This window comes from Bufo bufo, chromosome 5 (genome assembly GCF_905171765.1).
Source record: "Bufo bufo chromosome 5, aBufBuf1.1, whole genome shotgun sequence".
Classification (NCBI taxonomy): domain Eukaryota; kingdom Metazoa; phylum Chordata; class Amphibia; order Anura; family Bufonidae; genus Bufo; species Bufo bufo.
Window position 1 is genome coordinate 35,789,847 of NC_053393.1, and position 441,385 is coordinate 36,231,231.

The window sequence follows — 441,385 nt, forward strand, 5'->3', positions numbered from 1 at the left end:
GTCGATGTCCTCCCCATGAGGAGCACAGAGCTCATCCCACCCAGTGCAGCTGAAACAGTCCCTCAGAGCGTCTTCAGTCTCCTCAGACCATCCTCTCACTGTGCCCCTCACAGCTGGTTCTCTGAATGCAAGGGGTCTGTACCCAGGCTGAGAATGAACCAGATTGTGGTTTGAGCCCCCCAGGGGAGGGCACGGTGAGGAGCTGTAGGCTTGTTTAGTATTAGCATACAGTAGGTACAGCGTTGTATTGTCTCTGGTGTGGCGGTTAACATACTAGGTGAAGGTGGGAAAAGTGGAAGACAGGGACACGTAATTAAAGTCTCCAGAGATCAAAAAGAGAACCTGGGGTGTTTTGTCTGAAGTCTGCTGGTCACAGTGTGAATAATGTCACAGGCAGCTGAAGCATTGGCAGAGGGGGGCACGTAGACTGCTAACACAATAACCTGTGTAAACTCACGTGGTAGATAGTGAGGTCTCATGCTATCAGCTAGCAGCTCAATGTCTTCACAGCAAAGCGTCTCTTTGATAGTTAGATGCCCAGAGTTACACCATCTATCGTTCACAAACACAGCCGGACCTCCCCCTCTCTTCAGCCCGGAGCAGATGAAACCCTTCCATGTATACATGCATGTCCGGCGTTAATCCTGTCAGCCATGTCTCAGTCAGAATGAGTAACCAACTCTCTCTATAGACGCGCTGATGCTTCGTTAGCGCCGCAAGGTTATCCGCTTTGTTTTGGAGCGATCTCACATTTCCCATGATGATGGAAGGAATGGCGGGTCTGTTCCTTTTGCTCTGGTCCCAACGTCCTCTTCCAGCCCGGGTCCCGCGTCTCTTTCTCCTTAACTCGCTGGTCTGGGTCTGCCCGAAGGAGGGTAGCCAGTGGTTCCATGCACAATACAAATATCAACGGGGAAAGAGGGCAGCCTTGGCAAGTGCCATTGGTAATATTAAAACTGTCCGATAGAGTTCCGTTTGTCAACACCCTGGCTGAAGGAGCCTTTATGGCCTGTAATATCCCGAACTGTTCGTTATGACATTTTCAGAGCACAGTGAACACCATGATGTTAAAACCCCAAAATCTTTGGCGGAATTGTAATTTTTTAATTTTTTTTATTTAACCCCACAAAGAACTATGGCTATATGAATGGAAGATTCAAAAAGTTATGGCTACTGAAACTTTAGGAGGAAAAAAGGAAAATGCTAAACCAAGTTTGGGCCCCGTACTAAATGCTCTGAAAACAATCCAAACAATGAAGAACTTTCTAAAACGGACTGAGAATAAATATAAAAATGTACATATTAAAATTGTAATTGGCTCTGTTCTGTCAAATGGAAAACTACTAAAAGAACAGAAATAGTTTTTTAACACTGTAGACATGAATCCCTTTAAAAAATAAGTTCCATATTTCAAGTGTAAAATCTAAAACAATACAAATATATACTATGAACGGAATGGTATTTCACTTTAAACATGTATTACAGTTAATACCAGATGGAAAGAACATGGTGGATAGATCAAACATGGCCGCAGGATTATTGCCATAAGGAACTAGTAGCTGCCATATAATAAGGTGGCCAAACAGGCGCTGTTGCTGGTAAGGGGCTTGGCTGGTTAAGTGCGTGGCACAATATTCCAATTATTGCTGTTGTGGCATGCAATCTCCTGAAAATGCCCCTTTTGTATGAAAATTACATAAAGGGGCCACATGGGGCCCATAGTTGACCACGTACCTTTAACCCTTGCGACCTGAAACTACATATGAAAAGGACCTCGTGGCGCAGCAGGTGACTGGCAGTTGGATCCAACGAACTGATAAAAGAGGAGAGAAAAATGGTCATGGGGCATTCCCGGAGTGACACAAGAAGAAAGCCCCCCCCCCACCCCGCCCCGCCACCTAGTTGCGAACCCACTTCTCCAGCCCCAACTGCTATCCTGCCCTACAGGTCGAAGAACCCTTCTTCTGCCATCTGCTTTTCCACTTTTTTCCAAATCAGCTAATACCGATAATACAGTTAGCTCCATATATATTTGGACAGATAAAACATTTTTCTAATCTTTGTTCTGTACATTACCACAATGGATTTTGAACAGAGCACTTCAGATGCAGTTGAAGTTCAGACTTTCATCTTTAATTCAGTGGGTGAACAAAATTATTTCATAAAAATTAGAGGAACTAAAGCATATTTCAAACTCAATCCCTTCATTTTAGGGGCTCAAATGTAATTGGACAAATTAAATAATTGTAAATAAAATGTTAATTTCTAATACTTGGTTGAAAACCCTTCGTTGGCAATGACTGCCTGAAGTCTTGAGCTCATGGACGTCACCAGACGCTGTGTCTCCTCCTCTTTAATGCTCGGCCTTTACTGCCGCGGTTTTCAGTTGCTGTTTGATTGTGGCCTTTCTGTCTGAAGTTTAGTTTTTAACAAGTGAAATGCTCTATTGGGTTCAGATCCGGTGACTGACTCGGCCATTCAAGAATATTCCACTTCTTTGCTTTAATAAACTCCTGGGTTGCTTTGGCTTTATGTTTTGGGTCATTGTCCATCTATATTATGAAACACCGACCAGTTTGGCTGGATCTGAGCGCAGTATTTCTCTGAAAACCCCAGAATTCATCCGGCTGCTTCTGTCCTGTGTCACATCATCAATAAACACTAGGGCCCCGGGGCCACAGGCAGCCATGCAGGCCCGAGCCATCACACTGCCTCCGCCGTGTTCTACAGATGATGTGGTATGCTTTGGATCATGAGCTGTACCGAGCCTTCGCCATACTTTTTTCTTTCCATCATTCTGGTAGAGGTTGATCTTGGTTTCATCTGTCCAAAGAATGTTCTTCCAGAAGTGAGCTGGTTTTTAAGATGTTTTTTACCAAAGTCCAATCCATCCTTCTTATTCTTGAGGCTGATGAGTGGCTGCCCCGTGCAGTGAACCCTCTGTAGTTACTTCCATGCCGTCTTCTCTTTATGGTAGATTTGGATATTGATACGCCTACATCCTGGAGAGTGTTGGTCACTTGGTCGGCTGTTGTGAAGGGGCTTCTCTTCACCATGGTAATTATTCTGTGATCATCCACCACTGTTGTCTTCTGTGGGCGTCCAGGTCTTTTTGCGTTGTTGTGGTCTCCAGTGCTTTCTTTCTTTCTCAGGATGTTCCAAACTGTAGATTCTGCCGCTCCTAATAGTGTAGCAATTTCTTGGATAGGTTTTATCTGTTTTCGCAGATGAAGGATGGCTTGTTTCACCGGCATGGAGAGCTCCCTTGACCGCATGTTTACTTCTCAGCAAAATCTTCAAAATGCAAGCACCGCACCTCAAATCAACTCCAGGCCTTTTATGTGCTTAATTGAGAATAAAATAATGAAGGAATTGGCCACACCTGCCCTTGAAACAGCCTTTGAGTCAATTGTCCAATTACTTTTGGTCCCCTTAAAAACAGGATGCCCCATGTAAAGGAGCTAAAACTGCTTAACCCTTCATCCAATTTTAATGTGGATACCCTCAAATGAAAGCTAAAAGTCTGGACTTTATGTCCATGTCCATTATATAACTATAACTTGAATATGTTTTAGTAAACAGGTAATAAAAACACAATTTGTGTCAGTGTCCAAATATATATGGACCTAACTGTATGTCATCAGGAACACCCAGCTTCCTCTCTCTCTGCATTTTGCTGACTTTTCTCGGACATGGAGATCACAAAGGGTGAATTGGAAGAAATAAAGCCAGCAAAAGATGAGGATGGGCATCACTGAGACCTGGCCCCCCTAAGGGGGTGCATAAAAAAAAGAGTGATTTCCATATTCTACTACATACAACTTCCATAGTCAACCACATGGAAAGGGAGGGACTGTAGTACCAGCATCTTGGCCAGGACCACATTCAGCTTCTGCGCCGTTGGATGAGTGCACGCGTACTGTTGTCTATTTGCAATCACCTTGGTGATCGATTGCTGACGAAACAAGTGACGAGGAGGAGCATCAGGAGCAATAGACGACATTGAAGTCCATGGGAAGGAACGACAGCTTCCTTCTGCTGACGGTGATCAGCCCTGACTGCTGGAGAGGGAGTGCAGGCCGGTGGGAGATTCAGCGGGTCATTTGGAGGACCATGGCAACTGTCTGTTGGTCATAGTGTACAGTAACTGTAGTAGTAATGTAACGGACTAACTATGAATGTCACAACAAGATGCACGTGGCGATATATTAGACCGCCCTTTAATACGGCAGCACAGTAATTCTATTTATAACAGAATAACGGGGATTGTAGCAGCAGGTGAACAAGATGGACAGGGCGATTACACTCAGCCTGCACTGTCCCTGCATTCTCCCTATCCAATTAAAAGGTCTCTGCAACACTGTCCCTTGCACTTGTCGGCTGTCACGTCTCTCCCTATGCTCAGCTAACACTGAAATGGCGGCGACGGCGCGGGCTGAGGCTTTTTATAGGGCTGTGACATCACAGGGGATGGCTATCTGCTGATTGGCTAGTGTTCCCAGGCTTCTTACTTTTTCTTTGTAACATGTGCAGCCACCATTTAAAGAAAAAAATCGGATTCATTACCGCGAAGAGCGAGGAAATTCGGCTTTGCAGCGAATCCAGTTTTTTCTAAACTTTGCATCAAATTCTGCTTCAGATGCTTCAATTCGCTTAACACTAATATGGACATGAATGAACGGATCCATCCCACCACATTACAGGGTAGATCTAGAACAGAGTCCTGCTATGAGAAAATGTCTAACGTGTCGGAGCCCGTGGCTCCTGAGAGCAGACTGACGGGAGGGTATATCAGTCGTCCGCTGTAGTCATGGCTCCTGTGTGTATAAAACCAAACAGCGCTTCTCCTCCTGTGATGAGATAATCCAAGAAAATACATGACATCACAGAAGAAGAATTGTTTGCTGAAAGTCAGGACCTAGACCAGCAGCTCATCCCCCCTCCATCCCCTCCCTAGGGGGACTTCACCCAAAATGCATGGGGACTGGGTATTCATGGTTTCACGTGGCCCCAATATGACTGCATTTTAGGGTCCAGATATTGGCAAGACTTCAAAGCTATCCCCAGTGAGAGGGACACGGGTTCATACAGTATCTGTCCCAGAGATCTTGGGGATGATCCCTTCTCTGGACCTACCTATAAAGTAAAGGGAAGGGAAAGGTGGCCGCACATTTCCTACATCAGCCATGCAACTACTATAGTCAAGACTCTCATAGAAGTGAATGGAGAGAGCTGTCCATCTCTACATTGCATTCACAGAGTCAGAATGAGGAGTCGGGGAACCTCCTGTAAGGCTGGGTTCACACGGACATTGCGGGTGACGTGCGGGAAAAGATGCGGGTGCGTTACGGGAAAATGCGCGATTTTTCCCCGCGAGTGCAAAGCGTTTTAATGCGTTTTGCACGCGCGTGAGAAAAATCGGCCTGTTTGGTACCTAGACCCGAACCCAGACCTCTTCACAGAAGTTCGGGTTTGGGTAAGGTGTTGTGTAGATTTTATTAGTTTCCCTTATAACATGGTGATGGATCATGTGACGGACCATGTGATGAGCGCAGTGACGTCACCAGAAGGTCCTTTTCCTCATAGGTCATCTAAGAAGAAGACAGAAGAGAAGCCGGGCAGCGCGAACAAGTGGATGAGGTAAGTTTAATTATTTTTTTAAAAAAATTTAACCCCTCCATCCATATTTTACTAAGCATTCTGTATTAAGAATGATATTATTTTCCCTTGCAAAATAATAATGATCGTCTCCTAGGAACCATGCGTGAAAATCGCACCGCATCTGCACTTGCTTGCGGATGCTTGTGATTTTCACGCAGCCCCATCCACTACGCACAATATACAGGGAGTGCAGAATTATTAGGCAAGTTGTATTTTTGAGGATTAATTTTATTATTGAACAACAACCATGTTCTCAATGAACCCAAAAAACTCATTAATATCAAAGCTGAATATTTTTGGAAGTAGTTTTTAGTTTTAGCTATTTTAGGGGGATATCTGTGTGTGCAGGTGACTATTGCTGTGCATAATTATTAGGCAACTTAACAAAAAACAAATATATACCCATTTCAATTCTTTATTTTTACCAGTGAAACCAATATAACATCTCAACATTCACAAATATACATTTCTGACATTCAAAAACAAAACAAAAACAAATCAGTGACCAATATAGCCACCTTTCTTTGCAAGGACACTCAAAAGCCTGCCATCCATGGATTCTGTCAGTGTTTTGATCTGTTGACCATCAACATTGCGTGCAGCAGCAACCACAGCCTCCCAGACACTGTTCAGAGAGGTGTACTGTTTTCCCCACATTTGATGATGGACCACAGGTTCTCAATGGGGTTCAGATCAGGTGAACAAGGAGGCCATGTCATTAGATTTTCTTCTTTTATACCCTTTCTTGCCAGCCACGCTGTGGAGTACTTGGACGCATGTGATGGAGCATTGTCCTGCATGAAAATCATGTTTTTCTTGAAGGATGCAGACTTCTTCCTGTACCACTGCTTGAAGAAGGTGTCTTCCAGAAACTGGCAGTAGGACTGGGAGTTGAGCTTGACTCCATCCTCAACCCGAAAAGGCCCCACAAGCTCATCTTTGATGATACCAGCCCAAACCAGTACTCCACCTCCACCTTGCTGGCGTCTGAGTCGGACTGGAGCTCTCTGCCCTTTACCAATCCAGCCACGGGCCCATCCATCTGGCCCATCAAGACTCACTCTCATTTCATCAGTCCATAAAACCTTAGAAAAATCAGTCTTGAGATATTTCTTGGCCCAGTCTTGACGTTTCAGCTTGTGTGTCTTGTTCAGTGGTGGTCGTCTTTCAGCCTTTCTTACCTTGGCTATGTCTCTGAGTATTGCACACCTTGTGCTTTTGGGCACTCCAGTGATGTTGCAGCTCTGAAATATGGCCAAACTGGTGGCAAGTGGCATCTTGGCAGCTGCACGCTTGACTTTTCTCAGTTCATGGGCAGTTATTTTGCGCCTTGGTTTTTCCACACGCTTCTTGCGACCCTGTTGACTATTTTGAATGAAACGCTTGATTGTTCGATGATCACGCTTCAGAAGCTTTGCAATTTTAAGAGTGCTGCATCCCTCTGCAAGATATCTCACTATTTTTGACTTTTCTGAGCCTGTCAAGTCCTTCTTTTGACCCATTTTGCCAAAGGAAAGGAAGTTGCCTAATAATTATGCACACCTGATATAGGGTGTTGATGTCATTAGACCACACCCCTTCTTATTACAGAGATGCACATCACCTAATATGCTTAATTGGTAGTAGGCTTTCGAGCCTATACAGCTTGGAGTAAGACAACATGCATAAAGAGGATGATGTGGTCAAAATACTCATTTGCCTAATAATTCTGCACGCAGTGTAGAGCATGCTGCGATTTTCATGCGTGAAAATCACCGCTCATGTGCACAGCCCCATAGAAATGAATGGGTCCGGATTCAGTGCGGGTGCAATGCGTTCACCTCACCCATTGCACCCGTGCGGAAAACTCGCCCGTGTGAAAGGGGCCTAATGGAGAGTTGCAGGTAGATATGCCATAAATGTCCGTGAGGAGAGTACCACTTTAACTAACGGGGATGGGGTGGGGGGGCTAAATATGATGGAAAGCTGTGGCACTGCAGCAGTGGCCAGGATGAGAGAGAACACTGATCCCAGCCATCTAAGGTAGTAATGTATTTGAATCCATAGAAATGACAATACCTTACTATAAAAAAATAAAATGTAGGGAACAAAATCATTCATGAATTAATTTAACCCTTTCTACCCTGGGCCATTTTTCAATTTTCTGCCCAGGCCATTTTTAGCAAATTTGACATGTGTCACTTTATGTGGTAATAACTTTAAAACGCTTTGACTTATCCAGGCCGTTCTGAGATTGTTTTCTCGTCACATATTGTACTTCATGACACTGGTAAAAAGGAGTCAAAATATTTAATTTTTATTTATAAAAAAAAAACAAACTAAATTTACCCAAAAAATTTAAAAATTAGCAAATTTCCAAATTTCTATTTCTCTACTTTTATAATAGATAGTAATAAGTCCAAAAATAGTTATTACTTTACATTCCCCATATGGCTACTTTATGTTTGGATCATTTTGTGAATGCCATTTTATTTTTTGGGGACGTTAGAAGGCTTTGGAAGTTTAGAAGCAAATCTTGAAATTTTTCTGAAAAATTTCCAAAACACACTTTTTAAAGGACCATTTCTGGTCTGAAGTCACTTTGTGAGGCTTACATAATAGAAACCACCCAGAAATGACCCCATTTTAGAAACTACACCCCTCAAGGTATTCAAAACTGATTTTACAAACTTTGTTAACCCTTTAGGTGTCCCACAAGAATTAATGGAATATGGAGATGAAATTTCAGAATTTCACTTTTTTGGCAGATTTTCAATTTTAATAAAATAAATTGCAAGGGTTAACAGCCAAACAAAACTCATTATTTATGGCCCTGATTCTGTAGTTTACAGAAACACCCCATATGTGCTCGTAAACTGCTGTACGGGCACACGGCAGGGCGCAGAAGGAAAGGAACGCCATATGGTTTTTGGAAGGCAGATTTTGCTGGACTGCTTTTTTTGACACCATGTCCCATTTGAAGCCCCCCTGATGCAACCCTAGAGTAGAAACTCCAAAAAAGTGACCCCATTTTGGAAACTACAGGATAAGGTGGCAGTTTTGTTGGTACTATTGATTTATATAGACTAGGGTACATATGATTTTTGGTTGCTCTATATTACACTTTTTGTGATGCAAGGTAACAAGAAATAGCTGTCTTGGCACCGTTTTTATTTTTTGCTATTTACAACATTCATCTGACAGGTTAGATCATGTGATATTTTTATAGACCAGGTTGTCATGGATGCGACAATACCAAATATGACTATGACTTGTTTGGTTCAGTTCTACATAATAAAGCATTTTTGAAAAAAAAAATTTTTTAGTGTCTCCATATTCTGAAAACTATATATTTTTTTTATTTTTTGGGCGACTGTCTTGTGTAGGGGCTCATTTTTCTCGGGATGAGATGATGGTTTGATTGGTACTATTTTAGGGTGTATATGACTTTTGATCGCTTGCTATTACACTTTGTGATGTAAGGTGACAAAAAAAATATTTTTTTTTACACCGTTTTTATTTTATCTTTTTTATGGTGTTCACCTGAGGGGTTAGGTCATGTGATATTTTTATAGAGCAGATTCTTACGGACGCGGCGATAACCAGTCTTTTTTTCCCTATTTTTACAATTTTTTTTACTTTATTTTGCTGTATTTTATTTTTTTTACTCTAAACTTAATTCTTTTGTAAAACTTTTATTTTTTTTACTTTTTTCTTTTCACTTTTTTGTCCCACTCTGGGACTTCAACTTTTGGGGGTCTGACCCCCTTTACTTCTGTATTGTGATGCATTGGCTGTAAGTGTATTACACAGTGTAATACAGGGGGCTGGATCTCACAGGCTGTCACAGAAGGCAGCCACAATACCTAAGGAAGGCATCAGGCTGCCTTCCCTGCCATCGGGTCCCCGTCACAGCAGCGCGAGGACCCGATGGCTGCTTCCTCCCTGCACGGACATTGCACCGCGGCTGTGCAGGGGTTAATGCGCCGGCATCGGTGATTTCACCGATGCTGGCGCATACAGCAGGGGTCCGGCTATCAGTGACTGCCGGACCCCTGCTGCTGGTCGGGCGGGCGCAGCTCCTGCAACCGCCCGATCAGCACGCAGTACATGTATGGCGCTGGGTGTGAAGGGGTTAACATTACTATTTAATAAGATAATTGGTAGAAGCTGGATTTTCTTTTAGATTTAGATTTCCGTGCACTTGTAACACGCTTTTTAAAATATTTTTTGGGAAAATAATGACATTGCTACAATTTGCTGCTATATTTTTTTAAAGGGGTTGTAACACAAAAAAATATTTTAAACCAGCACCTGGATCTGAATACTTAGTAATTGCATGTAATTAAAAATTTTGTATAGACATTAAGGTATTCACCGAAATCTATCTGTATAGCGCCACCTGCTGTTTGTGCTTTTTCTTATTTCTTTGTCCTGCTCAGGGAGATGGCCGCACATGCTCAGTTTCACCCTTCAACTGCCTCCTGAGCTGTGATAGGGTGAGAGGCAGCAGAATGGACACACCCCCTTAGATGCAGCAGTAGAGACACTCCCCCTGAGCTGTGATAGGGAGATCATAGACACGCCCCCCCCCCCCCCCCCTGAGCAGCAGCAGAAAGGACACACACCCTGAGTTGTGATAGGGAGATCATGGACACACACACCCTGAGCTGCAGCAGAAAGGACACGCCCCTTGAGCTGCCAGGTTGATATAAATCTAGCAGAGCGATGAATCTGGAGATCTCTGGATCCATGTGAGGTACAGGGCTGGTTCCAGCTTTGTTAGAGGTCATGTACCAGATTATGTGCGATTTTCACTTTTTACATTAGTTATGGGAGAACCCCTTTAAAATGCTGTGGACACAAAAAATGCACTGCAATTGAAAAAAAAAAACACCACTGTAAAAAAAAATACATGTGTGCGTGCATTTCAAAAATCCCACAGACTTTGCGCTAACATCTGGAGTTGCGTTCTTTGCCGAAACAAGAGCCGCCAATAAATGCAGGTGCAAACAAACCGGAACAGGAGTTTTCCAGATCTCTCTAACTACAGCTTAGCAGCTTTATAAATAAATCTACGACTTCCTAATAGACTTTATCCCAGATTTACTAATCCCGTAGACGGCGTGAGCTTAGACCGCGCGTCTAGACATCGCCAGGGGCTCAGCCTGGATGATACGTGACGGGATAGACACATCTCTCCGACTGTTTGCCAACTATTGCTTGGCTTAAACTCGGAGACGGATTTTTACACCAGAATTGTGGTGCAAATTGGCGCATCTTGGGCCCCGCCCCTTTCCAACAAGCCCCACCCTTTACGAGCATGTTGCAAAACAAGTGTAGATGCCCCAGATGCGCCCAATTGTGCAAAATATCGCGAATTTGAATATTGCCTATGCCGCTCATTACTATAGTGACTACACAAATCTCTCTGCTAGTTTGCTACAATGTATCAGTCTGTTTCCGCCCACAGAGCTCTGTGCAGATTGGATACATTGTATCCACTCCTCAGCTGAGAGAAGGACCAGCTACACCAGATTGTTCTCATTCACTGACAGCAAACTTTTATATCTTCTTAATAACAGCCAAGAACTGCGAGTGTTATACACATAACAACAAGACTATCCTTGTCCTATCAGGAGCAGTCGTGCCAAGTGACCCACTCAGCTCTGCTGCACCGTCTACCCCTGTGAAAGCCTCTGAGCTGCAGCTCCACAGGAAATGTGACCTCATTCAGGGGCTGACGACTGCGTTTGAAAAGAAACAAGACAGTTGAGAAGTGATCTGGAAGAGACTGCCCAGCACCCAGACATCACAGAGCGGGGCGCCCAGGCTGTGGGGTGCTGCTGGGTGTAGCAGGTGGCACTGGGTGACTTTCCGGTTTGCCCTGTATCCCCAGCAGTAACCTTAGGATCCCTCAAGACGTTGACAGATCTGATCAGACTGGTGAGTAATGGCTTCTGCCTTCCGCATCTTCTGAGGCACATCAGTCCAGTTTGCAGAATTTTGGACAATTGCTCAAACAGCAATTCCCCAGAAAAGGTAAGGAAGCCACAGGAGATTCTTGATCCCACCCTACGTCAGTCACATGCCCCCCGCAGCGGAAAATAGAGCAATTCTAATAACCTCCTCAATGTTGTGTAATTGCCACTCAAGTAATTCCCTTATAAACTATTGCTTAGAAGCGATTGGCAAATAATGTCATTTCTCCGCTGCCGACTTGATTTCCAAGAGCGTTCCTCTATAGTTTCAGGTCTTTGTGTGTTCAGGTGTCTTTATGTAGGGCATGGATTTGTTGTGCGCTGGAAATACAGATGTAGCTGAGCTGAGTTTGTCATCTGCTAGCGTGTGTTGTCATGAGGAACCAAGCCAGTTATCTAAGCTCAATGGGGGCTCATTTACTAACACTGGCGTTTTACATCGGTCTTTGATTCCCCCGTGCACATCATTTAGAACCAGTCACATGCCTCATCCTAAATTTGGCGCATCTACATTAGTCCGTGTGCCTGGAGTGATTTTCAAAATCTTTTAAGCCTAAGGGGTCATGCCCACAAATGTATTTTCTTTCCGTGTCCGTTCCGTTTTTTTTTTTGGTGGACCGTATGCGGAACCATTCATTTCAACGGGTCAGCCAAAAATGTGTGCTGTCCGCATCAGTTTGTCCGTTCCGTAGCCCCGCAAAAAAAATATAACATGTCCTATTCTTGTCCATTTTAGGCATTGTTACAATGGATCCGCAAAAAAAAAAACGGATGGCATCCGTTTTTTTTTGTGGATCCGCAATTTGCGGACCGCAAAACACATACGGTCGTGTGCATGTAGCCTAAAGGGGAGACGTGAATTACACAGCATGAAAGATGTATGAACTGAATACGTTCTATATTAGAGGAGGTGATGAGACACATTGGGGGTCATTTATTGAGGGCCGGTTTCACGCCATGTTCGGCGGGTGGATGGGGACATGCGGGGGCTGTGCCAGGGCCAGGAGTTCAGACCTGGAAGCGGCATGCCTCCTCATCAATTAAATGAATCTTAGGGCACCGCAAGCGGGAAACTAAGACCGGCATAAAAAGCCGGTATTGTAAATGTGCCTCATTGATCCTCTTCTCTTAAAGGGGTAGTCCCAGAATTAGCACTCATCAGGATAATGAGAGTGACGGGGATAGACGAGTACAGCGCTGGCTTCTCTTTGTCGGTTCCGCAAAGCAGCGCACGTGCATGACCACCGCTCCATTCAATTGAAAGGCACGGGACCCCTGTTCTTGGAATAGGTGGGGGTCCCATCGGTCACACACATCACTAATCTTGGTCTAGGTGATAAGTGTTGATTTTCGGACAACCCCTTTAAGCGGGCGTGTGACTCATAGAAGCCAATCAGCAGGTTGGAACATAAAGCAGTGATCTGATTGGTTACAATGTTGCGATGCGACTGATTATAGGACGTGTTGTGATATTTTAAATCCAAAGAATGTTCTATGATTGGCGCATCTCCAATGGAGGCAGATCGCTCGGATGCCGGGGGGCCCGTGGGTTATGGGGTGCAGTGCGGAGAACGCGGCTGCACTTTCTCACTACATCTGCAGCCAGGGGCTTGTAAATGAGCAAAACGTATGCCCCCCAAAAATGTATGTAAGTAAAGCGTAAAGAGGAGCGGCCACCGTCCCTGACATGTCTGCTGCATTCTACAAGTAATAATTCTGGAGCATCTAGTTTTATGACTCTTAGGCCTCCTGCACACGAACGTGTGCCCCCCGTGGCCGTGCTGCGGGCCGCAATGCACGAACACCGACCGTGGGGCAGCCCCAGCGGATCGTGGAGCCATTCACTTTAATGGGTCCGCGATCCACCCATTCTGCAAAAAGATAGAACATGTCCTATCTTTTTGCGGAACGGAAGTACGGGACGAAACGCCAGGGAAGCACTCCGTGTTGGTTCCGTTCCGTGCTTCCGTTCCGCACCATTCCGCATCTCCGGATTTGCGGACCCATTGAAGTGAATGGGTCCGCATCCGTGATGTGGAATGCCCACAGAATGGCGCCCGTGTATCGCAATATGGCAGCGGGCAGCACACACGTTTGTGTGCAGGAGGCCTTATGTTGTGTTATTCCTCTCTTATTCCTACTATAAGTTTATGAACGAATTGCCAGCAATTTGCAATGAAGGTTGGGGGTGTCCCTGCCACTGGCAGCACCGGTTGGATAGTGTCACACTGTGCGAGGACACACTCCCAACCGGTAGCAACCAGCTGGACTTTTATTGCAGACTGCTTGCAATTCATTCATAAATTTCTAGTAGGAATAACAGAGGAATGGCCGTACGAATAGATGTTCCAGAATGGCTATTACATGAGGAATGCAGCAGACATGTCAGGAGAGGCGACGACTCTACTTTAAAGTGAATGTCCGCCCATGAACATTATTTTTTGTCTAAATAGATGCAACATTATGCAAACACCGCTATAGAAGTCGGGGTTCTGCTTTTTATTTTTATTTTTTTCATACAGACCTCCAAATCCCCTTCTCAGTCATAGAGTAAAATGATAAAATCCTGTCTGCCTGCAGCCACCACTAGGGGGAGCTCTGGAGCTTGCTGTAGACTGTGTATGCACTGAGGCAGCAGTCTGTATAATAATTATTAGTTCACTACATTACACATTATATATCGCACCCGTGATTTATAGGAGGATACAAGGACGCCGCATATCAAGCAAATGTCTTCTCGCCTGGATGTGTCTTCTGTAATCTACAGCAGCTCCTATTAACCATTTCATGACTGAAGGCTTATCCCCACACAAACCAGAACACAAGCAGCACCAGCAGATTTTGTGCAGTTCTCTTCATCTGAGTGGGATTGTTTCTGCGACCAAAAATCGTCTCCATTCATCTGAACGATTTTTGGTCGCAGAAATTTCTTTTACGCTTTTATGGCGTTTTTTCAGTGGTGCAGAAGTCCACCCTCCAGGAGAGTTCTGGGAATGAAATACTGATGACCTGTCCTCAAGTTCTATTTTTTTTGCCGCAGAGAAGAGTGCAAAAAAATAAAAAATAAAATAAAAAATCTGCCATTTCTGACACAGAGCTCCAAATCCTCTGCACACATGTAAACGTAAAGAAGCCCTGTCGCCTCTACCCTTAGGACTCTATGTTGTGCCATTTCCTTCTAAGGGCTCATGCACACGACCGTTGTAGTTTTGCGGTCCACTTTTCACGGATCCGATGTTTTCCGTATCTGAGAAGGTTTTTTTTTTTTTCTGTTTTGTGTCCGCATCCGTTCTGTTATGCCACAATATCCTTATGGTTTCCGTATGAGATCCGTTTTTTGCGGATCGCAAACGGAAACAGGAACTTTGTTATCATTACTGTAATGTACAGTAATGTTTGTATACAGTAAACACATGGGCAAAGTGGGCATGGATCCGCAAGATACGGATGTGTTCCGTATGCATCGCGTATTTTTTGCGGACCCATTGACTTGAATGGAGCCACGGACCGTGATTTGTGGACAATATTAGGACACGCACTACTTTTATGCAGAATGGCCAAGCGGACATATGGAAACGGAATGCAAACAGACCCATCGCAGTGAATGGTTCCGTATACGGTCCAAAAAAAAAAAGGAATATACTCCGTATGCATTACGTTTTCATATTTCCGTTCCATTCAAAGTGTCTGCATAATGGACAAGGATAGTACTGTTCTATTAGGGTCCATTCACATTGCTGATCCGCAATACACCCGCCCGGCACCCCCATAGAACTGCCTATTCTTGTCCGCAATTGCAGACCAGAATAGGACATGTTCTATTTTTTTTCGGAGCTGCGGACCGGAAGATCGGAGATCGGGGCCGAGCTCCGGAAATGCAGATGCGGACAGCACAGCAGCACACTGTGTGCTGTCCGCATCTATTCCTGCCCCATAGAGAATGAATGGGTCCGCATCTGCAAAAAACGGAATGCACACGGATGTCACCCGTATTTTTTGCGGATCCGTTTTTTTGCGGACCGCAAAATACTGAAAAAGCCATACAGTCGCGTGCAATAGGCCTTACTAGAAGTTATGAATGTATTGCTAGTGCTGGTACTACCAGCACTGATTGGATACTATCAGACTGTGCAGGGACACCCCCCCAACTGGTAACACCCAGCTGGACCGTTAGTGCAAACTGCTGGCAATTCATACACAACTTCAAGTAGGAATAATAAAGGAATCTCAAGACAGAGTAATAAGAATAGATGTAGAAATGAGCAAAGCTATCAAAAATTAAATTTGGCTGCTTCGCCGAATTTCACAAAGAAATTTGATTTGTCACAAATTGAATTCCATTGTATGTACGTCGCTGGCGCAATGATGGGGAAACGGCGATTGCGCCACCCCCCCATCATTAAACCCCTCAGATGCCATGTTCAACGCTGATCACGGCATCTAACAGCAAGGGCTCATGAACACAAACGTATTTTCTTTCCGCTTCCGTTCCATTTTTTTTTTGCGGACCGTATGCGGAACCATTCACTTCAATGGGGCTGTAGAAAATACAGAAGTTACTCCGTGTGCATTCAGTTTCCGTTTGTCCGCATGGCCGTTCCGCAAAAAAGTCGCGCATGTCCTATTATTGTCCGCAAATCCCGGTCCGAGGCCCTATTCAAGTCAATGGGTCCGCAGAAAATACGGAACGCACAAGGAACACATCCGTATGTCATCCGTATTTCGCGGATCCATACTGTAGAAATGCTATGCCCAGCCCATATTGCTCATGTGTTTTGGTGATTAAAAAGTTACTCTTTCCGTTTCCAATCCGCAAAAGAAACGGATCAAATACGGAAACCATACGGATATGTTTTGTGCAATAACGGAACAGAAGAAGACTTTAATCAGAGAGAAAAAAAAAAAAAAACTCAGATACGGAACGACGGATTTGTGAAAAACGGACTGGAAAACAACAACGGTAACATTGAGGCTTTTCCGAGGTTAATCAGGGGTAGAAAAAACTAAACAAAAAAGCAAACACCAAACTCACCTCATCCATTTCTTCGCGGAGAGGCCGTCACGGCCATCTTGATTGAAGAAACTGCACGAAATCTTAAGTGTGCTGACGTAATGACGTCCGTGATGAAATCCGTCCTGAAAGTCAGTTTCCGCATCACATAGATGATGTTTGTTAAAATCTCACACTTTCTGTGCGCAAATCTGCACGAAATATCTGTGTGCATTTACCCTCACCGAAATTCTCCATATCTGCATCTCTATTACGCACACGTGTAAGCTCCTGTCATGTGACATCAGGTGACCAATGGGTGAGATTTCTTACTTATTTCCAGACTTTGCAGCAGCGGTTTATCTCTATGGCCTCTTCAGTTGTTATTCTTAAAGGGGCAGTGCACATTGCTGGAATTCCATGCTGAGGGTCTGGTGTCAGAGGCGTCTGGGACTGTTCTGCAGACAATGTCCTAGTGCACAGACCGCAGACTGGGAGGATTGATGTGGATGACATTGGATGAGAGATTTCTGTAGATGGGAGCATCAGTGAGATGATCGACTCTTCTATAGGGCTCATGCACACGACCATATGCGTTTTGCGGTCTGCAAATTGTGGATCCGCAAAACACGGATCCCGGCCATGTGTATGTATTTTCAAACTGATGTAGAAATGTCCTATCCTTGTCTATAAGACATGTACTATCTTTTTTGATGATGCTGATACACCATGTTCTGTCCGCATCTTTTGCAGCCCAATTGAAATTAACGGGTTAATTTCCGATCCGCAAAAATGTGGATTGAAGGCAGACCAAACATACGGTTGTTTGCATGAGGCCATACTCTGCACGGTTCTGGTGCACAAGTTGCTTCTTGTCGCCAGCCACAGATGCCTCCATTACAGCCTGCTCCAGCCACAGATGCCCCATTACAGCCTGCTCCAGCCACAGATGCCCCATTACAACCTGCTCCAGCCACAGATGCCCCATTACAGCCTGCTCCAGCCACAGATGCCCCATTACAGCCTGCTCCAGCCACAGATGCCCCATTACAGCCTGCTCCAGCCATAGATGCCACATTACAGCCTGCTCCAGCCACAGATGCCCCATTACAGCCTGCTCCAGCCACAGATGCCCCATTACAGCCTGCTCCAGCCACAGATGCCCCATTACAGCCTGCTCCAGCCATAGATGCCCCATTACAGCCTGCTCCAGCCCTAGATGCCACATAACAGCCTGCTCCAGCCACAGATGTCACATTACAGCCTGCTCCAGCCACAGATGCCTCCATTACAGCCTGCTCCAGCCACAGATGCCCCATTACAGCCTGCTCCAGCCACAGATGCCCCATTACAGCCTGCTCCAGCCATAGATGCCTCCATTACAGCCTGCTCCAGCCATAGATGCCCCCATTACAGCCTGCTCCAGCCATAGATGCCCCATTACAGCCTGCTCCAGCCACAGATGCCCCATTACAGCCTGCTCCAGCCATAGATGCCTCCATTACAGCCTGCTCCAGCCATAGATGCCCCATTACATCCTGCTCCAGCCATAGATGCCCCATTACAGCCTGCACCAGCCACAGATGCCTCCATTACAGCCTGCTCCAGCCACAGATGCCCCCATTACAGCCTGCTCCAGCCATAGATGCCCCATTACAGCCTGCTCCAGTCACAGATGCCCCGTTACAGCCTGCTCCAGCCATAGATGGCCCATTACAGCCTGCTCCAGCCATAGATGCCCCATTACAGCCTGCTCCAGCCATAGATGCCCCATTACAGCCTGCTCCAGTCACAGATGCCCCGTTACAGCCTGCTACAGCCACAGATGCCCCGTTACAGCCTGCTCCAGCCACAGACGCCCCGTTACAGCCTGCTCCAGGCACAGATGCCACATTACACCCTGCTCCAGCCACAGATGCCCCATTACAGCCTGCTCCAGCCACAGATGCCACATTACAGCCTGCTCCAGCCATAGATGCCCCCATTACAGCCTGCTCCAGCCATAGATGCCCCCATTACAGCCTGCTCCAGCCACAGATGCCACATTACAGCCTGCTCCAGCCATAGATGCCACATTACAGCCTGCTCCAGCCACAGATGCCCCATTACAGCCTGCTCTAGCCACAGATGCCACATTACACCCTGCTCCAGCCACAGATGCCCCATTACACCTGCTCCAGCCACAGATGCCCCATTACAGCCTGCTCCAGCCACAGATGCCACATTACATCCTGCTCCAGCCACAGATGCCCCATTACAGCCTGCTCCAGCCACAGATGCCCCATTACAGCCTGCTCCAGCCACAGATGCCCCCATTACAGCCTGCTCCAGCCACAGATGCCCCATTACAGCCTGCTCCAGCCACAGATGCCCCCATTACAGCCTGCTCCATCCATAGATTCCCCATTACAGCCTGCTCCAGCCAAAGATTCCCCATTACAGTCTGCACCAGCCACAGATGCCCCATTACACCCTGCTCCAGGCACAGATGCCCCCATTACAACCTGCACCAGCGATAAATGCCCCATTACAGCCTGCTTTAGCCGCAGATGCCCCCATTACAGCTGCCTCAGCCAAAAATGCCCCATTACAGCCTGCTCCAGCCGCAGATGCCCCTATTACAGCCTGCACCAGCCACAGATGCCCCCTTACAGCCTGCTCCAGCCAGAGATACCGCCCTTAAGGATGGAAGTCATAAATTTCATTGGTACCAAAAATCTCCAGCTCAGCCTCCATGGGGTCTGATCACCCCAATTTCACAGTCTGCCTCGGTCCATCCTCAGATTTGCCCCCTTCACCCCCACTGGATCTTCTGATCCTGAATTACCCTTTTTATTATTAATGACAATGAAAATGTGAAAAGAGGAAGGAGCTGCACTTCCCCCTCTACACACCCATCCCAAATTCTGCTCATATCACACCCACTGGTCACCGCGGCTCCACCGTCACTGAGACCAGCACATGGAAAGCCCATGAGATAGGACAGGAATGTTGTCTCAAGTGGTTCTAGCCGCTGATACAGAACAGAAGACGAGGAGAGTTGTGACCTTCAGACTTGAGGACAGGTAGAAGCCAACAATAGGGGCTAAAACTTTTTACAAAAGGACTATAGCCCCAACCAATTTCTTCAGGAATAAGTATATGTAAGACCGTGAACTGGGGAGGGACCACCAGGATTCAGCGAAGTCACAGACGAGGAAAGCGACAACACACAGCTTTGTGCAAAACAGAAACTTTACTAAAGCAGTGATATAGACATAACAATGTAAAGGTGCACTAAAGATCTTATACCCCGGGCCCACAGTCACTGTCCCTGTCTGGTCGGACAGACCTATCATGATGGCGTTCGCAGCAGAGCCTGCAAGTCGATGTTGTGCCGCAAAAGAGAACAAACCTAGCTGATGGCGCACACAGCAGAGCCTGCAATTCAATACCATGCCGCAGAACAATTCTGTAAAGCCTTCCAAGAATGCAAGTCCTTACTAACTATTTGCAGGCCTAAACTTAGTCTCTGATGCTTCAGGCGCCACTAATATGCGATGAATAAACAGATTTACTTACCTGCGTCAGAGGATGTCTTTTAACCGAGATGATCACCAGGCCCCCAGTCCTCATGCGGCCTTGCTTGGTAATTAAACTTATGTTCAAACGCTGTAAACAATCCTCCTGGAACAATCCCTCTTCCAAAAAGCAGGATCTAGGTGAGGGACAATGACCAGTCCCCCTCCACTGCGTCCCCGAACATTTCAGGACACTGACACCAGGATGGAACCGGATTCTATCTCACACATCCAGTGCTTTCCCCATCTCAGCTCTCACTTCCTGGTTCTTCTTTCAGCAAACAGCAGCATGAGTTATCCTCTACTTTGCATATTCAAATCCAGCAGTAACTTAGCTGTAACAGAGAACCAGCGGCCTCCTGTGGCCGAAATGCAAAATGACAATCCTAAAGTTCAATTATACATAGCATTATACAGGAAGAGCTGTTCCACAATCTCACATGCCACCCCACTAGAGGTTGTCATCCTCGGCAACCACCCCCATAAAAACTCCCCCTGTGCATAGCGCTGTGCATTGCGCCTCGCTGACCGTCTCAGAGGGAGGGGCTCAGAAGTACTGGGGAAATCAGGCAAACCTGCCACAGCTGGGGCTTCTGCGGGTACCTGGGCAGGGACAACCCACCATTCCTCCTCCTCAACCTCTGAGGGTTTTTCCTCTGTACTCTGAGCGTGAGGAGGCATCTCCTCCATGCACACTGGTTCGTCAAAATTACAACGTCTTAACATATTACGGTGCAAGTTTCGTGAGGTTCCCCCAGTCCCTACTGGCTCTACCTCATAGACTGGAATGGCAGGGTCTAGCCTTCTTTTCACTGTGTATGGGACCGCCTCCCACCGCCCATCCAACTTCCCAGACGGCCGTTTGGATTTGACCATAACCCGGGGCATACCCATCTTTCTGCACTGGTCTTGGGTTAGGGTGTACCACCTGTCCAAGGCACTCCCCCACAACCTTGTGGACCGCTCTCAGCCGGCGGCGGTGCTCTTGTACCCATGCGGTGGTACTTCTCGGCGGTGGCTCCATCGGATTGGGCATGTGGAGATATTCAATCTCCCGTCCGTCTCTTCCAAACATGAGCATATGTGGAGGGTATCCGGTGGTTGTACCCTGTTATAGGCCCACATTAGTTCAGGTAGGTATTCGGGCCACCGAGCCTTTTGGCTATCCTCCAGAGTCCGCAGCATCTGGAGCAAGGTGCGGTTAAAGTGTTCACATGCTCCGTTTCCTTGGGGGTGATACAGGGTGGTGCGGGAGTGTTCGATCCCATACAGCTGGTACAGTTCGTTCATTAGAGTACCCTGGAAACACGCTCCCTGGTCCGAATGTATTCTCTGTGGACAACCAAACACCTGAATAAAGTGTTTGCAGACTGCTTCAGCGGCCGACTCTGCTGTCTGGTCTCTGGTGGGTACTGCTACTGCATACTTGGTGGAGTGATCTGTCATGACTAGAGAGTCCCGAGGTAGAGTATCCAATCTGCACATAATCATTCATCAGAAGCTCCAGGGGCGCTGAGGTCCGGATGGTATGGACAGGAGCCCGCTGTTCAGTACTCTTACTCAACCCGCCAGGGTCCACACTTAAGACATGCCGCGGCCACCATGTCGGCCAGATCTGGACAGAATATTTATCCATAGAAACACAATATAACAAAACATGTGTGGGATCATATCAGAAAACCTAAAAGTAATCAAAACCACACATAGATAAATATAAAAATAATATCTTTATTAGTCAATACAACAATGAGTAAAAAATGCAGGGAGTGTTGTATAGTAGAGAAAACAGGCAAACCACAAAGCAGAAGTAATATGTGGTAATAAATATTTCATAGGTATATAACCATAACTTGAGACATATTGTATCACCAGTTAATCCAACACAGAAAGTACTGATCAGTGAGATAAAATACAGTAACAGTAGTGTGGGGATACCAGGTATTGATAGTGGGGTGACAATAAACATAAATCATCTACTACATAAATGGATCATCCCTTATCCCAGGAAAAATTTCCCTTTGCAACTCAATGTGAACAGCAAAATTCACTGTGTGAAAAACTGGGTATAGCAGGGTATATGTGGTGGCACAGGCGACAACCAACCACACCCTGAGCATAAATACAAGAGGCAAAATACCTGTAATAATGAGTACCAACCAGTTTGGGGAGAGCTGAAAGCCCGACGTACGTTTTGCAAGGTGCGCTTCTTCCAGGGGGCATGTCTTGCCATGTCGTAAACCTACCTATATATACCGCACTCAATCAATCCACACCCAACAGATATCCAATGGGCTTATCCCACCTCCTCACGCGGAGCCCAGCTGGATATTGGTTTTGGGGAAGTAACCCAAACCCCGCCCCGTGAAAATCACATGATCGCTCACATGATCACCAAGGTGCTAGAGAAAACAAAATACGAGCCAGAAGTCACATGGAGATGTCACATGACTAAGCATGTGACCCCATTCGACCAGCCCACCAGCTCCATCACATGGATTTGTATAAAAAACTGCACATAAAGTACTACGCATAAAAACAATATGCTATGTAGCCACTCTAAAATATGTGAAAAAATGTGGACATCCGCAGACTGCACATTCGTGAACTCTATTACCGACCATTGTCCATGATAGCAGTCAATTGACCTTAAATACATATCACTTGCCCACAGTGAGATTTAAATAAAAAACATATGTACACACAAATACAATAATTCATGATTAATAATAATACTATGAAGGTTGCACGTATCATCATGCAACAACATTAAAAGTGCTAAGTACATACATGATGAAAAAATGGGGGGAGGGGATTGTTAAAAATTAATACAGTGAAGTCAAAACAAAGTGATAGGTGCCATACAAAAACAAGACACACACAAAAAGTGAAAGTAACAAGTGCCAATGTGATACATATAAAAAATAATCAAATTCTCTTTATGAGATAAAATCACAAACATATGCTTATATACACATATCACAGAATGGTAAATATATTCATAGATGGAGTGGTGGTGGATAATGATCCTATATATATAAGGTCATCCTCTGCTCGGATTTGTACAGAAGGTGAGTTAGCCGTCCAGGAACTGTGGGATTCAAGATAGAATATATATCACTGAAAATATATATAGAAAAAATATGAGTGAGAATATATATAAAAATAAATAAAAAATACAAAGTTATAAAATTGTTATTAAATGCAATCGAACAATAAACAAGACACCAAGACCACAAAAAACATTTAAAATAGTGAAAACATAATTAAATAAATCACAGTTAAAATAGGACTCATACCTAGTGGTCTGATGATCCAGTAAACAGGGACTGGCAGGTCGCTCAATGGAACGGGACACAGCTGTTACCATCATTTAAGCCCAGTGTTGTAATGGTATTTCTTCCAATTACCCCCTCTCAATGGTCAATTCCCCTAAAACAGAGCTGAGAACTGTTGCAATCATGCATTTCCTTGAAATGTTTCGGTATAGTTGTCAGGCTATCAATATCGCCAATTTCCTTGGCCCCTTCAATGCCCAATACATGTTCACGGATGCGTCAGTTCAATTGGCTGACGTCATCCCCACATAGATTTTATTGCACCGACACTTGGCCCAATATATAACACCAATGGTGGTACATGTAATGGGGTAAGCGATCTTATATTGTTTATGTTGTCCAGAGTCCCAAAATATGTCAGTCCTATCCATATTGGTGCACGCAACGCATCTTTCTTTGTTGCCCCAAATTGAGCCCCTACTACCAAACAGTCTTGGTTGTTTAGTCATATAGTGGCTATGGACCAAATGATCTCTTAGGTTCTTTGCTCTTCTATATGTCACCTGTGGGTGAGTAGGAATAGAAGTACTTAATTGGGGATCAATTTTCAATATTTCCCAGTATTTTTCCAACACTATGCAAACTTCCCTTCATTTGGTATTATATGTAGTGATGAAGCGCAACTCACCGGTATCCTTTTGCTTCGTTTTTTTTTTTGTAGAGTAGGTCGGAGCAATTAGACAACCAAGCTCTCCGATAACCCCCCTCTATGGAGCACCTGGAATAGCCTCTCTCCTCAAATCTCCAGCGTAGATCTTCAGCCTGTCGCTCAAATGCCTGTTCAGTCGAGCATATCCTTCTTGCTCTCAAAAATTGTTCAATCGGTATGCTGCTTTTTAGTTTACTGGGATGTGCGGATTTAGCCAACAACAAGGAGTTCACCAACGTCTCTTTCCTATACAGGTCTGTGGTAATTCGACCACCGTCAGCCACACATAGCTGGATATCCAAAAAATCCACCCGTGACCGACTCGTTTTTTAGGTAAGCTTGATGTTCTTATTGTTTGTGTTGAGTAGTGCAACAAACATCCCAAATTCTTCTTCTGAACCCTGCCAAATAATTGGAAGATCGTCAATATAACATCCCCAATATTGCACTTGATTAGCCATCGGCAGGGGGTCCGATTGTAGAACTTCCCTCTCCCACAGCCCCAGGAACAGATTAGCATATGAGGGCGCACAAGACGCCCCCATTGCGGTACCCTGGAGCTTCAGGAAGATGGAACCCCCAAAGAAGAAGAAATTATGGGTAAGCACATATTCTAACAATATCAGAATAAACTTACATTTATTGCGATCCATGTCAGTATGTAAATAGAAACTAGCTGCTTCTAAGCCATCCTGATGCCTTATTGATGTATACAGAGATTCAACATCACATGTTGCAATAATCATATCTGAATCCAGATGTAGATCTTCCAACTTTTTCAAAACATCCGTGGTATCTTTAAGATATGACGGTAGATTTTCCACTAGTGGGTGTAGGAAATATTCCACATATTTGCAGATGCGTTTAGGCTGTTGACACCAGAAACAATGGGTCTCCCCGGGGGTTGTTTCGTATTCTTATGAACCTTCGGGAGAAAATATAGAGTAGGAGTTATTGGATGTTCCGATAATAGATACGTACTTTGCTGTGTTGTAATTATTCCATCATTGACTCCCTGGTTCAAAATAATGGCCGATTCCCTAGTAAAGGCTATTGTGGGAATGTGGGAATTATAGGTTAATTTTCTGTAGCAATTGGAGTCATTAAACTGCCTCCATGCTTCCGTCTCATACATAGCCCTAGGTCATATAACAATGTTACCCCCCTTATCTGCCGCTTTTATGATTACATCCTTTGATTTCCTTCAGTGTATACAGTATACCAGCAGTTGGAGCCACTTGAACGTTTTGTCGCTCCCGAAATGGGCTCCCCTTTCATGGGCTTGCCTGGCGGCTTCCGGTCCCAATGAAGTGGGGATGACAATCTGGTGTTGGTACTGCAGCTCCGACTGTAAGAATATCTTCCGGCACAGGAGACCCTGGGTAATGGTCAACTTATCCCACTGCCTCAACAACTTTTGGCCCTCTGCGGTCAGTCGGGCTCGCTCTTCTGGTCGTGGCCAGATCTTAGCCCGAACCCATTCCTTCACTTTCCACAAGTCCGGGCAGCCATTCTGGATTCTCTCCCAATCGGCCAATGTCTTTCCCAGCACCAGGGACATCCCAGACGCCACCCCACTTAAATGTGCCACGTTCTGGAACACGGGTAATCGATTAAGGTCAGGTGTTTCAGTGTCCTCCAGCTCCTCGTCGGTACTCTGAGCCGACAACTCTACAGGGACTCGGGAGAGTGCATCGGCGTTGCTGTTTTCCCTACCTGACCGAAACTTGATGCGGTATTGGTACTTAGAAAGGCAAGCCAACCACCTCTGTTCAAGCACACCAAGTTTGGCATTCTTCAGATGTGCTAACGGGTTGTTGTCCGTCATCACGGTCACCTCTGCCCCTGTCAGGTACTCCGCAAACCTTTCGGTCATGGCCCACACCAGCGCCAGTAGTTCCAATTTAAAGGAGCTATAGTTGTCAGGGTTGCGTTCTGATTCCCTCAGAGACCGGCTGCCATAGGCAATGACTCTCTCGCATCCATCCTGGACTTGGGATAACACGGCCCCCAGACCATGTAGACTTCCATTAGTGTACAACAGGAATGGGGTGTCAAACCGTGCATAAGCTAGAATCGGGGCACTGATCAGTGCCTCCTTCACTGCTAAAAAGGCCTCTTGTCTGGATCCCCACTCGATGGGGCGATTATTTGGGCCCCCCGCAGTGCCTCTTAATAATTTGTTTAACAGGCCCACCAAATGAGCAAATTTGGGTATGAACCTCCGGTAGTAGCCGGCCAGTCCCACGAATGCCCGCACCTCTCTCAGTGTAGGTGGTTGGGGCCACTTCTGGATGGCCTCCACCTTGCTGGGGGCTGGCTTTACCCCCTCCTGGGTGACCACATGTCCCAAATACTCGATCTGTTGCCGAAACAATTGGCACTTCTTGGGCTTGATCTTGAGCCCATGGTCTCTTAGCCGTCCTAGGACCTGTCGCAGCTTCTGGAGGTGATCTTCAAAGGAGGCCCCAAACACTACTATGTCGTCCAGGTATATCAATACTGACTCGAAGTTGAAATCCCCCAGGCAGTGTTCCATCAGCCGCTGGAATGTTCCCGGGGCCTTGGACAGGTCAAGAGTCGAGAAGAACTTTGCGTGGCTCAGGGCTGACAAGGACTCCTCAATCCGCGGAAGTGGGTAAGCATCCTGGATGGTCTGAGCATTCAGCTTCCGATAATCCAAGCAGAACCGGAGACTCCCATCTTTCTTCTGCAACAAGACTACTGGAGCAGCCCAAGGACTGACTCTCTTGGATCACCCGGTTTTCCATGCTGCCCACCATATCCTTCACCTCCTGGTACATTTTAGGTGGGATTTGCCGGTAACGTTCCCTGATTGGTGCCGCATCGCTGGTAGGGATTTCATGTTCAATGGCGGAAGCACACCTGAAGTCCTTATCATGTCGTGAGAATGCCTCTTGAAATTCCCAGAGGGTGTCTTCCAGCATCTTCTGTTGTCCGGGAGTCAGAGTCACTCTGACCCTGTATTAATTAGGCAGCGTACCTTCTGGCCTTCCAACTCGGCTCCCATAACGGGGCTGCTGGCATACAGGTTATGTTTCTCAAGCATAGGGCCTAGTTTCTGGTGTGCTGCCGCAGTACGCCCAGCTACTGCGGCGGTCGGAAGTTTAACGTCGGCTCGGACATCATCTGTTCCGGGCACTCTCTGGCTATATGGCCATACTGTCGACAAGCTCAACAAAGGGGTCCTCTTTTGACATGCCCCTGCACCTGAGTTATCCTGGGTGGAGTGGCGTGGGGCGCTGGGGTCATTTCCAGAGGATGGGCTGATCCTGCCTTCAACTGGGACACTTCCAGACGGAGTTCTTTCAATTCTGTCCACAGGGCCCGGACCACATGCTTTAAGGAATCGGAGTCTTCAGATGCAGACTGATGTCCCGTAGCATGGGTTCTACTCACTACTCTCGCTGTCACAGGCATGTGCTCTTCCTCTCTCTCCACGGCGGCTAGGTAAACGCTGTAGAATGTCATGTCTGTCGCTGTCCGGGTCATCTCTTGCAGCTTGTCCGGTAAGAACTTGTTGGAGAGCCCCACTATGAACTGATCTCTTAGTAGCCGGTCCACCTCCCAGAAGGCTCCCATGGCCTCTGGGTCCCGCCGCTGTATTTCATTGAGCGTCTCCTGTAGGGAATTGGAGTACTGCTTCAGGGTCTCACCCTCTCGCTGTGGTCGGTTGAAGAAGTGGCACCGCAGCTGCACTACTTTAGCACGCCCCCCCAGTGCTCCCTCCAGCAGGGAGAATATTTTCTCTAGAGTGTCCCTCTCATATTCGGGCCTTACCATCACTGTCCGTCTAACGTCACCCTCTAGAGCTCCCAAAGCAACCTCTGCCTGCAGCTCGGGGGTCAGGTTACACATTCTAACTACACTCTGCACCCTTTCAGTCCAGTCCTGCAACATCATGTTTCGGCCGTCATACTTTGGCAGATGATGCAGCAGCGCCCCTACGGGGATGTATCCTACTGGGGTGGGCATGGCATTGGGGGCAAGCTGGCCTTGCGCTGGTACACCCTGAGCTGTGTTCTGATCCGGCACCACTGCCGCCGGGGGAAGGTCTCCCGCCACATTCCTGTCCATAACGGTTGCTGTATCCTGCCAACTACGCCAAGTTGTAAGAACATGAACCGGGTAGGAACCCCATGATACAGCAAAGTCACAGACGAGGAAAGCGACAACACACAGCGTTGTGCAAAACAGAAACTTTACTAAAACTGTAATATAGAAATAACAATGTGAAGGTGCACCAAAGATCTTATACCCCGGGCCCACAGTCACTGTCCCTGTCCGGTTGGACAGACCTATCACGATGGCATGCACAGCAGAGCCTGCAAGTCGATGCTGTGCCGCAAAAGAGAACAAACCTAGCTGATGGCGCACACAGCAGAGCCTGCAACTCAATACTGTGCCGCAGAACAATTCTGTGAAGCCTGCCAAGAATGCAAGTCCTTACTAACTATTTGCAGGCCTAAACTTAGTCTCGGATGCTTCAGGCGCCACTAGTATAAGGTGATGAGTAAACGGATTTACTGACCTGCGTCTGTTCTGTGTCCCAGTCATCATGTGGCCTTGCTTGGTAATTAAACTTCTGTTCAAACAATCCTTCTGGAACAATCCCTCTTCCAAAAAGCAGGATCTAGGTGAGGGACAATGACCAGTCCTCCTCCACTGCTTCCTCGAACATTCCAGGACACTCTGACACCAGGGTGGTACCGGATTCTATCTCACACACATCCATTGCTTTCACCATCTCAGCTCTCACTTCCTGGTTCTTCTTTCAGCAAACAGCAGCATGAGTCATCCTCTACTTTGCATATTCAAATCCAGCAATAACTTAGCTGTAACAGAGAACCAGCGGCCTCCTGTGGCCGAAATGCAAAATGACAATCCTAAAGTTCAATTATGCATAGCATTATACAGGAAGAGCTGTTCCACAATCTCACATATAGATAAAAGACTGCATGCCTGATGGGTATTTGTCATGCCCGATCCCATTCTAAAGGAGATAATGATGGATACAGTGTAAGCCCAATAGTAACAGTAACCTTCTTTCTTACAGAGTATGAACTCAGACATCTTCAAGATGGCAGCTCAACCTCCCATGATGTCGACACCAATAAAGGGAAAATGTACGTGTCCTGGTAATTAAAAACAATGACATACTCTGAAAAGTATTTACATTTCCAGGTGGAATAACAGGGGACAGCACAAGGCAGCGTTCTAAGAATAGATGCTCCAGAATTGTTATTACAGGAGGAATACAAGTAGTTACTAAAACAGAAAAGTGAGGAGAGGAGACAGGTTCTCTTTAAACAGTATGAACTCCAGGCTGATACATTGTATCATACTATCAGGACAGTACATGGATACAATGTATCATTGTGCTTAATTATTATATAACCTGCCAACTGATGCCTGTGTAGGGATCGGGAGATAACATAAGTGGGGGAGGTCGCACATTGGATCTTGTGAGATAATATGTGTCATTTAGATACAGTAACAGCCATAGTCTGCTACAATATAGAAGCCATACTGGAACAGGCTATACTAATACAGGTCTTTTCTTCCCATAATAATACAATTACAATTCAACAAACCCCACCCGAAAAGGAAGAGGAAAGAGAAAAAAGGAAGTGTCAGAAAAAGAAGGTTCCCTATAACTTAAAATATTTCTTCCTCGGCCCTATTATCGAGGCATTAGTCATACTCTCGTATTTATAGATCTGCTTAGATAACTCAAGCCGTTGATAAGATGGCCTTGTCAATAACATTCGTGTCCTAGCAATTAATAATCTCAGATTTAAAAACTGAAAACCTATTAGTGTTGAGCGCAAATTTTAATCGCGAATATCGCCACTTCGAGAATTCGCGAATATTTAGAATATAGTGCTATATATTTGTATTCGCGAATAGTATTGAATATTCTAGTTGCAAATTTATCGCAAATTTATTGCGAATATATTACATTGCCGATTTTCGCAATCAAGTAAACAATGACTGGAGATCACAAATTCTCGAATTTGCGAATTTAAATTCGCAAAATATCGCAAATTTGAATATTGCCTATGCCACTCATCACTAAAACCTATTACACCGACCATCGCAGATTTAGCGGGGAATCTAGAGTGGACACTAAATAAGCAACAGAAGGCATCTACTTCCAATTCAAGTTCCTTCCCTCGTCCTGAATTTTCTCCCAAAATCAGATTTTAACAAACCAAAATTTATTGTGGTTCATTTTGGAAAATCAAAGAGAGAAAGAGGCCCACACATGATACTTCTCTGAGTGAAGTGTGCAAGCCAGTTCTCCTTCCAAAACAGTAAGGCCTCTTTCACATGAGCGTGTCTGGATAAGGTCCGGATGCGTTGCAGCAAACCCGCGCGAGTAGGTACCCAATTGCAGTTTTTATCGGGCGGGTGCAATGTGTTTTGCACGCGCGTGATAAAAAACTGACTGTGGTACCCAGACCCGAACTTCTCCACAGAAGTTCAGGTTTGGGTTCAAGGTTGTGTAGATTGTATTATTTTCCCTTATAACATGGTTATAATAGCATTCTGAATACAGAATGCTAAGTAAAATAGGGCTGGGGGGGTTAAAAAATAAATAAATAATAATTTAACTCACCTTAATCCACTTGTTCGCGCAGCCGGCATCTCTTCTGTCTTCTTCTTTGAGGAATAGGACCTTTGATGATGTCACTGCGTTCATCACATGGTCTATCACATGGTGATGGATCATGTGACGGATCATGTGATGAGCGCAGTGACGTCATCAAAGGTCCTTTTCCTCACAGATGAAGACAGAAGAGATGCCGGCTACGCGAACAAGTGATTAAGATGAGTTAAATTATTATAATTTTTTTTTAATCCCTCCAGCCCTATTGTACTATGCATTCTGTATTCAGAATGCTATTATTTTCCCTTATAACCATGTTATAAGGAAAAATAATAATGATCGGGTCCCCATCCTGATCGTCTCCTAGCAACCGTGCGTGAAAATCGCACCGCATCTGCACTTGATTGCGGGTGCTTGCGATTTTCACGCAACCCCATTCACTTCTATGGGGCCTGCGTTGCTTGAAAAACACACAATATAGAGCTTGCTGCGATTTTCACGCAACGCACAAGTGATGCGTGAAAATCACCGCTCATGTGCACAGCCCCATAGAAATGAATGGGTCCGGATTCAGTGCGGGTGCAATGCGTTCAGCTCACGCATTGCACCCGCACGGAAAACTCGCCCGTGTGAAAAGGGCCTAAGGCCTCTTTCAGACGGGCGTTGCGGGAAAATGTGTGAGTGTATTACGGGAACACCCGCGATTTTTCCGCGCGAGTGCAAAACATTGTAATGCGTTTTGCACTCGCGTGAGAAAAATCACGCATGTTTGGTACCCAAACCTGAACTTCTTCACAGAAGTTCGGGCTTGGGATCGGTGTTCTGTAGATTGTATTATTTTCCCTTATAACATGTATTCAGAATGCTATTATTTTCCCTTATAACCATGTTATAAGGGAAAATAATAATGATCGGGTCTCCATCCCGATCGTCTCCTAGCAACCGTGCATGAAAATCGCACCGCATCCGCACTTGCTTGCGGATGCTTGCGATTTTCACGCAGCCCCATTGTCACGGATGGTGTACAGGAAACAAGACAATACCATATAAACAATGTCTCTCTGGATCCACAACTAAGGGACAAAGGGAGACCCCTGCAATAGACCTGCCGCTCTCCCTCACTGCTCAGCCTATGCGAACACCCCAAAGGTGGATGGCCGCATATCCACGTTCCTCGGCTATCTATTACCTGAAGACCCTACAATAGTGAAGGGACACGACCACCGGCTCCCTACACTGACACGGAGGGAGTCAGGGTCAACCTGGATCCAGAAAAGACAAAATCATAAATACATAAACAGCACTTATCTTGCAGACGACATACGACTGAGGACTGAGGACTGGGAACTGGGAACTGGGAACAGCATGCACACACACTCCAGGAAGTTGTATCAGCCGCACACTACTGCATTATGGGGAACACCAATCCTCCTGATTCTCCGCCACAAAACAGCGCAGATATGTCTCCAGATTCTGATTGACGCGCTCTGTCTGGCCATTCGACTGCGGATGGAAAGCAGAAGAGAATGACAACCGAACCCCCAAGCGAGAACAGAAAGCCTTCCAGAATCTGGAAACAAACTGCGTGCCCCTATCAGAGACTATGTCTGAAGGAATACCATGCAATTTGACAATGTGGTCAATAAATGCCTGCGCCAGCGTCTTAGCATTGGGCAAACCAGGAAAAGGGATAAAATGCACCATTTTGCTAAAACGGTCCACCACCAGAATCACAGACTTCCCCGAGGAACGAGGCAAGTCCGTTATGAAGTCCATGGACAGATGTGTCCAAGGACGGGAAGGAATGGGCAAAAGAAGGAGAGGACCTGATGGCCGTGAATGAGGGACCTTGGCACGAGCGCAAGTCTCGCAAGCTGCCACAAAACCCTCAACCGACTTACGAAGCGCAGGCCACCAGAATCTCCGAGCGATGAGATCCAGTGTGGCTCTTGCCCCCGGGTGCCCAGCAAGGACCGTGTCGTGGTGTTCTTTAAAAATCTTGTGTCTCAAAGCGAGAGGCACAAACAACCTCCCAGGAGGACAAAGATCAGGAGCTTCTGACTGGGCTGCCTGCACCTCTGCCTCCAATTCAGGAAAAAGAGCAGAGACCACCACACCTTCGGCCAAAATGGGACCCGGGTCTTCAAAATTCCCACCTCCCGGAAAACAACGTGACAGGGCATCTGCCTTCACATTCTTAACCCCAGGGCGGAACGTAACAACAAAATTAAACCTTGAAAAGAACAAAGACCATCTGGCCTGTCTCAGGTTCAGACGCTTGGCTGACTCCAAGTAGGCCAGATTTTTATGGTCAGTAAACACGGTAATAGGGTGTCTGGCTCCCTCTAGCCAGTGGCGCCATTCCTCAAAAGCCAACTTGATGGCCAACAATTCCCTATCTCCCACATCATAATTTCTCTCTGCGGAGGAGAGTTTCTTTGAGAAAAAGGCACACGGTTGCCATTTGGCAGGAGAGGAACCCTGAGACAAGACCGCACCCACCCCTACCTCAGAAGCATCAACCTCAACTATGAAGGGTAACGAAATACCAGGATGGGAGCGGAAGCAAAACTCTCCTTGATATTAGAAAAGGCCTTACGCGCCTCTACCGACCAGGAAGAAAAATCTACCCCCTTTCTGGTCATATCAGTGAGTGGTTTAACAACAGAGGAATAATTCAAAATAAATTTCCTGTAATAATTGGCAAAGCCCAAAAAACACATCAGCGCCTTCTGATTCTCAGGAAGCTCCCACTCAAGCACAGCGCGGACCTTCTCGGGGTCCATGCGAAAACCAGAAGCGGAGACAAGAAACCCTAGAAATTGGATTTCTGGAACCGCAAACACACATTTTTCCAGTTTCGCGTATAATTTATTCTCCCGCAGGATGGGCAAGACCTGACGTAAGTGTTCCTTATGAGTCTTGAAATCAGGAGAAAAAATCTAAATGTCATCCAAATACACTAATACAAATTTTCCCATTAAATGAAAAAAAATGCTGTTGACGAAATGCTGAAAAACGGCTGGGGCATTCATCAAACCAAAAGGCATAACCAAATTCTCAAAATGGCCCTCAGGGGTATTGAAAGCCGTCTTCCATTCGTCTCCTTCTCTGACCCTGACCAGGTTGTATGCCCCTCTTAGGTCTAATTTGGAAAAGACTTTAGCCCCAACAACCTGGTTAAACAGGTCCGGGATCAGAGGAAGCGGATAAGGATCATGAATAGTGATACTGTTCAGCTCCCTGAAATCCAGACAAGGGCCCAGATTCAGGTAGATTTGCCCATTACTTACACCTGAGCCGCTCAGCTGAATTTCTCTGCGCTGGAGCAATTTTGCCAAATTGCCACCTGATTCAGGAATCGTTTGTTCATTTAATTTGCTCCTGTTTAAGGCAAAGCTGAGGGCGCAAGGCCGTGCAAGTCAAAGTGGGTGTGCCCCTATGTAAATGAGGAATTTTCGGCTCAGCAGAGGTTTGCTAGCATAATTTCAGGGCAAATCCTGCTCAGCTGCTTGCACTGAGCAAATAAATAGGAGCAGACTTGCGCAGGTTCTTTGCTGAATTTCATCCTGCTTTTTCCTACCCCCCCTGAGCAAGGAAATTCAGCCCTTTTGCAAGACATGGCACCTCCCAAAGGGACCAAAATATTTTATATTACTGTATAAGGAATTTAAATTATAAAAGAACAGAAATAAACATACATAGCCTTTATTTTATTGGTGCAGCTGTTTTAGTGTAGTACTTGAATGAGATAAGTAAATTCTAGAAACATCTGAAAATGTCATTTTTCATTTGAAGAGCACAAGGAACACTTGTTTTTGTGTTTTATTCTCATAGGATAAAAAGGTAAAAGAACAAACTGCCATCTAGAATAACTATTTAGATGTTCTTTAGATGTATTTCAAATCTGCTTGTTCAGATCGTCTGTCTAGGTGCTGCTGAAGTTGCGCGCTCCTTCAGATGACATTTGGCCATCTTTTGCTAACTTGCCCCTGCTTTTAACAGGAGCAAGTTTGCCCAGGGAAAAAAGCTTGCACGCTTCCAGCGCAAGATGCGCATCACACGCGCATGTTTCTGAATCATCGGCAGTACCTAATTTGCATATTCGCTGAGGGAATTCCATGAAGGCGCAACTTACACCCCGCGCAAAATTGCACGCAAATTGCGCAGGAACAGCTAGGCTGCGTGCGCGGGAAAATGGCAGCATTTCAGGCTTAACTGGTTTACAGAATCAGCCGCAAATTTGCATAGGAGCAAATCAGTACTTGCGCGGCGCAAATCACACTTGTTCCCGCGCAAGTGCTTCTTGAATCTGGGCCAAGGTCTTAAAGAACCATCTTTTTTCTTAACAAAGAAAAAACCAGCGGCAACAGGTGACTTCGAGGGTCGTATGTGTCCTTTTCTCAGACTCTCAGAGATATAAGCCCGCATAGCGACCCTCTCAGGTTGGGAGAGATTGTATAAACGAGATTTAGGCAGCTTGGCGCCTGGGGTGAGATTAATAGGGCAATCGTACTTCCTGTGAGGGGGCAATTCCTGAACACCACTCTCAGAGAAGACATCCAAAAATTCAGAGAGGAAAGGTGGTACAGTCTTAGTAGAAACCTCAGAAACAGATGTTATGAGGCAATTCTCTCTGCAAAAGTCACTCCAACCATTTATTTGCCTCGCTTGCCAATCAATGGTGGGGTTATGTTTAGAGAGCCAGGGTAGCCCCAACACTAGAGGAGTAGGCAAACCGCTAAGGACGAAACATGACACATCCTCAACATGAGCATCATTCACAATTAAACGGATATTGTGAACTATGCCCTTTAATGATTTCTGAGAAAGTGGAGCTGAATCAATAGCAAAAACAGGAATATCCTTTCCCAAAGTGCATACCTGGAAACCATGAGTTATTGCAAATTGATTATCAATGAGGTTGACAGCTGCTCCACTATCCACAAAAATCTCACAAAAAATGCTCTTGCTCTCTAGCGCCACCCTAGCAGGCAGGACAAAACGGGAACTACAAGCAAACGGAAAACCTTTAATTTCCGCCTCAACCCTGCCAATAGTAACAGACGGAACATTTTTAAAAGATTTTTTCCTTTTTGTCTCTTTATTACTCCCAGAAAACTGTCTGAATCTCCTAGAGGGACAAACATTTGCCAGATGATTTATACCTCCACAACAAAAACAAACCCTCCCCTGCGGGCTGAATCTTCTATTGTCAGAGGCAATCAACCCCAGCTGCATGGACTCCTGCTCAGAAGGGGCTGACAGCGACTGAGACCCCTGCGCACAGAATGAGACCGCTGCACTGTCCCGGGACTGAGTATGACAGGAAGGAGAGATCTCTCCTCTCTCTCTAAGACGCCTGTCAATACGAACAGCCTGAGACATAGCAGAATCCAAGGAGGTAGGTCTTTCATGAAAGGCAAATGCATCTTTCAATTCCTCTGAAAGACCATAGCAAAATTGACTTCGGAGTGCAGCATCATTCCAACCCGTATCTGCTGCCCATCTCCGAAATTCTGAGCAGTATATCTCTGCGGATTGTTTACCCTGGCATAACAGACGTAGTCTAGACTCAGCCAGAGCAATACGATCCGGATCATCATATATCTGACCCAGGGCTAAAAAGAATTCATCCACTGAACGGAGGGGCCGTGCCCCCTCCGGCAGCGAAAAGGCCCAGGACTGAGCGTTACCCCTGAGGAGCGATATAATGATCCCCACCCTCCGTTCTTCATCACTAGAAGAATGGGGAAGAAGGCGAAAATGGAGTTTGCAAGCCTCTCTAAAACGCACAAAATTCTCACTACCCCCGGAGAACGTATCCGGGAGCGAGATCTTAGGCTCAGCACAAACTCCATGAACGCAAGCTGAACCGGTCACTTGAAACTGAGAAAAAGTCTTACGGAGATCAGCTACCTCCAATGAAAGACCATGGAAGCGTTCAGCCAAAAGTGAAACCGGATCCATGCTTGAGATGGTTTTGGCGGCTGATAATGTCACGGATGGTGTACAGGAAACAAGACAATACCATATAAACAATGTCTCTCTGGATCCACAACTAAGGAACAAAGGGAGACCCCTGCAATAGACCTGCCGCTCTCCCTCACTGCTCAGCCTATGCGAACACCCCAAAGGTGGATGGCCGCATATCCACGTTCCTCGGCTATCTATTACCTGAAGACCCTACAATAGTGAAGGGACACGACCACCGGCTCCCTACACTGACACGGAGGGAGTCAGGGTCACCTGGATACAGAAAAGACAAAATCATAAATACATAAACAGCACTTATCTTGCAGACGACATACGACTGAGGACTGGGAACTGGGAACAGCATGCACACACACTCCAGGAAGTTGTATCAGCCGCACACTACTGCATTATGGGGAGGAACTTAAAGGGTAGCAATCAGTCCAACTGCATGACAGCTGAGATAGACTAACGAGATGAGAAACTAAACCAAAACAAAGAAATTCAAGGAGGAGGATCTGAGAAGCTCCTGTGAGCGCTTCTCAGCTGTCTGGCTGTGACACCCATTTACTTCTATGGGGCCTGCGTTGCGTGAAAAACACATAATATAGAACATGCTGCGATTTTAACGCAATGCACAAGTGATGCGTGAAAATCACCGCTCATGTGAACAGCCCCATAGAAATGAATGGGTCGGTATTCAGTGCGGGTGCAATGCGTTCAACTCACACATCGCATCCGCGCGGAATACTCGCCCGTGTGAAAGGGGCCTAAGAGTATTGAGTGTCTCAAGAGAAAACTGCTCTGGTTAGCTGAGTAGCCTTGAGGGTGATCAATCTCATTAGGGTGACCACCTAGTATGCATGAGGAGCCAACACTCATTAGATAGGCTTTGCGTTATTTTCTTTTTGGAAGGAATGCTGATTTGAATATCTTTCACAGATACCCAAATGTATTATGCAAATTAACATTCCTTCCAAAAAGGAAAGAACGATAAGCCTATCTGATTCCAGCAGATGTAAGATATGCTACTTTGCATACATGTCTCTAAGAAGTGCAGTGCAACATTGGCTGTAATATAATACTCCTCATGCACACTAGATGGTCTCTCTAATGAGAGAGATAATCCCTAAGAGTACCCCCAAGGCCACTCAGCTAACCAGGGCAATTTTCTCCTGAAACACTCAGTACTCAAGAGAAACTGGCTTGCACACCTCTCTCAGAGAAGTATAATGCGTGGGTCTCTCTCTTGTCTTCAAAATTCAGTTTTTTGCACACAATAAAATCTGACTACTAGGAGGCCTTGCCAATTTTGAGAGTAATTGGAGCATATTTGATTCAGGTACAATTGATTTGGACCTAAATCAAATATTTGGAAAAATTTCAATCAGAAACGGAATGAATTCCAAGAGATTTGCTCATCTCTACTCCAAACCCATCAGCTTTAGGACACCTAGAGGAATGCCTACAACTGAAGGAACATGAGTCCAGAGGAGAATAATAAAGCCTATGTAAAATCATATATTGTGTCATTTTATGGTTAAAGTTCTATAAAGTGGAATATACCGACTTTAGCATCATCTCCCATCTCCCTTCTGAAACAGACCAGAGATTTCTTCCCAAATTTTTCCTAGAGACACTGTAATCAGTCACATACTTCTATAGAGAATGACCCCCGCTTTACGTGCTTTACTAGACACCAAATAATCCATAATAGATGGTTTGCAAATAGTAAAATCTATAGGATAAAGAAGAGATCTGTAAATGTCTAAAAAAATCTTTTTCAGTAAAAAAAAAAAAAGAACAACTAGTGTTTTTGAACTTAAAATTGTTCCCTCGATAAATGAAGTCTCACGCACACGACCATATCCATTATGTGGTCCGCGAACCACGGATCGGCAAAACATGGATACCGGCCGTGTGCACCCCGCACGTTCCCGCTCTACATGTCCGACACCACTGTAGAAAGGCCTATTGTCCGCAAAATGGACAATAGGACACGTTCTTCCTTTTTGGCAAAGCTGTGGAATGGACACGTAGATGCGGACAGCACGCAGTGTGCTGTCTGCATCTTTTGCAGCCCCATAGAAATTAATGGGTCCGCATCCGAAAAATGCAGATCGGATGCCGACAAAAAATACGGCCGCGTGCATGGAGCCTTATGGTGACACCAAAGATCTCCAGAATTCAGGAAGAGATTTACCCCCCTACTGAGGAATATACAGATCGTTCCATATGGATTTGGTTACATGGCGATCTTTAGTCGCACAGCAGATCACAGTGTAGCGGTGCCAGCACAGAAATGAATGGGGTCATAGAACGACTTGCACGTACGCTGCAACCCCAGAAATGTTGGATTTTTTTGTAATTTTGGGGTTGCTGTACATGTGCGAGTCATTCTGCAACCCCCACACTGCAATCCCACTGCGATCCTTGGGTACGGTCAAGATCACCGTGTGTTTGAACCCTAAGGCCTCTTTCACACGAACGATATGGATTGTGTCAGGATCTGTTTCGGAAAAAACGGATGGTTTTGCGAGCAAGTTCAGTCAGTTTTGTCTGCGTACTTTGTGTTCAGTGTTTCAGTTTTTTCCACGCGCGTGCAATCACTTTTGGATGCGTTTTTCACACGTGTGAAAAAAAAAATGAAGGATAACAATCTACATCTCCTAGCAACCGTCAGTGAAAAACGCGTTGCATCTGGATGTCTTCCGTTTTTCACACAAGCCCCATTCACGTCTATGGAACCAGAATATAGAACATGCTGAACGCAGAAACGATGCGTGAAAAATGTGCACAGACCCATTAAAAAAAAATGGGTCAGGATTCAGTCCGGATGCTATGCGTTTGCTTCATGCATCGCACCCGGACGGAAAAATCACTCGTGTGAAAGAGGCCTAAGAGGCAAACTGAGAGAAAACATTTTTTTTTTGTTTTCTGCCCCACTTTGATAATGGATTTTCCTATACTCTCCTCATCCTAATTGACCCGATTGTAAAACCTGCCCGCCACATCACGGAAAAAAAAAAAAAAAACATAGTCCATGAAATGCTGGGGCGGGAAAGCCAAAAAGTCCAGCAGGTATACTATTCTACAAATGAAATTCCATCATTGACCGTTTCCCTTTAAAAACCATTTGCTACATCTGTGATGTCATAGCACTCTGCTATGACATCAGCACAACTGCAGCACAAGGCCTGCGGAACGGAGAGCCTCCTCACCATCTAGCAGCAGGCAGTTAGCGATCAATATGACTGTTGAGGTGTTCCAGTAAGTGCAAAGCCAATGTCGTGATTATATGTATTGGATGTCAGTGAATAGAACCAGCTTTGTTTACACAAAACGTGTCCTACCCTACTACCTTCTCACAGCTGCAGCTAGTTACAATGTATCAGTGTAAGCCAGAGCTATCAGCCTGCAGTCCAGGACAGTACAGACATTTGGACTCTTGCTGTGTTTAGCTCACAGAGGATTACCTGAGCTGATACACTGTAACAGACTCTCAGCTGTGTGAGCCGAACTCAAACAGCTGATCGGCGGGGGGTGCTGGGTGTCGGACCCCCACCGATCAGATACTGATGACCTGTCCTGAGGTTAGTCATCAGTTATAAAACCTTGGAAAACCCTTTTAAACCAAAACTCCAGATATTGTCCTCTTATTTCAAGTTATACATTTTTATTTATCCATTTCTTGGTCACCATAAGGGTACAGCCACATGTGGTGGATCTGCTGTGTGATCTGGCCAAGAACCACTGCCACAAAGCCACCCAAAATGGCCTGGTTGCTGGGGGCAGAAGTGCTGCTGCTGGGATTGCTGTGGGTCCACTGGGTCCACTGGTTTCATCTTTGTGCATTTCATTGAGTCTCCTGATGCCAAACTTTACCAGATACAGAGATACATTGCTGGCTACTATGTGGATGCATAACAAGGCAGACATGTCACTGAGGACCCCGGGGCAGTTCCTGTGTGGCCCCATGTAAGCTGCAGCGATCTGCCATGTCATTTGCTAATTATCATGTTCTTCTTGCAGATTCATCCCTCTTCCAAGACATTGCACTTCTGCCTTATAGACTCTTTGGACATTGTTCACGGTAAATATGTGAATTGTGAATGAGCTCCTGGTCTTAGGATACGGCTTAGTCTTAGATCCAGTCTTCTGATACGGCTTAGTCTTAGATCCAGTCTTCTGATATGGCTTAGTCTTAGATCCAGTCTTAGGATATGGCTTAGTCTTGGCATTCAGTCTTAGGATACGGCTTAGTCTTAGCTCCAGTCTTAGGATACGGCTTAGTCTTAGATCCAGTCTTCTGATACGGCTTAGTCTTAGATCCAGTCTTCTGATATGGCTTAGTCTTAGATCCAGTCTTAGGATATGGCTTAGTCTTGGCATTCAGTCTTAGGATACGGCTTAGTCTTAGATCCAGTCTTAGGATATGGCTTAGTCTTAGATCCAGTCTTAGGATATGGCTTAGTCTTGGCATCCAGTCTTAGGATACGGCTTAGTCTTAGATCCAGTCTTAGGATATGGCTTAGTCTTAGATCCAGTCTTAGGATATGATTTAGTCTAAGATCCAGGCTTCGAATATGGCTTAGTCTTAGCATTGAGTCTTAGAATATGGCTTTGGCTTAGTCCTATTATCCAGTCTCAGGATACTGCAAAATACTACATTCAAACAACATACATATGAGTATACGTGTCCTGTGTGTATGTAATATAATAAGTATTGTTTGTATATACTATATGTATGTACTGAGTGTGTACTGGGTGTATGTATGTCTATGTACTCTATGTATGTACTGTGTCTATACTATATGTATGTTCTCTATGTATGCATGGGCGTAGCTATAGGGGGTGCAGAAGTAGCAGTCGCTACCGGGCCCAGGAGCCTGAGGGGGCCCAAAGACCCTTGTGCCACATAAGAAGACACACAACGCACTGAGGAAAGGGGGGCCCAAGCTGAACTCTTGCACCAGGGCCCATGAGCCGTTAGCTACGCCCCTGACTATATGTATGTACTGTATGTACTATATGTATGTACTGTATGTACTATATGTATGTATGTACTATATGTATGTATGTACTATATGTATGTACTGTATGTACTATATGTATGTACTGTATGTACTATATGTACTATATGTATGTATGTACTATATGTATGTATGTACTATATTATGTACTGTATGTACTATATGTATGTACTGTATGTACTATATGTATGTATGTACTGTATGTACTATATGTATGTATGTATGTACTATATGTATGTATGTACTGTATGTACTATATGTATGTACTGTATGTACTATATGTATGTATGTACTATATGTATGTATGTACTATATGTATGTACTGTATGTACTATATGTATGTATGTATGTATGTACTATATGTATGTATGTACTGTATGTACTGTATGTATGTATGTACTATATGTATGTACTGTATGTACTATATGTATGTATGTATGTATGTACTATATGTATGTACTATATGTATGTACTGTATGTACTATATGTATGTATGTACTGTATGTACTATATGTATGTATGTATGTATGTATGTACTATATGTATGTATGTACTGTATGTATGTACTGTATGTACTATATGTATGTACTGTATGTACTATATGTATGTACTGTATGTATGTACTGTATGTACTGTATGTATGTATGTATGTATGTACTATATGTATGTACTGTATGTATGTATGTACTATATGTATGTACTGTATGTACTATATGTATGTATGTACTATATGTATGTATGTATGTACTATATGTATGTATGTACTATATGTATGTATGTACTATATGTATGTACTGTATGTACTATATGTATGTACTGTATGTACTATATGTATGTATGTACTGTATGTACTATATGTATGTATGTACTGTATGTACTGTATGTATGTATGTACTATATATATGTACTGTATGTACTATATGTATGTATGTACTGTATGTACTATATGTATGTATGTATGTATGTACTATATGTATGTATGTACTATATGTATGTACTGTATGTACTATATGTATGTATGTACTGTATGTATGTACTGTATGTACTATATGTATGTACTGTATGTACTATATGTATGTACTGTATGTATGTACTGTATGTACTGTATGTATGTATGTATGTACTATATGTATGTACTGTATGTATGTACTGTATGTATGTATGTACTGTATGTACTATATGTATGTACTGTATGTACTATATGTATGTATGTACTATATGTATGTATGTACTGTATGTATGTACTGTATGTACTGTATGTATGTACTGTATGTACTGTATGTATGTATGTACTATATGTATGTACTGTATGTATGTACTGTATGTATGTATGTACTGTATGTACTATATGTATGTACTGTATGTATGTACTGTATGTATGTACTGTATGTACTGTATGTATGTACTGTATGTACTGTATGTATGTATGTACTATATGTATGTACTGTATGTATGTACTGTATGTATGTATGTACTGTATGTACTATATGTATGTACTGTATGTACTATATGTATGTATGTACTGTATGTATGTATGTACTATATGTATGTACTGTATGTATGTACTGTATGTATGTACTGTATGTACTGTATGTATGTACTGTATGTACTGTATGTATGTATGTACTGTATGTACTATATGTATGTATGTACTATATGTATGTATGTACTATATGTATGTACTGTATGTATGTATGTACTGTATGTACTATATGTATGTACTGTATGTACTATATGTATGTATGTACTGTATGTATGTATGTACTATATGTATGTACTGTATGTATGTACTGTATGTATGTACTGTATGTACTGTATGTATGTACTGTATGTATGTACTATATGTATGTACTGTATGTATGTACTGTATGTATGTATGTACTGTATGTACTGTATGTATGTACTGTATGTACTGTATGTATGTATGTACTATATGTATGTACTGTATGTATGTACTGTATGTATGTACTGTATGTACTATATGTATGTATGTACTATATGTATGTATGTACTGTATGTACTATATGTATGTACTGTATGTACTATATGTATGTATGTACTATATGTATGTATGTACTGTATGTATGTATGTACTGTATGTATGTACTATATATATGTATGTACTGTATGTACATAGTAGTAGCCAACTTTATTTTGACGAGGATGTAAAATGAGGATAATGCTGGAGTTTTTCAGTCTATAGCAGTGATGGTCGAGCTGACATATTGTAGGGGCCACAAATGTGTCTATTTACTACATCAAAGGGCCGCATGTCACATTCAGCCAGGGTTGGGTCAAGAGCTAAGAACACACATAAGACATAGATGATAGCTATACCATGTGAACTTACCTGCCCCTAAGGGCCACCAGCAGGGGCATTACTGGTCCACATGGTTGTGCTGTTCTATAGTCCATACTGGACGGCGAGAATGCAATTAACCATTCGCTGACACTGACCTTCTTTCTCATAGAGAAAACTCTGATGCAGTGAATATGAGCCCCCCAAATCAATCCGATGTTAATATGAGCCCCTGCCGGCACAGCCTGCGCCTGCTGTCCAATGGCTACTACGTGTGTGATGAAGACAGCTTCTGCTGGGATGACCTGGGCAACATATCCTTCAGCCCTTCCCAATGTACGGTGTCCTACAAAGAGAACATGGTGAGGTAAGTGCCCAGCCTGCCACAGGTGTATGCGAGCCCTTGGGCAGCAAGGTCCTGGTGGGCCCTGGGGTTATTACACCCTTGGGCAGTGCTTACTCATCAAAATAACACACAGATGTAGCAGGGCTGGGTTTGTCATTAAGCTCTTTGATAGTGGATTGTTGGGTAAAGAAGCTCTCCGACTTAATATGGAGATCCAGGATGCTGTAGTAAAACACTATGGGGCAGATATACAGTCAGGTCCATAAATATTGGGACATGGACACAATTCTAACATTTTTGGCTCTATACACCACCACAATGGATGTAAATTGAAACGAGCAAGATGTGCTTTACCTGCAGACTGTCAGCTTTAATTTGAGGGTATTTACATCCAAATCAGGTGAACGGTGCAGGAATTACAACAGTTTACATATGTGCCTCCCACTTGTTAAGGGACCAAAAGTAATGGGACAGAATAATAATCATAAATCAAACTTTCGCTTTTTAATACTTGGTTGCAAATCCTTTGCAGTCAATTACAGCCTGAAGTCTGGAACGCATAGACATCACCAGACGCTGGGTTTCCTCCCTGGTGATGCTCTGCCAGGCCTCTACTGCAACTGTCTTCAGTTCCTGCTTGTTCTTGGGGCATTTTCCCTTCAGTTTTGTCTTGAGGAAGTGAAATGCATGCTCAATCGGATTCAGGTCCGGTGATTGACTCGGCCATTGCATAACATTTCACTTCTTTCCCTTAAAAAACTCTTTAGTTGCTTTTGCAGTATGCTTTGGGTCATTGTCCATCTGCACTGTGAAGCGCCGTCCAATGAGTTCTGAAGCATTTGGCTGAATATGAGCAGATAATATTGCCCGAAACACTTCAGAATTCATCCTGCTGCTTTTGTCAGCAGTCACATCATCAATAAATACAAGAGAACCAGTTCCATTGGCAGCCATACATGCCCACACCATGACACTACCACCACCATGCTTCACTGATGAGGTGGTATGCTTAGGATCATGAGCAGTTCCTTTCCTTCTCCATACTCTTCTCTTCCCATCACTCTGGTACAAGTTGATCTTAGTCTCATCTGTCCATAGGATGTTGTTCCAGAACTGTGAAGGCTTTTTTAGATGTCGTTTGGAAAACTCTAATCTGGCCTTCCTGTTTTTGAGGCTCGCTAATGGTTTACATCTTGTGGTGAACCCTCTGTATTCACTCTGGTGAAGTCTTCTCTTGATTGTTGACTTTGACACACATACACCTACCTCCTGGAGAGTGTTCTTGATCTGGACAACTGTTGTGAAGGGTGTTTTCTTCACCAGGGGAAGAATTCTTCGGTCATCCACCACAGTTGTTTTCCGTGGTCTTCCGTGTCTTTTGGTGTTGCTGAGCTCACCGGTGCGTTCCTTCTTTTTAAGAATGTTCCAAACAGTTGTTTTGGCCGCGCCTAATGTTTTTGCTCTCTCTCTGATGGGTTTGTTGTGTTTTTTCAGCCTAATGATGGCTTGCTTCACTGATAGTGACAGCTCTTTGGATCTCATCTTGAGAGTTGACAGCAACAGATTCCAAATGCAAATAGCAGACTGGAAATGAACTCTGGACCTTTTATCTGCTCATTGTAATTGGGATAATGAGGGAATAACACACACCTGGCCATGGAACAGCTGAGAAGCCAATTGTCCCATTACTTTTGGTCCCTTTACAAGTGGGAGGCACATATGCAAACTGTTGTAATTCCTGCACCGTTCACCTGATTTGGGTGTAAATACCCTCAAATTAAAGCTGACAGTCTGCAGTTAAAGCACATCTTGTTTGTTTCATTTGAAATTCATTGTGGTGGTGTATAAAAATATTCCATACTGCAGAATAAAAATAAAAAAAAAGAAAGAAAAAGAATTGCACCTAATTTATTAAGAGGCGCACATTTGTTAATAAATTCTAAACTGTCTTACAGTCAGAAAATTACATCTATGGAGGCAATTTATTATGCCATTTGCACCAGTTTCTGACATAAAAAAAAGTCGCAAATTTTGGTGCACGTCACTTTTGTACAAAAGTTTGTTCCTTTTTCAGTTTTAAGATGCTCTTGACATTTTTGCCAAAAAATGCTTAAAGGTTTGGCTCTTACTCCAGCGCACTTCTTTCAGAATGACATTAAACAGACCTCTCACCGCTCCTGACACGTCCGATTTACTAACTACTTGCATTCCCAATGTAATGACAATTCTGGAGCATCTATTCTTAGGACTATATGAAGTGCTATTCCTCTGTTATTCCTGCTATAAGTAATGAATGCCATCAGTTTTCAATAAAAATCCAGCTGGGTGGTGGTGTATCCTTGAACAGTTTTACACTGGCAGCACTGATTGGATAGTGTCACACTGTGCAAGGACACCCGCAAAACTGGTAACACCCAGCTGGAACTTTATTGCAGACTGCTGGTAATTCATTTATAAACTTTTAGTAGGAATAACAGAGGAACAGAACTGTTATTACATGGGGAATGAAAATCGTTGCTAATCAGTGATGGCCAGTTCGCCGCGTTCGCCAGCGAACACATGCGAGCTGCCATCTTGACTCACAAGTCCGGCGATGCACAGGTAAGCCCAGTGCTTGAAGTGGGCCGGAACGCGGCGGTACTCAGTACCGCCACTTCCAAAAATTGCCCTGGAGAGTACCAGCACCTCTCCGTGCGCCCAGTACGTGGGTTTCCGGTACCGGAGCGCAGCGGAGAGCTGGCAGTATCTCCTCCCTAATGTCGTTGGCTGGGCAGCTAGTGGAGGGGGGCGGGTCGTTGCAGAGTACGGCTCAGGCTGGCGCAGGCAGGGAGTTGACCTCACGTTAGGTGACGTCAACTCCTTCCCGCGCGCCTGTGTGGAGCGATCAGTGCGGCGACCAGTGACTGGTCCTCCTTGGAGTCAGGAGTCGGACGGTGCAGCAAAGAACATCGACTTTGCTTTGGAATCCAACTTCTGAAGAGTACTGGTGAGTGACAGGCACCCCCCCTCCCCCCACACACATTAGTTCCTCTCTGTACCAGTACACCCCCCCCCCCCCTGGCAGGGGGGTACTGGTACAGAGAGGAATTAATGTGTGTGATGAGGGGGGGGGGGGGGTCTGATGTGCAGGGGGGTACTGGTACAGAGAGGAACGAATGTGCGGTGGTGGGGGGGGGGGGGTACTGGTACATAGAGGAACTAATATATATGTGTCTGATGGGTGGGTCTGATGTGTAGGGGGCCCCTGCACATCAGACCCCCCCATCACACACATATATATTAGTTCCTCTATGTACCAGGCCCCCCCCCCCCCCACCGCACATTCGTTCCTCTCTGTACCAGTACCCCCCTGCACATCAGACCCCCCCCCCCCCTCATCACACACATTAGTTCCTCTCTTTACCAGTACCCCCCCCCCCCCACCACCACCACACATTAGTGCCTCTCTGTACCAGTACCCCTCTGGCAGGGGGGCACTGGTACAGAGAGGAATTAATGTGTGTGTGTGTGATGAGTGGGGGGGGGGGTCTGATGTGCAGGGGGGTACTGGTACAGAGAGGAACGAATGTGCGGTGGTGGGGGGGGGTACTGTACTGGTACATAGAGGAACTAATATATATGTGTGTGATGGGGGGGTCTGATGTGCAGGGGGGGGGGGGAGCACCGGCGCCTAATAGAGTACCGGAACCTCTTTTGGCCCACTTAAAGCACTGGGTAAGCCCTTACCTGTGCCTGAAACAAATGCGGTCACCGGGAGCAGGCAGTTCTGAGAACAGCCTGATGAAGGCCCCCGGGGGCTGTTCTCGGAACTGCCTGCTCCCGGTGACCGCATTTGATTTCAGACCGGCTCCCGGTCGCCGGACTTGTGAGTCAAGACGGCAGCTCGCATGTGTAAGCTGGTGGATTTACATCAAAATTTTGTTGCAGTTTCTGACTTTTTAAAAGTTTTAGCCCAAATCACTTCCAGCAGAAATTAAGTAGGTCATCAATATCTAATTTCTCCCAGCGCCTCCACTGATGGAAGGTGCCAGTGATGTCACTTTCATCAGTCACACGGCCTAGGTGCAGCTCAGTCCTATTCAAGTCAATGGGCCTGGACTGCAATACCAAGCACGGCCACTATACAATGTACGGCGCTGTGCTTGGAGTGCTGTGAGGAGAGGCCCCTTTCAAACAGGTAATTAGTGGGGATGCCAGTAGTTGGACCCCTGCCAATCTGATATTGATGACCGATCCTGAGGATCGTACTGCCAGTAAACCCCTTTTATGATCTTAACTTTTGTTGTCCATTTAGAATTTTTAGGAAGAGACGTAAAGCCCTGGGACAAAGACGTCTTGATCTTACAAATCATGGACACCTTGAGGACAGGCAACCTCCCAATTATGAAGACCTAAATGACATTGAACCGTTTGTGGACGAGCAAATCTACTACTCCGGCTCTGGTATTATCCTTGTCTGTTTGACTTGTTTTGAGTATTTTTTCTTTTTCACTTTTATTGCACCTAAAGAGCTATTCTGATTACAGCACTTGGCTATCTCCGGCCGTCTCGGCAGTGCACGTGCTCGATCACTGCACTATTCATACAGAAAGACTCAGGACCAGCGAACACATGCGGGCTGCCATCTTGACTCACCCGTCCGGCGATGCACAGGTAAGCCCATACCTGTGCCTGTGCCAGGAGCCGGTCTGAAATCAAATGCAGTCACCGGGAGCAGGCAGTTCCGATAACAGCCCGATGAAGGCCCCCGGCGGCTGTTCTCGGAACTGCCTGCTCCCGGTGACCGCATTTGATTTCAGACCGGCTCCCGGCACAGGTAAGGGCTTACCTGTGCATCGCCGGACGGGTGAGTCAAGATGGCAGCCCACATGCGTTCGCTGGCGAACACTGCAAAATGACCATCACTGCTCAGGACCCCTTTTCTTGTGATCGGTGGGAGTCCCAGTGGTTGGACACCTACCAATCTAAGGCTGGGATCACACGAGCGTTTGCGGGTGACGTGCGGGAAAGGATGCGGGTGCGTTGCAGGAAAATGCGCAATTTTTCCCCGCGAGTGCAAAGCGTTTTAATGCATTTTGCACACGCGTGAGAAAAATCGGCATGTTTGGTACCCAGACCCGAACCCGGACTTCTTCACAGAAGTTCGGGCTTGGGATCAGTGTTCTGTAGATTTTATTATTTTCCCTTATAACATGGTTATAAAGGAAAATAATAGCATTCTGAATACAGAATGCATAGTAAAATGTCCATTGAGGGGTTAAAAATAATAAACAAATTTAACTCACCTCGCGTAGCGGATCTCCTCTTTCTTTCTTCAGGACCTGGCAAAAGGACCTTTGATGACGTCACTGCGCTCATCACATGATCCATCACATGGACCATGTGATGGATCATGTGATGAGCGCAGTGACGTCACCAAAGGTCCTTTTCCTCCCAGGTCTTTAAAGAAGAAAGAAGAGAAGCCGGGCTGCACGAACAAGCGGATGAGGTGAGTTAAAGTTTTTTTTGTTAGTTTTTTTTAACCCGTCCATCCCTATTTTACTAAGCATTCTGTATTAAGAATGCTATTATTTTCCCTTATATCGGGTCCCCATCCCAATCATCACCTAGCAACCATGCATGAAAATCGCACCGCATCTGCACTTGCTTGCGGATACTTGCGATTTTCACGCTGCCCCATTCACTTCTATGGGGCCTGCGTTGCGTGAAAAACGCACAATATAGAGCATGCTGCGACTTTCACAAGTGATGCGTGAAAATCACTGCTCATGTGAACAGCCCCATAGAAATGAATGGGTCCGGATTCAGTGCGGGTGCAATGCGTTCACCTCACACATTGCACCCGCACGGAAAACTCGCCCGTGTGAAAGGGGCCTAACAGTTATCCTCTATCTAATGGATAGGGGATAAGGTGTTAAAACAGAATCGCCCCTTTTTATTTTTTTTCCTTTGTTTTAGAGAAACAAATTTTATCATTGCTTTTTATTGTTTGTATTTATTAAAGTCGTTAAAATAATTGGATTGTTTGGAGTGTAACAGATGTGATGATATCAAATATGTGTAGTCATCAGAGTGACCTTCTGGTAAAGGAGTCTTCCAGGAAACAACAACTAAAATATTTTTTGAAAAAATACTATTCTTGTATCTCCGAACTAGTCACTTGACTCCAGTTTTTGGCATTCCTATTGTTCTCCCTTCTTGCTCTTCTCTTCCGTTCTGGGCAATATACGGGTGACGTCATGTACATTGCTGGACGGAAGCGCCATTGAAGAAGATTGCTCCCCTGGCGCATGCGCAGCAACCGCTATGTTCTGCGCTCAAGGATTGGTTGGCCTGCAGCCGGCACAAAACCTTGTGGGCCTGGTGGGAAACAAGCGCCAGGCTGTAAACACTGTGGTGACATTGCAATAAAGGAGCGAGGACCGTGAATTTGGAATAAAAAACAAAAAAAAACAAAATAGGTATTTGGTGCTGATCAGAATTGGATTAGGAGTACAGGGCGATTTTCAAAAATTAGATTAGGGTAGAGGAAAACCCCTTTTAGTGCATAGCAGGAACAGGGTTAAAGGAATTGTTCATTCTGGTCAACCACGTATTATATGGAGTAGTGTCCAAAGCAGAGGTCACGTAACAAAAATAAAAAAATTTATGTTTCTATTGTTGCTTTTTTTTATCTTATAGTTTTTACGGAAGAAAATCCAAATAGTTGTGACTCCACCACCAACCTATATGCTCCAGCCCTTCATGAGATAGTGGAGTCAGATGCTGACCACATCACATCTGGATATTACCAGCACATGACGAACGGTAGGTGACTGGAAAAAAATTTTTATTACGTTTTGCATAGGCATCGAGCAGTGTTATGATGTGTTTCTCCTGGATCTGGTATCCCTCAGTCTTAAAATCCACACAAAAAATTTCTGTGGTTTTTTAAAGGTTGAGGACAACCCCTCTCCATATGACCTATGAGGGTATATGAACATCATGGAGTCCTGTGTTCCGCGCTAGGATGGAGATCCACTCTGCATGAGCAGTTACCTCTCTGGCAGACTTAAAGGCTATGTACATCTTTGGGGGCAATTTTTTTTATTATTGCATTGTACTCGTTTTGAGCTAAAAATCATTTATTTTCAATTGATCTTTATTAAAAATATTGAACCCCTTTCTCTGTGCAGCCTTGAGATTCTTTAGTAGCAGGATCAGAATTTTCACTTTGTTCCATCAGGCAGCTCAGCTGACGGCTCTGTTTCTGACCTCTGACCTTATAAACACTCAATTTAGTTTAATTCTTGTATTACGAATGATACGAATGCGGCTTAAATAAGTGTTTATAACTTTTTAGTAATCTAGACATAAGTATTATTAGATGACCGGCACAAAGTGAAAGTGAAAGTATCATTTACATTTTAATTTAAAAAAAATGGAAAACAAATGATTTTTAGCCTAAAATGAGTAAAATGCGATCATAATTTTTTTTTTACACCAAAGGTTTACATAGCGTTTAAGCCAGACTGGCCAGACACGGTTTATGGTTGTATGCTGGGGTGCTGGGGTCAGAGCCATGGGGTTTAGATGATCCCCACAGTGCCTACGTTCTGAAGGGAGTTGTTTCATCAAATGCCAATGTCAGGTGTGAAGATATAATGGGTAAAAAAGTAACAGTCCCTCCTGGGACCTGGAGGGGACACAAAGGCCTGTCTGCCACATAAGACGACCCCAGTACAAATGGCACACGGTAGGATGGGTCCTGTACAGTACACATTTTGCATTGGAGCCTAGTTGCTTGATGTTTTTCCTCTGGCCAAAGTCTACATGACAGATGAATTAATCATGGGTGGAAATGTTTGTGCGTCGGTAAAAAATTTATTTGTAAAAAAGTATATAAAGCTTTTTGGAGTTTTGAACTTTTGGACTGGACTAGGGGAGAAGAATGAGAATAGAACAGTTTGGCAATAGTGTTGAGAGCGAATATTCTAATTGCAAATTTTTATCACAAATATCAGCACTTTGAGGATTCGCAAAATTCTAGAATATAGTGCTATATCTTCGTAATTGCAAATATTCTAGATTTTTTATCACTAAATAAAACTATAATTTTTTTTTAGTTATTGTATATATTATTGTATATAGCTTTTTTTATCCTTATGATATGCTATCATCCATACCTTTTTTTTAAAGTTATTATTTAACCTATTAATAAACTTTTATTATTAATATTTTCCTATTTATCATTAATAATTTCTTTTTATAGATGCTATATTATTTTATTTGTAAAATAAACCATTACCTATAACATACATTAGACAACATATAACAATCACACAAAGGCTATATGCCAAAAGCTGGGTATGTGCAAGCCAACAATCTATCAATGAGACAGGTAGTCAGTATAGCATACCATACCATACCATACCATTGGCAGCCTTGTGTGCAATGAGATGTTCCAAACCAGCTCTCATCTGACAGAGAGCCAGTAAGTCTCAAAGTTGCTTGATTTAAGTTTGATGGCTTGGGGGGACCTGCACACCTAGATCATTATCATTAGGGTGACAAAAACTGTAAATTAGTTTTTGGATGCCAGCTAACTCTTCTCTCACTGCTTAGGAGGGCTACATAAAAATTTTCAGTTTTCTAATTGTCCTAACGTTTATATTCAACAACCTTTCTATACTGTTTTGTCATGTAAACCGATTTGCATAAACAAGGCAGATTCTGCTAATTTGCATGTCTTTCCAATATGCCCATGTTTATGCAAATGAGTTTACATGACAAAACAGTATAGAAATAGTTATTGAATATAAACGTTAGGAGAATTAGAAAACTGAAAATTTTTATGAAGCCCCCCTAAGCAGTGAGAGAAGAGTTAGCTGGCATCCAAATTTTTTTTTTACATTTTTGTCACCCTAGTGATAATGATCTAGGTGCGCAGGTCCCCCAAGCCATCGAACACAAATCAAGCAACTTTGAGACTTACTGGCACTCAGTCAGATGAGAGATGGTTTGGAATGCCTCAGATGGGATGGAACATTTAGGAGTTATAGAACTTGATAAGAAAGTATGCAATAAAGTCCGATGATGGAACGATCGAAAATATTGCTATCTGAGAAAAAAAAAAAATCTGGTTTTAAATGTCCCATTGCACACAAGTCTGCCATTGTAAGGTATGCTTACTACCTGTCTCATGGATAGACTGTTGGCTTGCACATACCCGGCTTTTGGCATATAGCCTTTGTGTGATAGTTTGTTATAGGTAATGAAATTGTGCTAGATTATTGATTTTTGCAATGGCAAATTTTCGGTGAATAAAAATTTGCGAAATATCGTGAATTTGAATATTGCCTATGCCGCTCATCACTAGTTGGCAATGTAATATGAAGATGGAGGGAATAGAGGTGGGACGAGAAGAGCTGATCAGATGATAAAGAAGGATTGATATGGTTTGTAATTCTGTAACGTAAGCAGGGGCGGGGCAAGGACAACCTATCAGTTATTTTTATGAAGTAGAAATCAACTCACAAATTATTTTAATAAGATAAGTGCTCTGTCAGATATATGAACCTGTGATGAATTAGTTTTCTTTACATCAGGTGGATCCTATAAAAGTGAGAACCAGTATTAGTATGGTGGGTCCTGGTCCCGCCCCCGCAGTACTGAATGAGATCAGGAAGCACTAATATGTCTATGGAATGTGAAATGGAAGCTCTGTACTTTTGGTATATGACAGGAGACCTTCGATCCAGACATCTCAGACTTTTAGATGCATGGATTTTGGGCATAATTTTTAACCCCTTTTCATGCTTTTTTAGAAAATGCTACACAATGTCTTCCAACCATTTTGCACCACACTGGCATTTCTACCAAGATACTACACCCGAAGGACACTCATAAAAAGACGGCTAATCCTGTGCTTCCTGGGACCCCCCAATATGTGAATAACGGTAAGAGCCTGCATTGTATGATTCTGATAGATTGATGGAATCATTGCTGTATGCATTGTGCCCATATTAGTGGCTTTCAGGGGCTTAGCTATATGAGATACAGGTTTAGCAGTCACACTAGGATCTTGTTGCCCCGCTCCTCATGGGCTTAGCTCTAGATGGTGCAAAGAAATCACGCCCAGACCTACCTGACTGAGGGGCCTAATGCTTCTCTGCCACATAACAATACACCAGTGTTATACAGTAAATGGTGGGGGCCAAAGTTACCGATTTTGCATTGAAACCCAGGAGTTTACAAGTTAGTCCTGTATGGCATTTGTTCAGTGGCACCATATAGAGGTGTAGATATAACTTTTAAAAAAAAAAATTTAAGGGAGTTGAAAAGTTTTTTTTTTTTACATGATTCACTGCACAATAAAAATAACACATAAACTTTATTCCTTGGGTGGTGACATGTTTTATTATTTTTATTCTATAAAAGCAATGTTCATGAAAAATTGTTTTTGTTTTCTTTTGTGATTTTTTTTTCAAAACTTTATTTCACCTTTTTTTAGTTCTAGGGGACTTCAAAGAGGACCTTTCACCTCTCCTGATGTGCCTGTTTTATTAGCTACAGTGCTGCCCATAATTATCCATACCCCTGGCAAATTTTGACTTAAGGTTACTTTTATTCAACCAGCAAGTAATTTTTTGACGGGAAATGACATAGGTGTCTCCCAAAAGATAATAAGACGATGTACAAGAGGCATTATTGTGGGAAAAAAACATTTCTCAGCTTTTATTTACATTTGAGCAAAAAGTGTCCAGTTGGCGTAAAAAAGGAGAAGCCTTCAACCCAAAGAACACCATCCCCACTGTCAAACATGGTGGTGGGAACCTAATGCTTTGGGGGTGTTTTTCAGCCAATGGACCAGGGAACCTAATCACAGTAAACGCCACCATGAAAAAAGAGCAATACATGAGGATTCTCAACGACAGCATCAGGCGTCTGCAGAGAAACGTGGCCTTGGGCTCCAGTGGACATTTCAGCATGACAATGACCCAAAACACACAGCAAAAGTGGTGAAGAAATGGTTAGCAGACAACAACACTAACGTTTTGGAGTGGCCCAGCCAGAGTCCAGACTTGAATCCAATTGAGAATCTGTGGAGGGAGGTAAAGATCAGGGTGATGACAAGAAGACCCTCCGACCTGACAGATGTGGGGCTCATTGCTAAAGATGAATGGGCAAAAATACCTGTGGAGACCTGCAAAAAGCTGGTCTGCAATTATAGGAAGCGTTTGATTGCTGTAATAGCCAATAAAGGCTTTTCTATTGATTATTGAGAAGGGTATGAAAATTTTTGGACTGGACACTTTTTGCTCAAATGTAAATAAAAGCTGAGAAATGTTTTTTCCCCACAATAATGCCTCTTGTACATCGTTTTATTATCTTTTGGGAGACACCTATGTCATTTCCCGTCAAAAAATGTGTTGCTGATTGAATAAAAGTAACTTTAAGTCAAAATTTGCCAGGGGTATGAATAATTATGGGCAGCACTGTACAAGCATTCCCCATGTAATAACAATTCTGGAGCATCTATTCTTATGGCTCTATGTTGTGCCGTTCCTTTGTTATTTCATCTAGAAGTTATGAAGGAATTACTAGCAGTCTGCAGTAAGGGTACAGAGGGGAGGTAACCAGTTGGGGGTGTGTACCTGCCCAGTCTGAAAATGGCAGCACTGATTGGATAGAGTGAGTCTGTGCAGGGACACACCCCCAACTGGTTACCACCCCTCTGTACCCTTACTGCAGGCTGCTAGTAATTCCTTCATAACTTCTAGTAGACATAATACAGGAATGGCACAACATAGAGCCATAAGAATAGAGGCCCCAGAATCGTTATTACATGGGGAATGCATGAAGCTATTAACATGGGCATGTCAGGAGCGGTGAAGGGTCCTCTTTAACTGATGATTTATTTTTACAGGTACTTATAGGGGTATTTAATAGGGTTTTCTGAGATTTTACTACTGATGACCTAGGAGCTTTAAGTACTAAAGCGCCTAGATCATCAGTAGTAAAATCTCAGAAAACCCCTTTAAATAAATGAGCTGTTCATGAATTGCTCAGTCCTGCCAGGTCATACAGAGCAAGAGATGCTCTTTGTAGCCAATGACTATCTACCTAGTATTTGGAGGTCCTGTAAGGGACTGAACGCAGCACCATGGATTCATAGAATGCACTACACTACAAGTCCCAGCAGTTTATTGCACCATCCATGGATGGTAAAGAGTGCCTCATACCCAAAAGACTTCGCCTATTCTGAAAAATGCAGATATGATTTACCCCTGCCCCTGTGTTCTGTGCCTGATCTCTGTGAAGTGAGAATTAGTAGGGATCATTGATCCTTATGGAGAGCAGAGCAAGGATACCGCGATATGATTTATTTATTTTGCTGTAAAATTCTCAATTCTCTCCAAAAGCTCACAGTAAATCATTATTTGAACGATACAATTACAGAATATGAGCAGACGTAGCAGAGCTGGATTTGTCATCCATGTGTTGTGTGAAATGAAACCTCAACAGCATTGTTCAGCAGGATCAATCCTATTACAACAAGCATAATGCATGGTAAGGGTTGATCCTGCTGAATAATTAGATCACGCTATCAGCGCAGACCTGCCTCGACTTCCCCAGCATCACAGATGACTACAGCACATGTGCCAATGATGTAATCCCCACACCTGATTGATCCAGGTGGAGGATGATGTCATCAGCGCATGCACAGTAGTCATATGCAATGCTGGAAAGGTAAAAGCAGATCTACTGCTCATGCACCAATCGAGGTGCCGGGCCCTGTCAATCAAGGAAAGGGGCAGAGGATGGGAGCTGGGATGACCTCAGTTGCATATTAATAAAAAAGTGAAATTACTCAGCTCTGCTACATCTGTGTATAAGCTTTACTGCTGGAACTGGTATTCACTGTCTTCATGAAGCTTATTTATTACAACTTTTTTATTTTACAGATGTGGAAACATGTCGGTTTACATATGATATTAGCAGCCGGGAACCAGTAGAGAGGCGGACGGCGAGAGATTCCACAGCTACGACTCTAACACCATCTATAGAAAGTGTCTCCATGGGTGTGGGTAAGTGGCCGCCTGCTTCTTACAGTGCTGCCCCCTACCAGGGGCAATTTGTCATAGCATATCCCTAGTATAGGCTATCACTTTGTGATGGGTGGGGGGGTCCTGGAATGGAAGGGGGCTGCAGTGTATAGCGACACTCCTGGTTACCCAGGGAACTGCAGCTGACCCCACTGAATGTGGGGCACCAGGGCAAACCAGTGAAGAGACGACAGAACTACACCAGCGCCACAGCCCCTTCATCATTCTCGAGATTGGTGGGTGTCCCTGAACTCAGACCCCTGTTACAATAATCTGTTACTGTACATAGACTGTTACACTGTAACATACCCTCAGCTATGAACTAGATTTGCTCAGGATGGGTCTCAATCTCCATTAATGTCCATGTTTCCATCCACTAACCGCAATCAGAGATCTTGAAAAGAGCAAGAACTTGAAACAGAATATGTTGAGATTTATTTAAAAGTGTATTCCGGTTGTTTGAAGTTATTTCCTATCTATTAGATCGGTGGGGGTCCTAACTGATGGGACCCCCCCCCCCCCCACTGATCATGAGAACGGGGGCCCCGTACCCCCTCTAAAGTGACCAGAGCAGCCGGTTGCACATGCACATTACTGCTCCATTCATTTCTATGGGAGTTCCGGAGATAACCGAGTACAGCGCTCACCTATCTCCGGCATTCCCATAGAAGTGACCGGATCGGCTGCACGCGTGCCCGACCTGCGGCTCCGTTCAGTTCCCTTTATATGCGGATTTACAGAATCTTCCACTTTGTCTTCATATGCTATGTATGTTGTCTGACAGGTGACACCAAGCAGAGGAGGATCATGGACCTCACCTTCATCGTCATTCTTCTTTTGTTACTCTGCCTGATCGTTTGGTGGGTCAGGTAAGTCAATGCTTGGTTGACCTCTATATAAAGCCTCCTGCACACAACCGTTTTTTTTTCCCCGTTTACTGGCCGTTTTTTGCGTTCCGTATACGGAACCATTCATTTCAATGGTTCCGCAAAAAAAAGGGAATGTACTCCGAATGGATTCCGTTTCTGTATTTCCGTTCCGTTTAAAGATAGAACATGTTCTATTATTGCCCGCAAATCACGTTCCGTGGCTCCATTCAAGTCAATGGGTCCGCAAAAAAACGGAACACATACGGAAATGCATCCTTTCCGTTCTGTTTTTTGCGGAACCATCTATTGAAAATGTTATGCCCAGCCCAATTTTATCTATGTAATTACTGTATACTGTATATGCCATACGGAAAAACGGAACAGAAACACAACGGAAACAAAAAACGGAACAACGGATCCGTGAAAAACAGACCGCAAAACACTGAAAAAGCCATACGGTCGTGTGCAGGAGGCCTAAGACGTATATACATCAGCATGCGCCTATCACTAATATAGAGAGATCTTGACGGTGCTGCTTTTCCTTGTGGAGATCCAGCTGCTTAGGGATTCTTACAGGCAATGCACCCTGGGAGGAAGCATGAGCTCTCCTCCAGACAGAAGAAAACTGTCTCTAGTGCCACCTGTAGGTGACAGGAACCATAGCCATTAGCCGATCACTAACCGGGCAGGAATATTCTTTTATAGTAGCCTTCCAGGGTCATGGGGTGCCAGCACCCCTTTTATTCGGAGCAGTGGTGGACATTCAGCTTATTGAGTGGGAAGGAGTTAATCCTATAGAGATCTCCTGGAAGAGCAGGCCAATCCCTCAGGTGCCACGTCTTCTTTAAAATATACTCACTTCTCCCTGTTCCTGGAGTTGTCTTCTCTCCCGGGTGCCACCACAGGTTGTTGATCGTAGTAGATGGCACTTATTGCCCCACCACCCCCTTCCCACTCTTGGTTGGAGACTCTATCACTGTCCTCCTTATCCTCACCAGTTATGATGCTATGGAAAGGGAGTAGGGTAATTCTGACATGGGCTCTCTCATCCCGAGGGCCCCCATGGCGGCTTCTCCCTGTTCTTGGAGTCATCTTCACTCCAGGGTGGCACCGCACTTTGTGGATTGTATAAGATGGCACTTATTGCCCCACCACCCCCTTCCCCACCCTTGGTTATGATGCTATGGAAGGGGGATAGGGTCATTCAGACCCGGGCCCCCTCATCCCATGGCGGCTGTATGGGCTGCCCCTATTAGATACAGACCCTTGGTTTCTAACTTTCCCTTTTCCCTTTTTCTTTAGGTTCCCCGACCACAGCGGCATCCGGACCCGAATAAAAAACTGAACTGCTTATCCAGGCCGCTTTAGTATTCAGTTATTACAATGTTGCTTTTGATTATATGCTGCTCCTGTATGTATCGGACAGCTGTGATATTGTATATATATATAATAGGCTATGTGTGAAGAGATCTACTGTAGGTACTTAAAGGGGAACTCTGCTCTGGATAATCCCTACTTAAAGGGAACCTGTCACCGGGATTTTGTGTATAGAGCTGAGGACATGGGTTGCTAGATCGCCGCTAGCACATCCGCAATACCCAGTCCCCATAGCTCTGTGTGCTTTTATTGTGTCAAAAAAAACGATTTGATACAAATGCAAATTAACCTGAGATGAGTCCTGTCCCTGAGATAAAAGCACACAGAGCTATGGGGACTGGGTATTGCGGATGTGCTAGCGGCCATGTCCTCAGCTCTATACACAAAATCCCGGTGACAGGTTCCCTTTAATGGAAAGTGTCCTCCTGCTGGAACCCCCAGCGATCAGCTTCCATCTGTGGAGAAACCTGGCAGTAGGTGTTTGGTTTCCCTGCAGCGCCACCACAGGGGGAAATGAAGCATTACACAGTGTCCATTCACATCAGTGGGGCAGGACAGGTCCTCCAGAGCCAGAGACACTCTTAGTATTTTCTCTCGACTCTGGCCAAGAGGTGAGAATCTGGAAAAGAATTTCCTATTAGGGAAGGTAAAAATTGACTTTCTAAACTGGACAACCCCTTTAAGCAGCAGCAATGCACGGACAATCCCTCGGGTGCATATATATATATATTAGTTGTAATTTTTACAATGTTAGATACTAAACTGTGTATATAAGGGCATCAGTAGCCAATGGATTACGGCCCGGACCACCCTCTATGGTCTACAGCTGGACATGGCTTCTGGCTTGGTGGTGGACTCACTGAAATGCAGAGCCCTTCGATGACTTCTCTCGTTAATTTTATTTTTTTTCTGCAAGAAAAAGCAAACAAACAATCTCTGGTCCTACAGCCGGACCCCCGCACTCAGCTGGTCTGAGGGGGTCCGCTCATCTGAAAAGGTGGACAAGCCCTTTAATAATAGACTTTCTAAGCACTATATATACCACACTCATATCTATAACCAATCAGATGACTGAAGTGATAGTAGCAGCACAGAGTATTTCAGGGGCTGATGTCACTTCTATAGATAGTTTGTAGTCAGTGATGTAATAAGTGATTTTTACTACCCTGCCCCCCAGCCTGGTGTGGGGTCTACAGCTTCGTGGCTGAGGTGTTACTAACGCTGGCTAACCTCCGGCGCTCCAGCTGTGGTAAAACTACAACTCCCAGCATGCTCCATTCATTTCTATGGAGTTCTGAGAACGGCCAAGCAAGTGTACATTTTGGGAGTCGTAGTTTTACCACAGCTGGAGCGCCGGAGGTTAGCCATGGCAGGCCTAGACCCTCTACTTCTCAATAATAGGGGGTCTGAGACCGGGCGCCCCCCACCCATCAGCTGCTGGAAGGGGCTGTGGCCCCTGTGGTCTGTTCATAGTGGCCGTCCAATCCCATTCATGTGAATAGGACTGAGCTGCTCCTAGTCGGCAGCATTCACCCGGGCGCTGCGGCCCCTTCCAGCGGCTGATTTTCAGGGGTGCTGGGAGTCAGACTCCTACCAATCAGATATGGGTGATATCCTGAGGATGGGTCATCAGTATCCTACTCCTGGAGAACCCCTTTAAGACTAGGCTTGTATGGACTGTATTCAGCCACTGAATGTAAACCAGAATGTTCCCATTCACTGACAGCAAGTAGAGAACTTGTAACAATTATTGTGCTGTCTGTCCACAGCCAGATTATGTTAATCTACATTGCTGAATTCTGCTTCCCCTAGTGGACACCTTTAAGACTGCTTTGTTCTTTTCTGTTCTGTCCTGAGGTCATGTGACACTGCAGGAAGTAGACTCTCTGTGATCAGGAAGCAGGTTGTTCTTTATTCCAGCAGCCATATTTCCTAGATTCACACTGTACTGTTGCATCCACATGCATCTATCCTTCATCCACGCCATCCAAGCATCGTTGGTATGTCAAACCTTATCATTTACTTATATCTGCAGTGTAGGATGCATATTTTGTTGTATACATGCATTATGTTAGAGCTTTATAGTTAGGTATTAGCTAATCTATGTTAGTAGATTCCTGTCACATGCTCCTAGATCTGTGTAGTTGCCATGATGCTATAGTTCTCTCATCTGCAGACGCATTTTATGTCAGATGCTCCATAGTGTATTCTTATGCATCACTGTTCTTTGATGTATGCGTTATTGTATTAATCCACACTCCTGCATTGCATGTATGGTCTGATACTATGCTTTGTCTGTATTCACAGTTTTACCTTCTTTTGATCATACACATTAAACAAGTTACCGGAACTTTAACAGTGTGGTGATTGAAGGGCGAGTAAACTACCTGTCGAATTATTCTTCACAATAAGGGGAACAGGACAGTAAAACAACGGCTTTAACGGAGACGGCCCTTGAATGCGATAGAGCAATGCAAGCATGATCAGCGCTTAATCTGTGTACAGCAGCACTACACAGCATCGCAGTGCAGCCACAGCTTCTACTTCAGAGGGACTGAAGTTACTGTCTCACACAGACCCACACCTAGCAACACAAAGATGTCTGAAGTTTCACAGAAGACCAGATCCAGAGTGTCACGCTCATCCAGACTCTCACATCGATCTCGTGCTTCTGAAGCAGCAGCGCTAGCCAGAGCCGAAGCAGAGGCCATGAAAGCACAAATAGTATTTGCAGAAGAAGAAGCAAAGATAAAGCAAGAAAAGGCACGTATAGAAGCTTCACTAGAAGTACTCAGTTTGAAAAAGTCAGCAGCTGCAGCAACTGCAAAAGCACAAGTATTAGAGGCTGCATTAGAAACGGATGATGACATAAGCGACAAACAAGACATCCAGCTTGACTTAAAGCAAGAAACTGCTATACAGCGTACTGAAGAATATGTGAGAGAACATTCACAGATACTCCATCAACCTGATCCAATCTCAGAAGATGGAAACAAGTACCCACACAGCAGCACACGCTTTCCACTTCAGACAAGTTCACAGCAGCAGAACGCCTCTTGTCAAGACCCTCCCTTCACTGCAGACCTATCATTTTATGCCCCTCCAATGAGAAACTCCAGCGGTCAGATCTTCAGGGAAGACCCTGCGATGGACAGCAAGCGACTTGACACTCCACACCACTGCATAGATCCACCTGACTGCTACAGCTATCCTATGCCTCCAGTGGAAAAAGGAACTTATACTTGCTCATCAGATGCAAGAATGATACCACCAGTTAATCGCTACCCAGACTCTCCAGCTCACAACCAAGTCACGTCGGATCTGGTAAGATATATGGCAAGACGAGAAATTATTTCAAAGGGACTTGTGCAGTTTGATGATCTGCCAGAAAACTATAGGGCTTGGCGGGCTTCATTCAGAAATGCTATAACAGATCTTAATCTCTCTTACAAAGAAGAAATAGATCTTCTGGTGAGATGGTTAGGCATTGAGTCATGCAAGCAAGTGAAACGCATACAAGCTGTACATGTGAATGACTCCAGAAAGGGTTTGCAGATGGCATGGCAGAGACTTGATGAGTGCTATGGGGCTCCTGAGATTATAGAGGACTGCCTGTGGAATAGAGTAGACAGCTTTGGGAAAATCTCCAGCAAAGACCATCCCAGGCTTAGAGAGTTAGGAGACCTGTTAATGGAACTGCAAGCTGCAAAGGAAGAAGGTGACTTTCCAGGTCTAGCCATTCTTGATACAGCTAGGGGTATAAGCAACATTGTTCAAAAATTGCCAATTTCCCTACAAGAGAGGTGGATGACTCAGGGCTCCAGATATAAAGAACTGCACCGGGTGTCTTTCCCACCATTCTCTTTCTTTGTGAGTTTTGTCACACAACAAGCAAAGATGCGTAATGATCCAGGGTTCATCCTGTCCCCTCAAAGCTCTGATGGTTGGAGACTAGAGAAACACCATCACAAGAATACTACTCATAGAACCTCTGTCTCAGTGCACAAGACTGAGACTTCTACAGGTACACCATCACAGAAAGAGCCTGCCCGTCCCAAGACTGCGGATCTTACCCAAGGTTGCCCCATTCATCGCAAGCCTCATCCTTTGTATGAATGTCGTAGCTTCAGGGTAAAACCTTTAACTGAAAGAAAGGCCTTCCTGAAGCAAAATAATGTTTGTTATCATTGTTGTGCATCTACTTCACATCTTGCAAAGGACTGTGATAAGACTATCTGTTGTACAGAATGCAATAGCAATAAGCATGTGTCCGCTATGCATCCTGGTCCCGCACCATGGACTGTGAAAGCTGAAACAGGGGTAGAGCATGGCGGGGAGGGACAGGAAAGTAGCTTATCAGCAGATGTGTCAGCTATGTGTACTGAAGTTTGTAGAGAAAATCTTCAGGGCAGGTCATGTTCAAAAATCTGCTTGGTCAATGTGTACCCTACAGGGCATAGGGAAAGAGCTACCAAAGTTTATGCAATCTTAGATGACCAGAGCAATAGATCTTTGGCAAGACCAGAGTTGTTTGAGCTTTTTGGGTCAAAAGGTCACCAATTGCCCTATTCTCTCAAGACATGTGCGGGAGTGATCAACACTACTGGGAGAATGGTACATGGCTTCCAGTTGGAATCCCTTGACAGACAAGTGTCCGTTCCACTACCCACGCTGATAGAATGTGATGAAATCCCAAATGTTCGATCAGAGATCCCTACCCCAGAGGTTGCACTTCATCATACACATCTGAGGCAAATAGCCACTCAGATACCTGAGCTTGATCCTAATGCCTCCATTCTCCTGTTGCTAGGCAGAGATATTATTAGGATCCACAAGGTCAGGGACCAGATTAATGGGCCAAACGACTCTCCTTACGCCCAAAGATTAGACCTAGGGTGGGTAATAGTGGGCAATGTATGTCTAGGTGGTGTCCACAGACCAGACACCGTGCATAGCCTCTATACCAACATCTTAGATAATAGCCGGGGATCGCTGTTCACACCTTGCCCAAACTTCTTTGCTGTGAAGGAAAGCTTCAATACCGGCATTCCCTTGACCCTGCAGGCCTCATCCATCTCGAATTCCTCTTGTATGGAAAACTGTCTTGGCCACAAAGCCTTTGAAATTACCAAAGAAGATGATAAAATGGCTCCTTCTCGCAGTGAGCTTGCTTTCCTGGAGATAATGAAGAGAGGCTTCTACAGGGACGAAGACAACAGCTGGGTTGCTCCGCTACCTTTTAAAACACACAGACAACGCCTTCCAAATAACAAGACACAGGTTTTGCACCGATTCAGGTCTCTTCAAAAATCCTTTAAACAGAAGCCCGACATGAAAAGACATTTCTTTGCTTTCATGGAGAAAGTGATACAGAATGGCCATTGTGAAGTAGCGCCACCCCTTGACATAAAAGAAGAATGCTGGTATCTACCTCTGTTCGGGGTGTATCACCCGAAGAAACCCTTGCAAATCAGAGTAGTCTTTGATTCAAGTGCCCAGTGTGGTGGGATATCCCTGAACGACATCCTTTTGAAGGGTCCAGACCTCAACAACAATCTCTTAGGAGTATTACTTCGCTTTCGAAAGGATGCTATTGCCTTTGTGGCCGACATTGGCCAAATGTTTCATTGTTTCCTGGTTAGACCTGAAGATAGGAACTTTTTAAGATTCTTCTGGCATAAGGATAATAACCCAGCAGAAGACATCATCGAATGGCGGATGAAAGTGCATATTTTTGGCAACAGCCCCTCACCAGCAGTAGCCATTTTTGGCCTAAAACTCGCAGCATACGAAAGAGAAAGACAGTTTGGTGCAGATGCAAGGGAATTTGTAGAAAGAGACTTTTATGTTGATGACGGACTAAAATCTGTGCCAACTGCAACACAAGCCATCAACCTATTGAAGAGAACAAGAGAGATGCTGGCATGTTCCAACCTTCACCTACATAAGCTAGCATCAAACAGCAGAGAAGTCATGATGGCCTTCCCTTCAGAAGATCGGGCAAGTGACTTAAGGGATCTTGATTTTAGTGCTGATGCATTACCCATTCAGAGAAGCCTTGGCATTAGCTGGGACCTCAAAAAAGATGTTTTGACATTCCAAGTATCACAAGAGAAAAGACCTTTCACTCGTCGGGGAGTCCTCTCTACCGTGAACAGTGTATATGATCCTCTAGGTATAGCTTCACCAGTCACCATTAGAGGAAAAGGTCTTCTTCGTAATCTCACTGCAGATGGTCAAGATTGGGATGCACCCCTACCTGAAGAGAAGAAACAGCAGTGGGAAGATTGGAGAGAATCCCTACAGAAGTTGAGACACGTTGAGGTATCCAGACCTTATGTATCAATTTCCTGCTCTAATGCTCAGTATAAAGAGCTCTGTGTATTCTCAGATGCCTCTGTCCAGGCAATAGCAGCAGTAGCCTACTTAAAGGTTGTTGATGCTCAAGGAGGAGCTCACATTGGGTTCGTCTTAGGAAAGGCAAAACTAACTCCACGGCCAGAACTCACGATCCCACGGCTGGAGCTTAGCGCAGCGGTCCTTGCTGTGGACATTGCGGAATTCATTACCACAGAAATTGACTTGAACATTGACACTGTTAGCTATTTCACTGATAGTAAAATCGTTCTGGGCTACATTTACAACGAGGAAAGAAGATTTTATGTGTTCGTCAGTAATCGTGTTCAGAGGATAAGAAGATGTTCAATCCCAAAGCAATGGCATTACGTGCCGACAAAGGATAACCCAGCAGATCTCGCCACCAGATCAGTATCAACAGCACATCTACAAGACTCAATGTGGCTTACAGGGCCAACATTCCTACTTCATTCAAATTCGCCAGCCGAAAAGACTGAGACTGAGGCCTTTGACCTCGTTGATCCAACGACTGATACAGACATCCGTCCTGAGGTGACAACATTAAGCACTGTATACAGAGAGAAGAGACTTGGATCTGAACGTTTTTGCAGATTCTCTACCTGGAATACTTTGACACGAGCTGTCGCACGTCTCATCCACATTACACAACTTTACAAGGTAAAGGCAGAAAAACATCCTGAAAACTGTAATGGTTGGCATCTCTGTACAGGACCGCATCTTATTGAGTTCCTCAAGAAAGCCAGAATAATCGTCCTCCAAAATGTGCAAGGAGAAACATTTCCTAGAGAGATCCTCTGTATTCAAGAGAAAAAGAGTATCCCCAATGACAGTTCGCTTAGAGCTTTAGATCCCTTCATAGATGTAGATGGGCTACTAAGAGTAGGTGGACGTCTACGCAATGTAGATCTTGGGCACGATGAGAAAAGCCCAGTCATTATCCCAGGTCGACACCACATTGCCACCCTCATAACACGTCACTACCATATCCAGTCACAGCACCAAGGACGACACATTACAGAAGGAGCTATTCGTACAGCGGGGTATTGGATTTTGGGAGCTAAGCGGAACGTTTCCAGTCTTATCTTCAAATGTGTTATTTGCCGGAAGCTCAGAAGGACCTGTGAAACACAGAAAATGGCAGACTTACCACCTGACAGACTTAGCACAGATCCTCCATTCACTCACATCGGCCTGGATGTATTTGGTCCTTGGTCGGTTTGCTCCAGACGTACCCGTGGAGGTAAAGCCAACAGCAAGAGGTGGGCAGTTCTTTTCACCTGTCTCAGCATCCGTGCCATCCACATAGAGATTGTAGAATCCATGGATGCCTCAAGTTTCATAAATGCCTTGAGAAGGTTCTTTGCTATTCGTGGCCCAGTCAAAACAATCAGATCAGACAGAGGAACGAACTTCGTAGGTGCTTGCCATGAACTCAAAATCTCCTCTAACCTCAATGATGAAAAGGTAGAGAGTTTTCTTTCAAGGCAAGAAGTATCTTGGATTTTTAACCCCCCTTTTGCTTCCCACATGGGAGGAGTGTGGGAAAGGATGATTGGAATCACCAAGAGGATACTAGACTCCATGTTTTTGCAACAACCTTCAAGGCTTACTCATGAGGTGCTAGTTACTTTGATGGCAGAAGTGACTGCTATTGTAAACTCAAGACCGTTGATACCAGTCTCAACAGATCCTGAAGATCCACAAATCCTTACTCCAGCAACCTTAATAACTCAAAAGATTGCACCTTATCCAGTGTTGTCCGAAACATTTGATAGTAAAGACCTCTACAAACGACAGTGGAGACAGGTCCAGAGCCTGGCTAAAGACTTTTGGCACAAATGGTACAAACAGTATTTGGCTACTCTTCAGGAACGAAAGAAGTGGCAGGCAGACAGGCCTAATGTTCAGCAGGGTGACATCGTGCTTCTGAAAAACCACCAAACCAAGCAGATTAAGTGGCCTATGGGTCGAGTGACAAAGACCTTCCCTCACGATGATGGTAGGGTCCGTAAGGTAGAGGTGAGAGTAAACACAGAAGGAAGTTCAGCTTTGTTCATTAGACCAGTAACAGAACTTGTCTTGCTCTTATCTCCTTCAGAGTAACTTTCGGTGGTCTGGTAAATTGTGGTATCTCTAACAGATACCAGGCGGGGAGTGTGCTGTCTGTCCACAGCCAGATTATGTTAATCTACATTGCTGAATTCTGCTTCCCCTAGTGGACACCTTTAAGACTGCTTTGTTCTTTTCTGTTCTGTCCTGAGGTCATGTGACACTGCAGGAAGTAGACTCTCTGTGATCAGGAAGCAGGTTGTTCTTTATTCCAGCAGCCATATTTCCTAGATTCACACTGTACTGTTGCATCCACATGCATCTATCCTTCATCCACGCCATCCAAGCATCGTTGGTATGTCAAACCTTATCATTTACTTATATCTGCAGTGTAGGATGCATATTTTGTTGTATACATGCATTATGTTAGAGCTTTATAGTTAGGTATTAGCTAATCTATGTTAGTAGATTCCTGTCACATGCTCCTAGATCTGTGTAGTTGCCATGATGCTATAGTTCTCTCATCTGCAGACGCATTTTATGTCAGATGCTCCATAGTGTATTCTTATGCATCACTGTTCTTTGATGTATGCGTTATTGTATTAATCCACACTCCTGCATTGCATGTATGGTCTGATACTATGCTTTGTCTGTATTCACAGTTTTACCTTCTTTTGATCATACACATTAAACAAGTTACCGGAACTTTAACAGTGTGGTGATTGAAGGGCGAGTAAACTACCTGTCGAATTATTCTTCACAATAAGGGGAACAGGACAATTATAGTGTCAAAGAATTATATAGAGATTATATATAGAAAATGGTTTACTGTAGCGTTTGATAATCCAGCGTCAGTTTCCATCACAGATCTACAATGTACTGAGGAGAGGGAACCGACTGGAGGACGATGATACTCCGCGTCAGTGATGGTCAGTTCGCCGTGTTCGGCAGCGAACACATGCGGGCTGCCATCTTTAGTAAGGTAGACTCACCCGTCCGGCGATGCACAGGTGAGCTCTTACCTGTGCCTGTGTCGGGAGAAAGTCTGAAATCAAATGCAGTCAGCGGGAGCAGGCAGTTCCGAGAACAGCCGCCGGGGGCCTTTATCGGGCTGTTCTCGGAATTGCCTGCTCCCGCTGACTGCATTTGATTTCAGACCGGCTCCCGGCACAGGTAAGGGCTTACCTGTGCATCGCCGGACGGGTGAGTCTACCTTACTAAAGATGGCAGCCCGCATGTGTTCGCTGGCGATCACGGCGAACTAACCATCACTGCTCAGCGTATCTATAAATGCTAATCAAGGATATCTGATAATCCGGCATCTACAGAGTTGTAGCTTGTGTTTCTCTTACTTGGGGAAAAGGTTCATTCGGCTGCCCCTGTCCTGTATCTAAATACAGTGGCTTGTAGGCCCCCCTATGGCCCAGCCCCCCCCCCCATCTATAATCTCTGGTTGAAGCCGGATTAAAAGACTTTCAATGTGCAATGATTTCAGCTGTTAATATATTTGATGAGATTCATCAGATCCCGCACAGAATGCGATTATTTATTTTGTACTTGTGATCACTTTATTAAAGAGAATTATTTCTATAATCAGAAAAAAAGAAATAAGAATATATAGTGGCTCATCCGTCTTGATTTCCGGTTACAGGCCTACCCCACAGCCTTTGGCATTGAATAGATACAGGTCGAAAAATGTGAATATTGTGCAAAGTTCATTTATTTCAGTAATGCAACTTAAAAGGTGAAACTAACATATGAGACTCATTACATGCAGAGCGAGAGATTTCAAGCCTTTATTTGTTATAATTTGGATGATTGTGGCTTACGGCTTATGAAACCCCAAAGTCACAATCTCCGGTCCCCTTTGCTCAGGGGGTATGGATTAATTATCTGACTAGAGTGCGACACTTTGAGCCTAGAATATTGAACCTTTTCACAAGATTCTAATTTTAAGTTGCATTACTGAAATAAATGGACTTTTGCACGATATTCTAATTTTTCGAGTTTCACCTGTATGTTAAAAATACTAACAGGCACTCAATCACCTGGAACTGCGTTAAGAACTCGCACTCTAAGGCTGGGTTCACACGGGCATTGCGGGAAAAGATGCGGGTGCGTTGCGGGAACATGCGCGATTTTTCTGCGCGAGTGCAAAACATTGTAATGCGTTTTGCACGCGCGTGAGAAAAATCGGTATGTTTGGTACCCAAACCCGAACTTCTTCACAGAAGTTCGGGTTTGGGTTCGGTGGTGTGTAGATTGTATTATTTCCCCTTATAACATGGTTATAAGGGAAAATAATAGCATTCTGAATAGAATGCTATAGTACAATAGCGCTGGAGGGGTTAAAAAAAATAATAAAAAATAATTTAACTCACCTTAATCCACTTGTTCGCGCAGCCCGGCTTCTCTTCTGCCTTCATCTGTGAGGAAAAAGACCTGTGGTGACGTCACTGCGCGCATCACATGGTCCATCACATGATCCAGCACCATGGTGATGGATCATGTGATGGACCATGTGATGAGTGCAATGACATCATCAAAAAGGTCCTATTCCTACTGCACAGCAAAGAAGAAGACAGAAGAGAAACCGGGCTGCGCGAACAAGTGGATTAAGGTGAGTTTATATTTTTTTTTAACCCCTCCAGCGCTATTGTACTATGCATTCTGTATTAAGAATGCTATTATTTTCCCTTATAACCATGTTATAAGGGAAAATAATAATGATCGGGTCCCCATCCCGATCGTCTCCTAGCAACCGTGCGTGAAAATCGCACCGCATCCGCACTTGCTTACGGATGCTTGCGATTTTCACGCAGCCCCATTCATTTCTTTGGGGCCTGCGTTGCGTGAAAAACGCACAAAATAGAGCTTGCTGCGATTTTCACGCAACGCACAAGTGATGCGTGAAAATCACCGCTCATGTGCACAGCCCCATAGAAATGAATGTTTCCGGATTCAGTGCGGGTGCAATGCGTTCACCTCCCGCATCGCACCCGCGCGGAATACTCGCCCGTGTGAAAGGGGCCTAAGGGCTCTTTCACACGAGCGGATGCCGTGCATGTAATCCGCTGCGTGAAAGAGAGCCAAGCCCCGCTCCAGACAGCAGAGACACGGAGCAGTAACATGATTGGTAATGCTCCGTGCCTCTCTGTGATCTTTTTACTACAAAATCACATTTTTATAACACCGTGATTTTGTAGTAAAAATATCACAGAGAGGCACGGAGCATTACCAATCATGTTACTGCTCCGTGTCTCTGCTGTCCGGAACGGCGCTTGGCTCTGTTTTACACAGAGGATTACACGCACGGGATACGCTCGTGTGAAAGAGCCCTAATGCACCAATATAATCAAACAATTAGCTAAAACAATAGAATATTTGAATTTAAAAAAAAAAATATAAAAATATAGAAAATATATATAAAAACACAATATAAACCATAATCGTAGCAAAAGTACAGTACATAAGGTTACTTATTCAGCTACCAACTATATATATATATACACTGTAGGCAGACAGCAGGAATTGTATTGGAGGGAGTGTATATCTCGCCTGGAAAGTTAAGCTGGGCGAGATATTAAAAGCCGGATAATGATGTTTTGTTCAGGAGCCTGGTTGCTGAACTGTTGGTAAATGGTAAAATCAGGGCCGGCATGGTCGGAGTGGCGAATAGGTGGTGGGGGGATTCACCACTCCATTACAGAGAGTGGGGGGACTCAGCCCGTTCAGCTGAGGAAAGAGTCCCTCATTACAGGTGCATAAAAGTCTGAGGGAACCAGCAGTGTCTCTGCAAACAACCCAGAGCCGAGGGTTACCATCCCCCGGGAGTCCTTATACCGGCCCAGACAGGCGAATGCCTTCTGGTTTTATTTCTGTTGTCTTGCTGAATCCCTGTGGAGCTGAAATAAATCTCTACGTTACTGCATTGGGACTGTTGCGTCTGTGTCACCACCACGCTGCCCTACCACGCTTCAGAACATTACAATATACACTATATATATATATACATACAAATTTAAATAGTCCCTAATCAAGCAGGTGTAAACACGATTCCTATTTAGTGTGTAGTAAAAAAAATAAATAAAAGGCCTATCCAAAATAAATCTGTGATATTGTATAGTCCAGATATTAGATGAATAATAGCATTAAAATGATTGATCCTGTTAGTTGATAAATTCTTATTCATAATTCATCCATTAATCAGTGTTAGGGATTGAAATCATAGTAAATGGTTAATGATGTTGCTTGATCCAGATTATTTCTTTCAGGAATCAATGTTCATGATTATAATTCCCCTATGAGAGTATATACACTGCTCAAAAAAATAAAGGGAACACAAAAATAACACATCCTAGATCTGAGTTAATTAAATATTCTTCTGAAATACTTTGTTCTTTACATAGTTGAATGTGCTGACAACAAAATCACACAAAAATAAAAAAATGGAAATCAAATTTTTCAACCCATGGAGGTCTGGATTTGGAGTCACACTCAAAATTAAAGTGGAAAAACACACTACAGGCTGATCCAACTTTGATGTAATGTCCTTAAAACAAGTCAAAATGAGGCTCAGTAGTGTGTGTGGCCTCCACGTGCCTGTATGACCTCCCTACAACGCCTGTGCATGCTCCTGATGAGGTGGCGGACGGTCTCCTGAGGGATCTCCTCCCAGACCTGGACTAAAGCATCTGCCAACTCCTGGACAGTCTGTGGTGCAACGTGACGTTGGTGGATAGAGCGAGACATGATGTCCCAGATGTGCTCAATTGGATTCAGGTCTGGGGAACGGGCGGGCCAGTCCATAGCATCAATGCCTTCGTCTTGCAGGAACTGCTGACACACTCCAGCCACATGAGGTCTAGCATTGTCTTGCATTAGGAGGAACCCAGGGCCAACCGCACCAGCATATGGTCTCACAAGGGGTCTGAGGATCTAATTTCGGTACCTAATGGCAGTCAGGCTACCTCTGGCGAGCACATGGAGGGCTGTGCGGCCCTCCAAAGAAATGCCCCCCCACACCATTACTGACCCAATGCCAAACCGGTCATGCTGGAGGATGTTGCAGGCAGCAGAACGTTCTCCACGGCGTCTCCAGACTCTGTCACGTCTGTCACACGTGCTCAGTGTGAATCTGCTTTCATCTGTGAAGAGCACAGGGCGCAGGTGGCGAATTTGCCAATCTTGGTGTTCTCTGGCAAATGGCAAACGTCCTGCACGGTGTTGGGCTGTAAGCACAACCCCCACCTGTGGACGTCGGGCCCTCATATCACCCTCATGGAGTCTGTTTCTGACCGTTTGAGCAGACACATGCACATTTGTGGCCTGCTGGAGGTCATTTTGCAGGGCTCCGGCAGTGCTCCTCCTGTTCCTCCTTGCACAAAGGCGGAGGTAGCGGTCCTGCTGCTGGGTTGTTGCCCTCCTACGGCCTCCTCCACGTCTCCTGATGTACTGGCCTGTCTCCTGGTATGCTCTGGACACTACGCTGACAGACACAGCAAACCTTCTTGCCACAGCTCGCATTGATGTGCCATCCTGGATAAGCTGCACTACCTGAGCCACTTGTGTGGGTTGTAGACTCCGTCTCATGCTACCACTAGAGTGAAAGCACCGCCAGCATTCAAAAGTGACCAAAACATCAGCCAGGAAGCATAGGAACTGAGAAGTGGTCTGTGATCACCACCTGCAGAACCACTCCGTTATTGGGGGTGTCTTGCTAATTGCCTATAATTTCCACCTGTTGTCTATCCCATTTGCACAACAGCATGTGAAATTGATTGTCACTCAGTGTTGCTCCCTAAGTGGACAGTTTGATTTCACAGAAGTGTGATTGACTTGGAGTTACATTGTGTTGTTTAAGTGTTCCCTTTATTTTTTTGAGCAGTGTATATAAATATAATCTCGTCTGTTCAAATTGTTCATATAACGTTATGGACAATGATCCCTTCAGGGTGAGGATTATCAATTTGATGTAAATGCGTATATATATATATAGTGTATGATTATCACTTTACCCCATCGACATCTTGCCGGGACCGGCCGGCCGCCTGTACGAGCGATGTCTCCTGTTTTATCTGATTGTTTGATATATTGGTACATTACACTGCTAAGCCCCACCCCATTACACTGCTAAGCTCCACCCATTACACTGCTAAGCTCCACCCCATTACACTGCTAAGCCCCACCCCATTACACTGCTAAGCTCCACCCATTACACTGCTAAGCTCCACCCCATTACACTGCTAAACCCCACCCCATTACACTGCTAAGCCCCACTTCCAGCTTAGCAGTGCAGCCTTGACACTTCTGCTTCTGTTCTACAGCTGGGAAGGGCCTTTAAAGGGTTTGTCTAATCTCTGGGGTCTGTTCATACTGGTAGTCAGTCAGGGCTTTGGTTAGGGTTTCACTAGGAGGTGTCCATCTTCCTTCCCTAGTTTTCAGGCCTTATTTCCTTTCCCTTCTATGTTCGGTGTGGTGTTTCCCTCCCACACTAGAGCGTGACATCAACCAGCAAAGTGACAGAGGGTGCACCGCGCAAGCGCAGCCGTCCTCTATTCATTTTTATGGGAGTGCCATAAAAAGCTGAGCCATGCGCTTGGCCATTTTCAGTAGTCCCATAGAATTGAACGGGAAGCATACTGCGCAAGCGTGGCCACCGCCTTATTCACTTCTATGGGGCTTACGGAATTAGACGAGCCAGTGCTCGGCTATTTTCGGTGCTCCCATAGGAATGAATGTAGGCCGGCCACTCATGTGCGGTGTGCCCCCTGTCACTTTGAGGACCCACAACTGTCAGACATTAGGGGCATATTCTAGCGATATTCCCCCAATGTCTAAGATAAGACAACCTCTTTAAGGGCTCATGCACACGAAAGCTGCGACAGCCGAAAAGAATCCAACACTGTTGTGGTCGTATGTCGCGCACAACTTTCCCGTCGTAGACCACTATGCAGGTTGGCCACGTCCCCTCTTTGTGAAGTTGGTGAAGGTGGCAGAGAAATGCCTCTTGCGCAAATTGTTTTGCACAATCACAGCGAGAAGCAGATCTTCACCACGGTGCCGGAGAGACGCTGGTCTCCAGGACCACCTGAACCCCCTGTATGCTCCATGACAACAAGAGCTGGTGGAAGCGCACGGAAATTGGCTGTCAGGAACCAGAACTCTTTCAGTATCCCAGCCTGGGCCTAGAAGAACCAACACGAGGCCCAAGGACTGAACAGACGCTTCCAACCTCACAGCCACTGCTCTACATGAAGAACTGGAAGAACAGGTGTGATCCCAGCCCCCCAAATAGTAGACACGATGTCATCTCCTCCTGTGCCCACCACCATCTGCTCCTCAGCTTCTTCTAGGACATGGACATCACTGCAGAGAGGTTGTTATAAGATCCTCCCAGATGTCACTGGTGACATATGAACTACACTTCCCTGAATTCGTCTCCATCAGTGCATTCTGGGACCTGTAGTGCGCTTAATGGTCTGAGAACAGTAGGTGCAGAGAGCAAACTCACCGGACCCCAGGGGCCGACCCTGAAATCTTTGCTAAATGTGCTCTGGGATTTGCTCCAGAGATTTCTCTAATAAAGTGATTTTTACCATCACAATAAGGGCTCATGCACACGACCGTGCCGTTTTTTGCGGTCCGCAAAAAATAGATGGCGCCCTTGTGCCTTCCGCAATTTGCGGAACGGAACAGGAGGCCCATTATAGAAATGCCTATTCTTGTCCGCAAAACCGACAAGAATACGACATAATTTCTGAGGGGCCACGGAACGGAGCAACGGATGCGGACAGCACACAGAGTGCTGTCCACATGTTTTGGGGACCCATTGAAATGAATGGTTTTGTATACGGAACGCAAAAAACGTTCGTGTGAACGAGCCCTAAGTGTTGTGTATTTGTCAGAGGGTCCTTTTTTTTTTGTGTGTGGCCCTTGACCCTGATATGGGAGCTCACTCGAAGATGGTGCTGCAACTGAAACAGACAGGGCAGAGTTCAAAGAAACTTTATTATAACATACAGGTGTAATGTGTACATACAGAGCTTGGCAGCTACAACTATAGGCACCAAAATTGGTGGTTACAGGCACACAGCTTGGCCGTTAGTTTTTGATGGGCACACAGCTCTGTAATTATAGTTTTTGAAAAGCACTCAGCTTGGTGGTTACAGTCTTTACTTCACACACAACGTGTGGGTTACGGTCTTTAATGGACACACAGCTTGGTGGTTATAGACTAGTCTCTAATGGGTATAGAGCTTGGTGGAGCAGGTGTAACGTGTACATACAGAGCTTGGCAGTCACAACTATAGGCACGAAACTTGGTGGTTAAGTCTTAAATGGGCACACAGCTTGGTGGTAACAGTTTTTGATGGGACACAACTTGGTGGTTACAGTTTTTGATGGGACACAACTTGGTGGTTACAGTTTTTGATGGGCACATATCTGGGGGTTAAAATGCAATTCCTCCACTGTTTTACGTTTTTTTTCCCCCACGGCGTTCAGCAAATCCTGCACTTGTGGCCCGTTGCTAATGGCAATCCCCAGCAAAATGCATACGGTGAAGGATGCCCGCGGCGAACCACAAGTACCACAATAGACATCCTACACAAGGTAACAAGTGCGGATGTGATAATTAATATAACAAAATAACAAATACAGGTGCACTCTGCAGTCTCACTAAACCCTCAAACTGATTTTAAAATTGAGAGATTAGTCAACATGTCCTACGGTGTAGAACATGTCTAAGCCCGGACACCACGCCAAGGTTTCTCAAGTAGCCCGGGACCTAACACTCTCCTACCTGAGCCGTATGGGCGATACCGGTGCCTGGGCTTAGACATGTTCTACACCGTAGGACATGTTGACTAATCTCTCAATTTTAAAATCAGTTTGAGGGTTTAGTGAGACTGCAGAGTGCACCTGTCTTTGTTATTTTTTGTTATATTGTGATACCCCATATGTATAGTTTTTTTTAGTGTAAAAATAAATGTAAAATTTGAAAGAAAAAAGAAAATTTTCACATCACCATACTCTGACCCCCATAACTTTTTTATACGTAGTTACATCTACTGAGCTGTGTGGGGGCTCGTTTTTTGTGGAACAATCTGTAGATTTTATTGATACCATTTGGGAGTGTGCATGACTTTTTGATCACATTTTATTTGATTTTTTGCGGTAAGAAACAATGAAAAAAATCGCAAATTTACGATTTTGACCCTTTTTTCCATTTGCCGCCAATAGTACGGGCATCTTTGGTCACGGTGATACCCATGATGTTTATATTTTTTGTTATTTACCCATTTATTTTTTTATTATACGAAAGGGGGTGTGATTTAAACTTTTATATTTTTAAAAAAAATGTAATACTGTATATTTTTAAAAAAAAAAACTTTTTTATAATAATTTTAAAGCTCGTATTTGAGCGTATAAAATCCATTTCTTAATTTTTAATTTTGAACAATCGTGGATTTTTAAAATGCATTTATTATAGACTATTGTTCATTTCCTATGTCGGCCAAAATAAGAATTGCAGCATGAACGCTGCTCCTAGAGGCGTTGCTCCTGCTCCTAGAGGCGTTGCTCCTGCTCCTAGAGGCGTTGCTCCTGCTCCTAGAGGCGTTGCTCCTGCTTCTAGAGGCGTTGCTCCTGCTCCTAGAGGCGTTGCTCCTGCTTCTAGAGGCGTTGCTCCTGCTTCTAGAGGCGTTGCTCCTGCTCCTGGAGGCGTTGCTCCTGCTCCTGGAGGCGTTGCTCCTGCTCCTAGAGGCGTTGCTCCTGCTCCTAGAGGCGTTGCTCCTGCTTCTAGAGGCGTTGCTCCTGCTTCTAGAGGCGTTGCTCCTGCTCCTAGAGGCGTTGCTCCTGCTCCTAGAGGCGTTGCTCCTGCTTCTAGAGGCGTTGCTCCTGCTCCTGGAGGCGTTGCTCCTGCTCCTGGAGGCGTTGCTCCTGCTCCTAGAGGCGTTGCTCCTGCTCCTAGAGGCGTTGCTCCTGCTCCTAGAGGCGTTGCTCCTGCTCCTAGAGGCTCCGTTCTCCCACCCCATATCCCCCCCTGCCATCCTTGATTGACAGGGCCAGGCAGCGTTCAGATTTTACGGTGGATTTCATTTCACGATGGGAGACAAGAACTGCGCTGTGGACGCAGAATCGCAGAAAAAGTGGAAAATCCGCAACAAACCCACGAGGGACAATAACATGCTGTGGACTCAAAAGTTGCAGCCTATCCGCTAGGGCTACACGGCGACATGCGGCGCACATTTATTGTAATGATAGTCAATGGTGCCGCGACTTGGATGGATTTTTCCGCATGTCACAGTGCGACAACACTGTCTATTGTTATAAGAATTGTTGCACGACTTTTCTGCGACAAGAAGTCTTGTCGATGTGTAGCCGTAGCCTAAGGCTGGGTTCACACCTTAGCGTTCCTACGCGCTGTAAAACGCTCAACAGGCAAAAACCAATGTTTCCCTATGGGCATGCTGTAAAACGCCCTGCGCCCCAAGAAGTACAGGAGCTTCTTTGGGGCGTATTGTCGCGTGTTCTCACCCAGAGACTTCAGCGGGAACGCGCCTAAATGGGCGTTTGCTTGTTTCTGCCCATTAAAAACGCCCGATACAAACGCCTGTAAAAAGCGCATATCGAATACGCTCAGGTCTGAACCCACGACACGTCGCAATGTAGTTGTGCCCATTTGTCGCCTCACATGTGGACGTGCTGTATCTTAGGACTTCGTGCACACACGTCAGAGCTGTAAAGCACACCTCTCTGTGGCCACAGACTCTGGGGAAGGGACCTGGGATGGTCAACACTTCGTCCCCATCTAATAAGGCGCTCTCTATTTGCCGCTCATGTAATGTCGCAGTCAGACGCACACTACTATATCATCCTGCACGGTTGTTACACGCGCATCCAGCGCCCTCTGCCGGACCTCTACAGTATAACCACGGCTGACGTCCGCAGCTCACACTCTTTTGGCCCGTCTCAGCCGACGTACTCCGCTCGTTGCCGTGGTGACAGAGCCGCTTCTTCCAGTTGTCGCTGGTCGTACACACAGGAGTGGAAGCGTTTTCCTCCGCAGCCATGGTGCTCAGTGAGTATCTGCCGCCTCTGTATAGTCCTCCATGTCCTGACCCTCCACGAGCTGCAGCAGTACAAGTCCCAGCAAGTGTTGTAAGACTCTTATGTCGCGGGGTATGCTGGGACTTGTAGTCCCCCGGTGGTTTCCTTCCTGTGGCTGTATTCTCGGTGCACACTGGGAGTTGTAGTTCCACACCTCCTGGTGCTTACTGTTTGGAGACCGCTCAGTTGTCTGATGTAGGAAGGTTATTTACCTCTCACAGGATGGGGGGTACGCGTCTGATTAGTGGGGGCCCGTGCTCCATTCACCTCTATGGGGCATGAGCAAGAGAAGGGCAGAGCTGCAGTGTAAAGCATGAGAGAGAGAAGGACAGAGCTGCAGTGTAAAGCATGAGACAGAAGGACCGAGCAAGCAGAGCTGCAGTGTAAAGCATGAGGGAGAGAAGGACAGAGCTGCAGTGTAAAGCATGAGACAGAGAAGGACCGAGCAAGCAGAGCTGCAGTGTAAAGCATGAGAGAGAGAGAGAGAAGGACAGAGCTGCAGTGTAAAGCATGAGAGAGAGAGAGAGAGAGAGAGAGAAGGACAGAGCAAGTAGAGCTGCAGTGTAAAGCATGGGAAAGAGAAGGACAGAGCAATCGGAGCTGCAGTGTAAAGCATGAGAGAGAAGGACAGAGCAAGTAGAGCTGCAGTGTAAAGCATGATATAGAGAGATCAGAACAAGCATGCTGTTTTGTTACCTTACCTCCTAAAAAAATGGTATAAAAAGTGATGAAGATGTAGAAGTACCCAAAATAGTACCAAAAAAAGCTGCAGCCCATCCCACAGAACACAAGCCCTCACACTGCCGCCTTGAAAATAATAATAATAATAAAAAAGTTCTGAGCATTAGAAAAATGATTTTAATGAAAAAAAAAGTTCTTTTATGATACAAATGTAGTAAAAAATGAAGTAAACCCATATAAATGTGGTATCTTCATGTCCATATGGATCCGCAGAATACAATGATCACACCCTGTATACCGCACGGTGACCCGATAGTATTACAATGTACCGTACCCCGAATCCCGAAGGGTTCTCCGGCTCCTGATATTGATGAGCGGCGCTGGTACGAGCGCGGCCTTCTCTTCACGGTCTATCTGCTCCACATTGCAGCGGTGAGCAGCGTGATGACAAGAGCCGCGTACAAGTGCGCACTACAGAGCCGTTTACAAGTGCGCACTGCAGAGCCGTTTACAAGTGCGCACTGCAGAGCCGTATACAAGTGCGCACTGCAGAGCCGTTTACAAGTGCGCACTACAGAGCCGTTTACAAGTGCGCACTGCAGAGCCGTTTACAAGTGCGCACTGCAGAGCCGTATACAAGTGCGCACTGCAGAGCCGCGTACAAGTGCGCACTGCAGAGCCGCGTACAAGTGCGCACTTCAGAGCCGCGTACAAGTGCGCACTACAGAGCCGCGTACAAGTGAGCACTACAGAGCCGCGTACAAGTGCGCACTACAGAGCCGCGTACAAGTGCGCACTGCAGAGCCGCGTACAAGTGAGCACTGCAGAGCCGCGTACAAGTGCGCACTACAGAGCCGCGTACAAGTGAGCACTGCAGAGCCGCGTACAAGTGAGCACTGCAGAGCCGCGTACAAGTGCGCACTGCAGAGCCGCGTACAAGTGCGCACTACAGAGCCGCGTACAAGTGCGCACTACAGAGCCGTGAGCACTGCAGAGCCGTGTACAAGTGCGCACTGCAGAGCCGTTTACAAGTGCGCACTACAGAGCCGTGTACAAGTGCGCACTGCAGAGCGGTATACAAGTGCGCACTGCAGAGCCGCGTACAAGTGCGCACTTCAGAGCCGCGTACAAGTGCGCACTACAGAGCCGCGTACAAGTGCGCACTGCAGAGCCGCGTACAAGTGCGCACTGCAGAGCCGCGTACAAGTGCGCACTGCAGAGCCGCGTACAAGTGCGCACTACAGAGCCGCGTACAAGTGAGCACTGCAGAGCCGCGTACAAGTGAGCACTGCAGAGCCGCGTACAAGTGAGCACTACAGAGCCGCGTACAAGTGAGCACTGCAGAGCCGCGTACAAGTGCGCACTACAGAGCCGCGTACAAGTGAGCACTGCAGAGCCGCGTACAAGTGAGCACTGCAGAGCCGCGTACAAGTGAGCACTGCAGAGCCGCGTACAAGTGCGCACTGCAGAGCCGCGTACAAGTGCGCACTACAGAGCCGCGTACAAGTGCGCACTACAGAGCCGTGAGCACTGCAGAGCCGCGTACAAGTGCGCACTACAGAGCCGTGTACAAGTGCGCACTGCAGAGCCGTTTACAAGTGCGCACTGCAGAGCCGTGTACAAGTGCGCACTGCAGAGCTGTATACAAGTGCGCACTACAGAGCCGCGTACAAGTGCGCACTGCAGAGCCGCGTACAAGTGCGCACTGCAGAGCCGCGTACAAGTGCGCACTGCAGAGCCGCGTACAAGTGAGCACTGCAGAGCCGCGTACAAGTGCGCACTACAGAGCCGCGTACAAGTGAGCACTGCAGAGCCGCGTACAAGTGAGCACTGCAGAGCCGCGTACAAGTGAGCACTGCAGAGCCGCGTACAAGTGAGCACTACAGAGCCGCGTACAAGTGAGCACTACAGAGCCGCGTACAAGTGCGCACTACAGAGCCGCGTACAAGTGCGCACTACAGAGCCGTGAGCACTGCAGAGCCGCGTACAAGTGCGCACTACAGAGCCGCGTACAAGTGCGCACTACAGAGCCGCGTACAAGTGCGCACTACAGAGCCGCGTACAAGTGCGCACTACAGAGCCGCGTACAAGTGCGCACTACAGAGCAGCGTACAAGTGCGCACTACAGAGCCGCGTACAAGTGCGCACTGCAGAGCCGTTTACAAGTGAGCACTGCAGAGCCGCGTACAAGTGAGCACTGCAGAGCCGCGTACAAGTGAGCACTGCAGAGCCGCGTACAAGTGCGCACTGCAGAGCCGCGTACAAGTGCGCACTGCAGAGCCGCGTACAAGTGCGCACTGCAGAGCCGCGTACAAGTGCGCACTGCAGAGCCGCGTACAAGTGCGCACTGCAGAGCCGCCCATAGAATTACCTGATCATTGCTGCCATGTCGACGGCGGGCAGGTAAACCATGAAGAGACGCCGCCGATCTGATATTGATGACCGATCCTAGATGATCAATATTAAAAAAGCGGACAACAAAAATGTATTATAATTGGGACATGAGAACAAAACATGTTCACAGTAATATGTAGTTTTAGCTAAAGAGTTGGGGCTCACACACACGGCTGTGCCCGTACTGCGGCCCACAAACGGCGGGTCCACAGTATGCATCACATATGTGGACCCATTCACTGGTATGGGTGCACCATCCGGAAGGCGCCTCCCTGGGGTTTCTCCGCATGCACTACTGTTTTGCGGTGCGGACGGATCACGGACCCATTCAAGTTGAATGGACCTGGATCCATCTGCTGAATCCGCACGGATGTTGCCCGTGCATTGGGGACCGCAATTTTCTGATTTCAGTGGGCTCTCACTTCTACCTTTTGTGGTATTAACAAGTTGAACTTCGCAGTGCTGGCGTGCGCTGCAGGGGGGGTGAGTCCGACGAGACCCGTGGCCGCACTCTCCCCCACCTCCTGCCCATGACTGGCAGCTTTCTTTCATGTTACACATCAGAAAAAAAAAACGGAGGGCGAGGCCACCAGTCTCATTGGACTCATCTCTGTCTCGCAGCCCTGGTGCGTGCTGCGCTGCTCACCGTGAGAGTACTGCAGAAGCACTGAAGGCTAGCCCAGAAGTGACAGCCTGCGAAATCAGCGTGTCTGTCACTATGTTACGGTGCAGCCTAGTAGAGGTGACAGGTTCCCTTTAAATACCCGGATAACCCCTTTAAACACCTCTGGGGTGTTGTATTTTGAAGCTTTTCCACTGTAACTGGGGCGTCCAAAGGACCCCCAGCTGCAAGGGAAAACTGCCCTGTGTGGGGGGCATTGTACACAGGCAATGCTGATCAGGGTCTGCCAAGACCCAGCAGCTCTGATCTGCCTGAAACACCCAGTGATCATGTGATCGACGCGTCCAATAGAGGAAGGGGCTCATCGAGCAAAGGAATAGACAGTAGTGGTAATGAACCTCTCCTGTCACCCGACTGTATATATGACTTTTTTGGGGTAGCGACGCAAATCTTAGTCCCACTGACTAAAAGATGCGACCAGTTTATTGCATCGTCTGCGGCTCTTTAGCTGTCGGCATATATACTGTATATACCAGATAGAATGACCCCCGGTTATTACGTCTACTCCACAGTCACTGAAGACTTGATCCGAAGACGCGCCGAACACAACAACTGCGAGATCTTCTCCTTGGAAGAAATCTCCCTTCACCAGCAAGACGTGGAGAGGATCGAGCACCTGGACAAATGGTGCAGAGAGCTGAAAATCCTCTACCTCCAGAACAACCTCATCCCCAAAATAGGTAGGTGCATTGCACAAGGGGTCGCTGCGCTGCAGGACTACAAATCCCAGCCTGTCTGCTGCTTTCTTAAATAAAGCTGATCTGCCGCATTGAATACGATGTCACGTCCCTGCTGTCCATGGGCAGGGGGCGGTTCCTCTAAGTGATTGACAGCCTTCCCTGCTTATGATGGGGTCTGACCACTGGGGCCCCATCTATCCTAAGGCCTCATACACACACGACCGTATGTATTTTGCGGTCCACAAAAAAAACCTCATGTAAAATAAAAGTTGCTCCTGTCTGAGGATTTGCTTTTTGTTCTGCAGAAAATGTCGGCCGACTGAAGAAACTGGAGTATCTGAATTTAGCCCTGAACAACATTGAGAAGATTGAAAATCTAGAAGGTATGTGCATCTCTACTGCAGCCACCACGGGGTTAAAAGGGATGTATCTCCTGTACTACTCCAGCCAACATAGGGTTAAAGGGTATGCATCTCCTGTACTATTTCAGCCACCATTGGGTTAAGGGGGTGTATCTCCTGTACTACTGCAGCCACCACGGGGTTAAAGGGGATATTTCTCCTATACTATTTCAGCCACCATAGGGTTAAAGGGGATACATCGCCTATACTACTGCAGCCACCACAGGGTTAAAGGGGATGCATCTCCTATACTACTGCAGCCACCACGGGGTTAAAGGGGATATTTTTCCTATACTATTTCAGCCACCATAGGGTTAAAGGGGATACATCTCCTGTACTACTGCAGCCACCACGGGGTTAAAGGGGATGTATCTCCTATACTACTACAGCCACCATGGGGTTAAAGGGGATGCATCTCCTATACTACTGCAGCCACCACGGGGTTAAAGGGGATGCATCTCCTATACTACTGCAGCCACCACGGGGTTAAAGGGGATGCATCTCCTATACTACTGCAGCCACCACGGGGTTAAAGGAGATGCATCTCCTATACTACTGCAGCCACCACGGGGTTAAAGGGGATGCATCTCCTATACTACTGCAGCCACCACGGGGTTAAAGGGGATGCATCTCCTATACTACTGCAGCCACCACGGGGTTAAAGGGGATGTATCTCCTATACTGTATTTTATTATCTGTTTCGAACCAAACAGTGACCACATCCTTTTGTATCTCTTTTTATTTTATGATGATAGATTTTTTTTATTCCATTTTCCGTTTTTTCCATTTTCTTGTAAGGGCGGCCATCTTGTCTGAGCAGCTTAGCAGTTCAGATATTTGCTTTACAGCAGCCACTTGGACCATAGGAGACTGTTGTCTGGAGATGACTCGGTGATTTGTGGGCATGCTCTGAGACCTCTGCAGAGGTCATTGTGCAGGGAGGGGGAGGAGGTGAGCTGTGGCAGCACCTCCTGTGTGACCTCTACAGGACAGGCAGTGCCCCTCTATCACAATCCCTCAGCATGGCCACTGATGGAGGGGCACGAGACTGGACCAGTCCATCCACAGCCTTGCTGAGTCCCTGAGTAAGCTATACTAAACAAGGGGGCGCCGCTTATCATCGGTGAACTTTGGGGCTCCTCATGTGCAGATATCATGATATGAGTAAGTGGCCTCTCACACTTTTGAAAAGAATGAGAAAAGGGGCCATAGAATTAAAGGGGCAGGCGGTCTTCACGGAGGGAGTCCTGTCCCTATTACCCACAGTGGAGACCTGCTGCACGGTCAGACTAGTATCACACATTCACCATGAGTGAGAAGTATGACTGGGTGCCCCACAGTACTTACCTCTGAAGGGTGACCCTACTATGTGTAACCTCTGTGTTTCCGTCCATCAGGCTGTGAATCTCTACAGAAGCTCGACTTGACAGTGAACTTTGTGGGGGAGGTGTCCACTGTCCAGAGCCTTAAACACAACCTGCACCTGCGAGAACTCTACCTGGTCGGGAACCCCTGTGCACAGTATGAAGGCTACAGGAAATACGTGGTGGCTACACTCCCCCAGCTGAAGGTACTGCACTGTAAAGTGTTACGGCAGTTATATCCTTCTGTATAGAGGCAGTATTATAGTAGTTATATTCTTGTACATAGGAGGCAGTATTATAGTAGTTATATTCTTGTACATAGGAGCAGTATTATAGTAGTTATATTCTTGTACATAGGAGGCAGTATTATAGTAGTTATATTCTTGTACATAGGAGCAGTATTATAGTAGTTATATTCTTGTACATAGGAGGCAGTATTATAGTAGTTATATTCTTGTACATAGGAGGCAGTATTATAGTAGTTATGTTCTTGTACATAGGAGCAGTATTATAGTAGTTATATTCTTGTACATAGGAGCAGTATTATAGTAGTTATATTCTTGTACATAGGAGGCAGTATTATAGTAGTTATATTCTTGTACATAGGAGCAGTATTATAGTAGTTATATTCTTGTACATAGGAGCAGTATTATAGCAGTTATATTCTTGTACATAGGAGCAGTATTATAGTAGTTATATTCTTGTACATAGGAGGCAGTATTATAGTAGTTATATTCTTGTACATAGGAGGCAGTATTATAGTAGTTATGTTCTTGTACATAGGAGCAGTATTATAGTAGTTATATTCTTGTACATAGGAGCAGTATTATAGTAGTTATATTCTTGTACATAGGAGCAGTATTATAGTAGTTATATTCTTGTACATAGGAGCAGTATTATAGTAGTTATATTCTTGTACATAGGAGCAGTATTATAGTAGTTATATTCTTGTACATAGGAGCAGTATTATAGTAGTTATGTTCTTGTACATAGGAGGCAGTATTATAGTAATTATATTCTTGTACATAGGAGGCAGTATTATAGTAGTTATATTCTTGTACATAGGAGCAGTATTATAGTAGTTATATTCTTGTACATAGGAGCAGTATTATAGTAGTTATATTCTTGTACATAGGAGCAGTATTATAGTAGTTATATTCTTGTACACAGGAGCAGTATTATAGTAGTTATGTTCTTGTACATAGGAGGCAGTATTATAGTAATTATATTCTTGTACATAGGAGGCAGTATTATAGTAGTTATATTCTTGTACATAGGAGCAGTATTATAGTAGTTATATTCATGTACATAGGAGGCAGTATTATAGTAGTTATATTCTTGTACATAGGAGGCAGTATTATAGTAATTATATTCTTGTACATAGGAGGCAGTATTATAGTAGTTATATTCTTGTACATAGGAGCAGTATTATAGTAGTTATATTCTTGTACACAGGAGCAGTATTATAGTAGTTATATTCTTGTACACAGGAGCAGTATTATAGTAGTTATATTCTTGTACATCGGAGCAGTATTATAGTAATTATATTCTTGTACATAGGAGCAGTATTATAGTAGTTATATTCTTGTACATAGGAGCAGTATTATAGTAGTTATATTCTTGTACATAGGAGACAGTATTATAGTAGTTATATTCTTGTACATAGGAGCAGTATTATAGCAGTTATATTCTTGTACATAGGAGCAGTATTATAGTAGTTATATTCTTGTACATAGGAGCAGTATTATAGTAGTTATATTCTTGTACATAGGAGACAGTATTATAGTAGTTATATTCTTGTACATAGGAGCAGTATTATAGCAGTTATATTCTTGTACATAGGAGCAGTATTATAGTAGTTATATTCTTGTACATAGGAGCAGTATTATAGTAGTTATATTCTTGTACATAGGAGCAGTATTATAGTAGTTATGTTCTTGTACATAGGAGGCAGTATTATAGTAATTATATTCTTGTACATAGGAGGCAGTATTATAGTAGTTATATTCTTGTACATAGGAGCAGTATTATAGTAGTTATATTCTTGTACATAGGAGCAGTATTATAGTAGTTATATTCTTGTACACAGGAGCAGTATTATAGTAGTTATGTTCTTGTACATAGGAGGCAGTATTATAGTAATTATGTTCTTGTACATAGGAGCAGTATTATAGTAGTTATATTCATGTACATAGGAGGCAGTATTATAGTAGTTATATTCTTGTACATAGGAGGCAGTATTATAGTAATTATATTCTTGTACATAGGAGGCAGTATTATAGTAGTTATATTCTTGTACATAGGAGCAGTATTATAGTAGTTATATTCTTGTACACAGGAGCAGTATTATAGTAGTTATATTCTTGTACACAGGAGCAGTATTATAGTAGTTATATTCTTGTACATCGGAGCAGTATTATAGTAGTTATATTCTTGTACATATGAGCAGTATTATAGTAGTTATATTCTTGTACATAGGAGGCAGTATTATAGTAGTTATATTCTTGTACATAGGAGCAGTATTATAGTAGTTATATTCTTGTACATAGGAGCAGTATTATAGTAGTTATATTCCTGTACATAGGAGGCAGTATTATAGTAGTTATATTCTTGTACATAGGAGCAGTATTATAGTAGTTATATTCTTGTACATAGGAGGCAGTATTATAGTAGTTATATTCTTGTATATAGGAGGCAGTATTATAGTAGTTATATTCTTGTACATAGGAGCAGTATTATAGTAGTTATATTCTTGTACATAGGAGGCAGTATTATAGTAGTTATATTCTTATACATAGGAGCAGTATTATAGTAGTTATATTCCTGTACATAGGAGCACTATTATAGTAGTTATATTCTTGTACATAGGAGCAGTATTATAGTAGTTATATTCTTGTACATAGGAGGCAGTATTATAGTAATTATATTCTTGTACATAGGAGGCAGTATTATAGTAGTTATATTCTTGTACACAGGAGCAGTATTATAGTAGTTATATTCTTGTACACAGGAGCAGTATTATAGTAGTTATATTCTTGTACACAGGAGCAGTATTATAGTAGTTATATTCTTGTACATCGGAGCAGTATTATAGTAGTTATATTCTTGTACATATGAGCAGTATTATAGTAGTTATATTCTTGTACATTGGAGGCAGTATTATAGTAGTTATATTCTTGTACATAGGAGCAGTATTATAGTAGTTATATTCTTGTACATATGAGCAGTATTATAGTAGTTATATTCTTGTACATAGGAGGCAGTATTATAGTAGTTATATTCTTGTACATAGGAGCAGTATTATAGTAGTTATATTCTTGTACATAGGAGGCAGTATTATAGTAGTTATATTCTTGTACACAGGAGCAGTATTATAGTAGTTATATTCTTGTACACAGGAGCAGTATTATAGTAGTTATATTCTTGTACATCGGAGCAGTATTATAGTAATTATATTCTTGTACATAGGAGCAGTATTATAGTAGTTATATTCTTGTATATAGGAGGCAGTATTATAGTAGTTATATTCTTGTACATAGGAGCAGTATTATAGTAGTTATATTCTTGTACATAGGAGGCAGTATTATAGTAGTTATATTCTTATACATAGGAGCAGTATTATAGTAGTTATATTCTTGTACATAGGAGCACTATTATAGTAGTTATATTCATGTACATAGGAGCAGTATTATAGTAGTTATATTCTTGTACATAGGAGGCAGTATTATAGTAGTTATATTCATGTACATAGGAGGCAGTATTATAGTAGTTATATTCTTATACATAGGAGCAGTATTATAATAGTTATATTCTTGTACATAGGAGCAGTATTATAGCAGTTATATTCTTGTACATAGGAGCAGTATTATAGCAGTTATATTCTTATACATAGGAGCAGTATTATAGCAGTTATATTCTTGTACATAGGAGCAGTATTATAGTAGTTATATTCTTATACATAGGAGCAGTATTATAGTAGTTATATTCTTGTACATAGGAGCACTATTATAGTAGTTATATTCATGTACATAGGAGCAGTATTATAGCAGTTATATTCTTGTACATAGGAGCAGTATTATAGTAGTTATATTCTTGTACATAGGAGCAGTATTATAGTAGTTATATACTTGTACATAGGAGCAGTATTATAGTAGTTATATTCTTGTACATAGAAGCAGTATTATAGTAGTTATATTCTTGTACATAGGAGCAGTATTATAGTAGTTATATACTTGTACATAGGAGCAGTATTATAGTAGTTATATTCTTGTACATAGAAGCAGTATTATAGTAGTTATATTCTTGTACATAGGAGCAGTATTATAGTAGTTATATTCTTGTACATAGGAGCAGTATTATAGTAGTTATATTCTTGTACATAGGAGCAGTATTATAGTAGTTATATTCATGTACATAGGAGGCAGTATTATAGTAGTTATATTCTTGTCCATAGGAGCAGTATTATAGTAGCTATATTCTTGTACATAGGAGTAGTATTATAGTAGTTATATTCTTGTACATAGAAGCAGTATTATAGTAGTTATATTCTTGTACATAGGAGCAGTATTATAGTAGTTATATTCCTGTACATAGGAGCAGTATTATAGTAGTTATATTCATGTACATAGGAGGCAGTATTATAGTAGTTATATTCTTGTACATAGGAGCAGTATTATAGTAGTTATATTCTTGTACATAGGAGTAGTATTATAGTAGTTATATTCTTGTACATAGGAGCAGTATTATAGTAGTTATATTCTTGTACATAGGAGGCAGTATTATAGTAGTTATATTCTTGTACATAGGAGCAGTATTATAGTAGTTATATTCTTGTACATAGGAGCAGTATTATAGTAGTTATATTCTTGTACATAGGAGCAGTGTTATAGTAGTTATATTCTTGTACATAGGAGCAGTATTATAGTAGTTATATTCTTGTACATAGGAGCAGTATTATAGTAGTTATATTCTTGTACATAGGAGACAGTATTATAATAGTTATATTCTTGTACATAGGAGCAGTATTATAGTAGTTATATTCTTGTACATAGGAGCAGTATTATAGTAGTTATATTCTTGTACATAGGAGCAGTATTATAGTAGTTATATTCTTGTACATAGGAGCAGTATTATAGTAGTTATATTCTTGTATATAGAAGCAGTATTATAGTAGTTATATTCTTGTACACAGGAGCAGTATAATAGTAGTTATATTCTTGTACATAGGGGCAGTATTATAGTAGTTATATTCTTGTACATTGAACTTTGCAATCTAGCAAGAAGAAGTTGGGTCCCTGTGGAAAAGGTATAATTGTTTTGTTGTGGCTTCTGTCATCTCTGCCTATTATTATTATTTATTATTAAAGCACCGTTCATTTCATGGCGCTGTACGTATGATAAGCGGTGCACATACATAATGAGAAACAGGACCCTTCCTGAAAACTTGCACACTACAAGATGACTAATGATATTCCTAATTCAGATTACACTGGAAGACTGTAAGAAATGACACAATTTGATGTCCCTTATGGAGGAGGGACATATTATAGATCATAAATACATACAAACCTAAGTAAACAATAAAGTACAAATAAAGAACAAAAAAAACACGCTAATTCAGTCTGTCGCCTAAACGCCCTGCGTTCACCCCACCTAGACTGTACATGTTATGTATCAAAAACAGAATAAGGAACCCATTTTGATACATTTTTAGGGGGTCAATTATTATTAGATATACTCCAATTTTTGGCGTATATCTGTCCCAGATTCGGTCGCAAAGTAGACTTGTTGTCCGAATCCAAAACTTTTCCCGCTTACACCAGGTCTAAAAAAAAGGGGCGTGGCAAGGAAAGGGGCGGGCCAGCCGGCCCATCTCACTTACCATTTTCTGTGCTTTTTTTTTTTTTTTAGGCATAGAAAATAATCTAAATCTCTGTCAGCAGGGGAAGTAGTGTAGATTTAGGCCGGTGGTGGATGCGCCAAAGCAATGCCCCTACATAACTTGCATCATGCGCCACGTCTACTACGCCGGTCTTAATAAATGACCCCTTTTAGTGTCTATTTGTAAATTAAAGAAAAAAAAAAAAGTTTGTGTGTAGAGTTTCTTCCTAATAAAGAACACATATGCAAAGAAAAGATATTTTAACAGCCCGGCATATCATCAAATACCGCGTAAACGTGTCCAGCCGTTCAGGACTGAAAGGGGTTAATGCTAGAGTGTAGATTAGATTTCTGCTGTGATTTTGTGGCAGCCAAGACTGTGACATTGTTTTGTCTTGAAGTGGCTGGACGGGAAGGAGATAGAGCGCTCGGAGCGGATCCAGGCCCTGCAGGATTACCCTCAAGTGCAGCAGCAAATTAAAGAAGAAGAGGAGGCTTATCTGCTGAGGAGGGCCCGGGAGAGGCGCGAGGCGCAGAACAAATCCTGCACACAGCAGAGCACCGGCAGAAATCCTGGCTTCGATGGTCGCTGGTACACTGACATCAATAACACCTTGTACGTGCAACAGGTTCTGTCCTATCAGCCTATGGGGGAAGGGGGATTCTTACCATATTGTTGCTACTGCAGAAAGTGAAATGTAAATGGAGATTACGAGGTAAGGATTTTTGTATTGAGCACAGCATGATATAACAAGATCTTCCAGTGCTACAGTCACACCTATTACACCAGCCCTGGTCCATGCTGATACTAGGCATAGCGCCAGCACCACGAGAGGATACCCAACATCACATAGCTGGTACGTTATTACATGCAAAGTGCGCCTTCCCTATTAGAAAGGTTTATATAGCCATAGAACGGTTTTGGGTTCCCCGCCTTAAAGGAGCACTCCCCGCAGAAGGGATCCAGTATGCTATGGAGGCAAGGTATGACAAAGAAATTCAGCTTAAAAAGACCTTTGTCGGAGTGTTCCTTTAATTTAGGTTTAGAAAAATCGGATCAGTACCATTGTAGGCTGTGCTGAGAACCTAGATGGCATAGGGCTGCCAGGTGCTGTTTTCCTTCTCTTCTGTCAGCATAGTGCCAGTCTGGTACCAAGTCACGTCTGCCAGTCTACACTGCCTAACAACATTGGGCTTGTCAGACACAGTGTCCCTAGCAACCAGTCTGTCTGAGAGAACTCAAAAACATATCCAGTGAATAGAAGATGTATATGAAGATTGAGATCCCTCAGTGGTTGATACTAGGGCTGCAGTAAACGATTATTTCAGTAATCGAGTATTCTATCGATTATTGTTTACGATTAATCGAGTAATCTAATAATAAGAAAAAATTTATTAATAGACTGTTTTACTTTATAAAAACTCATCAGTCCCCAACACCCTTCGTTCCCCCCCTGTGCGATCATCAGTTCCCACAGTGCCATCAGCTTCCCTCCCCACCCCAGTGCTATCAGCTCCGTTCCCCCAGTGCCTTAGCCCCTCCATGCCATCCATTGCCATGTCCCCCACTCCCCCAGTGCCATCAGATCAGCCCTTCCATGTCCCCCAGTGCCATCAGATCAGCCCCTCCATGTCCCCCAGTGCCATCAGATCAGCCCCTCCATGTCCCCCAGTGCCATCGGATCAGCCCCTCCATGTCCCCCAGTGCCATCAGATCAGCCCCTCCATGTCCCCCAGTGCCATCAGATCAGCCCCTCCATGTCCCCCAGTGCCATCGGATCAGCCCCTCCATGTCCCCCAGTGCCATCAGATCAGCCCCTCCATGTCCCCCAGTGCCATCAGATCAGCCCTTCCATGTCCCCCAGTGCCATCAGATCAGCCCTTCCATGTCCCCCAGTGCCATCAGATCAGCCCTTCCATGTCCCCCAGTGCCATCAGATCAGCCCCTCCATGTCCCCCAGTGCCATCAGATCAGCCCCTCCATGTCCCCCAGTGCCATCAGATCAGCCCCTCCATGTCCCCCAGTGCCATCAGATCAGCCCTTCCATGTCCCCCAGTGCCATCAGATCAGCCCCTCCATGTCCCCCAGTGCCATCAGATCAGCCCCTCCATGTCCCCCAGTGCCATCAGATCAGCCCTTCCATGTCCCCCAGTGCCATCAGATCAGCCCCTCCATGTCCCCCAGTGCCATCAGATCAGCCCCTCCATGTCCCCCAGTTCCTTCAGATCAGCCCTTCCATGTCCCCCAGTGCCATCAGATCAGCCCCTCCATGTCCCCCAGTGCCATCAGATCAGCCCTTCCATGTCCCCCAGTGCCATCAGATCAGCCCTTCCATGTCCCCCAGTGCCGTCGGATCAGCCCCTCCATGTCCCCCAGTGCCGTCGGATCAGCCCCTCCATGTCCCCCAGTGCTGTCGGATCAGCCCCTCCATGTCCCCCAGTGCCGTCGGATCAGCCCCTCCATGTCCCCCACTGCCGGCTGTCCCCCTTCAGTGCCATGTCCCCAGCTCCAGTGAAATAAAATACTTACCTTTCCTGTAGGGGCGCCGCTCCACAGCTCCTTCCTCTTCTCCTCGCGCTGATCCTGACGTCACACAGCGTCGGGTCATAGTGCGCGCTTAAGTGCACTATGACTTGACGGTGTGTCAGGATCCAGTGCAGCGCGGTACGGGCCGGTGGGTGACCACGGAGCGGTAAGTAATAGCAAGAGCTTCACTCCCGCTCCGTGGTCACATGACACAAACAAATCCTCGAAGCCAAAAATTGGCATCGAGGATTTTTTGGTGTCGAATTACTCGATTCAATCGAGTAATGGTTTTAGCCCTAGTTGATACGCCCGAGGAATAGGCCCAAGTAGCCCCGGAAGCTTGCAATTGTGTCATCTTTTCAGGTATCAACCCCTGAGCTATGTCCGACTTAGCAACCATACTGTTTATTGCTCCATTGCATCTAAAATTACAATGAAACACCTTTTGCAGATTGTCTTCCACCATTTTGTGTATATAGACCCTATGCGTTGCCATGGTAACAGACCGCCCGCCATATCGCGGATGGCTGCCGCCACTTGCGGGTTGCATCGTCCCCACATTAACTACCTCTTGAGATCCTATGTCGCGTGACCACAAGTCGCTGTGTAGCCCGAGCCTAAATCAATGCAAAAGTGTACTGCGCTGTGCAGACCGAGACGTCCCAAATCTCTGCCGCATTTCAGATCTCCCAAGAACCCATCGGCTTTTACAGCAAATTGCTTCTTCGCACAGGGGAACACTTGCTTGGCAGCTTTGTCAGCTCTTAAGAGATTCCCCAGAGAGGACAGAAGTTTTATCACAGAAACTGATCGGCAATCTCTCCAGTTACACTCATTTGTCTTCTTAGAGACGGCCTTTTTGGCAAGTTTTTGTTTCCCTGCAGGAAGGAGAAGAATTACATGACGACCAGGTCGGTGGACAGGGTCTCCGGGGCGAGACCCTCTGCCTGCAGCGCTCTGGATAGTACAACCAGCTCTCTGTATACCCCAGATGTCTCCTGTCCTTAGGACATAGCCTGCCTCACCGGGGGCCTAAGGTTTCATCTCCAGATCCAAGATTGTTTGTCCCCAAATCCTGGTTGTTGCTGATGTTTGAGGTTCTTACAACCATTGTTCACATTGTGCACGTTTTCCTGCTGCTGCACATGTTGCACAGGGAAAGAAAAAACATGGCTGCCTTTTTGCAAAAACAGTGCCACGTCTGTGCACATGAATAGAGCAAGTAGCTGGCACTAATGGGGATACTGTGAGAGGCACTGACATGGAAGAACAGAGAGATGGAACTATTTTAGTGGAGCAGACTGGCACCGACATGAGGTCTCTGTGGGACTGGCACCGACATGAGGTCTCTGTGGGACTGGCACCGACATGAGGTCTCTGTGGGACTGGCACCGACATGAGGTCTCTGTGGGACTGGAATTGATATGAAGGCTTTTAGCAGCAGACACTTTTATGTGGGTTCTATGGCACTGGCACTTTTTGGGCCCTGCATGCTGGTACCACTACAGAGATTCTGTAGGGCTAATGCTGTTGTGGGGCCCTTGAGAGTCTGGCACTGTTATGGGAGGTGTCTTGTTCTGGCAATGTTATGTTGGTCTACTGGCTTCAACTGTTATTGTGTTACTGGCACTGTTATAGGAGCCATGTGTGGCAGGCACTGTTATGGGGGCCATGTGTGGCAGGCACTGTTATGGGGGCCATGTGTGGCAGGCACTGTTATGGGGCCATGTGTGGCAGGCACTGTTATGGGGGCCATGTGTGGCAGGCACTGTTATGGGGGCCATGTGTGGCAGGCACTGTTATGGGGGCCATGTGTGGCAGGCACTGTTATGGGGCCATGTGTGGCAGGCACTGTTATGGGGGCCATGTGTGGCAGGCACTGTTATGGGGGCCATGTGTGGCAGGCACTGTTATGGGGGCCATGTGTGGCAGGCACTGTTATGGGGGCCATGTGTGGCAGGCACTGTTATGGGGGCCATGTGTGGCAGGCACTGTTATGGGGGCCATGTGTGGCAGGCACTGTTATGGGGCCATGTGTGGCAGGCACTGTTATGGGGGCCATGTGTGGCAGGCACTGTTATGGGGGCCATGTGTGGCAGGCACTGTTATGGGGGCCATGTGTGGCAGGCACTGTTATGGGGGCCATGTGTGGCAGGCACTGTTATGGGGGCCATGTGTGGCAGGCACTGTTATGGGGGCCATGTGTGGCAGGCACTGTTATGGGGGCCATGTGTGGCAGGCACTGTTATGGGGGCCATGTGTGGCAGGCACTGTTATGGGGCCATGTGTGGCAGGCACTGTTATGGGGCCATGTGTGGCAGGCACTGTTATGGGGGCCATGTGATACTCACTTTTCTATTGATAAGCTATACTTATCGACCAATATTTTTCAGACCTGAATCTACAGAAAACAAAGAAAACTGTGCTGACGTGAACCCAGGGGACGAAGATGAAGACCAAGAGGACAAAGCGTTTTGGCAGCAGCCATCACAGTACACCCCAGAAAGTAGACTAGAAGCTCACAGATACATGGAGGAAAAGCGTAAATCTAAAGAGAGCAAGAGGTAAAGGAGGACACGTCAGGTGGATATGTTATCCTTCTCTTTGTATCATGGCGGTAGTATTCTCAGCGCTGGGCACAAATGACAGTGTAGACGGTCCACGGCCAAAACATCTCCAAAGAGGGAGACACAGGGCGAGTCACTGAGCCGTCGTGTTTCATGTACGCCCTGAGTATGAAGCACACAGGTCTCTGGTCCGACATCAAAATGGCCTAAATTGGCCAGTACTATGCAACATCTAGCTGAGCATGAGACCAGGGGCGTAAGAGGGGCCCTGTAATAAGAAGGACCCATACCTTTATAATAAAGTTAATAGCTCTGATCAGCTTTGGGGGCAATTTATTTCTTTGATTGCATTTTACTCATTTTGGGCTAAGAATCGTTTTTTTAAAATGATCTTTATTAAAGATTTGCTGCAGTTTTTGTTCTACAGGGTTAGGTTTTTATTCTACCTGCACAGTATCTTGCTTTCAGTTTTGCACGGAACTGTCAGGTTGCTGCTCTGATGGCTAGATGTATGGTCCTTATCTCTGAATTCCTGACAACTCATAAATACTCATTGAAGCCATATCTGTATCAGTTTGATAACAATTTTGCTTTAATGGCTGTTTATGAGCTGTCAGGAATTCAGAAATAAGGGCAGTACAACCAGTCATCAGAGCAGCAACCTGACAGTTCAGTGTGAAACTAAAAGCAAGATACTGTGCAGATAGACTGAATGTTTTCTGTTTTGCAGTTAGTTCAGCATCAATTGATAGGAAACAACCTTTTTTTTTTTTTATCTGCAATGCCCCGTTTTCCTGAATTCCATAGCGGTCACATGACATTTTCCGCTGTGTTAGTTCCCTATCCCGATGACATCACGTCTATATCTGAGGTGTGGCAAGGCTTGTAAGGCTCTGCCCTGTAGACACAACATCATCAATGACCTTGCCTCTGAGGGGGGTGTTCTCCTCATTCTCCTGGACCCTGCCCTGTGGACGTGATGTCAGTAATGATGCCATGTCTTAGGGCGGAGTTTTTCCAGCAGGACTTCAAGCAGGCTTGGATCTGGGATATTCGAGCTGGAAGAGGAAGGAGGGCAGAGACCTAAGTCTTGCACCAGGATGCAAACACTCGGTGCGGGTCGCAAATCATCATGTCATCATCTGACTTATATAATGCAGTAAGGTTGACTGCTGCGGGGATTTATATATTTATTTTTTGTGTGTAATCGGAAAACCCCCTTAACCCCATAGAACAAAAAGCTAAAAATGTTTAATAAAAACCAATTGAAAAAACTTATTTTTTATCCCAAAATGAGTAAAATGCACTCATAAAAAATTTACCCCGAAGGTGTCCATAGCCTAGGGCATCTGTCAGCAGTTTTGTCCCTATGACACTGGCTGACCTGTTACATGTGCACTTGGCAGCTGAAGACATCTTTGTTGGTCCCATGTTCATGTGCCCGCATTGCTGAGAAAGATGAAGTTTTATTATATGCAAATGAGCCTCTAGGAGCAACGGGGGCGTTACCATTACACCTAGAGGCTCTGCTCTCGCTTCTCTGCACTTTATTGACAGGGCCCGGCAGTGAGAATGTCATCATACCTGGTTCTGTCAATCAAAGTGCAGATGGCGCGGCAGTTGCAGAGAGAGCAGAGCCTCTAGGTGTAACGACAACGCCCTCGTCCTAGACCTGGTGTCCCTTGGGTTACTCGCCCTAGGGGCCGTACACTTGATGGTTCTGATTCTCTCTGATCATAGAGCACAGGGAGGGGATAGTGAGGATGGAGCTGCGGTAACTGTACAGCTACACAGTTCTGTCTATGATTGGGCAGAGCGATTCATAAGTGCTCTGCCCATGTTGTAATGCTGGAGCTGAGGGAATCTGCACGGGGGGCACTTTCCCTGAGAGGGAGAGTCCTTAAGTCGTGTTTTATCCTGGCTCTTTTCTCTGGTTCTTTCAGATACATGCCCTTTAACAATAAAAGCCCTGCAATAACCTAGGCTTGTACTGCCTTCAGTTGTCACTGTAAATGTCTTTGTCTTGTGTCCCCAGAAAGCCGCCTTCTCTTTGGTAATAGCCGGCGGCAGAGCAGCGCACGCTGTGATGTCTGTCGCCGCAGTGATCGGGCTCCGTCTTACATTGCCAGCCTTTGAATTTTTTTCATATAGTGTCAGCTTTTTATCTGTTTTATGCTTACGGTGATTTTCACACAAAGCTATAAATGAATTCTTTTCCATTTCCATTTTCTTTACAAATAACCTAACAGCTAAAATGTAAAGGAGGGGGAGCAATAAAAGAATGCTTTCTAGCGTAAACTACCAACCAGTATAGGTCACATCAAGACATAACTAAACGATCTCTGAAAGTGCCCTTCAAGGGGGTGGGGAAAGTCAGGCTCCTCCCCACTTTGAGTCTTCTTTCGACAACTCATCATAGACAAGAAGGTCACCTGGCAAGAATCCCAAAAGGATAATAATAATAGTACTTGCTTCTTCAGTCCCGCACCGATCCAGCGCAGACACTTCGGCAGTCCGTCTGGTCTTTGTTTAAAAGTGGTTGGAAAGTGACTGCTGTAGCCAACTGGTGCCCTCAGCTGCCAAATGCTGTACTGCTGGCATCATCACTCAATGATAGGAGCCATGATGCCAGAGGATTGGGCATGCTGAAAATCCAAGTTGTGCTGCCCCCATGTGCTGTAGGCTTGATGCTGCTTTTACATTAGATGGGCCAACAGTGTCTAACTGGTGGGATCTACCAGCTGACTTCTCCATGGCCCCTTTATCCTCGGCATCGGTGGGCCTCCCAGCTGTTGTCCCCCACCCATTAGACATTTCTTATGGACAGGCCATCAAGATGTATGGAGGGCAAATCCCTTCAAGGATCCAGAGCCCCATCCACCGATTTGTAGTGTAATTTATTGCAGAATCGGGTGCAGAAACCGCACCACAAATCCACAGACCACATAGGAGGCTTGTCCGATCCACCGGATCACTGTCTGTGGTCATCATCATTATATAATACCACGTAATACACAGTCCAGTCCCATTATTCAGACCTATTTTTTATGTCGGCAGCGTGTAGCTCATGAACAAAGTTCTGTGTGCTGAGCAGGCTCGGTGGGTATATAAGGTGTGGTGAGCTGGCTCAGTGGGTATATAAGGTGTGCTGAGCTGGGACGGTAGGTATATAAGGTGTGCTGAGCTGTCTCGGGGGGTATATAAGGTGTGCTGAGCTGTCTCGGGGGGTATATAAGGTGTGCTGAGCTGGCTCGGTGAGTATATAAGGTGTGCTGAGCTGGGACGGTAGGTATATAAGGTGTGCTGAGCTGGGTCGGTGGGTATATAAGGTGTGCTGAGCTGTCTCGGGGGGTATATAAGGTGTGCTGAGTTGGCTTGGTGGGTATACAAGGTGTGCTAAGCTAGGTCGGTGGGTATATAAGCTGAGCTGGCTCGGTGGGTATACAATGTGTGCTGAGCTGAGTCGTTGGGTATATAAGGTGTGCTGAGCTGGATCAGTGGGTATATAAGGTGTGCTGAGCTGGGACGGTAGGTATATAAGGTGTGCTGAGCTGTCTCGGGGGGTATATAAGGTGTGCTGAGCTGGGTTGGTGGGTATATAAGGTGTGCTGAGCTGGTTCGGTGGGTATATAAGGTGTGCTGAGCTGGCTCGGGGGTATATAAGGTGTGCTGAGCTGGCTCGGGGGGTATATAAGGTGAGCTGAGCTGGTTCGGTGGGTATATAAGGTGTGCTGAGCTGGTTCGGTGGGTATATAAGGTGTGTGATAGTCATAGACATATCCCTCGCTGCTGTGATGGGTAAAAGGGGAGATTTATCCGAGTTCCAAAAGGGGATGATTATTGGCTTTCAGGCCGTGAGTGGCGGTATTTCTGACACTGCGCAGTGTGAACTGTTCGTGTGCTGATGTGGTAACAGTTTTCAGTGGACAAATGACACCGTTGTGAATAAGTGACGTGGAAACTGAGGAGCATCACAAACCATTGATGTGAGAGGTGAATGTCGGCTGCGGAGGAGCCGCTCACCACCAAAACGAACCAGGGGGCACCAGACATGTGTCTAACACAACCGTTCAGCAAACCCCACTGCGTATGGAGCAGTGGAACAAACACCCTGCAGCCATTGCTGGAAGAACACAAGCTGGTGGAGGCAGCGTTATGGTCTGCGGAGGGTTCTCCTGGCATTCTCTGGCCCACTCATCCATGTGGAAGGCACTCTCAACTGATTTGGGTATGAATCCATGCCTGCCGATCATGTACACCCATCCATGCTGATTGTCTCCCCAGGGGTGGATGGGATCTTCTAGGAAGGACAATGCGACGTGTCACACAGCTAGAAGTGTCTGACATTGGGTGGAAGAGCAAAGACTTCCAGGTACTACCCTGGGCTGCTAATTCCCCAGACTTGAAACCACTTGAGCATCTGTGGGACCACCTCGATCGTCATGTTTGCTCTATGGACCCTCCCCCGCGCCCCCTCCAGCATGGCTTCAGATACCTGTGACAACCTACCAGGACCTTATGGAGTCACTCCGGGCCCCTCTAGCTGCTGTCCAAGCTGCAGACAGGAGTTATTCTAGATATTATCTGGTTGTGAGAATAATGTGACTCCACTGTGTATAATGTATATAAACATCACATTGTGAGGTCACAGCCTGACCATTACACAGTAACCGGTGGCTCCACGTAGAAGGCACTTATCTCTTCCTACAGACCCATGCAGCTGAATGGAGGAGCGGACACGTGTGTCTGCCGCTCCATTCAAATGGAGTAAGACCCCCGTTCTTGACTCCAGCTGATCCCCTATGATAGGGGATGAGTCATTGTAATGGGACAACCCTGCCTAATGTGTTTCCAAAAAAATTACATGGATGAGATCTCTGAAAACTCTGGGGCCCACAGACACTAGCGAAGCATAAGGTTATGTTCACACACAGCTGACTTGTGGCTGGACATCCATCCCATTCATTTGCCTACAGAAGGTGCATGCGATGGGAGGGGCACAGAGATTTCCAAAAAACTAATTTGCCCTGTGTCCATACGCTCTTAGGGTTCATGCACACGACCGTTGTGTGGGTCAGATGCGAACCCATTCACTTCAATGGGGCCGCAAAAGATGCGGACAGCACTCCATGGGCTGTCCGCATCTGTGGTTCCGTTACGTGGCCCCGCAAAATAAAAAATAGAACATGTCCTGTTCTTGTCCAAGAATAGGCATTCCTATCATGGGCCGCCCGTTCTGTTCCGCAAATTGCGGAACGCAAACGGCCGGAATTCACGTTTTGCAGGACTGCACAACACGGCGCGGTCGTGTGCATGAGCCCTTAGGGTGCAGCCACCATAGGGCGAGACTTTAAATCCTTGATGAACCGGTGTTCTGTGCAGACTTCACCCCGTACAAAGGATGCAGGCCGTTTCACGAGATGTGACGGGGACGTATCTGTCCCATAATCTCAGAATAGTTTTTTCTTTCTGCCTCAATGTTTTTTTTTTTTCGCTTCAGTGAAGACGGAAAGAAAGTGAAACCTCCGAGGACGATGATCACACAGGACGGACGCGCTCTGAACGTTAACGAACCCAAGTAAGCAACTGACCGAACGAGAGACTGAATGAAGTTTGTGTGGAGCTGTTAATAACCGCCTGTTGTGCTCGGAGCCAGTGCCGCAATCTTCCATAACAAAAACACATCTGACAGATCTGTAAAGCTGCGCGGCGCCTCGCGTCCCGCTGAGTTTCCCCGTTAATTATAGCCGCGTCCTGGAACCAGGCAACCGGGGAATTATCATTCATTGTAAACACTGATGTGAGAAATGAGAGGCTCTGCCGCTTCCTGTCAACTTAGATTTCCATGCAAACACAGAAGAACATTTGGCAGATTCATATGCTGCAGTTCACCGCGGATGCCGTACGTAGTGCGCTAATTAATAGACTTATTTATAGCACTGCGAATCCCAGTATCATCCAGTCCCCAAATACCATGATAATTGTCCATTTAGTTCCTAGTTGTCACCCAGAGTGAAAGGGTAATATTAAACAACAGTTTATGTATATCGTGTCAGTAGGGGGGCAGTATTATAGTAGTTATATTCTTGTACATAGGGGCAGTATTATAGTAGTTATATTCATGTACATAGGAAGCAGTATTATAGTAGTTATATTTTTGTATATAGGAGCAGTATTATAGTAGTTATATTCTTGTACATAGAGGGCAGTATTATAGTAGTTATATTTCTGTACATAGGAGCAGTATTATAGTAGTTATATTCTTGTACATAGGAGCAGTATTATAGTAGTTATATTCTTGTACATAGGAGTCAGTATTATAGTAGTTATATTCTTGTACATAGGGGCAGTATTATAAGAGTTATATTCTTGTACATAGGAGGCAGTATTATAGTAGTTATATTCTTATACATAGGAGCAGTATTATAGTAGTTATATTCTTGTACATAGGAGGAAGAATTATAGTAGTTATATTCTTGAACATAGGGGCAGTATTATAGTAGTTATATTCTTGTACATAGGAGCAGTATTATAGTAGTTATATTCTTATACATAGGAGCAGTATTATAGTAGTTATATTCTTGTACATAGGGGCAGTATTATAGTAGTTATATTCTTGTACATAGGAGTCAGTATTATAGTAGTTATATTCTTATACATAGGAGGCAGTATTATAGTAGTTATATTCTTGTACATAGGAGTCAGTATTATAGTAGTTATATTCTTGTACATAGGAGCAGTATTATAGTAGTTATATTCTTGAACATAGGGGCAGTATTATAGTAGTTATATTCTTGTACATAGGAGCAGTATTATAGTAGTTATATTCTTATACATAGGAGCAGTATTATAGTAGTTATATTCTTGTACATAGGGGCAGTATTATAGTAGTTATATTCTTGTCCATAGGAGCAATATTATAGTAGTTATATTCTTGTACATAGGAGCAGTATTATAGTAGGTATATTCTTGTACATAGAAGGCAGTATTATAGTAGTTATATTCTTGTACATAGGAGCAGTATTATAGTAGTTATATTCTTGTACATAGGACGCAGTATTATAGTAGTTATATTCTTGTACATAGGAGGCAGTATTATAGTAGTTATATTCTTGTACATAGGAGGCAGTATTATAGTAGTTATATTCTTGTACATAGGAGTCAGTATTATAGTAGTTATATTCTTGTACATAGGAGGCAGTATTATAATAGTTATATTCTTGTACATAGGAGCAGTATTATAGTAGTTATATTCTTGTACATAGGAGCAGTATTATAGTAGTTATATTCTTGTACATAGGAGACAGTATTAAAGTAGTTATATTCATGTACATAGGAGCAGTATTATAGTAGTTATATTCTTGTACATAGGAGCAGTATTATAGTAGTTATATTCTTGTACATAGGAGCAGTATTATAGTAGTTATATTCTTGTACATAGGAGCAGTATTATAGTAGTTATATTCTTGTACATAGGAGCAGTATTATAGTAGTTATATTCTTGTATATAGGAGGCAGTATCATAGTAGTTATATTCTTGTATATAGGAGGCAGTATCATAGTAGTTATATTTTTGTACATAGGAGGCAGTATTATAGTAGTTATATTCTTGTACATAGGGGCAGTATTATAGTAGTTATATTCTTGTATATAGGAAGCAGTATTATAGTAGTTATATTCTTGTATATAGGAAGCAGTATTATAGTAGTTATATTCGTATACATAGGAGCAGTATTATAGTATATTCTTGTACATAGGAGCAGTATTATAGTATATTCTTGTACATAGGAGCAGTATTATAGTAGATATATTCTTGTACATAGGAGCTAGTATTATAGTAGTTATATTCTTGTACATAGGAGCAGTATTATAGTAGTTATATTCTTGTACATAGGAGCAGTATTATAGTATATTCTTGTACATAGGAGCAGTATTATAGTATATTCTTGTACATAGGAGCAGTATTATAGTATATTCTTGTACATAGGAGCAGTATTATAGTATATTCTTGTACATAGGAGCAGTATTATAGTAGATATATTCTTGTACATAGGAGCAGTATTATAGTAGTTATATTCTTGTACATAGGAGGCAGTATTATAGTAGTTATATTCTTGTACATAGGAGCAGTATTATAGTAGTTATATTCTTGTACATAGGAGGCAGTATTATAGTAGTTATATTCTTGTATATAGGAGGCAGTGTTATGGTAGTTATATTCTTGTACATAGGTTGCATTATTACGGTATTTATATTATTGTATATAGGAGCAGTAATTCTACACGGGTGTCATTAGTGATAAGATGATTTCTCTTTACTGACACTCTTATGTACAGATTGGATTTCTCTTTGGTTGATGATGACGAGAACAATCAGTTCATCTTGGACCTCGGGATCTACCGGTATGTTTTTGGTGTGTACACTGTTCTTATATTTCAATGGATAATATTATAGCTCATAAACATTTCATTATTACTAATGTAGCTTTTTTGGTATTTGGAAAAAAATTGCAGAAAATAATGCACTAACACAATAGATGCAAACATTATATATGGACTAAGCCGTCATTCTGATATCATAAAATCTGGACTCTCAGCCAATATATTTTGATCAAAACACATCTGTGCCAGCCTACCAGTGCCAAGTCTCAGTCAGGCAGGTCCTACTCTAAACTTACCTATGCCATTGGGCATCTACATTTAGGAGGGTAGACCCTGTACATATAGTGTGCTGCTCCTTGTTACCTCTGTGTGCACCAAGCAACCAATGAGAGGAGGAACACGCACAGCTATATGTACCACCTAGTCAAGGTCTCCTGTGGAATTGGCGGGGCAAAAAGTGCACAAGAATGCTGCTCCCCTGATAACAGGAACACATTCACACTTGAAGATGCACCTTGGTACATATAGCTGTGTGTGCTCCTCTTATCGGTTGCTTGGTGCACATAGAGATAAATAGGAGCAGCACACTATATGTACAGGGTCTGCTCTCCTAAATATAGATGCCCAATGGCATAGGTAGGTTTAGAGTAGGACCTTCCTGACTGAGATCACCTTGGCGCGGGTAGGCGGGCACAGATGTGTTTTTTAACAAAATATATTGGCCGAGAGTCTCCGATTTTATCAGACTGAGGGTTTAGTCCATATATAATGCTTGCATCTATTGTGTTATTGTGCATTATTTTCCATGATTTTTTCCTTATAAATGTAGCCACGTACATCCGAATATTTAGTTCTCATATCGTGCAGGATGTTTTGTATCTCTGTCTTTTTTGGTGTTCCCCATATTCAGCAAAATGTATTTTTTCTTAAACATATAGCATATTTTTGTTGGATTTTTGGGTGCAAATTCAGTATTCATGTTCTGCATTAAAGATATATCACCAAAGTGCAGCGCTTTTGAATGAAGTTTAACCCCTCAGTGACCAGCGATATGCCTTTTATGGCGGTCATTAAGGGGTCTTAGGTTGGGGGCCGCCGCCTTTTTACGGTGGTCCAATCTTAGTGCTGCACAGGCCTCCCACGCAGCAGAGAGCGGGGGCAAGGCTGTAAAATAACAGCCACGCTCCTGCTTTAACGGCCCGCATTGGCAGGAATGTCGATCAGGGCTGTTTAACCCCTTACATGCCGCAGGCAATAGTGACCGCCCCTGTCTCCCATCGGCACCCTGCAAATGCAATCACTGTGTGCAGATGTCAGTGCTGGCAGGACAGGGCCTAGTGAAGGCCCCAGGCCTACGTGTATCGTGTTCCAGCAGGTTGTGCCTCTCTGGCACAGTCTGCTGGTGAATGTCAGTATAGCACTAACAGTAAAATACATTGCGCTTCAGGAATAATTAAATCTATTTTAGAAGCGTTCAAAAGATCCCCTGTTATAGTCTCCTTGTGGGACTAGTAAATGGTTAAAAAAAAGTTTAAAAAAATATATTAAACAAAAATAATGCTTTTCAATGGAAAAAATAGCAAACATTTCCTCCACATGTTTGGTATTAGCGCATCTGTATCAACCTGCATTATGCAATTATCAAGTAATTTTTCCCCTATGGCGAACACCATTAAAAAAAAATAAGACAGAATTGCTGCTTTTTGCTTATTCACCACGAAAACCCCCCAATGAAAAGCGATCAAAAAATGTTATGTACCCCAATATGATGCCAACAACGACAAGTTGTCTTCCAGAAACCAAGCCCTCACACAGCTCCATAGAAAGAACAATTATGGTTCTTGGGAGGCGGAGATGCAAAAACATTTTCTTCTTAAAAAAAAAAAAGAGTTTTTATTGTGCAAAAGTAGTAAAACGTAAAAGAGAACTGGCTTAGTTGCCCATAGCAACCAATCAGATTCCACCTTTCATTTTTGACAGCTTCTTTGGAAAATGAAAGGTGGAATCCGATTGGCAACTAAGCCAGTTCTACTTTACACCAGTTTGATAAAAGACCCCATATACCTACTTGGTATCGCTGTAATCGTACTGACCCAGAGGAATAAAGTTATCATGTTATTTATGCCAAAAAATGAACACAAAAAAAAAGTTCAACTTAAAAACTCAGTGGCAGTATTGCAATAGATCGGATGTTCTTTGACGTAATAAGTTTAGGTACCAGAGGCGATGAGAGCTTTTGGATCTCTTCTGTGGTTGTACTTATTTATGACAGTTCTCTGCTTCCTTACAGACACCTGGACACTTCTCTTGTTGATGTCGATGTTCAACCAAACTATGTCAGGATTCTGGTCAAAAGCAAGGTAACCGAAAACCACAATAAATAGTAAAAAATGAGTCAAGGAAAAGCTTGTATAGTTATGTTTAAAAATCAACTGTCCAATGTAACAGGTTTTTACTAATGGCACATAGGAGGCAGTATTATAGTAGTTATATTCTTGTACATAGGAGCAGTATTATAGTAGTTATATTCTTGTACATAGGAGCAGTATTATAGTAGTTATATTATTGTACATAGGAGCAGTATTATAGTAGTTATATTCTTGTACATAGGAGCAGTATTATAGTAGTTATATTCTTGTACATAGGAGGCAGTATTATAGTAGTTATATTCTTGTACATAGGAGGCAGTATTATAGTAGTTATATTCTTGTACATAGGAGGCAGTATTATAGTAGTTATATTCTTGTACATAAGAGGCAGTATTATAGTAGTTATATTCCTGTACATAGGAGTAATATTATAGTAGTTATATTCTTGTACATAGGAGCAGTATTATAGTAGTTATATACTTGTACATAGGAGCAGTATTATAGTAGTTATATTCTTGTACTTAGGAGCAGTATTATAGTAGTTATATTCTTGTATATAGGAGGCAGTATTATAGTAGTTATATTCTTGTACATAGGAGGCAGTATTATAGTAGTTATATTCTTGTACATGGGAGCAGTATTATAGTAGTTATATTCTTGTACATAGGAGCAGTATTATAGTAGTTATATTCTTGTACATAGGAGCAGTATTATAGTAGTCATATTCTTGTACATAGGAGGCAGTATTATAGTAGTTATATTCTTGTACATAGGAGCAGTATTATAGTAGTTATATTCTTGTACATAGGAGCAGTATTATAGTAGTTATATTCTTGTACATAGGAGGCAGTATTATAGTAGTTATATTCTTGTACATAGGAGGCAGTATTATAGTAGTTATATTCTTGTACATAAGAGGCAGTATTATAGTAGTTATATTCCTGTACATAGGAGTAATATTATAGTAGTTATATTCTTGTACATAGGAGCAGTATTATAGTAGTTATATACTTGTACATAGGAGCAGTATTATAGTAGTTATATTCTTGTACTTAGGAGCAGTATTATAGTAGTTATATTCTTGTATATAGGAGGCAGTATTATAGTAGTTATATTCTTGTACATAGGAGGCAGTATTATAGTAGTTATATTCTTGTACATGGGAGCAGTATTATAGTAGTTATATTCTTGTACATAGGAGCAGTATTATAGTAGTTATATTCTTGTACATAGGAGCAGTATTATAGTAGTTATATTCTTGTATATAGGAGGCAGTATTATAGTAGTTATATTCTTGTACATAGGAGCAGTATTATAGTAGTTATATTCTTGTACATAGGAGGCAGTATTATAGTAGTTATATTCTTGTACATAGGAGGCAGTATTATAGTAGTTATATTCTTGTACATAGGAGGCAGTATTATAGTAGTTATATTCTTGTACATAGGAGAAGTATTATAGTAGTTCTATTCTTGTACATAGGAGGCAGTATTATAGTAGTTATATTCTTGTACATAGGAGGCAGTATTATAGTAGTTATATTCTTGTACATAGGAGGCAGTATTATAGTAGTTATATTCTTGTACATAGGAGCAATATTATAGTAGTTATATTCTTGTACATAGGAGGCAGTATTATAGTAGTTATATTCTTGTACATAGGAGCAGTATTATAGTAGTTATATTCTTGTACATAGGAGCAGTATTATAGTAGTTATATTCTTGTACATAGGAGCAGTATTATAGTAGTTATATTCTTGTACATAGGAGGCAGTATTATAGTAGTTATATTCTTGTACATAGGAGCAGTATTATAGTAGTTATATTCTTGTATATAGGAGGCAGTATTATAGTAGTTATATTCTTGTACATAGGAGAAGTATTATAGTAGTTATATTCTTGTACATAGGAGCATTATTATAGTAGTTCTATTCTTGTATATAGGAGGCAGTATTATAGTAGTTATATTCTTGTACATAGGAGCAGTATTATAGTAGTTATATTCTTGTACATAGGAGGCAGTATTATAGTAGTTATATTCTTGTACATAGGAGCAGTATTATAGTAGTTATATTCTTGTACTTAGGAGGCAGTATTATAGTAGTTATATTCTTGTACATAAGAGCAGTATTATAGTAGTTATATTCTTGTATATAGGAGCAGCATTATAGTAGTTATATTCTTGTACATAGGAGAAGTATTATAGTAGTTATATTCTTGTACATAGGAGCAGTATTATAGTAGTTATATAATTGTACATAGGAGCAGTATTATAGTAGATATATTCTTGTACATAGGAGCAGTATTATAGTAGTTATATTCTTGTACATAGGAGCAGTATTATAGTAGATATATTCTTGTACATAGGAGCAGTATTATAGTAGTTATATTCTTGTACATAGGAGCAGTATTATAGTAATTATATTCTTGTACATAGGAGCAGTATTATAGTAGTTATATTCTTGTACATAGGAGGCAGTATTATAGTAGTTATATTCTTGTACATAGGAGGCAGTATTATAGTAGTTATATAATTGTACCTAGGAGCAGTATTATAGTAGATATATTCTTGTACATAGGAGCAGTATTATAGTAGATATATTCTTGTACATAGGAGCAGTATTATAGTAGTTATATTCTTGTACATAGGAGGCAGTATTATAGTAGTTATATTCTTGTACATAGGAGCAGTATTATAGTAGTCATATTCTTGTACATAGGAGCAGTAATATAGTAGTTATATTCTTGTACATAGGAGCAGTATTATAGTAGTTATATTCTTGTACATAGGAGGCAGTATTATAGTAGTTATAGTCTTGTACATAGGGAGCAGTATTATAGTAGTTATATTCTTGTACATAGGAGCAGTATTATAGTAGTTATAGTCTTGTACATAGGGAGCAGTATTATAGTAGTTATAGTCTTGTACATAGGGAGCAGTATTATAGTAGTTATAGTCTTGTACATAGGAGGCAGTATTATAGTAGTTATATTCTTGTACATAGGAGCAGTATTATAGTAGTTATATTCTTGTACATAGGAGGCAGTATTATAGTAGTTATATTCTTGTACATAGGAGCAGTATTATAGTAGTTATATTCTTGTACACAGGAGGCAGTATTATAGTAGTTATATTCTTGTACATAGGAGCAGTATTATAGTAGTTATATTCTTGTACATAGGAGCAGTATTATAGTAGTTATATTCTTGTACATAGGAGCAGTATTATAGTAGTTATATTCTTGTACATAGGAGGCAGTATTATAGTAGTTATATTCTTGTACATAGGAGGCAGTATTATAGTAGTTATATTATTGTACATAGGAGCAGTATTATAGTAGTTATATTCTTGTACATAAGAGCAGTATTATAGTAGTAATATTCTTGTACATAGGAGCAGTATTATAGTAGTTATATTCTTGTACATAGGAGGCAGTATTATAGTAGTTATATTCTTGTACATAGGAGCAGTATTATAGTAGTTATATTCTTGTACATAGGAGCAGTATTATAGTAATTATATTCTTGCACATAGGAGGCAGTATTATAGTAGTTATATTCTTGTACATAGGAGGCAGTATTATAGTAGTTATATTCTTGTACATAGGAGCAGTATTATAGTAGTAATATTCTTGTACATAGGAGCAGTATTATAGTAGTTATATTCTTGTACATAGGAGCAGTATTATAGTAGTAATATTCTTGTACATAGGAGCAGTATTATAGTAGTTATATTCTTGTACATAGGAGGCAGTATTATAGTAGTTATATTCTTGCACATAGGAGCAGTATTGTAGTAGTTATATTCTTGTACATAGGAGCAGTATTATAGTAGTTATATTCTTGTACATAGGAGCAGTATTATAGTAGTTATATTCTTGTACATAGGAGCAGTAATATAGTAGTTATATTCTTGTACATAGGAGCAGTATTATAGTAGTTATATTCTTGTACATAGGAGCAGTATTATAGTAGTTATAGTCTTGTACATAGGGAGCAGTATTATAGTAGTTATAGTCTTGTACATAGGGAGCAGTATTATAGTAGTTATATTCTTGTACATAGGAGGCAGTATTATAGTAGTTATATTCTTGTACATAGGAGCAGTATTATAGTAGTTATATTCTTGTACATAGGAGGCAGTATTATAGTAGTTATATTCTTGTACATAGGAGCAGTATTATAGTAGTTATATTCTTGTACACAGGAGGCAGTATTATAGTAGTTATATTCTTGTACATAGGAGCAGTATTATAGTAGTTATATTCTTGTACATAGGAGCAGTATTATAGTAGTTATATTCTTGTACATAGGAGCAGTATTATAGTAGTTATATTCTTGTACATAGGAGGCAGTATTATAGTAGTTATATTCTTGTACATAGGAGGCAGTATTATAGTAGTTATATTATTGTACATAGGAGCAGTATTATAGTAGTTATATTCTTGTACATAAGAGCAGTATTATAGTAGTAATATTCTTGTACATAGGAGCAGTATTATAGTAGTTATATTCTTGTACATAGGAGGCAGTATTATAGTAGTTATATTCTTGTACATAGGAGCAGTATTATAGTAGTTATATTCTTGTACATAGGAGCAGTATTATAGTAATTATATTCTTGCACATAGGAGGCAGTATTATAGTAGTTATATTCTTGTACATAGGAGGCAGTATTATAGTAGTTATATTCTTGTACATAGGAGCAGTATTATAGTAGTAATATTCTTGTACATAGGAGCAGTATTATAGTAGTAATATTCTTGTACATAGGAGCAGTATTATAGTAGTTATATTCTTGTACATAGGAGCAGTATTATAGTAGTAATATTCTTGTACATAGGAGCAGTATTATAGTAGTTATATTCTTGTACATAGGAGGCAGTATTATAGTAGTTATATTCTTGCACATAGGAGCAGTATTGTAGTAGTTATATTCTTGTACATAGGAGCAGTATTATAGTAGTTATATTCTTGTACATAGGAGCAGTATTATAGTAGTTATATTCTTGTACATAGGAGCAGTAATATAGTAGTTATATTCTTGTACATAGGAGCAGTATTATAGTAGTTATATTCTTGTACATAGGAGGCAGTATTATATTAGTTATATTCTTGTACATAGGAGCAGTATTATAGTAGTTATATTCTTGTACATAGGAGCAGTATTATAGTAGTTATATTCTTGTACATAGGAGGCAGTATTATAGTAGTTATATTCTTGTACATAAGAGCAGTATTATAGTAGTAATATTCTTGTACATAGGAGCAGTATTATAGTAGTTATATTCTTGTACATAGGAGGCAGTATTATAGTAGTTATATTCTTGTACATAGGAGCAGTATTATAGTAGTTATATTCTTGTACATAGGAGACAGTATTATAGTAGTTATATTCTTGTACATAGGAGGCAGTATTATAGTAGTCATATTCTTGCACATAGGAGCAGTATTATAGTAGTTATATTCTTGTACATAGGAGCAGTATTATAGTAGTTATATTCTTGTACATAGGAGGCAGTATTATAGTAGTTATATTCTTGTACATAGGAGCAGTATTATAGTAGTTATATTCTTGTACATAGGAGGCAGTATTATAGTAGTTATATTCTTGCACATAGGAGCAGTATTATAGTAGTTATATTCTTGTACATAGGAGCAGTATTATAGTAGTTATATTCTTGTACATAGGAGGCAGTATTATAGTAGCTATTTTTTGTACATAGGAGGCCTATAAAATTGAGTGTGTGTGTGTGTGTATATATATATATATATATATATATATATATATACAGTACAGACCAAAAGTTTGGACACACCTTCTCATTCAAAGAGTTTTCTTTATTTTCATGACTATGAAGGCATCAAAACTATGAATTAACACATGTGGAATTATATACATAACAAACAAGTGTGAAACAACTGAAAATATGTCATATTCTAGGTTCTTCAAAGTAGCCACCTTTTGCTTTGATTACTGCTTTGCACACTCTTGGCATTCTCTTGAGGAGCTTCAAGAGGTAGTCCCCTGAAATGGTCTTCCAACAGTCTTGAAGGAGTTCCCAGAGATGCTTAGCACTTGTTGGCCCTTTTGCCTTCACTCTGCGGTCCAGCTCACTCCAAACCATCTCGATTGGGTTCAGGTCCGGTGACTGTGGAGGCCAGGTCATCTGGCGCAGCACCCCATCACTCCGCCTTCATGGTCAAATAGCCCTTACTTTCAAAGAGTTTGCCAATTTTTCGGCTGACTGACTGACCTTCATTTCTTAAAGTAATGATGGCCACTCGTTTTTCTTTACGTAACTTCTTTTTTCTTGCCATAATACAAATTCTAACAGTCTATTCAGTAGGACTATCAGCTGTGTATCCACCTGACTTCTCCTCAACGCAACTGATGGTCCCAACCCCATTTATAAGGCAAGAAATCCCACTTATTAAACCTGACAGGGCACACCTGTGAAGTGAAAACCATTTCAGGGGACTACCTCTTGAAGCTCATCAAGAGAAAGCCAAGAGTGTGCAAAGCAGTAATCAAAGCAAAAGGTGGCTACTTTGAAGAACCTAGAATATGACATATTTTCAGTTGTTTCACACTTGTTTGTTATGTATATAATTCCACATGTGTTAATTCATAGTTTTGATGCCTTCATAGTCATGAAAATAAAGAAAACTCTTTGAATGAGAAGGTCTGTACTGTACATATATTATATTGTACACTTTATTATATTTGGTTTAGTTTTTTGATAAAAGCTGCAGTGCTATAGATTCATGTCTTCAAGTGAATAATATTTGGGTCTTGCAGTACTGACAGCACCTGGGCAGGTATTCTGATTATTACATCAGAGCAGTTTAGTGTCCGGTACTTATCAGTCCATGTTGTATAGTTGAAATAAAGTGGCCTAAATGGGAGGAAATGCTCAAAAACCGCAAACACCGGAGCGTGTTTATAACCGGGGGAGCAATTCCTCCGCATTTGATCCGTTGCTAGCGGCAATCCCCAGCAAAAATGCATACAATGGAGGATGCCGGCAGCAGATCACATGCACCACAATGGCATCCTACACAAGATGGGATAATGTGTGGATGCAAATATAAAAATACGTAAATCACTGCAGTTGCCTATCATTGTGGTGCGCCTTTCGCAGTGATTCATGTTGTATAGTTACCCAGCGTCCCGGCAGATGCTCGTGTACAGAGTCTGGCGTTTAGACGGATTTCATCTGGGATTTTCTTTATAATCACAGATAAAAGTAAATCTCTTTGCTCGGAGAGTTGTGATAAATCTCACGTCTCTGCTCCTGACATCCACTTGGGAGTTGAGTTCCAGAATGATATCTTATCCGTCATTGCCGCTGCTCGTTTCATCAATCACCCTCTGCAGATGTGCGAATATCTCCTCCTTCCCCATCAGATGAGTGACCAAAAATCTAAAGTCAAACATTTCTCAAAATTATGCTGTAATCTAAAAGGCTAGATAACTTCACTGCCTTTTACAAGATGGACACACTTATCTCCTGAAATACTCTGTGCCACTGGGGACCTTGCTCCTGTGATCAGGAGCAGTCACACAATCACCTTGCCCCAGTCACATCTAATCAGATAAGTGAACGGTGACTGCCTCCTACAAGGGCAGCGCTCTCCTTTCCTGAAACACTCTGTGCTGCTGATGACCTGGCTCCTTTCATTTTGTAAGGCATCATTCACACGGCCGTGACAAGATGATCATTAGTTCATCCGCGAAGAATCCGTGTTTGGCCCGTGTGTCTGTTTTTAGCTGTCCGTGTGCCATCTGCGTTCTTCATGAAAACCACAGACCAAACACGGATGGCGCCCGTGTCGTGTTCCTAGTTTTCGCAGATCCATAGACTATAATGTGCATGAACCATAATCGTGGAGAAACATAGGCATGGTGTCAGTTTGTTGGGTTTTGTCTTCATGACGTCCACCGCGTGGGTCAGTATAATTGTGTTAAAGGGGTTTTCCTGGACTCAGAGAGTGGTCGACCCTCGGCCGTGTCTGCAGCCCCGCAATGCTGTGGCATCAGCATCCTGTGGCATCGGCATCCTGTTGATGGGCCAGTGATTGGCTGCAGCGGCGACCTGTCACTCATTTGGCTCGTGGCCCAGTGACGTCCCGCATTGGTGGAAGGTGACTGTTGTGCTGCAGCGGTCTACGTGGCTCCCATCACTTTTTATGTTTTCTTTAAGGAGGTAGAATGAACAAAAACAGCAATTTTAGCATTTTATTTTTATTTATTGTTTGCAGTGTTCATCATATTGGACAAGTGATGCACGGGGTCATTACAGTATTTTGATAAAAAAGAAAGTACTTTAATTTTTTTTTCACTTTTTTTTCTTCTTATTTTTCACTTTTTGGTTTCTAGTTCTTCTGTCCCCGCACTTGTGATTCTCTTATTCCCTGTATAATACACTGTAATATTTCTGTATGGCAGTGTATTATATCAGCTAGGCCTGATATAATACACGCAAAACACGGATGGCGTCCGTGTGCGTTCTGCTTTTTGTGGAACGGCACGGACAGCCATTAATATAACTGCCTATTCTTGTCCAGAATAGGACAGGTTATATTTTTTTAGCGGACCACGGAACGGAGCAACGGATGCGGACAGCACACAGAGTGCTGTCCGCATCTATTGCGGCCCCATTGAAGGGAATGGGTCTGCATCCGAGCCGCCAAAACTGCGGCTTGGATGAGGACCAAAACAACGGCCGTGTGCGTGAGGCCTATTAGGCCCTAATAGACATCGCACACGGCAGATTTGGAGGCCATTAGACACGTTAGGCCCCAGGCTACCATAACACCCCTTGGCACCCCGCGGTGGCATCAATGGGGGAATGGTAACGAGGTAAGAAAGAGGGCCGCCTCACTGTCTCCAACAACTTAGATGCTGCGGTCTGCGTTGGAATTTCATCTGGATTTTGGCCCGTTTGCCATGTTGAAATCCACCCGCATTGATTTTCCGTGATATTTGCACACAGCATCTCGCACAGCCGCAGATTTTCCCCTCTGTGGAAATGAAATTGGCATCATGGTAATAAAAGAAGTGCAGTAAGCGTGGGGACCGTGGCCGGTATTGGTTAACTGAATTTAATGGCTCTAATAGATGGCATAACGTATGTAGCAAATTATTAAAGTTACGTTTTTTGTGGCTTTTTGTTGCCGTTTTATTTTTTTATTTTTCAAAAAGCAGCATGCATATATGTAGTCTGGAATTTTGTGCCATAGGCTTGAAAAATTCCACAAAACAGCATATGGCCTCCTGCACACGAACGAGTGCGTTCCGTGGCTGTATTGCGGACCGCATTTTGCAGATCTGCAATACACGGGTGCCGTTCCGTGGGCATTCTGCATCACGGATGCGGACCCATTCACTTCAATGGGTCCGCAAATCCGGAGATGCGGACGGAAGCACTACAGAGTGCTTCCGTGGGGTTTCGTCCCGTACTTCCGTTCCGCAGAAAGATAGAGCATGTCCTATCTTTTTGCGGAACAGGCGGATCGCGGACCCATTAAAGTGAGTGGGTCCGCGATCCGCTGCAGCTGCCCCGCGGTCGGTGGTCGTGTATTGCAGCCCGGCCACGGGGCGCACACGTTCTTCTGCAGGAGGCCTATTACAGAGGTTACAAGATAAAAAAACACTGAAACTGTGGAGGGGCTTTGCTGCAGTGCAACATACCCCTTTGGTTTAACAGATCTGCTTAGGCTTTATTCACACGGTCATTGGGGGCCATTTACAAGGACCAGCTTTACGACAGGCGTAAATGTTAGTAAATTTGTCAGGGGCCGAAGTCGCAGCCTGTGGCACAATCCTGACACCTGCTCGACACTCCTATGTGTCGATCGCGCTGCAAACGCCCATGTAAAAAACTATTGTTGCACAGGGGTTAAAAAAATTGAAAAAAGGGGGTCATATGCCATTTTTACACCATAAACCGGCGGAAAATGTTCGTAAATGACCTCCATTGTTTTGGGCGGTGATTTCCATCAGTGATGGTGAGCCGAAACCAGGAGCGGAGCCTGCACTGAGATAATGTATATTGGAACATTTGCACCGGGTTTTGGCTCAAAGTCACTGATGAAAATCAGGCACCAAACACTGACTGTGTGAACAAGGCCTTACGGTGGAGTTATGCGGGTAAGCCTTGTGTTCAGATAAGATGCGGCTCCTTCTTCCTGGTGATGGCGGTTTCCTTGCTCCAGGACCCTCACCAATGCTCTGTTTTGACCTTCATGTTGGTTTATTTTCTCTTCCAGCCCTTTCAGCTCGTCCTTCCTGAAGAAGTGAAGCCCGACAGCAGCAGTGCCAAGAGGTCGCAAACCACGGGCCATTTAGTGGTCACTATGCCGAAGGTACCTGCAGCGATGTATACTGATATCACTACCTATAGGTGGCACCAGAGAGGCCGTTTTCTTCCTTCTGAGAGCTGAGACCTTTGCATACTTTTTCCCAGGGAGCGTCGTACACAAGGAGAACCATAGAACCCCTCAGAACTTCTAATATCATAACCATACACAAGTAAGGCTATGATCCTAGAAGCCTCGGTTCCAGGAGTCATTGGGTCAGTATTCCAGGACCTCCAGTTGTTAGTGGTGGTAGTTTTAGGTTGGAGCAAGTGGTAGTAAGATACATCTCTCTAAGGCCTCTTTCACACAAACGAACGTGTGCGCTCCGCGGATCCGCAATATACGGGCGCCGTTCCGTGGGCATCGGATGCGGACCCATTCACTTGAATGGGTCCGCAAATCTGGATATGCGGAACGGAAGCACGGAACGGAACCTTACGGAGGCCCTACGGAGTGCTTCCGTGGGGTTTCGTCCCGTACTTCCGTTCCGCAAAAAGATAGAACATGTCCTATCTTTTTGCGGAACGGGCGGATCGCAGACCCTTTAAAGTGAATGGGTCCACGATCCGCTGCGGCTGCCCCGCGGTTGGTGTTCGTGCATTACGGCCCGCAATTTGCGTGCCACGGGGCGCACACGTTCATGTGAAAGAGGCCTTAGACACAGGAGGCTTCTGTTCCCTATGCTGCCTATTCCTTGCATCTACTGTCCAGCCCCGATCACATTGGAGGACCCTCAGTGGAGCAGTAGTAAAGTGCTCCCTGGACGTCCCCCGGTCTCTGGTTCTTGTGCACTTTCTCTCCTGAACATCTGGGACGTGCTTCTTAGACCGGAGCATGTATTAGAAATTGTCATCCCATCTAGATCATTGCTTATGGGTCTCCAATTCAAAATGCAAAAAACTCCTTAAAAAAAATTTAAACTGAATTGAACAACTTAACTCCTTAATGATGGATACATACGTGTGCGAGTTATACATGTAGCTGAACCTGCTCCATACATGGCAGGTGCTGGCTGTGTAATACAGCTGACAATAGAAATTGGGGCATCTGAAAGGTTAGAGGGAGGGGTCTTCCTCTGTCCTCCTATCAGAACCCCCTGCGATGAAATCACTACATCCTATGTCATATTAAATTGGGCCATTAGAAAATAAAACCTGTCTAAAAAAAAAAAAAAAAGCCCTCATACGGCTATATGGACAGAAAAACAAAAAAGTTATGGCTCCGGGAAGGCTGGGAGTGAAAAATGAAAACTCAAAAATGGAAAATTACAGGGTCCTGAAGGAATTAATTTATATACACAAGGTGTATGAAGATGGGTGTTCTGAATTAGACTAGCCCTTTAATAAGGCGGCATGAGAGGGGCCCTGACCCTTCAGCTCCACAATATTCTGAGTGATATATTTGGTCGCTTTGTAATCTCCCCCGCTCTCCGATTGCCGTCCTGGAAAGTAATAACTGTATGCGCTGCGTCCCCAGAGGCTGCCGTGTTTGTATTGATTGCGGTGTTACCTGTGCGCTTCAGGGGCAGGGTTTTCCAATGTATTATGTAACGGCCGTGGACAGGAGTATTAAATCTCCAACTTGTCATCCATGCTAAGCAGCCGCCGATTCATCAGAGTCCTGCTGCACTTAAGAAGCCATAAAACATCAGCTCCTTTCCTGCCTCACACTGGCGCTGAGTCCTCACCCCTCCCCCCCTCCCCCCCAGGTCATTAGCAGGGGTCGGCCATCCTGACATGGGATCAGATGATGATATTTGCACCCAATGGGCTGTACAGCTGCGGCGGAAGTGCAATGGATGTAATAATACGGATAGACAGACAGTAAAGCCTCTTTAATCTAGCATCCATAGGATCTGAGGGGCATCAGATCATCAGATATTCTGGACTATTGGACGAACAATATAAACAATACAAACTGAACGTCAAATGGTGTCATTGTGTCTGATGTGAAATCAAAGGCTGTTATGCAGTTTTGTTATGCGGCAGAGGAGGTGCACGGTCAGGTCTGCAGACTTGGGGCTGATCTTAAAGGGGTTGTAAGAGATTTAAAAATAAATTAGCAATCGGCAGGAATCTGTTTAAAATAAAGAAAAAAACACAACTGGCTCTTTAAATGTCTCTCTGCTCCAGCTCCGCCGCTCTGGTCCCAGCTGGTACTGTGTTCTCGTGAGCGCTGCGATCGCGTACTGTCCATGTAACCACTGAGGCCTGTGATTGGCTGCAGTAGTGGCGCTGGAGCAGCAGGGCATTTAAAGAGTCATATGTTTTTCTTTATGTTTCCTGTTTACAGTTTCCTGCTCCTTTTCTTTTTCCTACATCTGGTTTCTTTTTTGTTATCCCTTTTTGAGGCCTTTCATAATAATTTTTACCCTCTTGACAATTCCTTTAAAGGGGTTGTCTCACTTACCTGGCTCCCCGCTCCGCCGCTGCTGCACGGATAAAAACATCCAGTGTCGAGGGGGGAGCAGCCAATGGCAGACGGTGATGGGGACGAGCCTCCCTACCATCGGGGGTGACACTAGGGAGGCTTGTCTCCGTCACCGCCTGCCATCGGCTGCTCCCCCCCACGAAACCGGATGTTTTAATCTGCGCATGGGGAGAAGCAGTAGCGGGGGTGCGGGGACTAGGAGCGGTGTAAGGAGCCAGGTAAGTAGATTCAGTGTGAGGGGTTCGAGCATATGGGGGACATGTTTTAGCCTTGGATAACCCCTTTTAATACAAGCAACTTACTAATGTATTGTGATTCTCCATATTGCCTCCTTTGCTGGTTTGATTCATTTTTCCATCACATTACACACAGCTCGTGTCCAGGGGTTACCGCCACCGCTGCAGCACACATCCGGGGTGGCTGGGATGGGGGCTGCTGCGCATGCGTGCCTATGTGCCTTCCCACGGTCCTGACCGCTGGAGAGGCTGGCGCTTTTTCCTATAGAAAGCAAGCATGTCCGCCGCTGCTGGATTGCAGGGTGGTCGTAATTCCTGGAAACGAGCGTAATGTGATGGAAAAATGAATCCAGCCAACAAAGGAGACAATATGGAGAATCCCAATACATTAGTAAGTGCCTTGTATTAACGTTCTCTACATGATAAATGCCATTTGCGGACGTGAGAGGACCCCTTTAAGCCAGACCCTTGGCAAGCAGCGTTCCACTTTCCTGCTTCCCTTGTCGAATACGGTAGAAAAAGATGTTTCGGTGTTTTTACCTTACTTTGAGTTTTTTGTGGCTTTTTTTTTTTTTTTTATATGGCCAGATGTTACTTTTCAGCTTCAGATCTGCCGATTCCTTGGCTCCACTTCTGTCATCCAAGATGGCCGCACCGCTTCTCAGACTGCCTGGTGCATTTCGTAGTCCAAGACACTTCTTTCTGCCCTTGGATTGGCCGGCACGGCTCCTGTGAGAAGTGCTGTCCAGTCCAAGAGCAGGGCTGGACGAGCAGGAAGCGTCTTGGACGACCCAATGCACAGTATGAACCGGCCAGCCTGAGAAGTGGCGCGGCCGTCTTGGATGGAGGAAGTGGAGGCCAGAGATCAGTGGATCTGCAGCTGAAAAGTAACCTGTCTAGCGCTGAACACGTTGGAACAGCGTCGTATGGCGTTTTTTATACCACTGAAGGAAAACACAAAACTATTGATTAGTAAACTTGCCCCATTATTTGGATAGAAATGGCGCATGTAGGTGTGAATAGACCCGTAGACATAAATTGGTATCTCTTATTAGTCAGTAATGGCTGAATTCTCTGTCTCTCGTGGCGGTGAACATCTGATCCAAGCCCTGAGAACTGGGCGCCATCCATAATTCATCAGGAGCCATTATCCTGGAGTCAGAGAAGCACAGACGTGTTCCTCATCATCAGCACTCCTAATCCCCACGCACACTAGCCTGTAAACCGCACGCAACGCAGCACTTCACTTTATTAGCCGCAAATAAAAAAATTGAAAAAACGGAAAAGTAACGACAAGAGTGCAAATGGAGAACGAGACGGGCTGTTTAAAGTCAGTTACCCTTTGAATACGTTTCCTTCAAATATCCAAACATCCAAGATGATGCATTATGAGACTAAGGGGGTCATTTATTAAGACCGGCGTTTTAGACGCCGATCTTAATAAGGCGGTGGATCCGCCAAAGTTATGTTGAGGTGCCGGCCTCTACATAACTTGGGCGCATCCCACCGCCACTTCTAAATCTACGCCAGCTCCCTTGCTCGCTTAGATTTAGACCATTTTCTGCGCCTAAAACAGTCGTAGAAAATGATGAATGAGACGGGCCCCTTTCCCTGCTCACTTTTGTAGACCTGTTGTGAGTAAGGGAAAAGTTGCAGATTGCGGCGCAAAGAACATTTACGCCCCACAATCTGCGCCAGAAATGCACCTAATATAGACGTATTTCTGTTAATAAATAACCCCCTAACTCCTCTGCACACTGAAACGTTCCCCCAGCATGCTGAGCCGCCATGGTGCAGAGATAGCAGTCGCGTCCGTGCCTACAGGGGCACACGGACTCTGTGGCAAGTTAGAAGATAACAGCATCATACCTCCCAACATTTGCCTCCGCCACAGTTCACAAGAAATTTTTAAGCTCAGCCCAGGAGCTTTTAATGCAAATTTGCATACGCCCCGCCCATGTGGCAACCCGTTTCAATCCAGCGCAAAACGGGACGGTTGGAAGGTGTGCAGTATTATAAGTGGCACTAGCAGTAATTCCTTCATAACTTTTAGTAGAAATAATACAGGAATGGCACAACATAGAGCCATAAGAATAGATGCTCCAGAATCGTTATTACATGGGGAATGCATGAAGCTATTAAAACAGACCTGTCAGGAGAGGTGACATGTCCTCTTTAAGACCGGCATCTAAAATGCAAATAAATGTGCCCCTATATGTATATTCACCTACACCGCCAGGAACGCTCCTGACATACATGGTTAGTGTCTCCATATCTTTCTATCAACATATGGAGGCCAAAAGAATTAGCTTTTGGCCTCCATCTGGTCATTATACGTCAGTATAGCTCTACAAAAGGTATGGAGTAATATAGTATGCTATGCTATTCCAGATGCTGTAATAGCCTGTGGGTGATCAATGTCATTCTGTGGCCACCATCACAGGACTCTGTTAAGGGTGTGATTTGGGATGCTCCACTGTCTAACTATGAATAGTTATCATGGAGGTTACCTGCAAGACCCTGCAGCCGCCAGACCTTGGTGACTGCAGCAGGCGCTGGAGCTACTCTGGGGACCAGGCGTTTAGCAGAGTCCACCCTCCAAAACAACACTACTTGGTACTTGGCTTAGGGAAGAGCGTTGACAGACCTAGTATGCTTGGCCTGGCCGTCAGGGCTGGACGGAACGTGGCTGACTAGCAAATGTCTGGAATGTAGAAAGACTGCACACGGTTAATGCTCAGAAGTAGTCAGGAGCACAGTCAAAAGGAGGTTTCTTCTTTGGTTGGAGGTATCCTTTAAATAATACAATGTATTATGTTTTCCAGGCCTCTGAGCTCATTCAGAAACAGAGGAAGATCCCATGTGCACTGAAAAGCCAAAACTCCGCTAAGGTGCAGAACAGGTAATGTGGGACTGAATATTTCATTGAAATAACATACCTTTACGCCATCACATTAAATGATAACATTTTAGCTGTTTGCTGTAACCATTAGGGGGAGCTCAGGAGCTTACTGCATACAGATTTATCATTAAAGGGCATCAGCAGATTTGTACCCATGACACCGGCTGACCGGTTCCATGTGCACTTGGCAGCTGAAGGCATCTGTGTCGGTCCCATGTCCCTACGTGTCCGCATTGCTGAGAAAAATGAGGTTGTAATATATGCAAATGAGTCTCTAGGAGCAACGGGGGCGTTACCATTACACCTAGAGGCTCTGCTCTCTCTGCAACTGCTGGGCCTTCTCCACTTTGACAGGACCTGGCAGTGTAAACGTCATCACACCTGCCCCTGTCAATCAAAGTGCAGAGGGCGCAGCAGATGTAGAGAGAGCAGAGCCTCTAGGTGTAATGGTAACGCCCCCGTTGCTCCTAGAGGCTCATTTGCATCTATTAAAACGTAATTTTTCTCAGCACTGCGGGCACATAGGAACATGGGACCAACACAGATGTCTTCAGCTGCCAAGCGCACATGGAACAGGTCAGCCAGTGTCATAGGGACAAAACTGCTGACAGATGCCCTATTAAGTCCAGGGACATATATATTGATGACCTCTCCTTAGGACAGGTCATAGATATCTGGTCGGTGAGGGGTCCAACTGCAGGTACCTTTGTTGATCAGCTGTTGTAAGGGACTTGAGCACATGCTGCGGCCTCTTCCTCGGCCTGCGATGTCTTGTACATCAGTCACATTGCTTTCCTGTAGCTCAGTCCTATTCAAGTAAATGGGAATGAGCTGCAAAACCAAACACAGCTTTATGGCGCTTTACTTGGTTTACTGTGAAGAAGCTGCAGCAATTGTCCAATTGCCGCAGCCCCTTTAAACAACAGTGAGGGTGCCGAGAGTCGGACTCCCACCAATCTGATATTGGTGGCCTATCCTGAGCAGAGGTCATTAGTATTTAATTACCAGATAACCCCTTAAACAGTATGAAGTAAGCTCCCCCTAGTGGTGGCTGCAGGTATTCAGAATTATAGCTGTTTCTCTGTCATGAAGGCGGCTTGGATTTCTCTATCAGCAAAACCAAACTTCATTCACTACAAGGATGTTTTCAGAAATTAATCTCGACAGAATTTTGTACCTTAAAGGAACGTTCCTATCTTGGACTTCTGACATATCCACAGGACAGCGCTCAGCTGCTCTCCGAACTCCCACTGAAGTGAATGGAGAGAGCTACACGTGCACCGCCACCTCTCCATACACTGCAGTGGGCGAATGGGGCCCCATTCTTGAGACAGATGTGGGTCTCGCATATATCTGAGTTTTATGGTATATTCTCTGAACATGATGTTTAAAGGGGTATTCTCATCTCAGACACTGGCACATTGCAAGGATATGCCATGAGTGTCAGGTGCGGGTCTCTAGACCGCACAAGCGTTGCCACCCTCCATTCACCACTTTGGCAGTGCAGTCCCATAGATATGAATGGAGGGTGGCCGAGCATGTGCAGTGCGCTCTCACTTTCAGGGCCCTTTTTCTGGAGATAGCAGCTTTGGAACCCACATCCTAGCTATATGCCATCAAAGTCTGAGATGGGCCAACCCCTTTAAGGGTAGAGATGACCTTTAAGGTCAAGGTTGTTTGCATTTATAAGGGGTTAATAGAGTAACGGCTTTCCTCTACACACCATTTTCACCCATATAATCGTTATATATGGATGCAATTATCATCCATATAGAGACGGAGCATTAGAAGCGATCTGCAGTATCCCTGCCTTCAGACTTTCGGTGAAACCCGGAATTACCATTAAGTACCTCAGGGAAGTGGACGTCTTAGCCAGCAAAAGTGGAGCTTTGATTGAATAGACTTTGCAGAAAACACTTTATTTGGTATCTGCTCTGCACATAAAGCAGATCCGAGGATGGGCAGTCTATCTTTCCATTAATCACTTCCATCCACATTAGAAGCTTTTCCATATAGACAGGTCTGTGAGTAATGGGCTAAAAACTCATGCCGAGCCACAGTCAGCTTTACTGTACAACTCATATTGAGCTAGTGTCATTACATCCTGTATTATACTCCAGAGCTGCACTCACTATTCTGCTGGTGCAGTCACTGTGTACATACATTACATTACTTATCCTGTACTGATCCTGAGTTACATCCTGTATTATACTCCAGAGCTGTACTCACTATTCTGCTGGTGCAGTCTCTGTGTACATACATTACATTACTGATCCTGAGTTACATCCTGTATTATACTCCAGAGCTGCACTCACTATTCTGCTGGTGCAGTCTCTGTGTACATACATTACATTACTGATCCTGAGTTACATCCTGTATTATACTCCAGAGCTGTACTCACTATTCTGCTGGTGGAGTCACTGTGTACATACATTACATTACTTATACTGTACTGATCCTGAGTTACATCCTGTATTATACTCCAGAGCTGTACTCACTATTCTGCTGGTGCAGTCTCTGTGTACATACATTACATTACTGATCCTGAGTTACATCCTGTATTATACTCCAGAGCTGCACTCACTATTCTGCTGGTGCAGTCTCTGTGTACATACATTACATTACTGATCCTGAGTTACATCCTGTATTATACTCCAGAGCTGTACTCACTATTCTGCTGGTGGAGTCACTGTGTACATACATTACATTACTTATACTGTACTGATCCTGAGTTACATCCTGTATTATACTCCAGAGCTGTACTCACTATTCTGCTGGTGCAGTCTCTGTGTACATACATTACATTACTGATCCTGAGTTACATCCTGTATTATACTCCAGAGCTGCACTCACTATTCTGCTGGTGCAGTCACTGTGTACATACATTACATTACTTATCCTGTACTGATCCTGAGTTACATCCTGTATTATACTCCAGAGCTGCACTCACTATTCTGCTGGTGCAGTCACTATGTACATACATTACTTATCCTGTACTGATCCTGAGTTACATCCTGTATTATACTCCAGAGCTGCACTCACTATTCTGCTGGTGCAGTCACTGTGTACATACATTACATTACTTATCCTGTACTGATCCTGAGTTACATCCTGTATTATACTCCAGAGCTGCACTCACTATTCTGCTGGTGCAGTCACTATGTACATACATTACTTATCCTGTACTGATCCTGAGTTACATCCTGTATCATACTCCAGAGCTGCACTCACTATTCTGCTGGTGCAGTCACTATGTACATACATTACTTATCCTGTACTGATCCTGAGTTACATCCTGTATTATACTCCAGAGCTGCACTCACTATTCTGCTTTTCTGCAGTATAGGAAAACTAATGCTCTGTATTTATTATATTTCTGCATAAAATGAACATTTTGCTTTGCTTATCAGGTACTGATGTTAAAGGGTGTTTAAGAAATGGGGTAGAAGAGGGCAAACATAACTAACCAGGAGGTCTCACCTTATCAATCCTTCTGTCCCCGCTCCTCTCCACTTCCTCTTCTCTCGCTCGGTTTGGCCTGCCGGATCAGCTCATCGCTGGCTGAGGCGGGTCACTGCTGCAGCCACTGATTATCTTATATTCACAGTCCAAGCCATTTCCAGGGTGCCCAGCCTGAGAAGAGGAAGTGGAGGGGAGCAGGGAATGGAATCAGTAAGGTGAATGAATTCTCACTGTTTGCTGTTTTTATCCTCTCCGAACCCATTTTTAGTTAAAATTATCGCTTTGGAAAACCCCTTTAAGTTTTTATTTATTAATTTTTTTCCATTGACATCCAAAGCTTCTATGAAAATAAAAGATGTTTTAGGTATTCTATCCTTATGATAGGCCATGAAGGTCCGACGCTGAGCTGCAGTAACCCTGCGCGGCCACTACACAGAGGATGGAGCTGTGCTCCCGGCTCTGTTCTGATCGGTGCGGGTGCCTTGATGACCTATCCTAAGGATTTGGATTGGCAAAGTTAATCAATATTATTTAGATCTAGACTTCAACGTAGTGTTCAAATAGCTGGAAGCTGTCAGGGCACGATGGGAGTTGTAGTTGTGCTACGGTTGGAGAACTATAGGGTAGAGAGCGCTGCTCCAAACTTTGAAAAAGCCAAGCTTACTATTAACCCCATAGGGATGGAGCAGTCCCGAGATATCCAAGCGTTCCCCCGCCGTCACTTCCATAATAAACCTTACAATGCGTCTCCCCACTAATTACCGCCCGGATTCCTCCTCCAGCTGTTCGGCTCCGATCTTAAGGCATCCAAACAAATTTGCAATTAAGAAGAATTAAGCAGCTGCTAAATGATGTATGAGGAATCCCAGGAATATCGAGCAGGCTTGCTCTTCGCTCTGGAGCGCACGTGATCGCATCCTTCTGACGGGTTGCCTTTTTCACTACTCCAACAAGCGCTCTCCAGGAGATTACAAGTATTCTATTTAAAGGAGTTCTCCGCTCTGTAATGTCCCTTTTTCTGTCTGCAGGGCCCCATTGATCATACGCTGATCACAGGATGTCCTGTAAGTGGGATCCCCGGGGATCAGCTGTAATCTGGGGAAAAACTGGGCAGAAAGCCTTTAGTTTCCTGGCAGCGTCACCACAGGGGTATTCTGGTTATATAACGAAATCCCCTATCCACAGGATCAGATTGGTGGGGATCCTACCACTGGTCACAAAGACCGGGATTCTGTACCCTGTGGACCGCCCCGAAATAAGTGGAGCGGGCAGCCGCTCCATTATTTCCTATGGGAGTTCTGAAGATAGCCACAGGCTGTACTCGGCCATCTCCAGAACGCCCATAGAGATTAATAGAGCAGCTGCTCCATGGGATATGGAGTCTCTGCTGTAAGACTCCCACCAATCTTATAACTATTCCCTATCCTCTAGGAGCAACGGGGGCGTTGCCATTACACCTAGAGGCTCTGCTCTCTCTGCAACTGCCGCCCCCTCTCCACTTTGATTAACAGGACCAGGTGCGATCACGTTTACGTCAAAATGGGGAGGGCATGTCAGTTGCAGAGAGAGCAGAGCCTCTAGGTGTAATGGTAACGCCCCCGTTGCTCCTAGAGGCTCATTTGCATATATTACAACCTTCATTTTTCTCAGCAATTCGGGCACATACGAACATGGGACCGACACAGATGTCTTCAGCTGCCGAGCTTCATTGGTAGAAATCTGCTGACGGATGCCCTTTAAGAGCCAGTAGGAAAATGCACTCATTTTGCCCCATTTCGCTCCGCTGTTGATATCAGTTGATTGCTGGGGTAGCTTTCTTTTTTTTTAGAAGTTGCCTGGTTGGTGCGGCCCCTTTAATTATAGCATTAAGGGGAAAAATCTGAGCCATGATGCAGCACCCTGTGAACACCCCCTGGATGGAATTTCCGCCAGTGACATAATGTGTTATAAGCCCCCCTCTGGCCAGCTGAGGAACTGCAGTGTGCATGACATTTGCAGCCCGATCCGACCCCATAGACCCATGTACCTTTATGTAAAGCCTGCGCTGCCTTATTCTGCCTCCGTACAAAACACGGCTAATCAGACATAAATATGTGTTATTCATACCCTATTTTTCCAGCATTAGATCCTGTATGAATAGGAACTTTTCACCATTGCTGCAGGCGCTCCTGGGGCTCATTCTGAAACCTGACTCCTTTTGTTACTAATAATGCCGTGGTAATTATCCCATTGGGACCGAGGCATACACAACATCTCAGATGTATTTGCATGACTGCCGCTGCTCGCCGGGATCATGACTCTGCATAATCACCTTCTTACTATATTCATTTCACAAGGAAATGACTAACCCTGACTCCGCAGCCGCACCGCAAGGAGATCCGGAGATATTGGCGGAAGCTCAAGACCAGCTTTTCTGTGAGTGGATATAGAAATGATGATCAATTGATAGGAAGCGGCTGGGCGCTATTGATCTGACGGCCGCCTGCACCCTGCAAGTGCCAGGAAGTTTCTTTTAAAGGTGGTGTCCAAAATTGTGAGGGGCTCCATCATGATGACCAGTTTGGCAGGATGGGAGGGCTTGGTATTGATTTCCTCCTCTACTCGCTTTCCTTTGGAGAGGGGAGTCTCACCAGCAGATACTAACAGGGATCAGGCAATCAGGGCTGACCCCCCTCCTCTATCGGAGCAGCTGCATACCTTGCCCCTATGGCAGACGTTGCACTTTATTTTCTCTGGAAAGGAGTAAAATACAACTTTCAGCATTTTTGAGGAGTATTTTCAGCCAAGGAGGAGTATGAAATACTGGCTATAACTTTTTTATTTTTCTGACAATGTTCTCGTTGTTTGTAAGGCATATTATATTTGTTTAGTGACACAATTTTGGGGTACATATAACTTATTAACTTTTATTTCCTTCTTTGGGTGATAATGGGGAAAAAATAAAAGTTCCGTCATTGCTTTTTGCGCTTGACAATCACCGTGCGGCATAACTAGCGTGTTACTATTATTTTATGGGTAAGTGGGATTATGTGGATACCAAACATGCGTCGTTTTTAATGTGTTTTTTACTACTTTTTCTCCTTTAATAGCACGCCTCGTTATGTCGCCACATTCCAAGAGCCAGAAGGCGTTAATTTTACCGCTTTTGTAGACGTAGGAGGGCTTGTTTGTTGCTATGTAGTTTTCATTGGTACCATTTTTGGGGGGTACATGGGAAGTATTAGCATTTATTTTTTGGGCTGCTTTTTGCGGGGCCACTTTTACTAAATAAACTACTTTTTATGGGGGAAAAAATGGTTTTTAATAAAAATGAGTTGGATGCCCCAATTGTTAAACTTTCTCCATAACTCCCCAATCTGGACCCAATGGGGTTCTTTATTAAAGTCAGAAAAACTATTCTGTGAGTTCATCTGGAAGCGAGGCTTCCCCATTGTCCCCATTGACTTGCATTGTGTGTCATGACGGATCCGTCTTGCTCTGCATCCCAGGACGGAAAGAAAACCGCAGCATGCTGCTTTCCGGTATGAGAACAGAACGGAATGCATTTTGGCAACTGCTGCTGACACATAATAACCGGCTCTTACTCCACCGAGGCCAGGAACCTCGGTGACACGTACCTATCATCCACGATGATTCCTTGTATCTTCTTACATACCTCCCCCCTTTGTTCAACCCTAAGGGGGTGAACACATGCCAGACAGTATACCCGGGACAGTGCATCCGCGTTTCTCTGCAACCGGCCTGCCCTGTGTTCTACGGAGAACTTAAAGTTTTGTAAGGACAGGAACCATCTGGTGACTCGGGCATTTCTCTTTTCCTGGCTCATCCACTTGATAGGAAAGTGGTCGGTCACCAGGCGGAATGTTCTCCCCAACAAATAGTAGCGAAGAGACTCGAGTGCCCACTTGAGAGCCAGGCACTCTCTCTCCACTATACTGTACCGGGTCGCGGCTGGGGTAAGCTTGTGGCTTAGGAAGACAACGGGATGCTCCTCCCCGTTGACTTCCTGAGACAGTACAGCATCGAGGCCTACTTCGGAGGCGTCTGTCTGCACTATGAATTCCCGCTTGAAGTCGGGGACCAAAACCGGGGACCCACACAGGGCCGTCTTCAAAGCGGAGAAAGCCTCTTCCGCCCGATCATTCCAGCGAACCATCACTGACTTGCGTCCCTTCAATAACCCTGTCAATGGCGCAGCTACAGTAGCAAAGTGGGGAATGAATCTCATGTAGTAGCCTATCATACGTAGGAATTACTTTACTTGTTTAGTGGTGACAGGTCGGGGCCAATTTCTTATTGCCTCTATTTTGTTTACTTGGGGTATGATCATTCCGCGCCCAATGACATACCCCAGGTATTTTGTCTCCTCTAACTCTATCGCGCATTTTTTTGGGTTAGCGGTTAGTCCCGCCTTCCGAAGGGAGACCACTACAGCCTGCACTTTGGGCAGGTGACTTTCCCAGTCGGTACTGTGGATGACAATATCGTCCAGGTGCGCTGAAGCGTACCGACGATGTGGTCGCAGCATAATGTCCATTTGCCTTTGGAAAGTGGCGGGGGCGCCATGCAGTCCAAAGGGTAACACCTTATACTGGTATAGCCCCTCCGGTGTAATGAAGGCTGTTTTCTCTTTGGCAGCCTCCGTTAAGGGTACCTGCCAGTACCCTTTGGTAAGGTCCAAAACAGAAAAATACCGGGCTTTGTCCTAACCTCTCAATCAGCTCGTCTACCCGGAGCATGGGATACGCATCGAACTTGGAGATTTTGTTTAGTTTCCGGAAATCGATACAGAACCGTAACATCCCGTCCGGCTTTGGTATTAAGACTATCGGACTGGCCCACTCACTTTTGGACTCCTCAATGACGTCTAGTTGCAGCATTAGCTGCACTTCCTACGAGATGGCTTGTCGCCAAGCCTCGGGTAACCGGTATGGTTTTAACCAGATTTTGGCCTGAGGCTCAGTGACAATGTCATGCTGGATTATGTAAGTGCGTCCAGGGAGGTCTGAGAACACGTTTCTGCTGACGAACTCCCTGTCCTCCTGAGTCTGTTTAGAGGAGAGGCTGTCAGCAATCTTCACTGTGGCAATCGCTTCCCTTACATCAGACTGGGGGGCCGGAACTTCTCCTCCTAGAAAACTCAGCCGCGGGTTATCGTCAGTACTGGTCTCCCTATCTTTCCAAGGTTTGAGCAAATTCACATGGTACACCTGCTCCGGCTTCCGCCGCCCTGGCTGGTGTACCTTGTAGTTTACTTCTCCAACCTTTTCGAGTACCTCGTAGGGCCCCTGCCACCTAGCCAGTAACCTACTGTCCACTGTCGGTACCAGAACCAAAACCCGATCTCCCGGGTTGAAGATCCAGACCCGAGCCTGCCGATTATACACCTTCTTTGAGCTCGCTGAGCTGCCTCCATATGTTCCTTTACCAGCGGCAACACGGTTTCCATACATTCCTGCATCTGGGTAACATATTCAATAACGCTTTTATATGGTGTGGGTTGTTGATCCCACATCTCTTTGGCTATGTCAGACCACGTGGATGTCTGCCATATAGAAGTTCGAAGGGCGTGAACCCAGTAGAAGCCTGGGGCACTTCTCGCACTGCAAACATAAGATAGGGCAGAAGAAGGTCCCAGTCCTTCCCATCCTTAGACACCACTCTTTTTAACATAATCGGGAGAGGCACTAAGGGACTGTGGAACAGGTGCTGGGGGCTAGTTGTTTGGCAGGTCGGGCAAGACTTGCAAAACTCATCCACCTCTCTAAACACACTGGGCCAGTAAAACCGTTGTAGTATCCGGTCCAGTGTCTTCTGCATTCCCAGATGACCCCCGAGAACATGTTGGTGGGCTAACTCTAACACGAGTTTTCGATAAGCCTGGGGCACCACCAACTGTTCAATGGGTTCATCCCGCATCTGGTTTACCCGATATAGCATATTCTGGTTGACCACAAAATGGGGAAACATCGACTATTACCACATTCTCCCAGACTCGGGATAGGGTTGGGTCTCGGCTTTGGGCTGTACCGAAATTCTCTCCGGAGACATTGAGGTCTGGCAACTCAGGTCCCGGTGGCAATTCCCCCATGTCTCCCACCATTACCCTACGCAGGGTTGTCTCCCCCTCTTCCACCGAGGTGGCGGTCACCCCTACTGCTGGCTCTTCAGCCTCAGGTTCCCAGGGTTCTTGCCGTGCTCCTGAACAAGGCCAATCTCCTGGGCTCACCCCTGACTCAGGGGTACCAGTCACTCTCACAACCGACCATATGGCCGGGAAACCCGGAAAGTCTCTCCCTATTAGGCCTCATGCACACGACCGTTGTGTGCATCCGTGGCCGTGGTGCCGTTCTCCGTTTTTTTTCGCGGACCCATTGACTTTCAATGGGTCAGTGGAAAAATCGGAAAATGCACCGTTTTGCAGCCGCATCCATGATCCGTGTTTCCTGTCCGTCAAAAAAATATGACCTGTAATATGAAAATAATACAATAGAGGGAGGGGGGGGGGGGGGGGGGGGGGGGCCGCACTGGCCACCAATGAAATTAAAACTGGGGAGGGAGGGGGGTCTGCCCCCTGCTGCCTGGCAGCACCCGATCTCTTACAGGGGGCTGTGATCCGCACAATTAACCCCTTAGGTGCTGCACCTGAGGGGTTAATTGTGCATATCATAGCCCCCTATAAGAGATCAGGGGCTGCCAGGCAGCAGGGGGCAGACCCCCCTCCCTCCCCAGTTTTAATTTCATTGGTGGCCAGTGCGGCCACCTCCCCCCCCCCCCCCCCCTCTATTGTATTATTTTCATTGGTGGCCCAGTGTGCCGCCCCCCCTCCCTCCCTCTATTGTATTATTTTCATTGGTGGCACAGTGTGCGGCCCTCCGGCCCCCCCTCCCTCCATTGTATTATTTTCATTGGTGGGACAGTGTGCGGCCACCCCTCCCTCCCTCTATTGTATTAATTTCATTGGTGGCCAGTGTGCGGCCTCCCCTTACTTAGCAATATTAGAAGCATCATACTTACCTGCTGCGCTGTCTGTGACCGGCCGGGAGCTCCTCCTACTGGTAAGTGACAGATCATTAAGCAATGTGCCGCACAGACCTGTCACTTACCAGTAGGAGGAGCTCCCGGCCGGTCACAGACAGCGCAGCAGGTAAGTATGATGCTTCTAATATTGCTAAGTAACCATGGCAACCAGGACTGCAGTAGCGTCCTGGTTGCCATGGTTACCGATCGGAGCCCCAGCGATTAAACTGGGACTTCGATCGGAACTCTCCGCTGCCACCAATGATCGGGGGGGGGGGGGGGGGGGGAGAGGGGAGGCCGCACACTGGCCTTGGATCCTCCAAAAATCAAGGAAGACCCACGGACGAAAAAACAGTCACGGATCACGGACCTACGGACCCTGTTTTTGCGGACCTTAAAAAAAAAACAGTCGTGTGCATGAGGCCTTATGAGTTCGTAGTGCAAGTTTGCGACAACTGCCACTTCGTGGGTCCACCTGCCGGCTACCGTGGTTAGAGTCACCAGCGCTGCTGCTGACACATAAAATCCGGATCTTACTCCACCGAGGCCGGGAACCTATCATCCACGATGATTCCTTGTATCTTCTTACACCGGCCACCGCTCCCATTTATTTCTATGGGCCCGACGGAAATAGCCGAGCCAGCGCTCAGCTATTTTCTGCGGACCAATAGAAAGTGCGCAGTGCACCCTCCTCTACTTTTGGGGCTCTGTTCTCGATATAGTTGCGGGTCCCAAGAGGTCGGGTGCTCAATTAGCAACGAGGCCTCTTCTTAGGCCATGTGACATCACCATACATCACTCAGTCACATGGCCTAGTTGCAGCTCAGCCCCATTGAAGTGAATAGACGTGAGCTGTGATACCAAGCACAGCCGCTATACAATGTACAGCGCTGTGCTTGGAAAGCTGTCGGGGAGGGGGAGGGGGGTGTGGCTGCGCACTGCAGAGCTCCGGTAAGCACAGCGGCTCCCCGTGATAGCTGATCGGGGGTGTCTGGATCCTGGGGATAGGGGTTCATTATCATTTGTTAGATTACCCTTTTAAAGGCTGGGGTAGTAGATGCTGTACCGATGGTGGATTTTGTATTCTTTTCATGCCATAGGAGACCTTGGGACTTGGCACTGGAGACACACGCCTTTCGTGTCAACTCTCGAACTCTGCCGTATATTGTTTCTCATGGATAAAGTGTGGTAGAAAAAGCATTTTCTTCAGGAAATTTCGGGATGTGCAGTTTACACCTCCGTGGCTACACAAACTCTTGGGTTTCTCAGCTTTGAAGGAAGCGGTTGTGAAGACACTGCAGCATAGCTTTTCTACTTAGGGATTTAAATCCTTCTCCCAGATTCAACAAGAGTTCACTTCCCCAAATACTCGTATTTATCAGAATTTACAATTACAACACGTGGTGGAAACAAAAGCCGATAGACTCAGCCCCTAAGCCGAATACCGCAGTTTCTATGATTGTGTTTGTGACGTCCACGGCGGGGCTTATTTCGATGCTATGTACTAGCGTATCACTGCTATAATAGTTTTTGTTTTTTTAACACCAAAGTATTTAATACCCCATTATCTTAACGCATTCCCAATAATGATCAAAGCTAAGATTTGGTGTCCATTACTGATACAGATTGGGCAGAGATTCTCCGTCATATACCACTGCTGCACACAGACTCTCTCGTATATACCTTGTCTATAAGACGCCACTCTTCTTGTATAATGCCGGCCTTCAGGCGGACTCTCACGTAGTCATTAGTCTCAATCGGACACGGTTCACATGCTGTGGAGCTGTCCTAATTTGCAGAAATATTGGCAGGAGGTTCTTGCTTTGATTAACTCAGTCTATCGACTTTTCTTGCTGTTAGATCCCATTTTATGTGTTTTAGAATCCTTCTCCAAACTATCTCTTGCATAATGCATTATAGCTTCACTCTACCAGTGATGACAGTCTATTAGACCGTGTCTGTGACAGCCTAATAGACATGCAGCAATATTAGGCCTCGAGGCCTTTGTTAAGCCCTGGCTGCCATAGCACCACATCGGCACCCTATGATTATGTTCGCTGGGAGCCGATGGTGACAGATGCTGCGGTCACTATTTGCTGCGGCATCTAGGGAATTAAGCAGCAGGCATCGTAGCTATGTCCACTGCCAGGAATTACAGCGGGACCCCGGCTTCAGTCAGTTTCGGGCTCCTGCAATGATTCGGAACTTTCGCGACCATGGTCATGGTCGTGACTCCTGGACCCGCATGCAGTTGCCTGCGGTTTTGGTTTTCTTGTCAACCACATGGTAAGGGCTGCTAGTAACTTGCCTCACGTGTGGTTGCCGCGGCCAACATGATTTTATTCCCAGCATAGCAGCCTGAGCTGTTGCTAGGCAGCTTGCTGTGAAGTGCATGCGGTTGCTCCTGGCAACCTGTCTTTGTAGGTGTGCCTTTTGTCTGTGTGGTTTATGGGTGTTTTTCCCTTTAAGTGCTTTCTGTTCCTTGCCTGGTGTAGGAAGGGTTAACTCCCTTCTTAGTGAGTGAACACTGGGTGTGTCTGTGTCTGGGCGTGGCCACTTGGGGCTATTTAGCTCCTGCTGGATGCCAGTAGCTGAGGGGTACTCCAGCCATGGTGTTTGCTGGAGTCATCCTCCTGGTATTATTCCACCTGTCCAGTGAGGGCCACCCTTGTGGTCATAAGTAATGTCTAGGCATAGATGTTCTGATGTTAACTATGTCTTTATGTTTATTGCAGCTTATGGTCCTGTGTTCCTGTGTGATGTGTGGTGTGTCTGTGTCCGTTTATGTTGTTGAGGACTGCAGCATGGGTTCCAGGCTGTGTTTCTGTGGCAGGTACGTGTGGTACTAGTTTGACTACCTGCCATTGCCATATGCTGTTTGTTTCCCCTTTCCTGTGCAGCTTGGCCAGTGAGACTCCTGTTCGTCCGTGCCTAGGAGGAACAGGTCGTCTTACCCTGCTCCTAGCACAGGGCTATCCTGAGGGCTAGTAGGGACCCTAGGTTCCGGAGTATGAGCCCTCCTACCATCAGGGTCGGCTCATACAGTTAGGAGTTAGGGTCAGAATTAGGGATGCGTTAGGAGGTGACCTGCTCCCTGATCCTGTCGTCCTAGCCTAGCAGCTACCCTTATCTTTGATACCGCACGGCTGAGGGTTTCCCCCACCCTCAGTCGTGACAGGAACACTGCGTGAGCGCACCCTCTGAGGCCTGTTCAGTGCCTGTCGCCTGCGCAGGGATTAATGGTGCGGACGGCAGGGACCGAAAAGGCCTTGCAGGCTACACTCATACAGCGCGTTGCAGAATGGAAGTCTCATGCAAACAAATGCAGGATCATTTTTTCAGAGAGTAAAATTGCTTGGACAGGTGTAATTGTGACCACTGAACTATGGTGTGTGTATATATATATATATATATATATATATATGATGCCGTCCGATAAGTTCTGAGTTCATGACCCATAAACTACAGGTTCTGATGTCATTACCCATAAGCTGCAGGTTCTGATGTCATTATCCTTAAACCTCAGGTTCTGATGTCATTACCCATAAGCTGCAGGTTCTGATGTCATTATCCTTAAACCTCAGGTTCTGATGTCATTATCCATAAGCCGCAGGTTCTGATGTCATTACCCATAAGCTTCAGGTTTTGATGTCATTACCCATAAGCTTCAGGTTTTGATGTCATTACCAATAAGCTGCAGGTTCTGATGTCATTACCCATAAGCTGCAGGTTCTGATGTCATTACCCATAAGCTGCAGGTTCTGATGTCATTACCCATAAAATACAGGTTCTGATGTCATTGTCCATAAGCTGCAGGTTCTGATGTCATTACCCATAAGCTGCAGGTTCTGATGTCATTACCCATAAGCCGCAGGTACTGATGTCATTACCCATAAGCTGCAGGTTCTGATGTCATTACCCATAAGCCGCAGGTACTGATGTCATTACCCATAAAATACATTTTCTGATGTCATCATATCCCAGTGACCTCATCATTTATGGTATGAGATCCCTGTTCCCATAAATGAGGGTGGTTGTAGTCATCCTCCTGTCTCATTTTTGGGAGGTCTCTGCCACCTCCGTATCTCTCTGTGTTCCTCACTCCTTCTAGTACCGGGCACAGCTCTCACTGATTTCATCCTCTGTTATATTTTTCAGCAGTTCAAAGAGAATCGAGAAACTTGAAGTGGATCCAAAGGCGCATTCATTTCCCGACGTGGCGAATATCGTCCAGGAGAAGAGAGACAGAGCCCTGGGACCACTAGTACTGAGCGACTGCAGACCCCAGGATGTCAGCGAGGACGGGGGGGAGGAGTGCACAGAACATTCTGAGGTCCCTCCTCTTATATAAGGAGTATAACTTTGTAACTGCCCTTTCTGTATTGTATATTGTACCTCCCATACATGCATTGTTCCACCAGTCATTCATACTTCTTCTCCCACTGTCTCCTGCAATATGTCTCATGACAAACTGTGACAACTGAAATGGAATGGACGTTTGATCTCTACCAAAGAACCAGTGTTGGACTACATTTCCCAGCATCCTCTGTCAGGCCTTTCCATCCTTCTTTCATTACATCTTGCAACGCTGTCAATGTAACCATAAAACGAGACCCGTACTGAAAGTATTATACATTAATTACCTGTAATGTGTTTACACAACACCTGTATAATTACCAGCATGTGAGCTGCGTACTCGTTCTGTGCATCCAACGCTGGTATAATTCTAATTTTAACTATTAAAATTATCAAGCTTGGAGATAACAGCCGGGTCTCCTTTGCTATAGGGAGTACAGAGCTAGCTGTCACTTACTCAGGCCTTGGTGCATGAGGGGGCCCAGACCCTGGTATAAGGGTCCATTCACACGAAAACTGACCGCAAACCACGGCTACCGGCCGTGTGCACCCCGCCTCATGTAGACCCCTTGACTCAAAATGTGGCCAAAGGTAGGACATGTCCTATATTTTGTGGTGCGGCCACATGGCCCTGGAAGCACACGGGAGCATCTTGCGGATCACGGACCCATTGACATCAAAGGGTCCGCACCGTGATGCAGGGTGCACATGGCTGGTGTCTGTGTTTTGCAGATCTGTGGTTTGCGGTCCGATAACAGACGTGGTCTTGTAAATTGACCCTTAGGTTGGGCCTAGACTATCATCTTGACCGCAACACCCATCACACGACCAAAGATCGCCGTGTAGCAGTGCAGCCATTGAAATGAATGGGGTTGCGGCAGGACCGGCAAGTTACTGCAACTCCAGAATCACTGCTGGATTTTTTGTGGTTCTGGGGTCACAGGCACCTTAAGAGTTGCTGCAACCCCATTCAGTTCACTGGCTGCACTACTACACAGAAATCTTTGGTCGTGTGATGGGTGTCGTGGCCAAGGTCGACATGTGGCCCCAGCCTCATAGATGGCAGGAGGTAGGTCAGGGCCCATCACAGATTTTGCATCTCACACTAACACATCACACTTTACATCGTGTCCTACATGTATAAATGATTGTACAGTGAATAATTACATAATAAGACTAGTAATAACTACAGAACTATTTACAAAGCGAAGCTCTTGCATTCTGCCCTAAATTCCTGAAAAAAGTAAGAAACACCTAAAAGGACGTACAGGTGAAACTCGAAAAAGAATTATATCGTGCAAAGTTCATTTATTTCAGTAATGCAACTTAAAAGGTGAAACTAACATATGAGACTCATTACAGGCAAAGCGAGAGATTTCAAGCCTTTATTTGTTATAATTTGGATGATTGTGGCTTACAGCTTATGAAGACCCCAAAATCACAATCTCAGGTCCCCTTTGCTCAGGGGGTATGGATTAATTATCTGACTAGAGTCTGACACTTTGACCCTAGAATATTGAACCTTTTCACAATATTCTAATTTTAATTTGCATTACTGAAATAAATGGACTTTTGCACGATATTCAAATTTTTCGAGTTTCATCTGTGCTGCAATTTGGGCCTAGAACACAAATTTGACAACATTGTCACATTCTTTGCACCTAAATGTCTCTTAGGCTACTTTCATACTTACGTCTGAATTTTCCGGTATTGAGAGCCGTCATAGGATCTCAATACCGGAGAAAAACGCTTCAGTTTTGTCCCCATTCATTCTCAATGGAGACAAAACTGAACAGAGCGGAATGTACTAGAATGCATTCCTTTCCGTTTGGTTGCGTTCCCATACCTGAGCAAACTGCGGTTTTCTTTCCGTCATGGGATTTGAAGCAAAATGGCATGACCCACAATGCAAATCAATGGGGACGGATCCGTTTTCTCAGACACAATGTTCACGATAATACAAACTGGATCCGTTCGTAACGCATGCAGACAGTTGTATTATCAGAAACTGAAGTGTGAAAAAAGCCCTACAGGTGGAGTGTAACAACCAAAAACACGCCAAACCTAAAAGGACAAAGTACGCCACGTATTGCTCACATATCTACATGTCTCAGTCTGCAGAACTAGAGCTTTAGGACATGACAAAAATGGTAACCATGAAGCTGAAGATGAATTTTCCTAAGACCAGATTTATCAGAACAAAACTATTAAAAATCCAACACCATCTGTGGATATTCTGAAATTAGACACCGTACTATATTCAAGCCTTGATTTTAAGGGAGCTGTCCAACCCCAAAAAGTAATTTTTTATGGCCCTGAAAGTGTTTAGCAAAAAGAAAAAAGTCACATAAACAAATTATTTCAGAAAACCCAAAACTTCCTCAGGTAGTGAGGATATCGAAGAAGACCAGGCAGCTATAGATTTCTCATACCATCCTTTTTACATACATAAACATCTTGTTCTTACCAAAATCATATTATGTAACATATTTTGCCAAACCACAACTGAGGGAATACTAGTAGGCATCCACAGCTTAAGAATCTTTTTTTTTTTTTTGTGAATATTTTGAAAAATGTTTTAGTTTTCCCAAGGTACATTAATATGCAAGCATCTGATCGCTTCTCCCATAGACTGCAATGAATTACTATTGCAGTGCAGGAGGTTTCATTATGTTCCTATGGAGCCCTGCTGCGAGTCCTTCAAAGGGCATGAGGCTGCCAGAGCAACCGGACAGATCCCTCCCTTGGTGTAGGGGAGCCGTTCGGGCTCCCAGGGTTTCAATACTCGGATGCCGAGGTCATAATCTTCCTTGGAATCTGAGGGGTTAAAGTCGTAACACGAATCATAGCGGAAACCCGATGGCTATGGAGACCACTCAAGTCCCGGATTTAAAGGGGTCGTCCGGGTTCAGAGCTGAACCCGGACATACCCGCAATTTCACCCAGGCAGCCACCTGATATGAGCATCGGAGGAATTCATGGCGATCCGGTGACCAGGCTCTCCATAGGGTAAGCTAGGTGGAGGCTTCCGCCTAGCAGTGAGTCGGGTGACGTCACCGGCTCTGATGGGCGGGCTTTAGCGCTGCCTGAGCCTGTAAGACGCCTCTGATCAGAAGTGTGTTATAAACAAACATAAAAATACCCTGCGCGAAGGAAGGGAGAGCATCGGAGCATTTCATGCTTCGATGCTGATATCACAGGGCCTGCCTGGGTGACATTCTGGGTATGTCCGGGTTCAGCTCTGAACTCAGACAACCCCTTAAAAGCAATTGTGGCAAAAGAGGGAGAGGCGCTCATAGGGTAATATGTATTTAAAATATATATTTTTTTTAAATAGAATGCGCCAATGGTTATGCTCACCTTTTGCTGTTGTGCATACGCAGGCGCAACACTCATGAAAGCGGGTGGTTGGTGCTGCCGGTTTCTCTCAGGCCTCATTGATGGAGTGTCCAGTTCTCCAGGGGAGTGATATAGTAGACAATGGGGGGGGGGGGGGGGGGGTGCACTATAATAGTACACAGGGTACGAACCTCTTGGCGCAAAGACACGACCTCAGTGGATAGATGATCAGTCTTTTTTTTATTGAAACACAAGTGACAACGCGTTTTGGAGCTGATACACTCCTTTCTCAAGTCTAAAACACAATCGTCAGAATTCACAAAATAAATAAAAATGCAAGAGAAGATATATAAAAAGAAAAAAATATATATAAGAAGATTATATAAAAATGAGAGCGTGTGTGTGTGTGTGTGTGTGTGTGTGTATATATATATATATAAATGGTATAAATAAAGATAAAAAGCTGAGGTAATGAGGAGAGTCCTATAATTCATAGTACATATTTCAATGTAAAATAAAAATTTTAATAAAATTAAAATTGAAAGTACATATCATTTATATTATCTTATCTTCTTGTCTCCGTTCAGTTCATAATATATAATATGTAATAATCACGATAGTATGTTACATTATATAAGAAATGGAGCAGATGGGCCGAGTGTGGGGAACAAAACGGCGTTATGAGCTGTTGGAAGTATGATGACAGTTATTTTTTGGGGTAAAAAGGAATAACCAGAGTTTAAGCCATAAAAGAATATAATATGATGGAATGTTATTAACCCTGGAATTGTGGGAAACTGGGATATAGACATAGGGGATTCTCAGCATTCAATTCACCCTCCACTCTCCATCCCCTATGTCTATATCCCAATTTCCCACATTTCCACTTTTCAAAGAAAAGACAGATACAGAGCAGATAGATGTAGGAGAGGATAAGATTAGACTCATCCTCCCCTTTAACTCCCAATATAGGGGAGTTCCTGACATAGGAAGTTCCTTATATACCTCGATTAGACATAATCAGGGTCTAGAGGCAACACATACAATGTTGAAAAGAGAAAGCCATTTAAAGGAAGAACAAATTATGTTTACAGTGAAGGGGATTGAACATATTTTGTCACATAATTACTTCTGGTACTCTTTTGAATTTTATCTCCAGACTAGGGGTACCGCCATGGGGACCAGGTTCGCCCCCAGCTACGCCAATCTTTTTATGGCCAAATGGGAACATGAGGTGATTGAGCCGCGGCTGGTGGCCGGCCTAGCCTTATGGCGGAGATATATTGATGATATCCTTTTTATCTGGAGTGGGGGAGAAAATGAATTAACAGAATTTATATCAGAACTCAATCGAAACGATAAAAATCTGACTTTTACAGCTACTGTTAGTAAAAAACTGATTGAATTTCTCGACCTATGTATTTCAGTAAGGGAATCACACTTGATTTGTAATACATATTGCAAACCTGTAACACGAAACAGTTATATTTTATATACGAGTTGTCACCTCCCAAGATGGTTAGCTAATGTACCAGTCAGCCAATTTAGACGTCTCAAACGCAATTGTACACTGGAAAGACACTTTGAAGAGGAGGCTGAACAAATGAGGAAGAACTTTGATGCCAAACAATATCCACCGCTTTTACTACAAAATGCTTTGAATAAAGTAAAGGCGATGGATAGAGCCTCCTTTTTCAAAGAAAAGACAGATACAGAGCAGATAGAAGTAGGAGAGGATAAGATTAGACTTATCCTCCCCTTTAACTATCAATATAAGAAGATCGAGAAACTGATTAATACGCATTGGCATTTTTTACGTGAAGATAAATCAATTGGCCCTCTCTTACCCATATACCCTGAGATTACTTACACCAAAGTCCCGTCCTTAGCGCTTAAAATAGCGCCAACTATTAAATATAAAAAGAACACTAATTCAGGAACCATGGCCAAATGGGCGGGTTTGCAAGGTTTCTTCAGATATGGAAGTTGCTCTAATTGCAAAATTACAAACAATCATAGAAAAATAGATCAGATTATATCTACGAGTAACAACTTTAAATGGGAAATCAAGGATTTTCTCACATGTAACACCACTGATGTGATTTATTTACTACAGTGTACATGTGATAAACAATATATAGTGAGGACGAAAAGAACACTGAAGAAAAGAATTTCTGAACACATCGCTAATATACGGAAGGGCTATGAGAAACACACTGTATCGAGGCATTTTAAGACACATCATGGTCAAGACCCCAGTACACTACGGTATATAGCTCTAGAAAAAGTACAACCAAATTGGAGAGGAGGAAACCATATTATGCGTATGTCTCGTATTGAATCGAGAAGGATTTTTGAATTTGGTACATTAGCTCCAAGGGGCCTTAACGCAGATCTGGAGGTATTTGGTTTTCTTTAATTGGTAGCCTAGGACCGATGGGACATCGGAGTCCGGCTGTTTCATTTCCAGCACTCTGATCTCCCCTTGCTCCCAGGCACCAATAATTCCATCTACCCCACGGCCATATCAAAATTCTATCAAAATTCCATCCACCTCACCGTTATTAGAAATAAGAAAAAGGAACAAATACAATATATTAGAAGATAACGTAGAGAAAACGCAATAAAACCGCAATAGGCTGGGAATGATGGATATACAGTACAGACCAAAAGTTTGGACACACCTTCTCATTCAAAGAGTTTTCTTTATTTTCATGACTATGAAGGCATCAAAACTATGAATTAACACATATGGAATTATATACATAACAAACAAGTGTGAAACAACTGAAAATATGTCATATTCTAGGTTCTTCAAAGTAGCCACCTTTTGCTTTGATTACTGCTTTGCACACTCTTGGCATTCTCTTGATGAGCTTCAAGAGGTAGTCCCCTGAAATGGTCTTCCAACAGTCTTGAAGGAGTTCCCAGAGATGCTTAGCACTTGTTGGCCCTTTTGCCTTCACTCTGCGGTCCAGCTCACCCCAAACCATCTCGATTGGGTTCAGGTCTGGTGACTGTGGAGGCCAGGTCATCTGGCCCAGCACCCCATCACTCTCCTTCATGGTCAAATAGCCCTTACTTTCAAAGTTTTTCCAATTTTTCGGCTGACTGACTGACCTTCATTTCTTAAAGTAATGATGGCCACTCGTTTTTCTTTACTTAGCTGCTTTTTTCTTGCCATAATACAAATTCTAACAGTCTATTCAGTAGGACTATCAGCTGTGTATCCACCTGACTTCTCCTCAACGCCACTGATGGTCCCAACCCCATTTATAAGGCAAGAAATCCCACTTATTAAACCTGACAGGGCACACCTGTGAAGTGAAAACCATTTCAGGTGACTACCTCTTGAAGCTCATCAAGAGAATGCCAAGAGTGTGCAAAGCAGTAATCAAAGCAAAAGGTGGCTACTTTGAAGAACCTAGAATATGACATATTTTCAGTTGTTTCACACTTGTTTGTTATGTAAATAATTCCACATGTGTTAATTCAATATCACTATCTACACATATTGGGCCATCCACCAGATTTCTGATGAGAATCGCTGTACTATAACCCTATACATCTAAGAGTGGGACTTCCTACAATTTATCTAAGGAGATCGTCCATTTATCCCCCTCCCCCTTTTTTGGATATTATCCATATCTATATGGATTGAGGTATACTGGACATATTTGCTGCTAATTTTTTACTGTGTATGGTTTGCTGCCATCATCCTTGCTGCTATTATCCTGGCTGCTATATCACTGTTGCCACCTCACACTGACGTTTTTGCTGTGTATATTGCGGTGTTTATTATGGATATGGGATTTTAAGATTTTTGTATCTATTTTATCATTGATTTTATTATTGAATTAAACTGTTGGTTTACACTCCAGAAGGTGGTTGTGCCTGTTCATTTCCTTTTTCTTTATTACTCACTCACTGGGTAGGTGACCCAGTGAACAATGCACCCACCGCTATCTACCCGTCTAGGTGTTGAGCCTCCCATTTTTTTTCCTTTTGAGTATATATTTCCAATTCTTCTCTCAGAAACTTGCTTACTGATGCTGAAACTACAGCTGCTGTCAGTTCAAGTGTTAGTATTGTCTGAATACTGCTAGATGCAACTCTGGCCTTCCCCATATCCAGGGCACAGTGTATCTTTTCTTCTCCTATTACTCTGATGTAGGAGCACTGACCATAACCATAACTACTGGCATCTGAAAAGTGATGAAGTTCTATTTTGTTGTACTTTACAAAACATCTGGGTATTCGAACTTCTCTCAAGTTTTGCAAGTCTCTTATCCAACTCTCCCACCTTGGCCTCAAATTTTCAGTTATGGGCTCATCCCATCCCAACTTCTGTCTGCATAATTCTTGCAGTATTTCTTTTGCTCTGAGGATTACTGGGGCCAAGAATCCCAGTGGATCAAATATAGAAGCCACTGCAGAAAGAATGGTTCGTCTGGTTGCAACTTTCTCCTCAATAGATACCTCAAAGAATAACTGGTCGTTCTCTACATTCCATCCCAATCCAAGTACGTTCTGAACTGGGAGATGATCATAATTGAGATCTACATTCTTCATTGTTGCTGCACGTTCAGAGTCACTGATGAATTCCAGTACCTCTCTGTTGTTTGAGATGAATTTGTGAAGGCGCAGGTTTCCTCCTGCACATAACTCTTGGTTTTCTTTCACTAGTTCGATTGCAGATTCTGTGGACTCTAGACTTATGAGACCATCATCTACATAAAAGTTTTTGTTCAGAAAATCTGCTGCTGATGGGCAATCCTTTTCATTCTGATTAGCCAGGTACTTCATACCATAAGTGGAGCAACCTGGAGACAGTGTACTTTCATTCTGTATTTTGCTGGCTCTGAATTTGTATTCCCATCCTCCCATCATAGAAACCTCAGGAAGTCTCTATCTTCATTTTTCACATGAAACTGGTGGAACATCTTTTCAACGTCACACATGACCGCTACGGGATACTTTCTGAATCTACAGAGTACTCCAGGCAGAGCGTTTGTAAGATCTGGTCCTTTTAGTAGATGATCATTCAATGCAACACCATTGTACTTTGCTGAGCAATCAAATACTACTCTAATCTTATCTGGTTTCTTTGAGTGGTAAACACCTTGATGTGGGATGTACCACACTTCTCCTTCTTTAGGTTTGTTATTAACTTTCTCTGCATGTCCTTCTTCGAGGATGCCTTCCATGAATTTCAAATAATCCTGCTTGAATTTGGGATCTCTTCCCATCTTTTTCTTCAAACATTTCAATCTTGCTAGGGCAAGATTTCTGTTATTTGGCAGACGAAGTCGTTCTCTAAAAGGTAAGGGCATTTCAAGATGACCTTGTTGATTCTGCTGAATTCTTTCTTCTAGACTGTGTACGAACTTTGTCTTCTTGAGATACACTCTTTTCTTTAGAACTTATGCTTGCAAAGTCGGATTCAAGGATTTTGATTACTTTTGCTGGACTTACAGTTGGTAACTCTTGGACAGATATTTAATGACACAATCCTGTCACCTGTCTTGAGTTCGCAATCTGCTGTTTTCCTCCAACAACACCCCATCCTAGATCAGTTTGAACAGCGTAGGGTTCACCATTTCCTCCTGTGATTACCTTTCGTGGTACCAAGGCTTCGGGAAAACCGTAGCCTATCAACAGTCCAACACCAAACTCTTTCAGTGGGGACATTTCTTGAGACATGACAGATAGGTGCTCCCATTCATTGGCTGTTTCACGGGTAGGTATGCAATCTCGATCTAGAGGTATATCGTCTTTTGTATAAGCTGGAGGTAGATCTAATGTGCAGCTTAAATTAAGTCCTCTAACTCTCAGTCCTTTTGACCCTTTGACTGTTCACTAATGTGTCTAGACCTATAGCTGCTGTGTTGGTTGCAAAGCTAGTTGCTCTTGCACGTCTTTTCTCTCTTGCAGGCCTTTATTCTAAGGATTGATGTTACTGGATTCAGAGAACTCTTTAAAACTTGGGAAGTTCTTGCCTAGATCTAACTGTTCAGTCACATAGCGATTCCATCTAGAAGCCACTTCTTCAGGTCGCTTAGTTAGCATCCTGTGGTTTTCTAGATAGTCGTTCAATACTTCTAGTCCTCGTACATGTGTGATGGCACTGCTGCATGCATGCAGGAAGTCACCATACTTTTGGAGTTTGAAGTGTTCTTTAGGACCTATTTCAGGCCAGTTATTCAGTTTCTCTCTAAAGGCTCTTTGTACTAAGAAAGGATGACCATATCTTGCATTTAATTTTTCGCAAGCTTGTTTGTAGACTTCTTCGTCTTTTCTATAGAAGTTACCTTCAAGAACTTTCTTTGCTTCCCCACCAGAATATCTCTGAAGGTAGAATAACTTGTCGATTGGACTGAAGCAGTGATGCTCAATGATCATTTCAAAACTTGCCTTCCACTCTATGAACTTCAGTACGTCTCCCAAAAATACAGTAGGTTCTGGCACGGGAAGTCTAGCGAGGACTGTTCTCTGTTGTCCTATTGGGACAATAGTTGTAACACTCTCCTGAGCATTGCTATGACATCTAGGAATAGAATCACCCGGTTCTATTTTCTCACTTACTTCTGAATTAGGTGAGTCATTTTCTTCATCTTTTCTGGTAGAGATAGAGGGTAAATTCACACACCTTTTTCCTAACACTGGACTAGGCCTCTCTTTGTCTTTCTGAGCAGGGATGGAAGGATAATAACTTATTCTCTCACTAAATGCTGGAGATTCCCTTCCATTCTCATGGGCGTAAGTAGGAAAGTAGGAGTCTGCTTCTTCACTTAGAACAGATTTGAACCCATGACTACTTTGATTCATATCCTCTTTGTGTACTCTAAGTCTGGCTTCTATGATCTTAACTTCTTTTTGCCTTTCCAGACTTTTCATCTGATGGCGTTGTGCATCCTTTTCAGCCATCAGTTGGCGCTGCGCCTCGATGGCAGCTTCCATTTCAATTTCTGCTCTCTTGACAGCAAGTTGTTCAGCTAATTCCTTTCTTTTGGCTGAATTGAAGTATTTGAGGACTCTGATATGTGGGTGGCACTTCTGCTAGCGAAGGAAGTCACACTTGAGATTGTGGTTCCCCCTAAGGACCTAGCATAGTCTCTCATAAAAAGTGTGTTCATTCTTCTTCTTGCTTTAACTTCATCATAGTTTTCTGCAGATGATAGTTCTCTCATGAGCTTTACTAAATCTTTAGTGACCGCAGTACGTGTCCATGTTCCTTACAATGTCCTGGGAAGGTGTCGTAAGCAACCGCACGTTGACATATGCTGCCATAAGCTCTAATTCAGATTCTTCTACCGTCTCTACCATATCACTCAAGTTCCCTTTTATACTTTTTTGTTTTAACTTTCCAGGAATGCCTTTAATGTACTGTATAATTTCCACTACTCATACATTCTGGTGAACTTATTGCTGCTTCTTGCTCCAAATTTTCGGTTTCCTGGCACGTGATGAACATTTTAGTTCATCTGTTTTGGCTATATTTGTTTGAGGCATGACTAATGCAGCATCAGACTCCTCTACCTCAGATAGGTTCCCTTGCTCTTCCCCCTCTACTCTATCTTTCTTTGTATCCTCTAACAGGGGTATGGTAATACTAAGCTCAGACATTTTACTTTAAATGCTAACAATCAATACAAATATTAAGAGTCCTTTCACTTTAAATGCAATATTGACAAATGCAGAAATAAATGACTTTCACTTTAAATGTAACAGCGATAAATGCAGGCAATAAATGCAATAGAGTCCGTGTAATACAAACTGTCCTTTGTTTTACTTTAAAGTCTTTATCTGAACACAAAAATGTCTCTTTATGCCAAAGCCTATATGCAATGATAAGTAATAAAAGGAAAGCTCTGACCTTATTCTGAAGAGCAGGATACTGTGATCTGAAGGCTGCTGGAACAAATGTCTGTCTTAAAGGAGACTTGTCTTTTCTTGATTTGATGCTCTGCTCTGCGCTGACTTGCAATGCTCTGTGCAGACTTGCGATGCTCTGTGCTGAGTTGCAATGCGCTGGCTTGAATACGCTGCTGAAGGCTTTGGGCCTAGTGGCGGGAAACTAGCTGGCTGCAGTACGTGGTCTCTCCGTGGATAGCAGTGCAGGCGCTCTGGACTTTGGCCTCCCACCACGCGTCTCTTTCTCTCTCTAGGGATTGCAGGAGGGTTGGCGCTCTTTCTCTGACTATCTTGCCTTTGCTGTTCTGCCACTTTAAGAGTCGGCTGCGGTTTGAATAATGCGCACGTTCTATGGCCTTTATGGTAGCTCCGCTGAGATGTCTTTGCTTGCTCACTCAGGGAACAGTTGCTGAGCGGCGGTATATGCTGGTGCTCCACTGCTCTAATGCGCTCTTTACTGTGCAAGTTGAGGAGCGCTATCACTTCGTCCTCTGAAAGTAAGGCCTCTTTCACACTTGCGTTGTTGGGATCCGGCATGCACTTCCGTTGCCGGAGGTGCCCGCCGGATCCGGAAAAACGCAAGTGTACTGAAAGCATTTGAAGACGGAACCGTCTTCCAAATGCTTTCAGTGTTACTATGGCACCCAGGACGCTATTAAAGTCCTGGCTGCCATAGTAGGAGCGGGGGAGCGGTATACTTACCGTCTGTGCGGCTCCCGGGGTGCTCCAGAATGACGTCAGAGCGCCCCATGCGCATGGATGACGTGATCCATGCGATCACGTGATCCATGCGCTTGGGGCGCCCTGACGTCACTCTAAAGCGCCCCGGGAGCCGCACAGACGGTAAGTATGCTGCTCCCCCGCTCCCCGCTACACTTTACCATGGCTGCCAGGACTTTAGCGTCCTGGGAGCCATGGTAACCATTCAGAAAAAGCTGAATGTCGGCTCCGGCAATGCGCCGAAACTACGTTTAGCTTAAGGCCGGATCCGGATCAATGCCTTCCAATGGGCATTAATTCCGGATCCGGCCTTGCGGCAAGTGTTCCGGATTTTTGGCCGGAGCAAAAAGCGCAGCATGCTGCGGTATTTTCTCCGGTCAAAAAACGTTCCGTTCCGGAACTGAAGACATCCTGATGCATCCTGAACGGATTTCTCTCCATTCAGAATTCATGGGGATAATCCTGATCAGGATTCTTCCGGCATAGAGCCCCGACGACGGAACTCTATGCCGGAAGACAAGAACGCAGGTGTGAAAGAGCCCTAATAGATCCACTGTGGCAGGCGCAGCACTATGAAGTGCATTTTGTGCTGTGGCATTAGAAGAATTCTGATATCTCTGACTTTTTGTCTTTAACACACAAACACAGGAACTGTATTAAGGCTATTAGCAGGTTTAGCTGTATACACATATATGCTATACTAGCAACCTAGGACAGGTCTTAGCGTAGAGCTTCTGTGTCAGATCTAGCACACGCAGTGTAACAGCACATCCGAGAACTCCCCTGCAACCGGCCGCTCTCCTCGCAAACGGCGAGGAATCGCGACATTTGCATGAGGAGGCACGGACCCCACAGGTATCACCACCGTCATTTCTTTTGCTTTGTCACTATGGATTCTTTTCATCAGTATAATATTACACTATAGGCAGTTCCAGTTCCACTGCCTTCCTCCCATATACCCCTTATACATACTTTTCCTCCACTTAATCTACTGTTCTCTGTCTTTCACTTTCCCAATTTTTTGCAATTGAGCACTTAAGTGCACTGAGGGCGGGCCTAAACCACTCTTTGCACCCTTGCTCCTCCTGCTTTCTCTGCCAGCCCCTCCCTCCCCTTGATTGACAGGGCCTGGTTTCTTCTGTCAGTCAAGAAGGATTGGGAGGAGCTGGCAGAGGAAGCAGGAGAACAAGGGTGCACAGAGCAGCTTGTTCCCGCCCTGGGTGCACTTAACTTCTCATTTGCATATAGATTATAAGTATTTTTCTCCAGAATGAAGCAACAGATCGCTAAGTGAGAGGTATCATTACATGTAGCTGAGCTAGCCCTACAAGACATTGTGCCTAGTTTATCAGTGAATTTCCTGGTGAGAAGCTCCCTTTAAGGTCAGCCGGGTGACAACCCATGTGGGTATTTTTCAATAGCAGCAGTATTGATAGTCACTCATCTTTTCCAGTATCATATATATAATTAAAGGGGTTTTCTGGGACCTAGATATTGATGACTCATCCCCAGAATAGGGTAGAAATATCAGATTGGTGGTGTCCGACACCCTGCACCCCAACAGATCAGCTGTTTCGGTCAGCCGCCGGTGCTGGAAACTAAACTGTGGACTTGAATGGAGGCTGAGGTGCAGAACCATGGAACGGCCGCGGCACAGTGGGGTGCGGAGTGTGGGACCCCCACTGATCTGAGAATAGGACATCAATATCGAAGTCCTGGAAAACCGATTTAAAGGGGTCCTCTCACTTCAGTAAGTGGCATTTATCATGTAGAGAAAGTTAATACAAGGCACTTACTAATGTATTGTGATTCTCCATATTGCCTCCTTTGCTGGCTTGATTTATTTTTCCATCACATTATACACTGTTAGTTTCCATGGTTACGACCACCCTGCAATCCGGCAGCGTTGGCCGTGCTTGCACACTATAGGAAAAAGTGCACGCCTCTCTGGTGGCCAGGACTGTGGGAAGGCACATACGCTAGTGCTTTTTCCTATAGCGTGCAAGCACGACCACAGCTGCTGGATTGCAGGGTGGTCGTAACCATGGAAACTAACAGTGTATAATGTGATGGAAAAATAAATCAAGCCAGCAAAGGAAGCAATATGGAGAATCACAATACATTAGTAAGTGCCTTGTATTAACTTCCTATACATAATAAATGCTATTTACTAAAGTGAGACAACCCCTTTAGGGAATTGACAGAAATCTTAAGAAAAGGATTTTTAGTTCTTCAGGATTTTTTATTAGGTATATTATAACACAGGCTGCACGTGGATTATACATGAAGTTCCCCGGAGACATCTTGCAGATTGTGTCACCTCTTACTAGGTTGCTGCACCTCCCCCCTCCCCCCCCCCCCCCCCTCCGTCTCTACAGTATGGAATAGCTGTAATTCACAGAGGAGTACAGCCTTATGTGTTCTACTTGCTAATTAGAGCTGAGAAGAAACGTGCGTTTCGTGTGACGCCTCGGCACCTGCTGCAGCATAACACCGTGACACACAGGTTTCACATCGATGCGTAAGGGGTCATTTCTTGGTTGGATATAACATGTGACTGTATTCATGATTAGAACATATTCTGTCTCTGCACGCCTCACTACGTCAGTGCTAGAATATGCCGGGGACAGAGGAGACCCCTTGGATACTGCTGGGACTGCGTTACGGTTTATGAATTTTGTATTATATTGTTCCTTGTGTGAATTGCGCAAAGGACCAGTTACTGCTGCTACTAGAGCAAGTCTTGCCCTGTGCCTTTTAAAGGGATTTTTTTTAAATGTCCCCCCCTCCATCGAACCCATGGAGCCATACTTGCCTGCTTCCCACCCGCTTCATTTGGGCTCTGTGGATCCTGGCTGTCTTCACCGAAATTTCGACCCCCACATGTAAACTTCCTGCCTGGATGGGGTCAGGTGCACTGCTGCATTCAATGACTGCCCTCAGTGATGACATGTCCCTAAGTGACACGTGTCCTAATAGTGACATTCCACTTGGGGACACAACATGGCTGAGGCTCGTCATTGGCTCACGCTGTAGTGGCGCACGCCAACTCTTCCATGGAGAAAGTGCACGTGCGGGGACCAGAAGTCTGGTGAAGACAACCCGGAAGCTGCTGAACCCAAATGAAGTGTTGGGGAGCAGGTAAGTATAGTGCTCTTCTCAGGTCCAATGGAGGGGGTGGATGTAAAAAAAAAAATCCTGGACAACCCCTTTAAATCCTTCCCACACCATGACATAACTACGTCGAGATGAGAGCTAGCTTTCCGCACCTTGATGTAAAGTTATCTGGCAGGTTGGCGCACGATGTACAGTCCGTTTCCAGTTTAGGGAGCAGCCATGTTTGGTAATTAAAGGGATATTCCAATCTCTAAGACTCATCTTTCTTGAAACAGTGTCCCGGTTTCCTGTTACAGTGTATGGAAAGGTAGCCTTGCAACCACTCTCCATTCACTTCTATGGGAGTTCAATGCAGTTAAACAGAGTAACAGAGGGGTCTGCCTGTCACGGCTGTGTTTCAGTCTTGTTGTTGTGCACCGTGACACGTTAGCAAGCATGCTGGTTGTGTAACAGTCCTACAGGCTCACCTGAGTCAGAGGACCGCTGGCTGGAGGTAGGAGTGGAGCCCAGTGGCAAGGACCGCAGGCAGGTAGTAGGTGCAGAAAGTCTGGCAGAGGCGTAGTCGGTAGGCAGGCGGTGGGTCAGGGCAGGCGGCAGTAAGCGTGGTCAGACAATCTGGATGGCAACGGTGGTAGCAGTTCAGTAGGTAGGGACAAGCAGAAGAGTAGTCGGTAGGCAATTCCTGGTCAGCAGTGGACTTTCAGTAGTAGCAAGAGCAGCAGATGAGGAGAAGCTTGATCAAGGCTCAGGAGCTCAATAATCAGCAAGCTAGAGTGCAAGGGGCTGGACTTATATAGGGAAGTACCAGGTGTGGGGAATCAAGGGTGATGAGCAAGGCTTGGCAAGACTGAGGTTACATAATAGGTTTCAGGGAGGAATGTCCGGAGAGGACGGTAGCCTAGTAAGCAGGGCTACTGCCTGGGATGTGGCTGGTCACGGGTTCGAATCCCGACAGTACTCCCCCCCCCCTTCCAAGGTGACCTCCGGGGGGGGAGTACTTACCGGGGTGCCGTTGGTGGAACTCTTTTACCAGTCTGGGGGCGTGGACATTTTCTTCTGGCTCCCAGGAGTTTTCCTCGGGAGGGTAACCCTCCCACCCAATTAGGTATTGTAGTCTTCCCCGGTGGATCCTGGAGTCGAGGATCTTTGCGACAACGTATTCTTCTTCACCCTGTACCCTCACGGGTGGTGGAGGGGGCGAGTGGCGGCCTGTGAAGGTTTTCTCCACGTATGGCTTGAGGAGTGAGCAATGGAAGACAGGGTGCACCCTAATGGAGTCCGGAAGGTTGAGCCGGAACGTGACCTCGTTGATTTGTGCGGTGATCCGAAACGGACCCATGTATCTTTGGGCCAACTTTTTGGAGGGGACCTTCAATCTGAGGTTCCTGGTGGACAGCCACACCTTGTCTCCCACATGGAAGCCGGGGGTGGGTTTGCGACGTCTGTCTGCTCCCTGTTTAAAACGCCTCTGGGCGAGCTGGAGGTTGTCTATAATGTTCTTTTGTGCCTCCTGTAGGGTTGTTAGGCGTTCGGCCACTGCTGGGAGGGTGAAGGCGACGGGCAGGTGGGGAATGAACACCGGGTGCGAGCCTGTGTTAGCAAAGAAGGGGCTGTGCTTGGTTGAGCTATGCTCAGCATTGTTGTAGGCGAACTCGGCCGTGGGGAGATGGTCAAGCCAGTCATCCTGCAGGTGGGAGCTGAAACAGCGTAGGTACTGCTCTAGGGTCTGATTAATTCTCTCAGTCTGCCCGTTTGACTGAGGGTGGAAAGCGGAGGATAGGTTCACTTTAACCCCGAGCGCCAGGCAGAAGTTCTTCCAGAACTTTGAGGCAAATTGTACGCCTCGGTCGGAGACCACGTCGTCCGGGATCCCATGCAGCCTGAAGACCTCTCTGAGAATTAGATCGGCCGTCTGTTTGGAGGTGGGTATGCCTTTGTAGGGGATGAAATGGGCCATCTTGGTGAGACGGTCGACCACGACCAGGATAGTGTTCATCCCTTTTGAAGGAGGAAGGTCTACCACAAAGTCCATGGAGATCGAGCCCCAGGGGCGGGAGGGAATAGGGAGGGGTTGTAACAGACCCACGGCGGAGGAACGAGGAGTCTTATTGCGGGCACAGACCGCGCACGAGGAGATGTACCTCTTGATGTCCTCCTTGTATGTTGGCCACCAGAAGGAGCGGGAGAGAAGCTCCTGGGTCTTTCTTGTGCCAAAATGGCCGGCCAGCTTGGAGTCATGGTTGAGTTTGAGCACTTCGAGCCGTGCGATTTCTGGTACATATAGTTGTAGGTCCTGATGGAACCAATGACCGTTCTTAAACGTGAGGCTGATATTTCCTGTGGGGTGGGCGAGGAAGGGGTCATTTTCGTATCCTTCTTTGATTGTGCCCAGGAGTTCTTTAGAGTAGGTGGCCCCTACGACCCTTCTCTCGGGTAAGATGTTATTTTGGCCCTTGTTACTCTGTGAGGGCTCGGAAAACATTCTGGAGAGGGCGTCAGCCTTGCCGTTTTTTGATCCAGGGCGATAGGTGATGAGATAGTTGAAGCGGGAAAAGAATAGGCTCCATCTGGCCTGTCTGGCTGAGAGTCTCTTAGCGCTGCAGATGAACTCGAGGTTCTTGTGGTCAGTTAGTACGATTATGGGGTTGGTGGCTCCCTCCAGCAGGTGTCTCCACTCGGAGAAGGCATCCTTGATCGCCAGTAGTTCTTTGTTCCCGATGTCATAGTTCTTCTCGGAGGGGGACATCTGGCGGGAGAAATATGCGCACGGGTGTAATAGCATCCTCTCCCCTGTCCGTTGTGACAAAACTGCCCCCACTGCAGAGTCTGATGCATCCACTTCGACTGTAAATGGGAGCTCGGGGTTCGGGTGGATTAGGATTGGGGCAGAAGTGAAGAGGAGTTTCAACTTGGTGAAGGCCTCCTGGGCCTCGGGTGTTCAGGAGAAGGGGACTGCCTTCTTGGTGAGTTGGGTGATTGGTGCTATGACCTTGGAGAAGTTCCGGATAAACTTCCGATAGAAGTTGGCGAAGCCAATGAATCTTTGTATCTCCTTCTCGTTTTTCGGAACGGGCCAGTTCATCACAGCTTGGACCTTCCCCGGGTCCATACTTAGGCCCTCTGGGGAGATGATGTATCCGAGGAACTGAGTGGTGGTTCGCTCAAACTCGCATTTCTCTAGCTTGATATAGAGAGAGTTCTGTCTAAGTCTCTGCAGTACCCTGCGGACGTGTTCGCGGTGCTGCTCGAGGTCTTCAGAGAAGATCAAGATGTCGTCCAGGTAAACGACTACAAACAGATCCAGCATGTCCCTGAGGACGTCGTTAATGAAGTGCTGGAAGGTGGCGGGAGCATTGCAGAGTCCGAAAGGCATGACCAGGTACTCGAAATGACCATAACGTGTCCGGAAGCGGTCTTCCATTCGTCCCCAGGGCGGATTCGGACGAGGTTGTAGGCCCCTCGAAGGTCGAGTTTGGTGAAGATCTTCGCTTCCCGGAGTCTCTCAAGGAGTTCGGAAATCAGTGGGAGCGGGTACCGGTTTTTTACGGTTATGTCATTAAGCTTCCTGTAGTCTATGCAGGGACGCAGGGAGGAGTCTTTTTTCTCTACGAAGAAAAAGGGGGCTCCCGCGGGGGAGGTGGAGGGCCGGATGAACCCCTTCCTCAGGTCCTCGTCCAGGTACTCTTTCAGAGCCTTGAGTTCAGGCTCTGAGAGGGAGTAGATACTGCCAAAGGGTATTTCGGCCCCGGGCAACAGTTCTATAGGGCAGTCGTAGGGTCGGTGTGGTGGCAGCTTGTCTGCGTTTTTCTTGTCGCAGAGATCCTGGAACTCGCGGTATTGAGGGGGTAGCAGATCCTTGACGGATAGTTTTGAGATGGTGGTGTCTTCGGGTGGAAGGACGAGTTTGTGGGAGCAATTTAGCATGCAGAACTCGGATGGGAATCATATGCAGCGGGTTTCCCAGTCCACCGAGGGGTTGTGGGTGGCCAACCATGGGATGCCCAAGATCACTGGGAACTTCGGGGAGGCGATCAGAGAGAAGTGGATCTTTTCACGGTGATCTGGTTCTATGAGGAGTTGTAGTTCGGTGGTCTCGTGAGTGCCCGGCCCCGAGGAGAGTGGGGATCCGTCGACGGTTTCCAGGTCTTGATTGTCAGTGGAATGTTCTTTTCGCGGGCGAAGGTTAGGTCCATGAAGTTGCCTCCCGCCCCGGAGTCTAACATCGCTGAACAGGGGAGTTGTCGCCCCTCAATGTCGATGAGGATGGGGACGATGAAGTGGGATCCATGAGCCGCCGTGTTGTTATTTTCAGGGGCTGCTGGCGGGGTTGGAGTCTGTGGTTGCTCCTTTAGCTCCGTGACGGCAATAGTCTTTCGGATCTTATGAGGACATTTGATGGCAAAATGACCCGGCTCCCCACAGTAGAGGCAGAGGTTTTCGGCCAGCCTTCTCTCCTTCTCAGCTGTGGATAGAGACCTACGTAGAGCGTCGACCTGCATAGGTTCAGTTACTGACTGGGGGTTGCGCTGGGCGGTGGAAAAGAAGGAGTAAGTGGGTCTGTGGTCCGAGGACCAGAGTCTTTCTTTCTTCCTCTCGGAGAGTCTTTGATCTATCCGGATGCATAACTGAATGAAGTCATCCAGATTGTCCGGGGCCTCAACTCTGGCGAGTTCGTCCTTTATTAATTCGGACAGGCCTCGCCGGAATTGGCTTCTCTGTGCCGCTGGGTTCCAGGTGGTGTCCGTGACCCAACGGCAAAACTCGGCGGTGTATTCGGCGACGGATCGTCTCCCTTGCCGCAGACCATGTAGTCGCGCCTCGGCTGTCGCACAGCGGTTGGGGTCATCGAAGACTTGGCTCATGGCGGTGATGAAGTTGTTTAGGTTGTCCAGGAGCTGACTGTTAGTCTCCACGTATGGTGATGCCCATGCTAATGCTTTACCCGTCAGGAGATTGACCACAAATAGCACCTTCTTTTTCTCGGTGGTGAAGGGGGCCGGGTACATCTGAAAATAGATGCGGCATTGGTTTAGAAACCCCCGATACTGGCGTCTGTCGCCGCTAAATCTTGATGGGAGTGGCATGCGGGTGTCTGCGGGCGCGCCGCGGACGTCCAGGAGTTGCCTCTGTAGTTCAATAATCTCCCTCTGTTGGCTTTGGACTACGCCTTGGAGCTGGGCAAATTTCTCCTGATATGTAGTACCAAATTCTTGAAGTTCGGAGACCTGCTTACGCAGAGTGGCCATTGCGGACTCCATAGTGTGGCTGATTATTCTGTAACAGTCCTACAGGCTCACCTGAGTCAGAGGACCGCTGGCTGGAGGTAGGAGTGGAGCCCAGTGGCAAGGACCGCAGGCAGGTAGTAGGTGCAGAAAGTCTGGCAGAGGCGTAGTCGGTAGGCAGGCGGTGGGTCAGGGCAGGCGGCAGTAAGCGTGGTCAGACAATCTGGATGGCAACGGTGGTAGCAGTTCAGTAGGTAGGGACAAGCAGAAGAGTAGTCGGTAGGCAATTCCTGGTCAGCAGTGGACTTTCAGTAGTAGCAAGAGCAGCAGATGAGGAGAAGCTTGATCAAGGCTCAGGAGCTCAATAATCAGCAAGCTAGAGTGCAAGGGGCTGGACTTATATAGGGAAGTACCAGGTGTGGGGAATCAAGGGTGATGAGCAAGGCTTGGCAAGATTGAGGTTAAATAATAGGTTTCAGGGAGGAATGTCCAGAGAGGACAGTAGCCTAGTAAGCAGGGCTACCGCCTGGGATGTGGCTGGTCACGGGTTCGAATCCCGACAGGTTGCCAGGGGCAACGTGTTGTTGTTGCAGCATGTTTGTACTTTCCTCCTTTCTCCTGGTTCTTTCCCTGTCTGGTGCTGGAGGGGTTTACTTCCTGGCTGGGTGTGGCCTCTAGGATTTTTTATTGCCTGTGGCTTGCAGGATGGAGTCAGTTGTCCTCCAGCCTTTGTTGGTGTTGGAGCTATGCTCCTGTCCTGGGTGTTCCTTCTGCCCAGTCCTTGAGGGCCACCTAGTGGGACATCAATGTAATCTCGATGTCATCTTCCCTATTCTATGTGTGGTATAGGTTATGTTATGGGTTGGTGTTATGTTTAATTTGGTGTTCCATGTCTGGTCTGTGTTTGGTGTTTGTTCTCCAGCATGGTTGCTAGACATTCCCCTGTCTGTCTGTGCCTTCGGTGAGAGGGCCCCAGGGTTCCCCAGAGGGGGAACTACAAGTCTGTGTCCAGCTCTGCCTGTCCGCATGGGGTCAGGCAGTAACTGGTGTGCTGAATACCTGTGTGTGTTGTTGGTACTGTGTCCTGTATGTTTATGGGCTCCAGTACATATGCATGGGTTCCAGACGTTGTGGCTGCGGCAGGTAAGTTTGTTTCTGTGTTCTTATCTACCGATCCAGTAGCTGTTCACAGTCTTTTCCTTTCTTGCATCTAGGCCGTCTTGGAAGAACAGGTCGTCTCAGCCCTGTTTCTATCCCAGATGGTAGGAGGGCTCATACACAGGAACCTCGGGCCCTACTAACTCTGGGATAGAAGCGGGGCTGAGACGACCTGTTCTTCCAAGACATGATGACATCGATGTCCCACTAGCTGGCCCTCAAGGACTGTGCAGAAGGAACACCCAGGACAGGAGCATAGCTCCAGCACCAACAAAGGCTGGAGGACAACTGACTCCATCCTGCAAGCCACAGGCAATAAAAACCCCTAGTGGCCACACCCAGCCAGAAAGTAAACTCCTACAGCACCAGACAGGGAAAGAACCAGGAGAAAGGAGGAAAGTACAAACATGCTGCGACAACCACACATTGCCCCTGGCAACCAACATGCACGGCTAACGTGTCACGGTGCACAACAACAAGACCGAAACACAGCTGTGACACCGCCTCCCCATGATGCGCTTATGGAGTGCCAATGGGTGTTATGGCAGCTGGAGGCCTAACAATGGCCTCCAGTTCTGCAAAGTACAGAAGCCTTCTAGAGTCTGCAGTAGGCTACCTGTCAGTAGAATGCTGACAAGCAAACATAATACACTGCACTACATAAGCTGTGCAGTGTATTATCTAAAAGATTAATGGATCACCTGTTTAGGTCATATGTGGGACTAATAAATATTGTAGAAAAAAAACATTTAAATGTTTTTAAGTGTATAAAATAGTGTTAAAACCCCAAATCACATTTTTATGAATAAAAGAGTATTACAGGAAAAGCAACAACCAAAACCTGTAAAAATTTTGTATCCGGAACAATTTGTCCTGTAAAGTTATCATGTTATTTAACCTACATGGTGAATGCCCAAAAAAATCTGTGACAACATTGCTGTTCTCTCTCATTCCACCTCCACAAAAATGGAATGAAATGTGATCAAAAAGATGTATGTACCAATGAAAACTATGCGTTGTTCTAGCACTACACTCCATCTGCTTAAAAAACTATATAGATTTGGTTCTTTGTCTCCAAATCGAACCACAGAATATACGTAACATACATAAACTTGTCAATTATACCATACAGTGACCACCAATAAAAATAAAAAATAAACACAAGAATTGCTGCTTTTTGTTCATCCCTCCACCCAAAAAATAAACAGAATAAAAAGGGATCAAAAAGTCATATTTACCCCATAATGGTACCAATGAAAGCTGTTCCACCTGAAACAAGTCCACATACAAATTACTTGAGGTAAAAATAAGGTTATTGCTCAGAATATTAATCAGAATTTGGCGATGCATATTTTTTTATTACAAAAGAGGTAAAAAAATAAGTTGAAATTTGGTATCACCGTTATCGTATCGACCTTCGAAATACATTAAATCAGTCAATTATACTCCACTGTGAAAAAATACAACTCCAGAATTGCTGTTTTTGTGTTTCATCTGCCGTCTACAAAAATAAGGTGTAATAAAAAGTTCCTAAAAAGTCTTATTTGCCCCCAAAATGCTGCGTCTTATTTTGCAAAAAACAAAACAAAAAACAAGCCCGCACACAACTCCATCGACAGAAAAATGAAAAAGTTATGACTCTCAGAATATGGCGAAACCAATAAAAAATGTATTGTGCAAAATTAGTAATACATATAAAACTTCATAAGATATGGCCCCAAACATCATGCTTGATGGGGACTTACAAGCAGTGGCCCTCTGCCCTGCAGCGGGAGAGCACATCGTAGGGATGCTGGCTGAATTACAAAAGTGGTTGGGGGTCGTTGTTTGACATGTGTCCATGTCATATGACATTTGGGTTGTGGTGGAGGCCCACCAGAGAGTTCTAGCAGGTTTTGCTATGGGCGCTCGATCTGTTTGGCTGGATTCCACAGCAGTCTTCCAGGCAGCGACTGAAGCAGTAGATAGAGATAGCAGTGTTATCCTGGACTATTAGGGAGACTTTGCACAATATAGTAACGCACGTAGGAGGGGAAAAATAGCCCTGCCCATCTTACAAAAATATAAATAAAACGTCTCCCTTGCTGAGTTATGTTGCTATGAGTTACCATTGATCCCGTTGCTGTATTTATTTTATGGTCTGTCACTCATTATTATAATTTTTTTTTATTTACACTATACTTACAATTGTGAGGGTCGCAGTGATGTATCGTTCAAGCATGTGACCGCCAAGGTCTGTGATTGGCTGCATCGGTCACAGGAGCAAGCTGCTTCATGATCCTGTGGGGACCGGAAGTGGCCAGGAACAAGGCAGCGGCTCGGACATGTTGGGGGTGTGGACAGTTTTTTTGGGGTTTCTTAGTGGAGCAAATATTAGAAGTATTGGGGTTGTGTGACATTTTGCACCTAAATTTTGCCAAAATTTTGTGGCAAAGTAAGCCAAGCAATAGTTGGTATAGATTTTAGACAATGTGTCTATCCCTGCACCGTATTTATCATTCAGCCTAAGCTCTGTGATAAATCTGGTGAATATCTAGACAGCCGGTCTAAGCTTACATCATTAATAGATTAGTGAATCTGCCCAACTGGGCGCTGTATAAGAGGGGATAGAGAAGACAAGTCGTGAAAACTGCTTCTGTTTCTCTCTGTAGTCCCCAACAGTCTTTGAGAGTGGAGGACCTGACTTTCGGGTGCCTGACCATAAATAAAGTATGGCTTGGGCTTTAGAGATCTTGACAGCCTGCTGTGAATATATTGTGGGAAGTCCGTAACAAGTTAAGCCAAGATGAGAGGCCAGCAAGGTAATATGCATCAATGTGTGTGATACACCCTGTATGTCTTGGTGCATGGCAGAAGATGTATTGGTGACACTGTGGGGGTCATATTCCTTGGGCAGGATGTTGATGGACATTTCAACTGAAAAACACAGTTTTAAAGTGTAAGCTAGCCTGTCCCTGGAATGAATAAACAGAAGGGCAGGCAAACTTTGTGATTAGAGATGCAGGAGAGTGAGCTGGGAGGAGCTACAGATTCCTGTGTGTAGCTAGCTAGAAGTAGAGGTGAGTGGCACTAGTCATAATAGGGGTAGTCTGAAGTCACCTAGCCCCTGCATCCTGATGGCAGCTGGTACTTGTAGAGCAAACAGGCCTCGGATGACATCAAACAGCCTGTTGCATGTGAACAATACTGTGAGAGACATTGTGCTATACAGAAGACATGGTGCTGCATTGTGCTTACTATGAGGAACCACACCACGTGGAGAAAGTGCTAAGGTCTAGCAAAGATGTCTACATGTTTATTGATACCAATGAGATAAGGCTCATGCCGAGTATTGATGGCCTTAGGAGTTGGGTGTAGTACAGCCTAGGGATGTTGACTTTAAAAGAGACTATGTATATTTGCCTGTTGCCCGTTAAGAGCAAGAGTTCTTTCTGCCATCTTTGAGTGGGGAGCCATCTGTACCTCTCTCTGGCCAAAAACATCCTGGGTAAGGTTTGACACCCTTTACATACAATCCGGTTTTAGGGAGACTCTGCATGATACAACCACCATATAGCCACCTGTATAAGGAAACAATTGCAAGAATCTGCACAACATGGGAATCAACACTGCTAATGTAATACCTGTAGGTTAAGGACAGTGAGTCCTAACTAGAACTCAGCCCTCTTTCCCTACCTACTTGCAGTATAAGCCCTAAATGGCAGAACCGCAACTGGATGACAGTCCCTATTTTAATTCAAGTGCAAAGAAGGACAAACATAAACAAACAAACAAACACAATAGAAGCGTCATAAGAAAATGGGTCAGAACCAGAGGACAACAAGGTACCAAAAGTGAGAGACAAAGGATGGTGAAGAGGCAAGCCAAGGTCAGAAGCATTAGTTATCAAACAGCAATTAGGAACAGGAACCAAGACCAGAGCTAGTGAGCCCAAAGACTATCACTGGCAATGGTTCAATTACAATAGGGGATATAAATAGAGAGCCAGGTTCCTGGTCCAGAACCTGATTGGTCCGGTGACCGGACTCTCCATAGGTCAAGCAATAGGCAATCACAAGGCAATAGGACAGATGGGCTGTCATTCAGCCCACTGCCTATCTCCCCCATCGCACATGTGCTGCAGGAAAAAGCAGAGCATTGCACTCTGTAATTGAGGACGAAGCCGCATTACTGGTGGGGCGTGGCTCAGCAGCGCGTCTCACCTGGCATTCAAAAACTGTGCCTTCCCCGTAAAACACATTTTTTCGTCACTACAAGTGACCTTCTTTGTTTAGGCTCTTTGTTGACCTTCTGTTCTACAGTAAAGTTAACTATTGCAGCCACGCCTACTGTCTCTGCACCAATTACAATTCGATGGCAACCACACTGCCCAGGGACATCACCGGTCTTTAAACATAAACTAGTGTCCCTAGGACTGATTTACACCTGTTAATCCTGCACCTACCTCTATTCCTAAAACTTAACCTTTATTGTTATACTATTTAGAATGCTAATTTCTAGCCACACATTTAAAATTCCAGTACATCCCAGCCATTCGTATATGTCTGCTTCCTATTAGGGATCTCCTAACTAAATATACTGGTCCAGGACAGATCGCACTGGTGCCTTTCTGGCTGCGCGCTGCCAGTAGTAATCTAGGCACTGTGTTACTTCCTGTTATACTGGCTGCATCGATGTGCTGTATTAAAACTAAAGCTCCTCACTGCCCCCCGACATGTTTCGCCGATGGCCGGCGTCTTCAGGGGTTAGGGCAGAGTGCCCACACTCTGCCCTAACCCCTGAAGACGCCGGCCATCGGCGAAACATGTCGGGGGGCAGTGAGGAGCTTTAGTTTTAATACAGCACATCGATGCAGCCAGTATAACAGGAAGTAACACAGTGCCTAGATTACTACTGGCAGCGCGCAGCCAGAAAGGCACCAGTGCGATCTGTCCTGGACCAGTATATTTAGTTAGGAGATCCCTAATAGGAAGCAGACATATACGAATGGCTGGGATGTACTGGAATTTTAAATGTGTGGCTAGAAATTAGCATTCTAAATAGTATAACAATAAAGGTTAAGTTTTAGGAATAGAGGTAGGTGCAGGATTAACAGGTGTAAATCAGTCCTAGGGACACTAGTTTATGTTTATTGTTAAAACACCGCATCCTGACACTTAAAGGGAAAGTCCAGTATTTTGAATATCACCGGTCTTTCACACAGCTGGCCTTTACAACAGCGAGCCTGGTGTTTTACAAGTCTATAGTGTAATGTAGACCGTGTCCAATCTGTATCCTCCCCATATACAAGTGCCACGTGGCAAACCAGGTACAGTATAAAGTACAAACATTCCTCGTAATATGGAAATTATTAATCTCCCCAACTGTAAAGCAAATTGATTCTACACAAATTAGGTTCTCAGTGAAGACAGTCAATATTCTTCTACATAGAAAGCAGTGTTATATTAGTTATATGTTTGTATATATTAGCAATATCATAGTAGTTATATTCTTGTACATAGGAGCAGTATTATAGTAATTTTATTCTTGTACATAGGGGGCAGTATTATAGTAGTTATATTCTTATACATAGGAGCAATATTATAGTAGTTATATTCTTGTACATAGGAGCAGTATTATAGTAGATATATTCTTGTACATAGGAGCAGAATTATAGTAGTTATATTCTTGTACATAGGAGCAGTATTATAGTAGTTATATTATTGTACATAGGAGCAGTATTATAGTAGATATATTCTTGTACATAGGAGGCAGTATTATAGTAGTTATATTCTTGTACATAGGAGCAGTATTATAGTAGTTATATTCTTGTACATAGGAGCAGTATTATAGTAGTTATATTCTTGTACGTAGGAGCAGTATTATAGTAGTTATATTCTTGTATATAGGAGACAGTATTATGGTAGTTATATTCTTGTACATAGGAGCAGTATTATAGTAGTTATATTCTTGTACATACGAGCAGTATTATAGTAGTTATATTCTTGTATGTAATTCATTAAAGATCTATTTGTGGTCAGAGCTGTGGACTGTACTATTGTTTGCCATTGCTCATTTATTATCTTTACATGCTCACTGTTTGGTGGCTTTGAGATTTCCTATATAAATTAGTAAGGGTCTGAGATAACGTCCTTTTCAAAAGGGCTCGAAGCATAGAAGTCTGTCTTATGTCAATTTTCCAAACAGACCAGTTTGATGTATTGTTCTCTGTCATTAGTCATATCAGGCTGGCGATCAGCTGACTTTTGTATTTTTTACTGGGATGATTTACTTAAAGGCCAGAAAGATCCCAGCCCCCATGAGCAGTGCTTGCTGTCACTGATGTGACTGATATCAGCATTATTCCAAAAGATGGTCATTTGTATGCAGCTAATATCACATCGATATAGAAATATACAATATGAACTGTTGGTCCAGATTTTACTAACATCCCATCTGAATTTCAATCTCATTTTACAATCATTTTGGTGCAAATCAATTTCGACAATTTTTTATTGATTTGCGCCAAAATGAACAGCTACTGACGTCTTACTATATACTTTTTATAAGTGTCAAGTAAAATGCGCCAGAATGATTGCTAGCGTACACCAGTGTTTACCGCAAAATGGTCTGAAATCTACAACCCAAGAGGTGGTATAAAGAAGGCAAGAGTCGAAGATGCACCAAAGGTGCACCCAATTTTCCTCTTCATGTAACTGCGGAACAGATAAGAATAGGGCGTGTTCTATATTTTTTTGGTGCCGCAGAACAGACATATGGATGCACACATTGTGCTGTCTGTATTTTTTTTGCGGATTCAATTAAATGAATTGGTCGGCATCTCGCAGGGTCGTGTGCATGAGGCCTAATATGGGTGCATTTTTGGACCTGTAGTATGGCCGCAAGTCCTGGAGTTATTGAGGGTCTAATGATGCAAACCAACACCATGTGATCCCAGCAAGAGGGCGGTTGATATATACCAAAATGGCACCCAGTCCCTCATGGCCCCATCCACGGTCATAGGATATATAACCGTGTGTGAATAAACACATTAAAATCAATGGATCCGTGTGCCGCCTGTGGAGAACTCGAACAGTACACGTCCATGAGTCACTGACGTGTGAATAAGGCCTCATGCACACGAACGTATATTCTTTATGTGTCCGTTTTTTTTTGTTTTTTTTTTGTGGATAGGATGCGGACCCATTCATTTCAATGAGTTTGCAAAAAATGCGGACAGCACACCATGTGCTGTCCACATCAGTATGTCTGTTCCGTAGCCCCGCAAAAAAGATAGAACATGTCCTATTCTTGTCCGTTTTGCGGAACATTTATGAAGCCCTTCACACCAGAAAACTGCCATCAGAAAGCCACAAAGCTTGGTGCACGTCATGCTTGTGCAAAATTTTGCAATGTTGAGGGGATTTAGATCCCCACTTCCCACTTTTCCAAAAATCAGGGCATTGCAGGGGTAACTATAGCCAGCAGGGTAGATTTATTGTTATCTATGCCAGGAAATTTACACCAGCTCCCTGGCTAGCATAGATTTCCGTTCTGTCGCACGACCCACAGAGACACACCACAATGGTGCACCTCTCACTAATTGTGGAGGATCTGAGAGATTACACGTCGGTCCTAATGAATGGCCAACTGAGAGTCTGTGGTGGGAATTCTGTCTGCGCCGGGTCACATGAGGGTATCATTGTGCGCCTCATTCTCTGACGGTGTGAAAAAAAATTCAAATTCCATCAATTACTGAAGGCGTCTTTCGTTTAACTATTGCTTTTCTGGATCCTGCAGATGACAGAGGCCACCAGTTAGGACTCCCTGGATGTACGTCCATGTCTTCTCCATCCCCAGGCGCACTTGTGTCAGTAGAGGCAGCTCAGTGTTATTATGTGTTTCACCCTGAGCCCCTCCTATACCCCCCTCCTCCCATCTCTCCGAGTCTTTCCCTATCAGACTGAGCTCAGCAAGCAGCAGCAGAAGAGGAGGAAGGTCCTCTGCAATTCATCAATGAATGAGTGACAGCCAGAGCAGGATGCATGATCTCCTCAGCTGGTCCTTGTCTTTCATGCATTGCCTGTAGGGAAGCCATCGCTTCTCCTTATTCTGCAAGGAAAATCAGGATTCGAGCCCTTGGATCACCAGGAACCGAGCAGCAGTAGGAGGCATCTAGCTTGCAAGGCAGCAGACATGAGATGGAGCTGCACGATTATCATGCACAGCAGGGTCTGACCATCTGACTGCCAGCTCTGGTTAGACCCAAACCTCAAGGCACATATCATGTGAGCAAATACAACAATGTGCCAACAATTCGGTGTCTGGGAAGTGATTTTTGAGGCTGCTGGAAACGTACAATGGGCCACTCCCTGACTTGAGATTGGGGACCTGTCTGAAGATAGCAGAGCAGTAGGCTGGTCAGTGCTGGCATGAAGATGGTCTGCTGGTTCTGGAACTAGATGACATAGTGGTGGCCACATTTTGTATGTGAGTGGACGTACGGTGATGGTGATACCCATCTGTGATCTCATTCAGGTCGACCTGCTGGAGATGTAACCCTTGCTTCTCATCAGATCATGGCATTGGGTCTCCCTGGCCTCCCCTCCAGCAGCTCACCCTACAGGACCAGTAGGATCAGTCAAGATGGGGCTGAAGAGCAAACACTCAGAGGGTCCACCTAGAGATGACAAGGGTGAGAAGAAAGGGGATCTGGAACCCAGCTGTCTAGGGACCGGACTGGATAAAGATGGGACCTTGCTGCTGGTGGGAGCAGGGAAGGAGGACGTGAAGCGTAACCCACAGGGAATTGGGCTTTTGGTTAAAACACCTCTGAACTGTACCCGACCGGTCAAGAGGAACAACGCTAAGTACAGGAGGGTGCAAACTTTAATTTATGATGCTCTGGAGAGACCAAGAGGGTGGGCTCTGCTCTATCATGCCTTTGTGTAAGTATCCTGCACCTGACAAACATACATACATGTCTAAATATAATGTGCGGGGGGAATATGACGCAGTATATGTCTGATATCCTGTATATTATATCTGATGGAATAGTGGCAATTGGTTGTCACGTCTCCGAGGCTACGGCTACACCATGGCAATGGGACAACCCCTGTCATAAGAGACACATAGAGCCATTGTGTTCACAGACGCATCCAATGGCTTTTCTAAGGGGTCTCTATTAAGTTCTATGGGTTGTGGTGTCAGAATACAGTAAGAGTAGTTGCTATCTGGCAGCAGAGTGGATATGTTGTCGTTCACACTGGACCTGCTCTCGCTCATGTGTGAGCGGGCCTGCTGTTATGGGCAGGATGGCTGTGAGCGTCTTCTAGCTGTGCCCTGCGTTTCTGTGTCTGATAGGACGCTGATTGAGGCGGTGTATGGCCGTGCGCTGGATAGGGGGACGTGATGGAGGAGACGCCGCCGTGTGTCTGGGATGACATATGTGTTCTGCATTGTTTCTATTACAAAATATCAAAATGAGTTCATCCTCTCAGGGAGTCTGAGGAAGAGATGACCCAATGGTGTTCTCCACCGCCTCCTGCTCAGCTGTGTGTCTACAGTGTACATGCAGCATTCCATGTTACCATGGCAACCGGCAAAGGTGTTGTGCTGAGATTCTAATTAGAATGGAAATGTTATGTTTTATCTATTATCATCTATATCCATCCATATATCTATCTATCTCATATCTATCTATCTATCTCATATCTATCTATCTATCTATCTATCTATCTATCTATCTATCTATCTCATATCTATCTATCTATCTATCTATCTATCTATCTATCTATCTATCTATCTATCTATCTATTATCTATCTCTCATTTCTCACTATTTCATATCTATCTGATAATTGTCTTATATCTATATATCTATGTGTTCATGTATCTCATATCTATCTATCTCATATCTATCTATCTCATATCTATCTATCTATCTATCTCATATCTATCTATCTATCTATCTATCTATCTATCTATCTATCTATCTATCTATCTATCTATTATCTATCTCTCATTTCTCACTATTTCATATCTATCTGATAATTGTCTTATATCTATATATCTATGTGTTCATGTATCTCATATCTATCTATCTATCTATCTATCTATCTATCTTATATCTGTGTATATATCTATCTATTTATCTACCAACCAACTTGTTTAACTTGGGGTTAGCCCCGAGGGCATTATTCTGGCCATCCACTGGTATTCATCCTTTAACCTCTATACAGCAATATGGCCATTGCAGTAGGGCAGCTACCAAGCCGCTAGCTCTTGCAATAGTCCCAATGTGGTTGGCTGTTGACCCATAGGGTCAGACACCACTGCAAAGCACTGAGGAATCAGAGAATACTCATTGTCAGGAAACAGGCAGAGTACGTGCAAATCCACAGTCCAGAAGTCAGGACAGGCAGCACAGGGTCTGACAGACATGGGTCAGGTCAAGCGGCAGAAAGTCAGAATCTAGGAATCAGGCAGAAGTCAGCACACAGGCAGGCAAATGGATTATAACTATTTTGCAGGGCCTATCAAGCTAGCGAGACCTAAGAGATTGCTGCCCCAGAGTGGAACAAACAGCCCAGCATATATAGGAAAACCTATTAGCTCACTAGACAAGCAGCTGCACGCAGAGCAAAAGGGGAATTAACCCTTGCAGTACTGAAGGGTGAGGTTTAGTGACTAGACCCTAATACACACACAGGAAGAGACCTAGCAGCCAAACTGCTGTCTGCGGTGAGGAACACAGGAGTCTGACGGCCAGCCCCGGGCAGAAGCTAGGTAAATGATACAGCTCCCATACCCGTTCCATATCGCGGCATGGTGGCAGGCAGAGAGCGTCTCCATGACATTCCTTCCCCATACACACTCTCTCGTCTTAGAAGAAAATTTTACTTGCAGCAGAGTCAACTGCTGGTACTTCAGAAGAGAAAGATACAGGAAGAGGAACTTTATTCTGGGTGCTTAACCCAACCGGATTCATTGGCACAATATTGGTAGGATTGAAGATGTGTTGAGGCATCACCTCCTGATCAGCTGGATTGACGGACTTTTGGAAAAAACGTCTCTCTCAAAGTTTTCTCGAACATGCTCTAACAGCTTGGGACCTAGGCCCAGATAGAGGGGGTAAACCGGACCATGGGGTCTAGATCAGTAGAACAATCCTAGGGATGATGTGGAGGCAGGAAGCGTGTCTTGCACATGTTGGGGTCCAAGTGGATTTTGGAGAGGCTACACAGTAGTCAGGCATCAGGAGTGACAGGCAGAACTCCAACAAAGAATCTATCAGAGTTCCAGTCTAGAAGTAGACTGTGTAGACAGAACCAAGGCAGTCCCAGCAGAAGTGGACAGGTAGACAGGCAGAACATACAGGGAAATTTTATCCAAATGGAGAGCGCCCACTTGAAGCTCCAAGGGCTCAGTGACTTACCGGATGGTCTCAGAGAGAGACTTTCCATTAATGGAGGTCACCACCAAGGCCCAATGCAGGAATCTTCCTGCCAAGCCAGAGTATAAAGGCGGGTTTACACGTACCAATAATCAGCTAGGTTAGGGCTCATTCACACGTCCGCAAGTGTTGTCCGCACCAGTTCCTCAATTGTGCGGAACAGGTGCGGACCCATTCATTCTCTATGGGGCCGGAAGAGATGCGGAGAGCACACTATGCATCCGCATTTCCAAAGCGCGCCCCCAATCTTTCGGTCCGCAGCTCCGCAAGAAAATAGAGCATGTCCTATTCTTGTCCGCAATTGCGGACAAGAATAGGCATTTCTATGGGGGTGCCGGCCGGGTGTATTGCGGATCTCTGGAAAAAGGCAGCAACTAAATAAGTCTTCTCTCATTGTCTACTTCCTTGGCACGTTCCTGGAACCAGAGATCAATATGGGAAGCAAGAGAGTTTAAACCCTCCAGAGTAGCAAGGACTGAGGCAACAGTCAAGGCGTTCAGGCAGGTGGATTAACGTGCATAAAATCCAGCAGATGCTCATGGGGACAGGATGTTGAGCCAGCTCCTGGCATACCTCAGGTAAAGTCATCAGAATGGACCAACTGTAGGAACCAACTGGTCTGACTTTGGGTTAGTCTTGAGGGCATTATCCTCTTGGTCCCCTGGTTTTCTCTTTTTAACCCCTATACAGAGATCTGGTGTTAACTGCAGGGGAGCCACCAGGCCGCTAGCTCTTGAAATAGTCCCAACATGGTTAGCTGCTGACCCACAGGGTCAGAGACACCGCTGCAAAGTACAAAGGGATCAGGTATTACATGTAGTCAGGAAACAGGCAGAGGTCAGGGCAGGCAGCATAGGGTCTGAATAGAGAATAGGCATGGGTCAGGTCAAGTGGCCAAAAGTCAGAATCCAGGAATCAGGTAGAAGTTAGTACACAGGCAGACAAATAGATTATAGCTCTTTTGCTGGCCCCAGCAAGCTAGTGAGACCTAAGAAAGTGCTCAGCCCATTGCTGACACAAACAGCCGATCATATACACTGCGTGCAGAATTATTAGGCAAATGAGTATTTTGACCACATCATCCTCTTTATGCATGTTGTCTTACTCCAAGCTGTATAGGCTCGAAAGCCTACTACCAATTAAGCATATTAGGTGATGTGCATCTCTGTAATGAGAAGGGGTGTGGTCTAATGACATCAACACCCTATATTAGGTGTGCATAATTATTAGGCAACTTCCTTTCCTTTGGCAAAATGGGTCAAAAGAAGGACTTGACAGGCTCAGAAAAGTCAAAAATAGTGAGATATCTTGCAGAGGGATGCAGCACTCTTAAAATTGCAAAGCTTCTGAAGCGTGATCATCGAACAATCAAGCGTTTCATTCAAAATAGTCAACAGGGTCGCAAGAAGCGTGTGGAAAAACCAAGGCGCAAAATAACTGCCCATGAACTGAGAAAAGTCAAGCGTGCAGCTGCCAAGATGCCACTTGCCACCAGTTTGGCCATATTTCAGAGCTGCAACATCACTGGAGTGCCCAAAAGCACAAGGTGTGCAATACTCAGAGACATGGCCAAGGTAAGAAAGGCTGAAAGACGACCACCACTGAACAAGACACACAAGCTGAAACGTCAAGACTGGGCCAAGAAATATCTCAAGACTGATTTTTCTAAGGTTTTATGGACTGATGAAATGAGAGTGAGTCTTGATGGGCCAGATGGATGGGCCCGTGGCTGGATTGGTAAAGGGCAGAGAGCTCCAGTCCGACTCAGACGCCAGCAAGGTGGAGGTGGAGTACTGGTTTGGGCTGGTATCATCAAAGATGAGCTTGTGGGGCCTTTTCGGGTTGAGGATGGAGTCAAGCTCAACTCCCAGTCCTACTGCCAGTTTCTGGAAGACACCTTCTTCAAGCAGTGGTACGGGAAGAAGTCTGCATCCTTCAAGAAAAACATGATTTTCATGCAGGACAATGCTCCATCACACGCGTCCAAGTACTCCACAGCGTGGCTGGCAGGAAAGGGTATAAAAGAAGAAAATCTAATGACATGGCCTCCTTGTTCACCTGATCTGAACCCCATTGAGAACCTGTGGTCCATCATCAAATGTGAGATTTACAAGGAGGGAAAACAGTACACCTCTCTGAACAGTGTCTGGGAGGCTGTGGTTGCTGCTGCACGCAATGTTGATGGTGAACAGATCAAAACACTGACAGAATCCATGGATGGCAGGCTTTTGAGTGTCCTTGCAAAGAAAGGTGGCTATATTGGTCACTGATTTGTTTTTGTTTTGTTTTTGAATGTCAGAAATGTATATTTGTGAATGTTGAGATGTTATATTGGTTTCACTGGTAAAAAGAAATAATTGAAATGGGTATATATTTGTTTTTTGTTAAGTTGCCTAATAATTATGCACAGTAATAGTCACCTGCACACACAGATATCCCCCTAAAATAGCTAAAACTAAAAACAAACTAAAAACTACTTCCAAAAATATTCAGCTTTGATATTAATGAGTTTTTTGGGTTCATTGAGAACATGGTTGTTGTTCAATAATAAAATTAATCCTCAAAAATACAACTTGCCTAATAATTCTGCACTCCCTGTACATTGGGGAAAATAAGTATTTGATACACTGGCGATTTTGCAAGTTTTCCTACAAAGCATGGAGAGGTCTGTAAATTTTATCGTAGGTACACTTCAATTGTTAGACAGAATCAAAAAAAATCCAGAAAATCACATTGTATGATTTGTAAATAATTAATTAAAAAGCATTTTATTACATGAAATACCGAATTTTTCACTTTATAAGACGCACTTTCCCCTCCCCCAAAAGTGTGTGGGGGGGAAATGGCAGTGCGTCTTATAAAGCGAATGCTGCCATTTTTCTTCTGGTGACGCTGATACATCACCGGCCGATATGCTGCACAGCGCGGCCTGCAATGTATCAGCGGGGAGGGAGGAGCGGCTGGAGGCCGCTAACTGGTGTTGGAATCGCGGCGGGGCCCGATGCAGTCACTGTACTCTATTACATCGTCTTTATATGTAAAGTGTAATAATGGGAGCTTTGTTAAAGTATCGCAATCCTCTGCAGTAGCGCAATCTTCTGTACTACTCACTATCACTATAGCCAGCAGCGTAACGTCACTCACTCCATCACGCGCCTGCTCCTCCCACTTTATTAATGAAGCAGGCGGAGCAGGCGCGTGACGGAGTGAGTGACAGTAGTTTGATAGTGAGTACTACAGAGGATTGCGCTACTGCAGAGGATTGCGATACTTTAAAAAAGCTCCCATGACTACACTTTACATATAAAGACTGCTGTGAGCGGGGCCCGGTGTAATAGAGTACAGTGACTCCACCGGGCCTAATTCGATTCCAACACCAGTTGCTGGCCTCCACCCCATATATTGGGGGTCACTATTTACACAGGGACACTGTTATGGGGGGGATCTGTGGATGACACATATATAGCATAAGATGCTATATATGTGTCATCCACAGATCCCCCCATAACAGTGTCATCCACAGATCCCCCCCCATAACAGTGTCATCCACAGATATCCCCATAACAGTGCGTCATCCACAGATGCCCCCATAACAGTGCGTCATCCACAGATGCCCCCATAACAGTGAGTCATCCGCAGATGCCCTCATAACAGTGAGTCATCCACAGATCCCCTCCATAACAGTGTCATCCACAGATCCCCCATGATAGTGTCATCCACAGACCACCATTAGTTCAAAACCCACCAAAAGCACACCTTTTGGTTCAAAATAAAAACATTTTCTTATTTTTCTCCTCAAAAACCTAGGTGCGTCCTATAAAGCGAAAAATACGGTAAGTATTTGATACAACAGAAAAACAGAACTTAATATTTGGTACAGAAACATTTGTTCGCAATTACAGACATCAGACGTTTTCTGTAGTTCTTGACCAAGTTTGCACACACTGCAGCAGGGGTTTTGGCCCACTCCTTCATACATATTGTGAGGAATATGGATTATTGTTCAATGTCAGCCATGTTCCCACACCAGTCAGATAGCAGAGGTAGTGAACTCCATAGGGGGGCCCTGCTTCAAAGCCCAGCCATATGGAAGAGAACCTCTAGCAGGCCACCGTTTACAATTTCTCACCTCCATTCAGCTAGCCAGGAACCCAGCTAATGGAACAGGAAAAACCTATCTGCAGGGGGTCTAGGCCTTTCCCCAGTTCAATTAACATTATCAGACATCATGGAACCTGCGATTCATAAGGAATTATGAATCGCCCGTCCATCACATAGTTTGGTGGTGGGATGCCAGAGAGGAGAGATATACATATCTCCCCACAGAAACCAAATAACGGTACCATGCTTGGACTCTACTGGTAGCTGGAACCCAGGCGGATCCATTGGTCCCAGAACCACCTCCCTGCGACATTCTGGTCTGGAGCCAGGTGCCCTAATTGGTTTTGTGGCTCATCTGCTTCCAGCCCAGCAGAGGGGCAGTGGACCCCTCCCAGAGGCCGGGAGGGGAGGGGCCCGCTACAGGTTAAAAGGCTTGTGCCAGCAAGCGAGCGGGTCTTTTCTCTGAAAGGGGGTCACATCGTGCCATGTGTTTAGAGGGACCTGCAACTTGCTGACATCACTGCCCCCCACGTGACTCCAGCTAAGAACGCATCACAACCCACAGGACTCCTATAACTGGAAAACTGACTTATTGTTCTGCTTAACCGTGTTGTACCCTATCAATTGTATTTGTAACCTCAGACCACTGTATATATTTTCTGTGTGTATAGTGTTATTTCTAGTGAGCCCTTAAGGCGATTAAATATATAATTTAATCTTGTGCTGTCTTGTATCTCGATCACGAATCCCCACGTCTGTGTTTCGGCCTAGTTATACGCTACTGCTGGTTGGTTTCTTACCCTATATAATCCCGTTAGCGTACCGGGCTTATATCAAACTAGAAGCTGGTGGCAGATACCCAGGCTGAGACAGCGCTGTTTTACTAGGGCAGTGAAAAGGCTCTCTCAGCTTGTTGCCTCTCTGTGCCCACGTGGACAGGAGGTGTCTGTGTAAACGGTATCAAGCTGACCTTACCTGCTCCTCCAGGAGGGCGTAACGTCACGCCTTGGTAACCAGTGACCATACCGTATCTCGCTGTCTCTTCGTATTTGACGTCCGACGTCAGTCGGAGTATGGTATTCGTCACACATATCTTCTCCAGATCTTTCAGGTTTCGGGTCTGTTGCTGGGCTACATGGAGTTTCAGCTCCCTCCAAAGATTTTCGATTGGGTTCAGGTCTGGAGACTGGCTAGGCCACTCCAGGACCTTGAAATGCTTCTTATGGAGCCTCTCCTTAGTTCCCCTGGTTGTGTGTTTCGGGTCATTGTCATGCTGGAAGACCCAGTCACGACCCATCTTCAATGCTCTTACTAAGGGAAGCGGGTTGTTGGCCAAAATCTCACAATACATGGCCCCATCCATCCTTCCTTCAATACAGTCCAGTTGTCCTGTCCCCTTTGCAAAAAAGCACCCTCAAAGTATGATGTTTCCACCCCCATGCTTCACGGTTGGGATGGTGTTCTTGGGGTTGTACTCATCGTTCCTACTCAAAACACGTTGAATGGAGTTGATACCATAAAGTTCTATTTTGGTCTCATCTGTCCACATGACCTTCTCCCATGCCTCCTGGATCATCCAGATGGTCATTGGTGAACTTCTAACGGGCCTGACATGTGCTGGCGTGAGCAGGGGACCTTGCGTGCCCTGCAGGAATTTAATCCATAACGGGGCAGTGTGTTACTAATTGTAATCTTTGAGACTGTGGCCCCAGCTCTCTTCAGGTCATTGACCAGGTCCTCCCGTGTAGTTCTGGGCTGATTCCTGACGTTTCTCAGAATCATCCTTACCCCCACGAGGCGAGATCTTGCATGGAGTCCCAGACTGAGGAAGATTGACAGTCATCTTGTGTTTCTTCCATTTTCTAATAATTGCACCAACAGTTGCCTTCTCACCAAGCTGGTTGCCTACTGTCCTGTAGCCCATCCCAGCCTTGTGCAGGTCTGCAATTTTGTCCCTGGTGTCCTTAGACAGCTCTTAGGTCTTGGCCATGGTGGAGAGGTTGGTGTGTGATTGAGTGTGTGGTGTCTTTTATATTGGTAACGAGTTCAAACAGGTGCAATTAATACAGGTAAAGAGTGCAGAGTAGGAGGGCTTTTTAAAGAAAAACTATTAGGTCTGTGAGAGACAGAATTCTTCCTGGTTGGTAGGTGATCAAATACTTATTTCATGCAATAAAATGTAAATTAATTATTAAAAAATTATACAGTGTGATTTTCTGGATTTTTTTATTGAGATAACTAAACTGATTGGTGAGAGTCTGACGGATGGGACCCCCACTGATTCTGAGAACGGGGGCCTGGCAGTCCTATAAAGAATGAATGGTGTGCCATGGCGCATGCTCGACCTGACACTCAATTAGGACAGAGGGATGGTTGGACCCTCACTGATCAGTTAGTTCTCTCCTATCTTGTATAATGTTATTACTTGGCACAAAATCTTGTATCATCTATAGTGAGAATCTTCTCATATTTGGCAAAGGGGCCACATGGGCTTGCTCAAGCTTGAAGACCTGCAACCAGTCAAGATGTCCCCATAAGAACCCAGACTGCACTTACCTCTTGTGCTGGTCTGTGCTTTATTCTGCATACGATGGCCCCTGGTCAACTCATGTGCAGAAACCATCTACATATCTATAATTGAGTATGAAATGTATGGGTGTAGGCCTATGACCATTGCATGGAACCTCCCTCAAAGCATATATACTGAAAATTAGAGATAGACCCTGCAAATTAGGGACTGTTGGTAACTATTTCAAGGTTGGTGCAGTGACTTAAACAGACTTGGCAGAGTTTACTCATATTGAGGCAATGACAGTGTCTCACAGAAGGCCAAAACTTAGTGGTTACACAGTTAAATATTGAGCACAGAGCTTCGTGGTTACACACACAGATGTGAGGCACAGAGCTTGGTGGATACACAATCAAATGAGGCACAGACCTTTGTGGCTACATACACAAACATAGGACACAGAGCTTGGTGGTTGCACACACATACATGGGGCACAGAGCTTGGTGGTTGCACACACATACATGGGGCACAGAGCTTGGTTGTTGCACACACATACATGGGGCACAGAGCTTGGTGGTTGCACACACATACATGGGGCACAGAATTTGGTGGTTACATACACAAACATGGGGCACAGAGCTTGGTGGTTGCACACACAAACATGGGGCACAGAGCTTGGTGGTTGCACACACAAACATGGGACACAGAGCTTGGTGGTTGCACACAGATACATGGGGCACAGAGCTTGGTGGTTGCACACACAAACATGGGACACAGAGCTTGGCGGTAAACACACAGACGTGAAGCACAGAGTTTAGTGGTTATCAAAAGCCACAAAAAGCCTCTGTATACAGTTAGCAATGTAACTCCACAGACGGTTGCCAATAGTAACAGGAGTGTGTCTGTCTCCGCTACACAATCTATCTATCTGTCTAGCTCATATCAAATTCATATCTATCTATATATATCTATTTATCTATATCATATCTCTCTATCTATTTCATATTTATCTAATATTTGTCTCAGTCATATCTATTTATCTGTGTTTATCTATCTATCTCCTATCTATCTATCTATCTATCTATCTATCTATCTATCTATCTATCTCATATCTATCTATCTATCTCATATCTATCTATCTATCTCATATCTATCTCATATCTATTATCTATCTATCTATCTATCTATCTATCTATCTATCTATCTATCTATCTATCTATCTCATATCTATCTATCTATCTCATATCTATCTATCTATCTATCTCATATCTATCTATCTATCTATCTATCTATCTATCTATCTATCTATCTCATATCTATCTATCTATCTCATATCTATCTATCTATCTATCTATCTATCTATCTCATATCTATCTATCTATCTATCTATCTATCTATCTATCTATCTCATATCTATCTCATATCTATCTATCTATCTATCTATCTATCTATCTATCTATCTATCTCATATCTATCTATCTATCTATCTATCTATCTATCTATCTATCTATCTATCTATCTATCTCATATCTATCTCCTATCTATCTATCTATCTATCTATCTATCTATCTATCTATCTATCTATCTATCTATCTATCTATCTCATATCTATCTCCTATCTATCTATCTATCTATCTATCTATCTATCTATCTATCTCATATCTATCTCCTATCTATCTATCTATCTATCTATCTATCTATCTATCTATATCTATCTATCTCTATCTATTATCTATCTATCATCTATCTATCTATCTATCTATCTATCTATCTATCTATCTATCTATCTATCTATCTATCTATCTATCTATCTATCTGCAACAAGCAGGGTACTGGGGGCTGCTATGCAGTGTGTCAGATTTAGGTGTAACTAAGTTTGTGATGCCAGTTGCAGCTTGCGCAGGTACTGTGAAAGGGCCCTTTAAGATGGTATGAGCACACGTACTAGGTTAGGAATGCCAGAGGGGAATATTGTCTCTGTATTGTGTCAACGGTGTCTCCTACCTGTAGTACGGCTGGACTCCTGTATCCCGGCTCACATGCAACAAATTTGAGTGCTGTAAATAGGAGTAATGGAGGAATGATGGAATTCCACACAGAAAAGAGGGTCCAACTTGTCTTTACTTGATGTTATAAGTGGCAGCTTTAGATCCATACAATCATACAGCAATAGTCTTGGGGTCCCAGCAGGTGTTGGCAATATGTGGCAGGAATAATATATATCTATTCTGCATCTGAACATACGCCTATAGATCTGGCAGGTATCTGTCTTCTGCTCTGTCTTGGGTTCTGCTTTGGTTTGGGCCTGACTAGCTATTGAGGTACTTATCTTCTCCTTGTATTTGGAATCTGTTACTTACAGGACTGCTCGCAGGGAATGGTGGTTTTGTCCTGGAGATCTAGAAGTTCTGCAGTTGCTGCTTTCTTTTGTCATCCAGCTGAGGTAAGGAACTCAGGCTGGGAAGGTTTCTTTAGGCCTCAGGTTAGGCCTGAATCCTTTGTTGGGATCCCTGTTTCTGGGAGCTCCTATTCACGCAGCCTTCCCCAACTGGGGGGGGGGGGGGGGGGGCTGGTACACTGCCTAGAACCTTCTGTCCTCCCTCTGAAGTAAGAGTGGGCAAGTTCCACTCCTCCTCAGATGGGGGAAGCTAGCCTGGAATGGTATATTCCAGTCTAGGTATACTAACTTTCCTACAGACTATCTGCTACATACTGCTGCCACCTGCTGGTGTACATGGAAATTACAGCAAATATATAAAATACAGATAAATACATGGGAATGCACAGTGAGATTACATCAGATATTAACACATTCACATCTTAACATAATGAAGCTGGGTGACAGAGTTTCGTGACATACTCTGGGATGTTACATATCTATCTCATATCTATCTCATATCTATCTATCTATCTATCTCATATCTATCTATCTCATATCTATCTATCTATCTATCTATCTATCTATCTATCTCATATCTATCTATCTATCTCATATCTATCTATCTCATATCTATCTCATATCTATCTATCTATCTATCTATCTATTTCAAATTGTATCTTGGGTTTCTTTTCAAATTATAATCCAGATCCCAACACTCTGTGTACATTTATTATTTATTGCAGTGAAAAGCAGATATTGATTTTTGATGGAACGTTGGATTCTGCTGTGACATCAACTGATGTCTGATTTACTACAATGTAAATACGCACAGTCTCTCATGACTCCGCAATTATAAGGCTTATTGCTCAATATTCTTTAGGTCTGTGAGGTCAGGGGTCAGTAACTTGACAATATGGGCTCTACAACCTACGTGTCCCCTGCCTCACGTATATAGGGGATACACTGGTTGTTGGTGAATGCCATGATAAGAGGCAGGTCAGATAATGAACTGATCATGTGACCGCTGTAAAATTACCAATTTATAGAGAGCCATCAAAGGGGTTGTCAAAGTCATTTTTAAAAGAAATATGAAGAAGTTTTTGGTATAATAAAAAAAAAAATGTATTCACCTACTCGAATCCCCTCCATTCCAGCACCATCCCTCCGTTCTCCATGCTGCTGCAGCCATGACGTCATGCTCTTGAATGCAGTGATGATGTACCCATATTCTGCATGTGACTGCTGCAGCCAATCAATGACCTCTGAGGCCAGTGATTGGTTGCAGTGGTCATACGGTAAACAAGAACATCATCACTGCAGTCAGACATTTTTGCGGGTTTGTAAAAATGAGTATTATTTTTATTTTTTTTACTTCTATTCATTTCTCTGTGTATTAAAAGGTAAAAAATAAAGCAGACAACCCGCATGATGGTACGCCTGGAAATTGTCTGTCTAGAATGTACCCCCTCCTCCACTAAAGATTGCTATATAGTAATATGGGCCATTCCAGTATAACCTAGGTACCTTCTGTATATAATTATACACACTACTCACAAAAAGTTAGGAATATTTGACTTGCAGGTGAAATTTATGAAAAACATAAAAAGTTCACACTACAGTGATATTATAACATGAAAGTCGGACATTAAGTCGAAGCATACAATGGTGATTTCCTCGTCTCAAACAATTTATTGAAACAAAAGCCGACACCAGTGCTGGGTATACGGCCACAAAAATGTAAACGTCTCAGTAACTTGTCCTGTGGCCTTGAGCATAAATTACAGCTTGAATGCGACTTCTCCTGCTGTTCACAAGTCGACTTATTGTCTGCTGAGACATGGCATCCCACTCTTCTTAAAGGGCAGCCCTCAGGTCATTGAGGTTCTGGGGTACAGAGTTACGAGCCTCTACACGGCGACTCAGCTGATCCCATAGGGTTTTCAATGGGATTCAGGTCTGGAGAAGGTGAAGGCCACTCCATTTGAGGCCCCCCAGTCTCCAGCAGCCGTTCCGTAATGATACGACCTCGATGAGCTGGCGCATTGTCCTCCATGAAGATGAAATTAGGCCTGTGTGGTTCATGCAGCGGCACAATGACTGGATTAATGATGTTCTTCAGGTAGTATGGGCTTGTCACTGGACCATTCACAAAGTGTAGGGCAGTTCTGTACTGACTAGACATACCTGCCCACCCTGTAACACCACCACCACCAAAGGCTCATCTGGTGACGACAGTGGCAGATACATAGCGCTCTCCTTGACGTCTCCAACATCGTTGGTGGCCATCATTTCTGCTCAGCGTGAATCGACTTTAATCAGTGAACAGCACTGAGGCCCACTGGTCCCCCATCCAACGTAGATGCTCTCTGACCCATGCAAGATGAGGACATCTGTGTCTGGTGGTGTGCTCAGGTACTCTTGCAGGCCATCTAGCATGCATACCATGCTGATGTAAATGGTTTCTAATGGTCTGATGTGACACTTCGGTGCCTCTCACTTCCCTTAAATGTGCCTGGAGTTGTGTGTTATTCATCATCCGATTCCACAGGGCATCGTTCACAATGAAGCGGCCATCAGTGTGGCCTAAAGGACGTCCACTTCTATGTCTTTCTGTGACTCTTCCAGTCTCTCTGTATCTCTGATACAACCTGCTGATGACACTCTAAGCTCAGTGGCCACTTCCATCTGAGAACATCCTGCTTGAAACCTTGCAAATGTGAGGTACTGTTGATCAATTGTTAGGTGTCGTCTTGGTCTCATGATATCAAAATGTGAAGAGCATGATGAGGAGGACTGTTTACATACCAATTCTATTTGAACCAGGAAATTTATTGGGTGATTCATGGATCAAACACCTGTTGTGAATTTTGCCGTTGAACTCCTTGTTAGAGAACAGAAAGTTGTGCAAAAAGTACTAGAACAATGAACAGTTGGACATGTGCATTCAAAAGTTTAGAGAAGATCACATTAAGTTCATAGTAAAATTCCATCTCACATATAGTAGATTTCATCAACCCCTGGTGCACGGAACAGGTAAGTAAGTCCTTTGGTAGCAAAACAATGATAAATGAAGTTCCAGCACTGCAAAACAATTGTTGTGTCGCTTGTCTCTTCATTCGTGGTAGCAAAATTACAGCATGTGGATCAAACCTCACACTCCAACACCAGTTTACGCGTTTCAGACACTTAGTCCTTAGTCATAACTGTGTCTGAAACGCGTAAACTGGTGTTGGAGTGTGAGGTTTGATCCACATGCTGTAATTTTGCTACCACAAATGAAGAGACAAGCGACACAACAATTATTTTGCAGTGCTGGAACTTCATTTATCATTTGTTCATTTGTTACAGTGTATTTTAGGTTCATCCTGAGATTTCACCCACAAGCCAAATATCCCTAAGTTTTTGTGAGTAGTGTATGTACAGCTGGTATAAGTTATACATCTTCTTGTATATAGTGATATGGACCATGCTGGTATAACCTGGGCATCTCCTGTAGATAATTATATATGTACAGCTGGTATAAGTTATACATCTTCTTGTATATAGTGATATGCAGCATGCTGGTATAACCTGGGTATCTCCTGTATATAAATATATATATATATATATATATATATATGTACATCTGGCATTAGTTATACATCTTCTTGTATATAGTGATATGGACCATGCTGGTATAACCTGGGTATCTCCTGTATATAATTATATATGTACAGCTGGTATATACATCTTCTTGTATATAGTGATATGCAGCATGCTGGTATAACCTGGGTATCTCCTGTATATAAATATATATATATGTACATCTGGCATTAGTTATACATCTTCTTGTATATAGTGATATGGAACATGCTGGTATAACCTGGGCATCTCCTGTATATAATTATATATGTACAGCTGGTATAAGTTATACATCTTCTTGTATACAGTGATATGGACCATGCTGGTATAACCTAGGTATCTCCTGTATATAATTATATATGTACAGCTGGTATTAGTTATACATCTTCTTGTATATAGTGATATGGACCATGCTGGTATAACCTAGGTATCTCCTGTATATAATTATATATGTACAGCTGGTATAAGTTTTACATCTTCCTGTATATAGTAATATGGAGCATGCTGGTATAACCTGGGCATCTCCTGTATATAATTATATATGTACAGCCGGTATAAGTTATACATCTTCCTGTATATAGTGATATGGAACATGCTGGTATAACCTGGGCATCTCCTGTATATAATTATATATGTACAGCTGGTATAAGTTATACATCTTCTTGTATACAGTGATATGGACCATGCTGGTATAACCTAGGTATCTCCTGTATATAATTATATATGTACAGCTGGTATTAGTTATACATCTTCTTGTATATAGTGATATGGACCATGCTGGTATAACCTAGGTATCTCCTGTATATAATTATATATGTACAGCTGGTATAAGTTTTACATCTTCCTGTATATAGTAATATGGAGCATGCTGGTATAACCTGGGCATCTCCTGTATATAATTATATATGTACAGCCGGTATAAGTTATACATCTTCCTGTATATAGTGATATGGAACATGCTGGTATAACCTGGGCATCTCCTGTATATAATTATATATGTACAGCTGGTATAAGTTATACATCTTCTTGTATACAGTGATATGGACCATGCTGGTATAACCTAGGTATCTCCTGTATATAATTATATATGTACAGCTGGTATTAGTTATACATCTTCTTGTATATAGTGATATGGACCATGCTGGTATAACCTAGGTATCTCCTGTATATAATTATATATGTACAGATGGTATAAGTTATACATCTTCTTGTATATAGTGATATGGAGCATGCTGGTATAACCTGGGTGTCTCCTGTATATAATTATATATGTACAGCTGGTATAAGTTTTACATCTTCCTGTATATAGTAATATGGAGCATGCTGGTATAACCTGGGTGTCTCCTGTATATAAATATATATGTACAGCTGGTATAAGTTATACATCTTCTGTATATAGTGATATGGAGCATGCTGGTATAACCTGGGTGTCTCCTGTATATAAATATATATGTACAGCTGGTATAAGTTATACATCTTCTTGTATATAGTGATATGGAGCATGCTGGTATAACCTGGGTATCTCCTGTATATAATTATATATGTACAGCTGGTATAAGTTATACATCTTCTTGTATATAGTGATATGGACCATGCTGGTATAACCTGGGCATCTCCTGTATATAATTATATATGTACAGCTGGTATACGTTATACATCTTCCTGTATATAGTGATATGGAGCATGCTGGTATAACCTGGGCATCTCCTGTATATAATTATATATGTACAGCTGGTATAAGTTATACATCTTCTTGTATATAGTGATATGGAGCATGCTGGTATAACCTGGGCATCTCCTGTATATAATTATATATGTACAGCTGGTATAAGTTATACATCTTCTTGTATATAGTGATATGGAGCATGCTGGTATAACCTGGGTATCTCCTGTATATAATTATATATGTACAGCTGGTATAACCTGGGCATCTCCTGTATATAATTATATATGTACAGCTGGTATAAGTTATACACCTTCTTGTATATAGTGATATGGACCATGCTGGTATAACCTGGGCATCTCCTGTATATAATTAATTTATGTACAGCTGGTATAACCTGGGTATCTCCTGTATATAATTATATATGTACAGCTGGTATAAGTTATACATCTTCTTGTATATAGTGATATGGACCATGCTGGTATAACCTGGGTATCTCCTGTATATAATTATATATGTACAGCCAGTATAAGTTATACATCTTCTTGTATCTAGTGATATGGAGCATGCTGCTATAACCTAGGCATCTCCTGTATATAATTATATATGTACAGCTGGTATACGTTATACATCTTCTTGTATACAGTGATATGGAGCATGCTGGTATAACTTGGGTATCTCCTGTAAATAGTTATATATGTACAGCTGGTATAAGTTATACATCTTCTGTATATAGTGATATGGACCATGCTGGTATAACCTGGGTATCTCCTGTATATAATTATATATGTACAGCTGGTATAACCTGGGCATCTCCTGTATATAATTATATATGTACAGCTGGTATAAGTTATACATCTTCTGTATATAGTGATATGGACCATGCTGGTATAACCTGGGTATCTCCTGTATATAATTATATATGTACAGCTGGTATAAGTTATACATCTTCTTGTATACAGTGATATGGACCATGCTGGTATAACCTGGGCATCTCCTGTATATAATTATATATGTACAGCTGGTATAACCTGGGCATCTCCTGTATATAATTATATATGTACAGCTGGTATAAGTTATACATCTTCTTGTATATAGTGATATGGACCATGCTGGTATAACCCAGGCATTTTTTGAGTTAATATAAAATAGTAAATTCCTGTTTATCCCCAAGTGGCTTTTAACAGCCAATATGAAGTCCATGCATTGACGTCTTGAGGCCTCCTCTATACAGTTAAATATTCTGCACCCGTGAGCAGAATTTGAACACAGATGACCTCATAAGACCCTCCTCCAGCACTTTGTAACTTTGATTTTTTTTTTCGTTTTGACAATTCCATTATGGAGTGTTTAGAAGAACTGGACCTTGAGCGTACAGAAACCATTAAACCTGCATGGTGGATGCTTTTCAGTTTTATTGGACTTTAATATTTAATCATACTGTAGCTGTTGTCTGTTCCAGGCAAGAATTTTTTATTTTTTTCCAAAAATGTACGGTAATTTCATCACGGTGCCTGGGTTCTAAGCTTTTCTCACATTCCAGAGAGGTATACGGAAATGTGATAAATGTCTTTGATCAAAGCTGAGGGTCTTCTGTGTAGATACTTCTTGCCTGCTTTGTATACATTGCACAGTCTTCATTCACTTACTCCTGTGACTTGTCATCTTCTCATTCTTTTATCTTGCGTTTACATCTATGTATTCACTACGATATATTTAAGAGTGGCAACCTTGATCCTTCCTTAATCTCTGCAGATCTATTCTTCTCTTCCCTCATCCTTGTGATGCTTACTGGATTGTTCTGACTCCAATTGAACTTGTCTTGAAGGGGTGACTTGGTGACTCGTTGACTCATGTGTGAGCACGAAGAGGGTCCCAAGAGATGTGATGAAGGGGAGCTCAGCTCAGGGGCCAATTAGAGTAACAGACAGTATATCAGATGTGACTATAACCCATGTCAGAATGCAGCCATGTACTGCACTGTTTTTGGTTAAAGGGGACGAATTGATCGAGTGCTGGAATATGAGGTTTGCAAGCGGCGAGGACCATTTGTTTACATTCACTTCTTGCATATTGAATAACGTTTGGTTCTTATGGTTGAGTTCACACTTGACGGTTTTCCAGTTAAACCCTTAATGCATAGTCCCATACATGTACATCATATGCATTAAGGGAATATATTGAGCTCACACAATTGCTGAACTCGCTCTACACATGGCATGTGTTGCTTGTATAATACAGCAGACACCCGCCTCTAGTGCCCAGGATCGGCGATGGTCCCATTCATTTAATCCCTCAGATGCCATTGTCGATACCTTCTGCAGCATCTGTGGGGTTAGGCAGAGGGCTAGGCACCCACTTTTACTTAAAGGGAGTGCAGCTTAGCGGGATGGGCTACGGCCCCATGCAGCTCTAAATTGTAAAAAAAACAATGGGGGGGGGGGGAAGAATGGGACTGTATTACTAGGGCAGCATGAACTCTAAATACGGTTCTGGCAAGAGGTCTTTTACCTGAGCCAGTGCCACCAGAATGACCCATAGTATTAGCCACAGTGCAACTATTCTCAACTACAGGGCACTTAAAAATAGCCACAGTATGCCAGGGTCAGCGAGAGGGTCCTCCAATACGAGCCAACGTGCTCTACTGTAAATAGTACCGATGTCTGTAGGAGGGGAGAGGAACATAAGGACTGTAGCTATTACATTGGTAAAGTAGTCCACAGCAAGCCCTTGCTGCCTGAAAACCTCTGTGATCCACAGCAAGCCCTTGCTGCCTGAAAACATCTGTGATCCACAGCAAGCCCTTGCTGCCTGAAAACATCTGTGATGCACAGAAATTTTAAATGTTATGAAAATGAAAAAAAACCGACTTCTCATGATCATTGTATGTATTTTCGATGGTATTATAATAATATTTTGTTTTTATTTATTTAAATAATATCAAAATGAAGAAAACTTCTTTATCATTGTGTTTGCAGGCTGGATTCTCTACCCTTACAAGTGCGTTTTATATATTTTACTAAGATGCCTGTTAATCCAGAATATGTGAAAATCTGCACCTCACAGACCTACAGTATTTTTACTGCAGGTCCATAGCTCTCTATGGATGTATATTATGTGTCATATTCATTTAGCAGCCTACATGGATGTATATGTCAGGAACGGTTTGAGAGGGTGATAATCTAGGAAATTACATAATTCTCCTATGTACCTAGGGTTCTAGTGGCTGAAAACAGCATTCTAAAAAAAAACTCAGTTTGGTGTTATTTGGGGATTGACCCCCTATCACCCCTATTAAACCAAGCACATAGCCTGGTAGGGGTGATCCTGCAGTTTAAAATGATGCCTTCCTCACTCTCGGGGCCATGGTTGTTGATAAAATCATACTTTTATTCCTTTGCTGGCAGGCAATTTTGAGCACCAGGAGGCGGGACACTGCTATGCGACGCCTACCGATGTCTAAACACTCCCCTCCCGTTGATTGACAGCGCTAGAGTACAACTTCGACTTGGTCTAGCGCTGTCAATCAAGGGGACTGGGGTGTGTTTAGACGTCGGTAGGCGTCGCATAGCGGTGCAAGTACTGAAAACGCCCGCCTCCTGGTGCTCGAAATTGCTTGCCAGCAAAGGAATAAAAATATGATTTTATCAACAACCATGGTGCCGACAGTGAGGAGGAAGGCATCATTTTAAACAGCAGGATCAGCCCCACCAGGCTGGTTTAATAGGGGTGATCTGGTGACAGGGTCGCTTTAAGGGAGTATTATTTGCATAATGCATATTCAGTGACATTGTAGTATGATGGTATTATGCAGGCTATTGTGTATATGGCAGCATAGTGTTTAAAGTATGTGGTGGTATTATGTAGACTGAAAATATGAAAATAACTGTCTAAAAATGGAAGGCAAATGAGCTACAACAAGAGAAAGCATCAGCATAGTGAATTTGAAAGATGAGTACTGTATATTACATTTTTTGGGTGGAGGGTGGTCAGAAAAACCCTTAAATACAGAAGGTCAATGTAAAACAGGCATCTGATGTGGTAGATGCAGGACTTCATAAAGCATCCCCATAGATATGCATTCAGTTCATTTATTTCTGCAGCCACTGCACTTCAGCCATATTTCCACTTCAGGAATGGAAAAATCCTGCCATGTTGTGTATAGAAAGCTGTACATTATAATATCCATCATTCCCTGGATTTGACAAGATTCCTTTTCTTTTCGTTTGTGTTAAATTCTTTACATTGTGACATTTACAGTTATTCATAAATTTTATTCTAAATTTAAATGTGACATTTCTGTGGATGTAGGAAAATCTAGAGACATGAGGTAGTATTACTAATATTTATCTTCATATGTATGAAACGTTACATTTATAGAAATATTTCACTGCTAATTATTATTACACTTTTTGTGAATAGTTCTTATATCACAGATACAAAGCAGTTCCATATTTTGCACTGATTTTGTGATCCTTGGGATCCTTCTGTGTTCCCTGACACAAGAATATGGATACTATAATACTGCCTCCTATGTACAAGAATATAACTACTATAATACTGCCCCTATGTACAAGAATATAACTACTATAATACTGCCTCCTATGTACAAGAATATAACTACTATAATACTGCCTCCTATGTACAAGAATATAACTACTATAATACTGCTCCTATGTACAAGAATATAACTACTATAATACTGCTCCTATGTACAAGAATATAACTACTATAATACTGCTCCTATGTACAAGAATATAACTACTATAATACTGCACCTATGTACAAGAATATAACTACTATAATACTGCTCCTATGTACAAGAATATAACTACTATAATACTGCTCCTATATACAAGAATATAACTACTATAATACTGCTCCTATGTACAAGAATATAACTACTATAATACTGCCTCCTATGTACAAGAATATAACTACTATAATACTGCCTCTTATGTACAAGAATATAACTACTATAATACTGCTGCAATGTACAGGAATATAACTACTATAATACTGCCTCCTATGTACAAGAATATAACTACTATAACACTGCTCCTATGTACAAGAATATAACTACTATAACACTGCTCCTATGTACAAGAATATAACTACTATAATACTGCTCCTATATACAAGAATATAACTACTATAATACTGCTCCTATGTACAAGAATATAACTACTATAATACTGCCTCCTATGTACAAGAATATAACTACTATAATACTGCCCCTATGTACAAGAATATAACTACTATAATACTGCCTCCTATGTACAAGAATATAACTACTATAATACTGCCTCTTATGTACAAGAATATAACTACTATAATACTGCTCTTATGTACAAGAATATAACTACTATAATACTGCCTCCTATGTACAAGAATATAACTACTATAACACTGCTCCTATGTACAAGAATATAACTACTATAATACTGCTCCTATGTACAAGAATATAACTACTATAATACTGCTCCTATGTACAAGAATATAACTACTATAATACTGCTCCTATATACAAGAATATAACTACTATAATACTGCTCCTATGTACAAGAATATAACTACTATAATACTGCCTCCTATGTACAAGAATATAACTACTATAATACTGCCCCTATGTACAAGAATATAACTACTATAATACTGCCTCCTATGTACAAGAATATAACTACTATAATACTGCCTCTTATGTACAAGAATATAACTACTATAATACTGCTTCTATGTACAAGAATATAACTACCATAATACTGCTCCTATGTACAAGTATATAACTACTATAATACTGCTTCTATGTACAAGAATATAACTACTATAATACTGCCCTTATGTACACGAATATAAGTACTATAATACTGCTCCTATGTATAAGAATATAACTACTATAATACTGCTCCTATGTACAAGAATATAACTACTATAATACTGCTCCTATGTACAGGAATATAACTACTATAATACTGCTCCTATGTACAAGAATATAACTACTATAATACTGTTCCTATATACAAGAATATAACTACTATAATACTGCTCTATGTACAAGAATATAACTACTATAATACTCCTCTTATGCACAAGAATATAACTACTATAATACTGCCTCCTATGTACAAGAATATATCTGCTATAATACTGCCTCCTATGTACAAGAATATAACTACTATAATACTGCCTCCTATGTACAAGAATATATCTGCTATAATACTGCCTCCTATGTACAAGAATATAACTACTATAATACTGCCTCTTATGTACAAAAATATATCTACTATAATACTGCTCCTATGTACAAGAATATAACTACTATAATACTGCCTCCTATGTACAAGAATATATCTACTATAATACTGCCTCCTATGTACAAGAATATATCTACTATAATACTGCCTCCTATGTACAAGAATATATCTACTATAATACTGCCTCCTATGTACAAGAATATAACTACTATAATACTGCCTCCTAGCTGAGAGGACGTGTGTAGGTGGTCCTCCTCATGTCAGGAGCTAGCCCAGGGAGGGGTCACCCTGGGCGGGGATACTCCCCAGGCAAGGCCCCTGCTCCAAGGCCTACTCTGGGAAACAATTCCCAGACATCTCAACCTGTGGATGAAAATCCCAAAGTTCTTGTGAAGAAAATGAATGTCAGCGGTAATGTCGTCAGCGGTCCAAGTCAAGGTGTCAGCAGTCTTTATGGAGGAAGAAGCCAAGAAGTAAAGAAAGTAACAGCAGAAAAGAAAGCAGCCGCAGTAAGTAAGAGTGTGATGAAGCCATCGACCAGTGTGAATGTGCAGCCTCCAGAATACCCTGAGGGAAGAGGCCAGCAGATTGTGCAGGAGGTGAAGACTCCATTGCGGCCGGAAGGTGTGCAGCCCTCACCCTCCCCATGCAGACAGAGAAGAACTTCTCTGGAGAGACAGACCATACAGCAAAATCTGCAGCAAAATGTCCTGATAACTTCTGACCGTACGAGATCTGGGAGCAGCAGCAAGAAAGATGCAAAAAGTGTGGATGAAACCAAAGAAGGTAAAGCAGGAAGGTTACCAGGTGCAGCCACTGGAGAAAACCTGGGAGCCGGTCTCCAACCTGGGGATTGTGCCCCCACCGCAGTGACCGCAACAAGTCCAAAGCCACAAGTGTCTTCACCAGCAGTGCAGAGACCTGGGCTGGACACAAGCGGGGCCACTACACCTGTGAGTCCACAGCCTGCAATACCCAGCAATGGACAGTCTGCTGGAGGGGGAGAGCGCGCACCTGAGCTGAGCCTCGCTGACAAAATCCCAGCACTGGTGCAGAGAATGGAGACTCTGAGAAGAGAGAAACTGCAGCTTCAGAAGCAGATAGACTGCATGTACAAGCTGAAGGCAGCAAACCCTGACCACCAGGAGCTGCACGACCGCAAGCTGAGCTCCCTGGCCATACAGCTCGCTGACACCGTAAGGGAGATGGACTCTGTCCTGGAACAACTAGGACCAGTTGGAGAGACTTATAAGAACCAGCAGCGCTTTGTATCAGATTTTTTCCAAGATGGCGCCCGGCAGTCCCATGGAAAACCCTTACTGCAGCCAGCAAGTTTTTCCTTTAAAGAAGGAAGTCTGTACAAAGGGGAAGCAAGCGTCCAGCAGCAGCAAGCACCTGAAGCAGTTCCTAGCATGGCACTAGAAGTCCCAGCATCCACTACTCTGCAGGAGGAATGTGGCCTGTTACCTGAAGGTAACCCTGTAGTAGCAGTACAGTCACCACAAGAGTCTGGGGGCAGCACTGAGCACATGGACTGTGGACTCCTAACAGAAGGTAACAGTGCAGCAGCACATGAAACTGCTATTACTGAGCCAGGTCCTCAGGACTGTGCTGTGCAGGGCGGTACTGCTGAGGACATCCATGTACAGGACAGTACTGCTGAGCATATTCATGTGTCTGAGGATACTGCTAAGAACATTCAAGTGTCTGATGATGTTGATGATACTGTGTGTGATAATACGCTATGTGATACTGCTCTGTCAGGGGAGGGTGCACCACAGTCTGTTTGGGATCTGGGATCCTCTGGGGAATCAGGCCAGTCTGTGGATCCCTCTGTTAATGTTGGTGACACTGATGGTGTGGAGGGGTCAGTACAATCTAATGTACAGGAGTTTCCCCCGTTAGTTACACAGACAGCACCAGAACCCCCTAGTACAGGAGGCCAGCAGCCTACACAAGGCTCACAAGGACAGCAAAATAGTGGACCTGGTCACACCTCCTCTGGGAATGCCTGGAGCCGTGGCTCACCATCATTTAGGTCAAACACCAGTTATACCGGCCAGGCTTTTAAGAGGAGGAACGTGGTCAGGTTCAAGCATAGAGGTACCAAGGAAGAGCTGCCCGATAGGAGGTATGTCATCAGAGAGCTGCTATGTAAGCAAATGGGCTTCCAGCCATCCAACATCCTGGCTGTCATAAACCTCCCGGACAGGCAGGGTTTTGACATCAGCTTTAAGCTTATGTCTGATCTCGATCTCTTCTGGGCTAGCTTCACCAGGTTCAGGGAAGAAGAAGGCTGGAATAAGTTCAGTTTTATCCCCATCTCTAAGCCAGATACTGTTAACGTCACCATCATCTTCTGGAATGAGTCGGTTCCCCACCAGGACATTGTAGTTTGGCTGAGGAGACATTGTGACCTTATGTCCGAACTCACTAAAACCAGAGATGAAGACGGTATCTGGACTGGGGGGTGGAAGGTCTTGGTGAAGCTCCATCAGCACCACAATATAACCCAACATCTGCCCAATTCTTTCTTCATTGGCAGGGAGAAGGGTGTGTGCTTCTACGCGGGTCAGCCTAGAAAGTGCTTTAAGTGTGGGAAGACCGGTCACTTAGCGAGTGCGTGCACCATGGTGAAGTGCAACCTGTGCGGTGAGATTGGTCATGTCAGTGCCAACTGCCAGGTCATTAGGTGTAATTTGTGTGGTACGATTGGTCATTCCCACAGGGACTGTCCCATCGCCTGGCACAACATAAGCAAGGACTTTCCTGATGATGACTTACCGGAAGGGATAGATGACCTAGAGGAGGACACGTTGTTATCGGGGTCAGTACCAACAGGGCCAGAGCCTCAACAGGACTTACCAGACAGTGATCCAGTACAAACCCAACCCCAGTCGGATATCTTTGAGGGGAACATGGAGGTGGTCACACAGGCTGTAGACACAGAGGCTGTCTCTTCTTCTGCTCCAGTGTTCACCACTGGGGAGAATAAGCAGCCTAAAAGAAAGAAAAAAGATAAGTCCAGCCGTAAGCCTGAGGGTGAGTGGACCACTGTCCGAAAGCCAAGTAAGGTGAAAGTGGACAGTAGACCAGATGGGACAGTGACCGCCAATAGATTCAGTGTCTTGTCGGAGTCAGACGCAGAGGCAGAAATGGAAAGTGAGTTAAAACGTATGATGGCCGAGTATGATGAGGACCCAAGTGATGATCCTCCTTCTAAAAAGAGACCTTTTCAAGTTGAGGAACAGTATGATTCAGACATGGAAACTGGTGGGGGTCAGCGGGAGTGCTCAGACTCTGATATATGATGATGGGGTCCATCTCTCTGTTTCTTCCACTTTGTTTCATTTTAATGGCTGATTTTTATATTAAAGTCATTTCCAGCAACGTAAATAGCATGAAAGTGAGGAGAACAAGGCATGCTGTGTATGAACATCTGAAGTATCTGGATGCCGATGTCTTCTTCTTGCAGGAGTCCCATCTAAATACTTTGGGTCTAGTACGAGAGGCAGAGAGAGAATGGCAGTCTGGTCCTTCCTTCTGGTCGCTGGCTGTGGAACCATATGCTGGGGTCTCCATACTGTTTAACACCAGGGATGTGACCATACATAGATTAACGGAGGTTTCCATGGGAAGGTGTCTGGTCCTGGAGGTCACAATCCGAGGTAGAAGGCTCCGATTCATCAATATCTATGGTCCACAGACAGTGACTGAGAGGACTGACCTTTTTAATGAGGTAAAGCCATACCTGTTCACATCTTTTCCTGTGGTCATGGCGGGGGACTTTAATGCTGTTATGATGCCCAGTGACAGACCTACTGACAGGCCGCTTACTAGAGATTCTAAGGTCCTGAACAGGATGATTCTTCAGGCTGGTCTGTCCGATGTGTTTGCATGTGGTGGTAGAAAGCCAAAGTTCACTTATTCTTGTGCTGGCAGAAGTAGTCGGATAGACTTAGCTCTGGTGAGTCCTTCTGAAAACATCAGTGAGAGGAGAGAGAAAGTTGTCCCTTATTCTGACCACCTAGCTTTGTACTTCTGTTTGGGAGCCACCAAGCGCCCTGATCTCGGGAGAGGGTCATGGAAACTCAACTCCAGCCTCTTGGATGATCCTTACATCCAGAGTTGCATCCACTCCCTTCTTGAAGATCAGCTAGAGAGAATGGATTTTTACGAAAACGTGGCTGACTGGTGGGAGGACGTCAAGGATGAGATCAGATCCCTCTTAAAGAGACTGTCTTTAAAAAAAGGGAAGAGTAAATATAGCCAGTATCTCAAGCTGCGGAAAGAATTGGAGTCACTGTATTCGGCAGATGGGGGGGACCAACGAAGGATAAACCGACTGAAATCTGAGATGAGGCAGTATCAGTACAACAGGTACACCTCCCTGGTTCTTGAACGGGATTATGGGACCTTAGGGTCTCCTGATCCCTTTGAGAACTGCCGGGAGCGTGTGGCTAATAAATCTGTTGCAGGTCTCACTGATTCCCAGGGTGTTTTGCAGGAATCTCGGGAGGGTATCCTGGGGGTGGTGAGATCCTACTATGCTGACTTATTTCAGAAGAAGGTTTTGGATAAAGAAAAGATGGCTCAATTCTTGGAGGCAACTCCAGGCCCTGATACTAAAAATTTGGACTTTTCTCCTTTAACAGCAGAATTAACGGTGGAGGAGGTTAAAGAGGCCATTGATCAGTTACATCTGAAGAAGGCACCAGGTCCAGATGGTATTACCGCAGAATTTTATAAGAAGTTCAGAGACCACTTAGCTCCAATCCTCGTGGACGTGTTCAAAAATTGTCTAGAAAGTCACCTGATGCCTCCGTCCATGAGGGTGTCCTCCTTAATTCTGCTGTCTAAAGGGAAAGAGCCTAGTGATATCAAGAACTGGAGGCCGATTGCCCTCTTGAATGTCGACAGGAAGATTCTGGCGAAAATTTTGTTCTCTAGGTTAGTTTGTTTGTCCCAGGCACTGTTGTCAGGCTGTCAGTTCGGCACAGTAAAAGGGCGGAACATCTCTGGAGCAGTCATCTCGATAAGGGAGATGTTTGAGAGATGTAAAGCCCTGAGGTGTGGGAGATATGTTGTAGGTCTGGACCAGGCTAAAGCTTTTGACAGAGTAGACCATGAGTATCTATGGGCCACTTTGTCAAAGTACGGTATTCCGGGACAATTTATCGAAGACTTTGTACAGAGAGGCAGAGAGCTTTCCTCTGATCAATGGTTGGCAGGGGGGCACGTTCAGGGTTGAGGCAGGGGTGAGACAGGGTTGCACGCTGAGTCCACTGCTGTATGTGTTTGCCTTAGACCCGTTCCTGAGGTCACTGCAGGAGTGTGATTTTCAGGGGGTGCCGGTCCCCCACTGCCTGCCCCTGAGTGTTGTCGCCTACGCGGATGATGTTACTGTGGTGATATCTGAGCCTCATGAGGTGAAGATGTTGTCTGCAGCCATCAGAAGCTACTCGGAGGCCTCAGGGTCTCTGGTCAACCTTGAGAAGAGTCAAGCTTTCTGGACACTAAGTTCTGATCCAGACTTTGATCTGCCACAATTTACGAAAGCCTCCATCTATATTAAGATCTTAGGGGTTAAATTTGGGAGGGACGATAATGCCAGGATAAACTGGGAAGATAAATTGGAAGCTGGAAATGCAAAGGTTCAGCGATGGAAGAACTGGAGGCTGACCTATAGAGAAAGGGTCAAAATGTTAAAGACTTATCTGGTCCCTGTCTTCTTATATATATCTATCATTTTTCCTTTGCCAGAATCTTTCTCGGCTAGGCTCTTTAGCCTGTTCTTCCAGCTTCTTTGGGGGAACAGGTTGAACCTAATAAAGAGGGGTATAACATACCTGCAGAGGAGAGAGGGTGGGCTGGATATGATAAATCCAAGGGTGTTCTTTGACTCCATGTTTCTAAAAGTCAATTTTGGTGGCCTGGACTCGGAGAACAGCTCCCTGTGGGTGAATAGTGTCAGGGATTGGATATTGCCTTTTGCAGAATCTTGGGTGCGAGGCGACAGTCTCAAGAGGAGGAGAAGGACGAGTGACTACCTCCCCCAGTACCTGGACTATGCCCTGAAGTGTGTCAGGAAGTGGAGGCTAGAGAAGTCTTTCATCATGAGTAAGACCAGGAAAGAACTATACAATAAGATATGTAGGGACTTCTTTTGTTCTCCCCTTGCTCTGAGGGATTGTCCGACCACCACACTGCAGGAAAGTCTGAGGTTCCTCAATGGGAAGAGACTTCCTGCTAAACTGTATGACATTGCCTGGTTGTCACTACACGGGAGGCTCTTTGTCAGAGGTAATTTGAAGTACCTATCTCAGTCAGATAGGAAGTGTCCTCTGGGATGTCCACAAGAAGAGACCATGGAACATTTCATAATGGAGTGCTCGGGAGGAAGGAAAATATGGTCAGAAGTCTCTGGCAATTTAAGAATCCCAAGGTTGCAGTCCCTAAAGTATCCTGAGATTATCTATGGTATTCCATCTACTAATGGTAACATCGACAAGGGTACGCTATATATAATAATATCCACCATTAGGTATTACCACTGGCATGCAAGAACTCGAGTGTCCCTACACAGTGAGGCCTTCCAACACACAACAACAGTCAGCCAAATACTGTCTGAACTCAGGTGGATCAGGTCATTGGAGATAAGTAAGAACCAGAACAACAAAATATTGTGGAGAAATGTACATCTGGATTAGAAATGGTTCTCTTATTGTTCGGTTGTACTATAGGATTTTTTTTAAGTTAAAAATGTTTTTGTGTTTTCTATAGTGGAGTAATCATTTACGAACACTGAATGTAATTTATGTTTTTGAACTGAAGTGAAACTTTGTTCATGTAACTGTATTTGTCTTGTTTTTTACAATAAAAATTGCCTCCCATGTACAACAATATAAATACTATAATACTGCCTCCTATGTACAAGAATATAACTACTATAATACTGCTCCTATGTACAAGAATATAACTACTATAATACTGCCTCCTATGTACAAGAATATAACTACTATAATACTGCTCCTATGTACAAGAATATAACTACTATAATACTGCTCCTATGTACAAGAATATAACCACTATAATACTGCCTCCTATATACAAGAATATAACTACTATAATACTGCCTCCTATATACAAGAATATAACTACTATAATACTGCTCCTATGTACAAGAATATAACTACTATAATACTGCCTCCTATGTACAAGAATATAACTACTATAATACTGCTCCTATGTACAAGAATATAACTACTATAATACTGCTCCTATGTACAATAATATAACTACTATAATACTGCTCCTATGTACAAGAATATAACTACTATAATACTGCTCCTATGTACAAGTATATAACTACTATAATACTGCTTCTATGTACAAGAATATAACTACTATAATACTGCCTCCTATGTACAAGAATATAACTACTATAATACTGCCCCTATGTACAAGAATATAACTACTATAATACTACCTCCTATGTACAAGAATATAACTACTATAATACTGCTCCTATGTACAAGAATATAACTACTATAATACTGCCTCTTATGTACAAGAATATAACTACTATAATACTAAGGAAAAAAATAGAGACCCCCCTGCGCTCCTATTGAACAGATATGTGTGAGTCTACCTGTATGGGGAGATCCTGCTGCTTAATGTCTTTGAGGAGCTATTGTTCTCCCTAGTGAAGTGTATATGGAATAGGTATATCACCCGTAGGGGATATAAGACATAAGCGCTGGTACACAATCAAATTCAGCTAGTCCTAGGAAGTTGGCACTATGCTTGGTGCCAATCTGAATGACCAGGTGATTTTGCTGCACAAGTAGGTCGTTTCAAAGTGTGGATAACTGTCGTAGTAGATCGGGATGTGTAATCAATGGCTTAGAGTGAGCGGACAGTGTATAATATAAAGGTATTAACACTGGGAATAAAGCGGTGAGTGAGAAGTGAATACTGTTATAATCACTATCCTGGGTACCTTGTTTGTTCTTTCTCCAAGAAGTTACTTATGTCGGTGTTCTTACTGTGTTGTTCCTTCTGGGTTCTTCTTGTTGTTTCTGTGGGGATGTTGATATCCTTTCAAGTCGTGGCGTTCTTCTTGCTCTCCTGTCAGCAGCAGCGCGGCCCCAGCCGGAAGCACGCGCGTCGCGAGGGAGCTTGGTCCGTTACCCGGGAAACCGCTAGCGGTGACGTCACCTGATACGAGTATGGTGGCCTCCGTGGGGCAAAAGACTGTAACCTACGCGTTTCGGAGCCAAAACGGGCTCCTTCGTCAGGGTTAGTCTGCTTGTTGTGCGTTGGAGGGTTAAATAGCTTGTCTGGTTTTCCATGGCAACGGATAAACACTGTTCTTGGAGTGAAAGAGGTGCCGGTTTATCAATCTGTAATGGATATGCTAGGTGCGATTGGTTTCCTCATGGATTATGTTAGTAGTCTATTGTACGTTTGTTTATATGATTATTAGTGCAATATTCGTTACTAAATAGTAATAAAAAGCAACGGCTGCAGTTTCTTTTAGTTTTTATGCAAAACTGTAGAGCACCAACAATATGTTATTTATATGTTTGTTGATGGTTATTTTTTAATGAAAAGCAAACAGTTCTATTTCCTGGTTTAGTCCATTAGGGGCTAGACTGTTGCATCTAAAGATCCATTTGCTCTCGGTCCTGGACATAATTTTAATGTAATCGCCTCCCCTCCGGTCTTGCTTCACTCTTTCTATACCCCCAAAGCAAGATCCTAAAAATTTCCCCTGGTGAAATTCTGTGTAGTGACGTGATAGTGGGTGATTCTCTGATTTCTTGTTGATGTTATTGACGTGTTCTCTTATTCTAACTCTTAGTTCTCTTTTGGTTCGCCCCACATACATTTTACCACATGGGCACTTGATGAAATAGATGACTCCCTTAGTGTGGCAGGTAATGTAATCCTTTATTGTATATTTTTCTTGTGGGGTGTATATTTGGAATATTGGTTTCACCTGGTGCCTCAGGATTTTGCAATTAATACACAATCTGCAGGGGTAAAAACCCTTCTTGGCACATGTTTTCGGATTTACTGTGTCATTCTTGATGGAGGGGGCCACCAAATTGGCCAAATTTGGAGCTTTTTTGAAGATAAAGGTGGGGTTATTGGGGATCTTATTGCCAATAATTTTATCATATTTTAAAATATCCCAGTATTTATATATGATTCTTTTGAAGTTTTTGACCCCTACACTGTATGTTGTGATGATGGGGATTTTGATATCATCGTGATTCTCAGGGTCGTTTTTTTCTTTTTCTTTTACCCTAGATTTTTTGTCTTCTAATAGGGTGCGACGGTCCAGGTCTTCTACAGTTTTGATGATAGGGATTAATTTTTCTAGTTTGTAACCTTTTTCTGTGAATTTAGTGTTTAGCATGTTCGCCTCTTCTTGGTAATTGGTATTAGTGGTGCAATTTCTACGTGCTCGTATGTATTGGCTATAGGGAATGTTGTTGAGCCATATGGGTAAGTGACAGCTGTCCAGGGGAATGAATCCATTAGTGTCTGTCGGTTTATGGTATGTTTTCGTGTGTAATTTGCCATTTTCGACAAATATATTCAGATCAAGAAAGTTTATCTGTACTTTGTCGTAAGATGAGGTGAATTGTAAATAAAAATCATTTTTATTTAAATTAGTTAAAAAGCTGTCAAGGGATATGGTGTCCCCTTGCCAGATAAAAACAATGTCGTCGATGAATCGCTTCCAGAGGACCAGACCCGCACAGAGCTCGCCATGGGGAAAGATGGTAAGCTCCTCCCATCTACCCATGTAGAGGTTTGCGAAACTCGGTGCGAATCTGGTCCCCATCGCGGTCCCCCACGTCTGGAGGTAAAAGTCAGGTCCATATTTAAAATAGTTGTGGTCTAAAATGAACGTGATGCAGTCGCCTATAAAATTTATTTGGTCACCTGACATGGTACTGTCTTTGTTTAAAAAATATTCCACGGCTTCGCGGCCCTTTGTTTTTTCAATAACTGTATATAGGGCGGTGACATCAAGAGTACCTAAAATGAAATCTGCCTGCCACTGGATACCCTCTAATATTTGTAGGATATGTTTGGTGTCTTTCAAGTAAGCAGGTAATTTGACTACTTTGTCCTGCAGCATAACATCGACATATTTTGATAGATTGGAGGTGAGGCCTTCTATACCAGAGATTATGGGTCTGCCAGGGGGATTAGTTTTATTTTTGTGAATCTTGGGTAGGTAATAGAATATGGGTATTCTAGGGGTTTGGTTATTGGTGAAAATGGTCTCGTCTTTGGAGAGTGCGCCCAAGTTTTTACCTTTTAGAGTTAGTTGATTCAGTTTGGAAGTATATTGGTTTGTGGGGTTGCCTGGTAATTTTTTGTATGCTTTTGTATCTGAGAGAATTCTTAGGGATTCTTTGTGATAATCATCTATATCTAGTATTACTAGTCCTCCTTTGTCTGAATATTCGGACTCACTGATAACTTTCCAATCATTGGTTACTAGAGACCTCCTCCATATGAATCAAAAAAGGAAAAAAGGACCCCAGAACCTTACTAAGGGTGAGACCAGAGCCATTAGATCCCTACAAACCAATAACCAGATCATTATCAGGCCAGCCGACAAAGGAGGAGGACTAGTAATACAATACAAATTTTTATTTACAATTCACCTCATCTTACGACAAAGTACAGATAAACTTTCTTGATCTGAATATATTTGTCGAAAATGGCAAATTACACACGAAAACATACCATAAACCGACAGACACTAATAGATTCATTCCCCTGGACAGCTGTCACTTACCCATATGGCTCAACAACATTCCCTATAGCCAATACATACGAGCACGTAGAAATTGCACCACTAATACCAATTACCAAGAAGAGGCGAACATGCTAAACACTAAATTCACAGAAAAAGGTTACAAACTAGAAAAATTAATCCCTATCATCAAAACTGTAGAAGACCTGGACCGTCGCACCCTATTAGAAGACAAAAAATCTAGGGTAAAAGAAAAAGAAAAAAACGACCCTGAGAACCATGATGATATCAAAATCCCCATCATCACAACATACAGCGTAGGGGTCAAAAACTTCAAAAGAATCATATATAAATACTGGGATATTTTAAAATATGATAAAATTATTGGCAATAAGATCCCCAATAACCCCACCTTTAACTTCAAAAAAACTCCAAATTTGGCCAATTTGGTGGCCCCCTCCATCAAGAATGACACAGTAAATCCGAAAATATGTGCCAAGAAGGGTTTTTACCCCTGCAGATTGTGTATTAATTGCAAAATCCTGAGGCACCAGGTGAAACCAATATTCCAAATAGACACCCCACAAGAAAAATATACAATAAAGGATTACATTACCTGCCACACTAAGGGAGTCATCTATTATATCAAGTGCCCATGTGGTAAAATGTATGTGGGGCGAACCAAAAGAGAACTAAGAGTTAGAATAAGAGAACACGTCAATAACATCAACAAGAAATCAGAGAATCACCCACTATCACGTCACTACACAGAATTTCACCAGGGGAAATTTTTAGGATCTTGCTTTGGGGGTATAGAAAGAGTGAAGCAAGATAGGAGGGGAGGCGACTACATTAAAATTATGTCCAGGACCGAGAGCAAATGGATCTTTAGATGCAACAGTCTAGCCCCTAATGGACTAAACCAGGAAATAGAACTGTTTGCTTTTCATTAATGAATAACCATCAACAAACATATAAATAACATATTGTTGGTGCTCTACAGTTTTGCATAAAAACTAAAAGAAACTGCAGCCGTTGCTTTTTATTACTATTTAGTAACGAATATTGCACTAATAATCATATAAACAAACGTACAATAGACTACTAACATAATCCATGAGGAAACCAATCGCACCTAGCATATCCATTACAGATTGATAAACCGGCACCTCTTTCACTCCAAGAACAGTGTTTATCCGTTGCCATGGAAAACCAGACGAGCTATTTAACCCTCCAACGCACAACAAGCAGACTAAACCTGACGAAGGAGTCCGTTTTGGCTCCGAAACGCGTAGGTTACAGTCTTTTGCCCCACGGAGGCCACCATACTCGTATCAGGTGACGTCACCGCTAGCGGTTTCCCGGGTAACGGACCAAGCTCCCTCGCGACGCGCGTGCCTCCGGCTGGGGCCGCGCTGCTGCTGACAGGAGAGCAAGAAGAACGCCGCGACTTGAAAGGATATCAACATCCCCACAGAAACAACAAGAAGAACCCAGAAGGAACAACACAGTAAGAACACCGACATAAGGAACTTCTTGGAAAAAGAACAAACAAGGTACCCAGGATAGTGGTTATACCAGTATTCACCTGTCACTTACCGCTTTATTCCCAGTGTTAATACCTTTATATTATACACTGTCCGCTCACTCTAAGCCATTGATTACACATCCCGATCTACTACGACAGTTATCCACACTTTGAAACGACCTACTTGTGCAGCAAAATCACCTGGTCATTCAGATTGGCACCAAGCATAGTGCCAACTTCCTAGGACTAGCTGAATTTGATTGTGTACCAGCGCTTATGTCTTATATCCCCTACGGGTGATATACCTATTCCAACTACTATAATACTGCCTCCTATATACAAGAATATAACTACTATAATACTGCCTCCTATATACAAGAATATAACTACTATAATACTGCTCCTATGTACAAGAATATAACTACTATAATACTGCTTCCTATGTACAAGAATATAACTACTATAATACTGCCTCCTATGTACAAGAATATAACTACTATAATACTGCTCCTATGTACAGGAATATAACTACTATAATACTGCTTCTATGTACAAGAATATAACTACTATAATACTGCCCCCTATGTACAAGAATATAACTACTATAATACTGCTCCTATGTACAAGAATATAACTACTATAATACTGCTCCTATGTACAAGAATATAACTACTATAATACTGCTCCTATGTACAGGAATATAACTACTATAATACTGCCTCCTATGTACAAGAATATAACTACTATAATACTGCCCCCTATGTACAAGAATATAACTACCATAATACTGCTGATATGTACAAGAATATAACTACTATAATACTGCTCCTATGTACAAGAATATAACTACTATAATACTGCTCCTATGTACAAGAATATAACTACTATAATACTGCTCCTATGTACAAGAATATAACTACTATAATACTGCTCCTATGTACAAGAATATAACTACTATAATACTGCCTCCTATGTACAAGAATATAACTACTATAATACTGCTCCTATGTACAAGAATATAACTACTATAATACTGCCTCCTATGTACAAGAATATAACTACTATAATACTGCCTCCTATGTACAAGAATATAACTACTATAATACTGCCTCCTATGTACAAGAATATAACTACTATAATACTGCTCCTATGTACAAGAATATAACTACTATAATACTGCCTCCTATGTACAAGAATATAACTACTATAATACTGCCTCCTATGTACAAGAATATAACTACTATAATACTGCTCCTATGTACAAGACTATAACTACTATAATACTGCTCTTATGTACAAGAATATAACTACTATAATACTGCTCCTATGTACAGGAATATAACTACTATAATACTGCTCTTATGTACAAGAATATAACTTCTATAATACTGCTCCTATGTACAAGAATATAACTACTATAATACTGCTCCTATGTACAAGAATATAACTACTATAATACTGCCTCCTGTGTACAAGAATATAACTACTATAATACTGCTCCTATGTACAAGAATATAACTACTATAATACTGCTCCTATGTACAAGAATATAACTACTATAATACTGCTCCTATGTACAAGAATATAACTACTATAATACTGCTCCTATGTACAAGAATATAACTACTATAATACTGCTCCTATGTACAAGAATATAACTACTATAATACTGCTCCTATGTACAAGAATATAACTACTATAATACTGCTCCTATGTACAAGAATATAACTATTATTATACTGCTCCTATGTACAAGAATATAACTACTATTATACTGCTCCTATGTACAAGAATATAACTACTATAATATTGCTCCTATGTACAAGAATATAACTACTATAATACTGCTCCTATGTACAAGAATATAACTACTATAATACTGCTCCTATGTACAAGAATATAACTACTATAATACTGCTCCTATGTACAAGAATATAACTACTATAATACTGCTCCTATGTACAAGAATATAACTATTATTATACTGCTCCTATGTACAAGAATATAACTACTATTATACTGCTCCTATGTACAAGAATATAACTACTATAATATTGCTCCTATGTACAAGAATATAACTACTATAATACTGCTCCTATGTACAAGAATATAACTACTATAATACTGCTCCTATGTACAAGAATATAACTACTATAATACTGCTCCTATGTACAAGAATATAACTACTATAATACTGCTCCTATGTACAAGAATATAACTACTATAATATTGCTCCTATGTACAAGAATATAACTACTATAATACTGCTCCTATGTACAAGAATATAACTACTATAATACTGCTCCTATGTACAAGAATATAACTACTATTTGCTTTCATATAGGGACAAGTTAGTTCTATGGGGCGTGCGCAAATGTACTGCTAATAATAAATTTACCTCGCCCTTATGGAAGGGTCTGTTACTGGAATGGACCAAATTATATGGGTCCTCGACCCTTGGGTTCCCAAGCTTGAGTCTCCCCTTAGATCTGCTGCAGGCACATGTTCACCCTACCACCTCTGATGCAACAGGAATTTGGGCTTTACTATCTAACTTTAAACTGAAAGACATCATAACTGTATCAGGTGCCTTAAATTGGAGTAAAATATATGAAATCCCTAGGGTTCAGGAAGCCTCTTTCCTAGCGCTTATGGCTTTGAAGAAAGATCTGGCGCTTTTGGAATCTTTTCCCAGGCCTACGGGAGATCCCTCTTGGTTGGAGGGGAAAATCTCTAACGCCCTTCGCCCCAAGAAACCTCTCTCCACATTCTACAGGGAGCTACTCTCCTCCGCACCTCCAGATCTGTGGTTCCTTGCAGCCTGGGAGAAGGAGCTGTCCCTGTCCCTGTCAGAACCTGAAAAAGCGTTCATCCTCACACACTCACATGGTTTCAACCGTTGTATTAGAATACAGGCAAACTCTTATAAATTACTTACAAGATGGTATAAGACACCGGAGTTCCTTCACAAGCTCAATCCCGCTATCCCAAACGGTTGCTGGAGGTGTGGAGGAGATATTGGTTCTTTATCTCATATTTGGTGGAGCTGCGAGAAAATAAAACCGTTTTGGGTTGAAGTACAAACAACTATCAACAAGATATGTAATAGCCAGATTACCTTAGACGCAAAACTCCTGCTGCTCTGGTGTCCAAATGGCACGCTAACCCCCTCAAAGTACAATCTACAAACCATGCTTATTACAGCAGCTAGACTGCTGGTCCCTCTATTGTGGAAAAATGAATCAGCTCCCTCGTTCTTGATGTGGACGGAAAAAATTGACCAACTATATCGGTTTGAAGAATTAGCCCACTGGGAAAGTCACTCTAGAGCAGTTTTTGTAAAACTATGGTCTCCTTGGAAGCTATATCGCAAATTCTAGGCTTAGATATGTCTTGATTTAAGATTGTGATTGACATCCAACTCTCCCCCTCCCCTATCCCACCTTCCTTTGTCTTGTCATAGCCCCCCCTCGTTAGATATTTGTTTACATTTGTCACTTTATTATTTGAAGTCGTGTATGCAACTATCTTGAATATATTGTGTTGGCTATCTATGCACTTGTCCAGCTGCGTCTGGACACAAAATGTATGACTCTCTACATGACTGTATATTTTTCTCAAATAAAAAGAAATTTGATAAAGAATATAACTACTATAATACTGCTCCTATGTACAAGAATATAACTACTATAATACTGCTCCTATGTACAAGAATATAACTACTATAATACTGCCTCCTATGTAGAAGAATATAACTACTATAATACTGCCTCCTATGTACAAGAATATAACTACTATAATACTGCCTCCTATGTACAAGAATATAACTACTATAATACTGCTCCTATGTACAAGAATATAACTACTATAATACTGCTCCTATGTACAGGAATATAACTACTATAATACTGCTCCTATGTACAAGAATATAACTACAGGTAACCCACATGGATACTTGCCATATTTATAAAACTGCAACTTCAATCTTAAAACAAAACAAATTTGCCCCTAAGTGTTCACCACCAGTTCCTCTGCAGTGGATTATTTTGGAGCTTGGTGTTGAGTGGAAAAGTTTTTTTTTCTCCATTCCGATGCGTCCACCTCCATTATAAGTCCCTCTTCGAGAGTCTGTTCCACTTTAGTACTTCTCACTTCACTACGGGCGTGCAACTCGTGTCTTTTAAATCTTTTTTTGATACAATAAATATTCTTTGTGGTCGTGGCAACCAAGAACGTACCGAGTCCTACCTGAGATATCCTACTCTTAAGCGGTTAGAGTTGTGCCGCAACCACGTCGTGGAGGGATGCCTGAAAGAGGGCATCCCCTTTGAGAGTAACAGGTGAAAGGGGTGGGCGGGAGGGGGAAACTCTGCATCTCGTACGATTTGTGGGAGGGTGCCGGCCGTTGAAGTAGGCAGCCATGCCCCTCCCACAAATACAGGCCAATGAATCGGCCTTACACTTGTGGTCGTGGCAACCAAGAACGTACCGAGTTCTACCTGAGATATCCTACTCTTAAGCGGTTAGAGTTGTGCCGCAACCGCGTCGTGGAGGGACGCCTGAAAGAGGGCAAAAAGGCATACCGATTGGCAGGAGTAATTTATTACAACGTAATTACAGAACCAGACTCTGGAAAGCCATTGACATTTCAGTTTCGGGGTGAGGTATGTAGAGGTTAAAACACGTGGAGCGCCAACGTCCTAATTTCTGAATGATATGCGCTGGCACCTGGTTCTTGGAGGCCGCGGATGCTGCCCCTATGCGGAATGAATGTCCCGAGGTCGAGGTGGGGTCGCCACCCAAGTTGGCCACTAGGGAGCGTACGTGGGACACGAACTGATGGGTAGTGAGTGGTGCCACCCCGAAGGGCAACAGTGGACTGCTTGGGCCGGACCCCGGCAAGGCTGATAGTAGCTGACGGAGAACTGTGACGGGCACCATTGATGAGACGTAGGGAAATAGGACACCGGGACTGGGGGGCCCACCTGTGAGGTTTTAGACGTCCTCAGCAGCAGCACGTAACCTTCGGCGTTTTGGACCAGCTGGCCGACTGTGAGAAACCTGCTGCCGCTGGGAGAACAAGTGAACTCCCCAGGCCTCAAGAAACCATAGAAAGCTAGATAGATGGCGGATTTGAGCACCAGGCTGGGTAGAACCCCAAAAGGATTCCTATCCAGGACATCAGACAGTCTACGGAAAAGAAGCCCGGTGACAGCCTGCCTGCGCACTTGGCCTTGGGGCCCGCATTTGCTCAAACCCTTAAGTGCGGCTTTGACGATATGCATGGAGAACACCGACGCCCGTTCGGGATGACTGATGGAGAGGAAACGTTGCACTCCTGACAAGTATGACCTCACCGTATTGTGGGAGAGCTTGAGTTCTGAGTGGCAGTAGCCAATGAAAGCCAGGATGTAATCTACAAAACTGGATCCCCCCTGAGGACATTCCCTCTGAAACTTGCAAAACGCCTTCCACCCGGTGTTATATGCCCTGGTGGTGTTAGGGGAAAGGGACTTGGATATTAAGGCGTGGGCCGTCTCTAGGTGATTGGTCACGCTAGGATTAAGGATTCGTGAGGAGGGATGGTAGCGCCTGCTACATCTGCCTCTGGCATGACCTGCAAGAAGAGGGAGAAATTAGCCCTCGATAAGGCATCAGCAGCCACGTTTTTTTGTGAACCTGGCACATGCGCACTATGGACATGAAAATGGTAATGTAGGGAGAGTTGCACTAGTCGTCTTAAGAGACACATGACATGGGACGATTTAGACGACCCACTGTTTACAATGTCTACCACTGCTGTATTGTCAGACACGAACAAAACAGACCGATTTACCCAATGATTGCCCCATATGTGGGCAGCTACCACAATGGGGTACAGTTCGAACAGTGCCGAGGTGTGGAGGAAACCTGGGATCTGTCCCACCTCGGCAGACCATTCGCCTGCGACCCAGTGGGTGCCAAAAATAGCGGCAAAACCTGAGCTCGCAGCCGCCTCTGAGAAGACTACAGGAGATTGACACGATAACTCAGGAATGAACAAGGACACCCCATTCCATTGACAAAGAAATTGGTCCCACATGTGGGGATCAGCTAAGGCCCGACTATCCAGACACACTGGGCTGTCCTGCTCCGGGGCCGTGGCCAGGAGCGCCAACAGGCGGGATATGAACGATCTGCCCTGCGGAATGATGCGCATGGCGAAATTTAACATGCCCAGTAGTGACTGCAAATCGGCCTCAGTGACCATGGTCGTGACTGCAAATCTATGGATGACTTCTCTGATTCTCACCAATTTGTCCGAAGGTAATCTGGCTAACCTGTCCTGTGAGTCTAGTTCAATGCCCAGACCGATCAGGAAACCTTGTCCAATTCGGACTCTATCAGTGTGTCTACAGAATTGGGATTCCTCTGGGCAGACTGAAGGTTCTTGCACTCATACGTGAATTCTGGAGTCGTGACTAACCCTGCGGAAGCCCTCGAGAAACCCTGATACCAGGAACTGCACGAACCCTGGATTGTGGTGACCTCGCAAGAATTCCTGTAAGCAGCTGGTATTGACCGCACTCATGTAATTTTTACCGATTTTGATGAGCACGCGACTCTGGGAAGGGCCCTAAAACAGTTGGTGCAGATGTGCAGTGTACTCAAGTTGTGCGTAGTAGGTGTTTCTGGGTGTAGTAGTGCAATATACACTAACCTGGTACAGCTGACTCTCTGCAAGGGCAGGTATAGAATTAGAAATAGTTCGTGACGCCAGTGCCAAGTAAACGGTGGCACGCCGTTTGCGGAAAGCAGAAATAATTTGAGGAAACGTGGTGTTAAAACAGAACTTCAACTTTAGTAGTTTGCAGGCAGAGACAATATTGGAAACGCAGTTCCTCAGCATACAGTCGATTTTGCAATTCGGTCGATGCAGGCAATTCAGTACAGCAGGGTAATTACAGAGTGTTGAACACAGGATTCGCAGCACAGGAGCTAGCACTCTAATTCTGTCTGATCCTGGAATATAGCAATTCTTCACCAAGGCCCATTAACCTAAGTCTGGCTTTATATCCTTGATTATGGCTTTCATAAGTACCTCCTCTGTTTCCTCAATACCTCTGGCTCCTCTGATATTTGCCTCAGTCTCTCCTAGCTTCTGAATGGTTCCTCAGGCTAAGGTATTCCTGCTTCTGCATGTAGGGATTCAGGAGGGAATCTTCTCCTGAACAGCAGGCTTCAGGCCTGGACTGGTCTCAGACATTATCTAATCTCCATCTGTAGATTACAGACACTAGACTCCGTCTCCCCTGCACTTCCTGGTCTAGCCTTATATAAACTAGGGCTCCCTAGCTCCCTCTATGGACTAGAAGTAGGAATGACACCCCTAGCAGGCCTGTAAGTGCAAGTTTCAGTGACAGGAAAATACACACATTACATTACATTTTATAAAACTGACATAAAGCAACTTCCCCATAATTAGGAGGGACGACGGCACACCAAGTGACACTTTGGTAGTGACGGGTATTACAACTCCCGTACACTACATACCCCACTGCTTTAAGCTGAGTACGACCTCGTACTCCATCATGGGTCGCCCAACTGGAATCTCTACCTGAAATAGAAAATAGAGACATGCAGGCATACATACATGTAATTCATCTGCATTTACATTTACATCAGGTCCAATTGGCAAAGGTGAAGGGTAGTGACAAGGGGCGTCGTTCTCTTCTCTCAGGATAGTGAATGGAACGGGGGCGCTGACCTGGCACAGCGTAACATTATAACCAGGATAGTCCATGACAATGAATAAGTCCATGATAAAACAGTAGAAAACGGTATAAAAGTTCTTGGAGGCTCAAATAACAAACATGAGTCCGTACCCAGGTTATTTCTCATTAAATCACAGAGGCTCTCATGCGGTGGAGTCCATCCCTGGGCACAATACTTTTAAAAGAGTAAGAATCTCAGAGGCTCAGGTACTTTTGAGTCTGTCTCCGGGCACGGTTCCTTGGTAACTGGTTGCACAATAAAATGGACAGCAAGGACAAGTGCTGTAACACCCCTGATCAACCTGAAAAGGGGGTGAAGGGTAAAAGGTGCAACAAAGGAACAGGCACAACTTGGCGTGGGTAACAAAAGCAGGCAGGAGGTCCTGGAAACAAACGTGGCCTTGCTGACTTTGTGATTTCAGTGGTCAACACCTACCACTGAGCCGTGGACAAACTGGCAGCTGCAACAAAGGACCAGCAACATAGGACTCCTGTCCTGGAAGGGTTAACATCACCTTCTGAAGAAATAAATCACAGGCCTAGCAGGCTGATCACAGTGGCATATTGTAGCTACTTGGCTCTGCTGGGAGGTATCTTCTGTAGTATTCCTCTACAGGAGGATGGGCCCACATGACTGTATCAGGGGGCAGCTGCAGGGTAAAGGGGCCCCTAATAGGTATTGGCCCCATAGGCCTAGGGGTGAACCCTCTGGTGGGCCGTGCCGGCCCTGGCATAATCACTGCAGGGTGTGACATACTTGGTACCGCCGCAGCAAGCGGTCCGGTGCTCTGGGTGCAGCAATTCACAGCAATCGCGGGTCCGGTCTGGGGCACTGACGGAGCGGTGGCAACAGAAGGCGGTCGGCGGGTGGTGACAGGCACCCTTACCTCATCCTTCCTCGGCGGCGTCTGGATCCTGGCGGTGTAGGTCTTACGCAACTCCCGCAACTTCTCCTCCAGCCGGACGATCTGCTCACCGATACTCTCGGTGTCGGAGTCGCTGTTCTCTGCTGGCTCCGCCGGCGCAGGTACAGTCACCGCTGATGCAGACTCGGCCTCTTCAGGTTCTGGACTTGCCTCTGGTCTCCGTCCCATCCGGATGTTCTGGAAGGTAGCACTCAATCCTCTTTGCTGCTCCAGCTCAGATAGTGTCTTCTCCCGACGTGGCAGCTCGGGGGAAGGGTAAGGGCTCACCCATTTTTCCAACACGGTTGGCTGCCAGAAGACGTTCGGCCCAATGAAGGAGCTCCGCTCCTGAAAGGCGTGATGGGCCGGCTCTGGAGAGCGTTCCGGTTCTCGCTCGCAGCCAGAGTAGTCTTCTCCTTCTTCTGCCTCCCAATCCTCAGGTCCTCGCTTCGGACGGGTCACAGCAGTCGCATAGGGGCCGCGCAGGCTTAACGTTGACCATTAGTTTCCCAGGCAACAGCCAAAAAGTATTTTGTTATGTTGGTCGTAGACTGATCATCAGTGGGATCCAGGAGCTGGTACCAGCACTGTACCCAAAAATATAATGGGTTTACATCACTCTCCACAGAAATTCCTAGGATGTTGGGGCCCCCGATAGTCAGACTTCCATTAATCAGTGTATTAGGTCACATCACTAAAGAGCCCCTAATGACTCGTCAGATGCACCCGGTGGAACTGCAGTGTACTATGGGGAAAGAAGGATATTATAGTAATTCAGTGACTACTGCATACTCAAGACTTCTAAAATGAAGGGGTTGTCAGCAGGTCCGAGCTCAGAACAGTGTTTGAATTTTCTTTGAGGGAACTTGGACTACATGTAGTGTACGTTTCCTTTAAGGAAAATTCAAACACTGTTCTGTGCTCAGACCTGATGACAACCCCTTTATTAGTAATTTAGTGTATGTTCCTTCAAGTGAAATTTGAACACTGTTCTGAGCTCGGACCTGATGACAACCCCTTTATTTTAGGAGTAATGTAGTGCATGCTCCCTCGAGGAAAATTCAAACACTGTTCTGAGCTCAGACCTGCTGACAACCCCTTTATTTTAGGAGTAATGTAGTACAAGGTCCCCTTAAGAAAACTTCAAACACTGTTCTGAGCTCGGACATGCTGACAACCCCTTTATTAGTAATGTAGTGTATGTTCCTTCAACCAAATTCGAACACTGTTCTGAGCTCGGACATGCTGACAACCCCCCCCCCTCCCCCCCCTTTTTTTCTAGGAGTAATGTAATGCATGTTCTCTCAAGGAAGATTCAAACACTGTTCTGTGCTCGGACTTTCTGACAACCCTTTTATTTTAAGAGTAATGTAGTGCAAAGTCCCTTTAAGGAAAATTCAAACACTCTTCTGAGCTCGGACCTGCTGACAACCCCTTTTATTTTAGGAGTCATTGGTATGCAGTAGTCAATCCTTCTTTATCCATAGTACAATGAGTTTTCCTACAACAGTGTTCGATGAGGTGGTAGGCCTACAGTGATCGTGGCCAGAGGTCCATCTTCTGGGACTATCAGTGATCCCACGTGTATAAGAACAAGAGGGATCAAATCAATATCCGAACCCTTCACATCTTCAGGGAATTATCAGGTAATTGGCTTTTATGTAGGCAAGATTGGATCAGAAATGACCTTCATTGTTTCCTCTTGTTCTCTAAAGTTGGTGTTAGACTTATCAGCGAGAACAGGTCAATGATGACTTCACCCCAAAGACAAAGGAGCCGAGTGATGGATGAGACCGGCATCTGCTGTCTACCTACCTGGCCCATACAACGGGGCTTTAGAGCGGGATATATTGGACGATACGTCCTGATTTACACAAATGTTTGGCCAGGATGTTGGTCAGGAAGAGAGAGCGATAGCGAGAGATTATAATTCACAATCCTCTGGGTAATCTGTAGTAAAGGATATGTCTTCTGGTATTAACCCCTTAGTGACCAGCCTGTTTTGGGCCAATTAATTTTTTTCATTTTTGGCGCGTTCCAAGAGCTATCGTTTACATTTTTTTCCGTAGATGTAGCCATAGGAGGGCTCGTTTTTTTGCGGGACAAGGTGTCGATTATAATGGCGCCATTTTGGTGTACACATAATTTACTGATTAACTTTTATTAACTCTTTATGGTTGGCTACAAGCCTATCTACTACACTTATCTTCCCAGAGGAGCAAAGTGTTGCAGTGTTGAAATCCAGGATATCTGAGTGATCTTGTCAGGGTGTCTCCATACACATGATATTTTCAGCAATTAATCTGTACTCCCTTATTATATACCAATGGGATGTTTTTTTTCCCGATACAAAGCTCCAGATCCTCTGCATAGGATAAAGACCAGCAATTCATACACCGATCCACCGATCTTAATCTGAAGTGCTCTGGCGTAAAATGCACCAAATTAAGAACTGTACACATCTTCATAAATTTTCAGCGTAATTGGTGGTCCATGCGCCACAAAATAAAAAATCTACTCCAACGATGAGCTATAGATTTCTGCTGCAATTAAACCCAATTTCTGGCATGAATTATAGTAAATCCGTCCCCTGCCCACTTTTCTTACCACTTTTATAGAGCGGCAAGGGAAGTGTACAAGGGCAAAAATTAGCAATTTTTTGCACAAAACAGTTTGTGCCAAAAATTTGTGACTTTTTTAGCGTAAGAAAAAAGTTTACAACATTCTAATTTCTACCACTAGAGGGAGCCGAAGAGCTTAAAATCTACAGTAAAGCAGTATATAAAGAGCTCCCCCTAGTGGTGGCGCAGGCTGTCAGGATTTTATCACATTGCTGTGTCTGTGCTGAAGATTTGGAGCTCTGTGTTTCTTAAACACAACAACCGGGCGCTATAAGGATACAGTATGTGAAGATAAAAAATTGTGAACATAACAATGTCATGATGCTATAAGGTGGAGACACAGTGTGTGGACGTCTAGATCTATGGACATAGCGCTAAGAACTTCAGTCGTGGCTTCTTTTTCCTGTTGTCTTGCTAGTAGAAGCAAAGGCTGACAACAAGAAGAGATAGCAGGTGAATATTTTATGAGATGGCGGGGGGTTACTTCACAGGAAGGACTAATAAGAAGAGGTGGCTTTCATGTCAGCTTCAGATATAACTAATATTTATCCCACTAGAATATACTTTATTACTCTGTACTGTAGGTCGTATGATGTCATATATCTCGGAAACTGGCTGCTGGAGGCCCCCGTGATGTCACCCAGTTCCTCTCTAGATATCCGCTTGGTGCATAGACTTGATAATACAGGGTGGGCCATGTAAATCAGAACCCAGGGGATAAGGGTGATCGGGCCTCCTTCATCAAAACTGTCCTTGTGCCCATAGCAACCCATTGGAGCTCAGCTTTCGTATAGCAGCCCATTGGAGCTCAGGTTTCATATGGCAACCAATCGGAGCTCAGCTTTCATAGAGCAACCAATCGGAGCTCAGCTTTCATATAGTAACCAATTGCAGCTCAACTTTTATAGAGCAACCAAAGGGAGGTCAGCTTTCATATAGCAACCAATCGGAGCACAGCTCTCATAGAGCTACCAATCAGAGGCCAGCTTTCATATAGCAACCAATCGAAGCTCAGCTTTCATATAGCAACTAATCGGAGCTCAGCTTTCATGTAGCAACCAATCGTAGCTCAGCTTTCATACTGTATAGCAACCAATCAGAGCACAGCTTTCATATAGCAACCAAACGAAGCTCAGCTTTCACTTTACCTCAGCATTTAAAAAATGGCTGTCATCTTCTTCCCTGCCAGTCGAGTGGCCCTCTTTATGGAGGGCAGTTGTATCCGATTCAACAAAGAATAGAGATAGTGGAGGACGATGTCCGCACAGGGTCATACACAGAGACACAGAACTGTTCTGCTGGAAAAAATCTGGACCTTCCATTCCAGCACAAGTTGTAGACAAAGGTACGACTACAGCACTCATCCAGAAGGCTTACGCGGTTGCACGTCCCAGGATGATTTCTTCTACCCTAGAAATCTATATAAGTCCTCAATATTCAGTTTTCAATATCAGTGGTACATGTTATAGCAATGTTTCGGGCCCAAATTTGGTGCCCTTCATCAAGCTATAAAAAAAAATAAGGATACACAATGAAAATGCAATCTCCTTAGGAATAATATTCAGAAATTATACATAATCGTCAAACTGGAAAGGGGAGGGGAAGGTTTGGGAAAGAAAATACGAGCAGATCACATATCTTCTAGTATCAGCAACTAAATCGAAATAGGTAAATGTTGTGCCATCATAGTACTGAGCTTTGAATATGGACAGTAATGAATAGTCTATATAATGCGTCTTAAATGATCCATGCAAAACAACCTGTATATGCATGTGATCCTCATAGCAAATAGCATAATGAATGAATATAAAGAAAATTGCAGAGATCATGATAATGCAGGGATATAATCAAAAGACTCATGATTGAATAGCAAAAAATGGGAAATATGATTATGTTAACAAAATATACATCAAGTCTTCTTAAAGAGGACCTTTCATCTGGCAAAACATTGTGAACTAAGTGTCATGATCTGTACAGCGGCGCCCAAGGATCTCACTGCACTTACTATTATCCCTGGGCACCGCTCCGTTCTCCCGCTATGCCCTGCGGTATGTTCGGTCACTTGGTTATAGTAGGCGGAGACTGCCCTTGTTCTTTTGGGCGTCTTCTTCTCCCACGCTGTGAGCTCTGTGCTGCGATTGGCCAGCGCTACAGCCTGGGAGAAGAAGACGCCCAGGAGAACAAGGGCAGTCTCCGCCTACTATAACCAAGTGACCGAACATACCGGAGGGCATAGCAGGAGAACGGAGCGGTGCCCAGGGATAATAGTAAGTGCCACGAGATCCTTGGGCGCCGCTGTACAGATCATGACACTTAGTTCACAATGTTTTGCCAGATGAAAGGTCCTCTTTAAGAAGACTTGATGTATATTTTGTTAACATAATCATGCTTCCCATTTTTTGCTATTTAATCATGAGTCTTTTGATTATATCCCTGCATTATCATGATCTCTGCAATTTTCTTTATATTCATTCATTATGCTATTTGCTATGAGGATCACATGCATATACAGGTTGTTTTGCATGGATCATTTAAGACGCATTATATAGACTATTCATTACTGTCCATATTCAAAGCTCAGTACTATGATGGCACAACATTTACCTATTTCGATTTAGTTGCTGATACTAGCCACCCACAATTTTTAAATCTCTAATCATGTTAAGAATATTGCAGAAGATATGTGATCTGCTCGTATTTTCTTTCCCAAACCTTCCCCTCCCCGATTATGTATAATTTCTGAATATGATTCCTAAGGAGATTGCATTTTCATTGTGTATCCTTATTTATTTTATAGCTTGATGAAGGGCACCAAATTTGGGCCCGAAACATTGCTATAACATGTACCACTAATGTTGAAAAATCTATAAAAATACCAATCTTTTGAAGACCATTTGGTGTGCTGTCTCAAAACTGAATATTGAGGACCCATTCCAGCACAAAGCAGTATACATGGTCTGGTGAGGAAGTGCATAGTTGTCAACAGTCCCTAATTTTCAGGCAGCCCTAGCAAATTTGGGCTGGGCTCATGTAAGCCATATACATATGTGAGCATTCACAGGTGGGTTTGTGTGTTCCCAGTGTTGGCGCTTACATGACTCGAATCTACTAACTACCGGGTTGATAAGTATGGTAGTGGTGCAACGCAGGATCTGTGGCCGACAGGGGCGGACTAGGAACTTAGTCATAGTTGCTGACTGTCCCAGATTTTCATAGACAGTTCTGGCAAATTCAGGCTGTCCCTAGCTGAAAACGGGTGGGCTAATCATAACCCCGCCCATAAGTGGGTATTTTGAGGCGTTCCCAGGGGCGGGGTATTGGATGTCCCCATTTTTTTAACCTAAACATTGATAAGTATATAAAGTGACCCTGTAAACAAAAAACAAAAAGTGGCCCCATGTCCTAGGCGTGCCAAAATTGACAGAAGACGGGACAACAGAAGTCGGCAGGGAAAACAGAAGTAGCAGGGTCAGCAGTACCATAAAGCAAAATACCATATTGGCTGAACTATATATGACAGAGCAGCACAATAAACTGCATGTAAAGCTGTCCCTCTGTGGTGGCCTCAATAGATGCCATTTTCTGTCTTCCTCCTCCAGTTTTCTCTGATTAAGATATGGAGCAGGGGCAGTTGAATTCAGAGGGCATGTGCGGTGACTGGTCCGGTACATGTACAGCGACCGGGCTGCAGGGGCATGTGAGTGCGGTTGCCTGATGGGTGTAGTAGTTGGTACTCACGTTTCTGCAGCTCCCTGGGCTGGCGTGCAGTGACGAGAAGGAAGTCACCGGATTCCTTCGGGGCACACTCTGGTGTTGAGTGATCTCCTGCCTGATGTTGGTTGAGGTGTCCTTGATGGTATAGGGTTTGAGGTGCAGGGAAGGCAGGGTCCCTGAAGTTCATGATGCCAGCAACCTTGGGTGCAAATGAGGTGGTAAAATAAAGAGGAATCTGTTTGACTAAATACCTGGAACATTTACTGAGAATCACTTACCTTGAGGTAGATGTACAGATTATTGCAATACGAAGCTGTAGTAATTTATACAAAGCACATCACAAGTTAGCTATGGCTGTAATCCTGATAACAGGCTCTTGGTGAGGTATAGACTCTGGTCACACTCAGGCTGTTGTCACTTCTGGCTGACTGTCTTGTCTTCCTGGCTGACTCACAATTTCAGTTAATATGTCCACACTGTCCATGGAGGAATGCTGCTCCAAATACAGCTTGTACTTCACTATAGAGTGTGAACAGTCACCGTAAACTAACTCCTTCTCACATTGGGTGCTAATGGAGTCCATAGGCTGAGGTAACACTCCACTAGTCTCTCCTTATACTCTCTCAACACACTTGGATTATGTTGTTCCTTTCTTGAGGCCAACCCTTGGTAGGGGTAGCTATTTGTCAGCTTACTTGTCGTCTGGGTTCAGCAGGTCCAGTCCTAGCTTTGGTTGGCAGGCTCTTTATGTCTGTCTCTGCGGTCTGGCTGAGGCGTCTGAAATTTGTATCTGACTCTGGAGTTAGCTTTCCTTGGCTTAGACCAGGCATGCTCAACCTGTGGCTCTCCAGCATTTTCAAAACTACAACTCCCATCATTCCTGGAGAGCCTACAGCTATCAGCATACAGAAGGGCATGGTGGGAGTTGTAGTTTTACAACAGCTGGAGGGCTGAAGGTTGAGCATGTGCTGACCTGACTGCACTGATCTCAACTGCTGCACTCCATAACTTCCTCTGCCTTTCCTGCCTCACCCTTTCTAAATCCTGCTCTACATATATCTTTAGCCCCAGCACCACCTAGTGGTGACTTATGTGAAGTGGTGGTTTACCAGCCTGTTATAGGAATTACAGCAATTGTACATACATATCATGAAATGACATACTGCAAATACCTATATGTATAAAGGGCCCCCCTACTATTACGGAATGGGACACTGCACATGATTACTTGATTCTCACAGCATTAATTACCACTGAGAGCTCATTATTTACCCGGCCAGCAACAGAGAGGAGGGTTTGGCGGCCCCATGGGCATCGGCCATCCCTGAATTCCGTGGAAGGTCTATGGCCAATCCGTCCCTGCTGCCCAAAACCATAAAAAACAGATCGGGCACCTGTCATTGTTGCAGATATCCAGGAGAGGCTTATGAGAAGCAGAGAAAGTCAGAGGGAGAATTCGTTTTCGACAAGAACTGAAGTCACATGTCGACAAGAACTGAAGTCACTTCAGCCACACTGAGTGGTCGGCTCTGCCGGAGTTAAAGGAGAAGGATTAAGAGAAGCGAGCCGCGTATTGTAATCGGCTACTGGATCTGACGCACATTTGGACTTCTAATAATGCGTCATGTCCAATAAAGCACCGTTCACTATATCCAGGTGTCACGAACCAGTGGGTGTTAACCCACTGTGCCACGTATCCTACCTCATCTAAGAGCGTTGTCTAAGTGAACCCCTCATTCTTCACAGTACCCCTGATGGTGGGGATAGGCTTTCCCTAGGGGAACACCAGGTCGCTACCTCTTGAGGAGGATTGGCACATAAGGCAGCTGGTCCAGGCGGAGCAGGAGGTACCTGAGCAAGGGACCAGAGGTACAGGTGTTGTCAGCATGCTGAGTCATAACCAGGAGCAACAGTGCAGGACCGAAGGATGACGCGAAGTCAAACAAGCAATAGGTCAGGGCAGGTGGCACAGGTACAAACAGGTAGCAGAGTCCAGAAACACAAGCAGAGATAACAGCAACCTAGAAGGACACAAGGACCTGACGTTGAGGCATCTGGAAAGGGGACTGAGCCACGTATATATGTGCAGGAGGGCTAGGATTGGTCAGTAAGGTCACATGATCTAACCCATAATGCACAGGACGTGACGCGCCGGCCCTTAAAGAGGACCTTCCATGCGATTTAATTAAGGGAGATATATAACTGTACTTGCGGGGTACCCCCCGCTGATGCTGCCACCCTGCTTGATTTTTTAAAATATGCCTCCTATGCCCCGCTGTGCTCCGCCGGATTTCTCCCGCTCAGTATGCTAATACTGAGCATCGGAGCAAAGAGGAGGAGACTGAGTCTTTCTCCGTGGGCGTCTCCTTCTCCCCTGGCGCTGTCCCATCGCAGCGCAGAGCATTACAGCCAGGGAGAAAATTCCCACGAGCCGTGCCAATAGACAGTTCGTGAGCCAAAAATCAGCATTCAGTGTGCGGCTATGGGTACACAGATTGCGGGGCCAATATTCTTTGATGAAAATGTGAACACAACCGTGTCCACGGACGTCTTCCAGCAATTCTGTGCAAAGTTATGTAGAAGATTGTTCCATTATCCTGTAGAAGCCACAGAAACAAGGCTCTGTTTTGGTGTACCACCCAGTACTTCAATGTTCCATTGAATGGAGGGTGTATGTACCATGTAGATGCCATGAGGCCTCTAGATAGAGGGGCCCATCCAACATTAACTGTATCATTCTGCAAAGGTCCTAGGTAAAGGGGTATATGGAAGGGGTTGGCCATCTGATACATTGGGGGCATATTGCCAGGATCTGGGACCCGCACCTATATCTAAAATGGAGACCGCAAAGTGAAGGAGAGCGAACCTCGCGTGTGCGGCTGCTCTCCATTCATCTGTAAGGGACTGCCAAAAATAGTGTTGGTCAGTTCCATCAGCCCCATATAACTGCCTGGACCCCCATGCGGACAGGGTGCATGGCGGCCCCCAGCAGAAACATGCTGACACCCTCTTCCGAAGGCACAGACAGACAGGGGTATGTTGAGCATCCATGCAGGACCGTACACACCAAAGACAGACCAGACATGGAACTACAAACTAGACATAACAACACCAACCCAGAACATAACCCACACCACACATAGAATAGGGAAGGTAGGGTAAAAGACAAAGAGGAGACATGGGGAAGACATCGATGTCCCACTAGGTGGCCCTCAAGGACTGGGCAGATGGAACACCCAGGACAGAAGCAAAGCTCCAGCACCTACAGAGGCTGGAGCACAACTGACTTCAGCCTGCAAGCCGCAGGCAATATAAGCACCTAGTGATCACACCCAGCCAGGTAGTTAACCCCACACGCACCAGACAGAGAAGGAACCAGGAAAGCACATACATGCTGCAAAACAACACGTTGCCCCTGGCAACCAGTATGCACGGCAAACGTGTCACGGCACACAACAACAAGACCGTGACACAGCCGTGACACTCTTCCCCCTCAAAGCCCTCCTAAATTGAAAAGGGCAAACTAGGTGGAACTCCCAAAACAACGGGAGGGGGGGGGGGAGTACAAGATCAGCGCAGGCAAGTCACCCAAAACTGCTGCCAGCACGGCCGAACCACCGACTAGGAAACAGGCAGCCAGCCAACAAACAGCCAGGAGTGACCGCACTGAACACTGTGTCCAACTCAAGCCCAGTTCACACCAGGTCGCTGCCAGCAAGCATCCCCAACCAGCAAACACCAAAGCCAGTACAACAAGGAATTGTCACGGTCTTTGTTGTGCGCCGTGACACATTAGCCGTACATGCTGGTTGCCAGGGGCAACGAGTTGTTGTCACAGCATGTATGGGCTTTGCTCCAATTCTCCTGGTTCCTCCCCTGTCTGGTGCTGGAGGGGTTAACTTCCTGGCTGGGTGTGGCCACTAGGGTTTCATCACCTGTGGTTTCCAGGCTGGAGTCAGTTGTACTCCAGCCTTTGTTGGTGCTGGAGCTTTACTCCTGTCCTGGGTGTTTTATCTGCCCAGTCCTTGAGGGCCTCCTAGTGGGACATCGATGTCTCTCCGATGTCATCTATGTTATCCCGTTGTCTACCTTCCCTTTACTACCCTTGCATTACTAACGACATGGTCAGAATACCGCCTACACCCATTCACTCCGTCCTTCTGGTCACAACCTCAGTGGTAAACGTTGGTTACGGTTACTTTTCTTTTAATGTGCCAGCTAATTAAAGTAATCATATCAAAACACGAGCGGCTCCTGGAGCTGTCCTCTGTGCTGCCCAGATAATGGGGAAGGAGCAGAAATCAATTTAAAGGGTGAAGACTGATGGCGCTATGATGTGTGTCTGTCTTATTCATGAGCGCGATTACACTTCTCTAAGAAGTCAGGAATCTTCTAGATAAAGAGTCATTAACTGTGAAGGCAATAAGAGAATCTAAGAATGCAAAATCATTGTATGTAGTACTGTGAGTGACCGACAGCATCCATGCATGAAATACAAAGTACCATAAAATAAACCGTCAAATAGTAATAATAATAATAATAATAATAATAATAATAATAATAATAATATTAAGAAACCAGACATCAGCAGTGATGTCATAATAAAAACCACATTTATTAAAGCGCATTTAAACCATTTAAATATTCTTGTACCAATGAGCAGTATTATAGTAGTTATATTCTTGTACATAGGAGCAGTATTATAGTAGTTATATTCTTGTACATAGGAGCAGTATTGTAGTAGTTATATTCTTGTACATAGGAGCAGTATTGTAGTAGTTATATTCTTGTACATAGGAGTAGCATTATAGTAGTTATATTCTTGTACATAGGAGGCAGTATTATAGTAGTTATATTCTTGTACATAGGAGGCAGTATTATAGTAGTTATATTCTTGTACATAGGAGGCAGTATTATAGTAGTTATATTCTTGTACATAGGAGGCAGTATTATAGCAGTTATATTCTTATATATATAAGGCAGTATTATAGTAGTTATATTCTTGTACCAATGAGCAGTATTATAGTAGTTATATTCTTGTACATAGGAGCAGTATTATAGTAGTTATATTCTTGAATATAGGAGCAGTATTATAGTAGTTATATTCTTGTACCAATGAGCAGTATTATAGTAGTTATATTCTTGTACATAGGAGCAGTATTGTAGTAGTTATATTCTTGTACATAGGAGTAGCATTATAGTAGTTATATTCTTGTACATAGGAGGCAGTATTATAGTAGTTATATTCTTGTACATAGGAGGCAGTATTATAGTAGTTATATTCTTGTACATAGGAGGCAATTTTTATTAGTATAAACAAGCAAAAATACAATAATACATTTCAAAATAAGAATGAACAAACAATTATTAAACTGAAATCATACATATCATCAAAATAATAAATTTATAATAACTTTAACTTAAGAGTCCATTGCAAATAAATGGGAGAAAAGATGAATAAATAAACATAATTTCAGGACACATGAACCAAAAATTACTCCAAATATACATTCCTCCATAATTTTTCATTCTCGCCCTTTCTCCTAATTTCTATAGATCTGATCCACCTTAGCTCCGACAGGATGAGGTTTACGGCTTTCTCATGATTGAAGGGCTCACTGTGGATGGACACTCTTGTTCTTGTATGCCAGTGATAGTATTTAACGATGGTAATAATCAGATGCATGGTCCCCCGGTCAATGTCAGCTACCTGTGATGTCACACCATATACAATGTCTGGGTAGGTCAGAGACTGCAGTCTTGGGATTTTTAGCTTGCTGGTTATCTCCTGCCATATCTGTCGCCCTCCCCAGCACTCGGTTATAAAATGTTCCATAGTCTCCTCCTGCTGACAGCCCAAGGGACACATGCGATCTAGAACACTCAGGAACTTTAAATTGCCTCTGACAAAAAGCTTCCCATGGAATGACAGCCAGGCAATGTCAAACAACTTTGCAGGAAGCCTTGGTCCGTTGAGGAACCTAAGACTTTTCTGCAAGGTGGCTGTTGTGCAGTCTCTCAGTGCTGGCTGCAAGTTATAGAAGGCCCTACAGATCCTTATATAGAGATCCTTCCTGGTCTTAGTCTCCAGATACACCTTGTCTATTCCCCATTTCTTCACACACTTTAGACCATATTCCAGGTACTGGGGGAGGAAGCCACGAGTAAACCGACCCCTCTTGAGACTGCCGCCTCGCACCCAAGACTCTGCAAAAGGCAATATCCAGTCCCTGACACTGTTCACCCACAGGGAGCTGCTGTTTGAGTCCAGGCAACCAAAATTAACTTTCAGAAACATGGAGTCAAAGAACACCCTTGGATTTAACATATCCAGCCCACCCTCTCTCCTCTGTAGGTAGGTGATCCCTCTTTTTATTGGGTTCAACCTGTTCCCCCACAAAAGTTGGAAGAACAGGCTAAAGAGCCTAGCCGAGAAAGGTTCTGGCAAAGGAAAGACAACAGAGACGTACAAGAAGACGGGGACCAGGTAAGTCTTCAACATAGTAACCCTTTCTCTATAGGTCAGCCTCCAGTTCTTCCATCGCTGAACCTTTGCATTTCCGGAATCCAACTTTTCTTCCCAATTTAGTTTGGCATTATCTTCCCTCCCAAATTTGACCCCAAGGATTTTAATATAGGTGGAGGCCTTTGCAAATTGTGGCAGATCAAAGTCTGGATCAGTACTTAAAGTCCAGAGAGCTTGACTCTTCTCAAGGTTGACTAGAGACCCTGAGGCCTCCGAGTAGCTTCTGATGGCTGCAGACAACATCTCCACCTCTCGAGGCTCAGATATCACCACAGTCACATCATCCGCATAGGCAACTACTTTTAAAGGCAAGCAGTGGGGGACCAGCACCCCCTGAAAATCACACTCCTGTAGTGACCTCAGGAACGGGTCCAAGGCAAACACATACAGCAGTGGACTCAAAGGGCAACCCTGTCTCACCCCTGCCTCTACTTCAAAAGTGTCCCCTTGCCAACCATTGATTAGAGGAAAGCTCTTCGCCTCACAATATAAAGTTTTCAGCCAATCTACAAATTGTCCTGGAATACCGTACTTTGACAAAGTGGCCCATAGATACTCGTGATCCACTCTGTCAAAGGCTTTAGCCTGGTCCAGACCAACAACATATCTCCCACACCTCAGAGCTTTACATCTCTCAAACATCTCCCTTATCGAGATGACTGCTCCAGAGATGTTCCGCCCTTTTACTGTGCCAAACTGACAGCCTGCCAACAGTGCCCGGGACAAACAGACTAACCTAGAGAACAGGATTTTTGCCAGAATCTTCCTGTCGACATTCAAGAGGGCAATCGGCCTCCAGTTCTTGATGTCACTAGGCTCCTTACCTTTAGACAGCAGAATTAGCGAGGACACCCTCATGGACGGAGGCATCAGGTGATTTTCTAGACAATTTTTGTACACGTCCACGAGGATTAGGGCTAAGTGGTCTCTGAACTTCTTATAGAATTCTGCTGTTATACCATCTGGACCTGGTGCCTTCTTCAGATGTAACTGATCAATGGCCACTTTAACTTCCTCCACCGTTAATTCTGCTGTCAAAGGAGAAAAGTCCACATCATTAGTATCAGGGCCTGGAGTTGCCTCCAAGAATTGCGTCATCTTCTCTTTATCCAAAACCTTCTTCTGAAATAAGTCAGCATAGTAAGATCTCACCACCCCCAGGATACCCTCCCGAGATTCCTGCAAAACACCCTGGGAGTCAGTGAGACCTGCCACCGATTTATTAGCCACACGTTCCCTGCAATTCTCAAAGGGATCAGGAGCCCCTAAGGTCCCATAATCCCGTTCCAGAACCAGGGAGGTGTACCTGCTGTACTGATACTGCCTTATCTCAGATTTCAGTCGGTCGATCTTTTGTTTTTCATCCCCACCCGCCGAATACAGTGACTCCAATTCTTTCCGCAGCCTGAGATACTGGCTATACTTACTCTTCCCTCTTTTAACTGACAGTCTCTGTAAGAGGGATCTGATCTCCACCTTGACATCCTCCCACCAGTCGGCCACGTTGTTATAAAAGTCCACTCTCTGTAGCTGAACCTGGAAAAGAGAGTGGACACAATCCTGGACATAGACATCATCCAGGAGGCTGGAATTAAGCCTCCATAGCCCTCTACCAATATCAGAGCGTCTAGTGGCTCCCAAGCAAAAAAACAAAGCCAGGTGGTCAGAGTAGGGGACGACCTTCTCACTTATCCCGCTAACAGTCTCTGTGGGGTTCACAAACGCCATGTCGATTCTACTGCTTCTGTCAGCACAAGAATATGTGAAGTTTGGCTTTCTGCCACCCCATGTGAAGACATCACTTAGGCCAGCCTGCGATATTATGTTACTTAAGACTCTGGAGTCTCTGACCACCGCTCTGCCCGAGGACCGGTCACCTGATGACAAAGTGACATTAAAGTCCCCCGCCATTACCACAGGTATAGAGGTAAAAAGATACTGCTTCACATCATTAAACAGCTGGATTCTCTCAGCCACTGTCTGTGGGCCGTAGATGTTAATAAAGCGGAGCCGTCTACCATGGATGGTCACTTCCAGCACCAGGCACCTTCCCATAGCTACCTCCGTTAACCTGTGCACAGTCACGTCATTGGTGTTAAACAATATGGCCACCCCGGCATAAGGCTCCACAGCCAGCGACCAGTAAGAAGGACCGGACCGCCATTCACTCTCAGCCTCACGTAGATGCCCCAAGGTGTTCAAACGTGTCTCCTGCAGAAAGATGACATCTGCATCCAGGTATCTGAGGTGATCGTATACCACGTGTCTGGTCCTTCTTACTTTGATGCTGTTCACATTGCTCGAAGCAACTTTTAGAAAAAACCCAGCCATCACAAGACAACAGAGAAAGAGCAGATAAGTGACTCCCATCATCATAGGTCAGGATCAGAGGCTTCCTGCCTACCACCGGTCTCCATATCTGACTCTACAGGGGCTTCTACAGGAGGGGGCTTCTTCTTTGTTGGGGGGTCCCCTGTGTCTGCCTCACACTCATTATCTATTCTCTGTTGCTCTTCCTCATAATCCCCATCAGACTCTGATAACGCCTCATATCTGTTTGATAGGACCATGACGCCTGCACCGGTACTGACTTTTTTCCTGGTGTTTTGGCCCAGGTTATGTTCCTCCTCAGACTTACGGGAAGACTTATCTTTTTTCCTCCTTTTGTTCCTCTTGGCCTCTTCATATACAGAAGGTGATACAGAGGCGGCTGCCTGAGACTGGTCCTGAGTGACCACCTCCATGGTGCCCTGTGTGTTCTCTGAAGGCCGAGGTTCGGGTGTTGTCTCACCTGACCCCTGTTGTACCTCGTGCCTCGCCAGTATGGTCCCTGACATCAAAGCCTCCTCCTCTATAGCGTCTGCGACCTCCACTAACTCCTCATCTGGAAGCTCCCTGCATACGTTATGCCAGGCATCTGGGCAATCCTTATGTGAGTGGCCTATCTGTCCGCAGAGATTGCATCTAACGTTCTTACACGTGGCACTCAGATGGCCGAGCTCACCGCACAGGTTGCACTTGACCACTGTGCACACATTTGCCACATGACCGACCTTGCCACACTTGAAGCACTTTCTAGGTTGCCCAGGATAGAAACAGATGCCCTTCTCTCTACCGATAAAGAAGGAGTTAGGGAGATGTAAGGAGATGTTATTGTGCTGGCGCAGCTTCACCAGCACCTTCCACCCTCCAGTCCAGACACCATCATCGTCCCTGTTCTTAGTGAGGTCGGACACGAGGTCACAGTGCCTCCGGAGCCACACCACAATGTCCTGGGGAGGAACAGATTCATTCCAGAAAATAATATTCACAATAACAGTGTCTGGCTTGGAAATGGGAATGAAAATGAACTTATTCCAGCCCTCGGTGTCTCTAACCCTGGCAAAGTTTGCCCAGAACCTATCCAGACTAGACATAAGCTTAAAGCTGACATCATAGCCCTGCCTGTCTGGTAGATTTATCACCGCCAGGATGTCCTCTGGAGCAAACCCCATCTGGTGGCACAGGAGTTCCCTCACCACAAACCTCCTATCGGGGAGGTCTTCTTTGGTGCCTCGGTGTTTAAACCTCACCACGTTCCTCCTTTTAAACGCCTGGCCTGTATAGCCTGCACCAGGGCCGGTACAAGGCAGGGGCCGAAGGAGCGGGTGCCCTGGGCGCTACAGGAGGGGGGCGCAGCAGGGCCGGCAAGCCTGAGTGCCGCAAGGCCGCGGCCCTGGTGACAAGTGGGGGCGGCCGCGGCCGGCGGCAGGGCAGAGCAGGAGATGAGCGCTTCCATTGCGGAAGCGCTCATCTCCATAGTCATCTGTATTGCCGTCCTCAGGACGGCAATACAGATGCCTGCGCTGCGGCAGAGGAGGGAGAGGTGTGTCCCCTCCTGTTCCTCTGATAGGCTGCCGGCCTAGTGCTGGCAGCCTATCAGAGGCCGGTGCAGGCGGCGCGATGACGTCATCGCGTCGCCTGACTGCCGTATAGCGAGGGACACAGACGGAAGAGGCGGCCTGCATCGCATCACATTGCTGGAGGTAAGTATAAGTTTTTTTTATTATTTTTTTTATTTATATAGGTACAATACTGGGCTGGGCTGGCACATAAGGGGGGACTACTGGGCTGGCACATGATAAGGGGGGACTACTGGGCTGGGCTGGCACATGATAAGGGGGGCTACTGGGCTGGCACATGATAAGGGGGGACTACTGGGCTGGGCTGGCACATAAGGGGGGCTACTGGGCTGGCACATGATAAGGGGGGACTACTGGGCTGGGCTGGTACATAAGGGGGGCTACTGGGCTGGCACATGATAAGGGGGGACTACTGGGCTGGCACATGATAAGGGGGGACTACTGGGCTGGGCTGGCACATGATAAGGGGGGCTACTGGGCTGGCACATGATAAGGGGGGACTACTGGGCTGGGCTGGCACATAAGGGGGGCTACTGGGCTGGCACATGATAAGGGGGGACTACTGGGCTGGGCTGGTACATAAGGGGGGCTACTGGGCTGGCACATGATAAGGGGGGACTACTGGGCTGGCACATGATAAGGGGGGACTACTGGGCTGGCACATGATAAGGGGGGCTACTGGCACATGATAAGGGGGGCTACTGGCACATGATAAGGGGGGCTACTGGCCCATAAGGGGGCTACTGGCACATAAGGGGGGCTATTGGCACATAAGGGGGGCTACTGGCCCATAAGGGGGCTATTGGCAATAAGGGGGGCTACTGGCACATGATATGGGGGGCTACTGGCACATGATATGGGGGCACTCTGGCTACTGGCACATGATATGGGGGCACTCTGGCTACTGGCACATGATATGGGGGGGGGGGCTCTGGCTACTGGCACATGATATGGGGGCACTCTGGCTACTGGCACATGATATGGGGGCACTCTGGCTACTGGCACATGATATGGGGGCACTCTGGCTACTGGCACATGATATGGGGGGGGGCTCTGGCTACTGGCACATGATATGGGGGCATCTATGGGGGCACATCTTACTGCAGATTATTTAGGGGCATCTACTGAGGCTAAAAAGAAGATATTTTATATGGGGGGCTCTGTATAGGGGCATTTTATACTGGGACACATTATGGTGGGTACTATGGGGAAGGGGGGAGCACTATGGGGGTCATCTACGGGGGCACTGAGAAGGGGTATTTTATGTTGGCACATTATGGGAACATTAGTTCAACTGGGGGCATTACAAAGGGGTATGTTTTGCATATTATAAGGAGAATTATTACTACTGTGGGGGGGCCATTATGGTGGGCTTATTACTCCCCCATGGTATGACCCCCTAGTAGCAGCACCAGCCTCTCCCTGCTCTGCTATCCCTCTGCCCCTTCTCCAAATCCTTATTATGAAATCTTTCTCATTAGGATAAAGCACAACATCAGCTCCGCCGAGCCCCCGGCCAAAGTGTGGAAGTGGCGTCCGAGATCCCCAAGGGCCAAGTCAAGTAACTGTAAGTTTTTATGGGGGTTCTACAAAAGAGCTATCGTGGGGCAAAGTTCATATTCGTGTTTACACACGTGTTTTAAAATGAATGCTTTCTCCTATTCTAAACAAGTAAATAATGACGCAATGCTGTGGGGCTGGTGTGCAACTTTTTCCAGGGCTGGTTTTTATCCCCAGTCCGGCCCTGGGGCGCAGGTGAAGTGCCAGCAGTGTACAGCTTCACTGTACCACATTAGCCAAGCGCCACTTGCTGTGCTTGCTGTGCTGAGTGCGCTCCTGCACCCGCCTACACCGTCCACACCAGCCATGTCAGCGCTGCTCCTTCTCTCCCCCTATGAATTTTGTGCCGACTGCGCTCCTGGCTCGGGCTCCCTTTCCTCCTCTGCGTTTCCTCGCCCCCCCCCCCATGGAGGATTCATTTGGTTGATACCACCGGCGTGCGCCGTGTGACGTCACGCGGCTCACGCCGGAGGCGAGGTGTGAGGTGAGAGAGGGAGGACTCGCGCAGCCTACAGGGAACAAGCCACGAGGAGCCTGCCTTCACTAGCTGCTACTCACACACAGACTGTAAAAAGTAAGAAAATAATGTAATACAAATAACAAACTAATTTTTTTATTAAAAAAATTATGGTCATCTCAGTCCAATCCCCCCCCCCCCGGGGGGGGGGGGGGGATTGGACTGAGATGATCATAATTTTTTTAATAAAAAAAAGCAGTTTAAAGAAATGATTTTGTGTTATTTTAAGCTTGCCTTTTCTGTAAAAAAAAAAAAAACATTAATTGCAGCTTCACTGTGCCATCACATGCAGCCACTCTGTGCAGTTCTAATGTGTTTTTCACTGTTTTCACTGCCATCTCCTTCCCTCTAATTAGAACTTTCAAACAATATATATATTTTTTATTCTAACACCCCAGAGAATAAAATGGCGGTCGTTGCAATACTTTCTGTCACACCGTATTTGCGCAGCGGTCTTAAAAGTGCACTTTTTTTATTAAAAAATAAGACAACAGTAAAGTTAGCCCAATTTTTGTTTATATTGTGAAAGATAATGTCACGCCAAGTAAATTGATACCCAACATGTCACGCTTCAAAATTGCGTTAGCTCGTGGAATGGCGACAAAATTTTACCCTTTAAAATCTCCATAGGCGACGTTTAAAAAAATTCTACAAGTTTGTAGCATGTTTTGAGTTACAGAGGAGGTCTAGGGCTAGAATTATTGCTCTCGCTCTACCAATCGCGGCGATACCTCACATGTGTGGTTTGAATACCGTTTACATATGCGGGAGCTACTCACGTATGCGTTTGCTTCTGCGCGCGAGCTTGGCGGGACGGGGAGCGTTTTTTGGTTCCTAACTTTTTTAGCTGGCTCCTAGATTCCAAGCAAATTTGTCAAACCCTGTATTTAGATATTTTAGCCTGCATTTTTTGATTTATCGTTGCTGTATGAACATGCAGTTTTGAGCGGAGTTTGCTTGGTATTTTTGTTCTCTAAAGAATGTCGAAAAAACCATCTGGGGCAGAATTCCGAAAACGAAGGAAATTGGCACAAGAGGAAGCCACAAAGTTATCGCAACAGTGGCAGAAATGGTTGAAACAAAGCACAAGCAACGTTTCTCTGAATACCACCACCACACCAGAAGAAGTTGCCAGCACAAGTTCTGCAACTGACAATACTTCAGCCACCCTAGATGAAGAGATGATTGCTGTCAGTGAGGCTGATAAAAGTTTGGAGAACACGCTCTGTACAGAAGAGAGTAACAGCGAGCCATTTGTTTCTGAAGCCCAAGCAGCAGAAAAGCAAACAACACCAAGTGAGCCCTCTTTAGAGGATACTTCGCCTGAAGCTTATATTCCGATTAACCCAAATGATCCTCCCTCATGGCCAACTTTAACAGACAAGATTAGGTGTTATTTGGTTGAAAAGGGCCCAGATCAAGGAAAAGATGGTGACTTTGGAAAATGTAAACCACAAGAAGGACGCACTTTCAATGCCACTTGGTTTACTAAAAATGTGCGTAGTGGTAAATATATTGATCGTGCATGGTTAATTTATTCAAAAATCTCACATTGTCTATTTTGCTTTCCATGCATTTTGTTTGGTAAGCACAACTATGCCTTAACCGACCCAAAAAAGGGATTCTGTGCATGGAAACACCTGAATCCTCGTATACCTACACATGAAAATTCACCAGAACATCGGGAATGCTATTCAAAGTGGAAAATGATGGAAAAAAGTTTGAAAGATGGGAAAGTAATTGGAAGTGAACTGGAGAAAGTAATAAATACTGAAAAAGAGAAGTGGCGAAACGTCTTAAAATGTATTTTGGATTGCATATTGTTTTGTGCCAAAAACAATCTGGCACTTAGAGGTTCCGAAGATGTCATTGGTAGGCCACATTCTGGTATATTTCTTGACATTTTGGAAGTAATAAGCCATCACAACATGTTTTTGAAAGAAAAAATAGAAACACATCGGAGGCATACCGTCAGTTACTTCTCCAATAAAATTCAAAATGAATTTATCAGTTTATTGGCCAACACTGTTCGCTCTACCATTTTATTAAGAATAAAGGAGGCAAAGTTTTTTTCATTGCTTTTTGATTGTACTCCAGACATCTCCCATCATGAGCAAATGAGTGAAGTTCTACGCTATGTCACTGTTGTTAAAGGGAAGGTGACAATAGAAGAGAGCTTTATAGATTTTATTTATACAAAAGAGAAAACTGGAAGTGGTCTAGCCTCAGAAATTATCAACAAGTTAAAAACCGATGGAATTAACCTTAAGGATGCAAGGGGTCAAGGCTATGATAATGCAGCTAACATGGCTGGCAAATACAATGGTGTGCAGGCAAGAATTCTGCAAGAAAATAAACATGCAAGATATGTTCCATGTGCAGCCCATAGCCTAAACCTGGCAGGGGTACATGCAGCTTCCGTGAGTCCAGAAGTTAAAACCTTTTTCGGAACTGTTCAAAGAATGTTTACATTTTTCTCCAGTTCCACATCCCGCTGGGAAACCTTAACAAAACTTGTAAAGACAACTCTAAAGGGCCATACAGATACTCGATGGTCTTCAAGAGCAAATGCAATAAAAGCTTTATTTACACAGATCACCGATGTATGTGAAGCTCTTTCGGACATTATAGAAAACTCGTCAAACCCCGAATCTGTATCAACATCTGAAAGTCTTCTGCTGCAGGTTAATTATCGTTTTTTGTGTACGTTGTTTGTGTGGAACAGAATCTTGAATCAGGTCGATCGAGTAAACCAAGCTATCCAGGCCAAAGGGATTTCCATACTACAGGCATCTCATATGATTGATGGCTTAAGACGCACTTTTCAAGAAATGCGTAATATGGATGTCCAGGAAATATTTCATTATGCTGCAGAAGTATGTGAAAAACTTCAGATTCCTGCAACATTTCCACCAAAGAGGCAAAGAAAACCTAAAACCATAGCCTTATACGAGTCCCAAGATGCTCAGGTCAAGCTGAGTGAAGAAGACCGTTTTAGAATTGACTTTAACCAGGTTTTTGATGTTCTCATCACTGACATGACATGGAAGTCACAAACATTAAAGGAAACATCCCAGGACTTTGAGTTCCTCTCTGGCCCTGCTCTTGTAACAATGACTGTGACAGAATTACAAAAATCTGCATTTAACTTGGCTTCCAAGTATAATGAAGATCTTGATGGCTTGGAAATCTCTGCCGAGATTGAAAGCTTTAAATTTTTCATTGAGTCTATACCGTCAAATGTAAAATCTGCAACACCCCTTGATCTGTGTCAGATAATACACGACTATTCTCTTACTGCTTGTTATCCGAATATTGAAACAGCATTAAATATTTTTTTGACTCTTCCTGTTACTGTTGCATCTTGTGAAAGGAGCTTTAGCAAGCTGAAACTCATTAAAAATTATTTACGGTCAACTATAGGTCAAGACAGGCTTTCAAACCTCAGTATTCTTTCTATTGAGTATGCAATTGCAAAAGAGATAAATTTTGATAGTGTCATAGATGATTTTGCTTCTATGAAAGCAAGAAAGGTGTCTTTGTGATTGTGTCATAATACTAACTTTTCCATAGGAGTATACTTGACATTTTTGCAACTGTTTTCAGCAAGTTTACAGTGTCATTGCAGTTATATATGTTTTGTTGTACAGTTTTTGTTTGCTTTGTTGTTTATATGTATACCACTATGGATGGTGTATGTTTGTTAATATTTGTAGGCTAGCTTTTGTCACTTGACATTTTCTATGTAATAAATTATTGCTTCTTTACACATCACAGTGTCTGTGACTTTCAAAGTCCCACAGTCCTTTGTTCTATTGCTTTAAGTATATTCTTGTTTTGAAACAACATTGATTCTTTCTTAAAAACGGGGGGGGGGGCGCAGTTTGCCATCTTCGCCCTGGGCACCAAATGGCCTTGTCCCAGCCCTGGCCTGCACTGGAGGTGAAGGATGGAGCGCCGCGGCTCCAGGCATTTCTGGGAGGATCCTGACGGGGCTCACTACCCTGAGTATTGGGGCGAGTGTCTCCACTAGAGGGGCTTGACGGGGGGGCACTACCCTGAGTATTGGGGTGCGCGTCTGCACTAGAGGGGACAGTCTCATCCGATGTGGGTTGTGTTAAGGGGGGGAAATTACAGACATCATTCTGTACACCTTCCTGACCGCCATCCACCTCTATATCCCACACAGACTGTACAGTATCCCCAGCCCCCGACCCCTCAGGTACAATATCAATGTCCCCGGTCTGTGCCCCAGTAACAGAGCTCTCCTGCGTCTCCGCATCACCCTGACCCATGGATACATGTCCACTGTCCTGCCGTTGGGCTGGCTCTGCTGGGACTTGTGGTGCCACATATCCAGGATGTTGCTCAGGGACAGCTGAAGGTTCTTGCGGCTGCACTTGCCCACCTCCCTTCTGGAAAGAGAAACTTGCAGGCTTCAGTATTAGTTGTGTCACTCGCCGGGGCTCATCTGTGGACACGGACCCTGATTGTGCTCTAGAGGAGCGGGATCCAGAGTCACTGTTCTGTCTCTGCTGTGAGAAGCGTTCCTGGTTCCCGTAGGACTCGGCCAGGGGCCCCATCCTCTCCAGGACACAGTCCATCTCCTTCACCACCTGTGCCAGCTCTATGCTCAGTGAGTGCAGCTTGGTATCATACAATGTGTTACTATCGGGGTGCGCAGTTTTCAGGTTATATACACAGTCTATCTGCATCTGCAGCAGTTGTTTGTGGTGCTTTAACTCCCCCATTCTCCTTACCAGAGCCGGGATCTCCTCCGCCATCTGCAGCTCAGGTGCTCGCGTGGTCTCCTTCACCTGCTGTCCTGGTCGGGGCAGGGGTCCAGGCTGTTTGGATTCACCGGTCTCCTGCAGCTTTGCCTTTCCAGCTTTACTGCTAGTACTTGCAGTTGCATCTGCTGAGGCCTGTTCACACTTTGCAGTGTTTGTAGACATGGCATTCCTGGTTACCTGTAGAGGCATTGCTGCAGATCTGGTGCGGCCTTGGCAGGCCATGCTGGAAGCCACAACTTGCTGTTTCAGGTTTTCTTGCAATGTTTGTTTCTCCAGTGACGTCCGTCTCTGTCTGTGTGCAGGAGAGGGGAGCTGCTCACCTGCTGCACGACCTGTGCTCATCACCTCTGCACCTTGCTGGCTGGACTTGGGATCCGCTTGCATCTTCACTGCACTCACTTTCTTCTCTTCTTCTTTCTTCAGAACAACAATATTTCCTTCATTTTGCTGCTGACTGGAAACTTTGGGATTAGTATCCACTTTAGAAATGGCTTGGGAGTTTCCTCCCAGTGTAGGCCTGGAAGCCTGGGCCTTGCTGAGGGAAGTTCCCCGCCCGGGCTGGCCACACCCTGGGCTCTGGACAGACATCCACAGGCTCAGGAGAGCTACTCACACACGTCCTCACAGCTAGGAGGCAGTATTATAGTAGTTATGTTCTTGTACATAGGAGGCAGTATTATAGTAGTTATATTATTGTACATAGGAGGCAGTATTATAGTAGTTATATTCTTGTACATAGGAGCAGTATTACAGTAGTTATATTCTTGTACATAGGAGGCAGTATTATAGCAGTTATATTCTTATATATATAAGGCAGTATTATAGTAGTTATATTCTTGTACCAATGAGCAGTATTATAGTAGTTATATTCTTGTACATAGGAGCAGTATTATAGTAGTTATATTCTTGAATATAGGAGCAGTATTATAGTAGTTATATTCTTGTACCAATGAGCAGTATTATAGTAGTTATATTCTTGTACATAGGAGCAGTATTGTAGTAGTTATATTCTTGTACATAGGAGTAGCATTATAGTAGTTATATTCTTGTACATAGGAGGCAGTATTATAGTAGTTATATTCTTGTACATAGGAGGCAGTATTATAGTAGTTATATTCTTGTACATAGGAGGCAGTATTATAGCAGTTATATTCTTATATATATAAGGCAGTATTATAGTAGTTATATTCTTGTACCAATGAGCAGTATTATAGTAGTTATATTCTTGTACATAGGAGCAGTATTATAGTAGTTATATTCTTGAATATAGGAGCAGTATTATAGTAGTTATATTCTTGTACCAATGAGCAGTATTATAGTAGTTATATTCTTGTACATAGGAGCAGTATTGTAGTAGTTATATTCTTGTACATAGGAGTAGCATTATAGTAGTTATATTCTTGTACATAGGAGGCAGTATTATAGTAGTTATATTCTTGTACATAGGAGGCAGTATTATAGTAGTTATATTCTTGTACATAGGAGGCAGTATTATAGTAGTTATATTCTTGTACATAGGAGGCAGTATTATAGCAGTTATATTCTTATATATATAAGGCAGTATTATAGTAGTTATATTCTTGTACATAGGTGCAGCATTATAGTAGTTATATTCTTGTACATAGGAGCAGTATTATAGTAGTTATATTCCTGTACATAGGAGGCAGTATTATAGTAGTTATATTCTTGTACATAGGAGCAATATTATAGTAGTTATATTCTTGTACATAGGAGCAGTATTATAGTAGTTATATTCTTGTACATAGGAGCAGTATTGTAGTAGTTATATTCTTGTACATAGGAGCAGTATTATAGTAGTTATATTCTTGTACATAGGAGAGCAGTATTATAGTAGTTATATTCTTGTACATAGGAGGCAGTATTATAGTAGTTATATTCTTGTACATAGGAATAGCATTATAGTAGTTATATTCTTGTACATAGGAGGCAGTATTATAGTAGTTATATTCTTGTACATAGGAGGCAGTATTATAGTAGTTATATTCTTGTACATAGGAGGCAGTATTATAGTAGTTATATTCTTGTACATAGGAGGCAGTATTATAGCAGTTATATTCTTATATATATAAGGCAGTATTATAGTAGTTATATTCTTGTACCAATGAGCAGTATTATAGTAGTTATATTCCTGTACATAGGAGCAGTATTATAGTAGTTATATTCTTGTACATAGGAGGCAGTATTATAGTAGTTATATTCTTGTACATAGGAGGCAGTATTATAGTAGTTATATTCTTGTGCATAGGAGGCAGTATTATAGTAGTTATATTCTTGTACATAGGAGGCAGTATTATAGTAGTTATATTCTTGTATATATGAGGCAGTATTATAGTAGTTATATTCTTGTACATAGGTGCAGCATCATAGTAGTTATATTCTTGTACATAGGAGGCAGTATTATAGTAGTTATATTCCTGTACATAGGAGCAGTATTATAGTAGTTATATTCTTGTACATAGGAGGCAGTATTATAGTAGTTATATTCTTGTACATAGGAGGCAGTATTATAGCAGTTATATTCTTATATATATAAGGCAGTATTATAGTAGTTATATTCTTGTACCAATGAGCAGTATTATAGTAGTTATATTCTTGTACATAGGAGCAGTATTATAGTAGTTATATTCTTGAATATAGGAGCAGTATTATAGTAGTTATATTCTTGTACCAATGAGCAGTATTATAGTAGTTATATTCTTGTACATAGGAGCAGTATTGTAGTAGTTATATTCTTGTACATAGGAGTAGCATTATAGTAGTTATATTCTTGTACATAGGAGGCAGTATTATAGTAGTTATATTCTTGTACATAGGAGGCAGTATTATAGTAGTTATATTCTTGTACATAGGAGGCAGTATTATAGTAGTTATATTCTTGTACATAGGAGGCAGTATTATAGCAGTTATATTCTTGTATATAGAGGCAGTATTATAGTAGTTATATTCTTGTACATAGGTGCAGCATTATAGTAGTTATATTCTTGTACATAGGAGCAGTATTATAGTAGTTATATTCTGTACATAGGAGGCAGTATTATAGTAGTTATATTCTTGTACATAGGAGCAGTATAATAGTAGTTATATTCTTGTACATAGGAGCAGTATTATAGTAGTTATATTCTTGTACATAGGAGCAGTATTATAGTAGTTATATTCTTGTACATAGGAGCAGTATTATAGTAGTTATATTCTTGTACATAGGAGAGCAGTATTATAGTAGTTATATTCTTGTACATAGGAGGCAGTATTATAGTAGTTATATTCTTGTACATAGGAGGCAGTATTATAGTAGTTATATTCTTGTACATAGGAGCAGTATTATAGTAGTTATATTCTTGTACATAGGAGGCAGTATTATAGTAGTTATATTCTTGTACATAGGTGCAGTATTATAGTAGTTATATTCTTGTACATAGGAGGCAGTATTATAGAAGTTATATTCTTGTACATAGGAGCAGTATTATAGTAGTTATATTCTTGTACATAGGAGGCTGTATTATAGTAGTTATATTCTTGTACATAGGAGCAGTATTATAGTAGTTATATTCTTGTACATAGGAGCAGTATTATAGTAGTTATATTCTTGTACATAGGAGCAGTATTATAGTAGTTGTATTCTTGTAAATAGTAGCAGTATTATAGTAGTTATATACTTGCACACAGAAGCAGTATTATAGTAGATATATTCTTGTACATAGGATAAGTATTATAGTAGTTATATTCCTGTACATAGGAGGCAGTATTATAGTAGTTATATTCTTGTACAAAGGAGCAGTATTATAGTAGTTATATTATTGTACATAGGAGCAGTATTATAGTAGTTATATTCTTGTACATAGGGGGCAGTATTATCTAGTTTTATTCTTGTACATAGGGGGCAGTATTATAGTATTTATATTCTTGTACATAGGGGGCAGTATTATAGAAGATATATTCTTGTACATAGGAGCAGTATTATAGTAGTTATATTCTTGTACATAGGGGGCAGTATTATAGTAGTTATATTCTTGTACATAGGGGGCAGTATTATAGTATTTATATTCTTGTACATAGGGGGCAGTATTATAGTAATTTTTATTCTTGTACATAGGGGGGCAGTATTATAGTAGTTGTATTCTTGTAAATAGTAGCAGTATTATACAGGGAGTGCAGAATTATTAGGCAAGTTGTATTTTTGAGGATTAATTTTATTATTGAACAACAACCATGCTCTCAATGAACCCAAAAAACTCATTAATATCAAAGCTGAATATTTTTGGAAGTAGTTTTTAGTTTGTTTTTAGTTTTAGCTATTTTAGGGGGATATCTGTGTTTGCAGGTGACTATTACTGTGCATAATTATTAGGCAACTTAACAAAAAACAAATATATACCCATTTCAATTATTTATTTTTACCAGTGAAACCAATATAACATCTCAACATTCACAAATATACATTTGCGTGCAGCAGCAACCACAGCCTCCCAGACACTGTTCAGAGAGGTGTACTGTTTTCCCTCCTTGTAAATCTCACATTTGATGATGGACCACAGGTTCTCAATGGGGTTCAGATCAGGTGAACAAGGAGGCCATGTCATTAGATTTTCTTCTTTTATACCCTTTCTTGCCAGCCACGCTGTGGAGTACTTGGACGCGTGTGATGGAGCATTGTCCTGCATGAAAATCATGTTTTTCTTGAAGGATGCAGACTTCTTCCTGTACCACTGCTTGAAGAAGGTGTCTTCCAGAAACTGGCAGTAGGACTGGGAGTTGAGCTTGACTCCATCCTCAACCAGAAAAGGCCCCACAAGCTCATCTTTGATGATACCAGCCCAAACCAGTACTCCACCTCCACCTTGCTGGCGTCTGAGTCGGACTGGAGCTCTCTGCCCTTTACCAATCCAGCCGCGGGCCCATCCATCTGGCCCATCAAGACTCACTCTCATTTCATCAGTCCATAAAACCTTAGAAAAATCAGTCTTGAGATATTTCTTGGCCCAGTCTTGACGTTTCAGCTTGTGTGTCTTGTTCAGTGGTGGTCGTCTTTCAGCCTTTCTTACCTTGGCCATGTCTCTGAGTATTGCACACCTTGTGCTTTTGGGCACTCCAGTGATGTTGCAGCTCTGAAATATGGCCAAACTGGTGGCAAGTGGCATCTTGGCAGCTGCACGCTTGACTTTTCTCAGTTCATGGGCAGTTATTTTGCGCCTTGGGTTTTCCACACGCTTCTTGCGACCCTGTTGACTATTTTGAATGAAACGCTTGATTGTTCGATGATCACGCTTCAGAAGCTTTGCAATTTTAAGAGTGCTGCATCCCTCTGCAAGATATCTCATTATTTTTGACTTTTCTGAGCCTGTCAAGTCCTTCTTTTGACCCATTTTGCCAAAGGAAAGGAAGTTGCCTAATAATTATGCACACCTAATATAGGGTGTTGATGTCATTAGACCACACCCCTTCTCATTACAAAGATGCACATCACCTAATATGCTTAATTGGTAGTAGGCTTTCGAGCCTATACAGCTTGGAGTAAGACAACATGCATAAAGAGGATGATGTGGTCAAAATACTCATTTGCCTAATAATTCTGCACGCAGTGTAGTAGTTATATACTTGCACACAGAAGCAGTATTATAGTAGATATATTCTTGTACATAGGATCAGTATTATAGTAGTTATATTCCTGTACATAGGAGGCAGTATTATAGTAGTTATATTCTTGTACAAAGGAGCAGTATTATAGTAGTTATATTATTGTACATAGGAGCAGTATTATAGTAGTTATATTCTTGTACATAGGCGGCAGTATTATAGTAGTTGTATTCTTGTACATAGGGGGCAGTATTATAGAAGATATATTCTTGTACATAGGAGCAGTATTATAGTAGTTATATTCTTGTACATAGGAGGCTGTATTATAGTAGTTATATTCTTGTACATAGGAGCAGTATTATAGTAGTTATATTCTTGTACATAGGAGCAGTATTATAGTAGTTATATTCTTGTACATAGGAGCAGTATTATAGTAGTTATATTCTTGTACATAGGAGCAGTATTATAGTAGTTATATTCCTGTACATAGGAGGCAGTATTATAGTAGTTATATTCTTGTACAAAGGAGCAGTATTATAGTATTTATATTATTGTACATAGGAGCAGTATTATAGTAGTTATATTCTTGTACAAAGGAGCAGTATTATAGTAGTTATATTCTTGTACATAGGAGGCAGTATTATAGTATTTATATTCTTGTACATAGGGGGCAGTATTATAGAAGATATATTCTTGTACATAGGAGCAGTATTATAGTAGTTATATTCTTGTACATAGGAGCAGAATTATAGTAGTTATATTCTTGTACATAGGAGCAGTATTATAGTAGTTATATTCCTGTACATGGGAGCAGTATTATAGAAGATATATTCTTGTACATAGGAGGCTGTATTATAGTAGTTATATTCTTGTACACAGGAGACAGTATTATTGCAGTTATATTCTTGTACATAGGATCAGTATTATAGTAGTTATATTCTTATACATAGGAGCAGTAATATAGCAGTTATATTCTTGTACATAGGAGGCAGTATTATAGTATTATATTCTTGTACATAGGAGCAGTATTATAGTAGTTATTATCCTGTACATAGGAGGCAGTATTATTGTAGTTATATTCTTGTACATAGGAGGCAATATTATAGTAGTTATATTCCTGTACATAGGAGCAGTATTATAGTAATTATATTCCTGTACATAGAAGCAGTATTATAGTAGTTATATTCTTGTATATAGGAGGCAGTATTATTGCAGTTATTTTCTTGTACATAGGATCAGTATTATAGTAGTTATATTATTGTACATAGAAAGCAATATTATAGTATTTATATTTTTGTCCATAGGAGGCAGTATTATAGCAGTTATATTCTTGTACATAGGAGCAATATTATAGTAGTTATATTCCTGTACATAGGAGCAGTATTATAGTAATTATATTCCTGTACATAGAAGCAGTATTATAGTAGTTATATTCTTGTATATAGGAGGCAGTATTATTGCAGTTATTTTCTTGTACATAGGATCAGTATTATAGTAGTTATATTATTGTACATAGAAAGCAATATTATAGTATTTATATTTTTGTCCATAGGAGGCAGTATTATAGCAGTTATATTCTTGAACATAGGAGCAATATTATAGTAGTTATATTTTTGTACTTAGGAGCAGTATTATATTAGTTATTTTCCTTGTCCATTGGAGCAGTATTATAGTATTTATATTCCTGTATATAGAAGCAGTATTATAGTAGTTATATTCTTGTACATAGGGGCAGTATTATAGTAGTTATATTCTTGTACATAGGAGCAGTATTATAGCAGTTATATTCTTGTACATATGAGCAGTATTATAGTAGTTATATTCTTGTACATAGGAGCAGTATTATAGTAGTTATATTCTTGTACATAGGAGGCAGTATTATAGTAGTTATATTCTTGTACATAGGAGCAGTATTATAGTAGTTATATTCTTGTACATAGGAGCAGTATTATAGTAGTTATATTCTTGTACATAGGAGCAGTATTATAGTAGTTATATTCTTGTACATTGGAGGCAGTATTATAGTAGTTATATTCTTGTACATAGGAGCAGTATTATAGTAGTTATATTCTTGTACATAGAAGCAGTATTATAGTAGTTATATTCTTGTACATAGGAGCAGTATTATAGTAGTTATATTCTTGTACATAGATGGCAGTATTACAGTTGTTATTTTTTGTACATAGGGAGTATTTTTGTCACGATACATATGTCCATAGGGATAAGTATGAGAGAGCTGAGTTTTCTACCCTTACATTGCACACAATAATATATATGTATTTTATAATCAAGTGTCAGGAGAGCTTGTATAATGTGGTTATTACTTTCTTTCTGACAAGTAAACAGGCAATAATGCTCTCGGTCATGGCAGGTAATGATTAATGCTGAGCTTAGTCACAGAAGCAATTTGTGGATTTTAATAACATCTAATCAAAACCATTGACAAGAGAAAGAGTCTGTTTTCTGGGAAATTCTGAACCTCTCTATTCTGCTGTTTGCTCCAGAACATCAAGTGTCAAGTGAGACAATATCCCTGAGCTGATGTGTGTCACGCCTGGTGTTGTACAGTCCTCACAAGCCTGATTCTCTGACTCAGCCACTTATAATATCCAGAAGAAAGGAGTAATCACTAAGGAATATGTTTTTCTTTCTTCATATACTTATTGCTGACTCTCATCATCTCCATGGATGTCACACTGAGGATGTACAGGTCCGGGGCTACTTCTATTGACTGTAGCAGGCATGGACGGACTGGCCATAGACCCTACAGGGAAAATTCCTGGTGGGCTGATGTCCAGAGGGCTGCCCAACCCCTCCTTTCAGTGGCTACAGAGATACATAAATATCTGATGCTAGCATTAATTCATGCAGGCAGTATTTTGTGTTGCACTGTGTTGTTTGGTTCTGCTGGGGCGGTCTTTTGCCCTGTTGTCCCTCCTTCTGTCAGTTTGGACCCGCCTATAACATGGGAACTCTTTGAGGTTTCTTTCCAGGGCTATCTTCCCAGTCCGCCCCTGGACAGGCTTCCCTGATCACCTCTGCATGTTTGGAAATGAATTGAACCTTCTAGCATTTTATCATGTTGATCCCCTGAGCTCCATTATTTCCCTATGGTATCTTTGGTTTATGTGGTTGGGACTTAAATGGGTTTTCTAAAAATTTTTTTAACTGATGACCTATCCTCCAGATAGGTCATCAGTATCTGATCAGTGAGGGTCCGATACCTGGGCATTGTCGGATCCAGGGGGGAGGGAACGGGGTAATTGCCCCCCCCCTTCCCCCCGAGAATATAGTGAGAGCCAGGGGCGGACTGACCATTCCGGGCCCGGCGGCAGTGGCAGCGGCAGGGAGAGATGAGCGCTTCCATTGTGGAAGCGCTCATCTCCATATTCAGCTGTATCGCCGTCCTCAGGACAGCGATACAGATGAATGGTGTGGAGGAGCAGGGGAGAGGCGTCCTTCCTGCAGCCTATCAGAAGCCGGCGCAGGCGGCGTGATGACGTCATCGTGCCGCCTGAACCGTACAGAGTGGGACACAGGCCGGAAGAGGCCTGCATCACATCGCAGTGTCGTTGAGATAAGTATAAGTGTTTATTGTTTTAATTATTTTTAGTACAGTATGGCAAGAAGGTTGATGGGGGCCCCATATACTGGCACATTATGGGGGGGAGCACTATGGAGAATGGGGGAAGGAGCACTATGGGGGCATCTAATGGGGGCCCTATATACTGGCACATTATAGGGGGCTCTATGGAGAAGGGGGGAAAAAGATCACTATGAGGGCATTATATAGGGGCATTTAGTACTGGCACTCATTTTGGTGCCACTATGGGGAAGGGGGGAGAGGAGCATTATGGGGGCATCTATGTGGAGCAGTCTATAGGGGATTTTTATACTGCCACATTATGAAGGGCACTATGGGGACATCTTCTGGTGGCACTATATAGGAGTATTTTATACTGGCACATATTATAGGGGCACTATGGTCACCTTAGCTCAACTCGGGGCACTGGATCACATGAGGGCACTCTGGGGTCATTGACACTACTGGGGGCACTAAGAGGAGGTTTTTTTTTTTTACTGCTACACAACGGAGCATTTTTTTTGTACTGGCGCACATTATAAGGGGGCTTTATTACAACTGGGGGACTATGGGAGCATTATTACCTCTGGGACACAATTACTGTTGGGGGCACTGTAGGAGCACTATTACTACTAAGTGCACTCTGGCACAGAATTATTACTATTGTTGGGATTTTGGGGAGCACTCTTACTGTCCGGGCGCCCTGGCACAGTATCAGCTTAGCACAGATATTTTTGGGGACATTATGGTTACACTATTAGTGTCAGGGGCACTCTTTGCTGGGTGCATTAATTTTTTAGGGCATTGTGTTCCAATTATTATTGAAGGGGGCGCTATCTGTGTGTAACTAGTATTTTCAGGGGGTTTATCTGTTTCTACAGTATAGTTTTGGGGGCACAGCGTCTCAGTATTTGGGGTGCATGATGGGATGTTGAGAAGGTGGGAGGAAAAGCAGGAAACTAAGATGTCTGTCAAACTCCGCAGAGATGAGAGATGGCTGAAATAAATCATCATGGTGGTCTGGTCTGAATGGAGAAGATGAAGAAAGAGAACATCTACATCAAAGGAGACGTCACTGGATGTAAGAGGTATGGGCGTGATATATGGGTGGGGCTGTGTGTGGGTGTGGCTTGAGGGTGGGCAAGGACACAGGGGCCCCATAATCTCCTATTGCCCGGGAAAGTGCCCCTCATTAGACCAGGCTCTGGATCTGCCACTGTAGCTGGGACTCTCACCGATCATCTGTTTGAGAAGGCATCGGCGCTTCTGTGAGCGCAGCGGCCTTCTCTCAATTCACCAAGCACTGCGCTGTACATTGTATAGTGGTTGTGCTTGGTATTGCAGCTCAGCTCCATTCACTTCAATGAGGCTGAGCTGCGTCTAGGCCACGTGACCTCAGCAAAGCTGCGAGAAGACCACAGCGTTACTGCAAGCACCAGTGCCTTCTCAAACAGCTAATCCACGGGGGTCCCAGGTGACAGACTCCCACCGATCAGATAATAATGACCTATCCAGGCGTTAGGTCATTAGTTAAAAAATCTTTGAAAACCCCTTTCAAACAAGTCTGTGTCTCCTAGGGAGGCAGTTTCCTGCACTGCAGTTTAGTTTTTTTTTAACCTTCTTTAGCTTCATGTATCATGTGGTAGTCACCCAGACAGGAAGTCAAGCAGTTGCTAGGCAATATGTAGTAACAAAACACATATTTTGCACCCAATGGCATATTTTTTGGGGGAAAAAAGGATTGTGTTGGCTAGCAAGTCTTTCTCCCTATTCTGTTTGGGTTCAGGGGTGTACCATGAAGACTGACCCTCCAGGTTCTAAATGACCCTTAGGGAGAGGAGACCCACGCTGTGTTGGCCCCTGCCCTTTTGAAACTGTGTAAGAAAACCTGTGCAGGACTCCCTTCTCCAGCGGAAACTGTCCCAAAGGTCATGTCTGCAGCCAGAGGCGTAGATAAATGCTCATGGGCCCTGGTGCAAGAGTTCAGCTTGGGCCCCCTTCCCTCAGTGCTTTGTGGTCAGGAGCAGGGAAGCACATAGCCCTCATGCTGCCTGAGACAAACATTGAAACAGCACCCCTTCCCCCATGCCAAATTTTTTACCTAACCCCTTCCCTCCAGCAAGAGGTGTATCTTGACCAGCATGCATAGTAACATAGTAACATAGTATACAAGGCCGAAAAAAGACATCTGTCCATCCAGTTCGGTCTGCTATCCTGAAACACTTTCAGGATACACTTTCTATAATACCGGTGTCTTCTTATGCAGCACATATGGGCCCCCCCAGGCTGCTGGGCCCGGTAGCGACTGCTACCTCTGCACCCCTATAGCTTCTCCCCTGTCCGCAGCCATAGTGATGTAGGATTGTCTCCACTCACCTTGTTGCTGCTTATCCTCTTCTCACAACCATAGTTGTCTTTCCCGATGACTCTGGTCTTATGGATTGCTTGTTGACACCTGGAGATATTAGACCAGCACCAACCAGGTCATAGCACCAAGAACACCGAGTCCTGCTCCCATTAATAGGATGAATGGAGGGGGGGGGGGGGATCTTCTCAACAGGATGGTATGTCATGTATATGTCTACCACCCAGCTTTCTGAAAACGTGTACAGTGAGTGTCATGTGCCACCATTCAGGTCACCAGGAAAGCTGAATGACAACCTGTGATCAGCAATGAAACAGTCCCCAGGCTCATAAAATGTAAATGAATGGCCAGTATCGAAGTCCCCCTGGAATGGATGCTGGGAGTGTTTTCAGCCACCACCGTGGAAATATTCCCATCACTTCCTTTGTCTTTCAGATGAGGTTTTTTTTTTTTAAAATCATTTGAAGAAATCAATAAGGAAATTGTGTTTCTTAAAGGCCGTGACATGTACCGCGGGTCATGGTATGGAGTTCCATATGTCTCTATCTAATACGTATCAGCACTTAGTGGCCGTGCGCTCAGCGGACTGGGTCAGCCCTCATAATGCACTGGGGGGGGGGGGGGGGATGTATTTCAGGTAGTTGCTGGACACCACACCTTGTGTTGCTGGCGTTCCCCTTCAAGGCACAAGACACAATGTAATGAGAAGTGGTTACTCTGGATTTTGTGCATTCACAAGTAAATCCAGGCCCTTGATTTGTCTCTTTCTATTAGTTATACAGTCCTGATCAAAAGTTTAAGACCACTTGAAAAATGGCAAAAAATCATATTTTACATTGTTGGATCTTAACAAGGTTCCAAGTAGAGCTTCAACATGCAACAAGAAGAAATGAGAGTGAGACAAAACATTTTTTGAGCATTCAATTTAATGAAAACAACGAATAAACTGAAACAGGCTGTTTTTCAGCTGATCAAAATTTTAGGACCACATGCCTTTAAAAGGTCAAATTCTGTCAGGTAGTCACACGTTGTGATGGCAAAGGCAAAAAAACTCTCCCCTTTTGAACGTGGTCGGGTTGTTGAACTGCATAAGCAGGGTCTCTCACAGCGCGCCATCGCTGCTGAGGTGGGACGCAGTAAGACAGTCATTTGGAATTTCTTAAATGATCCTGAGGGTTATGGAACAAAAAAGTCAAGTGGAAGACCAAAAAAATTTCACCAGCACTGAACGCCACAGAACTGCTCGTTTGGACTTTGCAAGAGAGCACCAAACATGGGACATTCAACGGTGGAAGAAAGTTTTATTCTCTGATGAGAAAAAATATAACCTTGATGGTCCTGATGGTTTCCAACGTTACTGACATGACAAGCAGATCCCACCTGAGATGTTTTCTACGCACCACAGTGGAGGGGGCGCCATAATGGTCTGGGATGCTTTTTTCTTCAGTGGAACAATGGAGCTTCAGGAAGTGCAGGGGCGTCAAACGGCCGCTGGCTATGTCCAGATGTTGCAGAGAGCATTCCTCATGACTGAGGGCCCTCGTCTGTGTGGTAACGACTGGGTTTTTCAACAGGACAACGCTACAGTACACAATGCCCGCTGACAGGAGAATAACATCACTCTTTTGGCCCATCCTGCGTGTTCCCCTGATCTAAATCCAATTGAGAATCTTTGGGGATGGATGGCAAGGTAAGTTTACAAAAATAGACAACAGTTCCAGACAGTAGATGGCCTTCGTGCAGCCGTCTTCACCACTTGGAGAAATGTTCCCACTCACCTCATGGAAACGCTTGCATCAAGCATGCCGAAACGAATTTTGGAAGCGATAAAAAATAACGGCGGAGCTACTCATTACTGAGTTCATGTTTGGAAGTTGGATTTCTGTTTTGAGGGGGTTTAGGGTTTTATGGAGGTGTGGTCCTAAACTTTTGATCAGCTGTAAAACAGCCAGTTTCAGTTTATTCGCTGTTTTCATTAAATTGAAAGCTCAAAAAATGTTTTGTCTCACTCCCATTTCTTCTTGTTGCATGTTGAAGCTCTACTTGGAACCTTGTTAAGATCCAGCCATGCTAAATAGGATTTTTTGCCATTTTTCAAGTGGTCTTAAACTTTTGATCAGGACTGTATCTTATATTTATTACTTATATCTATTAGTTATAAGATATAAGCTCCATTAAGGTTTCCACAGGGATTGTCGCCTCAACGGGGGTCACTGCAGCTGACTGTCATGAGGGCATTGAGGCTGACTCTGTAATGGGGGTACTGAGGCGGGCACCCTAATGGGGGCACTGCAGCTGACTCTGTAATGAGGGCATTGAAGCTGACTTTGTAAATGAGGGCATTGAGCCTGACTCTGTAATTGGGGCACTGCAGCTGCCTCTGTGATGAAGGCACTGTGGATGTTTCTGTAATGGAGTACTGAGCCTGACTCTGTCATGGGGACACTGCAGCAGGCCCTGTGATGAAGGGACTGCAGCTACTACTGTAATGAGGGCATTGAGACTGACTGTGTAATGGGGGCACTCTAGCTGACACTGTAGTGGAGACATTGCAGTGGGCGATGTAACAGGACCACTACACTTGCCTCTGCAGCTATCTCTGTAATGGGGGCACTGTAATTAGCTGTGACAGCAACAAAGTGGATGACTCTATAATGGGGTCACTGTGGTACTGGAAAACATTTCCAAGGACTCAATCACTGCTGCAGACTGGTTCCTTCTTGAAGCATCTGTGTCCTGTGTAAGAACACTGCTTCTGTTATGGGGGCACTACAGCTCTGTGAGGGAGTGACTCTCATTGACTCTGCTCTGGGGACAAGGTAGAGAACCTGAAGAATTTTTCAGAGTCTGCACAACTTCCCCACGTCCAATAAACAGAGCATTATTTAGGACACCATAAGAAGGCCTCCGTGCCCCTCCAATAACATCCATGGATACCTCCCCGCCGCCCTCCATTTTCTAATTATCATTAGGACATTTTAATTGCTCTATTCATCTCCGATGGGAAATCTAAGTGCACCGTACCTCTAATGAAGATGAATCGCCGGCTTTATACCTAGGATTTTTCATTATGGGAATAGGGAAAGATATCAATAATATTGACCCATAACACGAGAGTCGCGTTTCAGCGTATTCCCTAAACAGGACAGCGATAGCGGGTCAAACACATCACTCCGGGGCGGGATTAAACCGCAGGTGGAGCCGTCCCTGAATATAAACAAGTCGTTTATCCAAAGGACTGACACGATGAACACAGACTGAGCTCCCATCAAGTCCTATACATCAGTATATATCATGTATCAGTAGTATCATATACAGCCAGGTCCATAAATATTGGGACATAGACACAATTCTAACATTTTCTGCTCTATACACCACCACAATGGATTTGAAATGAAACGAACAAGATGTGCTTTACCTGCAGACTGTCAGCTGTAATTTGAGGGTATTTACATCCAAATCAGGTGAACGGTGCAGGAATTACAACAGTTTGCATATGTGCCTCCTACTTGTTAAGGGACCACTTTTCATTTTAAAATAAAATCTGACCCTAGTGGATTCTGGGGAACTGAGCGTCTATACGGAAACTCTCCAAGCATCTTGAGTGCCTGGGATGAGAAAAGATAATTAGAAAAAATAAATCACAGTCATTTACAATGAAAGACGTATTGCCATTTTCCCCGCCGTCAGTGTAAGAATCCTGCCCATGGATTTTCCAGATAGAGAGCAAAAATCTAAGATCCAAGAAGACAATTATTGGTTTTCCCATAAGAGATACAGTGAATGCAAAATTTTGTTAACAATTTTGGAGAATTTTTTTAATTCTCCCTTTATTGGGTATTTTGTATGGTGCATTGAGGGTAATTTTGTGACAACTTTGTGACCAGAGACTGAGCAGATTGTCCCAGTGATATAAGGGAGGGCTGAGGAATATTGATTTATGGCTTTAACTGATTGCCATAAAACAGCGTTTACAGGATGCTGACAGCAGCTTCATCGGGTGCCCTGGGACTTACCGCCTGCAGGATTTGTCCTTAAGTTACTCCTCCAGGGAGCCCACTTTACTGAAGTGATGCTTAGAAGAAATCTATTACTTTTTTTCAACTAAAACATAGAGATGATCGAATTTATTACCAATTAAAAAAAAAACGTATTTTCTTAGAATTTCTTAAAATTCTGTTTTGTTCTGATTCAGCCGAATTGGCCATCTAATTCTATTCAGGTCCGAATTCAAATAAAAAGAGCTCTGGTTTTTCACGCTTTTATAATCGATTCGCTCATTTACATGTTTCCACAAAAAATGCATAAATATCTAAGTAATTTAAAAAATGCTGCCTTTTTTCAGACTTTTTTTTTTTTTTTTTACTCCAAAAATGCCAAGCCAAATTTATGTATGAAGGAGGTCTACTCCTTCATACATAAATTTGGCTTGGCATTTTTGGAGTAAATTTTTTTTTAAAAAGTCTGAAAAAAGGCAGCATTTTTTAAATTACTTAGATATTTATGCATTTTTTGTGGCGTTCAATATAAGATTGGTTTCATATGTTTTTTTATTCCAAAAAATGCCCAAATTTTGCAAAAAAAACTAAAAAACTACTGCAGTGGCATTTTAATATTGTTTTTTCCTTTTTTTTTTTTCAAAACACTTATTTATTTCAGGCATTTTTCCATAGATTTTTCTAGAGAAAAAAAATAGTATGATAAAATGTAAAACAATGCCACCCCCCAAAAAACACTTCTAAATACATAATTTTGATGGTGTTTTTTTTACAAGCCAAAACGTAGTGTGGCAGCAACCTTAAAATGGCTTAAACACAACATGCATTGACATATGAATTTTTTTCAAGCAAGTGCAAGAAACCAATGGAGATTGAAATGAATGGGTCCGCACCCGTTCCGCAAAAATTGTGGAACGGATGCAGACCCATTCATACGGCCATGTGAATGAGCCCTAAAAGATACAACTAAACAAGAAAAACCTTGCTGTAAAAAAGTACAAAAAACACAAAAGACATACATTCAACAATCTACCGTATGTGCCCAAATTGGTTTTCTAATTGAGTGTAAGACGTCATGGACATAACTGTACTGCGCATGTGCACCAGTGGTGTGCAGCACTGGTTCATAATAAGGTGATAATATCCTATGTGTGCTGTGGGGCCCTTGGAGACAAGGGGCCCATCCTTTGCTGTTCTCCCCTCCTTCGCTCATGTGTTGGGGGATGCTGCACTCCGCTCTCCATAGCTCATCCAGTAGATGCTCTAATTTCCCCTTGGAAACTGAAAAATCAAGATATTCCTGAAAAAAAAAATAGCATTGTATGGAACAAATATGGCGCCTTTACTAGACCCCTGAAAGTATGCAGAAAACGATGCAGCGCCATGCAGAACATCACCATGCAGAACGCTGAGCTTTGTGCGTCTACGCAGTGTTGTGTGCTACGGTATTATTTATAGTCGTGTGCATGATGGTGATAAACTTTAATAGGGATAGACCGATACGCACAAACGCCTTCTCCACAATGCACCACAGTCGGTGCTGGGTAAATAGTGGACAGGTTTTCCGGACCTACCAAACATATTGATTCAAGTGAACAGGACTGAACTGCCAAAAGTGTGGCGCTATGCCTGGTAAACAATCAAGAGCCCTTCTTCAGGGAATCTTTGGGAGTCGGGGGTTGAACCCTCACTGATATGATATTGAATGACCTATCCTAAGGATAGGCTATCACTATTGTAGTTCCAGGGTACTCCTTTAATGATGGCTAATTAGTACAGTGCTAATGTCTGTCTGTAGTGATGCTGATCCCTTGTTGATTCTTAAAGTTGTCCCCTGACTTGTTTATTTTGGTAAACACTTGTATTTTATATGAAACAGCAGTTTCTGAATATCTTTTGCTGCACTGTTCTTCTATTATACCTCCTGGAACTGCCTAGGGACAAGTGGCAAGTGTTAACACCCAGTTAGTAATCTATGTACAAATATTCAGGAGTAGTGTTGATGGAGCACTGTAGTGCTCGGGTGCTCGGGCCAAACACATTGTGATATTCGGATGCTCGACCGAGCACCCAAGTATAATGGAAGTCAATGGGAGAACCTGAGCATTAAACCAGTCACCACCTGCTCTGAAGAGGGGAGGGCGTCTGGTTCATAAGAAAATGTTGGTAACACCACCAAAATGGTTCTGTAACAGCATGGGGAGGATGTCTGGATGCATCTTGGACTCGCTGGTTGCTGCTTGGGAACGATGTTCTCCGAATAGTACGCCACTTTTACAGACTGACAATAATACGCACAAAACCAAGGGGGAAAAAAATCTATTTTAGAAGAAAAATTGATAGAAAAAATTCATTCCTGAATATTTACTTGTATATAAAGTGCAAGTGCTGCCAAAAATTACAAGGAAGAGGCACTCCAATACAACCTGTATATCACATAAAGGAGGACCTCATACACACCCTTTAAAAATTATGATTGATGGCCTGCTGGTGACCCTCAAAAACATTAGGAGCAAGGGCCTGCTGATCTGACCATCTAAAACATTATGGGCGGTGGCCTGCTGCCGCTTTGGTGACTCTAGTTAACCTGGGGCCGATGGCACGTCCCCCTGACGGCGACGATCCATTCGGCCTATCAACTTTCGATGTAATTGTCAGCTCAAAACCATTGTAAACTACGGGTAACGGGGAATCAGTGTTTGATTCCGGAGAGAGAGCCTGAGAAACAGCTACCACATCCAAGGAAGGCAAGCGGGCGGCGCGCAAATCACACACTCCCGACTCGTGGAGGTAGTGACGATAAATAACAATACAGGACTCTTAAGATGCCGTTATTGGAATGAGTAATAAAAAATTACAGGGAATGTCACTGGGGTATTTTGGATGAGGAAAGGTTAGACAGGAGAGGCCCTGCTGCCGCTTTGTTGACTCTAGATAACTTCTGCCTGATCGCACGTCCCCGTGATGTCCACGATCCATTTGGATATCTTCCCAATCAACTTTCGATGTAACAGTCATAACTATGGGGAATCAGTGCTTGATTCCGGAGAGGAAGCCTGAGAATCGGCTACGGCTACCACATCCAGCAAGGCAGCATGCGCGCAAATTACCTATTAGGTACAATTAGCTGAGGTCCTGCAGGTGAGTTGACTCTTCAAAAGATTTGAGTTGCGGGCCTGCTGGTGAGCTGATTGCAGACAAGAATAGGACATGTTCTATATTTTTCGGGAAAGGAATTGCGTACCCGGAAGTGCGGAAACGCAATTTTGGATCCGGGCATCACATCGTGCGGCCCCATAGAAATGAATGGGTCCACAATTCCATTCCAAACAGAATTGCGGACGTGTGAATGGAGCCTTAATCTGCAGGTGACCGTCACACAGCTCCACAGATTTGTTTCCATCTGCATCTTTCTAAACAATCTGTAGCCTCAGTCTTTTAACCAGACTCAGTCATTGTGCCACTATGTGGCCTCCTCATGCTGCCATCTCCCCACCATGTCACCTTGCCACTTATTTTTATCACCATGCTGCTGCTGATGCTGCTTAAAAGGCCTTAAACTGATCACCAGGCCCACAATCTAATTAAGGATTTATGCACAAAACCAAAGTAAAATATCGATTTTATAGGAAAAATTGATTGAAAACATTCTTTCCTGTATATTAACTTGTATATAAAGTGCAAGTGCTGCCAAAAATTACAAGGAAGAGGCACTCCGATTCAAACTGTATATCACATAAAGGAGGGCCTCATTCACATTAAGTTGCGGGCCTGCAGGTGAGCTGACCCTGTAAAAAATTTTAGGTTTGGGGCTGCAGGTGAGCTGACCCTGTAAAAAATTTAAGTTGCGGGCCTGCAGGTGAGCGGACCCTCTAAAAAATTATATGTGAGGGCATGCTGGTGAGTGGACCCTCTAAAAATTTAATGTGAGGGCCTGCTAGTTAGCGGATCCTGTAAAAAATTAGATGTGAGGGCCTGCTGGTGAGCGGACCCTCTAAAAAATTATATTCAAAGGCCATATATGCGAGGGCATTATATGTGACGAATAAGCAATGCATGTTGATATGACGGAAGAGGAGGAGGAGGATGAGAAATGGAAGATTCAACCATATAACCTTGTTTGTGGTGGAAGGGGTGCATGGGAATACAGTGTATTAACTACATTAAAAACAACACATGTAAAGTGCCTTTATGTTCATAAGCTTTCCTCTGGTGGAGTTGAGAAGCCATGGTCAATCCAGGCCTTGATCATTTTTATATGAGTCAACCGGTCAGCATTTTCAATTGACAGGCGGATATGCTTATCTGTTATAATGCCCCCAGCAGCACTAAATACACGCTCAGACAAAACGCTGGCGGCAGGGCAAAGCGTAAAGCGCCAGTTCGTGCCACATGTCCAGCTTGGACACCCAGTAGTTGTAAGGCACTGAGGGATCATTGAGGACGCTGACACGGTCTGCTATGTACTCCTTCACCATCTTCCAAAATTTGTCTCTCCTTGTGACACTAGGCCGCACATCAGGGTGAGGGTGCTGGCGCGGTCTCATGAAACTGTACCAGGCTTTGGAGAGTGTTGCCTTGCCTCTGTTGGAACTGCTGTGTGTTCCCCTCGTCTCCCCTCCTTGGTTGGACAAGGAACTACGGACTCTGCCACCAGCGTTGTCAGATGGAAAATTTTGGAGCAATTTTTCAACAAGGATCTTCTGGTATTGCACTATTTTACTCGTCCTCTCCACCACAGAAATGAGAGATGAAACGTTCTCTTTGTAGCGGGGGTCGAGAAGGGTGAACAACCAGTAATCCGTGTTGTTTAAAATGCGTATAACGTGCGGGTCGCGGGAAAGGCAGCCTAACATGAAGTCAGCCATGTGTGCCAGAGTACCAACAGGCGAGACTTCGCTGTCATCAGGAGAATCACTCACAATCTCCTTATCCTCTTCCTCCTCTTCTGCCCACCCACGCAGAACAGATGGAATTAAACTTCCATGGGTTATACCCTCTGTAGCTGAGGCAACCGTCTCCTGCTCCTCCTCTTCAGCCTCCAATTCGCGCTGAGAAGACGAACTGAGGGTGGTCTGGCTATCATCAACCTGTGTAATGTCCTCCTCCATTTCCAACTCTTCCACATGCAAAGCGTTGTCCTTAATTGTGAGCAGTGAGTGTTTGAGTAGACACAGAAGTGGAATGGTTACACTGATAATAGCGACATCGCCGCTCACCATCTGTGTTGATTCCTCAAAGTTGTGTAAAACCTCACAGAGGTCAGACATCCATGCCCACTCCTCGCTTGTGAATAGCGGAAGCTGACTGGAAAGGCGACGACCATGTTGCAGCTGGTATTCCACTACTGCACTCTGCTGCTCACAAAGCCTGGCCAACATGTGGAACGTGGAGTTCCAGCGCGTGCTCACGTCGCACAACAGTCGGTGAGCTGGCAATTTCAAGCGCTGCTGCAGCGTTGACAGACCGGCTGAAGCTGTTGGTGACTTGCGGAAATGTGCACACACGCGGGGCACCTTCACCAGTAGCTCAGGCATATTGGGGTAGGTTTTTAGAAACCGCTGAACCACAAGGTTGAATATGTGGGCAAGGCATGGGATGTGTCTAAAGTTGCCCAGCTCCAAAGCCGCCACCAAGTTACGGCCATTATCAGACACAACCATGTCTGGTTCTAGGTTGAGTGGTGAGAGCCACAGCTCAGTCTGGTCTCTTATCCCCTGCCACAGCTCTGCGGCGGTGTGCTGTTTGTCCCCTAAGCATATCAGCTTCAGCACGGCCTGTTGTCGCTTCCCCACTGCAGTGCTACACTGCTTCCAGCTACCGACTGATGACTGACTGGTGCTGCACGCGGATAATTCGGAGGTGGAAGTGGAGGCGGAGGAGAAGTGGGGGATGGAGCCACTAACGTAGGTGGTGGCGGAAACCCTGATTGCATTGGGGCCCGTAATCCGTGGCGTCGGTAGCACCTCTGCCATCCCAGGGTACGAGTCGCTCCCGTCCTCCACAACATTCACACACTCACAGATCAGGCTGCACCTTTTCCTCAGAAATCCTGTGCACTATTCCTCAGAACTCCTGTCTGTTTTGATCCCAAGGCCCGTATGCCCTATTGGTGGCTTTATCCTTGGTAAAGAAACTTCCTCAGGTATATATCTCCTTGCATTAAATAGACTCCTCTGCCCTTCAGCTCTCTTGTCCGGCTGGAAACACTTCTGCTCTGCTCTGTACTGTACTTTTGTAGGAACTGCAGGTTTCTCAGGAGATAACTCTTCCCCTGGTAACAACTAGAAGCCTGTGCTGTCTAGCTGCATGTCAGAAGCTCACTTCAGCTGCTGCCTAGCTAAAGTCCACACTCTCTTCTGACTCTACACTACTTTCCCTGAACAGGACCTGACTATATATATTAGGGGTTCCCTAGCTCCCTCTACTGTCTTGGAGGTGGAACTACACCCTAACAGGCCTGATACACAGATAAACAGGGAATACACATTAAAATGTGATGTAAAATACAATGCCACTGTTCCACAGGAGGTGGAGAACAACGTGGCCCAATTGACCCTTGTGTAGTGCCCACATTTACCTAGTGGGACACTACACCACCTTCCCAGGTTGGGTCAGTGACCTTGTCGTCCAGCACCTCCTCTTCCACTTCCTCACTCTGATCATCCTCCTGATTTGTTGACCTAACCACAACCTCAGTGATTGACAACTGTGTGTCTTCCTCTTCCTCAACCTCATTAAACACTAATTGCCGTTCCCCAGCGTCATGTTCTTGTGACTCTGGATGCTCAAGAGGTTGGGTATCGGGACACAAGATCTCATGTCCCTCTTCAAGCGTGCTTGGCGAGAGGGCCAAATCAATTAATGGCAATGAAAAGAGGTCCTTGGAATATCCAAGTGTGGGATCACTTGTTTGGCCAGACTGTACATGGTGGGAGGAAGGAGGATCAGGGTGAGGATTGTGTGGACCAGACTCCTGGCTACTGAGACTGGACTTGGTGGAAGACAGGGTGGTGCTTAACTGACTGGAAGCATTATCTGCTGCAATCCAACCGACCACCTGGTCGCACTGGTCTTACTTCAAGAGTGGTGTCCCGCGCCGCCCTGCAAACTGGGACATGAAGCTAGGTATCTTGGATGATTGTTTTTCTTGTGCTCTGGCAGCAGGCACAGTTTCACCGCGCATTCTCTGTGTAATAACTGTTCTTGTCCCATTCCTCCTCTGGTGGCTCCTCTGCCAGTTCTCTGAGGCCAAAACTGCTTTCCCTCACTTCACACACACACTTGCTATATCCAGCAGCTTCCTGCCAGCCAATCAGATTGGATTTTTGAGAGACACGCCTCCTCACACTGAAGCCTAATGCAGGCATGCAATGCCCCTCTGTCTTCTGTTTCTACTAAAGGGAAGACAGTACAGCTGTCTTGGCTATGGCTAGTTTCACACTAGCGGCAGGGGAGTCCGGCAGGCTGTTCCGGCGGGTGAACAGCCTGCCGGATCCGTCCTGCCGCTAGTTCACATGTGCCCACGGACTGCCGCTCCTTCCCCATTGACTATAATGGGGCGGGGGTGGAGTTCCGGCGGAAGCATGGCAGTGCACGGTGAGAGGCAGCCGGACTAAAAGTACTGCATGTCGTACTTTTTGTCCGGCTGCCTCTCGCCGTGTGCTGCCGTGCTGCCGCTGGAACTCCGCCCCTGCCCCCATTATAGTCAATGGGGACGGAGCGGCAGTCCGTGGGCACACGTGAACTAGCCGGAACAGCATGCTGGACTCCCCTGCCGCTAATGTGAAAGTACCCTATGTTAAAGATAATACAACCGGATCAGTTCATAACGGATGCAGACGGCTGTATTATCAGTAACAGAAGCGTTTTTGCTGAACCCTGCCGGATCCAGCAAAAATGCTAGTGTGAAAGTAGTCTAATTGAGGTATACATGCCTTGCCTCTAATAAACTAGCAAATAAAAAAATATGACAGTTACACTTTAAAAAGACGACTGAGGGGAGATCTAATTACTATGTATAAATACGGTTGTGTTCAAAATAATAGCAGTCAGACATCACTAACCTGATCAATCACTGTTATGGGTAGAAATGATATTTCTACATGGCAAATAATTTACTAGCAGGTGTAGTAGAGTAATAGAAATCCAACAGACCCAACAGTCATGACATGCATGCTGCTGATTCTCTGTAATTGAATCACTAATTGAAAGGGGCATGTTCAAAATAATAGCAGTATGATGTTCAATGAGTGATGTCATTCATTCTTTAAAAAACAGGTGGCAATTATTGCCCTTATTTAAGGAAGGAAGGCAGCAAATGTTGTACATGCTGGTTACAGTGCATTTCTCTCTGAAATACTGAGGAAAATGGGTTGTTCCAGACATTGTTCAGAAGAACAGCGTACCTTGATCAAAAAGTTGATTGGAGAGGGGAAAACATATAAAGAAGTGCAGAAAATGATAGGCTGCTCAGCTAAAATGATCGCAAATGCTTTAAAATGGCAACCAAAACCTGAAAGACGTGGAAGAAAGCGAAAAACTACCATTCGAATGGTTAGAAGAATAGCCAAAATGGCAAGGACTCAGCCAACAATCAGCTCCAGGAAGATCAAAGAAGGTGTAAAGTTCCCTGTGAAGGACTGTTACAATGAGAAGACGCCTATGTGAAGCCGAGCTATCTGCAAGAAGCCCCCGCAAAGTCCAACTGTTAAAAAAAAGACATGTGCTGAAGAGGTTACAATTTGCCAAAGAGCACATTGACGGCCTAAAGAGACATTTTGTGGACTGATGAAAGTAAGATTGTTCATTTTGGGTCTAGTGGCCGGAGACAGTTTGTCAGACGACCCCCAAACACTGAATTGAAGCCACAGTACACTGTGAAGACAGTGAAGCATGGTGGACAAGCATCATGATATGAGGATGCTTCTCATACTACGGTGTTGGGCCTATTTATCACAGACCAGGGATCATGGATCAGTTTGCATACATCAGAATACTTGAAGAGGTCATGCTGCCTTATGCTGAAGAGGAAATGCCCTTGAAATGGGTGTTCCAACAAGACAACAACCCCAAACACACCAGTAAACGGGCAACATCTTGGTTCCAGACCAACAAGATTGACGTTATGGAGCGGCCAGCCCAATCCAAGGATCTTAATCCAATAGAAAACTTGTGGGTGACATCAAAAATGCAGCTTCTGAGGCAAAACCAAGAAAGAGAGAAGAACTGTGGGATGTAGTCCAATCATCCTGGGCTGGAATACCTGTTCACGGGGGCCAGAAGGTGGTGACTCCGAGCAACACAGATGTCCAGCAGTTCTCAGAAACAGCGGTTATACAACTAGATATTAGTGAAGGGATTCAAAGGAAAGCAAAATCTTCAAACATTTTTCCGTTTATATAGTGAATGTTTGAGTTTGTAAAGAAGAATACAAACGCTGCTATTTTTTTTGAACAGTCTAATATTCACTTTTCTTAAAAAAATTTTGAGGAACAACACAAATTTGATAAATTATTCTTCATGTTTTGATTTGGAATAGAATGTGTAGTGTTTCCCAATGCATTTGTGTGTATGGAAATAAAAGCCATTAGAAAGATTTTGAGCTTTATTCACTTTTTAAACACACTGCTATTATTTTGAACACAACTGTATATCAGGGGTCAGTACAGAGATCTCTCCCATCATCTATTTGTCCCCAGGACTGTGACTGTGACGAGGGGACATCCTCTGCGTCTGGAGGAAAGAAGGTTTGTACACAAACATAGAAGAGGATTCTTTACGGTAAGAGCAGTGAGACTATGGAGCTCTCTGCCTGAGGAGGTGGTGATGGTGAGGACAATAAAGGAATTCAAGAGGGGCCTGGATGTATTTCTGGAGTGTAATATTATTACAGGCTATAGCTACTAGAGAGGGGTCGTTGATCCAGGGAGTTATTCTGATGCCTGATTGGAGTCGAGAAGGAATTTTTTTTCCGTATTAGAAGGTTAAACCTGAAACAGGAAGTTTGGTGTAATATGTAATAAATCCTATCAGGATGTATAGAAACTGACACTAATCCACTATTAGTATTCTCTCACACATAACATACAGTAGGACAACCAGTGCCACCAGAAGCCCAAATCCAAGTAACAGGGACCCTCACCACCATTTATTATAATAGTGTCCTCCTTTTTGTGGCATTGAGGCCATGGTGCAGCAGCACCCCTATAGCTAGACCCATGTGCGCCACCGCCATAGACCTGGGATGTAACAGTAGGCTGACCCCTTCAAGCACAGGTTCTGGAGTCATCGACTCTGTGGAACACTGTATAATGCTTCTGCAGTAATGTTGTGTTAAGGACAAAATATTTCTAGTGGTGGAGGAGACCTGATGCCAAAATTTCAGATCTGAAAGTGGCACTTGGGCTAGGATATTTCAGAGCAGTGGTTCCTCATGGGCGGGAGCCTGGTGCTGGAAGGCACCTCCCACAGGGGGAGATTCTGCTCTTTTAAATGCTGCTCTGTATAACTAGAAGTTTACCATTCATATAAAGTGGGTATCCTAATTCTTGTGGTCAGACTAGGCCAGCACAGTCTACTCTGGAGGACCCAGTCTCCAAAAGTCCTGTAGAAGACAACCCTATTTGGAGATAAATAAATTAGTTATAATAAGTTAGATCCTCAGAGTCATCCTCTGTGGTGGATCCGAGGAACTAGGTAAATAACGCATCCAGCTCTGCTACATCTGTACATACATTCCCATGCGGACTGCTGGTGAATGCTCTCCCGTAGCAATATCTTACATGTTTTCCATCTCTGATACAAGAGCCGGTCCTCTCTCAGCATTACTCAGAGGCGTAATTACTTGTTTTAATTATTAATCCCGTCGTACGAGGCGTCGCCACATTAAGTGCTTTGCTTTGAGCTGAATTTTTTTTTCATTTTGAAGCATTAATATTTTATTCTGCCGAAATAATGAAATGTTATTGCCGTTAATTTCTCCCTTTTTATAGTACAATGTCTGTAATTAAATACCAGCAAATGAGTAAAATATCCCACATAGATTATTGAATAATAGCTTTGTGTTATGAATGTGTTACAGTGGCGGTAATCAAGAGACGCCTCGCGCAGACGATTCAGATCGTGTGGGTGGGGACCAGATGCTGGATATTTTTAGCAGTATGGTTCCTTCAACTTTTTCATTTTTTTTTTGTTTTGCGTTACTTTGGTGATTAAAAAAGTTAGGAGGTGTTCCCACAGCGGATTTTTCACACTAATTTTGGAGGGTTTTTTATACACAACTTTTTTTCTGCACGTGAATCGGTAATGTTCATCCTTGGTGTGGATTCAGTTTAGAAATTTCTATTGAAATAGAGGGAAGGCCTGAAAACCACAAAGCAGAAAACGCAAAAATGTCTACGTGGGAACTAATTTGAGGTGGCAAAACCCATGGCAGATTTCACGGCAAAATCTGCCTGTCAGTTCATTTTTATTGCATCTTATGGAGATTACGAGATTTTTTTAAATGTTGCTTCTATAAAGCACCCAGAGGTGCACCTAGCCTTTCTGCTGCCTGAGGCGAAAAATGAAACGGCGCCCCCCCCCATTCAAATTTCTTAACCTAACCCCTTTGCCACAATGAAAGCGCTCATTGCCCATGGCCCTTCTGCCCATGGCCCTTCTGCTGGCGTACCCTTAAAGATGGTTGTCCACCATTTTTCAGACTGCGGTGGTGATGATAATTACAGTACCTGGTCCCCGTCGCTGGGTTCTGGCTCCGTTGCTTCATCTGCAGCTCCAGGTTGTCTGAAAATCCTGTTTGACAATCGTCACCTGACCGCTGCAGCCAGACATCTTAGCTTCCTCACTTTTCTATTATCATCCCCCAACCTGGAGTCCCCACAGTGTTATCCTGCTGCTCGCTGTGCTCCCCAATACCCCCAAATACTATCCTGAAGAAATATCAGTGCCCCCATAGTAAGAGTGCTCCTCATAGTCCCACCAATAGTAATTCCCTTCTAGAATGCCCCCATTAGCAATAATACCCTCACAGAGCCCCTAGTAGAAATAAGGCCCCCCTATTGTTCCCCCAGTGGTAATAAAGCTCTCTACAGACCCCTCAGTAGTAATAAGGCCCCCATAGTGCTCTTAGTAGAAATAAGGCGGATCTGTAAGTCCCTCCTATAGAGCCCCCTGTAGTAATAAGAATGCCTATAATGTCCCCTGGATTTATAATACCCCTATAGTGCCCCCAGTATTTATACTCCCCTTTACTGTTATAATGCTCACCCTGAAGTGCCCCCAGTATTTATAATGCCCCCTGCAGTGCCCCCTGTAGTTATATTCCTCCCTTCACCATACAGTCCCATGTAAATAACACCACACCATCTCTCCAGCCTACTCCAATATATAGTCCCATGTAAAATAACATCCCTATCTAAAGCCCCCTCCAAAATACAGTCCCATGTAAATAACATTACTCCCTCCCACAGCTGCCTCCAACATACAGTCCCATGTAAATAACATCATGCCCTCTCACAGCCACTATGAACATACAGTCCCATGTAAACAACATCACCCTGCCCCACCACACTCTGACATACAGTCCCATGTAAATAACATCACTCCCTCCCACAGCCGCCATCAACATACAGTCCCATGTAAATAACATCACTCTCTCCACTAGCCCCCTCCAACACACAGTTCCATGTAAATAACATCCCTCCCTTCAGCCCCAACATACAGTCCCAGTTAAATAACTACAACTCCCAGCATTCCTCTGCCTCTCCCTTCACTTACCTCTCCTCATGTACAGACATCACCACAGCTTTTTCCCCAGGACTCCTCTTCACTTCTGTCCTCTCCTGCACTGGTCACATGATGGTGACATCATGGCAGGTCCTTCTCAACCACTGCTTGTTTTACTGGTCACATGACCTGTGATGTCATCACAGGTCCTTCCGCTCTTCCAGTGCATTAGATTCAATTGTATTGCCGTCCTGAGGACAGCAGTACAGTTGTATCTAGGTGGCAGGCAGGACATTCGGGGCCTGGGACAAAACATCAGAGGCCCAGACCCTGAATGTTTTAACCTAGCAACGCCCCTGGCTGAAACCTCACCTAACAGACTTCCTGCTCCTCCCACCCCTTGTCCGGATCTACACAATTCTGGTAATACACAGCGCTGTTGGTTCCATATTTAGCCGCTTCCTCATTCATTTGGACTAGAAAGGATAAAAATTACTATTATTGTTGAAAAGTAAGAGAATTTTGTGTATTTGACATTCATTTAAAGGGGTTTCCCAGGACTTCATTATTGAGGACTTCTGCTTAGGAGAGGTCATCAATATCATCTCATGGAGGATCTGACTCCAGGCACCACCACTGATCAGCTGCTAACTGGGGCCGTGGCCAACTCCACTAAAACAATGTGAAGAACCGGAAGCAGACAACTCACTGTGTAGTGGCTGTGCCGGTTACTGCAGCTCTGTCCCCTATTTTAGTGTGTACGGAGCTGTCTCTGTACATTGTTAGTTCTGCTGGCTTTAGATTTTGCTAGCAGCAGAGCCAAATGCCCCAGTAGCACAAAATAACTCCTCAAAAACTGCTCCGGTGTGGTGGCCAGAGCCACCTGTCACGTTCTGTCCTCCTACTCCAGTTGTCTTAGGATGGCAATACAGTTAAATTCAGGAGTCAGGAGGGGAGGGTCAAATCATTCTTCACCATGGCTGGCGGTCATGAGGAAGACTCAGGCTACCCCCTGGGTATCGGCCCACCAGGAAGTTTCCCTTTAGGTTTTCTGGGCAGGCCTCCTCTACTGGTGGTACCTGTTTTTCGACCCCCAAGGAGATCTGATATTAATGACCTATACAAAGTAGAGGCCTTCAGCATGGAAGGAATATCCCTTTAATTTGATCAGTGCAAGTGATACATCGTTGCGCCTGTTTGGTATCAGTATAAGTAAGGGAACTTTGTCTTTAACCCTTTAAAAACCTAACTTTTTTGTTTCCATAAGAGCTATGACTTTATTTTTCTGTCTAGAGCGAAATTTTTATTAAATTCGATTCAGCAACTTCGCTGAAGTTCACCAAGAAATTTGATTAGTTACGAATTAATTTGGCACAAATTGCTATAAATCAGATATACCCAGGCCACTCTGCCCTATGGTACGGCCACACGGAGCGGCCATGCTGTGGAAGGGGTTGCAGCCATACTGCGGAGAAGAACTGCAGCTGCCTTTTATTATGGAGACTTTGGAGGATGGTATGGAAGTAAAGCTAGCAAAAGATAAGGATGGCCATCATTAAGACCTGGGCCCCCTAAGGGGTGCTGACTGGATGGTATTGGTTGGCACCGCAATAATTAAGGCTTCCATCTTATTGGTATTGAATTATATTTACGGCTGATGTAGGAATAAATAAGTAAAACTTATGAAGCATAAGTCTCCCTAAGATCTCCCTGCACTCTCCCTACGATCTCCCTGCACTCTCTGTACGATATCTCTGCACTCTACCTACGATCTCCCTGCACTCTCTGTACGAAATCTCTGCACTCTCCCTACGATCTCCCTGCACTCTCTGTACGATATCTCTGCACTCTACCTACGATCTCCCTGCACTCTCTGTACGATATCTCTGCACTCTACCTACGATCTCCCTGCACTCTCACTACGATCTCCCTGCACTCTCCGTACGATATCTCTGCACTCTCCCTACGATCTCCCTGCACTCTCCGTATAATATCTCTGCACTCTCCCTACAATCTCCCTGCACTCTCCCTACGATATCCCTGCACTCTCCCTACGATATCCCTGCACTCTCCCTACGATCTCCCTGCACTCTCCCTACGATCTCCCTGCACTCTCCCTACGATCTCCCTGTACTCTCCCTACGATCTCCCTGCACTCTCCCTACGATCTCCCTGCACTCTCCCTACGATCTCCCTGCACTCTGCCTACGATCTCCCTGCACTCTCGCTGCAGTCTACGTCTCCATTATTCTTCTATTAATCGTTTTCAGCAACACTGTCCCTATCACATGTGCGCTTGCTACGTCTCTCCCTGTGCTCAGCTCACAGGACAATGGCGGAGATTGCCCGGGATGAGGCTTTTATATGGCTTTGATATCATAGGTGATGGGTACCTGCGGAATTGGCTGGCTGCACAGCATTATGGATGATCTTGAGTTCCTGGGCTTCTTACTTTCACTTTGTATCACGTGCAGCTGCAATTTTAGGAAAAACAGATTTGTTACCACGAAGCACAAGGAAAATTGTATTCATTGCAAACCAAAGTTTTCCTAAGGCCCCTTTCACACGAGCGAGTTTTCCGCGTGGGTGCAATGCGTGATGTGAACGCATAGCACCCGCACTGAATCCTGACCCGTAAATTTCAATGTGTCTGCGTACATTGCAGCCAAAAATAGTCATTTCTGGTAATGGGAGTGAGAAAAATGTAAATTGGACATAGAAGGTGTCTGTATTTTCCGGATCTGTGGTTTGCGGCCCACAATACGGACTCGGTCGTGTGCATGCAAGCAAGTGCGGATGCGGTGCGATTTTCACGCACGGTTGCTAGGAGACGATCGGGATGGAGACCCGATCATTATTATTTACCCTTATAACATGGTTATAAGGGAAAATAATAGCATTCTGAATACAGAATGCATAGTACAATAGTGCTGGAGGGGTTAGAAAAATTAAAAATAAAAATTTAACTCACCTTAATCCACTTGATCGCGCAGCCCGGCATCTCCTTCTGTCTCCTTCTTTGCTGTGTGCAGGAACAGGACCTGTGGTGACGTCACTCCGGTCATCACATGATCTTTTACCATGGTGATGGATCATGTGATGGACCATGTGATGACAGAAGTGACATCATCAAAGGTTCTGTTCCTACAATCAGCAAAGAAGGAGACAGAAGAGAAGCCGGGCTGCGCGAGCAAGTGGATTAAGGTGAGTTAAATAATTTTTAACTTTTTTTTAACCCCTCCTGCGCTATTGTACTATGCATTCTGTATTCAGAATGTATTATTTTCCCTTATAACCATGTTATAAGGGAAAATAATACAATCTACAGAACACCGATCCCAAGCCCGAACTTCTGTGAAGAAGTTCGGGTTTGGGTACCAAACATGCGCGATTTTTCTCACGCGAGTGCAAAACGCATTACAATGTTTTGCACTCGCGTGGAAAAATCGTGCATGTTCCCGCAACACACCCGCAACGCCCGTGTGAAAGGGGCCTAAGAGCGACGCCTGTCACCTGCATGTCATACTCACTCACAGTATTATTTCACTCCCACAGCAGACTCCCTATGCGTGTTACTACAAGGCACAGTGTTCTACACCACTATACAGGCTCTCTGCAGCCAGGAAATAGCTGATTTTAACGCGATTGGTCACGAATAAATTCGGATCGAATGAAATATTTTTGGGAAGTTCGGCGAACAGACCGAATAGAATTTTTGAGAAATTCGCTCATCTCTACTGATAAGCAGTCTATTAGTCCATGTTCACACCCTGCTCTGCTAGCAGCCTTCATCACAGATTTTGGTAACAATATTGGTGATCATAGCTCAGCATGCTGCACTATTTCCTCTGGTAAAATGCTGGCCCCCCTGACGGGCACCCAATGGACCCTATTATAGTTAAAGGGGTTTGTCGGGGGCCGATTGTTTACGTCAGAAACTGCAGTTCCATTATTTTCGCTGTTCTGCTCCTATAATGCAGCGGAAAAAATGGAAACGAGAACTCGAATGATGTGAACCCAGCCTATGTAGACTGGTTTATTTAAAGGCGTTATCCAAAACAAAAATATTGGCCCAGATCTGCCCGACCCATGGTGGTGGTGATGCTCTCCTGATCCCCGCCGCTGTATCCAGTCTCTTGGGCTCCCGGGCAGACAGTTTCGCTCCTACGTGTGCCGAGGATAACATCCGTCAATGAGGGCACATGTGCAGCCAATTACAGCCCGCAACGGTGACCTGCTCCCCTTGCATCTCGCGTGACGTAACATGTGACGCCGGGGGAGCAGGTCACCGTTGCGACCTGTGATTGGCTGCAGCGGTCACATGTGCCCCTGTTAATGGATGTTGTTCTTGGCACACATTAGAGGGGAACTGTCTGAACGGGAGTCAAAGAGACCGGATCCAGCAGCGGGGATCAGGCAAACATCACTTGGGCAGATCTGGGCCACTCTTTTAGCATTGGATAACCCCTTTAAGTGCATTTATATATTTCAGCATGTACTGTACCATAGATATGATATGTAAAAAAAAACTGCAGTACATATTTCTACCTCTAGGTGGTGCTTTAGACTATTCCAATACATGTGTCTAAATGACATAACAGCACTCCATGAGGTTAGGAGTGGTATTGCAAATAAAAGTAATCATTGCTTTTTATGCTATATACACCCTGTACAGAATTATTAGGCAAATGAGTATTTTGACCACATCATCCTCTTTATGCATGTTGTCTTACTCCAAGCTGTATAGGCTCGAAAGCCTACTACCAATTAAGCATATTAGGTGATGTGCATCTCTGTAATGAGAAGGGGTGTGGTCTAATGACATCAACACCCTATATCAGGTGTGCATAATTATTAGGCAACTTCCTTTCCTTTGGAGAAAATGGGTCAAAAGAAGGACTTGACAGGCTCAGAAAAGTCAAAAATAGTGAGATATCTTGCAGAGGGATGCAGCACTCTTAAAATTGCAAAGCTTCTGAAGCGTGATCATCGAACAATCAAGCGTTTCATTCAAAATAGTCAACAGGGTCGCAAGAAGCGTGTGGAAAAACCAAGGCGCAAAATAACTGCCCATGAACTGAGAAAAGTCAAGCGTGCAGCTGCCAAGATGCCACTTGCCACCAGTTTGGCCATATTTCAGAGCTGCAACATCACTGGAGTGCCCAAAAGCACAAGGTGTGCAATACTCAGAGACATGGCCAAGGTAAGAAAGGCTGAAAGACGACCACCACTGAACAAGACACACAAGCTGAAACGTCAAGACTGGGCCAAGAAATATCTCAAGACTGATTTTTCTAAGGTTTTATGGACTGATGAAATGAGAGTGAGTCTTGATGGGCCAGATGGATGGGCCCGTGGCTGGATTGGTAAAGGGCAGAGAGCTCCAGTCCGACTCAGACGCCAGCAAGGTGGAGGTGGAGTACTGGTTTGGGCTGGTATCATCAAAGATGAGCTTGTGGGGCCTTTTCGGGTTGAGGATGGAGTCAAGCTCAACTCCCAGTCCTACTGCCAGTTTCTGGAAGACACCTTCTTCAAGCAGTGGTACAGGAAGAAGTCTGCATCCTTCAAGAAAAACATGATTTTCATGCAGGACAATGCTCCATCACACGCGTCCAAGTACTCCACAGCGTGGCTGGCAAGAAAGGGTATAAAAGAAGAAAATCTAATGACATGGCCTCCTTGTTCACCTGATCTGAACCCCATTGAGAACCTGTGGTCCATCATCAAATGTGAGATTTACAAGGAGGGAAAACAGTACACCTCTCTGAACAGTGTCTGGGAGGCTGTGGTTGCTGCTGCACGCAATGTTGATGGTGAACAGATCAAAACACTGACAGAATCCATGGATGGCAGGCTTTTGAGTGTCCTTGCAAAGAAAGGTGGCTATATTGGTCACTGATTTGTTTTTGTTTTGTTTTTGAATGTCAGAAATGTATATTTGTGAATGTTGAGATGTTATATTGGTTTCACTGGTAAAAATAAATAATTGAAATGGGTATATATTAGTTTTTTGTTAAGTTGCCTAATAATTATGCACAGTAATAGTCACCTGCACACACAGATATCCCCCTAAAATAGCTAAAACTAAAAACAAACTAAAAACTACTTCCAAAAATATTCAGCTTTGATATTAATGAGTTTTTTGGGTTCATTGAGAACATGGTTGTTGTTCAATAATAAAATTAATCCTCAAAAATACAACTTGCCTAATAATTCTGCACTCCCTGTAGTAGTTATATTCTTGTACATGGGGGACAGTATTATAGTAGTTATATTCTTGTACATAGGAGTAGTATTATAGTGGTTATATTCTTGTACAGAGGAGCAGTATTATAGTAGTTATATTCTTGTACATAGGAGGCAGTATTATAGTAGTTATATTCTTGTACATAGGAGTAGTATTATAGTGGTTATATTCTTGTACATAGGAGCAGTATTATAGTAGTTATATTCTTGTACATAGGAACAGTATTATAGTAGTTATATTCTTGTACATAGGAGCAGTATTATAGTAGTTATAGTCTTGTACATAGGAGCAGTATTATAGTAGTTATATTCTTGTACATAGAAGCAGTATTATAGTAGTTATATTCTTGTACATAGGAGGCAGTATTATAGTAGTTATATTCTTGTACATAGGAGGTAATATTATAGTAGTTATATTCTTGTACATAGGATGCAGTATTATAGTAGTTATATTCTTGTACATAGGAGCAGTATTATAGTAGTTATATTCTTGTACATAGGAGGTAATATTATAGTAGTTATATTCTTGTACATAGGAGCAGTATTATAGTAGTTATATTCTTGTACATAGGAGCAGTATTATAGTAGTTATATTCTTGTACATAGGAGGTAATATTATAGTAGTTATATTCCTGTACATAGGAGCAGTATTATAGTAGTTATATTCTTGTACATAGGAGGTAATATTATAGTAGTTATATTCTTGTACATAGGAGCAGTATTATAGTAGTTATATTCTTATACATAGGAGCAGTATTATAGTAGTTATATTCTTGTACATAGGAGCAGTATTATAGTAATTATATTCTTGTACATAGGAGCAGTTGTATAGTAGTTATATTCTTGTACATAGGAGCATTATTATAGTAGTTATATTCTTGTACATAGGAGCAGTATTATAGTAGTTATATTCTTGTACATAGGAGCAGTATTATAGTAGTTATATTCTTGTACATAGGAGGCAGTATTATAGTAGTTATATTCTTGTACATAGGAGGCAGTATTATAGTAGTTATATTCTTGTACAGAGGAGCAGTATTATAGTAGTTATATTCTTGTACATAGGAGGCAGTATTATAGTAGTTATATTCTTGTACAGAGGAGCAGTATTATAGTAGTTATATTCTTGTACAGAGGAGCAGTATTATAGTAGTTATATTCTTGTACATAGAAGCAGTATTATAGTAGTTATATTCTTGCACTTGGGGACAGTTTTACAATACAATCTTTTTATCTTCTGTGTTATAAAAAGCCATTACAGCTGCTTTCAAATTCCACAATGAAATATGATTACAGGAAAGGTCACATTTGTATTCTGTTAATTAAGACAGAAACTTTGCCATTTATTGTCTGTTTAATCTTTGTCGTATAACATGCTGACTTCACAGAAAATCTTTTCTCTCCCATGACATATAAGACTCCTTATTTGGCAAGCGATTGTGAGAATTTCCAATTTGTTGACACCAGATGCTAACATATATAAATGGCAATCAGCTCCGTGGACTTTCTCCTCTGACAAATGATTGATTGGCTCCTATGATCTGGTTACACATGAAGGCAAATCCTCATACATTGCATTAGTATTCTTCTATATATTACAGTAATAGCTGATGTTAGCTTTATCACTATGAAAACCTCCTTTTTAATAGTTTTATGAATCCACATTTATTTGTCTGATAGTCTTAATTGAAATCTTGCTAGCTTTCTGTGCCTCCTTGTTACAGACCATAAACACACTTGTGTATTCTCTCACCCTACAGTCGTGTATTATTTTTCTAGCTTTTTTATATTTTGCTGTTATTTTTGAATCTCCCTTTACTGTTGAATGCTGATACAAGGCCATTGCCAATTAATCCTCTCTGTCCCTCCTTATTATATAACCTACATAGACAAATGCCAGACCGCTGGTACTCATTAAATTCTTTATTACAAAACACATTATAATTTAATAACATACATGATTAAAAGAATCGGTGCAGGAGATAAAAAGCAACATCACTGGGGGAGACATACAGTGGACACTAGTCCCTATCCCTTCAACATGATTGTTCAGAAAATGCATATATGGAAATTCATACAAGACAGGAAAATAGGACAATTACCCATACTGAGTCTCCTCCAGGATGGCGCCAACCCCAATGCGCGTTTCGGCGTACCTTCGTCTTTGCACACCGCCTGGGACATGCATGCTGCTGCACAGGACACAGTTTGCAGCCTCTCCTGTGCATTTTCCAAATATACCAGATTTGCTGTCTGCCGTCGTAGAGCGATGGAGTAGTTAAAGGGTTTCTGTCACCCCACAAAACTCATATTTTTTTTTTTGGATAGTTAGATTCCTTATAGCGCGATATAGGAGAATATAATGCTCTTACTTACTTTCATGCGGCCGATTCTTTAGAAAACGAAGTTTTATAATATGTAAATCAGGGCTCTACCAGCAAGTAGGGCGTCTACTTGCTGGTAGCCGCAGCAGAAAATCGCCCCCTCGCCGTGTTGATTGACAGGGCCAGCCGTGATCTCCTCCTCCGGCCGGCCCTGTCAGTATTTCAAAAATCGTGCGCCTCTGGTCATTCGGCGCAGGCGCTCTGATATAAGGAGGTTCGTATCCTCAGCACTCCCTCAGTGCGCCTGCGCCGATGACATCACCGAAAGAGAAGACGTCATCGGCGCAGGCGCACTGAGGGAGTGCTGAGGAGACGAGCCTCCTCATCTCAGAGCGCCTGCGCCGAATGACCAGAGGCGTGCGATTTTTGAAATACTGACAGGGCCGGCCGGAGGAGGAGATCACGGCTGGCCCTGTCAATCAACACGGCGAGGGGGCGGTTTTCTGCTGCGGCTACCAGCAAGTAGACGCCCTACTTGCTGGTAGAGCCCTGATTTACATATTATAAAACTTCGTTTTCTAAAGAATCGGCCGCATGAAAGTAAGTAAGAGCATTATATTCTCCTATATCGCGCTATAAGGAATATAACTATCCAAAAAAAAAAAAAAAGAGTTTTGTGGGGTGACAGAAACCCTTTAAAAAGTGACGAAGTGCCTTGTTCAGACATGAAACGCGTTACTTAGTAGCTATCTGTATTCTACTGGAACAAGAGAAACTCTTCTTGATCTGTGAGTTCTGTGGGACAGGGGCAGCAGATTGATATAGGTTTTTTTTATTCTCCATTATTGCAGTGATATCATGTGAAAAGGAGATAGATTAGTTTCTTATGAAAAGGTGATATGAGTTGAGGGGGTTATCGGAATAGAAAACACGGTTATAATGAGGGTAGGTTGTGGTAGTGGAAATGACTTCATATCACTCCTGAAGTTTGCCCTTAAAGGACTTTTCTGGGACTGTAATATTGATGACCTACCCATAGGATAGCTCACCGATGGCCGATCAGCTGTTTGGACGGGTTGCTGCACTCCTGAGTAGGCACTAGATTGCTGCATTGCTCTCATTCACTTAAAGGGAACCTGTCACTGGGATTTTGTGTATAGGGCTGAGGACATGGGTTGCTGGAGCACTGCTGCAATACCATTCACCACCACTACCCAGTATATGGCGCTGTCCTATTCAGCAGTGAGTTCAGACAGTGTGTCGGTGCAGTGTATAATGAAGCCAGGTTAACAGCGGAATGTTTCTTTATTGAAGAATGAAGTTGAAGCACATCAGTTACAGTCCTTAGCATGCAATGGACTGGCAGATGTTACACAAATGCAATTATGCACAGTTCTTACAGGTGACACGGCTGCAACGGTAGTTAACAGGTCAAGGTGTCTCTTTAAAGCAATCTTCCTTACACTGCATTTCTCCAGCTGACCTGTAGATAAGCATCCAGTCATGGGGTGCAACACTTTCTCTGGTACGCTGCAACCTCAGGGTGGACCCTAACGTCAGACTAAGCTTTGCACTGATTGCCATATTTACAACGTACACTCCCACAGTGTCTTCCATGGAATGTGGATATTTTATGCAGGTGAACAATCTACTTAAAGGGAACCTGTCACCAGGATTTTGTGCATAGAGCTGAGGACATGGGTTGCTAGATGGCGGCTAGCACATCCGCAATACCCAGTCCCCATAGCTCTGTGTGCTTTTATTGTGTAAAAAAAACGATTTGATACAAATGCAAATTAATCTGAGATGAGTCCTGTATGTGAGATGAGTCAGGGACAGGACTCATCTCAGGTTAATTTGCATATGTATCAAATCGGTTTTTATACACAATAAAAGCACACAGAGCTATGGGGACTGGGTATTGCAGATGTGCTAGCGGCCATCTAGCAACCCATGTCCTCAGCTCTATACACAAAATCCCGGTGACAGGTTCCCTTTAACATGTGTCCATGCAATGGAAAGAAGCCTCCTGAACACATGGCAATGGAGGCTCAGTGGTCCTTTTCAGACATCAATTCTCCAAAGTACTTTTCACTACACCTCCTCTTTTACAACTGGCCTGCTTTTCCAAGTAAAGTTCCTTTCTGGCCTGTTCCTGTTTGTCATTTATCCCATTCTGCATGTGCTCTCTCCTCTGGCTAGGCTTAAAGGGGTCATCCTACACTAACAAATGCCCCCCCATATGCCAGGTGCCTTCACACACAATATACTTACCTTACTCCCTGCGCCGATCCTGGTGCCTGCGCCACCGCAGCTGCTTCTCCCCGTGTGCGGATGAAAACATTGGGTGTCGAGGGGGGGTTGGTTTAAGCCAATGGCAGGCAGTGACGGGGACGAGCCTCCCTAGTATCGCTGACTACGCTAGGGAGGCTCCTCCCCACCTGCCATTAACTGCTCCCCCCTCAGATACTGGATGTTTTCATCCGCGCATGGGGAAAAGCAGCTGTGGAAGTGCGGGGATTAAGGTAAGTAGAATCAGTGTGAGGGGCCTGGCATATGGGGGGGGGCATTTATTTGTGTCGGATAACCTCTTCAAACTGTCTCTAGACTGACTGATTGACTCCTCTCCTCCCTTTTTGCAGTGTACCGCTGCTCTGAGGTGGAGTGCTGCATAAACAGCAGGGGGCGCTACCAGAGAGGAAAATTTTATGTACTTAGGGAACCTAAGAAATATCTCTATTGCATGTATTGCACAGTAATTTTCATGGGATAGCCACCGCTGTACTATAGGTCTCTTTAAATGTATTTATACACCTGAGCACCTATATTCTCATTACATGCCCCACTGCCATGCCACTAAACGGTGAAGATTCGCTTCCCTGCCTCCCCAGTTCCTTATCTCTGTCTGCAAACAGCCTTATTATGAGTTTGAATGGGAATCGGTATTTTCTCACAGACAACAATATAATAGAGGATGGTATCAGTGAAAGCAAGCTGCGCCAGATTAGGGGACCACTGAATGTGCACGCCAGGTGCTGGAAAGCAGAACGCAGCAAATCAATGAGACATCAGAGAGGAGACGGGAAATATTAGGATCTCGCCGGGGACTTTTCCCATCAATACAAATTGAAAACAGAATAAGAAAAGGAGAAGTCAGGGAATGTATTATATGGGTATATCAGGCCGGGGGAGGGGGGGATGTTTAGTGGAGTGGAGCTCAACCTCGTGGATCCCTTTATTCGATGGAGATGTGCAACTCTCATCATCATCATCACCCTCATCATTCCAACAAAGAGGTCATAATGAGAATAAACTAACCCCGGGGCTTCAGGAAATCTCTGGATTTCTCTTCATACCATGGGATTAAGAGATTTAAGTTTTTAGCTTTTGGCGCACGTCGCCTGCTAAGCCGAGGTAGTGAAATAAGACGAGAGGGGAGCGCGCCCACCGTCACCTAGGGATGTGCTAAAGAGGCCCGGAGATAAGATGCACAGTGGGACGCGTTGGTAGGAGCTGTAGGGCTGAGCCTGTTTGATGTAGCAGTGATGAGTTTGTCACCTGGCATAGATAATGAAGGTAAATGCGTTATAGGTAGCCTTACATCGGACTGCAGGTAAGCCTATTGCATTATCTTCAGTTGGTGACTATCACTGGTCGATTACGGGCTTCCCTACGACCAATTACGATGAAAAATATGAAAAACTACGGATAATATGATGCTTAATTCGAAGTTGCTTCATTTAAAACTTCGGAATAATACTGTACTCCGTACATTATTAGAATGTATGGGCTCCGATGAGCTGGTTAGTTATTCACGAAGTCGCACGTAACTTCGTTGAATAACTTCGGAAATTGATTTTTAAAGTGCCACTAGTCGGAACCGACGCCGAGTTCTGTTTCACGTTTTAAAGTGGTTTTCCACATTGAAAATCAACTACCAAGTCACACGCGACTTTGTGAATAACTAACCGGCTCATCGGAGCCCATACATTCTAATACTGTATGGAGACGAATTCTCATCTCGCCTCTTGGCAAAAGCGGCCCTGGTGTGGAAGGGTATTGGGAGATCAGGGCACAGATGTATGGAGGGGACAGGTTGTGGATGGCCCTGTATGTCATAGTTAGCATTTTGTAATGGATTTTCTGGGCAGTGGGGCGCCAGTGAAGGGATTGGCAGAGGGGTAACGAGGGGAGAGGTGGATCACTCGGGCGGCAGAGTTGAGAATAGATTTGAGGGGTGCGAGGGTGCTAGATGGAAGGCCACAGAGGAGAATGTTACAGTAGTCTACGCGGGAGATGATGAGGGCACGTACAAGCATTTTTGCAGACTCCTGGTCGAGAGATATTTTTAAGTTGGAGGCGGCAGGAGGTGGAAAAGGTTTGGATGTGTGGTTTAAAGGACAGAGCGGAATCAAAGGTTACCCCAAGACAGCAGACTTGTGGGACCGGGGAGAGTGTGCAGCCATTTACTGTGATAGATAGGTCTGATGAGGGGGCTAAGAGTGAGATGGGGTAAGAGGTTAGCAGATAGACATTGTGGGATTCTGGATAGTAAGAAGGTGACATCTAGAGCAGAGAAGTACCGTAAATTTGCGTCGTCAGCATAGAAGTGATACTGAAAGCTGATGATGTGCGAGTGAGAGACACTAAATGTACGGTCTGTGAGGTATGAGAAAAGAACTTGTAAGAGAAGGGAGTGGTCGATGGTGTCAAAGGCAGAGGACAGGTCAAGGAGGAGAAGGAGGACAGAATAATATAGAGAGAGGACAGGCCCAGGAGGAGAAGGAGGACAGAATAATGTAGAGATAGGACAGGTCCAGGAGGAGGAGGACAGAGTAATGTAGAGAGAGAACAGGTCCAGGAGGAGGAGGACAGAGTAATATAGAGAGGACAGGTCCAGGAGGAGAAGGAGGACAGAATAATGTAGAGAGAGGACAGGTCCAGGAGGAGGAGGACAGACTAATATAGAGAGGACAGGTCCAGGAGGAGAAGGAGGACAGAAAAAGGTAGAGAGAGCCGAGAGGACAGTTCCAGGAGGAGGAGGACATAATAATGTAGAGAGGGAACAGGTCCAGGAGGAGGTGGACAGAATAATGTAGAGAGAGGACAGTTCCAGGAGGAGGAGTACAGAATAATGTAGAGAGGAAACAGGTCCAGGAGGAGGAGGACAGAATAATGTAGAGAGAGGACAGTTCCAGGAGGAGGAGGACAGAATAATGTAGAGAGAGGACAGGTCCAGGAGGAGGAGGACAGAATAATGTAGAGAGGGAACAGGTCCAGGAGGACGAGGACAGAATAATGTAGAGAGAGGACAGTTCCAGTAGGAGGAGGACAGAATAATGTAGAGAGAGGACAGGTCCAGGAGGAGGAGGACAGAATAATGTAGAGAGAGGACAGGTCCAGGGGGAGGACAGAGTAATGCATAGACAGAACAGGTCCAGGAGGAGGAGGACAGAGTAATGTAGCGAGAGAACGGGTCCAGGAGGAGGAGGACAGAGGAATGTAGAAAGAGAACAGGTCCAGGAGGAGGTGGACAGAATAATGCAGAGAGAGGACAAGTCCAGGAGGAGGAGGACAGAGTAATGTAGTGAGAGAAGAGGTCCAGGAGGAGGAGGACAGAATAATGAGAGAGAGAACAGGTCCAGGAGGAGGAGGACAGAATAATGTAGAGAGACGACAGGTCCAGGAGGAGGAGGACAGAATAATGTAGAGAGAGGACTTGTCCAGGAGGAGGAGGACAGAGTAATGTAGCGAGAGAACAGGTCCAGGAGGACAGAATAATGTAGAGAAAGAACAGGTCCAGGAGGAGGAGGACAGAATAAGGTAGAGAGAGGACAGGTCCAAGAGAAGGAGGACAGAATAATGTAGAGAGAGGATGGGTCCAGGAGGAGGAGGACAGAGTAATGTAGAGAGAAGATAGGTCCAGGAGGAGGAGTACAGAATAATGTAGAGAGAGGACAGGTCCAGGAGGAGGAGGAGGACAGACTAATGTAGAGAGAGGATAGGTCCAGGAGGAGGAGGACAGAATTATATAGAGAGAGAACAGGTCTAAGAGGAGGAGGACAGAATAATGTAGAGAGAGGACAGGTCCAGGAGGAGGAGGACAGAGTAATGTAGAGAGAGTACAGGTCCAGGAGGAGGAGTACAGAATAATGTAGCGAGAGGACAGGTCCAGGAGGAGGAGGACAGAATTATATAGAGAGATGACAGGTCCAGGAGGAGGAGGACAGAATAATGTAGAGAGAGGACTTGTCCAGGAGGAGGAGAACATAATAATGTAGAGAGAGGACAGGTCCAGGAGGAGGAGGACAGACTAATGTAGAGAGAGGACTTGTCCAGGAGGAGGAGGACAGAGAAATGTAGAGAGAGGACATGTCCAGGAGGAGGAGTACAGAGTAATGTAGAGAGAGGACAGGTCCACGAGGAGGAGGACAGAATAATTTAGAGAGGACAGGTCCAGGAGGAGGAGGACAGAATAATGTAGAGAGAGGACAGGTCCAGGAGGAGGAGTACAGAATAATGTAGCGAGCGGACAGGTCCAGGAGGAGGAGGACAGAATTATATAGAGAGAGGACAGGTCCAGGATGAGGAGGACAGAATAATGTAGAGAGAGGACTTGTCCAGGAGGAGGAGGACAGAGTAATGTAGAGAGAGGACATGTCCAGGAGGAGGAGAACAGAATAATGTAGAGAGAGGACAGGTTCAGGAGGAGGAGGACAGAATAATGTAGAGAGAGGACATGTCCAGGAGGACGAGTACAGAGTAATGTAGAGAGAGGACAGGTCCACGAGGAGGAGGACAGAATAATGTAGAGAGGACAGGTCCAGGAGGTGGAGGACAGAGTAAGTCAAGGGAAGGCTTTTTGAGGATGGGTGTGATGGTAGCATGTTTAAAATAGGAGAGGAAGACACCGGTGGTTAGTGAGAGGTTGAAGAGATGGCAGGGATAAACACTGTGGTGAGGTTGGGGATGAGGTGGGATGGGATCGGGTCAAGTGCACAGGTGTTGAGATGTGATCTGAAGAGTAGGGTGGAAGGGCTTTATTTTGTAATGGAGGAGAAGCTTGTTTTGGGGGAAGAGGACTGAAAAGTTGCATAGAGGGGCTGTAGAGACTGTAGGCTGAAGCTTTCTCTGATGTTGTCAGTCTTTTGTTTGAAGTATGTAGCAGAGTCCTTGGCCGAGATTAGAGGTGAAGAATCGGGCACCAGAAGATGGAGAAGAGAGATAAAAGCATTAATTAGCGGTTTAGGGTTGTGAGACATTGAATACATGAGAGTTGTGAAGTCGGCCAGTTCTACAGCAGAGAGCGCGGACTTGAAGTTGAGGAGGGTTGGTTTGTATGTGATAAAGTTCTCCTTGGAGCAGGTTTTCTTCCGTCGCGGCTCTGCAGCCCTGGTCGCTTGCCTCAGCTCTTTAGCCAGACCGGTTTGCCAGGGCGAGCTATAGATTTTGCTGTGGATTCCTATCTGGAACAGGAGGATTTTTGGGGCCCCTTAGCAGTCGCATGGTCTTTTGTGTGCTGTCCGCATCCGTGCAGCCGGGCCGCAAAATATAAAACCGGTCCTATTCTTGTCTGTTTTATGCTTCATGCACAATCCGTTTTGTGGTCTGCAAATTGCAGATCCCGATCGAGTTCATGACGCCATTTTTTTTTTTTTTTACTTTTGCAAAAATGTCCAATCTTTGTCTACACAACGGCCAAGAATAAGACATAAGAATCTTTTTTGCGGGGCCACCGAACGGACATACGGATGTGGACAGCACACATTGAGCTATCCGCATCTTTTGTGGCCCCATTGAAATAAATATGCGGTCGTAAGGCCTGACAGTGGCTTCCGCGAAAATTGCGGGATGCACACGGACCGCATATGTATTTTAAGGAGACGTGATTTGTGCAGGAGGCCTACGTTTTCCACTGGTTTTTACATTGTAGCAGCTCGTGACTACTAAGTCAACACAATTTCTTAGTTGTCAGGTCATGTGACATCTGAACTCCATCCAGATTTTAAAGTCAGATGGAAATTATGCATAAGATTCGTACATTTCCATGATCACCACTGGTGTCCTATAGGGGGGAGGGGTCGCCAGTGTAAAAATATGTCAAGTGGAGTTCCCCTTTAAGACAGATGTGTGAGCCGTCTCTGCGTTAGCTGTGCTGAGGCAGAAGCTTCCATGTTGCTTTGTTGATCTTGAATCCTTTCCCATCTCTTTCGTCTTCCTCGCATATTTCTCCGGAGGGGAATTGACGTGGGAAAATTCAGGAAAATATCATACAAGGCTGGGAGCGCGCGACCCTGACATCATGGAAAGTCATGTCAAGGAGGCAGGAAGACGCGAGCTTGGGATCGGGAAGGCTCCGGCCATCGGGAAACCATCCAGCGACTTTGCCGCTGACATTCAGAAGTGATTCTCATATAAAGAAAACCGTCCCAAAATACTGTACAGCCCAAAATATGTCCCTAATACTTTACACTCCTGGTTCATCGCGGTGATGCAGCAGAGCGGAATATGTCAGTTAACTCTTCTGTGTTTCGTTGCTTGTGCGTTTGATAGCACTGCATCCCCTGCGTGGTGACAAACCCAGCAATACTGCATCTGAAGAACGCAACACCTCTATACAGCTCGTCTGTGTATGCCAAAATCAGCACTGCTACATTTAAAAAAAATTTGTCCCACTGTATTTAACAATTTGAGCACTGACCTAGCACTAGTATGTGTGAGAAACCCAGCTGTGCTGTATCTTACAAACTCGGCCCTACTGTGCCTGGAAAAAAAAAAACAGCCCCATTACATCTTACCAACTCAACACTGCTGTGTAGCCTTACTGTGCCTTAGCCTCACTACATCTTATAATGCCTTCTCGCATATGACAAACTCAGCTACTCTGCATACGACATGCACAGCTCTACTACATCTAACAAACTGGTAGATCTGAGATCTGAAAAAAACTTAGGTGATCTCTGTAGTGACCTGACAAACCCAGCTATGCGGCACCTGAGTTACATCTGACAAAGTCAGCTCTACTGTATCTGACAATATCAGCAATACTGCAGCTGACAAACTCAGTACTGTTACATCGGACAAACACAGACCTGCTACATTTTATAGACTTAGCACCACTTTAAAAACTCAACCTTGCTGCGTCTAATCAATGAAGCCCTGATGTCACTGACAATCTTCGCTCTGCTGCATCTCATAAATACAGTTATGTCTGAAAAACTTAATCCTGCTGCAAAGCCAGCTCTGCTACATCTGACAAACTTCATGTCTAGCAAACTTAACCCTGATGCATCTCGTACAATTTTGCTTCATCGGACATCCTCAGCTCTGCTACATTTATTACATGTGAACTGATTTATTTACATTTTTCTGCCAAGACCAGAGAATATAATTCCGCGGTGTCAGTGAAGCCCCCCCACCATGTTCTCAGTGTGATGACAACATTCCTACCCTAGAAGGGGAGCGCTCCCTACACTTTGGAGTCACCGTCTTCTGCCACAGCTTTCCCAGAGTCCTAGCACATTTACCTTGTTCTGTACAAATATATGAGAAGGGTCACCCTAGTGTTGGCCCTCACCCTGTCTAGGCCCCTAGGAGCCACAATGGTTTACGCTTGATCTTCAAATCTGCAGAAATTCTACAGACTTTAGAGCTGAAATCTCTAAGCATTCTCTACTTGTTCAGTCTGAAAGCTTCTAGTGGTGATTTCCATTTACTTATTTTATGTAGATCAACTAAAAGGTGGAACTGAACACAAACTTGCCTACTGTTTCCAGTAACCGCTGCTGGTAGCTGCACTATAGTACAGGATGTAACCCAGGATGTACACAGTGACTCCACCAGCAGAATAGTGAGCGCAGCTCTGGAGTATAATACAGGATGTAACCCAGGATCAGTACAGGATAAGTAATGTAATGTATGTACACAGTGACTCCACCAGCAGAATAGTGAGTGCAGCTCTGGAGTATAATACAGGATGTAACCCAGGATCAGTACAGGATAAGTAATGTAATGTATGTACACAGTGACTCCACCAGCAGAATAGTGAGTGCAGCTCTGGAGTATAATACAGGATGTAACTCAGGATCAGTACAGGATAAGTCATGTATGTACACAGTGACTGCACCAGCAGAATAGTGAGTGCAGCTCTGGAGTATAATACAGGGTGTAACTCAGGATCAGTACAGGATAAGTAATGAATGTACACAGTGACTGCACCAGCAGACTAGTGAGTGCAGCTCTGGAGTATAATACAGGATGTAACTCAGGATCAGTACAGGATAAGTAATGTAATGTATGTACACAGTGACTGCACCAGCAGAATAGTGAGTGCAGCTCTGGTGTATAATACAGGATGTAACTCAGGATCAGTACAGGATAAGTAATGTAATGTATGTACACAGTGACTCCACCAGCAGAGTAGTGAGTGCAGCTCTGGAGTATAATACAGGATATAACTCAGGATCAGTACAGGATAAGTAATGTAATGTATGTACACAGTGACTGCACCAGCAGACTAGTGAGTGCAGCTCTGGAGTTTAATACAGGGTGTAACTCAGGATCAGTACAGGATATGTAATGTATGTACACAGTGACTGCACCAGCAGAATAGTGAGTGCAGCTCTGGAGTATAATACAGGATGTAACTCAGGATCAGTACAGGATAAGTAATGTTATGTATGTACACAGTGACTGCACCAGCAGAATAGTGAGTGCAGCTCTGGAGTATAGTACAGGATGTAACCCAGGATCAGTACAGGATAAGTAATGTAATGTATGTACACAGTGACTGCACCAGCAGAATAGTGAGTGCAGCTCTGGAGTATAATACAGGATATAACTCAGGATCAGTACAGGATAAGTAATGTAATGTATGTACACAGTGACTGCACCAGCAGACTAGTGAGTGCAGCTCTGGAGTATAATACAGGGTGTAACTAGGTGATTTTCCTAGTCTATGACGGAAAGTCATGGTTTTATTAAAGACACGGAGGCGAGTATTGCTATCTCCTTCTTTACTGTCACCACACAGCAGCAAAGAAAAAACTTTACATAACATGACGTAACCATAGTAACATCACCCTCCCCTCATAGTCCATATAATAGACGGCTCCTCCTATAGATCCTCCTCTTTCTTTACGAGCCTGACACCATGACCGGAACCACCGAACACGAAACCGGAACCTTGAATCGGGAAAACGACCAGCATGGAACCACCGGAACATCCGAACGAACATCATCAGCTGAGATCACTGGAACCTTTCTTCCTTGAAAGCCAACATGGCTATAACTGGAGCAGAGCAATTGAAGCCCGTAGCGAATCAACTTCCTCCTGAAAGTAATAAACAAATTAAGCAATGGGCAGAAGAATACATCGCCAGTCATACGCGATCCTGCCATCATAAATATCTTAAGCCGACTATGCCGACAAAGCATGCAAATCAGAGTGAAAACCACAGAAAATACATTATAAGGGAGGGAATCCCAGGGTGGGCAATACTCGCCTCCGTGTCTTTAATAAAACCATGACTTTCCGTCATAGACTAGGAAAATCACCTAGTTTTACAGCAAGACACGGAGGCTCCTATTGCTAAGTTTAAAGTTGAGCAATCACAGCAGAAAACAAATGTGGAGGCGGTCTAAAATAATACTCCCTGAAGGTCGATGCCGAAGACCAGTCCGCAAGACGTAGAATATCCTCCAATCGTGCCCCCGAAACAGCCAAGGCGGTAGCTGATGCGCCTCTAGCGGAATGAGCTGTAAATATGGAAGTATCAATTCCTGCTAACGACATAATCCACTTCATCCAACGCGCCAAAGTAGGGCTGGAGACAGGACCAAATGGATGTCGAATGGACAAGAAAAGCTGAGGAACCGAAGACAAACGGTAAGTACGCGTCCGAGATTCATACTCCTTCAAACAAGCCACCGGACAAAGAACCGGCGAGGCTGGAAACGATGGGTAAGAGACCGACCTAATGTTGGTCTTAGTACGTCTGGATATATTGAAGGTGACCCCTTCCGGAGTAAATGATCTGGCGTCGTGATCAAGTGCCCGAACATCAGAGACCCGCTTACAGGATATCAGGCAAAAAAGAACCACTAACTTGGCCGACAACTGCCGTAAGGTGAGATCCAGGTTACCTGGCCAGTTGGATAAAAAGGACAAAACCAAAGACACGTCCCAAGTCGTGGTAAAGCGAGGACGGGGAGGGCGAGACATGCGGGAACCGCGAAGCAAACGCGATACGGAAGGGTGCTGTCCCGCAGGGACACCATCAAAACCCTGATGCGTAGACGAAATAGCGGATCTGAACAAATTAATTGTCCGATAAGCTTTACCCGCTTCGAAAAGGGAGGTAAGAAAATCTAAAAGATGGGTCACAGAGGCCGAAACGGGATCCAAGTCCCGTTCCACGCACCAACTAGACCAAGATCGCCAGGCTGCCCGATAAGATTTTCTGGTGCCGGGAGCCCATGCGTTGTCCAAAAGGCGTCTAGTTGCCTCTGAAATATTACCGATTTCTCCAGGCGTCCTGAGATCCGGCAGGCTATCAGACGTAGGGATCCGTCCAACAGGAGCGGGTGGTGTAATCCTCGAGGGTCCTGGAGGAGATCCATCCGATTCGGGAGAAGAAACGGCACATCTATCAGGAGACCCAGTAGTGATGGAAACCAAGCCTGAGTCCCCCAGAAGGGAACCACCACTACCAATTCGGCCAGATGACGACGAACATGTAACATCATCCTCGGGATCATAGCAAATGGCGGGAATGCATACATCAGCGGACCGGACCAGGTTTGCAGGAACGCGTCCACTGCCTCTGCCGCCGGATCCGGGCGCCAGCTGAAAAACCGTGGAAGCTGGGTGTTCAGACGTGAGGCAAATAGGTCTATCGCAAAAGGACCCCAATTTCTGGATAACTCTGAAAATGTCTCTGGCGCTAGCATCCAATCGCTGCTGTCCGTAAGGTAGCGAGAGCCCCAATCCGCCCGACTGTTGTGGAGTCCCGGGAGGAATTCCGCTTGAACCATGACATCCCTGGAGAGACAAAAGGCCCAGAAATCTTTCGCTAACCGAGCCAAGGTAGCCGAGCGCGTACCTCCCAACCGGTTGATGTATCGTACTGCAGACACATTGTCCATCCTCAAACGAATGCACGCCCGAGCCATCCCGTTGGTGAAACTCCGAATGGCAAAGGAACCGGCAAGAAGTTCCAACGCGTTGATATGAAGTCGTGCCTCTTCTGTGGACCACCGGCCACCCGTGGAGATCCCGTTGCAGTGGGCACCCCAACCGTGAAGGCTGGCGTCCGACTCGACAGTGAAATCGGGATGTAAACCGAATATCGCTTTGCCATTCCATGCTTCCAGGTTGTCGATCCACCAAGCGATCTCTTCCCGAGATTCCGGGTCCAGGATCAGAGTGTCTGCAGCGCCAGAGCGGAGATGCGCTATCTTCAAGCGCTGCAGGGCCCTGTAGTGCAATGGGGCCGGAAACACTGCTTGGATCGAAGAGGCAAGAAGACCTATGATCCTGGCCAAATGGCGTAGGGCAGCCGAGGAATAGACAGGGCATGTCTGAGTTCCTTGCGTATGGAACGCAGCTTCGTTGCGGGAAGCGAGAGGGATTCGGAAACCGAATCCACGGTAAACCCCAAAAACTCCATCCTCTGTGATGGATCTAAGCATGACTTCTCGTGATTGACGAGAAAACCTAGACGGGATAGAAGGTCCGTCGTCCAGCGGAGATGTATCAACAGAGTCGCGGCTGACTGGTGCATTACCAGAATGTCGTCCAGGTAGATTATGAGGCGGACTCCACGACTGCGGAGCCAGGCCACCACTGGTCGCATAAGTTTCGTGAAGCACCACGGTGCTGATGAAAGGCCGAAAGGGAGGCAAGAGAACCTCCAGATTTCTCCCCTCCACAGGAAACGCAGCAAGTCCCTGGATGGGGCGGACACAGGTACTGTTAAGTAAGCGTCCTTGAGGTCTAGTTTCACAAACCAATCGCCCGGCATGAGGAGATCTCGGAGTAGATGGATGCCCTCCATCTTGAAGTGGCGATATTGGACAATCGCATTCAGAGCCCGTAAATTGATAACAGGGCGCATCTGACCCCCTTTCTTCTGGACCAGAAAGATAGAGCTGATGACCCCCATCATGCCTGGTGGTGCCCTCTCGATCGCCCGCTTGTGGTAAAGGGAAGTGAGCTCTAGGTCTACCAGCGCGGCGTCGGGGCGAGACAGCAGGGAGGTGGGGGGGGGTAGGAATCTGGTCTGGCGAAGCCACGAGTTCCACGTGGAAGCCTTCTACAGTGGATAAAATCCAAGGGTCGGATGTTATTGCCGCCCAAGCAGGGGAAAAATGCCGGAGTCTGCCCCCTATGCAATGCTCTAAAGAAACCCCCATCGGGGAAGGACTTACCGAAATGTCGTCGTGAGGACTGATTTCCTCTGTAGGGTCTGCCACGCCATTGTCCACCTCTGGCAGGGAAGAACGGGGATGGAAACCTCTGTTCCTGGAAGGCGGGGCGTTGCTGAAAGGAGCCTCTGCCCGCGTTGCGGGCTTGAAAATTGGAACGGCCGGACAGACGGCCCCTAATACTGCCGGCCCTGGTGGAGACCCGTCCCTGAAATACTCTCCTAATTGAAGATTGGGCCTTATCTAGGGCAGTGAAAGCTCCCACGAACCGGCTTAAATCCTTTATAAAGGAGTCTCCAAAGAGATGACCCTGAGCATCTGCGCCTGATTCGGTAAGGGCCAGGTTGGCCAGTTTCGGGTCAATTTTAAATAAAATTGCTTTCCTTCTCTCAATTGCTAGAGAGGAATTGGCGTTGCCAGCGATGCAGATTGCACGTTGGATCCAGCCTCTCATTTCCTCGGGGTCAATAGGAGACCCATCCGATCTGGCATTCTCAGCCATCTCAAACAGTTTGGCTAGCGGACCAAACACATCCAGGAGCTTGTCCTGACAGCTACGCAGAGCTGAGTCTAACCCCTTACGGGGATTCCAGCCCGACTTGGCAAGGAATTGTGTGACCTTGGGATCAACCACAGGAGTGTCACATACCTTATTAGGCACAATAGGTCTAGGGCATTCAGCCTTCATCTTATTTCTCGCCTCCTTGCTAAGGGGGCGGCGGACCCAATGTTCCAAGTATTTGCCAACATGGTCCGTCGGTAGCCACTCCGCCGATCTGGGATGGTGGAGGGCGTTAGGGTCAAACATGGGCTCTCCCAAATGGTCGACAAGGGAGGAAGCCGGAGTGGCCCTAGTAGAGGAATCCTTCACTTGAGAAGTGGAAGGAATGGGGCAGTTTGGGGAACTGGGTCCCGCATGTGTATCTTCCTCAGAATCAGCACTTGCTCCAGCAAAGGCCTCCTCCAATGCCGCGCCCGTTCTGCCTGGCGCGGAAAGGCTCTCTTACGCGATCTATGCGCGTGTTCAAGGGTGGCCGGAGGCGCACCAGTCAATTGTACCTGTGACACAGGACTATTCCTAGGAGGTTGCTGGGCTGTGGGAGCCGCAGGCTGCACAGACCCTGAAACAGGGTGGCCAGCCAGTGCTTGTGCTATCGTCTGAGACAGCACAGAGGACATGGAGTCCATTGCAGCAGTGATTGCGGCCGAGACAGAGCGCTGCAGCGCTACTGCCTGAGTGTCAGCCCCACTATGGGCCTCCCTAACGGGATGAAGGTGCAGAGGCCTCAGGGGTAGGATCGGTTAGAGGCATGGTAAGTAACAAGAATATATCCCTATATATATACCTGCTGAAAGGTAATGGCTACACTGAGCTAAGGTTATTAATATATGAGGCCTAATAGAGGGTAGCTAACAATAGTGTCGGGTAAACGATTAGGGGAGGAAGGCAGGGTTAGTCACCCGATCTGCAGGAGCGCCGATACAGGCGACTGGATCACAGGAACGGATGCGGAGGAACAGGAAGTGCCGCCGAGGTCCCGCGATAGCCGGCGGGAAGAAGCAGAAGAAATTAAAATGGCCGCCGAAATCCCGCGAGAACAAGCGGGAGACGGCCAAAGGAGTACCAAGATGGCCGCCGGGATCTCGCGAGATCACGCGGCCATGGGGAAGACTGTGGTGAGCGCGGGAAAACCGCAGCGCCGATGGGGTAAGACGGGGAAAACCTGTAAAAACACTGGAATGGGGTACAAATACACACCGCAAAAAGCGGAGGCTATGGGGAGGTAAAACGGAACCTAAAAGTATTAGGAAAAGGAAAATCGCAAAACATAGGTTGCAGAGAAAGAATCCCAAGCAAAGCGCAGTAATATAAACGCTAGCAGCAACTAGTACCAATAGCAGCTGACAAATAACAGCAATACAAAATAGAATGCACAATCTAATGCAAAATATCTAGACAAAGGAGCTGCCAAAATGAGTACTTATCTTGGTGGCAGCAGCAAAGAAAGAGGAGGATCTATAGGAGGAGCCGTCTATTATATGGACTATGAGGGGAGGGTGATGTTACTATGGTTACGTCATGTTATGTAAAGTTTTTTCTTTGCTGCTGTGTGGTGACAGTAAAGAAGGAGATAGCAATAGGAGCCTCCGTGTCTTGCTGTAAAACTCAGGATCAGTACAGGATAAGTAATGTAATGTATGTACACAGTGACTGCACCAGCAGAATAGTGAGTGCAGCTCTGGAGTATCATACAGGATGTAACTCAGGATCAGTACAGGATAAGTAATGTAATGTATGTACACAGTGACTGCACCAGCAGAATAGTGAGTGCAGCTCTGGAGTATAATACAGGATGTAACTCAGGATCAGTACAGGATAAGTAATGTAATGTATGTACACAGTGACTGCACCAGCAGACTAGTGAGTGCAGCTCTGGAGTATAATAAAGGATGTAACTCAGGATCAGTACAGGATAAGTAATGTAATGTATGTACACAGTGACTGCACCAGCAGAATAGTGAGTGCAGCTCTGGAGTATAATACAGGATGTAACTCAGGATCAGTACAGGATAAGTAATGTAATGTATGTACACAGTGACTGCACCAGCAGAATAGTGAGTGCAGCTCTGGAGTATAATACAGGATGTAACTCAGGATCAGTGCAGGATAAGTAATGTAATGTATATACACAGTGACTCCACCAGCAGAATAGTGAGTGCAGCTCTGGAGTATAATACAGGATGTAACCCAGGATCAGTACAGGATAAGTAATGTAATGTATGTACACAGTGACTGCACCAGCAGAATAGTGAGTGCAGCTCTGGAGTATAATACAGGATGTAACTCAGGATCAGTACAGGATAAGTAATGTAATGTATAGACACAGTGACTCCACCAGCAGAATAGTGAGTGCAGCTCTGGAGTATAATACAGGATGTAACCCAGGATCAGTACAGGATAAGTAATGTAATGTAATGTACACAGTGACTGCACCAGCAGAATAGTGAGTGCAGCTCTGGAGTATAATACAGGATGTAACTCAGGATTAGTACAGGATAAGTAATGTATGTACACAGTGACTCCACCAGCAGAATAGTGAGTGCAGCTCTGGAGTATAATACAGGATGTAACTCAGGATCAGTACAGGATAAGTAATGTAATGTATGTACACAGTGACTGCACCAGCAGAATAGTGAGTGCAGCTCTGGAGTATAATACAGGATGTAACTCAGGATCTGTACAGGATAAGTAATGTAATGTATGTACACAGTGACTGCACCAGCAGAATAGTGAGCGCAGCTCTGGAGTATAATACAGGATATAACTCAGGATCAGTACAGGATAAGTAATGTAATGTATGTACACAGTGACTGCACCAGCAGAATAGTGAGTGCAGCTCTGGAGTATAATACAGGATATTACGCAGGATGTATATTAGAATAAGTACCGTACCTCAATGTATTCGCAAATTTACTCAAATTCAAATGTAGATTTAGTCTCTTTTACACGATTGAGTTTTCCATCTGGATGCGATACGTGTAGCGAACACATAGCATCCGGACTGAATCCTGACCCCTTCATTTAGTTTTTCCCGCATCATTTTTGTGTTCAGGAAAAATCACAGCATCTTCTATATTCCGCGTTTTTCATGCAGCTCTGGCTCCATTAAAGTGAATGGGGATTGTGTCAAAAATGGAAGGCGTCCGGATGCAATGCGTTTTTCACTGATGTAGATTGTTATTCTTTAGTTTTTCTTCCCGCATTGCATCCGCATGGAAAAATGCAAACGCTAAGATCAATCGTAGACAGAACTGAACTTGGTGCAAAACCATCAGTTTTTCCCTGAACAGTTCTTCTTCAATCCATATGGCTCGTGTGAAAGAGGCCTAATTGTATATGGTAAACTGTAGCTCAGCTGAGCAGTTTGGGGGAGTGGCTGTCGACAAGCTTGATGACGGTTTCCAATGGCCACCAGCCTAGATTTCAAATACAAGCATCACGTTTCCTTTCCTCCTTTCTATGTTATGTTCTTGTTTCCATAGGTTTCTCCCGCCATGTAGGGCTCCACAGGGTTGGTGAACAGGATCGGGAAAGCTTCTTATTGAGCGACCCCCTTCTTACATTATTACTTTCCCTCCTCTGAATGACGATGATGAATTGATGCGCTGATAAGTCAGATACTTTATAAACTGCTAATGGATTATTGATCGCAGTTCGAGGCTTCGCTGCCAAATAATCCATTTTGTTAGAAAACCTTTCAAGTCAACAAAAACACCAGAGGAAATCTATTCAGAAGAGACCTGAAGAAGCTCTCGTCTATGAGGGGGGCTGTAATGGAGGCAGCTGCTGGGTGACCTGGAGGGGCTACTCTATGTGTGTAGATGACCGCATCATTAAATTTATGCTCTAGTCACACCTAAATCCGCATTTCAAAATTGTGCAAAATTCTGCTGGAGTCCATTACATTGTAGGATTTCAGATATGTTGCAAATTCTTTGTTAATGCAGTGATTACACTGTAGTTTCCCAGTTGCAGCCAGTACTTTGAGGTGGCCCCAAAGCTATGCTGGATTCCCCAGACGATGTTGAGGTGTCACCACGTGTTACTGCTTTCTGGAGGGGATTGTAAGTCGTGGTGCACCCCAATGGCAAATAAGTCTAGAGAGTCAGGGTCTGCAGTAAACCAGTGTGCTTCTTTACTGGAGGAGTTTAAGTGCAAAACAATACAGGCAATGCACTGAGCTGAGTCTCCTCTGTGGCAGAAGAAGGTTCCATGCTGAGAAAAGGCCTGAGCTAGCTGTCCCTCTCTCTCTCTCAAAAGGTTAATATCCTGCCTAAAGGCTGGTAGCCTACGGTTTGTGGCTCAGTTGTTGGGCAGGGTATCCCTGTCTCAGTGTCCTTTTCTGGTCTGGTCAGAGTCTGTCCTACTAACCAATGGTTTCTATCAGCAGACAACTAGGAAGGTTCTACTTTTACATATTTTCTAGCTAAACTAGAATATTCTAGTGGGAGTGGAGGAGTGGAGAAGCGCAGTCTAACAGAAACATTGTTGCAATTTCAGTCTGCCATAAACTTATATAGAATTTCAGTACAAGTCTATGGGAATGACTAAGTGTTTTTTCCAGTCTTCAGTCCTAAACAACAGAGCTAATCCAGACAAACAAAAGGTCAGTGTGTCAGTTTTTTTTTTTCCATCCAATATTTTCCATAGTCCCTTATAGTAACTGTGGAAGATTTCTAACTTCTCAGTGCTCAGATAGAAAGTCCCAAAGTCTCTCAGTATTAGCTGGTGGCGCATTAACCCTTTCCACAGTGCAGGTCAGATATAGTGCACTAACAGTGCTAATGAACAGGATATATAATGAAAAAAATAGGAAATGAAGTTCAAAATATAAAATAGTGTAAGTGTACACAATGACATAAATCATCTTGCAAGTTGACCCTTCCAAATGCAATAAAGTTGATGGCTTTATATAATAGTAATAGGTGCAAATATCCACAAACATCCATGCTCCAAAACGCCCTTCTCCAGGGTACTACTGTACACAATATAACTACAGTATTCATGTAGCAAAATGTTCATAAGCTGTGTTCATATCTCCTTTAAGGTATCTACCATCTTTTATTGCAAAGCTTCACAGGCCTCTTATAAATCCATGAATTTTGACCTCCTTTAAAAGCATTTATCACCAGGATCAACCATAGTAAAGCAGGCATGCTGCCTGATAGGGTTTATCCCACTGAATAAAATGATACTTGTCTTGTGAAAATCGGTTGCGGCGTTCTTAAGAAAAAAGACTTTTATTCTTTACACAAAAAAGGGCTGCAGTGCACCGAGGGGTGTGGCTAGCAATAGAAAGCTGAGCAGCACTGAGGGGTTAGGCTCCGCCCCTCAGTGCACTGAAGCTCTAATTTGCATGCGGAATAAGAGTCTTCTTTCTCTGAAATGACACAACTAATATTGGCAAGACAGGTATCATCTTAATCAGCAGGGTCTACACTACTAGGTGGACAACAGCCTCCTCCAGTTTTTCTAAAGGTGGAATACCCCTTTATGTTGAAATTTGGAAGTGATTTGATATTTATATAATGTTGTTCCTTTGTTTCCCATTAACTAAAAGCTTCATCTTTGCCAAGTCATAAGATCTTACCATTGATCCAATCCATTTCTGGAGATTTACCAGCTTCATTAGAGACTGATGGATTGTTGCTCTCTGGGCTCGTGTAGTCAGCCTGCGGTTTGTAAGCATCGCAGAGGTTCTGAGATTCCGGGGGGATTCGGGCAGAGCGCCCTGGGGTACAATTTCACTGCGCTGGCTCTGAGTTCCCCTGGTAGTGATCATGTACTCATTAATGGTCTTCACAAAAAAAAAAAAACTATCGAAGACTATAGAGACTGTCAATGGAGATGTGGACCTCGCAGACGTGTGTGCATGTATGTAACAATGTTCTGGGGCACTGTGTGGCGGTATGATCTGAGATCAGCATTATTATTGGGCAGTAATATTATTTGGTCACTGTATGGGGCTATTGTTTATCCATTACATGGAGAGATAATTAGTACAGACTACAGTACATAGTATATAAAAGATATAGTGGTAGTGGAGGCATGAAACAGTACAGCATGTGACCGCTACAGCCATCACTGTCCTTAGCAGTATATACGTCTATCTATCTATCTATCTCATATCTATCATCTATCTATCTATCTCATATCTATCTTCTATCTATCTATCTATCTCATATCTATCTTCTATCTATCTATCTATCTATCTCATATCTATCTATCTATCTATCTATCTATCTATCTATCTATCTATCTATCTATCTATCTATCTCATATCTATCTTCTATCTATCATCTATCTATCTATCTATATATCTATCTATCCATCTCCTATCTATCTATCTATCTATCTATCTATTATCTATCTATCTATCTATCTCATATCTATCTTCTATCTATCATCTATCTATTTATCTATCTATTTATCTATCTATCTATCTCATATCTATCTTCTATCTATCTATCTATTATCTATCTATCTATATATCTCATATCTATCTTCTATCTATCTATCTATCTATCTATCTATCTATCTATCTATCTATCTATCTCATATCTATCTATCTATCTATCTATCTATCTATCTATCTATCTATCTATCTATCTATCTATTATCTAGCTATCTATCTATCTATCTATCTATTATCTCATATCTATCTATCTATCTATCATCTATCTATTATCTATCTATCTCCATCTCAGTCTTACTATAGCTGTCTCTTTCTTCGGTCTCTTTCCAGCCGCTCACTTTCCCTGTGCCTGGATCTCTCAGGTGGGGGTGGATTGTGTGCAGTCTATTGTATAATGGATGCTCTTCATGAATATTTTAGTGACAATGTTAAAAAAAAAAAAAAAAAAGATTTTTCACGGTTATTTTCCTTGGGTTTCCTTCGCCCCCATGTATCCGGACTAAAAGAAGGAGCTGTGTCTGACGTACCGGTACTTTATGGGGTATCCCCTTGGGTCGCTTTCTATTTAGCTGTAAAGCAGGAGTTACTTTTGAAGGTCGGAAGGGGCGAGGTGGAGTAAATAATTTAGGGTGATTCCCACGGTGCAGAAATTACTTACAACGGATCAGCGCACTCAGCCGTATGTGACCGCGATACAACTAGACAGAGGAGTGTGAGCGACCGATGGGTCACCTGCCTCCGCAAGCCGTGCCCAGAGAACGTCAGCAGACACGACATGGAGGATCCTGTTATTTTAACCCATTTCATGCTGCATTATGTAGCCTGTAGTCAGGGGCGGATTAAGTGGCCCAAAGGCCTAGGGCTGTTCCTCAACCTTGCCCCCCAGCCATAATGATAAAGACATATTTAGATGGACATTAAATTCCACATTCCATCTGTAACTTTTATTGATACCAATTTCGTGTCAATTTGGTGTGTATCACATTTTTATTCATGTTTTTTAGGCCTCATGCACACGGCAAGTGAATGGGTCCGCATCTGTGATGTGGGGAGCACGCGGCCCGTGCCAACATATTGCGGACCCGCTGTTTGCGGGCCGCAATACGACCACGGCCGGGCAACAATATCGCCAACGAGTCATACGGTGGTTGGGTAGTGGATAATCATGCTAATTAAGTGTAACTATTGGGAGGGGTATATAATACTTCACCTAAAGGTTTTTTTGTTTTTTTACAGCATCACATACGAGTGCAGCAGTGTCATTATCATTTGGAGGCAATAACATAAACAGCAAATTTTGTGGCCATTTTGCATTGCCACTGGTAATGGAATCCATAACGGAATTCTTAGATAACCCGAACCTTGTACGCCGAACTTGAAAACAGAAGTTCGCTCATCCCTAGTGCCCAGCCCAGCACACCAAGTGTTACTTTGAACATCAAAATGGTGGATTATTGATCCTTCTCCTCACACATGCCCAGCTCACCGAGTGGTTGACCATCAAAATGGTGGATTATTGATCCTTCTCCTCACACATGCCCAGCTCACCGAGTGGTTGACCATCAAAATGGTGGATTATTAATCGCACACCAAGTGTTTGAATATCAAAATGGTGGATTATTATTGATCCTTCTCCTCACACGTGCCCAGCCCAGCACACCGAACGTTTGAACATCAAAATGGTGGATTATTAATCCCTGTATCCTGTATCATACAGGGATTAATAATCCACCATTTTGATGCTCAAAAACTTGGTGTTCTGGGCTAGGCACCTGTGAAGAGAAGGATTAATAATAATCCACCATTTTGATATTCAAACACTCGGCGGCAGGGATAAGCACTGCAGCTTCGCCTTCTGTGCCGGAGGAGGAGGCGGAGCTGCAGTGAGCAACGTGTTCGCTCTCGGTGCTCTGAGTCCTCTCCACTCTTCCACCTCGTTCCAGCCTTCCACCGCGGTGCTGACGGGGGGCGGGACCCGGGCCGGCTATTACTGTCTGCAGCAGCGCGTAAGTGAAGTGCTGCTGCTGCAGATTATTAATTTGCTATATTAGTTATGCTGGTGCAAAATGGGTTGGCAAATTGGCATGGGCCCGGGGCTGCCGACCCAAACGCCCCAATTAAAATCCACCACTGCCTGTAGTCAACAATTTAAGTTTCGTTTACATCTGCGAAGACAAACATCGTCTGACTGAATCCATTGACTATGATGAAGTTTGTTGGGTTCCCATCAGGGAGCCTTGCATTTTACAGGACAAACTAGTGCATACAGTATGTCACACAGAGCATGCCCACTACAATCCCCCCTTAGAAGTGAACACATGATGGTCGCAGCTCACTTCCCCCACATCACTACCCAGCGACCTCTGCATACGTCCCATAAAGCATACCAGTCTGCTACAGAAGTCAATTGGTGATGGTCATAGCTATCCTCTTTCACATCCTTATGCTTGACCTCTGTATATCTCACACAGAGCATGCCCACTACACTCTCCCTTAAAAGTCAACATGTGATGGTCACAGCTCACCTTCTCGATATCCCTAACCAGTGACTTCACCTCCTCTATGTGTCACATAGAGCATACCCACAGCAGTCTCCTACAGAAGTCAATTGGTGATGGTCACAGCTAAGCTCTTCCACACAGTGCTTTAAGTGGGCCAAAAGAGGTGCCGGTACTCTATTAGGCGCTGGTGCTCCCCCCCCCTGCACATCAGACCCCCCCATCACACACATATATATTAGTTCCTCTATGTACCAGTACAGTACCCCCCCCCCACCACCGCACATTCGTTCCTCTCTGTACCAGTACCCCTCTGCACATCAGACCCCCCCATCACACACATATATATTAGTTCCTCTATGTACCAGTACAGTACCCCCCCCACCACCGCACATTCGTTCCTCTCTGTACCAGTACCCCCCTGCACATCAGACCCCCCCCCCCACTCATCACACACACACACATTAATTCCTCTCTGTACCAGTACCCCCCTGCCAGGGGGGTACTGGTACAGAGAGGAATTAATGTGTGTGTGTGTGTGATGAGGGGGGGGTCTGATGTGCAGGGGGGTACTGGTTCAGAGAGGAACGAATGTGCGGTGGTGGGGGGGGGGGGGTACTGGTACATAGAGGAACTAATATATATGTGTGTGATGGGGGGTCTGATGTGCAGAGGGGTACTGGTACAGAGAGGCACTAATGTGTGGTGGTGGTGGGGGGGGGGGGGGGTACTGGTAAAGAGAGGAACTAATGTGTGTGATGAGGGGGGGGGGGTCTGATGTGCAGGGGGGTACTGGTACAGAGAGGAACGAATGTGCGGTGGTGGGGGGGGGGTCCTGGTACATAGAGGAACTAATATATATGTGTGTGATGGGGGGGTCTGATGTGCAGGGGCCCCCTACACATCAGACCCACCCATCAGACACATATATATTAGTTCCTCTATGTACCAGTACCCCCCCCCCCCACCACCGCACATTCGTTCCTCTCTGTACCAGTACCCCCCTGCACATCAGACCCCCCCCCCCTCATCACACACATTAATTCCTCTCTGTACCAGTAGGGGGGGGGGTACTGGTACAGAGAGGAACTAATGTGTGTGGGGGGAGGGGGGGTGCCTGTCACTCACCAGTACTCTTCAGAAGTTGGATTCCAAAGCAAAGTCGATGTTCTTTGCTGCACCGTCCGACTCCTGACTCCAAGGAGGACCAGTCACTGGTCGCCGCACTGATCGCTCCTCAGTCACAGGCGCGCGGGAAGGAGTTGACGTCACCTAACGTGAGGTCAACTCCCTGCCTGCGCCAGCCTGAGCCGTACTCTGCAACGACCCGCCCCCCTCCACTAGCTGCCCAGCCAACGACATTAGGCAGGAGATACTGCCAGCTCTCCGCTGCGCTCCGGTACCGGAAACCCACGTACTGGGCGCACGGAGAGGTGCTGGTACTCTCCAGGGCAATTTTTGGAAGTGGCGGTACTGAGTACCGCCGCGTTCCGGCCCACTTCAAGCACTGCTTCCACATCTTTATCCTTGACATCTACATATCTCACAGGGTGCATGCCCACTACACTCTTCCTTAGTAGTCAACATGTGATGATTACATCTCACCTCTACAGCCCTATCCAGTGACCTCTGCATATGGATACTTCTGGATGTGGAAGTATCAGCTGTAACCATCACCAATTAACTTCTATTGGAGAGTTCTGAGGGTATGCTTTGTGTAATACAGTCCAGATCAAAAGTTTGAGACCACTTGAAAATTGGCAAAAAATCATATTTTACATTGTTGGATCTTAACAAGGTTCCAAGTAGAGCTTCAACATGCAACAAGAAGAAATGAGAGTGAGACAAAACTTTTTTTGAGCATTCAATTTAATGAAAACAACGAATAAACTGAAACAGGCTGTTTTTCAGCTGATCAAAAGTTTAAGACCACACCTCCAAAAAAAAACTAAACCCCCCCAAAACAGAAATCCAACTTCCAAACATGAACTCAGTAATGAGTACCTCTGCTGTTCTCCACCTCCTGTGGAACAGTGGCATTGTATTTTACCTCACATTTTAATGTGTATTGCTATGTTTTTATGTGCATTTTCCCTGTTTATCTGTGTATCAGGCCTGTTAGGGTGTAGTTCCACCTCCAAGACAGTAGAGGGAGCTAGGGAACCACTAGTATAAATAGTCAGGTCCTGTTCAGGGAAAGTAGTGTAGAGTCAGAAGTGAGTGTGGACTTTAGCTATGCAGCAGCTGAAGTGAGCTTCTGACATGCAGCTAGACAGCCCAGGCTTCTAGTTGTCCCCAGGGGAAGAGTTACCTCCTGAAGAAACCTGCAGTTCCTACAAAGTACAGTGGAGAGCAGAGCCAAGTTGTTTCCAGCTGAATAAGAGAGCTGAAGGGCAGAAGGATTTTTATTGAAAGCAAGGATATATACCTGAGGAAGTTTCCCTAACCAAGGATAAAGCCACCAATAGGGCATACGGGCCTTGGGATAAAGACAGACAGGAGTCCTGAGGAATAGTGCACAGGATTTCTGAGGAAAAGTGCAGCCTGATCTGTAAGTGTTTTAACCCTCTGAGTATCTTGCAAGAACATTGTGCCTGCCATTTGTAAAGCCTGCCTGTAACAACCTGTTTACATGTGGAACTGAACCCAGACTGTAAATAGTTGACTGTTTCCAGTAAAAGGAAGTTTGGGTTCACCACAACATTGTGTTCCTCAATTATTCCTATAACAAATCGGTGTGCCACCGTTACCGGCACTGGCGTCACGAACTCTAAAGGGATCTTGCCATCAGCACATTAATACTGCAACACCCAGGGCACCTCACCTACCTACGGCCTGGTCCCTATACATTGAGAGTGCCCCAGAGGACCCCAGTGCCAGCCTCTTCATCACTGCTATACGCCTGCCCAGGGTCTTTCAAGAAACTGTGAGTAACCAAGAGCAACCCTCGTTTGCCTAAGTAACCGTGACCTCACTATCGCAATACCCTGCAGGGCTGAGTACTGCATATTTTGGTGTCACGAACAGGATGCGATCATTCCTGTGCCATTGTGGAATATAAACTGTGTGCCGTTATTTGCCCATAAAGTAAAAAAAGCCCTATCTGTTTATTTGAAAAATTGTTGGGCAAAAGAACTGTAAAATACGCGGTGTGAAAATTGTATTTTTATGGACTGTTTGCCGCTTATTAAGTCACCGCTTGCTGTCAGTGAATAGACAGCGTTATGCTAAAAGATGGCCGCTTAAGCTGACTGAAATAATTGCTGCGTCATCTTTGTACTGTGTTGGCGGGAAAAATTGGCGCCTTCTGCTAAAAGTGCGGGAAAGACTGTATGTCCGTGCCACCGCCCTGTCTGCGAATTTGCATGTCTACCAGTATGGACTTCGCCTCCCTTATGTTGGAGTACCTGGGGGGCGTCCTCCCGGAGAAGTGGGAGGTCTTGTCTGAAATAATAGGTGCCGCCCTGTCACTTTCCAGAGAAGGATCGAGCATGTTGAAGAGTGAGGACTGCTCTGATGTAATGGCCGCACCTGCCGTCCAGATAATGGAACTTACCCAGTTGGAGCAAGAAGAAGCTCCACCGGCCTATACTCCGGGACTGAAGAGACCACCCTGCCTGCCACGGGGATAGCAGCCTGAGCCATACTTCGGCTCATGGAAAGACTTCACGCGACCCACGGCGCAATGGTCTGCGCTCATGGCTGAGATTCGAGATGCGGCCATAAAGAAAACTACGCGCAAGAAGATTTACTTTGAAGAACTTGCCAAGACCGTCTACGAGCGCCACGCCAATACCCAACCCCGCCTGGAAAGGAGGATGGGGGTAGTGGTGGCCTTTGACAAAAGCCGAGGATTCGGCTTCATAAAGGATTATTCTACCGGCAGAGACTTGTTTGTAAACCGGAGGTCTGTTAAGCGCAGCTACTGCCGGAACATCTGCACAACCTCCGCGAAGGAGAGGAGGTAGAGTTCACCCCTGCTGAGGGCCTGAGAGGCCCATACGCAACAGCTGTAGCCCGTCCCAAGCCGGGACCAGAAGATTGGGAGGAGCCCGATGAACCCTCTAGTCCGGAACGTGAACCGGAGCGCCCGATGGAGCCGGCGCATAATACGTATCAAGAACGGGGTTCCTTCACCGGCACCAATGTCTTTTGGCAGCCAACTGTACTCGAAAAGTGGGTGAGTCCTTACCCCTCACCTGAGCTGCCCCGCCGGGAAAAGACTTTGAAAGATATGGAGAACCTAGAAAAGTTCCATGCAGCCCTGGATACCCTACGGAGAGGAAAAGGTTCGCAACCGGCGCCGGAACCTGCGGCGACCGTACCAGAGAGTTCGGATCCCGTACCTGAGCCTGCTGCAACTGTGACGGATCCCTGCAGCGACGCAGCGCCCGAGAGCCTGGAGGAGCAAATTGCCCGCTTGGAGAAGGACCTTCAGGGCCTGCGCCAACTTGTTGCATCCCGAGCGGCGCCTGCGCCACCGGATAAAGTGGATTCACCAAAGAACTCAGATGTCCTTGAGCCTGTAGTCAGGGTTCCTGTCCCTGCCAGTTGGGCGACCCCTCTAACTGTACCCGCCGTCGCGGCACCGGAGAGACTCTGTTACTCAAGGAGTCGGGTCTGTCGCTTGCAGCCAGCGTCACCCAGACCCACGGAGCCTCCTACAGTGTTCAACCCCAGACCCATGGGGCCTATACCTGTGACAGGCCCGTTTATGTTGCAATTACCAGCCAATACCGTTTTATGGGCCCAGCCGTGCTTGGATCCTCGTTACAGGCCAAGACTTCAAGCAGCGCCAGGATGTACCACTGATGACCATAGTGGACACATACCTGTGAGTAGGTCTGCCAGGCTGTATTTGATTTTGCTGGAGGACCCTTAGTACAGTGAAATTAACTGTTTCAGGACAGGAGTCCTTTGTTTTGGCACCATTGAGCTGCTGCCAGTTCCCCACGGCCCAGTGGTAGTTGCATGACCACTGTGAAGTCCATTGCTCTGCTGCCATACTGTTTACAGGACCCCCTGCCTGCTTCAAGTATAAAAGCCAAGTTGTGCCTGTTTCTTTTTCTTGCACCTTAACCCTTTTAACCCCCTTTTCAGGTTGAATAGGGACATTACAGCACTATGTGGACTTTTTTTTATGCTGTAACTTTCATGTGCAATATCAAAACTTAAAGAAATGTGCCCAGAGATGACCACAGTGCTTGTGGGCCTCTAAGATGCTGTTTTATGGACTACTGTATTTAATTATTATGGACTATCCTGGTTATCCTTGATACGCTGTACCAGGTCAGCGCCCCTGTTCCCTATACTATCCTGAGTGAAGAGAACGACGCCCCTTTTCACCGGACTTGTTCCTTTGCCAGCGGAGCTGCCTGATATTTTAGTATTGCAAATGTAGATGTGTGTGCCTGCTTTGCATATTTTTTTTTGTCTTTCAGGTAACAGTTTCCAGCTGGGCAGGGTCCCTTGTGTTGCGCCGAGGACGGGCAATGTCAAAGCAACGGGGTATTTAGTGTCCCACTAGGTAAATGTGGGCACTACACAAGGGTCAATTGGGCCACGTTGTTCTCCACCTCCTGTGGAACAGTGGCATTGTATTTTACCTCACATTTTAATGTGTATTGCTATGTTTTTATGTGCATTTTCCCTGTTTATCTGTGTATCAGGCCTGTTAAGGTGTAGTTCCACCTCCAAGACAGTAGAGGGAGCTAGGGAACCCCTAATATAAATAGTCAGGTCCTGTTCAGGGAAAGTAGTGTAGAGTCAGAAGTGTGGACTTTAGCTATGCAGCAGCTGAAGTGAGCTTCTGACATGCAGCTAGACAGCCCAGGCTTCTAGTTGTCCCCAGGGGAAGAGTTACCTCCTGAAGAAACCTCCAGTTCCTACAAAGTACAGTGCAGAGCAGAGCCAAGTTGTTTCCAGCTGAACAAGAGAGCTGTCACTACCAGAGCTTTGGGACGTTCTCACAGCTCTGTTTCTCCACCCCTGTGATGATTTCACTACTAGAGCTGGGAGGAGTTCTCACTGCTCTGTTTACTTTTGGTTTCCTTCCTCCCAGCTGTTCCTCATGCCTTTGATTTCCCTCTCTTTATATCCCCCCTCCTCCTATTGTAGGGTGTGGATTATAGTTCTCATTTCAGTTGTAGCTCTTGCTTTAGTATCTTCACTTGTAGCTATCAGTTCACTGGACCTGTGTTCTGCTGCAGCAAGCACTCCGGATATTGCCAGCTGTCCTTGGATCCGTCTTCTCTGTGGCTGCAACACCTTCAGCTAAGTGTACAGACATTGTTGTGTACCTGATTATTTTCTGACTGGATCTGAGGTGGCCACGGTTCCCTCCATATACTGAGTAGGGCACCGGTGGCCGTGCCCCTTCCACTATTGTAGGGGTTACAGTGGTCATCAGTCTTAGGCACGTGGGCATGCCTCGTTCCGCCATTTGGATCCGGGCATGTGCTTTAGCAGAATAGGGAGAGCTTTGAGGGTCGGACAGGGGTCACCCTTTATCCTCCCTAGTTTGGGTCCGGTCAGTAGCTCTTTTACTGTGAATACTATTGTTGCTCACATACAGCCGTGACAAGAGCTGAAGGGCAGAAGGATTTATATTTAAAGCAAGGATATATACCTGAGGAAGTTTCCCTAACCAAGGATAAAGCCACCAATAGAGCATACGGGCCTTGGGATAAAGACAGACAGGAGTTCTGAGGAATAGTGCACAGGATTTCTGAGGAAAAGTGCAGCCTGATCTGTAAGTGTTTTAACCCTCTGAGTATCTTGCAAGAACATTGTGCCTGCCATTTGTAAAGCCTGCCTGTAACAACCTGTTTACATGTGGAACTGAACCCAGACTGTAAATAGTTGACTGTTTCCAGTAAAAGGAAGTTTTGGTTCACCACAACATCGTGTTCCTCAATTATTCCTATCATAAATCGGTGTGCCACCGTTACCGGCACTGGCGTCACGAACTCTAAAGGGATCTTGCCACCGGCACATTAATACTGCAACACCCAGGGCACCTCACCTACCTCCGGCCTGGTCCCTATACATTGAGAGTGACCCAGAGGACCCCTGTGCCAGCCTCTCCATCACTGCTATATGCCTGCCCAGGGTCTTTCAAGAAACTGTGAGTAACCAAGAGCAACCCTCGTTTGCCTAAGTAACCGTGACCTCACTATCGCAATACCCTGCAGGGCTGCGTACTGCACTGTTATTGTTGATAACTTCAAAAATTCGTTTCGGCATGCTTGATGCAAGCGTTTCCATGAGGTGAGTGGGAACATTTCTCCAAGTGGTGAAGACGGCCAGACGAAGGCCATCTACTGTCTGGAACTGCTCTCTGCAACATCTGGACATAGCCAGCGGCCGTTTGACGCCCCTGCACTTCCTGAAGCTCCATTGTACCACTGAAGGAGAAAGCACCCCAGACCATTATGGCGCCCCCTCCACTGTGGCGCGTAGAAAACATCTCAGGTGGGATCTGCTTGTCATGCCAGTGACATTGGAAACCATCAGGACCATCAAGGTTAAATTTTTTCTCATCAGAGAATAAAACTTTCTTCCACCTTTGAATGTCCCATGTTTGGTGCTCTCTTGCAAAGTCCAAACGAGCAGTTCTGTGGCGTTCAAGGAGACGAGGTCTTTGAAGACGTTTTTTGTTTTTGAAGCCCTTCAGTCTCAGATGCCATCTGATGGTTATGGGGCTGCAGTCAGCACCAGCAAGGGCCTTAATTTGGGTCGAGGATCGTCCAGTGTCTTGACGGACTGCCAATTGGATCCTCCGGCTCAGTGCTGGTGAAATTCTTTTGAGTGTTTCACTTGACTTTTTTGTTCCATAACCCTCAGGATGATTTAAGAAATTCCAAATGACTGTCCTACTGCGTCCCACCTCCGCAGCGATGGCGCGCTGTGAGAGACCCTGCTTATGCAGTTCAACAACCCGACCACGTTCAAAAAGGGAGAGTTTTTTTGCCTTTGCCATCACAACGTGTGACTACCTGACAGAAGATGACAATGAATCCACATCTTTGCACAGATTTGGCCTTTTAAAGGCATGTGGTCCTAAACTTTTGATCAGCTGAAAAACAGCCTGTTTCAGTTTAATCGTTATTTTTAAATAATTGAATGCTCAAAAAATGTTTTGTCTCACTCTCCTTTCTTCTTGTTGCATGTTTAAGCTCTACTTGGAACCTTGTTAAGATCCAACAATGTAAAATATCATTTTTTGCCATTTTTCAAGTGGTCTTAAACTTTTGATCTGGACTGTATTACACAAAGCATACCCTCAGAACTCTCCAATAGAAGTCAATTGGTGATGGTCACAGCTGATACTTCCACATCCTTAAAGGGCTTCTGTCAGCCCACTAAACCGTTTGTTTTTTTTGTTTAATAATAATCCCTACACTGCGATCTCATCATACATAAGTAAAATAATAATTTTCGTTCAGTAGAATTTAATAAAACACTATTTTTATAATATGTAAATTACCTTGCTACCAGCAAGTAGGGCGGCTACTTGCTGGTAGCAGCCGCATCCTCCGATCGTAATGACGCCCCCTCCGCTTGTTGATTGACAGGGCCAGGGAACGGAATCGTTCTCTGCTGGCCCTGCCTGTTTTCATTCAATATCTGGCGCCTGCACATTGAGGAGCGAGCGGCCAAGTGAGTGGCCGCCTCTCAGTGCGCCTGCGCAGATTGAAGATAGGTACGGCCGCGGCGCAGGCGCCAGATATTGAATGAAAACAGGCAGGGCCAGCAGAGAACGATTCCGTTCCCTGGCCCTGTCAATCAACAAGCGGAGGGGGCGTCATTACAATTGGAGGATGCGGCTGCTACCAGCAAGTAGCCGCCCTACTTGCTGGTAGCAAGGTAATTTACATATTATAAAAATAGCGTTTTAGCAAATTCTACTGAACGAAAATTATTATTTTACTTATGTATGCAGAGATCGCAGTGTAGGGATTATTATTAAACAAAAAAAAAAAACGGTTTAGTGGGCTGACAGAAGCCCTTTAAGCAGTGAGTTCTGCATATCTCACAGGGAGCATGCCCACTACTCTTTCCCTTAGATGTCAGATTTGATTTCTTACTGGGATTTTTTTTAGTCCATGTAGTTACTGGACCATGTAGTCCAGTGATCTTTGCATATGTCACACAGAGCATGCCCTCTTCACTCTCCCTTAGAAGTCAGATTTGATTTCTTACTGAGATTTTTTTAGTGCATGTAGTTACTGTAAAGAAAATTGCTGTTCACTGCTCACCTCCTCTACATCCCTACCCAGTGACCTTTGTATGCCCCAACACTTTCCTATAGAAGTAAATACATGATAGCACAGCTCACCTCCTCCATATTATTACATAGTAACCTCTACATATCTCACACAGAGCATGCCCTCTACACCCTCCCTTAGAAGTCAGAGTTGATGTGTCACTGAGATTTTTAGTCCATGTAGTTTGTGGTATTCCCTATTGCAGTTCCCTCCTATGGGACCCTTATTTTGCTTCCCCATTCAGATATTAATAGAGTGATGGCTATGTTCTTTAACCCCTTAAGGACATAGTCTAGTAAGGCTTTTATCTCTGCTTTCCAAAGCCATGACGTTTTGACATTTAGTTTTTTTTACGTTTTCCATTGACATAGCCATATGAGTATTTTATGCATAGCAAGCTGTGTTATTATTGGCTATATCAGCTGATTTTTATTTTTTATATATACAGTACAGACCAAAAGTTTGGACACACCTTCTCATTCAAAGTTTTCTTTATTTTCATGACTATGAAGGCATCAAAACTAGGAATTAACACATGTGGAATTATATACATAACAAACAAGTGTGAAACAACTGAAAATATGTCATATTCTAGGTTCTTCAAAGTAGCCACCTTTTGCTTTGATTACTGCTTTGCACACTCTTGGCATTCTCTTGATGAGCTTCAAGAGGTAGTCACCTGAAATGGTCTTCCAACAGTCTTGAAGGAGTTCCCAGAGATGCTTAGCACTTGTTGGCCCTTTTGCCTTCACTCTGCGGTCCAGCTCACCCCAAACCATCTCGATTGGGTTCAGGTCCGGTGACTGTGGAGGCCAGGTCATCTGGCGCAGCACCCCATCACTCTCCTTCATGGTCAAATAGCCCTTACTTTCAAAGTTTTCCCAATTTTTTGGCTGACTGACTGACCTTCATTTCTTAAAGTAATGATGGCCACTCGTTTTTCTTTACTTAGCTGCTTTTTTCTTGCCATAATACAAATTCTAACAGTCTATTCAGTAGGACTATCAGCTGTGTATCCACCTGACTTCTCCTCAACGCCACTGATGGTCCCAACCCCATTTATAAGGCAAGAAATCCCACTTATTAAACCTGACAGGGCAAACCTGTGAAGTGAAAACCATTTCAGGGGACTACCTCTTGAAGCTCATCAAGAGAATGCCGAGAGTGTGCAAAGCAGTAATCAAAGCAAAAGGTGGCTACTTTGAAGAACCTAGAATATGACATATTTTCAGTTGTTTCACACTTGTTTGTTATGTATATAATTCCATATGTGTTAATTCATAGTTTTGATGCCTTCAGTGTGAATCTACAATTTTCATAGTCCTGAAAATAAAGAAAACTCTTTGAATGAGAAGGTGTGTCCAAACTTTTGGTCTGTACTGTATATTGTGGGGATTCGCTCTGGTAGACAGGACAAGCGGACGCAATATAGAGGCAGAGACAAGTTTATAACTCAAAAACTTCAGTGTTTTATTCACACTTATGGCAACAAAACAGTACGACAGTCCATTTGTAGTTTTGGTGTTCGTTCACACCTAGACAGTTCATACAGCAAAAGAGTCACGTGTTATCCTAGGTCAGGGGTCTGCAACCTTTAAGACATAAAGAGCCACTTGGACCCGTTTCCGAAGGAAAAAAAAAACTAGGAGCCGCAAAACCATTGCGACATTTAAAACAAATATAACACTGCATATATTGTTTCTTACCTTAAAGAGGTTATCCGAGTTATGAAAAAAAATAATATAGCACTGAATATCTGATATATAACTGAGCTAAGCAAGTTTTATGCAGAAAAAAATATATATTTCCTAATTTCCCTGGTTCTTTTCTGGCCCTTTGTTTACATGCAATAAAAACAATCTCTGCCCCTCCCCCTGCACTGCTAAGGGAGTGAATACAAGAGCTGCCCTGAGTGACATGTCTGCCTGCTGGGAGACTCTGCAGCATGTTGTATATGTATGACTACAAGTCCCAGCTGTATAATGACACTGCTGAGGGAGTGGATACAAGAGCTGCCCTGAGTGCTGGGAGAAAACAGCAACTTGTAAGTGTAGAACTACAAGTCCCACTTATATAATGACACTGCTAATACACACAGGATCTTCCCTCTACCTGTAATGCTTTGCAGAACTTCTCTTTCAGCTCCTGTGCCCAGCATTTGTCTCCTCACTGCCTGCAGCTACACAGTAAACACTTCAGCCCTGAGTCTGTGCAGCTGAAGGGGTTAAGATTCCTAGGATAGAGCACACAGCCGGCAGTGAAGGGGGCGTGGCCAGCACGTGTAAACGACCTTTATCAGAGCAGGGAGAGAAGCTGACATCACAGGTCATGTGACCCTCAGTGAAATCTGAGAAACCAGCCACAGGAGATAAAGTGAGTGAATTGGAAAGCTGTTACATTTGCCTAGTTAGGAACATAGAAAGAACAAAAAAATAACTTGGATAACCCCTTTAATGCTATATACAGGATCGTGGAGTCAGCTGTCAATCTGAAGAAGAAAAGGACTTTTTCACTTAACAGTGTAAAATATATTTTTTCAAATTAATAGCTAATTAAAATATTTAATTTACCTTTACCAGACCCCCCCAATCATGTGCCAGTAATACCAGATCCCCCCCAATCATGTGCCAGTAATACCAGACCCCCCCTCCAATCATGTGCCAGTAATACCAGACCCCCCCAATCATGTGCCAGTAATACCAGACCCCCCTCCAATCATGTGCCAGTAATACAAGACCCCCCTCCAATCATGTACCAGTAATACCAGACCCCCCTCCAATCATGTGCCAGTAATACCAGACCCCCTCCAATTATGTGCCAGTAATACCAGACCCCCCAATCATGTGCCAGTAATACCAGACCCCTCAATCATGTGCCAGTAGTAATACCAGACCCCCCCAATCATGTGCCACTATACCAGACCCCCCCAATAATGTGCCAGTAGTAATGCCAGACCCCCCCCTAATCATGTGCCAGTAGTAATACCAGACCCCCCCAATCATGTGCCAGTAATTCCAGGGCCCCCCCAAATTCCCCAATCATGTGCCAGTATAATACCAGGGCCCCCCCATTATGTGGCAGACTGCCAGTTAAAAAAAAAAAAAATTACCTCTTTGGAGCGATGCAGGCCTCTTCTGGCCTGTGTCCCGACTCTATCGCTGTACGGCTCAGGCGGCGCAATGACGTCATCGCGCCGCCTACGCCGGCCTCTGATATATACAGTACAGACCAAAAGTTTGGACACACCTTCTCATTCAAAGAGTTTTCTTTATTTTCATGACTATGAAAATTGTAGATTCAGACTGAAGGCATCAAAACTATGAATTAACACATGTGGAATTATAGACATAACAAACAAGTGTGAAACAACTGAAAATATGTCATATTCTAGGTTCTTCAAAGTAGCCACCTTTTGCTTTGATTACTGCTTTGCACACTCTTGGCATTCTCTTGATGAGCTTCAAGAGGCAGTCCCCTGAAATGGTTTTCACTTCACAGGTGTGCCCTGTCAGGTTTAATAAGTGGGATTTCTTGCCTTATAAATGGGGTTGGGACCATCACTTGCGTTGAGGAGAAGTCAGGTGGATACACAGCTGATAGTCCTACTGAATAGACTGTTAGAATTTGTATTATGGTAAGAAAAAAGCAGCTAAGTAAAGAAAAACGAGTGGCCATCATTACTTTAAGAAATGAAGGTCAGTCAGTCAGCCAAAAAATTGGGAAAACTTTGAAAGTAAGGGCTATTTGACCATGAAGGAGAGTGATGGGGTGCTGCGCCAGATGACCTGGCCTCCACAGTCACCGGACCTGAACCCAATCGAGATGGTTTGGGGTGAGCTGGACCGCAGAGTGAAGGCAAAAGGGCGAACAAGTGCTAAGCATCTCTGGGAACTCCTTCAAGACTGTTGGAAGACCATTTCAGGGGACTACCTCTTGAAGCTCATCAAGAGAATGCCAAGAGTGTGCAAAGCAGTAATCAAAGCAAAAGGTGGCTACTTTGAAGAACCTAGAATATGACATATTTTCAGTTGTTTCACACTTGTTTGTTATGTATATAATTCCATATGTGTTAATTCATAGTTTTGATGCCTTCATAGTCATGAAAATAAAGAAAACTCTTTGAATGAGAAGGTGTGTCCAAACTTTTGGTCTGTACTGTATATATATTCCCATTGACTTTAGTGAGGTCTGTCTGGTTTTCTTCAGGGAGCTCTGCATTTTACTGGACAAACCAGTGCATGTTACACAGAGCATGCCCACTATACTCTCCATTAGAAGTCAACATACAATGGTCACATCTCACCTCCTCCACATTCCTACCTATTGACCTCTGCATATGTCATTCAACTCATACCCACAGCGTTCTCCTATAGAAGTTAACATGTGAAGGTCACAGCTCACCTTCTCCACATCCTTACGTAGTGACCTCTGCATGTGTCACACAGAGCATGCCCACAACACTCTCCTATAGTTATTTGGTCATGGTCCCATCTACATTAAAAAATCTATTTTTTTTTTAGGATGAAAAAGATTGCATTCTTACCATATTCCGACACCTACTACTTTTTTCTCAAGCCAATTTTTTTTCCAGCCCATTAATATTTTCCCAGCTTCCCAATACATCATATAGAATACTAAATCGTGCCATTAGGAAGTACAACTTGTCCTGCAAAAACAAACACTCATACAGATATGTGAACAAAATATAATACAAAAAAAGTTATGGCTTTGAGAATGCAGGGAGTAAAAAACATAAACACAAAAATGGAAAATGGCTGTCCGGCAATATCAATATTAATTTTCAAAAAGGGCATGCTCTTCTCTGCCGGCTGTGGGCACTGTACATAAGGTGAGCAGCATGCTGACCAGCCTTGCTCCAGAGATGTTGACCATAACTCGCTTTAGACAGGTTGAGTACTTAGGATGTTCTTCTGAGGTGTCTTGGGACTTCTTGGATGAGTAGTTTCTGTTGTCTCAGAGTCATTTAGGCAGTCCCACCACTCCTGGGAGCATTCACCACTGTTCTAAGTCTTCTACATTTGGGGGTAATGTCTTTCACTTACGTTTTATGAAAGCCCAGAGACATAGAAAAAGTCTTCCTTGACTGATAGAGTTCATCAACTTCTCCTCTGGAATGTCCTTCGCTGGTGGCCTGGTGTTCTAGAAGAGACCTTGTGAGGCTCTCATGTTAATGGCTGTGTTCACTGATCCATGGCATCTGAACAAAATCCAAGCAACTTTGCAAATATTCTTGAATACAATGAATTGCCATTTTGTGTATACAGCTCCTATGAAGATCTATGGGTCCTCCTAAAGACACATGTAGTGTAATTTGCCGATTTCTAATCTGAGTTGTATAGACCTCATGGACACAGAGCGGTCATGGTGAATTTGTCGGCACAGCCATGGTGCATTCATGCTACCATCAGTAAGAGTAATTGTCAGCTGTCCTCCTGCACTAACAGTTGTTATCAGTATGTATTGGTTCCTGGAGATGAGAAAAGCCCCCTTGAGCTATCCCTCCAAAATACCCATATAATTAAAGGGACAAACCACAAAACTGCAGCACCAAGTCCTACTCATTTTAGTGATCAGTGATGGCCCCAGTAGTGAGGCCTTCAGCAATCATATATTTATCATTCATCCTGTGTACAGAATAAATGTGTTTTTTGTAGGATCTCCCCTTTAAGGTTGTTGATGTATTACATGGCCCCAGCTTTTATTTTTAAGTATGGTTAATGGCCATTAGAGAACCCCCCCATTTACTTGTGAAGGAGGGATCACAGAGGTTACCAATAGTGTCTCCAAGGGGCATAACTTAAAAAGGCTGGGCCCATAGAAACTTTTATTAAGACCCCACCAATCTTTCCAACACTTCACGATTGAAACTATAGGTCCCAATTTAGACCGGGTAATGGTAAGAATATGATCTGAGTGTAGACCTCATCTAGTTTCCAAGGTGGTGGAGGCTCTGAGACCAACACCATGGTATGTGGCTGTTCATGGATGTTCTTCCTTTTGGTATCTGGTAAAATTTTGTGCATATATTTTGCTTGAATGTGAGGTGAGGCTTGATGTTGCTCTTCGTTTTGGACAGCAGAGTGGTTGGTACTCTTGTCTTGTAGCACTGGTGTTTTGGGTTTGAAGGATGACATCTGGAATGCGTTTGTATGTTCTCTCTGTGGGTTTCCTCCAGTCTCCTTCCAAACTCCAAAAGCCTACTGATAGCTTAGTTGGCTTCCTACAAAATTGACTCTGGTGAGATAGGGAAATTAGATTGTGAGCCTCCTTGGAGACAGGAACTGATGTGAGTGATCTCTGACTGACCTTAGCTAGGATTCAAAAGACTTGCTTGTCTTGGGATGTTCTTCTGAGGTGACTGTGGATTTGCTGGATAAGTTTGTCCCACCCAGTAGTAAGCCTGGTTGGCCAACTACTCTTTGGAAGATCTGCCAATGTTCTGAATCTTCTTCATTTGCATATGCTGGTTCTGACTGTGGCCCAGTGAAGTCCAAGTGTTTTGGGCAGTGGGTGTGGAACTACTGTGGCAACCAACTGGTTTAACCTAGTGCTACTCCTAAAGGTATTATCTATGCAATTCCAAGGTTTTCATTCTTTAACCCCTATACAGGGATTTGGACTTCGCTACTGGGGAGACACCAAGCCACTACCTCTTCGAATTTTCCAGGCTTAGTTGGCTGCTGACCCATGGGGGTCATAGACACCTCGGTGCAAGGCACCAAGGAGTCAGGCAATTCACCTAGTCAGAGGTCAGGGCAGGCAGAGTATGTGCATATCCATTAAGAAAGTCTGATGTCAGGGCCGGCGACAGTGGGTCAGTAAGGTAAATGGGCAAGAGTCAGGTCAGGCAGCAGAGGATCAGAGTTGGTAAACAGGCAAAGGTTGGTACATGGGCAGAGAATCAGAACAGCACACCTTGGTATGGAACTGGCAAGCTAGAAAACCAAAAGTTAAGGCATTCTCCTCTAGGGGAAGGTGCCTTATATACCCTGAGGTGATCAGCCATTGGCTGGAGTAGACTAGGGTGCGCGTGTGCTGGCAATTCTAAGGACCATCGGAAATGTGACCAAAACTTTTTGCAACTGCATAGATATATTGTTGATACTTTTGCTTTTCAGCTTACATAATCTGGACGAAGATGTATTGCAATTTTCAACCTCTCAAAAAGTTTCTGCCGTAGCTCTGACAACCAGTCTGTACAGCTGAGCGGATTTATCACCAGTGTAATTGTGTGTGGGAGTGCAACCTGCAAAGTACTGATAAGTTTTACAGTGTCAATGCTGAATAATGTGTGTACAGATCGACATCCATACTCTTCTAACAAGACATCACATCTAGAGCTCTGCTGCCCAATGGAAAAATCTCCCATTAATCTGTCAGTGCCTCATTAGGAAATCTGAGCTAAAGTTTGCTGTCTTTTTGAGCAAATTATTTTTTTTTAAATCGAAAATAATTTATCTAAATCTACATAAAATTTTTAAAAGGTTTATCAATATTATTTTCTACAGATTTTGAGCTAAATATGACATAGGACTCCATTCTCGTGATCAATAGAGAACTTAGAGGACCTCCACTGATCTGACAACAAGACACAAACACTTTCATTACTATCAGGGTGTCAGGACTGGTTTTAAAAGCTGGAGAACTGGGTAATCTCCAAGGGTCTAGGCTTTTCATATTATCCTGACATTACTACCCTAGAGTAGACAGCCAGAGAGATCCACATCAAAGCTATTGATCATTTCACCACTATAGACCACCAAGAATTGTCACCTATAACCCACCCAGTGTTATTAATGGGGTCAAGTGGTCTAATGTGCTAACTGGATTGCAGTATTATGTGGGAACTATATGAAAGCATTATGTAAGCTCTATTTGAATTGTGCATGTATACTATATATGGAAGTCGTATTTGGTATTGTCGTTACATGGGCTTTATATGCAGTCTTATGTGGATAATAAATAGAAAAGTTTATCCTGGCATTGTATAGTGGTATTATTTGAACACTGAATGACCATTTATTTTGGGCGCTGAATGGCTGTATTGTTTGGTGATTTGTAAACCTGTTGCACTTGGCACTGCATGACGATTTTCTAGACATATCAAGAAATTGTAGATTAATTTGACAAATTGTCTATACATGTGATAATTATTCTTTATCAAATGGATACATAGATGTTTTTAATTTTAAGTACCTAAATACCTCAACAATTACATCTTATATTTTTATAGTGTCTACAACTTACATTTCAGTTAAATAAAGCTCCACATTTCCTGCTTCTCTTCACACAACAGAATTAAATAAAGGAATTTTGTCTGCCTGCAGCTACCAGTAGGGGGAGCTTAATACAAAAGACATACATTTTTTAAATCTGTTGGTAGCCAAATCCTATGCTCCATCCACTGCTCTGTAATAAGAAAAACTGGGCTCTGACCCCTAAAATACATGCACAGTGGACCCTCAAGATACAATGGCCTCAGGATACAATATTTTCAACATACAGTGGTCTTTTCTGACCCATCGTAAGTTGAAACCAGACTCAACATACAATGTCTCAGACTCAGTACTACCCACTTCTCTAGTAAAATAGCTGGATTAGTTGATATTCCTGCACGTTATTTGTAAGGACTTGTTTTATCTGACTTGGTTATCTGGTTATTTTTCTTAAATCTTCATTTTATCTTGGATGACATTTTTAGGCTTTGGAACCGATTACTCAACTTACAAAGGTTTTAACATACAATGGTCGTCCTGGAACCAATTAATATTATAACTTGAGGAACCACTGTATTTTATGTACAAGATTATACTTATTATGATACTGCTCCTATGTACAAGAATATAACTACTATAATACTACCTCCTATGTACAAGAATATAACTACTATAATACTGCCTCCTATGTACAGGAATATAACTAATATAATACTGCTCCTATGTACAAGAATATAACTACTATAATACTGCCTCCTATGTACAAGAATATAACTACTATAATACTACTCCTATGTACAAGAATATAACTACTATAATACTGCTCCTATGTACAAGAATATAACTACTATAATACTGCCTCCTATGTACAAGAATATAACTACTATAATACTGCCTCCTATGTACAAGAATATAACTACTATAATACTGCCTCCTATGTAGAAGAATATAACTACTATAATACTGCCTCCTATGTACAAGAATATAACTACTATAATACTGCTCCTATGTACAAGAATATAACTACTATAATACTGCTCCTATGTACAAGAATATAACTTCTATAATACTGCTCCTATGTACAAGAATATAACTACTATAATACTGCTCCTATGTGCAAGAATATAACTACTATAATACTGCTCCTATGTACAAGAATATAACTACTATAATACTGCTCCTATGTACAAGAATAAAACTTCTATAATACTGCTCCTATATACAGGAATATAACTACTATAATACTGCTCCTATGTACAAGAATATAACTATTATAATACTGCTCCTATGTACAAGAATATAACTACTATAATACTGCTCCTATGTACAAGAATATAACTACTATAATACTGCTCCTATGTACAAGAATATAACTACTATAATACTGCTTCCTATGTACAAGAATATAACTACTATAATACTGCCTCCTATGTACAAGAATATAACTACTATAATACTGCCTCCTATATACAAGAATATAACTACTATAATACTGCCTCCTATATACAAGAATATAACTACTATAATACTACCTCCTATGTACAAGAATATAACTACTATAATACTGCTCCTATGTACAAGAATATAACTATTATAATACTGCCTCCTATGTACAAGAATATAACTACTATAATACTGCCTCCTATGTACAGGAATATAACTACTATAATACTGCTCCTATGTACAAGAATATAACTACTATAATACTGCTCCTATGTACAAGAATATAACTATTATAATACTGCCTCCTATGTACAAGAATATAACTACTATAATACTGCCTCCTATGTACAGGAATATAACTACTATAACACTGCTCCTATGTACAAGAATATAACTACTATAATACTGCCTCCTACGTACAAGAATATAACTACTATAATACTGCCTCCTATGTACAAGAATATAACTACTATAATACTGCTCCAATGTAAAAGAATATAACTACTATAATACTGCTCCTATGTACAAGAATATAACTACTATAACACTGCTCTTATGTACAAGAATATAACTTCTATAATACTGCTCCTATATACAAGAATATAACTACTATAATACTGCTCCTATGTACAAGAATATAACTACTATAATACTGCTCCTATGTACAAGAATATAACTACTATAACACTGCTCCTATGTACAAGAATATAACTTCTATAATACTGCTCCTATATACAAGAATATAACTACTATAATACTGCTCCTATGTACAAGAATATAACTACTATAATACTGCCTCCTATGTACAAGAATATAACTACTATAATACTGCTCCTATGTACAAGAATATAACTACTATAATACTGCCTCCTATGTACAAGAATATAACTACTATAATACTGCCTCCTACTTACAAGAATATAACTACTATAATACTGCTCCTATGTACAAGAATATCTCTACTATAATACTGCCTCCTATGTACAAGAATATAACTACTATAATACTGCCCCCTATGTACAAGAATATCTCTACTATAATACTGCCTCTTATGTACAAGAATATAACTACTATAATACTGCCTCCTATGTACAAGAATATAACTACTATAATACTGCCTCCTATGTACAAGAATATAACTACTATAATACTGCTCCTATGTACAAGCATATAACTACTATAATACTGCTCCTATATACAAGAATATAACTACTATAATACTGCTCCTATGTACAAGGATATAACTACTATAATACTGCTCCTATGTACAAGAATATAACTACTATAATACTGCTCCTATGTACAAGAATATAACTACTATAATACTGCTCCTATGTACAAGTATATAACTACTATAATACTGCTCCTATGTACAATAATATAACTACTATAATACTGCTCCTATGTACAAGAATATAACTACTATAATACTGCTCCTATGTACAAGAATATAACTACTATAATACTGCTCCTATATACAAGAATATAACTACTATAATACTGCTCCCATGTACAAGGATATAATTACTTTTGCCAACAGTTTCCAGGTTGTAACAAAATATTATTCTTTAAGATGCACAATTAAAATAATAAATAGGTGAAAACAGATGCAGGATTTTACATGTGCTGTTTATAAAGCAAATTATTAATGTGCACTGTCACTTTAAGATTATATATATAGACGTGATATTTTTTGTATTTCAGGTTCCTTATTGTCCTCGGCTGTCTGGTGTTAGCGATCCTTACAACGTTCAAAGAATATGAAGATATTTCAGGAGACTGGCTCCTTCTTATAGTAAGTATATACCACAGAGGCAATCAGCAGTTCTCCACTCATCACAATGTAACATTTTAATATCTAGTATAGTTGGTGGTCTATGGTGAAGACTAGGTTAATATTGATATCGGTTATCTATGGTGGTCTAGGGTAGTTATGGGTAACTATCTAATATCCCTGGTGGTCTAGAGTTTTATAGTAGTTAATACCTAGTATATCTGGTGGTCTATGGTGAATACTGAGTTAAAACTGATATCCATTATCCAGGGGGGTGTAGGGTAGTTATGGGTTAATATCTGATATCCCTGGTGGTCTAGAGGGTATTGACTACCAATATTCTATAATAATACAATAACAAGATTTGGTTGCTATATGGTTTTGGATGTTGAAGGTTTAGCAGAGGTAGATTAGGGCAGAAATCTTTATAATATGAATAATTCCATTTTATTGAAAGAGGCCTACCTTCCTGTATGCCAGATATCAGATGGTGGGGCTTCCACTCTGGACACCCCCGGCGATCAGCTGTTTGGAGGGTCTGCGATGCCTCTCCACCATTTACATAGGACTGCAGTGGTGCAGGGGATTTCAGCTTCGTCCCATTGAAGTAAACAGGACAAGGCTGACCCCCTTTTTTTTAAATCCATATTACAATTAAAATTTAGAAATGCATAAAGAAATCTTCTGTCTCTGTGTCCCTCCTCCTCCTCACTGTCCTGTCTGCAGCAGGAGCCTCCCTCCTCTATCCTGTCTGCAGCAGGAGCCTCCCCCCTCTGTCCTGTCTGCAGCAGGAGCCTCCCTCCTCTGTCCTGTCTGCAGCAGGAGACTCCCCCCTCTGTCCTGTCTGCAGTGGGAGCCTTTCCCCTCTGTCCTGTCTGCAGCAGGAGCCTCCCCCCTCTGTCCTGTCTGCAGTAGGAGCCTCCCCCCTCTGTCCTGTCTGCAGCAGGAGCCTCCCCCCTCTGTCCTGTCTGCAGTAGGAGCCTCCCCCCTCTGTCCTGTCTGCAGCAGGAGCCTCCCCCCTTTGTCCTGTCTGCAGCATGAGCCTCCCCCCTCTGTCCTGTCTGCAGCAGGAGCCTCCCCCCTCTGTCCTGTCTGCAGCAGGAGCCTCCCCCCTCTGTCCTGTCTGCAGTAGGAGCCTCCCCCCTCTGTCCTGTCTGCAGCAGGAGCCTCCCCCCTCTGTCCTGTCTTCAGCAGGAGCCTCCCCCCTCTGTCCTGTCTGCAGCAGGAGCCTCCCCCCTCTGTCCTGTCTGCAGTAGGAGCCTCCCTCCTCTGTCCTGTCTGCAGCAGGAGCCTCCCCCCTCTGTCCTGTCTGCAGCAGGAGCCTCCCCCTCTATCCTGTCTGCAGCAGGAGCCTCCTCTGTCCTGTCTGCAGTAGGAGCCTCCCCCCTCTGTCCTGTCTGCAGCAGGAGCCTCCCTCCTCTGTCCTGTCTGCAGTAGGAGCCTCCCCCCTCTGTCCTATCTGCAGCAGGAGCCTCCCCCCTCTGTCCTGTCTGCAGCAGGAGCCTCCCCCCTCTGTCCTGTCTGCAGCAGGAGCCTCTCCCCTCTGTCCTGTCTGCAGAAGGAGCCTCCCTCTCTGTCCTGTCTGCAGCAGGAGCCTCCCCCTCTGTCCTGTCTGCAGCAGGAGCCTCCCCCCTCTGTCCTGTCTGCAGCAGGAGCCTCCCTCTCTGTCCTGTCTGCAGTAGGAGCCTCCCTCCTCTGTCCTGTCTGCAGCAGGAGCCTCCCTCCTCTGTCCTGTCTGCAGCAGGAGCCTCCCTCCTCTGTCCTGTCTGCAGCAGGAGCCTCCCTCCTCTGTCCTGTCTGCAGTAGGAGCCTCCCCCTCTGTCCTGTCTGCAGCAGGAGCCTCCCTCCTCTGTCCTGTCTGCAGCAGGAGCCTCCCTCATCTGTCCTCTCTGCAGTAGGAGCCTCCCCCCTCTGTCCTGTCTGCAGCAGAAGCCTCCCCCCTCTGTCCTGTCTGCAGCAGGAGCCTCCCTCCTCTGTCCTGTCTGCAGCAGGAGCCTCCCTCCTCTGTCCTGTCTGCAGCAGGAGCCTCCCTCCTCTGTCCTGTCTGCAGTAGGAGCCTCCCCCTCTGTCCTGTCTGCAGCAGGAGCCTCCCTCCTCTGTCCTGTCTGCAGCAGGAGCCTCCCCCCTCTGTCCTGTCTGCAGTAGGAGCCTCCCCCCTCTGTCCTGTCTGCAGCAGAAGCCTCCCCCCTCTGTCCTGTCTGCAGCAGGAGCCTCCCTCATCTGTCCTGTCTGCAGCAGGAGCCTCCCTCCTCTGTCCTGTCTGCAGCAGGAGCCTCCCTCCTCTGTCCTATCTGCAGTAGGAGCCTCCCCCTCTGTCCTGTCTGCAGCAGGAGCCTTCCCCTCTGTCCTGTCTGCAGCAGGAGCCTCCCTCCTCTGTTCTGTCTGCAGTAGGAGCCTCCCCCCTCTGTCCTGTCTGCAGCAGGAGCCTCCCTCCTCTGTCCTGTCTGCAGCAGGAGCCTCCCTCCTCTGTCCTGTCTGCAGCAGGAGCCTCCCTCCTCTGTCCTGTCTGCAGTAGGAGCCTCCCCCTCTGTCCTGTCTGCAGCAGGAGCCTCCCTCCTCTGTCCTGTCTGCAGTAGGAGCCTCCCCCCTCTGTCCTGTCTGCAGTAGGAGCCTCCCCCTCTGTCCTGTCTGCAGCAGGAGCCTCCCCATCTGTCCTGTCTGCAGCAGGAGCCTCCCCCCTCTGTCCTGTCTGCATCAGGAGCCTCCCCCTCTGTCCTGTCTGCAGCAGGAGCCTCCCCCCTCTGCAGCAGGAGCCTCCCCCTCTGCCCTGTCTGCAGCAGGAGACTCCCCTCTCTGTCCAGGAGCCTCCCCCCTCTGTCCTGTCTGCAGTAGGAGCCTCCCCCCTCTGTCCTGTCTGCAGCAGGAGCCTCCCCCCTCTGTCCTGTCTGCAGCAGGAGCCTCCCCCTCTGCCCTGTCTGCAGAAGGAGCCTCCCCCCTCTGTCCTGTCTGCAGTAGGAGCCTCCCCCCTCTATCCTGTCTGCAGCAGGAGCCTCCCTCCTCTGTCCTGTCTGCAGCAGGAGCCTCCCCCTCTGTCCTGTCTGCAGTAGGAGCCTCCCCCCTCTGTCCTGTCTGCAGTAGGAGCCTCCCCCTCTGTCCTGTCTGCAGCAGGAGCCTCCCCCTCTGTCCTGTCTGCAGCAGGAGCCTCCCTCCTCTGTCCTGTCTGCAGTAGGAGCCTCCCCCCTCTGTCCTGTCTGCAGTAGGAGCCTCCCCCTCTGTCCTGTCTGCAGCAGGAGCCTCCCCCTCTGTCCTGTCTGCAGCAGGAGCCTCCCTCCTCTGTCCTGTCTGCAGCAGGAGCCTCCCCCCTCTGTCCTGTCTGCAGCAGGAGCCTCCCTCCTCTGTCCTGTCTGCAGTAGGAGCCTCCCCCTCTGTCCTGTCTGCAGCAGGAGCCTCCCTCCTCTGTCTTGTCTGCAGTAGGAGCCTCCCCCCTCTGTCCTGTCTGCAGTAGGAGCCTCCCCCCTCTGTCCTGTCTGCAGCAGGAGCCTCCCCCTCTGTCCTGTCTGCAGCAGGAGCCTCCCTCCTCTGTCCTGTCTGCAGTAGGAGCCTCCCCCCTCTGTCCTGTCTGCAGTAGGAGCCTCCCCCTCTGTCCTGTCTGCAGCAGGAGCCTCCCCCTCTGTCCTGTCTGCAGCAGGAGCCTCCCTCCTCTGTCCTGTCTGCAGCAGGAGCCTCCCCCCTCTGTCCTGTCTGCAGCAGGAGCCTCCCTCCTCTGTCCTGTCTGCAGTAGGAGCCTCCCCCTCTGTCCTGTCTGCAGCAGGAGCCTCCCCCTCTGTCCTGTCTGCAGCAGGAGCCTCCCCCCTCTGTCCTGTCTGCATCAGGAGCCTCCCCCTCTGTCCTGTCTGCAGCAGGAGCCTCCCCCCTCTGCAGCAGGAGCCTCCCCCTCTGCCCTGTCTGCAGCAGGAGACTCCCCCCTCTGTCCAGGAGCCTCCCCCTCTGTCCTGTCTGCAGCAGAAGCCTCCCCCCTCTGTCCTGTCTGCAGCAGGAGCCTCCCTCCTCTGTCCTGTCTGCAGTAGGAGCCTCCCCCCTCTGTCCTGTCTGCAGCAAGAGCCTCCCCCCTCTGTCCTGTCTGCAGCAGGAGCCTCCCTCCTCTGTCCTGTCTGCAGTAGGAGCCTCCCCCCTCTGTCCTGTCCTCAGTGGGAGCCTCCCCCTCTGTCCTGTCTGCAGCAGGAGCCTCCCCCTCTGTCCTGTCTGCAGCAGGAGCCTCCCCCCTCTGTCCTGTCTGCAGCAGGAGCCTCCCTCCTCTGTCCTGTCTGCAGTAGGAGCCTCCCCCCTCTGTCCTGTCTGCAGTAGGAGCCTCCCCCTCTGTCCTGTCTGCAGCAGGAGCCTCCCCCCTCTGTCCTGTCTGCAGCAGAAGCCTCCCTCCTCTGTCCTGTCTGCAGTAGGAGCCTCCCCCCTCTGTCCTGTCTGCAGCAGGAGCCTCCCTCCTCTGTCCTGTCTGCAGTAGGAGCCTCCCTCCTCTGTCCTGTCTGCAGCAGGAGCCTCCCTCCTCAGTCCTGTCTGCAGCAGGAGCCTCCCTCCTCTGTCCTGTCTGCAGCAGGAGCCTCCCCCCTCTGTCCTGTCTGCAGCAGAAGCCTCCCTCCTCTGTCCTGTCTGCAGCAGGAGCCTCCCTCCTCTGTCCTGTCTGCAGTAGGAGCCTCCCTCCTCTGTCCTGTCTGCAGCAGGAGCCTCCCTCCTCTGTCCTGTCTGCAGCAGGAGCCTCCCTCCTCTGTCCTGTCTGCAGTAGGAGCCTCCCTCCTCTGTCCTGTCTGCAGCAGGAGCCTCCCTCCTCTGTCCTGTCTGCAGCAGGAGCCTCCCTCCTCTGTCCTGTCTGCAGTAGGAGCCTCCCCCCTCTGTCCTGTCTGCAGCAGGAGCCTCCCTCCTCTGTCCTGTCTGCAGTAGGAGCCTCCCCCTCTGTCCTGTCTGCAGCAGGAGCCTCCCTCCTCTGTCCTGTCTGCAGTAGGAGCCTCCCCCCTCTGTCCTGTCTGCAGTAGGAGCCTCCCCCTCTGTCCTGTCTGCAGCAGGAGCCTCCCCCTCTGTCCTGTCTGCAGCAGGAGCCTCCCCCCTCTGTCCTGTCTGCATCAGGAGCCTCCCCCTCTGTCCTGTCTGCAGCAGGAGCCTCCCCCCTCTGCAGCAGGAGCCTCCCCCTCTGCCCTGTCTGCAGCAGGAGACTCCCCCCTCTGTCCAGGAGCCCCCCCCTCTGTCCTGTCTGCAGCAGGAGCCTCCCTCCTCTGTCCTGTCTGCAGCAGGAGCCTCCCTCCTCTGTCCTGTCTGCAGCAGGAGCCTCCCCCCTCTGTCCTGTCTGCAGCAGAAGCCTCCCTCCTCTGTCCTGTCTGCAGCAGGAGCCTCCCTCCTCTGTCCTGTCTGCAGTAGGAGCCTCCCTCCTCTGTCCTGTCTGCAGCAGGAGCCTCCCTCCTCTGTCCTGTCTGCAGCAGGAGCCTCCCTCCTCTGTCCTGTCTGCAGTAGGAGCCTCCCTCCTCTGTCCTGTCTGCAGCAGGAGCCTCCCTCCTCTGTCCTGTCTGCAGCAGGAGCCTCCCTCCTCTGTCCTGTCTGCAGTAGGAGCCTCCCCCCTCTGTCCTGTCTGCAGTAGGAGCCTCCCCCCTCTATCCTGTCTGCAGCAGGAGCCTCCCTCCTCTGTCCTGTCTGCAGCAGGAGCCTCCCCCTCTGTCCTGTCTGCAGTAGGAGCCTCCCCCCTCTGTCCTGTCTGCAGCAGGAGCCTCCCTCCTCTGTCCTGTCTGCAGCAGGAGCCTCCCCCCTCTGTCCTGTCTGCAGTAAGCCCCGCCCTTTGATTAGGTCCTTAGTTCTTCATCCAAAATGGAACAGACCAGCAGGAGATTAACTCTTTTGTTACCTCCAGGATTTCTACAAGTTTCAGGATCGTGGAGAAAATCCTGGCGACTGACAAACAGAGGGGAAAGGTCATCTACTGCTCCTATGCATCATTCCTTTTTAGGTTTACCATCTAGAATAGTGATATTGGGAGTCCCCCCGGCTGTACATGCAGAATCAGCAAAAAAATAAAATAAAAATAATAGCAGCATTCCCACCTTTGAATATACAGCACCCTCGGTCATAGCTGGATTACCCACAATGCAGCACTCCTGCAATATACGTACGCACAGCGAGCAGTGGTTAAGGGGATCCTGTCTCTAGACCCCCATTTATGCTCCACTGCTTTATTACACTGAGATCTATGAGATTTATCATAGCAGCAGAACACACAGGCTGTCATCATCCAGGGGATGTAAAGGGGTCTACTGCCATCTAGTGGTGACAGACGTGTACTACTGCTGCATACACTACAAATAAAACTAATAAAAAAAACTAAATCCTGAATGGGAAATCTCCAAAAATATGTAGTGAATTCCCCATTCATATATCACCAAATATTTAGGCAGAGTTGCATTTAAATTTCTGGGGAAGTTGTGTGACCCCTTTATTGAGCTATGGTGTGGTGGGGGCATATTGGTTGTCACCTAACCAGAATCTTTTCTTGCCTATAATTGAATTAATTGCTTCATTGCACCCAGCAGAGTGCCCCTTATAAATAGTAGTGAAAGCGGAGGTCCCCCTATAAACAGTGCCAGCAGAGCGCCCCCTATTAACAATACCAGCAGAGTGCCCCTATAAACAGTGCCAGCAGAGTGCCCCCTATTAACAATACCAGCAGAGTGCCCCCTATAAGCAGTGCCAGCAGAGCGCCCCCTATAAACAGTGCCAGCAGAGTGCCCCCTATTAACAATACCAGCAGGGTGCCCCCTATAAACAGTGCCAGCAGAGTGCCCCCTATAAACAGTGCCAGCAGAGTGCCCCCTATTAACAATGCCAGCAGAGTGCCCCCTATTAACAATACCAGCAGGGTGCCCCCTATAAACAGTGCCAGCAGAGTGCCCCCTATTAACAATACCAGCAGAGCGCCCCCTATAAACAGTGCCAGCAGAGTGCCCCCTATTAACAATACCAGCAGGGTGCCCCCTAAAACAGTGCCAGCAGAGTACCCCTATAAACAGTGCCAGCAGAGTGCCCCCTATAAACAGTGCCAGCAGAGTGCCCCCTATAAACAGTGCCAGCAGAGTGCCCCCTATTAACAATGCCAGCAGAGTGCCCCCTATTAACAATACCAGCAGGGTGCCCCCTATAAACAGTGCCAGCAGAGTACCCCCTATAAACAGTGCCAGCAGAGTGCCCCCTATTAACAATACCAGCAGAGTGCCCCCTATAAACAGTGCCAGCAGAGTGCCCCCTATTAACAATACCAGCAGAGTGCCCCCTATAAACAGTGCCAGCAGAGTGCCCCCTATAAACAGTGCCAGCAGAGTGCCCCTATATACAGTGCCAGCAGAGTGCCCCCTATTAACAATACCAGCAGAGTGCCCCCTATTAACAATACCAGCAGAGTGCCCCCTATAAACAGTGCCAGCAGAGTGCCCCCTATAAACAGTGTCAGCAGAGTGCCCCCTATAAACAGTGCCAGCAGGGTGCCCCCTATTAACAATACTAGCTGAGAACTCACACACAATAGTGTCTGCAGAGTGCCCCATAAACAGTCCTACAGTAGCTGAGCGCCCACACATAATAGTGTCAGCAGAGTGCCCCTATAAACATTTGGCTTAGGCCTCATGCACACGACCGTGGTGTGTTTTGCGGTCTGCAAACACAATTTGCGGAACGGCACGGACAGCCTTCAATATAAATGCCTATTCTTGTCCGCAAAGCGCGGACAAGAATAGGACATGTTGTATTTTTTTAGCGGGGCAACGGAACGGAGCATCGGATGCGGACAGCACACGGAGTGCTGTCCGCAACTTTCGCGGCCCCATTGAAGTGAATGGGTCCGCACCCGAGCCACCAAAACGGCGGCTCGGATGCGGACCAAAACAACGGCCGTGTGCATGAGGCCTTAAATAGATCCTCAGTTCTGTCTTGAATAATTTCACAATATGTCGTTATAAGGGCCCCGTTTTTATCACAGACTCAGAGTTATAGGATTCAATTCTCCACTAGGAGGAGCCACCAGATTCATGCAGTTTCCATTGACATTAATGGAGGCCGCAATTACCGCAGTGCGCCCCTCAGCGGCAGCTGTGTGGAATTACTGGCAGCGCTATTAATGGTGAAAATATAAAAGCAAAACTGTCCTCCAGGCTGGACTAATGCTGTAACGGGAGCCATGTCTGTGACTTTTATCGAACACATCGCCCCCTGGTGGTGGCAGCTAACAGCATTGTACAGGTATGTTTGTGAGGGAGCAGGGGAACGCATTGTAATTGTGTCACATTTTTCCTCCAGGAACGATTCGCCCTTGTCATCTTCGGAGCAGAATTTGCACTAAGGATTTGGGCCGCCAGTTGCTGCTGTCGCTATAAAGGCTGGAGGGGACGGCTGAAGTTTGCCAGAAAACCTCTCTGTATGCTGGGTGGGTGAGACACGGGGGACAATAACTCCATTGACTTTAAGGGGAGCATCATAGAACAAGAAACAGATAAAAACACCACAAACTAGCACTATTTCTTTTTGACAAAACTGAACTAAAACCATTTTTTTTGCAGCTTGTCCCAGAATTGTACTGGGGCGGCTTCCTGACACTTCTTTTTTACTTAAAAAATATTGTTTAAAACCTCCAGTAGTCTATGAAGCAATTATATGGTTACACACTGCCATCTGCTGGTCAGGATCTGTATTACAACTGTAAGGTTACACACTGCCATCTGCTGGTCAGGATCTGTATTACAACTGTAAGGTTACACACTGCCATCTGCTGGTCAGGATCTGTATTAAGACTATAAGGTTAGGGGGGTACTATCTCTCCTTAGGGAGAGAGCACCTTAATCAGTGTGAGGAAACTTACAGGCCATACATGCTCCTCTGGAATTCTGGGAGGGAAGGGATGCAAATTAGCTCTTAACAAGCTCCGCCTCTAATGCCACCAGATGTAAGGCAGCTGTCCTATAAGTCAATGTTTAGCTCTTAAAATAAGCCTTGAGACATGACTTGGATATTAAATAAGCCAGCACCTCATCTGCAGACAGCTGTTTCAGGGTGATTGCCCCTCATCAGTGCAGAGAAACAGCTGTCTGCAGATGAGATGCTGGCTTATTTATTATCCAAGTCATGTCTCAAGGCTTATTTTAAGAGCTGAACATTGACTTATAGGATAGTTGCCTTACATCTGGTGGCATTAAAGGCAGAGCTTGTTAAGAGCCCAACTATATGGTTATACACACTGCCATCCGAAAGTCAGGATCTGTATTACAAATATAAGGTTACACACACTGCCATCTGCTGGTCAGGATCTGTATTACAACTATAAGGTTATACACACTGCCATCTGCTGGTCAGGATCTGTATTACAACTATAAGGTTATACACACTGCCATCCGAAGGTCAGGATCTGTATTACAACTATAAGGTTACACACTGCCATCTGCTGGTCAGGATCTGTATTACAAATATAAGGTTACACACTGCCATCCGAAGGTCAGGATCTGTATTACAACTATAAGGTTATACACACTGCCATCCGAAGGTCAGGATCTGTATTACAAATATAAGGTTACACACTGCCATCTGCTGGTCAGGATCTGTATTACAACTATAAGGTTATACACACTGCCATCTGCTGGTCAGGATCTGTATTACAAATATAAGGTTACACACTGCCATCTGCTGGTCAGGATCCGTATTACAACTATAAGGTTATACACACTGCCATCTGCTGGTCAGGATCTGTATTACAACTATAAGGTTACACAGAAGAAATATCAATGTCCAGCTTATCCAAAAGTGATTTACTTTATTAAATAACAAATGTGCAAATAAAATCCATACTCTCCATGAAGCGTCTACGCGTTTCGGACCTCCGTAGCTGGGTCCTTATTCATGACTAAGCTGTAACTCCACTTTCAACCTTTTAATACTCGATACTCTAGTATCGTTTCATTCAGAGATGGGAGGGTTGCAATTAAGTGGAATGGAAAACACATGCAGTGAGTGCGTCACTATAAACAACAGAAAGCTGAAGAATAGCACAAAGAATAAATAATGTACATATTAAAAACTCAATATTGTAAAATTAAATCGTGTCTGCGGTGGAGACCCTGAGGGGTGCAGCTTCCCAACTGAAAGACCCAGAAGGATTCTCTATTTAGTAGCCTCCTTTTATGGTCTCCCCCTCGCCCACTCTATTCCTTGGGCCTCTTGCACACGACTGTATGGCTTTTTCAGTATTTTGTGGTCCGCAAAAAACGGATCTGCAAAAAATACAGATGACGTCCGTGTGCATTCCTTTTTTTCCGGAACGGAACAGCCGGCCCCTGATAGAACAGTACTATCCTTGTCCGTTATGCGGACAATAATAGGACATGTTCAATCTTTGAACGGAACGGAAAAACGTAAATGCGGAAACGGAAGACATACAGAGTAACTACCGTTTTTTTTTGCGGATCCATTGAAATGAATGGTTCCGCATATGGAACACAAAAAACGGAATGGAAAAGGAAAAAAAAAACTTGCGGCGGAGACGTTTCTTTCTCTGTGTCAGAAAGATGTTTCCTAATTCGCGTTTTGACAGCATTAGGCTACTTTCACACTTGCGTTTCTCTTTTCTGGTATTGAGATCCCTCATAGGGTCTCAATACCGGAAAAAAAAAACGCTTCTATTTTGTCCCATTCATTGTCAATGGGGACAAAACGTAACTGAACAGAACGGAGCGCTCCAAAATGCATTCCGTTCCATTTAGTTGCGTTCCCAGACCGGAGAGCAAACCGCAACATGTTGTAGTTTGCTTTCCGTCCTGGGATGCGGAACAAGACGGATCCAGCATGACCCACAATGCAATTCAATGGGGATGGATCCGTTTTCTCTGCCACAATAGAAAACGGATCCGTCCCCTATTGACTTTCAATAGAGATCATGACGGATCCGGAACTGCCTGCCGGAATCCTCTGCCGGAATTGTGAAAGTAGCCTAAAAGTGTGGCCATTTGACGTAGATTTAACATATTTGGATACATTCCTATGTTTCCAGCTGATACGTTTCCGATGGCCGCACTTTCCTTTATGGTGACGCCAGACTGGATTACTTTTCACTGGATCCAAAAACAGGCTGGGACTTATCTCTTGTGATAAGGTGGGGGCACCACGTGCGCACTCATTGCTGATCGCCATTGATCATCCATAGGCTACATGCACACGAACGTTGTTTGTTTCCGTGTCCGTTCCGTTTTTTTTGCGGATAGGATACGGACACATTCATTTCAATGTGCTGTCCACATCAGTATGTCCGTTCCGTTGCCTTGCAAAAAAAATACTGCATGTCCTATTTTTTCTAGTTTGCGGACAAGGATAGGCATTATTACAATGGATCCGCAAAAAAAACACATACGGTCGTGTGCATGTAGCCATAGCCAGATTCAAAAAATGTTTCTTAGGCCTCATGCACACGGCCGTGTGTATTTTGCGGTCCGCAAAAAACGGATCCGCAAAAAATACAGATGACGTCTGTGTGCATGCCGTATTTTGCGAAACGGAACAGCTGGCCCCTAATAGAACAGTCCTATCCTTGTCCGTAATGCGGACTTGTTCTATTTTTTTTACAGAACGGAAATACGGACATACAGAAACGGAATGCAAACGGAGTACGTTCCGTTTTTTTGTAGACCCATTGAAGTGAATGGTTCCGTATGCGGTTCGCAAAAAAAACGGAATGTACACGGAAATAAAATACGTTTGTGTGCATGAGGCCTTAGTATCTTGGAGATATCCAGGAATAAGGCTTATTAGGGTTCATTCACACGTCCGCAGCGTGTTTTGTGGATCCGCGGATCCGCAAAACACGGACAGAGGCAATGTGCGTTCTGCATTTTGCGGACCGCACTTTGCCGGCACTAATAGAATATGCTTGTTCTTGTCCGCAATTGCAGACCAGAATAAGGCATGTTCTATTTTTTTCGGGAACGGAATTGTGGACCCGGATGTGCGAAGAAATGGGGCAAAATGCGGAACGAAATTGCAGACGTGTGAATGGACCCTAAGGGTTCATTCAGACTTCCGTGGTGCATTGTGGATCCGCAATACACCCGCCCGGCACCCCCATAGAACTGTCTATTCTTGTCCGCAATTGTGGACAAGAATAGGACATGTTCTATTTTTTTCCGGAGCCGCAGACCAGAAGATCGGGGTCGCGCTCCAGAAATGCGGATGCGGAGAGCACACTGTGTGCTGTCCGCATCAATTCCGTCCCCATAGAGAATGAATAGGCAATTTGCGGAACGGATGCGGACCCATTATACGGATGTGTGAATGGAGCCTTAAGAGTTGTAACAAACTGTCTGCCCGTTCAGACGATCTTTCTGAGTCGGAGCCAATTCCAGCTACAATAGGTCTCATGGGAGGTGGAAAAAGCGGTTTATGTATTTCAGGTAATGACCGAAAAATAGGTGTCACTGGATAGTTAATGAAAATGTAATCAACTTGTTTTTGACTCAAAAATCCATTTTCTAATCCCAAGTGTAGTGAGGCAGAGGGTTTGGGCTGGAAGGAGGAGGGGGGGGGGGGGGGGGGGGTCGGTCATGAGCCAGCTTACAATAGGTATCGGAATCGACCACCGCCGCACCTTCTTTATCAGCCCATTTAATGATGATGTCATCTCTCTTTTTTAATTCACGCAAAGCAGTTACTTCACTAGGTTTTAAAAAGTTTGTGAGGTTACACACTGCCATCTGCTGGTCAGGATCTGTATTACAACTATGAGGTTACACACTGCCAACTGCTGGTCAGGATCTGTATTACAACTATGAGGTTACACACTGCCATCTGCTGGTCAGGATCTGTATTACAACTATAAGGTTATACACAATGCCATCTGCTGGTCAGGATCTGTATTACAACTATAAGGTTACACACTGCCATCTGCTGGTCAGGATCTGTATTATAACTATAAGGTTACACACTGCCATCTGCTGGTCAGGATCTGTATTACAACTATGAGGTTACACACTGCCATCTGCTGGTCAGGATCTGTATTACAACTATGAGGTTACACACTGCCATCTGAAGGTCAGGATCTGTATTACAACTATAAGGTTATATACTGCCACCTGCTGGTCTAGGCTAATATTACAGTCATAATGTTACTGACTGCCATCTGCTGGTCAGAATGAGTATTACACACAGCAGGTTACTGCAGGTCATGTAGTGACAACTCTAATTCCATCCACCTCGATTCTTTTTTTCCCCTAGATATCTTCGTCCTGGTCGCCTCTATTCCTGTGGTAGCTGTTGGGAAAAATCAGGGAAATGTGTTGGCCACATCTCTTCGGAGTTTGCGTTTCCTACAGATTCTGCGGATGCTGCGAATGGACAGGAGAGGGGGGACATGGAAGCTCCTGGGGTCTGCCATCTGTTCACACAGTAAGGTTAGTGGAGAGAATGGAGGCAATGTTATCTGAAGAAAGGCTCTGCATACTATATATGGTGTGCACGAGTGTATATATCACAGATATACCTATTGTCACGGATGGTGTACAGGAAACAAGACAATACCATATAACAATGTCTCTCTGGATCCACAACTAAGGAACAAAGGGAGACCCCTGCAATAGACCTGCCGCTCTCCCTCACTGCTCAGCCTATGCGAACACCCCAAAGGTGGATGGGCGCATATCCACGTTCCTCGGCTATCTATTACCTGAAGACCCTACAATAGTGAGGGGACACGACCACCGGCTCCCTACACTGACACGGAGGGAGTCAGGGTCACCTGCATCCAGAAAAGAGAAAATCATAAATACATAAACAGCACTTAACTTGCAGACGACTGACGACTGAGGACTGGGAACTGGGAACTGGGAACAGCATGCACACACACTCCAGGAAGTTGTATCAGCCGCACACTACTGCATTATGGGGAGGAATTTAAAGGGAAGCAATCAGTCCGACTGCATGACAGCTGAGATAGACTAACGAGATGAGAAACTAAACCAAAACAAAGAAATTCAAGGAGGAGGATCTGAAAAGCTCCTGTGAGCGCTTCTCAACTGTCTGGCTGTGACAGTACCCCTCCCTCTAGGAGTGGACTCCGGACACTCAGAGCCCACCTTCTCAGGATGGGACCTATGGAAAGCCCTGATGAGACGAGAGGCCTTAATGTCCGTCACTGGGACCCACATCCTCTCCTCAGGACCATAACCCTCCCAATGAACGAGGTACTGGAGGGAACCGCGGACAAGACGAGAATCCACAATCCTAGAGACCTGAAATTCAAGATTTCCATCAACCATAATCGGAGGAGGAGGCAAAGGCGAGGGTACAATAGGTTGAACATAAGGTTTCAATAAGGACTTATGAAAAACATTATGGATCTTCCAAGTCTGAGGAAGATCAAGACGGTAGGCAACAGGATTGATGACAGACAGGATCTTGTAAGGCCCAATAAACCTAGGACCCAACTTCCAGGAGGGAACCTTCAATTTGATATTCTTGGTAGACAACCACACCAGATCACCAACATTCAGGTCCGGACCAGGCACACGTCTCTTATCCGCCACACGCTTATATCTCTCACTCATGCTCTTTAGATTATCCTGAATCTTTTGCCAAATAGATGACAAAGACGAGGAGAATCTGTCCTCATCAGGCAAACCAGAAGAGCCCTCTCCCGAGAAAGTCCCAAACTGCGGATGAAACCCATATGCACCAAAAAATGGTGACTTATCAGAGGACTCCTGACGACGGTTATTTAAAGCAAACTCAGCAAGGGACAAAAAAGAACACCAATCCTCCTGATTCTCCGCCACAAAACAGTGCAGATATGTCTCCAGATTCTGATTGATGCGCTCTGTCTGGCCATTCGACTGCGGATGGAAAGCAGAAGAGAATGACAACCGAACCCCCAAGCGAGAACAGAAAGCCTTCCAGAATCTGGAAACAAACTGCGTGCCCCTATCAGAGACTATGTCTGAAGGAATCCCATGCAATTTGACAATGTGGTCAATAAATGCCTGCGCCAGCGTCTTAGCATTGGGCAAACCAGGAAAAGGGATAAAATGCACCATTTTGCTAAAACAGTCCACCACCACCAGAATCACAGACTTCCCCGAGGAACGAGGCAAGTCCGTTATGAAGTCCATGGACAGATGTGTCCAAGGACGGGAAGGAATGGGCAAAGGAAGGAGAGGACCTGATGGCCGTGAATGAGGGACCTTGGCACGAGCGCAAGTCTCGCAAGCTGCCACAAAACCCTCAACCGACTTACGAAGCGCAGGCCACCAGAATCTCCGAGCAATGAGATCCAGTGTGGCTCTTGCCCCCGGGTGCCCAGCAAGGACCGTATCGTGGTGTTCTTTAAAAATCTTGTGTCTCAAAGCGAGAGGCACAAACAACCTCCCAGGAGGACAAAGATCAGGAGCTTCTGACTGGGCTGCCTGCACCTCTGCCTCCAATTCAGGAAAAAGAGCAGAGACCACCACACCTTCAGCCAAAATGGGACCCGGGTCTTCAAAATTCCCACCTCCCGGAAAACAACGTGATAGGGCATCTGCCTTCACATTCTTAACCCCAGGGCGGAACGTAACAACAAAATTAAACCTTGAAAAGAACAAAGACCATCTGGCCTGTCTCGGGTTCAGACGCTTGGCTGACTCCAAGTAGGCCAGATTTTTATGGTCAGTAAACACGGTAATAGGGTGTCTGGCTCCCTCTAGCCAATGGCGCCATTCCTCAAAAGCCAACTTGATGGCCAACAATTCCCTATCTCCCACATCATAATTTCTCTCTGCGGAGGAGAGTTTCTTTGAGAAAAAGGCACACGGTTGCCATTTGGCAGGAGAGGAACCCTGAGACAAGACCGCACCCACCCCTACCTCAGAAGCATCAACCTCAACTATGAAGGGTAACAAAATATCAGGTTGTACTAGGATGGGAGCGGAAGTAAAACTCTCCTTGATATTAGAAAAGGCCTTACGCGCCTCTACCGACCAGGAAGAAAAATCTACCCCCTTTCTGGTCATACCAGTGAGTGGTTTAACAACAGAGGAATAATTCAAAATAAATTTCCTGTAATAATTAGCAAAGCCCAAAAAACGCATCAGCGCCTTCTGATTCTCAGGAAGCTCCCACTCAAGCACAGCGCGGACCTTCTCGGGGTCCATGCGAAAACCAGAAGCGGAGACAAGAAACCCCAGAAATTGGATCTCTGGAACCGCAAACACACATTTTTCCAGTTTCGCGTATAATTTATTCTCCCGCAGGATGAGCAAGACCTGACGTAAGTGTTCCTTATGAGTCTTGAAATCAGGAGAAAAAATCAAAATGTCATCCAAATACACTAATACAAATTTTCCCATTAAATGATAAAAAATGCTGTCAGGTAACATGGCCGAGGCTTCAGCCACACACCCTAATGACTAATAATCTCCCTTCCAGGAGCTCATCACTGCCTGGTACATTGGGTTCCTGACGCTGATTCTCTCATCATTCCTTGTCTACTTGGTGGAAAAAGACGACCACGAGCTAAACGAGAAGGGGGAGAAGATAGAAGATTTTGAGACGTACGCTGACGCCCTCTGGTGGGGACTGGTGAGTACAGGGTGGCTGGCTGCAGCTCCTTCCCTGTGTCATGATTTTCTACGTCTGATGGAAATCTCTCTCTCTATAGATCACCCTTGCAACCATTGGCTACGGAGACAAGACCCCGAAGACCTGGGAAGGACGCCTAATTGCAGCCACGTTCTCCTTGATTGGTGTCTCATTTTTTGCACTTCCTGCTGTGAGTGTAATAATCAGAATTGTTGTGTGCCACTAGAGGGAGCTGTCCTGTCTTTGTAGGTGCTCTCTTGTTTGGTATGGTTGTTGAGATTCTCTATGGTTGTGTCTTAAAGGATTAGTCCAAATGTTGGTCTTTTTCACAGTATAGTATAGAATTACTGTTAGAATTCTGCTTCAGTCCCATCCAGTGTAGAACAATACCAAACCTGGACAACCCCTTTAAGTGTCTTTTCCCCTTAAGGGTCTGACCTCTTAGTACTGCCCTTGCCCGATTTACCATGGTGTACCCTTCTAAGTTAAATCAGAGGTGCTCCCGTTTGTTCTAAGGATCAGTGGGGTTCCAGAGGCTGATTCTATATCTTATCTATATGCTTTCACTTTATAGGATGCGAATACCCTGTTTAACCCCTTAACGACATGTATGGCGGATGTTGTCTCTTTAAAGATGGCACCTGCAGGCACCCAGAGCCATAGTTGCAGGGTGCCTGAAGTTTCACATAGCAGACACCCGGGGCTAATGTCTGCAATCAGCGATAATGTCGATTGCAGACATTTAACCCCTCAGATGCCGTGGCTGAAAACTTAGGGAGCCGTTCATTTCCTGTGGCAGAGCTCCATAGGAACATACTTAGCGAATTTTTCATAGATTTCAATGCTAATGCATTGGAGTCTGACAGAAGTGTTCTGATGATCGCATGTTCAAGTTCCCTAAGGGAACTTTTAAAAAAAAAAATGTAAAAAAGAAAATAAAAAAATACAAAGTTATACCAAAAAAATCCTCAAAGGGTTTAAAGGGATATTATGGTATTGAATTTCTTTTAATAATAATAATAATAATTTTTTACATAATAAGGAGTTATACAATTGTCCAATATACTTTCTGTATAACCTATAGGACTTGGGTGGTATGACACATGGCTGCAGCGCCACCTGGTGGTAGTAATGCATATATCAAAGCTGAAAGCGACAGAGCCTCTCACAACAGTGTGGGCCACCCACACATGTCCCTTAAGGGGCCACTTTAGTATCTCAGCCCCATTTTGTACCAGCCTCAGGTAAATTTATCCATGCAGTTCATACCTAACATCCTTCACACTGTGCCCACAGAGAGCCCCCGGTGACGCATCCCCCATATCAAATAGTGAGGCCCAACACTGAGGCTGATATACCCTCCACAGCAAGCACTGCCACTAGAAGCAATTGCCTGGAGTGTCCCTAAGGACTGGATGCCCAAAAGCAACTTTAGAGTGGAAAATATTATTTATTGGTGTCAACTCTATGGCAGTATTATATAGGCTCTTTATGGGAGTATTATTTGGGTACTATATGGCAGAATTACGCACTCTTTATGGGAGTATTATTTGAGGAGAGCATATTATTTGGGTACTATATGGCACTGTGATGCAGGATCTTTGTTGGAGTATCGCATATTATTTTCCTACTATATCAGAGTATTTTGTGGGCTCTTTATTAGAGTATTATTTGGATGCAGTATATTATTTGGGTACTATATGGCAGTGTGATGCAGAATCTTTGTTGGAGTATTCTTTGGATATTGCATATTATTTTTCTACTATATCACAGTATTTTGGATGTGGGCTATATATGGGAGAATTATTTGGGTGCTATATGGCAGAATTACACACTCTTTATGGGAGTATTATTTGAGGAGAGCATATTATTTGGCTACTATATGGCACTGTGATGCAGGATCTTTGTTGGAGTATTGCATATTATTTTCCTACTATATCAGAGTATTTTGTGGGCCATTTATTAGAGTATTATTTGGATGCAGTATATTATTTGGGTACTATATGGCAGTATTATATGTTTTTTTTATAGGAGTATTATTTGGATGTGGTTTATTATTTAGGTACTATATAGTGGTTTTATGTGGGCTCTTTATGGGAGTATTATTTGGATACAGCATATTACTTGGATACCATGTGACAGTATCATTTGGGCTATTCATAGGAGTATTATTTGGATATAGCATATTATTTGGGTTCTGTATGGCAGTGTTATATTGGTTCTTTACGAGGGTATTATTTGGATGTTGTATATTATTAGGGGACTATATTGTGGTATTATTAGTGTTAGTATGCCACTATATGGCGATATTTTGTGGACACTGTGTGGGTGTATTATTTATGCACGGTATACAAACTGCACATGTATCCATGGGAAATTTTAAGAAATATCTAAACCTGGTAAAAGGGGTTCACGGCTACTGCCTTTTCATACCTAGGGCCCTATATTCCATAAATCTGCCTTTGGCCACAGAGCGGTGAAGCAGATGATCTACCGCTATCACTTATCCACAGCTGCGTCATACCCCTATAAAGCGGATTTTCTATAGCTTCTACGGGAGTTACACTGGTCAGACCCTGACTCACTAGTGCCACCTATTGGAAGGGCCACCCTAATAGTCAATGTACGACTCTTTGACATGCCTTGGAATGTGACCAGGAAGTATGGCCAAGCCATCTATCCATCCACAGACACCTACTTTTAGGAAGTATGGAGTAAGATTCTTACTGCCTGAGTGCGATACCTACGACACAGTGTAGGGAGGTACTGTCTGTCCTTGAAAGGTTTGTGGCACAAAAAAATATTCTACATTTTTCAAACCAGCACCTGGATCTGAATTTCTTTGCACTTGCATGTAATTAATAATTGAGTATAGCCACCGAGTTATTCAATTAAATGTATCTGTAGAGCACCACCTGCTCTTTGTTCTTTTTCTTATATCTCCGTCCACCTCACTAAGGTGGTCGCACATGCTCAGTTTAAATCTTCAACTGTGGCCAGTCATATCTTCTTTTAGAAGCTGTGGCAGTTACAGGCAAAGAGCTACAGCAGTAAGGACACGCCCCCTGAGAAAGGACACACCCCCTGAACTGCCAGCCTCAAGTAAATGTAGCAGAGCAATTGAAGCAATGTTTGTGGAGATCTCTGGATCCATGTGAGGTACAGGGATGGCTAGCTTTGTTAGAAAGAGGTTGTCCTGTACTATATGATGTCTTTAACCCCTTTAAGTAAACCAGCTGTGTATGGAGACTTGGTGGTTGACTCATAGCGAGCCACTTCCAGAAGGTGGTGCTAGTGGGATGGTTCTCCTTCTCCAGGAGACATCTTTTTACATATTATTTTTCCATGGTGTATTGCCATTAGGGCTCCATACACAGCTGGTCTCCTTAAAGGGGTTCTCCAGGAATTAAAAAAGTGAGAATACTTAAATAATTATTTTATAATAAATATATTCACAAATACCTTTCATTACTTAGAATGGCTTGTTTTGTCTAGGGAGCAATCAATAGGAGAAATAAAATGGCCACCGTCCTATCAGGACACACAAAACCTGTCCTAACCACACAGAAGGACAAGTTACTTCACCACAATGAGCCATAGTGCTGCCTCATCCTCCTCTCTGCTGTGCTTGTCAGGAATCATGATCTTGAATACAGGTGAATCTCTGTGGGAATGGAGAAGATGAGGAGACATGAGAGGAGGGTGAGGTGAGGCTAATGAGCAGCAGCTCTTATACGCAGTCTTCATTACCGCAGTCTGTCCTGTCCGTCCTCTCTGTACTTCATGTCTCCTCATGAACTCCATTTCTACATAAAGTTCTTATCATCTGTATTCAGGATCATAATCCCTGACAAGTAGAGAGGAGGAGGATGACGAGGCAGCTCTTTAGCTCACTGTTGTAAAGTAGCTTGTCCTCTTGTGTGATCAGGACAGGTTTTGTGTGAACTAATGGGACAGTGGCCATTTTGTTTTCCCTGATGATTGCCCCCCAGACAACACGAGCCATTATTAATAATATTTGAGAATACATTTATAATAAAGTAATATTTAAGTATTTTAATTTTCTTCATTCCCGGAGAACCCCTTTAAGGAGGGCCAGTGCCCCGCCTAAGTAATATATTAATAAGAAATACACAAGGTGAAGAGAGGCCATGTGATGTCTCAGGATGCTGCTCTGTGTATTTCAGGGGATCCTCGGATCTGGACTCGCTCTTAAGGTTCAGGAACAACATCGACAGAAACATTTTGAAAAGAGAAGGAAACCGGCAGCAGAGCTCATCCAGGTGAGAAGATGAGGATTATATATGATGTTATCGATTAGGATAAATACTGATGAATTTTATGCAGATGATAATGATGCTGACACTGGTGATGATAGTGAAATGGATGATAAATTATATTAAAGGGCATCGGTCAGCAGATTTGTCCCTATGACACTGGCTGACCTGTTACATGTGCACTTGGCAGCAGAAGACATCTCTGTTGGTCCCATGTTCATATGTGCCCGCATTGCTGAGAAAAATGATGTTTTAATATATGCAAATGAGCCTCCAGGAGCAACGGGGGCGTTACCATTACACCTAGAGGCTCAGGCCTGGAGGTTTTCAGGAAAGCACGTAGGCTGCAGCAGGGGTCAAGTCCTGGGAAAAAAAGTGTGGGAACTCACCCCCCGTCAGTGCCTCTCATCAGCCCCCCCCCCGTCAGTGCCTCTCATCAGCGCCCCCCCCCGTCAGTGCCTCTCAACAGCGCCCCCCTGTCAGTGCCTCTCATCAGCGCCCCCGTCAGTGCCTCTCATCAGCGCCCCCGTCAGTGCCTCTCATCAGCGCCCCCCGTCAGTGCCTCTCATCAGCGCCCCCCCGTCAGTGCCTCTCATCAGCCCCCCCCCCGTCAGTGCCTCTCATCAGCGCCCCCCCCCCCGTCAGTGCCTCTCAACAGCGCCCCCCTGTCAGTGCCTCTCATCAGCGCCCCCGTCAGTGCCTCTCATCAGCGCCCCCGTCAGTGCCTCTCATCAGCGCCCCCCGTCAGTGCCTCTCATCAGCGCCCCCCCGTCAGTGCCTCTCATCAGCCCCCCCCCGTCAGTGCCTCTCATCAGCCCCCCCGTCAGTGCCTCTCATCAGCGCCCCCCCCGGTCAGTGCCTCTCATCAGCCCCCCCCGTCAGTGCCTCTCATCAGCCCCCCCCCCTCAGTGCCTCTCATCAGCCCCCCCCCGTCAGTGCCTCTCATCAGCCCCCCTCCCGTCAGTGCCTCTCATCAGCCCCCCCCCCGTCAGTGCCTCTCATCAGCCCCCCCCCCGTCAGTGCCTCTCATCAGCCCCCCCGTCAGTGCCTCTCATCAGCCCCCCCGTCAGTGCCTCTCATCAGCGCCCCCCCCCCCGGTCAGTGCCTCTTATCAGCGCCCCCACCCCCCCGGTCAGTGCCTCTCATCAGCGCCTCCCCCCCCCGGTCAGTGCCTCTCATCAGCGCCTCCCCCCCCCGGTCAGTGCCTCTCATCAGTGCCCCCCCCCCCCCGGTCAGTGCCTCTCATCAGCGCCTCCCCCCCCCGGTCAGTGCCTCTCATCAGCGCCTCCCCCCCCCCCGGTCAGTGCCTCTCATCAGCGCCCCCTCCCCCCCTGGTCAGTGCCTCTCATCAGCGCCCCCCCCCCCCGGTCAGTGCATCTCATCAGCGACCCCCCCCCACCCCCCCCCCCCCCCCCCCGGTCAGTGCCTCTCATCAGCCCCCCATCAGTGCCTCTCATCAGCGCCCCCCCGGTCAATGCCTCTCATCAGCGCCCCCCCCGGTCAGTGCCTCTCATCAGCGCCCCCCCGGTCAGTGCCTCTCATCAGCCCCCCGTCAGTGCCTCTCATCAGCGCTCCCCCGGTCAATGCCTCTCATCAGCCCCCCGTCAGTGCCTCTCATCAGCGCCCCCCCGGTCAATGCCTCTCATCAGCGCCCCCCCCCCCGGTCAGTGTCTCTCATAGTATAAATAAAATATGGAGAAAAAAAAAACACTTACACTTACCTCTCCTGCTCCTGGACGCAGACGCTCCTCTTCTACTGCTGTAGGCTGCGCACGGAGTGACGTCACAGAGCGACTCACTCGGCTCCTGTGCGCAGCCCTCACAGCCGACAGCCGAGGACCAGGAAGGCGGCGGTGAGTACAAAGCCTTCACCGCTTCCTCCTGGTCCTTTTGCCCTGAAAGGGAACGGCGTTCCTGCCATGAAAAAAGTGCAGGAACGCCGTTCCCACGTGTTCCCCCTCGACTCGACCCCTGGGCTGCAGCCTGCAGAAGACACTGTCAGTTCCGGCAGCTGGGAGCACCACCAGCTGGAAGGGGAGGAGTGGGATTGGGGCAGCAGGCATGGATCTGCTGGGTAAGTAGTGCGGCAAGGAGGAGTGGGTCAGCGGCAAAATCGGGATGCAATACAAGGCATAGCGCTATCCAATGGACTGCCGGGAGTCTGACCCCCACCAATCAGATATTGATGAGCTATCCTAAGGATAAACACTAGAAAAAACCCTTTAAAGGGAGTTTCCAGTTTCCATTAACATCCTTTACAGAGGGAGCGATAACTCTGTAAGGTATTACTTTTACCTTTATTGCTCCTCAAGGAGCTCAGTGGTCACAGATATGGTCCTCTAGGACAAGTCGACTATTAAATGCCTTGATGTTAGAACGGTGGTCCATGGCTCCAGCCTGATGACTGATGATCCTGATCCTGATAAGATCTCTGTTGTTAATGGTGATTATGATGGTGTTGATGCTTCTCAGTTGTTAAGGTTGGTGGTGATAATTCTTCTTTTCATATGAACATAGGTATAAATCCTGTGTAAGTTCTCCAGTAATGATACTTTAGAGGGACTGTACCTGAATATAGAGTCGCTTTAAAGATTACCTACCAGCAGGATCAACCCTATTGGACCAGATATACTGCCTGGCAGGGTTGATCCTGCTGATTACAATGATACCTATCTTGTGAAAATCGGTTGTGGCGTTCCCGGGAAAAAAGACTCTTATTATCTATGCAAATGAGTGCTTCAGTGCACTGAGGGGTGGGGCCTAGCCTCTAAGTGCACCTCAGTTTTCCAGTGCTAGCCACGCCCTCTGTACACTGAAGCCCTCATTTGCATAAATAATAAAATATAAAAATTAATCAGCATGATCAACCCCACCACCAGGTGTGTCTGGTTTATAGGGTTGACCCTGCTGATAGGTGCTCTTTAAGCTATAGTGCTCAAAAATGTATTGTGAAGATTTTGCCATTTAAGATGTTGGCTCCTTGGGAATAAGGTGACCAGTAGGGGAGGAGGGGTATGTGGTTGCAGTTTCCTTCTCTGCCTTTGAGACTATAATATATAAATTGGCATGCTTCTGTAGAGTATTATTCCTCCTGTGCTCCCTCTTTCCTACTGTGCTATTTGTGTTTGTGTCAGTTTTCACTGTTATTTTTGCCATTCTATTCATGAACCAGAAAGAACAGGATGAGCAACGCTTTGTAAATGGAACAATAAGTGTTTTTCTTGGTTATTATATTCACCTCTGGTTTTATTTATAGAGCGCGTGGAGATTTTATGCCACTAACCTGAGCAGAATTGACCTGACCGCCACCTGGAAGTACTATGAGTCAATTGTGCAGTTTCCATATTTCAGGTGAGCGTCACATCGTTTAGCTTTATGTAATTCTTAGTCAGTGGACACGAACCTTGTGGCGTCTCGTGTCGTACTCCTAGAAAAATAATCGTAGCCGAGCGCCTGGGCCGGTCCTGTAAAGTGGCGTCCAGATGATTTGGGATTAAATTCAGCATGGGGACTATTTCTTATGGACACTGTAAATTCTGGTGCTAGATGGAGCAGGAAGGAAAGTAGTAAGGAAGGATAAAAGGGAAGGAGGAAATGGAACAAGGAAGGTGGAAAGAATGGAAGGGAGGAAGAAGGAAGGGAAGGCATCAATGAAGGAGGGACTGTGGGCAATAGGGAAGGGGGAAGAAAAGAAGGAATCAGGAAAGATGATAGGAAGATGGAAGTTGGGAGGAAGTTAAAAAGGAAGGAAATATATTTGGGAATGAAGGAAGGGAAGAAGAAAGGAAGGGAGGGAGAAGGAATGTAAGTAACAGGGAAAGAAGAGGAAAGCAGGAAGAGATGGAGAAAAATGCAAGTGAAAGAGGATGGAGGGAGGAAGAAAGGAAGAAAAAGAGGCAAAAAAGGAAGAATAAGAGTAAGGAAGGGAATAAGAAATGAAGGGGAAAAGTGGTATAAAGGGAGGAAAGGAAGCGAAGGAGGAAGAAAGAAACAGAAAAAGAGGGAAGAAAAGAAGAAACCAAGAAGGATGGAAGGGGGGAAGGAAGAAACAACAGCATACAAAAATTAGATGGAGAAATAAGGGAAGAAGAAAAAGGAAGGAAGAAAGGGAAGAATGAAGGTAATAAAAAAGGAAGAGATTGTGGTAGGATAAAAAGGGGAAGAAGGGAAAGTAGGGAGGAAAGAAAGAAACAGAAAAGGGAAAGGCGAAGGAAGGGAAAAAGAAAGTAAGATGGGAAAGAAGGAAAGGAGAAGGAAAGGAGAACGAAAGAGAGGAAGGCAGAGGAAAGGGAAGAAAAGAAGGATGAAAGGAAGGAGTGGGAAGAATGGGAAGCAGAATACAGAAGATTATTATATGATTATTTTAGTTTATGTCTTATTTTCATATTTCATTATAATTATCCCTTCACTATTCTGTCACTTTTTATTTTATGGCATCCAGACCTTAGCTGGGAATTAAAGGTTTTTCCAGACCTCTTCATGTATGCTGTATTATAGCATATCTAGCTAGTAAAGGGGCTGCCCACAGGACCACCTCCTCTATAAGCTACAGCAAAGACATCCAATGGACACACACATGATATCAGTACATGACGCTTGTCGTCCTTATTCCATGTTCACACTGCGAAGCAGTGAGAGATGTGTGCCCATCAACTGTGCAAGGTTTAGTGGGTTTGCAAAAATATAGGAGCCTTTAGCCCACAACATATCAGAAGAAAACAGGAGTATGATAGGGTGGTACAGTGGTTCAGTGATGTCATCAGACTGGGTGGAGCTATCTCACTATACAATGAATCTATCATAAGTTATAAAGTAGCTGAATAGTACATAACTTTTCATTATTGTATATAGGGAGAGATAAAGCCACGGGTGAACAGCCCACAGGCAGCCATTATTCACTGAGCCAAATTATCCAGATATTCTCTAACTTTATCTGCTGCTGCAGTGTGTGTATTTCTATACGTACAAATCATATGATCTATCAAAAGGAGCTGAAGATCCTTCTGACACATTCACTGTGGCTTCTGTGTGGAAAGTTATTAAAGGCCTTGTACATCTTTGAATTTTTTTTATCATTGCATTGTACTCAATTTGAGCAAAAAATATTTTTTCAATTGGTCTTTATTAAAAATGTTGAGCCCTTTTCTCTGTACAGCCTTGAGATTCTCTAGTAGCAGGATCTGAATTTTCACTCTGTTCTGTCAGGCAGCTCAGCTGTCAACTCTTTATATCTGACCTTGTAAACACTTAATGATAAGAATGTGGCTTAAATAAATGAACCTTTTTAGTAATTTAGAGATAAGGATTATTAGCTGATGGCACAAAGTGAAAGTACCGTTTACACAGCTAGACAAACAGTTAACCCTTTGTGATAGAATGACTTAATATCTTTTGATAAAGGCCAATTGAAGAAATGATCTTTAGGCCAAAATAAGTAAAATGCCCTCGAAGATGTACATAGCCTTTAATGTCGATAATAATTGCGACTGCCTGAGCTGCACCAGCTTATTGTGTTTCTTTCTTCCTTTCACTTGCTTGCAAATTTTCTGTAAAGGAAAGAACCATTGGATGGCGCCCCTAGGTATGTCTAACTATTGTCTATCTATCTATCTATCTATCTATCTATCTATCTATCTATCTATCTATCTATCTATCTATCTATCTATCTATCTATCTACCTCATGTCTATCTATATCTCTGTTTGCAAGAAACAGTAAGTGAACCTGCAGTACCCCAGAATAGGTTACTTGCAAAAGTGTTTCTTGTTATTTAAATGCTAATTAATGTTCTGATGTGTTATTTTACCTGTATAGTTTTGTGTGGATCAGTCAAGGTTAACAATCCTGACTCTTCCCTTGTAGGAAGCTAGGGGTTGGACCTAGGTCTGCCCCTAGTTTAGTGTGGAATCTAGTGTTAGCTGAGGAAGTGAGAGGAGCTACATATGCTCACTTCTTGGAGAAACTAGTCCTAAGTCCCAGAGGATCATTATCTCTGAGATATTTGTATCCAGAAAGCCATCACTACCTAACAGTACTCCAGAGAGAGGAAAGAAAGAACTAGAAGATGCAGAATGTGCATGGCCGAGCACTGGAGTCTGTCAGTAAGGTATTTTCTGGAAAAGGCTCATAGACTTTACTGCAGTGACAGGAACATTGCTAATAAATCCTTCACACTTGGACATGGTCCAGGACAGCTGTATCTTACTTCTGTACCCCATAACTGGGAATTACATACACCTTTGCAAGAGTAATATTGCCCCAGTCAAGATAGACTGAAGGAGTACTACAACCCCCATAATTGCTCATATCCATGCAGTGCTGTAGGGGAAGATTTGCACTGACAATTGTTTGGAACTGTGTTTTGATACAGTTAGATGTACTACAACTCACTCTGCACTTTACAATCGGCTGAGTTAATGACTCCTGCCCAATTCTCCAGCCACTAGAGATGAGCGAATTTCTCAAAAATTCGATTCGGCTGGTTCGCCTAATTTTCTGAAAAGATTCGATTCATATTTATTTGTGGCGAATCGTGTTAAAAAACAGCTATTTCCTGGCTGCAGAGAGCCTGTATAGTGGTGTAGAACACTGTGCCTTGTAGTAACACGCATAGGGAGTCTGCTGTGGTAGTGAAATAATACTGTGAGTCCGTATAACATGCAGATGACAGGCGTCGTTCTTAGAATCACTGCACACTTCACTTATTTGGGCAGTCACGGGGCCAAAACTGACCAAATAACTCAAGTGTGAACTCAGCCTTACAGGTCGATGTTAGCTCCAGGTATAAAGAACCATGCAGAGGCCCGAGATCCTACTGTAGCGTGAAAGAGCTCACTCCTTTTACACCGTCGTCAGCTAAATCCACATAGATGTCTACTGAACCTGTTCTATTAAATGCTTATACAAGTCGACCCCCCCTGACAGAGTGGAGAGGGTGTCAGTAGTAAGTTTGTGTTGATGTAACTGATTATTTTGCTCTTCCTCTGATCTGTCAGAACAATAACCCCCAAAAAAACGGATCCTGTCTGTTCAGCATCCGTTTTTACTCTGTCAGATTTTGGTCAGTAATCCATCAGTATTGCTAAAGACAAAAAAAAACAGGAGTGGATCCAAAACAGAGATGACACGTGAATGGAATATTTGCATGTCTTCTGTGTTTTGTACCCACTCCTGCTTTTGGCTACCAAATCATAAGCCAATTCTGATGGGACCATACAGGCCTTACAGCTGCTACACAGACAGAATCCGTTGTGCGTCTCCTTCTTCCTTCCTTCTGACAGATCAGAAGAATGGTCCAATAAATAATGATGTCAACCAGGCCAAAAAGGCAAAATAGTGGCCCAGTCATGGAGTGAGGAGGGTGGGAGAACAGCTTGAGAAGTCGACAGAGTGGCCCAATTACATAGTGTTGAGGTAGCAGCAGCATGAGGAGACCAGAGAGTGGCCCAGCGACATAGTGTTGAGGCGGCAGCAGCATGAGGAAGCCACGGAGTTGCCCAGTGACAGTGTTGAGTTAGTAGCAGCATGAGGACTCCACAGACTGGCAAGGTGACATAGTGTGAAACTGGCAGCAGCAGGAGGAGGCCACAGAGTGGCCCAGTGACATAGTGTTGAGTTAGCAGCAGCATGAGGAGACCATAGAGTGCCAGTGACATGGTGTGGAGGTGGCAGCAGCATGAGGAGACCAAAGAGTGGCACAATGACAGAGTGTGGAGGTGGCAGCAGCAGCATGTGGAGGCCACAGACTGGCAAGGTGGCATAGTGTGGAGGTAGCAGCAGCAGCAGCATGAGGAGGCCGAAGAGTGGCACAATGACAGAGTGTGGAGGTGGCAGCAGCAGCATGTGGAGGCCAAAGAGTGGCACAATGACAGAGTGTGGAGGTGGCAGCAGCAGCATGAGGAGACCACAGAGTGGCCCAGAGACAGAGTTGTAAGTTAACAGCAGCATGAGGAGACCACAGAGTGGCAAGGTGACATAGTGTGGAGGTGGAAGCAGCATGAGGAGACCACAGAGTGGCACAATGACAGAGTATGGAGGTGGCAGCAGCAGCATGTGGCGACCACAGACTGACAAGGTGACATAGTGTGGAGGTGGCTTCATCAGCAGCAGCATGAGGAGACCACAGAGTGGCCCAGAGACAGAGTTGTGAGTTGACAGCAGCATGGGGAGACTACAGAGTTGCCCAGTGACATAGTGTTGAGGTAGCAGCAGCAGGAGGAGACCACAGAGTGGTGAAGTGTCAGCAGCATGAGGAGACCACAGAGTGGCACAATGACAGAGTGTGGAGGTGTCACGGACGTACCGAGACATACACACGTTCCCGCGACAGGTGCCAGGAGATTTGTGAGACTGGCAACACGTGGTTTGATCTGACATGTTTTCCTTTTGCATCAAGTGACGTCTGTGTTGTTTCTGGTGCTTGCCACACCTTCTTTCCCCAGGTGTGGCTATTGTGGTCATTTAATCTTCTCTATTTATTGTTGTTACTCCCACTATGCTATGCGGTTTATAGCTTCTGTTGGACTTGTGGTTAGCTTGTGTTTGGTTCTCGGCTGAGTTCCTGTTGCAACCAAAGCTTCATTGAAGATAAGTGTTTCCTTTCCCTTTTGTATTTTGTTTATATATATGTGTGTGTTGCCTTTCCCTGTTGTTTATCATTAGGCCTGAGGGAGACTCCTGTTCGTCCTTCCCTTTGAAGGAACAGGTAGACTCAGTCCTGGCATTAGTTCCAGGGTCCTATAGGGCGAGATAGGATTCTAGGTATCCGGTGTATGAACTTGCCTACCTTTGGGGCCTGTTTATACTTGTAGTCCGATAGGACTGGAGTTAGGGTTTCCTCTAGGAGGTGTCCATCTTCCTTCCCTAGTTTCCAGGCCTAATTCCAGTATCCCCTTTACCTCCTATGCTCGGTATGGTGTTTTCCTCCCACACACGAGCGTGACAGGAGGTGGCAGAAACAGCATGAAGTTGCCACAGACTGGCAAGGTGACGTAGTGTGGAGGTGGCAGCAGCATGAGGAGACCACAAAGTGGCACAATGACATAGTGTGGAAGTGGCAGCAGCATGAGGAGACCACAAAGTGGCACAATGACAGAGTATGGAGGTGGCAGCAGCAGCATGTGGAGACCACAGACTGACAAGGTGACATAATGTGGAGGTGGCCGCATCAGCAGCAGCATGAGGAGACCACAGAGTGGCACAATGACAGAGTGTGGAGGTGGCATCAGCAGCATGAAGATACCACAGACTGGCCCAGAGACAGAGTTGTGAGTTGGCAGCAGTATAAGGAGATCACAGAGTTGCACAATGACATAGTGTGGAGGTGGCAACAGCAGCATGAGGAGACGAGTGATGAGGTGGCAGCAGCATCAGGAGACCACAGAGTGACCTGGTGACAGAGTGGGGAGGTGGGTGGCAATAACCGTAATCGCTGATGATGATGGGTGTAAGAAGGAGCACTTGGCATCAGATGTGTGGCATCAGGAGGGTGGCAGCATCAGAATAGTAGCTGAGGCGGGTAGCCAGAAAAAACTGGCTACCTGTCAAGGTTTGGGTGAGGCAGCATAGATGATCTAATCTTAAGCATCAGGCATTGGTGGGTGGAAATCCTGGCTGATCCATGCCTGATTCATCTTGACAAAAGGTCAGTCTCTCCACATTTTGGGTGGACAGGCGAGTTCTCCTTGGGGTAACTATGGCCCCCGCCGCATTAAACTCCAGCTCTGATGCCACACTACTGGCCTGGCAGGACAGCTTTTCCAGGGCAAGTTGCAGCCACCAATCCAGTTTGGCTGCTCAGTAGTCCAGCGGATCTTCAATGTGGGGTGGCAGGGTGCTGTCCAAGTATGCCTCCACCTGTTGGTTCAGGTTCTGCTCCATATCTAACTGCTGCTGCTGGTGAGTAGTTTCTTGACTAGGCGGGTGAAGAAAGCTGCTCATCAGCAACTCTAGACTCAAGCTGCTGCAGATGAAGCTGGTACTGCGCCTATCCCCCACCCAGAGGTGCACCACCAATGAGGCCAGGTGAGGCGATCGCCACAGGTAGCACCAGGTAGGGGCAAGAGAGGGGCAGCGGAAGAGCCATGGCCCATGAGCGCTTTCATTGTGGAATAGAAGTTAGGTTAAGAAATTGGCTTTGGGGGGAGGCGTCATTTCAGTTTTTCGTCTCAGACAGCAGAAAGGCTAGGTGTATCCCTGCCCCCACCCCACCACAGCAGCCATGGCAGTGTAAAGTGAGCGCAAAGGGCCCCCCGGTCAGACCTGCAAGAGGATGGATTATGGCGCAGATAGGTACTGGCCAACTGACTACATAGGATGTTTCGATAGTAGTTCAGTTTGTCCTCCCTCTCAGCAGGTGTAAAAAAGGCCCCCATTTTGGACCGGTAACGAGGGTCTAACATGGTGGAGAGCCAGTAGTCATCCATCTGCCGAATGGTGACAATTCGCCTGTCACTACGCAAGCAACTGAGCATGCATTGGGCCATTTCCGCAAGTGACTCGGAGGGACTGCCTGCCTCCATCTCCACTGCATTCTGCTACGGTGTGTCTGAGTCATCTGCCTCCTCTTCCTCATCTCCCTCTTGCTCCTCCGACTGCTCCTGCTCCTCCTATCCTGTCACCTGTGTAGAAAAACCACCCATTTCGCTACACATTGCTTGTGCTCCAATGTCCTCCTCCTCCAGTTCAGCCCCCACAGGGCTCATGTGGCCGTGAGATGTAGGTGCCACGTCTCCAGTCCCCTGACCAGCCAGATTTACCAGCATCTGTTCCAGGACATGAAGCAGTGGAATGATGTTGTTCATCCCGTAGTCTTGGCGACTGCCAAATAAAGTGGCCTCCTCAAAGGGCACGAGCAAATGGCAGGTGTCACGTATGAGCTGCCGCTGCAGCTCAAGGAGGGTGTGCTTTGCGCTGTACGAGTGGCTTAAGTGCATGTGCAATGAGCAGGACCGTGGTACGGTTACACGGACGCCAAATTATGCAGTGGGTCCGAACAATTGGAGTCACAAACAAAAGTCTATCGTTTTTGTTCGTGACTCCAATTGCAGCGTGCGCAGGGTACAGTCTCAGGGCCCTTTAAGGTGTTGCAACTCACGCACCAGTTTAGGAATGCCAGAGTGGTAAAATGTCTCTGTGTAGTATTAGGTATAGTGTCAACGGTGTCTCCTACCTTGGTACGGCTGGACTCCTGGATCCTGGCTCACTTGCAATAAAATAAGTGTTGCTAGTAGGAGTAATTGAGGAACTTGGTAGCAATGAATGAGATCCAGACTTGGAATATAATTCAACTTGTCTTTACTGGAGGCAGCTTTAATCCACATGAGATACAGCAATAGTCTTGGGTCCCAGCAGGTATTGGCAATATGTGGCAGGGATTACTATCTCTTCTGTTTCTATCATATGCCTGGAGAATATGGCAGGAATCTATATCTTCTGCTCTGTCTATCTTCTGCTGTGTATGGGACTGACTAGCTGAGGAGGAATTTAGCTTCTCCTGGTCTCTGGATGGTACTCACAGTTACGCTCACAGGGTATGATTCTTCCTGGAGTTCTGGAGGTGGCTGCTTGCTTGTCACCAGTTGAGGCTGAAGGGCTCAGACTGGGAATGGTGATCTTTGGTCTCAGCCGAGACACGATCCTGGGTTGGGATCCCTAGAACTGGGAGCTCCTACCAGCACAGCCTTCCCCTAGCCGGGGTGGCTGGCACACTAACACTAACTTCCTTCCCCACCCATGAGGCAGGAAGTGGGAACATTCCACACCTCCTCAAAGAGGGGGGAGCTAAACTGGAATGTACTATTCCAGTCTAGAAATGCTAAACTGTCACTAAGGCCCTGCTGAACACATTGCTGCCACCTGCTGGTGTACATGGAAATTACAGCAAATTACATGTAACAGGCTTAGAATATGCACATTTGTGAGAATGTGATGTTAAATTACACAGGATGACAATGCAGATACACTTAACAGGTTGTAGCGGGGTAAAAGAGTTTAGTAACATAACTCTGGGATGTTACACATGCAAAGTTTCCTGGCCATTTTTAGGATGTCTTGCAGATGGGTGGAAGATTCGAGGAAACGCTTGACAACCAGATTGAACACGTGCGCCATGCAGGGCACAAGGCTCACCCCTCCTTGACCCAGCGGCGACACCATATTCTTCCCGTTGTTGGTCACCATGGTTCCAATTTTGAGTTGTAGCGGAGAAAGCCAGAATTTTATTTCTTGATGAAGGACGCAGAGCAGTTCCTCCCCTGTGTGACTGTTCGCCTAGGCAAACTAGGTGCAGAACAGCGTGACACTGCTGGTGGGGCACTGTGAATTGTCCCTGCAGTGGAGGCTGAGGAGGCAGAGGCGGACATTGTCGCAGGACCAACGGCGTGAGAACGTGGAGGCGGAAGCAGCGTCACCTGGCCAAGTTGGTGGCTTTGATGGGCAGGAACCACATTTACCAAGTGGATCGTAAAGGACATATATTGTCCTTGACCGTAGTTACAGCTCCACATGTCAGCGCTGCAGTGCACTTTGGCAGACACCGACAGGCTTAAGGATTGGCCCACCTTCTGTTCTACATATTTGTGCAGGGCTGCTACTGCCTTTTTGGCAAATAAATTACAGCTTGGGACTCTCCACAAGCCATTAGTTCTCTGAAAGGTGCAGAGTCCACCACTTGGAAAGGGAGGGACTGCAGCACCAGCAACTTGGACAGGAGCACATTCAGCTTCTGCGCCGTTGGATGAGTGCACGCATACTGTTGTCTCTTGAAAATTGCTTCGGCAAACGATTGCTGATGGAATGACTGATGAGGAGTAGGAGGGCGAGCAGCAAGAGCATCAGGACCAGCAGATGATGGGAAGGACAGACAGCTCTCTTCAGCTGAGGTGGTGGAGCCTTGACTGCCTGAAATCGGGTGCGTGCCACTAGTGTTAGGCGAGCATGCTTGGCCAAATATCACTTGTGCTCGAGTCTGTGAATTTAAATCTAATTTAGTCTCTATTTCTGAAAGGTTTCTGGCAGGATTCAAACTCACAACCTTCCACATTATAGCCAAGAATGTTAACCACTACACTATAGAGCTGCATGGCCAATTTTCAAAAACGAAAATAAAAATGAAAATATGAGACTTCTGCTTTATAGGAATACTTACTAGTAGTAAGTATTCCTATACAGCAGAAGTCTCTTTTTTTTTTATTTTTTTTTTAAGTAACTGGCCATGCAGCTCTATAGTGTAGTAGTTAACATTCTGGGCTGTAATGTAGCAGGTTGTGAGTTCGAATCTTGTCAGAAGCTTTTCATAAATAGAGGCTAAATTACATTTATATATTTTATATTTTTTTAGTAATTGTAAAAAATGTGTAGTTACTAAAAAAATAAATAAATATATATATACACTGCTCAAAAAAATAAAGGGAACACAAAAATAACACATCCTAGATCTGAATTAATTAAATATTCTTCTGAAATACTTTGTTCTTTACATAGTTGAATGTGCTGACAACAAAATCACACAAAAAAAAAAAATGGAAATCAAATTTTTTAACCCGTGGAGGTCTGGATTTGGAGTCACCCTCAAAATTAAAGTGGAAAAGCACACTACAGGCTGATCCAACTTTGATGTAATGTCCTTAAAACAAGTCAAAATGAGGCTCAGTAGTGTGTGTGGCCTCCACGTGCCTGTATGACCTCCCTACAACGCCTGTGCATGCTCCTGATGAGGTGGCGGACGGTCTCCTGAGGGATCTCCTCCCAGAACTGGACTAAAGCATCTGCCAACTCCTGGACAGTCTGTGGTGCAACGTGACGTTGGTGGATAGAGCGAGACGTGATGTCCCAGATGTGCTCAATTGGATTCAGGTCTGGGGAACGGGCGGGCCAGTCCATAGCATCAATGCCTTCGTCTTGCAGGAACTTCTGACACACTCCAGCCACATGAGGTCTAGCATTGTCTTGCATTAGGAGGAACCCAGGGCCAACCGCACCAGCATATGGTCTCACAAGGGGTCTGAGGATCTCATCTCGGTACCTAATGGCAGTCAGGCTACCTCTGGCGAGCACATGGAGGGCCGAACGAGAGATGCCACCCCACACCATTACTGACCTAATGCCAAACCGGTCATGCTGGAGGATGTTGCAGGCAGCAGAACGTTCTCCACGGCGTCTCCAGACTCTGTCACGTCTGTCACATGTGCTCAGTGTGAACCTGCTTTCATCTGTGAAGAGCACAGGGCGCCAGTGGCGAATTTGCCAATCTTGGTGTTTTCTGGCAAATGCCAAACGTCCTGCACGGTGTTGGGCTGTAAGCACAACCCCCACCTGTGGACGTCGGGCCCTCATATCACCCTCATGGAGTCTGTTTCTGACCGTTTGAGCAGACACATGCAAATTTGTGGCCTGCTGGAGATCATTTTGCAGGGCTCTGGCAGTGCTCCTCCTGTTCCTCCTTGCACAAAGGCGGAGGTAGTGGTCCTGCTGCTGGGTTGTTGCCCTCCTACGGCCTCCTCCACGTCTCCTGATGTACTGGCCTGTCTCCTGGTAGCGCCTCCATGCTCTGGACACTACGCTGACAGACACAGCAAACCTTCTTGCCACAGCTCGCATTGATGTGCCATCCTGGATAAGCTGCTCTACCTGAGCCACTTGTGTGGGTTGTAGACTCCGTCTCATGCTACCACTAGAGTGAAAGCACCGGCAGCATTCAAAAGTGACCAAAACATCAGCCAGGAAGCATAGGAACTGAGAAGTGGTCAGGTCACCACCTGCAGAACCACTCCTTTATTGGGGGTGTCTTGCTAATTGCCTATAATTTCCACCTGTTGTCTATCCCATTTGCACAACATCATGTGAAATTTATTGTCACTCAGTGTTGCTTCCTAAGTGGACAGTTTGATTTCACAGACGTGTGATTGACTTGGAGTTACATTGTGTTGTTTAAGTGTTCCCTTTATTTTTTTGAGCAGTGTATATATATATATATATATATATATACAGTACAGACCAAAAGTTTGGACACACCTTCTCATTCAAAGAGATTTCTTTATTTTCATGACTATGAAAATTGTAGATTCACACTGAAGGCATCAAAACTCTAAATTAACACATGTGGAATTATATACATAACAAACAAGTGTGAAACAACTGAAAATATGTAATATTCTAGGTTCTTCAAAGTAGCCACCTTTTGCTTTGATTACTGCTTTGCACACTCTTGGCATTCTCTTGATGAGCTTCAAGAGGTAGTCCCCTGAAATGGTTTTCACTTCACAGGTGTGCCCTGTCAGGTTTAATAAGTGGGATTTCTTGCCTTATAAATGGGGTTGGGACCATCAGTTGCTTTGAGGAGAAGTCAGGTGGATACACAGCTGATAGTCCTACTGAATAGACTGTTAGAATTTGTATTATGGCAAGAAAAAAGCAGCTAAGTAAAGAAAAACGAGTGGCCATCATTACTTTAAGAAATGAAGGTCAGTCAGTCAGCCGAAAAATTGGGAAAACTTTGAAAGTAAGGGCTATTTGACCATGAAGAAGAGTGATGGGGTGCTGCGCCAGATGACCTGGCCTCCACAGTCACCAGACCTGAACCCAATCGAGATGGTTTGGGGTGAGCTGGACCGCAGAGTGAAGGCATAAGGGCCAACAAGTGCTAAGCATCTCTGGGAACTCCTTCAAGACTGTTGGAAGACCATTTCAGGGGACTACCTCTTGAAGCTCATCAAGAGAATGCCAAGAGTGTGCAAAGCAGTAATCAAAGCAAAAGGTGGCTACTTTGAAGAACCTAGAATATGACATATTTTCAGTTGTTTCACACTTGTTTGTTATGTATATAATTCCACATGTGTTAATTCATAGTTTTGATGCCTTCATAGTCATGAAAATAAAGAAAACTCTTTGAATGAGAAGGTGAGTCCAAACTTTTGGTCTGTACTGTATATATTTATATTTAATCATACTTCTGATATATATGAATGCATAATATTATATAATTACATAAATTTTAATATATATTATATTGTAAATATATAATAATATATGTAAATATATTATGGCTAAAAACTTATATACAGTATATGTTGAAATTAAATTTAGCCTCTATTTCTGATGGGATTCAAACTCACAACCTTCTACATTACAGTGCAGAATATTAACCACTACACTATAGAGCTGCATGGCCAGTTACTAAAAAAAAAGTATTCCTATACAGCAGAAGTCTCTTTCTTTCTTTTTTTTTCTTTCTTTTTTTTTTTTTAAGTAACAGGCCATGCAGCTCTATAGTGTAGTGGTTAATGTTCTTGGCTGTAATGTAAAAGGTTGTGAGTTTGAATCCCCAAGCATTCACTCCATATATGGACATAGCTATATATGGAGACAGAGCAAGGACTTCTAAGCCGAACTAGAGTCCCGACACCCTCCTCTCTTCAGAGCAGGGGGTGCCTGGTTTAATGCTCAGGTTCTCTCATTGACTTCCATTGTGCTCGGTGCTCTGTAAAGCACCCGAGCATTAGGAAGTGTTCTACTCGAGCACTTTGGTGCTCGACCAACACTACGTGCCACTTGGTGATGCAGTGGTTGCTGCAGAAGGCTGGACCACCCCATTGGAGCCACGGTTCTCCCAGGCCATTTTATGGTGATGCTGCATATGCTGATGCACGGTCGTGGTGCCAACATTGGCACCTTGGCCATGCTTCACCTTCTGCCCACAGATTTGGCAAATGGCCATGTTCACCTCCTCTGGCGGCTTAACAAAAAACTGCCATACCATGGAGTATGTGATTTTACCCCCAACGCTCCACACTGACTGACTGATACCGCCGCTGCCTCTGTGAACCCCTGCACCACTACTTTCCAGGCAGGTAGGCTCCTGCGAAGCAGGTGGCCTACCCTGGGCATGTTTGGCTCCCGACCTCCCACTGCAGCCACCCTGCTGACTCCCGGCCACGCTACCTACTTGCTGGCTCCACCGCTGCCTCACGTACAGGCTGCCACCCTCTTCTCCCGATGATGATGAAGCCACTTCGCCACCCACCTCCCAATTGCGATCGGCTGACATCTCGCAACACCAGCTCCCACGCCACTCTCCTTATCACTACTTTCCTGCCTACTGGAGGAAGCGGCCGATGTCTCCTCCAGATCTTGGCTGGGCAGTAGCTGCTGACTGTCCTCTAGTAGCTCGTCCTCGCTGTATAGTGGAGCTGAACCCACAGCATATAATACTTCTCTGGCTGAGGGAACAGAAAAGGACAGAGGCAGGTTGAGGACAGGTGATGTCACGGACGTTCCCACGACAGGTGGCAGGAGATCAGTGAGACTGGTAACACGTGGTTTGATCTGACATGTTTTCCGTTTGGATCAAATTACTTCTCTGTTGTTTCTGGTGCTTGCCGCACCTTCTTTCCCCTATTGGACCCTGTTCTGCTTCAATAATGTGGAATAATTCCCCCTATCCTTTCACTACCCTTCTAATCATCTTTCCCTGAACTTCTTTTCAGCAAAACAAAAGTTTTCAAGTCTTTCCTAGTACTGTCCCTAGCGCCTGCTGACGTCTCTCCCTGCACTAAGTACACTGGCAGAATCCAAGATGGCTGAGGCTATTTATAGGGCTGTGACATCACAGGGGCTGGCTGGCTGCTGATTGGCTGCATGCATGGCATTGTGGGTGATCCCTCGTTCCCAGAGTTCTTTGCTCCATGTCCTAACACGTGCAGCAGCCATTGCGAAGCGTGAGGAAATTCGTATTCGGAGCGAATAAAATTTTTCTTCATCAACTTTGATTTGCTCATATCTACCATCCACTGCACCTACATTTCCTGCCTTGCACCCATACAACACTCAAAACAACTAGGGCACCCAACTATCATCAGGCAGGAGCCCCAACATCAGAGTGTGCCCCGAGTGAAGAAAGTCTGTACCTCCCTATCACTGACCTGGCCCTAGGGAGTATCAGTATGAGGACTGTGATTTGTGTGAATAACTGTTGCAGCTACTACCACTCCCATCCTCTGATCTCTCAGGCTGCAGAAAACCCTTTGGAATTGCCTAAATTTCTGCACTAGTTACTAACAAAATGTGGTCTGAGTGTAATTTAGGTTACAATTATATTCATGCAGTGTATGGAGAAAAAGTGAGTGAACCCTTGCATTTACTAACCTGTAGCTCCTCATTTAGAAGCATCCTAGTAGTTTTTCTATAACTACAAATATGAGTTGCACACTTTTGAGGAGGTGTTTTGGACCAATACTTCCTGCAAATGTGTTTGTGCATCAGTCCTTCTGGGATGCCTTGGGTGCACAGCCCTATTCAGGTCATTCCATAGCATCTTTATAGGGTTAACCCCTTCAAGTCCTGTCTTTAAACATGGCGCCCGCTCGCACGTGCAGTGGGCGCCTCAGCCACCGGATTCGTGCTGTTTAAAACAGCAGACACCCACGGCACATGTATGTGATCAGCCATAAGGCTGATAGCATACATTTCCCTCCTCAGATGCCGTGGTCACATTTGAGAGCAGTCTGAAAGCGGGAGCCGCGCGTTCCTGTAACAGTGTTCCCCGGCTGAGATCGGGGAACCTGTTACACTGATCTAATAGCCGGAAGCCTCAAGCAGGCTATGGAGGCTATTGGCAGCATTGTATTCTTATATTGCAAGGATGCCCAACCTGCGGCCCTTTAGCTGTTGCAAAACTACAACTCCCAGCATGCCCGGACAGCCTACAGCTATCAGCCTACAGCAGTGAATGATGGGAGTTGTAGTTTTACAACAGCTGGAGGGTCGCAGGTTGGGCATCCCTGTTATATTGAAAATGAAGTGTTCAATGATGGCTATATAGCCATCAATGAAGACAATGGACAATCTAATGATCACCAGTTATTGTCAACTAGGGTTACTTAAAAAAAAAAAAGGAAAAAAAAAAAAGTTACTAAAGTTTAAAAAAAAAAAAAAAAAATATATAAAAGTTCAAATCACCCCCCTTTCCTTAAAATAACAATAAAAATACTTAACCAATAAAAAAATAAAGAAATAAACATCATTAGCATCGCCGCGTGTGCGAAAATGCCCATACATTTAAAATATAACAATATTAATGCCATACGGCAAATGGCGTAATGGGAAAAAAAAAAAAAATAGAAACAGCCAATTCGCCATTTTTTGTCACTTCAACTCCCCAAGATTTTTTTTTAATAAAAAGTGATCAAAAAGTCACACACACTTCAAAATGGTATAATTCCACCAATTCCACCCCATTTGAAATCCCCCCCCCGCTTTCCACTACATTGTATGCAACTGTAAATTGTGCATTTAGAAAGTACAACCCTGCAAAAAATAAGACCTTATAAGTCTGTGTGAACTGAACAATAAAAAAGTTAGGACTATGGGAAGGCGGGGTGTGAAAAACAAAAACGCAAAAATGGAAAATCGCAAGGTACTCTAACGGTTATGGTCAAGACTGTGACTTGACCATTCCAAAACACAAATCTCGTTTTTCAGTCATTATTTAGTTATCTTGTGTGATTTGGGTCATTGTCTTGTTGCATCACCCAAAGTCTATGCAGCTTGAGGTCATAGACGTTGCCCTTACATTCTTCTGTAAAATGTTTTCATACTCCTAAGAATTCATTGTTCCTTCAACAATCCCAAGGTGTCCAGGCCCTGATACAGCCCCAAATCATGATGCTCCCACCAACAGTCCCAAACCATGATGCTCCATCCCTAAACCATGATGTTCCCTTCAGCAGCCCCAAACAATAATGCTCCCACCAACAGCCCCAAACCATGATGCTCCATCCTCCATTCCCAAATCATGATGTTCCCTCCACCAGCCCTAAACCATGACCATACTCCCCCCAGCAGCCCAAATCTTGATGTTCCCTCCACCAGCCCTAAACTGTGATGCTCCCACCAGCAGCCCCAAACAATGATGCTCCCTCCACCAGCTTCAAACCATAATGCTCCCTCCATCAGCTCCAAATCATGATGTCCCACCAGCAGCCCCAAACAATGATGCTCTCGCCACCAACCAACCCAAAACCATGTTGCCTCTTTCACCAGCCCCAAATAATGATGCTCCCACCAGCAGCACCAAACAATGATGCTCTCTCCACCAGCCCCAAACCATTATACCCCTTTTACATGCTTCACAGTTGGAATAAGGTCTTGGTTTTGATGTACAGGGTGAACTTCCACTTGTGTCTTATCTGTCTACAGAACATTTTTGCAAAAAACATCGAGGAACCTCTAGGTGGTCTCTGGCAAACTTGAGCTGGGTCACAATATTTTCTTGGAGAACAGTGGCTTCCTTCATGGTGTCCTTCCATGAACGCCATAACACCATTCTTGTTCAGTACTTTTTTGCTAGAGAAGCACTGATTAGTTCTTAGAATTCTGTGCTGGGCCGATGCATTGTTTATATATATGTATTTACTCCTCAGGAGGGCACAGTATTTGAAAATGTTGCAAACACATATTCACAGTCTATTTAGTCAGGGCACAAAAACACAATGGTTATAGTCTCTTAAAAAGAAAAACACACGTATTAGATGCAGTCTCTCAGCAAGGTCACATATACTTGACAGTTACACGTCTGTATTCCAGAGGCACTATAACTGTATTGGTACTCACGTGGAGGCACGGACCTTGCAAATATGTACAATCCCCATTTACAGTTACAATATATGATTCTGAAAGGGGACCTGCCTGGTTCAGGGCCAGTGTTATAGGCCTCAAGTTTCTTAGCTTGGTTAACTCTTTCTGCCGCTCCATGGCCCGGCATACCCTACAGTCTGACACCTCTGTCCAACACTGCACTACTATAGGGAGTCGTACTGTAGTACTTAGCAGGCATTATGGCCTGGTCCTTGCCAGCATTTGAATCTTCGGTAAGCCAGAGGAGGAAGTGCCTGCAAAATAGGAAACCTTGGCTCTTCTGCTGCAAAAGGGAGAAGGAAGATTGCAGGACCTTGCATAGTTGACACTAACCAATCTCTAATCTTTTTTGGGAAGAACAGATTTGCCAGTAACCAGGCTTTATGTGCCTTTCATTTATGGCCAAATCATATGTGAAGCACAAGTTTTATTAGTAATCAATGTTGAAATGCAGGTAATTCCAAAGGGTTCACTTGCTTTTTCTTGCATATCTATCTATCTATCTATCTATCTATCTATCTATCTATCTATCTATCATCTATCTATCTATCTATCTATCTATCTATCTATCTATCTATCTATCTATCATCTATCTATCTATCTATCATCTATCTATCTATCTATCTATCTATCTATCTATCTATCATCTATGTATCTATCTATTATCTATCTATCTATCTATCTATCTATCTATTATCTATCTATCTATCTATCTATCTATCTATCATCTATCTATCTATCTATCTATCTATCTATCTATCATCTATGTATCTATCTATTATCTATCTATCTATCTATCTATCTATCTATCTATCTATTATCTATCTATCTATCTATCTATCTATCTATCTATCTATCTATCTATCTATCATCTATGTATCTATCTATTATCTATCTATCTATCTATCTATCTATCTATCTATTATCTATCTATCATCTATGTATCTATCTATTATCTATGTATTATCTATCTATCTCATATCTATCTATCTATTATCTATCATCTATCTATCTCCTATCTATTATCTATCTCATATCTATATCTATTATCTATCTATCTATCTATCTATCTATCTATCTATCTATCTATCTATTATCTATCTATTATCTATCTATCTATCTATCTATCTATCTATCTATCTATCTATTATCTATCTATCTATCTATCTATCTATCTATCTATCTATCTATCTATCTATCTATTATCTATCTCATATCTATATCTATTATCTCATATCTATCTATCTATTATCTCATATCTATCTATCTATTATCCCATATCTATCTATCTATCTATCTATCTATCTATCTATCTATCTATCTATCTATCGGTCTGCTGTGTCTTCTGTGTTGGGTCGCGGTTTTCTTCCGCACTACTATTGCTGTAATAAATGATTGCGGCGTCATGTAGCTGTTGACCACTAGGTGTCACTGTGGTCTCGCAGCTCCGCGGTTTTATACCACCTTACATTTGGCTTCGCCCAGATGATATTATAATAATTTCTTATTTTTTTAAAAATAGAACAGATAATTACTTCTACATCTTCATCTTAATTAAGAAATTGAGCCCTACTTAATGTGACGGTGGCACATTTTCCGAGGATGAGGTTATTCTTTGTAGGTCAGGTCTTAACTGTTACGATAGGTCTGATCGTTATCCAATTGATTAGTGATTGAAATGTAATTAAGGAGATACGTCCTGACATTTATTCCAAACTTTAAGCAAACGGAGAAGGAAAAGTCATCCTGCGCTCTAATTAAGTGCCCGGTGCCGCGGCAGCATGGCTCCGGAGAAACTCCCATTACAATTTAATTTCAGGTCCATGGCGACTGGAGAAATCAGGGCTACAATAGCGTGAACTTACAGGTCCAAAGCCTGAGGCTGCACTACTGAGACATTCTAATGGGAATTAAATATTGATGACATCCTCTGGATTGGTCACCCATGTCTGATAGGTGGAGGTCAAGGCACCCTCGCCCATCAAATGCTGGAAGGGGCCAAGATGCTTAGGGGAGTGTTGCAGCCTCATCCTCGGCCTGTCATGTGACTCCCATCGCTCACATGGCCTATGTACAGTTCAGTCCCATGCAAGTCAATGGGACTGAACTGCAATACCAAGCACAGCCACTCTACAATGTACGGCGCTGTTCTTGGTAATTTATGAAGAGGCCGCAGGTTCAAACCTCTAATTGTGGGGGTGTTTGATATCAATGACCAAGGATAGGTAAGGGTCCTGTCCAGTCAGTGTTGTCATATGACCATTTATGAATCCAAATCACCTTCCACATCAATATGTACACCTGTCCTGGCTTCAGTAGATTCTGAGTCCAAGAGCTTTGGGCTGGAAACGGCAAGAGGTCATATACTGGAATAGACGTAAGGGGTCATTTGCAGGGGGAAGGAAGTAAAGGAGGTTCTGTGCAGTGCGCAAGGGGTAGGTAAATCAGTGGAGCTGTGGGTCTGGAGGGTTGGTGGAGGGAGTCCACTTGACATGTTATGTGCTATAATAGGAAATGCCGGTATGAAGGGTTAAATAAAGTATATAAGGTAATAATAAGAGATACCTTTTTAATCCTCCTGTATAGGACCCGGGGGAGGGGCAGTGACAACCACTTGAATTTCTTAACAGGAGGAGTAGATTCCATGAAGAAGGACCTCTCGCCTCTCCAGACATGTCTGTTTTTATAAAAGCTTGTATTCCACATGAAATAACAATTTTGGAACATCTTTTCTTATAAAAATGCGATTTGCCGTCCCCCATTTATTCCTCCTGGAAACGTATGACTAAACTGACTACTGGCTGTTACCGGTTAGGGATTGTGTCCCTGCACAATCTGATATTGTCCATCTGGTGCTTGTAGTATCAGACTGTGCAGAAACACCGCTCTGACATGAGGAACACCTAGTGGTCAATTTATTCATTCATTTCTAGGAGGAATAACAGAAAAACAGCATAAGGCCTCATGCGCATGGGACGCAAACAGCAGGTCTGCAATACACGGGCACTGGCCGTGTGCGCCCCGCATCACGGATGCAGAGCCTTTCACTTGAACTGGAACAATTTTTTTTTACGGTGCGGACGGATAACGGACCCATTCAAGTTGAATGGGTCTGGATCCGTCGCGGCTGCCACACGGATGGGGCCCGTGCATTGGGGACCGCAAATTGCGGTTCCACAATGCACGGAACGGATGCACAACGTGCTTTAGAATTGAGGAATACAAGTATTTATCAAAACATATGTGTCAGGAGTGATGACAGGTCCCCTTTAAGTTTTTGAACTCTATTGAATTAAAATTGAATTAAAGGAGTATTCCAGTTATATCATATCCCCTATCCGCAGGAGAAGTATCAGATTAGTGGGGGTGCGACCACTGGGACCCCCAGCAGCAATCATGAGAATGGGGGTCCCAGGGGTCGCACCCCAACTAATCTGATACTTCTCCTGCGGATAGGGGATATGATATAACTGGAATACCCCTTTAATTCAATGTAGTCACTGGAATACCCCTTTAATTCAATATAGACCAATAACTTAAAGGGGTTCTCCGGGAATTAAGAAAATGAAAATTCTTAAATATTACTTTATAATAAATATATTCCCAAATACCTTTCATTATTTATAATGGCTCATGTTGTCTAGGGAGCAATCATCAGGGGAAACAAAATGGCTGCTGTCCTATTAGTACACACAAAACCTGTCCGAATCCCACAGGAGGACAAGTTACTTCACAGCTCTGAGCTAAAGAGCTGCCTCATTCTCCTCTCTGCTCTACCTGTCAGCGGTTATGATCCTGAATACAGCTGATTAGATCTTCAGCTGAATCTCTGTAGGAATGGAGTTCATGAGTAGACATTAAGTACAGAGAGGACGGACAGGACAGACTGTGGGGCCGTGGTAATGGAGACTGAATACAGTGATCCCTCAAGATACAATATTTTTAACATACAATGCCTCAGACTCAGATCCAACCAATCAAGGCCACTTCTCTGGTGAAATAGCTGGATTAGTTGCTAGTTAGTAGTAATGAGCTGCATAGGCAATATTCGTTTTCGCGATATTTCGTGAATTTGTCGCATACATTTTGCGAACTCTAGAATTGATCTCCAGTCATTATTTTCGTGATTGCGCAAATCAGCACTAATGATGCGCATATTTTTTGCGCAATACATGCAACTTCACATTTTATTAGGTCTGAGTAGATATTACTGATTGGTGCACTGAGTATTGTTGTGACATCACAGCACTATGTCTGTAGCATGTATGTATGGACAGCAGAGAAACAGTAATTCCTACCAGACTACCTAACACCCTGCACTGGAACCTATCAGCTACACTATATCACTATCTAACCTACACTGACTATCTCCCACTAACTATCTGTATTATATATATGAGCTAACTATCTAATGTAATGAGTGGAAAGCACAGAGCACAGCAATAACACTGCTCTCTCTCTCAGAACGGCAAAAAACTGCAGAAAATGGCTGCTGGGGAGGTTCTTATATAGTAAGGGGGAGGCAGCTTTCCTATTGGTTGCTAGGGATGTTGCTAAGCTCCGACAAAGACATTGCAGCCTTCTCATTGGCCCACAAGCAAGAAGGGAGGTTACTGATGGAAAAAAATCTAGAATATTCGTGATTACGAATATATATCACTATATTCTACATCTTCGCGAATTCTCGAAGTGCCGATATTCGCAATAAAAAAATTGTGATTAGAATATTCGCGATCAACCTACTAGTTACCAGATGTTCCTGACTATTATATGTAAGGACTTGTTTTTTCTGTCTTAGTTATCTGCCTATTTTTCTTAAATCTTCATTTTCTCTTATCTTGGATGACATTTTGGGGCTGTGGAACAGATTACTCAAGTTACAATGGTTTCAACATACAATGGTCGTCCTGGAACCAATTAATATTGTATCTTGAGTGACCACTGTATAATAGCTGCTGCTCATTATCCACACCCTCCTCTGTACTTCATGTCTCCTCATGAACTCCATTTCTACAGAGATTCAGCTGAAGATCTTATCAGCTGTATTCAGGATCATAATCCCTGACTAGCAGAGAGGAGGATGAGGCAGCTCTTTAGTTCAGTGCTCTGAAGTGACTTGTCCTCCTGTGTGATTAGGACAGGTTCTGTTTGTACTAATAGGACAGCGGCCATTTTATTTCTCCTGATTGCTCCCTAGACAAAACAAGCCAACTAACGAAAGGTATTTGGGAACCCCTTTAAAGCACACTGCTGCTCCATTCATTCTCTATGGCGAGGATCAGCAACCTCCGACACTCCAGCTGCTGTGACACTACAACTCCCAGCATGCACATTTACTCGGCTGTTCTTGTAATTCTCATAGAAGTGAGGGCTCATGCACACGAACGTATTTTCTTTCCGTGTCCATTCCATTTTTTTTTATGACCGCATGTGGAACCATTCATTTCAATGGGTCCGCAAAAAACAAACAAACGGAAGTTACTCCGCGTGCATTTTATTTCCGTATGTCCGTTGCGCAAAATGATAGAACATATCCCATGATTGTCCGCATTACGGACAAGGGTAGGACTGTTCTATTAGGGGCCAGCTGTTCCATTCCGCAACATACAGAATGCACATGGACGTCTACCGTATTTTTTGCGGATCCGTGTTTTGCGGACTGCAACATACATACGGTCGTGTGCATGAGCCCTGAAAGGAGGATTCTGGGAGTTGTAGTTTCTGAACAGCTGGGATGCTGGAGGTTGCTGTTCTCTGGTCTATGGTCAGCTATTTTCCGCTGCAGTGCATTGGAACTGGAACACCCCTTTAATAAATTCGGCTAATGGTTGATCCTAAATAAGCTCCGCCCACTTTCATTTTCAATGTCTGCTTTAGTAAAGAAGCAGCGCCCCCTCTTGTGTGTGATATTGCAGCATCCTCTTGGTTGGGACCGATCTGAAATACCAGGAGTAGCCCCCACACAAGAAGAGCGCTGTTTCCTTTAAGACGACAGCCATGTTTTACAACCCCTTTAAATATCATGTCTTTTCCATGTGTCTCCATGTCATACTGCACGTCTGCTCACCAGCCACCGTCCTAATCATTTCTCCTTCACTTTTCAGTAATGTCATTGTTATTAGGGACAGGGACTCATACTTTGGATCAAGCACCAAGCGAAAATTTAGGTATCGGAACACCCATCGCTGCGCATCTGCATCTGCTGCATGCCTGCATCGTGCTGTGCTATGGGGATGTGTCCTCAATCATTATATTTAAAGAGCCCTTCCCCCTAAAATACGGAAATCATTGTGATCGACGCTCGTCGTCTTCTGTCCAGCCATATTTTATAGATTTATCTATTTCTATTTTTGTGGTGTCACGTGAGGAGCTGCCACTTCTTGCATGCTTCTTGTAATAACAACATCTATTATCATCCCTCTATTATTCCCACTAGAAGTAATTGCCGGCAGTCTGGGTGTTACCAGTTGTGGATGTGTCCCGGCACAGTCTGGCACAATCCAGTCAGCGCTGGAGACTATGCACCCAACTGGTAACACCTAGTAGGACTTCTATTGCATACTGCTGACAATTGCTTCTAGAAGGAATAATTGAGGAACAGCACAAAAAGCTGCTGTTACCTCTCCTGACTTGTCTGTTTTAGTAACGGTGCGTTCCCCATGTAATAGCAATTCTGGATAATCTACTTTCATGATTCTATGTTGTGCCATTCTTTCGTAGAAGTTATGAATGATTTGCAATAAAGATCCAGCTGGGTGTTATCAGTTGGGGGGGGGGCTGTCCTTGCACAATCTGACATTATCCATTCAGTGCTGTGCCAATGCCACACTGTGCAGGGACCCCCCAAATGGTAATACCCATCCAGATCTTTACTGCAAACTGCTGACAATTTATTCATAAACTTCTAGTAGGAATAATGGAGGAATTGAACAACACAGAGTGATAAAAATTGATGCATCAGAATTTTTACTACATGAGGACTGCCAGTAGTTACTAAAACAGACATGTCAGGAGAGGTGACAGGTCCCCTTTAAGGTTGCATCACTGCAGTTCAGGAGTGTGGCATTGCTCCCTCTAGTGGTCACAAATAGAAAGGGGTTTTCCACTGTTTTACATTGATCAGAGTGCAGCATTCACTTGAGCTGCAGTACCAGACACAGCCACACGGGTTAGGACTTCAGGTACTGCAGTGCTCGAGTGAAAGGGTTGGACCCCAAAGACTCTTTGAATAGCCTATCAATGTAAAATCCTATCAGAAAAAAGGCTGAATGGAAGTGGTAAAAGGTTAACAGAAGAGGTCATCATACAGATGTAGCAGAGCTGAGTTTGTCATTGTAGCATGTTTTATATTCCGCCAATGGATCATGGATCATGTTCAGTAGGACTGCTATCACAGTGGGTCAGAAACAAATTTAGCTCTGCTACATCTGTAACTGGTGGCTCTTAATTTTTGGGGGAAGTCCTCTTTAAAGTGGTTGGCGGGTTTTAGAAAATGTGTTTGCATAAAAACAAGAGATATTAACCCTGTAAGTTACATACTAATATACGTCATGTTGTAATAGCACCCCCCTGTGCCGAGATTTAGCATGGACAAGAATGAACCATTCCGATTGACTTTGTGTCACAATCCTTAGCCTTTTTATATGGCTGTTTGCTGTCAGTGAGTGGAGACGTTCTTGTTAACATCCAGATCATGTTTAGCTCACAGCAGGACTCTGCTCTCGTCTCATTTGGTCATGATTAGGAGGATTTTTTATCAGCCTATTGAAGCAGGCAAAAAGGTTTCCATGCACTGACAGAAAGCAGATGTATTATGAAACAGATGCTCCTGGGCCCCCAATGCAAAATCTTTACCAGATCCCCTGCCATCTATCTGCAATTTCCAATGCTGGGGCTCATGCACACCACCGTATGTATTTTGCGGTCCGCAAAACACGGATCCGCAAAAAAAACAAAAAAAAACTAATGACATCCGTGTGACATCCGTGTGTAATAATGCCTGTCCTTGTCCGCAAAACGGACAAGAATAGGACATGTACAATTATTTTGCGGAACGGACATACGGAAACGGAATGCACACGGAGTAACTTCTGTTTTTTTTTTGCGGACCCATTGAAATAAATGGTTCTGCATGCGTTCCGCAAAACAAAAAAACGGAGACCCCTTTAAAAGGAATATCCCACTTTCACAAGAAAGTTATAGATACAATGAGGAGCTATACGCCATTTTTCTCGGTTTCTAGATCTCTGCTTGCAGTCCCTGAATGGAAACTGTCATTGTTTACATCCAATGCAAACCTGTTTTGGGGTTGTGTAATGGATACACAGTTGGACCGCTCTTTACAGTCCAATTGTCTGTGTCTATGATATGACCAAGAGAGTTGGTGGAGGTTCCCATTCAGTGACTGCAAGCAGAGATCCTGAAAGCATAAAGAGTCATCGCAGCAAGCATATTGGAAAATTCTCTTCATTATACAGACAAAAAGCTTGATTTGCGGCACTGCCCCTTTAATAATGTGGTTTATACCGCCCCTGTACAGGGGGCGCTGTGTACACATTCGGTATATTAGGAAGCCTTAGAGCAAACGCATTTCCTAAAGTTTTTCCCACCGCCTTTCACTAGAGCATGGAGGTGATCTGTAGACTGATTCAACTGGATATTGTGTTAACTTTTTAGATTTTTATTGTACATTTTTCCACTCTGTGGATATATTTATATGTGGCTTAGCGTCTAGTTTTTATGTCACGTCACATCAGCGTCTGGAGAACCCGCCTGATCCCGAGGTATGTCGTTTGTCTCCATCTTCGTTATCATCAAACTCACACGACATTTGTCATATTACATGATAAAATTCTGTAACACCTGAAGTCACCATTAGAGGGAGCTCCCTGCTCACTGTTTGTACATTGAACTCAATAGTGACACAGTGAGCACTGAGCTCCCCCTAGTGGTGACTGCATGGAAACAGAACTGGATTTGGAGCTCTGTGTTTCGGATCAGCCAGTGTGGACCCACTGTGCCAACTAACCGGTTTGTCTTTGGGCTAAACCCTAAGGATGTTATTCTGGCGCTCCCCTGGTATTCTCCCTTTAAGCTTTGTACAGGGATCTGGCCTTCACTACAGGAAAGCAACCGAACCGCTGCCTCCTGGGATAGCCCCGATGTAGTCGGCAGCTGACCCACTGGTGTCAGGGACTCTGGTGCAAGAACCATAAGCTCAGGATACAGAAAGTGCACCAAAAACACAGGAAAATTGCTGGTATAGTCTGAACAGTCACTAAAGCTTGGATGCAGGTCTCTGAGATCCAGACAGCACTCTTGAAGCGTAGATGATGGGAGACACAAGATAAACAGGCAGGGTGATAGTGAAAATACTGACGAGGCGGGCAAGCTGGAAGCTTGGTAGGAACACAGACGAGGAAAATTGACAGGGTTAACTAAACGACAGAAATAAAACTGGAAGTGCTGGGCACAGGCAGGGCGGGTACAGGTGGAGCACAGACAGACAAACACAGGATAAACGCAGGTACATCGCTATAATACAAGAAGAATCAAACACCTCTGCTGGTCACCAGGGAACCTAAAGCTCAGGCACTCTCTGTCTGGAGAGGTTGCCTTAAAGGGGTTGTGTCACTTCAGCAAGTGGCATTTATCATGTAGATAAAGTTAATACAAGGCACATACTAATGTATTGTGATTGTCCATATTGCTTCCTTTGCAGGCTGGATTCATTTTTCCATCATATTATGCACTGCTTGTTTCCGTGGTTACGACCACCCTGCAATCCATCAGTGGTGGCTGTGCTTGCACACTATAAGGCCCCTTTCACACGGGCGAGTATTCCGCGCGGATGCGATGCGTGAGGTGAACGCATTGCACCCGCACTGAATACCGACCCATTCATTTCTATGGGGCTGTTCAGATGAGCAGTGATTTTAACGCATCACTTATGCGTTGCGTGAAAATCGCAGCATGCTCTATATTCTGCGTTTTTCACGCAACGCAGGCCCCATAGAAGTGAATGGGGTGGCGTGAAAATCGCAAGCATCCGCAAGCAAGTGCGGATGCGGTGCGATTTTCACGCATGGTTGCTAGGTGACAGTCTATTCACTGTATTATTTTCCCTTATAACATGGTTGTAAGGGAAAATAATAGCATTCTGAATACAGAATGCTTAGTAGGTAATCAATTGAGGGTTAAAAAAATAAAATAAAAATTAACTCACCTTCTCCTCTTGTTCGCGTAGTTCCCGGTTTCTTCTTTACTTCTTAAAAGATGAACTACCGGCTAGGACCTGTGGTGACGTCAGATCACATGGTCCATCACCACGGTGATGTACCATGTGATTGGAGCATGTGATCTGACGTCACCAAAGGTCCTTTAGCCCACAGCTCATCATTAAAGTAGTAAAGAAGAGACCGGGAACTACGCGAACAAGAGGAGAAGGTGAGTTAATTTTTTTATTTTTTTTTAACCCTCAATTGATCACCTACTAAGCATTCTGTATTCAGAATGCTATTATTTTCCCTTATAACCATGTTATAAGGGAAAATAATACAATCTACACAACACATAAACCCAAGCCCGAACTTCTGTGAAGAAGTTCGGGTTTGGGTACCAAACATGCGTGATTTTTCTCACGCGAGTGCAAAACGCATTACAATGTTTTGCACTCGCGCAGAAAAATCATGGGTGTTCCCGCAACGCACCCGCACATTTTCCGGCAACGCCCGTGTGAAAGAGGCCTAAGAAAAAGCACCATCCTATGTGCGCTCCCAACAGAGACGCCAGCACTCTTTCCTGTAGTGTGTAACCACGGCCACCGCTGCTGGATTGTGCAGGGTGGCTGTAACCACGGAAACGGGCAGTGTATAATGTGATGGAAAAATGAATCCAGCCAGCAAAGGAAGCAATATGGACAGTAACAATACATTAGTAAGTGCCTTGTATTAACTTTGTCTACATGATAAATGCCATTTGCTGAAGTGAGACAACCCCCTTTAAATACCCATGGACCCCCCAGCCATTGGCTGGTAAAGACTCTGAAAGATCACGCACAGGCACTTTAAGGAGCGTGCATGTGTCCTAAAGAGACAGAGGCTGGAGGCAGCAGCATGGGGAGCAGCGCGGGTATCGGGGCAGGGCAGCGGTGGACATTGACAGCCGACTTAACGCTCTATATGGTTGCATCTTCACCCCGACTTTCTCAGAGCAAGCCTGGCATCACGTGTAATGTGCAAATGATATGGGTGTAAGGTAAGCACCTGGCAGAGCTTGGGCCCACGCCTACAGGAGCCGTAATGGCGGCCATAATGTCCTATAGCAGGGATGTGGCAACTGCGGCTCTCCAGCTGTTGTAAAACGACAACTCCCAGTATGCCCAGTCTGCCTACAGCTATCGGCCTACAGCAGGGCATGATGGGATTTGTAGTTTTACGACAGCTGGAGAGCCGCAGTTTGCCCATCGCTGTCCTATAGCATCGCAAGATTAGTGTAGAGCAGACAGTGCACACATAGCTCAGCCTAAAGGAGACCTAAACATATCGAAAGTTACTGTTATGAACATTAAAGATGTGAAAACAGTTTTTTAATATCTTTTTTTTATGCTGATATGGCATCGCTTGAAGTCATAGGCCCAAAGCCTGAGGCCGCACTACTGAGAGGTTCTGAGGGGCCACATGTCTCTTGATTTCGGCAGTGTTGCCATGGAGTTCTGTCACATACTTACCAACATTGTAGTCGTTATATGGGGGTCCTGTAAGCCCCACCCCTCGGAACGTCCCCAAACAGGTCAGGTTTTATGTAAGCCCCGCCCATTTTCAGCCTACAACAGCCCAATTTTGCCGCAAATTCAGGACTGCTGGCAACTACGCTGTCACACTATGGAGATTTTTATTACGTACTTGCCAACTCTTCCACATAACTAATAAATAATAAAATAATGTCTGCACACACATATAAGCAGTAAAGCTGAGAAATGGGGATCATTCTAAATTCAAGTGGCGCTATACCTACTATTGGAATCAATGGAAGCTCTTAGCGCACATTTTGATCAAACTTGTGTCGGGCCCATCCACCACGCGTCAAGGTGGCTTCCGCGGACGGGTCCCTATCACTAATATACCGCCTCTCTAGGACTTATCCAAGTCCACATTATCAGGGCAGTGAAGGAACCAGCTACATTTGTACTTTGCTCAGAAGCTCCAGGCAGATGGGCGTGCGCTCAGTCTAAAAGAGGCGCCACCCTCAGATAAATATTACAAGAGAGTTTGGACTGGCATATTCTTATTCATAATCATAGTCATGGGTGCACATCCATAAGGCAAACATAATAAATAAAAAAATAATGGCTGCACACACATATAAGCAGTAAAGCTGAGAAATAATAGTAGTAATAATGTAATCTTCCACATAACTGTTACTATCAATAGAGGTCTCCATGACAACACTGCATCGGAAACAAAAGTTGTCACTAGAATCCCTCAGTAGTGCAGCCTCGGGCTTCAGGCCTGTAATTTGAAATAGAAAATTGAAATATCACCGATGCATGTGTAATCCTTGGGGCCAGAAATCCAAAGCATTTGACATTGCATGCCGTATTAAAGGGGTGATGTCCACCAGAAGTGTTGCTACTAGGAAGAATGTTGTGCCTCAAGGAGACACTATAACTAAGAATCCGGAGTGCCCATAGGGGAAAATATGGAACCACAGGGACTCCTTTCACATACAGATTCCGTACACGAGACTGTGTGCACAGGCCCTTAAAGGCCTTGTCTGGTACTTAGTTATAGATGGCTTATCCTCGGGATAGGTAATCAGTATCAGATAGGTGGGGATCCGACACCCAGGACCCCCAACAATCAGCTGTTTCGGGCAGCCACCAGTGCCGGAAGCTATACAGTGGACGAAAAGTTCAGTGAACTGTGTAGTTTCTGGCGCCGGAGAACTGTAAGGCTGCGTTCACACGGGCGAGATTTCCGCGCGGGTGCAATGCGGTAGGTGAACGCATTGCACCCGCACTGAATCTGGACCCATTTATTTCTATGGGGCTGTTCAGATGAGCGATGATTTTCACGCATCACTTATGCGTTGCGTGAAAATCGCAGCATGCTCTATATTCTGCGTTTTTCACGCAACGCAGGCCCCATAGAAGTGAATGGGGTTGCGTGAAAATCGCAAGCATCCGCAAGCAAGTGCGGATGCGGTGCGATTTTCACGCATGGTTGCTAGGTGACAGTCTATAAACTGTATTACTTTCCCTTATAACATGGTTATAAGGGAAAATAATAGCATTCTGAATACAGAATGCATAGTACAATAGGGCTGGAGGGGTTTAAAAAAATAAACTCATTAACTCACCTTCTCCTCTTGATCTCGAAGTTCCCGGTCTCTTCTTTACTTGAGTTGTGGGCTAAAGGACCTTTGAGTTGAGTTTACTGATGAGTTGTGGGCTAAAGGACCTTTGGTGACGTCAGATCTCATGCTCCAATCACATGGTACATCACCACGGTGATGGACCATGTGATTGGAGCATGAGGCCTCTGGCCTGGATACAAGATGAGATACGGCCTCTGGCCTAGATACAAGATGAGATGCAGCCTCCAGCCTGGATACAAGTTGAGATACGGCCTCTGGCCTAGATACAAGATGAGATGCAGCCTCTGGCCTGGATACAAGATGAGATACGGCCTCTAGCCTGGATACAAGATGAGATGCAGCCTCCAGCCTGGATACAAGATAAGAAACGGCCTCTGGCCTGGATACAAGATGAGAAACGGCCTCTAGCCTGGATACAAGATGAGATGCAGCCTCCAGCCTGGATACAAGTTGAGATACGGCCTCTGGCCTGGAGACAAGATGAGATACGGCCTCTGGCCTAGATACAAGATGAGATGCAGCCTCTGGCCTGGATACAAGTTGAGATACGGCCTCTTGTCTAGATACAAGAGGAAATACAGCCTCTAGTCCGGATACAAGATGAGATACGGCCTCTAGCCTGGATACAAGATGAGATGCAGCCTCCAGCCTGGATACAAGATGAGAAACGGCCTCTGGCCTGGATACAAGATGAGAAACGGCCTCTAGCCTGGATACAAGATGAGATGCAGCCTCCAGCCTGGATACAAGTTGAGATACGGCCTCTGGCCTGGAGACAAGATGAGATACGGCCTCTGGCCTAGATAAGAGATGAGATGCAGCCTCTGGCCTGGATACAAGTTGAGATACGGCCTCTTGTCTAGATACAAGAGGAAATACAGCCTCTAGTCCAGATACAAGATGAGATATGGCCTCTGGCCTGGAGACAAGATGAGATACGGCCTCTGGCCTGGAGACAAGATGAGAAACGGCCTCTTGTCTAGATACAAGATGAGATACGGCCTCTGGCCTAGATACAAGATGAGATACGGCCTCTAGCCTGGATACAAGATGTTTTGGCCTTCAGCCTGGATACAAGATGAGATACAGTTGGGCATGGAGGCATACAGGTTCCTGCAGCACATTTGCCCATAGATGTTACAACTTGGCCTGTAGATCCTGCCCACTCTTTGGTTGCTAAAGCTGCCATCCCAGCTGGTCCCATAAATGCACAATCGGAGATAAATCTGGTGACCGGGCAGCCAAGGAAGTTTTGTAATCTGGAGAAGACATTCCTGGGAAACCCTTGCTGTGTGCACAACGCCAGTCGGAAGTCCAATGATGCTCCAAATCTCAAAGTCAACCGGGCAAAATGTATTCAAGTGCATCGTAGATGCATGTCTAGCTGTTATCATTTTATATTGCATAAAGCTGGAAAAAATAAATTATGGGGAAACTGGAAAAAAAACACAATTCTGCCATAATTTTATGGGTTTCGTTTTCATGGTGTTCCCTATGATGTAAAACTGACCCGTTACCTTCATTCTTCAGTACTATTACAGCAGTACCACATTTCTATAGTTTTTCTTGTGTTTTAATACGGGAAAAACTTTTTGATATCCCTATCTAGAGATATGTGAGGGCTCATTTTTTGTGGGACGATCTGTTTTTATTGTTACTATTTTGGAGTGTAAATGACTTCTTGATCACTTTTTATAGAATTTTGGGGAAGCAAAGAAAAAAAAGGTGAATCAGCCGCTTTTGTTCTTGTCGTTTTGGCATAGCGGTGCAAATGGACTTTATTTTTTTTATTGTTTATTTATTTTCAATAGAGATGAGCGAATTTCTAAAAAATTCGATTCGGCCGGTTTACCGAATTTAAAAAAAAAAAGTGGTTTGATCCGAATTTATTCGCGGCGAATCGCGTTAAAAAACTTATATTTCCTGGCTGCAGAGAACCTGTATAGTGGTGTAGAACACTGTGCCTTGCAGTAACACGCATAGGGAGTCTGCTGTGGTAGTGAAATAATACTGTGAGTCCGTATGACATACAGATGACAGGCGTCGCTCTTAGAATCACTGCACACTTCACTTATTTGGGCAGTCACGGGGCCAAAACTGAACAAATAACTCAAGTATGAACTCAGCCTTGCAGGTCGATGTTAGTGACAAGAAGAAGCGCACTCCTTTTACACCGTCGTCGGCTGATTCCACATAGATGTCTACAGAACCTGTTCTATTAAACACTTATACAAGTAGAGCCCCCAGACAGAGTGGAGAGGGTGTCAGCAGTAAGTTGTGTTGACGTCACTGATTATTTTGCCCTTCCTCTGATCCGTCAGAACAAAACCCCACAAAAAACGGATCCTGTCTGTGGAGCATCCGCCTTCACTCGGTCAGCATTTGGTCAGTAATCCATCAGTATTGCTAATGCCAAAAAAAACAGGAGTGGATCCAAAACAGAGATGACCGAGTCAACCAAGAACTAGTTGCTAGTCAAGACACAACTGCTAGATGACACGGGGAGCTCAGACCTCTCGCTGCGACCCCTGCTGCCTCGCCCCCTTAGGGTCCATCCACACGTCCGTAAGTGTTTTGCGGATCCGCAAAACACGGACACCTGCAATGTGCGATCCGCAACTTGCGGAACCGCACATCACAGACACTATAATAAAAAATGCCTTTTCTGGTCCGCAAGAATAGGACATGTTCTATTTTTTCCAGGAACGAAATTGCGGATCCCGAAAAAACGGATCCCGAAAAAACGGATCCCGAAAAAACGGATGCTGATCCCAAAAAAACGGATGTGGATCTAGGAAATGTGGATTTGCATCCGTTCCAGCCCCATTGAAAGTGAATGGGTCCGCAAATTGCAGAACGAATGCGGACCCAAATTACGGACGTGTGAATGGACCCTTACTCTGGGTGCGACCTCTGCCTGCGCCAGAAACATTTAGGCCTCTGCCACTCCCCTGTGCAGGGCCTGGCACTTCTCTGTCTGACATACTGTTAGATAAAATAAATAAATAAAAAGAGAATGAAAAAGTCAGTAATTTTCTCACTTCACCACACAACGGCTAATAAGCCCTTTTACTTTTTCCCCACTAATACAACAAAAAAAGGGCTTTAGAACATATAACTGCACCGCTGAACAGCAAATATATTTTTCTTTTTTCCACTTACAGTGGATATAAAAAGTCTACACTCCTCTGTTAAAATGTCAGGTTTCTGTGCTGTAAAAGAATGAGACCAAGATAAATCATTTCAGAACTTTTTCCACCATTAACGTCACCAAAAGAGAAGACGTCATCGGCGCAGACGCACTGAGGGAGTTCTGAGGAGACGAGCCTCCTTATCTCAGAGCGCCTGCGCCGAATCAACACAGGTGCGCGATTTTTGAAATGCTGACAGGGCCAGTCGGAGGAGGAGATCGCGGCTGGCCCTGTCAATCAACAAGAGGAGGGGGCGGTTTTCTGCGGCTGCTACCAGCAAGTAGACGCCGTACTTGCTGGTAGAAAGGTAATTAGCATATCATAAAAGTATGTTTTTTGCTAAATCTACTGAACGAAAATTATTAATAACATAATGTATGGCAATATGGCAGGATAGGGATTATAAGTACACACAAAAAAAAAAAAAACTGAGTTTAGTGGGGTGACAGAAGCCCTTTAAATAGGAGTCAGCATAGACCGGCCATCATGTAAAGTGCCTCTGATTAACCCCGAATAAAGTTCAGCTGCTCTAGTTGGTCTTTCCTGAAATTTTCTTAGTCGCATCCCACAGCAGAAGCCATGGTCCACAGAGAGCTTCCAAAGCATCAGAGGGATCTCATTGTAAAAGGTATCAGTCAGGAGAAGGGGACAAAAGAATTTCCAAGGCATTAGATCTACCATGGAACACAGTGAAGACAGTCATCATCAAGTGGAGAAAATATGGCACAACAGTGACATTACAAAGAACTGCACGTCCCTCCAAAATTGATGAAAAGACGAGAAGAAAACTGGTCTGGGAGCATACATCCAAATCAACAAAGGAATGGCTTCACCAGAAGAAGATTAAAGTTTTGGAATGGCCCAGCCAGAGCCCAGACCTGAATTCCGATTGAAAATCTGTGGGATGATCTGAAGAGGGCTGTGCACAGGAGATGCCCTCGCAATCTGACAGATATGGAGTGTTTTTGCAAAGAAGAGTAGGCAAATTTTGCCAAGTCAAAATGTGCCATGCTGATAGACTCCTACCCAAAAAGACTGAGTGCTGTAATAACATCAAAAGGTGCTTCAACCATATTATTTTCTTTTTATATTTTTTCTTCCCTTTACCTAAAAGATTTCAATTTGTTTTTCAATTTATTTGTACAGTTTATAGGTCCCATTAAGGCCTCTTTCACACTTGCGTTGTCCGGATCCGGCGTGTACTCCACTTGCCGGAATTACACTCCGGATCCGGAAAAACGCAAGTGTACTGAAAGCATTTGAAGACGGAACCGTCTTCCAAATGCTTTCAGTGTTACTATGGCACCCAGGACGCTATTAAAGTCCTGGTTGCCATAGTAGGAGCGAGGAGCGGGGGAGCGGTATACTTACAGTCCGTGCGGCTCCCGGGGCGCTCCAGAATGACGTCAGAGCGCCCCATGCGCATGGATGACGTGATCCATGCGATCACGTGATCCATGCGCTTGGGGCGCCCTGACGTCACTCTGGAGCGCCCGGGGAGCCGCACGGACGGTAAGTACACTGCTCCCCCGCTCCCCACTACACTTACCATGGCTGTCAGGACTTTAGCGTCCCGGCAGCCATGGTAACCATTCAGAAAAAGCTAAATGTCGGCTCCGGCAATGCGCCGAAACGACGTTTAGCTTAAGGCCGGATCCGGATCAATGCCTTCCAATGGGCATTAATTCCGGATCCGGCCTTGCGGCAAGTGTTCCGGATTTTTGGCCGGAGCAAAAAGCGCAGCATGCTGCGGTATTTTCTCCGGCCAACAAACGTTCCGTACCGGAACTGAAGACATCCTGATGCATCCTGAACGGATTACTCTCCATTCAGAATGCATTAGGATAATCCTGATCAGGATTCTTCCGGCATAGAGCCCCGACGACGGAACTCTATGCCGGAAGACAATAACGCAGGTGTGAAAGAGCCCTAAAGGTGGAAAAAGTTCTGAAATGATTTATCTTTGTCTCATTTTTTCTCTCAATGTCAGAAACCTGACATTTTAACAGGGGTGTGTAGACTTTTTATATCCACTGTATACACTCCACAAAAGGGCTTTAGAACATATAACTGCACTGCTGAACGGCAAATATATTTTTATTTTGCCACTAATACACGCCAAAAAGGGCTGTAATTTTCGCACTTCACCACACAGCTGCTAATAAGGCCTTTTTCCCCACTAATACAAGCCAAAAAATGCTTTAGAACATATACAGTTGCAAGAAAAAGTATGTGAACCCTTTGGAATGATATGGATTTCTGCACCAATTGGTCATAAAATGTGATCTGATCTTCATCTAAGTCACAACAATAGACAATCACAGTCTGCTTAAACTAATAACACACAAAGAATTAAATGTTACCATGTTTTTATTGAACACACCATGTAAACATTCACAGTGCAGGTGGAAAAAGCATGTGAACCCTTGGATTTAATAACTGGTTAAACCTCCTTTGGCAGCAATAACTTCAACCAAACGTTTACTATAGTTGCAGATCAGACGTGCACAACGGTCAGGAGTAATTCTTGACCATTCCTCTTTACAGAACTGTTTCAGTTCAGCAATATTCTTGGGATGTCTGGTGTGAATCGCTTTCTTGAGGTCATGCCACAACATCTCAATCGGGTTGAGGTCAGGACTCTGACTGGGCCACTCCGGAAGGCGTATTTTCTTCTGTTTAAGCCATTCTGTTGTTGATTTACCACTCTGCTTTGGGTCGTTGTCCTGTTGCAACACCCATCTTCTGTTGAGCTTCAGCTGGTGGACAGATGTCCTTAAGTTCTCCTGCAAAATGTCTTGATAAACTTGGGAATTAATTTTTCCTTCGATGATAGCAATCCGTCCAGGCCCAGACGCAGCAAAGCAGCCCCAAACCATGATGCCCCCACCACCATACTTCACAGTTGGGATGAGGTTTTGATGTTGGTGTGCTGTGCCTCTTTTTCTCCACACATAGTGTTGTGTGTTTCTTCCAAACAACTCAACTTTGGTTTCATCTGTCCACAGAATATTTTGCCAGTACTGCTGTGGAACATCCAGGTGCTCTTGTGCAAACTGTAAACATGCAGCAATGTTTTTTTTGGACAGCAGTGGCTTCCTCTGTGGTGTCCTCCCATGAAATCCATTCTTGTTTAGTTTTTTACGTATCGTAGATTCGCTAACAGGGATGTTAGCATATGCCAGATACTTTTGTAAGTCTTTAGCTGACACTCTAAGATTCTTCTTCACCTCATTGAGCAGTCTGCGCTGTGCTCTCTCAGTCATCTTTACAGGACGGCCACTCCCAGAGAGAGTAGCAGCAGTGCTGAACTTTCTCCATTTAGAGACAATTTGGACTGATGAACAGCAAGGCTTTTGGAGATACTTTTATAACCCTTTCCAGCTTTATGCAAGTCAATAATTCTTAATCGTAGGTCTTCTGAGAGCTCTTTTGTGCGAGGCATCATTCACATCAGGCAATGCTTCTTGTGAAAAGCAAACCCAGAACTGGTGTGTGTTTTTTTTATAGGGAAGGGCAGCTGTAACCAACACCTCCAATCTCATCTCATTGATTGGACTCCAGTTGGCTGACACCTCACTCCAATTAGCTCTTGGAGATGTCATTAGTCTAGGGGTTCACATACTTTTTCCACCTGCACTGTGTATGTTTACATGGTGTGTTCAATAAAAACATGGTTACATTTAACTATTTGTATGTTATTAGTTTAAGCAGACTATGATTATCTATTGTTGTGACTTAGATGAAGATCAGATCACATTTTATGACCAATTTGTGCAGAAATCCATATAATTCCAAATGGTTCACATACTTTTTCTTGCAACTGTAACTGCACCGCACAAGGGCAAATAAGACGTATAAATATTTCCTTGTAATAACCCCTGTTAATGGCTGTATCAAACAGCACTTGCACCACAATAACAAGAACTGTTTACTGGAATTACAGAGCTGTATAATGTCAATTTGGATCCCCAGTCAGTGCAGCAAGGTGTAATAGGATTGTTCCTATTACCCAGGCTTTAACCTCCCCTACTGATGTTCTACATAAATGCTGTGGAATGATTCCTCCCTATCCTTTCTCTAGACTTTGACTAATCTTTCGCTGCACTTGTAAATCGTTCTTTTAGCACAATGAAGTCTTTCCTAGCACTGTCCCTAGCACCTGCTGATGTCTCTCCCTGCACTAAGTACACTGGAAAATGGCAGAATCCAAGATGGCTGAGGCTTTTTATAGGGCTGTGACATCACAGGGCTGGCTGGCTGCTGATTGGCTGCATGCATGGCATTATGGGTGATCCCGCCTTCCCAGAGTTCCTTTCTCCATGTCCTCACACGTGCAGCAGCCATTTTAGGCTGTGATTCGTTACCACGAAGCGTGAGGAAATTCGGATTCGGTGTGAATCGAATTTTTCCTGAAATTCGGATCGAATTCCACTTCATCAACTTCAATTCGCTCATCTCTAATTTTTAATATGGGGAACAGGGGTTATTTGAATTTTTATATATTTTTAAAATATTTAGTAACTTCTTTTTTTTTACACAAATTTTTAAGTCCCCATAGGGCACTTTAGCAAGTGATTGTTAGATCGCTTGTCCTATAGACTGCAATGACATACAATTGCAACCTATGAGAGTTGCGCAATGTTCCCATGGAGCCCTGCCACCTGCAGGTCTCCATAGGAATTACTGCTGTGATAGACTCAGATCCTTTAGAACAGGGATGCTCAACCTGCGGCCCTCCAGCTGTTGTAAAACGACAACTCCCACCATGCTCTTCTGTAGGCTGATAACTGTAGGCTGTCCTGGAATTAAGGGAGTTGTAGTTTTGCAACAGCTGGAGGGCCGCAGGTTGAGCATGCCTGCTTTAGAAGGACCCAGGCTATCACAAGGAAAGAATAGCTCCCCTGACCGCTGTGTGACGTAGCCATTCAGGCCCAGTGCGCTTCCTGGAAAAGCCACCTCAGAGGCTGGAGTCGCAATTGACAATGGCATATGAGGTGTTAAATGTTGCAAATCAGCACCTGGATCTGAATACTTAGTAATTGCATGTAATTAAACATTTTGTATAGTCACTGAGTTATTCACTGAAATCTATCTGTATAGCGCCACCTGCTATTCGCCTTTTTTCTAAATTCTCTACCCAGCTCATTGAGCTTTACTGCTTTGGTGTCGGTGTGTGGATCATGGAATGGTCTGCTGTGTGACAGGCCGAGAAATCCACTTGGTTGTCAGTGAATTTGGTCATATACTGGCCTCACCTTTCTCCTCATCTGACTGCTCTGATGTCTCCTTATTACTTACTTTTGTTAACTGCAGCAACATCCACTATTGAGCTCATTTGGGTACATGTCTATGGCAGTATTATATCAATAAATGGTAGAACACTATGTATTCATATCAGTATATGTCTGTGGTAGTGCGTACGTACGGTAGTACATATCCGAGGTGGTACATCTATGGTGGTTTTTATCTATGGTACTTCATGTCTTTTGTAGTACTTATCTACGATAATAGATAGCAAAATGTCTATGGTAGTACAGATCTGGTAGTACAGTGTCTGTGCATGGCAGGACAAATCTGTGGAGACAGTACGTCTATGAAACTACATGTGTATAGCAGTGCATGTCCATGATAGTAGATACTGTATGTATGGTAGAGCATATCTATGGCAGTACATATCGGTGGCAGAACAGTATGTATTCATGTAAGCACATGTCTATGGTAGTTGATATTGTTGGTAGAAGATATCTATTATAGTACATACTGTACCTATGACAGTACATGCCTATAGCAGTACATATCTATGGCAGTACATGTCTATAGCAGTACATATATATGGTAGTACATATCTATGGCAGTACATGTCTATAGCAGTACATATATATGGTAGTACATATCTATGGCAGTACATGTCTATAGCAGTACATATCTGTAATGCAAGGCACCAACGAAACAGACCAATGTAGATGAAGCAAGGGTTTTCATTCAAAAGAAAGTAAACAAAGTCCAGGCAAACTTCACTGGTAACAAATAACAGGAATACCAAAACGAATGGAAGCCAGGTGAAATCCCAATCCGTGCTTTAAATCGGTGTGCACACTTGCCAGACGAAAGGATGCGTCACGGTAAATTCCGGATCCTGGGTTGCCACTGGAAAGGACGGAGTCCAGACAACCTTCAGTCACTAGCACAAGTAGTATGACCTGTATCTGGAAAGGGAAGGATAAGGCCTCATGCACACGACCGTTGTTTTGGTCCGCATCCAAGCCGCAGTTTTTGCAGCTCGGGTGCGGACCTATTCACTTCAAGCATCTGGCCCAAGAAGCTAAGCAGAAATGATGGCCGCCAACTATGTTAGAGTCGTCAAGGAGAGCGCTATGCATCAGCCACTGTTGTCGCCAGAGGAGCCTATTTTGGTGGTGGTGTTACAGTGTGGGCAGGTGTGTCTAGTCAATATAGAATTGCCCTACACTTTGTGAGTGGTCCTGTGACAAGCCCATACAACTTGAATAACCTCATTAATCCAGTCATTGTGCCTCTGCATGAACAACACAGGCCTAATTTCATCTTCATGGACGACAAAGTGCCAGCTCATCGTGGTCGCATCATTATTGAACAGCTGCTGGAGACTGGGGGACCTCAAATGGAGGGGGCCTCCACTTTCTTCAGACCTGAATCCCATTGACAACCTATGGCATCAGCTGAGTCGCCGTGTAGAGGCTTGTAACTCTGTACCCTAAAATCTCAATGACCTGAGGGCCGCCCTTCAAGAAGAATGGGATGCCGTGCCTCAGCAGACAATATTGACTACTGACTAGACACACATGCCCACACTGTAATACCACCACAACCCCCAAAGGCGCGTCTGGTGACAACAGTGACTGATGCATAGCACTCTTGATGACGTTGGCGGGCATCATTTCTGCTCAGCGTGAATCAACTTTCATCAGTAAACAGCACTGAGGCCCACTGGTCCCTTGTCCAGCGTAGATGCTCTGTGGCCCATGCAAGATGATGACGCCTGTGCCTGTTGGTGTGGTCAGGTACCATTGCTTGTCTAGCACACAGACCATGCTGATGTAAACTGTTTCAATTGGTCTGACGTGACACTTGGGTGCCTCTCTCCTCCCTTAAATGTGCCTGCAGTTGTGTGGCAGTCATCATCCGATTCCGCAGGGCATTGTTCACAATGAAGTGATCATCAGTCTGGGATGTAGTAAAAGGATGTCCACTTCTATGCCTTTCTGTGATTCTTTCAGTCTCTCTGTATCTCTGATACAACCTGCTGATGACACTCTGTGACACTCTAAGCTCAGTGGCCACTTCCGTCTGAGAACAAATTTGCCATTCTCAAAATAACTAATTTCTGCTATATGAACTTGAAATCTATCCCAAAAAGGATATCTTACATTAAAGGTGCTGATAGTGTCATTCAGAAAAACCTAAGACACACGCTACCGTGCAGATAGAAGTCTGATTCTGTGATTAAACCTACACCTGTCACACAGCGCAAAAAAAAACAGGCCTCACATTTCTATTCAACCAAATCTGCACAGTTTTAGCTGGTCAAGTTATTTGTAGTGACCGTAAAAGCAAATTTTTTGTTCTGGGTTGAAAAACTATTCCCAAATTTGCCATTCTCAAAATTGTGGTGAACGGGAACAGTGAGGAAAACATCTAATAAGGGACGCGGACGTGGACATGGTCGTGGTGGTGTTAGTGGACCCTCTGGTGCTGGGAGAGGACGTGGCCGTTCTGCCACAGCCACACGTCCTAGTGTACCAACTACCTCAGGTCCCAGTAGCCGCCAGAATTTACAGGGATATTTGGTGGGGCCCAATGCCGTTCTAAGGATGGTAAGGCCTGAGCAGGTACAGGCATTAGTCAATTGGGTGGCCGACAGTGCATCCAGCACGTTCACATTATCTCCCACCCAGTCTTCTGCAGAAAGCGCACAGATGGCGCATGAAAACCAAGCCCATCAGTCTGTCACATCACCCCCATGCATATCAGGGAAACTGTCTGAGCCTCAAGTTATGCAGCAGTCCCTTCTGCTGTTTGAAGACTCTGCTGCCAGGGTTTCCCAAGGGCATCCACCTAGCTCTTCCCCAGGGGTGGAAGAGATAGAATGCACTAACGCACAACCACTTATGTTTCCTGATGATGAGGACATGGGAATACCACCTCAGCACGTCTCTGATGATGACGAAACACAGGTGCCAACTGCTGCGTCTTTCTGCAGTGTGCAGACTGAACAGGAGGTCAGGGATCAAGACTGGGTGGAAGACGATGCAGGGGACGATGAGGTCCTAGACCCCACATGGAATGAAGGTCGTGCCACTGACTTTCAGAGTTCGGAGGAAGAGGCAGTGGTGAGACCGAGCCAACAGCGTAGCAAAAGAGGGAGCAGTGGGCAAAATCAGAACACCCGCCGCCAAGAGACTCCGCCTGCTACTGACCGCCGCCATCTGGGACCGAGCACCCCAAAGGCAGCTTCAAGGAGTTCCCTGGCATGGCACTTCTTCAAACAATGTGCTGACGACAAGACCCGAGTGGTTTGCATGCTGTGCCATCAGAGCCTGAAGCGAGGCATTAACGTTCTGAACCTTAGCACAACCTGCATGACCAGGCACCTGCATGCAAAGCATGAACTGCAGTGGAGTAAACACCTTAAAAACAAAGAAGTCACTCAGGCTCCCCCTGCTACCTCTTCTGCTGCTGCCGCCGCCTCGGCCTCTTCCTCCGCCTCTGGAGGAACGTTGACACCTGCCGCCCAGCAAACATGGGATGTACCACCAACACCACCACCTGCGTCACCAAGCATCTCAACCATGTCACACGTCAGCGTTCAGCTCTCCACCTCACAAACATTTGAGAGAAAGCGTAAATTCCCACCTAGCCACCCTCGATCCCTGGCCCTGAATGCCAGCATTTCTAAACTACTGGCCTATGAAATGCTGTCATTTAGGCTGGTGGACACACACAGCTTCAAACAGCTTATGTCACTTGCTGTCCCACAGTATGTTGTTCCCAGCCGCCACTACTTCTCCAAGAGAGCTGTGCCTTCCCTGCACAAACAAGTGTCCGATAAAATCAAGTGTGCACTGGGCAACGCCATCTGTGGCAAGGTCCACCTAACCACAGATACGTGGACCAGTAAGCACGGCCAGGGACGCTATATCTCCCTAACTGCACACTGGGTAAATGTAGTGGCGGCTGGGCCCCAGGCGAGAGCTGTTTGGCGCACGTCCTTCCGCCGCCAAGGATCGCAGGGCAACATTCTTTGCCTCCTGTCTCCTCCTCCTCCTACTCAGCTTCCTCCTCCTCTTCTTCCACCTGCTCATCCAGTCAGCCACACACCTTCACCACCAACTTCAGCACAGCCCGGGGTAAACGTCAGCAGGCCGTTCTGAAACTCATATGTTTGGGGGACAGGCCCCACATCGCACAGGAGTTGTGGGGGGTATAGAAGTATAGAACAACAGACCGACGAGTGGTTGCTGCCGGTGAGCCTCAAGCCCGGCCTGGTGGTGTGCGATAATGGGCGAAATCTCGTTGCAGCTCTGGGACTAGCCGGTTTGACGCACATCCCTTGCCTGGTGAATGTGCTGAATTTGGTGGTGCAGAAGTTCATTCGCAACTACCCCGACATGTCAGAGCTGCTGCATAAAGTGCGGGCCGTCTGTTCGCGCTTCCGGCGTTCACACCCTGCCGCTGCTCGCCTGTCTGCGCTACAGCGTAACTTCGGCCCACCAGGTGGAACTCCACCTTGCATATGCTGGACAGACTGTGCGAGCAGCAGCAGGCCATAGTGGAGTTTAAGCTGCAGCACGCACGGGTCAGTCGCACTGCGGATCAGACCCACTTCACCACCAATTACTGGGCCTCCATGCGAGACCTGTGTGCCCTGTTGCGTTGTTTCAAGTACTCCACCAACATGGCCAGTGGCGATGACGCCGTTATCAGCGTTACAATACCACTTCTATGTCTCCTTGAGAAAACACTTAGGGCGATGATGGAAGAGGAGGTGGCCCAGGAGGAAGAGGAGGAAGAGGGGTCATTTTTAGCACTTTCAGGCCAGTCTCTTTGAAGTGACTCAGAGGGAGGTTTTTTGAAACACCAGAGGCCAGGTACAAATGTGGCCAGACAGGGCCCACTACTGGAGGACGAGGATGAGGAGGAGGTGGAGGAGGATGAGGATGAAGCATGTTCACAGCGGGGTGGCACCCAAAGCAGCTCGGGCCCATCACTGGTGCGTGGCTGGGGGGAAACACAGGACGATGACAATACGCCTCCCACAGAGGACAGCTTGTCCTTACCTCTGGGTAGCCTGGCACACATGAGCGACTACATGCTGCAGTGCCTGCGCAACGACAGCAGAGTTGCCCACATTTTAACGTGTGCGGACTACTGGGTTGCCACCCTGCTGGATTCCCGGTACAAAGACAATGTGCCCACCTTACTTCCTACACTGGAGCGTGATAGGAAGATGCGCGAGTACAAGCGCACGTTGGTAGACGCGCTACTGAGAGCATTCCCAAATGTCACAGGGAAACCAGTGGAAGCCCAAGGCGAAGGCAGAGGAGGAGCAAGAGGTCGCCAACGCAGCTGTGTCACGGCCAGCTCCTCTGAGGGCAGGGTTAGCATGGCAGAGATGTGGAAAAGTTTTGTCACCACGCCACAGCTAACTGCACCACCACCTGATACGGACTGTGTTAGCAGGAGGCAACATTTCACTAACATGGTGGAACAGTACCTGTGCACACCCCTCCACGTACTGACTGATGGTTCGGCCCCATTCAACTTCTGGGTCTCCAAATTGTCCACGTGGCCAGAGCTAGCCTTTTATGCCTTAGAGGTGCTGGCCTGCCCGGCGGCCAGCGTTTTGTCTGAACGTGTATTCAGCACGGCAGGGGGCGTCATTACAGACAAACGCAGCCGCCTGTCTACAGCCAATGTGGACAAGCTGACATTCATAAAAATGAACCAGGCATGGATCCCACAGGACCTGTCCATCCCTTGTGCAGATTAGATATTAACTACCTCCCCTTAACAATATATTATTCTACTCCAGGGCACTTCCTCATTCAATCCTATTTTTATTTTCATTTTACCATTATATTGTGGGGCAACCCAAAGTTGAATGAACCTCTCCTCTGTCTGGGTGCCGGGGCCTAAATGTGTGACAGTGGCCTGTTCCAGTGGTGGGTGACGTGAAGCCTGATTCTCTGCTTTGACATGAAGACAGATTCTGTGCTGACATAAGGCCAGATTCTCTGTTACGGGACCTCTCTCCTCTGCCTGGGCCTAAATATGTGACAGTGGCCTGTTCCAGTGGTGGGTGACGTGAAGCCTGATTCTCTGCTATGACATGAAGACTGATTCTGCGCTGACATAAGGCCAGATTCTCTGTTACGGGACCTCTCTCCTCTGCCTGGGTGCCGGGGCCTAAATGTGTGACAGTGGCCTGTTCCAGTGGTGGGTGACGTGAAGCCTGATTCTCTGCTATGACATGAAGACTGATTCTGCGCTGACATAAGGCCAGATTCACTGTTACGGGACCTCTCTCCTCTGTCTGGGTGCCGGGGCCTAAATGTGTGACAGTGGCCTGTTCCAGTGGTGGGTGACGTGAAGCCTGATTCTCTGCTATGACATGAAGACAGATTCTTGCTGACATAAGGCCAGATTCTCTGTTACGGGACCTCTCTCCTCTGCCTGGGTGCCTGGGCCTAAATATGTGACAGTGGCCTGTTCCAGTGGTGGGTGACGTGAAGCCTGATTCTCTGCTATGACATGAAGACTGATTCTGCACTGACATAAGGCCAGATTCTCTGTTACGGGACCTCTCTCCTCTGTCTGGGTGCCGGGGCCTAAATATGTGACAGTGGCCTGTTCCAGTGGTGGGTGACGTGAAGCCTGATTCTCTGCTATGACATGAAGACTGATTCCGCGCTGACATAAGGCCAGATTCTCTGTTACGGGACCTCTCTCCTCTGCCTAGGTGCCTGGGCCTAAATATGTGACAGTGGCCTGTTCCAGTGGTGGGTGACGTGAAGCCTGATTCTCTGCTATGACATGAAGACTGATTCTGCACTGACATAAGGCCAGATTTACTGTTACGGGACCTCTCTCCTCTGTCTGGGTGCCGGGGCCTAAATGTGTGACAGTGGCCTGTTCCAGTGGTGGGTGACGTGAAGCCTGATTCTCTGCTATGACATGAAGACTGATTCTGCGCTGACATAAGGCCAGATTCTCTGTTACGGGACCTCTCTCCTCTGTCTGGGTGTCGGGGCCTAAATATGTGACAGTGGCCTGTTCCAGTGGTGGGTGACGTGAAGCCTGATTCTCTGCTATGACATGAAGACTGATTCTGCGCTGACATAAGGCCAGATTCTCTGTTATGGGACCTCTCTCCTCTGTCTGGGTGCCGGGGCCTAAATGTGTGACAGTGGCCTGTTCCAGTGGTGGGTGACGTGAAGCCTGATTCTCTGCTATGACATGAAGACAGATTCTGTGCTGACATAAGGCCAGATTCTTTGTTACGGGACCTCTCTCCTCTGCCTAGGTGCCTGGGCCTAAATATGTTACAGTGGCCTGTTCCAGTGGTGGGTGACGTGAAGCCTGATTCTCTGCTATGACATGAAGACAGATTCTGTGCTGACATAAGGCCAGATTCTCTGTTACGGGACCTCTCTCCTCTGCCTAGGTGCCTGGGCCTAAATATGTTACAGTAGCCTGTTCCAGTGGTGGGTGACGTGAAGCCTGAATCTCCTCTGACATGAAGACTGATTCTGCGCTGACATAAGGCCAGATTCTCTGTTACGGGACCTCTCTCCTCTGCCTGGGTGCCTGGGCCTAAATATGTGACAGTGGCCTGTTCCAGTGGTGGGTGACGTGAAGCCTGATTCTCTGCTATGACATGAAGACAGATTCTGTGCTGACATAAGGCCAGATTCTCTGTTACGGGACCTCTCTCCTCTGCCTGGGTGCCTGGGCCTAAATATGTGACAGTGGCCTGTTCCAGTGGTGGGTGACGTGAAGCCTGATTCTCTGCTATGACATGAAGACAGATTCTGTGCTGACATAAGGCCAGATTCTCTGTTACGGGACCTCTCTCCTCTGCCTGGGTGCCTGGGCCTAAATATGTGACAGTGGCCTGTTCCAGTGGTGGGTGACGTGAAGCCTGATTCTCTGCTATGACATGAAGACAGATTCTGTGCTGACATAAGGCCAGATTCTCTGTTACGGGACCTCTCTCCTCTGCCTAGCTGCCTGGGCCTAAATATGTGACAGTGGCCTGTTCCAGTGGTGGGTGACGTGAAGCCTGATTCTCTGCTATGACATGAAGACAGATTCTGCGCTGACATAAGGCCATATTCTCTGTTACGGGACCTCTCTCCTCTGCCTGGGTGCCTGGGCCTAAATATGTGACAGTGGCCTGTTCCAGTGGTGGGTGACGTGAAGCCTGATTCTCTGCTATGACATGAAGACAGATTCTGTGCTGACATAAGGCCAGATTCTCTGTTACGGGACCTCTCTCCTCTGCCTGGGTGCCTGGGCCTAAATATGTGACAGTGGCCTGTTCCAGTGGTGGGTGACGTGAAGCCTGATTCTCTGCTATGACATGAAGACAGATTCTGTGCTGACATAAGGCCAGATTCTCTGTTACGGGACCTCTCTCCTCTGCCTGGGTGCCTGGGCCTAAATATGTGACAGTGGCCTGTTCCAGTGGTGGGTGACGTGAAGCCTGATTCTCTGCTATGACATGAAGACAGATTCTGTGCTGACATAAGGCCAGATTCTCTGTTACGGGACCTCTCTCCTCTGCCTGGGTGCCTGGGCCTAAATATGTGACAGTGGCCTGTTCCAGTGGTGGGTGACGTGAAGCCTGATTCTCTGCTATGACATGAAGACTGATTCTGTGCTGACATAAGGCCAGATTCTCTGTTACGGGACCTCTCTCCTCTGTCTGGGTGCCTGGGCCTAAATATGTGACAGTGGCCTGTTCCAGTGGTGGGTGACGTGAAGCCTGATTCTCTGCTATGACATGAAGACAGATTCTGTGCTGACATAAGGCCAGATTCTCTGTTACGGGACCTCTCTCCTCTGCCTGCGTGCCTGGGCCTAAATATGTGACAGTGGCCTGTTCCAGTGGTGGGTGACGTGAAGCCTGATTCTCTGCTATGACATAAAGACAGATTCTGTGCTGACATAAGGCCAGATTCTCTGTTACGGGACCTCTCTCCTCTGCCTGGGTGCCTGGGCCTAAATATGTGACAGTGGCCTGTTCCAGTGGTGGGTGACGTGAAGCCTGATTCTCTGCTATGACATGAAGACAGATTCTGTGCTGACATAAGGCCAGATTCTCTGTTACGGGACCTCTCTCCTCTGCCTAGGTGCCTGGGCCTAAATATGTTACAGTAGCCTGTTCCAGTGGTGGGTGACGTGAAGCCTGAATCTCCTCTGACATGAAGACTGATTCTGCGCTGACATAAGGCCAGATTCTCTGTTACGGGACCTCTCTCCTCTGCCTGGGTGCCTGGGCCTAAATATGTGACAGTGGCCTGTTCCAGTGGTGGGTGACGTGAAGCATGATTCTCTGCTATGACATGAAGACAGATTCTGTGCTGACATAAGGCCAGATTCTCTGTTACGGGACCTCTCTCCTCTGCCTGGGTGCCTGGGCCTAAATATGTGACAGTGGCCTGTTCCAGTGGTGGGTGACGTGAAGCCTGATTCTCTGCTATGACAAGAAGACAGATTCTGTGCTGAAATAAGGCCAGATTCTCTGTTACGGGACCTCTCTCCTCTGCCTGGGTGCCTGGGCCTAAATATGTGACAGTGGCCTGTTCCAGTGGTGGGTGACGTGAAGCCTGATTCTCTGCTATGACATGAAGACAGATTCTGTGCTGACATAAGGCCAGATTCTCTGTTACGGGACCTCTCTCCTCTGCCTGGGTGCCTGGGCCTAAATATGTGACAGTGGCCTGTTCCAGTGGTGGGTGACGTGAAGCCTGATTCTCTGCTATGACATGAAGACTGATTCTGTGCTGACATAAGGCCAGATTCTCTGTTACGGGACCTCTCTCCTCTGTCTGGGTGCCTGGGCCTAAATATGTGACAGTGGCCTGTTCCAGTGGTGGGTGACGTGAAGCCTGATTCTCTGCTATGACATGAAGACTGATTCTGTGCTGACATAAGGCCAGATTCTCTGTTACGGGACCTCTCTCCTCTGCCTGGGTGCCTGGGCCTAAATATGTGACAGTGGCCTGTTCCAGTGGTGGGTGACGTGAAGCCTGATTCTCTGCTATGACATGAAGACAGATTCTGTGCTGACATAAGGCCAGATTCTCTGTTACGGGACCTCTCTCCTCTGCCTGGGTGCCTGGGCCTAAATATGTGACAGTGGCCTGTTCCAGTGGTGGGTGACGTGAAGCCTGATTCTCTGCTATGACATGAAGACAGATTCTGTGCTGACATAAGGCCAGATTCTCTGTTACGGGGCCTCTCTCCTCTGCCTAGCTGCCTGGGCCTAAATATGTGACAGTGGCCTGTTCCAGTGGTGGGTGACGTGAAGCCTGATTCTCTGCTATGACATGAAGACAGATTCTGCGCTGACATAAGGCCAGATTCTCTGTTACGGGACCTCTCGCCTCTGCCTGGGTGCCTGGGCCTAAATATGTGACAGTGGCCTGTTCCAGTGGTGGGTGACGTGAAGCCTGATTCTCTGCTATGACATGAAGACAGATTCTGTGCTGACATAAGGCCAGATTCTCTGTTACGGGACCTCTCTCCTCTGCCTGGGTGCCTGGGCCTAAATATGTGACAGTGGCCTGTTCCAGTGGTGGGTGACGTGAAGCCTGATTCTCTGCTATGACATGAAGACAGATTCTGTGCTGACATAAGGCCAGATTCTCTGTTACGGGACCTCTCTCCTCTGCCTGGGTGCCTGGGCCTAAATATGTGACAGTGGCCTGTTCCAGTGGTGGGTGACGTGAAGCCTGATTCTCTGCTATGACATGAAGACTGATTCTGTGCTGACATAAGGCCAGATTCTCTGCTATGGCATGAAGAGACTGATTCTCTGCTGACATGAAGCCAGATTCTTTGCTATGGCATGAAGAGACTGATTCTCTGCTGACGTGAAGCCAGATTCTCTGCTATGGGACCTCTGTCCAATTGATATTGGTTAATTTTTATTTTTTTAATTTTTATTTTAATTCATTTCCCTATCCACATTTGTTTGCAGGGGATGTACCTACATGTTGCTGCCTTTTGCAGCCCTCTAGCTCTTTCCTGGGCTGTTTTACAGCCTTTTTAGTGCCCAAAAGTTCGGGTCCCCATTGACTTCAATGGGGTTCGGGTTCGGGACGAAGTTCGGGTCGGGTTCGGATCCTGAACCCGAACATTTCCGGGAAGTTCGGCCGAACTTCTCGAACCCGAACATCCAGGTGTTCGCTCAACTCTACTCATAACCATCATACGGCATCTGAGACTGAAGGGCTTCAAAAACAAAAAACGTCTTCAAAGACCTCGTCTCTTTGAACGCCACAGAACTGCTCGTTTGGACTTTGCAAGAGAGCACCAAACATGGGACATTCAAAGGTGGAAGAAAGTTTTATTCTCTAAAGTTTTTTTTTTAACCTTGATGGTCCTGATGGTTTCCAACGTTACTGGCATGACAAGCAGATCCCAACTGAGATGTTTTCTACGCACCACAGTGAAGGGGGCGCCATAATGGTCTGAGGTGCTTTTTCCTTCAGTGGAACAATGGAGCTTCAGGAAGTGCAGGGCCGTCAAACGGCCGCTGGCTATGTCCAGATGTTGCAGAGAGCATTCCTCATGACTGAGGGACCTCGTCTGTGTGGTAAAAACTGGGTTTTTCTACAGGACAACGCTACAGTACACAATGACCGCAGGACAAGGGACTTCTTCCAGGAGAATAACATCACTCTTTTGGCCCATCCTGCGTGTTCCCCTGATCTAAATCGAATTGAGAACCTTTGGGGATGGATGGCAAGGGAATTTTACAAAAATGGACAACCGTTCCAGACAGTAGATGGCCTTCGTGCGGCCGTCTTCACCACTTGGAGAAATGTTCCCACTCACCTCATGGAAACGCTTGCATCAAGCATGCCGAAACACATTTTTGAAGTGATCAACAATAACGGCGGAGCTACTTATTACTGAGTTCATGTTTGGAAGTTGGATTTCTGTTTTGGGGGGGTTTAGTTTTTTTTTGGAGGTGTGGTCCTAAACTTTTGATCAGCTGAAAAACTGCCTGTTTCAGTTTATTCGTTGTTTTCATTAAATTGAATGCTCAAAAAATCTTTTGTCTCACTCCCATTTCTTCTTGTTGCATGTTGAAGCTCTACTTGGAACCTTGTTAAGATCCAGCCATGCTAAATATGATTTTTTGCTATTTTTCAAGTGGTCTTAAACTTTTGATCAGGACTGTATTATCCTTAAGGCAGAAATCCTGGCCCGGCTGGGAGTCAACTTATCTGTATGGGATCGCAGAGTCCATGACTGGCGGTTTGGGGAAAATAAGCCAACCCGCTCCCAAATGTTTTATTTGTTACACCTTGTGCGCAAGTGGCTACAATCCGAGACACTGAGTCCAGCAGACTTTGGCAACCGAATCGTGCTTGACCGCTATGTGAGTGCACTTCCTTCGGACCTCCACCGATGGGTTTCTCAAGGAGACCCCAAAACACTGGATCAGTTGGTTTCATTTGTGGAGTGGTTTAAGACTACTGAGACCTGTCTGTGGCCTGAAAGTAAACCGCAGCAGTTCGTGGGATCCTCCTGTGTTTGTTTACATAGATCAAACTCCAAATCCCTTTCTGCATCTGACCAGGAGAACCAAGACAGCAGACCAAGCCTGGGTGGCCCACCCAGGGGAAAGAGGTTTCTTGGTCCAAGAAAGGTACCCTCCAATTCTGAAGCCCCACTAGGAGGCAGAGCTGAGGTGCATTGCTGGAAGTGTCAGCAACTGGGGCATATTGCAGCACACTGTGGCCAATGGAGTGTGGTGCCACCCGCCGCCTCCATGTTCGCTCGTCCTGTCTGCAGCGCTACACCTCTGCAGGAAGAATCAACTCCAGGTAAACGGGGTTAGTGTTGTGGCCCTGTTGGACTCAGGTAGCCTGGTCACCCTCCTACGTGCTGCCGTACCCCATGACCTGGTAATCCCTAAAAGGCGGGTGGGACGTGATTTTTCGTTATTCTGGGAACTCTGGTCTCAACCCCACTGTATTGATATGCCTGTTGCATGTTCACCTTCTTTCCCGGACTTGGAAGTGTCACGGGAGAACTTCGGGACTGCTCAGTTACGAGACTCTACCCTGAAACATGCATGGGAAAATGTAACAGTACTAAATGAGGTACCTCAGGAGCCTAATGCTGATCAAAGGTTTCCTCACTTTGCTGTAAGCAACAATTTACTGTATCGTGTTACTAAGGTGTGTGATGAAGTTGTGGAGCAATTGGTGGTACCCGTACCTTATAGAAGGATGGTCCTTGATATGGCTCACACTCATTTACTTGGGGGTCATTTGGGGACTGACAAAACAAAGGAAAGAATCCTGCAAAGGTTCTATTGGCCAGGTTGTTACCAAGTGGTTAAAAAGTTTTGTAGTTCCTGCCCAACCTGCCAAGTAACTGCTCCTAGGTGTCACTTTCGGAGCCTCTTGGTTCCCCTGCCAATAATTGAGACCCCATTTGACAGAATCGCTATGGATTTGATTGGACCGTTAGTCAAATCTGCCCAAGGCCACCAGTATATTTTGGTAGTGCTGGACTATGCCACCAGGTATCCTGAGGCCATTCCACTTCTGAATACCTCCTCCAAATGCATTGCTCGGGAGTTATTTTATACATTTTCCAGAACCGGCCTTCCAAAAGAAATACTGACGGACCAGGGTACACCTTTCATGTCCAAAGATTTGAAAGATCTCTGTAAATTGCTGAAAATTAAGCAGCTAAGAACCTCTGTATATTATCCCAAACAGATGGCCTAGTCCAGAGGTTCTATAAAACCTTAAAAGAGATGTTGAGAAGGGTGGTAGAAAAGGATGGGAGGGACTGAGATTCTCTGTTGCCATCTCTCATGTTCTCCATCTGAGAGGTCCCTCAGTCCTCCACTGGCTTTTCCCCATTTGAGTTATTATATGGGAGACATCCCAGGGGTTTGCTGGATGTTGCCAAGGAGACCTGGGAGAGTGAGGCTACCCCTTACAGAAGTGGGATAGAGCACGTGGCCCAAATGCAGGATCGCATCAACAGTATTATGCCCATTGTGAGGGAGCATATGCAAAAAGCCCAAGAGTCCCAGAGCAGGGTATACAATAGAACGGCCCAGGTGAGGCAATTCAACTCTGGGGACCGTGTGTTAGTGTTGGTTCCCACGGTAGAAAGTAAATTTCTGGCCAAGTGGCAAGGTCATTTTGAAGTGGTGAAGAGGGTTGGAGAAGTAAATAAAAAAATCCATCAGCCTGGGAAAAAAAAGGCCATCCAACTATATCACGTTAATTTAATCAAGCCCTGGAAGGATAGAGAATCCCTGGTAGCGATCTCAAAACCTCAAATAGACTCCCACTCAGATATTGAAAAGGTTCCAATAGGTGACACCCTGTCCAAGCCCCAAAAACAAAAAACCAAGGAGTTTCTGCAGCGGAACAGGAATATTTTTACGGACCTCCCAGGCACTACAGATGTCATTCAGCATGACATAGTCACTGACCCCAAGGTAACTATAAACATTAAACCATACAGAATCCCTGAGGCTCTGAGACAAGCGGTCTCTGAAGAGGTAAAGCGTATGTTAGCTCTGCAGGTTATTGAGGAATCCAAAAGTGGCTGGTCCAGCCCGATTGTATTGGTGCCTAAGCCAAATGGGCCCTGGCGGTTCTGCAGCGACTTCCGCAGACTAAATGAAGTCTCTAAATGCAATTCCTATCCTATGCACCGGGTAGATGAATTATTGAAAGGTTGGGACCAGCTAGGTATATCACCACACTTGACCTCACTAAAGGGGTACTGGCAGATTCCCCTATCAGAGGAGGCAAAGGAAAAGACTGCCTTCTCCACCCCAGACGGGCTCTTTCAATATACCAGGATGCCCTTTAGGTTACCAGGGGCACCCGCCACTTTTCAGAGAGCGATGGACAAGGTCTTGGACCCACATAAAAGGTACACATCAGCATACTTAGACAATATTGTGGTCTTTAGCACGGACTAGGAAACCCATCTAGGTAAGGTACAGGCAGTACTTGATTCCCTCAGGAAAGCTAACCCTGAGAAGTGCGCTATTGGGTTGGAGGAGGCTCGCTATCTGGGGTATATTGTAGGTAACGGCACAATAGACCACAGGTAAACAAAGTGGAGGCAATTCAGAAGTGGCCACAGCATCTGACAAAAAAACAAGTGAAGGCATTCTTGGGGATTGTTGGCTATTACCGCAGATTTGTCCCAAACTTTGCCTCCATTGCAGCACCATTAACAGACCTCACGAAAGGGAGAAAGTCAGTAATGGTCCAGTGGTCTCAGGAGGCACAAAAGGCATTTCAGGACCTTAAAAAAGCCCTGGGCAGTCAGCCTGTGCTGATCGCACCAGACTTCTCAAAAGAGTTTATTGTCCAGACCGATGCCTCAGAGGTTGGGTTAGGGGCAGTAATGTCACAAGAGGTAAATGGGGAAGAACACCCCATTATATATTTGAGCAGAAAACTCACCTCCTGTGAGAGAAACTACTCAATAGTGGAGAGGGAGTGTCTGGCTATAAAGTGGGCCCTCGAGGCTCTATGCTACTATTTGACAGGTAGGAAGTTCCGGTTGGTACCGGACCATGCCCTTTTAAAATGGATGTACCGAAATAAAGGGAACAATGCAAGGGTAACCAGGTGGTTCCTGGCATTACAGGACTTTAATTTTGTGGTAGAGCACAGGGCAGGGAAGCATCATATCAATGCTGATGCCTTATCAAGGGTTCACTGTCTGTCAGGGCAAGTGCCCGGTCCCCTGGCCTTGGGCAGAGGGGGTGGGGGGGGGGGGGGTAGGTAGGCAACCAGCAGGAAAGGTAATAGAGGGCAGATATGTGCCATGCAGGTTGCTGATCTCAGTTATCTAGTACATATCTATGGGAGTACATGTCTATGGCAGTACATGTGGATAGAAGTACATGTCTATGGCAGTACATGTCTATGTCAGTACATGTCTGTGTCAGTAAATGTCTATGGCAGTACATGTGGATAGAAGTACATGTCTATGTCAGTACATGTCTATGGCAGTACATGTGGATAGAAGTACATGTCTATGGCAGTACATGTCTATGGCAGTACATGTGGATAGAAGTACATGTCTATGGCAGTACATGTCTATGGCAGTACATGTGGATAGAAGTACATGTCTATGGCAGTACATGTCTATGGCAGTATATGTGGATAGAAGTACATGTCTACTTCAGTACATATCTATGGCAGTACATGTATATGGCAGTACATGTGGATAGAAGTACATGTCTACGGCAGTACATGTCTATGGCAGTACATGTCTATGGCAGTACATGTCTATGGCAGTACATGTTTATGGCAGTACATGTCTATGGCAGTACATGTGGATAGAAGTACATGTCTACGGCAGTACATGTCTATGGCAGTACAGGTCTATGGCAGTACATGTCTATGGCAGTACATATCTACGGTAGTAAATGTCTTTGGCAGCATATGCCTTATACATGATAAAGTAGAAGATTTAGAGAAGCATTACACCAGTTGGACTGATGGGGGTAGTAGGTCGCATACACTCCAGATAAAACTCAATATTTGTTTGTTTTTGTGTTAATTTCCTTTAAATTTCATTCATTTATAAGAAGTGCAGTGTAGCGGTAATTAAATGGAAGGAGATGAAAATGTGACTTAATTTCTGCAGAATGGACCATTAAGGGGACACGAAGCTGAGTTTACACTGAGAGCGATGTCAATATTAGAACTGATTACTTTATATGAATAGCTGCCCACAGCGAGTTATTATCGCACACTGCCAGTGAATCATTATTAGACAAAACCATCTGAAATGATGATGGAGGAACAGAATATCTTCTGAGAGGCGCAACTTAGAAGTGTCTCAGTAAATGCTGCGAAGGTCATTTTGAGAAACTTCCAAAAGACTATTTTCCATCACGTATACATGGCTGGTATGTTCTTCCAGAGTCCTTCTCCTCACTAGATCTGTAATTATCATTTTAGTTCTGTATTTTAAATCAAGGATAATTTACCCTCAGGGTGGCAGAAATACAAAACGTGGAAATTCTGCATTTCAAAAGCAGTTCTAGCACGTTTCGGACTTGAACATCTAATTATACTATGTATCCAGTAATGAAAAGTAAAGTCTTTTGAAACAAGCTACAGCTATGTGCAATCAATGACAGAGACTCGGTTCGGGTTCTTGGCCACAGATTCCAGCATAAGGGCCTGCATTTAGGACCATCAATGGGGATCTGATCAGCACCATTCGATTCCGTTATGTGCTAAATCGGGTACTTCGTTAGAGGAGTAGAACAACCACCTGCTCACTAGCAGCTCCACCGTGGATTTGTCATCCTGCAAGACTCCAAATCCTCTGTTGACGGGGAACCAGCGGACGGGGTGAGAAGAGGGAGGTTTAACATCCGGATCACATTCATTTCCTGCTGAGTCTTCTCATCCATTGTCTTCCAAAAAATAAGCTTTCATCCATACCGCGAGCACTCTGCCTCGGCCTGATGGAGGTGGGACGACCTCCTGAATCTTCTCCGGTTTGAAGGCTTCAGCAGATGCCGTGGCCTAACTCGCTGTACTGATGGAAACATGCCAGGATGTTGATATACTGTTCTAAAGCTACTGGAAGCTCTGCCATTTCTATTAATAGTTCTGGCTCATTGACCCTACATCAGGCCCATCCAGTTAGGTTGTCATCTTCCCGCCATCTTGTCTTTTACGCAGGATGTCTCCATCCACTCTCCACACATGTCGTGTGGGTGGCTGACTTCTAGTGGCAGGCTGTTTGAACCTGCCCTAGGGAAATGCTTCTCCAAGTTAGAGTAGAAACGGGGTTCCATTGATGGAACAAAACCCCAAAGAGCTAAGCACACAGGAGGCACCTCGTCTCCTTCTCCTTGCAGGACGTATCCTCCCCGTAGTCCAGGCAGGACTTTTTTGGGGTTCGCTTCCCATAGGGTATGGCTGATTGTTGAGGTTCTCCTGGGAGAGACATGCAGACACATCTTGTCTGCTCCGTGAAGGGTGTGCTCTCTAATCTTCCTGCGCATAATGGGGCAGAGCGAGAGCAATGATGGCAGAGCTCCAATTCAGAGATTTAACTTCTTGTGGGCTGTCGTGCGGTCTATAATGCAGTTCAACTCAATAACAGCAAGTGGGGTGGTTGTCAACACCCGCGACAGTTCTCCGCAATACAGTGTGGTTGTTAGATCCACAAGACAATCTCTGGTAGCACAATAAAGACTTTTTAGGGTTTTCAACACAGCAATATGGCCACTTGTTCAGTAGGACACAGAGGATTTGATCCTGTTCGTGGCGCTAGATTGTCACAGACAGCCCAAGAGCCCGGGAGTGGTAGTTCTGGCCTAGAGAGTGGTTGTTATGCTCACTAATCACAGTGACACTCTCCACTCTGGCTCTCCCTGGAGTCGTGCAGTGACTGGAGGGCTCACCCTATCTTCCCTGTGGGGCACACCGTGGTTTTGGGTCTTCCTGCCTGGTGGTAGATGGGGTGCCCTTGCTCTTAAGTGTTGTTCTGGGTGCAAGGCATGAGGACAGATGCACTGGCTGGATAATTGTTAAGTCAGTAACCAGGCCAGTCAGTGTGAACAAATATGTTTCTCTTTATTAAAGTGCAGAATATGAGTAGTAGTACATCCAACAATGACAAGACACAGTTATAGGGTAGATTATGCAAATCCTTCCACAGTAGCAACGTATGGACATCACCAATGATGGGGACTATAGTACTCCTCTCTGACTTTCTAAAGTCTCTCAGTAGAACCTTAGGCTAGCAGAGAGGTTCTTGGTAAAAGTTTCTGTAATTCCCAGCTGAGGGGTGGAGATTTAAGATACAGTTGGCCGGACTGTCTCAGATTTTGGAAGGGTGCGCTAGCAATGTTCCCTCTCACAGCAGCAAAGTCTCTCTGCCATAAACATGCACAATACCTTGCTGACTGACTCCAGTGCACGGCCCTGTAGATTCTGTACCACCTGATTTCTCTTTCTCTTAAGCACTTTTATGTAGCAGAAGCTTCCGTGGCTGTAGACTGTCTCAGAGACAAAGGTTCTCTAAACTCGGGCTACCTCTGAGGAGCCTACACATGCAGGCTCTCTCTCTTCCTCCTCTCAGCACAGAACTGACTAACCAGTGGAAGGGCTTAGAACCATCTTCTGGCATCCTAAGGGAATGAGCCAAGGACTTAACCGTTAGCTGGCCATACAAAACTATTAGGTTTACAAATACAGTAAATCAGAACATTTTACTTGACAATACAACATTACAACGATTACCCTATTGCAGTAACCCTGTTCTGGGGTGCTGCATAAACAAAGTGTGTGTATAGTGTTACTGTCCTGTCTTATATAGTCAACTTTCTGTCGTAAATTCTTCTGGGCAACACTGTGTTAAGTTGCTCTATGCATCTTATAAACATATTATGTTTTATGAGCCGGTGTTCTGGGTGTGGCTTATTCAGTGTGTTATCATACCTTCTGGATAATAAATCAGAAGCAGTCTGGGGCCTGTAACCTGTGGCCATATCCTACACTTGGCTACTGTCTACCCATAATGAGATGGCGCTGTTCATCTGTCCCAGTCTACACAGTGAAGCTGACAAGGACGCAACAGAAAATAGGAAGCGTCAGGTGTGTGCTCTTCTAGTGGCCAGTGTGAAATCACCAGAAAATACGCACAACTGATATAGAGCTTAAAGGGGTTATCCCATGACTAATGTAAAAAATGAAAATCAGACATCACACAGTACATGACAATCTCTCTCTAACAAAGCTAGAACCAGCCCTGTGCCTCACATGGATCCAGAGATCTCCACATTCATTGCTCTGCTAGATTTATATCAAGCTGACAGCTCAAGGGGAGTGTCTTTTCTGCTGCAGCTCAGGGGGCGTGTCTCAGCTCTCCCTATCACAGCTCAGGGGGTGTGTCTCAGCTCTCCCTATCACAGCTCAGGGGGCGTGTCTCAGCTCTCCCTATCACAGCTCAGGAGGCAGTTGAAGGATGAAACTGAGCATGTGCGGCCATCTCCGTAAGCAGGTCAAAGAAATAAGAAAAAGAACAGACACCAGGTGACGCTATACAGATACATTTTATTGAATAACTCTGTGACTATGCTCAATGTTTAATTGCATCCAATTACAAAAGTATTCAGATCCAGGTGTTGGTTTGAAACCTGTGGAATATTTTTCGTGGGACAACCCCTTTAAAGAAAAAGTGCAACAAAAATATATTTCTTTGAACTACAATGGAAATGTTTGGGCAAATCAGCCAGTACATACTTTCTTTATTGTCCTTTTGGGCCAAGTTGTATTGCAGTGGGTGAAAATAAATTAAAATGTTTACTGTATCCTTAGACTGACTTTTTCCTAATCTAATAAACATTTTAATTCTTTCCAGTCAAAGGTGGAGCCTGCTGGATCGAGTACGGTTGTCCAACCCACGCGGAAGCAGCCCAAAAGCAAAAACATTTTCCCCATTGAACCTCGATGGTGTAGAAGAGAGTCCCTCAAAAGAGCCCAAAAACATTGCCCTGAGTAATAAGGAGCGATTCCGCACCGCATTGAGGATGAAAGCTTACGCATTTTGGCAAAGCTCAGAAGGTAAAAATGCTATTTTGTTTCCTAAACGGTTACCCCATAAATTAGTAAAGTGCAACATTATTTTAACTATATCAATGGAAAATGCTGCTCTTCAGCGTGACCTTCAGCTTGTTTCAAATACCATATAAAAAAATTCAGGATTGGAAGACAATGGTTCCACCCTCATCTATTAGCCAGAGAGGAGGGTTTGTGACTTTTTAAATGGCATTACACCTAAATTTAGGCGCAAGTGCCAATTCTACGCTGCCTTTGCCGCTTTCCCGAGAAGGGGCCAAGGTGGGGGTAGGGCCAGCTCGCCTGGCAAATTTATCCTTTCAGTAACTAAGTATTGTCCAAAGCAAGAAGCCTTTTAAAGTGGCTTTAATAAAATGTAATTATTACCAGAAAACACCAGGAAGGAGATGAATTTCACAAGTGCCAAATGTGTAATACATTTTTTGTCCTGTGGCGCTGCAGAGAAACGTAACCCCTACTGCCAGGTTTCCCTGCAGATTACAGCTGATCGCTGGGAATCCAAGCAGGAGGACACTTGGTCTTCAGGTGACTGACAAGAGACCCCTCTAACAAGTAGAGATTGTCCAAAGTGGTGAAGAACCTCTTTAAGGCCTCCTGCACACGACAGTTTTTTTTTTCCGTTTACGGGCCGTTTTTTGCGTTCCGTATATGGTCCGTATACGGAACCATTCATTTCAATGGTTCCGCAAAAAAAAAAATGGAATGTACTCCGTATGCATTCTCTTTCCGTATTTCCGTTTTTCCGTTCCGTTGAAAGATAGAACATGTCCTATTATTGCCCGCAAATCACGTTCCGTGGCTCCATTCAAGTCAATGGGTCTGCAAAAAAAACTGAACACATAAAGAAATGCATCCGCATGTCTTCTGTTTCCGTTCTGTTTTTTGCGGCACCATCTATTGAAAATGTTATGCCCAGCACAATTTTTTCTATGTAATATGCCATACGGAAAAACGGAAACACGACGGAAACAAAAAACGGAACAACGGATCCGTGAAAAACAGACCGCAAAACACTGAAAAAGCCATACGGTCGTGTGCAGGAGGTCTAAAGAGGACGTTTCATGGGTCCAGACATTATCAAATAAGTAGGGGGTTGTGTAGGGCATAGTGCAGGGATGTAAGGTCACTGCACACAAACGTATTTTCTTTCCGTGTCTGTTCCGTTTTTTTTGCAGACCGTATGCTGAACCATTCATTTCAATGGGTCCGCAAAAAAAATGGAAGTTGCTCCGTGTGCATTCCGTTTCCGCATGTCCGTATATTCGTTCCGCCAAAAAATAGAACATGTCCTATTATTGTCCGCATTATGGACAAGGATAGTACTGTTCTATTAGGGGCCAGCTGTTCCGTTCCGCAAAATACGGAATGCACACGGACGTCATCCATATTTTTTGCAGATCCTTATTTTTGCGGACTACAAAATGCATACGGTTGTGTAAATGAGCCCTTACTAGTTTATCTGTGCGGCGCTCTCCGTTCCCCCGCTGTGCCCCCCTTTTACTTTTCCTGCCTGGTTTGTAAATGAGTATCATTGGTACAGGAAGGAGACTGCCCTGTTTATCTAACATAACAGATCTCAGGTGGAAATGGCTAAAACGGACGCAAAATGTGCGTAACTGAGCGTAATGGATGCTTAAAATACAAGAGCCATTATTTGTTTATTTTTCTGTTCTTCTGATGGATCATCTCCTCCCTCATCTCTGTCTACCACCCTGCCCGTGCTCTACACACTGCAAACGATTTACGACTGACTTCCACCATAATCCGAACCTCTCACTCCCGGCTCCAAGACTTCTCCCGAGCTGGACCAATTCTCTGCAACGGCCGACCCCAAGAAATTAGGTTAAATCACAATATACACAGTTTTAAGCGCTCCTTAAAAACACATCTTCTGATCTAAGGCCTCGTCCACATTTCCATGTCAGTGACACGTCCATGAAAAAAAGCGTACGTGTTTCATCCGTGGTTGGTCCGTGTGTCCGTTTTTACCATCCGTGTGTCATCCGTAATTCACTGACGTTGCGCAGCTGAAAATTCATTTCCATAGAATTTCCTATCAGTCTTCAATGAAAAACGGACGCACCACGGATGTAATTTTCTTGGATCCATAAACTTCAATGGGCGTGCTTGGTCTGCATCACGGATCAAAGTAGTGCATGTCCCCGAGATTTTTTAACTGACTCACAGTCAGTAAAAAAATACTGAAATGTGAACAGACACAATTAAATAAATGGGTACGTGTGCTGTCAGTGGAAAATGCGGGCAGCACGCGTCAGTAAAAAATGGAAATGTGGACGAGGCCTAACTCCTCTCCATAAATAGCCCATTTCTCATAATTTCCTGAACCTGATCCTAAACCAAACCCTCCACCGCACCCAGAAGCACCACATATATCGGCTGGTGACGGCTCATCCAGCTTTATATCTGCTTCCCTATTTTCACAAGATGGCTGGACCATCGTAGAAAACAAGCACTTCTACCTTTTGTGTCACTCCTACCTCCTCATAGATTGTAAGCTCTTGCGAGCAGGGCCCTCATTGACTTGTCTGTTGCTGTTATTAATGACTGTTTGTACATGAACCCCTGAACTGTAATGCGCTGCGGAATATGTTGGCGCTATATAAAAAAAGATTATTATTAATACCAAACGGTGATGTGAACCCCGGTCTAACTGAAAAATTTAACCCTGCCACATTTTTATATACAGGTTCTCCATACATATGTGATAGTAATACATTGTGAAGTACTGCAAGGAATTGAAAGTGAATACATGATAAAATAAATAAACGTATTCAGTCTCTGAAACACGAATCCCCATGTGGTGAGGTTCGACTTTTTATTCCATATATTTGACTTGATAATTCGCTTATCTGCTCTGTAGATGCTGGAACAGCTGGAGATCCAATGGCTGAAGCTGGTTATAGTAATGAGTTCCTGGTAGAAGATTTAATCCCTACGATAAAAGTGGCTATCCATGCTTCTAGGTATGCTGGAGTAATCCATCCTATTATCTTGTATGAATATGAGATTTGTAGAGCAGCATGATGTCCGCAACTCCTACATTTTAAGGATGACACAGTATATCTGTGATCGAGAAACACTATAAATCTGCTTCATGGAAACTGCTAATACAATATAACTACTATAATACTGCTCCTATGTACAAGAATATAACTACTATAATACTGCTCCTATGTACAAGAATACAACTACTATAATATTGCTCCTATGTACAATAATATAACTACTATAAAACTGCTCCTATGTACAAGAATATAACTACTATAATACTGCTCCTATGTACAAGAATATAACTGCTATAATACTGCTCCTATGTACAAGAATATAACTGCTATAATACTGCTCCTGTGTACAAGAATATAACTATTATAATACTGCCTCCTATGTACAAGAATATAACTACTATAATACTGCTCCTATGTACAAGAATATAACTGATACTACACTGTCTCCTATATACAAGAATATAACTACTATAATACTGTCTTCTATGTAAAAGAATATAACTACTATAATACTGTTTACTATGCACAAGAATATAACTACTATAATACTGCCTCCTATGTACAAGAATATAACTACTATAATACTGCCCCTATATACAAGAATATAACTGATATTACACTGTCTCCTATATACAAGAATATAACTACTATAATACTGCTCCTATGTACAAGAATATAACTACTAAAGTACTGCTCCTATGTACAAGAATATAACTACTATAATACTGCTCCTATGTACAAGAATATAACTACTATAATACTGCTCCTATGTACAAGAATATAACTACTATAATACTGCCTCCTATGTACAAGAATATAACTACTATAATACTGCTCCTATGTACAAGAATATAACTACTATAATACTGCTCCTATGTACAAGAATATAACTACTATAATACTGCTCCTATGTACAAGAATATAACTGCTATAATACTGCCTCTATGTACAAGAATATAACTGCTATAATACTGCTCCTATGTACAAGAATATAACTACTATAATATTGTCTCCTATGTACAAGAATATAACTACTATATTACTGCTCCTATGTACAAGAATATAACTACTATAATACTGCTCCTATGTACAAGAATATAACTACTATAATACTGCTCCTATGTACAAGAATATAACTACTATAATACTGCTCCTATGTACAAGAATATAACTACTATAGTACTGCTCCTATGTACAAGAATATAACTACTATAATACTGCTCCTATGTACAAGAATATAACTACTATAATACTGCTCCTATATACAAGAATATAACTACTATAATACTGCTCCTATGTACAAGAATATAACTACTATAATACTGCTCCTATGTACAAGAATATAACTACTATAATACTGCTTCTATGTACAAGAATATAACTGATATTACACTGTCTCCTATATACAAGAATATAACTACTATAATACTGCTCCTATGTACAAGAATATAACTACTATAATACTGTCTTCTATGTAAAAGAATATAACTACTATAATACTGTTTACTATGCACAAGAATATAACTACTATAATACTGCCCCTATATACAAGAATATAACTGATATTACACTGTCTCCTATATACAAGAATATAACTACTATAATACTGCTCCTATGTATAAGAATATAACTACTATAATACTGTCTTCTATGTACAAGAATATAACTACTATAATACTGTCTTCTATGCACAAGAATATAACTACTATAATACTGCCCCTATATACAAGAATATAACTACTATAATACTGCCCCTATATACAAGAATGTAACTACTATAATACTACCCCTATATACAAGAATATAACTACTATAATACTGCCTCCTATGTACAAGAATATAACTACTATAATACTGTCTCATATGTCCAAGAATATAACTACTATAATACTGCCTCCTATGTACTAGAATATAACTACTATAATACTGCTACTATGTACAAGAATATAACTACTATAATACTGCTACTATGTACTAGAATATAACTACTATAATACTGCTCCTATATACAAGAATATAACTACTATAATACTATCTCCTATGTACAAGAATATATCTACTATAATACTGCTCCTATGTACAAGAATATAACTACTATAATACTGCTCTTATGTACAAGAATATAACTACTATAATACTGCCTCCTATGTACAAGAATATAACCACTATACAGGGAGTGCAGAATTATTAGGCAAGTTGTATTTTTGAGGATTAATTTTATTATTGAACAACAACCATGTTCTCAATGAACCCAAAAAACTCATTAATATCAAAGCTGAATATTTTTGGAAGTAGTTTTTAGTTTGTTTTTAGTTTTAGCTATTTTAGGGGGATATCTGTGTGTGCAGGTGACTATTACTGTGCATAATTATTAGGCAACTTAACAAAAAACAAATATATACCCATTTCAATTATTTATTTTTACCAGTGAAACCAATATAACATCTCAACATTCACAAATATACATTTCTGACATTCAAAAACAAAACAAAAACAAATCAGTGACCAATATAGCCACCTTTCTTTGCAAGGACACTCAAAAGCCTGCCATCCATGGATTCTGTCAGTGTTTTGATCTGTTCACCATCAACATTGCGTGCAGCAGCAACCACAGCCTCCCAGACACTGTTCAGAGAGGTGTACTGTTTTCCCTCCTTGTAAATCTCACATTTGATGATGGACCACAGGTTCTCAATGGGGTTCAGATCAGGTGAACAAGGAGGCCATGTCATTAGATTTTCTTCTTTTATACCCTTTCAAGCCAGCCACGCTGTGGAGTACTTGGACGCGTGTGATGGAGCATTGTCCTGCATGAAAATCATGTTTTTCTTGAAGGATGCAGACTTCTTCCTGTACCACTGCTTGAAGAAGGTGTCTTCCAGAAACTGGCAGTAGGACTGGGAGTTGAGCTTGACTCCATCCTCAACCCGAAAAGGCCCCACAAGCTCATCTTTGATGATACCAGCCCAAACCAGTACTCCACCTCCACCTTGCTGGCGTCTGAGTCGGACTGGAGCTCTCTGCCCTTTACCAATCCAGCCACGGGCCCATCCATCTGGCCCATCAAGACTCACTCTCATTTCATCAGTCCATAAAACCTTAGAAAAATCAGTCTTGAGATATTTCTTGGCCCAGTCTTGACGTTTCAGCTTGTGTGTCTTGTTCAGTGGTGGTCGTCTTTCAGCCTTTCTTACCTTGGCCATGTCTCTGAGTATTGCACACCTTGTGCTTTTGGGCACTCCAGTGATGTTGCAGCTCTGAAATATGGCCAAACTGGTGGCAAGTGACATCTTGGCAGCTGCACGCTTGACTTTTCTCAGTTCATGGGCAGTTATTTTGCGCCTTGGTTTTTCCACACGCTTCTTGCGACCCTGTTGACTATTTTGAATGAAACGCTTGATTGTTCGATGATCACGCTTCAGAAGCTTTGCAATTTTAAGAGTGCTGCATACCTCTGCAAGGTATCTCACTATTTTGACTTTTCTGAGCCTGTCAAGTCCTTCTTTTGACCCATTTTGCCAAAGGAAAGGAAGTTGCCTAATAATTATGCACACCTAATATAGGGTGTTGATGTCATTAGACCACACCCCTTCTCATTACAGAGATGCACATCACCTAATATGCTTAATTGGTAGTAGGCTTTCGAGCCTATACAGCTTGGAGTAAGACAACATGCATAAAGAGGAGGATGTGGTCAAAATACTCATTTGCCTAATAATTCTGCACTCCCTGTAATACTGCTCCTATGTACAAGAATATAACTACTATAATACTGCTCCTATGTACAAGAATATAACTACTATAATACTGCCTCCTATGTACAGGAATATATCTACTATAATACTGCTCCTATATACAAGAATATAACTACTATAATACTGCTCCTATGTACAAGAATATAACTACTATAATACTGCCTCCTATGTACAAGAATATAACTACTATAATGCTGCTCCTATGTACAAGAATATAACTACTATAATACTGCTCCTATATACAAGAATATAACTACTATAATACTGCTCCTATATACAAGAATATATCTACTATAATACTGCCTCCTATGTACAAGAATATAACTACTATAATACTGCTCCTATGTACAAGAATATAACTACTATAATACTGCTCCTATGTACAAGAATATAACTACTATAATACTGCTCCTATGTACAAGAATATAACTACTATAATACTGCTCCTATGTACAAGAATATAACTACTATAATACTGCCTCCTATATACAAGAATATAACTACTATAATACTACTGTCTCCTATGTACAAGAATATAACTGATATTATACTGTAATATTGTTATTGTAATACTATTGTACTGCTGAAGTGAATGGCAGCAGTGCTGTATTAACCAGCTCTGTCCACTACACAACAGATGGAGCTATTTCCGGCACCACAGCTACTCCTGAACAGCTGATTGGGAGGTTGGGTGTTGGACCCCACCTATTAGATATTTATGGCCTATACTGAGGATACCTGATTATACCTCAGTATCCATGGCGACTATTTCCTAATCTTGCTAGTCTACTCACCAAATTTGGCGTACTGTGAAAAGGGTGAACATCGTTGTTGGTTAGAGGTAGATGGGATTGTGCTCTCGTTTAAGCCTAACTATCATATGAAACTTACAAGTAACTCTGTCTCACGTGCAGAATACTACAATTCCTTTTACGTAAAAAAAAATTTAAGGAGACGCTGAGGCCTTATGATGTCAAAGACGTTATAGAGCAATATTCTGCAGGCCATTTGGACATGCTGGCCAGGATTAAATATCTCCAGTCAAGGTAAGCCCAAAAATCTTTTTGCTGTTTCCTTCATTGTATTACTAAGTGTTCTTGCATGGCATATATATTCGTATTATAGCCAAATTTACCACCCTAACTCCTCCCACAGTTTTTACACTTTATTTCAGTAATATACCGAAACGTGCGCATTGTTCCCGATTGGTGTGCTGTTACTTTGTGGAACGTTTCGCCAAATGGTTCACGAAATATCAGCGTTTTTGTGGTGAAATTGGTCCATAGGAATGAATGGCGGAATGTTCAAAACTAGAGTGGGAGCATGATTTCTAAATTGCCACCACTCCCTCATTTTCAAGCCCACCTACACAAATCTTATATCAAAACGTTCAGCTGTCCCTGCTGCCACAAAAAATGTTTATTTCATAATATGACCATTTGTTTGCCACTCACGTCGCCCATTGATATTCATTGAAACTCCACTCTAGCCACCTCAAATTTGAAAGGCAATTTCTAAACTGCGACTGTGCCTTCATTTTTTATATTTCAGAGACATACTATGCATCACAATGTAGGTCTGGGTCTTGTGATTCTCACAATATAAACATCTTTGCTGTAGGATTTATAATTTTTAGACTACAACCATTTGAAGATGGCAACCGCCAGTGAAGTGAGCAAGTTGGAGCAGTTTGTTTTTAACACTACCCTGCTGTAGAGTGAGTTGCCATAGGAACCCAGGTGTGTGAGCAGCCAGCAGAGTGACAAAAGCTAGAGTGAGAGCTGAAAATTCAGGACATGATTTCAAAACTGCCACCACTCCCTCATTTTCAAGCCCACCTACACAAATCGGCTGCTAATGTTTTTATAAATGTATGTTTTAATGTAACTGTGAAGCACTTTGGGCAACAACATTGCAATTAAATGTGCTATATAAATAAATAAAAGTTGAAATGCATTTCTCACTCTATCAAGCTTGCCATGTGCACTTTTTAAATTTGATCAATCAATTGGTTAGTGTAATGTTTACTATCTTTACTCACTCCACACAGTTACTCTGCCCACTCAATAAAGTTACTCTGACCAGTCCAACCTTTCCACAGTTACTCTGCCCACTCCATAAAGTTACTCTGACCAGTCCAGTTGTAGACTACTGGTGGAGGCAAGAACAGTTCACACAATTTCCCCAGAAATTGTAGATTTTCTAGTTATTATTATTATTATTATTAATAATAATAATACTTTTTTTTTACAAATTTGTCTGTACAAGTTTATGAATATTTTATGCAAATATATGTTTTTGCAAAGTTGGTCAGAAAACTGAATGTCCAAAAAATTGGCAAAAACTTGGTCACAATTTTTTCTTTTTCTTCCTCAGAATAGACATGGTCTTTGCTCCAGGTCCTCTTTCTACACCCAAACATAAGAAGTCCCAGAAAGGAATGGGTGGTCCAGGAGGATACGGCTATCCATCCCAACAGTCTCCAAGGTAATAGAGTTGTCTTTTTTTATGGAAGTCCATTGAGGACCTACATGTGGGACAAAAATGCTTAGGAATTTTCATACTTATGTAATGATTCACCAAATATTCTGCTTGGAGTGGCCACCCTCTACTGATCCTGTCCTGTGCTCACACCATTCCCACTTTGTGCATTTATCTGGCTGGGTCGCCATAGCAGATATCTTCAAGGAGTTAATCACTGCTATGACATCCCCTGTTTTCTATATTACAGCGTCTACATTTTTAAAAATCTTTTTTAGGCATGATTCCTATGGGTCCAAAGCTTCAGATTTTGAAGACCAAAGCATGATGGGAAAATTTGTGAAAGTAGAAAGACAGGTATTGTAGCATACAAACTTTCAAACCTAATTCAGATTTTTTTAAATAATGTGTTTTTATTCTTGCTCCTGAATTTTGCTAGTTTTATAATGTGCAAAACTTCTTTGTCTAGTCTGTGCACAGTGGCATAGCTATAGGTGGCACCAAGGTAGCTGTGACATGTGGACCCTGGTGCTAGAGGGTCAGCAAAGTTACCTATGCCACATAAAAAGACTCCAATATTATAAATTGCACATGGCGGGTGAGGGTCCTCTTATACATTTTGCACTGGGGCCTCAGAGCCACAAGTCCTGCTTCTGTCTGTTTGTCTGTAATTACATAATCATCAGAGGAATTGGGCCATAAATTGGGCCAAATTTGGTGAGTAGACAGGCAAAAAATCTGTACAAACCTAAGAGTTTACTACAATTGTATCCAGTATTGGCAATTCTCTGTGAGCTCAGCAGGGTGGACTTCTGACCAGGGGCAGACTGGGAACTTAAAGTGGCCCTGGAAAAATTACTAAAAGTGGACCCATTTTGTAGTGGGGTCCAAATTGATAAAAGGCAGGGCCAAAACAAGTAGGCAGGTCCAGCAATACCATATTGTGGCACATTATACCACCCCAGAGCAACAGAGCCAAATACCACAGTTCATCATAAAATACTGTCCACTGGCCGGCCATGAGGAGGGCTTAGGCGGCCCCCTGAGCATCGGGCCACCGGGAAATTTCCCTGTAAGGTCTATGGCCAATCCACCCCTGCTTCTGACTCCTGTGTATAAAATTACCTCCCAGTCTTTTTTTCTTTCAGTGGTGGCTTGGTTTCCTGTAGATTTTAATGATTCTACTTTTGCTATATGGGAAACTCTTGAACATGCACTGGCTTTCTGATGAACCTGTTCTTTAGTTACCTGTAAAGCATGGTGGAGGGATAGAGCCGTGTATGATATTTAGAATTCATTTGGATCCGGCTTTAATATTTATTAAATGCACACTCAATAGAATGTAAAATGTACTGCAATTTTTGGCGTGCCCGGCAGGATCGTTTTGAACACAAACCTTTAAGATCTGTTTATAGAATTTTATCGATGTTCTTGTTTGATCACCTTGTCTTGTTTATGTTTGGTATTTTCTCCTAGGTCCAGGATATGGAAAAGAAATTAGACTTTTTGGTTGATATGCATATGCAGCATATGGACCAGCTACAGGTCCAGGTAACAGAGTACTACCCACTTAGAGAGTCCCAAGTAGAAGAAGAGGGAGAAGAGAGCAGATATTCCGAACTTGGTAGGGTTGTTTATAACTATACAGAATCCTGCACCCATGCAAATCCCTACAACATGCATCAAGTTTCTTTTAATAAATTGGATCAGTATGGGTTCTTCGAGAACTACCCTGTGGAATTTACCGCACCCATGCCTTTTAATGGTGACCACTGTTCCAGAAGGAGCATGACCTCCTCGCCCAATTATACAGAAAGGCCAACAGATTTACCTATTCAGACTTTGATAGACACTCGGGTCGACTATCGTCATGAAAGAGACATCTCAAGCCCGTATGCTGAGAGGGTCTCCCCTATACATAGAAGAAGTTTTACAAGAGATAGCGACACTCCCCTGTCTCTTCTCTCGGTCAACCACGATGAACTTCAGAGGTCTCCTAGTGGTTTCAGTATTTCCCAAGAAAAAGAAGACTTTAATTTTGGCCCCAATGGCTCCACGTGGATGAGAGATAAACGTTACTTAGCGGAAGGTGAAACGGATACAGATACGGACCCGTTCACACCTAGTGGCCCCATGACCTTGTCGTCAACGGGAGACGGTTTTTCAGATTCGGCATGGACACCTTCGAAACCTGTATAAATCCACGTGGCCCGGGAGGACACTGACCTTTTTCGTACAATGTACTACATCTTTGTATAAGTCACTATACACTTTTTAAAGCTGAATCGTTGAGAAGAGGAAGAACACCATCAATGGCTAAATATGATGCATGTTTAACTTTGTAGCCATGGCATCATCTCACATAAAATTCTATCACTTTTCTTTTGTTTCTCTTCACGACAAATGAGACAGCCTTTAGATTCCGGCATGACTTGCATGTGTTTACATGATATAAGTGTAAAAAAAAAAAAAAATCTATTTTATATTTTGTAATGATATGGCACATACCTAACCCATGGGTGATCTATGCAGAAGGAAACTCAGATGTGAGCGTTCATTTTTCATCCCTAGTGCAGGATTTTTTTTTCATTGTGCTGCACAGTGTTGATTAGGACTTTAGGTCTTTTTTTTATAGTGGTTGTAGTACTTAGACTTCTTTAACGTATTGGCTTCATGCGCCCTCTTGCAACTTTGATCTAACACATTGCTTTATGATGTTTCTCAATTCTGTACTTTTTTTTTTTTTTTTTTTAACACGGCCTGATTTTTTCCCCTGTATAGAGATAGTCAGACTCATCTGTTACTCTCGTCCCCTTGCACCCTTGTCTACTGTTTACAAGGTAACGCCTATGTGCGGGCTACACTGACATAGATCTGCAGGTGAGCTGTATACTCATAATGGTAGGATTTTTACAAAATCAAACCAATTTACAACGTTTTTTCTTTTTTATATATTTTAGAGCAATTATTGCAAAAGTTCACATACCCACAAATTGTAGTAAAGTTGTAATAAAGACATGCAGAATAAAGGGAAATATGGAGCAGTGTGCACATGCGTGCGCTGATAAATCTGGAGCAATCAGGCCGACAGATTATAATCGAGCTCATCAATTATCAAACGTGCAGGTATTTTTACAAACAGTTGTATAAGCCATATCTTCGAACCACCCGGTCGTTTTTAAGAACGGTCCAAGTTCTTGGAGGGTGTGAAGCTTTACTTCAGGCCATTTTCAAAGTCTCAGCTAGGGGGCGATATAAGTCAATATCAGAAAGAGAGCTCCTTTATTACTTTTTAGATTCCTCATCACCATTCCAATATACCAAAAAAAAGCACTAGACCACACATAGATCTATATTTATTTTATTTAACCTGTAATGGATTGATAAGCCCATTGAAATTTATTTTAAAATGATATATAATTAGAGAAGTTCTAATTTATATTCAGAATTTTTTTTTATTTATATATTTTCATTGAGGTCTGAAGTTTACGAAAGTCCTATTAAAGGGGAAGTTTAATTTTGTGTGTTACAGGACTGGGCAATTTAATGTCATTGTCTTAGTAGATGCAGATAGAGCAGGCGGCCTTCTAACAGCTGACACCTGGCGATTTCTAAACAATTTTTTGGCAGCGCCATCTGCTGGCAGAAACTGGAAATGCAGCAAAAACAAAATGACGTTTGCAAGGTGCAGTTGACCAGCTTCATCTGTTTGCCTCTTTTTGTTAGTGTGACTATGTATGGTGTATTACTCCAGTTTAGAAACCGTAGATCTCACTACGGTATTGAATTCTTCAATGGATGTTTAATGATTCTATAGAAAAATTAAACACTGCCTACAGGTTGTAACTGGTATTACAAAGTAGCACATTCCATTCAATAAAATGACATTATACTATTATACAGTGTGGCAGAGAAAGCTGCCTCTCTAGTGCCACCTATAGGTGACTATCCTGTAAATCAATGTTCAGTCCCTTAAAGGGGAACTCCAAGATTTAACCCTAGGATAGGTCATTAATATCAGATTGGCACCCAGCACCCTTGCTAATCAGCTGTTTGGCTCCGGGAACTACACAGCTCCATCCAGTGGATGGAGCTGGTAACTGCAGTGTTGCTCCCAGTCACTCCAATGGAAGAAGAACATTGGTAACCATCTCTGCCCACAATGGACGGAGCTGTGTAGTTCTAGGAAATATTTCTGGCACTGGAGCTACTGATCATGGGGGTACGGGGTGTTGGGTCCCTACCGATCTGGTCTTGATTAGCTATCCTTGGCATAGGTCATCAATTCCTGGATCTTGGAGAATTTGTAATTATTTGTAAAAAAAAACTTTACTGGGGTGGATGTATTGAAGATATACTTCCGTCCCTTATAGTCTGTATAGACAGTGCAGTGTGGTGGGTGTGCACCTTATGACAGGTGCAATGGATAGGAGTTAACTGAAATGTCGTGGGGATTATTACAGTTTCCAGTAGGTAATGGAATACAGCGCCTTCCTCCAGAGAGCAGGCGGGATGCATATATATATATCCTTATTAGAGATGAGTGAATTTCATATTTTGAAATTGGTTCACGCTTCGTTTGGTGGTAAAAGGTGAATTGCGTTATGGATTCCGTTACAACGGACCATAACGCAATTCTATGACGGAATGCCTTTAGAGGCATTCCGTTATTCATTCCGTCATCATGGAAACAGATCCGTCCGGAGAGGGCTCCCCTGCATAACGGAAACGGAACGGATCTGTTTTGCAGTCCATAGACTTCTATTATGACGGAATGAATAACGGAATGCCTCTAAAGACTTTCCGTCATAGAATTGCGTTATGGTCCGTGGTAACGGAATCCATAACGCAATTCTGCTTTGACCACCAAACGAAGTGTGAACGAATTCCATAACATCTCTAATCCTTACATGTATACTGTATAACGTCGTTAACTCACCTATACTGTAAATATATTGAGATGACTTTGCTCATTCTGTCCCAGTCCACACAACAAAGCTGAGAAGTACAGTAAGCTGTAGTAAATGTGAAAAAACATAACTAAGAGGACACCATGGTGGTCATTTACTAACTGATATTTGCCAGTTTTCTAACATATATCTGTTGCAAATTGCAAAGGTTATTTGTGCCGCAATCTGAGACTGGCGTCTAAAACACCGGTCTTAATAAATGACCCCCCGTGTTTATAATTTAAAAAAATGAACTTAAATAATATTTAATTCCCTGATGATACATTTCTTTAAATTTGGACACTGTCTTACAGGAAATCCACCTATAGGGGACACTGGAGAAACTGTATTCTTTCTGCTGGGTAAGAGCTACTTTGCATACTGGTCCTGCAGAGCATTGCTTTAAAGTATCTCAAGCTTATGCCAGGTCTCCTCAAGAAAAACTAATATTTAGGCAATTGTCCATCATATTACACAGGTAACAGACAGCGGCAAACTCCAACTCATCAGCAATGTCAGGGGTTTTCTTGAAGTACAATATTTATGACCTATCCGCAGCAGCATAGTCATCAATGTCTGATTGGTGGAGTCTGACACCCTCACCGATCAGCTGTTTGTAGAGGCCACTGCGTTCCAGTGAGCAAACCAAGCACAGCGCCATACATTGTATAGTGGCTGGGCTTGGTATTGCAACCCAGTCCCATTTACTTGAATGGGACTGAGCTGCAAATAAGTCATGTGATCAATGAACATAACGTCATTGGACGCTAGAAAGAGGCCGCAAGTGGTCACCGGAACGCGGTCATAACCCCACCGACATTGATGACTTGTCCTGAGGACAGGTCATCAATATTCTACTTCTGAGAAACTCTGTTAATGAAGCACGGGTCCGGCATGACCTGTGAGTTCAGGACTTGCAGGAAGCCTTCCTCATCTTTGGGCCATATTGGGACAGGATTTTAGCGCCTGCATTACAGCTGTACTTCTAGGACCCCCTCATGATTCAGTGGAACAAAAATGAGTTCACCGTGGGGTTTACTTGAACTGCATTTAGTTCAGATCTTCGATACAAACTTATGATAGCCACTTGGATGAGGTATGGTCATAATGTGTCACAGTCAGAGGTCTGATTAGTAAGAACCCTTTTAGGCCGGGTTCACATCACTGTTTAATTTTCATCAGAAGAACAGAAAAGTAAAGGAAAAGAAAGCGGATCCTGTATTTTAAGCATCCGTTATGCTCAGTTATTTTACATCCGTTTTAGCCATTTCCATCTGAGATCCGTTACTTTAAACGGAGAAAAAACAACAACTTTGTGTAGGATATTTTTTTTCATCTAAAATAACGAATCTCAACAGATGCAAAATTTGCGCAATTGAGTAAAACGGATGCTTAAAATACAGTATCTGTTTTTTTCTTTATTTTTCTGTTCTTCTGACGGATTAGAAGAGCGGAAAACTAAGGCTAGGTCTACACGACGACACGTGTCGCTCGACAATAAGTCACTCGACAATAGGGCACAACTACACTGCAACATGTGTCGCGCGACAATTTTTATAATGGTAGTCTATGGTGTCGCACTGCGAAGCGACAGTTGCAGAAAAATACATTTCGAATTGATTTTTTGCGACTGTCGCGTTGCAGTCGCAGCATGTGGCATGTCGCAGTGCGACACAATAGACTACCATTATAAAATTGCCGAGCGACAAAATGTTGCGCGACAAATGTCGTCGTGTAGACCTAGCCTAAACGGTGATGTGATCCCGGCCTTGGGGCTCATGCATACGACCGCTGTTGGCCGGTGCCCATATTGCAGCCCGCAAACAACGGGTCCGCAATATACGGGCTCTGATGGAGTGCTTCCATGGGTCTTCTCTCTGTGCCGCCACGCTGCAAAAAATAGAACTTTTTTTGCGGTGCGGACGGATCACGGACCCATTTAATTTGAATGGCTCTGCATCCATGTGCGCTAGACACGCGGACGGTGAACGGGTGGCACGTGTTCGTGTGCATGAGCCCTTATTGGTATAACTGCTGCTACGGGTCCTAAGGCTGTGTTCACACATTGTGGATGTATTTGGGCCAGGTTTTGGAAAATTGCAACATTTTCATCGCATTGTTGCAATAATCATGTAAACAAAACAAAATACAACTACCCCATGTGAACACAAGGAGGATGTTATACAGCGGTGTATGGTAAATATTACAGACCAGTGTCCTAAAAAACTAGGACCCCCCCATATCGGATTTCCATCAAAGTCCCTCAAGGCGATAATCATACAGCGCTGCACCTATTGAAAGCAAACCATGAGTACCTTGTGAGTACCCCCTACAGACATGGGGTCCATCCACAAACTGAGAAGCTAGGTCATAGAGGACCAGGGGTCAGAGTCACATACCGAACCCCATATCCATTTGGTACCAAGATGTGTGTAGTATCCAGCTTAAATGTATTCAAATGGGTTGTGGCTATATCAAAGCGGTATTCCAACCATAGGCACCTATGGCACGTCCACAGGCAATGCCGTCTATAGCTGACAGTGGCACCCCCTTCACTGTTCACCCGGTTCTATACAACTGAATGGGAATGAGCTGTAGTACCAGGCACAGCCACAGCCATATGTGTGGCGCTATGCCAAGGTGAACAATGAATGAGACTGGCACTTGTTGGAGCTCAGCACCCGCCTTCCCCTATGATCGAATGTCGATGACCCGGTCCATCAATAGTAAAGTTCAGGAAAATCCCTTTAAGTTCAGGATTTTTGTATATGTGAAATTTTTTTTTGCACCTGCAAGGAATTAGAGGCGTTCCTACCCCGCGCCCCTCATCTCATGCATTGTGCTGTTTTGTTGCATGCCATAGTCTAGATACAGCAAAACAGCATGCTCTAAAGAGGAAATATAAAGAGGTGCCCAGGTGCGGCGGTTTCCATCTGCCCTATGGCTCATTACCATGTGCATAGCATGTATAGCGCCAGCTGTGCCAGGTACAGCACACCGTGTACTGGGTATATCGCTCATATTTCTACATGGCATCCACTCAGCACCATTATAGTACACGTAAGGAATGCATACAATACAAGCAGTGTACACTATAGGCACATGCAGTACATGTACAACACATATAGGCACATAAAGCGCACAAAGCGATGCATTTCAAGTACATTACACATATAGGCAAATACCATACACATACAACATCTCACACATACAGTACACATATACGCACATGTGGTACATATAACACATATTTCATATACCAAGCAAATATATGCACATAGTACAAATAGCGCATAGTTTACATATACAGTACACACAACACATATGCTGTACATTTCACATACAGTACACATGCAGTGTACATAAAGCATACCTGACGTATACAATACACAGGGAAGCACATACAGTACAAACATAGAAACCACATAAAGTATATCGCATCTATAAATGGTAATAATATGTGTGTACAGGGTGAGTCAAAAGTCTCAGGACACCCTTTTATTTCAGAAACTAAAGGGAAAATGAAATATCTGAATACTCCAGCAAGTAATGGGTGAGGGGGTCTATCCTTTAGGCCAGGGGTGGGGAACCTCCGGCCCGAGGGCCGTATGCGGCCCACGGTATCATTTCATGTGGCCCCCGGCCCCCTGCCAGAACATAATGTGAAAATGCTTATGACCCCTTCCATTATGGAAGCGGTCATTAGCATACGGGAGGCACAGGAAGGTGAGAACAGCACTGCACTGGCTGTCCTCACCTTCCCTGGTCTTCTTTCAGCCCCACACTGTGTCCTGACACATCCAGCGTCAGGACGCAGTGCACGTAGACGTGCACTATGACCTGACGCTGTGCGGTGTGAGGTGACAATATAGTGCGGCAGGAAGAAGAACAGGGAGGGTGAGTGAATCTGCCAAGAGGCAGCGCCGTACGGAGCTGGAGAGGTAAGTTTATTTGTTTATCTTAAATACAGTATCTGATCTGATGTCTGATTGGGGCTGATCTGAGGCTAAAGGAGGGTGGGGAGGGTCTGATGGGGGTCTGATCTGAGGCTTGGGAGGGTCTGATCTGAGGCTGGGGGTGTCTGATCTGAGGCTGGGGTTTGATAGGGGTCTGATCTGAGACTAGGGGGGCTGATGGGGGCTGATCTGAGGCTGGGGAGGGTCTGATGGGGGCTGATCTGAGGCTAGGGAGGGTATTATGAAGGTCTGATCTGAGGCTGGGGGGTCTTATAGGGGCTGATCTGACCCTGGGGGGTCTGATGGGGGCTGATCTGAGGCTGGGCGTCTGATCCGGGTCTGGTCTGAGGCTGGGGGTCTGATGGGAGTCTGATCTGAAGCTAGGAAGGGTCTGATTGGGGTCTAATCTGAGGCTTAGAGGTCTGATGGGAGTCTGATCTGAGGCTGATGTAGGCCTGGGGGGTCTGATAGGAGGCTGATTTCAGGCTGATGGAGGTGGGGGCAGATATTTTGCTGAGAAAGGGACAAAGGCAGGGACAGTTGCGAAGAAAGAGGCAGGGAGAGTGAAAGCTGGGTGAACCCCTCTCTGGACCCCCTGGGTTTAGCTTCCTGTCATTAATGTCAAATAAGTAACATTCTGAACTTAAAAATTAGACTGCTATGTGTGGTCAATATGGCGCCTGTATTGTATGTAATATACTGTATATATATAGTGCAGGCGCTATTTTGTGCTGCAAAAATACAGCCCTCTAGATTATTTTAATTGAAGTGCAATTTCTGTAACTTATCCCTAAGTCAATTATATGTTTGACCAAATACAGCAGTAAAAATTTTTTATTGAGAATTTTGTATGGCCCCCGAATGATGTTACAAATATCCAAATGGCCCTTGGCAGCAAAATGGTTCCCCACCGCTGCTTTAGGCTATGTCCGTAACATGGCCGCCATCTTGAAAGCCACCATATTGGATCAAGGGCAGATTTTTCCAATGGGATTTTTCCAATGGGAAGGGATCGCGTAACATATCAAAGAAAGAGCAGAATTTTCTCAGAAATCGATTGCCACAATCAGATTTGCAAAAATCTCTCTTGGTTCAAAAAGTTATCAACACAGAAAGTTCAAAACTTCAAAGTTCTGTGTTCAGCACCAGAGACAACACCTTGAACAGTTCAAATACCTCTGCATCACAGGGAACAATCCCGGTTGTTGTTTCGACTCTCTGAGATGATAACCTTTGGACCACAAGAGATATTGCAAATCTGATTGCAGCAAACGATTTCTGAGAAAAAAAAATCTGATCTTCTGTGATATGCTACGTGACCCTCGACCCATTGGAAAAATGTGCCCTTGGTCCAGCTTTCAAGATGGCGGCCATGTTCTGGACATAGCCATTACTTGCTGGGGTATTCAGATATTTCATTTTCCCTTTCGTTTCTGAAATAAAAGGGTGTCCTGAGACTTTTGACTCGACCTGTATAATGGACACACAGCACACACACATTATACATATAGGGCATGTATAGTACATCTGCAGAACACAGCGCATGCATACAGTAAATACACAGTATACATACATACAGTACACACAGCGATCACATATAGGGAGATACAGCAGCCACATTACTAGGATGACTGAGTAACATAAAAACTGCAACCATATATGTACCTTACACTGTCTGGAAAAGAAAACTCCACTTCTGACCACTGGTCCTACATCCACCTACTGCACCACGTCAGTAAATTCTTTACACACTTTCATATACTTACCTTATACTGATTTTGAGTAACATGATAGTTAAATTTACAGTTCTGCTGGTTACCAGTTTTCCTCTAGTGTCACAGCGCCACACTTATCTACAGGATGTGAGTGGTACTGCAGCTCAGCCACATACTTGTTATACCAGTTAAAAATGGTGTGATGCTGTTTCTAAAAGAAAAAAAAAAGGTCACTTCTTTCCAAAAACAGCACCACCCTTGCACAATGGCTCTGTCTGGTTTTGCAACTATGAAAATCCACGAAGCGACCATGTTTTTCCACTCTCATATAAAGCCATTCAGATCCACATGATGACCATGAACATAGGGAAGCGTCTTATCAGTCAGTAGATTTGCCGCCAGTCTCCAGATATTCATTATTTGCCCTCATCATTTCAACCTCCTCCCTCTTCACATGGTCGACATACAGAGGCAGTAAACCTTAACTGGACACTTAACACATTGGCTAAACAGTCGCGGCAAACTCTAACTTGCTTTTCATATGTTAGGGGTCAAGATAAGCTTTGCTGCCACTTACGGTGGCGCTGTAGCTCCTCAAGTGTCGAGTTAAAGTTTGCTACATCTGTAATCTCTTTGTTTCATCTTCATTTACCCGATGCCTCTCCAAATTTCTATAATTAAGCAAAAAATAAAATAAAATGCAAGAACATTTTTAATATTTTTTAAAAAGAGCAGCATCCGAATAAAAATTTTACTGCAGTAATTTCCCCCCCCCCATACATTTCAGTGTTTTATGTCAATTTTTGTATTTCTGTTTTGTGTATGGTGTATGTTTTTTTTTTTTCGTGCTGAAGGTCAAACATGTTTTTCAAGGTCATTAACCAAAGGTCTGCAAACCGCGGCTTCATCATCACCGTGCGGCTGGTTTCCTTCTCCGCAATGTCTTTGGGTTTGAAGCGAGACTCTAGATACATTCCAGCCAACCTCAGGGCATTTACTTGATATGGGTAAAGGTCGTAGACGCTCATAGACTTTCTATGCCGATACTCGGAAACTGCCACAATGTTAGTGCATAGCCTTCACAGCAGAACTGAATGCTTCACAATGACTAGGAATTTCCATAGAATAGACATTAAACAATTATACACTTTAGTGATCGCTTCCTGACTTCCTGGGATCGACATTAGGGATAGGGTCGGGATATATCACTTTTTTTCTATTTTCTTTACTAGGGCACCGACTACATGATTTACTGAGCCAGGATTATGTATCTACTTCAGAGCTGCAGAATTCTACTGATTGTCATTGGAAACAGTCAGTAAGCTTGTCCAAAGACACAACCCTAACAGCCTAGCTCACCCCCTGTAATGCAGAGGGACAGTTTTTCCCTACATCAAATTACTGTACAGTGCCTAATATATAAAGATTACCCTTTGTCGAACAGATACCAACAGTAATAACTCACTGCAGATACTGAACAAGCAGTGGGAGATTTCAGCTCTGAAAACTGCAAAAATTGTCAATGCATCTTTAGAGTAAAAAAGAATGTAACTTAGGATCACTACAGGATAAGAAATACCATATATGTTCCCTGTGACTCCACCCCCAGAATAGTGAATGCAGCTCCGGAGTATAATTGAAGATGTAAGTCAAGATCAGTACAGGATAAATAATGTATTTACACAGTGACTGCAAGAGCAGAATAGTGAGTGCAGCTCTGGAGTATAATAGAAGATGTAAGTCAAGATCAGTACAGGATAAATAATGTATTTACACAGTGACTGCAAGAGCAGAATAGTGAGTGCAGCTCTGGAGTATAATAGAAGATGTAAGTCAAGATCAGTACAGGATAAATAATGTATTTACACAGTGACTGCAAGAGCAGAATAGTGAGTGCAGCTCTGGAGTATAATACAGGATGTAACTCAGGATCAGTACAGGATAAGTAATGTAATGTATGTACACAGTGACTCCACCAGCAGAATAGTGAGTGCAGCTCTGGAGTATAATACAGGATGTAACTCAGGATCAGTACAGGATAAGTAATGTAATGTATGTACACAGTGACTCCACCAGCAGAATAGTGAGTGCAGCTCTGGAGTACAATACAGGATAAGAAATGTAATGTATGTACACAGTGACTCCACCAGCAGAATAGTGAGTGCAGCTCTGGAGTATAATACAGGATAAGAAATGTAATGTATGTACACAGTGACTGCACTGTTACTCAGGATCAGTACAGGATAAGTAATGTAATGTATGTACACAGTGACTCCACCAGCAGAATAGTGAGTGCAGCTCTGGAGTACAATACAGGATAAGAAATGTAATGTATGTACACAGTGACTGCACTAGCAGAATAGTGAGTGCAGCTCTGGAGTACAATACAGGATAAGAAATGTAATGTATGTACACAGTGACTGCACTAGCAAAATAGTGAGTGCAGCTCTGGAGTAAAATACAGGATGTAACTCCAAGTCAGTACAGGATAAGAAATGTCCTGTAGTTACAATTTTACTCGACTTTGCAAGTAGATTGACTCAACATCTAAAGAATAAAATTGTGTTTAAAGGTCAATATGTAAGTGAAAAATTATTATTTCGTTTACAGCCTTATTTTTTCTGAAGTACCAGCAGTTGACTTTGGTCATTTGGCATAATTCACAGTAATATTCCAAAGTGTTATACAGTGGGGGAAATAATTATTTGACCCCTCACTGATTTTGTAAGTTTGTCCAATGACAAAGAAATGAAAAGTCTCAGAACAGTATCATTTCAATGGTAGGTTTATTGTAACAGTGGCAGATAGCACATCAAAAGGAAAATCGAAAAAATAACTTTAAATAAAAGATAGCAACTGATTTGCATTTCATTGAGTGAAATAAGTATTTGAACCCTCTAACAAAAAAAGACTTAATACTTGGTGGAAAAACCCTTGTTTGCAAGCACAGAGGTCAAACGTTTCTTGTAATTGATGACCAAGTTTGCGCACATTTTAGGAGGAATGTTGGTCCACTCCTCTTTGCAGATCATCTCTAAATCCCTAAGGTTTCGAGGCTGTCTCTGTGCAACTCTGAGCTTGAGCTCCCTCCATAGGTTTTCGATTGGATTAAGGTCCGGAGACTGACTAGGCCACTCCATGACCTTAATGTGCTTCTTCTTGAGCCACTCCTTTGTTGCCTTTGCTGTATGTTTTGGGTCATTGTCGTGCTGGAACACCCATCCACGACCCATTTTCAGTTTCCTGGCAGAGGGAAGGAGGTTGTCGCTCAGGATTTCACGATACATGGCTCCGTCCATTTTCCCGTTTATGCGAATAAGTTGTCCTGTGCCCTTAGCAGAAAAAACACCCCCAAAGCAAAATGTTTCCACCCCCATGCTTGACGGTGGGGACGGTGTTTTGGGGGTCATAGGCAGCATTTTTCTTCCTCCAAACACAGCGAGTTGAGTTAATGCCAAAGAGCTCTATTTTGGTCTCATCAGACCACAGCACCTTCTCCCAGTCACTCTCTGAATCATTCAGGTGTTCATTGGCAAACTTCAGACGGGCCTGCACATGTGCCTTCCTGAGCAGGGGGACCTTGCGAGCCCTGCAGGATTTTAATCCATTGCGGTGTAATGTGTTTCCAATGGTTTTCTTGGTGACTGTGGTCCCTGCTAATTTGAGGTCATTAACTAACTCCTCCCGTGTAGTTCTAGGATGCTTTTTCACCTTTCTCAGAACCATTGACACCCCACGAGGTGAGATCTTGCGTGGAGCCCCAGAGCGAGGTCGATTGATGGTCATTTTGTGCTCCTTCCATTTTCGAACAATCTCACCAACAGTTGTCACCTTCATTCCCAGCTTCTTGCTAATGGTTTTGTAGCCCATTCCAGCCTTGTGCAGGTCTACAATTTTGTCTCTGACATCCTTGGACAGCTCTTTGGTCTTTCCCATGTTGGAGAGTTTGGAGTCTGCTTGATTGATTGATTCTGTGGACAGGTGTCTTTTATACAGGTGACTAGTTAAGACAGGTGTCCTTAATGAGGGTGACTAATTGAGTAGAAGTGTCTAACCACTCTGTGGGAGCCAGAACTCTTAATGGTTGGTAGGGGTTCAAATACTTATTTCACTCAATGAAATGCAAATCAGTTGCTATCTTTTATTTAAAGTTATTTTTTCGATTTTCCTTTTGATGTGCTATCTGCCACTGTTACAATAAACCTACCATTGAAATGATACTGTTCTGAGACTTTTCATTTCTTTGTCATTGGACAAACTTACAAAATCAGTGAGGGGTCAAATAATTATTTCCCCCACTGTATGTAGTTTTCTCATAGTGCTACTGACAAACCCTAAATATCATACATTCAGCTCTGCTACATCTGTAGATAATAGTTGAGGGGCTAGTGTAAGAAGATTTGATCAGTTTTGCGCTTCATTTTACAGTTAATTTAAAGATATAATCTGCATAGAAATATGAATTCCTTTCTTGTATGATCAAGTGACAATATTATACTCCAGAGCTACATTCATAATTATGCTGGTTGTCATTAGAAACAGTCAGCATGCTTGTTGACAGATACTGCCTCCCTTAACAGCTTAGCTGAGCCTTTATAATCCAAAAGGACAGTTTGTTTTTCCTAGACCAGAATACTGAAGGAAATCCCTAGGGCAAACTGTATGCAGACACTGAACAAGCAGGAAGTACTGAGAGATTTAAAGGGAACCTGTCACCGGGATTTTGTGTATAGAGCTGAGGACATGGGTTGCTAGATGGCCGCTAGCACATCCGCAATACCCAGTCCCCATAGCTCTGTGTGCTTTTATTTGCATATGTATCAAATCAGTTTTTTTTACACAATAAAAGCACACAGAGCTATGGGGACTGGGTATTGCGGATGTGCTAGCGGCCATCTAGCAACCCATGTCCTCAGCTCTAAACACAAAATCCCGGTGACAGGTTCCCTTTAAGCTCAGAAGCTTGCAGAATGGTCAATGCAGCTCTGAAGTATAATAGATGATGTAACTCGGGATCAGTACAAAATATGTCTGTACATGGTGACTCCACCAGAAGAATAGTGAGCACAGCTCTGGAGTATGATACAATTGTAATTTAGGATTAGTACAAGAGAAGTGATGCAACGCAGTGTTAGATCAGTGTTACTGTGTTACATCACTTCTCTTGTATTGATGCAGAGTTACAATTGTATCAAACTCCAGAGCTGCACTCACCACCATGTGCAGACATTACATATTTTGTACTTCTTCTGAGAGACTCCGGCCATGTAGGTTTAGGGCTCATGCACACGAACGTATTTTTTTCCACATCTGATCCACAGTTTGTGCGGGTTGGATGCAGGCCCATTCTCTTCAATAGGGATACAAAAGACGCAGACAGCACACCGCGGGATGTCCGCATCCATACGTCCGTTCCATGTCCTACTCTTGTCCGTTTTACGGATCAGGATAGGACTGTTCTATAGAGGGCAGGACGTTCCGTTCTGCAAAATGCGAAACACACAAGGCCGATGTCCGTGCTTTGTGGACCCACAATTTGTGGACTGCAAAAAACGGCTATAGTCGTGTGCATGAGCCCATGTTCTGTCTGTAAACTGTGAAATATTGTTCAAAGTGGGCTGTGGGCATTTGCTTCGTAGGTAATGAGTAGGGATGAGCGAATCTACTTCGCATGAAACATCTGAAGTCGATTCGCATAAAACTTTGTTCTAATACTGTATGGAGCAGGAGCTCCGTACAGTATTAGAATGTATTGGCTCCGATGAGCCAAAGTTATTGCTTCGCGAAGTCTTGCGAGACTTTGGGTAATAACTTCATAAATTAATTTGTACTGTAAAAAAACATTTCCCGAACTTGGGTTCAGTTCCAAGTGGTACCTTGGGACCGAACCTGAGTTCAGGGAATTGTTTTCTACAGTAGAAATTAATTTATGAAGTTATTACCCAAAGTCTCGCAAGACTTCGCGAAGCAATAACTTCGGCTCATCGGAGCCAATACATTCTAATACTGTACGGAGCTCCTGCTCCATACAGTATTAGAACAAAGTTTTATGCGAATCGACTTCAGATGTTTCATCCGAAGTAGATTCGCTCACCCCTACTCATGAGTCACGATGGCTCCTTTTTGCAGAAGATCAAAATTTAAACCAATGCTTGAGGGTGAAGGAGGTTCTCAAATCAGTGCTTAGGGGATAGGAGGTTCTTTATCTTGACCCCTCTGACCTTATGAGTCCATCTGTTACTATGTGCCTGATACTGATACTTTTTCCTTTCAGTTACAGATTAGAATATAGAAAGAAAGGGGTTTCTGGGATTCCAAAAACAGCACCACACCAGTCTACAGGTTGTGTGTGGTATTGCAGCTCAGCTGCATTTATTGAATTGCGCTGAGCTGCAATACCAGATATATTCTGTGGACAGGTGTGGTGCTGTTCTTGGAAGAAAGCAGCCATGTCTTTCAAATTCCCAAACCCTTTTAGCTTTCACGTACTGCCAATGTTATTCGGTTTGTCAGGTCAAGAATCAGACTGTTAGTGTTAAGTTGTTGTTTTTTACGGAAAAAGCTAGCGGGATTTTAATGCTGTAGAATTCTTTTCTTTACCCCGGGGGCATAAGGTTAATACTCGTATTTGTGCCTTGCTCGCTATACATAACTTCATGTTACTGATCTGCTTTCTGAATTTTGGTTGATAAGGGAACACACAATTTTATACAAGTGACCTTTAGTGCTATTTACAACTATGGATTATTGTACTTTTTAAACAGTATGTGTAATTTATATTCCGACACAGTCCGATATTTGGAAGAAAAAAAGAAAAAATGATGAATATGTTTATTTCAATATATATTATGCAATGGGTAATTCTTATCAGATTTTTTTAATGTTCAGTCAATAAAACTGCACCACTGATTATTACATTGTTGCTTCATTTATTCATTTATTATTGCATTTAAAGGGGAAGTCCAGTGGATACTCACTTCCACCCCCCCCCCCCCCCTAACCTTGGCCAGGCACTTTTATAACCACATTCTTCTATTTTCCCCAATGTCACCTCTAATTTATTTTTCTTGATTGTAGAAATCCAATAGCAGTAACTACATGCTCCGTCATGGCTTGTCCGGCATCATTTAGTGGTCGGTGGCCAGAACACATCTAGCAGGATCTATAGTTATATAGATCATTGCAATTTAATTATGATCAGGATTCTAAAGTCGCTGATGTAGGTCTACAGCACACGAGAGGCGGGAGACTGTGCCTTGTGCAGCAGCATGCATGTCACAGGCAGTATGTAAACTTCAGCCCAGGAGAGGTAAAGATAGTTAGTTGATAAAAATTTTGGGCATACCTATAGGGAGCGCAGTGGTAGCAGTAGCACTCAGTCCCTGGTTCCTGAGGGTTTACAAACCCCCCCTCTCCTGCCACATCAGAAGATACCAGTATTATAAAGGGCACATGGTAGGTTTGGGATCTGGTTTCAGATTTTGCATGGTGGCCCAGGCACCTCTGATAACAGCCTGAGGTTGTCGAAGCATACTGGAGGCAAACAGCAAAATCCAAAGAGTAAAGAACATTGGGAATCATCACCCATAAGCATTATTTTTCTAAACAATTGCCCAAGATTAAGAACTATCTGTCTAATCCAACAAGATGCATCAGTGACATATAGAAGTGGCGTGACAAAGGGGCCACCCCCACAACCAAGTAAAGTAACCTAAATCCTATAATATATACCTTTTTGAAAAATTCAAGGGTAAAGAGGGAACATTTTGTTTGATTCCGCAGCCCAATGCAACCTAAAGACTCATTCACTGGTCTATCCTATCATGTAATTGTTACGGGCAGTGGATATGACTGGCTTGGCTTAGGGCTAATTCTAAGGGTGTTATCCTGGTGGTCTCCCAGTATTCACACTTTAACTTCTATACAGGGAGTTGGACTTCACTTCAGGGTAGCTACCAGGATGCTACCTTTTGAGATAGTTCTTGTATGGTTGGTGGCTGGCCCATGGGGATCAGAGAAACCAGGATGAAGCAACAAGGGATCAGGCAATATCCGGAGTCTGGATACTGGCCTAGTTCAGGGCAGGCAGCTTACAAGTTTTTCCATGAAATAAGTCTGAGGTCAGGGCAGGCAGCAGTAGGGCAATCCGAGAAACAAGCTAAGGTCAGGGCACTCGGTTACAAGTCAGAGTCAGTAGTCAGGCTGGAGTACCGTACATCGGTAGTCAGACAGAGAATACATTTTTTCTGGTTACTAGAGACTAGCAAATCTAAAGCTCAGGCGTCCTCCCACTGGGGAAGGCACCTTAAATACATAGGAATGACCAGTCATTGGCTGGAGGCAACTAGGGCATGTGTGCATTTGTTTTAAAGATAGGCATGGAGGCCTTCTTAACACAGCACAAACCACAGCCTCCAGGGGACACTGTAGATGCTGGTGGCCTGAACCACTGTTGGTGGATAGCGGGGTGTGAGCAGGTCCCGTCCCCTGGCCCTAGAGAAGAGAGGTGAGTACATGGTGCCCATGCTTGCTCAGGAGAGTAAGACTGCGATGGGCATGGTCCACCACTGTAACATTAATATTGCTTCAAATATAAAGGATTTCTCTGGTCCCATAATGACATTTTGTTAATCTGCCTAGAGCACCCCAAACATTTTTATGCCCCATATACCTGTTTTTCATGTCAGCACTTTCCTTCCCCTGTTTTCATCATCACTGCATCCTGGCAGGATGTTTACATGCAGAACTTCCTGTTTTCATCAGCTTCCTGCAGTGTTTCCAGAATCTAAATTCTGCATGCTTTGCTCAGCAATATTTCACTGTCTAAAATGGAGAGGGGAGATGTAGGGTGTGTGCATACTGCAGAGGGAACATTGTAGTAGGCAGAGCAAGCCCTGCGAAACATTACAGAGCAAAGCATGCTGGGATTGGTTAGAAAACCCAGCAGGAAACTGATGAGAACAGGAAGTTCTGCATGTAAACTTCCTGCCAGGAGGCGGTGATGCTGAGAACAGGGAAAGGAAAGTGTTGGCATGAAAAGCAGGTATGTGGGGCAAAAACAGGCAGGGTTTGGGGTATTTAGGGTAGATTAGAAAAATCATTATGAAACAGATAACCCTTTTCTTTAAAAAAATAAATAAATGCATATTTGTGTAATTAATAGCCACCATGCTTGCTGCAGGCATCTCCCAGTTCCCTAAAGTCTCACTTATATGGACACCTCAGATGTCTGAGGTTATAGTGCAGTATCTACTTTTCTCCTTCCTCCTGGTTCTCTCCGCATCTGATCAGTCTTGAGGATGCTTTAGCTAAACTTTAAATTAAAGGAAGCTTCAAGAGCTTATAAACTTCATCATGTTACAGGAGCTCGCAGTGAATGTATCCTTTGCACTGATTATAGGATCCTTGCTACATTTCCTGGAGTTTACCTTAATGCTCTTCTGTGTCATTCTAGATACTTTGGATTCTCTGCACCTGCCTATGTCCTATTGTAATGAATGCTGACCACGCAGGTGCTGGGAAATGTTCCTAGATGGGTCAGGACATTCATTAGGTCAACAGTCTCCAGGCTTCAGTGATCAGACAGTTTTGGCTCCTTGATCTTGTCTTTTTACAAGAGGGACATTGTGCAGAAGAACTTCAGGTTCACCATGTGATTTTCTCCATGGAATACAATGGGTTTCAAAGACTAGAGAAGACTCATGGAGACCATGAATGTATTTGTTGGCAAAGACAGTGGTTCCATGATCATAGTTACATGCTGGAAGGTCGGAAAAGACTCAAGTTCATCAAGTTCAATGTTTCCCGATCAATTATAGCATAAGTTACCCAGATAAGATTACCTCATTAATTCAGACCTTCCTGACACTCCAATATGGTCAAAGTGACCCTCCAGGCTCCGCTTACTAACAATTCCTTCCCTTCAGTCTGACAGCAAACTGACAACCATCTTTTTCTTACTGGTGGTTTATACAATCTGTACTTTATAATCATTCTGTCCTTGCACTGACTTCCTGATTGAGCCTGTGAGGGGCTTGTGGTCTACATAGCAGTCAATCATAAGAAGCAGAGCTGCTCGGAGGAGGGAAGGTATAGCAGCCAGATCCAATCATGAGGTAGGAGGTGTGTCATAGACTACCTCAGACTCCCTGTAGACACTGCAGCTAAAATGTAGTCACAGATCACAGCTCTGTCCTAAAGGAAATTAGCTAAAATGAAGCCAAGGAGCCAGATCTGATAAAAGTAAATAGCCATATACCAACTCCTGACTGGATGCTCACAATTAGTGTTGGGCGCGAATATTCGAATCGCGAATATCGGCACTTTGAGAATTCGCGAATATTTATAATATAGTGATATCAGTGGCGTAGGGATCACCATAGCAACCATAGCAGTGGCTATGGGGCCCTACGCCACTGGGGGCCCGTCCGGACCGCATTCATTTTTTTTTTTTTTATTAACACACACAGACACTACACACAGGCAGCCAGGCAGTGGCGTAACTACCGGGGAAGCAGCTGCTTTGGGGCCCGACAGTTTATTTTCAAGTTAGTTAAATATCGATTCTTGTCTTAATGTTCAGGGCCCCTTCACAGCAGCAGTCTTAATGTTCAGGCCCCCTCGCTAATGTGATCTAATCTTACTGTATTCTAAAGTCTCCTGATGTGTCCAATGTATCAGTGTATCAGAGGCAAAGCATTTACCCTCACAGCCATAAAGGAGGCATTGCAACTGATTGAAAAAATATGAGACTTCTACTGTTATAGCTGGCTAAGTGTACATTTATACACATGATAGCTGCCCCAACACACCCAGCACTGCTATATCTCTATATGACAGCTGTCCCAGCACACTCAGCTCTGCTATATCTCTATATATGAGCAGCTGTCATGTGTATAGATGTACACTTAGCCAGCTATAACAGTAGAAGTCTCATATTTTTTCAGTCAGCAGCAAGGCATCTCTTATGGTCTTGTGGTTAGGTGCTTTGCGAATCCCAGCAGAAACTTTTCTGAAATACAAGCACTGACTCCATATATGGACATACAGGGCGGGACACAGGAAGAGGCTGCATCGCATCGCTGACATGGAGGTAAGTAGAAGTGTTTATTTTTATTTTTTAATACCCGACTGTTACTGCCATGGGGGGGAGCGGGGGGCACTTGATACTGGCACATGGGGGAGGGGGGTTGGCACCTGATACTGGCACCTGGGGGGGGGGGTTGGCACCTGATACTGGCACATGGGGGGGGGGGAGGCACCTGATACTGTGGATGGCACTGTTTAGGGGAGTGGGATCTGTGGATGGCACTGTTTAGGGGAGAGGGATCTGTGGATGGCACTGTTTAGGGGAGGGGAATCTGTGGATGGCACTATTTAGGGGAGGGGGATCTGTGGATGGCACTATTTAGGGGAGGGGGATCTGTGGATGGCACTGTTTAGGGGAGAGGGATCTGTGGATGGCACTATTTAGGGGAGGGGGATCTAAATTATTTTTGCTATGGGGCCCATGCATTTCTAGCTACGCCCCTGAGTGATATATATTCGTAATTTCGAATATTATAGATTTTTTTTCATCAGTAACCTCCCTTCTTGCTTGTCGGCCAATGAGAAGGCTTTGTCAGAGCTTAGCAACATCCCTAGCAACCAATAGGAAAGCTGCCTACCCCTTACTATATAAGAACCTCCCTAGCAGCCATTTTCTGCAGTTTTTTTAAGTTCTGAGATAGACAGCAGTGTCATTGCTGTGCTCTGTGCTTTCTACACTACATTAGATAGTTAGTTAGCTCATATATATATATAATACATATAGTTAGTGGGAGATAGTCAGTGTAGGTTATATCCTGATATAGTGTAGCTGATAGGTCCCAGTGCAGGGTGTTAGGTAGTCTGATAGGTTCTGCTGTCTATACATACATGCTACAGACATAGTGCTGTGATGTCACAACAATACAGAGTGCACCAATCAGTATTATGTAGTCAGACCTGCTAAAATGTGAAGTTTTGCGTATTGCGCCAAAATATTTGCATCATTAATTGCCGATTAGCTCAATCGCGAATATATTGGAGCGCTCTATCTGCATATAAAGCCGTTTTTTATGTTCTGCCGTGCCAAACATTTTCTCCAGTCTCAGGAAACTTCTAGCAGCTTAGAAAATGTAGCAAAAGTGACCCACGCCTGTATTTCGCAAGCATTACGCGAATGTTACATTGCCGATTTTTCTCGATCAAGAAAATAATCTTGAATTCGCAAATATATGATGAATATTCTACCAAATATTCATGAAATATCGTGAATTCGAATCTAGCCCCTGCCGCTCATCACTACTCACAATAAAATCTACCGACCAGAGAGCTTTTTAGTTGAGAATCGAAGTCCCAAGAGAAATTTAAGGATATCTACTGTGCATGAATTCCTGGGTGATAAATTTGGGTAGGAAACTGCATACTTTAATGTTATGTTACGCTCTTTGTTTGTGGTTTGTTTTTATGCTACCTTGTGTCTTACTCTTGTAACTTGGCTATAATAACATGTCATTATTAAAGGCTTTATCCCATGATTGATATAAAAAATTAAAATCAGACATCATATAGTACACACAAATTTATTTCTAACAAAGCTAGAACCAGCCCTGTACCTCACATGGATCCAGAGATCCCCACATTCATTGCTCCAGTTGTTCTGCTAGATTCTCTTCCGGCTGGCAGCTTATGGCGCATGTCCTTTCTCAGGGAGCGTGTCCTTTCTGCTGCAGCTCAGGGGGCATATCATTTGTGCTGCAGCTCTCTCCCTATCACAGCTCAGGGAGCACGTCCTTTCAGCTGCAGCTCTCTCCCTATCACAGCTCAGGGAGCACGTCCTTTCTGTTGCAGCTCTCTCCCTATCACAGCTCAGGGAGCACATCCTTTCAGCTGCAGTTCTCTCCCTATCACAGCTCAGAGGATGTGTCCTTTCAGCTGCAGCTCTCTCCCTATCACAGCTCAGGGAGCACATCCTTTCTGTTGCAGTTCTCTCCCTATCACAGCTCAGAGGATGTGTCCTTTCAGCTGCAGCTCTCTCCCTATCACAGCTCAGGGAGCACGTCCTTTCAGCTGCAGTTCTCTCCCTATCACAGCTCAGAGGATGTGTCCTTTCAGCTGCAGCTCTCTCCCTATCAAAGCTCAGGGAGCACGTCCTTTCAGCTGCAGTTCTCTCCCTATCACAGCTCAGAGGATGTGTCCTTTCTCAGGGGGCATGTAGATAGGGCCAGTGGCAGTTGAAGGATTGAACTGAGCACGTGCAACCACCTCAGTAGCATTTTTGTAACAGAAAGTAAATTACAAAAGTAACTCGTTTTAATGCTAATTTAAATTACAGTAACATTTAATACAGTAAAATTCTTTTACTCTTGACTGTACTACATATTGAGCCTTTCTAAATTCTAAACTTAAAACAAACTGAAAAAAAGGAAGAAACTACTCCCTAAGTTGCCTAAGACCCTCTAATTCTCCATAAAAAGTTTTTTGAAATCTGATGGAACATTTAACAATATCATTCCCTATAAATGAGATGGAAGAAGATGGATGTGCTCATCCCACGTTCCTGAAAGTTCTCATCACTTTGTAACTGATCACAAAGAGGAAGGAACACAAACCATCATTGTGAGTTTCAGATGTGAATTCCCAGCAATCAGGTTATCTCCGCTAATTGCTCTGCTGACAGGGTCAGTAATTAGCGTTCCCAAACTCTATAACAAAAAGCAACCTAAAACTATAGACAGGTGAAGTATGGCGGAGCTTATTGTGCTAAAGGCAAGTGTGGACTTATTCATATAGGTATAATCTATAGGGTATATAAAACAAACCTAAAACAGCATATCAAGGGGTTACATGAACAAGATTATGTGGATGTTCCCTGGCCTGGCTCCCATCCCAGCCTCGGGCCCTTATTCCAAGCTAGGTTTAGCTATTTCAGTCACACCCATTGAAAACTGTGGTTGTAGATCAAGCAAACAATCATAGAAGCTCCATTCACTTGAATAGGAGTTGAGGTGCAGTACCAGGGACAACCTCTACACAGTGGATAGAGCCTTCAGATTCCGTCTCCGTCCCCAGTTTTGTTTCTCCGTTGGCTGCCAAAATCAGATGATCGGTGGGGGCGACTGGAGTCAGACCCCAACTGATCTGATATTGATGACCTAGCCTGATGACTGGTCATCAATGTGGATAGACTCGAAAACCCATTTAATACTGAGCTTTACAAATTGGGAATGCAAGGCCATGGAGTCAATGCCAAGCAGCTGTGTAAAGCACACCACCATTAGACTAGTGGAAATGGTCTTAATGGAACAGCATACTGTAGAATGCCATTCGCGAGAATTCCAAATTTCTACCAAAAGTTAGAGGAAGAATCTTTAAAGGCTATGTACACCTTTGGAGTCCAAATTTTTTATGATTGCATTTAACTTATATTTGGCTAAAAATCATATTTTCAATTGGCCTTTATTAAAAATATTGAGCTGTTCAGTCACAAAGGGTTAACTGTTTTTCTGTGACTGGTACTTTCACTTTGTGCAGGTCACCAAATTACCCTTATCTCTAAACTACTAAGGGGTCATAAACACTAATTTAAGCCACATTCTTATCAGTAAGATAAGGATTGAGCTTTAATGAGTGTGTATAATGTCAGAGAGCAGAGATAAGGAGCCTGTCAGCTCCTCAGATGACGGAAAGGACAAAAATATACACAGGAAGCTAGTAGAGCCTGTCAGCTCTGTACACAAAAAAGGATTCCATATTGTTAAGAAAGACCAATTGAAAAAAGGATTTTTACCTCAAAAAAATATATAATACAATAATAAAAAAATAATTGCCCCCAAAGGCGTACATAGCCTTTAAAGAAGGACTCCGTTTTTTTTTTGTTTTGTTTGTTTGCTGTTTTACATATAATGCTACCTCATCAACAATATTCAAGCAGTTTAATTCATTTCATGTCAGCTCTGCTGCATCCATACATTCCGAACCATTTCATTATGGGAACCTGAGTAATGTGATCGCCAGTCTGACCGCCAGTCCATAACATGATTCACTGTGTAGACAACAGTAGTCAGTCTCTCCTGTGTGGCTGACTTCCAGTGTTGCATCATCATCTGGCAGCTCTCAGACACCTTCGCTCCCCACCCAGCTCAGACCTTCTCGTACCTCTCTGCGTCTCCTATACATAGAATGCTGCAGAGATAATTTCGACCCGATCTAATGGATCAGGAGAGCAGTGATATAGTAAGTGAGTCCTTATAAAGCTCCTGACTCCCACAAATTGTCTATACTATCTGTGTGTGCTGATTCTCCAGTGTAGTTCTATGAGATGAAGAGTCACACTGCTCATCCCTGCCTCCTGGATGTAAAAGATAACAAGGAAGAGGGGGCTGAAGCTACATCACATAGGACACACTAAGACACTCTGCTGTTTGAGGGAACAGAATGTCTATGTCTCTTATGTGTTAATGGGTGACATTAGATGGGACCAGTGCAGTGTGACGAGTCTACACCTCCTTCATGAAATCAAAGCTGAACAAATGCTGGTTCCATAATGTCCTGGACATATTTAAAGCTGGTCAATGTTCTCTCCATGAATACCAGATGAGAACAGTCATGGTAGCTAATGGTGCTTCATGTGATGACACCTGGTGTTGGTCCTGTGTGTCTCCGCATTATGTATGATGGCAGTAGGCGCTCTCCAACCCTCCTGCCAACTTTGATGGTCAACTGTAGTGTTCAGTGATGAAAGGAGAGCGCCTACTGCCCTCATGCATAGTGCGGAAACACACGACCAGCACCAGGTATCATGGCGGGGGTGCCATTGGCTACCATGGCTGTTTCCATCTAGTATTTGTGTTGGGCAGATTGACCAGCCTTCGGTATGTCCAGGACATCGACATCGTGGAACCAGTCCTACTTCAGGAAACATGGTGTTCCAACAAGAGAACTCCTGCTCACACACTGTCCACGCTACACAACGTTCTCTCCAGGATATCCAGCAGATCCCTTGGCCAGCTAGTGTGCAGAAATAAAAGTTATATAAAACATCCGTTAGTACGTTGCCTTTCTTTTGGTGCGTCGCGAGTTCCAATTGTGAAGTGGGTACTGTTCACATATGCAGATGCGTTTCTTTAAATGGACCGCGCTGCTCCACAGCAAAGCAGAAAAATCCTCCCTTCCAGATCACACAAACTTCCTTGGATATGGGAAAGCGGTCAGATCACTTGGATTCACCTTTCCTTTGGGAACCTTTGTGAGAATTTGAAATCAAGGTTGCCACAAATAGTGAAGTACAATCACATGAGTTTAAACTGCAAGGTTTTATTGTACTTACAAGATAAAATAAGGTAACAGGCAGTATGTATAAATCATTCACCCGACCCGGGTTTCGCTTTGGAAAACTTCGTCAGGGGTATCTGACTGCAAATGAGCCTCTAGGTGCTATGGGGGCGTCTTTTCAGCACCTAGAGGCTCCGTCTACTCACTATTTCTGCCGCCCACCGTGTCCCTCCAGCCCGCCCCGCTCCTCTTGATTGACAGCCAACCTGCGCTTCTGTATTCGGCGCAGGCGCAGTGACTGTTGGACCGCAGTGATGATGCCAGCGCAGGGAGCGGTCCGACAGTCACTGCGCCTGCGCCGAATACAGAAGCGCACGGTGCAGGTGCTGGAATTCGAGATGGAGCGAGGTTGGCTGTCAATCAAGAGGAGCGGGGCGGGCTGGAGGGACGCGGTGGGCGGCAGAAATAGTGAGTAGACGGAGCCTCTAGGTCAGTGGTTCTCAACCTTTCTAAAGCCGTGACCCCTTAATACAGTTCCTCATGTTGTGGTGACCCCCAACCATTACATTTTTTTCCTTGCTACGTCATAACTAATTTTGCTACTGTTATGAATTGTAATGTAGATATCTGATATGCAGGATGTATTTTTATTGCTACAAATTGAACATAATTAAAGCAGAGTAATTAATCACAAAGACATCCACAGATCCCCCCCTAAACAGTGCCATCCACAGATCCCCCCTAAACAGTGCCATCCACAGATCCCCCTCCCCTAAACAGTGCCATCCACAGATCCCCCTAAACAGTGCCATCCACAGATCCCTCCTCCCCTAAACAGTGCCATCCACAGATCCCCCCTCCCCTCAACAGTGCCATCCACAGATCTCCCCCCTAAACAGTGCCACCCACAGATCCCCCCTCCCCTAAACAGTGCCATCCACAGATCTCCCCCCTAAACAGTGCCATCCACAGATCCCCCCTAAACAGTGCCATCCACAGATCCCCCCTAAACAGTGCCATCCACAGATCCCCCCTCCCCTAAACAGTGCCATCCACAGATCTCCCCCCTCCCCTAAACAGTGCCATCCACAGATCTCCCCCCTAAACAGTGCCATCCACAGATCCCCCTAAACAGTGCCATCCACAGATCCCCCCTAAACAGTGCCATCCACAGATCCCCCCTAAACAGTGCCATCCACAGATCCCCCCTCCCCTAAACAGTGCCATCCACAGATCCCCCTAAACAGTGCCATCCACAGATCCCCCCTAAACAGTGCCATCCACAGATCCCCCCTAAACAGTGCCATCCACAGATCCCCCCTCCCCTAAACAGTGCCATCCACAGATCTCCCCCTAAACAGTGCCATCCACAGATCCCCCTAAACAGTGCCATCCACAGATCCCCCTAAACAGTGTCATCCACAGATATCCCCCCTAAACAGTGCCATCCACAGATCCCCCCTCCTCTAAACAGTGCCATCCACAGATATCCCCCCTAAACAGTGCCATCCACAGATCCCCCCTAAACAGTGCCATCCACAGATCCCCCTAAACAGTGTCATCCACAGATCCCCCCTAAACAGTGCCATCCACAGATCCCTCCTCCCCTAAACAGTGCCATCCACAGATCTCCCCCCTAAACAGTGGCATCCACAGATCCCCCTAAACAGTGCCATCCACAGATCCCCCCAAACAGTGCCATCCACAGATTCCCCCTAAACAGTGCCATCCACAGATCCCGCCTCCCCTAAACAGTGCCATCCACAGATCTCCCCCCTAAACAGTGTCATCCACAGATCCCCCCTAAACAGTGCCATCCACAGATCCCCCCTAAACAGTGCCATCCACAGATCCCCCCTAAACAGTGCCATCCACAGATCCCCCCTCCCCTAAACAGTGCCATCCACAGATCTCCCCCCTAAACAGTGCCATCCACAGATCCCCCCTAAACAGTGCCATCCACAGATCCCCCTAAACAGTGCCATCCACAGATCCCCCCTAAACAGTGCCATCCACAGATCCCCCCTCCCCTAAACAGTGCCATCCACAGATATCCCCCCTAAACAGTGCCATCCACAGATCCCCCCTAAACAGTGCCATCCACAGATCCCCCTAAACAGTGCCATCCACAGATCCCCCCTAAACAGTGCCATCCACAGATCCCCCCTCCTCTAAACAGTGCCATCCACAGATATCCCCCCTAAACAGTGCCATCCACAGATCCCCCCTAAACAGTGCCATCCACAGATCCCCCTAAACAGTGCCATCCACAGATCCCCCCTAAACAGTGCCATCCACAGATTCCCCCTAAACAGTGCCATCCACAGATCCCCCCTCCCCTAAACAGTGCCATCCACAGATCTCCCCCCTAAACAGTGCCATCCACAGATCCCCCCTAAACAGTGCCATCCACAGATCTCCCCCCTAAACAGTGCCATCCACAGATCCCCCCTAAACAGTGCCATCCACAGATCCCCCTAAACAGTGCCATCCACAGATCCCCCCTAAACAGTGCCATCCACAGATCCCCCCCTAAACAGTGCCATCCACAGATCCCTCCTCCCCTAAACAGTGCCATCCACAGATCTCCCCCCTAAACAGTGGCATCCACAGATCCCCCTAAACAGTGCCATCCACAGATCCCCCCTAAACAGTGCCATCCACAGATTCCCCCTAAACAGTGCCATCCACAGATCCCCTCTCCCCTAAACAGTGCCATCCACAGATCTCCCCCCTAAACAGTGCCATCCACAGATCCCCCCTAAACAGTGCCATCCACAGATCCCCCCTAAACAGTGCCATCCACAGATCCCCCCTCCCCTAAACAGTGCCATGGGATATCTTACTTTGTCTTAGCTCCGGTAATAGCAGGCAGTGCGGGGGGTGGCGCTCACTCACTGACGTCACACACCTGCTCCTCCCACTAGGCGGCGCAGGCGCGTGACGTCAGTGAGTGAGCGCCGCCCCCCGCACTGCCTGCTTTTACCGGAGCTAAGACAAAGTAAGATATCCCATATCCAAATAAATTATAATCCAAGTAAAGAGCTCAGCAATGAGCAATGATTAAAGTTAAAGTAGTTACTGATTAGTTTATAAATATACTGCTGTGAGCGGCGTGGCCCTGTATATTCTAACCCCCAGGCAAGCGTCCCTGTCACCATGGGAACGCCTGGGGGTTAGAATATACCATCGGATTTGAGTTTTTACGATCTCACTGAGCTCGTAAAACTCAGATCCGATGGTATATTCTAACCCCCAGGCAAGCGTCCTCGTCACCATGGGAACGCCTGGGGGTTAGAATATACCATCGGATCTTCTGAGTTACTCAGCCGCAAAACAAGCACCGGCTCTGCTTGGCCCCGGGCCAACTCGGGGCCCCAACCAGCTCGGGGCCCCAAGCAATTGCTTCTTTTGCCTGTCTGTTAGCGACGGGCCTGGACCCCTAGGTTGAGAACCGCTGCTCTAGGTGCTCAAAAGACATAGCACCTAGAGGCTCATTTGCATATCAATAAAAGTATGTTTTTTAAGCTTAGCGGCAGCAGACAAAGGTGATACAAGAGCACTGTTAGGTAGTGCAGACACTAGCAGATCGCTAGTGTCAGTCAGCGAAAAATCTCAAAATCTGGTGGTAGAAACCCTTTAAAGGAGTTGTCGACTCTTGGACATTGGGGGCAAATCACCCACCTCTGGGACCCGCACCTATCCTTAGAACGAAGCCTGCAAAGTGCAGAAGGGCACACTGCGCATGCACGGCCACTCTCCACCCTCCGCCCCCTCGAGACACGAGGTG

The 441,385-nt window shown here is 44.5% G+C and overlaps 3 protein-coding genes across 5 annotated transcripts; all 3 read left to right on the forward strand.

Annotated features, from left to right (window-relative positions):
• Positions 1–11,320: 11,320 nt before the first annotated feature.
• Positions 11,321–59,911, forward strand: TMEM71 (transmembrane protein 71). 2 transcript variants are annotated; one of them, XM_040433295.1, is made up of 12 exons: positions 11,321–11,586; positions 24,168–24,330; positions 24,410–24,488; positions 29,233–29,302; positions 40,795–40,855; positions 44,267–44,461; positions 48,735–48,883; positions 51,122–51,247; positions 54,247–54,378; positions 57,388–57,510; positions 58,313–58,397; positions 59,700–59,911. In XM_040433295.1, exons 4-12 carry the CDS (start codon positions 29,236–29,238, stop codon positions 59,740–59,742), a joined length of 981 nt encoding a protein of 326 aa, XP_040289229.1. In that variant the 5' UTR covers positions 11,321–11,586; positions 24,168–24,330; positions 24,410–24,488; positions 29,233–29,235; the 3' UTR covers positions 59,743–59,911. The 2 variants fall into 2 exon arrangements, with proteins under 2 accessions (XP_040289229.1, XP_040289228.1); XM_040433294.1 differs by lacking the exon at positions 24,168–24,330.
• A 19,303-nt stretch (positions 59,912–79,214) lies between these two features.
• DNAAF11 (dynein axonemal assembly factor 11) lies at positions 79,215–138,259 on the forward strand. Of its 2 annotated transcripts, none has more exons than XM_040432381.1 (12): positions 79,215–79,284; positions 83,583–83,750; positions 84,056–84,133; positions 85,549–85,721; positions 91,797–92,011; positions 96,316–96,486; positions 101,990–102,067; positions 104,826–104,891; positions 107,161–107,230; positions 117,514–117,609; positions 123,095–123,171; positions 137,812–138,259. In XM_040432381.1, the coding sequence occupies exons 1-12, from the start codon at positions 79,275–79,277 to the stop codon at positions 138,002–138,004; spliced, it is 1,395 nt and encodes a 464-aa protein (XP_040288315.1). In that variant the 5' UTR covers positions 79,215–79,274; the 3' UTR covers positions 138,005–138,259. The 2 variants fall into 2 exon arrangements, with proteins under 2 accessions (XP_040288315.1, XP_040288316.1); XM_040432382.1 differs by having other exon boundaries at positions 137,815–138,259.
• Positions 138,260–167,462: 29,203 nt separating this feature from the next.
• On the forward strand, positions 167,463–413,099 carry KCNQ3 (potassium voltage-gated channel subfamily Q member 3). Its single transcript, XM_040432900.1, has 15 exons — positions 167,463–168,406; positions 317,439–317,529; positions 325,768–325,894; positions 330,718–330,893; positions 333,901–334,053; positions 334,133–334,243; positions 338,241–338,336; positions 341,587–341,681; positions 343,885–343,911; positions 401,200–401,402; positions 404,299–404,401; positions 409,113–409,244; positions 410,575–410,685; positions 410,958–411,036; positions 412,156–413,099. The coding sequence occupies exons 1-15, from the start codon at positions 168,105–168,107 to the stop codon at positions 412,876–412,878; spliced, it is 2,529 nt and encodes an 842-aa protein (XP_040288834.1). The 5' UTR covers positions 167,463–168,104; the 3' UTR covers positions 412,879–413,099.
• The last annotated feature ends 28,286 nt before the right edge of the window (positions 413,100–441,385 follow it).

Coding starts and splice junctions, on each gene's coding strand:
- TMEM71 (XM_040433295.1), top strand. CDS start 29,236: ATGAACTCAGACATCTTCAAGATGGCAGCTCAACCTCCCATGATGTCG. Junction 29,303..40,794: donor GACACCAATAAAGGGAAAAT/GTACGTGTCCTG, acceptor TTCTTCTTGCAG/ATTCATCCCTCTTCCAAGAC. Junction 58,398..59,699: donor CTGATCGTTTGGTGGGTCAG/GTAAGTCAATGC, acceptor CTTTTTCTTTAG/GTTCCCCGACCACAGCGGCA.
- DNAAF11 (XM_040432381.1), top strand. Junction 84,134..85,548: donor GAAGATTGAAAATCTAGAAG/GTATGTGCATCT, acceptor TCCGTCCATCAG/GCTGTGAATCTCTACAGAAG. Junction 102,068..104,825: donor CTGAACGTTAACGAACCCAA/GTAAGCAACTGA, acceptor TCTTATGTACAG/ATTGGATTTCTCTTTGGTTG.
- KCNQ3 (XM_040432900.1), top strand. CDS start 168,105: ATGGGGCTGAAGAGCAAACACTCAGAGGGTCCACCTAGAGATGACAAG. Junction 317,530..325,767: donor GAGACTGGCTCCTTCTTATA/GTAAGTATATAC, acceptor TTTTTCCTCCAG/GAACGATTCGCCCTTGTCAT. Junction 325,895..330,717: donor AAAACCTCTCTGTATGCTGG/GTGGGTGAGACA, acceptor TTTTTCCCCTAG/ATATCTTCGTCCTGGTCGCC.